Source organism: Chiloscyllium plagiosum, unplaced genomic scaffold (genome assembly GCF_037043375.1).
Source record: "Chiloscyllium plagiosum isolate Xiang-an unplaced genomic scaffold, Cpla_swu_hap1 HiC_scaffold_25, whole genome shotgun sequence".
NCBI lineage: Eukaryota > Metazoa > Chordata > Chondrichthyes > Orectolobiformes > Hemiscylliidae > Chiloscyllium > Chiloscyllium plagiosum.
The window spans coordinates 59,413,013-59,989,728 of NW_028270163.1; the positions used below are offsets into that span (position 1 = coordinate 59,413,013).

Below are 576,716 nucleotides of genomic sequence, written 5' to 3' on the forward strand. Positions count from 1 at the left end.
TCAGGCAAAAGCATAGCAATCAATGGTGAAGCGATTAAAACTGAGGATGTTCAGAACCTAGAATTACACAGGCACAGATATTCCACATGGTTGTGGGGTTGAAGGAGATTAGAGATTAGGAAGGGTCAGGCTATGGAGGCATTTGAAAACAATGAGAATTTTAAATCAAGACATGTAGGCAAACAAGACAGCAGAGTTTTGGATGGCCTCAAATTTAGATGAGAGAGACCATCTTCCATTATTGCTCATCATTGCTCATCTTTTGCCCATTCCTAATTTCCTTGAACTGATTCAAACAGATTAGAGGGGCATAGGGCAGTCAAAAGTCACTGGTAGACCACAGCAGATAAGGTCAGAAAATTTCCTTTCCTGAAGCACAGTGAACCAGATTGCTTAATCAACAATTCTACATTTTCTTAGCTTGACTTTTCACCTAATGTCCACGGTGGTATTCAAACCCATGTCCACATAGCCTTAACCTGCGATTGCAAATTACCAGCACAATGAGAATATGACTACTCCCCCACCTAATTCTTGGAAAACTCAAAGGTCACAGGAATAAACACTATTGAAGGTGTAGCAGATGACCTGTGACAAGTGAAGTTATAAATGAGAAAGCAAATGGTCTTAATAATGGCAGAGATACATGGTAGGAAGCTCATTGCAGAGTCAAACATGACAAAGACTGCACAGTCTGGTTTATTCTCAAAGTTGCCAGGAAAAGAGTTGAAGTTGGCAGTGTGCAGAGGAACCAAACAACAGTTTTTGCCCAATATTTATCTTTTGCTCAGCCAGTACTGGATGTGAGATAAGGAGCCCCAGAAAGAAGTGGGGCTCATCAGAGTGCATGCAAAAACACGTAAATGAGACTATAGGACAGTGGTGGTGGTTGGGGGTGTGTGGGGGGGGGTGCAGGGGTTCACCGATACCATATTGATGGTCACAGACAATGATGCCAAAGGAGTAAGAGAAGCCATCATCAGTTCCCCTGCACTGCCAGAGCACCAGTCCTCCACCCTCAGCTAGTCAAGAATGATGCTTTTAAATGGGTGGATGGGGGCTGTCGGTGGGTCATGGGGGTTTAGCATGCTCCATGGGTTAAGGAGGACAAAAAAAAAGTTGTGTTTCTTTGCCACAGTCACAAGTTGTCATTTTTAACTGTGAGAAATGTATTTTATGGTGGGAGGAATAGAATTCTAAGTGAAGGTATTTGAACACACAGCTTCAGTAAAGACAGAAACCGCTTTAGAAAACACTTTACAAGACTTGAGAGTGAGGGAGGTTAGAGGTGGGATGATGTTTACAGATAAAGATGGGGTCAATAATTGTGTGTTATTGATAGGGGTGGAGCTAGCAAATTTAAAGGGAAGAGGGACAAACACCTGAAGATATCACCAAAAGACCAAGTTGGGTGGTCAGCAGTTTAGACAACAAAAGGTCATCAACCTGAAACATTAAATTTTCACAAGGGCTGTTTTCCCTGGAGCGTCAGAGGCTGAGGGGTGACCTTAGAGATTTACAAAATTATGAGGGGCATGGATAGGGTAAATAGACAAAGTCTTTTCCCTGGGATTGGGGAGACCAGAACTAGAGGGCATAGGTTTAGGGTGAGAGGGGAAAGGTATAAAAGAGACCCAAGGGGCAACTTTTTTGCACAGAGGATGGTATGTGTATGGAATGAGCTGCCAGAGGATGTGGTGGAGGCTGGTACAATTGCAACATTTAAGAGGCATTTGGATGGGTATGTGAATAGGAAGGGTTTGGAGGGATATGGGCCGGGTGCTGGCAGGTGGGACTAGATTGGGTTGGGATATGTGATCAGCATGGACGGGTTGGACTGAAGGGTCTTTTTCCATGCTGTCCATCTCTATGACTCTATAAGTGTTGTCTGCCTTGCCAAGTACTTGCAGCAGCTTCTTCCATTAATTTCCCTCCACTTTCCCCAGGAAAGGCCAGATCACATGGTGGAAGTGATTTAAAGATATACACCAACAGCACTGCCAGAGCCACAGCCTCCAGCTCAATCACAAAGTCAAACAGTAGATTTTATTTGAAGCTGAGAACAAGGAGAACTGTTGCCTGTGGTGAAGGACATCACAAAGGCTTTCACAACGAGCTCAAGCTAACCACTATCAGCTTACCAAACATGATTCAAGGTTTTTTTAAAAAAATGTGCATTTGTGAAAAAGGAGGAAGAGAGACAATTGTCCAATGGCATTTAACTTGTTTTTAAATTCAATTTTGGGTCAAGGGCATTGCTAGATAGACCAGCATTCATTACCAATCCCTGATTGCCCAGAGGTCAGTCAAGAGTCAACCAAAGTGAGTTTGGTGTTACATGTAGGTCAGACCAGGTAAAAATGGCAGTTTCCCTACCTGAAGGACAACAGTGAACCAGATGGGATTTTCCAACAATTGACAATGATTTCATGCTCATCATTAGGCTCGTAATTCCAGATTCTTTTTTCCCCCAAATTGAATTCAAATTCCACCATCTTCCATGGCAGGATTTGAACCCGAGTTCCCAGAAAATTATCTGGGTTTCCTGATTAAACGTTCAGCTCACTGGGCCATCACCTCCCCATAGAGCATAACAGCACAGCACAGACTTGCATATGGCCCATATTTCACTTTTCTCTGCCTATTCATTCTTAGGATGTAGAGAACACAAAACTGCACACATTACCCATCCCTGGAGTAGTGGTCAGCCACCTCAGAATTGCCACAGTCATTGTGCTAATCCTGCTCCCACAATTTTAAACTCAGGGACTAATTCAGAATACTCTGATATGTCAAAGTCAGGGTGGTGTGCAATTCAGACATTAGAAAACTGCCATGAATTTGCAGCACTTTACTTGGTTAAAATTTGAGTTTGCAAGGCTGAATTGTAGGTCAATAGAATTGTTGACTTGTCCCTATCCTGTAAACTCAAGGCAAATGAATTGCAGCCACCCTGAGCTAATGCTGGAGGACATTCTGCTCAAAGTCTTGGAGACCAATCGAGCAGGTTACTGTCCCTAAACGGAGCTCCCAAGCAAGTCTTAAGGAGTCCAGCACACTCCTGACCACAGCATGGTACACAGTGGATTGAGAAAAGAAAACATCATTTATATCTGTCATTACTCTGTATTGTTGTGAAGATTGAACTAGTTTAGTTTCTGGTTACCATTGATCCCCAGAAGTTATTCCTAGATTCCTAAGATAACATGTACCTAAGGACAATTATAACCACATTTGGGAATACACCAAACATGATCTTCTTTCTCTCTTTTCAGATACTGGCTGATGCAACGAAGATTAACATTTCAGTTTTAATTTTATATCAGTCAATAACTCAAAAAAAGAATTGCACACAAAAGAAGATTCAGATTCATCCTCGGAGGCTGAAGTATTGCCCACAGCTGAGACTTGAATGCAACTTTGATCCATAGTCATTGTCAAAGTGTAGGAATAGGTCCATATTTCCAATAGAACTCAATGTCGTAACATCCTGCTTCTATTTACTTCACTCTTTTCATGATCTCAGAATGCAATTGCAAGCATGACAAGTTACATAAACAGCTTTTATTATAAGCAAAAACAAAAGTTTAGGTTTTACTAAACAAGCTGTTTAAGGAGCACTGCGAGTGTTCAATAACTTTGTCCCACTGAGACAGGCAAGGAATGGTAAGGTGAAGGAGCCTTGCATGACAAGAGCAGAGGAGCTTTGCGTCAAGGGAAAGAAGAAAGCTTACTTAAGCTTGAGGCGGCAAGGATCTGCCACAGTTTTAAAGGATTACAGGGTAGCTAAGAAAGAACCCAAAAATGGACTGAGGAGAGCTAGGAGGAAACACGGAAAAACCTTGGCAGGTATAATTAGGCAAAACCCAAAAACATTGTAAACGTATGTGAGGAATAAGAAAATGACCACGGAGAGGGAATGCTGATCAGGAATAGTGGAGGGAACTTGTGCCTGGAGTTTGAAGAGGTAGGGAGGGCCTAATTGAGATTTTTGCTTCAGTATTCATGATAGAGGGACCTTGTTGATTTGTGAGAACACTATGGACCAGGTTAATAGGCTTAAACAGATTGATACTATGGAACTGGATGTGCTGAAAATTCTGGGAAGCATCAAGATAGATATGTCCCCAGGGCCGGAACAAATATATCCAAGGTTACTACGGAAAGCGAGGAATGAGACTGCTGCGCCTCTAGCGATGATCTTTGCATCCTCACTCTCCACAGGAGTAGTACCGGATGATTGTAGGGAGGCAAATGTTGTTCCTCTGTTCAAGAAAAGGAAAATTCCTGGGAATTATAGACCTTACTTCCATGGTAAGCAAGGTACTGGAAAGGATCCAGAGAGATAGGATTCACGTCTATTTGGAAAAACAGTTTGATTAAAGATAGCCAGCATGGCTTTGAGGGGGGCAGGTCATGCCTCACAAGCATTACTGAGTTCTTTGAGGATGTGACAAGACAAATTGATGAGAGTCAAGCAATGCATGTGGTGTATATGAATTTCAGTAAAATATTTGATAAGGCGCTCCACTGTAGGCTCATTCACGAAGTTAGGAGGTGTGGGATATAGGGAAATTTGGCTGTCTGGATACAGAATTGGCTAGCCGAAAGAAGACAGTGAGTGGTAGTGGATGGAAAGTACTCTGCCTGGAGGTCGGTGATCAGTGGTGTCCCGCAGGGATCTGTTCTCGGGCCGCAGCTCTTTGTAGGTTTTATAAATGACTTGCAGGAAGAAGTGGAAGGATGGGTTAGTAAGTTTGCAATTGACAGAAAGGTCGGTGGTGTTGTAGATAGTGTCAAGGGCTGTTGCAGGCTACCACAAGACATTGATAGGATGCAAAGCTGGGCTGAGAAGAGGCACATGGACTTCAACCTGGATAAACGCAAAGATATTCATTTTGGAAGGTCGAATTTGAATGCTGAATACAGGTTTAAGACAGGATTCTTGGCAGTGTGGAGGAACAGTAGGATCTTGGGATCCATGTACACAGATCCCTCAAAAATTGGCATCCAAGTTGATAGGGTTGTTAAGGCGGCGTATGGTGTTTTGTTTTTCATTAACGGGGGATTGAGCTGAAGAGCCATGAGATTTTGCTGTAGCTCTAAAACCCTAGTTAAACCACATTTGGAATATTGTGTCCACTTCTGGTCACCTCATTATACGAAGGATGTAGATGCTTTCGAGACGGTGCAGAGGAGATTTACCAGAATGCTGCCTGGACTGGAGGGCTTGTCTTGCAAAGAGAGTTAGGGCTTTTCACCCTGGGGAGAAGAAGGAAGAGAGGTGACTTGATAGAGGTGTACAAAGTGATGAGAGGCAGAGACAGAATAGGTAGCCAGAGACTTTTCCGCAGGGCAGAAATAGCTGTCACGAGGGGTCGTAATTTTAAGATGATTGGAGGAAGGTATAGGGGAGATGTCAGAGGTAGGTTCTTTACATAGAATGTGGTGGTTGCACGGAATGCACTGCCAGGAGTGGGAGTAGAGTCAGAGACAGAAGGAACTTTTAAGCAACTGCGGGACAAGCACATGGATGGCAGTAAATTGAGGTGTGTAGGTTAGGTTGACCTTAGATTAAGATAACTGCTCAGCACAACATCATAGGCTGAACGGCCTGGATGCACTGTTCTATGTTCTAACATAATTTGGTTCATTGGTCTCAAGGTATGATTCGCACTTGGTGACAGTTTGTACAATGATGTGTGAAAGGTTCCAAGTTCTATTCTGGATGAATCCCCAATTACTGTCAATTGCTGTGTAAGCTGTTGGGTATGAGTTTGGGCAGGTTGAGTGAGTGGGCAAACGTTTGGCAAGTTCAATGAAACATGGATACGTAGGAGGTTATCCACTTTTGTCGCAAAACAAAAAAAAAAGAGGAAGGCAGATTACCTGAATGGCAATAGATTTGAAAAGGGAGGTGTAACGAGACTGGAGTGCCTTCATACACCAATTGCTGAAAGCTAGCATGCAGGTGCAGCTGTTGGTGAAGGTGGGAAAAGGTATGTTGACCTTCATAGCGAGATGGTTAGAGTACAGAAGTAGGAATGTCTTGCTGGAATTGTACAGAGCCTTGGTGAGACCAGACATGGAATATTATGTGCAGTTCTTGTCTCTGTACCTTAGGATGGATGGATGTTCTAGCCATGGTGCGAGTTCAGCAAAGTTTTACCTGGTATGGCAGGATTGATGAATGAACAGAGACTGAATCAGTTAGGACTACATTCACTGGAGATTAGAAGATTGAGGGGACACCTCAGGGATCTATAAAAATTAACTGAACTAGGCAGGGTAAACATAACATGGTTTCAATAACCAGAGAGTCCAGAATCAAGGATCACAGTCTAAGGATCTGAGGTAGGCCATTAAAACTGAGCTAAGGAGAAATTTCTTCACCCAGAGTGATGATCACATGTTTTCAATAAGAAGTCAGACATAGTTCTTAGGCTAAAAAAATCAAAAGATATAGGGAAAAAGGAGGAACAAGGTGTAGTTGGATGACCTACCACAATCATATTGAATGGCAGAGAAGGCTTGAAGAAGCAAATGGTCTACCCCTACATCCATTCTTTATGTTTCTGCGACAAGACAACTCAAGGTATGCAAATTTGATCAAGAATGATGAAGCACAAAAAAGGACACCCTTCAATCATCATGTCTGTTCCAAACTTCAGAAGAGCTAAAAATGTACCACTCCCCTGTTCTTCCCCATGATCCAGCAAATGCTCCTCCTTGGAATATTTGTTGTACTTTCAAACATTACTTTAAAATCTGCTTCCACCTTTCAGTCAACACTTTCTAAATCACATTAAGCTCAGAATAAATTTGCAGATGACAAAAAAAATGGAAAGTTTTATAATCTGAGTGAGATAAACTGAAGAGGGCAGGGGCAGGTGGGGTGCACAGACAAGCGACAAATGAAATATGCTGCAGGGAAGTGCAAAGCAGCAATATAAAAGGGTAAATTTTCAATACAGAAACAGGAGCTGAGGAACTGAAGACTATGTGTGTGTAAACCAACGAAGGTAATGGCAACTTGAGCAAGTGGTGAAAAAAGCATTCTGGATTATAGGATTTAGAAACAGGGGCACATAATACAAAAAGGTATGATAAACCTGTAGAAATATTGATTTAACCTGAATTGATGTAATCAATTCTAGACCACATTTTAGGGTGTGCGTACAGTCATTAGAAAGTTGAGAAGATTTGGAGCTCAGGTTGAGGTTTTGGATGTAGGTTTGCTCACTGAGTTCAGCGAGCAAACCTACATCCAAAAGTCATTAGAAAGGCTAAAGAAAAAGTTTACAATAATTATTACAAGAAAGAGAGCTTAAGTTATATAGCTAGTTTGGAGAAGTGAGGCCTGTTGCTCTGGAAGAGTAAAGGTTTGGAGAAGATTTGATGCAAGTTTTAACATTGTGAGTAATCTACTAAAACAAGGACAGGAGTAATCCATTCCCATTTGTGAAAGGACTAAACATCAGAGGACAGCAACTTGTAATGTTGGGCAAAAGTAACAACAATGACATGAGGAAAAGCATTTTTAAGCAGCAAGTGGTTAGGATCTCTAGTGCACTGTGTTGTGGTGGAGTCAGTCTCAGAGATCTTCAAAAGGCTTACAGCGAAATAAATCTGCACGAGGGAACAGCGGCTCATGGGCACAGAGTTACTTTTTCAAAAAACTGAAGCAGAAGATGGACTGAATAATGACAGCAAAGAAATAAATCTCAGATAAAATCAGCCCCTACTATCAACAGAATTAAGTTACCCTCACTTGCACTACAAAAGTCATTCATAGTTTTCAACACCATAAAATCTCCCTTGACCCATCCCTACTCAATCATAGATAGGATTCCAATTATATGTCTGCACATCACAGTATGAGGAAGCAGTGACCAGTCAGGTTGTACCAGACTGAAAGAAAACAACAAACATAGGGGAACAAAGAGGGGCCCGTTGAGTGGAGAAAGAGTGACCCAGGCGGGTAAAGGAGAAGAAAAACACAAAAGGTTTGGGAAGAGGAGTGAGAGAAGAATGGGGAGAGACTGGCGCTGGTGGGGGTTAGGGACACAGAGAGAGGGGGAAGCAATAAGGCGGGGCAGGGCGTGGGGGAGGGGGGGGGGGATCACACTGACTGGGCAGGAGGAGAGTGGGTGGGGAGCCCGCAGCAACCTCTGACACCTTCTCCCCCTCCCCCCAGCTGGAGGCCAGCCTCCCGGTCGCTATAGAGACGGCACAGCGCCTGGGTGACAATGAGCCGAAGCCTCAAGGAGTGAAGACCCAGAAGCTGCACCAGCACAAGGGCCTGGCTCCTCCCCGGCTGGGCGGAATGCAGGCTGCAGCCCCCGCTACCGCGGTTGCCTGCCCCTCAGCCGAATCCCTGGAAAGCCTGAGGCCTGGGTAACCCTCACAACAAAGAAGCCTGGGCCTCTGCCTCCCTCCCGCCTGGCCTAGCGCCCCAAAGCTAGCGCCGCACTCACCAGATCGCGAGTGTTTTCCATCAGGACCCCGCTGTCCTACCACCTCCTCCGGCTCCCCGCCGCCCGCTCCCACTCCCACTCCCGGTCCCGCTGCCTCTGGTTTTTCTTCAAAGCTCCGCTGCGGAATATCAACAAAATTAGCATATCGGCCGGCTGACTGCGCCTGCGCACCGCCTGCCCCGCCCCCTCCCCCTCCCCCTCAGTCACGTGGTGCCTGGGCCTTTAACTGGGAGAGGTCGCGCGCATGTGCAGATTGGAGCTGCTGTGTCAATTTTAGCCTGAGGTTTCCAACCCTCATCTGCGTGCACTCTTTCCATTGCAAATCCCCACGGTCCACACTGAGAATGTAAACATATCACAGCCAAACTTTAACGACACATGCGCACCTGTTAGTGGGAGCAGCAGGTGAGGTCCCAGTAACAAGCTGTCTGAACACCAGGTAACCTCGCCCTGAGATCTTTTTATGCTCTCTCTCTTGTCAAGAAGACAGAGTGAGAAATCACATAACACCAGCTTATAGACAATCACCTGATGAAGGAGCAGCGCTCCGAAAGCTCGTGTTTCCAAATTAACCTGTTGGACTATAACCTGGTGTTGTGTGATTTTTAACTTTGTCCACCCCAGTCCAACACCGGCTCCTCCATATCAAGAAGACATAGCCCCAGTTAACATCTTCGTCAAATGATGGCATCCCTAAGTACAACAGACTCTCGTACAGCACCGCAATGTCAGCTTAGTTTTGATTCTGGACTCTCCAGGGGACACTTTCACGCAACTGCCATACCACTCAGAAGTAAATTTTCCTTTCAGTAGTAAGAGTTTATTAGGCTATCAACCCTGATGCTACTGCTCCTAACATTGCCCCTAATCTTGACTCTCACAGTCAAGCCACCAGCGAGCCGCTGGTAAATGTACACTAAGTTGTACCGGAGCCTGTTCTGATGCCTTGGAGCATTTCAATCAGTTTACAGTGATCACAGGAATTATTAGCATCTTAGTGATACAATTATTAAGTAATCTCCAGTATTTTTGCAAGAGGAATCGAATGTATGCACTTCAGGTGAAGTGCGGTTAGAAATATAAATGTATCAGATTGTACAGATAAAATTCGGTTCCGATTGTCGGACCATACATTCTGTCCATTTTTTTAATATTCTCGTGCGCCTCTCCAGTTTCCCTTTAACTGTATCAAAGCTACTCACCTCAATCATCCTTGTGGTCGTATATTCCACATTGTCGCCACAATCTGGTTAAAGACTTTGATCCTGAGTTTCTTGTTGAACATGTTCGTAACAATCTGATGTATTCGTGGACCTTAGTTTGGGAACCACAAGTGGAAACATCTCTATTTATTCCCATTATATCGTGTTGTACTTATAACTTCTTGATTTCGTGACAAAACATGCAACGAAGATAAAACAAAAAAATTCCGGGTGCTGGAAATCTGAAACAAAAACGGAGGAAGGGTCACTGGACTCGAAACATTAACTTTGCTTTGTCTCCACAGCTGCTGCCAGACCTGCTGAGTTACTCCAGCAATTTTTGGTTCTTGATACAACAATATGAGTTCACTGTGACCAAAATCTTTGGTCATACTTTGAGATGTGGAGATACAGCATCGCAGTGGATGGTAATTACCATGTGACCAAAATCTTTGAGCAATTCCCAATTTAATTTGCACACTTGATGTGCTGTCTCTGCCCAGTGGCATGACCTTGACACATTGGCTCAGAATTAAAAATCTGCAGATTTTTGTTGACGGTTTTTGTCACTGGGTTTATCATTGTCTTTCACCACCAGAGGCAGGTTGAGGAACTAGTTTCCAAATTTATCTTAACTGATTCTGATGAAGAATCACCAGATTTGAAGCATTGACTCTGATTTCTTTCTCCACAGATGCTGCCAGACCTGATCAGTTTCTCGGGGAGAAAGTGAGGTCTGCAGATGCTGGAGATCAGAGCTGGAAATGTGTTGCTGGAAAAGCGCAGCAGGTCAGGCAGCATCCAGGGAACAGGAGAATCGACGTTTCGGGCATAAGCCCTTCTTCAGGAAAGTTTCTCCACAATTTCAATTCATGTTTCAGCTGGAAGGAGAATTGAATTTGTGCTTTTAGCATTATTCTGAACCACACATCAGCCATTATAAAGCCCCTGTTTTCTCCCAACACCTTGCCCCTCCACATTTCTGATGGGGGGCTTATGCCCAAAACGTCAAATCTCTTGCTCCTTGGATGCTGCCTGACCTGCTGTGCTTTTCCAATGCCATACTTTTTGACTCTGACTCTCCAGCATCTGCAGGCCCTCACTTTCTCCTCATCATCATTGAGCTTGACAGAACACATGATCTACTTAACATTTATAATACATTAATAATTACATTCATACACTTAGATATAAACATTACTATGTCAATAGCACAACTGGTTTTGTGAGGAGCAGGTCATGGCTCACAAGCTTTATTAAGTTTTTTGAGGATGTGACAAGACAAGTTGATGAAGGTCGAGCAGTGGATCTGATGTATATAGATTTCAGTAAGATATTTGCGAAGGTTGCCCATGGTAGGCTCATTCAGAAGGTTAGGAGGTATAGGATACAGGGAAATCTGCTGTCTTAATATAGAATTGGCTGGCTGAAAGAAGACAGTGAGTGGCAATGGATGGAAAATATTCTGCGTGGAGTGTTGACCAGTGGTGTCCCACAGGGATCTGTCCTTAGGCCACTGCTCTTTGTAGATTTTATAAATAACTTGGATGAAGAAGTGGAAGGGTGGGTTAGTAAGTTTGCCAATGACATAAGGATTGGTGGTGTTGTACATAGCATCAAGGGCTCTTACTGGCTACAACAAGACATTGATGCAGAGCTGGGCTAAGAAGTGGAACATGGAGTTCAATCTGGATAAATGCAAAGAGATTCATTTTGGAAGGTTGAATTTGAATGCTAAATACTGGGTTAAAGACTGGATTCTTGGCAGTGTGGAGGAATAGGGGAATCTTGGGATCCATGTACATAGATTCCTCAAAGTCGTCACCCAAGTTGATTGGGTTGTTAAGAAGGTGTATGGTGTTTTGGTTTTCATTAGCAAGGAGATTGAGTTTAAGAGCTGCGAGATTTTGCTGCAGCTGTATAAAACCCTGGTTAGACCACACTTGGAATATCATGTCCACTTCTGGTCACATCATTATAGGAAGGATGTAGATGCTTTGGAGAGGGTGCAAAGGAGATTCACCAGAATGCTGTCTGGATTCGAGGGCTTATCTTATGAAGAGAGGTTGATTGAGTTGGGGATTTTCACACTGGAGAGAAGAAGGGAGGTGACTTGATAGAGGTGTACACGATAATGAGAGGCAGAGATAGAATAGATAGCCAGAGACGTTTCCCCAGGACAGAAAGGGCTGTCACGAGGGGTCATAAGTTTAAGGTGATCGGAGGAAGCTATCGAGGAGATGTCAGAGGTAGGTTCTTTACACAAAGAGTGGAGGGTGCGTGGAATGCACTGCCAGCAGTGGTACTAGAGTCAGAGACAGTAGGCGAAAGTGAGGACTGCAGATGCTGGACATCAAAGTCAAGATTAGAGTGGTGCTAGAAAAGCACAGCAGGTCAGGCAGCATGCAAGGAGCAGGAAAATCGACGTTTCGGGCAAAAGTCCTTCATCAGGAATTACAGTAGAGATATTTAAGCGACTGTTGGACAAGCATATGGACAGCAGTAAATTGAGCGGTGTGTAGGTTAGGTTGCTCTTGGATTAAGATAAATGCTCAGCACAACATCGTGGGCCCAAGAGCCTGTACTGTACTGTATTGTTCTATGAACAATTAATCATGGTCTTGAAGAACATAGCAACTTTAGGACAGGAAGAGACGATTCAGCACATCAAACCTCTTCCATCATTTAATTAGATCATGGCTGACAAGTACCTTCATTCCATCCATCCGCTTTGGTTTTAGATTAGATTAGATTGCCTACAGTGTGGAAACAGGCCCTTTGGCCCAACAAGTCCACACTGACCCTCTGAAGAGTAACCCATCCAGACCCATTTCCCTCTGACTAATGCAGCTAACACTATGGGCAATTTAGCATGGCCAATTTACCTGACCTGCACATCTTTGGACTATGGGAGGAAACCGGAGCACCCAGAGGAAACCCACGCAGATACGGGGTGAATGTGCAAACTCCACACAGACAGTCGCCCGAGGCTGGAATTGAATCTGAGACCCTAGTGCTGTGAGGCAGCAGTGCTAACCACTGAGCCACCATGCCGCCCAAAAATTGACAATGGATTCAAGATCATTAGACTCCTAATTCCAGATTTTTATTGAATTCAAATTCCACTATCTGCTGTGACAGGATAGTGGAATTTGAATGTAATAAAAATCTGGAATTAAGAGTCTAATGATCTTGAATCTGTTGTTGATTTTTATAACCTTTTAAACTCTTTCATAACAAAAATCTATCAATCTCAGTTTTGAAATTTCAATAGTTCCAGTTTTCATCCAAATTGTTGTGCACCAAACATTAAGATTCAGCAAGCATTCACTATCTATATTCAATTCTCTCTTCCTTCATCCAAGTTATTCATAGGCTAAGGCCCACAACAGATCCTTGGGCTCTCCTCCACTCATTTCCTATCAGTTTTAGTACACAACTATTATCCTGAATCTCTGTCTCCTCCCGACAAATGAATTCCTCATCCAAATTAAATAAGGACTGATACCCTTAATGGTTAGGTCCTAGGGAATGTTGCTGAACAGAGAGAACTTGGAGTGCAGATTCATAGTTCCTTGAAAGTAGAGTCGTAGGTAGATAGGATAGTCAAGAAGGCATTTGGTATGCTTTCCTTTATTGGTCAGACTACTGAGTATAGGATTTGGGAGGTCATGTTGCAGCTGTACAGGATGTTGGTTAGGCCACTTTTGGAATATTGTGTGCAATTCTGGTCTCCTTCCTATCGGAAGGATGTTGTGAAACTTGAAAGGGTTCAGAAAAGATTTACAAAGATGTTGCCCAGGTTGGAGGATTTGAGCTGTTAGAGAGAGTTGAATAGGCTGGGGCTGTTTTCCCTGGAACGTCGAAGGCTGAAGGGTGACCTTATAGAGGTTTATACAATCAAGAGGGGCATGGATAGGGTTGGGGAATCCAGAACTAGAGGGCATAGGTTTAGGGTGAGAGGGGAAAGATATAAAAGAGACCTAAAGGGCAACTTTTTCACGCAGAGGGTTGTGCGTGTATGGAATGAGCTGCCAGAGAAAGTGGTGGAGGCTGGTACAATTACAACATTTAAAGAGCATTACGATTGGGTATATTAATTAGGAAGGGTTTGGAGGGATATGGGCTGGGTGCTGGCAAGTGGGACTATATTAGGTTGGGATTTCTGGTCAGCATGGATGAGTTGGACTGAAGGGTCTGTTTCCGTGCTATACGAATCTATGACTGATAACTTGCCTCACGTGGTCTCATTGATGTCAACAGTCTGTTGTGCAAAACATTGTTGAATGCAAAGGTGAACCAGACTGAATGTATTCATGCAAAAAAAAAATCAAATTAGAAAGGTAAAATGATGCAGCTTGAGTAATCACTCCTCTTGGTTGCCCTGATCCAGGTAAAAACTCACCAGAGCAGCTGGACTGAGATGCTCTACTCTCAGGACTTACATCAATATGAGTTGAGTTTCTCTCAGTATGAAACTAAGTGACTTCTACTACAAACCAACCGACTCCCACAGCTACCTGGACTACACCTCCTCCCATCCTGCCCCCTGTAAAAACGACATCCCATTCTCCCAATTCCTTCGTCTCCGCCGCATCTGCTCCCAGGAGGACCAGTTCAAAATACGTACAACACAGATGGCCTCCTTCTTCAAGGACCGCAATTTCCCCCCCGACGTGGTCGACGGTGCCCTCCACCGCATCTCCTCCACTTCCCGCTCCTCCGCCCTTGAGCCCCGCCCCTCCAACCGCCACCAGGACAGAACCCCACTGGTCCTCACCTACCACCCCACCAATCTCCATGTACAGCGCATCATCCGCCGTCACTTCCGCCACCTCCAAACAGACCCCAGCACCAAGGATATATTTCCCTCCCCTCCCCTATCAGCTTTCCGTAGAGACCACTCCCTCCGCGACTCCCTTGTCAGATCCACACCCCCCACCGACCCAACCTCCACTCCTGGCACCTTCCCTTGCAACCGCAGGAGATGCAACACTTGCGCCCACACCTCCCCCCTCACTTCTCTCCAAGGCCCCAAAGGAAACTTCCATATCCGCCACAGATTCACCTGCACCTCCACCCACATCATCTACTGCATCCGCTGCAGCCGGTGTGGCCTCCTCTATATCGGGGAGACAGGCCGCCTACTTGCGGAGCGATTCAGAGAGCACCTCTGGGCCACCTGGACGAACCAACCCAACCAACCTGTAGCACAGCATTTCAACTCCCCCTCCCACTCCACCGAGGATATGCAGGTCATTGGACTCATCCACCGCCAAACCACAACAACCCGACGGTCGGAGGAGGAGCGTCTTATCTTCCGACTGGGAACCCTCCAACCGCAGGGGATGAACTTGGACTTCACCAGTTTCTTCATCCCCCCTCCCCCCACCTTGTCTCAGCCGGATCCCTCCAGCCCGGCACCGCCTTCCTGACCTGCAGTCTTCTTCTTGACCTCTCCGCCTCCATCCTACTCCGACCTATCACCCTCACCTTGACCTCTTTCCACCTATCACATTTCCAACGCCCCTCCTCCAAGTCCCTCCTCCCTACCTTTTATCTTCTCCTGCTGAACACTCTCTGCTCATTCCTGAAGAAGGGCCTGTGCCCGAAACGTCGAATCTCCTGTTCCCTGGATGCTGTCTGACCTGCTGTGCTGTTCCAGCAATAAAGTTTCAACTTTGATCTCCAGCATCTGCAGACCTCACTTTCTCCACTAAGTGACTTCTCCCAACTACTGCTCAGATGAGTTTGTAACTAATCATCACCATAATGAGTATTATACAATGGACTTTGGAGATAATAATTTGACAGGGTCACTGTATCTGATTGATATCCAGTGACACTGGCACTAGTAAGTAAGTGAGTGCACATTTAATGTGGAGAGGATTAAAACTGAGTTACATTGTCATGCCCTCCCACTGAGAAAGAACCTACGAACAATCACTGCCTGAATCATGCAGGAAAAGTGGTGATTTAGATGAGAAGTAAAGTACAATGAGTAGGAGAAGGCCATTTGGCCCTCTAGGGCTGCTGCACTATTCAACAAGATCATGGCTTATCTTCTACCACAATGCCGCTTTCCCATTCTATCCCTACATCATTTAAGATACTTAATATCTCGGATGAGAAAAGATAAAGGAAAAAGTCACAATCATCGGAGAAATGGTAATGAACAAATTACTGGAAATCAAGCTGAGAGGTTCTTGGTTCTCATGGACATGGCCTTCGGGTTTTTAAAGAAATGGCAAGTGAGATATTTTGTGCGTTGGTTCTAATTTTCTAAAACCACCTAGATTCAGGGAAGGTTTCATTAGATTGCAAAATATGAATGCAAGTAAGCGAATTTTGAGAAGATTTATAACTCAGGTTGAGGTTCTGGATGTAGGTTTGCTCGCTGAGCTGGAAGGTTCGTTTTCAGACGTCTCATCACCATACTAGGCAACGTCACCCAAGGAAACCTAAATACATAAACAGAAAGCAGGCCATGCCACCAGTGTTTCATACAGAAGCTCACTGATGATGTTACCTAGTATGGTGATGAAACGTCTGAAAACAAACCTTCCAGCTCAGCGAGCAAACTTACATCCATGAGTGCAAGTCTTTTATTGAATACAGGTGGGAGACAGAAAAAAGAAAACTACAATCCAGTTAACTTAACATCTGTAATAGGGAAAATTTTGAAAGTTACTATTAAAGAGGCACATGCAGGGCACTTAGAATGTTCAAAGAATCTAAGCAGAGTAAATGGAGCTTTGTGAAAGGGAAATTGTGTTTAACCAACTTATTAGAGTTTTTTGAGGAAGTAATGATTTGGAGACGCCAATGTTGGACTGGGGTGTACAAAGTTAAAAAACACACACTAGGTTATAGTCCAACAGGTTTATTTGGAAACACCAGCTTTCGAAGCATGGCTCCTTCATCAGGTGATTGTGAAGAATAAAATTGTAAGACACAGAATTTATAGCAAAAGTTTCCAGTGTGATGTAACTGAAATTATATATTAAAAAAGACCCGATTGTTTGTTAAGTCTCTCATCTGTTAGAATGACCACGTTGGTATCAGTTCTTTCATATGTAAATCACAAAACTTTTTTTAAAAGTTACATTTTCAAGTGCACTTTAACAATTGGTGTCATGTCGGCCCAGATAAGGTATTGAAGGTGTTAACTCCTTATGAGGCTGCCTGTGCACAATGGTCAGACTGATTCTAATCTAAAAAAACATGGATTTTCAGAATCTTACATGGATTCATGCAGTTTATGAGCAAAGTAAAACGTAATTCTGCAAGTACAAATTCATCCCACAAACTTATATATGTATGTGTGCATGTGGGTGTGTGGGGAGGGGGGTGTTATGAGTGTCCGTGAGAGGGTGTGTGTGCGCGCGCGCGCTTAATGCAATGGGGTCACCCATCATGTGACAAGAACCCAAGGTCCCGGTTCAGGTCATTCCTATCAGCCTCTGCTCGGCCACTTTTCGTTGTTGCCTGTCCCGAAGTCCGCCTTGGAGGACGGTCACCCGAAAGTCCAAGGTTGAATGTCCCAGACCGCTGAAGTGTTCTCTGACTGGGAGAGAACACTCCTGTCTGTTGATTGTTCTGCAGCGTCCATTCATCCGTTGTCATAGCGTCTGCTTGGTCTCACCAATGTACCATTCCTCAGGGCATCCTTGCCTGCAGCATTTCAGATAGACAACATTGTCTGAGTCACATGACTACCTGCCATGTACATAGTGGGAGGTGTCTCCACGCATAATGGTGGTATTCGTGTCGACATTCTGATATGTCTTGCAGCATCTACCGTGACAAAGTTGTATGGTATTGTACTGAAAGCTGGGCAGTTTGCTACGAATAATGATCTATTTGAGGTTTGGTGGTTGTTTAAAGGCGAGCAGTGGAGGTGTGGGGAAAGTCTTGGCAAGGTGTTCACCCTCCTCAATAATGTGTTGTAGGCTGCGAAGAACATGGCATAGTTTTTCAGCTCCTGGGAAGTACTGGACAATGAAGGGTGCCCTGTCGGATGCAGCTCATGTCTGTATCCTGAGGAGGTCATTATGGTTCCTCGCTGTGGCACGTCAGAACTGGCAGTTGATGAGTTGCGCATTGTACCCCGTTCTTATGAGGGCATCCCTGAATACTTCCAAGTGCCTGTCACGTTTCTCCTCAACTGAACAGATCCTGTGTATGCATAGGGCTTGTCCATAGGGGATGGCTGTTTTAAATATGTTTCGGGTGGAAGCTGAAGAAGTGTAGCATTGTGAGGTTATCCGTGGGTTTGCAGTAGAATGTGGTACTGAGGTGCTATCCTTGATGGAGATGCATGTGTCCAAGAATGAGACAGATAGTAGAGAGTAGTCCATGGAGAGTTTGATGGTGAGATGAAACTTGTTGATGTCACTGTGTAGTTTTTTCAGTGACTCCTCTCCAAAGAGTCTATAGGACTCCAAAGGGACTATACCCTTCAACCGGAAGAGATTGAAGTCCTTAGCAGGGGTTTCAATTTCTGCCCCACCACCAAAATGGACCCCATGGTTCTTGCAGCAGACATGGAGGAACTCATCAGATGAATGAGACTCTGGGAAATCTTTCAAGATGTCAGCAGTGATCCCAATGAGCCCACCGATGAACCTGAGCAGTCATCACAGGGATCTGTAGAGGAGCGACCAAAGAAGGAGTCAACTTGGACCCCACCGAAGGGCCACTGCCCTGAGCTTGACATGTCTGCTCAAACTGTCAGGAAATAGATAAATGCCAGATTCATCAGCCGTACCCACAAGGTCAAGTAAAACATCACCCGATCATAGCGCAACGCCATCCATGCTCTCAAAACCAATCACAATATTGTCATCAAACCAGCAGATAAAGGAGGAGCCATCGTCATTCAGAATAGAACAGATTACTGCAAGGAAGTGTACCGACAACTGAACAACCAGGAACACTACAGTCAACTACCAGCCGATCCGACCAAACAGCACACCCATGAATTAAACACACTGATCCGGACTTTGGATCCAGTCCTTCAGAGTTCCCTACGTGCACTCATTCCACGTACATCTCGCGTGGGCGACTTCTACTGCCTTCCAAAGATACACAAAGCCGAAACACCAGGACATCCCATCGTATCAGGCAATGGGACTCTGTGTAAGAACCTCTCTGGCAATGTCAAAGGCATCTTGAAACCCATTGTACAGGGGATCCCCAGCTTCTGTTGCGACACTACAGATTTCTTACAGAAACTCAGCACCCACTGACCAGTCAAACCGGGAACATTCCTCATCACAATTGACGTTTCAGCACTATACATCAGCATCCCCCACAATGACAGCATTGCGGCAACAGCGTCAGTACTCACCACCAACAACGACCAATCTCCGAACACTGTCCTACAATTCATCCGCTTTATCCTTGATCATAACGTCTTCACTTTTGACAATCAGTTCTTCATCCAGACACATGGAACAGTCATGGAGACTAAATTTGCACCCCAATATGCCAATATTTTCATGCAGAGGTTCGAACAAGACTTCTTCTCTACACAGGACCTCCAACCAACATTATACACCAGGTACACTGATGGCATTTTCTTCCTCTGGACCCAGCGAGAGGAGTAACTGAAAAAACTACACAGTGATATCAACAAGTTTCATCCCACCATCAAACTCACCATGGACTACTCTCTACTACCTGTCTCGTTCTTGGACACATGCATCTCCATTAAGGATGGGCACCTCAGGACCACTCTCTACCACAAACCCACAGATAACCTCACGATGCTACACTTCTCCAGCTCCCATCCGAAACATATTAAAACAGCCATCCCCAATGGACAAGCCCTACGCTGTGCACAGGGTCTGTTCAGATAAGGAGGAACGTGATGGTCACTTGGTAGTATTCAGAGATTCCCTCACAAGAACAGGGTACGATGCACAACTCATCAACTGCCAGTTCTGACGTGCCACAGTGAGGAACCATAATGACCTCCTCAGGAGACAGACATGACCTGCAGCCGACAGGGTACTCTTCGTTGTCCAGTACTTCCCAGGAGCCGAAAAACTATGCCTGCAACACATACGCCTATGTTTTTCGCAGCCTGCAACACATTATCAATGAGGGTGAACGCCTTGCCAAGACTTTCCCCACATCTCCACTGCTCGCCTTTAAACAACCACCAAACCTCAAATAGATCATTATTCGTAGCAAACTGCCTGGCTTTCAGGACAATACCATACAACCTTGTCACGGTAGACGCTGCAAGATGTGTCAGAATGCCGACACAGATACCACCATTACATGTGGGGACACCTCCCACTGTGTACATGGCAGGTAGTCATGTGACTCAGCTAATGTTGTCTATCTGAAACGCTGCAGGCAAGGATGCCCTGAGGAATGGTACATTGGTGAGACCAAGCAGACACTACGACAACGGATGAATGGACACTGCAGAACAATCAACAGACAGGCGTGTTCCCTCCCAGTCGGAGAACACTTCAGCGGTCTGGGACATTCGACCTCGGACCTTTGGGTGACTGTCCTCCAAGGCAGACTTTGGGACAAGCAACACCAAAAAGCGGGAATGATCTCAACCGGGATCTTGGGTTCATGTCACACTATAGGTGGCCCCATGGCACTATACACACACACAGATGAACATACACAGACAGACACACACACGCACTAACACTCAGACCCTCTCTCATACACACCCACACACACCCTCTCACAGACTTAAACCCCATTACACTCACACATACACACACCCTCTCACAGACATAACACCACCCCCCACACCCACACACCCACACACACACATACACATATAAGTTTGTGGGGTGAATTTGTACTTGCAGGATTACATTTTACTTTGCTCAAAAACTGCATAATTCATGTAAGATTCTGAAAATCAGTTTTTTAGATTAGAATCAGTCTGACCATTGTGCACAGGCAGCGTCACAGGGAGTTAACACCTTCAATACCTTATCTGGGCCAACAAGACACCAATTGTTAAAGTGCATTTGAAAATGTAACTTTTAAAAAAAGTTTTGTGATTTACATATTAAAGAACTGACACCAACATGGTCATTCTAAAAAATGAGAGACTTAACAAACAATCGAGCCTTTTTCAATATATAATTTCAGTTACATCACACTGGAAACTTTTGCTATAAATTTTGTGTCTTACAATCTTATTCTCCACAACCACCTGATGATGGAGCCGTGCTTCGAAAGCTAGTGCTTCCAAATAAACCTGTTGAACTATAACCTGGTGTTATATGATTTTTAATTTTGAGGAAGTAACATACTGTTAAAGGTGGATAAGTGAATATATTATACTTAAGTTTTCAGAAGGCATTTGATAAGGTGCCATATCAAAGCTTATTGCATTAAATGAAAACTAATGGTGCAATGTGTAACATTTTTAAAAAATTCACACGAGGAATGCGAGCAGCATTATTGTCTGTTCCTAGTTGCCCATGAGAAGGTAGTTGTGTGCTGCCTTCTTGAACTGCTGCAGAGCATGTTGTGTGGTAGGCTTATTATCATTTTATAGAGGCAAATCTAGGACTTTGATCCAGCAACATTAAGGAAAAGTGATATATTTCCAAGTCAGGATGGTGCGAGGCTTGACAGGGAATTGGCAGATGGTGATGTTCCACTGTGGATGGAAGACTGACAGACAGCAAGCACAAATAGATCACTTTCTGCTTAGCAAGATGTTGTGAATGGCATACCACATGGATCAGAGTTAACAATTTACATAAATAACTTGCATGAAGGGGTAAACAATTTGGTTCTAAATTTGCTGATGACATCAATGTAGGTTGGAATGGAAGTCATCAAGACGAGATAAGGAGATTATAAGTGATACAAATAGATTTACTGGGAGGGCAAAGATCAGGTAAATGTGAAATGCTGTACCTGTACCACTCTCCACCACTTCCTCTAGCATCTCATTCTATACACTCACCACTGTCAGTGTGAAAAGTTGCCCTTTTGGTCCCTTTTATATCTTTCCCCTCTCACCCTAAACCTATGTCCTCTAGTCCTAGACTCACCCATCCCAGGGAAAAGGCCTTGTCTATTTATCCTATCCATGCCCCTCTTGATTTTATAAATCACTTTAAGGTCACCCCTCGACCTCTGACGCTCCAGGGAAAACAGCCCCAGCCTATTCAGCCTCTCCCTATAACTCAAATCCTCCAACCCTGGCAACATCCTTGTAAATCTTTTCTGAACTATTTCAAGTTTTACAGCATCGTTCCAATAGGAAGGAGACCAGAATTGCACGCAATATTCCAACAGTGGCCTAACCAATGTCCTGTACAGCTACAACATGACCTCCCAACTCCTGTAGGTAAAAACAATGACTGCAGATGCTGGAAACCAGATTCTGGATTAGTGGTGCTGGAAGAGCACAGCAGTTCAGGCAGCATCCGAAGAGCAGTAAAATCGACGTTTCGGGCAAAAGCCCTTCATCAGGAATGAAGGCAGAGAGCCTGAAGCATGGAGAGATAAGCTAGAGGAGGGTGGGGGTGGGGAGAAAGAGGCATAGAGTACAATAGGTGAGTGGGGGAGGGAATGAAGGTGATAGGTCAGGGAGGAGGGTGGAGTGATAGGTGGAAAAGAAGATAGGCAGGTAGGACAAGTCATGGGGACAGTACTGAGCTGGAAGTTTGGAACTGGGGTGAGATGGGGGAAGGGGAAATGAGGAAGCTGTTGAAGTCCACATTGATGCCCTGGGGTTGAAGTGTTCCGAGGCAGAAGATGAGGCGTTCTTCCTCTAGACGTCTGGTGGTGAGGGAGCGCAGTGAAGGAGGTCCAGGACCTCCATGTCCTCGGCAGAGTGGGAGGGGGAGTTGAAATGTTAGGCCACAAGGCGGTGTGGTTGATTGGCGACGGTGTCCCAGAGATGTTCCCTAAACGCTCTGCTAGGAGGCGTCCAGTCTCCCCAATGTAGAGGAGACCACATCGGGAGCAATGGATACAATAAATTATATTAGTGGATGTCCAGGTAAAACTTTGATCGATGTGGAAGGCTCCTTTAGGGCCTTGGATGGAGGTGTGGGAGCAGGTTTTGCAGTTCCTGCGGTGGCAGGGGAAGGTGCCAGGATGGGAGGGTGGGTTGTAGGGGGGCGTGGACCTGACCAGGTAGTCACAGAGGGAACAGTCTTTGGGGAAGGCGGAAAGGGGTGGGGAGGGAAATATATCCCTGGTGGTGGGGTCTTTTTGGAGGTGACGGAAATGTCGGCGGATGATTTGGTTTATGCGAAGGTTGGTATGGTGGGAGGTGAGCACTGGGGCGTTCTGTCCTTGTTACGGTTGGAGGGGTGGGATCTGACGGTGGAGGTGCAGGATGTGGACGAGATGCGTTGGAGGGCATCTTTAACCATATGGGAAGGGAAATTACGGTCTCTAAAGAAGGAGGCCATCTGGTGTGTTCTGTGGTGGAACTGGTCCTCCTGGGAGCAGATACGGTGGAGGCAGAGGAATTGGGAATATGGGATGGCATTTTTGCAAGAGGTAGGGTGGGAAGAGGTGTAATCCAGGTAGCTGTGGGAGTCGGTGGGTTTGTAAAAAATGTCAGTGTCAAGTCGGTCGTCATTAATGGAGATGGAGAGGTCCAGGAAGGGGAGGGAGGTGTCAGAGATGGTCCAGGTAAATTTAAGATCAGGGTGGAATGTGTTGGTGAAGTTGATGAATTGCTCAACCTCCTCGTGGGAGCACGAGGTGGCGCCAATGCAGTCATCAATGTAGCGGAGGAAGAGGTGGGGAGTGGTGCCGGTGTAATTATGGAAGATCAACTGTTCTACGTAGCCAACAAAGAGACAGGCATTGCTGGGGCCCATACGTGTGCCCATGGCTACCCCTTTGGTCTGGAGGAAGTGGGAGGATTCGAAGGAGAAATTGTTAAGGGTGAGGACCAGTTCGGCCAAACGAATGAGAGTGTCGGTGGAAGGGTACTGTTGGGGACGTCGGGGGAGAAAAAAACGGCGGGCTTGGAGGCCATGGTCATGGCGGATGGAGGTGTAGAGGGATTGGATATCCATGGTGAAGATGAGGCGTTGGGGGCCGGGGAAACTGAAGTCTTGGAGGAGGTGGAGAGCGTGGGTGGTGTCTCGAACGTATGTGGGGAGTTCCTGGACTAGGGGGGATAGGACAGTGTCGAGGTAGGTAGAGATGAGTTCAGTGGGGCAGGAGCATGCTGAGACAATGGGTCGGCCAGGGTGGTCAGGCTTGTGGATCTTGGAAAGGAGGTAGAACCGGGCAGTGCGGGATTCCCAGACTATGAGGTTGGAAGCTGTGGGTGGGAGATCTCCTGAGGTGATGAGGTTCTGTATGGTCTGGGAGATGATGGTTTGGTGATGGGGGGTGGGGTCATGGTCGAGTGGGCGATAGGAAGAGGTGTCCTCGAGTTGGTGTTTGGTTTCAGCGGTGTAGAGGTCAGTGCGCCAGACTACCACTGCGCCCCCTTTATCTGCTGGCTTGATGGTGAGGTTGGGATTGGAGCAGAGGGATTGGAGGGCTGCTACTTAATACTCTGACCAATAAAGGAAAGCATAACAAACACCTTCTTCACTATCCTATTTACCTGCGACTCTACTTTGAAGAAAATATGAACCTGCACTCCAATTTCTCTTTGTTCAACAACACTTTCCAGGACCTTACTGTTAAGTACATAAATCCTGCTCAGATTTGCTTTCCCAATAGATAGATAAACTCTATCTGTCACTCCTCAGCACATTGGCCTATCTGATTAAGATCCCATTGTATTCCGAGGTAACTTTCTTCGTTGACCATTACACCTCCAATTTTGGGATTCTATGACATAGATCACTGATTCCAACTGACTGTTCAATTTTCAGTATAACTGTTCTGTTAATGCTATTTTCTTTCAGGGCCTCTTTCTCACTAGTTGCTTGGTTCTTTTGTATTCTTGGGAGGAGTTTTGTATCTTCCTTCAGGAAAACAGTGTCAAAGTGGTTGTGTAGTTTCTCTGCCATTTCTTTACTCCCCATTATAAATCATCCTGTCTCTGCCTTAGTTAGTCCAAACTTCCCTTTTCTAATTATTTTTTACATTTCTAAAAGCTTTTGAAATGCATTTTAAAAAATCTTTCTCACTAGTTACCTTTAATATTTTATGTTCTCTTTATCAGTTTTTTGGTTGTCCTTTGCTGAATTCTAAAATGTTCGCAATCCTCAGTTTACTATGTTTTTGGCCACTTTATGAACCTTCTACTTCTCTTGTTGACCATGTTTAGATCACCTTTTCTCCTGGATTTTTATATCTCAATGCAATGTACATTTGCTGTAGTCCTATATAATCAATTATTTAAATTATTATCTATTGTCACACCTTCTAATGTAGTTTCCCAACGATGTCCAGTTTGTCCTTCATACATTCATCGTGCATTTTGTTTAGGTTTGAGACCCTGTTTCAGATTGAATTACATTACTTTCAAATTTAAAATGAATTTCCAACAGACTATGGTCAGACTTCCATGATGACAGGTTTACAACAAGATTATCAATTAGCCCTTTCTTCTTGTGCATTCTAAAATAACCTGTTGTCTAGTTAGTTCCTCAATATACTGCACTAGAAAACCATCACATATATGATTGAGTTTCATCTAATACTGGTACAGTAAGACACACTGTTGAACATAAATGGCTCCCCTGGGGCTAATTCAGAACAAAAATCATTGACCAAAATTAATTTATGCTGGTAATGTTTGACAGATACTTGACTGAGCATCAACATCCTAATATGTAAAAGTCGATTCCACAGAACTATATTTGAGATAGAAAGCAAATTACCAAAACATGTTTCAAAGCACTTTTATTTATTGATGGATTTTGTGCTCAGTAAAAAGATTTAGTATTATCTACATAATTTTTGAAGATCTTCAGCACACCCATGCCAGGCACATAATAGATTAAATGGATAAAAACATTTATGCATGATAGCTTCTGACAGGAGCTTTAGTTTATGATATGCATTGTTAAAGGATGAGTTAATTGAGGTTTCTGGAATTTTAAAAGAGTAAGTCACCTTTTACACTGGTTGGGGTAATATAACTAGTGGGTTTAACCTTTAAATCAGAGCGGTATCATTCAGGAGAGCAGTTAAGCAACATGAAAAGCAATAGACTACAGTTGAATTTATAGCTTAAAATCCTGAGATCAGTAGATGTTTTGCTTGATGTGGACAAAAAGAAAATTAGGAGCCAAGGCAGTTGCATGGAATTAAGCTAATAATCAACAATTCGTGGCGCAGTGGTACCATCCCTAACCTAGGCCCTGGCTCAAGTCCCACCTGATCTCGAAGTGTGTAATAACATCTCTGAACAGGTTGATTAGAAAAATAGGTTAAATTAAAAAAAAAACACAATGCTCTCACAGAATAGTGGAGTAGGCTCAAGGGATTGAATGGTGTCTTCCTGTTCTAATGTCCCAATTCCATAATATGATCCAAGTGGTTATAATTTTCATTTTATGAAAGTTTAAGACAGAACTCAAAGCAAACAGCAATAACAGAACAAATACGTGCAGTGAATCTCGTATATACTGTCCCAGACAGGTTCTGAATAAAAGCCCTGAATTGAAAATAACAAGATGTCAGTTACACAATGCATTGCTCCTACCAGTGTAAAAATTTGGGTCAGAACTTAACTTGGAAATCAGCTTGCTGTTTACTTAAATTTTATACTTCTTGAATTTCACTGTCAAATCAGCCACATTCAAGAGATGAGACAGTGTGATTGTTCAGAATCTATGACAGAATTGCTTCCTCATGATTCAGGCACAGATATACTTTTTTAATTATTTGTTCAAGGGTTGTAAGTATCACTAGCATGGTGGCATTTATTGGCGGCCCCTAATTGTCTTGGAGAAAGTGGCAGTGCTCTGCCTTCTTGAACCACTGCAGTCCATGCTTTTTTAATTTCAAAAATATACTTTATTCATAAAAAAAATCTTTACTTATGTACATAGTGACAAATGCATTTTGGTTCTGTACAGTAGCATGTTAAACAAACAAATAAATATTGGAGTTTGGTTCTAGCTAAACAAACTCTCTTACTCGAAGATGAATTATCGAACATCTATTTACATGCATTTGAGGTACTTGGAGCATCTGATAACTGAATGGACCTCAATTTAATATTGGTAGAAGGACCTCAGACAGTGATCTTTCCCCACATGCCTTGGCGGCAAATGCCCCAAGCTTTACAGCATCCTTCAGTCTTGAACCTTGGAATGTGCCAGTCTGCAACATTTGGTTGGGGTCAACTTCTTGTTCTGGAAGACTGACAAGTTTCGGACAGACCAAAGAGTGACTTTCACCAATAATTCTCCAGGAGCAGTTGATGTTTGTCTCAGTATGCGTCCTTGGGAAGAGTCCTGCGTCACAGACCTGCTCGGGACAAATCTCGACAAAAAAACACAGCATCCTTCTCTAACTTCCTTTGTAAAAGCATAATGTACTTTAGGGACACCTCCTGTGATGTTAGGAAAGGAGTTACAGGATTTTGACCCAGCAACAATGGAAGAACAGTGAAATAATTCCAAGTCAGGTTGGTGTGTAGTTTAGAGTGGAATTTCTTCCAAGGTGATGGTGTTACCATGAATCTGCAGCACTCATCCTTCTAGATGGTAAAAGTTAAAAATCACACAGCACCAGGTTATAGTCCAACAAGTTTATTTGGAAGCACTAGCTTTCAAAGCGCTGCTTCTTCAACCACCCAATGATGAAGCAGCACTCCGAAAGCTAGTGCTCCCAAATAAACCTGTTGGACTACAACCTGGTGCTGTGTGATTTTTAACTTTGTCCACTCCAAATCATAACTAGCTTCTAGATGGTAGACATTGCAAGTTGAATGGTGCTGAATGAAGTCTTGCTAAGTAGCTGAAGTGCATTTTGTTGATGTTGCACAATGCAGCCATTTTCCACAGAAGACATTGATGAAGGTTTCTCCCAGATGTTAGAGTCTGCAGATTTTTTGGCTCTGCGCTCATCTGGGCAAGTAGTGTCTATTCAGTCACACTCTTGACTTCTGTTTTGTTAGTGGAAGACAATGTTTGGGAATTCAGAAGGTGAGTTACTCATTGCAGAGTTTTCAGCCTTTGATCTATTCTTGTGACCACAGCATTTATGTAGCTGGTCATTCAATTTCTGGTCAATTTACAATGCGGTTACAAACTGAGGTGAGGTGAGCAAGAAAACTCAATTTTTTTCAGGAATGAAAAGCAATGATTTCATTGTATCTGAACTTGCCCTTGAATGCATGTCTTTTCAGTGGAGATTGACCCCCTCCACAGCTCAGACATTCTTCAGACTGTTTTCCAATATCAATTGACCAAGGTTAATGTCTTACAACTCAAATAAAAGCAAAATGCGGTTCATCTTGGAAATCTGAAATAAAAACAGAAAGTGTTGGAGAAATCCAGTAGCAGTGGCACATCTGTGGAGAGAAAAACAGAGTTCAAGTTTTGAATTTGACACATCTCTTCTTCAGAACAGGAGAAGAGTCACACTGGACTTGAGCAATAATTCTATTTCTCTCTCCAAAGATGCTGCCAGACCCAGAGTTTCTCCAACACTTTCTGTTTTTTTAAGTACCATGGCAGATCTGTATATCAGGACTACAAGGATAACAGCCAAATATGGATCCTGATTCAAAGAAAAATAGACTAAAAGAAGTTCACTCACACAATTGAGTTTTAAAGGAAGAGAAGAGAAAAAAGGATAAGGGAGAGAATTCTTAAGTGTAGGTTCTCAGCAGTAAAAAAGCAACACAGCTTACAATAGGGTGAAGAAATGTAAAATGGATACGCAAGAGGTTACAGATGCAGTTTTGTGAAATACAGGCTCAGAATGTGAGAAAGTGAGGACTGCAGATACTGGGAATCCACCACAAGAAGTGCAAACCTGCTAATCCTGAAGAAGAGCTTATGCACAAAATATCACCTCTCCTGCTCCTTGGATGTGCTTTTTCAGCAACACACTCTTCGATTCAGAAACAGAGAGATTTTCTTCACGTACTACTGAAAAAAAAAACAAAATTTATTTACTTAACCTATTTCAAGGAAATAAAGAGATTTGTTCTTTCATAACATTCATCTGCAACTTTACAGTATTTCACATCACACTTTCTCAAACAACACCTTGTTGTTAGCACATCTGCATGCTAGGTTACCATGAGAAATGATTCGTAGAATAGAACAATGAAACACCGTATACAATTTTATCACAATTCCTTCTCATATTTTAGTATCACTTTTATTTATCTAATCTTCTTATTGTTAATTAAATAATATGAAAATATTTTGTTTGTAATGGCCTTCATTAAGAAGGCAACCTGAGCAGAAAGGTATACAATTACACTAACACTCTTCTGTTCATAATCATCTCTTTTTCAATTATTTTAATGTAAAAAAGTAATTCTGCAAACCCCATACTCTTCCTTTTTCTACAGCTAACAAACTCCACTAGCCTAAGCCCTCAAACCAAATTATCTTCTCTGCCTCATGGTTTTCAAATCTCAAATCTACCTCTCCCTGTGCCCTTGTAATTTCTCACAATAAATATTATATGAGATTTTACTGTCCATAGCAAAGGTATGAACTCTTGTACACATCCATCATATTTCAGTATGAAAAGCATGAGTAAAGATAAAGAATGAGTTCATGTTGCCTTCTTCAGGTTTTGAGCTGGAAATGTCTGAGCACTTGGTAAACTGAAAATGTCTTTAATGACTGCAATTAGCCTGACGTGAAGGAACATTGCTCAGTGGTAGCAATGAGTGTCTAACTGACCCAGGAAAACTTTCTTTAATGACAGTACTCAACCTCTAATTGACTTCAGAAAACTTTAATAGGTGACAACAAGTAATATCTGATTGTCAAAGCAATGATCTTAAAAAGTACAAAGCACAAATACTTAGCTGTTTTGGACTGTTGTGTGGTTGTGAAAGATCCAACAGAAATGGAAACTTTCTTTGATATCCTTCCATTCTTTTCTCCCTTATCCCCCTCTAATATCCCCTATTTAAACTCATCCATACTATTTGCCTCAACCACTTCTTGCGGTAGTGAGTTTTACATTCTAACCACTTTCTAATTGAAGACATTGCTTCTGAATGTCCTATTAGACTCAGTAGTGACTGTGCATTTTGTTTTATCCCAGAGATCTGGTTGATTCACTGGAAACATTGTTTTTATTCCTATTTCATCAAAGCCTTTCAGAAATTTAAAGAAATTCCATCAAGTCACTCCTCAGCCTTCTGCCTTCCAGAGAAATGAACCCTAACCTGTTCAATCATTTGTCGTCTAGTGGAGGTGAAATTGTATTATATACTATTGAAGAAAAACAAGAAAATATTGGAAATATTCAGATATGATGGGATCCATTGAAATGATTTCTGTGGAGAAATCATAAGTTAGAAACAACCAATTCTACTGAATGACCCTCGAATTAAGAGATTGCCAAGATTCCATTTTTGACGCTCTTATTTTCACACGAATCAGAATCAACACAATTCACATGAGTTAACAAATAAATATTACTTTAAATAAAGAGATCAGTTTTTTTTTAATAAGTTGGTCCAACTAAGATTTATCTGACCCGATTCCACTATTTGCATCATTCCCTACACAAACATAGAACTTTGCAGCTACATAGTTCCACAGTGTGCTGCTTTTATTCACGTAAAGTAGGTCAGCAGTCCTGTTCGAATACAGCTTTCACCTTGGAGTTTCATTGATACGATTAACTCACATACGCTTCTACAAATCCATTCATCCTGAAGTCAGATTCTCAATGTCATAAAAGCAGAAATTCTAGAGTTTTAATAGATGGTTCAGATATGTAACTTTCTATGAACAGATTCTCAATGTAGTTTCACAGATATGGTGTTGTCCAATGGAATTAGCTGATTGGATACAGACGTTGCTATGGTAACAGTGAACAGTTCTCAACACATTCTATATTAGTACCAAATGTCTAACACTCAGTACAGATACATCTACTTAAAAAAAAACCACATTTACTTAACTAATATTCAGTATTAACCACTATTCAGTAGCCAAGGAAATAAGGCACTCATTGCAATCCTACACAGTCATACTATTCTTTCACAACAAAACAGAAATTGCTGGAAAGTCTCAGCAGGTCTGACAGCATCTGTGTGGGGGACAATCAGAGTTAATGTTTTGGGTCCAGTGACCCTTCCTCAGAATTGGAGTTCTTTCAGTCTTTTTTTTGTCTAATACTGTTCTTTCATCTCATTTCATGAAAATAAATGAATAAAACACACAAGAATGGTGATGATCATAATGAATGGGAAGACAGGTTTGCAGACATAAATGGTCTGTACCTTTTCTTAGTGAGAGGATAGAATGGAAATGGAGTCCAGAGGAACAGAAAGACAGTTAGGCAAACAAAGGGATAGACAATTGTAAGCCAGGGAAGGAGAAAAGCTGATAGTGGCGACCATGAGTTGGAAGTGCTGAAAACAGCCCATGTGATGACAAGGACGAGGGTGTAGGAGGTGGGTAAATGACATGGAAGGAGGTGTCCAGGCCCTAAAATTATTGAACTCAGTATTGAGACTTGAAGGGTGCAGGGTCCCAAGCAGAAAATGAGGTGTTGTTCCAGTTGGAGCAACGTAGCAGACCCAAGACAGAAAGGTCTTGTCACTTGGTCCATTATGCTTTTTTCATCTCTTTGAAAGGAATGTAATTTAACCTTGTTTCCCCCCTCTTTGCCCATACTTCTGCACATTTTATTTTACAAATATTTATCAATTCTTTTTAAGCATTATTATTGAATCCTGCTCCTGCATTGTCAGAAAATGCATTTTAGATCATAAAAAATTGTTCTCATTTCCCCTTTGGTTCTTTTGCTAATTATTTTAAAACCGCGCCCTGTTGAATTTGTTAAGTTTCAAAGAAGAGTCATATTAGATTCAAAACATTTACTCTGTTTGTCTCTCCACAGATGCCACCAGAGTTGCTGAATTTCTCCAGAATGTTGTTTCTCAAATCTCTAATATCCACCATACTTTGATCTTAAATCTGTGCTCATTACACCACCCCGAAGGCCTTGACATCTTTCTAAAGAATGGCATCCAGAAGTGAAACTAACATTTACTAATCAGAAATCTAACTTCACAACTAGATTTGAATATATGGCTATTGACTAACATATTGGGGATGAAAATGTGTTGCTGGAAAAGCACAGCAGGTCAGGCAGCATCCAAGGACCAGGAGAATCGACATTTCGGGCATGAGCCCTTCTTCATTCCTGAAGAAGGGCTCATGCCCAAAACGTTGATTCTCCTGTTCCTTGGATGCTGCCTGACCTGCTGTGCTTTTCCAGCAACACATTTTCAGCTCTGATCTCCAGTATCTGCAGTCCTCACTTTCTCCTCTAACATATTGGAGAACACTGTACAAATGTTAACTATGCTGTAAGCATTTTATTTTCACTTCATATGTAATGAATCATCTATAGTCACAGATTTGGACAGCTGTGTCTCTATAGCTATTGGTAGTAACATTCTACTGGTTTCTGTGGTTTTGTGAGGAAAGTTTATTTGAGACAATGTGAACGTGGATCAGAAAATAACAAAGCACAGCTCAACCCAATGTATGAGGTATGATTTAACATACTGTTTCCATTTTGGTTACTTGATTTACCTTTGGAAGAGTTTCAACACTTTCTTGTGATTTATCTTGGTGTACAAATTGACTGTGAACTTAGCTTGCTCCAAAGGTGCCTTGTGCAGGAACAATGCTGCATGTCATATATAATTAGCCTGTGAATAACTTGCTACTGTATTGCTGAGGGGGCCTGTATGTTGTTCACAATGAGAATGTAAATAACTCAGGCCTGTTCTTTGGCTATTCTCCCTCTATTCTAAAGAAACATTTCACATGAACTGAATGGCAAAATGCTCTTTTAGATACTGTGATCCATTGACTGCTCCTGCTTCAAAGTAGGAAGGTCCTCTTCAGAATTCTTTCTCAGTTCACTGATCTCAATCATCTCAACAGATGGGCAAGGTTGAGGAAATCTGCTGGTATTTCTGTCCAGATTCCTGATCAGTAACTTCCAAAATTAAACTGTATCCTTTTCACACAGGATGACAATTGGATTTGCTTCAGTTGGCCCGCACTCTAATTATTGCATGTTTTCTCATTCTTTTCTGAGCTAGTCACACCAAAGTCTCATGATTTTAATTAAAAATACTCATACTGATATAATGCCTTACAGGATAAAAACGATTCATACAATTTGTGACAACTTGAAAAGATAACAAGTTTAGAAAGCAGCCACTTGACAACTGAGAAGTTGAAGCTGAAGATACTGTGCACATATCCAGGGAGACAAAGTGGTTAAAAAAATTGATTAACATGGCTCAGTTCATAATGCTGTCACCACCAAGTCAAAAACATGCAGGTTTGAGATACAAGAACTTGAGTATGTCTCATTAACTGACAATCTGCTGCCTTAAGTGCAATGAATGTTAAGGATGAGAAAGGGTTTCCACCAAAAACACGGCTGACTAGTTAATCTGTTTGGTGCTAATACTGGTTGGGTGAGGAATGTAAATCTGGACACTATTCCTGCTCTTCTAAAATACCACAGATCATTAACTGACAGGACAGGCAAACTGGTATCGAGATATAAAGTTACCATTCAGCCCATTAAATGTATGCTATCCATGTAGAGCAACCTGGTCAGTCCTATCTCCTTCCTGTACGCCCACAGCCATGAAAGTTTATTTCACTTGATTTGCCAACCAATTTCCTTTTGGAATCATTGCTTGCCTCTATTTTCACCAGTCCTTGGTTGGCAGAGAGTTCCAGGTCATTACACACACTGCATCAAAACATTCTTCCTCAGAGCCCCATTTCATCCTTTGATCCAAAATCTTCAAGCTGGCCTGATCTCATCAGCTAATAGAAACAGACATTGAATTAGAAGGAGGCCAATTGATAAGATCGTAACTGATCTGATCATCCTCAACAGTCACCTCCTGACTTTCCCTAGAATGCTTGATTGCCTTACTGATTAAAAATGTGTCTAGCTCAGCCTTGAAATTCCTTAATGACCCAATTTTGACAGCCCTCTGTGGAAAAGGCTTCCACGGATTCATTACCCTCTGAGAGAAGAGTTACCCCCTCAGCTGTTTGAAATGTGGGACCCTTTCTCAAAGGTAATGGTCTTGATCCTACACTCTCCCACCGGGAAGCAAACGCTTTTGCATCTGCCCTGTCAAGTCCCCGAAAAAACTTGTATGTTTCAATCAAGTTACCTCTCATTCTTCCAAACTATTGGTCACCATACTGGCAGAAGGATGTTAGTGCACTGGAAGCAGTTCAGTGAATGTTTACGAGACTAATACCTGGAGTGAGTAGATTGCCTTATGAGGAAAGGTTAGACAGGCTGGCCTTATATTCTTGGGAATTTAGAAAAATCAGATGTAACTTAATTGTAACATACAAGTTCCTGAGGGGTCTTCCCTGGGTGAATGTTAAAAGGATCTTTTCAATTGCGGGAGAATCCAGAACTAGAGGTTGTTGTTTAAAATACCCATTTAAAACAAAGATGGGGTAGCATTTTGTTCTGTTAGGGTTGTCAGTCAGGGGATACAGATCTTTATTTTAAGGCAGAGTGAATTTGAATGATTTGTCACTTGCATTTTACAGTGAATGATACAGGAAAATACAGTGAAAAGCTTCAACAGTCACCACAAACTGGCACCCTTTTGATTATCAACTAAGGGGATAAAAGATTATTGGGGATATGCAAGCATGCAGAGTTGGACAGAGGTTATAAATCAGATCAGCCACCATCTTATTGAATGGTGTAGCAAGTTTGAAGCCTAATCTTGTTCCAAAATCTGCTGAACTTGCATGCTGGCTTTTTGTGATTCTTGGACAAGTACTCTGAAACTTAAATAATATTTAGCTCCTTTATTCTTCCTGCCAAAGTGTATAACCTCATATTTTCCTACATTATATTCCATCCGCCAAGTTTTTGTCCACTCACTGAACCCGCCCACATCCCTCTGCAGACTTTTATCCGCACCAATTGCCTTCCCACCTATTTTAGTCCCACCTGCAAACTTGGCTATGGTACATTCATTTTCCTCATCTCAGTCATTAACATATACAGAGGAACCTTGATTATCCAAAGGCCACAGGCAGGGAATATTTCATTTGCTTAATCAAATGCCGGAATACATAGTTTAGCCAAGCATTGGGACCTTGCAATCTTGTTTGGATAATCAAATGCTGGATAACAGAGGTTCCTCTTTATAGGAAATAATTGTAGCTCCAGCACCGATGCCTGTGACATTCCAGTGATAACAAATGACCATAGTGCTAAAACCCCATTATCCCAATTCTGTCTTCTATTAGTTAGCCGATCCTCAATCCATAACATGCTTCTTCCAAAATAGGGGCTCTTATCTTATTAAATGTGCAGTACCTGATAGAACATATTCTGAAAATCCAAATATTTGTTACATCCACTACTTTCCCTTTATCGATCTTGCTCGTTACCTCCTCAAAGAATTCTAGTATATTTATTTATCAGGTATGATTTCCCCTTTATGAGGCCATGCTGATTCCGCTTTGATCATCTTATGTTTTTCTAAATGCTTTGCTATTACATTCTTTATAGCAAATTCTAACATTTTCCCAAAATCAGACATGAAGCCAACTGGCAGATAGTTCCCAGATTTTTTTCTCCTTCCCTTCTTTAATAAAGGTGTTACATTAGAAGTTGTCCAATCCTCCTGGACTTTTCCAGAATCTAAGGATTCTTAGAAGATTACTTGCAGTGCATCCACCATTTCTATACATATTTCCTTTAATTTCCACAATAAAACCCATCAGGTTCCGAGGACCTATAGTTTCCTTAGCCATTTGATAATTTTGTACTTTTGTAATATTGTTATTGTCTTCTTTTGTGAACGCTGATGCAAAGTATTTATTCAACTCCGCCTTTTCCTGGTTCCCCATTATCATGTCCCAAGCACCATTATTTAATGGGCCTATGTTCACTTTTGCTTTTCTCTTCCTTTTTACAGTTTAAAGAAGCTCTTGCTGTCTGTTTCGATATGACAGGTTATTCTGTTATAACGTGCGTTTCATCAACGTGAATTTCGCTGAATGCAATCGATGAACTGGGGGCACTTTTTCCACAGCACAAACTTTTAAAACATTGTTGGTCTGTGTAACAAGCTGATAGGTTTGTTGGCATTTTTTGTTGGCTGTAATGTGATTATAGTGCCAATACTTTAAGTGCTGTTTCTATAGTGTGATTTTTCTATAACGCAGGATTGCACAAGAACGCAACCATTGTGTTATAGAAGAACTGACTGTACTTGCAAGTTTACCCTCAAAATTTGTTGTTTTTTTTTAGACACCTTTTGTTGATTTTCTAAAAAAGAATTTCCCAATCCTCTGGTTTCCCACTAATCTTTGCCGCATTATACATTTTTTCTCTTCTTTTAATTTGATGCTATCTCTGATTTCCTTTCCTTTGGCTAATCCTATGCACTTCTATCAAATCTCTCCTTAACCTGTTTTGCTCCAAAGAGAACAAGTTCTGTTTCTTCAACCTCACCTTGCAGCTAGACTCTCTCTGCTCTGGAACCATTTCGGTAAATCTCCTAAGCAACCTTTTAAGGAGTCTCAAGCCATTCCAAAAGCATTATGACCAGAACTTATTGCCCAACCAGAGGTTTATAAATATCCACCATAACATATGTTATTTTGATATCCCAATTTGTGAAGTCAAGATGCTTTAAAATCTACTTTCTCAATATGTCCTCTCAAGTCAAAGATATGTATGTCGGAATTTGGAGATTCATTTGTTCATTTGCAGTCTTTAGAACTATGTAATATAATTTATATTGCTTCAACATTAAAATGTATGTTCAGCCAACGCATCTGTAGGCACTGGAAATCTGAAATAAAAACAGAAAATGTTGGAAATACTCAGTCAGCCTAACAGCACATGATGAACTTTCATTAGAACCAGTTCCAGTATTTTAGAACATATAGAACATAGAAGAATACAGCGCAGTACAGGCCCTTTGGCCCTTGATGTTGCGCCGATCCAAGCCCACCTAACCTACACTAGCCCACTATCCTCCATATGCCTATTCAATGCCCGCTTAAATGCCCATAATGAGGGAGAGTCCACCACTGCTACTGGCAGGGCATTCCATGAACTCACGACTCGCTGAGTAAAGAACCTACCCCTAACATCTGTCCTATACCTACCACCCCTTAATTTAAAGCTATGCCCCCTCGTAATAGCTGACTCCATACGTGGAAAAAGGTTCTCACGGTCAACCCTATCTAAACCCCTAATCATCTTGTACACCTCTATCAAGTCACCCCTAAACCTTCTTTTCTCCAATGAAAACAAACCCAAGTGCCTCAGCCTTTCCTCATACGATCTTCCTACCATACCAGGCAACATCCTGGTAAACCTCCTCTGCACCCGTTCCAGTGCCTCCACATCCTTCCTATAGTATGGCGACCAAAACTGCACACAATACTCCAGATGCGGCCGCACCAGAGTCTTATACAACTGCAACATGATCTCAGGACTCCGGACCTCAATTCCTCTACCAATAAAAGCCAGTACGCCATATGCCTTCTTCACCGCACTATTTACCTGGGTGGCAACTTTCAAAGATCTGTGTATATGGACACCAAGATCCTTCTGCTCATCCACACTACCAAGGAACCGACCATTAGCCCAGTACCCCATCTTTTTGTTACTCTTACCAAAGTGAATCACCTCACACTTAGCTACATTGAACTCCATTTGCCACCTTTCTGCCCAGTTCTGCAGCTTATCTATATCCCGCTGTAACCTGCCACATCCTTCCTCACTGTCAACTCCTCCGACTTTCGTATCATCCGCGAACTTGCTCACCCAACCTTCTAGCCCCTCCTCCAGGTCATTTATAAAAATGACAAACAGCAATGGTCCCAAAACAGATCCTTGCGGAACACCGCTAGTAACGGCACTCCAAGATGAACCTTTACCATCAACTACTACCCTCTGTCTTCTTCCAGCCAGCCAATTCCTAATCCAAACCTCCAACTCACCCTCAATGCCATACTTCCGTATTTTTTGAAGTAGCCTACCATGGGGAACCTTATCAAACGCCTTACTAAAATCCATATACTCCACATCTACCACTTTCCCCTCGTCCACCTCCTTAGTCACCTTCTCAAAGAATTCAATAAGGTTTGTGAGGCACGACCTGCCCTTCACAAAACCATGCTGACTATCCTTAATCACATTATTCCTATCCAGATGTTCATAAATCCTATCCCTTACAATTCTCTCTAAGACTTTGCCCACAACAGAAGTGAGACTCACCGGCCTATAGTTACTAGGGTTATCCCTACTCCCCTTCTTGAACAAGGGAACCACATTTGCTAGCCTCCAGTCTTCTGGCACTACTCCTGTAGACAACGAAGACATAAAAACCAAGGCCAATGGCTTTGCAATCTCCTCCCTTGCTTCCCAGAGAATCCTAGGATAAATGCCATCAGGCCCAAGGGACTTATCTATTTTTCACCCTTTCCAGAATTTCCAACACCTCTTCCCTGCATACCTCAAAGCCATTCATTCTACTTAATTGTGACTCAGTATTCACATCGGCAACAATGTCCTGTTCCTGAGTGAATACTGACGTAAAGTATTCATTCAGTGTCTCTTCAGCCTCCACACGCAACTTCCCACTACTATCCTTGACTGGACCTATTCCTACCCTAGTCATTCTTTTATTCCTGACATACCTATAGAAAGCCTTAGGGTTTTCCCTAATCCTACCAACTAAGGACCTTTCATGTCCCCTCCTTGTATTTTCTGTTAACATGCCAGGAAAAATTCCCTTGCTTTTATTTGAAATAGTTCCATAGGGATTTTTTTCAATTAGCCCGAGATAAGGCAGCAGGGCCTCATTTTAACATCGCCTATAAAGTGTGGTAATCCCAATTGTGCAAAATTGGAGCATTGAGTACAAAATTCAAAACAAGTCCTGGATAAAGATTACAAGCCGTAACTGACACTCAGAGAAACGAATGGCTCGGGTGGCAGCATCGACAAAATATGGTCGGCAGAGTTTTGGAGGCGATCACATTTACGACTTAAATCTGTGATTCGTCAACAGTTCCATTGTATTGCCTCATATGATTGATAGAAAGTAAATGCATGGTTTATGTTTCACAAGCAATTCTGATGTTTGTAACAATTTTGTTTAGGAAGGAATCTCCTCTGTTGTCCTTAAACTATGTGTCTCAGCTTTAAAAAAAGTTAATTAACTCAACTATTGAAACAAGCCTCAGACCATAAGACATAGGAGCAGAAATTAGGCCATTCAGCCCAACGAGTCTGCTTCACCATTCAATCATGGCTGATAAGTTTCTCAACCCCATTCTCCCATTTTCTCCCCATATCTTTGATACTCAAGAACCTATCATAACAGGAGGGATTGAGTATAGAAGCAAAGACGTTCTTCTGCAGCTTTTCAGGGCCCTGGTGAGACCACACCTGGAGTACTGTGTGCAGTTCTGGTCTCCAAATTTGAGAAAAGACATTCTGGCTATTGAGGGAGTGCAGCGTAGGTTCACGAGGTCAATTCCTGGAATGGTGGGACTACCTTACACTGAAAGACTGGAGCGACTGGGCTTGTATACCCTTGAGTTTAGAAGACTGAGAGGGGATCTGATTGAGACATATAAGATTATTAAAGGATTGGATACTCTGGAGGCAGGAAACATGTTTCCGCTGATGGGTGAGTGCTGAACCAGAGGACACAGCTTAAAAATACAGGGTAGACCATTTAGGACAGAGATGAGGAGAAACTTCTTCACCCAGAGAGTGGTGGCTGTGTTGAATGCTCTACCCCAGAGGGCAGTGGAGGCCCAGTCTCTGGATTCATTTAAGAAAGAGTTGGATAGAGCTCTCAAGGATTGGGGAATCAAGGGTTATGGAGATAAGGCAGAATGGCCTACTCCTGCACCTATTGTCTATCAATCTATCTCAGTCTCAAATATGCTCACACAACACCAGGTTTGAGTCCAATCGATTTATTTGGAAGCACTAGCTTTCAGAGTGGTGCTCCTGCATCAGGTAGCTGTGGAGCAGGACCATAAGACAGAATTTATAGCAAAAGATCAGTGTCATGCAACTGAAACAATATATTTCTCCACGCTTCAGGCTCTCTGCCTTTATTCCTGATGAAGGGCTTTTGCCCGAAACATCGATTTTACTGCTCCTCGGATGCTGTCTGAGCTGCTGTGCTCTTCCAGCACCACTAATCCAGAATCTGTTTTCCAGCATCTGCAGTCATTGTTTTTACCTGAAACGATATATTTAACAAGCCAAAGATTGCTGTTAACTCTTTCCTCTTTTAGAATGGGTTGCAGGTTTTATGTTCATTAATAAAAGAAGTTCTGGGATTTACTTAAGTCATATTCTCAAGATAACAATCAAGGTTTTATTTTTTAAAAAAGTGACACCTCAGCTCAGGCAATGCATTAAAAGTGTGAGGTTAGAGTCTGTCTGTATCTCAATCTTGAGTCAGACTGGTTCTATTTCCAAAGTGGAATTTATAAAATATTACATGGATTGACTGCCTGCATTGGCTGCCAACAGGTTGTGTGCACTTTTTGAACAAAATAGAATGTATCTGCAGATATAATTCTACAAATGCAAATTCACCCCATTGACTTGTTTGTGTGTGCATCTGCATGTGAATGTGAGTGCATGAGACTGTGTGTTTGCATGTTTGGTAAAGTGTGTGTGTGTGTGTGTGTGTGTGAGTGTGATGGAGTATAAGCCTGTGAGGGTATGTACATGGGTGCTGGTATGTACATCAAAGAAAGAGAACTTACTAAAGTTTGGTACTTAGCCAAGCTTGGTACTCATGAGGATAGCCTCAACCAGGACCTTGAGTGCATGTCACACTACAGGTGACCCCATCACACTACACATTCTCTCACACACACACTTTTACAAATTTATGCAGCCCCTCTATTATACACACAAACTACCCCACACACTCACCAGCTCATGTTTATCACATGCACATACAATCTCTCTCATGCAAGCACAGACAAGTCTATGAGGTGATTTTACATAACATTTCAGATACATTATTTTGCTCAGAAACTGCATAATCTGCAGGCAGTCAATCCATATAAAATTTTATAAATTCCACTTTGGAAACAGTACCAGCCTGACTCAAGATTGGGATACAGACACACTCTAACCTCACACCTTTAATGCATTGGCTGAGCTGAGATGTCACTTTTTTTTGTAAAACCTTAAGTTATCCCAAGAACATATCGTAAAAGTAATTTTGGGATTTACACATTAATGAACCAAAACCTGTAACCCATTCTAAAAGAAAGACTTAACAGCAATTTAGGTTTGTTCAATATATCATCTCAGTTGCATGACACTATAATCTTTCACTATCAATTTTATATCTTATAGTCTGCTCCACAACTAACTGATGAAGGAGCAATGCTTCCAAATAAACCTGTTGGACTATAACCTGGCATTGCATGATTTTTAACTTTGTCCACCCCAGTTCAACAATAGCTCCTCCACATCTTAAATATACTCAGTAACCTGGCCTCCACAGCCTTCTGTGGTAATGAATTCCATTGAGTCACCACTCTCCGTCTGAAGAAGCTTCTCCTTACTCTAACCTCACACAGTCCCTGTCATTGCACAAAAGGCTGAAGAATTCCAGACACCAGCCTGGCTGCGAAACAGCACGTGACAAGATCACGAGTCGCGGTAACACCCTTTCCTTCGTCATTGAGCAGGGCGGGAGCGCGCAATCTGAGGGCGAGACCGTGCCCGGCAAGCGGCAACGTGCAGTGGGGCGGGGCCGAGAGCTGAGGGGGCGGGGTTGGAGCCAGTGGCCTCGAGCCGAGCGGCGTCGTCAACAGGGAGGGAGCGGGAGACGGCCGAGAAGAAAGCACCTGGAGCTGAGGGGAAATACAGATGGTTATCTTCTCGATTTCCTCTGGCGTGATTCACTAATTTGTTTGTATGTTTTACCCTGCACGTCAATAATTTAAAGAAAATGGAAATGGACGATGGGGTAGTTTACCAGGATGACTCCAATACCAATGTTATGTCGGAGCGGGTGTCGGGCCTGGCGGCCAGTATTTACCGGGAGTTCGAGCGGATGATCCGCAAATACGACGAGGACGTGGTGAAGGACCTGATGCCGTTGGTGGTCGGTGTGCTGGAGAACCTGGACGCAATGTTCGCCGAGAACCAGGAACACGAGGTGGAGCTGGAGTTATTGAGGGAGGATAACGAGCAGCTGATCACCCAGTATGAGCGGGAGAAAGCCCTACGGAAGCACGCCGAGGAGGTGAGTGTGTGTCTCTGTCTGTGTCCCGGGCCAGGGTGAGGGCGCCGCCGCTCTCCATCGGGATGGCTCCCGCTCAGACCTCTCAACCGAACTTCTGCTTCCCCTCCTCCTCATTGGACCAGAGCCTCAGACTAAAACCCACCCCCTTTACTCCCTGCACCGTGATTGGTCATCTGACCCGTCACTCCTTTCGCGAGCAAGTTTGGTTGCGCTACGATGACAACCTAACGGGCCCTAGTTTTCAAAACAAGCCCCAACTTGCGTGTTATTATTTTAAAAAATAAAGCGGGGTATTTATTCCTGAAGGTTGTGTCGACGCCGAATTGCTTTGGTAACATATTTCTTTTGCAATATCTTGTGGCGTGTGTTGGCACAGTGTTTCTTTGCACGTCATCCGCATGAATAAGCGCAACATTGGATGTGGGTTGAAAACAGAATCTTACTGGTGAATTCTTCCTTCGTGGGCCAGAATAACCAAGAAAATTTAAAGTAACATTTCCAACACAGTTTACCAGAGACCAGTTCAGACCTTAACATGCGAACTGTTTTTCTTTAAAATATGAGTTGCGGTGTTAAGAACCTAATGGCCTCTGTTGAGTTTTATTTCAGAGGAAAAGGTTTTGTGACTTCTTCCTAAAAGGAATATCTTTTCAGAAACATTGCAGAATATTACAGAGCACAGGGAAACAAAGTGCAATTATTCTTGCAATTACGTGAAAATAAATGATCTTGGAGTTGCCATTGAGACAATTTGCAGAGTCTGGAAGTATAGCTTTTTTCTCCGTGCATAAAATCATATAATCAAACCATGCCAACAATTCCTGTGAATTCCTAACTCTTTTTTGGATTTTCATGGAGAATCTGCAGAATAGTTCTATTTTAAAACATCAAATTATTAATAATTCAACATCTTCCACTGATTGTGATTGGCTTTCCATACTGAGACGGGTATGGTGGATGAAAGCCTAGGTTTCCGTATGACACCATATGCACCTGCTGCACTTATTAAATTCTCTGATTAATATTATAACTGAATTGAATATTGGTCTGACTTGATAATCAATTGGCACTTGTGTTGGTTTTGACCACATCCTTAGTTCCACCCCCCTCATCTGAAAGATGGTGACTTATCTGAAAGGTAAGTCACCATTCACTCACCCAATACCGTAAACACAGGATTGTTTACATGCCAAACAGTGAGTTATCCCACAATCAGCAAACCAGATCTCTGCAGTCTTGCCACATTCACAGTGGTGGACAACTCACTTCAAGGGTAGCTAATGTCCTAGTGGTATTATCGCTGAACTGTTAATCCAGAGACCCGGCTAATGTCCTGGAGACTCGGGTTCACATCCCACCATGGCATATGGTGAAATTTGAATTCAGTAAAGTTCTGAAATTAAGAGTAACAATGACCATGAAACCATTGTTGACTGTCAGGAAAACCCCTTCTGGTTGACTAAAGTTCTTTCTTTAAGGAAGGACAACTGCTGTCTACATGTGGTTTCAGACTCATAGCAATGTGGTTGACTCTCAACCTCCATTAGAGATGGGCAATAAATGCCCTCATCCTGTGAATAAATACAAAAGTAAAGAGGAGATACCATGAATATTTTCATCTTTAACAATGGAGGAGTCCAGCACATCGGTGCAAATGACAAGACTGAAGCATTTACATTCTCTTCAGCCAGAATTGCCAAGGTGTTGATCCATCTCTTCTTTCTCCTAAAGTCCCCAACATTCAACCAATTTCATAGTCTCCACAATAGCAAGAAATATTTGATGACAATGGAAAGGATGTGGGCCCTGACAGTATTCCAGACAAAGTGCAGAAGATGTGCTCCAGAACTAGCCATACACCAGCAAAGTTGGTTTAGTACATTCAGAACACTGGCAAATACTTGTCAGTTTGGAAAAATGTACAAATATATCCTGTCTACAAAAGGCAAGACAAATCAACCAAGCAGTTTATCGCCTCATCAGTTTACTTTCCATCAGTGGAGTGATGGAAGGTGTTGTGGATACTGCTATCAAGTCAAGGATGTGATGGAATACTGTCCACTTGCTAGGATGGGTGCAACTCCAAAAATACTCAGGAAGCTTAGCACCATCCAGGACAAAGCAGTCTTTTGATTGGCATGCCAATTCTATCACCTATTCACTCCCTTCACTGATGCAGAGAAACTGCAGCAGTGCGTACCATCTACAAGATGCTCTGCAATAATTTGCCAAGGCTCCCTGGAGAATACCTTCCAAACCCACGATTTTATCATTCAGACAATGGCAGCATATATGTAGGAGCACCATCATTTTGCCCTGCATGCCATGCACTATCCTAACTTGAAAATCTGTTGCTGTTCTTTTGCTGTAACAGGATTAAAATCTAAGAACTCGTCCTGTAACAACACAATGTGTGTGCCTACATAAGCAACTTGCTATCACTTTCTTGAGGGCAATTAGGGATGGGTAATGAATGGATGTACGTTTGCTCACTGTCACTGAGCTGAGAGGTTCCTTTTCAGATGTTTCATCACCATACTAGGTAACATCATCAGTGAGCCTCTGTTGAAGCACTGGTGTTAGTGTCCCACTTTCTATTTATGCGTTTAGGTTTCCTGGGGTCGGTGATGTTATTTCCTGTGATGATGTCATTTCCAGTTCTTTTTCTCAGAAATTGGTAAATGGGGTCCAAGTTGATGTGTTTGTTGATGGCGTTCCGGTTGGAATGCCATGCCTCTAGGAATTCTCGTGCATGTCTCTGTTTGGCTTGTCTTCGGATGGGTGTGTTGTCCCAGTTGAAGTCGTGTTCTTCCTCGTCTGTATGTAAGGATACTAGTGAGAGTGGGTCATGTCTTTTTGTGGCTAGTGGATGTTAATGCATCCTGGTGGCTAGTTTTCTGCCTGTTTGTCCAATGTAGCATTTGTTACAGTTCTTGCACGGTATTTTGTAAATGGCATTAGTTTTGCTTGTTGTCGGTATGGGGTCTTTTAAGTTTATTAGCTGCTGTTTTAATGTGTTGGTGGGTTTGTGGGCTACCATGATGCCAAGAGGTCTGAGTACTCTGGCAGTCATTTTCGAGATGCCTTTGATGTAGGGGAGAGTGGCTAGGGTTTTTGGACGCGTTTTGTCTGCTTGTTTGGGTTTGTTGCTGAGAAATGGGAGGACTGTGTTCATTGCGTACCTGTTCATTTTGAATACACTAATTTTCCTCTACTCTTCGTAATTGCTCTGTGTTGCAGTGTGTGGTGGTTGGTTGAAATAATGTTCTAATGCAGCTTCATTTGTAGGTGTTGGGATGATTGCTTCTGTAGTTCAATATTTGGTCCGTATGTGTTGTTTTCCTGGAGACGCTGGTTTGAAGTTGCCTTTGATTGTTTGCTCTACTGTGACATCTAGGAATGGCAGTTTGTTGTTGTTTTCCTCCTCTTTAGTGAATTTTATGCCAGTAAGGGTATTGTTGATGGTCCTCTAATTTGTTCCGTTTGGTGATGACAAAGATGTCTTCCATGTAGCAGACCTAAAGTTTTGGTTGGAAGATTGACAAAGCTGCTTGTTTTGAGTCTCTGCATTACTGCCTCTGCTAAGAACCCTTAACATGGAGATCCCATGGGTGTTCTGTTGGTTTTGTTGTTGAAAGTGAAGTGGGTGGTAAGGCATAGGTCCACTAGCTTGACGATGTTGTTCTTGCTGGTGAAGTTGGTGGTGTTTGGTGGATGTGTCTTTGGTTCTTCTAATTGTGTAATCAGTGTTTCCTTGGTCAGGTTGATGCTGATATGAACAGGGCTGTTATGTCAAAGGATGCCATTATTTCATCCTCTTCTGTCTTGGTGTTTTTGGTGTTCAGGAATTCTTGGATGGAGTGTTGTGAGTCTTCTACTCTGTTTTAGTCTTTAATGTAGCTGCTTGGCTAATCTGTACGTTGGTGTTCCAGGTAGTGACACTGTGGGTCTGAGGGGGTGCTCCTGGTTTTTTTCAATAATGGCTAATGAATCTTAGCTTATCCAATAACACCCATGCCTTGCAAATGAGTTTTAAAAAAAAGTCCAAAAATAATATTTGCACAACAGCAGTGACCTATTTTACAGTTACTGAACATATACAGCACTTCCCATTTATCAGCTCAAACTATAATTCTGATGTGTAGATGTATTTGAATTACTTGACATAGAAGGCTGCACAAATGTTTACTCCACTGCATCCTGGGATGAGATGCGGAGAAATGGAATAGAATGGGACCAGTGCTCCCCAGAGTTAAGAATGAGAGGTCATCTTGTTGAGTCAAATTCAAGAAAATGATCTATGTTTAACTAATTTAAGGAGTCTGTCTAAGAAAAAGACTTGATAGCTGTCAGGAGGCATTTTGACTGAGGAGTCTGGAAATTTGAATTATGTAATCTAGAGGCTATCTGTGAACTGACCACAGCCTTAGAATACAATTTCACCCAGACGTGGAAACAGAAAATACTGGAAATAATTAGCATGTCCAGCAGCATCTTCCCTTTTTCTCAGATCTTCCTTGTTTCAACAACTGGTTCAGGTTCTTCAGGTATCTTGACTGTGTTTTCAGCTGAATATGCAACACACTCTGGAATGCTCTCTGAAATTGTCCATCACTTCAGAGTCCTTCTTAAAATCTGACTCTTTTCACACAAGCTTTTGGTTACTGTTCCTAATGTTTTGACTTTGTTGAGTTTTTTAACTGCCTTTGGATGTTGTTCTGTGTTCTACCTTTTATCTACAGGGTAGGCACTGGCGAAGTGGTATTATCAGTCAACTGTTAATCCAGAGACCCAGATAATGTTTGGGGCGGCAAGTTGGCTCAGTGGCTAGCACTGCTGCCTCACAGCACAGGATCCCAGGTTCAATTCCAGCCTCGGGTGACTGTGCAAACTCCACACAGTCACCCGAGGCTGCATGGGTTTTCTCCGGTTTCCTCCCACAGTCCAAAGATGTGCAGGTCAGGTGAATTAGCCATGCTAAAATTGCCCATAGTGTTAGGTGCATTAGTCAGAGGGAAATGGGGTCTGGGTGGGTTACTCTTTGAAGGGTCAGTGTGGACTTGTTGGGCCGAAGGGCCTGTTTCCACACTGTAGGCAATCTAATCTATCAATATGATCAGATAAATTCGGAGCAGGAATAGGCCACTTGGTCCTTTGAGCATGTTTTGCCATTGATGAAAATCTTGGCCAATCTGATGACTCCACATTCCTACATGCATTCGGAAAACGTTTCAGCATCATGCTTGGCAATAATCTATTGACCTGTCTTAAAACTATTCAAAGACTGTTTACGACATCTTTTGAAGAAAGGAGTTCCAAAGACACTCCATCTTCGTTGTCCTCATCCCTTTTGCTAAATCGTTCATTGGTTATTTTTAAACTGTGACCCTAGTTCTAGGCTCTCGTACAAGAGGAAGCAAACTTTTTGTGTCCATTCTATCAGGACCTCTCTCAAGGTCTTGTATGCTTCAAGAATTTGTCTGTTGTTTTTCTAAATTCCAGTGGACAAAATCTTAATCTGTCCAACTTTTCCTCATAAGACAATCCGCCCACTCCTGTTATTAGAACTTTCTCTGAACTTTTTCCAACACATTTACATCCTTTCTTGCATAAGTTGATCAGTATTTGGACTTTTCAAGATGGCGGTAGGGTAGCAGTGCTGCATGCAGGCTCTTACCCAAGGCTCATCCGCTCCCATCATTTTTTTTCTTCTTTCCCTTTTCTTTCATTTTTCTTTTCTTTTGTAAGTCAGTCGACAGCATCAGTGAGAGTGGGTTATGTGTGGAGTGGTGGCAGCCTCTTGGAGGTTGGAGGTGGTGGCAGGGGGTGTGGCACTTCCTGGTGATTAGTGGCAGCGGTAGCAAGGACATTCTCCCGGTGTTTGGGGCCAGCGGCAGCATACCTCCTCTAGCAAGCAGAGGCAGCAGAAGTGCCATCACACTCTTTAAGATGGCAGCACCGGCAAAGCAAAATCTCTGAGGAGGGGGGCAGGAGAGGGACTATTGATGCAGCCTGGTCTGGCAGCAGAGCCAGGAACTCCTGGTTGCAGTAGGCCCAGAAGAGAAACTCCTGGCCTCATAGAGATGGCAGTGGAGCTTGGCATTCCTGGTTGTGGACAGTTGTGGGTTCAGAGTGGGCAGTGGTGTTGGCACGGTGGGCCCAGAGGTGAAGAGCTGGCGCCTAAAGTGGCAGCTCCTGTGATGGTGGGCCCAGTGCAGGGGGTGGTGATGGAGATGTAGTGTTGCTGGTGAGTTAACTCAGAATTTGTGGGCGGCACAGTGGTTAGCACTGCTGCCTCACAACGCCAGAGACCTGGGTTCAATTCCCGCCTCAGGCGACTGACTGTGTGGAGTTTGCACGTTCTCCCCGTGTCTGCGTGGGTTTCCTCCGGGTGCTCCGGTTTCCTCCCACAGTCCAAAGATGTGCAGGTCAGGTGAATTGGCCGTGCTAAATTGCCCGGCGTGTTAGGTAAGGGGTAAATGTAGGGGCATGGGTGGGTTGCGCTTCGGCGGGGCGGTGTGGACTTGTTGGGCCGAAGGGCCTGTTTCCACACTGTAAGTAATCTAATCTAATCTAATTAACTCATGGTGAGGTTACAAACTCTTTTTACTCTCTCTCTCTAGTCTTAAACTTTTTAAAATGGCACAGGATTGTGGTGACAGTTGAAGCTTTTCACTATTTTCTTGTATTATTCACCTGTAAAATGCAAATGACAATAAATCATTCAAATACAAATTCACACTGTACACAGCACTCCAGATTTGATCTCACCAGTGCCTTGTATAAACTGAAGCACAGCATGCTATTTTTGTGTTTAGTTCCCTTTTTAAATAAACAATAATGTTCTGTTAACTTTACTTAATATTTGTCATATGTTTGTGATTCATGCACTAAAACATCTAGATCCTTCTGTGATGGAAAATTATTTCCCTTCAGTTGATCATATAAAATACTGTTGATTTTGAATAGAATAAATTCGTTGAAACTTTATTGCTGGAACAGCACAGCAGGTCAGGCAGCATCCAGGGAACAGGAGATTCGACGTTTCGGGCACAGGCCCTTCTTCAGGAATAGAATAAATTCAAACTACAAGGGGATGTCAGTTGTTGGTTCATGTCCAAATCATGTTAACAGGAAGGAAAAGGTTTGTTAACTTCAAGGTTAACTTTAACATGTAGCAAGTGGTTAGGAAGACAAATGGTACATGGCATTTCATAGCAAGGGATTAGTGTAAAAGAGTGGAAAAAACAAGTCTTATTCCAATTTATCCAAGGTGTTGAGCCACCTTTTGAATGCTGGTAACTATTTTATCTGAAGAATGGTTTGACTCGTTTTAAGAGTGATTGCAATGAAGATGGGCAAGCTTGATAGCTGGCCTGAGCGGGCTTTCCTATGTGGAACAATTCAGAATAAAGCTGCCCATACTCTTGTAGTTTAAAGAATAAAATGTAACCACAATGAGCTGTGTCACGTTCTGAATGTGCTTGACTCTGGATGCTGAGGTCCAGAGTGTGGAATCTGGGGGATCTTAGGCTAACAGATTAACTGTCTCTTCACCTGGAAGATAGTGATTTACCTCTCCTAGAGAGCTCCAGTGGCTTCACCACTGAATATATTCAAGTTGTCGATCAATAAGTTTCTCCCTAAATATTTAAAGATAACAAAGAATTGTGCAGCAAATGGCAGTGAGGTAAAAAATCAATCATGATTTAATCCAGTAATGGAGCAGATTCAAGGAGCTGAATAGTCTGAACCTAAAAAGACAGGTAAATGGATAGGAGAAGTGTAGGGGATAATGGCCAAACGTAGACACTAGTTCAGGAGTAGGAGAAAGTGAGGAGCAGATGCTGGAGAGTCAGAGTCAAAAAGTGGCCCTGTGGAAAAGCACAGCAGGTCAGGCAGCATCCAAGAAACAGGAGAGTCGACATTTTGAGAAGAGCTTATGTCCGAAATGTCGACTATCCTGCTCCTCGGATGCTGTCTGTCTTGCGGTGCTTTTCCAGCACCACATTTTTCAACATAGGCACTAGTTCAGTTTCGGAAACCTGGTCAGTATGGATGAGTTGGGCCGAAGGGCCTGTTCCTGTCCTGTATACCTCTGTGACTAGTCCTCCAACTCAAATGCTCCCAAAAAGGAGTTGATGTTAAATCATGACTTACTGAATGGCAGAGCGAGTCTACTGTGCCTTGACTTATTCCAACTCCTATTTTATTTCATGTTCTAACATGGGGTAAATGAGGTCAATTTTAAATGTGTAAATTACAATTACTTGTAATTTATTAAACCAGCACAATGACTAAATGCCATCATATCAACTGATAAAGCAAGGTTGTGATTAGCTTTTATTTGCTTGATGTTCAATCTTCAATATGTTGCTTACATAATGTAGAATAAATAAATATGAAATTAGTGCACTTAAAAAGTATCAAGTCATTAGTGATGGAAACTCTTGTTTCAAAATAAAAGCATATTCTTTTAATTCCTCTGAAGTAAATTTGCTTGTATAAAACCGCTTTCCTCTGCCACCTAATGTCCACTATTGAGTCTTGGTCTTTCTTAAGCAGTCTGACCAAGTTAATTTTAAAGTCAGGTGATTGGCTTCTGAAACCACAAGCTTGGTATCACAATGATCTGAAATTCCTTCAGTCTTGTCATGAATTGTATCTACTTTGTAGTGCTGATTTTCAATTTCATTTTAATCCTTCTAGTGAACGTAAAATTTAAACTGGTTAACTGCTTTGTGAAGTTTAAATTTTTATGTTGTAAATTTATTATCTGTGTTTGTCCTCCTAAGATCCATTGTGTTCTCTGAAACAATTGAGTTTTAAATACTGTGCTTTTAAGACAAGTGCAGATCTCCAGACAAAAACATGAATTGGAAGCATGAGTAAGCCATTCAATGTCTCAAGCCTGCTCTACTATTCAACAAGTTTATGGCTGATTTGTATTTTGGCCTTCACCCTGTTTATTACGAATAAATCTGATCCCACCTGGAAAATATTCAATGACACCGCCCTGTTTCTGTCAGAGAATGAAATTTCCACAAACTAACACCTATCTGATAGAAGAATTATTTCTAATTTCTTCATAAATGGGGAGTCCGTTTTTATTTTTGAACTGTATTAACTAATTCTAGCCTCTCCTACAATCTGTGCTTTGTCTCTGACTGACTCTAAGAGAAAACGAGCATTCAGCACCTGCCAAGTCCCCTCAAGATCTTAAAACATTTTGTTAAGATCATCACTCCTTCTGAACTCTAATGGTTACAATCTTTTGTTATAAAATAACTTCTTCGTTCCTAGAAATCACTCAAGTAACCTTATAACCAAGCGAAATGAATTTCATGCTGAATGTCTGCATTGTCTGAGGGATTAAATTATATGAAGTACTGACAAGAAAATCACATTTAAATTAGTATACAAAATGTTTTGGAGATTGGAAGTATGTAACTTCAACAAAGTAATTTTTTTTGTGAAGTTGTAGCCTGCATTTTATTTTCATTCAATCAATCATCTTTTATGGAGTTAGTTTTAAAGTTGAACCTGATTTCTAAAATTTATGAAATTATTAAATACATGTACTATATCTTTACTCGAGTAGTAAGGGTATGGAATGCTGTGCCTGCAACGGTAGTAGATTCGGAAATGTGTTGCTGGAAAAGCGCAGCAGGTCAGACAGCATCCAGGGAACAGGAGAATCGACGTTTCGGGCATAAGCCCTTCTTCAGGAACACAGCCACATCTCCACGGTAGTAGATTCGCCAAGTTTAAGTGCATTTAAGTTGTCCTTGGACAGGCAAATGGACGTGCATGGAATAGTGTAGATGGGATGGGCTTCAGATTAGTATGACAGGGCGGCGCAACATTGAGGGCCGAAGGGCCTGTACTGTGCTGTTATGTTCTATGTACATTCTGAATAGATTTGAGAAAATAGTATGTGCATAATTAACCTTAAGCAGGACTTCAGGTATATGTAAATTTCTTTGTGTGGGAAGTGTGTTGGACCATAGATGGGAAAATATGCTTTTGATTATTTTAAATAACCACCTGATGAAGGAGCAGCGCTCCGAAAGCTAATGCTTCCAAGTAAACCGTTGTGATTTTTACTTTGTACACCCCAGTCCGACACCGCCACCTCCAAATCTTGATTATTTTAGTTTTCACGCTGACTTCAAGCCAAAAGTAGCAGCCACTTATTGTTCTGCCTTCTTATTACTTGTCATGTGTTCACGGAAATCAAATGTTTTCCTTAGTCAGATCAGCTTTCTGAACTATAATAGAGTCACAGAGTCATAGAGATGTACAGCATGGAAATAGACTTTTTGGTCCAACACGTCCATGCCGACCAGATATCCCAACCCAATCTAGTCCCACCTGCCAGCACTCGGCCCATATCCCTCCAAACCCTTCCTATTCATATACCCATCCAAATGCCTCTTAAATGTTGCAATTGTATCAGCCTCCACCATTTCCTCTGGCAGCTCATTCCATACACGTACCATTCTCTGCTTGAAAAAGCTGCCCCTTAGGTCTCTCTTATACCTTTCCCCTCTCACCCTAAACCTATGCCCTCTAGTTCTGGACTCCCCGACTCCAGGGAAAAGACTTCGCCTATTTATCCTATCCATGCCCCTCATAATTTTGTAAACCTCTATAAGGTCACCCCTCAGCCCCCGACGCTCCAGGGAAAACAGCCCCAGCCTGTTCATCCTCTACCTGTAGCTCAGATCCTCCAACCCTGGCAACATCCTTGTAAATCTTTTCTGAACCCTTTCAAGTTTCACAACATCTTTCTGATAGGAAGGAGACCAGAATTGCACGCAATATTCCAACAGTGGCCTAACCAATGTCCTGTACAGCCGCAACATGACCTCCCAACTCCTGTACTCAATACTCTGACCAATAAAGAAAAGCATACCAAATGCCGCCTTCACTATTCTATCTACCTGCGACTCCACTTTCAAGGAGCTATGAACCTGCACTCCAAGGTCTCTTTGTTCAGCAACACTCTCTAGGACTTTACCATTAAGTGTATAAGTCCTGCTAAGATTTGCTTTCCTAAAATGCAGCACCTCGCATTTATCTGAATTAAACTCCATCTGCCACTTCTCAGCCCATTGGCCCATCTGGTCAAGATCCTGTTGTAACCTGAGGTAACCCTCTTCGCTGTCCACTACACCAATTTTGGTGTCATCTGCAAACTTACTAAACGTACCTCTTATGCTCGCATCCAAATCATTTATGTAAATGACAAATACATTGCACTAGGCTATAATTTTGTTGTTTGGTAAATTATATGGCATGGTATTAAGCACTTCTGTCACTTCCTGTTTTCTTAAAGCTACATGTTCCTGATATTTTCATCTGTTATTTGGTTTTAATAGTTTTTAAGTATGGGAAAGCTATTTTAAATTAATTGGTTTCTGAATTGATAGTCTTTATGATGTTTTGACTCATACAACTCATTTGTCCTATCCAGATTTGCCCAGCTATGTAGTTGAAAAGGAATTCTTTTAAAATTATGTGGGATGTGGATGTTGAAAGCAAGCATCCCTAATTGAGCTTGAGGGTGTGGGTGAGCCACCTTTAGTGAACTGCTGCAGTCAGTGTATTATTGGCATGTTACTAGTGCCTATAGGAATGGGGTTCTGGAATTTTGCTCCAACAACAGTGAAGAAATGGCAGTTTAGTTGCAAGTCAGGATGGTGTGTGATTTGCAGGGGTTGCAGCTGACCGTGTTCTTATGCATCTGCAGTCCTTATTTCCCTTGGCGGAGTAGAAGGAGGACTCAAAGTGTTCGGCCACAGGGCGGGTGGGGCTGTTTAGTGCGAGTGTCCCAGAGATGTTTTCTGAAATGTTCTGCAAGTTGGCGTCCTGTCTCCCCAGTGCAGAAGAGACCACATTGGGAGCAACGGTCACAGTTGGTAATGTGTGTGGAGGTGCAGGAAAATCTCTACTGGATATGGAAGGATCCTTTGGGACCTTGGATGGAGGAGTGGGCGCAGGTTTTGCACTTCCTGAGGTGGCATGGGAAGGCGCCGGGAGCGGTGGGTGGGTTGGTGGGGGGCATGGACTTAACAAGGGAGTCGCGGAGGGAATGGACTCTGCAGAATGCTGATAGGGGTGGGGAGGGAAATATATCACTGGTAGTGGAGTCTGTTTGTAGGTGGCAAAAATGGAGGACGATGATGTGTTGTATCTGGAGGTTTGTGGGCTAGAAGGTGAGGACTTGGAGTGGGGGGGGTTTCAAGGGCGGAGGTATGGGAAATAGAGGGGATGCGCTGGAGGGCATCATTGACCACGTGGGAAGGGAAATTGCAGTCCTTGAAGAAGGAGGCCCTCTGCGATGCTCTGTCGTGGAATTGGTCCTCCTGGGAGCAGATGCGGCGGACGCAAAGGAATTGAGAGTAAGCAATAGTGTTTTTACAGGAGGTAGGGTGGGAGGAGGTGTAGTCCAGGTAGCTGTGGGAATTGGTGGGTTTGTAGTAGATGTCCATGTTGAGTCAGTCACTGGAAATGGCAAAGGAGAGGTCCAGAAAGAAGAGTGAGGTGTCCAAGATGGTCCAGGTGAACTTGAGGTCAGGGTGGAAGATGTTAGTTAAGTTGATGAACTGTTCAACTTCCTCGTGGGAGCACAAACTGGCACTGATACTGTCATCGATGTAGTGGCAGAAAAGGTTGGGAATGGTGCCGGTATAGCTGCGGAACATGGAAGGGGCAGGCGTGGCTGGGGCTCATGCGGGAACCCATGGCTACTCCTTTGGTCTGGAGGAAGTGGGAGAATTCGAAGGAGAAATTGTTGAGCGTCAGGACCAGTTCAGCTAATCAAATGATTGTGTCATTGTACGGGTCCTGATTGGGGTGCTGGGAGAGGAAGAAATGGATGGCTTGGACACCTTTGTCAGGTAAAATGGATGTGTATAGGGACGAATGTCCATGGTGATGATGAGGTATTGGGAGCTGGGAACCGAAGGGTGTGGGTGGTGTCTCTAATGTATTTGGGGTGATCCTGAACCAAGGGGGACAGGACGGTGTCAAGGTATGTAGGCATAAGTTCAAGGGGGCAGGAACAGACTGAGACGATGGGTCGACCGAGGCAGTCAGATTTGTGAATTTTAGGTAGGAGGTAGAACCGGGGTGGTGCAGGGTTCCTGGACTATGAGGTTGAAGACTGTTGGTGGGAGATCCTCCTGAGGTGATGAGGTTGTGGATAGTCTGGGAGAAGAGTCTTGCTGAGTTGCTACACTGCATCTGGTGTGTGACACACATTGCTCTCAGTGAGCAATGATGGAGGTGGTAGATGGGATGCCAATTAAATAGGCTGCTTTGTCCTGAATAGTGTAAAGCCACATGTGGTGTTGGAGCTACACTCATCCAGGCAAATGGGGAATATTCCAACACGTTCCTGACTTGTGCCCTGAAGATGGTGGATAGGCACTGGAAAGTCAGGAGGTGAGTTTCATAGTACATGTTTTTGTAACCACGGTATTAAAATGGTTAGTCCCATTCAATTTCTAGTCAGTCATAACCCCAGAATGTTGATAGTTGATCGTGAACAATGGAAATGCTATTGTAGGTTAAAGGGTGATGGTTAGATTTTTCCTTGTTAGAGATGGTTGTTGTCTAGCAATTTTACTTGCCACTTGGAAACCTAATTTTTAAAAAAATCCTGGCTTTTGTCCAGGTTCTCCTGAATTATTCAGGGGCACAGGTGGATATTTCTGTGGCCACAAAACAGATTCCAGGATGCTGTGTTGTCCCCCTGCTGCTAGGGTGCAGGCATATACAAAAGGGAGCGAAAACAGAGGTCATGGTACGTATTGGTACTAACAACATCGACAGAAAAGTGATGAGGTCCTGCAAAGGAAGTTCAGTGAGTTAGGTAGGAAGTTGAAAAGTAGGACCTCTGGGGTTGTACTCTCAGAATTATTTCCTATGTCTTATGCCAGTGAGACTAGGAATAGAAAGATAGAACAGTTAAATATGTGGCGAAAGAGCTGGTGTTGGGGGAGCTTTAGATATGTGAATCATTAGGATGTCTTTCAGGGCAGATGGGACCTGTACAAGTAGGGCAAGTTGCAGCTAAACTGGAGGGGCAGTAATATCCTGGCAGTGAGCTTTGCTTGTGTTATTTTGGAGGTGTTAAAACTCATAAGAACCAGAGCAGTGGATCAGCAAGGGAAATGAGTGAGGAGTGGGCAGAGACTAAGATCAGTAAGGCTAAAAGGAAGAGCAGACAAGGAGAGATTACTGAACACTGTGGGACTGGTAGTCTCAAGTGCACTTGGTATAAAGTGAGGAACATGACAGGTAAGGCAGACGAATTTAGAGTTTGTGAGAAGATTGGTAGCTAGGGTGCTTGTTGTTGTGGTTCTGTTTGCCGAGCTGGGAATTTGTGTTGCAGACGTTTCGTCCCCTGTCTAGGTGACATCCTCAGTGCTTGGGAGCCTCCTGTGAAGCGCTTCTGTGATCTTTCCTCCGCCATTTGTAGTGGTTTGAATCTGCCGCTTCCGGTTGTCAGTTCCAGCTGTCCATTGCAGTGGTCGGTATATTGGGTCCAGGTCGATGTGCTTATTGATTGAATCTGTGGATGAGTGCCATGCCTCTAGGAATTCCCTGGCTGTTCTCTGTTTGGCTTGTCCTATAATAGTAGTGTTGTCCCAGTCGAATTCATATTGCTTGCCATCTGCGTGTGTGGCTACTAAGGATAGCTGGTCATGTCGTTTCATGGCTAGTTGGTGTTCATGGATGTGGATCGTTAGCTGTCTTCCTGTTTGTCCTATGTGCAGTCCTTGCATGGGATTTTGTACACTACATTGGTTTTGCTCATGCTGGGTATCGGGTCCTTCATTCTGGTGAGTTGTTGTCTGAGAGTGGCTGTTGGTTTGTGTGCTGTTATGAGTCCTAGTGGTCCCAGTAGTCTGGCTGTCAGTTCGGAAATGCTCTTGATGTATGGTAGTGTGGCTAGTCCTTTGGGTTGCGGCATGTCCTCATTCCATTGTCTTTCCCTTAGGCAACTGTTGATGAAATTGCGGGGGTATCCATTTTTGGCGAATACATTGTATTGGTGTTCTTCCTCTTTTTGCAGTTCTGGTGTACTGCAGTGTGTTGTGGCCCTTTTGAACAGTGTCTTGATGCAACTACTTTTGTGTGTGTTGGGGTGGTTGCTTTCATAGTTTAGGACTTGGTCTGTGTGTGTGGCTTTCCTGTATACCTTTATGGTGAATTCTCCGTTCGGTGTTCTCTGTACCATCACATCTAGGAATGGGAGTTGGTTGTCCTTTTCTACCTCTCTAGTGAATCAGATTCCTGTGAGTGTGGCGTTGATGATCCGGTGTGTGTTCTCTATTTCTGTGTTTTTAATGATTACAAAGGTGTCATCCACATATCTGACCTAGAGTTTGGGTTGAATTTGCGGTAAGACTGTTTGTTCTAATCTTTGCATTATGAGTCCAGAGATGGGTGAGCCCATGGGTGTGCTGTTGATTTGTTCATATATTTGGTTGTTGAATGTGAAGTGTGTTGTGAGGCACAGGTCCAGTAGTTTGAATATGCCGTCTTTGTTGATAGGTTCAATGTCCTGTTGTCTGTTCTGTATGTCCAGCAGGTTGGTATTGTTTCTCTGGCTAGGGTTTTGTCGATAGAGGTGAACAGTGCCGTTACATCGAATGAGACCATAGTTTCTTCCTTGTCTATATGTATATTTCTGATGATGTCCAAGAATTCCTGTGTTGACTGTATAGTGTGTCTGGATCCGCTGATCAGATGTTTCAGTTTCTGCCGTAGTTCTTTAGCCAGTTTGTGTGATGGTGTCCCTGGTAGTGATACTCTGGGTCTGAGTGCGATGTCTAGTTTGTGCACTTTAGGTAGTCCATAGAATCTGGGGGTGTTGTTGCTTTCAGGTTTCATTCTTTGTAGGTCAGACCTGGTTATCTGTCTTTTTTGTAGGTTCCTCAGTGTGTTCTTTATCCTATTGGTGAGCTGTGGGGTGGGGTCAACCGCCCTCTTTTGGTATGTGTTGGTATCTGCAAGTAGTTGTGCTTTTCGGATGTAGTCTGCTTTGTCTAGGATGACCGTCATTCTGCCTTTGTCTGCTGGTAGTATGATTATGTTCTTATCATTTCTTAGTGATTTTCGTGCTTCCCTCTCCTTGGTGTTGAGGTTATGTGTTTGTCTTTTCCTTGTTATCAGAGGTACGATACTTTGTCTCACTGTTTGTTGTGTCTCTTCTGTTAGTCCATTGTTCCTGAGTGTGCATTCTAGTGCTGCTAGGAAGTCTGCTGTCTTGGCGTTTCTGTGGTTGTAGTTGAGTCCCTTGGCCAGTATTATTCTTTCTGTGTCTGTGAGCTGTCTGTGGGAGAGGTTTCTAACCCAGGTGTGTGTTGTGGTGTCCTCGCTGTTGTGTGTTAGTTTGTCCATTTTTTTCTTTTAGTGCTGTTTTTTTGCGGTGTAGTCCTGTTCTGTCCTATGGTGACGGCCTGGTCTATGGTCCGGGTCCATTCCTGATTGGTGGTTTTTGAAATTAATGATTTTTGGCACGCAATTTCTTGTCTGTATTTGTGAAGTCTGTTGTGAGCGTCTGTAATCATTACCTGGTTCATCCTGAATCCGTTCTGTCTGGCTGTGTCCCTGGCTTGTGGGTTGTTGACAACCGGAAGCGGCAGATTCAAACCACTACAAATGGCGGAGGAAAGATCACAGAAGCGCTTTACAGGAGGTTCCCAAGCATTGAGGATGTCACCTAGACAGGGGACAAAATGTCTGCAACACAAATTCCCAGCTCAGCGAACAGAACCACAACAGATGAATTTAGAGCTTGGTTTATTACTTATAACCATGATGTTGTAGCTGTTACTGAAACTTGGATGAGAGAGGGACAAGACTGGCAGCTTAATGTTCTGGCATTTATATGTTTCAGCCGCAATAGGGAGGGATGTAAAAGAGGTAGGGGAATTACATTAGTGATTAGGGAGAATATTGTAGCTGTACTGAGGGAGGACACTTGGGCTCCTTCAGAGAGGCCTTATGGGTAGTGCTCAGGAATAGAAAGGGTGTAATTACTTTTGGGGTTGTACTATAGGCCTCCCAACAGGAGACAGGAACGTATACATGGACAAAGATGGGAAAATGTCGAAACGGTAGAATTACTGTGGTAGATGAATTAACATTCTCTATGTTGACTCGGAATCGCTTAGTGACAGCGGCATGGATGTGAGAGAATTTGTTAGGTGCATCCAGGAGGGTTTCTTGAAACAATATGTAAGTTATCCACTGGGGAAGGAGCCACCCTCTACCTAGTGTTAAGGCATGAGTCCAGCCAGTTTCAGTGGGAGAGCATTTTGGGAACAGTGATCATAAGTCTATAAATTTTTACTCCAATCCACATAAATGTCATACCAGAATCGATATGTTTTTTGCCCCCTTGATTTTTTAAAATTCCATATCATCCTGTAAAATAGGCATGATAGCAATCTACGATAACGCTGCTGTATATATGGAAATCAAGGCGAGGAACAATGAGACATGCCCCCCCCCCGGCATTGGCGTATGGACCCTTTCCTGATGAAAGATAGCAAATTTGTAAAGTACTTCTCTCAAGAATTTAAAACTTTTTAGAAATTAATTCAGGACGGCTGGCAACCCATCAATGATGTGGGAGACCATCAAAGCTTACACGCAAGGTTTGATCATCTCCTACTCAGCGACCCAGAAGAAATTGAAGGGAGAACAACAGCGTCTGCTCGAAACTCGCTTAAAAGCGGCTGAAACAGCAAACGCTGACAGACCTTCTATTATCAAATTACAAAGGATTACGGCCCTTAGGACAGCTCGAAACCCCACACTTACCCAAACGGCTAAGAGGGAAATATTATTTGCAAAACAAAGGTTATATGAATTTGGCGATAAACCTGGTAGATACTTAGCATTTCTTGCAAAGAAAAAGAAGGCCCCTCAAACTATCACATCTATCAAGGAAAGTATGGGTATTTTGACTCGTGATCATAAAAGGATTAACGCAATCTTTAGAAAATTTTATTTGATTTATATAAATCACAGGATTGCAAAGACAGGACTAGAAGGATGCAGTCATTTTTTAAAAACCTGACCTTTCTGGACCTAACTTCAGAACAGGTATCGGTACTGAATGTTCCCCTAACAATCCAAGAAATACTTGACGCAATCAAGCAACTTCAGAGCGGTAAGGCACCTGGCCCAGATGGCTTTCAAGTTGAATTCTATAAAGAATTTACAGTAATATTGGCTGGTCCACTTTTGGACATTTATAACTATTCATACAGTCAGGGCTGTCTCCCGTCTTCGCTGAAAGCGGCAAATATCTCTCTTATCCTCAAAAAAGGAAAGGACCCAGAAGATTGCGTGTCATACAGACCGATATCCTTGCTAAATGTAGATTTTTAAATCCTCTCTAAAACGTTAGCATTGAGGCTAGAAAAGGTATTGCCACATATTAAAAAGGAGGATCAGACGGGGTTTATTAAGGGCCGTTGATCATCCAATAATGTCAGAAGGGTTTTGAATGTGATTCAAGCCTGCCATCAGGGAAAGATACCAGGAGTAGTAGTCTCATTAGACGCGGAAAAGGCATTCGAGAGGGTTGAATGGTCATATTTGTTCTACACGTTGGAAAGGTGTTTACCAAATGGGTCTCAACATTACATAGTTATCCCAAGGCAATTGTGATTACCAATGGATTAGGCTCGGATAGCTTCAGTGTGGGTAGGGGCTGCCGTCAGGGATGTCCCCTTTTGCCATTGTAATTTACGCTAATAATTGAGCCACGAGCAGAAGCTGACCCTAATATAACGGCTCCGAGGATTGGTATAGGTAAACATAAAATTACTCTTTATGCAGATGATGTTCTTCTATTTCTCGGTAATCCTTTGATGTCCGTGCCTCGCTAATCCAAGTTATTAATACATTTAGTGTATTTTCAGGCTACAAAATTAATTTCTCAAAATCTGAGGCTATGCCAATGGGTGGCCTTGCGAGTATGTCCCACTTATTGGACGGATCCCACTTTCCCTTTCGGTGATCCCTGGAGGGTTTCTTATATTTAGGCATTTTTATTACTCCAGTATTTGGTCAGTTTGTGCATTTACTGGAAAGGATAAGGCAGGAACTCCAGCGATAAGGAGACCTTCCAATTTCCTGGCTAGGTAGAATAGCACTATTTAAAATGAATGTCCTGCCCCGTCTCCTATACCCTATGAGAATGCTTCCGGTGATGCTGCCGAGGCTGGCACTACGTAAATTTATATGGCTGGTTGGGTTCCTTTATCTGGAATCATAGACAGCCCCTCATTAAGCTGAAGAAGCTACAGCTTCCACAGCCAAGGGGAGGATTGGATTTCCCAGATTTTAGGAAATAACATTTTAAGTTCCCTATTAAGTTAGATAGTTGATTGGGACTTGTCTGACCCGCAATCAATCTGGTGGACATCGAGGCTTCTCAAGTAAAATGCCCACTTATTAACTTTTTATTTTCAGTCAAGAGGAAAATCATTACGGACCACTGTAAAAACTCTGTAATACTAAACACAATTAAAGCTTGGAATATAATGCTGCAAAATGAAGGCAACTCACATAAAACATCCCCCTATGCTCCGATCGTGGGAGCATGAGGATTTCAACCGGGGGCTTACAGATGCCACTTTCAAACTCTGGAGATGCAGGGGTATCTCCTGTTTAGGGGATCTGTTTAAAGAAGGGGTCCTGATGCCTTTTGAATAGCTGCATCGGAAATTTGGATTACCTAATGGAGACCTCTTTTGATACTTCCAAATTCGAGATTGCATACAGAAGAAGACTACGTTATTAGATAGTCTTTATAAATCAGATAGAGAATGTAGAGTGCTATGGCCAATGGGGGTACCTTCCGTCAGTACTATTTATTATTTATTACATGATGAAGTATCAGGAGATATGGACAATCTACTTAAAACATGGGATCAGGATTTGGGACTAGAAATCTCTATGGAAACAAGGAATGACATTTGGGAAAAACGCCAGAAGAATCATCATCTGCAACAGAACTCAGGCCATTCAGTTGAAGATACTTCATAGGGCCCATATAGCACCGGACCGATTGGAGATGCTCCTGCCTTAAATTTTGCCAATGTGTCCCAAATGTAAAATAGAGGTGGGCACTCTTGTACATTGCTTATGGACCTGTCATAAGATCCGAAGGTATTTGGACTAAAGTAGCAAGTGCTCTGACAGAAATCTTAGGAATGGAAATCTTAGGAATGTATCTCTCCTTTTGGGCTTTTTGAACTTGCCCTCCCTGGATATGCACGGCAAGAGATTATTTTCTATTCTCTCTTTTCTGTGCAAGGAAAAATATTTTGGTAAACTGGGTGGCTGAGGGCCCCCTTGGACTTTCGAATTGGCACAGATTAATCATGAAATGTATTCCCCTTGACATCCTTACAAATATGGTGCACCAAAAGACCACATTATTCCATAAAATATGGCAGCCCTTCTTGAATTACATAAATACAGATATTCCGGCCATTTTAACAAGGGTTTTTATTTTTTTGAGATGGCGAACCTGGCTGGTCCGGGGCCCCTTGGGAGATGAATCCAGCACGAATACGGGTTTTGTTACGATTTGATGTTAATACATTCCGAGCGTGTATCTCCCCACCCAATTTCTGTGTTATCCGTCGGTTGTTTTTTTTCTCTCTTATTTGAATAATGTAAGAGACTTAATTATACACTCTCGTTAGTTGTAGGTTAGTAGTTAGTTGAGTTTTGTTTTTATTCTCTCGGTATTTTTCTTTTGTTAAATTATGGTTATTATTTAAGATTTAATTGTATATCAATGTTTATACTTGGGGTTTTTTTATTTGTAAACTTGTAAAAATGTTAAATTTTCAATAAAAATATCTATTTCAAAAAAAAAGAATTCAGGACCAAACTGTTTCCATGAAAATGAAGGATAAACATGGCAGAGTTTGGAAACCTTGAATGACAAGAGAAACAGATTGTGAGCTTACTCAAAAAGAAACATGAGGCATATGTGAGCTTTAAGAGAAAGTGAGGGCTGCAGATGCTGGAGATCAGAGCTGAAAATATGTTGCTGGAAAAGCGCAGCAGGTCAGGCAGCATCCAAGGAACAGGAGAATCAACGTTTCGGGCATAAGCCCTTATGTGAGCTTTAGGAAACTGAAGATATACAGAGCCCTTGAAGAATACAAAGAAAGCTGGAAAGATCTTAAACAAGGAGTTAGGAGGCTAAAAGGGGCCATGAAATGCCTTTGGCAAACAGGATTAAGGAAAATACCAAGGTGTTTTATCTGTATGTGAGGAGTCATAGAGTCATACAGCACGGAAGCAGGCTTTTTGGTCCAACTCATCTGCACCAACTAGACTTCCCAATCTGACCCAATCTCATTTGCCAGCCATTTGGCCCTAATTGCTCTAAACCTTCATATTTGTATCCCTCCTGATACCTTTTAATGTTGTAATTGTACCACCACTGTCTGGGTGAAAAAGCTACCCCTCAGGCGTTTTTTTTTTTAATCTTTCCCCCCCTCACCTTAAACCGATATCCTTTAGTTTTGGACTCTCCCACCCAAGGAAAAAGGCTATTCACCCTATCCATGCCCCTCATGATTTTACAATTCTCTAGGTCACCCGTCAGTCTTCAATCCTCCAGGGCAAAAAGCCCCAACCTGTTCAGCCTTTCCCTATAGCTCAAACCCTCCAGTCTAGGGAGTATCCTTGTAAGTCTTTTCTGCACCCTTTCAGGTTTAACAACATCCTTCACATAGAAGGATAACCAGAATTATATTCCGAAAGTAGCCTCACCAATGTCCTGTACAACTGCAACATGGCATCCCAACTGCTGTACTCAGTGTTCTGACCAATGAAGGCAAGCGTGCCAAGTGCCTTCACCATCCTGTCTACCTGCGACTCCACTTCCAATGAACTATGAACCTGCACTCCAGGCTCTCCTTGTTCAGCAACACCCACCAGGAACTTGCCATTAAGTGTCCAAGTCTTGCTCTGATTTGCCTTTCCAAAATGCAGCACCTCATATTTGTCTGAATTTAACTCCCATCTTGCACTTCTTGGCCCATTGACCCATCTGATCAAGGTGAAAGTAAGGACTGCAGATGCTGGAGATCAGAGTCATGATTAGAGTGGTGCTGGAAAAACACAGCAGGTCAGGCAGCATCTTAGGAGCAGGAAAATCGACGTTTTGGGCAAGAGCCCTTCATCAGGAATAAGGCTGGGAGCCTCCAGGGGGAGAGATAAACGGCATGGGGAGGGGGGGGCGTTGGGGCTGGGGCGAAGGTAGCAAAGAGTGCAATAGGTGAATGGAGGTGGGGATAAAGGTGATAGATCGGACAGGAGGGTGGAGCAGATAGGTGGTAAGGAAGATTGGCAGGTAGAATAAGCCACGAGGATGGTGCTGAGCTGGCAGGTTGGAATTGGATAAGGTCAGGGGAGGGGAAATGAGGAAATGGTGAAGTCCACATTGATGCCCTGGGGTTGAAGTGTTCTCCGGCGGAATATGAGGCGTTCTTCCTTCAGGCATCGGGTGGTGAGGGAGTGACAATGGAGGAGGCCCACCAAAGCCCCCTACTGCCGTCGTCGCCACCATTTCCGCCCCCACCAACGTAACTTGCCTGCGTACTGCTGACTCGCCCCACCCATGGATCCCACTGTCACCATCTCCATCCCCCAGAACCCTGAGGGGAACATCACCTCTGCTAACGACTCCACCCCCATTCCCCCCACCACCACTCCCACTCCAATTACAGGTTCTGCCCCCACTCCCAGCTCCACACCTATACCAGGTCCGAGCTCCCAGCCCTGTTGAGTTTTTACCATCCCTCCCCCAGACGTCACCCTCACTGAGGACGAACAGTCAGTCCTCAGCAAAGGCCTTACCTTAATCCCCCTTCTTCCAAGCTTCAATTAATTCAATGTGCATCGTGATGTCAAACACTTCTTCCTCAGTCTCCGAGCTTACTCTTTCAATCAGGACTCACGCCCACCTTCCGAGGACCCCTTCACCTACCTCTAACACACTCGATCCATCTGGACACCCCGTGCTGGCCTATTACCTGCCTTCAATCTCTATTTTTCCAACTGAAGACATTAACTGCCTCAACCTGTCTACTCCCTCTTCCCCCATTCCAACCTCTCACCATCACAACACGCAGCCTTGCATTCCCTCTGCGGGAATGTCCCAACCTCACCATCAAACCAGCGGATAAAGGGGATGCAGTGAAAGTTTGGTGCACTGAACTCTACACCGCTGAAGCCAGGCGCCAACACGGAGACACCTCCTCCTACTGCCCCTTCGACCGTGACCTCAACCCCCATCACCAAACCAACATCTACCAGACCATACACAACCTCCTCACCTCAGGAGATCTCCCACCCACAGGTTCAAAACTCAGTTTGGGAACCCCGCACTGCCCAATTCTACCTCCTTCCCAAGATCCACAGAAGCCTGACCACCCAGGCCGACCCATTGTCTCAGCCTGCTCCTACCCCATCGAACTCCTCTCCACCTACCTCGATACTGTCCTATCCTCCCTCGTCCAGGAACTCACCACATACATTCGGGACACCACCCACACCCTCCACTTCCTCAAGTCCCTCCACACCTCCATTCGCCATGACCAGGGCCTCCAAGCCTTCTGTTTCTTCCTCCCCCGACATCCCCACCAGTACCCTGCCACTGACACACTCATTCGTTTGGCTGAACTGGTCCTCACCCTTAACAATTTCTCCTTCGAATCCTCCCACTTCCTCCAGATGAAAGGGTAGGCATGGGCACCCTCTTAGGCCCCAGTTTTGCCTGTCTCTTTGGCTGCTTAGAACAGTCTGTCTTCCGTAGTTGCACCGACACCATTCCCAACCTCTTCCTCTGCTACGTTGATGACTGCATCGATGCCACCTCGTGCTTCCATGAGGAGATTGAGCAATTCATAAACTTCACCAACACATTCCACTCTGACCTCAAATTCACGTGGACCATCTCTGACATCTCCCTCCCCTTCCTGGACCTCTCCATCTCCATCAATGACAACCAACTCAACACTGACATTTTTACAAACCCACAGACTCACACAGCTATCTGGACTACACCTGTTCCCACCCTACCTCCTGCAAAATGCTATACCATATTCCCAATTTCTCCAAGAGGACCACAGAACACACCAGATGGCCTCCTTTCAAGACCGTAATTTCCCTTCCCACATGGTTGAAGATGCCTTCCCACACATCGCATCCATGTCCTGCACCTCCAACTGCAACAAGGACAGAACCCCCCTTGAGCCTCACCTTCCAGCCCATCAACCTCTGCATAAACTGCTTCATCCACCGACATATCCACCACCTGCAAACAGATCCCACCACCAGGGTTATATATCCCTCCCCTCCCATATCTGCGTTCCGCAAAGACCATTCCTTCTGTGATTACCTGGTCAGGTCCACGCCCCCCAACAACCCACCCTCCCGTCCTGGCACCTTCCCCTGTCACCGCAGGAATTGCAAAACCTGCACCCACACCTTCTTCCCCCCCCCCCCCCCCCCCACCTCCCACCTCCATCCAAGGCCCCAGAGGAGCCTTCCACATCCATCAAAGTTTCATCTGCAATTCCACAAATGTCATTTATTGTATTCTTCCCTCCCGATGCGGTCTCCTTTACATTGGGGAGACTGGACGCCTTCTTGCAGAGCGCTTTAGGGTACATCTCCAGGACACCTGCACCAATCAAACCACCAGCTTGTGGCCGAACATTTCAGCTCCCCCTCCCACTCTCCGATGACATGCAGCTCCTAGGCCTCCTCCACAGCCACTCCCTCACCACCCAACCCCTGGAGGAAGAATGCCTCATCTTCTGCCTTGGAACACTTCAACCCCAGGGCATCAATGTGGACTTCACCAGTTTCCTCATTTTCCCCACCCCCCCACCTTACCCCAGTTCCAACCTTCCAGCTCAGCACCATCCTCATGACCTGTCCTACCTGCCAATCTTCCTTCTCACCTATTCACTCCACCCTCCTCTCCGGTCTATCACCTTTATCCCCACCTACATCCACCTCTTGCACTCTTATCTACCTTCTCCCCACTCCCACCCCCCCCTCCCATTTATCTCTCCACCCCAGACACTCCCAGTCTCATTCCTGATGAAAGGCTCCTGCCCGAAACATCGATTTTCCTGCACCTCAGATGCTGCCTGACCTGCTTTTTTTTTCCCAGCACCACTCTAATCTTGAGTCCATCTGATCAAGGTCCTGTTGTACTCCAAGATAATCTTCTCACTGTCCACTACACAAACTATTTTGATTTCATCAGCAAACTAGCTAACAATACCTCATATATTGACATTCAAGTAATTTATATAAATGATGAAACGCGGTGGACTCAGCACTGATCATTGTGGCACACGGCTGGTCATAGACTTCCAGTCTGAAAAACAACCCTCCATTGTCGCCCTGTCTTGTACTTTCAAGCCAATTTTGTGTCCAGTTTGCTAACTCCCCTGGATCCTGTGTGATCTCACCTGGCTAATGAACCAGACTTTATAAAAAATATTAAAGTAATGAACCAGACTTTAAGATTTTTTATAAAGTAAGGGAACACTTAGGAAGCAGCGATCATAATATGGTAGAGTTCAGTCTGCAGTTTGAAAGAGAGAAGGCAAAATCGGATGTAATAGTGTTACAGTTAAATAAAGGAAATTATGAGGGCATGAGAGAGGAACTGACGAAAATAGATTGGAAGCAGAGCCTAGCAGGGAAGACAGAGCAAAAATGGCAGGAATTTGTGGGTAAAATTGAGGACACTGTACAGAGGTTCATCCCCAAGAAGAGAAAGATTATCCGGGGAGGGATTAGACAGCCATGGCTGACAAAGGAAGTCCGGAAATCTATCAAAGAAAAAGAGCATTGGGAAATCAGAAGATTGGGAAGGCTACAAAAACAAACAGAGGATAACAAAGAGAGAAATAAGGAAGGAGAGGATCAAATATGAAGGTAGGCTAGCCAGTAATATTAGAAATTATAGTAAAAGTTTCTTTCAATACATAAGAAACAAACGACAGGCAAGAGTAGACATTGGGCCACTTCAAACTGATGCTGGAAGCCTAGTGATGGGAGATAAGGAAATAGCTGGAGAACTTAATAAGTACTTTGTGTCAGTCTTCACAATGGAAGAAATGAGTAATATCCCAACAATTAAAGGGAGTCAGGGGGGTGAGTTGAGTATGGTTGCCAATACAAAAGAGAAAGTGCTAGAAAAGCTAAAAGGTCTTAAAATTGATAAATCTCCTGGCCCTGATGGGTTATATCCTAGAGTTCTGAGGGAGGTGGCTGAGGAAATAGCGGAGGCATTGGTTGAGATCTTTCAAAAGTCACTGGAGTCAGGGAAAGTCCCGGATGATTGGAAGATCGCTGTTGTTAACCCCCTTGTTCAAGAAAGGATCAAGGCAAAAGATGGAAAATTATAGGCCAATTAGCCTAACCTCGGTTGTTGGTAAAATTCTAGAATCCATCGTTAAGGATGAGGTTTCTAAATTCTTGGAAGAGCAGGGTCGGATTAGAACAAGTCAGCATGGATTTAGTAAGGGGAGGTCATGCCTGACAAACCTGTTGGAGTTCTTTGAAGAGGTGACAAGTAGGTTAGACCGGGGAAACGCAGTGGATGTGGTCTACCTAGACTTTTAAAAGGCCTTTGATAAGGTGCCACACGGGAGGTTGCTGAGCAAGGTGAGGGCCCATGGTGTTCGAGGTGAGCTACTGGTATGGATTGAGGATTGGCTGTCTGACAGAAGGCAGAGAGTTGGGATAAAAGGTTCTTTTTCGGAATGGCAGCCGGTGACGAGCAGTGTCCCGCAGGGTTCAGTGTTGGGGCCGCAGCTGTTCACATTATATATTAATGATCTGGATGAAGGGACTGGGGGCATTCTAGTGAAGTTTGCCGATGATACAAAGTTAGGTGGACAGGCAGGTAGTACTGAGGAAGTGGGGAGACTGCAGAAGAATCTAGACAGTTTGGAGGAGTGGTCCAGGAAATGGCTGATGGAATTCAATGTGAGCAAATGCGAGGTCTTGCACTTTGGAAAAAAGAATACAAGCATGGATTACTTTCTAAACAGTGAGAAAATTCGTAAAGCCAAAGTACAGAGGGATCTGGGAGTGCTAGTTGAGGATTCTCTAAAGGTAAACATGCAGGTTGAGTCCATGATTAAGAAAGCGAATGCAATGTTGTCAATTATCTCGAGAGGGTTGGAATAGAAAAGCACTGATATGCTACTGAGACTTTATTAAGCTCTGGTTAGGCCCCATTTGGAGTACTGTGTCCAGTTTTGGTCCCCACACCTCAGGAAGGACATACTGGCACTGGAGTGTGTCCAGCGGAGATTCACACGGATGATCCCTGGAATGGTTGGTCTAACATATGAGGAACGGCTGAGGATCCTGGGATTATATTCATTGGAGTTTAGAGGATTAAGGGGAGATCTAATAGAAACTTACAAGATAATACATGGCTTGGAGAGGGTGGACGCTAGGAAATTGTTTCCGTTAGGCGAGGAGACTAGGACCCGTGGACACAGCCTTAGAATTAGAGGGGATAAATTCAGAACAGAAATGCGGAGACATTTCTTCAGCCAGAGAGTGGTGGGCCGGTGGAATTCGTTGCCGCAGAGTGCAGTGGAGGCTGGGACGCTAAATGTCTTCAAGGCAGAAATTGATAAATTCTTGATGTCACAAGGAATTAAGGGCTACAGGGAGAATGTGGGTAAGTGGAGTTGAAATGCCCATCAGCCATGATTGAATGGCGGAGTGGACTTGATGGGCCGAATGGCCTTCCGCTCCTATGTCTTATGGTCTTATGGCTAACTAGTCTACCATGTAATTCTTTGTCAAATGCTTTGTTGAAGTCCATATGAACAGCAACTACTGCTCTACTTTTGTCAATCTTTTATTTGTCACCGCTTCAAAAAAACTTAATCAAGTTAGTGAGACATGATTTCCCATGCACAAATCCATGCAGGCGATCCCTAATCAGTCCTTGCCTTTTCAAATGTTTGTAAATCCTGTCTCTTAGAATCCTCTGCAAAGATTTACCCCCACTGACGTAAGGGTCACCAACCTGTAGTCCTGGCTTTTCTTTACAGCCTTTCTTAAATATTTAAGAAAGCCTCCAGTCTTCTGGCACCTCACCCATGGCTGTTGCTGATAAAAATGTCTCTGCAAGGGGTCCTGCAATCTCTTTCCTAGATTCTTAGTGTTCTGAGTTGCATCTGGTCAGCTGCTAGGGATTTAGCTACCTTTATGCATTTTAAGACCTGCAGCACCACCATTTCTGCAATGTGGACCTATTTCTAGATATCACTGTTAATTTCCTTAGCTACCATTCTTTCTCAGTAAATATTGAGAAGAAATAGTTAATAGCTCACCTATCTCCTGTGGTTTCACACGTAGTCATAGAGACATACAGCACAGAAACAGACCCTTTGGACCAATTTGTCTATGCTGACCAAGTTTCCCAAACTAAAGTCGTCCTGTTTGCCTAAATTTGGCCCATATCCCTCAAAACCTTTCCAATTCATATACCTGTCCAAATGATTTTTAAAAAATATTTTAATTATACCTACATCTACCATTTCCTCTAGCAGTTTATTCCATGAACAAACAACCTTTTGTGTAAAAACATTGCCCTTCAGGTCTCTTTTAAAATCTTTCTCCTCTCACCTTAAAAATATGCCCTTTAGTTTTGAACTCTCCAAGTCTAGGGAAATAACCTTTGCTATTCACCTTATCTCTGCCCCTCATGATTTTATAAATCTCTGAGGTCACCCCTCAACTTCCTATGCTCCAGTGGAAAAAGTCCCAACGTATCCAGTCTCTCCTGTGGCTCAAATTCTCCAGACCAGATAACATCCTTGTAGATCTCTTCTGTACCCTCTCTAATTTAATAATATCCTTCCTATAGCTTGACAACCAGAATTGTACACAGTATTCCAGAAGCGGTCTCACCAAAGTCTTGTGCATTTGCAACATGATGTCCCAACCCGTGTAATGAATGATCTCAGCAATGATGGCAAGTGTGCCAAATACCTTCCTCACTACCCTGTGTATCTGTGACACAACTTTCCTGAATCCCTTGGGGTCTCTGTTTGACAACACCACCAGAGACCTATCATTAACTGTGTAAGTCCTGCCCTTGTTTGTCTTCCCAGAATGCAACATTCACATTTATCTGAATTCAACTCCATCTGTTGCTCCTCAGACCATTGTTCCAATTAATCAAAATCCTTTTGTAATCTTAGATAACCTTCTTTACTGACAACTATACCACCACTTTTGGTGTCATCCACAAACTTAAGTGGGCGGCACGGTGGCACAGTGGTTAGCACTGCTGCCTCACAGCGCCTGAGACCCGGGTTCAATTCCCGCCTCAGGCGACTGACTGTGTGGAGTTTGCACATTCTCCCCGTGTCTGCGTGGGTTTCCTCCGGGTGCTCCGGTTTCCTCCCACAGTCACAAAGATGTGCAGGTCAGGTGAATTGGCCATGCTAAATTGCCCGTAGTGTTAGGTAAGGGGTAAATGTAGGGGCATGGGTGGGTTGCACTTCGGCGGGTCGGTGTGGACTTGAAGGGCCTGTTTCCACACTGTAATCTAATCTAATCTAATCTTAAGAACCGTGCTTTCTAAATTCTTGTCCAAATCATTTATATAAATGACATACATCAGTGGACCCAGCACCGATCCTTACAGAACACTGCTGGTCACAGGCCACCAGTCCAAAACACAATCTTCTACTGCACGCTGTCACCTGGTCAAGCCAATTTTATATTCACTTGGCAACCTCTCCCTGAAAACCAAGTGATCTAACGTAGCCTCATTGATCTCTCTTGTAACTCCTTTGCTCTTAATTTATTTATTCATTCATGGAATGTGGATTCACGGGACCAGACCAGCAAAAATTGTTCATACCTACTTGCTCAGAGGCAGTTGACAGTCAACTACACATTGCTGTTGGTCTGGAATCTTATGTAGACACATTAAATGACGTTGTTGATTGTCACAAAAATTCATGTGGTTCACCAATGGTTTCATGGTCATCATTAGATTTTTCTTGACCAGAGCCTTAATATCTCTAGTCATCCAATATTCCCATCACATGCCAACCTTGCCCTTCACACTAATGGGAACATACTGTCTCTTAACTCTCATTATCTCATTTTTGAAAGCCTCTCACATGTCAGATGACCCTTTACCTGTGAATAACCTCTCCTAATTAACTTTTGAAAGCTCCTGTCTTTCAAAAGGAGTTGGCCTTACTCCTGCCTATTCTTTTCCATAACTATTTTAAAACTAATAAAATTATGATCACTGGTCCCAAAGTGCTCACCTACTTACATCTTAGTCGCTTGTCATGCCTTATTTCCCAAGAGAAAATTGTTAGTCACAGGAGAAGAACAAGAAGACTGGAGAATAGCCAATATTGTTCCTATCTTCAAGAAGGGCAGCAGAGATAATCTGGGAAATGACAGATTGGTGAACCTGACATTGGTGACAGGGAATAATTGGAGAAGATTCTTGGGGATAGCATTGACTCAACAGTTGAAAAAATATGGACTTATTATCAATAGACAGCATTGTTTTATATGGAGCAGGTAATTAGATTAGATTAGATTACTTACAGTGTGGAAACAGGCCCTTCGGCCCAACAAGTCCACACCGCCCCGCCGAAGCGCAACCCACCCATACCCCTACATTTACCTCTTACCTAACACTATGGGCAATTTAGCATGGCCAATTCACCTGACCTGCACATCTTTGGACTGTGGGAGGAAACCGGAGCACCCGGAGGAAACCCACGCAGACACGGGGAGAACGTGCAAACTCCACACAGTCAGTCGCCTGAGGCGGGAATTGAACCCAGGTCTCTGGCGTTGTGAGGCAGCAGTGCTAACCACTGTGCCACTGTGCCGCCCACAAATTCTGAGTTAACTGACCAGCAACACTAAATCTCCATCACCACCCCCTGCGCTGGGCCCACCATCACAGGAGCTGCCACTTTAGGCGCCAGCTCTTCACCTCTGGGCCCACCGTGCCAACACCACTGCCCGCACTGAACCCACAACTGTCCACAACCAGGAATGCCAAGCTCCACTGCCATCTCTGAGGCCAGGAGTTTCTCTTCTGGGCCTACTGCAACCAGGAGTTCCTGGCTCTGCTGCCAGACCAGGCTGCATCAATAGTCCCTCTCCTGCTCCCCTCCTCAGAGATTTTGCTTTGCCGGTGCTGCCATCTTAAAGAGTGTGATGGCACTTCTGCTGCCTCTGCTTGCTAGAGGAGGTATGCTGCCGCTGGCCCCAAACACCGGGAGAATGTCCTTGCTACTGCTGCCACTATTCATCAGGAAGTGCCACACCCCCTGCCACCACCTCCAACCTCAAAGAGGCTGCCACCACTCCACACATAACCCACTCTCACTGATGCTGTCGACTGACTTACAAAAGAAAAGAAAAATGAAAGAAAAGGGAAAGAAGAAAAAAATGATGGGAGCGGATGAGCCTTGGGTAAGAGCCTGCATGCAGCACTGCTACCCTACCGCCATCTTGAAAAGTCCAAATACTGATCAACTTATGCAAGAAAGGATGTAAATGTGTTGGAAATGTCTCACAAACGTTATTGAAGAAGTGACAATGCTGATTGATGAGGGCAGGGCAGTGGATGCCCATATGAACTTCAGCAAGGCCTTTGTCAAAGTCCTTCATGGCAGGCTGATACAGAAGATGAAGTCGCATAGGATGGCATCCATGGCGAGCTGCTAAGATGGATGCAGAACTGACTTAATCGTAGAAGCAAGAGAGTAATGGTGGAAGGGTGTTTTACTAACAGGAGATCTGCAACTTTTGATGTTCTGCAAGAATTAGTGCTGACACCTGTGTTGTTTGTTATATATAAAAATTATTTGGAAGAGTATATTGGTGATCTCATTGGTAAGTTTGCAGACAACACAAAGATTGGGGAGCTCTGGATAATGAGGATTGCCAGAGGATATAGCAAGACTTAGGCAGAGAAATGGTAGATGGAATTTAATCTACTTGTGAAGTGAAGCATTTTGGAACATCTCATCAGAAGGGAAGTATGCAGTAAATAGCAGAACCCTCCAGAAACATCAATATACAGAGACATCTAGGCATACAAGTCCACAGCTCCCTGAAAATGGCAGTTCAAGTGGATAAGGTGGTCGTGGAAAGTGGCAGTTTAACTGGAAAACGTTTGGCTTTCTTGCCTTCTTTGGTTCAGCCATTGAATACAAAAATTGGCAAGTCATGTTACAGCTATACAAAACTTTAGTGAAGCCACATTTGGAATATTGCATGCCATTCTAGTTGCCACACTACATGAAGGATGTAGAGGCTTTGGAGACAGTAAACAATTTCTGTACTAGATGTTGCCTGATTTGGAGGGTATTAGCTATGAGGAGAGATTGGATAAATGTTAGTTGTTTTCACTTGAATTATAGGAGGCTGAGGAGATGATAGAAATTTACGAAATTATGAGAGACATGAATAGAATGGATAGTTGGAGTCTTTCCCCCAGGGTACAAATGTCAACTAGTTGCGGCCATAGCTTTAATGTCAAAGAGAGAAAGTTTCAAGAAGATATGAAAGACAAGTTTTTTTGTTTAAACACGGAGGTGGCAAGTGCCTGAAATGCACTGCCATAAGACATAGGAGCAGAAATTAGACCATTCAGCCCATCAAGTCTGCTCTACCAATTAATCATGCCTGATAAATTTCTTAACCCCATTCTCCTGCTTTCTCCCTGTAATCCTTGATCCCCCTGATACTCAAAAACTTATCTATCTCAGTCTTAAACATACTCAATGACCTGGCCTCCACAGCCTTCTGTGGTAATGAATTCCATAGATTCACCACTCTTTGGCTGAAGAAGTTTCTCCTTATGTGCGTTCTAAAAGGGCTTCCCTTTACTCTAAAGCTGTGCCCTTGGGTCCTAGTCTCTTCTACCAATGGAAACCTCTTCCCAACTTCCACTCTGTCCAGGCCATTCAGTATTCTGTATGTTTCAATTAGATTCCACCTCATCCTTCTAAACTCCTTTGAGTATAGACCCAGAGTCCTCAAATGTTCCTCATATGTTGGGCTTTTCATTCCTGGGACCATTTTTGTGAACCACCTCTGAACATGCTCCAGGGATAGCACATCCTCCCTGAGATATGTGTGCCCAAAACTGAGCACAATACTCCAAATATGGTCTGATGAAAGCCTTATAGAGCCTCAGAAGTACACCCCTGCTTTTACATTCAAGTTCTTTCAATATAAATGCCATCATTGCATTTGCCTTCCTAACTACTGACTCAACCTGCAAGTTTACTTTGAGAGAATCCTGGACTAGAACTCCCAGGTCCCTTTGCACTTCAGGCTTCTGAGTTTTCTCCCCATTTAGAAAATAGTCCATGCTTCTATTCTTTGTACCTAACTGAATGACCTCACACTTTTCCACATTGTACTCCATCTGCCATTTCTTCACTCACTCTCCCAACCTGATCCAAATCCTTCTGCAGCCTTTCCGCCTCATCAGTTCTACCTATCCTCTCCCTGTCTTTGTATCGCCTGCAAACTTAGCCAGAATGCCCTCAGTTCCTTCATCTAGATCGTTAATGTATGAAGTGAAGAGTTGTGGTCCCAACACTGAGTCTTGCGGAACACCACTTGTCACTGGCTGCCATTCTGAGAAGGAACCACCTTGCCTCTGACACCATGGGCCCTTATCTTACTCATAGCTTTCTGTGTGGCACCTTGTCAAAGGCCTTCTTGAAGTCCAAGTAGATAACATCTATTGGCTCTCCTTGGTCTAACCTGCTCGTTACTTCCTCAAAGAATTCTAGCAGGTTTGTCAGGCATGACCTCCCCTTAATGAAACCATGCTGACTTTGCCATATTTTACCATAAGCTTCCAAGTATTCAGAAATCGCATCCTTCACAATGGGTTCCAGGAACTTTAGCCTCACCTTGGTTGTGGGTTATCAGTCTGTAAGTTTCTGTCTTTTGCCATACTCCCTTTTTAAACAGGTGTCACCTTAGTGATTTTCCAGTTCTCTGGGACCCTCCCTGATTCTATCAATCCCTGGAAGATCACCACTAAGTCCTCTACTACCTCTTCAACTCTCTCCCTTAGAACTCTGTACTGTAGTTGATCTGGTCCATGTGATTTATGCACCTTCAGGCCATTCAGTTTTTCTAGCGCCTTCTCCTTGGTAATGGCCACCATACTCAGCTCTGCCTCCTCACTCTCTTGAATTTTTGGAATATTACTCGTGTGTTCCATCGTGAAGACTGAAATGAAGTAGTTATTCAGTTCCTTAGCCATTTCCTTGTTCCCCACTCCTATCTCTCCAGTGTCATTTTCCACCAGCCCAAAGTCCACTTTTGTCCTTCATATATCTAAAGAAACTCTTACAATCTTCCTTTATATTACTGACTTTATATTCCTTTATATTACTCTCGTTTAGTCATCTCCCTTCTAATTTTTTTTGTTGCCCTCTGTTGGTCTTTGTAAGGTTCCCAATTCTCTGGTTTCCCACTGCCCTTTGCTATACAATATGTTTCTCTTTTGCTTTTATGTTATCCCTGACTTCTGTAGTTATCCATGGTTGCCTCATCCTACCTGTACCAATGCATCTTTTTCCTCAGGATGAATTTTTGCTGTGTCTTCTGAATTGTTCCCAGAAACATCTGCCATTGCTGTTCCTCGGTCTTTCTTGCTGGCTTCCCTCCCAGTCAATTCTACCCAGCTCCTCCCTCATGCCTCTGTCATTGCCTTTATTCAGCTATGATGCTGTTACCTCTGATTGCAATCTGAGAGGGGGAAGATAAATTCAATCGTATTAAGATCACTGCCTCTAAAGGTTCCTTCACCTTAAGCTCCTTTATCAAGTCTGCCTCCTTGCACAACACAATGCAGTATTGCCTGTTCCCTAATGGCTCCACCACAAGCTGCTCCAAAAAAATTTCCACAAATTCCTTTTCTTGCAATCGACTGTCAACCTGATTTCCCTAGTTTACCTACTTATTGAAATTCCCCACAATCACTGTAACTTTGCCTTTCGTATGCATATTTCTTATCTCCTGGTGATCTTGCACCCCAGCTCCTGATTACTGTTTAGAAGCCTGTACATAACTCCACTTATGGTTTTTTCACCTTTTGTGGTTCCTCAGTTCTATCCACACAGATTCGGCACCATCTGACCCTACTTCGTTTCTTTCTATTGACTTAATTTTGTTTCTTACTGAGGAGGCAACCCCCATCCCCTCTGCTTGAATATTCAGCTGCCAATCCTAATCCCCTTGCAGCCTCGTTTGCTGGAGGTGGTTGAAGCAGGTACAATGGTAATGTTTAAGAGGCATAGTGACACATATATGAATAGAATGATATGAACAGCGTGGAGGCAGCAGGGGTTACGATGTTCATTGTTTATGGAACAGACCGTTTCAGTTTCTGAGGAGCCACAAATGAGACTGAACATTGTCCAGTCAATGAACAATGTTTTGGGTCCACTGTTGTTTGTCATTTATATAAATGACCTGGATGAGTTAGTAAATTTGTGGGTGACACTAAGGTCAGTGGAGTTGTGGATACTGACAAAGGATGTTTTAGGCTACAGAGAGACATAGATAAGCTGCAGAGCTGGGCTGAGAGGTTGCAAATGGAGTTTAATGCGGACAAGTGTGAGGTGATTCACTATGGAAGGAGTAACAGGAATGCAGAGTAGTTGGCTAATGGCAAGATTCTTGGTAGTGTAGATGAGAAGATCGATCTCTGTGTTAAAGTATATAGATTCTTGAAAGTTGCCACACAAGTTGATAGGGTTATTGAGAAGGCATACCATATATCAGCTTTTATTGGTAGAGGGATTGCGTTTCTGAACCATGAGATCATGTTGCAGCTGTACAAAATTCTGGTGTGGCCACACTTGGAGTATTGCGTACAGATCTGGTCACTGCATTATAGGAAGGATGTGGAAGCTTTGGAAAGGGTTCAGAGGAGATTTACTTGGATGTTGCTTGGTATGGAGGGAAGGTCTTAAAGGAAAGGCTGAGGGGCTTGATGCTGTTTTCGTTCAAGTGAAGAACGTTCAGAGGTGACTTCAGAGACATACATGATAATCAGAGGGTTAGATAAGTTGGACCGTGAGATCCTTCTCCCCTGGATGGTGATGGCTAGGATGAGAGGATGTAGTTTTAAAGTGAAGGATGATAGATATAGGACAGATGTCAGAAGTAGTTTATTTACGCAGTAGTAGGGGCATGGAATGCACTGCTTGCAACAGTAGTAGACTCGCTGATGTTAAGGGCATTTAAATGGTCATTGGATAGGTGTGTGGACAAGAATGGAATAGTGTAGTTTAGCTGGGCTTCAGACTGGTTCCACAGGTCGGCACAACATCGAGGGCCAAAGAGTCTATACTGCGCTGTAATGTTCTATGCTCTATCATAATGTTGTTGTGCCTTCCCTCAGTCAAAGCAAAATGCTGAGGGACACAGTATAGTTTTACCTCCTTCATCTGTATTCTGGGCCCTGGAGGGAGAGAGAACGATTATCTATGTGCACAGAGACATGAATTCATGGTCTTCTCTAGAAGAGCAGTTTTTCAATGAATTATGCAGTCATCTTACAGAGAGGAGCATCTAGATAAGGCAACGTACATATTGATTGGGTGACTGTTACAATCAGCAAGTGTCGATAGTAAAGATTAAGCCATCTGCTGTTAGTCAGTGAATACTTTTCACCTTGTTAAACTGACCTCACCTGCTGAATGCTTCCAATATTGTTAAATGGCTGTACATAATGCTTTTTAAGTTGTTAACCCATTACCCTTGCCTGCAGCACCCCATTGTTAACTGCAAGTTCTTATCTGATCTGAGTCATGCTCAGCTGAACCTCTTGTTTCACAAAACTCAGAACCTAACTCTTTCCTTGCCTGCTTATACCCATACACATTCTCAATAATTCCAAGTGCTGATCCATGCTCTAAGGTTGTCACCCTTATTCCTGACACTTCTCACATTAAAATAGACACACTTCAACTCATCACACTGCCTGCACCTTTGCACTACCAAGTGCCTCTCCCTCCTCTCAGACTCCCCGCACACTTTATCTGGTTGTTCACTACCTACTCCATCATCTGATCTGTAGTTCCAGTTCCGACCACCACCCGCCCCCCCCCCCCAACCTGCCAATCTAGGTTAAACTCTCCCGAAGAGCTCTAGCAAACCTCCCATCCAGGATATTGGTGCTCCTCCGGTTCAGGTGCAACCCAGCCCACTTGTACATGAAGAAGGGTTTATGCCCGAAACGTCGATTCTCCCGTTCCCTGGATGCTGCCTGACCTGCTGCGCTTTTCCAGCAACACATTTTCACCACTTGTACATGTTCAACCTTCCCCAGAAGGTATCCCAATGATCCACATACTTTAAGCGCTCCGTCCTGCACCAGCCTGCAGCCATGTGTTCAGTTGCATTTGCGCTCTATTCCTAGCCTCACTGGCACATGGCACCGGTAGCAATTCTGAGATTACTACTCTACTCGTCTTGCCTTCTAGCTTCCAGCCTAACTCCCTATATTATCTTTTTCAGATCCTTATCCTTGTAAGTCTCTTCCAGGAAAGAGTTACCGAGTTGATTGCAAAGTGCTGGCTTCACTTTTGTCCTCCTACATCATATTATTGCTGCCTCTCAACAAAATATACAAGGATATGGTAGTCTTTGACTTTAAAGTCAGAATTTTTGCAGTATGTAAAGGGCCCTTTGGCACATTATGTCTGCACCAGTCAAAAAACGTTCATCTATTGTAATTCCGTTTTCCCTCCTTGGTCCATAGCCTTGTATGTGTGCATAATTGTTACTAGCTTTCGCGCTCTGTTCTCGCTCAACTCTATTAACTTTTATAACTATGTTTTCTGACATTATATCTACCCCAATGCAGTACAAATTGCAGCTTGTTAAGAACTTCACAGCGTTATGACACAGGGTAAACTCTCCTTAATTTAAAACCAGCAATACATAAAAGATTTATCCTGTATAGTAATCTGTAAAAATTCGAGTGGCCAAGAATTTATGTAAAATAAAAATTAACAACTTTTATTTCTTTAAGTGTAGCAGAGAATAATTAACTAACCACTATTTACAATTTCTTTCTCTAACCGATCTTTTACCTTCCCTTCTCTCATACTAGTCCGATAAAACTCCCAATTAAGATTTACAAAACAACACTTCTTATCTCAAAACCAGGCAGCTTTAGGTTCTTGTCTTCGGATTTTCTTGTCGTCTTTTCTCCATGTTATGAATTGGTGTGTTATAGATTACTGATCGATAAGGTACTTTTAAGAGATTTCTTTTTCAAGGAACCTGTTGCATGTTAGAACTTGGCAGTTCTCCTCTCAACCGTTCAATTTCCTCCCAGTCTTATACCCCCGAGCATTGGATGGTGTCATTGGCTTTGAAGGTTGTCAATATAGTCAATTCAAACTTGATTGGAAATTGGTATTTTTTGGGGGGTATAATTTAAACTGGCCGATTTTGAATTTGTTTTTTTTTCTCCAGGCAACGAACTACTTGAGTTGTTCGACCCAGTGTTACATACATTGTTGCCTTATTGAGAACACTTTGTGCTTTGTCCGGTAGTTCTGCTGCTTTTAACTCTCTCAAAGGTACACCCACATCTTCATAAAACCAGCCTGCACTTGCCCAAGAATGTAAGGGTCTGAAATGGTTGATGCTGAGGAGCACAATAAGCCCTGCTGTCTGCTATCTGATGTCATAAGGGCTTTGTGAGAGAACAGCTTAGGATCTCGAAGATCCTAAGATTCAAAGAACTAAGACCTCCATCTGGATCTTCCTCTTTGTCCTTCTAATGATATCTGTCATGTTTATGTACCTTAAACCTGATTGCTATTGTTTCATAAACTCCATTTTGACTGATCCTGCATCGATTCCAGACTACATTCAGACCAACAGAATGTGGATCTGAATAGGACAACCAGTACCTACTACAAATTCAAAACCTTCAGAAACTGTTCTCCTTCCGGATCCTCCACTCCACACTTGCAGCCATGCGCTGCCACCTAATCTGCCACAATCTCTCAGAACTGCAAAGGACTTCTGCAGTTTTACATCTTAGAAGAATTCACACACTGAACAAATGCTTTTTCTACAACATATCAGACATCAAAAACTGGAGGTACGACAAATGTTTGTGGACCTACCTGAATAGTCTGGATTCCTTGACCATTCTCGAAGCTTCCCCTGGCCTCCTGAACTGCTCGGCTGCTATCAGCCATGTGGCCGCTTCAGCTACCACCACTGTGGCGAATGATGGCGTCACTTTTGTCCCCACTGCCTGACAGCCCACCGCTACGGCTGACTATGCCACCTCTGTGATCGTTGGCCAGACAACCACCTCCTCGACTGCTGGCCAGAAAACTGCCGTCGAGACAGCTGCAAGATCCACCACCATCGAAACCAACGAGAGCCCTAACCACAACATCACTTGCACCTCTGTTGCTGCTGCCACAGCCACGTCTGCCTCCACCGACATCACCTATGCCACGCCTTCTGCCACTTTTAACCCCGTGGCCACAACCACTTCAGCCTTCACTGACCCCACTCATTTACACACCACCGACAGAATCGCCTATGATGCACATTACCCCACTTCTGCCCCCGCAGATCCCACAGTCACCATCTTTGTGCCCCGACGCCCAGGGTGAACGTCACTTCTGTAAATGATGTCGCCGTCTGTCTCTCTACTACCACTCCCACTCCAGTTACAGTCTCCACCCGCACTCCCAGCTCCAGCCCTGCCGTGTTTACACCAACCTCCCCTCCAGTCCTCAGCAAACGCCTTGCCTTCATCCCCCCCTCCGCTCCTGGATCAACAAATTCAGCACGTGTTGCGACATCAAACACTTCTTCCACTGCCTCCACCTCTGAGCTTACTTTTTCTACCAAGACTCCCCGCATGCCCTGTGCCGATCTGTTGCCCGCCCTCAACCTCTTCATTTCCAACTGCCACCAAGACATTGACCGCCTCAAAATGTCCACCTCTGTCACCCACTCCAACCTCTCACCCTCACAACGCGCAGCTCCGCATTCCTCTGCACTAACCCCAACCTCCCCATCAAACCAGCAGACAAGGGTGGGGGGAGGGGGCTCATTGGTAGTTTGGCGCACTGATCTCTACACTGCTGAAGGTAGATGCCAACATGAAGACACTTCCTCCGACTGCCCCATTGATCAGGACCCCCCCCTCCTCAAAAATCACCAAACTATCATCTCCCAGACTGAATACAACCTCATTACCTTGGGCAATCTCCCACCCACAGCTTCCAACCTCATAGTTCAGGAACCCCACACTGCCCGGTTCTACCTCCTACCCCAGATTCACAAACCTGACTGCCCTGTCTCGGCCTGCTCCTGCCCCACCAAACTCATCTCCACATACCTTGATATCTTATCCCTCCGGTCCAGGAGCTCTCCACATACGTTTGGGACACCACCCACGCCCTCCACCTCCTCCAAGACTTTTGTTTCCCTGGCACCCAACGCCTCACCTTCACCATGGACACCCAGTCCCTCAACATCTCTGTCCGCCATGATGCGGGCTTCCAAGCCATCTGTTTCTTCCTCTCCTGGCATCCCCACCAGTACTCCTCCACTGACACACACATTCGTTTGCTCTAACTGACCCTCACCCTCCATAATTTCTCCTTTGAATCCTCCCACTTCCTCCAGACGAAAGAGGTAGCCATGGGCACCTGCATTGGCCCCAGCTATGCCAGTCTCTTTGTTGGTTACGTGGAATAGTCCATCTTCCGCAGTTGCACCAGCACCATTCCCCACATCCTCCACTACATTGACTGTATCAACGCCACTCCATTCTCCCACGAGGAGGTTGAACAGTTCATCAACTTCACCAACACATTCCACCCTGCCCTTAAGTTTGCCTGAACCATCTTAGACACACACCCCCTCCTCCCCTTCCTGGACCTCTCTATCTCCATCAATGGTGACTGACTCAACATGGACATCTTCTACAAACCCAGTGAAAGTAAGCACTGTGGATGCTGGAGATCAGAGTCGAGAGTGTGGTGCTGGAAAAGCACAGCAGGTCAGGCAGCACCCAAGGAGCAGGAGAATTGACATTTCTGATGAAGGGCTCTTGCCATAAATGTTGATTCTCCTGCTCCTCGGATGCTGCCTGACCTGCTGTGTGTTTCCAGCACCGCATTCTAGAATCTTCTACAAACTCACTGACTTCCACAGATACCTGGACGACACCTGCTCCCACCGTGCCTCCTGTAAAAATGTTATCCCTTATTCCCAATTCCTCTGCCTCCACCGCATCTGCTCCCAGGAGGACCAATTCCACCACAGCACACACCAGACGGCTTCCTTCAAAGACTGCAATTTCCCCTCCCACATGGTCAATGATGCCTTCCAGGGCATCTCATCCACTTCCCGCACCTCTGCCCTTGAACCCCACCCGTCCAAACTGCAGCAAGGACAGAACCCCCCCGGTCCTCACCTTCCACTGAACCCACCCCCTATACATCACATCATCCTCTTCAATTTCCGCTACCTACAAACGGACCCCACCACCACAGATATATTTCCCTTCTCATCCTATCCGCTTTCTGTAAAGGCCATTTTCTCTGCGATTGTCTTGTCAGGTCCACGCCCCCCACCAACCCACCCTTCCCTCTCGACACCTTTCCCTGCCACCGCAGGAATACAGCCTGTGCCCACAACTCTCCCCTCACCTCTGTCCAAGGCCCCAAAGAAGCTTTCCACATTCATCAGAGTTTTACCTGCACTTCCATAGTGTATTTACTGTATCCGTCACTCCTGATGTAGTCTTCTCTACGTTGGGGAGACAGGGTGCCTACTTGCAGAGCACTTCGGAGAACATCTTCAGGACAAACGCACCAACCAGACCCACTGCTCCAAGACCGAACACTTCAACTCCCCCTCCCACTGTGCCGAGGACATGCAAGTCCTGAGCCGCCTCCATCGCCACGCCCTAACCACCCAATGCTTGGAGGAAGAATGCTTCATCTTCTGCCTTGGCACCCTCCAATACATTGCATCAATGTGGATTTCTCCAGTTTCCTCATTTCCTATCCCTCCACCAGTTCCAACCTTCCAACTTGGCTCCGCCATTATGACCTGTCCCACCTATCTGCTCCGCCCTCCTCACCATTACTCCCATGTCCGTCTACCTATTGCACTCTCAGCTACCTTCCCTACTCTTACCCAAGCCCCACCCCCTCTCATTTATCTCTCTACCTCCTCTGCTCACAAGCCTCATTCCTGATGAAGGGCTTTTGCCCAAAACATCGATTGTTCTGCTCCTCAAAAGCTGTCTGACCTGTTGTGCTTTTTCAGCACCACACTCACGACTCCCCATCTTGTTTTGGACAAGTGGTTTACCTCTACTTCATTAGACCAAGCCGGCTTTGTAAACCTCCTTCCAGGAAAGAGGCTGGTGGCAGCAAAATTACCACCTAGCTCAGACAACATGAGCAACAAAAATGAGGGTTCATCTCAGAAAACTTTTAATTGCACTTAGTCCTAATCACCCACCACCCTAACTTGTTCTGGGTTCCCATTCCTAGTGTGTTGATTTCAAAATGTTCATGCTTATGTATATATCATTCCGTTATCTTTATTCCTACCCTCAACAAGAAAACTTTACTATCATTTGTCTCTCCTCAATCACCCTGTAACTTTAACTGTCATTGTCAAATAATCTATAACGTCCATAATTGTCATGTTCCAGCCCTGTGGAACTCTTTTACAAGCAATTAATCTCAGAATTACTTGTTAAAACCTCTTTAAAATACATTCCCTCTTTGAGATCACATGATTGGAACTGTGGAGGGAGGAGGTCAGAATCAAGGGAGTTTTATGCTTTGACACTGGGAGAGAGTGAGGAAAAATCACTGGAAAATAGAAGGAGGTTGTCGGGGAATTGTGACCAGATTTCTTCCTCGATAAAGGGGCAACTAAAAAAGGAGTGAGTAAAGTCTACCTGCAGCAGATGGTCTGCTCACACAGGCAACTTGCCACCTCCTTCTGATTGGCAGTGCTGTTAAGTCCACATGCCATGAAAGAATGGAGGAAAGTCGTGATAGGGTGCAGTCACTGAGGAGTCTCATTTTAGAGGTGATTTGACAACGCAAGCTCCAACACCTGGCAGATTGAGATGAAAGATTGAGCAGAGGCCTGCACAGCTTACTCCTGTACTGTGGAGTTATGATAAACATTTCTGCTCTTATATTCACCAGAAAAAGGGAATTTCTTTTCATTTACTTGAGGTAAAACCAGCAGAACTGGTTAACACCTGATAACATTTTCACACTTAAAATGTTTCTAAAACAATCCCAATTCTCTTGTTTAAACATTTATGTTGATTCAACATTGATTTCAGGCAAGCACAAATTATACTTATAAACATTGTGGACCAGTATGTGATTTTGTATAAATGGGGTTTAATCTACTGCTTTGCAAATTAGAGTCAAAGATTAGAGTCATAGAGGCGTACAGCGTGGAAACAGACCCTTCGGTCCAACTTGTCCATGCCACCAGATATTCCAACCTAATCCAGTCCCACCTGCCAGCGCCCAGCCCATATCCTCCAAACCCTTCCTATTCATATACCCATCCAGATGCCTTTTAAATCTTGCAATTGTATGAGACTCCACCACTTCCCCTGGCAGCTCATTCCATACATGCACCACACTCTGCATGAAAATGTTGCTTCTCAGGTCTCTTATATCTTGCCCCTGAGTATGTCTTGGAGATTGTAAACCCTTCTGCCACTTTGTTACTGGTGGAGAGAGTGAGTGTTGAAAGTGGGAAATGGGGTGCCATTAAAGTTGAATGCTTTGTCTTTGAGGATATCAAGCCTTTTGACTTGTTGGAACTGCACCCATCCAGGCAAATGGAGCCATAACATTCCTGACTTGTGCATTGTAGATGGTAGACAGGCATTTGGCAACAGGAAATTAGTTATTCGCCATAGAATTCCCAACTTCTGATCTGTTCTTTTAGCCACACTATTTACATCGTTGAGTTTAGTTTTTGAACAGTGATAAACTCCTGCATTCCCTGTAATTCTTTTTCTGCTGTTCGGTCCTTCAGGGGCCATGAGGTAGCAAATTCTGGAATTCAAAGTAACCTGTTGGCCTGCTGACTCATGTATGTGGAACCTTGAAACAACAACTGCTTAGAAGAAACCTTTACATTGGGGATTTCATAGATGGTAATGTCATTGAATGTTCAGGGAAGATGTAACTTTCTCTCGTTGGAGATGGTACAGTAATTGTTTGGTGCTCACATTACTTGTAATTTATCAGCCCAAGCTTGGAAGTTGCTCCAAATGGGCATTTGAGGATTTAAGGAGTTTATCATCGATGAACATTCTCAGCTCTAATCTATGGCAGAGGGAACATCACTGAAGTAGCTGAAGTTTGTTGGACCTTAAGATGCTAACCTGAGGAATTGATGTCCTACAACTGGGATGATTGACATTCAACAACTACAACCACTGCTTTTCGGACAAGGTATGATTCCAGGTGCTGGAGCTTGATTCCCATTGACTTCAGTTTTATTTGGGTTGCTTGATGCCACATCAGTCAAATGCGGCCTTTATATCAAGGTCAGAGCTGCAAGTGTGTTGCTGGAAAAGCGCAGCAGGTCAGGCAGCATCCAAGGAGCAGGAGAATCGACATTTCGGGCATGAGCCCTTCAGAATTTCCTGAAGAAGGGCTCATGCCCGAAACGTCGATTCTCCTGCTCCTTGGATGCTGCTTGACCTGCACTTTTCCAGCAACACATTTTCAGCTCTGATCTCCAGCATCTGCAGTCCTCACTTTTTCCCTTAATATCAAGGTCAGTCATTCTCACCTCATCTCCTGGATTTGAGCATTTTTGTCTGTAGAATCTCTACAGTGTGGAAACAGGTCCTTCAGCCTAACAAGCCCACACCGACCATCTGCTCACCCACCCAGACCCATTCCCCCTACCCTATATTTACCCCTGACTAATATACCTAACCTACACATCCCTGAACACTATGGGCAATTTAGCATGGCCAGTTCACCCGACCTGCACATCTTTGGACTTTGGGAGGAAACTGGAGTACCCAGGGGCAACCCAAGTAGACACTGGGAGAATGTGCAAACTCCACACAGGCGGTCACCAGAGGCAGGAATCACACCTGGGTCCCTGTTGCTGTGAGGCAGCAATGCTAACCACTGAGCCATCGTGCCACCCCACCATCTATTTTTGGATCAAGACTGTAATGAGGCCAGGAGTTGGCCTTGGAACACAAAATACTGCAAAGTGAGCAAGTTATTGATGAGGTAATGCTTGTTTTGTCCTTAATGAACAGACAGAACACATCCTAAATCCTAGCTTGGCATGTCCAGTGATACTTGTCAATTATGGGCAAGAGCTAGAATGCTAGATCAGGATGGTTGAGTTTGACATTCTAATCTACTTCAATTTCTATGTCAATTTTGAATAAAAATCAAAGGTTATTAGTAATCGTCGTCTTTTAAATATAGGTTCATGGCCATTAATTATAGAGCAGCTGCTTATGATTTTACTGCATAGGTTAATGATGTTATTAGTTTTCCTCTTTGCAAAAGTAAAATTGGGTGTTGGCCTTCCTAATTTTAAGAGTAAACAAGTAAAGGATGAACTTGGCAGTTGACTTACATATTTGACGAATAATTTGACACCCTTTTGGGTGTCCGTGTAGTGATGGGAAAAACAAGCATGTAAGGGCATGCACTAAGTCATCCAACTTAATTTTTGATGGAGAATATAGATCATATGGGATCATCTCTGTAAAAACTTTGTTACCTAAAAATTAAACTATATTCCAAAATGGATGTTCATCAACTCCTTTAGTTCCTAATTCGTTTCTTATGGCCAAGTTGCAATTTTGCTTTTATTCAACGTTTGTTCACTTCCTTTCTTAAAAGCAAGTTTTTTTTATAAACCTCTTGAAAGTGTTTAAAAACATCAAAGCGTAGCACACTCATAGTCCTAACCTGTTCTAAAACGATTTGAATACTGTCAGGACGTTTCTTAACCTGAGGTGTTAACTCCCTGTGAGGGGAGTGAACACCTTCAATGACAGCCTCACAGGGCGTTGACACCTTCAATACCTTATTTGCGCCAACATGACACCTATTGTTAAACTGCACTTGAGAATGTAACTTTTAAAAAAAGGTTTTGGAATTTACATATGAAAGAACTGAAACCAACATGGTTATTCTAAAAGATGAAAGACTTAACAGACAATTCAAGTCTTTTTCAATATGTAATTTCAGTTACATACACTGTCAACTTTTGCGATAAGTTCTGTGTCTTACAATGTTATTCTTCACAATCTGAAACTTTATTGCTGGAACAGCACAGCAGGTCAGGCAGCATCTAGGGAACAGAAGATTCGACGTTTCGGGCACATGCCCTTCTTCAGGAAATTCTGAAGCATGTGCCCGAAACGTCGAATCTTCTGTTCCCTAGATGCTGCCTGACCTGCTGTGCTGTTCCAGCAATAAAGTTTCAGCTTTGATCTCCAGCGTCTGCAGACCTCACTTTCTCCTATTCTTCACAATCACCTGATGAAGGAGCCGCACTCCAAAAGCTAGTGCTTCCAACTAAACCTGTTGGACTATAATCTGGTGTTGTGTGATTCTTAATTTTGTACACCCCAGTTCAACACTGGCATCTTCAAATCAGGAAACAGGGTAATGGTCATTAAATATTCTTTTGGTGAGTGAGAGATTGCTGGTGGAGTTGTGTAGTGATAAGTGTAGGACCCTTGCTTTTCCTGATAAATATTAATATACATCTCAAAAGAGGACAGGTGCAGATATCTGGTGTATACGTAAATCATTTAAAGGTGACAGGTTGACAGAATGGTTAACATAGCATACCATATCGGACATTATTAGCAGAGACAGAGTACAAGAGCAAGGTCTATCTCAGCTGGAGTACTGTGTCCAGTTCTGGTTGCTGCACTTTGCAACAAAAAAATCAAGGTATTTGAGAGTGTGTACAAAGTTAAAAATCACCTGATGAAGGAGCGTCGCTCCAAAAGCTAGTGTGCTTCCAATTAAACCTGTTGGACTATAACCTGGTGTTGTGTGATTTTTAACGTTGTACACCCCAGTACAACACTGGCATCTCCAAGTCATGAGAGTGTGTGGAAGGGATTAATGAGAATGGTTCTCGTGATGAGAAGCTTCAGTTCTCAAAGATTGAAAAATCTGGGGCTATTTTCCTTGAAGAGAAAACTGAGGAGATCTGATAGAGGTATTCAAAATCCTGATCAATTTTTCCAGAGAAGATAAGGAGAAACTGTTCCCACTTATGTGAAAGGACTGAAGGTGAGGGCACAGATTTCAAGTAACTGGCGAATGAAGCAAAAGTGATCTGGGAAAAGCTTGTTCATTCAGTGTGTAGCCAGGTTCTGGAATGCCATGCTTTTGTATATAGTAGGAAGAGGTCCAGTCAGTGCATTCGAAATAGAGTTGGATGATTATTTGAAAAGGAACAAAGTGCAGGGTTATAGGGAGAAGGCTAGAGAATGGCATTAAGTGAAATGCTGATTTGGAAAGCTAGTGAAAATGTAATTGGCTGATTGGCCTATACTGTACGAATGACACAATTCTGTGAACATTTTTGATTTTCACTTTATTTCTGCTGAAAGTATTTTTATGCTGGCCTCTGTTGTTTTGTGTATGACCCCAAGCAACCTTTCTTACTTTATGAGCTCAGATAGTGAATGTTGGCAAATTATTTGATTTTTGAAAACATTACTGCAAAAGCCAGTCTAGCTTTCAATTGATCTTTGCAAATGTACATTGGGCAGTAGGAAGTAATTGCACTTGATGAAGAATAGACAACTAGATTACTCTTGCATCCCTTTTTGTTGAAACTGCTGCACTGGGGAGATCTGGCAATGCAAAGTTTGTTTCCAATTGTCTGACATGTAGAAGATTTTGTTGAAAATAATTGAAGTGATACATAGCAAGTTGATATGGCATATTATATCTCCAGTACTTACAAAAACTGTCCATGAGCTTTTCTTCTAACTATCTATTATGAGTTGGAAAATTTTGGAAATTTGTCAGCTTGGCAATATCTGATGCAAAACAAGTGAACTGTTATGAACTATTTAACTTGTGTACAGGAATTTCTGATTGCAAAATTGAGCATTACTCTACTTGGCCATCCAATAAATGGGGAGAATAACTAGCTAGTCATATAAAAGAACATTGCAAGAGATTTTGTTTTAGATATCTAAAAAGTAAGAAGTTAACCAATCATCACTCTGCTTTTGACTTTTCAACCAGGAGTACGAACTACATAGATCAAAGAAAGCAGCGTCCCAGGCATTTTAGATACACGCTTATTTTTAAGAACGTAGAATGATACAGCATAGGAACAGACCTTTTGGACCACTATGTCAGTGCTGACTATGTCACCATTCTAAACTAATTCCATCTGTCTGCATGTGGTCTCTGTCCTTCTATTCCCTGCCAGTTTGTATGTCTAAATGCCTCTTAAACATTGCTATCACTGCATCCATCATCTCTACTGGCAATGAGTTCCAAGCGTCTACCACCCTGTGCAAATTTGAAAAAAAAAACCTTGCCTTGCACATCTCCTTGCACTTTAAACCGATGCCCCCTAAGATTTGGCATTTCCATCCTGAGGAAAAGACTCTGACGATCCACCCTATCATGTCTCTCAAAATTTTATGTACTTTTGTCATTTCACCCTTGGTCCTCTGACACTCCAGTGAAAACAGTCCAAGTATATCCAACAGCAAAAGAAGAAATTGTTGGAAATGCTCAGCAGGTCTGGCAATATCTATGAAAAGCAATCGAGAGTCAACGTTTCAAGTCCAGTGACCTGTCTTCAAAACTGAAGCCAGCTAGGAAAACGTTGGCTTTTGTGCAAAGTTTATCCAACCTCTCATTATAGCTAATACACTTCATCCTGTTAAATCTCTTTTGTACCCTCTCCAAAGCCTCTACATCTTTCCTATTGTGTGCAGTTCTGGTCATCATACTATACTCCAAATATGGCCTAACTGGTATAGCAAGAAAATAAGAAACAGGAACAAAATCAGACTTGATGGGCTTAATTCTGCTCTGATAGCTGAAGAATTTAGGAACTATTTAGCCCCTTAAACCTGCCCCACCATTCACTAAGATCATGGCTGATTTGTCCCAAGCCTTAATTCTTCTTTCATACCAGCTTTTCATCTCCCTTATTTCCTTGATATTACAGAAATCTTCGAGGAGAAAGTGAGGGCTGCAGATGCTGGAGATCATTTCTGAAGAAGGGCTTATGCCCGAAACGTCGATTCTCCTGTTCCTTGGATGCTGCCTGACCTGCTGCACTTTTCCAGCAACACATTTTCATTACAGAAATCTGTCAACCTCCTCTTTAAATACTTCATAATTTAATCTCCGCATCTCCCTGGCATTTACTGGCATTTGGGAGAAGAAATTTTGGGAAGAATGATTAATAAGATTGTGGGTGGCACAAAGATTGTCCAGGTTGACAGTGAGGAAGGAGGTCTAAGGGTACAGAATGGAAGTGGGTGGGCAGATCAGTGGCAGATGGAATTTCACCCTAATAAGTGTGAGGTGATGCACCTTGGAAGCTGTAACAAGACAAGGGAGGACTCAGTGAATGGCAGGGCACTGAAGCTCGGAGGAACAGAGGGATCCTGGGATGCTTGTCCATAGATCCCTGAAGATGGCAGTACAAGTTAATACGGTTGTTAAGATGTACAGAACACTTGCCTTTATTAGTTGGGGCATAGTTTGTAAGAGCTGTAGAGGCCCTGCCAAGCTCCCCTCAGGATTTATGTTTCCGTAAAATCACCCCATAGTCTTGTAAACTCAAATAAAGGCTGAACCTGTTTTGCTAGTCTTGGTTAGTACTCCAGCTATAGACTATGTGCAGTTCTGGTCACCACGCTGCAAGAAGGATTGGAGTGCAGAGGTGATTCACCAGGATGTTGCCTGAGGTGGAACATTTCAGCTACAAAGAGAGCCTGGATAAGCTAGAGTTGTTTTCTTTAGGGCAGAGATGGCTGAGAGGGTCCTGATCGCTGTGTATAAGATTGTGAGAGGCATGGGTGGATCCACCCACAGGGAGAATAGAAAGCAGCTGGCACGGTGGCATAGTGTGCTGGCACTGCTGCCTCACAACACCAGCGACCTGGGTTCAATTCCCGCCTCAGGTGACTGTCTGTGTGGAGTTTGCACATTCTCCCCGTGTCTGCTGGGTTTCCTCCGGGTGCTCCGGTTTCCTCCCACTGTCCAAAAATGTGCAGGTCAGGTGAATTGGCCGTGCTAAATTGCCCGTAGTGTTAGGTAAGGGGTAAATGTAGGGGTATGGGTGGGTTGCACTTCGGCGGGTCGGTGTGGACTTGTTGGGCCGAAGGGCCTGTTTCCACTCTGTAATGTAATCTAATGTAATCTAATTTAATCAGCTGTTGCCCTTAGTTGAAGGAGCAGTAACAGACATAATCTTAAGGTGGAAGGCACTGGTTCAAAAGGGAAAATTATTTTCATCCAAAGTGCGGGGTCTGGAATGCACTGCGTGGAAGGATAATTGAGGCAGGATACTCCCAAGCCTTTAAGAAGTACTTGAGTGAGTATTCAAGACTGTGGATCAAAGGCTGGAAAGCAGGACTCGTGTAGTTTTGGACTAGTTTTTTGTTTTTCGGTGCAGACTCGATAGATCTAAGGGTCCTTTCTGTACTGTATGATTCTATGAAATTCCTTTGCATCTTAGTTTTAAATGAATGTCACCTTCTTTTGTGACTATGTCTCCTTGTTTAAGATTCTCCCATTAATGGAACCATCATGTTGACATTTACCCTAGATGTCCCTCAAGATCTTTGTTTCCATAAAGATCGCCCTTCAGTCTTGTAAACTCAAATAAAGACTGGTCTTGATGAGTGAACTCTTCTTTATTCCAGCAATCAACTGAGTGAAATTCTTTGAACTGCCTTCAATGCCAGTAAATCCTTTGAGAAATACAGACACTAAAAGTGGACAGAGAATCCAGGTGCAGCCTCGCCCTGTACAGTTGTTACAAAATTTCCCTAGCTTTAAACAAGCTTTTTGGTTTGCAAGATGTTAAGATGAATATACTGGAAAATCTTATTTTGTATGGTGTGTACTCATAACGTTTAATTTAGGGTAAACAGCTGAGTTTCTGGAAGTCTGTAAGAATAAGGCACTGATTAACTCGGGGAATGTATTTTTAAAAAATTGTACCAATGTAATTGGAAAATCACATTGTGTGGTGAAATAAGTTGGAGATTACAGCACTGTTCCCCAAAGGCAGAGCAAAATAAAAGTGGTAGTGCAAAACAGTTGATTTCGGAGTTAAATAAAGATTTATACCATGAGCAAATTAACTTTTATGCAGTTGAAATGAACCAAATAAAAACTTAGTTCAATTTGAACCATAAGAATTCTATTATACTTTTTGTTAGAATAGAGGGCCTTTTGTTGCTTAAAGTAGTTTCTCTGCTATACTTTTCACCTTAGTTTCGGGTCCTTGGTAGTAAATCTTGCAAAAGTGTTACTGTTAGTAAATTAGGGAAAAAGGCCTAAGCAATCCTTGGGTTCATGCTATTTCTCATTTGTCTGCTATCTCTTGGTAATAACATCTGGAATTAGTGTTCATTTTTACATATGCAATGACAACATCGAGCTCATCTTTCTTGACCCAATCACTGTATCGAAGTTGTCAAGACATCTTGCCAAGTTATCTTGGAAGAACAGGAGTTTTCCACAATTAAATGTAGAGAAGATTGAAGTAATTGTCAGAGGTCCTGGCTGTTAACTTCACTTCCTAGTTATGGACCTCAACTCTCTCTGGCAATTGTCTTTGACCCAACTGTTGACAAATGTGGTGTCACTTTACTTGAAGTCAGCTTCCAATCATATATCTGTGCCATAACTAAGGCCACTTATTTCCACTTCTGAATGATTACCTGATTCAGCATCCCCCACGTCAATTCATCTGTTGCTGAAACCTTCATCCAAGCTCTTATTACCTCTAGAATTCAACATAACCCAGCTAGAGTCTCATATTTTGCTCTGTTTAAATTTAAAATAATCTAAAACGATTGTTCATATCCTAACTGCCTTTATTGGTCAGTGCATTGAGTGCAGGAGTAGGGAGGTCATGTTGTGGGTGTACAGGACATTGCTGAAGCCACTGTTGGAATACTTTGTGCAATTCTGATCTCCCTGCTATAGGAACAATGTGGGCGGCACGGTGGCACAGTGGTTAGCACTGCTGCCTCGCAGCGCCAGAGACCCGGGTTCAATTCCTGCCTCAGGCGACTGACTGTGTGGAGTTTGCACGTTCTCCCCTCCGGGGGCTCCGGTTTCCTCCCACAGTCCAAAGATGTGCAAGTCAGGTGAATTGGCCATGCTAAATTGCCCGTAGTGTTAGGTAAAGGGGTAAATGTAGGGGTATGGGTGGGTTACGCTTCGGCGGGTCGGTGTGGACTTGTTGGGCCGAAGGGCCTGTTTCCACACTGTAAGTAATCTAATCTAATCTAATCTAATCTAATCTAATCTAATGTTGTGCAACTTGAAAGGGTTCAGAAAAGATTTACGAGGATGTTGCTAGGGAGAGCTGAATAGGCTGGGGCTGTTATCCCTGGAGCATTGGAGGCTGAGGGATGACCTTATCGAGGTTTATAAGTGTTGTTTTCACCTTTGATTTAACTGGAGTAGAAAAGCTGTTTGATTTGAGATCCAATAGTGTAGTCTGATGGAGATCAGCTGATTTGTTATTTGGAGAGAATCAATTGATTTGAATTTTGTTCTATTTTCAGCAGGTACAGAACAACTTTTCACTGTAATCTATTCTTCAGCTGTTTTATTGGACAGTGAAGAAAATTCTGATTAAACTCTGCTGTCCTAACATGGTTTAAAGTGATCAATGAGGAGACATTGTGTGAATTGCACCCACTTCATCATATGATCCATATTCGGAATCTAGGGTATTTTTGTTCACTCGAAGTAATTATAAGATGAAAGGGAAAATGGTGCCAAATTTCCAGAAGCAAAATTTAAAGCATGATCATAAGACTTCAAGTTGAAGACTTAATTTACAAACATTTAACTATCTTCACTGATTACAGAAGACTTTGTGGATCAATAAGTCCACAATGTTGAGGATTTGCACAAAGCAGTTACTGTCTCCCCCCCCCTCCCCCCCTTTTGTGTAGTCAACAGCAGTCTTGTAACTTAGTATTTTAATCTACTTTTTGGTGCTAAGAGTAAGTCTCCATTCTGTTGATGCTTCTATGTTCCACACAGCAGCAATTTATGCCATCTACAAAATGGACTGCAGAAATTCATGAAGCCTTCATGGAACCTTCCAATCACAATCAGTATCATCTAAAATGACAAAGGCAGTAGATGCACGGGAACACCGACAACTGCAAGTTCCTCTTGAGCCACTTAGATCCTGCCTTTTTTCAGTATTCTTTCGTGGGCTGTGGGCATTGCCTGCCCCTAGTTGCCCTTGAGAAGGTTGTGATGAGTGCCTTTTTGAACTTTTGTAGTCCACCTGCTGTGTGTTCCCCTCTGTTAGGGAGGGAATTCCAGGATTTTGATGCAGCATAAGTACAGGAACGATGATATATTCCCAAGTCAGGATGGTGAGTGGCTTGAAGAGGAACTTGTAGGTGGTAGTGTTCCCATGTATCTGCTGCCCTTGTCCTTCGAGATGAAATTGGTCATGGGTTTGGAAGGTGCTGTCTGACAATCTTTGGTGAATTTATGCAGTGCATCTTGTAGGTAGTACACATTGCTGCTACTGAGTGACAGTGGTGGAGGGTGTGGATGGGTTGCCAATCAAGTGGGTTGGGGTTTGTCCTAGATGGTGTCAAGCTTCTTGCATGTTGTTGGACCTACACCCATTCAGGCAAATGGGGAGTAGTCCACCACCCTCCAGATTTGTGCCTAGTCGGTAGTGGACAGGCTTTGGGGAATCATGAGATGAACTGAAGTATTCCTCGCTGCTGACCTGCGCTTGTAGCCACTGTGTTTATGTGGCAATTCCAGTTGAGTTTCTGATCAGTGGTAACTGCCAGGACATTGATAATGGGGGGGGGGGGGTTCAGTGATGGAAGCCATTGAAAGTCTTGTTGCATTTGCACATGGACTGCTTCAGTATCTGAGGAGAAACAAATGTTGCTGAACTTTGTGCAATCATCAGCAAACATGCCCACTTCTGACCTTATGATGGAGGGAAGGTCATTGATGAAACAACTGAAGATGGTTGGGCTGAGAACTATCCTGAGGAACTCCTGCAGAGATGTCCTGGAGATGAGATGACTATGACCATCTTCCTATTTGTCAGGTATGACTCCAACCACTGATACCCATTGATTCCAGTTTTGCTAGGGCTCCTTGATGCCACACTCCGTCAAATGCAGCCTTGATGTCAAGGACTATTACTTGCGCTTCACCTGTGGGATTTTATTCATTTTATCCATGATGTGAAATAAATGCAAATGTTTTCAGTATTGCTGGGTTAAAAAAAAATCTTTGAATTTACTCCCTGACAGCCCTGTTAATGTACCACAAATGGACTACAGCACTTTAGGAAGTTAACCCACTACAATTTCTCATGGGCAATTAGGGATGGGCAATAAATGCTGGCCTTGCCAATGTGGGAAGTCCGCATCTCTTCAATGAATAAAATAAACCCCTGTAACTTCCTTCAGATTTAATAAGAATCCACTCTCCTGTGTTCTTCACAAATAGTGTCTGACTAGATGCTTATTTCCAGCACATGATTTTATTTTTAGCTCAGTTACATTGTTACTTCACAAAGACAAACCGCCAGATCAAATCAGCCTCCCTGTCCCTCTATTCATAACATAACTTCTCAATTACCTCAAAATTGACCCCAGTGGTTCTGAGCCATTTTTTTTGATTAACCAGTACCAGATTTTCTGAATAATTGATTCTAGGTGCTGGGTTTGTAGTTCAGTTTATTAACGGTGCAGCAACTTTAGCAGAGCAAATAACAAAATAATAATCTAATTAGTGTCTAAGATTTAATCCCTCTTTAATTCTAGCCCCTATTCTGTCACAAGAACAGATAAGCACATAGTTAAAGGATAAATCAAAAGGGAAAAATAAATGAGATATAATTGACCTGTTCACTTAAGCAGACTTCACACTCTCATGACACTGGCTGATAGGTTTGTAACTTGCTTTGGTTTCCAGCAACACTGTGTGCAAATATTCTCCAGCCGGCTCTGAGGGATATACATTTAAGACTTATAACTGAGATTCTATTCTGAGCTTTCAATAAATTGATAATGGGAGGACACTCAAGAAGCAATCAAACCTCTGTTCTGTAGCTTTCACGGGTATAATCCTTCTGACATAAAAATAATCCAAAACTAGTTCAAGTTCTGGCCTTCTCCCTGTCAGGCTGACTATTTTATGGATTATTAGTTTTAAGAGTTTTTTCCAAAAATGACAACTTAATGTGAATGCATTGACTGCAACATTTTCTGGTGAATTGGGTTGTTCATTTTTGGCTCCCTGACATATTTGCAGTTTCTTGTACTGTAATGTACTGAAATTAAAAAAAGTACAATTTCAATGTAACCAGCATTATTGTTGAGTGGTGATAAAGTGGTCACTTCAGTTTTCAAGATTTCTTGTGCCCCTTCCCCAAAGTCAGTGACTTCTGTGAGGTTGTGGTTTCGTGGGTGTTGCTGGCTTTTTGCCAATACCTACCTCTGAAAATATGAGTTTATGAAAATTCTTGCCCCCATCCTAATTTACAGCTATTTCTGTTTATTCATCCTTGTGTGTATGAACTATCTTTTCTCTTTGTTAACCATCATTTTGATTATACAATTCTTATCTGGTGTTCAAATTTCCCAGTTCTGCAATCCTTCAAAATTTGTGCTGTTTTTCAATTCTGTTCTGTGCATGTGTGATTTATGTTGTTACCGTTATTGGTTGCTATGCCATTCGCCACCTAGTTCCTTATGAAATTCCTTCTGTAATCCTGTCCATCTCTCAACATCTACCTTCTCTAAGTACTTAAAGCCTTCACCTCATGAACTTGATCTGACATGATGGGTTGATGAGAGTAATACCATTGATCTGGTTGATATGGACTTCGAAAAGACATTTTATAAAGTGGTACATATTAGTATTTTTAAGCAAAGTTGAATCCTATGGAATAAAAAGGACAGTGCTCGCATGCATGATTTTTGGTTCTGAAAGGGAGCAGCGAATCGTGGGAATGGACTTTTTCAGACTGGAGGAAGTTACCCAACGTCATCCCAAGGATCACTGTTTCTCTTGAATTCTGTTAAACAATTAGACTTCGGTACAGAAGGCACAGTTTCAAAATTTGGCACTGGCAGATTTTGGAGAGTTGTGAAGTATCAGGTGGTTCGCAGTAATCTTCAAGAGGATATAGCCAAGCTCATTGTGTGGTGAAGTGACATTTTTGAATTTTAGATGTAGGAAAATATATAAAGTGACTTATTTTGGTTGGGTGAACGAAGAGATGCAATATAAAACAAATGGTGCAGTTCTGAAGGGAATGCATGACATAGACGCCTGGGATATATGTTCACAACTTGTTGAAGGTGATAGCGTGTTGAGAAAATAGTTAAAAAGGCATACATGACCTTCAGTTATGTAGATATATTGGAAAATCTGGGGTTACTCTTCTTGGAAGAGACTTTGTTTGTTTGTTTCGAGATTTGAAAGTCTTGTTCAAAATGACAAGGATATAGATCAGGTAGGTGCAGAGAAACTCCTTTGATAGAATGATCAAGAGCCAGAAGAAATGGAGTTATTGCAATTGCCAAAAAAAGTCAAAGCAACCTAAAATTTATGTTCATGTAGAAAGTGGTTAAAATCTAGAATGTATTACTATTCCTGGGGGCAAAGCACTGGAAATTGAATCCCATTAATCCTGGAGTTGTCACAAATGTAGAAAATTGATTTATCTATTGAACTGCACAACTTTATCTAATTGTCTAACTGCTGTTAAAAGAATATATGAATGAGTTTTGTTTTTAGACAAGAAAATAAATTGATTGTAATCACTGTGTTTTTAACAAATGGCAAGAAAGAAGCATAAATTATTAACTTAGAGTTCTTTAACTGAATTCCCCTTTAAAAATCTCACATGTACAAACAGAAGCACAACAAGGATATTGAGGGTGGAAAGAGAGGGAGGGAAAAAAAACAAGATGAAGATGTTCAATAGTACCAATCCATATCACAGGAGTTGATGAGTTACTTTCTTTTGATTTCTTTCAGTTCCTTGCTGTTGAGAAAATGTTTTTTGGACACCAGTGCTGTCTTTCATTGGCTGAGAATTTGCCCCTATCACTGTTTGTCAAGGTGTCGTTTTTCTTTTTCCTTTCAAAGGGCAATGATAACAATCACTCGGAGATTTTCTGTTACTTCTCCACACAGGTGAGGTAGAGAAAGATTGAGGCTTTCTCTTTGCAGACTTGATGTTTGTGTTCTATTGTTCACTTACAATATTGGTTCCTCATTAAGAGTCTACAATCAGGTGGTTATTGCTATCTTTGTGAGCCCACAACAAGTGATCCTGATTGCAAAATCATTCAAAATATTGTCTCTGGACAAGACTGCTCTCAATGCACGCGCATGCACGCACACACATCCCCTGTGCGCACGCACACACACACCCCATATGCACGCACACATACATCCCCATACGCACGCACGCACACACACACCCCCATACACTCGCGTGCATGTGCGCGCACACACACTGGCTCCGTGTTTAGCATTGCTGCCTCACCGCACCAGGGACCTGGGTTCGATTCCAGCCTTGGGTGACTGTCTGTGTGGAGCTTGCATATTCTCCCCGTGTCTGCGTGGGTTTCCTCTGGGTGCTCCGGTTTCCTCCCACAGTCCAAAGATGTGCAGGTCAGGTGAATTGGCCATGCTGAATTGCACATAGTGTTAGGTGCATCAGTCAGAGGGAAATGTGTCTGGGTGGGTTACTCTTCAGAGGGTTGGTGTGCACCTGTTGGGCCGAAGGGCCTGTTTCCACACTGTAGGGAATCTAATCTAATCTAAACACTCCCATATGCGCGCATGCACACACACATCCCATCGCACGTGCATGCGCGCACACACACACACACATCCCCATGCTCGCGCACACACACACACCTATACGTCCCCATACATGCAGACACATACACACCGACACATACACACCCATACGTGCGTGCACACACGCACACCCATTCGCACACCCAAGCTGTTTAACATCCTCCCCACTGCTTGAATAAGGTTACATTTGTAGATTCAGCTTGCAATAAGTTCCCATGCTATATTTTTAAAATTGAAACATCATTTTCCGAGTTTACTTGGTTTAAAGCCTCAGTGGGCATTTTGTCTTTAATGCCAGGTGCTGCATTTTAGGAAGGATATGAAGGTGTTGTAAAGAGTACAGAAAAGGTTCTGATTATGGTTCTAAAGATGTGAAACTTTAGTTATGTGGATAGATTGGAAAATCTGGGGTTCTTTTTGGTAAGAGACTAATTGTTTGCTTAGAGGTGATTTGACTGCAATATTCAAAATAACAACGAATATAGACCAGTTAGATGAAGAGAAGCTTCTTTGGTAGATGGATCAAGAGCCAGAAGAGACCAAATTAATCCACCAACCAAACAATAAAAGTGATCTTGACAAATTAATTGCCTGACAGTGATGCAGATATAGATTTAATTGTGACTTGCAAAAGGCATTTGGCTAAGTTCCTAAAGGAAGAATGCCCGGGGCTACAGGACTGAGGTTGGGAAGTGGGACAAGCTCAGTTACTCATGTTGAGTGCTGTCATGAGCTGAAAGGCTTCCCTCTATGCTGTAACCATTTTGTGATTCAGTTCTATAAGTCTTAGATGTTATGAAGGCAGATATTAAGTAGCTGGGAGTGACATTCTGTCTGCTCTTATGATTCCAGTTGATGATGATATTGGAGACAACAGAAGGGAACTTATTTAATTTTCAAACTATATAAATACAGTTATTTTCTTGTCCATGCTGACTAGATATTATATACGAGTTGGACCAAAGGGTCTGTTTCTGTGCTGTACATCTATGACTCAGTAACACTTTTGAACTAAAACTTTGTACCTTTTCTGAAGTCTAACAAAACTAATTGTCTTAATGTGTTTGTTCTGCATGTCATAAAACCAGTAGCATAAACATTTTATTCATAACTCCACTTGACTGCAATTGCATGTTTTCTTAGTAATGATGAATTTATGGCATTGTTCCAAGTTGACTTTCTGACCTTTTTCTAAAACAAAATCAGAAAACTGACCCATATCCATCCAGAAGTAAACTGTCCATAATATACGTTTAATAAGACCCATGATGCTTCTATGAAGCTCTCTGCAGGTGATTTCTTGTGATATAAAGGTAAATTCACCCATAGTCCAATTGGAACGTGTTGCGTTGTCATTGCAGAGAGACAATCTTTGATTTAACCTGGGAATCACCATGCCTCAGACAAGGGGAGAAGTTAAGAAGGGGTGACCTTCATGGTAACCTCAGTCACTGCAGGGATTGAACCCAAGTCATTGGCATCACTCTGCATTGCAAACCAGCTGTACAGCTAACTGACTTTCTAAGTAAGCACTGTTATGATTGGAAGTTGTTGAGTTTAAATTGAGCTAACAATCTCTTCATCGGTATGTATTCTGACTGCTGAGTGATCCTGGTATGAGTTGCTGTAAAGAGTATGCACATTCCAATTGACCCCTTGAATACGAAAGGAAATATTTCTTTTCAATCTCAAGGCTCTGGAGGTTGTTGATTTTAAATCCTTGTTAAGTACCCAGCTTATATCTACATTTCTACCCTCAACGTTCTCAGGACTGCTCGGTTAGTCTCCAATATAATGTCCACTCCACTAGAGCAACACAAACAATTTTTGTTATGCAGCAGATATTTCTCAAGTGGCAAACAATAAGATGCTGTCCTGTGAAGGAGACTCTGTTCAACTGCTGAGATACAGCAGTTCATAACATCTGGTTGAATTGTCTAGTTGTTAAACAGAATCACAATGGCTCAGTCCTTCTCTTGTTTGCCCACTGTATAGGCAAAAAAAGAATAATTACTGAAGCAGATGATAATATGGTTTACCGTCTGAATAACTGTATTAATATAACTAATCTGCAACTTCAAATTTCATATATTAACAACATAACATAATAAATTCCAGCATCCAAACAACGAAAGATGTAAACTTTTTAACTCTTCTCATGAACTGGCATTTAAAGCATAGGACTTGTATGAGACATGGCTTCAATTTTACAGGAAACCAACTGAAATGGAGTAAAGTTACACAATTGCCTATATTATTCTGAAGCTATTGAAATCTACTCCTACCACATCATCCCATCACCTCCGCTATGTGCTGCTCTAAGCTTCCTCTTAACTTTGATCAGACGCATGACCACTTGGTGAGCTAAAATACTTGTCAGTTGCGTCTTTCTTCTGTTGGTTGGTGAGCAGTTAGTATCCACTTCAGAAGAAGGTGAAAGTAACAAATTTCTTGCTCATGTAAGCATCAAAAGCTATTGATGTTGAAATATTTCAATACTTAACGAAGGACATCTCTGAAAGATTGCTTAGGACAGTTTCATGGCAGGCAGCATGATGGCACAGTGGTTAGCACTGCTGCCTCACAGCGCCAGAGACCCGGGTTCAGTTCCCGCCTCAGGTGACTGTCTGTGTGGAGTTTGCACATTCTCCCCGTGTCTGCGTGGGTTTTCTCCGGGTGCTCCAGTTTCCTCCCACAGTCTGAAAATGTGCAGGTTAGGTGAATTGGCCATGCTAAATTGCCCATAGTGTTAGGTGAAGGGGTAAATGTAAGGGAATGGGTCTGGGTGGGTTGCGCTTCGGCGGGTCGGTGTGGACTTGTTGGGCCGAAGGGCCTATTTCCACACTATAAGTAATTTAAGTAACTAAGACAAGCAATGGTGATTGATTTTCATTTCTAGCTAAACAAGAACAAATGTGCATGCATAAGAAATTCTAATGATCTCAGTTGGGATAAGTTTTCAATTTATCACACTTGCAGCCATCCTCTCTAACTTCAGAGATGGTGGTGGGCCTCTATCGCTCTTTGTCTTTATCAAGCTGTTTGTCCAAGCTTCTGTTTTTCTCTTAGGAGTTACTTCATTTCTCTGATTTAACCTGGGCCACTTACTATTTTGCTTGCTTATTGATATATTAAGAATTTGCAGTTACAAGTTCAGGATGTTAAAGAGCATTTCACAGCCATCAAAGTTGTGAATTTTGCATGTGGTAAGGTCTAACAAAGAGCAATGATACAAGTAATCAGAATACTTTTTTGTGTATTGATTGAGAAATAAATATCAGTAAGGAAAGTGAAAGAACTCTACTGCTTTCATTTAAAATAATGCAGTGGGATTGTTTCTGTCTAGGTCAGAGCAGATAGGCCCTTGGTTGAATGTTTCATTTGATAGACGGTATCTTTGCAAGTCCAGATTATTTGCTCAAAGTGAAGCCTAAACCAACAGCTTTCTGAATTGGGTTCTACCACTGAACAAAGGCTACCTCCAATCCAAAATGGCAGTGGAATAGCAACAATGCGTCCAACCTTCTGGCCTGGGGCACATTTGTCTGCTTTCTTTGTTTCTGTTTCTTTTCTTTTGTATTTTGCTTTTGCTCTTTTAGAGTCATAGAGGTGTACAGACCCTTTGGTGCAACTTGTCCATACCAACCAGATATCCTCACCTAATCTAGTCCCATTTGCCAGTACTTGGCCCATATCCCTCTAAACCCTTGCTGTTCATACACCTATTCAGATGCCTTTTATTGCTGCAGTTGTACCAACCTCCACTACTACCTCTGGCAGTTTATTCTATACACGTGCTGCACTCTGCGTGAAAACGTTGCTCCTTAGGTCCCTTTTATATCTTTCCCCTCTCGCCCTAAACCTATGGTCTCTAGTTCGAGACTCACCCACACCAGGGAAAAGATTTTCTCTATTTATCTTATCCATGCCTCTCTATAAAAGTCACCCTATAGCCTCCAAAGCTCCAGGGAAAACGGTCCCACCCTATTCAGCCTCTCCCTATAGCTCAAATCCTCCAACCCTGGCAATATCCTTGTAAATCTTTTCTGAACCCTTTTAAGTTTCACAACATCTTTTCTGATCGGAAGGAGACCAGAATTGCATGCAGTATTCCAACAGTGACCTATCCAACGTCCTGTCCAGCCGCAACATGATCTCCCAGCTCCTGCACTCAATACTCTGCCCAATAAAGAAAAGCATACCAAAAACCGCCTTCACTATCCTATCTACCTGTAACTCCACTTTCAAGGAACTGTGAACCTGCACTGCAAAGTCTCTTTGTTCAGCAACACTCAGGACCTTACCATTAAGTGTATAAGTCCTGCTCTGATTTGCTTTTCCAAAATGCATCACCTCGCATTTATCTAAATTAAACTCCATCTGCCACTCCTCAACCCATCTGCTCAAGATCGTGTTGTACTGTCAGGTAACCTTCTTCCCTGTCCACTACATCTCCAATTTTGGTGTCACCTGCAAACGTACTAACTATATCTCCCATATCCTTTTCTTTTGCTTTTTTTTTCTCTCTCTTTGGAGGTCATTTGCCGTTTTGGTTTGGCGAGAGTGGCCTCCCAAGCATATGTGGCAGCAGTGGCAGGAGTCAGTTCCTCGGGGAGACTGAGCCCTCTGAGAGCTCATGACAGTAGCGAGTGTGGGTTCAGCAGCAAGAGATGGCACTGGAGCATGACAACTTGAACGTTGGTGGGCTCAGTTGAGGTTGGTGGCGGCAGCATCGGTTTTCAAAATGACGACCGTAGAGCCGCCACAAGGGTCAGTGGAGAAGGTAGCATCTGCAGTCAGGGTCAGTCAGTTGCAGCAATGTGGCAGGCCCAAATCAGTACTCCTGGCGGATCAACAGCAACATGACAGGCCCAATGTGATGCTCCTGGTAATGGAGCAATGGCGGTGACAGTGGCCCCAGAGTGGGACTCTTGGAATTGACTGTGAGGTGGGGCATTGGTGGGCACGGAGCTTGTATTGGAGACCCCCACCCCGATGTAGCATGAAAAGGAAGAAGAACATTGTTTTAGATATATCTTAATATCTTCTTTAGCACATAATGGCACTGGAATTTGGTGACACATTACTCATTTTGTTGTATTCATTTGTTAAGTACAAGTGACAATAAATCATTCAATTCAATGACCTTAAATAAAAGGGGTACATAAATGGCAGTCATTAGAGTCATAGGGATGTACATCATGGAAACAGACCCTTCGGTCCAACCTGTCCATGCCGACCAGATATCCCAACCCAATCTAGTCCCACCTGCCAGCAGCCAGCCCATATCCCTCCAAACCCTTCCAATTTAAATGCCTTTTAAATGTTGCAATTGTATCAGCCTCCACCACTTCCTCTGGCAGCTCATTCCATATACGCACAACCCTCTTTATGAAAAAGTTGCCCCTTAGGTCTCTTTTATATCTTTCCCCTCTCACCTTAAACCTATGCCCTCTAGTTCTGGACTCACTGACCCCAGGGAAAAGACGTTGTCTATTTATCCTATCCATACCTCTCATAATTTTGTAGACATCCAGCACTTCCTCCTCTGTAATATGGACATTTTCAAGGTGTCACCATCTATTTCCCTACATCTATATCTTCCATATCCTTTTCCACAGTAAATACTGATGCAAAATACTCGTTTAGTATCTCCCCCATTCTATATCTTCCATATCCTGTCTATACCTGACATATGCTTCCTTCTCTTTCTTAACCAAACCCTCAATTTCTTTAGTCATCCAGCATTCCCTATACCTACCAGCCTTACCTTTCGCCCTAACAGGAATATACTTTCTCTGGATTCTTGTTATCTCATTTCTGAAGGCTTCCTATTTTCTAGCCGTCCCTTTACCTGCAAACATCTGCTCCCATTTAGCTTTTGAAAGTTCTTGCCTAATACCGTTAAAATTGGCCTTCCTCCAATTTAGAACTTCAACTTTTAGATCTGGTCTATCCTTTTCCATCACTATTTTAAATCTAATAGAATTATGGTTGCTGGCCCCAAAGTGCTCCCCCACTGACACCTCAGTTACCTGCCCTGCCTTATTTCCCAAGATTAGGTCAAGTTTTGCACCTTCTCTAGTCGGTACATACACATACTGAATCAGAAAATTTTCTTGTGCACACTTAACAAATTCCTCTCCATCTAAACCCTTAACACTATGGTAGTCCCAGTCTATGTTTGGAAAGTTAAAATCCCCTACCATAACCACCCTATTGTTATTACAGATAGCTGAGATCTCCTTACAAGTTTGTTTCTCAATTTTCCTCTGGTCCTTTGCTTTGAGATTGCTGGCATTCCTTTCTCTGGTTTCTTGTCCGTACCTCGTCTTACTGATGAGTATTCTCAAAGAATTCTGTCCCTTCAGACAGGCGGCTCATCCAAATTGTTTTCTGGACTTGAACATCTGTTTTATATTGCCTGAGCTAAGCCTTTAAGGAATCTCTGTTTTTTCTGGGATTTTGCCGTTCATCTTAATGGAGGGATATATCCGAACATGCCCTATGATTAGTTGGTAAAAGACTTGAGTCTTCTTGAAGTTAAGGCTGCAACCAATGTTTCCTTATGCTTCTGTTTAGCTGAACTCTGAGAGTGAGAGTGTAGAGAAGACATTGATATTGTCATCCATCTATTGAAATTCCAAGGGCAATGTTTCATTTTGTCTGGTTGAGGATGAAACGTTTTCTGCCAATACTATAGACGAGACCTACACTATTGGGAAGCATGTTCTTGGTGAGATGATGACGATGAGGGAAAAAGGATGAACGGAATGACCATCACTGATATCTTTTTGTGGAGGATGTTGGTGAATGTCACTGGACAAGTCAGCTTTTGACAGTCTTCCATAGCACTTCATGGTTGACTGAGTCAAAAACCTTTGTTGGTTTGATGACGGCCACATGGAGTGGCTGGTCTTGTTCCCAACATTTCTCTTGGAGATAGTAAACAGTGAAAATTATGTCCTTATTTCAACAATTTGATCAGAAACCACACTGGCCTTCTGCAGCTTGTCCATTCTTTGCATCTCTAATGGTGGCTTCAACTTCTGCTGCGATAGGTGGTATTCCAAGATAATTTCAAAAAGGAGTTTGGGATTTCCTCAAATACATGGCTTCAAAGTTATTTGAATTGTTCTCTCTTTTGAAGATTGATGTTTCCTTTGTCTCAAAAGGAACTTGTCCTTGCTTTGCACTGGTATGAGGCCAAGGTTGTTGGCACGAAAGAAGTGTTGCAGCTCCATAGCTTTCTCAGTCCACTATTGGTTCTTGATGTCACTTTTCTTCTTTGTAGCTCCACCTTTGTAGTTTGAGATCTCTACTTTGCCTTAGGGATGATTGTCATTCTGCCAGGCTTGGAGAGCTCTGCTTATCAATGAGTTTTTGGATGATGTGCTCATTCTTATCAAACCAGTTTTGATGTTCTGTGCTTCTATAGCTGATGATTTCTTCACAGTATGAAATGATGGCTGCCTTCAACTCTTTCCCGACTTCCTCCACTCCAATAAATGAATGTTTCGGAGATTTTGGTGAAGATGTTGAATAGTTCACTGGCCTGCTCAGCTTTTGAAGCTGCTCAGCATTGATCTTTTTGCTGAACTATTTCTTTATCTTCAGCTGCTTCTGCTAGTATATGATAGCATTAGATGATAGACATGGTGATCTGTCCAGCAGGCCTCTGCACTGGTCATCACTTTGGTAATGAGGACCTTGTAGTCTCTCAATGGAATGGTACCAATGTTGATCGTTTACCAGTGCTTTGATCACGGATGCCTCCAAGAAGTCTTGAACTTGTATTTGTTGGTGATGATCAGCTGGTGTTCTGCACATTTAACGAGCAGGAGAATCCCACTGAAGTTGCATTTCCTGACTGCATCCTTTCCAATGGTTCCTTTTTCAGAATCTGGAGTCCTTTGGATCCCTGGCATTGAAGTTTCTGAGAATTATTTTATCTTGGTTAGGGATGTTGAGGAGTGTGGTATCCAGGGAAGAGTAGAAGCCGCCATTTGATTTATTGGTGGCATCGATGGTTGGGCATAGGCACCCATTGTCTGCTTGCTGGTTCTTAGCAAGTTCGTAGGTGAAGAGTCATGAGGCGATTGTTGATAACAACAGTGAGCTCTGAGAGTCCGTTCATGAGTTTGTTCTTGATAGCGAATCCAATTCCATGTGTCATGAGTTGATTCTTGGATTTTCCTATCCAAGAGAAAGTATCACCACCACCGCCACCACCTTCCTGGCAGCTGCCTATTCTTCATGTTTTCTGCAGGGTAGCAGTATCTGTGTTGAAGTGCCTGTTCATGCCATACAAGGTTCAGATCTCTATTCCAGATTGTTTTGCTCGTTAGTCCATGTTCCAAGTTTGAGTTTACCTTCAATTTTCAGTGAGCCCACTGGATGTGGTTTTCTTACGAGGTCTTTACAAGCCCTTTCACCATGTGAGTAGAGTGGATCCTGAAGAAGGCTGCTTTGTCATGAAGAAAGCTGTCAAAATGCTCTCCTGTTCCTATTCCAGGAATAAAATGTCTGAGTCAAACTCTGCTGCATAAGTGACAGTCCAAAGCTGGGGACTCTCATGTCTCTGAATCCTGTTCTCGTCACTTTTTGGCAGTTGCTGCAGGACTTGTGTTGTTTTGGGAGGGCAGGGTTTGGATCTCGGTCGAGGCTTTGAGATGTAAGTAAATGCACAGTAGGAAAAAAAGACCTTGGTGGCTGGGGTTCTTGCTGCTGCTACAGTCTTCGTCCACTATTGCACACGTTCATATCATGTGAATAACTTTAGCCTGAATCACAGTTGAGATTATGCTGTGCATGCTTTCTCCCCCGGCCTTACTGTTGTGCGTGACCCTGTCCTTTCTGTGGATAGTCACCCTGTCGTGGTGAGAGTCTTGAGTGTGCTGTTGATCCCAAAAGCTATGCCATCAGGAGTTTTCAATGAGTGATGAAAACTAGATGACTTGTAGACCCTAGTAAACGTGAAGAGTAAAAGCAAATGTCACGAGGCATACAGTTATCCCATCCTTCTTCCAAAACTCTCTATTCGATCAGGGCCTTATTCCAGCAGTCACTGAAAGATGAATCTGTCACACTTGCTGAGATTGAAATGGTAGGACTGGGGTTGATAAGTCTATGACCAGAAAGTGACCTGAACTTGGAACAAACAATAACAGCATTGAATTGTTGCAAAATTACTGAAGCGCATATGCTGAAACAATTTATATTGACTCCTATCATAATAAGATCTGCAGTTTGAGAATACTTAGTAAGCCAAATACAATATATGGCACAACATTCTCAATAACCTTCAACTTCACAAGATCTCCTGCTTTTTGATTACTGATAATTTATATGGCAGGGAGACTGCTTCATTAATATCAAAAAGAAATTTAGAGTGTGATAATCACACAGCAAATAGATTCTTGAATTAACAACGATATGCTAATCCTATTTCAGAGATGCCTTTGTAAATGCGACTGCTGCAACAGTAATAAGTTCATACTGTTTCCCCAATTTAGTTGGCTGCCTGACAAGGGAGTGGAAACTATGTAAATGGTAAGGATTGAGAGGAAGATACACAAGTCTTGATTTATGATTGGTGCATTGGTGCAAATAAAAATTCCTTAGTAAATCTGAGATTAGAATAATGCAAGAATAGGTACAATACTGGCACATTCACATTGGCCTTGTGACATCCAAACATTTCCAACTGTTCTTAGATTTTCATCATACATAAGAAATACAATTCGAAAATTCAAAACAATTTTTTAATGTGGCTTTCAGCATAATTATTCTAAATCTAGAGGAGTTTAATTCAGAAAAGTGCAAGGTGCTGCATTTTGGGAAAGCAAATCTTAGCAGGACTTATACAATTAATGGTAAGGTCCTAGGGAGTGTTGCTGAACAAAGAGACCTTGGAGTGCAGGTTTGTAGCTCCTTGAAAGTGGAGTCACATGTAGATAGGATAGTGAAGAAGGCATTTCGTATGCTGTCCTTTATTGGGTGGAGTATTGAGTACAGGAGTTGGGAGATCATGTTGCAGCTGTACAGGACATTGGTTAGGCCACTGTTGGAATATTGCGTGCAATTCTGGTCTCCTTCCTATCGGAAAGATGTTGTGAAACTTGAAAGGGTTCAGAAAAGATTTACAAGGATGTTGCCAGGGTTGGATGATTTGAGCTATGGGGAGAGGTGGGAATAGATTGGGTAGGGATATCTGGTCGGCATGGACAGGTTGGACTGAAGGGTCTGTTTCCATGCTGTACATCTCTATGACTCTGTAAGTACTTGTGTGCATCGTCTGACTTAAGATTTAAATATGATTCAATCATTCTGAGAAAAAAGGTCTTGTTGGGAAATGGCATAAATGAGGTGAAAGTATAAGAAGTCTCAACTTCCTTATTTTTAAAATGAGGGCAGAAAGTTGTTATTTTATAGGGAAGAGAAAAACAAATGTTTTTCTTAAAGGGAGTGTTGTCCTTCTGCATCCTGCAGAAACATGGTGTGGTTTCCGTGACATATGTTGAAATGCTGAAATAGGCTTGTGCTAAAGCACAGATTATGTGTGGCCCACCCACATGATGTGAATCACCGGTTTGAGGGAAAAATAATGCATATTTCACCCATTTCTCACCATATCAGTTTTATATCAGCTATTTGAAGCAGAATGTGATGTTAACTTGACAACTGTAGAACATTAAAATTAAATCTGGAATTGCAACACAGCAGATCAGTTTTTTGAATTTATAGACCATCTTTGCCACAAATCCTTTCAGTTCATAGGAAACAAAAGCATCTTTTGTATTTTGAATAGCAAAAATATTCTAAGTTCTAATATTTTAATATTGTGTCAGAAATAAGCTTTTTGATTGTCAGCTGTGATGTTGAGTATTACAGTTAGTTATCTTGCAAGTTAATTCTCTGTTTTGATTTTTGTTAATGGAAATAGATTGGGGAAATGATCTCATGTTGGAAATGTGCCTAGTAATCTGGAGCCCAGACTAATGCTTTGACGACACAGGTTCAAATCTTATTGCAATAGTGGGTGGAATTTATAATGAATTAATCAATTTTGATATGTTATTAATTCACTGAATTTACAACTGGTCTCAGTAAAGTCACTATGAAGCTGTCATCAAAATGCATCAGGTTCATTATATCCTTTCAGGCAAGTAATCTGCCATCTATACCGTTTTGTCCTACATATGTTACCATATGGCCTGAAGCAAGGAAGGAGGCTGAAAGTGCAAAGCAAGGGTAGGAGGAAGCTGTGGGTGTATGGAGGGGGAAGATAGTTTCTAACCAGGGGTCAGGAAAATCTGAACTCACTAAGATAAAGAATTCCTTACAATTGGGGACTGTAGCTTCAGGTTGAATATGTTTTGGAGCTACTATCTGGAAAGAGAAATCAATGCATACAATGATAATGAACACTGTTGTGATTATTAAGCATAATTCTGAGATGTGAAATGCAGTAAAAAAGTTAGTGACAGCCTGGTTAAATCAGACCAAAAGGTATAGAAACTGACATAGGCCATTCAGCCCATCAAGTCTGCTCTGCTATTTGGTGAGATCATGACTGATGTTTAACTTCGCTTTGCTATTTCCTTGGGGGCAGTTCATTAGATATATTCAGGAGGGAGCTGGACATGGTCCTTGTGGCTAAAGGTATCCAGCGGTATGGAGAGAAAGTGGGAGTGGGATACTGAAATTGCATGATCAGTCATGATCGTATTGAATGGTAGTGCAGGCTCAAAGGCCAAATGGCCTCCACCTATTTTCTATGTTTCTAAGTTTTTATCTTAAACCTGACAATTCTTGATTGCCTCGATTAGAAATCTGTATATCTCAACATTCAATATTTTTCATGACCCAGCCTCAGCTTAAGAATTCCACACACACGATTCACTCTGAGAGAAAGTTCCTCTCGTATCCCTTAAACAGGTGACCTCTTGTTCTGAGATAATACCCTGGGGTCCTAGTCTCTCCCACAAAGGAAAACAATTGCTCCGCATCTGCCCTATCAAACTCTTTAAGAATCTTGCATGTCTCAAAAAACTGCCAATTTAATGCATATGCGATGAAACAGATCAGGTGTGACCTTGACAATACATTAAAGGTATGCTTACACTTAAGGTTTTTTGTGCTTAGGTGTTGTCTCACTGATTATGGAAAAAAAGACTTTTTGCTTCTAAATTAGGATGATTATCTTATGCAATTTAAATAATGTGGTTCTAAGAAATTAATGTTTACGTTGTGAGTCGTAGTTTAAAGTTCAATGGAGGGTTGATCATTATTAAGGATATAGATGTATTACTGTCTGCTGCTGAGCGAAGCCAAGGAATACAAACTCGTCAACACAAACATAGAGGATATTGTTAGCACGTGACTGCATCACCTCATAAATGAATTTGTGAAAATGAAAATTGAGCCTCTGAAAACCAAAACTTTCTTCCAAAACTCAAAAGGTGCCTGAGGACAATCTTAAGAAGAGCCTTTGGGGAAAGAAAATATAGTTTGTACCCTATTTCTAATTACCAGTCCTCATTTTAGCATTTTGGGAGAAGAATAGAGATTTAATGCATAAAACCAAGGTAAAGAAGTTGAAGGGTATGCTGGTATCTTTATTAAGTGTTTAACAGAATAATAATTTTCATAATTAGGGGCACCAATCCAAGAGAAGAGGGGTAACTGTCAGGCTGACTTTGGTCTACCCGGTTTCATTTTGCGTGTTTCAACCCTAAGATCTTTGAAGGTATGATGCCAATGCTTGGGAATTTGTTTCTCCGATAGATTTGAAATACTATCGAAGGAGAGAAAGTCAAGAAATATTTTGTGTTTTTTAAAATTATGGGATGCTTTGATGTTGTGAATAGGGAGAAGAGATCTTCTGCCAGGAGTCACTGGTTATGAGATACTAACCTAGAATTTCTGCTGAGAAAAGTTGCAACAAATTTGTTAGTGTATGCATAAGATTGTTGAAACTTGGAATGTTTTTCCAGAGAAAGTAGCTGAGGCTAGCAATGTTGCATCTTTTGATGAAATCACTTACAGGGACTGTGGCAATTCACTTTTTTGAATTAGAAATGGGAACAAATGCTGACCTTGCCAATGGCATCCAATTGAATGAATAATGGTGAAATGCTTAAAGCAGAAGATATGAGTGACCATAAGAAATAGGAACAGAAGTCGGTCTTTTGGCCCCATGAATCAAGAGTGTGTTGCTAGGAAAGCACAGCAGGCCAGGCAGCATCCGAGGAGCAGGAGAATCGACGTTTTGGGCATAAGCCCTTCATCAGGAATTGGGAATTTTGGCCCCTTGAGCCTGAAGTGCCATCTAGCAGGATCGTGGCTGATCCAACATTGCTCATATCTGCTTTCCCACATTTTTCTGTAGGCCTTGATTCCCTACCTATCTATTTTATCCTTCAATAAGCACAATTAAATTAAACATAAGGTCACTGTCCCACATTGCTCTGTGGCAATGAGTTCCAAAGACACTTGAACCTCTGAGAGAAGAAATTCCTTTTCAACTGAGTATTAAATTGGTGCTGCTTCATTCTGAGACTATGCCCTCTGCTCCTAGACTTTCCCAGGAGCGGAGAGGTTCCCAGCATTTGCCCTGTCAAGCCCCTTAAGAATCGTGTGTGTTTCAATGAGATTACCTCCATTCTGTTAGATTCAACTGGATAGAGTCCCAAACTGTTTAACCTTTGCTCACAATCCTCCATACCAGAGATCATCCAAGTCAACTGTCTCCGTTGAAATAGTATCTTTCCTTAAATAAGGGGGCTAAAACTGCTCTTGTTACTTTCAGACATGTCTCACCTTTACCTGGGTCAGTGAACTTAGTTCATGTTTTGATCAGAGTGGTGCTGGAAAAGCACAGCAGGTCAGGCAGCATCCGAGGAGCAGGAACCTGATGAAGGGCTTTTGCCCGAAACATTGATTTCCCTGCTCCTCCGATGCTGTCTGACCTGCTGTGCTTTTCCAGCACCACTCTGATTTAAACTCTGGTTTCCAATATCTGCAGTCCTCACTTTTGCTTCGTTCATGTGATGAGTGAATGATTTCTGTCCTGGGTTTTTTGCAGTTTGGGTTCAGGTAAGATTCAGATAAGGTAAGGGAGATGTGAGCTCCTAAAATGCTGAACTATTAGGCTGAATTGATGTGCCAGATTTTGGAAGAAAATTACATTTTAATGTTATTAAAGCCCATATCCTTGCTTCAAAAGTAAAACAGACTCATTTGTCCTGACTTAATTTTTCTGCCGAAACATGGATATATTTATTTGCTGAACAGGAACATAGAAACAGAAGTAGGTTATTCAGCTCGTTGAGCCTTCCCTGTCATTCATTACATTCATGGTTGATTGAACACTTCAATGCCTTTTACTCAAAACCATCCTGATAACCCTGTATACCACTGGAAATGAGAAATTGATCAATTTCTCCTTTAAATATACCTCAAAGACTAAGCTTGCACAGCCCTCTGGGCTAGAGAATTTCCAAGGTTCAGAACCCTCTGAATTCTCTTCATCTCAGACCTAAGTAACATGCTCCTTATTTTTAAATTGTGTCCCCAGTTCTAGACTCTCCAACCAGGGGAAACACGCAGGCAATTCTTGTATAACATGATGGTTGCGTTCTTGTGCAACACTGCACTATATAAAAATCGTACAATAGAAATAGCATGTAAAGTGTTGGCAGTGCAATTGTGTTATAGCCAACACGTTTTAAATGTTCGTGTCTTAGAAATGGTGTCACCCTATGGCGTTACAGCCAATTCGCATTGACAATGCGCATATCGCAGAATACCTGTACCTGTATTTAACTTGTCTATTTCTTTAAGCATTTTGTATGTTTTGATGATCTCCAGTCATTCTTTGAAACTTTAGAGAATACAGACCTTTTCCTCATGAAGGGCTTTTGCCGAAAACATCGACTCTCCTGCTCCCCGGATGCTGCCTGACCGGCTGTGCTTTTCCAGTACCACGCTCTTGACTCTAATCTCCAGCATCTGCAGTCCTCACTTTCGCCTAGAATACAGGCCTGGTTTACTCAGTCTGTCTTCTTGGGGCAATCTTGCCATCTGGAAACAAACTTGATAAACCTTTGTTGTTCTTGCTCTCTGGCAATTGAAATAAGGATACCAAAGCTGTACACAGTATTTTAGGAGCTGTCTATCCATTCTCTGATACAATTAGATCATAGAGATGTACAGCATGGAAATGGACCATTCGGTCCAACTCAACCAGATATCCTAACCAGTGATGGAACTTCAGAAACCTTTTGATGAAAGTCTAAGTCTACTATGTCTATTGGCGCTCATTCAGCAATTTTTTTCTTAACACTCTCAAAATATTCCAATAAGTTCATTAAACACTTACTTCACTTGTAAATCCGTGCTGACAATGTGCAATCACATTAGTAGCAACCAACCTTCTGTTTGTCCCATCGTTTATAATAGATTGTCGCTTTTTCCCTACTACTGGTACAAAGCTTATAGGTTTGTCAGTCAGTTTTCTCTCTTGCTTTTCTGTCCTCCCTATAATCACAATAATCATTCCTCAGTCCATCGAAATTTAGAAGAAAATCACTAGTGCTTTGACTGTTTGTTTGTTTCTATCACCACCTCCCTCACAACGGATTGGTTGGCTGTTTGCTGAGAATTACAGAAGTCAAGTTGTGCCCGAGAGTCTAGAGTTGCTGTTTTCTTACAGTTTTCACTTCCTGGAAACTTGAATTGCTGAATTTCTGCAGAGCCCCAGTACAAGAGATAGCTCAGGGCATGATCTTGTAGTGAAATGTGAGCATTTGATTGCAGACTACATTCTGTATGTACTGCTGAGTCAGACAAATAATGTGTTCTGAAGTTGGAGAGAGTGTTTTGAGTTTCTTGCCACTTTTAATATTGTAAGGCAAGGAATGAATCATATTTAAGATCTGTAAGCAATTTTTGTCCAATTTATTGTCTTTAGATTGGTTATGATTGAAAAGACTTGCACATCTTTGGCTGTAGCAGTACGCAACATGCAAGTAAATCACATAATCTTGTAACTGATTTGCCACATATACGTACTGTGATGAATACAGCATTGTCGCTTCAACAGGACATTGGAAGTAGGTGCTGCTACAATGAAAATGACTATTTCCTTCCTGCCTTTCCTATCTACTGTGTGTAACTACACTCAACTGGTAGGAGAAAGTGAGGTCTGCAGATGCTGGAGATCAGAGCTGAAAATGTGTTGCTGGAAGAGCGCAGCAGGTCAGGCAGCATCCAGGGAACAGGAGAATCGACGTTTCGGGCATAAGCCCTTCTTCAGGAAGGGCTTATGCCCGAAACGTCGATTCTCCTGTTCCCTGGATGCTGCCTGACCTGCTGCGCTTTTCCAGCAACACATTTTCAGCTACACTCAACTGGTACTTCACTGAGGGACTTTACTGATTCAGTAATTTCTAGAAACCAATTAATTAAAGTAGTTAATATCACTTGTGTTGCTTCTAAAATACCACTTTTTTGCTGTCTTTTGATAACTCTTCAGCTTGTAGAGATTGAGACATTATTTTGCTAGTGATCTGGCTACTTAATTTATTGGCTGATTTAATTTTCAACTTAGCAAACTATTCAGTTGAGTATGGGCGAACTGTAGTTTGGAAGGTTAAAGGCATTGAGACATGATTGTGTGGTTCACATTGCATTCCGATGGATCATTAGTGCTCCCTGTGATCGCTCTTGTGTTATGAGGAAGAACCTTTTTGTTTTCCTGATGATTGACTTTGTTATTAACTTGTTTGTCACAGGATCAAACCCATATATTACTACTATACTGCAAGTCGGATCAAACAATGTTCTCATTTGCATAAATTACTGTAAATATTTGAGATTTATATAGTTTGTGTTTTTATTTACTTGTGGGAGGGGGCATCCCTGGCTGGCCAGTATTTATTGCCCATTGAATTGCCCTTGAGAAGGTGGTGATGATCTACCTTGTTGAACCGCTGCAGTCCACATTCTGTATATTGGCCTACAATGCCCTTAGAGAGGGAATTCCCAAAATTTTGACCCAGCTACAGTGAAGGAATAGTGACATATTTCCACTTTGGGATGGTGAGTGGCTTGGAGGAAACCTTGAAGGTGGTGTTGTTCCTCTGTACCTGTTGTCCTTGTTCTCTAGATGGAAGTGATTCTGGGTTTGGAAGATGCTGTCTAAGGATCTTTGGAGAGTATCTGCAGTGCATTGTATGGGTAGTGCATTCTGACGCTACTGAGCGTTGGTGATGGAGAGAATTGAGGCTTGTGGGTGGGTGGGGTGCCAATCAAGTGGGCTGCTTTCTCCGGGATCAAGGATTATGGGGAGAATGGGTTTGAGAAACTTATCAGCCATGATTGAATGGCCAAGCAGGCTCGATGGGCTGAATGGTCTAATTTCTGCTCCTATGTCTTATGGTTGGTGTAAAGCTTCTTGAGTAATGCTGGAACTGTATCCATCTAAGCATGTGGGATATTCTATCACACTCCAGATTTGTCTTGAAGATGGTGAACAGGCTTTGGGGAGTCAGAAAGTGAGTTATTCACTGTAGTGTTCCTAGTCTCTGATCTGCTCTTAAGCCACTGTGTTTATGTCAAGATTCCAGTTGAGATTCTGGTCAAGGATGTTGATACTAGAGGATTCAGTGATGATGATACCATTGAATGTCAAAGGGTAGTGATTAGATTGTCTCTTATTGGAAATAGTCATGGCCTGGCATTTGTGTGGCATGCATGTTACTTGCCATTTATCAGCCCAAGCCTGGATGTTGTCTGAATCTTGTTGCATTTGGACACAGACTGCTTCAGTATCTGAGGAGTCGTGAATGGTGCTGAACATTATGCAATCATCAGTAAGCATTCCCACTTCTAACCTTGTTCATTGATGAAGCAGCTGAAGACAGTTGGGCTGAGGACACTACCCCGAGGAACTCCTGCTGAGATGTCCTGGAATATAGATACTGACCTCCATCAACCACAGTCATTTTCCTATGTGCCTGGTATGACTCTGACCAGTGGAGAGTTTGCCCCCGATTGGGAGGTCATGTTGCGGCTGTAGACTGTACGAGACTTTGGTTAAGCCATTTATAGAGTACTGTGTTAAACTTGAAAATGTCCAGAAAAGATCTTCAAAGAAGTTGCCGGGATTATAAGGTTTGAGCTACAGGAAGAGGCTGAATAGACTGGGGCTTTATTCCCTGAGAGTCGGAGGCCAAAGGATGACCTTATAGAGGCTTATAAAGTCATGAGGGGCATGGATAGGGTGAATAGCCAAGATCTTTTTCTTAGGGTAGTGAAGTCCAAAACTAGAGGGCATAGGTTAAACGTGAGAGGGGAAAGATTTAAAAGAGACATGAGGGGCAACTTTTTCAGTGTGTATGGAACAAGCTGCCAGAGGTGGTGGAGGAGGCTGCTACAACATCTAAAAGGCTGCCGAACAGGAAGTGTTGAGGGATATGGGCCAAATGCTAGCAAAATAGCACTACAGAGGAACCTTGATTATCCGAAGGATGTGAGCAGGGAGTATTTTGTTCGGTTAATCGAATGCCGGATAACATAGTTAGCCAAGCATCAGAACCTTGCAATCTTGTTCGGATAATACAAAATTCGGTTAATTGAATGTCGGATAATAGAGGTTCCTCTATATATCAGTTTAGGATATCAGGTTGGCATGAACAAATTGGACTGAAGGGTCTCTTTCCGTAGAATCTTTGCAGTGTGGAAACAGGCCTTTCAGCTCAACAAGTCCACAATGACCCTTCAAAGAATAACCCATACCCCAGGAGACCCATTCCCTGAACCTATTACTTCATATTTATCCCTCACTAATGTACCTATCCTACTATCCCTGAACAGTATGGGCAATTTAGCATTGCCAATTCACCTAATCTGCAAATCGTTGGATTGTGGGAGGGAACCAGAGTGCCCGGAGGGAACCCACACAGACACTGGGGGAGTGTGCAAACTCCATACAGACAGTTGCCTGAGGCTGGAATCAAACCCAGGTCCCTGACCCTAACCACTGAGCCATCGTGCTGCCCTATAATGCCTCTTTCCCTCCTGTATAACTCTGATTCTTTGACCCACTGATTCCAGTTTTGCTAGGGCTTCTTGATGCCATGTTAGGTCAAATGTGGCCTTGATGTCAAGGGCTGCCACTCTCACCTCCCCTCTGAAATTCACCTGCTTTGTCCATGTCTGAACCAAGGCTGTACTGAGGTCAGAAGCTGAGTGGCCCTGATGGAGCCCAAACTGGGTGTCACCGAGTAGGCTATTGCTGAGTAGGTGCTGCTTAATAGCCCTGTTGATGACCCCTTCCATCACTTTACTGATGATCGACAGTAGACACTGGGTGGTAATTAGCTGGGTTGGGTTTCTCATGCTTTTTTTGTTGGGTAGGTGCTGGTGTCGTAACTGTACTGGAACAGCTTGGCTCGGGGAGCGGCAAGTTCTGGAGCACAAGTCTTTACTCTTGCTGAAATGCTGTCAGGGCTTTTCACTATCCAGTGCCTCCGACCATTTCTTGACATCACGTGGAGTGAACTGAATTGGCTAAAGACTGGTATCTAACGCTGGGGATCAATGGAAGAGGCTGAGATGCTCTTCAACCATGTCCTGAAACAGACTCGCTACCATAGCCACATCTGCTTTCTCATTGACTTCACCAGTTTCCTCATTTCCCCTCTCCCCACCTTACCCCTGTTCCAACCTTGCAGCTCAGCACCGTCCCCATGACCTGTCCTATCTGCCAATCATCCTTCCCACCTATCCGCTCCACCCTCCTCTCTCTCCTATCACCTTCCACCCCACCTCCATCCACCTATTGTATACTTGGATACCTTCTCCACAGCCCACCCCCCTCCCATTTATCTCTCCATCCCTGAGGCTCCCTGCCTTCATCCCTGATGAAGGGCTTTTGCCTGAAACTTCGATTTTCCTGCTCCTCGGATGCTGATTGACCTGCTGTGCTTTTCCTGCACCACTCTAATCTAGACTCTGCAGTGCTTACTTTCACCTACAGGTCTAACAGTCCAGGGGCTTGGATTAATGATTTGGAGAGAAAATGAGGTCTGCAGATGCTGGAGATCAGAGATGGAAATGTGTTGCTGGAGAAGCGCAGCAGGTCAGGCAGCATCTAGGGAACAGGAGAATCGACGTTTCGGGCATTAGCCCTTCTTCAGGAATGAGGAAAGTTTGTCCAGCAGGCTAAGATAAAAGATAGGGAGGAGGGACTTGGGGGAGGGGCGTCGGAAATGTGATAGGTGGAAAAAGGTCAAGGTGAGGGTGATAGGACAGACTGGGGTGGGGGCGGAGAGGTCGGGAAGAAGATTGCAGGTTAGGGAGGCGGTGCTGAATTTGATGGATTTGACTGAGACAGGCTGGGGGGAGGGGAAATGAGGAAACTGGTGAAATCCGAGTTCATCCCTTGTGGTTGGAGGGTTCCTAGCCGGAAGATGAGGCGTTCTTCCTCCAACCGTCGTTTCGCTGTGATCTGACGATGGAGGAGTCCAAAGACCTGCATATCCTTGGTGGAGTGGGAGGGGGAATTGAAATGTTGAGCTACAGGGTGGTTGGGTTGGTTGGTCCGGGTGTCCCAGAGGTGTTCTCTGAAACGCTCCGCAAGTAGGCGGCCTGTCTCCCCAATATAGAGGAGGCCACATCGGGTACAGAGGATGCAATAGATGATATGTGTGGAGGTACAGGTGAATCTGTGGCGGATATGGAAGTTTCCTTTGGGGCCTTGGAGGGAGGTGAGAGGGGAGGTGTGGGAGCAAGTCTTGCACCTCCTGCGGTTGCAGGGGAAGGTGCCGGGAGTGGAGGTTGGGTTGGTGGGGGGTGTGGATCTGACGAGGGAGTCACGGAGGGAGTGGTCTTTACGGAATGCTGATAGGGGAGGGGAGGGAAATATATCCTTGGTGGTGGGGTCCGTTTGGAGGTGGCGGAAATGACGGCGGATGATGCGCTGTACATGGAGGTTAGTGGGGTGGTAGGTGAGGACCAGTGGGGTTCTGTCCTGGTGGCGGTTGGAAGGGCGGGGTTCAAGGGCGGAGGATCGGGAAGTGGAAGAGATGCGGTGGAGGGCATCGTCGATCACGTCGGGGGGGAAATTGCGGTCCTTAAAGAAGGAGGCCATCTGGGATGTGCGTTTTTGGAACTGGTCCTCCTGGGAGCAGATGCGGCGGAGTCGAAGGAATTGGGAGAATGGGATGGCGTTTTTGCAGGGGGCAGGATGGGAGGAGGTGTAGTCCAGGTAGCTGTGGGAGTCGGTCGGTTTGTAGTAGATGTCCGTGTTGATTCGGTCGCCTGAGATGGAAATAGAAAGGTCGAGGAAGGGGAGGGAGGAATCTGAGACTGTCCAAGTGAATTTGAGGTCGGGGTGGAAGGTGTTGGTGAAGTGGATGAACTGTTCCACCTCCTCGTGGGAGCACGAGGCGGCGCCGATACAGTCATCGATGTAGCGGAGGAAAAGGTGGGGGGTGAGGCCAGTGTAGTTGCGGAAGATGGATTGTTCCACATATCCTACGAAGAGGCAGGCATAGCTGGGGCCCATGCGGGTGCCCATGGCTACTCCTTTCGTTTGGAGGAAGTGGGAGGATTGGAAAGAGAAGTTGTTCAGGGTGAGGACCAGTTCAGTCAGTCGAAGGAGGGTGTCAGTGGAAGGGTACTGGTCGGTACGGCGGGAAAGGAAGAAGTTAATGATTTGGATACATGTGTTCAAATCCCACTAGTAGCAGCTACAAAATTTATGTTAAGAGAATTTGATAAATCTAGAATGTTATGACACCGGGTTAGTTAGCCAAACCAAACCAGACTCAGTAACAATGAATTTGTAACCCTCAAAATTTCTCAGTTGTTTCTCAGCATTCTGTGTGGCTAATTGGCCAACATCGCTTCTCCTTTGACAAATTCAACATTCAGCCAGTTGCTGGATAATAACATGTTGGTGCAAAAATGCCTGCATCGACCAAACCATTTTCCTACCAATATTGATGTATTTCAGTTTCTCCTTTTGTTTATACCCTGTTACTCCATATTTGTGGGATATTATCTTCACAAAGGAAGACAAATATAATACATACTCAACTATGTATGTGGACTGCCATCTCCTTATTTTCCATGATAAATTGTCTTGTTTGGCTGTAGGGGAGCTATATTTATCTTGACTAACCTTTTTCTCTTCACATATTGGTAGGGGCTTTTAGTATTGGTTGTATGCTCCCTGCAAGCTTACACTCATACTCTACTTCTCCGCTTAATCTTTGTCTTCCTTTGAATTTAAACTCTTCCCAATCCTCTGGTCTGTTTCTTTGTTTGGCCAATTTGTATGCCTCTTCTTTGGGTTTAATATAATCTCTAATTTCCCTTGTTAGTCATGGTGGGACCGTATTTCCTACTTCATCTTTATGTCAGACTGGGATAAATAAATTTTCCATTTCTTTCCTTCGCTCTTCAACTGTTGACCATTGCCTATCTAGCATCATTCCATTAAATAACAAGGCCCAGTTTATCATAGCTACTTCAGGTCTCATACCATAGTAATTTCCTTTATTTCAGTTCAGGATACCTAGTCTCATAAACAACTGTCACTCTTCATCTTCATGAAAAACTCTGTCCTGTTATGGTCACACTTTCTTAAGAGCCCTTGCATAGTAAAATACGAACAGAATAGGTTACTCAGCCCCTCCAGCTTGTTCTGCCTAAGAGCAGCTTTATTGTCAATTATCCCTTCGTTGTTATTACAAAAACCTAGTCAAGGATGATCCATACAACTATGCTGTATACGCTCCAAGAATTCCTCCTTTATGCTGTTGACACTTACTGATCTTATTGCCGAATCAATGCGCTGATTGAAGCCACCCATATTTACAGTTGTAATTTTAATAATTGCATGCCTAATGTCCTTTTAATGCCTTGCTTAATATTGGCCCCTTGGTATTTCTAAGCTCAACCTGTATGAATTCTACTTCACTACAGCTAATATCCATTTTCACAGTGGCATTACTTTCCCTTTAAATCAGCAACGCTAGCCCACCTGCTTTTCCTTTTTGTCTGTCCTTTTTAAAAACTGAAAACTCTTATCCAGTTCCCATTCCTGGTCACCCTGCTGCCAGTTCACTGTAATCCAAACAACAACACACCTGTTTAGATCTATTTGTGTGACTAATTCATCCATTTTATTGCGAGTGTTCCATGCATTAAGGCACAAAGCCTTATGACTTGTCTCTTTAGCATTCTTTGTCCTGTTCACTGTGGCCCAGCTTGATTGAATTCTCTGCATATCACCTTTCTTATTTCCCATCTGTTTTTTTTGTTTTAATCCTTGTTTTCCTGTCATGTGTCTCCCTGTATAGGTTCCAGCCCCCTGCCATTTTAGTTTAAACCATTCTCCACTGGGTGTTGCAATTACATCCCTCAGACATCAGTTCTGGTCCTGTCCAACTTGTACTGGCTCCACCTCCTCCACAACCAGTCCCAATGCCCCAGGAATCTGAAACCCTCCCCCTTAACCCATGTCTCTAGTCACACATTCATCTGATATATCCTGTTATTTCTACTTTGACAAGCACGTGGCATTGGTAGCAGTCTGAGATTACTACCTTTTGAGGTCCTTATTTTTTTCATTTGCTTCCTAAATCTCTATATTCTGTTTGTAGAACCTCATCTCTTTTCTTGCATATATTAATGGTACTGGCGTGTATCAAGACTACTGGCTGTTCACCATCCTACTTCAGAATATTCTTTAACCACTCAAAGACAACCTTGACCCTAGCAACTGGGATGCAACATACCATCCTGGAGTTTCATATGTGACTGTCCATCCATGTACATGTAAAATAAATGCTGCCTTTCCAGACATTCTCATCTTGTGAATGAATAATTTTTCTTTAAACATTGCCATCCCAGATTTTTCTTGTATTTACTTAATTTATTACAATTATAATATCTGGTTTGCATTGAACAAGTATAAAGTATTCAATTCCTCTGTTTTTGTAGAAATTCATTGAGTTTGAAGATTCTCAAGAGCAGGAGAAGAAGGACCTTCAGATTCGCGTGGAAGTGTTGGAATCGCAGACACGACAGCTTGAACTCAAGGCAAAAAATTACGCAGACCAGAGTAAGTACGCTGAGAGTCTTGTACTGTAGTGATTATTTCGGTAGGCTAATAATCCAGACACCTGGACTAATAGTTCGGTCACGGGGACCTAAAAGTGTGTTGTATGGATTTTCAGGATGAGGTGATTTGAAAACAAGGTCAGAAATTGTGGGGAATAGAACATTCCTATGGAGCCTTTTGAACCCAACAAATTGTAATTCTAAAATAAAAATGCAAGCTTCTGGAATTAGTGTTCATAAGGTCAAATAGGATAAAATTAGTCAATGGTCTGAGTCCTTATTGAGTATTGTGCTTCTGTTAAAGGAAGATTGAAGTAGTTCTTGGATGCAGGTTTGCTGGCTGAGCTGGAAGGTTCATTTTCAGATGCTTTGTCACCATACTAGGTAATATCTTCAGTGAGCCTCCGGATGAAGCTTCTGAAATGTCTGAAAATGAACCTTCCAGCTCAGCGAGCAAGCCTACATGCAGAACCTCAACCTGAGCTACAAATCTTCTCAAACTCGCTAAGTAGTTCTTAACATACAGGTGAGCCTTGTGCTCTCCTACCCTCTATCCATTGGTAAACAAATCTTGTTTCTTCAACTAATTTTCTTCAGTCATCTTTATAACAGTTTTTTTTGTCTTATCTCGTGTTCCCCTGACAAGTATGGAGAGAATTGATTCCTTGGCATGGTTTTGTCTCTCAAGCACACTATTCTCCAATGTTTAGGTCAAATGGGCATAGTATTGCCATTGATGGTAAATGTCAGTGTGATCATGGAGCTCAATTTTGTTCTCAACTGATGTCTACATTATTTTGGGTGCTGTAATAGTTATTGGATAGTATTAAGGAAGAAGAAACCTTTGGCTTTCTTCTCCACCTCCCTCGAGCCCAGTACTACATGCTGGTCTCTGTTGAAGGTGCTCAAGTAGTGGTATTTAACCGATATTAATCAAATTTGAAGTGTTGAGGAATATTAGAAAATCGTCTAATTGTGAAGGATTGTCTAGTTATTCTTCAGAACGTATGTGCTTATGGGCTTGTTCGCAAAGTTTTGAAGAGGCCCGGCTGTCTTGTACCTATGACAGATCATGCCTGTGTGTCTCTCTGATTTAAACGGACACATATGATCACTGTACACAAGAGGCCTCAACTCTGCTGTGTATCATTAATATTCAATGGTTTTCACTGGTTAAATTCCAACTTTATATACAAATTTGAGGGTCCCTAAGCCTTAGCTCTTCCATCCAGTTGTTAAGATCTCTCATAATATTGATCTTGGAGTCTTTAAATATTGCATTGACTTCCATGTATACAAACAAGCCAGCTATTTAAAATAAATAGAGATGGAGATGTACAGCATGGAAACAGACCCTTCGGTCCAACCCGTCCATGCCGACCAGATATCCCAACCCAATCTAGTCCCACCTACCAGCACTTGGCCCATATCCCTCCAAACCCTTCCTATCCATATACCCATCCAGATGCCTTTTAAATGTTGCAATTGTACCAGCCGCCTCCACATCCTCTGGCAGCTCATTCCATACACGTACCACCCTCTGCGTGAAAAATTGCCCCTTAGGTCTCTTTTATATCTTTCCCCTCTCGCCCTAAACCTATGCCGTCTAGGCTGGACTCCCTGACCCCAGGGAACAGACTTTGTCTATTTATCCTATCCATGCCTCTCATAATTTTGTAAACCTCTATAAGGTCACCCCTCAACCTCCATGCTCCAGGCAAAACGCCCCTAGCCTGTTCAGCCTCCCCCAGTTGCTCAAATCCGCCAACCCTGGCAATCTCCTGCAATTTTACAAAATTGCAGTTAGCCTAATATCTGTAGTAGGGAAATTGATGGACTCTATAATCAAGGCTAGGATAACTGATCACCTCAATTTCAGTTAATCAGGGAGAGTCAACATTGATTCATGAAGAGTAGGTCATGCCTGACAAGCCTCAAGAAATTTTGAAAAGGTGACAAGGGTGATGGACAGAGACAAGTCGAAGGCTGACAGTTTATGTGGACTTCTAAAAGGCTTTCAATAAGTCCCACCACAAGAGACTGTTAGTTGCGGTAGAAGCCCATTGAAAGGAAGGCAAATTATTGACATGAATTGGAAATCAGTTGAGTGGAGGAAACAGAGAATTGGAATAATAGCGAAGTATTCAAATCGTTATGACATGACTCATGTTGGGGTTTCAATTATTCACTATTCATTAATGGCTTGGATAATGGCATAAAAAGTCAAATATCCAAATTTGCTTATGACACAAAATTAGACAGAATTATAGACAGTGTTGATGACAGCATAAAATTGCAACAGGAAATTGTTAGATTAGGTGAATTGGCAAAGAAGGTTGAGGGGTAATCTTATTGAAGTCCTCAAGGTATTAACAAGACAAGGTGTGTAAAGATAACAAATTTCCACTGGTTGGAGATTCTGGAACCAGGGGTCATAGTCTGAGAATTAGGATCAGACCATTCAGGAGAGATGTTAGGAAGCACTTCTTTACAGGACGTTTGACTGCCATTTGAGGAAGAGAGTTCCAATGTTAATTAATTTGTTAAATTTGAGATAGACAAGGGGAGATAATGGAGAAAGTGAGGACTGCAAACGCTGGAGATCAGAGTGGAGAGTAGGGCGCTGGAAAAGTACAACAGGTCAGGCAGCATCTGAAGGGCAGGAGAATCGAGGTTTCAGCAAGAGCACTTAGGAACCAAGGGGAGATGATGGCCTCGTGGTATTATTGCTAGTCTGTTAAACCAGGAAATCAAATAATGTTTTGGGGACTTAGGTTTGAACTGGAAGTTTTTGTTGCAAACGTTTCGTCCCCTGTCCAGGTGACATCATCAGTGCTTGGGAGCCTCCTGTGAAGCGCTTCTGTGGTGTATCCTCCGGCATTTATAGTGGCCTGTCCCTGCCGCTTCCGGTTGTCAGTTTCAGCTGTCCGCTGTAGTGGCCGGTATATTGGGTCCAGGTCTATTTGTTTGTTGATGGAGTTTGTGGATGAGTGCCAAGCTTCTAGGAATTCCCTGGCTGTTCTTTGTTTCGCTTGCCCTATAATAATAGTGTTGTCCCAGTCAAATTCATGTTGCTTGTCGTCTGCGTGTGTGGCTACTAGGGATAGCTGGTCGTGTCGTTTCGTGGCTAGTTGATGTTCGTGGATGCGGATCGTTAGCTGTCTACCTGTTTGTCCTATATAGTGTTTTGTGCAGTCCTTGCATGGGATTTTGTACACTACGTTAGTTTTGCTCATGCTGGGTATCGGGTCCTTCGTTTTGGTGAGTTGTTGTCTGAGAGTGGCTGTTGGTTTGTGTGCTGTTATAAGTCCTAGTGGTCGCAGTAGTCTGGCTGTCATTTCAGAGATGTTCTTGATGTATGGTAGTGTGGCTAGTCCTTTGGGTTGCGGCATGTCCTCGTTCTGTTGTCTCTCCCTTAGGCATCTGTTGATGAAATTGCGAGGATATCCGTTTTTTGCGAATACCTTGTATAGATGTTCCTCTTCCTCTTTTTGCAGTTCTGGTGTGCTGCAGTGTGTTGTGGCCCTTTTGAACAGTGTCTTGATGCTATATAGTGTCACAAAACACTATATAGGACAAACAGGAAGACAGCTAACGATCCGCATCCACGAACATCAACTAGCCACGAAACGACACGACCAGCTATTCCTAGTAGCCACACATGCAGACGACAAGCAACATGAATTTGACTGGGACAACACTACCATTATAGGGCAAGCGAAACAAAGAACAGCCAGGGAATTCCTAGAAGCATGGCACTCATCCACAAATTCCATCAACAAACACATAGACCTGGACCCAATATACCGGCCACTACAGCGGACAGCTGAAACTGACAACCGGAAGCGGCAGGGACAGGCCACTATAAATGCCGGAGGATACACCACAGAAGCGCTTCACAGGAGGCTCCCAAGCACTGAGGATGTCACCTAGACAGGGGACGAAACGTTTGCAACAAAAACTTCCAGCTCGGCGAACAGAACCACAGCAACGAGCACCCGAGCTACAAATCTTCTCACAAACTTTGAACTTAGGTTTGAATCCCCTCACAGCAAATGGTGAAATTTGAATTCAATAAAATCTGGAATTAAGAACCTAATGATGGCTGAGAGTCTTTAGTCAATTGTCAGAAAAAACCATCCAGTTCTCGAAGGAAAACTGTCATCCTCACCTCGTCTGCATGTGACTCCAGACCCACAGCAATGTGGCTAACTCTGAATTGCCACCTTAAGTGACCTGGCAAACCTTTCAGCTGTATCACAAGTGCAGCTAGGGATGGGCAATAAATGCTGGCCAGTCAGTGATGCCATCATCCCAGAAATGATTTTTTTTTTAAATGTTTTTATTAAGCAAGTGTTTCAAAGGACATGAATGCAAGGCAAACAAATGGAGTTAGGGCACAGAGCTGCCCAAAATCTTATTGAATGGCCCACTCCAGTTCCTATAACTTCTAGCATAGCATTGATGTTATTTGACGAAATATAAAGTTAGATGTCTACAGCACAGGCCAAGGTCCTTTGGACCATCGACTCTGCACGAACTATTCTAATCCTGTTTTTCAGCATCCATCCTATAGCCTTGTCATTGCAAGTGTTTAGATTAGAGAGGTGCTGGAAAAGCACAGAAGGTCAGGCAGCATCAGAGGAGCAGGAAAATTGACGTTTTGGGCAAAAGCCCTTCATCATCCATCCCTGATGAATGGCTTTTGCCCGAAACGTGGATTTTCCTGCTCCCCAGATGCTGCGAGACCTGCTGTGCTTTTCCAGCACCTCTCTTATCTAAACTCAGGTTTCCAGCACCTGCAGTCCTTACTTTTGCCTTGTCATTGCAAGTGTACATATAAATACTTATTAAATATCATAAGGGTTCCTGCCTTTACCACCCTTTCAGGAAGTGAGTTCCAGATTTTGACACTCTGGATGATAAAATATTTCCTCACGTTCCCTCAAAACATTTGATTTTACAACATTGAAAATATATGGGGACCATTTGAAATGTCATAATATTGATGTGCCAATGGGCTGAGAAGTGGTAGATGGAGTTTAATTTCGATAAATACGAGGTGCTGCATTTTGGGAAAACAAATGAGAGCAGGACTTATACGCTTAACAAGGAGTGTTGCTGAACAAAGAGACCTTGGAGTGCAGGTTCATAGCTCCTTGAAAGTGGAGTCGCAGGTAGATAGGATAGTGAAGAAGGCATTTGGTATGTTTTCCTTTATTGGTCAGAGTATTGAGTACAGGAGTTGGGAGGTCATGTTGAGGCTGTACAGGACATTGGTTAGGCCACTATTGGAATACTGCATGCAATTCTGGTCTCCTTCCTATCGGAAAGATATTGTGAAACTTGTAAATTATTTCTGAACCCTTTCAAGGATATTGCCAGGGTTGGAGGATTTGAGCTATAGGGAGAGGCTGAACAGGCTGGGGCTGTTTTCACTGGAGCGTCGGAGACTGACGGGTGACTTTATAGAGGTTTACAAAATTGAGGGACATGGATAGGATAAATTGTCTTTTCCTTGGGGTTGGGGAGTCCAGGACTAGAGGGCATAGGTTTAGGATGAGAGGGGAAAGATATAAAAGAGACGTAAGGGGCAAATTTTTCACACAGGGTGGTATGTGTATTGAATGAGCTGCCAGAGGAAGTGGTGGAGGCTGGTACAATTGCAACATTTAAAAGGCATTTGGATGGATATATGAAATAGGAAGGGCTTGGAAGGATATGGGCCAAGTGCTGGCAGTTGGGACTAGATTGGGTTGGGATATCTGGTCGGCATGGACGAGTTAGACCAAAGGGTCTGCTTCTGTGCTGTACGTCTCTATGACGCAAGGTTATGGGCCTTGTGCTGGAAAATGGGACTTGTGTAGATTTAATGTAATTTTGGTGGTACAAACCTAATAGACTGGAAGGCCTCTTCTGCACTTTGATACTATGATTCTAAACCTCCTGTGCCTCACCTTAATCTATGTCCTCTGGTCATTGATCCCTCCACTAAGCAGGAAATTCCTTCCTGTTTATTTGAGTTATGCCCCTTTGTAATTGGCTCAGTCATATCACCTATCCATGTCCTCTGCTCTTAAGAAATCAATCCCAGTCTATCCAATTCTTCTTCATAACAAACTCTTCAGTCCAGGCATTCTGGTAAATCTCTGCGCTCTCTCCAATGCAATCACATCCCTCCTGTAATGCGGATTCTAGAACCTCAAGCAATACTGTAGTTGCGGCCTAACCAACTTTTCAGATAGTTCCAGCATAAAGTCCCTGTCGTTTTATAAGTTATAGTTTAAAGAGAAAAGCGTGGATATTACATGTATGGTTCATTTGTTGTTCAGATATAAATGTACTTTTGTAATGCACATATAAATCACAAAATAAAAAGTAAATCCCAATTAAATGATTTGTTTCTTCCTCAAAGTACTAAAAACATGTTAATTGATGAGAACCTGTAAATTTGTTGTACTTATGTAAAATTTTGCATACAAAAATAGGGGGAGTGATTAACTACTGTCCAAGTTATTCAGGAAGGTACATCCAAGCACAGATTCGGTGATTTTATCAGGAGAAATGTGAGGTTCTCGATTTTAAGATGAAGGAAAGGAATATGTATTAAATGGTAAAACTTCAGAGTAATGAAGAAATGCTTAATAACAAGAATTTTCCAGTGTCAGCTTTGCCTTAAGTGACAGCATTCTTGTTTCTGGGTTAAACTCTGACTCCTGAGACCTGAGCACATGATGTGTGTTGACACCACAGTGTAGTGTTGAGAGAAATTCCATCCTCAGAGGACGCATTAAACCAAGATATTATCTGGCTGTAATGAATATCACTAAAACCTCATTTTGTTTGATTATTTATTTGGTTTTGTGGGAGCATGCTATGGACAAATTGGCTGTTTCATTTGCAACATTGCAACTGTGACAGCATTTAAGACAATAGATAAAGATGGAGAAAAAAAACAACAAATGTACTACTTTTATTGATAACTTGAGGCATAAATTTCATGGTCACAAAGAGAATTGGTTGGTGGAATGCCCTTTCAGAAATTGTATGGTGATGAGTTTATAATAACTTTTAAAAATAAATTGAATAAGTATTGGGGGGACAAAGAAGGAAATGGGATGAAATGGGCTTCTTTCAGAGAACAGGTGCACTGTGCTGTAGAAGAGAATGATTATATATTTGCATGTACATGCGATGTTACCCAGCTGAAGCTATTTTCTTGAAACCAGGAAAGGGGATAATTTAAGCAGCTGTATTCTGACACTGCAACTCTAAGTGCGAATTGTAACCATAACAACACATTAAATAGATGCGGTAAAGCTTCTAATCTTTCATAGCAGAAGGATCACAAAGAGAACTGAATCCTAAACTTGAAGGGTCATCCTGGCTTAGCTGTGACTAAGACGAGAGCTTCCAAAGTTCTGGGTTTAAGTCTGCTCCAGGCTTGTGCACAAAAATCAAGGCTGACGCTCCAATGCAATACTATGGGAGTGTTGCACTGTCAAATGTACTGCCTTTTGATGAGCTTGGCTACATGTAAAGCTTTACTGGCATTATGAGTAGGCACAAGTCAGAACTATGATGGAATATTCCCACTTTGATTGGCAGCTCCAATACTAAGAAACCTGACACTATCCAGGACAAACCAGGCTGCTTGATTGACAATGCATCCACGAACCCTCAGCCACTCCTACACCAAAGCTGAGTAGCAGCAATGTGTGCTATCTACAAAATACACTGCAGATATTCATCTAAGATCCTTTGTACGTACTCTCCAAACTCTCAATTAATTCTATCTATAAGGACATGGAAACCCCACCACCTGCAGATTTCCCCCCAAACCCCACTCCATCGTTGTCACTGGATAGATATCCTGGAATTTTTACCAACAGTGAATGGACTGCAGTCATTAAAGTCAGCAGCTCAGCATCACCAAGGGCAACTCGGGGCAGGTAATAAATGCTGGCTTAGCCAGCGACTCCCACATCCCACAAATAATTTTTTGTTTTAAATTGTTTTGTGAAGAATAGTGCCCATGTCTTAGCCAAATTTTGTCATTCAATCAGTATCACATGAGAACAAATTGTCTCATTCATTATCACATCACTGGGTGGAAGCTTTTGTGCAGGTTGGCTACTGCATTTCGTATGTGAGAAGAGTGATGACACTTATTAAATTACTTATTGACTGGAAACTACTCTGTGGCATGTGGTCGTGGAAAAAGCAATAGCAGTTCTACTGTTTGTGTTTTTCTTTGTAGAGAACATTGAGTCTTTTAGGCCCAGTGCCTTTTGCTGGCTTTTTAAAGAGCTAGCCAGTTAGACCCATGCCTCTGCTCTTTATTTTCTAGCTATATATGAATTATTTTCTGTAAAATAATATTGAATGTGTTTCCAGTAACTTTAAAGCAGTGCATTTCAGCTGGCAAAGCTTGCTAGGCTGTGTTAAAGAAAGATATATTCACTGCTGTCATTTTTTTGCTAATTACCTTGAACCTGTTTACCTCAGCACATGGTTCCTGTTTTTGTTTATTCTGTCAAAACTTGTAATTTTAAATACCTCTTAAATCTCCAGTAGCTACCCAAGTGGATATATGGAGTTAATTTCACAGATCAACAATGATCTAAAAATGAATGACAAAGTAGTCAAGAATGGCTATTTGGCATCCTCCTGTTCCTCCTGCTGTGAGGAGGACAATCTTGGCTTCTCGAGTCTCTCCACATAACCGAAAGGCCTCATCATTGGTTTCATTCCAGTAACTCTGTAGTCCCTCTCCAAGGGCTTGACATCCTTTCTAAAGTGTGACACCCATAATTGGATGTCGTGCCAACTGATGCCTCACCAGTAATTTATAGAGGCTTAGTACAACTCACATGCTTGTATATCTATGCTTCTATATTTATAAAGGCAAGAACTTGAAAGCTTTGTGAAGAATTAACACAATATAACATTTCCTCAGATTTTTACATCATATTTGCAAGCAGCCCACCTCATGCCATGGAAATCATGTTGCACTTTTTGTTTGGTTTCCACTCTTTCTCATAGCATCTGCCATACTTGCTAAACACATCACTTAAGAGGTCAGCTTCACTTTAAACCGAACTGATGTGAAACAAGACCTAAGTTTTTTTGATTCTCCTCTCAAGCTTTATTATTAGGCTGTACATTAAGCATTTTCTCCCATGTTTTTGCCATTATGTGACAGACATCAGTCACCAAACTCCTATGTTCTGCAATATTGTTCCTAAAACCTCTTCTAAACACCTCAGCTTTCCAGCAAGATCACTGAATAGCAATCTGCCGCTGAATTGACTTTTCTAATTTCGGATCATAGAAGTTAACTGCAGCATTTTAAAAATTATGTCAGTTGAAATAATAAGGAGCATTACCATGGGAGTTATCTCAACTGAGCTCAGTGGCTGGATGTCTGGTTTGTGATGTTAGTGATGCCAACAGCATGGGTTTGATTTGTGCACTCACTCAGGTCACTGTGAAGTTCCCACCTTCTCAAATTGTCCCTTGCTTGAGTCATGGTGATTCTCTGGTTAAACTCTCAAGCAGTCATCTCTCCGAAGGGAAAACAGCCCAAAGCTCTCTGGGACTTCAACAACTTCACCTTTTTATGTAATTTAGAATGTTGGAAATTGCCAGAAAAACTCAGCAGGACTGACTACATCTGTGAAATCAAAGTTACCATTTTGCGTTTAGTGACCCTTCTTCAGAACTGTTCCAAACAGACACTTCTGAAAAAGAGTCACTGGACTCAAAATGTTAACTGTTTTCTGTCCACAGATGTTGTGAGACCTGAGCTTTTCTAGTAATTTCAATTTCTGTTTAAAATATAATGGTTAGTTTCTCTATATGACTCCATGTTCTGTATGGGAGTACAATCTAAAATTAGAATTAGATTTTAGTAGTGCTTGGGGAAAGTTTAGTAAGATTTGAGGAAAATTTGTTTTGCAAAGAATTATAATGAAAGAAAGTGCGAATATGTTAAAATCTTCCAGTGTGTACAGTTACATATTTCTTCCCAGAGATGTGTTGTTCTTGTGTCTTGAAGACATCTGTGTACTGTAATTACATTTTCTCAAGAATTAAAAATAAAAGCAGAAAATATTGGTAATACTAAGCAGATCTGGCAGTTCCTGTGAGGAAAAAACAAGTAATCGACCTGAAAAGTTAACTGTTTTCCTTTTCTCCCCTCTTTTTGCCAGATCTGAATATTTCCAGCATTTTCTGTTTTTATTTCAGATTTTCAGTGTTTGTAGTATTTTGCTGTCAAGAATTAAATTATTTAGTCAGTGTTTCTGATACTTTTGTTCCAATTCTTCTCAGGAATAACAATACTCATAACCCAAGCTTGTGCTAGTTGGTCTCAGTCAGCAACAACCCCAAGGTAAATCTCCAGCATTTGTCTTGAGCAGAGCTAGAAAAAATTTAATTTTAAAAAATGTTTCTCTAGTTTCTTAGCAGATCCAGCAACCCAACGTTGGGGTTACATTTTTAATAATGATTGCATTATTGTCCAATGTCTCTTCTTTCCCACAACCCAACTTTTAATTCAGTTTTTAATTAGCTCTGGAAGATAAAAATTCAAATTTTGTCTGATAGCTATTTAAGGCAAAGGATCCAAGGCTATTTAAAAAAAACTCATCGATTCAAAAACTACTGCTGATTGACATGCTTGTTATTATGGTCACACCAGGATCAGGTCACTTGATGTTTAATCGTGCATGTCAGCTCCAGTTTGGATCGGACCAGGTTGCTGAAGTATATTAAGAAGGAGACTATAATCTAGAGCAGTTTAAACATAAGAAATTATGAATTAATGAGCACTCTGTTTTAAATGAACAGTTATTGCATGTCGGTTTGCAACACTTTTTTCAGCTGCAGTCAGAGGAGAGTATATTGCAATGCACATAATCTGCCCTCAAGGGCTTTCCTATTACCAGCTGGGCCACACAAATACCCACTGATCAATTGAAAATTGGAGTCACTTTGGCCCTTGAGTCATGTAAAAGTACACAGCAGGTGTTTGAAGTCACTTCATGTACTTAAATGATTTATACTTTTTAAAAACAACAAAGATTGTTGTCATCGGCAATCACTTGCTAACAAATGTGATTGTCCAGCCAGGAATTTTGTGTTAGTTGTCATTGGTTCTGTGGTGTCTTGCGTGGCTGATGAACCTGATCCAAGAGCTGCATCTCCAACCATACATTTATTGGGGGGGTGGAATTAGTCCTTGACCTTGAGATCATTGGCATTCCTTTCTCTAGTTCCTTTTTAGTACTGCCTCTTGCCACCGTTTTTCTCAAAAACTTGTGTTCGTTCATATAAGAGTTTTCTTCACGGTTTCTTCTGAACAAGGATCTCCCATGCATTGATGTCTATGCTGCATTTCTTGTGGGAAAGCTTCAGGGAGTATTTAAAATGCTTCCTTTGTCGTCGCGTTTGAGTGGCTTCCTCGAGCTGTACGAAGCTTGGCAGTCTAAGCCCAAGCAGAGTTAGTTTTGGATGATCATGGTTTCGATGCTGGTGCTGTTAGCTGCTCCAAGAATGCTGATGTTAGTATGCCTGTCCGCCCAGCTGATGCAGAAAATCTGTCTCAAACAGCATTGATGGCACTTATCAAGTATATTGAGGTGGCTCTGTACCTAGTCTGAGTTTTTGTGCCTTATAGAAGATTGCACCCTGAACTGTATGGTTTCAAAGAGACATTCGTTTTCTTAAAACTGATCACTGATTCAAAAAGGTTTGTCAAAGTTAATAACAACAATCAAGTAATTTGGCAAGATTTCAAATTAATGCATGTTAAATTTTGTTGTTAAAATGTGAAAGCTCGTGCCTCCAAGTAAACCTGTTGGACGGCAACCTGATGTTGTATGATTTTTAACTTTGTCCAACACTGGCACCTCCAAATCACAACTCGAGGGTGGGCACTGCAATGACGAGCCTTTAGTATTTTTTTAAGAATGTTTTTAGATTAGATTCCTTACAGTATGGAAACAGGCCCTTTGGTTTTGGCACAGATGGTAAAGATAATTACAACATGCTGGAGCTCAGTGTCCTGATCTAACTTCAACGAATTTCCCTTTGACAGATTTATCAATCTGAAACGGTTTTGATAAAGACCTCACCCTAATTTTAACTGTCAATCTTGCCCCATTACCCCTTTAGTCACAATATAAATCGCTGTATTGAATAATGTGATACAATAAAATCTCAAAGCAAACCAACTGCTCATGATTTTAAGTTTCCTTAAATGGCTGTGGGTTTCTGTCCTCAAAGCATTTATGTTGTCCTGCTTTGCATATCTACCTCTAAGAAAAGGAAAAATGATTTGCAGGGGAGTTTTTCAGCTGATTTAACTTTTTAAAAACTTATTTTTTAACACAATTTGTAAATGTGATCATATGGATATCTATTGAGCTGTTTTGTGTATGGTATGATACATCATCTCCCATTGAAAAGCCATTTGTATACTTCTGCTTGCTCTGTTTGTACTTTGGAAGGCCATTTCCTGTGTACCAGCTCTCATAGTTTACATGTCCAAATGCAGGTCCTTTAGTCCATCAGCCGAAACATCTGATAGGTGTGTATTAAGATAACATAATAAGAGAACCAGGGAGCTAGTTTCTTGAATTTAAACACTTAGTGAATTGTATTTTTGTTAGAGGAATCGGTGTTAGTAAGGTTCTTTACTTTTCACCACTGCAAATGATTTGCTTCAACTTTTCTTCCCTGTCCTCTTCACCCTCACCTCTAGCAACTAACATAAGGAGGTCATGAACATCTCTATAAGGTTGATATAATCCAGTCAGTTGCCTCTACTGCATTCTTCCTTCTATTGACCCCTTCCAGCCAAACTTCCTTTAATACTCACTTTGCCCTAGCCCAGAACTCTCATGTTTGTTTAGCTTCCCTCTTAATCCCTCTCATGCTTTCTCTGACCTCATCTCATCAATAAGACACACCACCTATTTCTTCACACTTATTCCCACTAAACTAATCGTGCAACTTCTCAGCAGATACTGTAAACCAATCTCTTTCTCCTCTAAAGTCTGTTGTATTTTTGCTGTGCTCCTCAATTTAAAACAACTCTTGACTACATCCTTCTTGCAATCTCCCATTCTGTCTTCAAGCTCCATTTTTTTCCAAAGTTACTGAACACGCTGTATCTCCCAAATCAGTTCTTTTCGTTGATAGGAAGGATTTAAACATAGATGTTCTATCAGGCTCCTGCCCTGCTGCAATACTGAAATGATTCTTTTTCAGTCTCAGATGAGATCCTGTATGACTGTAACATAGGAAAACTTTCCTTATTCTTCTTGATCTGTCTGTAATACTTGGTATGGTTGGCTACACTGTACTCCTCCAATGTCTCTACACTGTAATCCATTGAGATGTAACTGCTTTCATATGATTCCATTCTTATCTAGCTTAATTTTTATTTTCTAATCAACCTGTCCAGAGATGTTATTAAACACCTCTAGAGCTGGTAGAACTTGAACTTTGATTCTCTCACTTCAGGGGCAAGGGCAATACCACTTCACCTTGTCCAGCTAATCATCATCAGTGAATCATTTACAAAGGTTTCTCTTCCGACTCCCACGTGGTTAACTGTTGTGTTCCCAAAGATCTGACCTTGGCTCTTTCCTGTTCCTCGTTTTGCCACTTGACAAAGTTTATCTCGGGACAGCGTTAGTTTTCATATGCATGCTGATGATACACAGCTCTACCTCTTGTATTACCTCACACAAGCTCTGCACTGCTGTTAAATTATAAGACTGCTTTTCTGGCATCCCATATTGGATGAGTTGAAATTTGTTCAGTTAAACATCAGGAAAATTTAAGTCTTTATTTTCCATCCCCACACCAAACTCTAAGTTAATAACTCTATCCCTCTGATGGAACAGTTGCAGAGTGTTCTGAAGGGGGAGGGTAAACAGCTAGAGGTCCATGTTGGGACCAGTGAATAGAGAAATGAGGTCCTGCAAGCAGACTTTAGGGATTCAGTAGGAAATTGAAAAGCAGACTTTCAGACTCCTTTCTGTATTCCTCCAGGAAAATCAAACAGATAAACTTTTGGCTGGTGAGATGGTAGAGGAGTGAGACTTTAGATTCCTGAGGTATTGGGACCATTTCTGGGGGAAGTTTGGACCTGCATATGTTGGACAGGCTACATCTAAAAAGGAAAATGACCAACAGCTTCACTGGTAGATTTGCTAATGCTTTTGTGGTGGATTTAAAATGGATTGGGAGGGTGATTGGTTCTTACAAGTAGTTCAGAGGGGAGAGAAACCGAGATGGAATTAGAAATCAGAACAAAAGTGCATGAGTCTGGATGGCAGTGGAAATACAGACTGGAAAGCAAAAAGTGAGTTTTGCAAGTTTGCTATACATTTTAATGCAAGGACCCCAAAGAATAAGGTATATGAGCTGAGGGCATAGATAGGCATACAGGCATGTGTTATAATAGCTATGACCGAGACTTGCTGAAAGATGGGTAGAATTGGCATCTTGACAATCTTGCTGATGGGATATTCAGGTGAGATAAAGATTGGAATAGAAGAGGAAGGACTGGGTTGCAATATTGATCAATGAGTCTATTCTGGCAGTGAGAAAGGATGGTGTCTTAGGAGGACCACCAAACGAGGCCATATAGGTAGAAGTGAAAAGCATAAAAACGTGTTGGATCCATACTGTTCACCTCAGAAAAGAGCATATCCCAGTAAGGACCATAGAGGTAATGTGTGTGTGGACTATTCAGAAGTGTAGTCCCTGAAAAGTACTGAAAGTCAGAGGGATCTTGGTGTCCATATCCGTATGTCTCTGAAGATATCAGGACAAATGGATAGGAAAGCATAGGGGTACTTGCCTTTATGAGCCAAGATAAAGAATGCAAAAACAAGGAGGTTATGCTGGAACTAAAACAGAAATTGCTGGAAACGCTCAACAGCATGTGGAGTGAAATCAAGAGTTAAGTTTCAGGCCCAGTGACCTTCCTCAGAACAGAAGGTTATAATGCATAAAATGCTAATTAGGCCTCAGGTAGAATACTGTGTGCATTTCTGATCATCACATTATAGAAAGGATGTAATCGGGCTGGAGGCTGCAGAGGAGATTTACTGGGATGCTGTGTAGGCGAGAGGGTCTGAGCTGTGAGGCAAGATTGGATAGGCTAGGGTGTGTTTTCCTTGGAATGGTAAAGGTTGCAAGGGAACCCTGAAGAGCTGTATAAGATTGAGTGGGCAATGATAGGGTGGATAAGAAGGCACTTTACTCACTAGTAGAGGGTGAATGACAAAGGGCATTGATGTCAGGTAAGAGGTAGAAGGATTAGAGGAGAGTTGGGATTTCCACTATCACTACCCACCCAGTGTAGTGGGAGTCTAGAACTTAGTGCTTGAAGGGAGTTGAGTCAGAAACTCAGGTAACATTTAAGCAGTAGTTGGATATTCATTTTAGTTACCATAGCTTTGGGATAAAAAAATGGATTTGTGTAGTTCGATCTTTGACCACATGGACATTAAGGGTTGAATGACTTCTTTTGTGCTGTGAGCACAGATGGCTCTCTCTCCCTGGTGATAACTGAAGCCAGTCTGTTCACAACCTTGGTGTTATATTTGATCCTAAGATGAGAATCCAACTTCTACTTTTGCCATCTTTGTAACATTGTCTCACTTTTCCTATCTCAACTCATCTGTTGCTGAAACGCTGATTATTGCATTTGTTACCTCCAGACAGAACCAATACTGGCTGGTCTTCCACATTTTACCCACTATAATCTTGAGATCATTCAAAACCTGACTACCTTGACTTAACTCTTAGCAAGTCACATTTCTTTATCTCCACTGTGCCCTCTGAACTACATTTGACTCCTCATCAACTAACATCTTGATTTTAGATTATTATCTTTGTTTCACATCATTCCACGTCCTTGCCTCTCCATTTTTCTGTAATCTCCTCCATCCCTCTGAGATATCTGTGCTTAGGCTACATCTAACCTTAAAATCCAGAGTTAATTGTTTATTGATGTATAAGTTGATTGCTTTTCTACTGTTGCTATCAATCAGCCAGATAGAAACCAGATTATTCTGTTGTTTATTAAACCTTTAGATGTAGCTCTAATTTAGGGATAGATGTCCATTGTGATACATTCAATAAAGAAAAGGAATTTTCTCATGTCATTTATTTCCTTAATACTACTGAGAAATCAGCAATGGTAATCAGTCAAGTGTGGGCAATATGTTTCATCAACCATGATGAAGATAGTTTGCTTCTGGCATTTGTCATGTTGGTTTCCACTGGCCATTGATAGTTTGGAAGAACTGGAGGAAGGAAAACTGACCACAAATTAATGCTAGTTTCACGTTATCTTCAAAGGTAATTTTAGTTGACTTGTGAAAACCTCAAGTTTTGATGGATAAAATTCTCTTTGTATGGGTTAGTGTGTTCTGAACCACTCAGAAATCAGTTCTCTTTATTTTAGCAAAGTAAGGACCAGGAGAAAGTGAGAATTGCAGATGCTGGAGATCAGAGTCAAAGTGTGGTGCTGGAAAAGTACAGCATTTAATGTCCAACTCTCATTACAGGAAGCAGCCAACATATTATTGTTGGTCTAGAATCGCATGTAGGCCAGAACAGGTAAGAACAGCATATTTCCTTCCCAAAAGGACATGGGTGAACCAGATATAGTTTTTATTTCATCAATCAATGGACATGTCTTAATTCTAGGTTTTTTAAAACTGAATTCAAATTCAGTATTGACATCATCTGACCCAAGTTTGAACCCTGATCTCCACAATATTACTTCAGTCTCTGGATTAATAGTCTCACAATAATACTGGCAGGCCATCACCTTCGCCACCTACTGAAAACAGGAAAAAGTAGCAAATGGATTTGTATTGAAATCAAAGGTGAAGTCGTCCACTTCAGACTCAAGCACAGGACATAGTACTTTTCAAATGGCAAAAAGATAGAAACAATTGAAGTCTTAGTGAGTTTGGGAAGATTTGTAGCTCAGGTTGAGGTTCTGGATGTAGGTTTGCTCGCTGAGCTGGAAGGTTCGTTTTCAGACGTTTTGTCACCAATCTAGGTAACATTTTAAGTGATCCTCTGGACAAAGCCTTTTAACTGAATCCTCTTATTAAGATGGCTTTTTCAGTGTCTGTTAAGGGTCGGTCAGATAAGTTTTTTTTTAATCCACTTCTGTGTTGTCAGTGTTGTTACTTTGTGTATGTTTGTCTAATTATTTTTGCAGGTCGAGCTTTTTCATTTTCTGTGTTTGTCGCTGTCTAATATCTATGGTTTGTTGTACTGTGTCTGTCCATTCATGGTCTGTTGCATGAGTGAGTAAAGATTTTTGGTGCAAAATATCCCAGTTGTATTTATGGAGTCTGTTGGGGGCATCATTAATCATTACTGTAAGCATTCTGTGGCAGTTTTGCTTTGCTATTCTTTTGACGAGTGGGTTGTTGAGGGGAGGTTTGTATTTAAGATACTTAGGTAGTATGTGTTTTCTTAGGCATTTTGGCAGGAAGTACAGCTGTTCGTGGGTGGCACTCTTTCAGATGGCATTCATTTCCCATTTTTTTGGGCTGGTTTTAGCGTATTGTGCCCATTGGGATTAGCGAGTTTTGAGAATTTGTAGCTCAGGTGGAGGTTCTGGATGTAGGTTTGCTCGCTGCGCTGGACATTTTTGGACATTTCGCCACCATCCTAGGTAACGTCTTCAGTAAGCCTCCGAACAAAGCTTCGTATGGAGGCTCACTGAAGATGTTACCTAATATCACCATATTAGATAACATCTTCAGTGAGCCTCCATACGAAACGTCTGAAAATGAACCTTCCAGCTCAGTGAGCAAACCTACATCCACAATTGAAGTCTGTAGAGATAAAGGGGTTCAATTATATGTATCTTTTAAATGTCATGAATAAGTAGGAGATGTTGGTACAGTGGTGATGTCACTAAATTAGTAATCCAGAAGTTCGGGTTCATAGAATCCCTATAGTGTGGAAACAGGCCATTTGTCCCAACAAGTCCACACCAACCCACCGACGAGTATCCCATCCTGCCCCTTCCCCTATCCTATTACTCTGAATTTGTCCTGACTAATGCACCCAACCTATATGTCCCTGCAAACTATGGACAATTTAGCATGGCCAATTCACTTAACCTGCACATCTTTGCACTGTGGGAGGAAACTGGAGTACCCAGAGGAAATCCACGCAGACATGGGGGGAAAAGTGTTCAAGCTCCACGTGGACAGTAATCTAAGGCCAGAATCAAACTGGGGTCCCTGGCGCTGTGAGGCAGCAGTACTAAGACTGAACCACATATGGATTCAAATCTCATTGCAGCATCTGATTGATTAATTGAATTTAAATTCCATCAGAAATTAAAATAATATTCTTATAATGATGACCATTAAACTAACAATTGATTGTTGTTAAAAGCCCATGTGGTTCACTAATGTCCTAGTAGCAAGGAGATCTGCCTTTACCCGGTCTGGCTCATATGTGACTCCAGATCCACAACAATGTAGCCGACTCAGTTCGAACACAAGAGAGGATTGGCAACAAATGTCAGCCTTGCCAGCAATGCCTGTAATCCCGTGCAAGAATAAAGAAATACAGTACAAAAAGGCAAACAGAATAATGATCTGTACATTCAGAGGAATACAACACCAGATGGCAAAATACATGTCTCAGCTACAGTTTACAATACATTGCTTATATCAATCTGGAATACGTAATTATACATTTGCAAAGATATATTAGCCTTGAAGAGATTATAGTGTAGATGTACCAGAATGAAAACTTCTATAGAGTTCAATATTTTGTGAATGAAATTAGGAAACACACAAAGCTTGTTAGAGTTTAAGAACAATCTTCCACAAATATTAAATGATGCGAGATTAATTGTTCATGTTAAATCTGACGCTGATATATTTTTTTTAATAGCCAAAACATCTTGGAGCAGATTTTCCAGTGAGTGGCCATTTCACAGATGATTTCATATGCTGTTCTTTCCTGTTCTGGCCTACATGTGATTCTAGACTCACAGCAATATGTTGAATGCCTCCTGTAATGAGGGATGGACATTAAATGCTGGCATAGCCAGTTAATGAAATTTTAAAAAATCAAAGAATATAATGTCAATATCTCATTGTCAATATCTACAATGCATACAGTTCCACTCATCTTCATATCATCAGCAAATTTTAGTGTGTGGCTTTCTGGTCAACCTTCTAAACCATAAATATGTTAATTGTTGAAGCCCCAGCACAGATACTTTTGCAGCATGTTATTTTGCTAATTGAGTACCTGCTCACTGTCCCCCTGCTGCTCAGCGACTTTCCTAAGCAGATCAATAATTTGCTTTCCATGCCATGAACTTTAATTGGTTCTTTCCAATCAGATAAAAATTTCAAGGTGTTGCATCACCATAATCTTAATTACTTGATAACAGATGTTTCCTTATTTGGTCTGTAATTCCCTGGTTTGCTGCTGTTGCCTTTTTTAAAAAAATGTTCTTTTTTTCAATAAAAATATATTTTTCTTTTGAATATTACAAAAATACATAATTCAAACCAATATTAAAAAACAAACCCGCTAATTACATAAATAAATAATAACTAATAAATAAGCTAAAAAGGAAAATCTTAACAATAATAATGATAGCCACAGCACAGCTCAGCCAAATGAAGCAAAAGCCCTCGACCATTGAGTGCATAAGTGTTACATATTCATATGTTCGTAGTACCTCCCTTCTGGATACCAATTCCATTACATAGAATTGCCATGGCTATCTAAAGGCTCTTATTAGTATGGCAGAAATCTGTACCCAGGTAGTCCAAAAAGGGCCGCCATGTCTCATAAAAATCTCAGTCTTTTGGTGCACCATACTCTTAAGAAGTTCCAAGGGGGTGTGCTCCATGATTAGCTTCTGCCAGCCCGCCAGCCCTGGGGGATTTTCCAACATCCACCCTAATAAAATGTTCTTTCTGGCACAAAAAGTGAGGATAGTGAAAAACTTTTTTTGTGCGCATCTAATGAAAGTGAATTAACAAAGCGAAGAAGAGGATATACCGGGTCCATCTCTACCTTCTTCCCTCGCCTACCACAGCATTCCAGTGTGCCTGCAGTCTGTGGCAGGACCAAAGACAATGAGTAAGCATGCCCATGCTCATTTTACATTTAGGACACGTTGGAGATGCTCTTGCTTTAAATTTAGTGAGGTGGTCGAGGGCCAGATGGACACCACGGAGAATTTTCAGTTGCAAGGTTTGGGTCCTGTTGCACATCAAGATCCTTATTGCATTTTCCCAGATATCCTCCATATTTCAGAAGAGATTTCAATGTCCAACTCCCTCTCTCATACCTTACAAACCCTGTCCCAATAGATGATAAGCGTTGCTAACAGATAATGTACCATCTACACTCAACACCCTCTTCTCCATGTCGGACCTATAAGAAGGATCAGTTACAAGTGTGGTCTCTTTTTATATGAATTTTCAAATTTGAAAGAAACGGTAGAGGTCCCTACTGGGCAATTCATATTTCCGAGCCAACTGGTCAAAAGACATCAGTATGTCCTCTTCGAATAAATCACCCAGGCAAGACATGCCCCAGGCTGCCCATAGTTTAAATCCAAAGTCCATCATCCCTGGCTGAAAGCCTGGCATTCCAACTATGAGTGTTAAAAATGATGTTTTGGAACTATTACCCTCACCCTGATACATTGCCCTCCACGCCTTGACAGCATTGATGACTATTGGGCTATGGCAATATTCCTTAACTGTTCTCATTTTGTCTAAGAACAACAGGCTAATGAGGGGGCATCTTGCCTGAGATGCTTTGATGTCCAATCAAAGTTAGTGAGGGTCCCCCCCCCCGGGCCTAATCATTTGTGCAAGACAGCAACAAGCTTAACTGATAGTTTTTGATATCTGGGAGGCCCACTCCTCCCAGTTTTTAAAAGTGACTGCAATTTAGTCAATTTAATTAGGGGCCGCTTGTGATTCCAGATAAAAGAACTAAACCAGCTGTTCAGTCTTCTAAATATTTGCTTAGTAAAAAGCAGAGGAAACATTCACATAGGATTCAAAAGGCGGGGCTGAATGTTCATTTTAATGAGGGTTATCCAACTTAACCAAGAAATCGGAAGTGCCTCCCATCTACAAAGGTCCTGCTTGATTCTGTCAAATAAATGAGCAAAATTGGGTTTAAATAGCCAATCAAAAACAGGAGTAATAAACATACCTAAGTAGAGAAAGCTCTCCTGCGACCATCTAAAGGGGAACCGAGATCCGCCCTCAGGATCAGGCACTCTGGGCAGACCACCTATGGGCATGGCCTCTGACTTGGTAAAGTTGGTATTCTAACCCGAGAAGCCCCCAAATAAATTGATGCATTGTTTCAGGTGTGGGACTACGACTGTTGGGTTTGATAGGAAGACAAGGACGTCATCCACATACAGTGTGATCTTATGTGACTTCGTCCCCACTTCTGGAGCAGCTATATTGGGATCCCTGTGTATTGCTTCTGCCAGCAGTTCGAAAAGCAATGGTGACGAATATTAAAATTGTTTGACTGTACACCATTGGTGAGGACCGTAGCAAGAGGGTCACTATACAAAACCTCCACCCACCTGACTAAGGTTTCTCCCAGGTCAAACTGCTTCAAAGAATAAAAAAAAGCCACTTGACCCTGTCAAATGCCTTTTCCGCATCTAAGGACATCACCAATCCCTGTCGCCAAGCGCTGTTGACATACTTGGGATCATGTTAAGTAATCTCCTGACATTATCCGTCAATCTGCGACCTTTTACAAACCCTGTCTGGTCCTCCTTAATGATGGAGGGCAGTACAGTTTCTAGCCTTAATTCCAGAGTCTTGGATAGGATTTTGAAGTTGACATTCAGGAGTGAGATGGATCTATAGGAAGCACATGCCTCTGGAGCCTTCCTTTTTTAAAAATGAAAGAGATGTTCGCCTCTCTTAGAGATGGTGGGAGGAGGCCATGACCGTGTGAGTCATTAAACATACTAAGCACTGACCCTGACAAAATACTTATAAATTCCTTAGAGCTCACTGGGGAGTCCAACAAGATCTGACCCCCTTGCCATTCTGGAACTGTCTCTCAGCCTCCTGCTTCTCTTGCTCTGACAGTGCAGCATTGAGGAGAAACTTTTGCTCAGGGGTCACTCCTGGAAGGTCCAAATTAAAAAAAAAAACTCTATCCTAACACGCTCATTCTCTCAACTTTCAGATTGGTATAATTCAGAGTAAAGTTTCCAGAATGTTGCATTACTCCTTTTAGAATCATAGGTTAAATTTCCAGTGTCCCCTCTGATCGAGGTCATGGCTTGGGGGGGGCACTCCTTTTCTTAGCAAGGTATGCTAGGTACTTACCCGGCTTAGCCCCATGCTCAAACAGCCTTTGACTTGCAAATGTAAGCTCCCTCTTGGCTGCCCGTGTGAGCATGGAGTTCAGTGTAGGCCAAAGTGCTGTGATGCAGTTTAACCAGCGAGGGCCTGTCAAAATATGCCTTTTCAGCAACTTGCAGACGTGTCTCGAGCAAGCATTGCTGCTAACTCGTCTGCCGCTTCTTATTGGCTGAATAGGAGATAACCAACCCCCTAGCATAGGCTTAAGCTGTTTCCCAGAGAATGGACAGGCGACTGGCCGAACCTGAATTAAGATCTTTAAAAAAGCCCTGAACTCAGTAGAAAAGAATTCAATAAACTTGCTATCCTCGAGGATGAAGGGGTCCAGTCACCAGTGCCTCGAGCCTACCGCAGTATCCTTATTCTTAACCATTAAATACACTGAAGTGTGATCGGAAATAGTGATATAGTACAGATGCTACTGAGCCCAGATGTGCTGCGGGGGTCAGAAAAAGATCAATCCTGGTATGGTATTTATGTGAGTTTGAAAAGAACATGAAGTCCCTGTCGGTAGGGTGAAGGTGCCTCCAAACATCTACGAACCCCAATTCAGCACACAAATCCCTTGGTTTTTAGATTGTGAAGAAGATATTGATGAGCCTTTGGTTAAAATGTCTACTGTAGGGCCTATGAGACAATTGAAACCCCCTCCTACAATGATATGTTGAGATGCAAGGTTAACCAGTCTAGAAAGTGTGTCTAGGTAAAAACAAGGACTGCAGATGCTGGAAACCAGAGTCTAGATTGGAGTGGTCCTGATGAAGGGCTTTTTTCCTACTCCTCAGATGCTGCCTGGCCTGCTGTGCTTTTCCAGCACCGCTCCAATCTAGAAAGTGTGTCTGTGAAGACTTTAAGAGGGTGGGCTGGGGACAGTAAACATTTAAGATCCCCATGTATCAAAGCTTCAAGGATTACAAATCTTCCGTGTGTATCTTCAACACACTCTCTAATAACTTAAATAGGGGATTCTTTCTAACTAAAATGACCACCCTTCTACTCCTCCTATTGGAAGATGAAAATAAACCCATTCACACCCATTCTGTTGCAGCTTCAAATGCTCTGCATCATCCAAGTTTGTTTCTTGTAATAAGGCAGCATCCACCCCCTCCCTTTTCAAGGCTGGAAAGTACTCCTTCCTCTTGACAGGTGAATGCTTCCCTTTAATATTCCAGGTGTACCGCTTAAACACATCCTTAGCCATACCCTTCTGTAGCACCATCTTGACTTCAGAGAGGAAGAACCTGAACTACAGATTGCTGAGCTTTCTCTGGTGAGTCAAACAAATGTATGGATCCATTATGATTGATTGATTGATCCAAAGCATTGCTGGATATCTTAAAGAATACTGGATTCCAAGCACTCTCAATCTCCTCTTGACGTCATAGTAGGACTTCTTTTTCTGGACCACTGCGGCCGAGAAGTCATGAAAAAGCATGACCCTGGAGCTGCCATTTACCAACACCCTTGGGTCCCTCCCTCTGGCTCTAGAGGCTCTGACCCTCGGCTTGTCTTTATAATGATGGAACCTTACCAGGACAGGGCATGGGCGCTGATCCGCACCTGGTTTTCATGCCACGATCCGGTGGGTTCTTCCCTTCTCAACCTGCAAACTAAGGAACTCCGGGAACCACTTCTCGAAGAACTCCACCGGCTGCTTGCCTTCCATCCCCACCGGTATGCCAAAAACGCGCAGATTCATTCTTCTGCCCCAGTTTTTGAGGTCGTCTGCCAGATCCAACAGACCACAGACCTGTGTTTCCAGGCTTCAGTCTGGCTCTTGGAGGAGTCGGTCTCTGCCTCTACCCCTGCAGCCCAGTGCTCGAGCTCATCAGTCCTTATCCCAGGTCTTGCAGCATAGCAGATACAGGTGCCAGCTTCTCTTCAACTTATTCCTGAATCTGCTCCCCAGGACCTGGTGAGATTTGGCCAGCTCCTCAGCCAGCGTCTGGTGAGTAAGGAAGCCCGCTGCTTCAGAGGGCTTTGCCATGGCCCTGGCCCTGGGCGAGCTTCCTCCTTTCTTCGACATTCTCCAGCTGCAAGGACAAAGGTAAGTAGATTTTCTTTCAGATTTCTAGCTCCTTTACTTTTTACTCACAGTAAAGTGTTTGGGATGGGGTCTGGCTCTGTTGGGTCACTGTTGCAGTGCGGAGCCCAGCAAACGTGATCCTAACAGGGCATCACCATCTTGGATTCCCCCCAACCCCATTACTATTCTTAAACAGCAAAATGACATGTTAATTTTCATATCTAAAAGAACAGTCTCTGAATCATGAGAACTTTGGAGACATTTGACTATAATCTTATAAAGTTCTCGTATACCTATGTTGACACCTTGGATAGTTAACTGGTGCCTGGCCCCAAAATTATAAATTTTTTCATGGGTGTAATCCTTTTGCATCCTCTCCCCTTTTTCTGTGTCTACAACATCAGTTCTGTTTTAATTCTGTTTGTCCAACATCCTTTTTTCATGTCTCCCTTCCCTCTCCAAATGGTTGGTAACTCAGAGGCCATGGACTTCAAAAATGGCAAAATACAATTTTGGGGTTAATTTTAGATGCCCTCCTTTATACAAAGGATTGCCAATGCATGGAGCGGACTCCAAGTAACACATAGGCAGCCGTGCCTTCAGTCGCACAGCTCAAAGGTTTGCCCACTAAAGTCTTTTCTATCCTTTAAAATCTATTTCTTTGAGCAAGCTTTTGATCACTCTTCCTAATATCTGTCTCTTTGGCAGGGTGTTCATTTTTTGATTGCACTTAATGATTTTTCTACACTTAATATGCTCTGTAAATACAGGTTGTTGTGCAATCATGGTGCCATGTTATCTAATATTAAAGTAAATCCTTATGTTTGGTCTTTTTGATGCTTTTGAAGTATAAGGATTTAATTCTAAGAACATTTTGAATAGTCTTGATGTTGGCTTTTTATTTTGAAATAGTCTTTTTAATTTTTTTGAGAGAAGTTGTCCAGTGTCTGTTCTTTTAAGCTAAAAAGTTTTAACTTTGACCAGTTATTAGTCAGTATCAAAACAGAGTATATTATAGTATTTTTAACAAATTACTTTTGGGATCTCTGGGCAAGAGGAGGTTGTATTAATATATACTGACAGTATTTAAGAATAATTTGATATAATGTCATCCTGAGAGTTAGAGACATTACTTTTTTGATGATTTAGAGCAAGATTAAATAGGTTTTGGGAGAACTCTGAAGTATATTTAGCAAACAGATATCTTTTGAGTAAAAAATGGAGAGTAGAGAGCAGCAAGTAGCCTCAACAGTTGTGATATTGTGTAAGATTGAGGATGTTTGGTTTCCTTCTATTGTGGTACACAGAATCTGGGGAGGATGGGACATGTACACCATTACTATTTATGACCACCTGAAGCAGAACAACAAGATACAGTTGACTCTGGTGGAAACTGAATGGTTTTTGTAATTGTCCACCCATCACAATATCCATATGATAATGGAAAACTTTACGGAAAGACACTTTGATACCCTCCATTTGGAAGGGACAAACTTGGAATAATGATTTGGAGCTGAATTCAGTATTGACAAATCACAGGACCAAGACAGAGCAGGAAGGCCATTCAGCATACCTTCATTTTTTTTTTCATCCAGGAAGAACCTAATGTTCTTGTACAACCCACAGCATGCAACATTTTGGAGGCACATTTCAATTTGTTGTCACCTGTGCTACAAGATTTTGTTTCAAAGACCACCTTGCTTTATCCTTGCAACATTCTATACTGGCAAATTTTGAACACATCTGAATTCTTAAGAGACAGATTTTGCAAAAGAGGGGTGAGATGGGGATTCTGATGGTCTGTTTAAAGCTTGAAGGTGGAAGTGCTGTCGCATTTAAAGTACTGTGATATTTGACATGTCCATTCAACATGTTGATCCATTTTATAGAGGAGCATCGTGAAATTAGCCCTAAATTACCGTTTTTTGAGTCAATGTCCCATTGGTATTGTGAACTTTTGCAGTACTTTTTAAAATTTTTATCAAAGTTATCCTTTTTTGATATCTCAATGGTTCCTTTGCTCATTACAAGATTAAGAATTTCAGATTTCTAGCCTGATCAAACTCTTACAAGAATGGGTATGGCTTTGAGGCTCTTCTCTGCACTGCCCTTGTGCTCAGGTCACTTAGAAAGGTACTCCCTTCTCAACTTCATCCCTCAATTGAGGCATGGTGACCCTTGGATTAAAGCCACCACCAGTTATCTCTTTCTAATGAGTGAGCAGCCCTATGGTTCCTCTGGAACTATGGCAACTTTACTTTGTGCCTCTGTGGAAATAAACTGCTCTGTGTCTCATGTAGACGGAATAGGCCACTTCGTTTATTTTGACTTTCTTCAACTTCTACTACATGAATAAATTTGGGAGACAGTGATGATGACACTGGACTGTTGATTCAGGGGCCAAGGCTGATTCTAACACCTTGGTATTTGCTGGAATTGAAAATGCAGTTAGTTTCTAGATTATTTTTATTGACTATCATTTTTGATTGTTGTGAAATCCTATCCATTCACTAATGTCCTTTTGGACATTTCTGACATTTCACAAACAAAGAAAAACCGTATCCTTCGGTCTGCCCAGAGTTTGTCCATTAAATCAAGGCCTCAGTCAGAAGTATAATAAATATTTTGATGTAACTGCAACAATATACAAGTTCTACACTATTCAGGAAGAAGCAGCCCAGTTGATTGGTATTAATGTCCTTTAGGAACAGAGGGACCATTCCTCGGAAGGTTTCTGAGGAAGGGTCACTCAACCCAAAACATTAACTCTGATTTCTCTCCACAGATGCTGCCAGACCTGCTGACCTTTTCTAGCAATTTCTAGTTCGGTCTCTGACTTAGAGCATCCGCAATTCTTTAAGTTTTTATTTCCATTAGGGACATTTGCGGTTCATTTATCAAAAGAAATTTATATTTGCCCAGGTATTACATCAAAGTGTTGTTGGGAATTTGATTGGGAGAAAGGTGCTGGAAACTCTCATTTGGTTAGAGTCACATGAAGTGAAAAGGAAGGTGGTTGTGTTTGCTGGAGGTCAGTCATGTCAGATCAAGGACATCCTCAGGGTTATGTCCTTAGCCCAACCATCTGCAGGAACAATTTCCCCTCCATTATAAGGTCAGAAGTGAGAATAATATGCTGATGATTACACAATTCCATTGTGTAATCGTACCATTGTACCAATCTCTTCTGAAACTGAAGCAGCCTGTGTTCATGTGCAGCACGAGCTGGGCAACATTCAGGCTTGGGCCGACAAATGAGAAGTAACATTCATGCCACAAGAGTACCAGGCAATGACTATCTCCAGCAAGACAAAATATAACCATTACCACATGTCACTCATTGGCAATACCATCATATCCCCCCTACAAACATCCACGGGATTATCGTTGACCAGAAACTGAATTGCGCGAAACACAAATACTGTGGCTACAAGAACGGATCGGCGGCTGGGAATTCTGCAGCAAGTAAATAGCATCTTATCTCTCCACTCTGCCCACCATCGATAAGGCACAAGTCAGGAGTGTGATGAAATACTCTCCACTCACCTGAATGAGGACTGCTCCAATAAAACTCAAGCTGGACACCATCCAGGAAAAACCATCCCATTTAATTGGCACCTCATCCACACTTTCAACATGCTCCCCTTTCAACATTTACAAGATGCACTGCAATGACTCACTAAGGCTCCTTCAACACCACATTGCAAGCCTGCAGCCTCTGCCATCTAGAAGGTCAGGGGCAGCAGATGTATTAAAGCACCACCACCTGAAATTTGCCTTTCCAAGCCCCTCGGCATCATTATTTTGCACTATAATCTCAAACACCTAATAGGAAAGGACAGCAGATGCATGAGAATACCACTACCTGCAAATTTACCCCAATTCACACACAGTCCTGACTTAAATATATTGGTGTTATCCACACTCGTGAGATGAAAGTTCATTGCCAGGAGCAATGCGGGTGTACCACACCAAGTGAACAGCAGTGGTTCAAAAAGGTAGCTCACCAACATATTCTTAAAGGCAATTCAGGATGGTCATGAATACTAGCCTTCTCAGAGACACCCGTGGTCAAGAAAAGAATAAAACAGTGGCAGATACTGAATTTCCTTTTGATTCAGAAACATACAAAATTGGAATGAAGATCAACTACACTAAAATTGAGTAGATTTTTCAAAAATTAGCATTCATTTGCCATCCTTGTCCTGCATTTTGAGTGAAAGACATACCTGGGCAATTTTCCACATTGTCGTGTAGATGCTAATGTTATAGCTGTATTGGGACAGCTTGACTAGGGGTACAGCATGTTCTGGAGCCTGTGTCTTCCGTATTATTGCTGCAATGTTGTCAGGACCCATAGACCTTGCAGTATGCAGTCCCTCTGAGAATGTGTATAGGGTACAAGCAGGTAGGGAAAGAGTTAAGTGCTGAGTTTTGTGAAGCAAGAGGTTCTGCTAAGCATGACTCAGATCAGATAAGAACTTGCCTCCAGCACCCCATTGTTAACTGCAAGGGTAATGGGTTAACAAGGTGGAAAAGCATTCATTATGTAGACACATTTAACAATATTGGAAGCATTCAGTATGTAAGGTTAGTTAATAAGGGGATAAGTATCCATTATATGAATCCAGTTGATAAGGCTCAGGACATTCATTGTACAACAGTAGAAGGCTTAATCTCTGCTATTAATGGTCACCCAATTAGTATGTATGTTGCCTTATCTAGATGCTCCTTTCTGTAAAATGGCTATATAGTTCATTAAGAAACTTGTTCAAGAGAACACCGAGAACTCATGTCTCTGTGCACATGGGCAATTGTTCTCTCTACCTACAGGGCCCGGAATAAAGATGAAGGAGGTAAAATTATACTGTGTGACTGAGCGTTTTGCTTCGACTGAGGGAGGAAATGGGATGACACCTCCAGTCACGTGATGTGAATCGCATTCGCTGAAGGCTGGCATCTGTGACGAAAGGGCCCTATGAAGAGGCTGAGATTAATCATTGGTATTGCTACCTGAAGATTATTGTGAATTCTTCGACCTTGGCTTTTGCAGTGATGTATTGGACTCATCCATGTTTGTGGAGCTGCCTCCTCCAGTGAATTGTTAACTGTCCATCACTATATAAGAGTGAACGTGGTAGGACTCCAGCGCTTGAATCTGATCTGTTGAAATTGAAGTGATATTGAAGAAATAGACCTCCAGTCTAATCTCTGCTGTATAATAAGACTGAAGGGTTACCAGAGAAATCTGGGAAACTGCAGATTGTACTTATGGTTGAATCTGATCCTGTTTTTGCATGGCCTATCTGTAAATCGCTGTATAGTGTCTTCAGAGTAGTCATAGCAAGGATAATAGAATTTTGAAACCTAATAGGAATTGCACTGATATATGAATTTTTAGTGGACACCTCAATGCCACATAGAAGTACTTGGACTGATTCTTCCTTGAAATGAGTATGTGAGCCAGGAGTATTTGAGAGTGAGGGGAGCTGCTGGAGTTGATCTATTTTAAGATTATTCACCTTGGTTATATTTTTCTCTGCTCTTCCTTACTGAGCAGAAGTAGCTTGCCTCATAGTTATTCAGTGGTCATTATTTGCCGCCTTCCAGATATTCATTTTCAGGTCTCAGATACTCTCCTGTGTAGAGTTATTGGCATGAATACCAAATCCATGAGCTGAAATGTGAATTTTTTTTATTTATGTATATTATACTGTCAACCTTTTTGTTCAAGTTGAATTTTTTGAGAATCCTGAATGTGTACACAGAAACCTTTTACACTCTAGCATACCTTCAGCTGCCTTGATTGAATGCCCTGGTCTAGTTTGCACCATGTTACTTCTCCCTGTACCAGAAAAGCTGTGTAAAACCTAACAAACCCCATTTTTTGCAATTAATCCTTCATTTTCATGGTACATGTAGTACTCAACTCTGTGAAACATGGTAAAAATATGTAAAATATTGCTGACGCAGCTGAATTGTTTTCTGAAAAAGCAATTTATTTGAGAACCAGAAATATTAATGGGATTGGGAAATGAGCAGGTAACTGATGAGAATTAGAGAAAAACCACAGGCACAGATTTGATGGGCTTAAATCACTTCCTTCACTGCAATGTCTATGAAAGAGTCCATATAAATGTATGTGGCTATTTTGGTTCATATTTCTTCATTTGTTTCAATAGGGATTGTTACCTGTTTACCTCTTTTTGTAGCATTAAAGATGAATTTTACAGCAGTGCAATGCTTCTGAACCTGAAGCCTTTGAAGAGATAGATTAACAGTCTGTATGGCATATATGCCAGTTGTGTTGGAATGTGTTCAGGTGTAACATGATGTGTATTCATTTGATGGCTGTGAGCTATGTTGTGAACCCACTCTGGTTTTGGTATTGTTCCAGTGCAGCAAGAATTGTTTACATTTTCAACATTGAAACTACTCACTTGACAAAAACCATGTCAGAAGTTGAAATAATTAACTTTTCTTTGTGGTTTTCAACAACTTATATTTACATGAAAACAAGAAAACTGGAATAGGACATTCAGCCCCACAGACCTGTTCCACCCATTAGCATAATGGATGGCTGTTTATTTCATTGGCTTGGAACAGATCAGTTGGCATCTCTGTCTCAATCTCATTTCATTTTAAAATAAAAACACAGGACAGAATATAACCTCTTAAAGCCACAGTATCGTTCCAGGGAATAGGGGTGTTTGCAGGGAGAAATTGTGTACTCGTTAATAACAGATTTTCTACAGGTTGCCCAAGGCCATAGAAGGTGTCATAAAGAAAATGAGTGGAAACTGAGTGGAAAATGCCTATTTAATCCCTTTCCCCATTCTCTATCCTTTGTTTTACTGCAAATGAAAATATCTGGATGTTTGATTTAAAAATTAAGCCTTTTTTAGTCAGCTTATTGGATTTTTCATTTATAACTCTAGTCAGTTCTAAGTTGCTTAACAACTGTAAATAACTCAATTTAAGCTGACATTCAGTGAATGAGCTAGTCTGGAGAAGCAAACCTCCCATATGTGTTAGTTGTTTCTTTTGCAATACTAAAGACCATTTTCAATGGTATTCTATTTTAGGAGATCGTCATTGTAAATAGCATGGCAATGGTGAATCTGATTACAAACCAACTTGGTGTTTCGCTGTTGTACATTTAAGAATTGCTCTTAATGTTGCCAAGATTTTTCAAATCCACTGCAAATTAGGTTTTTTTTTTGTTTTAATTCTTTTACTTAGCAAAGAGAAGAACTTTGAGGCCTCCTCTGGAGGACTTTGTGCAGTTCTGGAGAGGGTTCAGAAAAGATTTATCAAGATGGGATTAGAGGGTTTGAGTTATAAAAATAGCTGGATAGGCTGGGACTTTTCTCACTGGAGTGTAGGAGGTTTAGGGTGATCTGTAGAGGTTTATAAAATCATGAGGGGCAGCGATAAGAACTTTTTTTCTAAGGTGGGGGCATTTAAAACTAGTGGGCATATTTTGCAAGTGAGAGAAGAAAGATGTAATAAGGACTTGAAGCACAACTTTTTAAAACAGAGTGGGATTAGTGGAGGTGTGGAATGAACTGCCAGAAGAAGTGATGAATACAGGTACAGTTACAATGTTTAAAAGACATTTAGTTAAGTATGTGAGTAGCAAATGTTTGAAGAGATAGGTGGGACTAGTTTAGTTTAAGAACGTAGCATGGATTAATTGGACCAAAAGGTTTGTTTCCATGCTGTATCACTGACACTATAAACTACTTCAATGCCTAGATTTTATTATGTGCTGGTGCTAGTGTTGGACTGGGATGTACAAAATATTTTAAAAAATCACACAATACTATGTTATAGTTGTGGCTATAATAGATTCACAGAGATGTACAGCATGGAAACAGACCCTTCAGTCCAACTTGTCCATGCCGACCAGATATCCCAACCCAATCTAGTCCCACCTGCCAGCACCTGGCCCATATCCCTCCAAACCCTTCCTATTCATATACCCATCCAAATGCCTCTTAATTGTTGCAATTGTACCAGCCTCCTCCACTTCCTCTGGCAGCTCATTCCATACACGTACCACCCTCTGCGTAAAAAAGTTGCCCCTTAGGTCTCCTTTATATCTTTCCCCTCACCCTAAACCTATGCCCTCTAGTTCTGGACTCCTTGATCCCAGGGAAAAGACTTTGTCTATTTATCCTATCTATGCCCCTCATAATTTTGTAAACCTCTATAAGGTCACCCCTCAGCCTCCGACGCTCCAGGGAAAACAGCCCCAATCTGTTCAGCCTCTCCCTGTAGCTCAGATCCTCCAACCCTGGCAACATCCTTGTAAGTCTTTTCTGAACCCTTTCAAGTTTCACAACATTTTTCCGATAGGAAGGAGACCAGAATTGCACGCAATATTTCAACAGTGGCCTAATCAATGTCCTGTACAGCCACAATATGACCTCCCAACTCCTGTACTCAATACTCTGACCAATAAAGGAAAGCATTCCAAACGCCTTCGTCACTATCCTATCTACCTGCGACTCCACTTTTAAGGGGCTATGAACCTGCACTCCAAGGTCTCTTTATTCAGCAACACTCCCTAGGACATTACCATTAAGTGTATATGTCCTGCTAAGATTTGCTTTCCCAAAATGCAGCACCTCCGCATTTATCTGAATTAAACTCCATCTGCCACTTCTCAGCCCATTGGCTCATCTGGTCCAGATCCTATTGTAATCGGAGGTAACCCTCTTCGCTGTCCACTACACCTCCAATTTTGGTGTCATCTGCAAACTTACTAACTGTACCTCTTATGCTCGCATCCAAATCATTTACGTAAATGACAAAAAGTAGAGGGCCCAGCACCAATCCTTGTGGCACTTAACTGGTCACAGGCCTCCAGTCTGAAAAACAACCCTCCACCACCACTCTGTCTTCTACCTTTGAGCCAGTTCTGTATCCAAATGGCTATGTTGCTGAAGAATTGGGGAATAGTATTTTGAAGAACATTTACCTCTGTTGTCATTAGCATGATTCCAGCAGGGATCAGTTTGCACACTTCATTCTGAGTATGCACTGATATGCACACTGAAATCTCCGTGCCGCTCTGCTCATTTGCTGATGTTCTTGCCGTTCTGTACGTGCTCAATGTCAGCTGCCAACAGAGCTACTTTCTGTGAGAGGTACTGTACAGAGAACAGCTTTCTTACATTTTTAAAATGTACTGTGTTAAATTTACTTTTGTTTCATTAATAAATACGATTTCAACCTTCTTTCAGGCTGTACTGTACTGTACCTTGCATTAGACATTTGGGTGATTTTTGAGTGATCATGAGTGATTTTTTTTTACTGGTGAGCCCCAATTCAACTTTTTTCATAGGCCCCATTATTTCTATTAAGTGATTTTTCTATTGAACAAAGTTTTTCGCTGGAACACAACTGCAGCATTAAATAAGAACGACCGGTATCTAGAAATCTACCAGTCTCTATTTTGAACCTGCTTAACATTGGAGGTTTTCACGATCCTCCGGGGTAGAGAAGAATTGCTGTCCTTTGATGAAATCTTCCTTATTCTGCCCTGTAAGTTGCAGCACTTCAGGTGCAATTTAAACAAGAGTTCTGGCTTGTACTTTTCATGCATGTGAGTTCTAGACCTCTACCATTCTCTGGATGAAAACACTTCTCCTTATCTCTGCATTAATCCTACCAGCAATCGCTTTAAGCTTCCACCTTCTTGTCACTGGCCTTTTGGACTAAGGTATCCATACCCTTGACTAAGAGTTCCATTGACATTTTCCAGGTGCACCTTAATTTTGTCCATTTCAGTCAAGTTTCCCTCAGCCTCCTCTGTACTGTTATGACAATGTTTGAATTTGTGTCCTTAACTGATCTGCTACATTTGTCAGATTCCTTACTATTTCAGTAAATATCATTCAACCTCGCCAAACTCCTCGGTACCTTAACCGGCTTATAATTTCTATGCTGCCCTGACTGACTTGCTATCTCTCATAATTTTGGCCGTTCATCTCCTCCAATGAACCTTTTCTTGGAATAGTGCCCTCCTGTCAAGTTAATTTAAACACTCCCCATCAGCATTAGCAAACCTCCCCACGAGGATGCCATTCCAGTTTAGATGCAACCTGTATACATTGTACAGGTCCTACTCTCCTCAAAATGCTCTGGATGTCCCAGAAGACTAAGCTCCATCTTGCACTGTATCTCTAGTGCCACATTGATCTGAAGTATCGGGATGGGGGGGGGGAGGGGGGGAGGAAAGGTGGCAACATATCATCCTGAAGTCTGTCTTCCATCTGAGACATGCCTTTTCTTCCCCCTACAATTGAATTCCCTACCACTTTTAACCCTGTCATTCGTCGTCCCTCTTGTGCGTAAGACCCACCCATGCCATGAAGTTGTTTACCACTGCTTTCGCCAGCACCGTCGTCTCCCCCTACAGTATCCACAGCAGGGCATAGATCCTGCACGTATGGTCATCAGCTGTTGCTAGAGTCTAATTACTTGTAATAAATAATTATTTTTGTTAAGTACAGAAATCTGGTTCATTCTTTCTGTCAACTTGGATGTAGAAGACAGGTAAATTGGGGGGATTTTGTGTATCTTTTTGAAAAATCTGTAATTTTGATGATTCTGGGAATTGCAGGATTTCCAGGCCACTACCCCAGTTAGTCCTGACAGTTCCAAGAAGAAAACCCTAATATATCCAAACTTTCCTCACAGTTACATTTTCTCAGCCTTATCAATGTCGTTGCAAATCTCTTCTGTACTCTCTCATTCAAAGGCATCCTTTCTGTAAAAAAGTGACCATAAGGTAGTACAGGAGGCTGTACTACAGGCCTTCCAACAGCAAACATGAGAGGTACAAATATGTTGAGAGATCACAGAAGGATGTAGGAACAACAGCGTGGTGGTGATAGGAGATTTTAATTTTCCCAACATTCACTGAGATTCACTTCGTGTTCCATAAATCTTAAGATACTCATGGACAAAGATGAAAGTGGTCCTAAAGAAAGAGTGCTAAATTGGGGGAAGACCAACTGTATCAAAATACAACAGGAGCTGGGGAATGCACATTGGGAGCAGCTGTTTGAAGGAAAATCCACATTCGATATGTATGAAGCTTTTAAAGAGAGATTGATTAGAAAGTTTTGAGAAGGTTTGTAGCTCAGGTTGAGTTTCTCGATGTAGATTTGCTCGCTGAGCTGGAAGGTTCATTTTCAGACATTTTGTCACCATTATAGGTAATATCTTCAGTGAGCCTCTGGATGAAGCACTGCTGGTGTTTCCTGCTTTCTATTTAGATGTTTGAAATTTACAAAATACCGTGCAAGAACTGTAACAAATACTACATTGGACAAACAGACAGAAAACAAGCCATTAGGATACATGAACATCAACTAGCCTCTCTCACTAGTATCCGTACATATAGATAAGGAAGGACAATAATTCGACTGAGACAACACATCCATCCCAGGACAAGCCAAACAGAGACACGTGCGAGAATTCCTAGAAGCACGGCATTCTAACTGGAACTCTATCAATATTCTCATTGACTTGGATCGCATTTACCACCCCCTGAGAAAAAGAACAGGAAATGACACCACCACAGAAAATGATATCACCAACCCAAGGAAACCCAAACATATAAATAGAAAGCAGGAAACACCAGAAGTGCTTCATCCGGAGGCTTACTGAAGATGTTGCCTAGTATGGTGATGAAACATCTGAAAACGAACCTTCTAGCTCAGTGAACAAATCTACATCGAGATTGATTAGAGTCCAGGAGATACATGTTCCTGTGAAAATGAGGGATAGAAATAGCAAGATTAGGAACCATGGATGATGGGTGAAATTGAGAGACGAGCTAAGAGGGAAAAGCGTGCGTCCATAAGGTCTAAGCGACTGAAGTCAGACGAAGCTTTGGAAGAATATTGGGAAAGTATACCAATCTGAGACAAGGAATTAAAAGGGCTAAAAGAGGTCATGCGATATCCTTAGCAAGCAGGGTTAAGGAAAAACCCAAAGCCTTTTATTGATGTATAGGGAGCAAGAGGGTAACAAGGGAAAGGGTTGGTCCACTTAAGGACAAAGAAGGAAAGATATGTGTGGAGTCAGAGAAAATGGGTGAGATTCGTAATGAGTACTTTGCATCAGTACTCACCAAGGAGAAGGACTTGGCGGATGTTGAGGTTAAGGATAGATCTTTGATTACTCTAGGTCAAGTCAGCAAAAGGAGGGAGGAAGTGATGTGTATTCTAAAAGGCATTAAGGTGGACAAGTCCCCATAACCAGATGGGAATCTATCCCAGGTTACTGAGGGAAGCAACAGAGGAAATAACTGGGGCTTTAACAGATATCTTTGCAGCATTGTTGAAAACAGGGGAGGTCCCAGAGGACTGGAGAATTGCTAATGTTGTCCCGTTGTTTATGATTTGGAGATGCCGGTGTTGGACTGGGTTAAAAATCACATAACACCATGTTGGTTTCAGTTCTTTCATATGTACACACATACACACACAAGTTTGTGGGGTGAATTTGTACTTGCAGAATTACATTTTACTTGGCTCAAAAACTGTATGAATCCATGTAAGATTCTGTAAATCCATTTTTTAGATTAGAATCTTACACGGATAATGGTCATTCTAAAAGATGAGAGACTTAACAAACAATCCAGGTCTTTTTCAATACGTAATTTCAGTTGCATCACACTGTAAACTTTTGATAGAAATTCTGTGTCTTACAATCTTATTCTCTACAATCAACTAATGAAGGAGCAGTGCTCCGAAAGCTAGTGCTTCCAAATGACCTGTTGGACTATAACCTGGTGTAGTGTGATTTTCTCCTTGTTTAAGAAGGGTAGCAGGGATAATCCAGGTAATTCCAGACCTGTGAGCCTGACTTCACTGGTAGGGAAGCTACTAGAGAAAATACTAAGGGATAGGATATATACTCATTTGGAAGAAAATAGGCTTATCAGTGATGAGCATGGTTTTGTGCAGGGAAGGTCATGTTTAACAAACCCAATAGAGTTTGTGCGAAGATTTGTAGCTCGGGTGCTCGTTGTTGTGGTTCTGTTCGCCAAGCTGGAAGTTTTTGTTGCAAACGTTTCGTCCCCTGGCTAGGCGACATCATCAGTGCTTGGGAGCCTCCTGCGAAGCGCTTCTTTGATGTTTCCTCCGGTGTTTATAGTGGTCTGTCCCTGCTGCTTCCGGTTGTCAGTTTCAGCTGTCCGCTGTAGTGGTTGGTATATTGGGTCCAGGTCGATGTGTTTGTTGATGGAGTTTGTGGATGAATGCCATGCCTCTAGGAATTCCCTGGCTGTTCTCTGTCTGGCTTGCCCTATGATAGTAGTGTTGTCCCAGTCGAATTCATGTTGCTTGTTGTCTGTGTGTGTGGCTACTAAGGATAGCTGGTCATGTCGTTTCGTGGCTAGTTGATGTTCATGTATGCGGATTGTTAGCTGTCTTCCTGTTTGTCCTATATAGTGTTTTGTGCAGTCCTTGCATGGTATTTTGTACACTACATTCGTCTTGCTCATGTTGGGTATCGGGTCCTTCGTTCTGGTGAGTTGTTGTCTGAGCGTGGCTGTTGGTTTGTGTGCCGTTCTGAGTCCTAGGGGTCGCAGTAGTCTGGCTGTCAGTTCTGAGATGCTCCTGATGTATGGTAGTGTGGCTAGTCCTTTTGGTTGTGGTATGTCCTCGTTCCGTGGTCTTTCTCTTAGGCATCTGTTGATGAAGTTGCGCGGGTATCCGTTTTTGGCGAATACCTTGTATAGGTGTTCCTCTTCTTCTTTTTGCAGTTCTGGTGTACTGCAGTGTGTTGTGGCCCTTTTGAATAGTGTCCTGATGCAGCTTCGTTTGTGTGTGTTGGGGTGGTTACTTTCATAGTTTAGGACTTGGTCTGTGTGTGTGGCTTTCCTGTGTACCCTTGTGGTGAATTCTCCGTTTGGTGTTCTCTGTACCATCACGTCTAGGAATGGGAGTTGGCTATCCTTTTCTTCTTATCTTGTGAATCGGATTCCTGTGAGTGTGGCGTTGATGATCCGGTGTGTTTTTTCTATTTCCGTGTTTTTTGTACCATACATCAGGAGCATCTCGGAACTGACAGCCAGACTACTGCAACCCCTAGGACTCATAACGGCACACAAACCAACAGCCACGCTCAGACAACAACTCACCAGAACGAAGGACCCGATACCCAACATGAGCAAGACGAATGTAGTGTACAAAATACCATGCAAGGACTGCACTAATCACTATATAGGACAAACAGGAAGACAGCTAACAATCCGCATACATGAACATCAACTAGCCACGAAACGACATGACCAGCTATCCTTAGTAGCCACACACACAGACAACAAGCAACATGAATTCGACTGGGACAACACTACTATCATAGGGCAAGCCAGACAGAGAACAGCCAGGGAATTCCTAGAGGCATGGCATTCATCCACAAACTCCATCAACAAACACATCGACCTGGACCCAATATACCAACCACTACAGCGGACAGCTGAAACTGACAACCGGAAGCAGCAGGGACAGACCACTATAAACACCGGAGGAAACATCAAAGAAGCGCTTCGCAGGAGGCTCCCAAGCACTGATGATGTCGCCTAGCCAGGGGACGAAACGTTTGCAACAAGAACTTCCAGCTCGGTGAACAGAACCACAACAAAAACCCAATAGAATTCTTTGAAGAGGTGACAAAGTTGATTGTTGAGGGAAGGCATGTAGATGTCATGTACATGGACTTCAGTAAGGCATTTGATAAGGTTCCTCGAGATAGGCTGATGAAGATTGTGAAGTCGTGTGGGGTCCAAGGGTTCTAGCGAGTTGGATACAGAATTGGTTGGGTAACAGGAAGCAGAGTAGTAGTGGAAGGGAGCTTCTCAAAATGGAAACCTATGACTAGTGACCATATGGATCCGTGCTGGGACCACTGTTGTTTGTGATCTATCTAAATATTTTGGACAAAGGTGTAGGTTACCTCATTAGCAAATTTACAGATGACACTAAGATTGGTGAAGTAACAGATAGTGAAAGGGACTGTCAGAGAATACAGTAGAATATAGATAAATTATAGAATTGGGCAGAGAAATGGCACATGGAGTTTAATCTGGACAAATGCAAGGTGTTGCATTTTGTAAACTGCTGTTCCAGAGTGAACTATACAATTAATGGAAAAATCCTGGCGAAAATTCATCTGCAGAGAGATCTGGGAGTTTGGTCCATTGTTCTCTCAAAGTGACAACACAGGTCAGTAGAATGGTCTTGAAGGCATACAGCATGCTTTCCTTCGTCGACAGGATACCGAGTACAAGAGTTGGCAGGTCATCTTATAGTTGTATAAGACTTTGTTTCGGCCACATTTGGAATACTGCATACAGTTCAGTTCGCCACATTACCAAAAGGATGTGGATGTTTAGGACAGGGTGCAGAGGAGATTCACCAGGATGTTGCCTGGTATGGAGGGCGCTATCTATGAGGAGAGGTTGAATAGATTAGAATTACTTTCATTGGAAAGAAGGAGGTTGAGGAGGGACCCGACTGAGGTCTACAAAATCATGAGGTATGTAGACAGGGTGGATAGCAAGAATTTTTTTCCCAGAGTACAGGAGTCAATTACTAGGGGTTGCGAGTTCAAAGTGAGGGGGATCCTTAGAAAATAGACGACAGGTTTAAATAGAGGATGTGGAACAGCATAGGTTTGGAGGGCCAAAGGGCCTGTTCCTGCGCTGAAATGTTCTTTGCTCTTTGTTATAATTGCACAGTGTTCAGTCTGTGGAATAATCAATTATATATACCCTCGTGCTCCCTACTGACCATGTCCTGCATGAAGATTCCACTGCACATGTGCTCTCTGTCTCCTGTAAAGAGAACAGTCATATTGAAGCAGTCACATCAAATCTGATTATTATTGCTCTTTCACTCTTGTTCACCCTGACCTGTACAGCTAAGCCACAAATAGTGCCACAGAGTTAGCATGCAATATTCCTCAGAAATAATTGCCCTCACTTATATTCAAAATGAAAAACTAGTTCCGGATCGGATTTATCCTAGTATTTTCTGGGAAGCCAGGGAGGAGATTGCCGAGCCTTTGGCATTGATCTTCGTGTTGTCATTGTGTACAGGAATAGTGCCAGAAAACTGGAGGATAGCAAAAGTTGTCCCCTTGTTCAAGGAGGGATGTAGAGACAACCCTGGTAATTATAGACCAGTGAGTCTTACTTCAGTTGTGGGTAAAGTGTTGGAAAAGGTTATAAGAGATGGGATTTATAATCATCTAGAAAATAATAAGTTGATTAGGGATAGTCAACACGGTTTTGTGAAGGGTAGGTTGTGCCTTACAAACCTTTGGGTTCTTTGAGATGGTGACCAGATAGAGGAATGAGGGTAAAGCGGTTGATGTGTGTGTATATGGATTTCAGTAAGGCATTTGGTAAGGTTCCCCCCGTAGGCTATTGCAGAAAATACGGTGGCATGGGATTGAGGGTGATTTAGTGGTTTGGATCAGAAATTGGTTCGCTGAAAGAAGACAGAGGGTGGTGGTTGATGGGAAATGTTCAACCAGCAGTTCAATTACTAGTGGTGTACCACAAGGATCTGTTTTGGGTACACTGCTGTTTATCGTTTTTATAAATGACCTCGATGAGGGCATAGAAGGATAGGTTAGTAAATTTGTGGATGACACTAAGGTCGGTGGAGTTGTGGACAGTGCCGAAGGATGTTGCAGGTTACAGAGGGATGTAGATAAGCTGCAGAGCTGGGCTGACAGATGGCCTATGGAGTTTAATGTGGAAAAGTGTGAGGTTGAAAGAGCAACAGGAATAAAGAATATTGGGTGAATGGTAAGATTCTTGGTACTGTAGATGAACAGAGAGATCTCAGTGTCCATGTACATACATTCCTGAAAGTTCACCCAGGTTGATAGGGTTGTTAAAAAGGCATACAGTGTGTTAGCTTTTATTGGTAGAGGGAATGAGTTTCGGAGCCATGAGGTCACACTGCAGCTGTACAAAACTCTGGTGTGGCCGCAGTTGGAATATTGTGTACAGTTCTGGTAACCGCATTATAGGAAGAATGTGGAAGCTTTAGAAAGGATTCAGAGGAGATTTACTAAGATGTTGTCTGGTATGGAGGGAAGGTCTTGGGAGCAAAGGCTTGAGGCTGTTTTTGTTAGAGAGAAGAGGGTTGAGAGGTGACTTAATTGAGACATAGAAAATAATCAGAGGGTTAGATATGTTGGATAGTGAGAGCCTTTTTCCTCTGATGATGGCTAGCATGAGGGGAAATAGCTTTAAATTGAGGGGTGATAAATATCGGACAGATGTCAGAGGTAGTTTCTTTACTCGGAGAGTAGTAGGGGTGTGGAACACTCTGCCTGCAACAGCAGTAGACTTGCCAACCTTAAGGGTGTTTAAATGGTCATTGGATAAAATACAGGTGAAAATGGAATAGTGTACAATAGAAAAGCTTCAGATTGGTTCCACAGGTTGGCGCAATATCGGGGGCCGAAGGGGCTGTATTGCACTGTTATGTTCTGTTATTTGAAATTAGAGAACTCAACATTGAGTGCTCAGGGCTGTGGGCTGCCCTGATGGAAAATAAGGTGGTGTTCCTCTAATTTGCGGTGTGGTTCGTTGTGGCAATAGAGGAGGCCAAGTATTGGGGTCATGTCAGAAAGGCAGTGGTTAGGAGAATTGAAATGGGTGGTGACTTGAAAGTCCAGTCAGTCCCTGCGGGCCCAGCTGTGATGCTTGACCTTGTGCATTTCTACAACAACCCACGCCACAAATTGGAGGAACAACACCTCATCTTCCACCTCGGCAGCCTACAGCCGGAGGACTCAACCTTGAGTTCACAATTTCAAATAAACTCCCTTGTCACCACTTCCTGCTTCCTGCCACCAACCGGATTAATTCCTCTCACTGATGAACCAGGTCGTATCCTCTTCACCACCCTGCCCCTGCCACATCCTTGATCTGCAGCTCCCCCTACACGCAACCCCAGTCCAGAAGAAGGGTTACCACCCGAAATGTCAACTTCTGCACCTCCTGATGCTGCCTGGCTTGCTGTGTTCTACCAGCCTCCTGCTTGTCTATCTACCTCACATGAGACGTTCCCTTGTGAAACCCCTTTGGATTCCCTCCAAGCCTAACATGTTCTTCCTTAGATATAGGAATCAAAACTGCTCACAATATTACATATGCAGTCTGATTAAAGTCTTAAGTAGCCTGAGCAGCATGTTTCTGCTCTTGTATTCTAGCCATCTTGAAATGAATGCTAACATTGCTAACTACCCACTGAACCTGCATGTTAACTTGTAAAGAATCCTGAATCTGGACAGCTAAGTGCAATTGTGTTTCAAATTTGAGAAGCCATTCCCCATTTTGAAAATAATCTGTACCTCTATTCTTACTACCAAAGTGCTTACCTGTCACTTTCCCACACTGCATTCCACCTGCCACTTTGCTGATTCGCCTAGTCTATCCAAGTCCTCCTTCAGCCTTCCTGCGTCCTCAACACTACCTGTCCCTTTACCTGTCTTTGTGTCATCTGCAAACTTAATAACATTGCCTTCTGTTCTTTCATCCACATCCTGAATGTGCAATGTTGAATAATTATAATCCCATCACTGATCCCTGTGGAACTGCACTAGTCGTTGGCTGGCACCCTGAAAAAGACTCTTTTATTCCCATTTTCTGCCAGTCAGCCAGTCTGGTATCTATCCCAGTATCTTTCTTCTAACACCATGGGCTCTTATTTGGCAGTCTCCGCGGCGGCACCTTGTCATAGGCCTTCTGGAAATTCAAATAGAGCTCATCCATTGGCTCTCCTTTGTCAGTTGCTTGTTACCCCCTCAAAGAATTTTAATAGATTTGTCAGACATGACCTTCTCTTGATGAAGCTGTGTTGACTCAGCCCTATTTTACTATGCACTTCCAAGTAATCTGCCATCTCATCCTTAAAAATGGACTCTCAAATCTTACTAACGACCTTGGTCAAGCTAATCAGCCTATAATTTCTCATCTTCTGCCTTCCTCCCTTCTTACATTAGTCATTTTCCAGTCCTCTAGGACCCTTCCTGATTGCAATGATTCCTGAAAGTTCATCACAAATACTCTAGAATCTCCTCAGTGCTCTACTTCAGAACCCTGAGGTGTAGCCCATCCAATCCAGGTGACTTATCCACATTCAGCTTGCCGAGCACCTTCTCCTCTGTGACGGCGACGACACTCCCCTTTGTCTGCGACTCTTTTGAAGTTCTGGTATGGTGCTACTGTCTTCCACTGTGAAGGCTGATGCAATGTACATGTTCTCCACTTAATTCTTAGCTTCACAGATGAAGCACGTTGAATTCAGCCATTGCTGTAGCTCTGAAACTTAGAGCTCAGGTTTCCACAGCTGGTGACATTTCCTGCGTATGTGTTCATCTTGACCATATTAAGTAACCACAATTCCCCATATGCCACAACATGAGCGTTGTCTTGGCTGAGCTGCCCTGCCATGCATTATTTTGATTGTTTGCTAATAAAATTAGGTCAATATCGATAGATGACTGAACAAAATAACCGCAAATTAATCAATTTCTGTTGGCCTATGATGTCACTTTTTCCACAATGAGCTATGTAACTCGAACTCGAAAACGTTCCTCTTGCTGCTTGAAACTATGAAACTCCCAGATCTTTTTCTGACTTTAGTTCCTTTTGTTTCTTTTTAATGGATGCTGCTGACTGCTTCAAGTTCCTCCCTTTGCCATTGTATGTAAGTAAAATGTCTCATGATGGATTATAAGATCGAACAACATTTTACAGGATATTATTTAAGAAGGTTGTCAGCCAGATTACTAAAATCTTGGTCACAGAAATCTTTTAAGGACAAAGGAAGAAGAAGTAGAAAGACAAGAGTTGAGAAGGAAATTTATGTGAGTAATTAACGAGCACCCGAGCTACAAATCTTCACCCAAACTTTGAGAGTAATTAAAATTGTACTGTAAATGCTAAAGAGGCCTGTATACATTAGAGATAAGGGGGAGAAAGACTATGGAGAATTACATAACCATGGACAATAATGTTAAGGTTGAGTATTGCTAAACTGGGAGTTAACATAGATCAGTGTGTTCATTGTGTATCAATTCTGCTTAATTATATGCAGGTGGAGACCATTACTATATTGTTTCACTTAGAGAAACAAATAAGCATTCATTGTAACTGGTATGTTAAGTGCTAATATTTATAATGTTTCAGTTTGTAAATAAAAGTTAGATTGTATAAATATTGGCCATAATTCTATCCATCACCTGTTTGCTTTCTCTAATGTAATATGGTGAGCATAGGAAGGTGGATGAATGAAACCTGGTGAGAGTCCGGACACACATCAGAGTTTTGAACTGCCTCAAGTTTGTGACGCATACATCATGGGATCCAGAATATTTCATCAATTTTTTTCAGGTGTGGTCTGAAACTCAGCCTTGCAATATGTTTGCTCTATGAATATAAAGAGAGTGTTGACTTTTTCACCTAAATAAATAAGGTGCAATTTCGCAAACTTGACAGTAATTCTGTTTTTATGCAGGGATGTTTTGGAGTGACACGATGGTACAGTGGTTAGCACTGCTGCCGCACAGCACAAAGAACCCGGGTTTGATGCCACCCTCTGGCAACTGTGCAAACTCCACAAAGACATTGTCTGCGTGAGTTTCCTCAGGGTGCTGTGGTTTTCACCCCACATGCCAAAGTTTTGCAGGTTAGGTGGATTGGCTGTGGTAAATGTGGGGTTATGTGGATAGGGTAAGGGGGTGAAAATGGGGGGATGCTCTTCGAAGGGTCTGTTTGGATTCGATTCGCTGAATGGCCAGCTTCCCTTTTGAAGGGATTCTATAATTTTTTTTGTTAGTATGAAAACCTTTCACGTAGTGCATTGTGATTGTTCTGGGTGGATGATTAAAGCTGTTCCATGTACTAGAATAATGCAGTCCTGAGTAAGAAAAGGCTTTGGGATTTCAACATCACATAAACTGAGGCAAGGACAAGGCCGTATCATGTTCCAGAGGTGAAAATAAATTATCTTAGCGCAGGTATATTTCCAGGTAGTTTGTAGCCAACATAGAGTTGTACTCAAAAATGTGTTGCTGGAAAAGCGCAGCAGATCAGGCAGCATCAAAGGAGAAGGAGAATCGACGTTTCGGGCATGAGCCCTTCTTCAGGAATGAGGAGGGTGTGCCAAGCAGGCTAAAATAAAAGGTAGGGAGGAGAGACTTGGGGGAGGGGCGTTGGGAATGCGATAGGTGGAAGGAGGTTAAGGTAAGGGGGAGTCCCAACCCTCAGACTCAGCACCGCCTTCTTGACCTGCAATCTTCTTCCCGACCTCTCCGCCCCCACCCCCTCTCCGGCCTATCACCCTCACCTTAACCTCCTTCCACCTATCGCATTCCCAACGCCCTTCCCCCAAGTCCCCCCTCCCTACCTTTTATCTTAGCCTGCTTGGCACACCCTCTTCATTCCTGAAGAAGGGCTCATGCCCGAAACGTCGATTCTCCTTCTCCTTTGATGCTGCCTGATCTGCTGCGCTTTTCCAGCAACACATTTTTAAGCTCTGATCCCCAGCATCTGCAGTCCTCACTTTCTCCATAGAGTTGTACTCAGCCTCAAATCATCTCAAGAAGAGGGTGGATTTTGTGAGGATAAACAACAGATTTTGTGAGGATGAACGAAAGACAACAGCTTACATTTTCAAATATTGGGAGAAATCTCTATGTTTAATACTAGATATCAAGGAAGCAGTATAATAATTTAGTCATGGCAGAGAGGGCAAGAAAAGTGGAGGAATGGGACAGTTGGATTTAAGTGCACATGTGGAAAGTGATGCCATGATTTGGTTTGATGTTGCTTAGAGGCACTATATAGCTGTGAAAGAGGAAGAGGCAAGGGCACACCTTTGAGTGGGGTCAGGAGTTTGCACTAGAGGTAACAGTGCAAGTTTGAGAAGTTAAGTTCACTGCAGATGAGATAAAGAGACATAGGGGAGATAGCATTGAAGCCAGGCCATGTTCATTCCCAAACAAACGCAAACAGAAATTGCTGGAGAAAATCAGCAGATCTGGCAGCATCTGTGGAAGGAAAACCATTAACATTTCGAGATAGGTGACCCCTGCTCAGAACTGATCTTTCAGATCTCCAGAATCTGTTGGTCTTGGTTTTTTTTTCATGTTCATTCCCACTTTGTCGCAAAATAGTGTTGCCTGGCTTGCTGTGTTCTTCCAGTCTCCTGCTTGGATTCCAACATCTGCAGTTTTTTTATGTCTCTAGCAAAATAGTAGAATGGCATCGGGCAGAATTTAGTGGTCACTTACATCGAAGTCTGCATATAGGATGAGGATAGTTTACTTTAGGCCCAGTCAACTCAGATATTGAATATAGTGTCAGAGTACTGCAGCATGGCATGAGAAGAGTCCCTTCGGCCTATTGTGTCTGCATGAGTCATCAAGCACCCGTTTACTCAGTTATAAGCACCGAGTCCACAGCTCGTTTATTATGGTATTTCAAGTATTCATCAAGGTACTTAAATGTTAAATGGTTCCTGCTTCTACTACCCTTTAAGGCAGTGAGTTCCAAATAGCCCATCACTTTCTCGAAGAAAGATTTTCTCCATTAGACCTCCTGCCACTTATCTAAAATCTCTACCACCTAGCAATTAAGATCAGCCATGATCATGTTAAATGGTGGAATGAGCTTGAAGGGTTGAATCGCCTACACCTGATCCTAATTCCTATGTTTTGTTCCTAATTCACCTCTCCAGTTGGAGGAGAAAGTTATCTTGATATGGTTATCATCAGTGATTTGTAATTGTGACAGGGCACTAAACAGATAAGGATTCAGTGAAGAGGTTGTGAGGCAACAATGTGTTCAGTGAAAATACAATACTGCAGGTGGTGGATATCTGAAACCAAAAAAGAAAATGCTGGTGAAATTTAGCAGGCCTGACAAAAAGAAACAGTCAATGTTTTGTATCCGATATGACTCTGCGGAACTGTACAATGAGTCACATTGGATTTGTAACATAAATCTGTTCTGTCATCACAGATGCTGCCATCACCCTACAAGTTAGATGTGGTGGGCTAACTGAAGAAGATTCACTTTGGTTTGAAACATTAATTGTTTCTTGCTCCACCATAGCTGCCAGATTTACTGAGTTTCTCCAGTATTCTGTGTAGAATCATAGAATCCCTACAGTATAGAAACAGGCCCTTCTGCCCAACAAGGCCACACCGACCCTCCAAAGAGTAACCCATCCAGACTCTATTATCCTGTATTTACCTCTGAACAATGCACCTAACCTATCCATCCCTGAATACTATGGGCAATGAGATATTCTCTGTAGGTAGTTGAAAATTTGGGAGATGTTTCCAGGATCAAGCTCTGAAAGGGGCTCACTTGGGAGTGGGGAAGGGAATGCATATGGAGAGTGATATTTAGAAATGATCAGAGATTATCTCATCAGTAACAAAAAACAGCAATTGCTGGACAAACTGAGCAGAAGGGTCACAAGACCTGAAACATTACCTCTGTTTTCTCTCCACAGTAGATGAATAGCTTTAGGGAGCAAAGATGGGAAGTAAACGCAGGAGAGAGAGTAAGAACTGATCTTGAATCTGAATCACCAAAGAGAGGATAACAGAGGAGGTTAAGGATCCCAACTGAGAACAATCTTAATGAGGCAGTTGTGTCAGGGAAGGTTTTGATTTTAATTATCAAGGTATAACAGTTTTCATTAAGGTTTCTCACATCTCAAATCATATCTAACTAGAATAATGAAGAAACGTGTCCTTTGTTCCAATAAATATTTATGTAAGATATTAGAACACCATAGGTTTATATTGAACCAGTAGAACTGCAAAACATTTTTGGTGAAATTAGTATTCTTATTTCGGTGGAACTTGGACTTCTGATCTCACAACCTTTCTTGTCATGTTGTATTATTTTCAATTACTTTCATCTCTCTCAAATCGTCCCCATTTTATCACCAATCCACCCTTCTTTCAGTGCTGTTAGCATACCTCTCATGTCTCTCACCAACCTCCAATCCTGTTCCCCAATGCCATAAATTATTTATCCTGTGGTGTTCCCTTCCCTCCCAGCCTCATGAGCCATCATAGCTCGACAGTGAAAAAGAATAGTGGATGGTAAGAGAACCTATCAAACTTAATCTACGAACAAAACTTCACTGAGAAATAAGTTTTCTTCAAGGACAGTGTGTGAAAAGGATGTGGACAGAAACTGTTTCCAGACCTACTCCTCACACCTTCTTTCAGCCTGTGTTCAAAAGAAAAAGCTGCAGTGCAGTCTCAATTTTGGGAAACAGGCCAGGAGAGGTGAAAATCCACTCTAGGTTAGGGAGGCACTAGCAATGACTAAGAAGTAGAGGTCTCCCACACCCATCAGCTGCAGTGTGTTCAGCCAGTCAAGAAAATTATTCTAAACAAATAAAAATATAAGTGCTTTGCAACTCTTGAATTAATACAACATACGATTAATGCATCATACGATTAATGCATATCGGTCTTCTCTGTTTCATTGGCCTCCATGTGCACCAGGCTCCACCCAGCAAATTAACTCATCAGTGTATTATTGTAGGTACTTCCCAGTGATAATCATTTATCTGAATTGAATAGAGTGGTTGCAGCTAATTGAGACCCTGAAGTTCAAAACTTGCATCATTGCGGTGAATCAATTACCTCACATTGCTTCATCGTTAGGAAGTGCTTTGCAGTCTGAAATGTACAAATTCCTATTTTCCTCTCAGGAGCAGCAAGTTACATTATCTCATCAGAACAGTGTTGGTGTCTCCTGGTTGACTCTCATTTGAAATCATCCGTGTGCTTTCACTTAGCCTATTTGTCTGTCTAGAATGGGAAATGTTCTGGACAATTTTACAAAGATGTGCATAGAATTTGCAGAATTCGGAAACAGGATATTTGGTGCAAGTGGTTGGTGCTAATCTTCATGCTGCACTGAATCTGCTACTAACCCCTTTATCTAATTCTGTCAGTACACTTTTATTTGTTTCTGCCTCACTTGCTTCTCCAGTTTCCCCTTAGATGTATCTGACATTCACCTCAACTTCTCCTTCTGGTAACAACATCGAGTCCATATTCTTGTCACTCTCTGGGGAAATTCCACTGGATTCCATTTTGAGTTTATTGCTATTATCTTCTATTTCTGCTAACCAGAGCTATTAAGAGATGCGGGGTGAATGTACAGACGTGACCTCATTGAATGTCTCAACAGGCTTGAGCTAAATGGCCTCCTCCCGTTCCTATTTTCAAGCCCTCTAGTTTGGATTCCAATGTAACAAAAGTGATGGCACAGTTATATGTAATTATATATTTAAAAACAAATTTCTTCCCTGAAGGGCAAGGGTTTTCATGACAGTTTGTTATTTTATGATCACCGTAACAGATACTATCTTTTTATTCCAGATTTAATTATCAGCTGCTATCGTTGCGTTTGGACTTAGATCTGAATTACTTTGTTCAGGGAAATAACCACTATATTGTTGCACTCATAAGTAACAGCATAGGGTAGAGACGCAAAGCTTTTGAGACTTATGACTTCATTTTATGGCACATGTCTTAAAGATTTTTAATAATGTTTCATATTCACGTTACGGAGTCTGATTGCTGTCATGGGGCATACCTTATCCTCTTGCAAAATTCGAATTGTATCTATAATATTGAACTGAATTCTAATAAAGTGGATTTAATTTCCATGCTTTCTTGTAACTATTGTTACAAAAACTGAACCATCAGAATGGCTGTTATTAATAGGACAATAAAACAGATATTACAGAGTGCTTAACAGCGAGATTAGTACTTTAAGTGTAGTCATTGTTGTAATGTGGGAAATATGACAGCTCTTTTTGTGTACTGCAAACTTCCCCAATTAGCAATGAGTTGATGATTAGATAAGATGTTTTACTTTTTGCTTGGAATGATAGACATTGGATAGGATGGGGGAAAATCCCGTGGGGGTCTTTATTTCCATCTGAGGGATCTCACAGGGCCTTGGGTTAGCATAATTTCCATATTTTTTCATTGGCCCACCCAAGTGTTTTAGATAATGTGCTCAAAGTCTCTGGAGTGACGAGAGTACTACCACTGACCTGTAGCAAATAACAATTATGTCTGATCTATGAATTTTGTAAAATCTGGGTCAGTATCTTATACTTCTTCCCCAGGATGTTCAGTGTATTGATATTCTGCAATAATTTGAGTTGGGCTAGCAGTATAAATATATCTATATTGTGGTCAAAGTACAACAACTTTATGCATATTGTTCATAGTAATTATAGAACAATTTGCAGCAGTGGCCATTAAATTTGGTTGCTGATTTCAAATCAGCAGTTTTGCTGATTTACCCCATCAGCTGTATACTCTGATTAAAGAATATCTCCAAGATACAAGTACAAGATGGTTAGGGGTTTAGATAGGGTCGACAGTGAGAATCTTTTTTCACGTATGGAGTCAGCTATTACAAGGGGGCATAGCTTTAAATTAAGGGGGAGTAGGTATAGGACAGATGTTAGGGGTAGGTTCTTTACTCAGCGAGTCGTGAGTTCATGGAATGCCCTGCCAGTAGCAGTGGTGGACTCTCCCTCATTATGGGCATTTAAGTGGGCATTGGATAGGCATATGGAGGATAGTGGGCTAGTGTAGGTTAGGTGGGCTTGGATCGGCGCAACTTTGAGGGCCGAAGGGCCTGTACTGCGCTGTATTCTTCTATCTGTCCATCCGTCGGTTTTCCATATCAATCTTCATTACTGAAGTTTATAGCATATATGACTGCTGTTTGGACTTGTATAAATTGATTATTAAGCACATTAAATGATAAATCAATTTAATGGTTTTGTAACATGACCTAATTATGGAAAACATGATGGTGTAATTGCTGAAACTAAATTCATTTGTACTGAAAATTCAGCTGGCCATTGCGGGTTTTACCATAACGTGGCAGGACTGAGTGTAATTTCATCGATAGTTCCTAGTGTTTTTATTCAGGATTTGAGTAGCTTAAAATTAATTGCAAATCTTGTTTCATGATTTAATTTGATAATGCAAAAAGTAAAATTAAAACAAAGTATATTTGTAAAATGGCACATTTGAAGGTGTGAAAGATGAATACCTGTCCATTATGATTTTTTAAAATGTATGTTGCTGTTTATACTTTAATTGAAGTTATTTAATCCCTCCCAGAAACTACGAGTGTAATACAGTAGTGTGATTAATTTCTTTGATAAGTGAGAGGAGAGGGGACATTAATATTAGTTCTGGACTGACTCAGTGGTTGAAGGTTGAGATGCAAGGTATGGTTTTGTTGGCATTTTGGAAAGCATTCTAACTTTTTTTTTCAGTTGGTAGGTTGGAAGAACGAGAGTCTGAACTCAAGAAAGAATACAATGCACTTCATCAAAGACATACAGAGGTAAGCAGGAACATGTAGAATGTGGTCCTAGTTGATTGGGATGGTCATAGATAATTCAGTGCATTTCGGTTCTTGGTTATTGTTGCTAGAAATGTTGAACTTGTGTTATTAAGCTGCATTGTTACTGTTGAGACATAGCATTTGAACAAGAACAACAAGCAACTTACTTCACACTAAATGAATACTCCAGTCACTGTTTTATGTGTCTGCATAGAGTTACATATCACCGAATTAGACCCTTCGGTCCAATCAGTCCATGCCGACCATAAATCTCAAACTAAACCAGTTCCTCCTGCCTGCATTTGGCTCATTCCCTCCAAACATTTCTTATTAATGTACTTGTCCAAATGTCATTTAAACATTAGATTAGATTAGATTAGATTAGATTACGTTACGGTGTGGAAACAGGCCCTTCGGCCCAACAAGTCCACACCGACCCGCCGAAGCGAAACCTACCCATACCCCTACATTTACCCCTTACCTAACACTACGGGCAATTTAGTATGGCCAATTCACCTGGCCCTGCACATCTTTGGACTGTGGGAGGAAACCGGAGCACCCGGAGGAAACCCACGCAGACACAGGCAGAACGTGCAAAGTCCACACAGTCGCCTGGGGCAAGAATTGAACCCGGTCTCTGGCGCTGTGAGGCAGCAGTGCTAACCACTGTGCCACCGTGCCGCCCAATAAGTAACTCTACAGTGCATTGAAGAAGAATGGCTGGCAAATCGACACGCTGAACATTGTAACTGTATCCACATCCATCACTTCCCCTGGAATTTCATTCCACACAAGAACCACTCTTTTTATAAAAAAAGTGCCTTCGTGTCTTTTTAAAATCTTTCTATTTTCACCTTGAAAATATGCTCCCTAGTTTTGAAGTCCCCAAGAAGTCAGTTTGATGGCTTGGACACTGTCTAGTTTACATTTGGGATTCTTAATTTCTATTAGATTACTCCTTTCCTCTTATTCCAGTTGAAATTGTTTTACATCTCCTAGTAGGACCAAGCAAGGCACCATCCTTGATGAAGTGGAGACAATCCCACCAGAATCTGTGCCAGTGTTTAAAGAAAATTAATCTTTGTGCTGTGTGCCTCAAACTAACCCTGTACCCATGTGTTAATTCTCCTGTTCTCTCTGTTCATGTACCAGTTTGTACGTGGCTCCAAAAATTATTTACCTCCAAGTTCCTTTTTTTGACATTATAGGGCCTAATGTCAGTTACTCCTTCCCTATTTGTGCTTGTCTTGTTTCTTCCATGTGGTCAATGACAAATTAGGTTTTCCCTCCCTGTTTCCACATTTCTCACCAGCTACCACAAGATCCCCCTCATCCTGGCACTGGGTTGACAGCAGCATATTCTTTTTCATTCTTGGCCTCAGAGGATGCTATCTATTGCCCTAATTAGAGGTCCTGTTAGCACCACACTTATGTTATGATCTCCCCTCTTCAGGAAAGTCTTTATCTGCATTGTTACTGTGTATTTTACACAGTTTTTCTCCTTGTCCTCAGGGAATGCATATCTGTCTTTCTTTGTCTTTCTTCAAAATGCAACAGATCTGTTCATTGAGAAAATGTGTAAACATTTGAGCAAATAGTTGTGCATGGACTTCTGATTTTGTTTCATGATGTGAAGCACTATGTCTCATTCTTGAAAGTGTTGCTTCTGGTCTGGAGAAGTAGTCTTGCGAGTTCTAATATGTATCACTGTTACAGTACATTCAGTTTACATTGCTTACTAGGCTTATACCATCTAGTGACAGAAACTAAGAACTGCAACATTTCAATGTCAAACAAACTGGTAAAATCCTTTCTGGTTCTGATTACAATTATTTGTTTTATTCATGCATGGGATGTAGATGTCTATCGCTGGCCAGCATTGTTGGCTGTCCATAGTTGTCCCTGACAAGGTGTGGTGAGCTGCTTCCATGAACCAGTACAGTCCACATACTGTCAGTTGACTCACAATTTTATTCTGAGATTTGCATACTAATCAATCAAAACCTGCATCCTCATTCTAACTGATTAAAGACTTAACAGTCATCTTGGTTTGTCAAAACATTGCATCACTGATGACACTTGAATCTTTTGCTTATAAATTGCCTATGTATCTTACCCCATTAGCTACCTACTGAAGGAGAAGTTCTCTGAAAGCTTGTACTTGCAAAAAAGCCTGTTGGACTATAACCTGGTGTCATGTAATTTTTAACTTGGTCCATCCCAGTCTAACACTGACACCTCCACATCACAATTTTATTAGGGAGGGAATATCAGGATTTTAATCCACTGACATTGAAGGAATGGCAATGGTGAGTGGCTTGGAGGGTAAATTGCAAGTGATGTTATTCCCATATATCTGTTGCCTTTGACCTTTGAGATGGAAGTGATTGTGGATTTGAAAGATACTGTCTGAGGAACTTTGGTGAACTTCTGCCGGGCAACGTGTAGATAGTACCTACTGCTGCTACTGAGTGTTGGTGGTGGAGTGTGTTGATGCTTGTGAACGTGGTGCCAATCAAGCAAGCTGCTTTGTCCTGGATGGTGTCAAGCTTCGAGGATGTTGCACCCATCCAGGCAAGTGGAGAGTATTCCATCACACTCCTGACATGTGTCTTGTAAATGGTCGACAGGCTTTGGAGAGTTGGGTGGTGAATTTCTTGCAGCAGTATTCCTTGCCTCTGACCTGCTCTTGTAGCTACTATTTACATGTGGTGAGTCCAGTTGAGTTTCTGGTTAATGGTAACTCCCAGGATGTTGATAGTGGGAGAGTTGGTGAAGGTAAGACCATTGAATATCAAAGGGTGGTGGTTAGATTCTTCCTTATTGGAAATGATCCTAGCTTGGTATTTATATAGCACGAATGTTACTTGCCACCTGTCAGCCCAAGCCTGGATATTGTCCACATCTTGTTGCGTTTGAACATGAACTGCTTCAGTATCCGAAGAGACGTGAATAGTGCTGAACATTATGCATCAGCGAACTTCCCCTGTTCTGACCTTCGGATGGAAGGAATGTCATTGATAAAGCAGCTGAAAATGGTTTGGCTGAGGGCACTACACTGAAGAGCTCCTGCAGAGGTGTCCTGAGATGACTGACCTCCAACAAACATATCTTTCTATATGCCAGATATAATTCTGACCTGTGGAGATTTTGCCCCCTGATACCCATTGATTCTGGTTTTGCTTTGGTTGTGTGTATGTCCCTAGATCAATTCAACAACTTCTGGATTTGAGTTTCAAATTTTGTTAGAACATTTTAGAGAAGGATTCCCAATTAAGTTGTTATATTTAAGCATTTTAATCCATTCCCTCACCCTTCCCCCAGCCTACCATTCCACAATAAAAATGTTTATCTAGAATGTCACGATAATGGTCCTTGTCTTTTTTTTTGTATCCTGATTGTAAACTACTGGATGTACAACATCATTTGTAGGAATGAGACTTCAGTCATGGGTTCAACACTTCTCAAAAGTTCAGTGCAAACAGGAAGTAGTTTAGAAGAAACAAGTAGTTTTAAGACCCTGAGTAATTAAAGCTGTTACATACTAGTCAAGTTATTATGTTTTAACATGAGTTCTTATTTTAACAATCTTGCTTTCCAATAAAACCTTAAATGGAATTAATGAGATACAGCTTAGGTAATGGAGCATAGAAATCATAGAAATAAAATTTTAAGCTGGAAATGCTGAGGTGATTAAAACAGGCGTGGCTGTATTTTGAATCATGAGATTGTGGTTTCAATTTCCATTCCAAAGCTTTGAGCACAAAACCCAGACTTAGACTCTCACTGCAGTAATGAAGGAGTGATACACCCTTTAGATGAAACATTAACAAATGACCTTCTTAGCCTTCACCCAAACTTAATCATTGCATTGTCTCCACAGATGCTGCCAGACCTGCTGAACTTTTCCAGTAATTTCTTTTGTTTCTGATTTACAGGATCCACAGTTTTTTTAGGTTTTTAATCATTGCATGGCAGTATTCATAGAGGGGTAGAGAGATCCTGCCCAATCTCTGGCTGATATTTATCCTTCAATCAACATCACAAAAGATCTCATTGCTGTTTATGAAAGCCTGCTATGTGCAAGTTAGCTGCTGAGTTTTCTACACTGCAAATGTGCCTTTGTTGGCTATAAAGTCTTTTAGCCCATGCTGAAGTTCTGAAAGGCACATTATACATGCAAATCTTTTTTAAAAATTTTATCTTGTGACCAGTTTGATCTGACTGATTGGAATCTGAGGTTGCCATTGGAAATGTTAAACGTTACTTATTTTCTGTAATTCATTTCTGTAAAGGAGCCAGTGCTGGTATTACAATAGATAATTCACAGAGCAAAATATGCACATACTTCCCTCGCAACCCAATTTGCAATTTGGGGCAAGAGCACTTGAAATATGGAACAGACTGAGCAAAATTACGTTACACTGTTTAATACTACTGATTGCATTTCTTGACTAAAAATATTTTTTTGTGTTGCTGTTATCAAGTCTTCATCTTTCTGAACGTGATGTAGTTATTTGTTCATGGGATGTGGGATGTTGCAGGCCAGCATTTATTGCCTTTGAGAAGATGGAGTGAGCCTGCCTCCTTGCGGCTTTAGCTATACTCATGGTTCTGAAACTACACTGTTAATCCGCAACTACACTGGCCCCACCCCCCATCTTTTCCTTCGCTACATTGATGACTGTATCGGCGCTACCTCGTGCTCCCACGAGGAGGTTGAACAGTTCATCCACTACACTAACACCTTCCACCCCGACCTCAAATTCACCTGGACAGTCTCGGACTCCTCCCTCCCCTTCCTAGACCTTTCTGTTTCTATCTCAGGCGACCGAATCAACACGGACATCTACTACAAACCAACCGACTCCCATAGCTACCTGGACTACACCTCCTCCCATCCTGCCCCCTGTAAAAACGCCATCCCATTCTCCCAATTCCTTCGTCTCCGCCGCATCTGCTCCCAGGAGGACCAGTTCAAAATACGTACAACACAGATGGCCTCCTTCTTCAAGGACCGCAATTTCCCCCCCGACGTGGTCGACGGTGCCCTCCACCGCATCTCCTCCACTTCCCGCTCCTCCGCCCTTGAGCCCCGCCCCTCCAACCGCCACCAGGACAGAACCCCACTGGTCCTCACCTACCACCCCACCAATCTCCATGTACAGCGCATCATCCGCCGTCACTTCCGCCACCTCCAAACAGACCCCAGCACCAAGGATATATTTCCCTCCCCTCCCCTATCAGCTTTCCGTAGAGACCACTCCCTCCGCGACTCCCTTGTCAGATCCACACCCCCCACCGACCCAACCTCCACTCCCGGCACCTTCCCTTGCAACCGCAGGAGGTGCAACACTTGCGCCCACACCTCCCCCCTCACTTCTCTCCAAGGCCCCAAAGGAAACTTCCATATCCGCCACAGATTCACCTGCACCTCCACCCACATCATCTACTGCATCCGCTGCAGCCGGTGTGGCCTCCTCTATATTGGGGAGACAGGCCGCCTACTTGCGGAGCGATTCAGAGAGCACCTCTGGGCCACCCGGACGAACCAACCCAACCACCCTGTAGCACAGCATTTCAACTCCCCCTCCCACTCCACCGAGGATATGCAGGTCATTGGACTCATCCACCGCCAAACCACAACAACGCGACGGTCGGAGGAGGAGCGTCTTATCTTCCGACTGGGAACCCTCCAACCACAGGGGATTAACTTGGACTTCACCAGTTTCTTCATCCCCCCTCCCCCCACCTTGTCTCAGCCGAATCACTCCAGCCCGGCACCGCCTTCCTGACCTGTAGTCTTCTTCTTGACCTCTCCGCCTCCATCCTACTCCGACCTATCACCCTCACCTTGACCTCTTTCCACCTATCACATTTCCAACGCCCCTCCTCCAAGTCCCTCCTCCCTACCTTTTATCTTCTCCTGCTGAACACTCTCTGCTCATTCCTGAAGAAGGGCCTGTGCCCGAAACGTCGAATCTCCTGTTCCCTGGATGCTGCCTGACCTGCTGTGCTGTTCCAGCAATAAAGTTTCAACTTTGATCTCCAGCATCTGCAGACCTCACTTTCTCCTCATGGTTCTGAAGGCAGGAAGTTCCAGGATTTTGCAGGCAGCATTGATGTAATTTCAAGTCAGGATGGTACATGACCTAAATGAAACGTGCAGGTGACGATGATATCATGTGTCTACAAATCGTTCCCTTCAAGGTATTAAAAGTTACCAGATTGGAAGTTACTGTCATACACTGCAGTGACCGCCAAGGCTCTATTTTGGAGGTAGTACTCACTTTTTGCTATTATGCCTCTGTGGTGAAGAGCCTGCCAAAATCTTGGTACATCTCTAATACACTTGAGCATCTTTAAAAATAATTGTTATTTGGCTAGGGCAAAGTTGTGAGGAGAACTTGAAATGTATAGTACTGCAGTTCCTTGTACTATCACTAGAGGATGCTCTAATAGTTAAAATATTGTAGCTTTGTAACCAAAAAGTCCCATGATTTTTGACAGTCTCTCTGGATGATAGAGATGTACAGAATGTAAACAGTCTCTTCAGTCCAGCTCACCCATGCCAACCAGGTATCCAAAATTAATGTAGTCCCATTTCCCACCATCCCACTAAACCCTTCCTATTCATATACTCATCCAGATGCCTTTTAAATGTTGTAATTGTACCAGCCTCCACCACTTCCTCTGGCAGCTCATTCCATATGTGCACCACTCTCTGCATGAAAAAGTTGCCCCTGAGGTCCCTTTTAAATCTCTCTCCTCACCTTAAACCTATGCCATCTAGTTTTGGACTCCCCTACTCTGGGAAAGTGATCTTGGCTATTCACCCTATCCATGCCCATCATGATTTTAATAAAACTCTGCAAGGTCACCCCTTAGCCTCTGACACTCCAGGGAAAACAGCTCCCGCCTATTGAGCCTCTCACATTGGCTCAAATCTTCCAACACTGGCAACATTCTTTTACATGTTTTTGCATCCTTTCAAGCTTCACAACTCCCTTCCTGTAGCAGGGACACCAGAAATGAGCACAGTTTTCCAATAATGGCCTAACCAATGTCATGTACAGTCACAACATGACATCCCAACTCCTATGCTCAATGCACTGACCAATAAAGGCAAGTGTACCAAACACCTTTTTAATTACTCTGTCTAACTGTGACCCTACCTTCGAGGAACTAGAAACATTTACGATATAATTCCTACAACATGAGCTGGATCCTTGCTGAAAGCTAACAACATGTTACTGGTGCAAGAAAATCCATGCAAGGGTTGTTTTTAATTGATTTTCATTCAGCTTATATACCACATCAAAGTTGAAGAAAGTTCCATGACTAAATGTTGGTGATTTTTTTTTCAACCCTGAGGAATGGTTTTCATTCATCTGACCAAAGCTTTTGATACTGAAGCTAGGAAGACCGAAGGACAATTCTATACAACATGGCTCATCAGAAAAGATGATCAGTATTATTCACTTGTTTCTCCAAGGAAGGGTCACTTGACCCAAAACGTTAACTTTGATTTCTCTCAGATGCTGCCAGACCTGCTGAGCTTTTCCAGCAATTTCTAAAATTTGTTTCTATTCTGCAGTTCATTCAGTGTTTCTTCAGTTGCTTGTTGATCCCTTTGCCATAGCCTCATCACTTCAACCTAACAACAAACCAGAAGAAGATGGAAATCCAACTACCTTTGGCCATGTCACAGTCCTAAGGTCAATATCTACAACAACCTCTCTGTTCAGTACGTTTTGGGAAGTCTTCTCCAGTAACACTGTTGGATAACAAAATCAAATATCACATGTAAAAGCAAGCTCAGCATCTGGCAGGCCCGCCCACAGACTTTTGGAAAGAGCATGGAATTTGTTTTAGAGCAAAGTTGAAAGTGTTTCTTACTAGGAAGTGTTTCTTACATCACTCCTTTATGGGTGTGAAACTTGGGCAATGTTAAACAAGCATATGAAATAGCAGCCAAAGTAGGCTAATCAGCATTGAATAAAATCATGGTTGATATAATGTGTTTCGAATCCCAGATTCCCATCTACCCTGAGGTTACCCAAGAAAGAATCCATCTCTCTCTTTAAAATATTAAATTATCCTATTTTCACCATCTTCTGAGGTGGAGAATTCCACAACCCCTACGAGGGCTGAAAACATTTCCTCACCTCTGACATAAAAGGCTGACCCCACAAGACTGCCCTGTAGTCTAGACCAACTCCCAAGAGAATATATCTTTTTCCACATCCACCTTGTCAATAATATTCTTGTACACTTCAATCAAGTCACCCTTAGCATAAAATAACAAGAAGAATTTCACTTTCTGTACTTGAGATCTCTTTGCAAGAGCAGGACAAAGTCTCTAACGTGCCAGTAGATTTCATGCAAAGTGCTGCTTCCCTGACAAAGAGAACATGTTCATTAGAGCTCTGCTTCGGTGAGCCAATGATATGGTTGCATGGAGGATTTCAACATAGCACATGTAGTGCTGTACAGCCAGCTTTACGTGGGAACCTGCACTGCATGCCACTTAGATAGAAAAACAATCTGCAAACCAATTTCAGAGCTTGCAACTTGGCTCCTAATGCATGGGTAAAGAAACAACCTTGAACAGATCCAAATAGAGGAGTCTGTCATCAAGTGTTTTCAACATTTGACCAGACAGAGTCAAGTGTCTTCAGGACAAGTGAGCACACTGTAAAGCCCATAGCTCCACCCATTTTAGCACATATGTAAAATGCAGTATTTGCAATTGGCTATGCCATTTGCCTAATGTTATGTTAAGTCAGCATCAACCTTGACTGTAAAATGGTCTTTTTATTTCCCTCTGAACAAACATTGAAACAACAGGAGAATCCACCAATGGCATTGTTCAGGTGCAAATCGACAAGTGGCTTTATCATATTAAGAGATGCTTGATGGCCAATTTTCACAAATCCACCGTTTACTTTTATGAGAAAAGAATTGACCTTATCTTCCTTATGTTCATTTGCACATTATTTGCTGCTTGAACTTGACAGACAATCACCTGATGAAGGAGCGTCGCTCCGAAAGCTAGTGTGCTTCCAATTAAATCTGTTGGACTATAACCTGGTGTTGTGTGATTTTTAACTTTGTACACCCCAGTCCAACACCGGCATCTCCGAATCAGAACTTGATAGAGGAAGTGAAGGCCTGTAATAAACTGCTTCAGACTTTTGAACGTTGCTGAGGGGAAAGTTACTGCCCTTGATGACAGGCAGCATTTAACCCATTTGTGGCATCAAGGAACACGAGTAGAACTGGAATTGATTTGAATCATGGGGAAACTTATTTGTTGGCTGGAGTCATATTTGGCACAATTGAAGATGGTTGTGAATGATGGAGGTCAGTCATCTTAACTCCAGGACATCTCAGCAGGATTTCCTCAGGGTGGTGTCCTCAGCCCAACTAACTTTAGCTGATTCATCAATGATCTTCCCTCTATCCTAAGGTCTGATGTGGGGATGTTCATCGGTGATTGCACAATACCATTTACACTGCCTCAGATTCTGAAGCAATCTTTCTTCAAATGCAACAAGATCTGGACAGTGTCCAGGCTGGTTTGACCAGTGACAAGTAACAAATACCAGGCGATGACCATCACCAATAAGAAACAATCTAATGATCGCCTCTTGACATTCAATGGTGTTACCAACACTCAATCAACCACTGTCAACAACCTGGGGGTTACCATTGACTGGAACCTGAACTAGACTTGCCAGATAAACAGTGTGTTATGGACTAGGCCTGACCCCCTCAAAACATTTTAAGAAGGTAGCCCAGACCCTAACATTTCTAGTTATTTTGGGCAGATGAAAGAATTTAGAATAACAATGATTTGAAAACCTGACCGACACGATATCCCCCACAACTTAACAAAGAGCTCTTCTGATTTCCTGCAACATCTCATTAATACACCCCCTGGCAAAAAGGTAAATTCAGATCAGGTTCTTAAAGGAGAGAGAGAGATGTCAGGGAAAGAGTGTCAGCCAGGGATCATTTGTTTGAAGCATGGAACCTCTTTTCACTGTAGCTGCTGCTTTGTCCTCAACAGTTTCTAACTGCTAAGCTAAACCAAACTAGAAAAATCCCTGAACTGGGAGAACTAGCCACTCCCTTTTCATTGTACAACTGTTTTCAAATAAAACTTTAGAAGCCTTTTTTCCCTGATTGTTGCTTTAGACAGTGTCTGTTAGCCGTAATCAAAGTGGCCTTTTCCTAGACAAATTGGAATTCTGTTTTTAACAACCCCTTTTGAACAAAACCAAGGATAAAATAACCGTATTAAATAAGCAGCATCGTCACAACAGTGGCTGCAAAAGCAGGTCAAAGGCTAGGAATATTGCAGCGAGTAACTCACCACCTGACCCCTCAAAACCTGTCCACCATCTACAAAGCACAAGTCTCTCATATGTCTGATGGATGCAGCTGCAACAGCATTGAAGAAGCTTGACACTATCCAGGACTAAGCAGCTTGCTTGATTGGCACTACAGCCATAAGCAATGTGTACTATCCACAAGAAGCACTGCAGAAATTCACCATAGATCCTCAGCACCTTTCACACCCATGACCATTTCCATCAAGAAGGACAATGGCAGGAGATACATGGGAATACCACCATCTGCAAGTTCTCCTCCACGCCACTCACCATCTTGACTTGGAAATATATCACCATTATTTCACTGTCACTGTATCAAAGTCTTAGAATTCCCTCCCTGAGGACATTATGTCTACCCACAGCACGTGGACTGCAGTAGTTCAAGAAGGCAGCTCACCACCTCCTCAAGGGCAATTAGTGATAGGCAATAAATGCTGGGCCAATCCTCTACACCCACATCCCAAAATGAATAAAACAACATTTCTGCTCTTCACCTCCACTTCCCCCTTCACCTTGATTTCCCAAAGCACTAACCCTTTTCTCTCCCTCCTTCCCCTAGATCTTCCGTCCCTCCACCTTTCAGTCTGCTGTAGGTGGTGGCGGGGGAAGCGTGATTCTGCAGCCTTGGCCCAGTTAGCCCTCTGACCCCACCTTAGGAAACTCCTTCCAGGCCTCTGCTTCTCAACAAAAGGCTCCTTGGCAGTTTGCTTACTTTTCTTTCTTTAATTGCCTGAATGCAAATGCAAGAGAAAACCAATCTGGCAATTGGTCGATTTACTCCTCACTGATTCTGTCATTTCCAGTTGTTGGCGGGGGTGGGAGGGGGAGGTGGTTACCTTTGTGATTAAATTTCCCTTGAGGATTTTGAGGCTGAAGGTGTTTGCCGACCACCCCCTTATATTTTGAGCATTGGTGCCTTGACTAATAACTCCATAAATATTGTTCTGACCTGATTGGGGATGTGGGATAACTGGGTTGGATTGCTTGCACCTGCTATTGAGGCTTACAGATGATTAATGGCCACTTCATCAGTAACTGTACTCCAATGGAACTTTGTGACTTGTGATGTGAATACTGTATATATTTGAGTAATAGTGAATCTCATGTAAAAGCCAACACCCACTTTTTGGCCAAAAATATCAGTAATTTTCCACATACCTTGTGTAAAAGTTAATTCTAGTTCTTTACAGATAACAGTTAAACATTTATGAATCAGTGTGCTGTCGTCCAGCTCTGCTCTGTGTTTTCAGAATTACCATAGTTAGTTCTTTCTTTATTTGTTTAGAGATCAATTGGGCTTCTGCAAATAATACGGTATGAATGTTGCCGGGCATGAATTTCAACCACTCAAAAGTGGGTCTATATAACAATCAACCCCATAAATTTAACCTTAAATGTATTAAAAAAACTGACAATTTCTCGAGTATATACAGTGTGACTAATGTTTGAGGAGTAAAGGCCCATCAAGTGTTTAAGGCCATAATTGATAATCTCACAGCTCTGCACCAGTGCTGTGGAACATGAGCAATCCTGCTGCATTGTGCTTTGAAAACAGTGCAGCATTTCAGCAAATCTAAATAGTGTATTGCTTCATTCAAATCTTTATCATGCAATTGAATTAAAGATGAGGTGGGCCAAGGTTTTGCCATTTCTGGGCAACCCAGTACCAACTACCTTGAACCATTAGAAGGGAACAAGAAGCCTTTAAAATGTTCGGTCTGCTAACAGGCTGAAAAGGATTTGAGAGAGAAACTAGAAGAGGTAGTGATGAATGTTTATGGAGGGGAGACAGACAAAGACAATCAGACTTTTTTCATTGGGTTTCAAAACCTCTATTTTTGCCAGATAGTGACAGAAGGCCAGTGTTGTGTGTAGCTGTATTTTTGACCTTGACGTAAGGACACTGTGTATGGTTCAGTGGACATGGGGAGACGTGATTGTGTCTAGGTCTATGAATGAAGGGAGACGTAGTTCTGTATCCGGCTTGCTTTATAATATTTTTAAAAATGAACGCCCATCCATTTCAGACACTTTTGAGAGAATGTTTTATCTTTTATTTTATGCAAAATCAACATTAATTTGAAAAGTATTTCTGTCCTCTCCCGAGGCATATGCAACGTTTTCTCATTTTCTGTTCTATCACTTTGCCCCACCTGTGCCACACACACACACACGCAGTATATTACAAACACATCCTGGACATCCAGAGCATCCTCTGTTGCTCTGGTGGTATCCTTGAAATTTTTTTTAAAAAAGAAATGGCAAATAGAGACACATGGTATCAATGACTGAAGGAACGTGCGTGAGTGACCTAGGGCTTGATTTTATTTATCTGTGCTGGAACTGTCTGAAGGGGCACATATAAAATGGTAGGCTAACCACTCAGCCTATTTTCACACCCAAACCAAAGCTGCCCCTATAATATGTGGTGAGGGCAGGTATCAAAATTGTCTATTTGGTAAATGCAAATGAATAACTAAGAGTCAGTAGACCTTTTTTTTTCCCCCCTCCTAAATACTTTAGGGATATTATCTTTGCAAGTGAATCCCTCAAAGTATAAAGGCAGTAAAAGTATACTTAAGAGGGAAATCAGGACAGCAAAAAGGAGACGTGATAGCTTTAGCAAAAGGGTTAAGGAGAATTAAAAGGGATTCTACAAATACATTAAGGTCAAAAGGGTAACTAGTGAGAGAATAGATCCTTTTAAAGATCACCAAGGCAGCCTACACGTGCAACCACAGGAAATGGGGGAGATACTAAATGAGTATTTTGCATCAGTGTTTACTGTACAAGGATATGGAAACAAGAGAACGTGGAGAAATAAGTCACGACATCTTGGAAAGTGCCCATGTTATAGAAGAGGAGGTGCTGAATGTCTTAAAATGTAGAAAGGTGGATAAATCCCCAGAACCTGATCAGGTGTTGAGTCATAGAGATGTACAGCATGGAAACAGACCCTTTGGTCCAACCTGTCCATGCCGACCAGATATCCCAACCCAATCTAGTCCCACCTGCCAGCACCTGGCCCATATTCCTCCAAACCCTTCCTATTCATATACCCATCCAAATGCCTCTTAAATGTTGCAATTGTACCAGCCTCCACCACTTCCTCTGGCAGCTCATTCAAAACAGTACCACCACCTGTGTGAAAAAGGTGCCCCTTAGGTCTTTTTTATATCTTTCCCCTCTCACCCTCAACCTATGCCCTCTAGGTCTGACTCCCCGAACCCCAGGGAAAAGACTTTGTCTATTTATCCTATCCATGCTCCTCATGCTTTTATAAACCTCTATAATGCCACCCCTCAGCCTCTGATGCTCCAGGGAAAACAGTCCTAACCTATTCAAGCTCTCCCTATAGCTCAAATCCTCCAACCGTGGCAACATCCTTGGGAATCTTTTCTGCACCCTTTCAAGTTTCACAACATCTTTCTGATAGGAAGGAGACCAGAATTGCACGCAGTATTCCAACAGTGGCCTAACCAATGTCCTGTACAGCCGCAATATGACCTCCCAGCTCCTGTACTCAATACTCTGACCAATAAAGGAAAGCATTCCAAGCGCTGCCTTCACTATCCTCTCTACCTGTGACTGTACTTTCAAAGAGCTATGAACCTGCACTCCAAGGTCCCTTTGTTCAGCAACACTCCCTAGGACCTTAGCATTAAGTGTAAAAGTCCTGCTCTGATTTGCTTTCCCAAAATGCAGTACCTCACATTTATCTAAATTAAACTTCATCCACCACTTCAGTCCATTGGCCCATCTGATCAAGATCCCATTGTGATCTGAGGTAACCGTCTTCGCTACCTATGTCTTTTATGCTCACATCCAAATCATTTATATAAATGACAAGAAGTAGTGGACCCAGCACCGATGCTTGTGGCACGCCACTGGTCACAGGCCTCCAGTCTGAAAAACAACCCTCCATCACCACCCTCTGTCTTCTACCTTTGAGCTAGTTCTGTATCCAAATGGCGAGATCTCCCTATACTCCATGTGCTCTAACCTTGCTAACCAGTCTCCCATGGGGAACCTTGTCGAACACCTTACTGAAGTCTATATAGATCACATCTACCACTTTGTCCTCATCAATCCTCTTTGCCACTTCTTCAGAAAACTCAATCAAGTTTGTGAGACATTTTTTCCCATGCACAAATGCTACAGGAAGGACAGCAAGGTAGGCAAGAGAGGAGGGGGAGTGGCCTTTTTGATAAGGGATGCATTACAGCTGTACTGAGGGAGGATATTCCTGTAAATACATTCAGGGAAATTATTTGGGTGAAACTGAGAAATAAGAAAGGGATGATCACCTTATTAGGATTATATTGCAGACCCCCTAATAGTCAGAGGGAAATTGAGAAACAAATTTGTAAGGAGATCTCAGTTGTCTGTCAGAATAATAGGGTGGTTATGGTAGGGAATTTTAACTTTCCAAACATAGACTGGGACTGCCATAGTGTTAAGGGTTTAGATGGCAAGGAATTTTTAAGTGTGTACAAGAAAATTTGCTGATTCAGTATGTGGAACTACCTACTAGAGAAGTTTTTTGAAAGTAGAGTCGTAGGTAGTCAGAGTAGTGAAGAAGGCATTTGGTATGTTGGCTTTATTGGTCAGTGCATTGAATGTAAGAGTTGGGAGATGATGATATGGCTGTACAGGATATTGTTTCGGACACTTTTGAAATACTGTATGCAATTCTTGTGAAACTTGAAATGGTTCAGAAAAACTTTACAAGGATGTTGCCAGGGTTGGAGGGTTTGAATTATATGGAGACATTGAATAGTTTGGGGCTGCTTTCCCTGGAGCATTGAAGGCTGAGGGGTGACCTTAAACAAGGTTATAAATCCATGAGAGAACATACTTAAAGTGAATAGACAAAGTCATTTCCCCAGGGTAGCTGAGTCCAAAACTAAAGAGCATAGGTTTAAGGTGAGAGAGGAAAGATTTAAAAGGGACCTAAGGGGCAACTTTTTCAAACACAGGGTGGTACGTGTATGGAATGAGCTGCCAGAAGAAGTGGTGGAGGCTGGTCCAATTGCAACATTTAAAAGGCATCTGGATGGGCATATGAATAGGAAGAGTTTAGAGGGATACAGGTTAAGTGCTGGCAAGTTGGCATGGATGAGTTGGACCGAAGGGTCTGTTTCCGTGCGTTATAGCTGTAGGACAGTGACTGAGGTTCCCTAAATGCATTGGGGCATTCCCCAAAGTGAAAATACCTTCCTTCCTATTTCCTTTCTTGGACCTTAAACTGAACTTATTAACCCTCCTCCCCCTCGCTGTTGCTCACTTTTCTAAGATGCTCAAACCCTGCCTGACCAATGCTCCAATTTACTTGACGAAAGTAAGGACTGCAGATGCTAGAGATTTGAGTCAAGATTAGACTGGTGCTGGAAAAGCACAGCAGGTCAGGCAGCATCTGAGGAGCAGGAAAATCAATTTTTCGGGCAGGATCCCTTCATCAGGAATGAGGGTGGGACCCTCCAGGGTGGAAAGATAAATGGGAGGCGGGTGGGGCTGGGGAGAAGGTAGCTAAGAGTGCAATAGGTGGATGGAGGTGGGGGTGAAGATGATAGGTCGGAGAGGAGGGTGGAGCGGATAGGTGAGAAGGAAGATTGACAGATTGGACAGGTCATGAGCTGGCAGGTTGGAACTGGGGTAAGGTGGGGGGAGGGAAAATGAGGAAACTGGTGAAGTCCACATTGATGCCCTGGCGTTGAAGTGTTCCGAGGCGGAAGTTGAGGTGTTCTTCTTCCAGGCGTGAGGAAGGGGTGGTCGAGCTGGCCCAGGACCTGCATGTCCTCAGCAGAATGGGAGGGGGAGCTGAAATGTTCGGCCACGGGGCAGTGGAGTTGATTGGTCCGGGTGTCCCGGAGATGTTCCCTAAAATGCTCTGCGAGTAGGCGCCAGTCTCCCCAATGTAAAAGAGACCGCATCTGGAGCAACGGATACAATAAATGACATTTGTGGAAGTGCAAGTTTTCCCTGAGAGACTTGATCGTTTTTGGCATTGTTTCAGTTTGAACAACTTCCTGTTCATGTGCTGTCTGATGTTGATGTTCAAAACCCAAACTGAGTGCCTGGGAGCAAGTTATTGCTGAGCAAGTGCATTTTGACTTATTTGTCAATGCATTAATTCCCTTTCTTTTGGTTCTTTCCTAATTTTGATTTCACGTGCAGATTTTCTTTTTAGATCAGAGTTACTATTTCACACCTGGCCACCTGGCCTTGTGGTAGGGGCAACACAACTGCTGTGCCCTAAGGCCCAAGAAAGTGTTACTTGATCGCACTGTTGCTGACATCTTCCATGACTTTACTAATGATCAAGAATAGACTGAGGCACTAATTGACCAGATTGATTTTGCACTAGTTTTTCTGTACAGAACACACCTGGGCAATTATCCACATTTGTTAGGTAGATGCCAATGTTGTAGCTGTACAGGAGCAGCTTGGCTGGGCCTACAACAAATTCCAGAGTATATCTGGAATTATAGTTGGAATGTTGGCTGAACCCCACAGCCTTTGCAGTATTCGGTGCCTTCATCCTTTTCTTGAGAATGTCTGAAGTGAATTGAATTGGTTGAAGTCTGGCATCTGTAATGCTTTAAGACCTCTGGAGGCGGCAAAACTGGATTACCCTATCAGCAGATCTGCCTGAAAATTGCTGCGAAGGCATCAGCCTCGTCTTTTGCATTGATGTGTTTGGCTCCCTGATTGTGAGGATGACACTGTGGAGGTTTCAGTGAGTTGTTTAATTGTTCGCACCATTCATGACTGGATATGGCAGGACTGCAGAGCTTAGAACTGCTCTTGTGGTATGGAACTGCTTCACTCTGACTTTCGCTTGCCATTTGGTGTGTAAATAGTCCTGTAATGTCATTTCATCAGGTTGACATCTCATTTTTAGATATGCCTGGTACTGTCCCTGACATGCTCTCCTGTACTTTCCATTGATCCAGGGTTGATGCACTGATTTGATAGTAATGGTAGACCATGAAGTTGGTAGATTCTTTTTGTGTACAGTTCTACTAATGATGATGATGATGACCCACAGTGCCTGAATGATGCACAGCTTAGAGTTGCTAGATCTCTGAAATCCATCCCATTAGCATGGTGATAATGCAGTGCAATGCTGTGGAGGGTATCTTTAATATGAGGATGTGACTTGCTCAGTTTGGACTATGTGGTGTCATATAAGTTGAACAGTATCTTGGCTTTTCAATTCTTTCCCTCGAGAATTGATCTCCGTGTTTTTTTTTGACCACTTTGTTAACATGTCTTTTTGTGATTAGTGTGTCTCTGTCCCCAAATCTGTTTCTCCTCCTGCTACAGTTACTTTCAAGGAGTATGTGGCTATCTTGTTCTTTTTACCAATATAATGTATCACAGTTACGAAAATTGAACTTGGTTTGTCAGTTTCATAATTATTCGGGAAGTTTATTCATGCTTCTCTGTATCCTCCTCTGTGTTAATTGTACTCCATTATTTGATGTAGTATGCAAATGTTTAAAGTTGTATTCCCAATTCCTAAATCCAAATCTTATTTAATTGATATCCAAACATCAAATTTTGTAGGATAACAATTCCGAGCATTTTCCAGTCCAAGTAACTATCTTCACTTTTTTCACCTTGTAGCCAACTTGCTAACATTCTGCTCCTTGTCCTCTGACTTCACAAGTTCTGACCCGAGTTATGCGTATACAATTTGGTACATTATCAATGGGCTGTTTGAAATACAAATATATCACATTTGTTGTTATTATCTTTATCTATCTTTCTGTTACAAGTCCAACTACTTCAATACAATCAGTCAAGATTACATTCTCTTTTGGAATTTGTGTTCACCAGTCTATTAGAGTATATTTTAAGCTTCTGTGTTTTTCTATTGCATTTTTAATTAAGGATCCTATTATCAACCTAGTGTTAATGTTGAAGTAATTGGTTATAGTTTCCTGGCCGTCTCCTATCTCCCTTTTCATATAGTTTCATCAGCTGTTTCCTAGTCCTTTGATACATTTCCAGTCAATTTATATATGTGTTCCTGCAACTTTGCCTCAGCTGTCTCTTAACTAAATGATTTTAATATGAACATTTTTAATGTCTTTGCCTAGTTGGGCACATACTTTCAGGGCTTGTAAATTTACAGTTCTTTCTATCTGCACTCCTACTAGGTCAAAATCTTAGAGCTCTCTCCCTGAAAGCACAGCTGGTTTACCTATATACTTGGATTGCCGTTGAAGAAGGCAGCTCATCACCACCATCTCAGGGATATTTTGGGATGGGCAATAATACTGACTGAGCCAGCAATACCTACGTCCTGTAAATGAATAAAAACCAGTGAATCTTTGTTACTAGAAATCTCGGTGATTGCAAAATGCATCGTTTGTGATGTAGTAAGGAAGCTAAGTTAACGAGAGTTGATCAGAAAGTAAATATAGTACATGATAGAGTTATGGTGGTGCCATAACTTGTTCAAATTAATATTTTGTTCAAATTAATATTTTGAAGCAGTTGTCAGGATATCAACACACTGTTCAAACTACATAAGTCTTCATCCCTTGTAACCAGTTTAAAAAATTGAAAATGCTTTGGGAGGTTGCTCACCACCTTGTCCATGTAAAATCATAAATCAAACTGCACAAAGGAATATGAAACACTAGTGACACAAAATGCAAAACATACAGCTGTGAAAAGTAGTAGTAATTAAATATTGATAAACCTGACATTTTTCTCCTCTGTCATCATCACAGATGATCCACAATTACATGGAGCACTTGGAACGAACCAAACTTCACCAGTTGCTCGGAACAGACCTGCAGGAACCTGGAGTTCATAACAGAGTTAGGTAAGCATTCTCACTTGTCTTACATCCTTTTTAGTGGAATAGAAATATCGATGTGTTTCTGGAACATGTGATCAATGACCTAGTTGTCTAATGACATAGCAGTGAACAATAGTTTGGCTGATGTCGGACATGTGCATTGTCTAGTAGAGCTGTTGCTGATTAATAGGCTGAAATTAAAATAATTATGCTGATAGCACTCATTTAATAGTTAAAATATTGTTGGTAAAACATCTTTTCTATTAATTTTTTAAAAACACTGTCCTAATCTTGTAAGCTTTTACTATTGAGTATATTGTGAGAAATCCAAATCTGGCAATTTGTGCTAAATAATGAGGGTTCCTTTTATGTGCATGTGTTGCGTAAGCATTGGTTTTTGCAGCCAATAAGCAGGTTAGCTGAGAGAGGATGGATAACTGAGTGATGGTTGCTAGTGCTGCAGCAGTGATGCTGAGGTGATCAGCATTGGTTTTTAAGTATTAGCAGGATGATGTCATTCTGTGTGAGCTGCTGCAGAATGTAGCTGGCTGCGTGTGCGGATGGCATTGTTTGGAGTAGACGCTTTTGTGGTTGTGGCTGAGTGACAGATTTTTCATTCCAAGGATACACCCTCAACCCCTGTGTAACCTTCCTCTTGGTCTTCTGGTCTCTGAACACAACCATGCCAGCACAGAGCCATGAGTCCTGGTTGCATGCTTCTGTTTGTGTTTGGCTTTGTTGGCGGGGCGGTGGTCATTAATTCAGCTATCCTGGTATCGCTGTCTGTTCTGCTGCTTGTGCACTATTCCGTTTCAACAGGCCTTTCGGTACTGACACAGAATCTTCCGAGAAAAATCAGGTACTTGCTAGTCCTGTGGCCTTCTACGTCTTTTTGATCTTTATATTAAATGTCTACATTAAATCAACATATCTCTTTTTCTATTTCCCCCCCCCCCCCCCCCCATTGTTTGCTCCTTACTAGTTTGTTAAAATGTTTTTTAACTGAATTATGAATTCAAATCCTCTTGCTCTTTTGCATAATATTATGTATTTATGAATTGTTTTTAAATATAAATCTTGTGTGTAGATTGTATGTATTGAAAGTACTACGAATTGAGATCATTGTTTGTATGTGAATAAAAAAAACTGCTTGTTTCTGAAAATTTAAATAGGCTGAATGGTTCTGTTGTACTACTGGGCGTTCTGTGATATTGGTACATAGGGGTTGTCTGTGAAAGTAACAGTTCTGTTTAGAAATTGTACTTTTGGTAACTTTTTTAATGCAAGCACATAAACTAGCTTGTATGATGAACAGTTTATTTTCAGGTTGAAGATTTTAGTGTTGTGCATGTGCAACGTCTTGAAATAAATCCATGACCCTAGTAATCAAAACATTTATTTCATTACATTAATACCTTTGCTTCAGTTTATTTATTAGAGTACTGCTGATTAAGTTCCCAAGCTGCTCTTTGGATAAGTCAAGGTACAGGTTTATGTTTTTAGATGAGAATTGTGTAACAAAACAGTTATATGGACAGTTTAAGCCTGCTATACATTAACTTTAAGCAGTCATTTATCTGCAAGTTTTTCAATCATACAAGTAAGTCTTGTTCCTGTACTCGAGCACCCATTTTGTCTATGGTTATAATTGTTTCATGTTATGATCGTTGGACTTGCATTTCAAGTTTCATTCCAGTGTTCAGTATTCCGATTACTGGTGTAAGAGCTGATAATTCTAATGATTTATGGTTAGTGTCCGCTTGATAAATAATAAAGCAGTTAGCCTCTTTGACTTTAAAATGCAGCTGAACTATGAGGGCTGTCAATTGTTAATTATTCATTTATAAATTTACATTGAGACGAGTCACAACTTGGAACTGTCCTGTTTGCGAGCTACAGCCACTGCCAACAGAGAGAATTGAATTTTAAAGTGGCAGTCTAAATCTATTCATCTAAGTTAATCTTGCGGTTGTATTTTAAATTGATTTTACATTTCTTAGAATAAGTTTTACATCACATTAACAGCTCTGTCATTAACCATTTGTGAAGTTGAATGCTATAGTTTAAACCAGTGTTTTTCATAAAATGGCCTGGAAGCTACTTGTAATCCAGTTTCCCATCTCTGGCCTCCAGCAGACTTGCTATTCAGTGTGTGTCTGGGTTTTTGCCTACAGCTTTCCAACTATTCTATTGCTGCAATTGTGAGAAATAAGCTAATGCATAAAGGATATGTTATTTAGGTAATGGGGTTATGGCTCTCAACAGTCTACTGCAACCAGAAATAAAGTTCTGAGTACTGTGTAAATGTTTTGGTCCTATTCTGCTATCAAGGTTTGAACAAATGATTCATAAAATAATTTGTAATGAAATAAGGAATAGTAGATGCTGAAGATCTGAAATAAAATAGTTTGAGACACTCAGCAGGTCTGGCAGCATCTGAGGAGAAAAAGCAGAGTTAACATTTCAAGTCCAATGACCCTTCTTCAGAATGAACATTAACTCGTTTTCTTACAATTAATAATTTGTGTATTGATTTGGACTTGATTTGCACAGTCTCAGCTTTTCTAACATTGTTTAATTTTTAAAAGTGACCTTATTTGCATGATTTTTTTCTCTTGAGATAATGTTCCTCCAAGGTTTCTTGTAAGCTCACTCTCTGTTATGGTTGACACAGTTACATGTGCATTGTGCACAGTATTAATAAATAATGAAACATAAGTTGGGAACCGGCAGGTATGTTCCTCTGATTTTTGCTTGTGATAGTTTTACAGTAGAAGTAGCAAATTTACTGAGTTAATACAGGAGGAAGTCTTCTGTTTACAGCTTTAGTACTTGACAGAGATAGCACTCTCCTAAATTTATTCATCTTATACCCTACCTTGGCTTTTTGCTGCATTCTTTCTTCCTTTGCTGTAGTTTCCTCAGTGGGTCTATTGTGATTTTTTTAAAAATTCACTTCTAGAATGTGGGCGTTCCTGGCTGAGCTAGCGTTTATTGCCCATCCCCAATTGTCTTCTATTTTATTTACTGCAGTTGAAGATACAATACAAGTGAACATGAATTTCAAACATTGAAGGCTTTGATTCATTTCCACAATAACAAGAAAGAGTTTGAGACTATCCAAAGCACACACAAATCTTTGTGACGTATTTGGTTCACTTGTGGTGGAAACCATTATTTAAATGTCACCGGGAAGTGAATAGGCATCGGAGAATTATTGGATGCGTTGAAGCCAAATTACTTACAGGATGTCTGTTGTTATTATTATATGCTGTCATTTCCGATTATGTTTGTTGACCACACTTCTGTCTCTGTTAGTAACAAATACTTGGATTTATTTGGTATCTTGTAGCCATAATGGTTCATTGCTCTACATAGTTACTTGTTGAAGTGTGCTTCGTGAAAGATGTTGATACATAATTGATTTTACCAAAATAATATGAAGGCCTAAGATCTTTAATCCTGAGGACAGTTTGCACGGATTCAGAATGTATTCCCTTAAGTGAGAATGTGAAGGGTGTCTCATTAATTTGTATAAATAATGAAGGAATTATTTTCTGCCCAGTACTTATCCCTTAATCATATTACTTTCAAAGAAAACAAATCATCTGTTTATTATGTCATAGCTGTTTCTGGGACCTTTTTGCATGCAAATTGGTTGCCACGTTTCTCACATTTCAAAGCTGCACTTCAAAATCTGTTAAACTGCTATAAAACACTTGAAAAATTCTCAGTTTATGAAAGGCACTATATTATTGCAGTTCTTCTTTCTTCTCGTGATAGAGAAGCCTTTTCTGCTAATGAGAATAATGCGAACAAAGAGGACCAATCTTAAATATATACCTGTTCAGTTGAGAGTGAAATTGGAAATTGCTCTTTCACAAATAGGGCAATGGAAACATCGAATCTTCTCCATAAAACACTGCAGATGCTGGATGAAGTGAAATTTTCAAAAATGATATTGATAGATTTTTGTTTATTGAGGGCCGTGAAAGATGCAAATCAAAGGTACTTGAGTTGAATCAGAGTCTGTAATTGATTTGATTGGTAAAACAGGCTGAAAATGAATACCTGGTTTCTAGTCTTGTGATTACATTGTGCCATAGGATTATTCATGAATCTCTTGATAGTGTTGTTTTATGTCTTGGCCAAAGGATGGTGTATCTGGCAATGCACCGGTCTCTGATTTACCATACCAAGCAGTTGACCTGGAATGTGGCATTGTGCTAACGTCACTGGACAAATATCCAAAGGGCCAAGCTAATACCGAGGACACTGGTTTCAAATCCTACAACAGCAGTTGATGAATTTAAATTTGATAAATGAAATGTAGAATTTAAAGACTAATCTCAGTGATGGTGACCAGTGATGATTGTCATTAAAATCCATGTCCTTTATGGAAGGCAATTTACTTGGTCTGGCCTATGTATAACCCTTAAGTGCACTCTAAACTAACCTAGCAAGCTAGTCAGTTCGAGGACAATTGGAGATGGAAAACAAATGATGATCTTGTCAGTGATGTCCACATTGTATGAAATAATGTTTATTTTAAAATATCAGGTCCCTATATAATGAATTACTGCTATGAACTTGTATTCTGACTCAACAGTTGCAGACACTATATTGACTAAAGACTTGTGAATTTATTTTAGATTTATATTTGGTTTGTTTTGACCAAGTGTTTTGCAGTCACCCATTTTGTAAGCAGATTTTGTAACTGATAGCTCAGGCAATTGTTTTATAGATGAGATATGAAAAATTCCCATTTGCCTTGCCCACTTCCTGTTACGAATTTCCACTTAGCGGATTATGTGCAGTTGTAGTGAATAGTCCAAAGTAAAACAGTAAATTAAAATGTCTTTGTAGTACATAATAGCTGGTTCTTGCAGCTAATGATATATATATAGCCCCTGAACTCTTGCGTTCTTGATACAGAACCTGCTATTACTGCTGTTATTCATAGACACATTCAAAAGCAGTTTTTCTGTTTGCAGAATTAATATTTAATATAGTGGTTACTGTATTTGGTTGTGTCTGTATGTTCAGCCAAGTAAGCTCCTACAGTAGGAATTTGATTAGACTTAAGAAAGAAAAGCATTAATTCCTCTTTTCTCCATGGTAATTGCAAATAGCCCACATGCATTCCCACAGAATCGTAAGTGTAGAAGGAGGCCATTTGGCCTGTTGTGTCTCCGCTGTCTCTTTGTAACCTAATGACTGAATGAATACCACAAAAAGTTGCTAATTCCTGGAGTCAATATCATGCCTAACAAGTACGCTGTTTCAGTTATTCCCAGCTCTTTTTATATTTTTTTTCAAGATACTTTTGCAGACTTTATCCATTCGCTTTTCTCTCTCATTATTTTCTACTGCCAATCCAAAGCATGAGTGTTTCTAAACCCCTTTGGGCAAATCTTCGCAACTTTAGTGCTGGCTTGAACTGTTCTCAAAGCTGTAAACTGATTTTTGTTTGGAATTTTGGGTCCTTTTCTGAAGCAACACTTGGCTTCTGAACAGAAAGAAGCATAAAGATGTAGAAGGAATTGGTAAACAAGTGTTGTTTAATGGAAAACTTGGAATATTTTGGTGCGTATTTTGGTGCAAATTCTTACCCCTAGTTACTGCTCTTTAACTTTTGTATTGGTGCAGTGTAAAGACCATGTCTTTTTATTTTTTATTTTTATATATACAGAATTGTAATAATTTTAAAAACCAATGGTTGTTGCACATTTTAAAACCCAACTAACTGGACATTAATTGCAAGCATCATTTATGCAGCTGCTTGTTTGAGTAGTGGTTAAAGTGTGGTTGCAGATGAACTGGAACCATGATTGGTACAACTAGCTGATTGGTGCCTGAGCTAGTAACCAATTATCAATGGCAAAGGCTTTTTGCCTGCGCAGTTTAGGAATATAAACAAGATAATGAGAGGTTATCTGACCACCAGCCCAGGAGCTGTCTGTTCTCTGCAGTAAAAGTGACTTTTAAGCCTTGGGAAAACAAGTTGATCTTTCCACTCTGCCTCTTGCAACTCAGGAAAAGCCTCCAGATTGGGAAGACTGAGAAGCAGCATTCTGACCAGTGCAAGAATCTGAGTAACCCTGTGAACAGAAATCACTGAACGGCCTTCCTAATCTTTCTCTCTGTCCATAACAGACTCTGTTAGTTTGTCTGTCTGTGCGTAAGGGGATTAGACTTTTATTAAGTAGAATTATATGCTGACTTTTTAAACTTCATTTATTGGTCATGAGTGTCACTGGCTAGCCCAGTGTTTATTGCCCATCTTTAGCTGTCTTTGAGAAGGTGATGGTGAACTGCTGCAGTCCATATGCTCTAGATAGACACTCCATGCCATTGAGAGGTAAGTCCAGGATTTTGACCCTGAGAGTGACAGTGAAGGAAAGCAATACGTTTCCAAGTCAGGATGGTGAATGACTTAGAGGAGAACTTGCAACTGGTAGTTTTCCCATGTATCTGCTGTACTTGTCCTTCCAGATGGAAGCGATTCTTTACTTTGGAAGGTGCTGGCTAAGGATTTTTGGCGAATTTCTGCAGTGCATCTTGAAGATGGTGCACACTGTTCCTGCTGTGCTTTGATGGTAGAGGGAGTGGATGCTTGTGGATGTAGTACTAATCAAGCAGGCAGCTTTGTCTTGGATGGTGTCAAGCTTCTTGAGTGTTGTTGGAGCTGCACCTGTCCAGGAAAGTGGGAAGTGTTCCATCATGTAGATGGTGCCATGTAGATGGTGGACAGGCTTTGGTTAATAATTCTTTACCTGTAGAAAGAGTCTAATTATTTGTTAATCTAATCTACATAACAGAATCCAGGTCTGTACTTTGTCAGTGGGGGTCTGGAAATCGGGTAAATTGAGGAATCTTTTCATATGTCTTAAAATCTTTAACTTTTGTGATGACTCCAAGAACAGCAGGGCTTGATTAGCAGCATACTATCCCATTAGCATGACGGAGTAATATTATTCTGAGGTTGAATTTGCTGCTTATTGCTAGCGGAGCTTGACTCTACCCAGTACTTCAACTCATTTGGATGCTTGGTTTCACTCTGAGTTGTAATGAATCTTTTTTGTAAGCATTGTTTGTGCTGCAGAAGCGAGCATTTTGTGAAAATATGGCATTCATGGCACAAACAATTCTAAATGATTGTTACATTTTCCACAATGTTCATAGCCTGCTAATTATGCCTCAGAATAGAACAGGAATAGTTGCAAGGTTTTCTGCAGGCTATTCAGGACAGTTCAAGGATCACTAAAGAGGACTATGTGGCGAAAGGCAACGACAGTGAAGTCGAAGAGTTTGTGCGATATGAAAAGGAGAGATGTAGACTCCATCTTCAGCGCTCCTATTTTTAGCTGTACTGTTGGGAAGGTAGCTGAACTATAAGGGTTCTGTTTAAGGGACTCAGTGAGAAGTCCCAAGAGCAGTTGGATATCTGTTAGAATTTAGGCAGAGGTCACAGGAGTTAGTCGGTAGGTGCTGGAGTCAAGGCACCAGAAATGCCATTGTGTTTGTAAGGACTCTGAAGAAGCTACGAATTATACAGTGCAGCTGAGAGTGGGAAGTTGAAAAGCCCATAAGTAGTATTTACTTGATGTAACATGACAAGGTCAGTCTTCTGGGAAGAAAACCCATTCATAATTCTAGTTTGATGAAGCAAGTTGTTGGTGAAAAGCTGACGTTGAGCCTGTGAGTCAATACTAGAGTATAATTTCCTGTGTCTAGGGAGGCAAAGACCAGAAAGGAGGGTGACCAGTGACTGCAGGAGAAATTATTGGGTTGGCAATAATGATTCGCAATTAAATTGTGAAGGAGACTTGCATTTTATATCCTCTCATCCAATTGAAGATAGTGAGTGAACATAAGAAATAGGAACAGGAATAGATTATATGGTTATTTGAAACTGCTTCATGATTCATCCAAAGGGGAGGTAGTTACGTTGATCATCACAAGGTCCTAATTCTAGTCCCGCACCAAGTTTTGAAAAGAAAATCTATACTGACACTCAGCATTAAGAGATTACTGCATTGTTGGAACATGGAACATAGAACGCAGAATGTACAGCATAGGAACAGGCCTTCGGCCCACTAGGCATCTGCCATCCATGGTGCCAATGCAAACTAAACTCATCACCCTAAACATGGTCCATATCCTTCTATTCCCTGCCTGTTCATGTGCTTGTCTAAATCCCTCTTAAACATTACTATTGTATCTGCCTCAACCCTTCGCCGCTCCCACCTTCCCCTCACCCCCACCCCACCAGCATGTCTCGGGCACCTATCGCGCTCTGTTTAAAAACATTTGCCTCGCACATGTCCTTTACGACCTACTACGACCAAGTGAATTTGTCTCCAACTTACCAAGTCACCATGAATCCCATGTGATTTAATCTACTGAACCGGCCTACCATGAGTGAACTTTTCAAATTCTTTAGTAATGAACATATACACTGCCATACTTTCATCAATCATTTTTGTCACTTCCTCAAAAAACTCAAAAATCAAATTTGTGAGACAAGACCTTCCCAGCACATAGCCATTTTCAGGTAAGATGATCGCCTGTTTGGCTGAATATAAAAGATCCCATGGTTCTGTTTTGAAGAAGAGTTGGAGATCTACTCCCAGTATTCTTATCAAAGCATTATTTATCAAAATGTATTTTTATTAAAACATTACAATAATCATCTGATCATAATTACATTGTAATTTGTAGGACATTGCACACAGCAATGCTTCTGCCACATTGGAATGTATTAGGACACTGTTCTAATACACACTGTGTAGAACAGTGGCTACTGCATAAATATTTCATGGGTTATGAAGCATCTTCAGACTTAGTGGCGTCTGAAAAAAACTTGTATATTTATATTGCATTTCAGTGAGTTACAAGTGGGGGTATTTCTTCTCTTCTTTAACAGCTGATTGTCTTAACAAAAGGAGGCTAGTAGTCAATGAAAATAAAAACATAAGGACGAGGAGCAGGAGTAGACTTTGAGCCTGCTCCACCATTCGATAAGATCATGGCTGATCTTTTCGGGGCCACAGCACCACTTACCCGCGCTCTCACTGTATCCCTTAATTCCTTTATTGTTCAATAAAATATCGATCTTAGCTTTAAAAGTGTTTACTGAAGTAGCGTCAACTACTTCACTGGGCAAGGAATTCCATAGATTTACAACCGTCAGGGTGAAGAAGTTCCTTCACAATTCAGTCCAAAATCCGCTCCCTCTAATCTTGAAGCTATGCCCTCTTGTCCTAGCTTCACCTGCCAGTGGAAACATCCTCTCTACTTCTATCTTATCTGTTCCCTTCATAATTTTATATGTTTCTATAAGATGCCCCCTTATCCTCCTGAATTCCATTGAATATAATCCCAGTCTACTCAGTCGATCTTCATAAGCCAAAACCCTCAACTCTAGAATCAACCTAGTGAACCTCCTCTGCACCCTGTCCAGTGCCAGTACATCCTTTCTCAAGTAAGGAGACCAAAACTGCACACAGTACTCCAGGTGTGGCCTCACCGGCACACTGTACAGCTGCAAAATAACCTCCCTGCTTTTCATTTCAATCCCTTTAGCAATGAAGGACAAAATTCTATTTGCCTTAATTACTTGTTATACCTGCAGACCAGCATTCTGTGATTCATGCACAAGGACACCCAGGTCCCTCTGCAGAGCAGCATGCTGCAACTTTTCACCATTCAAGTAATAATCCTTTTTACTGACACTTCTACCAAGATGGATGACTTCATATTTATTTACATTGTGCTCCATCTGCCAGACCTTTGCCAACTCAATTAAAATATCTATGTTCTTATGCAAAGTTTCACAGTCTTCTGCACACTTTGTTCTGCCACTCATTTTAGTGTCATCTGCGAACTTTGACATACTACACGTGGTCCCAACTCCAAAGCATCCATATAAATTGTGAATAATTGTGGACACCATACTGATCCCTGAGGCACACCATTAGTCACCGATTGCCAGCCAGAATAGCACTTATTTATCCCCACTCTTTGCTTCCTGTTAATCAACCAAACCTCTGTCCATGCCAAAACTTTGCCTGTATCATGCATTCTTATCTTATGCAGCAGCCTTTTGTGCAACACCTTGACACAAGCCTTTTGGAAATCTAGGTACACCACATCTACTGAGTCCCCATTGTCCACCTAGTGTCTTCATAGAAAGCCAAAAGATTTGTTAAGCATGACCTGCCCTTCATGAACTCATGCTGCGTCTGCCCAATGGGACAATGGGGATGCCTTGCTATTTCTTCCTTGGTAATAGACTCCAGCATCTTCGCCACTGCAGAAGTTAAACTAACCAGTCTATAATTTCCCATCTTTTGTCTACCTCCCTCCTTAGACTGTGGTGTCACATTTGACATTTTTCAATCTGCTGGGACTGCCCAGAGTCCAATGAAATTTGGAAAATTACCACCGGTGCAGTTGCTAGTTCTCCCACCATCTCTTAGTACCCTGGGATGCATTCCATCAGGGCCAGGAGACTTGTCAATCCTTAGGTTCATTAGCTTACCCAACAGTGTCTCTTCTGAAATAATGATTGTTTCCAGGTCCTCACTTTTGTCTCTTTGACAATTACTGGCATGTTATTAGTGCCCTTCACTGTGAAGACTGATACAAAATACCTGTTCGATGCCTCGGCCATTTCATCATATCCCGTAACTAAATGCCCCCTTCTCATCCTCTAAAGAACCAATCCACCCTCTGAAAAGCATCCAAACCACCCCATCCCCATAACACCATGGCTAGCCCAAATAACCTGCTCATCACTTGACACCACAGGCCAATTTTTAGCCTGGTCCAATCCATCTAACTTGCACATCTTTAGACTGTGGGAGGAAATCAGACCCACCCAGAAGAGACTCACTCAGACACAGAGAGAATGTGCAAACCCCACGCGTTCATCTGAGGGTCCCCAGCACTGTGAGGCAGCAGTGCTACATGAATGTTATGACATTTCAAGTGTCCACAATTTAAAGTGCTAATCCGTGTACAGAGGTTTCCTGCCTCTGTTACTCTCTCATGCAGTGCATTTCAGATTTCTCACCACACTCTGGGTGAAATTTCTTTTCCCTCTGTTCCCCTCTAAGCCTCTGCCTTTCACCTTAAAATTATGAGGAGAAAGTGAGGTCTGCAGATGCTGGAGATCAGAGATGGAAATGTGTTGCTGGAAAAGCGCAGCAGGTCAGGCAGCATCTAGGGAACAGGAGAATCGACGTTTCGGGCATTAGCCCGAAACGTCGATTCTCCTGTTCCCTAGATGCTGCCTGACCTGCTGCGCTTTTCCAGCAACACATTTCCACCTTAAAATTATGCCCCCCTCATTACTACCCTTCAAATAAGGGGAACAACTGTGTTCTTTGCACTCTCTTCATGTCCTTCATAATCTTATGTGCCCCAAGTAGATCCCCTCTCAACCTTCTCTGCTCTAAAGAAAAGAACTCTGGCTTATCCAGCCTCTCTTCATAATTGAAATACTCCATCCCAGGCGAGATCTTGATGAACCCCCCAGCTCTGCACACCCGCATTGCGATCACATCCTTTCTATAGTGCTGTGATCAGAATTGCACACAGTGCTCCAGCTGTGGCCTAACCAAAGTTTTGTATAGCTCCAACATAACCTCCCTCCTCTTAGAATTGATACCGCGACTGATAAATTCCTACTTTTCCTTGGTTTCTATCTATTGTACAATCTTCAATTCCATTACAGTGGAAACAGTTGAGACATTTGTTTAGTTTCCTGCTTAACATCATTGTATTGACCCTGCGATAATATCAGAGCAACAAACTGGTCAATACGGATGAACCCATTCAATTTCTCATGAGTGGCTACACCCTCAAATGTTGTTAATAGGTAATTCTGTGACATGATATCGTTGAAAACTGCCTATCATAAAAGAGGACAACTGTGCTCTTTGAGGTGGCAATCATTTCAGTTCCTGGACATAATCACAGGAGTTCCTCAAAATATTGTCTTAAGCCAAACCATGTTTAGCTGCATCATCGATAACTCTTTCATCGTAAGGTCAAAAGAACAGACGATCAGTCATTGAATTCCACACGTAGCATGCATTGCATACCTTCTTTCAGATTTTCTGTCAACAGATACTGTATGTGGAATAGTCCCAATGAGACACCTGGACAGAAATTGCTGGAGCAACTGAACAGATATGGCAGCATCTGTGGAGAGAAAGCAGAGTTTATGTTTCAGGTCCAGTATCTTCCTTCAGAACTGAGTATCATTTAGACAGTTAATCTGATGAAACAGTAGTTAATGATCACTGTGAACCCACCATGAGTAGGAGTCAGGACTGTGAGATTATCAGTATGGTTCTCTGAATATGTTAGGATATCGCTGTACTAGTCTGGGACGTAAGATCGTGAAGAAGTTTACAATTTTGCTTGAGCTGAGATTGCCTTAATCTTAGGCTGTTATGGCACCTGCTTCATCTATTCTTCCTCTTAGTGAACCTTGTTCATGGCAATGACTCTCAGAGCATTGAATCACTTACACATAGGTCAAACCATTTTGAAGTGGCAGTCTCCCTTCTGTCAGAGCACTTCTGCAACAATCTAGAACTTTCATGGTGACTTTTCTGGTCCTAACCCTCCAATTACTTGATTTGTTGAAGTCAGTTTACAATTTGTCTTTTAGTTTTAGTTCATTCCTGGGATGTGAGCAGAGCTGGCAAAGCTCATGTTTGTTGCCCATTCTTAATTGCCCTTCAACTGACTGTCTTGCAAGGTCATTCAAAGGGAATTGAAGATTCATCCATATTGTTGTCAATGTGGAGTCACACAGACTGGGGAGGGAGCTGTATTTCCTTCCTTAAGGGACATTAATGAAGCAACTGGCTTATTACAGCAAATTACTTTAGCCTCTGACATTAGAACACTGATATTATGACAGTGCTATCATCTCCCTTCCCAGAATCTCTGGATTCTTTATTCAGTACCATGGTCTCAAGGGTATCATACTCCTATACCATAGCCAATTAGATGTGAAGCATTTCATTGCATAACAAATCATAGGATTAAGGTGATCCTTCCAGATTTAAAAAGTGCCAGATGCATCACAGGATTGAGGCAAACTAAATGGTCAATCAGTAGAATAGAATAGAATAGCCTTTATTGTCACATATACTCAATGAGTATAGTGAAAAGTTTATATAGACTCATGGAGATATACAGCACTGAAACAGACCCTTCCGTCCAACTCGTCCATGCTGACCAGATATCCTAAATTAATCTAGTTCCATTTGCCAGCACTTATCCCTCTAAACCCTTTCTATTCATATACAAATTCAGATGCCTTTTAAATATTGTAATTGTACCAGCCTTCACCACTTCCTCTGGCAGCTCATTCCATATACCTCTGTGTGAAAAGGTTGCCCCTTAGGTCTTTTTATACATCTTTCCCCTCTCAGCCTAAACTAATGCCCTCTCGTCTGGACTTCCCCATCTTGTCTGTTTACCCTATCAATGTCCCTATCATTTTATACACATCTATAAGGTCACCCCTCAGCCTCTGACACTCTAGGGAAAACAGCCTCAGCCTATTGAGCCTCTCCCTGTAGCTCAAACCCTCCAACCCTGGCAATGTCATTGTAAATCCTTTCTGAACCCTTTCAGGTTTCACAACATCAGAATTGCATGCAGTATTCCAAAAGTGGTCTAACCAATGTCCTGTACAGCCACAAAATTACCTCCCAACTCCTATACTCAATACTCTGACCAATAAAGGAAAGCATACCAAACGCCTCCTTCACTATCCTGTCAACTTGCCACTCCACTTTCAAGGAATTATGAACCTGCACTCCAAGGTCTATTTGTTCAGCAACACTCCCCAGAACCTTAATATTAAATGTTTACAAGTCCTGCCCTGATTTCCACCTTCGCATTTATCTAAATTAAACTCCACCTGCCACTCCTCAGCCCATTGGCCAATCTGATCCAGAACCTGTTGTAAGCTGAGGTAACCTTCTTCGATGTCTACTCTACCTCCCATTCTGGTGTCATCTGCAAACTTACTAACTATACCTCCCATGTTCACATCCGAGTCATTTATATAAATGACAAAAAAACAGTGGACTCTGCACCGATTCTTGTGCACTCCACTGCTCACAGGCCTCCAGTCTGTGCAGTCCAGCAATTGTCCACCACCATGCTCTGTCTTCTACCTTTGAGCCAGCTCTATATTGTAATGGCTAGTTCTCTCTATATTCTATATTATCTAATCTTGCTGACCAGTTTACCATGGGGAACCTTGTCAAACGCCTTACTGAAGTCCATATAGATTTTGTCCACTGTCCCTCATCAATCCACTTCATTACTACTTCAAAAAACTCCATCAAGTTAGTGAGACATGATTTCCCACACACAAAGCCATGTTGACTATCCCGAATCAGTCCTTGCCTTTCCAAATACATGTCAACCCTGTCCCTCAGAATTCCCTCCAACAACTTGCCCAACATCGATGTCAGGCTCACCAATCTATCGTTCCTTTTTTTTTCTTACTACCTTGCTTAAATAGTGGGACCATGTTAGCCAACCTCTAGTCTTCTGGCATCTCACCTGGGCTATTGATGATACAAATGTCTCAGCAAGGGGCCCAGCAATCACTTCCCTAGCTTCCCACAATAGTTCTAGGGTACACCTGATCAGGTCCCGGGGATTTATCCATCTTTCTGCGGTTTATGACATCCAGCGCTACCACCTCCTATAATATGGACATTTTTCAAGATGTCACTATCTATTTCCCCACATTCTGTGTCTTCCATATCTTTCTCCACAGTAAACACTGATGCAAAATACTTTCTTTGTATCACCCCATCTCATGCGGCTCTACACAAAGTCCACCTTGCTGATCTTTGAGGGGCCCTATTCTCTCCCTAGTTACTCTTTTGTCCTTAAGGTATTTGTAAAAACCCTTTGGATTCTCTTTAATCCTGTTTGCCAAAGCTATCTCATTTCCCTGTTTTGCCCTCCTGATTTCTCTTTTAAGTATACTCCTACTGCGTTTATACTCTTCTAAGGATTCACTCGATCTCTACTGTCTATACCTGACTTATGCTTCCTTCTTTTTTCTTTACCGAAACCTCAATTTCTATGTGGCCAATTATGGTGCCAACTCAGATGCAAAAGTACCTAGTTACTTAGTTACAAGATCTTCGACAATAGAGAAATAAGATGTCCAGCGTTACAGAAATAAAGTTCAATACAACAGACCACGCTGGCACTGAGCTTACAGTCCACAGTCGGCCCTGAGTCCACGCTGCACCGGTGACACACCATACTGTGCCAGGAGGCCCCTACAGGAGGAGGCCACTACGTCAGGCCAGGAGGCTGTCATGCCAAAGCCACACTGGTAGACTGCTGTACCAGGCTGCTGTGGGATTCGTCACTCACCAGAAGCTAGGAATAGTCATTGCAGCCCGGGAGTTGAAGAGGGAAAAAAAGGACAAGAAAAGAAAGCACTAAAAGGAAGAAAGAGAAGAAAAAGAACAACAACAATGGGCAGAGCAGAAGAGCTCCAGTTGGAGCGTTCTACTCTGCCACCTTCTTGCAACATCGAATTGTACAGCAGTATTACACAGCAGGATGGATCAGGATAAACTATTTCAACTGGTTGGGGATTCCAGACTAAGGCACTATAGTCTAAACATTAGGGTCAAACCACTCAGGAGTGGTGTTCGGAAGCACTTCTAAACACAAAGTAGTGTTTGGAACTCTGCTCCACATCAGTTGTTAATTTTAAATCTGAGATGTTTGTTAAGCAAAGGTATTCAGGAATATGAGCCAAAGGTGGGTTCAGTCACTAATCAGTCATGATCTCGTTGATTAGCAGAACAGGCTGAGGAATGGAATGACCTATTCCTGTTCCTATATTCCCAACATTGAAGAGGCAGCACGTTGGCTCAGTGGTTAGCACTGCTGCCTCTCAGCACCAGGGACCCGGATTTGATTCCACCCTCTGGTGAGTGGAGTTTGCATGTTCTCCCCGTGTGTGTGTGTGTGTGTGTGTGTGTGCGCGCGCGCTCTCGGAGTCCAAAGATATGCAAGTTATGTGGATTGGCCAGACTAAATTACCCCGTAGTGCCCAGGGATGTCGAGGCTGTGTGCCCTAGCCATGGTAAATGTAGGTTTACAGGAATAAAGTAGGAGGATGTCTGGGTGGGATGCACTTCAAAGGATCAGTATGGACTCCTTGGGCCAAATGGCCTGTTTCAACACTGTAGGGATTCTATGATCCTAATATTGTTTGTGGATTCTCAAATAGTGGATTGAGATTAATGTTGATCTCACAGCTGCTCCTAAAATTCAGAGATTGAGATTAGAATTTATCTTCTCTGCCTGTAGAGTCATACAGTATGGAAACAGACCCTTTGGTCCAGCTCGTCCATGCCTAGCAAATTTCCAAAACTGAACTAGTCCCATTTGCATGCATTTTGGCCCAAGTCCCTCTAAACCGTTCTTATTCATGCATCTGTCCAAATGTCTTTTAAATGTTCCAACTGTACCTGAATTTACCACTTCCTCTGGCCGTTCATTCCACATATAAACCACCCTCTGTGAAAAGATTGCCCCTCTGGTCCTGTTCAATTTTATAGTTTTTAATGAGAGTTTGAGTCTGGTAGTATGTTCAGGCAGCCTTTATTGCGATTTACACCAGTCACAACATCGATAAAAGGCACACCAAAAGTTTCAGAATGTCTTAACCTATACACTTCAAGCTTAGAGTCACCCCTGCCATCCTGCCCTTGATTATTCAACATGTATGTTCAAGCATTGGTGCCAGATTCATTGGCCACACTCACAAGGGAGTGCAAAACATCACTTAAGTACATGTATGGCCATCTAGGCTCTCAAGACCAATCGGAACATTGTCATCAAACCAGCAGACAAAGGAGAAGCCATTGTCACACAGAATAGAGCAGACTATTGCAAAGGAGTGTACTGACAACTGAACAATCAGGACACTAACGACAACTACCGGCCGGACCAGAGAACACATTTGTGAACTAAATAGACTGATCAGAACTTTGGATCTAGCCCTTCAAAGTATCCTACACACTCAGTCCGTATACTTGCATAGTAGATTTCTACTGCCTTCCAAAGATTCACAAAGCCAACACACCTGGATGTCCTATCGTATCAGATAATGGGACCCTATGTGGAACCTCTCTGGCTATGTCAAGGCCATCTTGAAACCCACTGTACAAAGAACACCCAGCTTCTGTCATGGCACCACAGATTTCATACAGAAACTCGGCACCAACTGACCAATCAAACCAGAAATCCTGCTTGTCACAATGGACATTTTGGCATTGTACACCAGCATCCCTCATGATGGTGGCATCGCTGCAACGGCATCAGTACTGAACACCAAGTGCCAATTTCCAAATGCCATCCACCAACTCATCTGCTTCATCCTAAAACAACTTCATTGTGATATCAACAAGTTTCTCCCCACCATCAGACTTACTTTGGACTACTCTTTTGAATCCGTCTGCTTCTTGGATACTTGCATCTCCATTCAAGATGGACATCTCAGTGCCACAGTCTACAGCAAGTTTGCAGATAGCCTCACAATGTTTCATGTCTGGAGCTTCCACCCTAAACATATTAAAGCAACCGTCCCCTACCGACAAGCCCGCATGTTCAGAATCTACTTGGATGAGGGAAATGCGACAGACACCTAAAGATGTTGAAGGAAGCACTCATAAGATGCTTAGCTCATCGGTTACCAATTGACTTAGTCCACAGTGAAAAACCGTAATGACCTCAGAAGACTTCATGATTCAGTACTTCCCTGGATAAGAGAGACTATGCCATGTTCTTCGCAGCCTTCAACACATCATTGACGACTGTGAATACCTTGTCAAGATCTTCCCTTCACCTCTACTTCTCACCTTCAAAAACCTTAAACAGGCCATTGTTCGTAGCAAACTACCCAGACTTCAGGACAATATCAATCACAACACACACAACCCTGCCATGGCACCTTCTGAAGACATGGATTCTGCCATCATGGGAACACCACGTACATAGCAGGTACTCATGTGACTCGGCCAATGACATCTATCTTGTACAATGCAGGCAAGGATGCCCTGAAGCATGGTACGTTGCGAGACCATGCAGATGCTACGACAGTGGATGAATGGACACCACACAATGATCAACACAAGGTGGGGAGGGGGTGGGGGTTCCTCCCACTGGGTTAGCACTTTGAAGGTCCAGGACATTTAGCCTCCGATCTCTGGGTGAGTGGCCTCCGAGGCAGACTTTGAGATATGCAAAAACTCAAAATCGCAGAGCAGAGGCGGATAACTAAATTTCATACCAATGAGGACAGCCTGAACTGTGATCTCGGGTTAGGGTACAGGTAACCCCACCACACTATAAACTCACACACACTGACACAGACCCTCTCCCACGCACGAACACTCACACACGTTCACTCTCTCAAATGTGTGCGCGACACACACACACACAGACACATAAACTCGCAAATTGCTCGCTCTCTCACTGAGGGAAATTATTTCATTCAAGCTTCCTTTCTGTCAAAAGAACTTAAAAACCTGACCTTGGCTTCAAACACATTCAAAGCAGGACCTCACAGTTAAAGTGCATTATCTAACCTGTGATGTCACCTCTTGTAAATTGATATGACCTTTGTCCCTCGATAATTAATGACTTGAAAGGAATCTGGATTTTACATTTTAATCAGCAGCCTACCTCCTAACGGATTAAAGGATTCAACAAGGGTAACTAGTTTTAAAGTTGATAACTTTTTTTATAAATACTGTGTCTTATATCTCTCTATAATACTGCACCTGAGGAAGGAGCTGAGCTCTGAAAGCTTGCAATTTCAAATAAACCTGTTGGACTATAACCTGGTGTTGTTTGACATTTGGCCTTGTCCACCCCAGCCCAATTCCAGCATCTCCACATCTCGATTACTATTGATCAGTGCCTCCGACTTATCCCTTTGTAATTGGCTCTCTGGTACAGTATCTTATGTTCAAGTAACACTTGCCAGCTGCATCGTGTTAACTGCCAATTAATTGGATACTTGCCTGTCACTTCAGGACCTTTTAAATTCCTCATTACAGCAAATACAACAGAATATTGTTTTTTGATCAGTTCCACCAAAGTTTTATGTGGTGCATCTAATGTTAGAATTCTTTAGCTAAACAGGTTGTGTCTTAATGTGTTCATTCAGTTCACATTCCACTGTCTGCTAATTCCTGTAAGTATGATTCTTTTCTCCCTGTAATGATATAGGGACTGCTTTTCCTGTCTGAGACTGGTTTGAATATTTTCCATTAAGGCTTTTAGTGATTTTATTTGTATATATGTGGATCCATAACTACTATGGAATCCTAACTAAAACCTACTCTTAATATTGTAACAGATTGATTAAATAATTCAAGAGAAAGAACTAATTAGTGCAAAATGTTTTTATTTATGTTCTATGTGTAAGCAACTGCAGCTGCACTTTCTATCTCCGGAAGCTTGGGTCTACATTCTACTCATGAAGACTACATTAAGCAAATATTTTCCCAAGTGCTCAAACTACTGTCAGCCATGTTCTGCTGCATTAACCATGGGCAGCCGTCTGCCATTTTGTGCGACTCAGTCATGAGCATCCCTAACAGGTCCCATTTAAATCTTTCTCCTTTCACCTTAAAATTATGCCCTCCAGTTTTTTAACTCCCCTAACTTAGGGGAAAGAACTTTTGATAGTCACCTGATCTATGCCCCTCATAACCTTATAAACCTCTAAAAGGTTACCCCTCAACCTCCTACACTCCAGTGAAAAGAGTCCTAGCCTCTCCTTAAACCCTCCAGTCTCAGTAAAATCTTGTCAACCTTTTCCGCACCTATTCTAAATTTATGATATCCTCCCTGTAGCAGGGTGACCAGAACTGTACAGAGTATCCAAAAGTGGCCTCACCAACGTCCTGTACAACCGTAACATAACATCCCAAATTCAGTACTCAGTGGCCTGAGCAACGAAGGCAAGCATGCTAAATGTCTTCTTCACCACACTGTCTACCTCTGACACAACTTCCAATTGTACTCGTAGCACGAATGTGTTCAGGGTTATTTAAACATGGTACATGGAGGAAATGTACTGGTTCCAGGGCAGTTTTGGAGGAGCAGCAAATACTGGCCTTCCCAGTTGGTCTGACACCCCAAGAATAAATAAAAACGCATTGTGTTGGGCCATAAAACAACAAAAAAATGGCTGGAGGCTCTGGATGCGCCAAAGGTATACAAAATGATATGCTCCAGAACTTGCCAAACCCTTAGCCAAGCTGTTCTAGTATGGTTGCAAAGTGAGCAACTACACAACAATATGGAAGATTGCCCAAGTATGTCCTGAACAGAGAAGGACAAATTAAATCTAGCCATTTACCATCCCGTTAATCTACACTTGATCATCAGTAAAGTGATGGAAGGTGTCATCAGCAATAGCAGCCCTTGCTTAGCAATGACCTACTCACTAATACTTGGTTTGGGTTCCACAAGGCCATTCAACTCCTGAAATCATTACAGTTTGATTCAAGCATGGACAGAAGAGGTAAATACTCGAGGTGAGATAAGAGTGACTGCACTTGACATCAAGGTTTCTTTTGACTGTACATCGCGTCAAGGAGCTTTCGGAAAACTGGAGTCAGTAGGTATGAGGGGTGGGGGGGGGGGGTCTCCTTTAGCACAAAGGAAGGGGTGGTTTTGGTTGTTGAACATCAGTCATCTCTGCTGCTGGACACCACTCCAGGAGTGCCTCAAAGCAGCGTCATTGGCCCACTTTCAGCTGTTTAATCAATTACCTTTCCTCCATTTTAAGGTCAGAAGCGGGGATGTTCAGTGATTGCAGGATGTTCAGCACCATTCAAGATTCCTCTTATATAGAACAATCAGTCAGTGCCTGAATACAGCAAGACCTGGACACTAGTCAGGTTTAGACTGACAAGCGGCAAGAAACGAAAATGGTAGTTACAACATGTAAAAGACATTTGGATAAGTACATGAATAGGAAATTTTTAGAAGATATGGGCCAACTGCAGGAGTGTGGGACTAGTTCAGTTTGGGAATCTTGTCGGCATGGATGAGTTGGACCAAAGGGTCTGTTTCTGTGCTGTATGAATCTATGACAATGATATTTGTGCCACACAACTGTCAGGCAACAACCCTCTCCAACAAGAGAGATTCTAAATCACCCTTGACATTTAATGGCTTAACTATCACTGAATCCACCACTACTTACATTTGGAGGGTTATTCATTGACCAGAAACTAAACTGGACTAGTCATATAAGTAGAAAGTGAGGTCTGCAGATGCTGGAGATCAGAGATGGAAATGTGTTGCTGGAAAAGCGCAGCAGGTCAGGCAGCATCTAGGAGAGTCATATAAGTACTGTGGCTACAAGAGCAAGTCAGAGTCGAGGGCTCTTGCAGTGAGTAACCTCCTAGCTCCTTGTTGCCAGTCTACCATCTACAAGACAAAGGTCTGTAGTTTGATGAAATACTCCCTGTTAGTCTGGATTAGTGCAACTGTCACAACACTCAAGATGTCTGACATGTAATATGTTGTTTGTTAACCAATTGCTTGAGTGAACAAATCCTCCTAATATTACAAGAAAGACTTGACTGCAGCTATGAAAATTGCTGCTTGTTTTGGATTTATATTAGAAATACTGAGTAACCTTGTGTATCTGTTGTGAGCTGAGATTACAGAGGAACATTGTTACCAGTTTACATGTTGCACTCATGTTACAGTGAAAATAATTATACGTACGATTATTAAATTTTACTTGTCACCAAAACAAATTTTTTTTGAAAAGATTACAATTTAGAGCATAGTTTTATGATGAAGAACATTAATGTGTAACTGTGCCTGACCACAGCTGGCTCTGTTGAGACTTCTCTCTCCATGACTTCCCAAGTGAAAGTTTTACTGCCATGGAAGGGAAATTGTTTAAGTTGACTGTATTTTGGGTAATGTCAGATATTTCCTATGGTTCTGTTTGTGTCATCATTGAGTTACTTTGGGAAACGGAGGCCTAAGGAAAGGAGTCAATTACAGTAGGGTGGAGAGAAGTAGCTGGAATTTGTCCAAAATTTCCAATGCTCTCCAACGTCTGATGCCCTTCCAGTTTTTATTGGAAACTACATCATGAAGCATGATTTTATTAGCTTTCAAAAGCCTTTTAATGTGCCAGACTAAGGTCAGTGGAGTTGTGGATAGTGCCAGAGGATGTTGCAGCTTTCAAAGGGACATAGATAAGCTGCAGAACTGGGCTGAGAGGTGGCAAATGGAGTTTAACATGGAAAAGTATGAGGTGATTCACTTTGGAAGGAGTAACAGGAATACAGAGTACTGGGCTAATGGTAAGATTCTTGGTCATGTAGATAAGCAGAGAGATCAGTGTCCATGCACATCCCTGAAAGTTGCTACCCAGGTTGATGGGGTTGTTAAGGTGTATGGCGTGTTAGCTTTTATTGGTAGAGGGATAGCGTTTCAGAACTGTGAGGTCATGCTGCAGCTGTACAAAACTTTGATGCGGCAGCACTTGGAATATTGCATATAGTTCTGGTCACTGCATTATAGGAAGGTTGTGGAAGCATTGGAAAAGGTGCAGAGGAGATTTAGTAGGATGTTGCCTGGTATGGAGGGACGGTCTTATGAGGAAAGGCTGAGAAACTTGAGGTTATTTTCGTTAGTGAGCAGACGGTTGAGTGGTGACTTAATCGAGACATGATCAGAGGATTAGATAGGGTGGACATTGAGAGTCTTTTTCCTCAGAAGGTCATGACTAGCATAAGAGGACATAGTTTCAAATTGAGGGGTGATATAGTACAGATGTCAGAGGTAGTTTCTTTACACAGAGTAGTAGGACCGTGGAACACCCTGCCTGCAACAGTAGTAGACTTGAGTGTGTAGTGCTGGAAAAGCACAGCAGGTCAGGCAGATGATTTCCTAATGAAGGGCTTATGACCGAAACATTGATTCTCCTGCTTCTCGGATGCTGCCTGACCACTGTGCTTTTCCAGCACTACACTGTCGACTCTGATCTGCAGCACCTGCAGCCCTCACTTTCTCCCAGTAGTAAACTCGCCAACTTTAAGGGCATTTAAATGGTCAATGGTTAAACATATGGATAATAATGGAATAGTGTAGAACACTGCAATATCAAGGGCTGAAGGGGCTGTACTATGCTGTCATGTTCCATGTAGACTATAATAAGGACATCAAGTGTAATTTTGAATTATTCAGCAGTTAAGCCCCCTTTAAGTTCTTTAATCACAAGTCATTATGAACTCCAGGTAATAACTGTCTGATTCCAATTCTCAGTGCAGAGAAACATCAAGCTACACCTTCTTGGCCAATGCTGCTTGATCCAAATGTTCCTAGCACTTTCTGATAACATTATTGAGATCCCCTAACTTGAAAGCAATGAAGTTTTTGTGCATCTGAGACTACTACTGGAGTAAAACAATCAGATTTAATGTCGTGAACAGTAGGAGCTGGCTCACAGTCCTATAGTCCAAGCTGAAATGGTGCTAGCATAACAGCTGCTTTAGATATATGTACAAATCTTGAATACATTTCTGCTTTGCGCTGTGAGAGCCATTCTGTGATTTCTTCACGTAAAATGTATACAGTATGTCATAGAGTCATACAGCATGGAAACAATTGGTTCACAAAAAAGACAGTGGCATGACCAGATTTATTGTGTGAGTGAGATAAGCCAGTAATTAAACAAAAGATTCAACAATGCTGCAGGGTAAACAACATCCATCAGATGCAAGAGAGATGCACTTGCTAATCCAAAAAAAGCTTTTTCCTAAAACTTGCTGTTCACAGCAATAGAAATTTAATGACCCTTGTAATAATAACACAGGAGTTCATGGAACAGCTTTTGAAATAAGCAAAATGAAAGCCTAAAACACAAACAAAGTGCTGTGATGCTAGAAATCTGAAATAAAAGCAGAAAGTGCTAGAGAAACACTGCAAATCTGGCAGCATCTGGAGATAGAAGCAGTTACCATTTTCATATTTAGATGACTTATTCAGAACTGAAGAATGGAGGTGGAAAAGAGATGTGCTTTATCACGTAGAGAAAGACTGGGATAGCAATTGGACCTGAAAAAGAATGTTGTTTTTCATACATTAGTGTACTTCCACAATTTTATTGCAATGTACATTCCACTTGTTCCAGCTCTTCGTTGTTCGGCAATGCTCATTTCATGTAGATTTTTTATTCCTTTTATTTCTGTATAGTGCAACAATATGATTATACTGTTTTACTGTTATATTCACTTAGAAATATCAAAGTAGTGGAAATACACAGTCAGTCAGTCAACATGTGAAGAATAAAGATAGCATCCGGTGTGGACCTTTTATCAGAGGTGTTAAAAGGGTATACCACCAAAATGTTTGCCATTTGCAGATACTGTTTGGTCTGCTTCCTATTTCTAATATTTGATGTTTATTTCAAACATTGAGGTTATGATATCAAAACAGGCCACTTATCCTAACTAACTCATGTTCGCATTTATCCTCCACGCATGCAAGTTTGTATTTATGGCCTCTTCTTCCATACTGCTCAACTGTACAAAACTGCCTTTCCTATCGACTTGATCCCATCCTTTAATAATTTTAAAGATTTGCATTACATTGGCCCATAATCAGCAAAATTTCAATATTTGTAGCTCAAAGATGCTGTGTAGATTATTCATATATGATGTTTCTAGGGTGCTGGTGGCTTTGCATAAATGTCCAGGAGATGCTTGTATGTCTCTCATTATCAGGCCTGTATGTGCTTTACTTGAGGAACAGCAAAGACATTATAAGGTCACGCAAAGTTGTCTGGTATTTTGAATACAAGATAGTTGGAATGAGAGACTGGAGTATTAGTTTAACTAGCTTCCAATCTTTTATTCTGGAAACTAGTATGATTATACATTTAACTTGATTAACATCAGACATCTGTGATATGATTACTTTGAACTAGACTTTTCTTTGGGTCCTGATGAAGGGCTTATGCCTGAAATGTCGATTCTTCTGCTCCTCGAATGCCTCCTTTCCAGCACCACACTCTTGACTCTGATCTCCAGCATCTGCAGTCCTCACTTTCTCCTAGTTGATTTTCTCTGGGTCAACCAGGAATGAAGTAAAATTTTAAACTTCCGGATCAAAATCTAAGAGATGACCTGAATAAATTACTGCAATGAGTAACAGTATCTTCTATCTATGATTAAATTGCCAGAATTTTAAATTTTTCATGAAGCTAGAATATCTCCTGTGGCATTGGTCGAATGACATGGTTTTTTTTTAAAGAAAATGCTCGGACTGCAATGCACATGACCTCCTGAGAAATTGTTGCCTGGTGACGAGGTTCTGTGGATTAAGTTGTGCCTACTGCATATTCGTGTATGATGCCAGTGGCCAGGGCTTTGAAAAAATCTGAAGGTATAAATAGATAGCTATCTGTGGTGTTGCTTTGAGACTGAGGATTTGTTTTGGAAAACTGTGATGGAACACACAATGTATTGTGTCTCATTTATTTATGGGGCGATGATAGCAGGTAGTGGGAGGGGCGGCAAGGTGGCTCAGTGGTTAGCACTGCTGCCTCTCAGCGCCAGAGACCCAGCTTCAATTCCAGCCTCGGGTGACTGTCATTGTGGAGTTTGCACATTCTCCCCATGTCTGCATGGGTTTCCTCCAGGTGCTCTGGTTTCCTCCCGTGGTCCAAAGATGTGCAGGTTAGGTTAATTGGCCATGCTAAATTGCCCATAGGGATGTATAGGTTAGGTGCATTAGTCAGGAGTAGTTACAGGATAGGGAAATGGGTCTGAGTGGGTTATTCTTTGGATGGTCGGTGTGGACTTGTTGGGCCGAAGGGTATGTTTCCACACTGTAGGGATTCTAGCTCTAATTCTAAAATGATGACCGAGTGATATTATTATTATACTATTAATCCAGAAATTTGGCTAATGTTCTGGGGTCCTGTATTCAAATCAATAAGGGCCTAACAAGTCATTCGGTTGTATCATTTGCTACAAAATCTCAAAGAAACAAAACTGGATGGACCACCTGGCATTGATCTAGGCACTGAAAAAGACAACAGCAGAAACAGCCCTGTGAACCCTACAAAGTCCTCCTTACGAACAGTGCTCAACTTGGGAGATCTGGTTCATGCACCAGTCAAGCAACAGCCTGACGTTGTCTGTAAGGTATGATTCCATGAGTATGACAATCTCCCAGACACCACCATTACCATCCCTGGATATATTGGTAGACAGGTAAGAGAAAGTTGCCTTGGGAGTCCTCAACATTGGCTCCGAACCTCATGAAATCTCATGGTTTTACGTTAAACATGTACAATGACACCACCTGCTGATTACCACATAGTGTCTCCCCTCTGCTGATGAATTGGTACTCCTCCGTGTTGAATTTGGAGGAAGCACTGAGGGTGGCAAGGGCACAAAATATAGGGGGTTTCAATGTCAGCTATCAAGAGTGACTCTGCCGCAGTACTGCTGATCAAGCTGGTCAGGTCCTAAAGGATATTGCTGCGAAACTCTTGTCTGCAGCAGGTGGTGAGAGAACTGACAAGAGGGATAAACATACTTGAACTCATCCTTACCAGTCTGCCAGCTGCAGATGCATGTGTCCATGACACTATCTGTAAGAGTGACCACTGCACTGTCCTTGAGGAGATGAAGTCCTGCCTTCACATTGAGAACACCCTCCATTGTGTTGTGTGGCAGAATCACTATGCTAAATGGGACAGACTTAAGACAGATCTAGAAACTCAAGGCTGGGCATCCATGAGGCACTGTGAACCATCAGCACCAGCAGAATTGTACTCCAGCACAATCTGTAATTTCATGGCTCAGCATATCCCCCCACTCAACCGTTAACATCAAGGCAAGTCATTAACCCTGATTCAATGGAGGGTGCAGGAAGAAATGCTATGAGCAGTACCAGACAGTTCTAAAAATGATTTGTCAACCCAGAGAAGCTACCAAACAGGACTACTTGCATGCCAACCAGCATAAGCAGTAAGTGATCAGACAACCAACGGATCAGATCTGAGTTTGAGTCCTGCACATCAGGTCATGAATGGTGGTGGTCAATTAAACGATGTACTGGAGGAGGCAGCTCCACAAGTATCCCAATCCTCAATGATGGAAGAGCCAACACAACAGGATGGCATGGTCACTTGGCGGTTAGCACTGCTGCCTCACAGTACCGAAGACCTGGGTTCAATTCTACCCTTGGGCAACTGTATGTGTGGAGTTTGCATGTTCTCCCCGTGTCTGTGGGTTTCCTCCTGGTTCTCAGGTTTCCTCTCACAGCCCAAAGATGTGCAGGTTTGGTGGATTGGCCATGTGAAGTTGCTCATCATGTCCAGGAATGTGTAGGTTAGGTGCATTAGTCAGGGGAAATGTAGAGTAGTAGGAGAATTGTTCTGAGTGGGTTACTCTTCAGAGAGTCAGTGTGCACTTGTTCGGCTGAATGGCCTGTTCCCGAATTGTAGGAATTCTGTGATAGAAAACATCTATGATAATAGAGCCTTGCATTACAGATACCAGTCTTCAACCAATTCAATTCACTCCACATGATATCAAGAAGTGGTTGGAGGCACTGGATACTACAAAGACTATGGTCCGTGACCACATTCTGGCAATAGTAATGAAAGTTTGTACTCCAGAATTTGCAGTTTCCCTGGCCAAGCTCTTGCAGTCCAGTTACAACACTGGCTTCCACCTGACATTGTTGAAAATTACCCAGGTTATGTGCTGTACATAAAAAGCAGGACAAATCCAACCAGCCAATTGCCACCCGATTAGTCTATTCTTGATCATCAGTAAAGTGATGTAAGGTATCATCAACAATACTATCAAGCAGCTCCTGCTCAAAAATAACCTGCTTAGTGATGCCCAGTTTGTGTTCCTTCAGGGCCACTCTGCTTCTGACTACATTACAGCTTTGTTTCAAATGTGGACAAAAGAGCTGAATTCCAGAGGTCAGGTAAGAGTGACAGATCTTGACATCAAGGCTGCATCTGACGGAGGGTGGATCAAGGAGCCCCAGCAAAACTGGAATCTCTCCACTGATTGGAGTCATACCTGGCACATAGGAAGATGGTCGTGGTTGCCAGAGATCAGTCATCTCAGGAAATCTCTGCAGGAGTTCCTCAGGGTAGTGTCCTAGCCTCAACCATCTTCAGCTGCTTCATTGGTGACTTTCCCTCCATCATAAAGTCAGTAGTGGGAATGTTCGCCAATGATTGTGAAATCTCCAGCACCATTCATGGCTCCTCAAATACTGAAGCAGTTACTGTTGAAATGCAACAAGATCTGAACAATATCCAGGCTTGGACTGATAAGTGGCAAGTAACATTCATGCCCCTAAATGCCAGGCTATGACCATCACCAATAACAGACAATCTAATCACCGCCCATGAACATTCAATGGTGTTACCATTACTAATTATCCATTATCATCATCCTGGGGTTTACCATTTACCAGAAACTCAACTGGACCCACCACATAAACACAGTGGCAGCAAGAGCAGGACATAGGCTTGGGAATTGAAAATGGAAAGTGAATTATTGAAGAGCTATACTGTTATTAAATGAAAATCCTGCAGAAAATATTTCAAAACAAACCCAGAAAATGCTGAAGAACCTCAGCAGGTCTGGAAATACCTGTGGAGAGAGAAACTGTGATAACACTTTGAGAACAGTATAGGTCTTGTTCAGAAATATTCCATCATTTGTCTTAATTTGATGCTGTTAAGTTTCAACTATCTGCTTCCATTTTTTTCTAACCAGTACTTATCAGTGGTGTTGTTTAGAATGCTTAGATAGGTAACTCTGAAATATTTGGAACAAAACATTAATTTTGAAGGGGCAGCTATTAGTTTCATTGTCATCATTCATTCTCCTCACTAAGCTGTGTCCTTGACCAATGAAATGTGTGACTATGAAATAATGAGAAAGTTACCAACATTGAAATTAGTCTTGCTGCACATGCATGTTCCTCAGTGTTTTAAAATATTATAGATCACAGCAATAGGACAGAAAAATATTTACTCCTTGTTAACTTAATTAGCCTTGTTGGAACTTGTTAATGTTCACTCATTTTCATATTTGAAGAAAAACTACTGGTCAGAATGTGGAAGGAGATAATGAAAAGTATCCTGCCAGTGGAGCTAATGTGTGTTTTTCTTTCACGAATGATACCACAATGCTGTGATTTCTCATGTTCTCAGATGAAATGGCTTACTTTCTCTCTCATCTGTGACTTGAAGGGCTGGTAATGATATTCTGTACACATTGAGGGCAAATTCATTTGTGTAAATATTGTAGAAGCAATATGATGAGAAGAGCTCTGGAGTGTGGTGATAGTGTCTATACCTCTGAGCCAGGGGCCTGGGTTCAGATCCCACCTGTTCCGAATGGGCTGTAATAACATCTCCAAATGGGTTAAGAGAAAATATCTAGAAGCAAAGTGGAATGGTAAACAGATTTGGTCACATTCATGAGGAGAAGTAATTTATAACAAACACAGAATGCTGGACAAACTGAAGTCAGGCAGCACCTGTGGGGAGAGAAACAAAGTTATCATTTCGAGTCCAGTATGCCTAGTCTTCGAACTAAGTTACTGAAGTAATTTATGTTGAGAGCTGGATTCATTTGGAATTGTCAGCAGTGGGCTGAGTCCATTATTCATTGTTTAGTGTGTCTCTTTTCTTTAATGCTAAATGTAAAAAAAAACAACTCCATACTCAACTGTTAGTGAAACTCTGCTTTGGGCCTCAAAATATGAAATGTGTTCTGACATGGTTACAAAATATTGTTTTGGCCTTTGTTTTTCTTGAATTTAGCATGATGACCATTGGATGAGTTTCATTACAGGAACCACCCAATCCCTGTTTTGTTCAATTTGCTATACAACTGATGCTTTATATTGTGTACAAATTGTTATGAAGTTGTGGGTATACTGTACCTTTTGTGCAAGCCAGAAATGTTAGCTTTCTTAAAAGTGTGCTGAAGATTTAAAAATGTAACATTTGGGTTGAAACACACATCTAGTGCTGTGTTGAGAAAGTGAGGACTGCAGATGCTGGAGATCAAAGCTGAAAATGTGTTGCTGGAAAAGCGCAGCAGGTCAGGCAGTATCCAAGGAACAGGAAAATCGACGTTTCGGGCATAAGCCCTTCAGGAATCCTGAAGAAGGGCTTATGCCTGAAATGTCGATTCTCCTGTTCCTTGGATGCTGCCTGACCTGCTGCGCTTTTCCAGCAACACATTTTCAGCTCTAGTGCTGTATTGCCAAGATACAAAGACAAAATACAAAATTCGGCCAATCCGTTAAAATGATGTCCCAGATACAAAAGTCCCAGTCGAATTTGAATCTTAGTATTTTGGATGACATCTGACAAATGAAATGATCTGATGTTTTGGGGTATAAATATCAGATATTTTGAATAGTTAGCCAGAGCGGGAAAGAGCAGCCAGCACCAACAAGACTGCTTGCAGAAAGATCTGCTATCTGAAAGGTACCTTTGTCTATCAAAGACCTGGGAAGCAGAATCCCTAAAAAGAAAAATAGACAGGAATACAGAGAAGAAAACTGCCTAGTTTTGAACTAACAATTTTTTTTTTTTGTAAATCTTAATTGAATTTTTTTTTTATTGGACCAGTATTGTAGAGGGAGAGGTAAAAGATCGGTTTAAGAGAAAGGTGGTGTAAATAGTTGTTAGTTAATATTCTCTGTTAGACGTAAAGTTGTTAATTTTTACTTTAAATAGTGACTTCTGGGAAAGAGTCATAGAGATGTACAGCATGAAAACAGACCCTTTGGTCCAATTTGTCCATGCCGACCAGATATCCCAACCCAATCTAGTCTCACCTGCCAGCACACGGCCCATATCCTTCCAAACCCTTCCTATTCATATATCCATCCAGATGCCTTTTAAATGTTGCAATGAGTACTAGCCTCCTCCACTTCCTCTGGCAGCTCATTCCATACACTTACCACCCTCTGTGTGGAAAAAGTTGCCCCTTAGGTCTTTTTTTTTAATCTTTCCCCTCTCACTCCAAATCTATGCCTTCTAGTTCCGGACTTGCCCACCCCAGGGAAAAGACTATCTATTTATCCTATCCATGCCTGTCATGATTTTATAAACCTCTATAAGGTCACCTCTCAGCCTCCAATGCTCCAGGGAAAATAACCCTTCCTTGCTTCACAAAATTTAACTGTCCACAGCATGGGGTGAATCTTTTCTGTGTTACTAGTTTAAATTAGCAGAGGGGTTTACATGTTAACATAGAACATAGAAGAATACAACGCAGTACAGGCCCTTCGGCCCCCGATGTTGCGCCGATCCAAGCCCACCTAACCTACACTAGCCCACTATCCTCCATATGCCTATCCAATGCCCGCTTAAATGCCCATAATGAGGGAGAGTCCACCACTGCTACTGGCAGGGCATTCCATGAACTCACGACTCGCTGAGTAAAGAACCTACCCCTAACATCTGTCCTATACCTACCCCCCCTTAATTTAAAGCTATGCCCCCTTGTAATAGCTGACTCCATACGAGGAAAAAGATTCTCACTGTCGACCCTATCTAAACCCCTAATCATCTTATACACCTCTATCAAGTCACCCCTAAACCTTCTTTTCTCCAATGAAAACAACCCCAAGTGCCTCAGCCTTTCCTCATACGATCTTTCTACCATACCAGGCAACATCCTGGTTAACCTCCTCTGCACCCGTTCCAGTGCCTCCACATCCTTCCGATAGTATGGCGACCAAAACTGCACACAATACTCCAGATGTGGCCGCACCAGAGTCTTATACAACTGCAACATGACCTCAGTACTCCGGAACTCAATTCCTCTACCAATAAAAGCCAGTACGCCATATGCCTTCTTCACCGCACTATTTACCTGGGTGGCAACTTTCAAAGATTTGTGTACATGGACACCAAGATCCCTCTGCTCATCCACACTACCAAGTATCCGACCGTTAGCCCAGTACCCCATCTTTTTATTACTCTTACCAAAGTGAATCACCTCACACTTAGCTACATTGAACTCCATTTGCCACATTTCTGCCCAGTTCTGCAGCTTATCTATATCCCGCTGTAACCTGCCACATCCTTCCTCACTGTCTACAACTCCTCCGACTTTCGTATCATCCGCAAACTTGCTCACCCAACTTTCTAACCCCTCCTCCAGGTCATTTATAAAAATGACAAACAGCAATGGTCCCAAAACAGATCCTTGCGGAACACCGCTAGTGACGGCACTCCAAGATGAACCTTTGCCATCAACTACTACCCTCTGTCTTCTTCCAGCCAGCCAACTCCTAATCCAAACCTCCAACTCACCCTCAATGCCATACCTCCGTATTTTTTGCAGTAGTCTACCATGGGGAACCTTATCAAACGCCTTACTAAAATCCATATACACCACATCTACTGCTTTCCCCTCGTCCACCTCCTTAGTCCCCTTCTCAAAGAATTCAATAAGGTTTGTGAGGCACGACCTGCCCTTCACAAAACCATGCTGACTATCCTTGATCACATTATTCCTATCCAGATGTTCATAAATCCTATCCCTTACAATTCTCTCTAAGATTTTGCCCACAACAGAAGTGAGACTCACCGGCCTATAGTTACTAGGGTTATCCCTACTCCCCTTCTTGAACAAGGGAACCACATTTGCTATCCTCCAGTCTTCTGGCACTACTCCTGTAGACAACGAGGACATAAAAATCAAGGCCAATGGCTCTGCAATCTCCTCCCTTGCTTCCCAGAGAATCCTAGGATAAATGCCATCAGGCCCAGGGGACCTATCTATTTTCACCCTTTCCAGAATTTCCAACACCTCTTCTCTACATACCTCAAAGCCATCCATTCTACTTAATTGCGACTCAGTACTCACATTGACAACAATGTCCTGTTCCTGATTGAATACTGACGAAAAGTATTCATTCAGTGTCTCCCCAATCTCTTCAGCCTCCACACGCAACTTCCCACTACTATCCTTGACTGGACCTATTCCTACCCTAGTCATTCTTTTATTCCTGACATACCTATAGAAAGCCTTAGGATTTTCCCTAATCCTACCAACTAAGGACCTTTCATGTCCCCTCCTTGCTGCTCTTAGCTCTCTCTTCAGGTCCTTCCTGGCTACCTTATAACTCTCAATCGCCCCAATTGAACCTTCACGCCTCATCTTTACATAGGCCGCCCTCTTCCATTTAACAAGGGATTCCAATTCCTTATTAAACCACGGCTCCCTCACATGACCATTTCCTCCCTGCCTGACGGGCACATACTTAACAAAATGACAAACCAAGATATATACTATAAGTGAATTAAATTAAATTGAAACTAAATTAACTTTAAATTTATTTAGTGACATGGCAATGAGTCTATGCAGTTTTTCTGTCAGACCTGAGGAACTCTTGCTTTGATGTTCTGGGACTGAGGTGATTGTTGTCTAACAACCATAAGCACCTTGCTTTGTGTTAGATATGATCAAACCTGTAGTTTTCCCCTTGATACCCATTGACTCAAGTTCTCTTAGGGCTCCTTCAAATTTTTGACAATGTCAAAAGCAGTCACTCTCACTGTATCTTTGAAATTCACCTCTTTTTGTCCATTTTTGGGTCAAGGCTTAATGCGGTTAGGAGCCTAATGACCTGACAAAACCCAAACTGAATATCACTGAGCAGTTGTGTCTTCGCAAATGCTGCTTGTTAGCACTTTTGATAATCCTTTTCATCTCTTTGAGACGATAGAGAATAGATTGACAGATCAAAAATCAGCTGGGTTGAATTTGTGCTGCTTTTTGTACATCTATATTTGAGTAATTTTCCACATTGTTGGTACTGTACAGAACCGAAACTGGGAATTAAGTCAAACCTACAGATGTGATAGGAATGGAAAATTTCTCTGGATTTTGGTTAAGTATAAAGTGATAATGGTGGGGAATAGATGGGACTTTGTTTTGCCATGTGCTTTGGAATCTTTCCAGCTGTTATTTTGAGACCACTTGCTTTGGTTTATTTTATTCTTATTTCTTTCATGTAATAAACTTCACTTTTTATTATTAAAATCAAATCAAATACATCTTGTAAGTCTATAGGCAGAATTTTATAGTGTCCCAAAAGTGTGTGCGCAGAATGAGGGTGCCTGTTAAACTCCACATCCTCCAATCCACTCTTGCCCTATTCAGTAGTTTAACATGGAGCAGGTAAGTTTCCAGAATTTAGATTCTGAGGCTAACGAGAGAAGTTTGAGGAATGGAGGGAAGTTAGGCAGGTTATCCTGTTCAGAGCTTATTAGGGGATGGGTTGCCTCCCTCGAGGGTTCAATTTTCACCACTGACAATCCCACCTTTGGCTTCATGTCTTGCCATACTTGTCTGTTTTGTGTCAACCTCGACCAGCTCTACCCTTGTTTCAGTGTAATTTATGTTAGTTTTAAAATGCTTCTTTCAAACTAGAGTATATCACTTTTAGACTTAATGAAGAATTGATGTATTCTGACTTTTGTCCCCAGTGGATCTTTTACTGTACAGTACCTCGATTCCCTAATTACTTCCACAACATATTGTTGCAGTAAACCATGAAACATTTCAGCACATTCATTTTCTGGACTGCCTTTGGCAGTTTAATTGGTCCAGTTGATATGAAGATTGAATTCCATTGTTTTTGTTACAATCACCGATAGTTTCTTGTTTTAGCTGTGTTCAATGGTTTAACTACTGTTGAAAAATTATAAACTACTCCCAAAAACATTTTCTGATGATCATAATCTCCATTCATAAAATTATCCTACTTGTGATCATCTGACATAAGATCCCTTCCCATTGCTGTCCATATATCATCATTTACTATCAGGGCAGCTTCATTTTTTATATATATGTTCAAGTTCATGAGATACCACTGTCCAGTGAATGCAATGAGATGGCAAAACAAAAATACCACAGATGAATTAGAATAGAAAATTTGCCATTGTTGTTTTTACTGATGTCTTTAAAAGAAAGCCCTCCAAATGCTGAAGTGTGGTGTAAAGATTAGTGCATGATCCAAAATAACTTCTAGCTAATCTCAAAATAACTTCAGCTATGTCCTAACTATTTTTCTTGGCTTAGCAAATACACATAGCTGAACTTGACCCATATTTCTTCCTTCCTGAACAGGAGAGAACCACCTCGTTCCTTGGGTCTATTTCAGTTGCCTGGAGGAGATGTTCTTCTTACACCAGATGCAGCAAGGGAAGGAACAGAAACGCCTGGTACAGAAACCTGGAGGTTCAATGACCTTAGCCAACCAAGATCCAACACCAGCTTAAAAGTAAGGTGTAAACTTATACAAGTGATCTAGCTTTCATAGTGCAAATTACATTTCAAAAATTATTATTCTTTTCCGCCTTCTACCATTTTCAAGAAAGAAATGAAAAGCCTGTGAGCAAGAATGTTGGTGATTTGAACTGTTGTTTAGATGAACCAACTTCACCAGTTTGACTGCTGCAGGACACAAGAAATATGAGCAGGAGTAGACCATATGGCCTTCAAGGTCAAATAGTGTGGTGCTGGAAAAGTACAGCCGGTCTGGCAGCATCCAAGGAGCAGGAGAGTCGACATTTTGGGCAAAAGCTCTTCATCAGGAATGTTGGGGGGGGGGGGTGATATCTCTTGGCTCCCCCACTCCCATTATTCCCAGATTCTGTACCTCAAGTGAAGTCAGATGTGAAATGCTTATTTAACACAATACCACTATCCTCCAATTTCCCCCTTGGTCTGTAATGGGCACTACTTTTTCCCTGGTTATTCTTTTCCTCATGATATGCTTATAGAGTTGGTTGGGATTCTCACTAATCTTTTTTGCCGGTGTTTCTTCATAACCCATCTTTGCTATCCAAGTTGCTTTCTTAAGATGCTGGAAAAACTCAGCAGATCTGACCGTCCCTGTGAAAAGAAGGCAGGCTTAACATTTCGGATCCAGCGATCCTTCTTCAAAATCGTTCTGAGGAAGGGTCACTGGACCCGAAACGTTTACTCTGCTTAATTGATTCCTTCATTAATATTGTGACGCTACCTTCTCTTTTATACCATTCCTGTCCTGCCTAAAGCTCCTGAACCCAAGAAAATTGAGTTTGCAGTCCTTTCTATCCGGGAGAAAGTGAGGTCTGCAGATGCTGGAGATCAAAGTTGAAACTTTATTGCTGGAACAGCACAGCAGGTCAGGCAGCATCCAGGGAACAGGAGATTCGACGTTTCGGGCACAGGCCCTTCTTCAGGAATGAGCAGAGAGTGTTCAGCAGGAGAAGATAAAAGGTAGGGAGGAGGGACTTGGAGGAGGGGCGTTGGAAATTTGATAGGTGGAAAGAGGTCAAGGTGAGGGTGATAGGTCGGAGTAGGATGGAGGCGGAGAGGTCAAGAAGAAGACTGCAGGTCAGGAAGGCGGTGCCGGGCTGGAGGGATCCGGCTGAGACAAGGTGGGGGGAGGGGGGATGAAGAAACTGGTGAAGTCCAAGTTCATCCCCTGCGGTTGGAGGGTTCCCAGTCGGAAGATAAGACGCTCCTCCTCCGACCATCGGGTTGTTGTGGTTTGGTGGTGGATGAGTCCAATGACCTGCATATCCTCGGTGGAGTGGGAGGGGGAGTTGAAATGCTGTGCTACAGGTTGGTTGGGTTGGTTCGTCCGGGTGGCCCAGAGGTGCTCTCTGAATCGCTCCGCAAGTAGGCGGCCTGTCTCCCCAATATAGAGGAGGCCACACCGGCTGCAGCGGATGCAGTAGATGATGTGGGTGGAGGTGCAGGTGAATCTGTGGCGGATATGGAAGTTTCCTTTGGGGCCTTGGAGAGAAGTGAGGGGGGAGGTGTGGGCGCAAGTGTTGCACCTCCTGCGGTTGCAAGGGAAGGTGCCGGGAGTGGAGGTTGGGTCGGTGGGGGGTGTGGATCTGACAAGGGAGTCGCGGAGGGAGTGGTCTCTACGGAAAGCTGATAGGGGAGGGGAGGGAAATATATCCTTGGTGCTGGGGTCTGTTTGGAGTGGCGGAAGTGACGGCGGATGATGCGCTGTACATGGAGATTGGTGGGGTGGTAGGTGAGGACCAGTGGGGTTCTGTCCTGGTGGCGGTTGGAGGGGCGGGGCTCAAGGGCGGAGGAGCGGGAAGTGGAGGGCACCGTCGACCACGTCGGGGGGGAAATTGCGGTCCTTGAAGAAGGAGGCCATCTGTGTTGTACGTATTTTGAACTGGTCCTCCTGGGAGCAGATGCGGCGGAGACGAAGGAATTGGGAGAATGGGATGGGATTAGTCCTTTCTATCCCTCAACCATTTCCCTGTGATGGCAACAACATCACAATTCCACATGTCAGTCAGTGCCCTTAACTCATCAGTCTTATCTATCTTATCTGTCTTATCGCCTCCACTTCCTGCACTTCTCCCTCTTGAACCCCACCCTTCCAGTTGCAACAAGGGTAGAACCCCACTGGTTCTCACCTTCCACCCCACCAATGTCCAGATACAAAGCATCATCATCTGCCATTTCTGCCACCTACAGACTCCACCACTAGAGAGGATATTTTCCTGTCCATCCCTTTCAGCATTTCGCAGAGACCATTCCCTCCGCTACTCCCTCGTTAGGTCTGTGCCACCCCCACCCTCCCTCGGCACCAATCCACCCTCCGTTCCTGGCACCTTCCTTTGCCATTGCAAGTGGTGTAAAACCTGCACCCACGCCTCTCCCCTCACCTCCATCCAAGGCCCCAAAGGATCCTTCCACATTTGACAGAGATTTTCCTGCACATCCAACATCTCATCTTCTGTGTCCGTTGCTCTCGATGTGACCTCCACTGCATCGGGGAAAGAGAGCACCAACTTGCGGAAAGTTTCAGAGAACATCTCTGGGACACACGCACTAAACAACCTGTAACAGCCCTGTGGCCAACTAGTTCGCCTCCCCTTCTCATTCCGCCAAGGACATGCAAGTCCTGGGCTTCCTCCACTGTCAAACTCTAGCCCCCTGATGCCTGGAGGAAGAACACCTCACCCTTCTGCCTTGGGACACTCCAACCACACAGAATCAATTTCGATTTCACCAATTTCCTGATCTCCCCTCCCCCCACCTTATCCCAGATCCAACACGGCACCACCAACTTGAACTGTCCTACCTGTCCGTCTTCATTCTCACCTATCTGCTCCACCCTCCGCTCCGACTTATCACCATCACGCCCCACTTTCATCGTCCTATTGCCTTCCTAGCTACCTTACCCCCAGAACAATCCCCTCCCATTTATCTCTCAGCCCCTATTCCTCCCCCACATCCTTGATGAAGAACTTATGCCGGTAATATAGATTCTCATGTTTCTCCGTGCTGCCTGACCTGCTGCACTTTTCCAGCACCACACTTGTTGACTCTGATCTCCAGCATCTGCAGTCCTTACTTTCTCCCTGTCTTATCTATAATACTTCTAGCATTAAAGTAGAAGCCATCTGGCCTTGCCTTACTCCCTGGAGACTTATTATGTCTGAACACCCTCTGCCTAGGTTCCTTTTCTCAGGTATACTGTGTCACTATTGATTTAATGCACTGTATCCCATGGACCTGCCAAACTAAACTCCTCGCAACAGCATAAGCAAACTCTCCCACAAGGTTATTGATTCCATTCTGGTGTAATCTTGCTTTCAGAAGTCTCACCTTCCTCAAAAAAGTCCCAGTGATTCAAAAAATTAAAACCAATTCTTGGGCCATATTCTTGTTTTTCTCTACTTGCTCGCTCATAGCACTGCAAATACTGCAGAAATTACAACCTTTGAGATCCTGCTTTTTTAATCTATTGCCTAAATCCTTAAACTCTGATACAAGCCCTTCTCCCTCATTCTACCTATATCATTGATATCAGTGGTGTGGAGGTGCTGGTGTTGGACTGGGGTGTGCAAAGTTAAAAATCTCATAACACCAGGTTATAGTCCAACAGATTTATTTGTAAGTATAAGCTTTTGGAAAGCTGCTTCTTTGTCAGGTGGCTAGTTAGGCAGATCGTAGAATGCAGAATTTGTAGTAAAAGTTCAAAGTGTCATTGCAACTGACACGATGTATTGAACAAACCTAGATTGCTGTTAAGTCTTTAATCACTTAGAATGGGGATGCAGGTTTTGATTGATTAATATGTAAATCACAGAACTTCTTTCAAGTCAAATTCTTGAGATAACTTAAGGTTTTATATTTAAAAAAAGGAGACATCTCAGCTCAGACAATGCATTAAAGCTGTGAGTTCTGTCTGTATCCCAACCTTGAGTCAGAATGATTCTATTTCCAAAGTTGGAATTTATAAAATGTCACACTGACTACAAACTGTGTGTTTTTGAACAAAATGGAATGTATTTGCAAATGCAGATTCACCCCATAGACATATAAGTATGTGTGAAAGAGAGAGAGAAAAAGAGTGTGTACGTAAGTGTGTAAAAGAGAGGGGAAAGTGAGGGCTGCAGATGCTGGAGATCAGAGCTGAAAATGTGTTGCTGGAAAAGTGCAGCAGGTCAGGCAGCATCCAAGGAACAGGAGAATCGACGTTTCGGGCATAAGCCTGTGAAACAGAGGGGAAAGGATATGTATGTGTATGATAGTGGGTGCGCAAGTATAACTGATTTATATGCTTATGAGAAGGTGTGTGCATCTGTGTGAGAAGGAGAACAAGAGACCCCTATAGTTCATACTTGATCCTCTTTGACTGCCTGGTAGTCACCTAATCTCTCATTGCCTCTGGTCACTTGATCTGCAGTGTGACCATCCCCCTAAATGTGCTATCCATTTCACTGTCAGCCACGTTATATGGCACAGTGTCTCCAGCCAACACTTGAGCTCCAAAACCTGAAGCTCAAGTTTCTACAGTTAGGAGTACTTCCTTCAGGTCTTTTCGGTTTAAATTAAATTACTACATACCTATATGATTTATCTTGAAAACCCAAACTGGCAGAAAATAATTCGATATTCAAGGGGGCATAGGAGGAGGTGTCCACGAGCTGGCGTTTAGCCTCAGCGGTGTAAAGGTCGGTGCACCAAACCTCCTCCTACTGCCTCCTTGACAATGACCCCACCTCCCACCACCAAACCATCATCTCCCAGACCATCCATAACCTCATCACCTCAGGGGATCTCCCATCCACTGCTTCCAACCCCATAGTCCCACAACCCCGCACCGCCCGTTTCTACCTCCTGCCCAAAATCCACAAACCTGACTGCCCCGGCCGACCCATTGTCTCAGCCTGCTCCTGCCCCACTGAACTCATCTCTGCATACCTCGACACGGTCCTGTCCCCCTTAGTCCAAGAACTCCCCACCTTCGTTCGGGACACCACCCACGCCCTCCACCTCCTCCATGATTTTCACTTCCCCGGTCCCCAACGCCTTATCTTCACCATGGACATCCAGTCCCTGTACACCTCCATCCCCCATCACGAAGGACTCAAAGCTCTCCGCTTCTTCCTTTCCCGCCGTACCAACCAGTACCCTTCCACTGACACCCTCCTTCGACTGACTGCACTGGTCCTCACCCTGAACAACTTCTCTTTCCAATCCTCCCACTTCCTCCAAACCAAAGGAGTAGCCATGGTCACCCGCATGGGCCCTAGCTGTGCCTGCCTCTTCGTAGGATATGTGGAACAGTCCATCGTCCGCAGCTACACTGGCACCACCCCCCACCTTTTCCTCCGCTACATCGATGACTGTATCGGCGCTGCCTCGTGCTCCCACGAGGAGATTGAACAGTTCATCCACTTTACCAACACCTTTCACCCCGACCTCAAATTCACCTGGACCGTCTCAGACTCCTCCCTCCCCTTCCTAGACCTTTCCGTTTCTATCTCGGGCGACCGAATCAACACGGACATTTACTATAAACCGACCGACTCCCACAGCTACCGAGACTACACCTCAAGGGTCATTCCATATCCGCCACAAATTCACCTGCACCTTCACACACATCATTTATTGCATCCGCTGCACCCGATGTGGCCTCTTCTATATTGGGGAGACAGGCCGCCTACTTGCGGAACGTTTCAGAGAACACCTCTGGGACACCCGGACCAACCAACCCAACCACCCCGTGGCTCAACACTTCAACTCCCCCTCCCACTCCACCAAGGACATGCAGGTCCTTGGACTCCTCCATCGCCAGACCATAGCAACATGATGGCTGGAGGAAGAGCGTCTCATCTTCCACCGAGGAACCCTCCAACCACAAGGGATGAACTCAGATTTCTCCAGTTTCCTCATTTCCCCTCCCCTCCACCTTGTCTCAGTCAAATCCCTCGAACTCAGCACCGCCTTCCTAACCTGCAATCTTCTTCCTGACCTCTCCGCCCCCACCCCCACTCCGGCCTATCACCCTCACCTTGACCTCCTTCCACCTATCACATTTCCAACTCCCTCCCCCAAGTCCCTCCTCCCTACCTTTTACCTTTGCCTGCTGGACACACTTTCCTCATTCCTGAAGAAGGGCTCATGCCCGAAACGTCGATTCTCCTGTTCCTTGGATGCTGCCTGACCTGCTGTGCTTTTCCAGCAACACATTTTCAGCTCTGATCTCCAGCATCCGCAGTCCTCACTTTCTCCTCTCTGTGGAATAATATGGTTTGCCATATTTCCCTATTCCTCCTGCAGCCTGACATGGTCATCTGTTTCTTCCCACCCCTCCCAAACAGGTGACTATCGAACCTTCTTGTGATTTACGTCAATTTCTTTTTCATCTTTTAGTGTCTTTAAAATTGTAATTAAGTCTTGTTTCTGTCTAATCCCTTCAAACTTTTGCCAGTTTAAGAATTTATCTGGAAGCTTTGTAGGATTCGTCAAAGACCTGATATAGTGCAGCCTACAGTGCTGAAATATATGAAATCAAATAATAACCCAGATCCCTTCTTTCGCACTAAAACAAAGCACTGCAGATGTTGAAAATGTGAAATAAAACCGCTAATATGATCTCCCAGTTCAGGAAAGGTTGGAGACACAAAACTGGAAACTACAGGCAAGTCAGCCGAGCATCTATTATTGGGAAAGTGCAAGAGTCCGTGCTGAGGAAGAAATAGCAGAGCACTGGGAAAAGCTTAGTGCAATCAAGCATAGTTTTGAGAAAGGGAAACCATGTTTGACTTGCCCCTCATATCTTCTTTGAACCTTCCCCTTTCACCTTAAATGCATGAGTCTTCATATTAGACATTTCAATTCTGGGCAACAGATTGTGACTGCCAACCCTATCCATGCATCTCATAATTTTATAGACTTATAGCAAGTTTCCCCTCAGCTTGCGACACTCCAGAGAAAACAACCCTAGTTTTTCTAGTCGCTCCTCTAATCCAGGCAGCATCCTGGTAAATCTCTTCTGCACCTCCTCCAAAGCCTCCACATCCTTCCTATAATTTGATTACTGAACACTGAATGAAGTGTGGCCTACTCAAAGTCTTTTAAAGCTGCTATATGACACCTTGTCTCTTGTACTCAATTCACCTACCAATAAAGGCGAGCATGTGATATGTTTTCTTTATCACCTTATCTATTTGCATGGCCACTTTCAGGGAACTATGAACTTGAAACCCAAGATCCCTCTGAACGTCAGTGTGCTTCAGGGTCCTGCCATTAACTGTATACTTTTCCTTAACATTTGATCTCCCAAAGTCTGCATCTCATACTTGTCCAAATTAAACTCTCATCTACCATTTTCCAACCATACCTGCAACTCATCTATATCCCGTTGTTTTCTTTGACAACCTTCTGCACTCTGCACGAACTCCACCGATCTTTGTATCATCTGCAAACTTACTAAGCCACCCATCTATATTTTCATCCAAGTCATTTATACATAAATCACATAAAGCAGAAGTCCCAATACGGATCCCTGCAGAACACCAGTAGTCCCGGACCTGCAGCCAGGAAAGCACCCTTCCATCTATGTTCTCTGCCTTCTACGGGCAAGCCAATTCTGAATCCAAGCAGCCAAGTCACCTGGATACCATGCATTTAAATCTTCTGGATGAGCCTACCATCAGGGAGCTTGTCGAAAGCCTTACTAAAATTCACGTAGGCAGCATCCACTGCTCTACCCTCGTGGATTACATTCATCATGTTCTTGAAAAATTGAATCACGTTAGTAAGACATGAACTGCCCGACACAAAGCCATGCTGACTATCCCTAATTAGACCATGCTTTTCCAAATGCGTGTAAATCCTATCCCGAAGAACTCTTCTCAGCCACCAATGTGAGACTCACTGGTCTACAGTTTCCTGGATTACCCTCATTTCCCTTCTTGAACAGATGAACGGTATTAGCTATTTGCCTGTTCTCTGGGACCTGTCCAGTGGCTAGCGAGGATACGAAGATTGTGGTCAAGACCCCAACAATCTTCTCTCGTGCCTCTCTCAAAAACCTAGCATGCTCCACAATAATCTCACTATACTCCATATCCTCCTCCTGGGTGAATACTGACACAAAGTATTCATTTAGGATCTCACCTACGTCCTCTGTCTCCTGGCATAAGTTCCCTGCTATATCCTTGAGATTCTCTTTAACCCTACTTGCTAAGGTCATTTCTTGGCCCCTCCTTGCTGTCCTGATTCACTGCTTGAGTTTTTTTCCTGCTTTCTTTTTGGATACTGTTGGCGGGTGGAGGAGGGTGGATAGCCTCATGGAAGTATAACAGCAGCAGCTGGCCTCTGGCATGACAGCTGGCTTTGCTGTCGAGTATAGTCAGACAAATTCCAAATGAGCAATAGTGGTAGGAGACTTGCCAGTTAGGGGCATAGACAAGTGTTTCTGTGCTGCATTTGAGATTTTAAACCCTACATGTGCTTTTTTCCTTTTGACTAAATTCACAACGTCCCTAGTTATCTAAGGGTCCCTCACCTTGTCATCCTTGTCCTTCCTCCTCATTGGAACATGCTGGTGCTGAACGCTGACCAGTAGGTCTTCAAACAGTTCCTGCCTAATACTGATGTAATTTGCCCTCCCCCACTTTACTACTTTCCTGCAAGGTCCTGATTTATCCTTATTCATAGCTGTCTTAAAACTTATGGAATTATGATCATTGTTTCCAAAATGCTCTCCCACTGAAAGGTCAGTCACCTGGTCAGACTCATGAGCCAATACAAGATCAATATGGCCCTTCCTCCAGTTGAACATACTGTTTCAAGAAACCCTCTTGCATGTACCTAACAAATTCTGTCCCATCTAAGCCTTTTGTTCTAAGGAAGTCCTAATCAATATTAGGGAAGTTAAAGTCATCCACCGTGAGAACTCTTTTTATTGCATCTTTCCATAATTTGCCGACATATTTGTTCCTCAGTGTCTCCGTGGTTGTGATGGGGTGGGGGGGGGGCCCTATGGTATAATCCTTTCAGAGTCATTGCACCCATATTGCCTCAGTGAATGAGCCCTCCAGTATGTCCTCTGTGAATGTAGATGTAATGTTCTCGTTGATTAGTAATGTAAGTCTTCCACCTCCTTTTTACCCCCCTCTCTATCTCATCTAAAGCAACTAAACTCTGAAACGTTGAGCAGCCAGTCCTGTCCCCCTTTCAACCAAGTCTCTGTAATAGCCAAAACGTTAGACCCTGGATCTGTATGTAGGACTAAGCTCATCTGCCTTACCCATAATACTCCTTGCGTTGAAATAAGCACACTTCAGCACATCAGTTGTATCGTGTTCATTTACCTGTACTGCCTGTCCTTCCTTTCAGACTCACTGGTCCTAACATGTACCTTCCCCTCAATACCTCCAGTTGCTGACTTGCTGTTCTGGTTCCCAGGCCCCTGCCACTCTAGTTTAAACTGAGTGGCACTAGTGAGCCTCCCTGCAATGCTATTGGTTCTCTTCTGGTTTAGGTGTAACCCATCCCTCTTACACCGTTCACTTCTGTCCCAGAAGAGATCCCGATGATCCACAGGTTCTGCCAGATCTTTCTTTTTTTTTGTTTTTGATTCCAGTAACATCTTGTTTCATGCTGTTAAAATGGTATAATGACAGGGGATCAATAAATTGAACCCACCAGCATTTCTGATCCAAGGGGTTTTCTCACTGATGTTCTTGCATTATTCTTTACTAGGCAGAGAGCTTAATATTTAATTCCATTGGCTCGGTCAAATTTTTTGAACTCCCTTCCTAACAGCACTCTGAGTATACCCACACCACATGTCAAGAGTGGTTCAAGGGCAGTTCGCCACCACTTTCTCAAAGGCAGGCAATAAATTCTGGTCTGGTAAAAACAATGACTGCAGATGCTGGAAACCAGATTCTGGATTAGTGGTGCTGGAAGAGCACAGCAGTTCAGGCAGCATCCAAAGAGCAGTGAAATCGACGTTTCGGGCAAAAGCCCTTCATCAGGAATAAAGCAGGATGCCTGCCTTGAAGATGGTTTCCTCCTCTGTCTACGCCAGCGACACCACATCCCATTTTTTAAAAAAAAATAAATGACTATCAAAGTTTTCAGAACAGCGGCTGTTTTTTTTTCCCACCTGTTTAGTGCTACTACCTATGATAAATTTATATTAGAATGAATTCTAATCTTAATTTTGAAAGACTTGATGAAGAATTTGTGAAATAAGGAATGCCGGAGGGAAATAGTTGAAAATGAGCAGTTCATTGCTCAGCTAATTCTGCTGCAATTGTTTGTATTCATTACCTTTCAAAAGGTTGTTTCCTGCAGTCTGATCAGTGGGGCTTTGGTTGCTGCTGGTTACATCAGGGGAGCACAGTGATTAGCTCTTTATTGCATCCAGTGGGAAATTCATCTGAAGGTCATAGTTTCTATGCCAGCACACAGTTGGTGGACATTGAGGGAACATCCTGAATAGCAATTGGTTTTATGTAATTAAATGAATGAAAGTAGGCGTGACAGTTTTTAATTGTGGTGAAATTGCACAATATTTAAACATTTTAAAATCAGCCTAAACATGCAAAACAACATACTTAGTTGTTTAGCATTGATCATAAATGGATATTAGCCTTAACTTTAAAAAACAATAATAACCTTACTGTGAATTCAGGAAGTGAAAGGGTTTATGTGGTGAATGACCCAATTGTCTCTATGGCAGCAGTTTAATATACAGGTGTTGTGATCTATTATCTAAAATATTAATTGATGATATTGGCTAAGCATATATGTTAAACTTATCAAACATTCTTTTCAAAACAGCAGAGTACAGCAGCAACAAGATGTTGCCTTTGTGTGGAACACTAGTTACTTGAATGGAGTCTACAGTGCTATCAGATTTTATGTAGAAAATGTATTGGTTTTAAACATGGACTATCAGAGAGAACTTGTCACAGGGGCAAAAGCTTTGTCCCTTTCTCTCTCTCTGAAGTCGTTCTCATTGAGCTTTGGATGTTGAAAACCCGTTGGAAGATCTCATCACTGAAAGTGAAGGGTTCTTAAAGAATAGGTCTGAATCAATGCTAGTGTTTCCAGAAAAAAGAAGCTAGCCTGCAATAACTGATGTTGGGAGCAGCCCTAGTACCAGTAATTTGAGAAAAGTGACTTTGGCTGCAAACCAGCATTGAACAATCTGTGAATAAGTCACTTTTTCTGAATTTAACTGTTAGCTGGCCACAATGTTTTAAGGTGATACTCTGCAAGCTTTTGTTTTTTTTTCCAGGCTTGGCAGGATAGTGGGGATGTGGGAAAGTTGTAGGTATATAATCTCATTCAAGAAGAGTAGTTGAGCATAGTTGGACAGGAAAGGAATCAGTCTCTCCCTCCTACCTTGGACTTAACATAGACAGCAGCTTGTTTCAGTATATGCTGGTCGTGTGTTATATACTTAGAAAATCCAAGTAGTTACATCCAGCAAAACAAGGTTTGTCCCTGTTTGCAGCCTCAGATTCAAATAATTCTGAGTTTGACAAAGTTCTCAGGAATGCCTTACTTCCATATTTCTTTTTGTTGTACACCGCTAAAAGCTGACTTTAAATCTGTAAAGGTTGTAGCAATGAATTTATAAATTTCTCCAAGGTCTGTCTCATTGCAAACAGTTGATCAAACCTACATAATCCCAGTCTTAAAACTTAACTTGTTCTGTGAAGTCGCACTTCTAAATCGCTTTTCCTTCTCCTTTGCAGTATACTCAATAAGCTGACTCCTCTAATTACATATTTTTGAAGTTTTCCAGTCTTCAGTACTTGGGCGTCACAACTTAAACAGCTCTGCAAAACTGTTCTCGGAGAATTATTCATGGAAATTGCAGGATTGTTCTGAATTTATTGATTTATGTAAATCAAAAAGCTTTCATCATTTATGTTTATCTGGGCGAAATCCAGAAACAACAGAATTATGCGGACAACTTGGAACTATTTCAGTTCTGTTCCAAACTAAGGCTCTTTAATTATGTGCAGCGTTTCCACAACATAGAGTCATAGAGAAGTACACCACGGAAACAGACCTTTCGGTCCAACCAGATATCACAACCTAATCTAGTCCCATTTGCCAGCTCTTGGCCAATATCCTCTAAACCCTTCCTATTCACAGACCGTCTAGATGTCTTTTAAATGTTGCAATTATACTAGCCTCCACCACTTCCTCTGGCAGCTCATTCCATACACGCACAACCCTCTGCTTGAAAAAGTTGCCCCTTGGGTCTCTTTTATATCTTTCCCCTCTCACCCTAAGCCGATGCCCTCTAGTTTGGACTCCCCCACCCAGGGAAAAGACCTTGTCTGTTTATCCTATCCATGCCCCTCATGATTTTCTAAACCTCTATAAGGTCACCCCTTAGCCCTCAACTCTCCAGAGAAAACGGCCCCAGCCTACATAGCCTCTCCCTCAAATCCTCCAACCCTGGCAACACCCTTGTAAATCTTTTCTGAATCCTTTCAAGTTTCACAACTTGAAGGAAGGAGACCAGAATTGCAAGCAATATTCCAAATTATCATCCGTTTATTTTTTTTAAAAGTTCCATAATGCCCCGGGGTAGGAATTTTAATTTAATCTGTGATCAAATAAAATTATTATCATGAATGTCACTTAGAGTCAACTGAATTTTATCATAAAAATAATAACAATGAAGAGAAGAAAGAATGACCTCAACATTGTAAATTAACAGGAGGCATTAAGCAGATGCTTAATTTTAGACATTGTTAATACTTTGCAGTGACCGCTGATGGAACATTGTTTACAGAGTTTGTAATCAGGATGCTCACATCCATTCTTAGATTGTGCAGGCAATAGGAACAGTTGATTGTAGACAGCCATAGATTCTAGTTTTGCCATTGGTTTAATGATCCTTTTTTTTTCCTTCATTCATGCCCCCCTTCCTAGCTCATGCATAGCATCTGTCATCCAGTTTAAAATCTTTAATTGGAGGTGAGTGTTCATTTTTTAATTTTGATTGGGAGTTCTATTTATATTTTAGGATGAACTCTCTGATGCCAGCCAGGCCTCCAGCTTGGTGCCAACAAATCCAAATACTCCAATATCGGTCCCACCAGACCCTGCTGTGGGTGATTCAGCTTCTCCAAGAAAGGAAAGCTTGAAGGCTGAAGGGTTGTCAAAAAATTTAAACCAAGCAAGCAAGAAACCAGACAGCAAGAAAAATATTGATGTGCAGGTACAGCAGGAGACCAGAACTTTAGCAGTTGGTAAGTGCCTTGTTCAAACCAAATTTTATTCTGAAGGAATTGATAAACATTTGTTTTCCCAATGTTGATGACATCTCAACTTTCCTGCTTCCTTAGTCTCCTGTTCTACAAAGGTTTCCAAATTGTTACAAGTGCCAAAGTCTTTCATATTTCTCTCAAATTGGTTTATATATTTTCCTTATTTATCTTGGGAGGAATAAACCTGATTGACATAGGGTTTAGAACATGGGTATATTGAAAATGTCAACTTCAGCTGGTAGATGTGGTCATGGTGTGGAATGCTGGGTCTGTAGGAATATACAGACATATGAACTAGGAGCAGAAGCAGGTCATTCAGGCCCTCAAGTCTGCAATGAGATCATATCTAATTTGTTTGTGTTTTGAATTCCACATTCCCATCAGTAATCTTTTATTCTTGTTAGGCAGTGGATTCAATCTGTTTCCACCTAGAATATTCTTTCATTCCACCTCACTGCCTTCTGAGACTGAGTTTCAAAATTGCACAACCCTTGGAGAGAACAATGTTGTGATCTGTTGTAAAAGGGAAACTCTTTAATTTTTAAATACTGCCCCACAGTTATGGACTTAGCACAAAAGGAAATATCATCCCACATTCATCTGTAAAAATGGATCAGAATCTTATAAACTTCAATCAAATTAGATTAGATTAGATTACTTACAGTGTGGAAACAGGCCCTTCGGCCCAACAAGTCCACACCGACCCGCCGAAGCGCAACCCACCCATACCCCTACATTTACCCCTTTAACCTAACACTACGGGCAATTTAGCGTGCCCAATTCACCTGCCCCGCACATCTTTGGACTGTGGGAGGAAACCGGAGCACCCGGAGGAAACCCACGCAGACATGGGGAGAATGTGCAAACTCCACACAGTTAGTCGCCTGAGTCGGGAATTGAACACGGGTCTCTGGCACTGTGAGGCAGCGGTGCTAACCACTGTGCCACCGTGCCGCCCGTGACCTCACAGTCTTGTAAACTCCATAAAAACAGCCCACACTGTCCAGTAGTTTCTGTTATGATCACTGCTTACTCCAGGTAGTAATTCAGTAAATCTTCTCTTAACCACCTCCAAAGCATTTGTGTCTTTAAATAAAGAGACCAAAACTGTATTTACTCCAGATGAATTTTCACTGATGCACTGTATAATTGAAGTATAAAAACGTACTTTTCTGCTCAGTGCCGCTCATACTGAAGGATAGTATCCCTACTGATTTTGCTTCATTCACAGGATGTGGGCATTGCTGTCTGAGCCAGCATTTATTGCCCATCCTTAGTTGCATTTGAGAAGATGGTGGTGAGCTGCCTTAGAACATAGAAAAATACAGGGCAGTACAGGCCCTTTGGCCCTCGATGTTGCGCCGATCCAAGCCCACCAAACCTACACTAGCCCACTATCCTCCATATGCCTATCCAATGCCTATTTAAATAAAGAGGGAGAGTCCACCACTGCTACTGGCAGGGCATTCCATGAACTCCCGACTCGCTGAGTAAAGAATCTACCCCTAACATCTGTCCTATACCTACCACACCTTAATTTAAAGCTATGCCCCCTCGTAATAGCTGACTCTATACATGGAAAAAGGTTCTCATGGTCAACCCTATCTAAACCCCTAATCATCTTGTACACCTCTATCAAGTCACCCCTGAACCTTCTTTTCTCCAATGAAAACAGCCCCAAGTGTCTCAGCCTTTCCTCATACGATCTTCCTACCATACTAGGCAACATCTTGGTAAACCTCTTCTGCACCCGTTCCAGAGCCTTCACATCCTTCCTATAGTATGGCGACCAAAACTGCACACAATACTCCAGATGAGGCCGTACCAGAGTCTTATACAACTGCAACATGACCTCAGGGCTCCGGAACTCAATTCTTCTACCAATAAAAGCCAGTATGCCATATGCCTTCTTCACCGCACTATTTACCTGGGTGGCAACTTTCAGAGATCTGTGTACATGGACACCAAGATCCCTCTGCTCATCCACACTACCAAGTATCCGACCATTAGCCCAGTACCCCATCTTCTTGTTACTCTTACCAAAGTGAATCACCTCACACTTACCTACATTGAACTCCATTTGCCACATTTCTGCCCAGCTCTGCAACTTATCTATATCCCGCTGTAACCTGACACATCCTTCCTCACTGTCAACAACTCCACCGACTTTCGTATCATCCGCAAACTTGCTCACCCAACCTTCTAGCCCCTCCTCCAGGTCATTTATAAAAATGACAAACAGCAATGGTCCCAAAACAGATCCTTGCGGAACACCGCTAGTAACTGCACTCCAAGATGAACCTTTACCATCAACTACTACCCTCTGTCTTCTTCCAGCCAGCCAATTCCTAATCCAAACCTCCAACTCACCCTCAATGCCATACCTCCGTATTTTTTGCAGTAGCCTACCATGGGGAACTTTATCAAACGCCTTACTAAAATCCATATACACTACATCGTGGGCGGCACAGTGGTTAGCACTGCTGCCTCACAGCGCCAGAGACCCAGGTTCAATTCCCGCCTCAGGCGACTGACTGTGTGGAGTTTCAACCCGTGTCTGCGTGGGTTTCCTCCGGGTGCTCCGGTTTCCTCCCACAATCCAAAGATGTGCAGGGTCAGGTGAATTAGCCATACTAAATTGCCCGTAGTGTTAGGTAAGGGGTAAATGTAAGGGTATGGGTGGGTTTCGCTTCGGCGGGTCGGTGTGGACTTGTTGGGCCGAAGGGCCTGTTTCCACACTGTAATCTAATCTAATCTAATCTACCGCTTTACCCTCGTCTACCTCCTTAGTCACCTTCTCAAAGAATTCAATAAGGTTTGTGAGGCACGACCTGCCCTTCACAAAACCATGCTGACTATCCTTGATCACATTATTCCTATCCAGATGTTCATAAATCCTATCCCTTACAATTCTCTCTAAGACTTTGCCCACAACAGAAGTGAGACTCACCGGCCTATAGTTACTAGGGTTATCCCTACTCCCCTTCTTGAACAAGGGAACCACATTTGCTATCCTCCAGTCTTCTGGCACTATTTCTGTAGACAACGAGGACATAAAAATCAAGTCCAATGGCTCTGCAATCTCCTCCCTTGCTTCCCAGAGAATCCTAGGATAAATGCCATCAGGCCCAGAGGACTTATCTATTTTCACTCTTTCCAAAATTTCCAACACCTCTTCCCTACGTACCTCAAAGCCGTCCATTCTAATTAATTGTGACTCAAGATTCACATCGGCAACAATGTCCTGTTCCTGAGTGAATACTGACGAAAAGTATTCATTTAGTGTCTCCCCAATCTCTTCAGCCTCCACACGCAACTTCCCACTACTATCCTTGACTGGACCTATTCTTACCCTAGACATTCTTTTATTCCTGACATACCTATAGAAAGCCTTAGGATTTTCCCTAATTCTACCAACTAAGGACTTTTCATGTCCCCTCCTTGCTGATCTTAGCTCTCTCTTCAGATCCTTCCTGGCTACCTTATAACTCTCAATCGCCCCAATTGAACCTTCACGCCTCATCTTTACATAGGCCGCCCTCTTCCATTTAACAATTCCTTATTAAACCACGGCTCCCTCACACAACCCTTTCCTCCCTGCCTGACAGGTACATACTTATCAAGGACACTCAATAGTTGCTTCTTGAACAAGCTCCACATATCCTTCTTGAACCGCTGCAGCCTATTTGGTCTAAGTAGACCAACAAAGCTGTTAGAGAGGGAGTTCCAGGATTTTGACCCAGTAACAATGAAGGAATGACAATATTATATCATTATATAAATTGATATGTCAGGATAATAACTAACTGCATATTATTTTTCTGTAACGTGCACACTAGAACACCCAAGTCCCTCTACACCATAGAATTCCATGGACTGCAAATTTATCAGCCTGCTTTTGCTCCCCTCATCTAAATAGTTGATCTAAATTTTAAAAAGCTGAGGCTCAAGCGCAGACCTCTGTGGACTCCACTCACAGCATCAGAGAAAGGTCCTTTCATGCAATGGCTGGCTGGCTGGCTCACAGAAAACAATCTTCTTTCCATACTGTATTTGAACAGTAACTTTTTATGTGGAACCTTATCAAATTACTTCAGGAAATCCAAATAGGATATATCTACAGACTCACCATCGTCCCCACATGTTCCTCCCAAAGAACTCAAATAAATTAGTTAAATGTTTTTGTGAAACCGTTCTTCTCTAAATAATACCATTGAGTTTTCTCATTGTCTTTAGAAGTTATATTTGCTGCTTTATGATCTGGTAGAACCTTCAGTATTATTTTTCCAAAATTTAACACATCTAAAAGGTAAAGTCATCAAATTCCCAGAGGACCATTGGGTCCCTCTTTAATGAGTGAGAGAAAGGTGACTGGTGGTGAGTTTAACCTGAGAGTCAGCACGCCTCAGGTGAGGGGTGAGGTTGAGAAGGCAGGACATGGTGACTTCAGCTGGTGCAGGAATTGAACCCATGCTATTGGCATCATTCTGTATCGCAAACCAGCCAATTAAGTTAACCCCGTCCACCACATCTGTTATTTCATTTCCACCTCTTTTAAGACCATAAGATGACTTCAACAGGAGCTGTTAATTGTCAGGGAATTATCAGCTTGTAGCTCCATCGATTTGTATACTAGTATTCTCTCAAGATACTTACACTAAGATCATCTCTCTCTTCTGCCACCTGATTTACACCTGGAGTATTTTTAAATGCTCTTTTAAATGAATGCATCATTTGTTAATTTCATCTTCCATTTCGTTATTGTCCACTATTAAGTGCCCATTTTTCCCCTCTATAACATTTATGTTACTTGCTGTTTAGTTTTTAAAAACCTGTAGAAATGCTAGCTATCTGGTTTTGCATTTCTTGGTAGTTTCCCATGCTCCAATTTCTTTCTAATTAATGTTTAGGCATTCTGTGCCTTTTTTTTAATCTGTTGGGGATTAGTGTGATGACAACTGCATGGGTTCAATTCTCTTATTGGCTGAGGTCACTATCAAATTCTGCCCTCTCAATTTCTTCTCTCATCTGAGGCATGGTCACCCTCTGATTAAACCACCACCAGTCACTTCTCTAATGAGAGTGGTTCCCTGAGACTATAGTGACTGTACCTTTTTACATTCTCATCATGTGAGCGGCACGGTGGCACAGTGGTTAGCACTGCTGCCTCACAGTGCCAGAGACCCGGGTTCAATTCCTGCCTCAGGCGACTGACTGTATGGAGTTTGCACATTCTCCCAGTGTCTGTGTGGGTTTCCTCTGGGTGCTCCGGTTTCCTCCCACAATCCAAAAATGTTCAGATTAGATGAATTGGCCATGTTAAATTGCCCATAGTGTTAGGGGCAGGGGTAAATGTAGGGGAATGGGTCTGGGTGGATTGCGCTTTGGCGGGTCGGTATTGACTTGTTGGGCCGAAGGGCCTGTTTCCACACTAAGTAATTAATCTAATCTATGAATCTAATCTAATTTGAATTGCCACTCATTGTAGTGTTTTGTCCGTAAGTTTAATACGATCCTTATTTAGTTGATCATGGGCAATGTACCCTTTCCTTAGAAGTTTTGATGATAATAAGAATATACTTATTCTGAGCATCCTCAAGGAGACACTTAAATGTTTGCCACTGCTTTTCAATTGATCAGTCCCTTAGCCTAGTGACCCAGTTCACTCTTGCTAGCTCAGCTTTCATGCTCTCATAAATGGATACCTGGATGTTTCAAAAGTTATGATCCCTCCTTGAAAAGCAATTTATCTAAATAAGGGAAAGAGAACTTAATCAATGAATAAAAGCTGTGTTTTGTTTTCTATAGAATACAATTTTCTCAATGGCTGCAGCACTATTGTATTTGGGGGCTAAATTAATATGATAGTCATATCAATTATTTTAGAACACAAGGGCTGCAATCTAGCTCGGTGATTAGCACTGCTTCCTTAAAATGCCGGGGACCCAGGTTTGATTCCACCCTTGGGCACCTGTCAGTGTGGAGTTTGCACATTCTCCCCGTGTCTGTGTTGGTTTCCTCCCACAGTCCAAATGTTGCAGGTAAGGTGGATTGGGCCATACTAAATTGCTCATCGTGTCCAGGGATGTGAAGACTATGTAGATTAGCCATGGGATATGCAAACTTACAGAAGTGGGTCTGAATGGGATGCTATTTGACAGGTGAGTGTGGACCCGAAAGGCCGAATGGCCTGATTTCACACTATAGGGATTTGATGATTCAATGCGTTTTTGCATATTACTCTTCTTTATTGATTCCAAATTTATTGCTGAATTTTAGAAGCTCTTACTGTTTAATTAAATAACCTCATTTGGAATCACACAATAAAAGCATTCTTCCTTATGGGTAGTGTGACTTGGGTTTTACAAATTAGTGTATCCATTTGAAACTGACCACCACTATTCCTGAGAATCATAAAGGTGTCTAGTGACAGTCTGTTTTCTGCATAAATAACCTGTAGGTGTGTGTAATAAAAATAAGAGCTTATTATAAAAATACTGAGACTTTGAGCTTGCATATCCTCTTTTGGAAGTCTGATGCACACCTGTTAATGCCTAGTATCTCTGATCTTGTTTGTTGCAACCATAAAATAACAAATGACCAATGATCTCTTGTTGTAAGAAAGGGATCTGCAGGCTCATAGCTAGCAAGGAATTCATTGCCGTAGGGATAAAGCTCTTTTAAGAATATATTTTTAAATAGGCAAACCACAACATAATGGAGGATAATATTGCTGGCAGCAAAGGAACATTGGCTGGGATGAACAGTTTCCAATACAATATCTGTAATGCAACCATGTCAGTGTGAACTGGTTAGATCCCTACTAGAAATAGGTGCATTTAGATTACATCTTTAACCTGTACTGAGTCAGCTGAGCGTAGCTGTGGTGAGAGAATGAGTTCCACCATAGATGAGGTAGTTTAAACTATTCATAAACCTATTAGTTTCTGTTAAACCCCTAGTTGAAAATACATTTCTGTGGCTAGAAATAAAAATTAAGTTGGCTTGGCTTTGACGTTGTCCGTGGTTAAATAACTTGCTCATAGTAACCATTATGGCTGGCACTTGAATAGCACCATGGAGTCAAGCTACCAATGTATTGGCTCTCCAGGTAGGATTGTATTTTTTAAAAATTTGTCCATAGGATGTGGCGTTGTTCGCTCGACCAGAATTTATTGTGCAATCCTAATGGCTATCAAGAAGATGGTGATGAGTTGCCTTCTTGGACTGCTGTCATCCAAATGGTGTAGGTTCACCCACAGTGCTGTTTGGGAGAGAGTTCTAGGATTTTGACCTAGCAACAGTGAAGGAGCAGCAATATATGGATGTCAGGATGTTGTGTGATTTGAAAGGGAAGATGCCCCTACTGGTGTTTCCTTGCATCTGTTGCCCTTGTTGAGTTTCTGCAGTATATTTTGTAGATGGTTCACACTGTGCATCAGTGGTGAAGGTGAAAAAAATCCATGGCACTGTCTAATGAGCCAGGGAGCTGACTAAGTTTTCTGACCAGTTTTTATACCTGAACCAACATCACTACTATCAATACGAGGAAAGGCTGAGGGCCTTGAGGCTGTTCTCTTTAGAAAGAAGAAGGTTGAGAGTTGAGTTAATAGAGACCTACAAGATAATCAGAGGGTTAGATAGGTTGGACATGGAGAGCCTTTTTCCAAGTATGGGGACGACAAACACGAGGGGACACAACTTTAAAGTGAGGGGGGATAGGTATAAGACAGATGTCAGAGGTAGTTTCTTTATTCAGAGAGTAGTAAGGATATGAAATGCTTTGCCTGCATCGGTAGTAGATTCGCCAAGTTTAAGTGCATTTAAGTCATCATTGGAAGGGCAAATGGACGTACGTGGAATAGTGTAGGTGGGATGGGCTTCAGATTAGTATGACAGGGCGGCGCAACATCGAGGGCCGAAGGGCCTGTACTGCGCTGCAATGTTCTATGTAATAGAATGTTTTGTGCAAATTGGCTGTGAATTTTTTCCATGTTAACAGTGACTATATTTCAGATGTATTTCTTCAGCTGAACAAAGTGTTTTAGGATCCATGAGTCATGAAAAGTGCTGTAAAAAAATGAATTTGTTCTTTCCACTTTCTTTTGGGATAGGGGATGGGCATACAGAAGTGTTAAAAACAAAAACTAGTTTAAATACACCTGCTGTGCTTCCTAACTTTGAACTTAAAACGGTGGTGAACACTGGGTGCCTTTCTCACACGCTGGACTATGATTGTAATGCAATGAACTATGCGCAGAAAAATGTCTCAAACGCATTCACAGTCGAACAAATTCTGTACATTCCAGAAGTTTTAGTTCAAAACATCTGGCTTTGTTTCATCTTTACAAAAGAGCAGACATTATCTGAATTTTAATGTTGTCTCTAAAAAACAAAACTCTAACAGTCAGCTTTTATAAACTTAGAACTTTAAGTTATCTGCCCTAATTAAGAAATATCACCAGTTGTCGGAGTGCCCAGTTTCTGATCCTGTACCAATGGACGAGATACAGAATGAGAAACAATTACAATGTTTCCTTCAAAAGTTTGCTCTGGTGGATAAAAGCGAATAGACATGACGCTGTGGACACTTCTTACTGCCTGGAGGACATCATTAATGGGAATATTTCTTGTCCTAAAATAGTGGGAAGAGATTAGGAAAATTGGAAAATATTAGAAGATACTTGCACATCACATTGTCAGATCATGGAATGCGTTTTCTTAGTGTGGTTATGACAAAGACCTTTGCATTGTTCAGGGAAAAATATTGGAAGCAAATGAATTACAAGGCTGGGTGAGGACAAGGGGAATAGTTTTGGATTGCTCCAGGAAAGAGCAGCCACTGACACCTTGGGCTGAATCACACCCCTTTAGCATGTAAAGACACATGGTTTTGCTTTATTTTTCTGTTGAGTATGCCGGTGCAGTTGAGAACCTCAATTACCAGAAATTACCAATAAAATGATTCATCCTGTTTAAAGGTTTTCCCAAAATTTGTTACTTTAGTTACTGATACTTGATTTGCTCCTTCATGTCAATGATTGTAAGTATGTATCTAATGCAGTCCAGATTATTCGTTTGTAATGTAGACTCATAGGCATGTTAATGTTGAAGGTATGATTGAAAATGAAGACAAATCTGACGTTCAGGCCATCATTGACTCGACACCCGAATTAGATATGGATCGTGATCTTAGTGGGTACAAAGGAGCAAGGTGAGTGTAAAATTTACTGTTTATCTTAAAATATTGATATGTTCCCAACTTAATTTTAACAGTTGATTCACCTGTCATTCTTTGAGTTCAGCTAGTGAAAATACTTCATTATACGTTGGCCTTATACGTCAGGTCAGGTAATATCTGTGGCGTGTATATTTCAGGCCTGTGGCCTTTTGTCAGAAATTCTGATGAGAAAAAGGCCAATTTTCTCTGCCCTTTCTTGAGGTTAATTCAAAAATTAATTTGGGATCTTTACTTGATAGAATAGAGCAACTGATATGTGAAATAATGGAAAAGTAATTTTTAAGAACTGGATATTTGAAAAGTATTGATACTTAGGAACCCAGAGTTATTCAGTTCAAGTACCATACATGTTGAATATGGCTGTTATTTCTACAATTCTGCTGTTTGTTTACTAATTACAAATATTAGTCCCACGCTACTCCAGGTAGTTCAGAAATCTTTAATAAACTGGATTAATTTCTGCTTTTATGTTTTCACAGCACGCCAAGCCAGGGAATAGAGAATAAGGCATTTGATCGGAACACAGAATCCATTTTTGATGAACTGTCTCAGTCTGCTTCTGAACTGATTGGTGACGTGGATGAGGGGGCAAATTTGCTTGGTAAGCAAAAGGTCTGGCAGAGACCTGAAGTGCAGCCTCGTTTAAATATATGATTGTCCCCATGTAGCTAAAGTGATTTCTGAGCATGTTGGTCTAGAGCATGTGAAACCGGAGGCCCCTGCACAGTTAACTGCTTGCTGTATCTCTCCCACCAGAGGGTAAGTTGCTGCTACTCCCTCTAGTGGGTAAAAATGTACTGAGCTCTGCAAGTCAGACCTGTAAATTGTTCCTTCTCTAGAAATTAATTATAGAATAGCAATCGTCAGTCAGTCTGGGGTTGTTTGCTGCTCTAATTTGTGTTCAGACTAGATTGACAATGCAATTTTGGACCCTCAAAAGTCTGCAATATATTTTTTAGAAAAAACTCACAAATGCTTTATAGTCACAAGCTCACAAATTATTTATAGTCGATAAGAAATGAAAACAGTAAATTAAGTGAAATTAGTTCTGGTTCAGCTTTTTACTTTCTCTTCATTTTTCAGAAAATCTTCTTTTTCATGATCATATTTTAGAATTCTCCAGATAGTTGTTTATGATGCATTTGCATTTCTTCAGACTGATTTGTTTTGACAGTTGCAAGCAGTAAATGCTGATAATTATTTAGTAGCTTGAATTTAATAACAGTCGCAAGGTGCTTAACAGATGTTTAGCAGGAAGAAAGATTGGATTTCTGAAAATAAATGATAGGATAAGAAGCTAAAAGGGTTGTGGGGCAAAGTTTGAGAGTAGCATCAAAATCTCCCACTGATCACTCTGCCACTAATTGATGATGAGTAGGCAGTAGAGACCATAGAAACAAAGGGTACATGATAACATATGAAGTCAGAAGAAATGGTCAATGTAAGATGGGTTGAGGTAGTTGAGTAACTTGTAAAAGATGATTTTAAATTTTCTATCATTGGTATTTAGGAGCAGAATTCCAGACAAGTCAGCGAGGATAAAAACAAAGAAAATCCTTTCACAGAAAAATATCGTTGAGGTGGTGAACTTATGTAAATTGTAATACACTGTGCTTGGATTAAAACAAGCCTGTGTTTAATTTTTATTGCATTAAGTATTGCTTAAGTGGACATATTTTTTCCAAATCAGCTTTTCTCATGAAAACTCTACATTTTGAAGTAGATTTAATGACATTTTTTCTCTCAGGTCTTGGATATAGTTTAAAATTTATAGCCAGAAAGGTATTTATTTGTGTGCACAGTTACCTCTCAACCAGTAGCTTGTATGGAAAATAGCACTGCAGTTCAGGACTGCTTCCAATAACATCGTGTAAAATAAGTTTTCTTTTCAATTGTTTTGGTTATGGTGCTTTATATTCACCTGTCCAAAAGCTTTCCATTGCTTGCTTTATGATCAAAAGTACATCCCTGTTACCAATGAAATTCAAGTTAAACATTTTAATACCAGGAAGCTCATTTGCTATGTTTATCTTTTAAGCAAATTTTGCTCTCAAGAACTCATTTGACTGTGTTCTGGAATTCTACACAGCTCAATGCATATATAAATTCCTTAAACATCCAGACCTTTTGTGTCGCTTCACCAGCAAGCTATAGACCTCAATGACGTAAACATTCATGTGGCCCAATTTGAAAACTAATGCAAAACAGATTGAAGGATACCATTACAGAAGATGCTGATGATTGCCTTGATGTAACCTTTCACCCTGGAGCAGGGCAGAAGATCAAATCTGGCTCATGGTTTTGTAAAAGGGAAGGGTATGTTTTGACGTATTGATGATGTTTCCACGAATATTGATAAGGTTACAGCATCATAAAACAATGGCTAATTGAGGAGCATTTCAGTCCTTAAACATGCAATGCAAAAAATATGCAGAAAGAGCTGTCTAGAGTCATAGAGATGTACAACACGGAAATAGACCCTTTGGTTCAACTCTTCCATGCCAACCAGATATACCAACCCAATCTAGTCCCACCTGCCATATCCCTCCAAACCCTTCCTCTTCATGGACCCATCCAGATGCCTTTTATATATTGGAATTGTACTAGTCTCCACCACTTCCTCTGGCAGCTCATTCCATACACGCACCACCCTCTGCGTGAAAAAGCTGCCCCTTGGGTCTCTTTTATATCTTTCCCCTCTCACCCTAAACCTATGCCCTCTAGTTCTGGACTCTCCCACCACAGGGAAAAGACTGTCTATCCTATCCACGCCCCTCATGATTTTATAAACCTCTATAAGGTCACCCCTCAGCCTGCGATCTCCAGGGAAAACAGACCCAGCCTATTCAACCTCTCCCAAAAGCTCAAATCCTCCAACCCTGGCAACATCTTTGGAAGTCTTTTCTGAACCCTTTCAAATTTCATAACATCTTTCTGACCAGAAGGAGACCAGAAAATCATACTCACTGTACCAAAACTAAGCTCAGAAATTTCTCTCTGGAGAGGAGGAGGAGGAAGAGAGGAGACCTGATCGAGGTGTACAAAATAATGAGAGGAATAGATAATCAATAGCCAGAGATATTCCCCAGGGTGGGATTGACTGGTATGAGAAGTCATAGTTTGAAGATATTAGGAGGAAGGTGTAAAGGAGACATCAGAGGTAGGTTCTTTACGCAGAGAGTAGTGAATGTATGGAATGCGTTGCCACCTGTAGTGGTGGAAGCAGAGAGTTGATCCATGCACGTGGATAGCAGTGAGTTGAGGGGTGCATAAGCTAAGGTACTATATTTTACATTAGGATTAAATCTCGGGGCCAACATCGTGGACCAAAGGGCCTGTTCTGTGCTGTACATTTCTATGTTCTATATTACAATAATTTACACGCTGAAATTCTACTCTGGATGTTTAGTACATTTGTCTGGTGTAGACTGATGTTTGATTTGTGCAGAGCTGAAAATGTGTTGCTGGAACAGCGCAGCAGGTCAGGCAGCATCCAGGGAACAGGAGAATCGACGTTTCGGGCATAAGCCCTTCTTCAGGAATCGATTCTCCTGCTCCTTGGATGCTGCCTGACCTGCTGCGCTGTTCCAGCAACACATTTTCAGCTCTGATCTCCAGCATCTGCAGACCTCACTTTCTCCTTTGATTTGTGCAGTCCCAGTCCTGATTTCAGCTTTCAAGTTCTTGGTATCTTTTCATGAGGAAAGCTGAAAGCCTAGAATTTTTGAGTCATCAAGACATCAAAGCAACAAAGAACAAAGAAAGTTGCAGCTCAGGAACAGGTCCGTTGATACTCTAAGCCTACGCTGATCCAGATCCTCTATCTAAACCTGTTGCCTATGTTCTAAGGATCTGTATCCCTCTGCTCCCTATCCATTCACATATCTGTCTAGATACATCTTAAATGACACTACTGAGTATGCCTCTACCAGTTCCACTGGCAGTGCGTTCCAGGCATCCACCATTCTCTGCGTGAAGAACCTTCCATGCATATCTCTGAAACTTTTCCCCTGTCACCTTGGATTCATGACTCCGAGTAATTGAGTCCCCCACTCTGGGAAAAGGCTTCTTGCTATCCACTCTGCCTATACCTATCATAATTTTGGAGACCTCAATCAGGCTTCCCCTCAACCTCTCTTTCTAATGAATACCGATGCAAAGTACTCATTAAGAATCTCACCCATTTTCTCTGACTCCACACATAACTTTCCTCCTTTGACCTTGAGTGGGTGAACCCAATTAACTCAACCTCTCTCCAGAGCTAGCACCCTCCATACCAGCCACATCCTGGTGAACCTCCTCTGCACCCTTCCCAAAGCATTCACATCCTTTTCGTAATGTGGCAACCAGAACTTTATGCAGTATTCCAAATGTGGCCAAACCAAATTCCTATATCACTGTAACATGACCTGCCAACTCTTGTACTCAATACCCTGTCCGATCAAGGAAAGCATGCCGTATTCCTCCTTGACCACACTGTTGACCTGCGTTGCCACCTTCTGCTTAAAAACCCAGAGCTCTCTGAACATCAATTTTCCCCAGGGCTTTTTCATTCACCGTACAATTCACTCTTGAATTTGATCTTCCAAAATGCATCACCTCGCATTTGTCCAGGTTGAACTCCATCTGCCATTTCACCACCCAGCTCTCCAATCTACATATATTCTGTAAGGATTTTCCTTAACACTGTTTGCTAAAGATAGTTCATGACCCTTTTTAGTCCTCTTAATTCCACATTTCAGATTGGTCCTACTTTACCGATATTCTTCCAAAGCTTCGTCTGTTTTCAGTCGCCTAGACCATTTGCTTCCTTTTTCCTCTTAGCTAGTCTCACAATTTCACCTGTCATCCATGGTTCCCTAATCTTGCCATTTCTATCCCTCATTTTCACAGGGACATGTCTTGTCCTGCACTCTAATCAACCTCTCTTTAAAAGCCTCTCACAAATCAAATGTGGATTTACCTTCAAACAGCCGCTCCAATCTACATTCCCCAGCTCCTGCTGAATTTTGCTATAGAACATAGAACATAGAACAATACAGCACAGAACAGGCCCTTCGGTCCACGATGTTGTGCCGAACATTTGTCCTAGCTTAAGCACCCATCCATGTACCTATCCAAATGCCGCTTAAAGGTCGCCAATCATTCTGACTCTGCCACTCCCACAGGCAGCGCATTCCATGCCCCCACCACTCTCTGGGTAAAGAACCCACCCCTGACATCTCCCCTATACCTTCCACCATTTACCTTAAATTTATGTCCCCTTGTAACACTCTGTTGTACCCGGGGAAAAAGTTTCTGACTGTCTACTCTATCTATTCCCCTGATCATCTTATACACCTCTATCAAGTCACCCCTCATCCTTCGCCGTTCCAATGAGAAAATGCCTAGCACTCTCAACCTATCCTCGTACGACCTATTCTCCATTCCAGGCAACATCCTGGTAAATCTTCTCTGCACCCTCTCCAAAGCTTCCACATCTTTCCTAAAGTGAGGCGACCAGAACTGCACACAGTACTCCAAATGTGGCCTAACCAAAGTCCTGTACAGTTGCAACATCACCTCACGACTCTTGAATTCAATCCCTCTGCTAATGAACGCTAATACACCATAGGCCTTTTTACAAGCTCTATCCACCTGAGTGGCAACTTTCAAAGACCTATGAACATAGACCTCAAGATCCCTCTGTTCCTCCACCTCACTAAGAACCCTACCGTTAACCCTGTATCCCGCATTCTTATTTGTCTTTCCAAAATGGACAACCTCACACTTGGCAGGGTTGAACTCCATCTGCCATTCCTCAGCCCAGCTCTGCATCACATCCAAGTCCCTTTGCAGCCGACAAGAGCCCTCCTCACTATCCACAACTCCACTAATCTTCGTATCATCTGCAAATTTACTGACCCACCCTTCGACTCCCTCATCCAAGTCATTAATAAAAATTACGAACAGCAGAGGACCCAGAACTGATCCCTGTGATAGTTGGCCTTCTCCCAATTTAGCACACTTCCTTTAGGACCACTCCCATCTTTGTCCATGAATATTCTAAAACTCACAGAATTGTGATCTCTGTTCCCAAAGTAATCCTCTACTGAAACATCAACCACCTGGCCAGGCTCATTTCCCAACACCAGGTCCAATGTGGCCCCTTCCTGAGTTGGACTATTTACATACTGCTCTAAAAAACCTTCCTGGATGCTCCTTACAAATTCTGCTCCATCTAGACTTCTAACACTAAGTGAATCCCAGTCAATGTTGGGGAAATTAAAATCTCCTATCGCCACCATCATGTTGCTCCTATCTTTCTATAATCTGTTCACATTTTTGGACCTCTATCTCACGTTTGCTGTTGGGAGGCCTATAGTACAGCCCCAACATTGTAACTACACCCTTACTATTTCTGAACTCTGCCCATCTTGCCTCACTGTTTGAATCCTCCACAGTGCCCTCCTTCAGCACAGTTGTGATATCATCTTTGACCAGAAATGCAACTCCTCCACCCCTTTGACCTCCCTCTCTATCCCTTCTGAAGCATCGATATTCTGGGATATTTATTTGCCAATCATGCCCTTCCCCCAGCCAAGTCTCATTAGTAGCAATAACATCATACTCCCAGTTACTACTCCAAGCCCTAAGTTCATCTGCCTTACCTACAACACTTCGTGCATTTAAACAAATGCACCTCAGACCACCTGTCTCTTGGGATTCATCATCTGCTCCCTGCCTACTCTTCCCCTTAGTCACACTGACTTCATTATCTAGTTCCTTACAGGTTTTACTTACTACCTCCTTAATGTTCACTCACCACCTCATTTGGTTCAAATCCCTCTGCCACATTAGTTTAAACCCTCCCAACAGCATTAGCAAAAGTACCCCCTCGGATGTTAGTTCCAGTCTGCCCTCGGTATACACCGTCCAATTTGTAATAGTCCCACCTCCCCCAGAACCGGTCACAGTGTGCCAAAAATCTGAACCCCTCTCGCCTGCACCATCTCTCAAGCCATTCATTCATCCTGCCTATTCTTTCGTTTCTACGCTGACTAGCACGTGGTACTGGTAGCAATCCTGAGATTACTACCTCTGAGGTCTTATTTTTTAACTTCGAGTCATGGAGACGTACAGCACAGAAACAGACCCCACGGTCCAATTCGTCCATGCTGACCAGATATCCCAACCCAATCTAGTTCCAGCACCCAGCCCATATCCCTCCAAACCCTTCCTATGCATATACCCATCCAGATGCCTTTTAAATGTTGCAATTGTACTAGCCTCCACCACTTCATCTGGCAGCTTATTCCACACATGCACCACCCTCTGTGAAAACTTTGCCCCTTAGGTCTCTTTTTTTAATCTTTCCCCTCTCACCCTAAACCTATGCCCTTGGGTTCTGGACTCCCCCACCCCAGGGAAGAGACCTTGTCGATTTATCCTATCCATGCCTGTCATGATTTCATAAACCTCTATAAGGCCACCCCTCAGCCTCCGATGCTCCAGGGAAAACAGCCCTTGCCTATTCAATGTCTCCCTATAGCTCAAATCCTCCAACCCTAGCAACATCCTTGTAAGTCATTTATGAACCCTTTCAGATTTCACCACATCCTTCCAATAGGAAGGAGACCAGAATTGCACACAGTATTCCAAAAGTGGCCTAACCAATGTCCTGTACATCCACAACATGACCTCCCAACTCCTGTACTCAGTACTCTGACCCAAAAAGGAAAGCATACCAAACACCTTCACTACCCTATCTACCTGCGCTTCTTCTTTCAAGGAGCGATGAACCTGCACTCCAAGGTCTGTGTTCAGCAACACTCCCTAGGACCTTACCAGTAAGTATATATGTCCTGCTAAGATGTGCTTTCCCAGAATGCAGCACCTCGCGTTTATCTAAATTAAACCCCATCTGCCTCTCCTCGACCCATTGGCCTATCTGATCGAGATCCCGTTGTACTCTGAGATAAATTTCTTTACTGTTCACTACACCTCCAATTTTGGTGTCACCTGCAAACTTACAGACCATACCTCTTAAGCTCACATCCAAATCATTCGTATAAATTACGAAAAGTAGTGGACCCAACACTGATCCTTGTGGCACTCCACTGGTCACAGGCCTCCAAGCCGAAAAGCAACCCTCCACCACCATGCTCCGTCTTCTACCTATTGAGTCAGTTCTGTTTCTAAATGGCTCATTCTCCCCATATTCCATGAGATCTAGCCTTGCTAACCAGTCTCCCATGGGGAACCTTGTTGAACACCTTACTGAAGTCCATATAGATCACATCTACTGCTGTACCCTCATCAATCCTCTTTGTTACTTCAAAAAGTTCAATCACGTTTGTGAGACATGATTTCCCATGCACAAAGCCATGTTGACTATCCCTAATCAGTCCTTGCCTTTCCAAAGCATGTATATCTTGTTAACATTATACAGCCCCCCTCACACTCTCACTCTCTTTCTCTATCAGTGTTTCTCTGTCTCTGTCAACCCTCTCTCTCCGTTATTGTATCTGTCCGTCGCTCTCTCTCGCTCTCACTCACGCTCACACATGCACACTTTTTTTGTCTCTCTCTCTCTCTCTCTCTCTCTCTCTCTCTCTCTCACACACACACACTCTCTCACTCTCTCTCTGTCTCTTCCCACGCACATACTGTCTTTCTGGCATATGTATTTTTTTTCTCACTCTCACTATCATAGCCGTTCTATACAATCAGCATTTAATTGCAGAAGTCCTGGTCTTCATTTACTAGGATTAACAAGGATTTAAAGCCAAAATTTAACTTTACCCAACCACTAGATCCTGGTTTGCCACCCTTTTGATTCCAACTGTTTTAACAAAAGTCGTGTCTTCCTCAACAGACTTCCATCTTGGCTTTTAAAAGTATTACCTCATGGAAAATAAAAGCTGGGGGTGAGAAATATTAACTTGTACTACAGGGGATTAATGATAAAAAGCTGTTTACCAATCTCATTCAGTACACTGTAAACTCTACAAGGATTGCTGCAGTGGAGTCCTGGAAAGATGAGATGGATTTGTGCCTGTTGATCTGTATTACAACTACATTAATCCAGTGAATCTTTCATCCTGACCGACTGCAATTTCCAGCATCAACTTGTGAAATATCTATTTATCTTTGTTCTTTTCTTTCACTTTACACAAAATGCCTTTGCGTTTATGTTAAGTATAGCATGCCCACAAAAAGGAACTGTTATATCCTTTAATCCAGAATTTCTGTAGCGTTACCAATAACCTTATTCTAATTGGTTGTCTGTCATTTATTAATCTTTGTGGCTTTGTTCAGGTAGTTGGCCAAACGGACATGTGCTTTCAGCATGCGGAACCTGCTGATTGGCCATGCAACAGTTTATGTCTGTGTATGACAAGGAGACAAAGGAAGGATTCTGCATGCAATGCACATGAACTTAGACTAATCTGATGTTTTGAGATGCTTGCTTATACAACCCATTTTCTGTTTCATCCTTTGCATATTACTTGTTTTGCGAACACCATATTTGTCCAAGCAGTACCCTGTTGCTTTCCAACACTGTGTGCATTATAGCAGCAGACTGGAAATAAGCATGTTTCTATCCTTCCATCACTATTGTACGTAACATAAGAGTACAGCTTTAAGTGCACTACATGTAGTTAATGATAGTAAAAGTTAGTTTTCATTCTCAAGCTAATTCGCATTTTTCTTCTCATCTTCCTTTCTCTTGGGCTGCTAACCCAGGGGAGTTTTCTGGTGTGTATCCTTTCACATGCTGTATACTGTGCTTCTCATGACATTTTGTGTGATTTGTATGTTTCTTCCATATTTCCGTCTCTGTGATTTATGACATTTATTATAAAGTTGGAAATGTTTTTCGCTGGTTGCTAGAAAAGAGAGATTGGAATGCTAAAAAACTGAGCGTCTGCATATTGGTTCAAGGAATAAGATGATTCAAAAGATACAGGTCTGGAATCAGTGCAAGAAGGGTACATAGGCCCCTCCAGAGAATAAAACATTGGGAAGGTATGTCTTCGACTTGCCCTGTCCACAGTATTCTTTTTAATCTCAAGGTTAGCAACTTGGAATTCTATACCTGCCATCATTAAAGGAGCATAAGGTCATGAGACATGGAGCAGAAGTCGGTCATTCAGCTCATCGAGTTTGCTTTGCCATTTAGTGAGATTATAACTGATCTGATAATCCTCAATTCCATTTTCCTGCCTTTTCCCTATAATCCTTGACTCCTTACTGATTAAAAATCTGTCTGTTTAGGCCATGCATATACTTAACAACCCAGCCTTGAGAGCTCTGTGCTATAAAGAAATCCACAAATTCACAACTCTGAGAAAATAAATTCCTCCTCAATTCTGTGTTAGATGTGTGACCCCATTTTGTGAGATGATGCACTGCCATTCCACATACCCCTAAAAGGGAGTACAACCTTTCCTCATCTACCTTGTGAAGTCCCCTAAGAATCTTGTATGTTTTAATAAGGTTGCCTCTCATTGTTTTAAATTCCATTGAATACAGGCACAACCTACTCAACCTATTCCCATAAGACAGTTCCTCCAGACCTGGTATCAGTCTAGTGAACCTCGTCTGGATTGCCTCCAATGCTAGTCTATTTTTCTTTCAACAAGGAACCCAAAACAATATTCCAGCTATGGTCTAAGTGAAGTTTTTAATAGTTTTAGCAAAATCTCCACACTTTTATACTCCATTCTCTTAAGTCCTCCCAACCCTTTTTCAGAACAACTAAGGATGGCCATAAGTACAGTCTCGTCTTAAGACACAGTTGCCCTCGCTGTGGGAGTTGTTCAGGTGGTTGTTTTCTTGCCCTGGAGAATGGAATGTACTGACAAATCATCGTGGTGATTATTAAATGAGAAAATAAGCCAAATTAACTGGGATCTGGATGATGTAACAGCACATTACCTTTTCACTTCAAGGTTCTGAGTTGAATCTGGCATCGGTGAATAAGAGACTTCTTGCCAATCACTATCCTTTGTGGAGCATGTTGTGTGGTGAGCAAGCGTCCACACCGAAAGCAATCTTGACTCAGCAAAAACAATAGTGCAAACTAGTTTTGGCAGTCTTGCATGTACAAAGAGTGCACATGTGAAGAATGGAAATGTCTTACCCAATGTCCTGTGGAATTCATTCATTGTTTTCATGGTGGTATTATTAGAGCTTTGTCACTGAGAAGTGATTTTTAAGATTTGGGAGTGCATAATGTGAAACAACTGGTTGCTTCATTTTCCAAAAGTAACATAATTCACCTTAATCCCAAAATTTAAAAAAAGAAAACATTTCTGTGAAAACATAAAACATTATCTCTTCTTGGTGGGGTTTGTTGTTGCGTGGCAGAATACTACTTTAACTGGAGCTTTCCACTTATGTCGAAGTCTGCTTGCGTGAATCGTGCATATTTATAGAGCACATCAACAAGTTGAGATAGAAACATGGTTCTGTCGTCACTTGAAAGAAAGAGGCTAACCTTGACCTGAGATTCCATGAACTATACTCCATTTGCTGTGCATTTCCACTATTTTCTGTTTCATTTTGTTTAACACTTTATCAGAACTATGCACAGTTTACTTTAACTACAGATTTTTACAGTTGTGAAAACATTTTTTATTATTATTCATTTGTGAGATTTGGGCATATCTGGCTGGCCAGCATTTACCTACATTCGGGACACCACCCACGCCCTACACCTCCTCCATGATTTTCGTTTCCCCGGTCCCCAACGCCTTATCTTCACCATGGACATTCAGTCCCTGTACACCTCCATCCCCCATCACGAAGGACTCAAAGCTCTCCGCTTCTTCCTTTCCCGCCGTACCATCCAGTACCCTTCCACTGACACCCTCCTTCAACTGACTGAACTTGTCCTCTGAACAACTTCTCTTTCCAATCCTCCCACTTCCTCCAAACCAAAGGAGTAGCCATGGGCACCCGCATGGGCCCCAGCTATGCCTGCCTCTCCGTAGGATATGTGGAACAGTCCATCTTCCGCACCTACACTGGCACCACCCCCCACCTTTTCCTCCGCTACATCGATGACTGTATCGGCGCTGCCTTGGGCTCCCACGAGGAGGTTTAACAGTTCATCCACTTTACCAACACCTTCCACCCCGACCTCAAATTTACCTGGACCGTCTCAGACTCCTCCCTCCCCTTCCTAGACCTTTCCATTTCTATCTCGGGCGACCGAATCAACACGGACTATTACTATAAACCGACCGACTCCCACAGCTACCTAGACTACACCTCCTCCCACCCTGCCCCCTGTAAAAACTCCATCCCATATTCCCAAATCCTTCGTCTCCGCCACATCTGCTCCCAGGAGGACCAGTTCCAATACCAAACAACCCAGATGGCCTCCTCCTTCAAAGACCGCAATTTCCCCCCAGATGTGATCGACAATGCTCTCCACCGCATCTCCTCCACTTCCCGCTCCTCCGCCCTTGAGCCCCGCCCCTCCAATCGCCACCAGGACAGAAACCCACTGGTCCTCACCTACCACCCCACCAACCTCCATATAGATCGTATCATCCGTCGTCATTTCCACCACCTCCAAACGGACCCCACCACCAGGGATATATTTCCCTCCCCTCCCCTATCAGCGTTCCAAAAAGACCACTCCCTCCGTGACTCCCTCATCAGGTCCACACCCCCCCACCAACCCAACCTCCACTCCCGGCACCTTCCCCTGCAACCGCAAGAAATGCAAAACTTGCGCCCACACCTCCCCCCTTACTTCCCTCCAAGGCCCCAAGGGATCCTTCCATATCCGCCACAAATTCACCTGCACCTCCACACACATCATTTACTGCATCCACTGCACCCGATCTGGCCTCTTCTATATTGGGGAGACAGCCGCCTACTTGTGGAACGTTTCAGAGAACACCTCTGGGACACCCGGACCAACCAACCCAACCACCCCGTGGCTCAACACTTCAACTCCCCCTCCCACTCCACCAAGGACATGCAGGTCCTTGGACTCCTCCATCGCCAGACCATAGCAACATGACCATAGCTGGAGGAAGAGTGCCTCATCTTCCGCCTAGGAACCCTCCAACCACAAGGGATGAACTCAGATTTCTCCAGTTTCCTCATTTCCCCTCCCCCCACCTTGTCTCAGTCCCAACCGTCGAACTCAGCACCACCTTCCTAACCTGCAATCTTCTTCCTGACCTCTCCGCCCCCACCCCCACTCCGGCCTATCACCCTCACCTTAACCTCCTTCCACCTATCGCATTTCCAACACCCCTCCCCCAAGCACCTCCTCCCTACCTTTTATCTTAGCCTGCTTGGCACACTTTCCTCATTCCTGAAGAAGGGCTTATGCCCGAAACGTCAATTCTCCTGCTCCTTGGATGCTGCCTGTCATGCTACGTTTTTCCAGCAACACATTTTCAGCTCTGATCTCCAGCATCTGCAGTCCTCACTTTCTCCCAGCATTTATTGACCCCACTTGTCTCTGAGAAGGTGGTAGTGAACTGCCTTCTTGAACCGCTGCAGTCCATCTACTGTAGGTTGACTCAAAATTCCCTTAGGGAGCGAATTCCAGAATTTTGACCCAGCAATAGTGAAGGAATGGTGATGGATTTCCAAGTCTAGATGGTGAGTGACTTGGAGGAGAACTTGCAGGGGATAGTGTTCCCATGTATCTGCTGCCCTTGTCCTTAGAGTTGGAAGTGGTCATGGGTTTGGAAGGTGCTGTCTAAGGATCTCTGGTGAATTTCTGACATGCATCTTGTAGATAGTACACACTGCTGCAATTTTCATTTTGTAATATCACTGTTTATGTACTTCATGCCTTGAGATGCATCAAAAAAAAATCTATCAAACATAGCACTCATAGAAAACCGATCTTTTTTTTACAAGCTGTTGCATGAAATTGGATTGAACTCACTAAATGTGTTTGTTATGGCCATGTGATTCCAAGCTTTGCAGCATTCTTGTTGGATTTTCCATATTGCTTAACTTGCTCATGGTGGGCCTTGCTTTCATACTGCATCTTACGTAAATTCTTCCTTTCTTTCTGCTTCACTCGGAATGCATGGGCCCTCAGATCATAGTATCTTTGGTAAGATTCTGTCCATTTGAGGTTTTCTTCTTTTAAGTAGCCACGAGCACCCAGGTAAGAATTAGTTGTGTAAGGTGTCACAGTAAAATGGGAAATTCAAGAGAGAGTACTTTCTGCCCTGTCATCTTCCAATTATTGCAGTATGCTTTTCTTTTTGCAAGAAGACATTTTTTTTCCTGAAACATTCAAATATTGATGATTATGTTGAAACTTTGAGCTTGGTTTATACTTCAATCCTAAGTCAGTGGAATCCTGGAATTAGACACAAACAGGTGTGGCTTGTTGAGTCATAAAATGCATAAAGAGAAACCTCAACCTGCCACATCCATGCTGTGTTGACATTAATGTTAATTTATTAATTAACAAGGACTAATGTTAACTATGTAAAATTTCCCCAGTATCTGCCTGGGGTGAAGAGAACAGGGGAAAAGACCTTGCTGTTGTGACAAAGTTGTTAATTGTCAATTGGCAGAAAGTTTGTAGTTTGTCGCTGTTATTCTTCCCTAACTCCCGAGCCATCCAGTAAGGCACCACCCATCTGTCTCATTTTCTTCTTCAATTTTGTTAATTATTTATTTCCATGTTCGCCCACGACAAAATCCTTTCTGGTTATTTGTTGCCGAGATCTGCCTCTTCCTCCAAAGTTGTAACCAAAGTATAATGCCAGCTCTGGTTAAGGAGAGTCTTGTGTGGATATCTAGCTGTGGTGGTGATATCGTGACTGTAACACTGATCTAGCAATCCAGGGATCTTGACTTCAAATCCCATTGTGGCAGTTTATGAAACTGAAATCAATAAATCTGATCAGGTGTGGCCTTGAAAGCTGTCAGATTGTAATCGAAAGTCAACTTGTTCGTTAATGTCTTTCTGGAAAGGTCACCGTCAAAACCGGCTTAATTCAGCCCACACCTAAATAGTACACACTGCTTGTTATCTTGAATTACCCACTGAAGTTGCCAAGCAAACCACTCAGTCATGCAGAAAGATTAGGAATGAGAAATTGATGCAGCCTTAACTGCAGCAGCAATGAAGTGAATATAGTAAACCATTTTCTGATTGGTTAGTAACAAGTACCTATAGAGACATACTGCCAATGAAGTTGGAATATAGGTTAACTGCAACTACTCATCTCCCATTCAGCTTCAAGTGAGCTGTCCCTGTCATCCTTCTTGAACTTTTTGTAACCTTTGACATGGCTGACCATGTCATTCTCCTTCAATACCACTGTCATTGTCCTACTGGATTACTGCTGCATGTTTCAAATTTAATTCTTATCTAATTGCAGCTGGTGAATCACCTGCAGTGTCTTCTCTTCTCATTCCTCTATTTTCATCCCTTGAATCATTCAGGAATCTATCACGAGCTTCCTCCATTTTCACATCGACATGTTCTCCTTGATGATAGCATCCTCTACAGCTACACTGATGTCACCCAGCTGTACTACTACACCATGTTCTTGACAGCATTGTCTATAAATCATTAGACTGGTTGTCTAAATCCAGCACTGGATGAACAGCAATTCCAATTAATATTGGAATGATTGTTCCCATCATTGTCTTGCCCATGACAAACTCCAAAGCCAATCTACAGCTCTCCTCTCTCACCCTGGTAGCTGTCTGAGGATGAATCAAATTGTTTGCAACCTTGGTGTCAAGCACTTGACTCAGTCCCCTGTCTAAGCTCAAATGCTAACAACACATCCATGCTTTTATTACTTCTAGATTTGGCCGGACTTCTACATTTTAACCTCTGTAAATTTGAGGCCATCCAGAACTCTGCTACCATTGTTCGAAATTCCATCATGCCCCCTTGGTCTATCATCCTTTATTCACTGACCTACTTTGGCTCCTAACAAGCAGTGCTTCACCTTTAAAATTCTGATTTTTATTTATGAATCCTTCCATAGTCTGTCTTCCCAACCTATCTGTGCAGTCTCTTCCAAATCTATTTAATTGTTGCCTCTTGAGCATCCCCAATTTTAATCATTCTATCTTTAGTTACTTGGGCCACAAACCATGTGACCCCCCCCCCCATAACCATTGACTCATTTATTAATCAATTTATCTCAGCCTTGAATCTGTTCAATTACCCAATCTCCACAGCTGTCCAAAGAAGAGATTTCCAAAATTTAACGAACCTCGGAAGAAATCCCTACTCAACTCGATTATAACTTAGTTCTATTTTTAAATAAGGGCAAAAGGCCTGTTCTCTAGGTAGTCATGATTTGGAGTGCTGGTGTTGGACTGGGGTGTACAAAGTTAAAAATCACACATCACAAGGTTATAGCCCAACAGGTTTATTTGGACTATTAATTCTGTATAGGGTAAAAATTCTGTGTCTTACGATCTTATACTCCACAACCACCTGATGGAGGAGCATCATTCCAAAAGCTGATGCTTCCAAATAAACCTGTTGGACTATAACCTGGTGTTGTGTGGTTTTTAACTTTGTTCTCTAGGTGGTATGGAAAGAAACTGAAGCAGTTAAATCTTGGTTGTAAGTTACGTTTATGAGAATTTAATGGATCTTTGTCTTCCACTTTCGAACCCTGGTAAAATAGGATCTATTTAGTAACAGTAGGAAAGAGAGATTAGTGTTTGCCACTGCCTTCTATCTTGATATTGACCAGGACAGATAATGAACTGATGAAGGAAAGTCCCTAATGTTATTATGCATCCAATTTTGTGCCTCAGATTGGCAGATTTACGCTTGTGGCTATGCCCAGCCAAGTAAACAGGGTCATACAGCACAGCACAGTGCAGTTTCAAGTTGCAGCAAAACCTCGTATTGATATTGAATGAAAACGTTACTCCTTAGGATGCAGTTTGTGTAAGAGAAATTTTTTAAAAAATAACAATTCAGGAAATGAAGAATGAAATCCCTCTGAGCTGGCTGGTGGGTTTTCAATTACATTTTTTCCCAAAGCTAATCTTTCCAGCCACGTTTTAGACAATGAAGCCAACACAAATTGATCATACCTCGTCAACTCTGTACATTACATTTAAGTAATTCTATTGCTTTACCTGGTGCTTCATTGTCTTGTCCTTTGTTTCACATGCCACCTGCTATAGCTTCCATTACAGCTGAAATGGCTGAATCTTAGTCTGTCTATGGTGATATTGCTTTTTGAATTATAATTGTTTTTTTTTTCCTTGAATAGCTAATTATTTGTATGCATAATTAGCAAGGGTTTTTATAAGGAGTTATTAGTAACTCCACTCAGTATTAAAATGATCCTGTCCTGATCACTTCATAAGATAGTAATTTACATTTAGGGGAAACAGGCTGTGCAGAAGCTGGTTTTTGCAAAAAAGTGATTATAACTTTCTGCATGTAATTTATTCACAGGTATGGGTCGTGAGGTTGAAAATCTCATTCAGGAAAACACACAGCTGCTGGAGACCAAGTAAGTCGCGACCAAATGTTACTGTCTCCTATTTCAGGTGAACTTGTCCAATGCATCTGTCAGCTGGGAAGCAGTTGTTGAGATTTCAGAAGTGCTCTTTGTGTTGTATTGTTCTGTACAGGTGTGTTTGATTGAAGAGAATTTGTATTTACTTGAGATATTTTTCAGTTTTTCGATTCCTAAGTCAAGGTGGGTTTTTTAAGAACACCGACTTAGACACTTGCAAAAGATTGAAACATAAAAATAGAATTCAATGCTTTTGACAGTTAAGTCAGTTTATTCAATGTGTAGTTGAAACATACAGATAAGAAACATTCAAGAATATCTCTTTGTGGTGAGTTAGCTGAACTCTTACTTTGCTATTGAACATGCTATAGTTGGCTTCTGCAACCATTATCAAATGTTCAGAAATTAACAATATTTGAGAGGTCACAGTGGAAGTCTAATCTTTGAACCAGTTTCCCAGTAGCAAGATCAGGAGGGAGTTTGCTGTAAGAGAAAAGGAAAACAGAAATATCAAGTCTTTGGCAAAAGTAACCAAGAGCTTATTTTCATGGATAATTTTATACCATTGCCTTTCTCATCTACTCTGAAGAAAGAGCTTAAATAGATCTCAGCATCCAGAGATTATTATCTTAACATGGCAACTAATTTTTAATTATTCTTATTACATTCAGTGCAAATAAATCATGAATGATACCAAGCAAGTTGCTACATGTCCACGGGAATGTCTTTGGCAACATGTCCCTATAGACACCTTTTCTGTCACAGTAGACATTCAAGTATAATAGATACAGTAGCCCCTATTAGATTGAGAAGTCAGCAAGAAAGAATTTATGCTGCAATGCTTTTAGAAATGTTGGAGAATGTTTCACATTAAACCCTTCGCCCTAACAAAAAGAAGAATTGCTGCTCATATAAAAAGATGAAATCTCATCAACTAACAGTAAGTACAAGTAATTCATGTGACCATTAATGTTCCCAAATCTTTTCAATTCTGAATTGAGTCACAGTTTGTTTGACAATTAAAAATTAATGCTAATGCATTGACTGGATTGTTGTAAACCCTAAAATCATACCTGGACTCCCTTGAAAATGCCTCATGCCTCTTTTTGTATAATCTAAGTATCTTCATACCAACCAGGCATTGTGAAATTGTTGAACTACATAAGAAAAGCCACACCACCACCCTTTACTTTTGAATGGGGCATGTAAACAATAACATTCAAACCAAAGTCATTTTTAAAATTGATGTCATCCTGGACAGACTATTTCACATGTGCACTGCAAATTGTAGCTCTAGGGAAAGCAATGACTTATTAGTATTATTGCTAGACTATTAATCTGGACACGCCAGTAAATGTTTTGGGGATCCAGGTTTGAATCCTACCATGACGGATGGTAAAATTTAAATTTGATTAAATATCTGGCATTAAGAGTGTAGTGATGATTTAAAAACCAATGTTGTCAGGAAAAACATAAGATGTATCCATTGGTAGGAGAGACTAGGACCCAAGGGCATTGCCCTAGAGTAAAGGGAAGATCTTCTAAAACAGAGATAAAGAAAAATTTCTTCAGCCAGAGAATGGTAAATCTATGGAATTCACGGCAACAAAAAGCTGTGGAGGCCAGGTCATTGAGTTTATTTAAGACTGAGATAGATAGGTTCTTGATTGTAAAGGAAATCAAGGGTTATGGGGAGAAAGCAGGAGAATGGAGTTGAGAAACTCATATTCCATGATTGAATGGAAGAACAGACTTTGATGGGCTGAATAGCCTAACTTCTGCACCTATGTTTTATTATCGAAGGAATTCTGCCAACCTTGCCAATTCTGGCCTACATGTGACTCCAGACCCACAGCAATGTAGTTGACTCTTAACTGCCCCCTGGACAATTAGGGATGGGCAATGAATGCTGACCTGGCCAGTGAAATCCACATCCTGCGAATGAAGTTAATTAAAATACAGCATGGCTTTAAGCAGACATCAACACTCTGTGGCAAAAGTGAATCAGACTACAAAAATATTTCTGTGCTTAACAATGTTTAATCAAAAGTCATAACTTTTTTATCATTTTATAAATGAAATAGATACATGTTTTATTCTTATTGAGTTGTAACTTAATAGAAGGAAGCAAAGTTCATAAAGTAGTCTTGTAATAATTAGGATCTATTACTGCCCATATGTATCCACTCAGTTGGCCAAGGAAAAGGTTGAGCTTGTATGGTTACTGTACACCGTATCACAAACATTGCTGTGGAAAAGAAAAATTATGAAGAGCACTGTAGTGATTGTAATGAGGTCAGCCAGGTACACCACCTCGAATATAAGTTATCTAATTGGGGCTGTTAACCTGGCTGACACATACAAACAGGAGTGTCTGACGTTCTGTTCACTCTGGGAGCTGGCTCTAAGGAAGCTAGGCCAGTGTCAAATACTATGCATGTGTAAATAAAGGGTAACTTGGTGATGGGACACTGTCCTCTATGGAGTTATTTCAAGCGCCACTTCATAAACAATCATAATATTGATTTGCATTGGATATCAGATATGCATACAGTGCAGCAACATTAATCATTTCCTGGGAACAGGCTTTGAAACATTTTTAGGTTAATTTTTAGAGGCTTTGGGAAGATGGTTATTTTGATAAAATTCCAATGTATCCGTACAGGCCTTTTATTAAACTATTTAAAGTATGAAAGTATATGAAGAGAATCTGAATCAGATCAAAAACTGAACTGCATAGATTTAAAACTTGTTATAAAAACATGATGCTTACTGGACTACATTTCTTGGCTTCTTGGTATTGACTTTTTCTTGGAATGGGCTGTAAGGAAATCCGAGGGGGACAGAGTGTGGAATTGTTATTGCCTATTCATAGAATTGTACATGTAGAAGATGACCTTTGACCCATTTGGCCAAAACTGCGTTAAATCTACATTGGTCCACTTTTAAGACTGTGGCCCTAGTGCTGGAATGTTATGACATTTCATGTGCTGCTCCAAGTAATTTATAAAGTTTGAGGTTAAGCGCCCAGGCAGTGCATTCCAAACCCTCACCATCCTTTGGCTGCAAATTCTTTTCTTCAAATCCCCTTTAACCCTCTTGCCTTCCACCATAAAAGTATATCTCCTTGTTGTTGACCCTCTAGCAAAGGGAACAGCTGTTTCCTATCCATTCCGACCATTCCATTCATAATTTTATGCACCTCTTACCAGGTCCCCCCTCAACCTTTTCTGCTCTAAGTCCAACAACCCAAGCTTATCCAGCCGCCTCATTGCTGAAGTACTGCATCCCTGTCAACATCCTGGTGAATCTCCTCTGCACCTCTTCCAGTGCAACCACGTCTTTCCTAGTGCACAGTGACCAGATCTGTACTGAGTACTCCAACTGTGGTCTAACCAAGTTCTGTACAGCTCCATTATAAACTCCGTGCTCTTATAATCAATGCCTCAATTGATAAAGCACGTGTCCCATTTGCTTTCTTAATTATGTTATTAACCTGCATTGCCACCTTCAGGGATTTATGGACAAGCAACCCAAAGTTCCTTTGTTCCTTTGAGCTTCCTCATATCCAACCATCATTGAATACTCCTTTGTCTTGTTACTTCTTCCAAAGGGCATCATCTCACATATATCAGAGTTAAATTTCATCTGTTCCTCATCTACCCATTTGACCAGTCTGTCCATGTCCTCCTGTAAACTAAGACATTTTTCCTCACTGTCAACCACTCAGCAAATCTTCATGTCATCTGCAAGCTTACTTATCATTCCCTTACATTCTCATTCACATAATTTAAATATATCTCAAACAATAACGGACCCAGTACTGATCCCTGTGGAACACCATTGGACATGGTCTCCAAGCACGCAGTCATCTACCACTGCCCCTAGTCTCCTGCCACTAAGCTAATTTTGGATTCTTGAATCCATTTTTTTCCTTCCTTGAGTGTTAGCAACAATGGGATCTTGCCAAGTGGGGAATTGTGACTTGTCTGCACTGTTTCTTTTTAAAATAGGCTTCAGGTTTCTTTTCTACTTGTGGGAAAACGTGCAATGCTTTATTTCGCATCGATAGTAGCATTGGGGGGTCAGCATTTGTGGTTCTTTATCCTTAATATTATTAACTTTTTTTTCATTATTCGTTCTACTAAATCTAACCTGACAAATGAACCTTTATTGTTACTTGTTCCTCCTTGTGTTTTAGAAATGCCTTGAATGTAGTGAAGAATGATTTGATAGCTCGGGTTGATGAATTGACATGTGAAAAGGATGTGCTGCAAGGAGAGCTAGAGTCGGTCAGACAAGCCAAACTGAAGTTGGAGGAGAAGAATAAAGACTTGGAGGAAGAACTAAGGAAGTGAGAATTGACTTATTGTTTCCACCACATCCATGTGTAGTGTTGCTTAGCATGGAAGAATACAGTTGTGCGGATGCCATGACTGTGTGTGATTTTAAATCAGAAATTATTGACAGTGCAAATATTGTAAATATCCATGCGCCACTCACTTTTTAAACAATCTGATAAAAGTGGAGGGATAGGCATGGGGTGCGGGGATTAAATAGCCTGCTGTTTCTCCTTTGTCCTACGTTCATGAGCATTTTTTTTAATTTTGGCATGTGCTAAAGGAGCCAGTGAGCTTTTGATCAGACCTTCTCATCTGCTCATTTATAATTGTGATGTGTTCTTTCAGGGTACGGTTAGAGGCTGAAGAAGCAAAGAGCAGAGCTAAGGAGGATTCTGATGAGGTACAGAATGTTCATTTTCTGTTTACCCCTCTTAAAATTTAGTTTGTAGAGGTCTAATTCTGATATTTTGGAACAAACCACATTTTTTCCAATTTCCCACCCTCTCATTTTGTTGAGAAATCTACTGAACGGAGCTCTTTGCACATTAGGTCCATAACTATTACACTTTGCACAGGCACCAAAGAACATGGATGCAGGTTTGCTGCTGAGCTGGAAGGTTCATTTTCAGATGTTTTGTCACCATACTAGGTAACATCTTTAGTGAGCCTCCGGACGCAGCTCTGCTGATGGTTCCTGCTTTCTGGTTTCCTTGGGTTCCAAGACCAGCAGTGCTTCGACCAGAGGCTCACTGAAGATCTAGAATGGTGATGAAATGTCTGAAAATGAACCTTTCAGCTCAGTGAGCAAACCTACATCCAGAACCTCAACCTGAGCTACAAATCTTCTCAAACCTTACCAAAGAACATGCTCTGGGGAGTTGGCTTGGGAAATCTGGGATCTTCCTGGACAGATGGGGAACTTGTATCCTTGAGGTACAGATTGTTTTTTAAGAAAACAAAACTTGTGAACAGCAATTTATGCCTTTTACTGAAATACAGAGTGATGTCCCCACTGCTCAGAGGAAGCGCTTTACTCGTGTGGAGATGGCCCGTGTTCTCATGGAACGTAACCAGTATAAGGAGCGGTTGATGGAGCTACAAGAAGCTGTGCGATGGACAGAGATGATCCGGTATGAACTGATCAACTGAAAAGTCATCTCTGTTTTGTTTTAGTTTCTTTCTAACCTGCTTTGGCCAGAGTTTTAAATCTTGTTTATGTATGTTCTTTGTTTAGTGCCTCAAGGGAAAACCCATCCATTCAAGAGAAAAAGAAATCGACTATCTGGCAGTTGTAAGTACTTACTCTGAGAATTCAAACAACACTGGCACACAGCTGGTATTTGGAATGAGTGGTCAAGTCTGACCTAGACAGGAAAGTGATGCACTGTCACAGACAGAGGGAGAAAGGGGTGAATTTAAGTTATGATCGTTTTCTCTTCTAATTCCAAGACAGCAAGGTATTGTTTGATTTACTCCTTTTTTTCTTTGTACTTCCACCATGGAATAAGATGCACCATAGAGTGTCCTCTACTCTTAGTTTTCAGATTTCAGTTTGAGAAATAAACGCAGTTTTTTTTTTAAGATGAAATCCAAGCTAGAATTTATGTAATGTAGGGCAGTTGCTTGTCCACACCATACACCTACTACAGCACTCTGGAAATTAACAGGAGAGGAGATGGGTTACAAATTACAAGTTTTGGTAAATCCAGCAGTATTGAAAATCAACTTCCTGAAGGTCAGTGTCTATTAATAGTTTCCTTACTAAGCTGGACCAAATGGTGTTCCTTCTGCAGGGAAAGTGCGCAATAAACTTGGTCTACATTTTTTTCTGGAAAATATATTTAGCATAAAGTTCCTGTGGACCTCATTTAAAAATAGGCTCCATATTTTCTGCACATATCACATTAATGTAAGCAGAATTTACATTTGGGTCCGTTTATTAATAGGGGAAAATTTAGTTTTTACACAGATATGTATAGTATTTGGAGGTAGCTAATTTCATGTGATTGGCCAGCTTTAGATTCCTAATACACCATTTCAGTCACTTAACAGGTAGAGGACAAGCCATGACTTCTTTCAAATTCATTAAAGTATATGTCCCACAATGATATGGAAAGGGTAAAAGTAATTTTGTCAGAGAAACATCCACCTTCCAAAATGACTCTGAGATTTATCTAGGTGCTTCATGTTTTGAGGTTATGAATAGGTCAGCACATCAGAGCACAGGATTTTGTGCTTCCCTGTTCTGCTTCATTCCAGAAGGTGCAACACAGTCATCAGAGGGAAGTCTCATTGCTGCTGCTTCCCAGGGATCTCCCACTATCTCTAAGGCAGTACTGCCATGTGGCACCCTGTCACCCCCATATGAAGGCAAGTATGGAATAGGGAATTTACATTGCCAGCTGTCTGCCGGCTGCTTCGCAACATCCTGTCCTTGCTGGCAATTTTTTCAGAGGCCAGATCAGGATCAAAAGTAAGATGGATGGCAAGCTAATCAAAGCCAATTATCAGGGGCCTATTGGAATTGCCCAGTCAGCCTCTGGAGGGTACCCATCCCTGAAATCCCCAAACAGGGCAGCTGCCTGCACTTTAAACACCCCCACCATCACTACTGAAGGCAGGAATCCTTTATAGGGGCCGTTCCATTCAGTGAAACTAAGCTTAGGTGACTGTTGTCCACAGAGTGCAGAGTCTAGACCTGCATTTGACCTCTACTTGAGTCTTGACCTAAAACTCAATATCCTTCCCCTTAGCCTTGATGTTGAAATGTGTGGTAAACTGCTATTTACGGAAACAGCACTGCATTTATCTGTGACTTATCTCTGAATTATTAATGACTTATTTTCATTTTCTTTCATGTTCCCTATTGGTAATCACCTTCAGACTGTGGGTATTTGTTTTGTAATGATTGTGGCTTTGGTTCCTCCTTTAACTCTAACTGTAACTTGCATTGATTAGTTGCGTGATTTTGATATATTAAGTTTATGCCTGAGCGCACCTAATCCACAGGGCAGCTGAGACTGGGTTTGTCTGAGCTGTACTGGCTTGTTCATGTTAATTGTACATACAAAATCACATTGTATTCTTTCTTTGGACTCATTCAGCTCATTTTTAAAAAGCATGTTTATTTTTCTCTATGAATGTGTGTGCAAAAATCAGATGTGTGTTGGGTGGTTTTTCTAAGAGTGTGCTATCAATCCCTGGAACATTGGGCCATATTTTATATTTGGCATAGAAAGGCTTAGATTTTTCAAACCCAGTGATTAGTGGGAGTTTTGCAATGAATTCTCCATGCACATATATCTTGTTTATGCTACTTTGTAAAACATTGGAACAGGGTGAGGTAGGACGGATCAAAAAGGTTCAAATGGACGTCTCCAGTGTAGCAACTCACCTGCTGCAGTTGTCATTTACCCAAAGTTAGATTACAAATTGAAGGGCTGGTCAAGTGAAATCCCATCCTATGAGTGAGAATTTGAATTTGGTTTAATAAAACAAGGAAATAAAATGTTTTGTATCTGTAGAAGTGACTGTGAAGCTGTCTGATTGTGGGTGTGGTGGCAGACAGCAGGAAGAAAACCTACCATCTTCACATGATTTTGGGCCTTTGGGAGATACCAGTTCTGCATTATCCCGATTGAATCTTAACTGACCTCTGAAAAGTCTACAAGCTACTTAATCATATTAAATGCTGCTAGTTTGATGAGGCAGCCGCCGCCACCTGGTCAGGTAATTGAAAATGGAAATTAAATAATTGCCATGAGATGGTCAACATCCTATGAAAGAATAATTTTTAAAATGTCTGTCTTGCCAGCAACACCCACATACAGTACTGAACATTTAATTTTGAAAATTGGTTCATTCAAAGTGCTTTGTGTTGCATCTATAGTCGGGTAAATGTGAAACATATTGGAGTTCTCCAGGGTTGTTAGTTGAATGAACCAATATTCTGTTGACTTACAAGTCAGCTGTCCCTTTCAGCTTCAGCTTGGTGCTCCTCCTGCCTCATAGTGAATAGAATTGTAGCCCTGTTGTTCAGTTGTTCTTTGCACCACCTAGTAGTGGTCAGTTGAATAGACTCAAATGAGGATCTTTGGCCTCAAAAACCTGAATCTAATGATGTGAATCGCAGTCCAAAAACCTGAATCCCTTCTGTAATTTTTAGTGTGTGTGTGTGTGTGTGTATGAATATATATACACCTAGTCTTTACATCTTTGAGGAAAGGCAAAACACTTAAAAAGGTCAGAGTAGGTATTTGCTAACCAAATTCACCACACCTTTTCTCAAACTGGTGATCTTTTGTCCCAGATTTTCTGTTCCTTGACAGTCCATAAATTTTCCTCCATTCACTTAGATGAACCAAACCATGCTAGATAATTGGTTCTGGGCTGTTCCAGAGCTGTGGTTGGGAATATGTGCAATAGATTGAGTACAGAAGATTGAGATGATTGATTGAAGTCTTGATATTAGTGAAGGGATTCAGTAGGTAAGTTGGAAGAAACTTTTCTCTGATGGATGAAACCACAACAGGAGACTGCAATCTTAAAATTAATGTCTGCCCATTCAGGAGAAATGTGGTACACTTTTTCACTGGTATTAAAGAATATGGAGCTAAGTTAGGGAAATGGACTTAAGATACAGATTAACCATGGTCTCACTGAATGATGGAACATGTTCAACAGCCTACTCCTGTTCCATGATCACCATTCACCAAACAATTCTCCAAAAGCTGTGAATGTTGTGGTGTTTTGGGGTGTGGAATCAAGATGGATAGTCTGTTATTGTTTCATATCCCTTGCACAATGTTGAATGTGTTGAGGTTGAGGTACTGCCAGCCTGCTGGTGGTCATTCATACATGGAGCATGGACAATTGGGTGAGGTACCGTATGCACCCAGATGTGCGTATCTGAACAGGCTGTTCAAAACTATCTGCCCCGTTATTACCTATGAATGCATATTCAGCATAGATATATAATATTCAGGACAGAAGGGCGGAAGAAGGGTTTTGTGTAGTTGTGATGAAGTTCAAATTCTGCCCTTCCAGATATTAGCTCCTTGCATTTGAAATGTCTGATTCTAAAATGCAGACAATGCTATTTTTTAAAAAGTCATAAGGTGTGGACATCATTGGCAAAGCTTGTATTCCATAATGCCCTTGAACAGATAGTGGTGAACTGTCTGTCTGAACCATTGTAGGCCATGTAATATGGGTATATGTCCTGTGCTTTTGGGAAAGGGATTTCAGGACTTTGCCATTTCTTCACTATTGTCAGGTCAATGTGGATCAAGGAAAGAATAGTGTATGACTTGTAGAGGAGCTTGCAGGTGGTGGTGTTTGCATCAATCTGGTGCCCTTCAAGATGATAGAAGTTTTTGGTTTGGAAGATGCTGTTGAAGGAACTTGGCAAATTGCTGCAGTACAGTATGAAGCAGTACTTTGGGCTCAGGTTGGTAGGGAAGAGTTGGGGACAATGCCCTTATGTTCTCAAACAGTGTAATTTGAAAATATAAAATTAGGCCAAATGAATCCACAAAATATTGATTTTTAAACTGCATGCATGTGAATTAAAAAAAACTGCATACAACCAAAACAGACTGGTTTGGGTAGCCTCGAGGACAGTGTGTGCACTTTTTGGGAGAGGTTTTACCAGCATGTATTGAATTTACAAAATATCTTTTGTCTCTTTCTCCTTTCTATTGATTCTTTTTCTCTTTAATTCATCTCTAGTTTTAGCCGTTTGTTCAGTCCATCAAGTAATACAACCAAGAAGCCCATCCCACCAGTCAATGTTAAATATAATGCACCAACCTCACACATCACTCCGGGCGTGGTTAAGAAGAGAAGTGGTGCATTATCTCAGTTACCCAGTGACAAGTCAAAGGCTTTTGATTTCCTTAATGAAGAGTAAGTGTTGCCAAATTTGTAAAACACATTGCTTTGTATTCCATTTTGTCCTTTTCTGTTCTGCAGGTGCTGACACATGTTCTGATAAACTTCCATGAGCAATAGAATCTGGCCGAAATAATCATTCTCTGTTATGTGAATGTAGGTGATGAGTATTGGCATCAATTTGTCTCGGGACTGCATTATAAATGAACCTGAGCCTACCATCACTTGATGTTCCTGCACATACACTTGGTAGCAAAGGTCACTGGACAGTAATTTGGATTTCAGGTGCTAGCTCATTCTTTCTTTCAGTTCCTAGTATGGGTAGTTTATTGCAGCCCAGTGCGATCAACAAATTGAATACAGTTTGTGGATAAATCTTGCAATTTTTGTCTTTGTATTGTTCCATTGTACACCATCTTTTTAAATATAAGAAGTTGTAATACTGAAGGGAAGGACCCAAGAACCATCATGCAGAACACCACCAATGTTGTACAGTATGCAGGAAGATCATGTGAATTAAAAGAGAGAGATTAGGTGACTAAATCCTGTAGATTGTAGAAGAAATTAGAAAAGGGAAGCTCCATAATCTGAATTGAAGAACAACAAGAAGGCAACGATGAGAGAAGAATCATCTACCAACTGAGCAGATTTATCTTATATCCTGTACGGGAGTGCAGACTCTTGAAAAGTCTGTCCGAATATGCAAACAGGATACAAGTCTTAAAACAATAGGCTTTAGAGAAAGTTTTGAGGCATTGAAGGGAGAAAGGTGAAATTTAGCTGCTTATAGCGAGATCGGGATTCTATTTGAGATTAGATGAAGGAAAGAATATCGATTGGTCCCATAAGAAATAGGAATAGGCATAGGGTGTTTGGCTCTTGAGCCTGCTTCACCATTCAATAAAATCATGGCTGATCCGATATTCCTCACATCCACTTTCCTGCAGAGATTCCCCTACTGATCTAATAATCTGTCTATCTCAGCCTTGAATACACACGAGGACTCTGCACCCCGACAGTTCTCTTTTGCAAGGAGTTCCAAAGATATTCAGCTCTCTGACAGAAGAAATTCATCCACATCTAGTCTTAAATTGGCACCCCTTTATTCTGAGACAATGCCCTCTGGTCCTAGACTCTCTATGACCCACAGCAATGTGGTTGATTCTTAACTCTCAATTAGGGATGAGCAATAAATGCTGACTTAGCCAGTAATGCCCACATGCTACGAAAAATTTTTTAAAAAGGCCCTTAAGAATCCAATATAATTTCCAAAGTAGTAAGCATTCCTGTGATGGGCAACATCAATAACATGTTTGCAAATGGAATGACCCTGCTGAACAGTGTACATCTGGGCCATGGATTAGGATGAACTTTCAAGGTTGCAGAAAAGTTGAGAATTAATTAGAAGCTTCAGGTACTAGAAAGACTAGAAAGGTGGCAAGGTCAGAGGACTTTGGAACAGAGCAGATTGCAGACCTGGTATGAAATAGCCAAATATGGAAACACATACTTTGTGGGTGATGGAAGGAATGCCAACAGAAGCACACAATACATGACTAATATGCTACATGGGCTGTCACAAAATTGTGAATTGTCTTGTAAATTTGCAACTTACCCTGCAATTTAGCTTTTTGAAAAAGAAAAGCACGGTACATGCACAGAGTGGTATCCTTCCATTTGCATCAAGTTTGCCTTGCTGCCAGTGTGTCAGTTTGTTGAGAAGATACTGAATGCTTCTGGTAAAGAAGTGTGCTAGAAATTCTATGTCCAAACATTGTTACTCTCCCAGTGAGTTGTTGAATTGGTAAACTCAGAAGCAGTTGTTTCCCTATCATGTTCGTCTGAGAACAAAAAGATAAGGTAAATTTTACATGTTTGAATGTGTGAACTTATTGAAGTTGAAAATGTGAAGCACCAATTGTAATGTGTAACTTTATTTTATATTAATGGCAGTGAGAATACTTCAGCCATACGTAGGGAGCAGAAGAGGGAACAGTATCGTCAAGTAAAGGCTCATGTACAGAAAGACGATGGCCGCATTCAAGCCTATGGTTGGAGTCTGCCTCCAAAATTTAAACAGGTAACACTTGACAGTCTTTGTTTTCTGAAAGTTATGTTCCTCACCATTAACACATTCAATTTTGGGAGAAGTCGTTAGTCACTGTTGTTATTGTTAATGTGGATTACAATCACTGTCAAATACATGATTATATCCTGAATTTAGAATTGCCTTACTCATCAATACATTTATCAGCATTGCATATATCCAGCTGCTGGGATACTGAATAGAGCTGTTATAGAGAGATTTTAGTTTGATGACTTCTTAACCATGATATTTATAAAATCTTCTAAATCTATAATTTACTTACTAACATCCACATTTCTAATTTGGGCCAGGGTGTTCCATCTTTGAATTGTTGACATGTAATTATGATGACTGTTCCATACATGCTGGAAATTTTCTCATTCGCAAGAGCTCAACTGGGCTGTTCTCTGCTGTTAGATACAGTGAATAAATGGAAACTTGTGTAGTAGGATTCCAGCAGTCTGACCTTTTAAATGTTGCTGCATTTGGTCCTCATGTCAAGGCAGCAGCCTACCTGTCTTGGTCCTCTGAAGATTGTAGTTGTGATTAAATGAATGAACCAGTCCAGACTCTTTGCTCCTTCCCTGTTAACTGTTTTCAAATTGCATTGCAACATTCAGTGTTATACCTTTCATGCTAGTTCAGAGTGGTCAAGAATCATACATAAAGAAACTCTCCTATTGGGATTTCAATAACTAGTCAAAACCATTAGTACCAGCACGTAATTTCAAACTTTCAAATCTGGTCTGTCATATATCCTGCCCAGTCCTCCAGCTCTTCCCATTTATTCCTCAACATCTGTTTCCAAAACTCAACTGTAAGTTTTGGGTGTCAGTGCTATGAGTTGCTGTGTCCTTTTTGGAAAATAAGCTTTGACTGCAAATCACTGGTCTTTCTGTCACTTTCCTTAACTTCTTCCTGAAGTATCCAATATTATCACAAGTGCTTTAGCATGTTTGTTGCATAAAATACAATATGAAATACAAATTGTCATATTGAAGGAAATTTTAATTCAGTGCATACAAGCATAAAACATTCAATTTAAATTGTTTAGTAGGTATGCTTCACTTATCATGTAACTTTTCTTGTGTGTTTGGAATATGTTAATGTGGTTTCAGATGACCAAAGGGATCAAAGAGTACAGGGAGAAAGCAGGAACGGGGTACTGTGTCACATGATGAATATACTGAATGGCAGAGCAGGTTCAGGCTGAATGGCCTATTCCTGATCCTGTTTTCTATATTTCAGTGTTTTGCAGAGTTTGGAGCTTTCTGATATTGTTTAATTTTCTATTTTAATTTGATTACCTTAACATCTATTGCAAACACTTTGTTCTATGGCTTCTGCTTAACTATATCATGAGGATAGGAAAGGTTTGGAGGGATATGGGCCAAATGTGTGCAAGTGGGACTAGTTTAGTTCACCAACCTGGTTGGCGTGGACTAGTTGGACCGAAGGGTCTGTTTCTATGCAGTATGACTCTATGATAGTAGAACTTTGCATTTTATTTGGAAATTGTAATGACTTAGTGAGAGAGTCTGCTTTAAGCTGAGTTGCACTGTTACAGATAGCTACCCTAAACCTTGAACCATTGTGAAAGGAGCGAGCTGCTGCTTTAATGCCACACTTAGACCAACAGATATAATATTGATGCAATTACATATTAAGTGACTAAATCCATCAATTAAATTAATACTTCAGTGAAGAATGGCTGTAGGGCTGTACTTGCTGATATAACATCTATTACCACTGCAGTATTAAGACTGCTTGCAAAGCATTCCAAAATTATGTTCTGAGTAAATTTATGTGAATCCAGTTTAAGTGCCTGCACTTAATCTGACATTGTCCTTGGTATGTGGTAAAGTGCAAATTAAATGAATTTGAATGTCACACAGGTTGAAATGATGTTTAAGGCAATGAGTGCAGCATGTATCGAATGAAGAACCACAGTTTCTTGTTCCATATCTGTAAAATATATTCCTGAATCTTGTGTTTGGAAGTGCATACTAACTTTTGTAGCTTTAGTTGGAAAAGCTAGTAAAATCCAAAGGAAGAGGGTAACCTCAGGATTCTGGAAGATGGACTGTCCTCTGTCCCTAATTCTAAAATACTCATTGCCTCCATTTGAAGGAATGTTCAGTCGCCTGGAGCTGTTTTTAGTCAACACGAGAGCAACTAGTTGTCCTTTCTATTGATGGTTTATAGAATCAGAGAGTCATATAGCATGGAATTGGACCCTTCGATCCAACTCGTCTGCACCGCCCAGACAGGAGAAAGTGAGGACTGCAGATGCTGGAGATCAGTGTCAAAACATGTGGCGCTGGAAAAGCACAACAGGTCAGGCAGCATCCAAGGAACAGGAGAGTCAATGTTTCGGGCATAAGCCCTTCACCAGCTCTTATGAAGGACTTATATCCAAAACATTAACTCTACTGCTCCCCGGATGTTGGCTCTGCTTTTCCAGCACCACACTTTTTGGTGCCGTCCAGACATCCCAATCTGACCTAGCCCCATTTGCCAGGATTTCTTTGCAATAAATGGTAATCTAGAGGAAAATAATCTTAATTGTTTACAAAAATAAAAGTTGAAATTAAGAGCATTATTAATTTTAAAAGTAATTGATTTTTAAGATATTATTTGTAATGTTCGTTTTGCATTATTGGGTGAGAGTACACAACATATACTGGAACATAATGTACCCCATGGTTTAGACTTTTTGCCAAAGGGACATGCTAAGCAGAGGGTCAAACACATTGGATAACTCTATCTGTGACAGTGCCTTTAATTGTACAATGCTGACATTCTGGTTCATTGCTTTTAAAATGCTCTTCAAAACTGCACATGTCCACTCCCTCCCTAAAGGTCCTTGGCACATTTATCAATAGTCTTTATGTTCATTTTTATTTTTCTACCTCAGTCTGAGACATATTCAATCAATGGTATTTTTATGTTGACCTGTATAACCAGCCTTCACCCATAGGTTGGCAATAACAATTTTTATGAAGAGGATTTTAAATTATTATTATTATTGGATTCCATATAACCGCATTCACAATTGAGCAAGAGTTTCAGCTTGTTCCCACTATGTTATGAATTTAAGATCTGATTTAATATTTTTTCCTTATGAAATGCTGTTAATAACAAACAAATAGTTCCAGGGTAAAAAAAGACTTTGAATTCAGATCCTTTCTTTATCAAGCATGAGAGAAGAAGTGTGACAACACTGTCAGCGTCTGTACCTGAAGTATCTGATGTGTTGCATTGCAAAGGAGGAAAGGTCGAACACTAGATAAATTGGGAGATGTGCAAAGGGCTGCATGTCAGGATTTGCCTTTTGGACTACATACCCACTGTAATTTCTCCAAATACCCCACCCCACTTGATATCAGCCATACCTCTATCCAGAGCATTCATGTAACTTGTTGGTTTCTCTGTAGGGGACAAATGGTGGTCCAAGTGACAGCAAGATGAAGAATCTGCCTGTACCAGTGTATCTGCAACCTTTGGATGACAAAGATACTTACATGAAGGTGACATTCTTCTATATAATAGAATGCAAGAGTTGATTAAGAGATGTTTGACTTTGAGGTTGCAACAGGAAATCCAAAGAGTCAGCTATAGGTAGCCAATAGGTGGCAAAAATCTGCTCGTTTGGGTGTAATCAATAGCTGCATCAACACTTGGTACACAGTTTTGGTTGTCTTTCTTGAGAAAGGATACAATAACATGAGAAGCAGATCAGCAAAGGTTGACTAGATTGCTTCCAGGGATAGAGTTTATCTTTATAAGGAAAGGTTGGACCATTATCTATTAAAGATTGGAAGAATGAACAATGATATTATTTGAAACACTTAAGGTCCTGAGGGAAATTAACAGAGTGAATGCTGAGAGGATGATTCCCCTTGTGGTAAAGACTAGAAGTGGGGACATAGTTTAAAATAAGAGATGTGCCATTTAAGACAGAGATGTGCAGAAATGTTTGTTCTCTTGAAAAGTGAATGGTCTCTTCCCCAGAAAGTAGCAGAGGCTGGGACTTGGAATATCTTTAAGTCTTATTTAGTTAGAGTCTTGATTAGTTAGAGTCGATGGGTGCAGGAGTAGAAAAGAAAATGGAGTTGAAACCACAATCAGATCAGCTTGATTTCATTAAGCCAAATGGCTACTCCTGCCTCTAATTCATACATTCATATGTAGGGCGTGAAGGGGATTAGAAGATAAATTTAAGGAAGTTGCAATTTCAGGCCGAGGTTATGAGGGAGTATTAGAGGAAGTTTGATTCTGTAAGTTAGTGCAAGAGTTAGCTGATTATATGGTATTTTTAATGACCAAGTCCATGAGCTCCTCACAAATTGTTGGAGGTGACAATGAAGGAGCCAGTGGGAGAGGGAATACGGAAGATGATTTGCAGTCAGTAAAGGAAACCAGGGGTTAACTTTGCAATCCAGAATAATCATGGAATAGTGAGTAGTTTTCAGAGATGAGAGAACTTTCCAATAGTTCTTTATTCAATCAGAATTGCGTAGTATTTGCAACACACAATGGTTTGTGGTTGACATTGCTTCTTGAATGAATATTGATACCCTGCATTCAGGACCTCAGCCCTCGAAATCGGCAGCCTCTCTCTAGTAAGTAACCTTGACTCATGGTCTGTTTTGTCTATGCTTTCTAGTTATGGTGTGCAGTGGGTGTTAACTTGTCAGGAGGAAAAACTCGTGATGGTGGCTCAATCTTTGGTGCTAGTGTGTTTTACAATGATCTATCCAGTTCTGAACCAGAAGGCAATAAGCAGCGGAGAGGATCTCAGAGCAGCTTGGATCGGTTGGAGCTGGAACTTAAAGTATGTATATAATTGTTCAAATACTCCAACTATGATTATTTAAGTTTTTCAAGTTATTTACATGATAAATGATTTCAAATATGTGTCAGTGTTGGTCACATTCATGAGGGGTCTGAACAGAGTAGGTAGAGTGAAACCTTTCCCATTGGTGGAAGGATTGAGGAAAAGATGGCACAGTTTTAGAGTAATTGGCAAAGGAGGCAATGGCAACAAGAGGAGAAGCCTCTTTGCCCAGCGTGTATTCATGATCTGGAATGCATGACTTGGCAAAGTGGTGGAAGCAAATTCAGTTGAGACTCTCGAGGGAATTGCATTCTGATCTGAAAAGGAAAAATGTGGAGGCCTCCAGAGAGAAGCCAGGGTGTGTCACTGGGTAAATTGGTCCTATGGGGAACCAACATAAACAGAACAGGGGTCCAAAGGGGACTTGGCAGGATTCACCCTGAAAGGATGTTTCACCTGGTGGGAGGGGCCAAGACGAGGGGAAGCAGTTCAAAAATAAGGGGCCGCCCATTTAAGATGTGTATGGAGGAGGATGTATTGTTCTGAGTATCCAGAATCCTTGGAACTTTCTTCACTGGGGAGCAGAGTCATAGAAACTTTTTAAGGCAGAGGAAAATCAATTTTTGACTAATGAGGGAGTCAATGTGTATTGGGGATTGGTAAGAAACTAGGTTTGAGGCCATAGTCTGATTAACCATGATTTTCTTGAATGGTCGACCAGCTCAAAGAGACTGAATGGCCTTCTCCTACTTTCTGTTTTCATATATTCATGTGAAAACTCTCCTGTTGATTAACTGAAAATATGTGTTGGGATGTGCAGAGAGGTGTAGCCCAGGAAGAAGGCAATGTTGTGTCAGTGGGGAAAGGCTGTACAGTACCCTATATACCAAGGTGACTACCATTCTTTCTTGAAATCCTTCTCCCTCCCTCTGTCTCTGGATGACAAGTCACTTAGCTGTGCTTGTACTCCTCATTATCAAGACTTGATCTTCAGGTCAGAGTGTCGCTATATCAGAACTGCAGGCATAAACCAACATTGTTTTTCCAGTTGAACATGGTCGCCATTGCTTCAAATGAAAACTTGTTTTGGATCCAATGATTTTGGTTTTTAATGTAGCATTTACAAATTAAAATGGAGTCGTTCATTACATGAAGTACAGTAGGTTGAGAGTTGGAGTAAATCTGCTCATTAACATCTGTACTGTGCAGGAGCAGGAGAAGGAACTGAAGCATCAGGAGGAGCTGTCTAGCCTGGTTTGGATATGTACGAGCACACATTCTACCGGCAAGGTTGTGGTTATAGATGCCAACCAGCCTGCAAAGATCTTGGACAGTTTCTTTGTGTGCAACTCTCACATCCTGTGCCTTGCCAGTGTACCAGGTCAGTTCATTTTGCACACAGCAAGAGTTGTGTTGGTTGACTTTTTAACAGGTTTGATCTGTAGGAAATGTTTTTTATTTTATAGTGGTTCATTAGCTGTGGTTTTGAATGTTAAAGTTGTCATAGAGTCTTATTGGTTGAAAGTTTGTAATTTTATTTTAATCTCAAGCTCTTATCTCCTCCTTGTGCCTGTCTTTTCCTCTTCTCCCTCACTTGGAATATTTACTGAGTTAGAAGAAGGGAAGGGTATTCTCTGAAGCTTAGTTGTCCTTATTAGGCTGGTCTGGTTCAGTTTCAGGATGTTGATAATGGGGAAATTTAGTAATGATGAACATTAAGGAGTAAAGATTGTTACTTACATGGCGTGAACGTTATTTATCACTTAGTATCCCAAGTATGGATTTTGGCCAGGTCTTGTTGCATTTGGTCATGAACTGTTTCAGAATTTCAGGAGTTGTGAATTGTGCAGTTGTCAGTGAACATTCCCAACCTATGGCCAGATGATAGAGGGAAGGTCATTGATCAAGCAGCTGAAGATTGGCTGAGGACATTACCTTGAAAAGCTCCTGCGCTGGCATCTTGAGGCTGACATGATTGACCTTGAACAATTACAACTGTCTTCCTTTGTTCCAGTCATTTCTTCACCCAGTGGAGAGTTTTCCCCCGATTCCCTTTGACTGCAGTTTTGTTGGGGCCTCTTGGTCAAATGCAGTCTTTATTTCATTCTCACCACACCTCTGAAGCTCAGTTCTTCATGTTTGGATCAATGTTGTAATGAGATCAGGCAGAACCTAAATGGTGTAAAATTATTCACAGTGCCATCAGTAACATCCTTTAGTTCTCCTCTTATGCTAACTGCTGAGGGAGGTCTGACTTCAGTGTACTCATTCTATTCACTTAGACAGAGTTAAAAATCAGGCAAGATAGGTCAAAAATAAATAATTTATGTTTCTGTCTTATTTCTAGCATAATTCACATCCTCAAGGCATCTCAAAACATTGAATGATTTTCTGTAATTGCTGTTGACATATAAGAAGGACGGCAGACAATTTGATAAGATGCCACAAATATTAATGAGATAAATTACTAGATAATCTGTTTTGATTACGTTTGTTGAGAAATAAATAAAAGTTCAGGTCATGGGAGAGCTCCTGACTCCTCTTAGAGATAAATAGTGACGTGGGATATATATGTCAGCCTAGTCCAGTGTTCAAAATATGTCATGTCTGGTGCAACACTCCCTCAGTACTACACTGAAAGTACTAACCCAATCAATATGCTCACATCTCTGGTGTTATCCTTGAACCTAGTTGAGTTTTGTGATGAGGATGCTGCTGACTGGCCTTGGTAAACTGAAATTGTTGAAATTTGTAGGAAAACATTATGCAGCCATGAGATATGTTTGTTTTTAACAGTAATATTGGGTAACATTATCAGGTAGACAAAGTTTAAAAAAATCACACAACACAAGGCTACAATCCAACAGGTTTATTTGAAAGCATTAGCTTTCGGTGCACTGTTCCTGATGAAAGTGTTGTGTGATTTTTAACTTTGTCTACCCCAGTCCAACACTGGCTCCTCCACATCATAATGATTAGGTAGATAATTATTTATAATTAATCATTCCATTAATAATTTATAGGTGCTCGAGAAACAGACTATCCTGCTGGAGAAGAAATTCCGATGGATGCTGAGGGAAGCCAGGCAGAATGTGCTTCTTTAGCTGGAAGTGTTGCCAGTAACAGTTCAGCTGGAAGTGACAATCTGTTGGGTGGAATCACAGTAGTTGGTTGCACTACTGAAGGTGGTGCTGTACCTCAGACCCCACGCACTCCTGCCAGTTCTTCGCCCATCCTTGAAGGAGAGTCAGGTATGCAGTTAATTAGCCTTGTGCTGACATTGTTTATGTTCTGTGGCTTAGCCATGTTCTATATTTACACCTTTTATACTGATCTGTGGTAAGAATGCTATTAAATGAACCATAGCTGACAGATTCGATAGGAATTCTCTGAAAAGAAGTTATTGTATGTTAGCTGTGTCCTTTTAAGTAATGATAATAATCAGCTCAATCACTGATGATGCTTCAGTTCTTTTGAAAATTGGTGAGAATATAAAAGGTGGAAAATAAGTTATAATTAAGACTCGGCTCATTATTAATCGAAGAAATATAAAGTTAACACAGTCTTCAGCTGGAACTTGCCACAGCCCACCATCATTGTTATGGTAATAAACAAGCTGCTGCAGTCAAACTGCAAATCGTATAATGTTTAAATCGTAAATTCCTTTCAAATTGGAGCCTGGTGTGAGTATTCATGTGGTGTTTCTCATCCAGAGTTAACTGTAAGTAAATATTTACTGAAGTGTTAATAGACATATAGTGGCTATCTCTGAAAGCAACTTAAGGAGTTTGATTGGATGTTTATAAATCCTCGTAAATTCGGGAAAAGTGACCTTCTACTATGTTGGACTGACAGTTCAGTGGCAAGGGTCTGCTATCTGGTCTGTTTAAAAGATCTCTGCCATAATAGTTGTACCTTGTTACAGGGGAAATTGGTACGGTGAGCGTCAGCCCTGACGGAAGTTTGCCAGCAGCAGAAGAGGCCACAGAAGCCACAGAATCCAATCTAAATCTTCCACTGTCAGATGATGACTTAACTGATGTCAGTCAGTCCGGAGCTTATACAGAACATGTTTTTACAGACCCTCTGGGAGTACAGAGTTCAACAGAGAGCACACAGATGTTTAATAGACGGTATGTGGAATTTTAACAGAGGTTGTTGCACAAATTAAACTTTTTTGACTTATGTTGCAAGCTGTGTAAAACGTAACATTGTCCTCTATTAAACATATCTCCCTTTCCCATCCTAGCTTTGAACATGTGGCAATGTTTTACTTGTGGGAATCTGAGTGACGTGGTACCTTAGTTTCCAGGGCAGTGCTCAAAATACACACATTCATCCCCAAATATCCTTCAGAAGGCCTAGGGAAATTCCAACATGAGAGTGAATACTCAGAAATGTATCCCTCTGTCCTATCTAGAAGAGACAGAGTCTGTGAGGCACTGATCTTCCAATCAAAGATCTTGTCTCTCCCATGCAGGCTTTTCCAGCCCCACCAATCACCAACTCAGTCTTTCCTGCAATAAAACAAAGAACTGCAGATGACGGAGATCTGAAACAGAAATTGCGGAGAAATTCAGCATGTTTGGGAAGAAAGCAGAATTAACCTTTCAAGTCCAGTGACTGTTCATCAGAACTTGAGTCATTGGACTTGAAACATTAACACTGCTTTCTTCTCACAGATGCTGCCAGACCTGTTAGGTTTCTCCAACAATTTCTGTTTTTATCCTTCTTTTGTGTTCTTATTACTCCTCAGGAGACTGAATCTCCAACTAAGCAGTATTCAGAGCACAAGGGAAGGAACCTGGGGTTGGTCCAGCAGCAGCCGGGGGGGGGCTTTAACTAGGTTGGAGCAGACACTCCTCTTGCTTGATGGAGGTGACTGCCCACTGGGGCTGGGCCTGAGTTTTATCTAGTCAGGCAGGGAGTGGTGGTACTTGGCATGAGGTTTGGCTAGTCAGGGCAGTCATTGGCCTGAGTTTCAGCTGTTCATGGAGCTGGGAGGAGGGTGTTGCTACTTCAAGTTTCAGGTAAAATTCAAAGTGAAAGGTTTTGATCATAAGTTGTGGTTCTGTTCGCCGAGCTGGAAGTTTTTGTTGCAAACGTTTCGTCCCCTGGCTAGGCGACATCATCAGTGCTTGGGAGCCTCCTGCGAAGTGCTTCTTTGATGTTTCCTCCGGTGTTTATAGTGGTCTGTCCCTGCCGCTTCCGGTTGTCAGTTTCAGCTGTCCGCTGTAGTGGTTGGTATGTTGGGTCCAGGTCGATGTGTTTGTTGATGGAGTTTGTGGATGAATGCCATGCCTCTAGGAATTCCCTGGCTGTTCTCTGTCTGGCTTGCCCTATGATAGTAGTGTTGTCCCAATCGAATTCATGTTGCTTGTTGTCTACGTGTGTGGCTACTAAGGATAGCTGGTCATGTCGTTTCGTGGCTAGTTGATGTTCATGTATGCGGATTGTTAGCTGTCTTCCTGTTTGTCCTATATAGTGTTTTGTGCAGTCCTTGCATGGTATTTTGTACACTACATTAGTTTTGCTCATGTTGGGTATCGGGTCCTTCGTTCACAAGCAACATGAATTCGACTGGGACATCACTATTATCATAGGGCAAGCCAGACAGAGAACAGCCAGGGAATTCCTAGAGGCATGGCATTCATCCACAAACTCCATCAACAAACACATCGACCTGGACCCAATATACCAACCACTACAGCGGACAGCTGAAACTGACAACCGGAAGCGGCAGGGACAGACCACTATAAACACCGGAGGAAACATCAAAGAAGCGCTTCGCAGGAGGCTCCCAAGCACTGATGATGTCACCTAGCCAGGGGACGAAATGTTTGCAACAAAAACTTCCAGCTCGGCGAACAGAACCACAACAACGAGCACCCGAGCTACAAATCTTCGCACAAACTTTGAGTTTTGATCATACTTATAAATAAAAGTGCTTGCCAGGCTGTTTTGCAAATTATTTACAGATTTTTTTCCTTGAAATCTGAAAGCTTGTTGGGGGGAGAGGTGTGTGGGGCTGAGGAGAGAAGGAAGAAGAAATTGCTGCTGGATCTAGGTGTCAGCTGAGGTGGCTAGGATTGGAGCTTTATTTCCCACCTTAGTGTTGTTCCATTTGATAGTCCACAGTACTCCTGAGACGTGAGTGAATGCGTGATACGGTTTGTCTCCTATTCCATTACATAAACATGGGTGAGCTTGAAAACTGTGCATCAAATATGCAGGATTTGAATGTAATCGCACTACATTTACCATTTTCACTTGCAACATGTTTTATGTCAGCAATAAATTTTCTGATTTTCCTTTTGGGCTTGAAGTTAAAATACTGATCTTAATCCTGTGCTTTATATTTTACATCCTCAATAAGTTACCATGTGTCAGGTGTAAATTAAAATTCTAAACAAAACCGTATGGGGATTTATTTATAATAAATTAATAAAAGCATGTTATTCCAAGTTAGAAGATTTAACATGGAAGGATATTAAGCTGGAAAGGGTTCAGAAAAGATTTCCCAGGATGTTGCCAGGTAGGGAAGGTTTGAGTTATCAAGATAGGCTGGGACTTTTTTCACTGCAGCACAGGAGGTTGACAGGTGACCTTAGAGAAGTTTATAAAATCAGGAGTTATAAAATAGTGTTAATAGTAGGTGTCTTTTCACTAAGATGGTGATTTCAAAATGATGTGGCACATATATAAAATTAACATACAACAGTACAGCGTTGCACAGGCCTTTCGGCCTCGATGTTGTGCCGACCTTTTATCCTCCTCTAAGATCAGACTAACTAACATACCCTTCATTTTACTATCATCCGCATACCTATCCAAGAATCGCTTAAATGGCCTAATATATCTGACCGCTAGCAGTACATTCCACGCACCTACCACTCTGTGTAAAGAACCCATTCTGACATCTCCCATAAACCTTCCTCCAATCACCTTAAAATTTTGTCCCTCTTGATGGCCGTTTCTGCCCTGGGAAAAAGGCTCTGGCTATCCACTCTATGCCTCTTATCATCTTGCACACCTCTGTCAAGTCACGTCTCATCCTCCTTTGCTCCAATGAGAAAATTCCGAGCTCACTCAACCTTTCTTCATAAGACATGCGTTCCAGTCCAGGCAGCATCCTGGTAAATTTCCTCTGCGCCTTCTCTAAAGCTTCCATATCCTTCCTATAATGAGGTGACCAGAACTGAACACAATATTCCAAGTATGGTCGAATCAGGTCTCTGTACAGCTGCAGCATAACCTCACAGCTCTTAAACTTAAACCCCCTGCTAATAAAAACCACACCATACGTCGTCTTAACAACCCTATCAACCTGGGTGGCAACTTTTGAGGGATGGACATGGACCCCAAGATCTCTCAGTTCCTCCACACTGCCAAGAATCTTGCCTTTAATCCTGTATTCTGCATTCAAATTCAACCTTCCAAAATGCATAACTTCACAATTCTCCAGGTTGAACTCTATCTGCCACTTATCAGCCCAGTTCTGCATCCTGTCAATGTCCAGTTGCAACCTACAACAGTGCTCCACACTATCCACAACTCAACCAACCTTCGTGTCATCAGCAGGGAGAAAGAGAGGACTGCAAATGCTGCAGATCAGAGTCAAAAAGTGTGATGATAGAAAAGCACAGCCGGTCAGGCAGCTTCCGAGGTGCAGGAGAGTTGATGTTTCAAGCATTCCTGCTGTGCCTCGGATGCAGCCTGACCAGCTGTACTTTTCCAGCACTGCACTTTTTGACTTTGTGTCATCGATAAACTTAATAACCCACCCTTCCACTTCCTCATCCAAGTCATTTATAAAAATCACAATGAGCAGAGGTCCCAGAACAGATCCCCGCAGAACGCCACTAGTCACCAAGCTCCAGGCTGAATAGTTTCCATCTACTGCCAACCAAGTCTGTATCCAGACAGCCAAATTTCCTTATCACGTGCCTCCTTACTTTTTGAATCAGCCTACAATGGGGGACCTTATCAACCGCATTGCTAAAATCCATGTACATCACATCCATTGCTCTACCTTCGTCGATGTGTTTTGTCACATCCTTAAAGAATTCAATAAGATTTGTGAGGCTTACCTGCCCTCAAAGCCATACTGACCTTCTAATCAAACTATGGTTTTCCAAGTAATCATAAATTCTGTCTCAGAGTCCTCTCCAATAGGTTGCCCATCACAGACATAAGACTGACTGGTCTGTAATTCTCAGGATTATTCCTATTCTCTTTCTTGAACGAGGGAATAACATCTGTCACCCTCCAGTCATCTGGTACTGCTCCAGTAGACAGTGAGGACACAAAGACCATCACCAAAGGTGCAGCAATCTCTTCCCTCATTTCCTGTAGGAACCTTGGTTATATCCCATCTGGTCCAGGGGACTTATTAGATTAGATTACTTAGTGTGGAAACAGGCCCTTCGGCCCAACAAGTCCACACCGACCCGCCAAAGCGCACCCACCCAGACCCATTCCCCTACATTTACCCCTGCACCTAACACTACGGGCAATTTTGCATAGCCAGTTCACCTAACCTGCACATTTTTGGACTGTGGGAGGAAACTGGAGCACCCAGAGGAAACCCGCGCAGACACAGGGAGAATGTGCAAACTCCACACATTCAGTTGCCTGAGGCGAGAATTGAACCCGGGTCTCTGGCGCTGTGAGGCAGCAGTGCTAACCACTGTGCCACCGTGCCGCCCAATCTATCTATCCTTACATTTTATCTATCTATCCTTATCTATCCTGCCGTATCTATCCTTACATTTTTCAAAATTTTCAGCACATCCTCCTTCTTAACATCAACCTGTTCTAGCATATCAGTCTGCTTCACGCTGTCTTCTGAAACATCAAGATCCCTGTCAGTAGTGAATACTGAAGCAAAATATTCATTAAGGACCTCCCCTACCTTCTCTGACTCCAGGCACAAGTTCCCTCCCCTATCCCTGACTGGCCCTACCCTCACTCTGGCCATCCTCTTGTTCCTCACATAAGTGTAGAATGCCTGAGGATTTTCCTTAATGCTCTCTGCTAAAACCTTTTCATGCTCCCTTCTCGCTCTCCTACGTCTATTCCTCAGTTTCTTCCTGGCTACCTTGTAACCCTCTAGAACCTTGTCCTTGTCATCCAAGGTTCCTTCACCTTACCATCCCTTCCTTGCCTCAGTGGGACAAATCTATCCAGCAATATTAGCAAGTGTTCCCTAAACAACCTCCACATTTCTGTCATGCATTTCCCTGAGGACATATGTTCCCAATTTAGGCACCACAGTTTCTGCCTAATAGCATTGTAATTCCCCCTCCCCCAATTGAATACTTGCCCATACCGTCTGCTCCTATCCCTCTCCATGACAATGGTAAAGGTCAAGGAGCTGTGATCACTGTCACCGAAATGCTCTCCCACCAAGAGATCTGACACCAAGCCTGGTTCGTTGTCAAGTACCAAATCCAGTGTGGGCGGCACGGTGACTCAGTGATTAGCAATACTGCTTCAGAGCACCAGGGACTTGGGTTCGATTCCAGTCTTGGGCGACTGTCTATGTGGAGTTTGCACATTCTCCTCATGTTTCCTCTGAATGCTCTGGTTTCCTCCTACAATCCAGATGTAGGTTAAGTGAATTGACCATGCTAAATTGCCAATAGTGTTCAGAGATATGTAGGTTAGGTGCGTTAGTCAGGGAAAATGTAGAGTAATAGGGTAGGGGATTGAGAGTGGGCGGGTTACCCTTTGAAGGGTCAGTGTAGACTTAGAGTCATAGAGATGTACAACATGAAACAGACCCTTCAGTCCAACTCATCCATGCCGACCAGATATCCTAATCTAATCTAGTCCCATTTGCCAGCACTTGGCCCATATCCCTCCAAACCCTTCCTATTTATATACCCATCCAGATGCCTTTTAAATGCTGCAATTGTACCAACCTCCACCACTTCCTCTAGCAGCTCATTCCATACATGTACCACCCTCTGAGTGAAAAAGTTGCCCCTTGGGTATCTTTCATATCTTTCCCCTCTCACACTAAGTCTATGCCCTCTAGTTTGGACTCCCACGCCCCAGGGAAAAACTTTGTCTATTTATCCTATCCATACCCCTCATGATTTTATAAGGTCACCCTCAGCCCCTGACACACCAGGGAAAACAGCCCCAGCCTATTCAGCCTCTCTCTATAGCTCAAATCCTCCAACCTTGGCAACATCCTTGGAAGTCTTTTCTGAACCCTTTCAAATTTCATAACATCCTTCCAATAGGAGGGAAAGCAGAATTGCACCCAGTATTCCAAAAGTGGCCTAGCCAATGTCCTGTACAATAGAACATAGAACAATACAGCACAGAACAGGCCCTTCGGCCCACGATGTTGTGCCGAATGTTTGTCCTAGCTTAAGCACCTATCCATGTACCTATCCAATTGCCGCTTAAAGGTCACCAATGATTCTGACTCTGCCACTCCCACAGGCAGCGCATTCTATGCCCCCACCACTCTCTGGGTAAAAAACCTACCCCTGACATCCACCCTATACCTTCCACCCTTCACCTTAAATTTATGTCCCCTTGTAACACTCTGTTGTACCCGGGAAAAAGTTTCTGACTGTCTACTCTATCTATTCCTCTGGTCATCTTATACACCTCTTATCAAGTCACCCCTCATCCTTCGCTGTTCCAATGAGAAAAGGCCTAGCACTCTCAACCTATCCTTGTACGACCTATTCTCCATTCCAGGCAACATCCTGGTAAATCTCCTCTGCACCCTCTCCAAAGCTTCTACATCTTTCCTAAAATGAGGCGACCAGAAATGCACACAGTACTCCAAATGTGGCCTTACCAAGGTCCTATACAACATCACCTCACGACTCTAATTCAGTCCCTCTGCTAATGAACGCTAATACACCATAAGCCTTCTTACAAGCTCTATCCACCTGAGTGGCAACTTTCAAAGGTCTATGAACATAGACCCCAAGATCCCTCTGCTCCTCCACCTTACTAAGAACCCTACCGTTAACCCTGTATTCCGCATTCTTATTTGTCCTTTCAAAATGGACAACCTCACACTTGACAGGGTTGAACTCCATCTGCCACTCCTCAGCCCAGCTCTGCATCACATCTAAGTCCCTTTGCAGCCCGACAACAGCCCTCCTCATTATCCACAACTCCACCAATCTTCGTATCATCTGCAAATTTACTGACCCACCCTTTGACTCCCTCTTCCAAGTTATTAATAAAAATTACAAACAGCAGAGGACCCAGAACTGATCCCTGCGGAACTCCACTTGTAACTGGGCTCCAGGCTGAATATTTACCATCTACCACCACTCTCTGACTTCGACCGATTAGCCAGTTCTCTATCCAACTGGCCAAACTTCCATTATCCCATGCCTCCTGAATTTCCGCATAAGCCTACCATGGGGAACCTCATCAAATGCCTTACTAAAATCCATGTATACTACATCCACTGCTCTACCCTCATCCACATGCTTGGTCACCTCCTCAAAGAATTCAATAAGACTTGTAAGGCAAGACCTACCCCTCACAAATCCATGCTGGCTGTCCCTAATCAAGCAGTGTCTTTCCAGATACTCTTAAATCCTATCCCTCAGTACCCTTTCCATTACTTTGCCGACCACCAAAGAAAGACTAACTGGCCTGTAATTCCCGGGGTTATCCCTATTCTCTTTTTTGAACAGGGGCACAACATTCGCCACTCTCCAGTCCCCTGGCACCACCCCCGTTGACAATGAAGACGAAAAGATCGTTGCCAACGGTTCTGCAATTTCCTCTCTTGCTTCCCACATAATCCTAGGATATATCCCGTCAGGCCCGGGGGACTTGTCTATCCTCAAGTTTTTCAAAATGCCCAACACATCTTCCTTCCTATCAAATATCTCCTCTAGCTTACCAGCCCGTTTCATACTCTCCTCTTCAACAATACGGTTCCTCTCATTTGTAAATACTGAAGAAAAGTACTCATTCAAGACCTCTCCTATCTCTTCCGACTCAATACACAGTCTCCCACTACTGCCCTTGATTGGACCTACGCTTGTTCTCGTCATCCTCATGTTGCTCACATACGCATAAAAGGCCTTGGGGTTATCCTTGATCCCACCAGCCAAAGATTTTTCATGCCCTCTCTTAGCTCTCCTAATCCCTTTCTTCAGCTCCCTCCTGGCTATCCTGTATCACTCCAGCGCTCCGTCTGAACCTTGTTTCCTCAACCTTATGTCAGCTGCCTTCCTCACAAGACATTCAACCTCCCTCGTCAACCAAGGTTCCCTCACACGACCATCTCTTTCCTGCCTGACAGGTACATACATATCAAGGACACGTCGTATCTGTTCCTTCGAAAAAGTTCCACATTTCAAAGACATCCTTCCTTGACAGCCTATGCTCCCAATTTATGCTCCTCAGATCCTGTCTTGCAGCATCGTATTTACCCTCCCCCCCCCCCCCCCAATTGTAAAACCTGCCCTCTTGCACGCACCTATCTCTCTCCACAACCAAGGTGAAAGTCACAGAATTGTGGTCACCATCACCAAAATGCTCACCCACTAACAAGCCCATCACTTGTCCTGGTTCGTTACCAAGTACCAAATCCAATATGGCCTCCCCTCTGGTCGGAAAATCTACATACTGAGTTGGAAAAGCTTCCTGGACACACTGTACAAACACCACCCCGTCCAATCTACTTGATCTAAAGAGCTTCCAATCAATATTTAGGAAGTTGAAATCGCCCATGACTACTACTCTGTGGCTTCTGCACCTTTCCAAAATCTGTTTCCCAATCTGTTTCTCCACATCTCTGCTGCTATTGGGGGGCCTATAGTAAACACCCAACAAGGTGACTGCTCCTTTCCTATTTCTGACTTCAGCCCATACTACCTCCAAAGGCAGATCCCCCTCGAACTGCCTTTCTGCAGCCGTTATACCATTTCTAATTAGCAATGCCACCCCCCCAACGTGGCACCGGCAACAACCCAGAGATGATGACTCTGTCCGTCCTAGCTTTTAGCTTCCAACCTAACTCCCTGAGCCCCTGAATGACCTCCCCACCCCTCCTCTTACCTATGTCGTTGGTGCCAATGTGCACCATGACTTCTGGCTGCACATCCTCCCCCTTAAGGATTCTGAAGACACGGTCCGAGATGTCTCGGACCCTGGCACCCGGGAGGCAACAAACCATCCAAGAGTCTCGCTCATGTCCACAGAACCGCCTGTCTGTCCCTCTAACTATAGAGTCTCCTATAACTAGCGCTCTCCTCCTCTCCCCCTTTCCCTTCTGGGCCTCAGAGCCGGACCTCGTGCCAGAGACCTGGTCACTGCAGCTTACCCCTGCTAGGCCATCCCCCCCAGCAGTATCCAAAGCGGTATACTTATTGTTAAGGGGAACGACCACAGGGGATCCCTGCACTGCCTGCTTCCTCCCCTTCCCACCTCTAACTCTTACCCAGCTACCTCTGTTCTCTGGCGTAACTATGTCCCTGTAGCTTCTATCTATCACCCTCTCAGCCTCTCGAATAATCCTCAGTTCATCAACTCAAGCTCCAGTTCCCTAACGCGGTCTGTGAGGAGCTGGAGCTGGCTGCACTTCCTGCAGGTGAAGTCGGCAGGAGCATCGGTGGTCACCCCTACCTCAAACATCCTGCAGGAGGAACATTCCACTGCCTGCGCTGCCATAACTCTACACTTAGTCTCCAAAGCAAGAACACTAAGTAGCTTACCTGTTCAGCCGACTGAGTCATTTTTTTTTTAGGTTAGAGGAGGAGGGAGGGTGGGGGACACTACACGTGTAGTGTCTCGGGTTCCTTCTCCATTCAAACTTCTTACCTTCCCAGAAGCCTATGTTGACGACTTCCGGGTTCCCGCTCCTAGTTGGAAAAAAAACGGACTGCGAAAAGAAAAACATTAATTTAAACTGGTCTCCGCTTACCTTCCGGCTCCCCTCTCTGTGCGCCTGCTGTAGCACTGAGCTAACATGACGTCCCAACTCCTGTGGTCAGTGCTCTGACCAGTAACTTATTGGGCCAAATGGCCTGTTTTCATACTAGGGATTCTCTGGTCCCCTCTCATCGGCCTATCTACATATTGAGCAGGAACCCTTCCTGGACGCACATAACAAAAACTGCTCCATCCAAACTATTTGAACTAAGGAGGTTCCAGTCACTATTAGGGAAGTTAAAGTCACCTATGACGGAAGTTAAAGTCACCTATGACAGCAACCCTGTTCCTTCTGCACACTCCCAGAATCTGGCTCTCTATCTGCTTCTCTGTGGCTGTTGCTATTGGGAGGTCTGTAGAGAACTGCCAATAAAGTGACTGCTCCTTTCCTGTATCTGACTTCCACCCAAGAGAGAGATTTAAAAAAAAGACATGAGGTGCATTATTTCTCACAGAGGATGGTTTATGTACGGAATGAACTTACTGAGGAAGTGGTGGGTATGGACACAATTAGTGTTTAAAAGATATTTGGATAAGGACATGAACAGCAATGGTTTGGAGTGGTGAGTCAGGAGCAGGCAGGTGGGACTAATTTAGTTTCGAATTATGTTCAGCGTGGATTGGATGGACTGAATGGTCTGTTTCCATGCTGTATGACTCTGTAAATGTATGATGCATTCTTCGATATTTGAAGACAAAAAAAACTTGAAAAGAATTCAATACAAATACAGAAAGAGACATTGCAATGTGACTGCATCAATAAAGGAATTAGTTAAATGACAAAGAAAAACCACCAAAAATCAAAAATTAGCCCTTGAAAGGAAAGGTTATTTTGACCACTGTTCCCGTGACTCCGTTACAACTGCTTTGGAAAATGCTGTTTGTGTATCTGCATCACAACAGAGTGTTGGTCAGTGGGGACCTGTCTATAAATCTGTGGTCAAGACGAGTTATATTTGCATTTTTACTTATATTTAGTCTGCTCCACAAATGGAGTTGCATAAATATGGTCCTTTCATGAAAAATGCCATAAGATGTAGAAATGATATTTTTCATATGAAGTTTCTGTACTTTCCACTAGAAATATACCATCGATCTTCCTTTTGTTTTGAGGCCTCGCACCCTCCATCATTTGGGTGGCATGGTGGCTCAGTGGTTAGCACTGCTGCCTCACAGTGCCAAACACAATTCGATTCCACCCTCTGGTGACTGTGCCTGTGTGGAGTTTGCACATTGGCCCATCTCTGCATAGCTTTCTTCCCACAGTCCAAAGATGTGCAAGTTGGATGGATTGGCCTGTAATGTCCAAGGATATATAGGCTAGCTGGGTTAGCCATGGTTAATGCAGGGTTATGGGGATAGTGTAGAGGGGCTGGACCTGTGTGGAATACTCCTCTTCCACGGGTCGATGATGGGCCAAATGACCTGTTTCTACACTGTAAGGATTCTGTTATTCTATGATAAAGCATTGTAACCTGCAAGGTTATGGACCAGATGCTGGTCAATGGGATTAGAATGAATAGCTCATGACATCAAGTTAAATAGCTGACGTGTGTGAGTAACCTCCAAGGTTTATGATTTACAGTAATCTGTACAAACTGGAATTCATTCTCACATCTTTCCTTCTTTCTTCATCAGGTTGTCTGATTGAGGGACCATCTTTGGCTGGTAGTTTAGTCAGTTGAATATGTCCTCCATATTCATTATTTTGTCACTGTCTATTGCACCTTTTTAGAATATTTAAGTGCATGCAGGTGAAGTCAAGTAATTAAGAAAACTAATAGAATTTTTGCTTATTGTGAGGAAAATTTAATACAAAGTAGGGAAGTTAGTATTGGTCTCTTTATTTTAAGGAAGAATGCAAATGCATTGGAAGCAATTCAGAGAAGGTTTGCTGGAATAATACCTGGAATGGGTTGTTTTATTAGTTAGACTGGCTAAAGCGTGTATCTGTTTAATTTAGAACAGCAGGAGGTGATTTCATTGAAATATATAAAATTATGAGATTTGTTAATAGGATGTGATTCTCCTCTTACTGGAGAATCTGGAATTGGGAGTCACAGTTTAAAAATAAAGCGTCACTCATTTAAGACAGTAGTGAGGAGAATTCTTTTCTCAGAGGGTTAAGTATCTTTGGATCTCTCATGCTCAAAAGACATTTGAAGCAGGATCTTTGAATATTTTAAGACAAAGATGGAGGGGGAGGGTAATGGGGTGAAAGGTTGTTGGAGTTAGGCATGAATGTGGAATAATTAGATCAGCCATGAACTTATTAAATAGCAATTGGCCATCCCCTGACCCCTATTCATAATTGAGCTTCAAGAATTGAATGCAGTTCTGATCTTGTAGTTTCTCATGCAAGAGGCTCCAATTCTTGGACATGGTTTAGGCAGCGGAACTGCAGGGACAGTTTTGCTATCATTGCAATCAAGTGAAAATGACAAGCGACAGAAACATTAGGAATATATAATGACATACAAAAACTATGTGGAGGGTATTGTTACAAGGTATTTTTGATTCTGAACCAGGTTGCCATCTTTTGCTTTTTCCTGCAGGGAATCTGACCTGTATAAAGATGGTGTATCTGCACTTCCGCAGGATCAAGATCTGATGCGTGAGGAAGCAGAGAAGATGAGTAGCGTTTTGCCAACAATGTGGCTTGGCGCACAAAGTGGTTGGTAAGTTATGGCACCAAGGTGCCACCCTTAATGCAGATGTACATTATACCTTCACTTTAAGGCAGTTGAGATGGTGTAATCAGTCTTTTACTGTCATGACCTCAGTCTGAATCCAGTCAAAACTAATGGAAGGTAAATGATTTTAAATAAGATAGACAATCTTAAAGTTGTTCTGTGGGTGATAGCCAATGGCTCAAAGCCATCTTTTATTCTGTACAAATTGTTATTTCCCTCCAGCCAGTTGTTAAGCATATTGGTGCAATAAGAGGTGCTAACCTGGTACGGTTATATTGTTGGCAGAAAAAATGGGACTATGGAGCAGTCTGTCCTGTTCCTGAGCATAATTTCTGGTAAATCTGGATCTTAAAATTGGGAGGGACTTTAACCTCTGAAACAGATGCTCTTAATCTGATTCATCCAAAAAGAGAAAAGCATTCATCTGCATTTTAGATATGGGTGTTGTCAAGTTATGGCGTGGTTAAAGGGAAGCAAAGTGAGCGGTGTTCATTTTCTGCAGTGATTGGCTAACTATGCTTCAGAAGTTTTCACGTGGGTTATATATTCGTTCAGGACCCAAATTTGCTGGATATAATCTTGCAAATGGAATTCCCATTAATAGGATGGAGCTTCCATCTCCATTGTAGGCTAACAGTACTCACAATCCAAGTCAATGGGTGAAATTGGAACCCGCCTTGAGGATGATTCAGAGTCATGCAAATAGTCAGGATCCTTGAAGAAGGAGCATAGATTGTTGCTTTTTAGACAAGGGAATGGAATGAACCCCACCTCAGTTTGTGGTTTCTTGGGTCAGGTGGATCCCCAAGGTGTGCTCCCACTGATGCTACCACTCACTGCAGCTATTTAAAGGACCAATCCCCCTTGACCCTTCCTGCAATCTTTTCAAAATGAATTATGAAGAGACAGTGAACTTTTTGTTTGTTCTCTTGCAGTTTGTATGTCCATTCCTCAGTAGCTCAGTGGAAGAAATGTCTTCACTCCATTAAACTGAAAGACTCTATTCTCAGTATTGTGTAAGTTATAAAAGGTTTTGAAATACTTAATTTATTAGTTATCAGACATGATGGTTTATACTTTAACAACATCAACAACTATATTTTAATCACTTAATATTCACTAACAAATTTTCAAAGTTCTAGATATCTCGCCTTTGGTCTTTGGCCCTCCGTTAAATTTCTGCAGCTACTGATTTCCTCAACCTGTCCTCACCTGCACTTTCAATCTCTTTAATTTCACTAGGGGCTATCATCTTCTTTCATCCTGGCCATTTCTTCTAGTGTGACCCTCATCTACCCTTGCTTAAATTCAAGAATAGGGACTTTATAGGATTTGTGGACAACTGTTCTAACTATTCACCAACCCAAACCTGGCTAGACAATTTTAAAATACTCGTGGGTTCTGCTTTCATTGCTAAATCTAGTCAAGAATCAACTTGGACAGCAAAGATAACCCTAGATTTTACTTCGCTGTAAGTGATCTTCTTAAACATTTCTTCCCTGTCCCCTCCACCTGTACTTTCAGCAACAAACACATCAGTGTGATTAAGACAATCCAATCAGCAGCCTCTGTACTATTCCTTTCTTCAAATAGCCCACCCAACCAAACTTCTTTTAATGCTTCACCCTGTCATAGTCCTGAACTTGCTTCCTTCTATAGCCTCTCCTCGGTCAGCTTTCTTCCAGTCTCTAACTTCATCTTGTCTATGACACCCAATTCCTATGCCCCAGGTGAAAGTGAGTGCTGCAGATGCTGGAGATTAGAGTCAAGACTGTAGTGCTGGAAAAGCACAGCAGGTCAGGCAGCATCCGAGGAGCAGGAGAATTGATGTTTCAAGCAAAAACCCTTCATCAGGAATGAGGCCCAGTCCTATTGCCACTAAGCATCTGGTCACTCAACTTGCCCAGCTGACGTCACTTTAATCTGATATTATGAAGAGTTTTCTCTCTTTAGTTGTTGGCTCCCTTGCTTTCAAATCTGCTGTCACCACACATCTCCTTAAAAAAAAAAATCCTTGAATTGCACAATCTCATCTCCAAACATCCCTGCCCCGCACTGTACTCATTCATGGGACATGGGCTAGCATTTGTTGATGGTCTGTATTTGTCCTTTGAACGGAGTGTTTGCTCAGTTAGGAGTGGGTCAGGAATCACATTGGAGGCCTGATGAGGAAAGGATTACAGATTTCCTGCCTGAAAAGACATTAGCAATCCAGATAGGTTTTTGCAAAAATCAAGAGTGGATGATGGATAATGAGAATTGAATCCATGTCCTCAAAACATTAGCATGAGGTTCTGGTTTACTCGTCGAATGATGTAAGGACTGTGCCAATGCTTCCCCAAACTCCCTTTCAAAAACAAAATATCCAGAATATTGGAAATCTGTAATCAAAACAAAAATGCTGAAATGCTTAGTAGGTTAGACAGAGTCTGTGCAAACAAGTCCATGTTTCACATTGATGACCTTTCCTCAAAACTGATATCTTTCGTTGTCCTGAGATGTAACCTTTTCCACTCCACAGGTGCTGCATGACCTGCCGAGCATTTCCAACATTATTTACTTTATGTTCTAAACTCCCCTTTCTCTCCAAATTCCTTGAACACGTTGTCACCTCCCAAATCCATCCCTGTATTTCCATGTTTGAATTCTTCCAACGGGGCTTTTGTCCCTGCCACCGTACCAAATCGGCTCTTACCAAAGTCATAAATGACATCTTGTGTGACTGTGAAAAGTACAAGTTAACCCTCATTCTCTTTCTTGACCTGTCTCCTGGATTTGACACAGTTGACCACACTTTCCTCATCTCTCCACTATTGTCTAACTGGGTGGGATTGCTATCACCTAGTTTAATTCATCTTGACCTAATTTAAGCCAGGAAATCACTTGCAATGGCTTCACTTCCTGCTACCACACATTTTCCTCTATCTGCAAAGACCTATCCTTGGCCCTTCCTATTTCTAATTCACATGCTGCCCCTCTGTGACATTTTCCAAAGCCAAGGGTTAGTTTTCAAATGTACACTGATGGCACCCTGCTCTACACATTGTCTTATCTTGACTTCTCCATTTTTTGCTGAATTATCAGATGACTTATTGATATCCAGTATTGGAGAAGCAGAAATTCTTTCCAATTTAATATTGAGGAGATGTTTTTAGTCCCCAGTCCAAACTCCATACCCTAGCTACCGACTCCACCTGTTTCATTGTCAGTAAACTGAGATTGAACTCATCTTGATGTCATTAATTGAGGCATAATGTACAAAAACAGTTAAGGTTGTTAAATCTGGTTAAAAGAATTTCAAATGTTGTCTTGAGGTTTAACTGTGAGGTCATTCTCCTTTTTTGTTCCAATCAGAATCAGGGCTTAATAATCTATCCTGACTGGCAGATATGTTATCTCTTTATCAATTAATAACTAGAGTTATAATGATAATATAGACGGAGAATGATTATTTAATCATTTTAGCTGCATCCAATTAATTTTCCACAAATTAATAAAGATGAAAAATAAGCTTTCAAGAGTCCATTTTTCTTTAATACTCTGATATGATCAAGATATTAAATGCAGTCACTGAGCCCCTGAAGTTCTGAATTTGATGTGTTCATGTAATTACAAAACTGGCTGGTTTGGTTAATTTGATTTTCAAATTGCTTCTAGAGGTAACCACACAGAGTTGATGCTTTGTTGTATGAGGTTATTTTCTAAGAATAATGTGGAAGTAAATACCCAAATAAAACTGACCATGGTTTGTTGCTATCCAGTTCTCTTTGAACTTCCCAGTTGATGTTGGGTCATCATCCTTCTATGTACGCATACAAAGGTTCTTAACACTAGTGGGCAACCTCCCACAGCTAGAGAAGGCTACATCATACAGAATATGAAATTTTTTGATTGTATCCATCTAATGGGCGTGATCAGGCATTTACCAATGTCCTCCTAAAAAGAAACTGCCTGAAGCTGTTGTTGATGGAGAAGATGTATTTGGAATGTGTATGTCTAAATAAATACTTACAAAAGTGTGAAGAATTAGGTCCAGTTCTTTTGTTCATCTTTTAGCTTTTTGGAGTGTAATGTGGAAAAGTTACTGCTGGAAAGATGGTCCTTGCATAAGCCTTTCAAGTTATACCTAGTTTCTCTTTTACCAGACATTTAAAAGGAAGAGTATTAGTAGCATTGGCTGATGGCACCTTGGCAATCTTTCATAGAGGCGTAGGTAAGTCACTATAACATTAACTGCATTTCTGTGTTCTGAATGAGAAAATGTTAGTACTGTACCAAGCCACACACTCTAAAGTTGAAAATTCACTGTCCCCTTCCCTAAAATTAGGTTTAGTGTAATTTTAAGGTTTAATTATACTATACCTAATTCATGAAGAAAAGAATGTTCCTAGAAAGATTCCAAGGTTAAATCCAATTCTGTACTATTAGGTTATCTCGGGATTTGTAATTGCAATGTGACAAGTTGACATAGTCAGTTTCCATTATAAATGTGGACACAGAAATATATAATAGTAATGTATAAAAAAAGCCTGATTATGATTGCAATGTGACCGTATGCAGTGCATATTTATTCCCAGCCATGATCGCCTGTTTATCTGAAAAATTGCACTTGGTCTTAGCTCCTTGTGTGCAGTACTTATATTGGCCAAAGTGTGACACATTTGCAATAGAAAGTTTTCATTATAAACACAATGACTGCATTTGTAAAAGCTTGCTCGTATGAGGTGAATATCACTTGCAAGTTAAGCACTTGTTGAGCATCACTTGGTGATGAGCCATTATGAATAGAGCTTATTGGCTCTCTAGGTCATTTCAAGACAGTGAAGAGTTGTTGCATTAAGCATTCATATGGGTCTGGAGTTAAATATAAGCAAGTCAAGAAGACCAAATTTCCTTCCTTGAGGAAATTAGTGATACGTTTTTAGAACAATCCAACATATCCATGTTCACCTTTACTAAGACTATCTTCAGATTTTAGATTTATTTAATTGAGTTTAAAGTCCCAAGTTCTGTAGTCAGATTTGAACTTGACTCCTGAATCATTTATGCATTTGGATTAATAGCCCAGTAACAAGCACTTTGGTACATTGACCCCTAAAACAGTAACCGTGAGAAAGGTTTATAAAGATTAATGTGTAGCCCAACCAATTTTGAGCATTTATTTGAAATGTTTGCTTGTATGTTGGGTTGTTGCACAGTGTTCAAGGCCAGACCAGGTACGATCATAACCAAAGATCATAGGAAATAGGAACAGGACGAGGCCATTCAGCATCTCGAGCCTGCTCCACTATATGGTAGGATCATGGCTGATCTGACATTCCTCACTTTCTTGCGTTTTTCTTGTTGCCTTTGGTACCTGACTATTAGAGTTATAGAGATGTACGGCATGGAAACAGACCCTTCAATCCAACTCCTCCTTGCTGACCAGATATCCCAACCCAATCTAGTCCCGCGTGCCTGCATTTGGCCCATATCCCTCCAAACCCTTCCTGTTCATATATCCATCCAGATGTCTTTTAAATGTTGCAATTACCTCCTCCACTTCTTCTGGCAGCTCATTCCAAACACGTACCACCCTCTTCTTGAAAAAGTTGCCCCTTAGGTCTCTTTTATATCTTTCCCCTCTCACCCTAAAGCTATACCATCTTCCCACACCCCAGGGAAAAGACCTTGCCTATTTATTCTGTACATGTCCCTCATGATTTTGTAGACCTCTATAAGGTCACCCCTCAGCCTCCAACACTCCAGGGAAAACAGCCCCAGCCTGTTCAGCCTCTCCCTATAGCTCAAATCCTCCAACCCTGGCAACATCCTTGTAAATCTTTTCTGAACCCTTTCAAGTTCTACAACATCCTTCGGATAGGAAGGAGACCAGAAAGAAAGGAAAGCATACCAAATGCTGCCTTCACTATCCTGTCTACCTGTGACTCTACTTTCAAGGAGCTATGAACCTACATTCCAAGATCTCTTTGTTCAGCAACACTCTCTAGGACCTTTACCGTTAAGTGTATAAGTCCTGCTAAGATTTGCTTTCCCAAAATGCAGCACACTGCATTTATCTAAATTAAATTCCATCTGCTACTTCTCAACCCATTGGCCCATCTGATCAAGATCCTGTTGTAATCTGAGGTAACCTCCTTCACTGTCCACTACACCTCCAATTTTGGTGTCATCTGCAGACTTACTAACTATACCTCTTATGCTCACATTCAAATCCTTTATATAAGTGATGAAAAGTAGTGGACCCAGCACCAATCCTTGTGGCACTCCACAGGTCACAGGCCTCCAGTCTGAAAAACAACCCTCCATTACCACCACTATATTCTACTTTTGAGCCAATTCTGTATCCAAATCGCTAGTTCTCCCTGTATTCCATGATCTAACCTTGTCAAACACCTTACTGAAGTATTTATCTCAGCCCCAAATATACACAAGGACCCTGCACCCTCTGCACTCTACAGCAAGGAGTTCCAAAGATTCTCAACCCTCCAAAAGAAGAAATCACTCCTCATCTTAGTCTTAAATTAGCAGCCCTTTATTCCAAGACTATGTCTTCTGGTCATGAGGGGACGATCCTCTCATCATGGAGCGTGTGAAACCCCTAAAGATTCCTATATGTTTTAAAGAGATCGCCTCTCATTTTTCTAAACTCCAGTGAGCAAACCTGTTTAGTCTTTGTTCATAAGACAATCCCTCCTTACCAAGGATCATCCAAGTGACCCATCTCTAAGCTACCTTCAATGAAATGGTATCATTCCTGAAATAAGGGGCCTAAAACTATTCTCACTACTCCAGTCATGGTCTCACCAGCCCCTGGCACAGTTGCAGTAAGACTTCTGTACCCTTATACTCCTATTCCCTTTGAAATTATGGCAACCATTCCATTTACCTTCCTGATTTCCTGCTGCAGCCGTGTGTCAGCTTTAAGTGTTCCATGCACAAGAACTCCAAAGTCCATTTGTGTTACAGTTTTCAGCAGTTTTTCTTCATTTAAATAATAATGTTTGTTCTTCCCTGCAAAATGAACAAGTTCACATTTGCCCACATTATACTCCATTTGCCAACTTTTTGCCCATTCAGTGAACCTACAATATCTCTCTGTAAACTTTGTATTCCTCTCACAACTTGATTTGCCACCTATTTTTGTTATCTGCAAATTTGGCTGCAGTACATTCACTTCCTTCCTCCAAGTCATTGTTGTTGTCCCAGAACCCTATGAAACCCCACTGGTTACAGATTGCCAACCCAAAAATGAACCCCAGTTCTGCAGAAGGGTCATTGGACCTGAAGCTTTAACTCTGATTTTTCTCCACAGATGCTGCCGAACCTGCTGAGATTTCTCAGAATCCACAGTTCTTTTGTTTTTTTTAATGAACCCCTTATCCCCATTTGCTGTTTCCTACCCATTAACCAGTTCTCTATCCATACCTCAAACGGCATGGGTTCTTATGACTTAACCTTTTGTGATACCTCTTAAGTGTCTTCTGGAAGTCCAAATACAATATATCTAATAGTTACCTTCTATTCAGTCTGGTTCAAACTACCTAGAAAACTCTCACGGTAATTTCCCTTTCATGACACCATGCTGACTCTGTTTGATTAGGTTATGATTTTTCAAATGTTTTGCTATGACTTCCTTTACAAATGATTCCAATTTTTTATAACAATAGATGTTAGGCTAACCTGCTTTTTGCTTCCCTCCCCTTTTGAATAGAGCTGTCACATGAGCTGTTTTCCAATCTTCTGGTACTTCTCCAGAATTCCTTCTACCACTTCTATCTTTTTTAGGATCCTAGGATGCAAGCCATCAGGGCCAAGGACTTGTCTGCCTTTAGCCCTGTTAGTTTGTCTAATAAAACTCCCCTAGTGAAAATGATGGTATTTAATTCCTCTCCCTGTATTCTTTAATATTAATTGGATGTTTGAAGTATCAGGGATGCAAACGTCTATTCAACTCCTCCACAATTTCCTTGTTCCCCAAAACTTTCTTCCCAGACTCAGTTTTTGAAGGGGCCTTTTTCCCTTTAACCATTTTCATCTTTTTTATATATTTAAAGAAGCTCTTATTGTCAGTTTTTATATGCCTTACTAGTTTGCCCTTGTTTATTTTCTTGGTCTTTATTATCTTTCTAGTCTGCCGTTGCTGGAATCTGAGTTTATTCCAGACTTTGGAGTTATCACTGACTTTCACCTCATATGTTTTTGCTTTAAACTTAATACTCTCCTTAATTTCCTTGGTTAGTCATGGTTGGTTTATCTCTCTGTCAGAATCTTAACTCCTTATTGGGATGAAACTTCGCTGAGAGTCATGAATTACCTCCTCAAATGCCTACCATTGCTTGCCTACTGTTATTGCTGCTAATCTATCCACCCAGTTCACTTTAGCGAACTGATTTCATTCCAACTCACTTCAAGTTAAACTCAGTTGTTTCCAACTCACGTTTTTCACTTTTGAGCTCAATATTAAATTCTGTCATGTTATAATCACTGTTTCCTCGGGATCTTTTACTCCAAGGTCATTTATTAAACCTGCCTCATTCCGAGATCCATTATAACTCCCTGTTTGACTCCATGACACATTGATCTGCGAAACTAATCCTAACGCACTGAGTTCATTATCACAGCCACACTTTCCAATTCGATTTATCCAATCAACATGAAGATTAATGTCACCCATAATTATTTTACATTCTCCTACTATTTGGTGATTTATATTGTTTCTAACAGAATGGCTACAGCAGGTCTGTACACTGTCTTCTTTCCCTTGCTGTGTTTTTTAAACCTCCTCCCAAATGGACTCCACATCGTCTGAGCCTAGATCATCTCTCGCTTCTCTTATTAACAGTGCTACCCCACCCCTTTTCCATCTCTCTTGTCTCTCCAAAAGGTCAAATATCCATGAATGTTACATTCCCAGTTTTGAACTCCGTGTAACCACATTTCCATCACGATTATGAGAACATACAATTTACCTCTATTTGCACCATCATTTCGTTTACCTTATTCTGAATGCTTCATGCATTAGAGACAAACCCTTGGTCTATTATTGAACTTCCCTGCAGTTTTATGGTTCCTTGATACAGTATGACAATTCACTCATTCTATCCATTCCTTTATTTTCTGGTAGCAATCAGCCCAGTCACGAACCTGCAATTCTTCTCCTTCACCTTTTGATTTTCTCATTTTCCAGGCAACTGAACCCCCATTATTTAGTTAGAGCTCTAGTTGTGCAATTCGCCAGGACTCTGATCCCAGTATGATTCCAGTGGAGTCTGTCCCATCAGAACAGCTCTGTCCTTAACCAGTACTGGTGCCAATGTATCATGAAGGCCTAGTATTATGATCATGTTCACTTACTGTCTTTTTCCTCATCCACTCCATATTGAATTTTAATCAGGATTGTTAGAGTGCTTGGTATTTGTTAAAATCGTGAAGGGAAGGCAATGGCCTAGTGGTATTATCACTGGACTGTTAATCCAGAGACCAGGTCATCTTCTGGGGACCCGGGTTCGAATCCTGCCATGGCAGATGGTGGAATTTAAATTCAACACAAATCTGGAATTAAGTCTAATGATGACCATGAATGTTGTGGTTCTGTTCGCTGAGCTGGGAATTTGTGTTGCAGATGTTTCACCTCCTGTCTTAAGTGACATCCTTAGTGCTTAAGAGCCTCCTGTGAAGAGCTTCTGTGATGTTTCCTCTGGCATTTATATTGATTTGAACCTGCCGCTTCCGGCTTTCAGTTCCAGCTGTCCGCTGGAGTGGCCGGTATATTGGGTCCAGGTCGATGTGCTTATTGATTGAATCTGTGGATGAGTGCCATGCCTCTAGGAATTTCCTGGCTGTCCTCTGTTTGGCTTGTCCTATAATAGTAGTGTTGTCCCAGTCGAACACATGTTGCTTGTCATCTTGAGTGTGTGGCTAGTTGGTGTCGTTTCGTGGCTAGTTGGTGTTCATGGATGCGGACTGTTAGCTGTCTTCCTGTTGTCTCAGACAACAACTTACCAGGATGAAGGACCCGATACCCAGCATGAGCAAAACCAATGTAGTGTACAAAATCCCATGCAAGGACTGCACAAACCACTACATAGGACAAACAGGAAGCCACCTACCAAAAGAGGGAATTTGACCCCACCCCACAGCTCACCAATAGGATAAACAACACACTGAGGAACCTACAAAAAAACAGACAGATAACCAGGTTTGACCTATAGAGAATGAAACCTGAAAGCAACAACACCCCCAGATTCTATAGACTACCTAAAGTGCACAAACCAAACATCCCACTCAGACCCAGAGTATCACTACCAGGGACACCATCACACAAACTGGCTAAAGAACTACGGCAGAAACTGAAACACCTGATCAGCGGATCAAGACACTGTACAGTCAACACAGGAATTCTTGGACATCATCAGAAATATACACATAGACCAGGAAGAAACTATGGTCTCATTCGATGTAACGGCACTGTTCACCTCTATCGACAAAACCCTAGCCAGAGAAACAATAGCCAACCTGCTAGACATACAGAACAGACAACAGGACATTGAACCTATCAACAAAGAAGGCATACTCAAACTACTGAACCTGTGCCTCAACACGTTTCACATTCAACAACCAAATATATGAACAAATCAACGGCTCACCCAAGGGCTCACCCATCTCTGGACTCATAGCAGAAGCGGTAATGCAAAGGTTAGAACAAATAGTCTTACCGCAAATTCAACCCAAAGTCTGGGTCAGATATGTAGATGATACCTTTGTAATCATTAAAAACACAGAAATAGAGAACACACACCGGATCATCAACGCCACACTCACAGGAATCTGATTCACTAGAGAGGTAGAAAAGGACAACCAACTCCCATTCCTAGATGTGATGGTACAGAGAACACCGAACGGAGAATTCACCACAAAGGTGTACAGGAAAGCCACACACACAGACCAAGTCCTAAACTATGAAAGCAACCACCCCAACACACAAAAGAAGTTGCATCAAGACACTGTTCAAAAGGGCCACAACACACTGCAGTACACCAGAACTGCAAAAAGAGGAAGAACACCAATACAATGTATTCGCCAAAAACGGATACCCCCGCAATTTCATCAACAGATGCCTAAGGGAAAGACAATGGAATGAGGACATGCCGCAACCCAAAGGACTAGCCACACTACCATACATCAAATACATTTCTGAACTGACAGCCAGACTACTACGACCACCAGGACTCATAACAGCACACAAACCAACAGCTACTCTCAGACAACAACTCACCAGGACGAAGGATCCAATACCCAGCATGAGCAAAACCAATGTAGTGTACAAAATCCCATGCAAGGACTGCATAAAACACTAGATAGGACAAACAGGAAGACAGCTAACGATCCGCATCCATAAACACCAACTAGCCACGAAACGACATGACCAGCTATCCTTGGTAGCCACACACTCCGATGACATGAGTTCGACTGGGACAACATTACTATTATAGGACAAGCCAAACAGAGAACAGCCAGGGAATTCCTAGAGGCATGGCACTCATCCACAGATTCAATCAATAAGCACATCGACCTGGACCCAATATATCGACCACTGCAGCGGACAGCTGGAACTGACAACCGGAAGCGGCAGAGACAAACCACTATAAATGCCGGAGGAAACATCACAGAAGCACTTCACAGGAGGCTCCCAAGCACTGAGGATGTCACCTAGACAGTGCACGAAATGTTTGCAACACAAACTCCCAGCTTGGCGAACAGAACCACAACAACGAGCACCCGAGCTACAAATCTTCTCCCAAACTATGACCATGAATCCATTGTCGATTGTTGGAAAAACCCATCTGGTTCACTAATGTCCTTCAGGGAAGGAAACTGCTGTCCTTACCTGGTCTGGCCTACAGAGCCACAGCAATGTGGTTGACTCTTAACTGCCCCCTGGGCAATTAGGGATGTGCAATAACTGCTGGCCTAAGCCAGTGATGTCCACATCCCATTAATGAATAAAATAATTTTTTTAAAAAATTGATCCTGTTTCTCCCACACCAATCGTTTGAACCTCGAATTTACCTTTTTAATGTTGTTGACCCTGTGCTAATTAGTTCATGACTGAGGTAATAATCTCAGCTTACTCCCTTTTTGTTTCTATTTTTTAGTTTTGCCCCTATCTGCTCATAATCCCTCAGCGGAGCTTCAGTAAGGCTGGCAGATTTCCACCCCTGACAGACCTGAGTAAATCAGTCTCTTTTTTAAACAACAAACCAATTACTATTTTAGTTAGCCGAGCATTTAATTCCAGTTTAATGAATTGATTGTAATTAATTTTTCCCAATTATAATAGCGCATTTCTCTGGATCAATAATCCAAGCCTCTGAATTACTGGTAACATTCCCACTGTACAACTACTGCACACTTATCCCAATTACCATTTTGACTGTCCAATCACTAACAGCTGAACCCCATAACTTTTCTTTGCTGATGACCTTTCAAATAAAGTTTTGACATTAATGAACAGGACATCAAATATTTGACATGCATTTTGATTACACACTCCTTTCCAGGTTTGCAAAATGATCATTCGGAACCTCCATTCGTCAGGCATACGTAAGATTTTGGGGGACTTGTGGGAAGGTGTTTCCCCTTGTGGCAGAATCTGGGGCCAGAGGGCATAATCTCAGAATGAGGAGTTGTGCATTTAAGCAAGCAATAAAGTGCAATTTCTCCTCTCCCAGGGTCATGCATGTGGACAACTTTACCATAGAGGGCTGTCCAGACTCTGTTGTTACAAAACCGCTGTATTTAACAACTTTGTTTGGATTTCTTGCCTCTTCTAAGATGCTACAAATCATCTCCTTGATCATACTTTTGGTCAACTGGCCTAATAATTTTTTGTATCTGCATCATATTTTGTATTATAGTCATTCCTGCAAAGCGCCATGAGTTTAGCTTAGATAAATGCGAGATGCTGTATTTTGGAAAAGCAAATCAGAGCAGCACTTATATTTAATGGTAAGATCCTGGGGAGTGTTGCTGAACAAAGATATCTTGGAGTGCAGGTTCATAGTTCCTTGAAAGTGGAGTCACAGGTAGATAGGATAGTGAAGAAAGTGTTTGGTTTGCTTTCTTTTGTTGGTTAGAGTATTGAGTACAGGAGTTGGGAGGTCATGCTGTGGCTGTACAGGACATTGGTTAGGCCACTGTTGGAATATTATGTGCAATTCTGGACTCCTTCCTATCAGAAGGATATTGTGAAACTTGAAATGGTTTAGAAAAGATTTACAAGGATGTTGCCAGGGTTGGAGGATTTGAGCTAGGGAGAAGCTGAATAGGCTGTAGCTGTTTTCCCTGGAGCGTTGGAGGCTGAGGGGTGACCTCATAGAGGTTTACAAAACCATGAGGAGCATGGATAGGATAAATAGGCAAGGTCTTTTCCCTGGGGTCGGAGAGTCCAGAACTAGAGGGCATAGGTTTAGGGTGAGAGGGGAAAGATATAAAAGAGACCTAAGGGGCAACTTTTTCACGCAGAGGGTGGTACGTGTATGGAATGAGCTGCCAGAGGATGTGGTGGAGGCTGGTACAATTGCAACATTTAAGAGGCATTTGGATGGATATATGAATAGGAAGGGTTTGGAGGGATATGGGCCGGGTGCTGGCAGGTGGGACTAGTTTGGGTTGGGATATCTGGCCGACATGGACGGATTGGACTAAAGGGTCTGTTTCCATGCTGTACATCTCTATGACTCTATCTGAGGCATTTTCCTCATCTTCGTCTTAAAAGGGAGACCTCTTTAGATCTTGTCTGTCACCCAAGGAAACATCCTTCTAGTAGCCATCCTGTCAAGTCCCTTTAAGATCTTACAGCTTTCAATAAGGTTCCCTTTCCTTCTGAGCTCAAGTGGGTATCAGCCTAACCTGTTCAATTTTTCTTCTAAAGATATGCCCCACATTCCAGGAATGAGCCATGTGAACCCTCACTGAACTGCTTCTAATGTAATAAGTTCCTTTTCAGATAGAGACATCAAAACTAGACATACTCCAGTTGTGGTGTTACTAAGGCCCTGTATAGTTGCAGTAAACCTGCCTACTTTTGTATTCCTTGTGATAAAAGGCATCTTTTCATTAGTTGCGTTAAGGACTTGCTGTGCCTGTATACCAACCTGTTGTGATTCATTTATCAGGACACTTAGATCAACTATACCATCGAGTCTTGCAATTTTCCTCAATATACTGCTATCTGTGTTTCATGGGGATGTTCTCAATTTCCTATGTTATACTGCCATCTGCCAGATTTTAGGCCACTGACTTAACTTGTCTACATCCCAAATTTGGCTATAATACATTAGGTCCCTTCATCCAAATCATTGATCTAGATTCTAAATAGTCGAAATTCCAGGATGCAGATGATGTTTGCTATTTTCCAACATGGTGGACCCTTCCTGGATCTGAGATGTTTGGAATATTATAACCAGTGCCTCTTCTACATCTGCACACACTTCTTTTAATACCTTAGGATACATGCCATCTGGTCCTGGAGTTTGACCTGGTATCTTTTCCCTCGTGATGGTTTTAAGCTCCTCCTCCTCTCTGTACCACCTTCCTCCTCTTCTTCCCAACCCTTAACTGCCAATTTTAGCTTCAAGATTTTGTTTTTATTTCTAAGGCTGAGTTAGATTCTAGATTAACAGGAAGACATGGTATACATGGGGTAGACTGGAAGGTGGGGTTGAGACCACAATCACATTAGGCCAAGTTTTAACTAAATGGCAAAGTAGGCTTGAGGGAAAGAATTCTGGATTAGTGGTGCTGGAAGGGCACAGCAGTTCAGGCAGCTTCCGAGGAGCAGTAAAATCGACGTTTCGGGCATCTGCAGTCATTGTTTTTACCTTGAGGGAAAGAATGGCCTGCTCTTAATTCATATGTGACTCTTTACTGCCTTCTGGATTTTCAGTTGTATCAAATTGCTACAGAGCAAAACACCTTGTATGTGTGTCCCGAGACCAGGTGAGCTGCAGTGTTTCAAGAAATGACTCACCGCCTTCATTAGGGATGGGAAATAAGTGCTGGCATTTCCCATGATACTCCTATCCTAGGAGTGAGTATTTTTTAAAATGGGAAAGGCTGTATTATTGATGTTTTGTTTTCTCGAACATTGTAATGGTTAATTGTATTTTAATATAGCCGTTGTTTATTCCTTAGATGGCCAGTGGGATCTCACTAACTATCACCTTCTGGACTTTGGCCGGCCTCATCACTCCATTCGCTGTATGACTGTTGTACATGATAAAGTATGGTGTGGTTACAAGAATAAAATCTATGTTATACAACCAAAGGCCATGAAAATCGAGGTAACAACTTGCAAAGCACTCATAGTTCTCCAAAAATGGATAGATTTATCTTGCTCTTAAAATGGGTAGATTTACCTCGCTCTTAAGATAGCGTGAAATGTGCTATCTTGTCAACTTTTCTTGAATTACGGGCCTCTGAAACAAGAAAGAGTGTTAAACTAATAAAATGATAGCAAGTTATCCACCGAGACACTAAACTGCATCTCTATCTTCAGGAAAATCTGAAAATGGTGGAGAAACTCGGCAAGTCTGGCAGCATCTGTGGAGAGAAAAACATTGTTAATACTTCAGATCCAGTGAAGCCCCCCCTAATGAAACGTCACTAAATTTAACACATTAACTCTTGGGGAGGCAATGTTCTATTGGTATTATCACAAGACGATTAATCCAGAAACCCAGCTAATGTTCTGGGGACCTGGGTTCAGATCCTGCTATGGCATATGGTAGAATTTGAATTCAACACAAATCTGGAATTAAGAGTCTAATGAAGATCATGAAACCATTGTTGATTGTCGTAAAAACCCATCTGGTTCACTAATGTCCTTTAGGGAAGGAAACTGCCATCCTGACCTGGTCTGGCCTACGTGTGACTCCAGACCCACAGCAATGTGGTTGACTCTTAACTACCCTCTGGGCAATTAGGGGTGGGCAATAACTGCTGACCTGGCCAGTGACACCCACATCCTATGAATGAATGAAAAGAAAATCTCCTTTTCTTGCTACAGATGCTGCCAGAGCTGCTGAGTTTCTCTTCACTGGTTAGTTAATGGGATTTTATCCATGCTTTCCCAAGACAGGCACCCCAGTACTGTCAGAGTTACCATACCCTCCACCAGAAACTAGAATGAGCAGTTTTCACGCATAACTAGGTATTTAGTCATATCCGATTTAAGAACTGATTGCTTATAAGCCAGCAATGTCTCCATAACACACTAGCCTGAGCAGTGTGTTGAGCATGAGGCTAGCTCCCAGGTTTAGGTGAAAAGTATGTTTGTGATGTTAATCCTACCGCAATAGGCTAGATTTCATGCATGCAGTTTTCCATTGTTATTATGATCGTGTTAGAATAGGAATTGCCACACACTGTTGTTTCATTGAAAGTAGTTCAGTACTTTAAAGAGTATAAAAGATTGAAAACTATTTATTTTGTTTTTAGAAAGATTGTACCAAGAAACTGCTGACTTTGATGCTATGTAGCCCAATGTATGAGTGATGCACATACATACGTATAGGTAATTGCTTACCTTATGCTCTGGCTCTGCCTTGACACCGATATCTAGGCGAGCTGATTCAATCCAGCAATTCATCTTGTCACACTTGCTCTGTACCTTCCAACTGATCAATTGATGTCAGAAAGTACCCCTTATTGTTTCAGTGCTACACCGTTCACTTTTCTTTCCTCCCTTTCCAAAGCAGAAATCATTACTGGTGAAATTTCATCCTCTGGTCAGAGGCAAGAGCATAATGATTGATCAAGAAGATGATTTTGTCAATGCACAGCTCATTAGACATGTCCAGGCCTTTTATCCAGATTCCAAACTTCTACTTTGAAAATAAATGTGTGAGCAATACATCAAACAAATTAGAAAGATCTAACTGATGATTTTGTAAAGTGCACATGCATAAGTATGTAATGATTATCGCTGTCTCAGTAGGAACTCTTACTATTCTAACATTGGTAACGTTATTGCACTTCAGAAAAATGTTCTTATACTTGTGCCTCCCCAGAAATCCTTTGATGCCCACCCACGGAAGGAAAGCCAGGTGAGACAGTTGGCTTGGGTGGGAGATGGGGTGTGGGTTTCCATCCGTCTAGACTCTACCCTTCGCCTTTACCATGTACATACCTACCAGCACCTACAAGATGTAGACATTGAACCGTATGTCAGCAAAATGTTAGGTGGGTGATCACTATGGTTATTTCATGATTTGTATATTCTGTGTAGGAATATTGATCTTATCCTTTTTAATCAATTTTAACTGAACTGTAAAATAAAACTTTAAGTTAAATTCAAATATTTTTCAGTTTTCTACCCCTCTCTCCAAAACAACAGTTGGTGTCCCTTGATTAAAGGACTTTTCAGTCTTTTGTTTTGCATATATATTGTTTATTCAGAGCAGTTTTTTAAAAAAGAGGGTTCATCAAATAAGAATAGGAATGCAGGAAAATTTCACTAAATTAGCAGAGAGCTGGAAAATACAGGCCATTTCATTAGAATGAGTGGGTTCTGCATGATGATGGTAAACGAGGAAAGAAAGACATGACTATGGAACATGATCTCAGGGGTATTGCATAACACTTGTTAGGGTCATAGAGGCATACAGCACAGAAGCAGACCCTTCGGTTCAACTTGTCAATGCTGACCAAGTTTCCCAAAGTAAACAAGTCCCACTTGCATTCTTTTGGCCCATATCCCTCTAAACCTTTTCTATTCATGTACCTATCTAAATGTCTTTTAAATGTTGTAACTGTACCTGCATCCATCACTTCCTTTGGGAGTTCAATCCATCCTCTATCTTAAGAAGTTGCCCCTTGGGTCCTTTTTAAATCTTCTTACCTCTCACCTTAAAAATATGTCCTCTAGTTTCAAACTTCCTCGCCCTAAGGAAGAGACCTTTGCTATTCACCTTATCTATGCCCTCATGATTTTATAAACTTCTGTAAGGTCACCCCTCAACATCCTACATTCCAGTGAGAAAAGTCTCAGCCAATTCAGCCACTCCTTATAACTCAAACCCTGCATTCCCAGCAACATCCTGGTACATCTTTTCTGAACGTTTCCCAATTTAGTAATAGCCTACCAATAGCAGAGTGACCAGAACTGTACACGTTACTCTAGCCTGGCCTCACCAGTGCCCTGTACAATCTCCATATGACATCCCAACTCCTATACTCAAAGATCTGAGCAATGAAGGCAAGTGTGCTAAACACCTACTTAAACACCCTGTGTACCTGTGATGCAACTTTCAAAGAAATGTGTGCCTGAACGTCTAAGTCTCCCTGTTCAACAACACTACCCAGGGCCCTACCATTGACTGTATAAGTCCTGCCCTTGTTTGTTGTACCAAAATGCAATATTTCACAATTTATCCAAATTAAATTCCATCCGCCACTCCTAAGCCCATTCCCCCAATTGATCAAGGTCCCTTTGTAATCTTAAATAACCTCCTTCACTGTCGACTTTACCAGCAATTCTGGAATGAAGTAGAAGATACATGAAAGACAGATGGAGTCGGAGATAGGAAACTATCTAAAATAATATGAAACATTGTAAATACTGAAAATATGTACTGTATCATTTGGCATTTGTGAAGAGAAAAAGCAGGTTATGACATTAAGTTTGAAACCTTTAAGATTGTTATGAATGCTTAGTGATTTTACAGTTTTTCCAGTTTTTAGTGTAAGTAGAGAATTGAGATACTGTGGAGAGTGTGGTGCTGGAAAAGCACAGCAGGTCAGGCAGCATCCAAGGAGCAGGAAAATCCATGTTTCAGGCATAAGCCCTTCATCAGGAATGAATTGAGATACTGTGCTTATTCTCCCTAGTTCAGAACAGGCTGTGAGGTTCAAAAGGAAAGCATTGCACTTATGGAGGTCTTTAAAATTTGCAATTTTGCTGATGAATAAGGAAAGAACTGCCTGCTACTTTGAGAGGCCCTGCCATTAGTGTAAAATTGTCATCAAGAGCAAAGAGAAAGATGGGAGACACTTCTACACAGGATTGATGGAGCATGGAATGCTTTCCTGTCAGGAATGGATGAGGCAAAGGCAGTTGTATTTAAACAAGGGAAAATGTGGATAGACTGTTGATGTAATGTAGGAGGCCATAGGGTGAGACCAGGACAAAATTGTTTCAAATTGGTTTGGAAAAGAGTTAAGGTGAAGAGCTGAATGTCCCTCTGTGCTGTAAATTTATTTGCTTTATATCTTCGTATATCCCTCTGCATCTTGCCTTCAAACACCAATCTAGCTATCTGCATGTATGTTTATTTAGCCATTCCAAGCATTTTTATTTCCAATACCAGATGATTAAAGGCTGTAGAGAGATTAGTTGAAATTGTATTTTAGCCTCGGATGTAGCTATTAATGACAACAGGTGTCCAAACATTTTAGGGTTTACATGTTCACCCACTTCTTTAACTTGATGATTTACTGCACACAATGAGTGTGCAGGTGGGGTTGGTCTTCGTAAGAGAGAGTTTGATCCAGATTAATCTCTAATTCTTTTAGGAAAAGCAAGGTTTTGCATAAGGTTATGCTCTTTGGAGGAATATTTGAAATGTGGCAACTATTCCTCCAAAGAAACCAGCCATATCATTCATCAAAGCACCAGTGAGCTGGAGGTGGGAATAATTCTGATCATGGATGATATGTGCATGGGGGAGAGAAAAGGATATTGTTATCTGGTTGGGAAAGAACTGTAAATTTTACATCCGTTTAATTTAAAATTATTTGTATTTGGAGAGAGGAGGTAGCATACTCTGGCTTCTCCAGGGTAACTATATTTACTTTGTGTTCTTGTTTGAAATTACCATTACTTGTTGGTATTTGTTTTTAAGGTACTGGGAAACTTGGTTTCTCTTTTGTGCGAATCACAGCTCTCATGGTATCCTGCAACCGTCTGTGGGTGGGCACAGGCAATGGTGTAATCATCTCCATCCCTCTAACAGAAAGTAAGTGATGGGAATCACTTTGGGAAGAACAAAGTGATTTATATGTGTGCATCTTTTCTGTTTGCTTTCCTTCTGGCACCCAAGTATGCTATGTATCCTTGTACTAAAGTTGAGTTCTTAGGTACAGAAATTAGCTTATCCTCTGGTGAGTGGGAAGGGAATTTTCCTGTTGCTTTTTATAGTTCTTTGAGCTATTTGAACTTAGCTCTAAATGGTGGCTACATCAGGTAGGAATAGCTCAGACCTCTAGAAACGTTGCATATTGATCATACATTTTACTGTCTGGCTTGTTTTATGTATTTAATCTCATGCTGTGCATTGATATCAACCAATCAACTAGCCCTAATTTCTGTTATACCTCTTAATGGAAAGTCTCAAAAAGAAGTGCTCAAGGGGTTTTGTTTTATCCATACACTGGATGTGGCCATGTCCAATAAGACCAACATTTACTGTCGTTCTTGCTAGTTCCTTTTGAGAAGTGTGATCGTGAACTGCCTTCTTAAACCACTCCAGTATTGTTAGAGAGTTAATTCCGGGATTATAAACCAGCAGTAGTGGAGAAACAATACTTCAAAGTCAGGATGATCTGTGACATGGAGGGGAATTTGAAGGTGGAAATGTTCACATGCTTCACCTGTTCTTTCTAGATGATCGAGATGATGGTCTCAAAGAAGCTGTCACAGTGAAACTTTTGGATAGTAAAACTGCTGCTGTTGTGCGCAGGTGGTGGAGGGTTGAGTCTTGATGTTGAGATACTGTTGTGTTTTAGCTCTTGTATAAAATTCCTGTTCACAGTAAAATGTCTTGAGGAAACCTGAAGTATGTATACACTCCAATTTGGACAGATACACTCAATGTAGATTCCGAGCAGTATAGTACGTATACGAAGATATACGAAGATTCCAACGCTCCTCCCCCAAGTTCCTCCTCCGTACCTTTTATCTTAGCCTGCTTGGCACATCTTCCTCATCCTGAAGAAGGGCTTATGCCCGAAACATCGATTCTCCTGCTCCTTGGATGCTGCCTGACCTGCTGCACTTTTCCAGCAACACATTTTTTAGCTCTGATCTCCAGCATCTGCAGTCCTCACTTTCTCAAAGAATCTAAACGCAAGGAAGCTATTTTAAATTTGTATAAACCTCAACTGGTGCATTGCAACCAGTTCCAAACACCATACTTAAGGAACAATGCTAGAGAGGGTACAAGAGAGATTCATGCTGCCAGAGAGGAGAGACTTCAGTTTTATAGAAAGACTAAGGTTGAGGCATCATGTCTCATCAATAAAAGGAGGCTTTGAGAAGCTTTGACAGAAATGGCCAAAATCATGAAAGACTAGCTAGAGAGAAACTTCCCATTGGTGCAAGGATTCAGAACCTTAGGGTACAGATTTAGAGTGGTTGGCAATTTTAAAATGATGCCATGAAAATAATCTCATAAAATTTTATTTTGTTTTAGGGAAATATTTAGAATCTAAAATGCAGAAAGTGTGCTGAAAGTAGGCTCAGTTGTGGTTTCAGAAGACAATAGGAGAAGCACCCAGAGAAAAATTACAAGCTTTCAGGGAAAGAGTAATAGACTGGACAAAATAAATTGCTCTTGTGACAAGCCAGTAAAGATATGATGGGACAAATAGCCTTCCTATATGCAGTAAATTCTATAATTCAGTTCTGTCTGGCCTTCCCTTTCTTTCTTTCTCTGTTCACTTAAAAATTGTTTCATTACTAAGTACGGTGTTCTGAAGGATATTGATTCAACTTAATTGTTTTTCTTTCACAGATGCTGCCAGACCTGCTGAGTATGTCCAACATTTCTTTTTACTTGTGTCACAAAGAAGTGATGTTTGATTTCAAAAACATGGGAGGGGGATACACTTCTCTTCCAACTTTTTACCCTGAGAATGTATCCACAAAATTGAGTACGGTTGAAGTTTTAGTGCTAGTATTACATTTCCAAATCACTGAGCAGCCATTCCATAGCAGTAAAGATTGTGCAGTAGCCACGGTCTTTAGGTTTGAAAAAGCCTGTCAACGTTGCCTGTTGAACTAGTGCCGTGCTGCCTTAACTCTGTGCATATCCAGTTATATTCAGGGCTTTTACAAAGCCTGGTCAGTGGACGTGTATCATACAGTGCAATTTCAATGCAGATAGATTGTTATTGTAAAGAACCACCTTCTCCCATTTTCTTTCCAAGAGTGATGATTCCAGCTGCTGTAGAGGTATTTTATGATGACATATAAAAATTTTGTTCTAGCTTTGTCTGTACATTTTAAAATAAAACTACAGGTTTGAGATACAACTGGTAGTTCTTATTAATCCTTTTCCTCTACTGTCACACTTGTCCACTCCCCCCTTTTGCCACTTCTTCTCACTATAGCTGTAGTTCTCCACCAGGGACGGTTACTGGGTCTGAGGGGTAAGTGCAGATCTAACCATCAGAATCTTTATCTTTTGGGCTGCTTTAGCCAATCAAGGCAGTTTATATCCACCTTTTATTTATAATGTTTGCCCTTCTATTTTTTTAATTTCTCTTTCTCTTGTCTAAATGTTACCCTGGCGCTGGTCACTGCATTGCAGCAATTTGTATGTTTGCTGAATGATCACAATAGGCTCCGTACTCAGTGTTCTATTCCTCAACTCCGAGGAACCTTTTATTTTGTCTTGAGGGCTGTCATTTCCATGTCCTCTCACCGAAGCTGTGCAAACACCGCTGCCTGTGTTTTATTTCTTTACCTGTAATGATTCTGTTCCATGTACTAATTTTAAAAAACACCCATATGGCATAGGTATGGAGGATGTATCTAATGTTCAACCTTTTGTTAAGAATGTAGTTCATTGTGTTAAAAGTTATGAAAGATTTGGGCTAGTTTTATCTATTGGGAATAAAGATCAAATTAGCTTCTCATCTAATTGAGGCCATATAACCTAAGTTATGTGATTGATTAAATTAAAGTTGAGTGCTTGCAGCTTGAATAGCCTCAGACTTGTGCACTATTTTAAACTTAGCAAAGGTTTACTTGAATTAGAAGCTGTGTCTCGTGTGTGTGTTCATCTAAAGTGCTAATGTGTCTGTGTTGAAAATTTATTTCAAATATTCATTGTGTCATATTTATAAATTAATATTTAGAAATTAAATTCCTATAGTTATATAGCTCTTGATAAGTCAATATAATTTAAATCTTAAGGTGATCCACCATTCTTCAATATTCACTGCCCACGGCCTAGTTCTGAATCCAGCCATGATCACAGACTTTTACTATTTGAAAGTATTTGAAGTGAAGGGTGTGTAGTTTAATTTTAACATGTTCATGGTAGAGGGTTTTAGATTAGATTAGATTAGATTACTTAGTGTGGAAACAGGCCCTTCGGCCCAACAAGTCCACACCGACCCGCCGAAGCGCAACCCACCCAGACCCATTCCCCTACATTTACCCCTTCACCTAACACTAGGGGCAATTTAGCTTGGCCAATTCACCTAACCTGCACATTTTTGGACTGTGGGAGGAAATCAGAGCACCCGGAGAAAACCCAAGCAGACATGGGGAGAATGTGCAAACTCCACACAGACAGTTGCCTGAGGCGGGAATTGAACCCAGGTCTCTGGTGCTGTGAGGCAGCAGTGCTAACCACTGTGCCACCGTGCCGCCCAGGGTTGCTGGAAGGGAGGGGAATGAATCCACAGCGTGGTAATCTGAGGGGATGCGAAGGGACTACAGGAATGCCTAGCTAAAGATGTAGAAAACGTCCTAATGCAGCAGGCACTGACTCCCTGAGCTGTGGACTAATTCTTGGAAGCAGCTTTATTTTAAGCTAATTTACACAAAAAAAAGTTTCCTTTCTTAGCAAAGGCATACCTTTCCTTGTACAAACTGTTCTGTATTTTCTTGGATTAAAGTTGAATTCTGGCAGAACACGGAGTCTTCTGTGCAACACTATCATCAGGATCAGGATTAGAGTTAATGCTGTAAAACTTTGCATATTTCATACAGGTTAACCAATTAATGGACTGAAGCTTCGTAGATCAGTTTATACAGGGAGACTTTGGCTGTTTGTATTCACACTTCATGAGTTTGTTGTTCAAGAGTAGGTACCAATAATCTATAGGCTAGTACTTACAGCTAGGACAGGAAACTAGTAGAGGTGTAATGCAACTGGTCATTATAACATCCTCAGAGACCACATTGAAGCTAACCTGCCCACAGACTCCAAGACAGTTGACCACTCTGCATGGAGTTGACTAAAAATTTAAAACTTCAATTTGCGTAAAATATCTACAAAAGTAAAATTAGAGAACAGTTTACAGAAGAAAATGTTACCATGCATTTTTGTAAAGTTTTTCTACTGCCCCAATTAAATCCTATGGGTCTGAATCCAGTTACATTTGCTGTAAATAATGCAAGGAATGTAATTTTCTCAATGCTCGAAGTCCAGTATCTTCAGAGTTTTCATTGACAGGAGAGAAGAGGTAGCTTGGCATTAAGCATACTCCATTACCAATGTCCTCCTACCATAGACAAAACCAAGCATGCTTTACTGATTTGTTTTTTCCCCAGATCTTTCTTGAACTGGCACTTTCTTCATAAAGTAGCTGTTTTTAATTTAACACTTCTTCATTTTGCTTAAGCTTCAGTCAATGCCTCCATGCTAGTGGCTGTTTTTTTTAAATACATGTAATAATTATTTTCCCAGAAATCTTGTCCGTTTTCCACAAGCCCCATTGTCATTTACTGCTTTCTCTTTTCCTTTCCCAGCCAATAAGGCTTCAGAGGGATCTGGAAACCGTCCTGGAAATGTCATCCGTGTCTACGGAGATGAAAATAGTGACAAGATCACCCCTGGCACATTTATACCTTACTGCTCTATGGCACATGCTCAGCTGTGTTTCCATGGACACCGGGATGCTGTAAAATTCTTTGTGGCAGTTCCAGGTGAGCAATTTAAGGGCAGCCTTCATCCTCATTGTGGAAACTGGAAACCAGGTTTTTTTATTGAATCTCCGGCATGAATTACACTCAGGGATATTGTGATAGGCAAATCTAATCTGTTTATGAAATAAAGCTCACTTAATTAAAAAAAAAGACTTTTCTTCCGAATCTGCAGAACGTGACTAACTGCTTTGCAAGTTGGGGATATCATCCTAGTCATGTGATTAGACCAAAATTGCAAAAGCCTGACCAATAAATGCTGACTTTGGTAAAATTATGCATGTTTTCTGAATATTTAATATTTAGGTAAATTGAATTGGTTTGAAGCACAATCACTGTTTTGAAATCAAATAACTCACTGTACACAGCAACATCTCACTGATTCAATCGTAGTTGTTGTATATTTTGCTTAATGTTGATTGATGGAGGAATGATGGCCAGAACACGCATTTATTTTGAAGAGTATTGTTAGGAATACATATATTTTGGTGTACTGTGAAAAACATTTGAAGAGGTTTATCTTTGACCTTTTGACTTTTAATTTCTAAAGGAACAATGATTATCTGCTGTTTATTGGAAAAGCAAATTATTTTGGGAAAGGGCGTCAAATAATGTGTTTAAGGGAAATGAAAGATGGATGTTATGGCCCCTCGATGCTGGACAAACAGACTGAGAGAAGCCCTGGGATTTGTGTGGTTCATTGTCTAGCAACCATCTCTGCACTGAAGTTACTGTGCATTTTCAGACCTAAATAGGAAAAGTTGGAGAAGCTTGCAGGGAAAAGTAGAACTCTCCCTCTCTCTCTCTCTCTCTCTCTCTCTCTCTCTCTCTCTGACAGTAAGAGACAAACTAAAGCTAGCTAAAAACACTCTGTGAAATAGTGGTGAATCCTGATGATGTTTAAATGTTAAGGCTGTTTACTGTTTCTTGTCTAAATCTGAAATCTCGCCTGAGGATCTTCCATCATTCTGTGACTATCAATAATCTGATCACAATGACAGGAAATGGAAGGAATTGTGAGAAGTCAATCAGTTGCACCTTTGGCATTCGGACCATTGACTGATGGCTGTTACTACTTTTTTGCCTACTTTTTCAAATCCATCTATACCTACAGAGTTACAAATGTGTGTGTTTAGTATTAAGGAGTATAGCTTATTTCTTAATAGTAATTTAGTTATTAACTATTTTTGTCACTTTCTTTAAAAAGAATAAGTCTTGCTTATGATGAATAAATTATTTTTGAGTTCATGCAAGAAGGCTGATGGACATCTCTTTTATTCTGAATAGTGCTGAAAATGTGTTGCTGGAAAAGCGCAGCAGGTCAGGCAGCATCCAAGGAGAAGGAGAATCAACGTTTCGGGCATGAGCCCTTCTTCAGGAATGAGGAAAGTGTGCCAAGCAGGCTAAGATAAAAGGTAGGGAGGAGGGACTTGGGGGAGGGGTGTTGGATAGGGGACCTATCGCATTTCCAACGCCCTTCCCCCAGGTCCCTCCTCCCTACCTTTTATGTTAGCCTGCTTGGCACACTTTCCTCATTCCTGAAGAAGGGCTCATGCCCGAAACACGATTCTCCTGCTCCTTGGATGCTGCCTGACCTGCTGCACTTTTCCAGCAACACATTTTCAGCTCTGATCTTCAGCGTCTGCAGCCCTCACTTTCTCCTATTCTGAATAGTAGTATGGAAGAGAAATAAATTGTCCATTTTGGTGATTGTTAAACATTTATATTTTCAGCATGGCTAGTGGAGTAGTGTGGTTGGATTATTAACTAGGAGACAGTGAGGTCTGCAGACGCTGGAGATCAGAGTTGAGAGTGTGTTGCTGGAAAGGCACAGCAGGTCAGGCAGCATCCAAGGAGCAGGAGAATCGACATTTCGGGCAAAAGCCCTTCATCAGAAATGGCGGGCTCAGACCCGAAACGTTGATTTTCCTGCTCCTCGGATGCTGCCTGACTTGGTTGGATTATTAGCACATTCCTCCTGACAAAGTCGTAACAATTTCATGGGATTTTAGTTTCAGCAGCATTAGTGGATGCAGTCAGGTTGAGCATTGGTTTGATGTCAGTCTGAAAAATTGCACCTCCAACAATTCATAACTCTCACTATGACTAAGGTTTCATTCCAAGTTTTGTGCTTATGTTCTGGAATGGGTATAACGATTACCCTCGCAACTGATCCAAGCTAACTTCATTGTGGAAGTCCTTCAAACATCCCATTAATACTAAAGAATACAAGGGAGGAATCACCATCATTAGAGAAGTAGTATTAGACAAACTAACAGGGCTAAACACAGATGAGTTCCCTGGCCTTGCAGGCTTGCCAAAGTAGCTACAGAGATATTGAATGCATTGATTGAAATTTTCTGGAAAAGTAGAAGATTGCCAATGTCTATTCGAAAGGGAGGGAGGCAGAAAGGAGGTAACTGTAGTTGATTAATCTTATTTCAATTGTTTGGAAAAATACTGGAATCAATTATTAAGGAAGTAACAGCAGAACATTTGGAAAATCATAATCTCATCAAGCAGAGTCAGTAAGGCTTCATGACCAAGAAACTAGTAGATGTGTTTATTTGGACTTCCGTGAGGTATTTGACAAGGTTTACAGATTCTAATCACTTGAGTTCTCTGAGGGTTGAGTGTCTTTGGAACTCTCTGGGGGCAGCCTTTGTGTGTATTTAAAACTGAGATAGATAAATTCTTGATCATGCAGGAAGTGAGGGTTACAGAAAAAGAGCAGGAAAGTGAAGGAGAGGAGTGTCATCAGCCATGATTCTGATGAAAGCTCAAGGTGCAAACAGCCACCTTCTGTTCCTATTTCTTATGGTCTTAGCTTCAAAGTTATTGAGTCAAGTTTATGTATTGTATTAGCTACATCTAATAATTCATTCTTTCCCACTTCCCAAAATTCCAGCCAAAAGTCACTCATGAACTTTCTTCCCAGCTCAGAATATTTTGATTCAAGATGTATCACAGAACAGGAGGACGGAAGGCAATTTTTAATCTCTGCTGTTGCAAAGTGAATAGATTTCTACTGAAATTGCGAGTGAAATATGACCACATTGTTTGTTTGTTTAATGGAGTTAGTACGTTGTTGTTTGCAATTGAGAGAATTTCCTGCTTAGAGGGTCTGTGCTCTAACTCAAGGGTGATATTTTGATGAGACCCCTCTGTAATCAGTCAGCCAGGACTGAGCTACAGTTCAGGTTGCCACTGTCTTTCAGCTGGTGGTTATGATGTTAAAAAGGAAACTACAGGATGAATGTGTTACTGAAAAGTAAAATGATCTTTGCTTGTTAAAGTATTTAAAAAAAAAAATTAATGTTCGGTTATTCCCTAGGTATGCCATTTGGTGACGAGCACTCATTTGAAAAATTAGGAGCTTCTGCACCTGATGGGTCCAGCCAGCAGTCAGTGAGATCAGTGCTGGTTATGAGTGGTGGTGAGGGCTACATTGACTTCAGAATGGGTGAGGATATTTCTTGTTTACTGCTTGTAAATGTAAATTTCATTAAGGGAACTGTACCATGTTTTAGGAGTTTCCTTACATTTTTGACCCATCCATTCTTCTCCTGTATTGCACTGAAACAGAGGAATTCTCTTTAATTTTCCATTCTATATTTTTCCCTGGCTGAGGAAAGGGAAGTTGCTGAGTGTGAATGCAGGTCTCCATCACATCTCATGACGATAGTATGTGGGACTTACTTCAGATGACTACCAGGGTGGTGGATCTGAATGAAGAGCCTGCTGCACAAACTGAGTTTCGTATCCATGGCAACCAATGGCTACCAATCCAGGCTACCAATAGAAGAATATTGATGAACAGCCCAGCAGATGAATTACAGCCTTGCATTCTGTCAGAGTTCTGAGACTCTCCTATTGAAGTTGTATGTTTCTCTGGCAGCATGTACCTGGTTACCAACTCTCAAGGCAACTATCCAAACCCCATGTGATGTAAAGAGTGCTCGTTGACCTGAATTCTACATCAGGGACTGAGTTTAGAAATAGTTAGAAAAAAACCCCTCAGCCAGGAGAGAAGTGAAATGAAAGGAACCTTTTGCTTACAAAGTGCAGTGTGAAGTCTGAGGGGGACAGTGGAGAAATCTAAAATACTGAAGGTTGACTCTGGAACATTGTTTTAAAGCTGCAACTAATGAAAATCTGACTCAGAACTGATGTTAGGAAAGACACTCTTTGATTCCTACCTTGCATGGCCTTTCAACAAGGGAATGGAGACAAAAGCTGGCATTTTTTCAAGAATCAATATGATTGGACATTAAAGTTAGTTTTAAAAAGTGCAAGGACCATGTGGAACTTGACAGTGAAGATGCTCAAATATGTTTCCTCTTGAGGAATAAACTAGAACTATGCAACACAATTCAGAAATTAGTGTTGTCCTGCTTTAAGATGGAAATGATGAGAATTTTATCGCAGAGGCATGTGTGTCTTTGGAATTCTGTTCCCCAGTGTGTGATGAAGTTAGGATCTTTATATACCTTCAAGGCAAAAGTCTATAGATGCTTAACTAATGAGGAATCCATGGTTAATTAGGGATAGGCAGAAATGTGGAGTTGAGGCTTCAATCAGGTTTCATTGCATGGTGGAGGAGATTAGAGAGGCTAAACAGTCTACTATTAATTAGTATGTTTGTAATTATCACTTGATTTTCAAAAATAGACTGAGATACTGTATTTATCTATGGAAAGGCGAACTGTTCAGGCTGATCAATTCTTCCTTGTCTATGCTGAGCCTGACCTGCTACTCTGTGTTGTATTGATAGGGAGCACTGCACAAATGTCTCCACTGTTTTCCCAAGGACTGATTGTGAAGTGTGAATTCCTTCTGTCTGGTTGTGAAGTATCAATTTGGCAGAGCCTTTCAAGAGCATAAGTACCAGCATACACTAATTGGGCCAAATGGCCTGTTTCTATGCTGTGTGTTTTATGTAAACCCCACCACTTCTGTCCAGTGTGATATAGTAAACAGCTCAGGCAATCGAAACTGTGTTCTCGAGTTCTTTTGGTGAGTGGGCTATTGTCTTCCTAGGTGTTCACCATACTACTCAGAAGTTTGAGTGACTGCACTTCAGATGGGTTCCTGATTAATATTTATAACAAAAAGCAATGAGAGGTATGCAGCAAGTGTTTCTGATCTGGAAAGTACCATCCAGAATGATGGCAGTAGATGCAAAGTTAACACTTTTAAAGCAAGTTGGATTAGTATGTGAAGGAACAAAGTTCACTGATTTTGGGAAAGAGCTGGGAGGGTGAGGTGGCACTAATGATTTTTTTTTAAAAGAACTGGTACAGGCAGAGTGAGCCAGTAGGCTGGCTTCTGTGCATTACAGTGCTCTGATATCTTCTGACTATCCTTGTGGATTATAGCAAGAGTTGTTTGAAATTTGATGTTCCCTTCAGGTGATGAGAGTGAAGAAACGGAGGAGCTCAGGGAGACGTTACAGATTCAGCCTTCACTGGCCAAAGCAGAGAGAAGTCACTTAATCGTGTGGCAAGTCATGTTCAACGATGACTGAACGGCACAACTTCATGACAGAATGACTGTGTACATGAAAACCTTGCATGTTGTTTTAATTTGGTTTATTTTTGTTTCAATTTCTTCACCGCATTGTGTTTGAGCAGTTCTTCACCATGGTTCCTCAGTTTGCATGGTGAAGTTAAGAGAGCAGGCAGTAAATATCTCTGATCTGTTCTCTGTCCTTGTCCTTTCTACAGGGTCTTCCTACTGTTAAAAGACAGCGCTTGCTGAGCATAGTCACTTCACTTCAATGAACATAGGCTGCCTTAGTAAAACAACAGGTGTTAGTTCTTAAGGGTTATTTTGCTAACACTATTCTAAAGAACTAATTTGTATTTGCAATGATTATAAAGAAAGCTATTTATTTCTGTGTGGGTGTTATCACGGTTACCAAAGGATATTAACCCGGAGTAGCACTCATGTCAAATGATTAGTAGAGAGAGAAAGAGAGCCAGTCAATCAGTCAGTCTTGTTTTAGAGCCTTCTGGTGTTTAGAGGAATATCATCCAGTTCAGGTCAGTTTTCTTCCTTGCAATTTATTGTAGAAAACTCTGGACACACTTGACAGGGAAAGTTAACAACCTGTGCTGCACCTCAGAATCATTTTATACACACTACTAAAATGTCTTCTTTTCTCTAACAGAAATGCTTTCATTATATTGACAATTTTGTTGAGAAAGAAACATTGTCTCTCTAAGCATATTTTAAAAAAAATACAAATTTTATGGTCTGTATTTTTTTTTGTAAGTTGACCTCTTTAGACACTTTATCTTGTATTTTAATTGCTCTGTAATTTGAAAACTGAATGCTCCGGCGTTGAATTGCTCTCTGTTGAAACCCAAGGCTTCATTATGGTGAGCTCAATAGCTCATATTCCAGTGTAGCCATTTCAGTATTTATTACCTATTATTAATGAACCTTTGTGGTTCAGAATGTAACTTTGTACAAGAAAAATATATATATGTATATCAAAGAAGGCTGCTGTTTTCTTGGTTGTGTTTCTTTGGCTCTGAATGAATTTGTGTAATGTGGGACCTGTGTTAAAATGGAGATTGGATTTGGATTCATTTGGGTTCCTTGACTTGCAATGACTGAATAAATTGGATTTTATTTTTATTCAGTCAGGTTTATGGCAATTATTTCTTACATGTTAACAATCAAATTGGTGATTATATTTGTTTTACTGTGAAACCAGCATCCTGGCACAAAATCTCCCCCCACAACCATTCAAAAGCAAGTCTTTTGAAATGCTCCTGTTTTGAAATTCAGTGTTGGCATGTATTCCCTCCCCTTCTTGTATTCGTTATGGAATTTGGAATGGATTAGAATATTGTGCATAATTGTTAGGTTCAAACCCAGCTCAGAGTGCTGGAATGAAGGTAATTTCTGTGGATAATGTAGGTGCAAGGAAGGCACGTTTGTTTTATTCTGCCCTCAGTCTTCAGTGCTGCCGGGTTGACTCCAGATTTCAACATTGGCAGGCAACAGAAATGCAGTGTTGTCATGAATCAGTCAATAGTGCACTCTGCTTCAAGTCAGGAGTATGTCTCTTGAAGAAGTGCAATATAAATTTGAATCTTAAAACACATTGTCGGGACACAGTTTCAGAATACTTCCAGATTTAAGATAATCTAAGCTGAGAAGGCGTGCCATGATTAAACTTTCTACTTCAGTAAAATCAATCAGCTTGGTTGGCATGGAGTGCCTACTGGTTAACATGCTCCCCTCTGAACTGCAAGTTTGAAGTCCAGATCCATGGATTTGAACATTTTTCCATCTCACACTCAGTGCAGCATACTCCTTTTACACTATCAAAATTTCTGTCCTTTAGATGTTAAACTGAGCCTCAAATGTTAAAGGTCCAATAGCACAATTGAAAGAAGACCAAGAAATTCTCCTGATGCCAACATTTCTCCTTCAGCCAACATCATCAAAAACAGGCTGACTGGGCAATTGTCTCATTGCAGGTTGGGTTTTTGCATTCTGTTTTGGGGGCGGACAGGAAAGTTGAGACAATAGCCAAATCATCTACTGAATCTCAGAATTGGCTGAGAATGGTCTACTCCTAATCTAAATCCCATATTTCTGCTTTGCGCAAAAATGGCTGCTGCTTTTACTCATAAAATTAACTTCAGAACACTGAGATGTTCTATATAATAACAAACTCATTTGTTCTTCCTTTTTATATATTTCCTTGCCTTCAAAGATTAAGATTTTCCACAAGTAATTATTGCTGTCTAATTAATACAAATACAGAATAGATCATTTACAGTTGGATGAAATAATGAAGCCCTGAAAGCTAGCTCTGCTTTCATTGCAATTTGTCCTTTTCGTGCTAAGTAATAGCTGTATTAGCCAGTGATGCTGGAATCTGAATAAATCTAAACATTCTCTTTGCAGGATATCATCAGAATATCTTCAGATGTCCTGTACTCTGATATATCTATGATTCCAAATGAAAGAAGGGTGCTAAGGTGTGTTTATTATAACATTGTCAATTTTATTTCAAAATGAGCCCACTTGGAGAGTCACACTTTATTTTTAATATAATGCACATCAAATGCATTCAATAGAAAAACTTTCAGTGTGCATAGTAACAGAAGCAAACACTCCCAGGGACAGGTACAGCAGAGAGTCAGTTAATGTGCACATGTTTAACCTCCCTAATGCTTTTCTGGAAAATATTGTTGATTTAACCATTAATCTGAGTTGCAGTGCTAATGTCTGACCACAATGTGGTGGTGTTCTACAAGGAATGAGAGGTATCTTTGCCCTCCATCCACTGAGTTTGCTTCACTTGAGCTTCCTGTATCACATTACAGAGGAACCTCAATTATCCGTGGGCAGTATTTTATTCAGATAATTGATTATTCAGTTAACTGATTAAATGCCTCTCCTCTGTGGCTCAGAGTTTTCTAAAATTTCCTTTTTCCTCACTCTGCCTGCTGTGCTCCCTCTCTCTGTCTCAGGATTTGTTTCTGAGCAGACACACACTTATGTGTAAGAGACCTGCAGCATTGCTGAAGCTTCTTCCTGCCACTGCTTCACTTCAACGGGATTGACAGAGTGAGCACTTGCTATGTCTGCTCCCCATTCAGGAGACTAGGCAGCAGCACACTTTGCAACACCACTCCCGTCCCGCCCCTGCCCCTTCCCCCACCCCGCCCCACGTAACACCCCCCTGCCCCGCAATGGATACGGCAGCCAGACTGGACACCAACAGCGAGACTGCTGCTGCCTTCGGTGGGCGAGTCTCAAAATAGCGCGCACACAACTTTTTGACAAGTTCCCACTCTGCCCTGTACAGGCCAATGTTGGAGAGATTATCTGGGGAAGGGGAGGAGCGTTTAGGGTACACCCCTGTGTAGAACTCCAGGGAAAGTATGGGGGGGGAGAGAGCGGGCAAGAGGTCAGTCATTTGGAAATGGTGTCTGGGTTCCCATCGATGTCCAGGACTGTTCTCTGCAGCATTTCAGTAAGCCAAATTCACTTTTAATCATTGTAAACAAAAGACCCGTGCAGTGTTCCTAACACCTCTTTGATGTAATGTTTCTATCAGGCTCTTGAGATCTTCTTCGGATAATCCAACATTTGGAAATTTTTGTATTAGGATAATTGAGGTTCCTCTGTAATAAGAGGGATGGTTCATAACACCTGTACTGAAAGAGCAGCCTCAAAGGTTTAGTTTGTTCTTGGATCGAAGGAATTCCTGGAAACAAGGAATTGAGGGATCTTCATCCTAACCATAAACATTCAGCATTTAATGCAGCATCACCTGTTATCCACAGATGATGTATATTAGAATGAGATGTTAAATCAAGGCAGTTTTACTGCTCAGGTTGGTGTTAAAGGTTCTGTATCACTGTTCAAAGGTCAGTGGGGAGAGCTCTGTTAGACTAACTTAACTATCCTCCTTCAACCAACATTACAAGAAAGCAGATTGACAGCTCTTTCATCTCCTTTGCTGCTTGTGGGATCTAATTTTGTATCAATTCACTGCCTTCAAGTCATTCAATCTTTTTTGTTGTCTCCACCACTCAATTAAATCATGGTTGGACCGTACCTTAACTCAATTTACTTACCCTTGCTACATGTCCTTTGCTTTTGGTGAAGGATTCCAATCAATCTGCCTTGAAAGCATCCACAGACATTTGGGAGATTCAGATTTCCACAGTTCAAACTGAGAAAGATGCAAAAAGGCTGCAAAGAGATATCAGTAAGGTGAGTGAAAGGGCAACAGTGTGGTAGATGGAGTGTAAAGTGGAAAATATGAGTTTACTTTGGCTCTGAGAATAGAAAAGCAGGATTTATTAAAGATGCATGGTACTTATAAATGTTAACGTTCAGAAAGTGTGTGTACTAGCACAAGGAACATAAATTTAGCTAGCAGGTGCAGTAAGCAATTAGGAACGCAAATTGCTTGTTGGGCTTTATTCCAAAGGAACAGGAGCAAAAGAATAAAGGAGTCTTACGAGAATAGTATGGGGCTTTAGCGAGACAACTGGAAAATTGGCCTCCATATATAATGAAATATTAACTTAAAGAGCAGTATATTGAAGATCCACTAGATTTGTCCCTAGGTTGAGAAGATTGACCAAATATAGAAAGGTCTGTACAGTATTCCCCAAGCGAGTTTTGAGAAGATTTGTAGCTCAGGTTGAGGTTCTGGATGTAGGTCTGCTCGCAGAGCTGGAAGGTTCATTTTCAGATGTTTCGTCATCTTCGGTGAGCCTCCAGAAGAAACACTGCTGATGATTCCTGCTTTCTATTTATATGTTTGGGTTTCTTTGAGTTGGTGATATCATTTTCTGTGGTGGTCATTTCCTGTGGTGATGTCATTTCCTGTTCTTTTTCTCAGGGGGTGGTAAATAGGGTCCAAGTCAATGTGCTTGCTGATGGAGTTCCGGTTGGAATGCCGTTCTTCTAGGAATTCTCATCCATGCCTCTGTTGGCTTGTCCTAGGATGGATGTGTTGTCCCAGTCGAAGTGGTGTCCTTCCTCATCTATGTAAAGATACTAGTGAGAGAGGGTCATGTCGTTTTGTGGCTAGTTGATGTTCATGTATCCTGACCAAATAACGACCCTCTCTCACTAGTATTCTTTACATACAGTCTAAAAGTTTATTTGGCTACTCTTTAGAATCCTTTATCTCAAAGAATTGTAGAGTGTCCATCATTTAACATATTTAACACTGATTTGGGCAGATGTGTAGGTATCTTGTGGAAACAAGGACTAATGGGGTGTGGATCTGAATTGTAAGATTATTCATGGCTTTGTTGAATGGTGGAGCATGTGTGATGGGCTGAATGGTCCAAAGCTGCTCATATTTCTGATCATCTTTGTGTCATAAAACCAATGCTGTGCTTCTACTTGCTGCTGCCACCTCCTGATAGAGATTGAATTAGTTGCGATCAGAAGGTTACTACTCAAGCATCTAACTATTGTTACAGCAAGTTAAAAGAAATGTGGGTCTTGCTGAAAAAGGACAATTTGTTGAAAGATTTGGTCCTAGGAAATGTTTTGATGAGTGTAAGAATACAAATTTGAGGGGAAACACTAGTGTTCATACTGCATGAGAGAATAGCAATGATTAGTTGACAGTTGGAATCTGATCGAGGCATTGCCATAGAGAATGCACCTGTCAGGCTTATTTTAAACCAGGAAATAGTTTGAGTTGAAGCATAGAGAGTGTGTGTACATGTACTTTCTGTCTGCAAACAACAGGACCCTGAGTATTAATGTTTCTACCTTCCAGCATATGCAAGTATGCCACATTGACAATCCAAAATTGCGTGTCTAATTACAGAATCCCATCTCACATTAGACTCTGTGGTCCAGATTTTCTGACAGCCAGACCATTGTTTCATAGTAGACTGGACATTGCTCACTGGAGACCTGCAGAATCCCCAGTGTAGCAAACCCCAGGAAATTCAAGACCCTAATGGGCAATTCCTATGCACTTGGAAGCCTTTGGAACCCTCTGATTTAAATAGAAACTTTCAATGAAGTTAAGTAAGCAGTTATATAGGAAACATTAGACAATTAAATACATAGTCTAACTTATGAGTAATAATTCAGCTGACTCCAGGATTAGATTAGATTCCCTACAGTCGGGAAACAGGCTCTTCTGACCAACAAGTCCACACTGACCCTCCTAAGAGTAACCCACCTAGATTCATTCTCCAACTCTATACTTCATCCCTGACTAATGCACCTAACATTTTGGCCAATTTAGCATGGCCACACAGTTTGAGGCTGGAATCGAACCAGGGTCCCTAGTGCTGTGAGGCAGCAGTGCTAGCCATTGAGCCACCATGCTGCCCCCGAACTTCATCTCCCACAGACTCTAATCCGACACCCTACAGAACCCAAAACCTTCATCCCGCAACACCCTTAGGGGTGGCACGGTGGCATAGTGGTTAGTACTGTTGCCTCACAGCGCCATAGACCTGGGTTCAATTCCCACCTTAGGCGACTGACTGTGTATAGTTTGCACGTTCTCTCCCCGTGTCTGCGTGGGTTTCCTCCAGGTGCTCCGGTTTCCTCCCACAGTCACAAAGATGTGCAGGTCAGTTGAATTGGCCATGCTAAATTGCCCGTAGTGTTAGGTGAAGGGGTAAATGTATGGGTGAGTTGTGCTTTGGCGGGTCGGTGTGGACTTGTTGGGCCGAAGGGCCTGTTTCCACACTGTAAGTAATCTAATCTAATCCTTCCTCTACTCTGAACACAATCTTCACTTCCACTGCTCTGGACTCAGACCCTGTAACTGACTACCCCTTCTTCCAGAGTGTACATCTTTCATCACATCTCAAACAAATGCCTTTTTCTGTCAACATTAGTACCCATACTCTGCAAGCCAGCACATGATCTGCACTAGGTATAACAGCCTCACCCAGTTTTCAGCCACTCTCTGGAGGTTCCAGATCAACTGCTTTTCTCAATTCACATGCCAAATGTCCCCCACTTGTTCTGGTTAAGCTGTGAAAAATGATCATTCGTGAATCTGGTTTCTTAAATGTAATGTCTGTTCTCACATACATTGGAACAAATTTTGAAAATAGTTGGCAATCCATTATATAAAGCTGAACGTGGATAAGTGTGAGATTATCCATTTTAGTCGCAGTAATAGAAAGGCGACGTATTATCCAACTGGAGAGAAACTTCAGAGTGCTTTGCTGCAGAAGGATCTGGGTGCCTTGGTGCACGAATTGTAGAAAATGTTTACGACAGGTCATTTAGTAGAAAAAGGGATTTTGGCATTAATTTCTAAGGAATAGAGTATAAAAGTTGGGAACTGTTGCTATAACTATACAAGGCATTAGTGAGACCAACCCTGAAGTATTGTATACAGTTCCCATATTTAAGGAGGGGTGCCATTGCATTGGAGGTAGTTAGATTGATTCCAGAGACGAGGGGTCTGTCTTATGAAGAGAGGGTGAGCAGCTTTAGGCCTTTAAGTCATAGTTTTAGGACAAGGGGTAATAGATTTAAAAAGATTAGGATAAATTACGTCCCTCAAAGAGTTGTAAATCTGTATAATTCACTACCCCAGAGTGCAGTGGATGCCAAGACATTGAGTAAATTTAAGGCGAATATAAATCAAATTTTAATTAAGAATGGGATGAAGCATTACAGAAGGGCAGGAAAATGGAATTGAGGCCAAAATGAGATTTTTTTTAAAAAGGCCATAAGATTAAACATGGGTCCTTCAGGGGGGGGCATAACTCCTAAAGTACTTTGCAGTCAATGAAGTATTGTGCTTAAAAGTACAAAGTTAAAAATCACACAACACCAGGTTATAGTCCTACAGGTTTCATTGGAAGAACACTAGCTTTCGGAGCGACGCTCCTTCATCAGGTGATTCATCTCCGAATCATACTTACAGGACACTCATAATCATGGGAACTTCACATCTACTTGGGAAGTCAGACAGGTCTCTGTTTAACATCAGACCTGAAAAGTGGCACCTCAAACAGAACAGACCTGTGTATTAATGTTTCTACCATCCAGCATTGTGTACCTCTGTAATTGTAAGCAAAGGATGTAGGGTAAGGTCTCTTTTTTTTCCCTTCTTCATTCATGACATGTGGACATCCGTATATTATATTTATTGCTGATCCCTGAGAAGGTGGTCTTGAACTGCAGTCCTTGGGGTGTAGATATGCTGTTAGGAAGAGAGTTCCAGGATTTTAACCCAATAACAGTGAAACAGCAACACTATAATTCAAGTCAGGATGGTGAGCGGCTTAGAGGGAACCTTGCAGATGGTGTTGTTCCCATGTCATTGCCCTTCTGGATGGAAGTAGGTGTGGGTTTGAAAAATGGTGTCTAAGAAACCTTAATGAGTTTTAGCAGTGCATCTCATTGATGGCATACATGCTATCACTATGCCCCAGTGGTGAAGTAAGTGACTGATGAAGGTGATGGATGGTGTTCCAACCAAATGGGCTCTTAGTCCTAAATGATGTGTTACTTGTGTTGTTAGAGTTGCATTTATCCAGGTGAGTGGGGAATGTTCCATCATATTCCTGATTGTGCCTTGTAAGTGATGGACAGGTTTTGAGGATGAAGGTCTCCTGCCCAAAACATAGATTTTCCTGTTCCTCGGATGCTGCCTGACCTGCTGTGCTTTTCCAGCATCACTCTAATCTTGACTCTGATCTCCAGCATCTGCAGTCCTCACTTTCGCCTAGGTTCTGGGGAGTCAGGAGGTGTGTTATTTGCCACAGTATAGCCGCTGTGTTTATGTAGCGAGTTAAGTTTCTAATCAGCAATAATCCCCCTAGAATGTTAATAGTGGGGGATTCAGTGATGGTAACACCATTGACAAAATGTTCTCATGCTAATGGAATTCCTTTTAATGTCTGAATCTTCCATGTCAAAGTTATTGCCTGAACAGAGCAGCTGTTTCCTGCATCTTTTTCCAAACTATTAAAATGGATGGTAAGTACATCTCCTCTAACACTGTCATAAACTTCTGTTTAACATTCTAGCCCAGTTGCAAAGTTCTCTTTTCTTGTTAGAACTGCAGTTCTCCTCATAATAATAGTCATACAGCATGGAAACAGCCCCTTTTGTTTAACCAGTCCACACTGGCCATGTTCCCAAATTAAACCGGTCCCATCTTAAACCGGTCCCATCTGCTCCACATTTTGTTAGATTAGATTACTTACAGTGTGGAAACAGGCCCTTCGGCCCTTCAAGTCCACACCGCCGAAGCGCAACCCACCCATACCCCTACCTTTACCCCTTACCTAACACTACGGGCAATTTAGCATGGCCAATTCACCTGACCTGCACATCTTTGGACTGTGGGAGGAAACCGGAGCACCCGGAGGAAACCCACGCAGACACGGGGAGAATGTGCAAACTCCACACAGTCAGTCGCCTGAGGCGGGAATTGAACCCGGGTCTCTGGCGCTGTGAGGCAGCAGTGCTAACCACTGTGCCACCGTGCCGCCCACAACTTTCCTATTCATGTTCTTATACAATGTCTTTTAAATATTGTAACTGTACCCATCCCCACCATTTTCTCTGGCAGTTTATTCCACACACAAACTACCCTGTGTAAAACATAAAGCCCTTACAAATATGCCCCCTAGTTTTGAAAACACCCAACTAAGGGAAAATACCAGGTTATAGTCCAACAGGTTTATTTGGAAGCACAAGCTTTCACAGCGCTGCTCCCTCATCAGGTGGCTGTATCTGAAAGCTGGTGCTTCCAAATAAACCTGTTGGGCAATAACCTGGTGTTGTGTGATTTTTAACTTTTCAACCCCAGTCCAACACCGGCACCTCCAAATCACATTTTATCTATGCCCCTCATGATTTTGTAATCCTGAAAGTCACCACCAGATAGCAGCATAGCACCATAATGGAGGTAGTCTCCAGTTGAGGGTGTACTGTACATTGACAAAGTAAACTCTCAAGTGATACTTTGAGCCAACTTTTCAGGTAGCATTCCTGCAATCTTCTCATTTCTATCTATTACAACCTCCCATTCCTGCACACTGCGACAATAACAATTTGCACTCGATTAATATGTTAATCTGGTGAAACATGCCCAGGTGCTTCACAGGAAAATGCAATCGACAGTCTTCAGCATTGAGCCATGGGGAGATATGTGGACAAGTGACCACAAGCTTGGTCAGAGAAGTAGGTTTTCAGAAGAGTCTTTCAGTGGAGAGATTCAGGAAGGGAGTTCCAGAGTTTAGGGACCAGGCAGCTGAACACACAGCTGGCAATGATGAAACAGTGAAAATATAAAGTTTGTAGGAGTCCTAACTGGAGAAGTGACCAAACTCTTAAAGCATTGTACAACCAGAGATGCCTGAAAAAGGAAGGGGCGAGGTCACAGAGTAGTGTAAAACAAAAATGAAACTTAATTACATCATTACCAGGTGAATAAAGGTCAGCAAACCTGGGCAATGGGTGAATGGGAATCAGTACAAATTTAGAGATAGACAGCAGAGAAATTGATGAGTTCAGATTTACAGAAGCTTTAAGAGGTGAGATTTGCTCCTCGCTGTAATTAAAGAAAAGCAATCAGTGTTTAACTACAGAACAGATAATTAAACCAGCTGCTGTCCCTTCCTCAGGCTCTCTCCAGAAGGCAGTTCATGGAATTCCTACAGTGTGGAAACAGGCCATATCGCCCAACAAGTGCACACCAACTCAAGAGTTTCCCATCCAGACCCATTCGCCTACCTTATTATTTGATATTTCCCCTGACTAATGTGCCTAGTCTACACATCCCTGAACAGTATGAGCAATTTAGCATGGTCAGTTCATCTAATTCATCTGTCCATCTTTGTACTGTAGGAGAAAACTGGAGCACCTGGAGGAAACCCACACAGACACTGGGAGAATGTCCAGTTCCTGGATATTGTGGGCTGAAACAGGAACCTCAGCTCATTTTGCTTCGCCCCTTATCCATACATCTGTTATTGCTAAACTTGGCTATTCCAGCATTCACTTGGCTGGCATTTCATTTTCCACTCCAGTGTAAAACTTCAGCTTATCCAAAAATCTGCTTCCTGTGTCCCAACACACCTTGTTCCATTTGCCCTGTGCTCACTGACCTACATTGGCATGAAGTCCAACAATCCTTCAGTTATAAAACTGTCAAGCTTTGTTTTTGAAATCTGTCCAAGGTTTAGCCCCTCTTTATCTCCATAATCTCCTCTCTCTTTACAACGTGCTGAGATTCTGCATTAAATTCATCCTGATCCCATACACATCAACAATTTTATTTGCTCCAGCATTGATGCCAATTCCTTAGCCACTGGAATTCTCCTAGAAGGCTTCTTTTAAAACAAATCATCTCTTACTAAGGTTTTGATCACCAGTCCTAATATCTCCTTGTAAGGCTCAATGTCAGATTCTTTCTGACACTTCTGTGAAACCCTATGAAGTTTTTAGTTCATTAGTCGTTTTCAAATAAATGTGAATTATTACAAACGTATTGCTGTTATGTCTCGCCAAAAGGCTGAAGGAATTTTAATGGGAAAATTCGCAAAAACAGCTGGAAATCTCTGACATGTCACCAAAGTTGGGAAGAGCCATGCTCAAGCATCACTCTTAGCCACTAGCAGGAAACATACATTTCAAGGTCATGGCCATAGTCAGTGCCACATCAGAAAAGAAAAATAAACTTGAAAGGTAAAGTTTATGTGCCAGTAATCTTGCACGTAATCTTAAACAACCACAGCAACCCCAAGATAAATGCAGAGCAAGATAGTGAATTTTAACCAGGGTTACAAGCCTATTGGAAAAGTGTAAGGCCATGGGACTAAATGAATATTTCTTTCAAAGAGCCTGTACTAGCACGATGGGTCAAATGGCAACCCCCCACCTGCCTCTCAGAGACATTATGCATAGCTAATGGCTTATTCCTTTCACTGTCTGCCTGCTGTGTGCGGAGACAGTGACATTGTAAAGTCACTCCGTTAACAATCCAGAACCAAACCAAAAGGCTAATGTCCTGGGAACATGGTTCAAATCCCACTGGAACAGATGATGAAATTTGAATTCCACGTAATTATTCTAAACTGAAATAAAGAGTTGGCCTAATGATAACTGTGCAACCATTGTCAGTTGTCATAAAAAACCAGCCATGGCAGATGGTGAAATTTGAATTCAATAAAAATCTGGATTTAAGAGTTTATTGATGACCCCAAATTGATTGTCTATTGTTGGAAAACCCCATCTGGTTCACTATGTCCTTTAGGGAAGGAAATCTGCTGCCTTTACTTGGTCTGGCCTAGCAGATACAGGTCCAATGCTGGTCTGAGGAGGCAGAGGATCAGCTCCAGGGCTGTCTGGAATCGGCTGATAGGGCCGTGTACAAACAGTCCGCAGGTACCTTGGACAATTACGCTACCACGTCACAGACTTTATCAGCAAGCGTGTGGAGGACTGCATACAAAGGAAGTCAATCCGGGTGTTCCCTAATAGGAAATCCTGAATGAATCAGGACATACAGAACCTGCTAAAAACCAGGTGTGAGACCTTCAGATCAGGAGAGCCACTCAAATGTAAGGAATCCAAGTATGACCTTCACAGAGCCATTAAGACAGCCAAGGACCAATACCGATCCAAACTAGAGACCCAGCCACCCAGCGACTATGGCAAGGACTGAATGACATAATAGGTTCTAAAAAGAGACAGTGCAAGACAGCAGACAATGAAATATCCGTCCCAGATCGTCTCAATACCTTCTATGCTCACTTTGAGCAGAATTTCAGTGGAGAGGTAACACCTATTTCGACAAGTCCTGAAGAACCTATCCCAACAGTCACTGCATCAGAGGTCAGATCAGTTTCCCTTTGTGAATCCAAGGAAAGTGATGGGACCAGACGGAGTACTAGGCCGTGCACTCAGAGCATGCGCAGATTAACTGGCAGAGGTCTTCTCAGACATCTTCAACCTCTCCCTGCAGCAGGCCACTGTCCCGGCCTGTTTCAAGAGGCCAACATCATCCATGTGTCTAAGAAGACTCATGCAGCATGTCTCAATGACTACCGCCCAGTGGCCCTAACTTCGGTGTGCATGAAGTGCTTTGAAAGGCTGGTCATGGCATTAACTCCAGCCACACCACAACTCTTGACCCATTCCAGTTTGCCTATCGGACCAACAGATCCACATCAGATGCCATATCACTTGCCCTTCACTCCTCCCTAGAACATCTTGTCACCAAGAACAGCTATATAAGAATCCTACTCATTGACTACAGTTCAGCCTTCAACACTATTATCCCCATGAGACTGATTACTAAACTCAGACTAAGCTCCACTCTCTGCAACTGGATCCTCAGTTTCCTGACCCACAGGCCTCAATCAATGAAAATTGGAGACAATATTTCATTCTCACTAACGCTCAACATTGGAGCCCCCCACGGGTGAGTACTCAGCCCCCTATTGGACTCACTGTCTACCTATGACTGCGTTGCCAAATACCAGACTAATGCCATTTACAAGTTCGCTGATGACATTACCATAGTCGATCGAATCTCAGATGGCGACGAAACAGACTACAGACGGGAGGTGGAAGACCTAGAAAAATGGTGCACTGAAAACAACCTAACTCTCAATGCCGGCAAAACCAAGGAACTCATTATTGACTCTCGGTGGGATGTTACTCATGACCCCTACACATTAACAGCACAGAGGTGGAATGAGTGGAGAGTATCAAGCTCCTGGGAGTGGTCATCCACAACAAGCTTTCTTGGACTCTTCATGTGGGCCCAAAGACCCAACAACGTTTCTTCTTTCTCAGGGAGCTGAGGAAATTTGGCATGATGGTGAATACCCTTAGCAACTTTTATAGGTGCACCATCGAGAGCATTCTGTCTGGATGTATCACTACCTGGTATGGTAATTGTAACATTCGAGATCGGAGACGGTTACAGAGAGTGGTGAACTCAGCCTGGATAATCACGAAGGCCAACCTCCCATCTATAGAATCCACCTACCAGGCCCACTGTCAAGGAAAGGAAGCCAGCATTCTCAAAGATCCATCCCACCCTGGCAATGCTTTTCTACAACCTCTACCACCAGGGAGAAGATACAGAAGCCTGAACACACGTACCAGCCAGTTTCAGAACAGTTTCTACTTGACTGTTGTTAGAATATTAAATGGACTCATAAGCTCTTAACATTTGCCTATACCTGTGTTTTTGTTTTTGCCGCTGTTTACCTAGTATTTACTATCTACGCTATTTAACTCTGTGATCTGCCTGTATTGCTCGCAAGACAAAGCTTTTCACTGTGCCTCAGTACACATGACAATAGATTCAATTCAATTCAATTCAATGTAGTTGACTCCTAACTGCCCTCTGGGTAATTAAGGATTGTCCAAGATGGCAGTAGAGTCAGGCTCCTGTGCCAGAGTTGTCCACTCCAATTGCTTCTCTCTTTCTTATTTTCCCCCTTTTTTTTTAAATTTACCTCGTCCTGAGCTTGGAAGGTGTCAGCGGCAGCAAGAGCTCAGGAAGCAGATCTCGAGTGGTCTTGATCCAGACCCAGGGAGCAGATCTCGAGCGGTCTTGATCCAGACCCAGGGAGCAGATCTCGAGCGGTCTTGATCCAGACCCAGGGAGCAGATCTCGAGCGGTCTTGATCCAGACCCAGGGCAGAGGAGAGTGAGCCCTGACTTGCTTTTCTGGAGCAAACACAGGACCTGGGATTGGTAGCTGCTACATCAGCAGAGGCGAGGTAGGCCCAGCAGCTGTCCCTGATGTTCCTTGTCAGCCATGGTTACCTCATCCTTCCCTCAGTATGTTTCTTCTTCCATGGGATGAATCTCTGTTGTGCCTCCTGAATTAACCCTAGCAGCTCCTGCCATTGCTGCTTCGCCATCCTCCCAGCTGGGCTCCCCTTCCCAATCAGCTCTGGCCAGCTCCTCCCTCATGTCTTTGTAGTTACCGTTACTCTATTGTAATACCTCTGATTCCAGTTTCTCCATTCTAAAGCTGCAGGATGAATTCTATATTACTGATCCCCAGGGATTCCTTCACTTTAAGCTCCCTAATCATGTCTGCCTCATTACACATCACCAAATCCAGAGCTGCCTGTTCTCTAGTGGGCTCTACCACAAGCTGCTCCAAAAGAAATCTCATAGATATTCTACAAATCCCTTTTCTTTGGATCTGCTACCAAACTTATTTTCCCATTCATCTGCATATTGAAGTCCCCCATCTTTATTGTAATTGTGCCTTTCTTACACGTCTTTTCCATCTCCAGATTTATTTTCTGTCCCACATCCTGACTATTGCTTGGAGGCCCGTGCATAACTCCCATCAGGGTCACTTTTTCCCTTTGTGATTATCCAACTCTCCCCACACAGATGCCCTACATTCTGACTCAATCTCACTTCTGGCTATTGATTTAATTTCATTTCTTACCAACAAGGCAACCCTGCTCCCTCTGCCCATCTGCCTGTCCTTTCCATAGATATTTCAGCTCTGAACCCTAATCTAATATCCACAACATTGTACCCATCAATTTCAATCTGTGCTACAAGCTCACCTTCTTTATACATTGCGTGCATTTAAATACAACGCCCTCAGTCCTGCATTGACTTACCCTTCTCATAGATGTTCTCTACTATGCTGAAGTTAGATCCCTGATCCTTCCCATACTCTCTGTCCTACTACTTGTTCTGGAAACTTTAATAACCTGTGCTGAGCTCTGCTCTCCCTTTAGAGTCATAGAGATGTACAGCACAGAAACAGACTCTTCAGTCCAAATAGTCCATGCCAACCAGATATGAGAGCATAACCTTAGGGTAAAGGGAAGACCTTTTAGAACAGAAATAAGGAGAAACTTCTTCAGCCAGAGAGTGGGGAATCGATGGAATTCATTGCTACACAAGCCTGTGCAGGCCAGGTCACTGTGTATATTTAAGACTGAGATGGATAAATTCTTGAGTATCAAGGAGATTGAGGGGGGAAAAAGCAGGAGAATGGGGTTGAATGGTGGAGCAGAGTTAGAGTCATAGAGATGTACAGCATGGAAACAGCCCCTTCAGTCCAACCCGTCCATGCCGACCAGATATCCTAAACCAATCTAGTTCCACCTGCCAGCACCCGACCCGTATCCCTCCAAACCCTCCCTATTCATATACCCATCCAAATGCCTTTTAAATGTTACAATTGTACCATCCTCCAATACATCCTCTGGCAGCTCATTCCATACCGTGCCACTTTCTGTGTGAAAAAGTTGCCCCTTAGGTCTCTTTTATATCTTCCCCTCTCACCCTAAACCTATGCCCTCTAGTTCTGGACTCCCCAACTCCAGGGAAAAGACTTTGTCTATTTATCCTATCCATGCCCCTCATAATTTTGCAAACCTCTATAAGGTCACCCCTCAGCCTCCGACGCTCCAGGGAAAACAGCCCCAGCCTGTTCAGCCTCTCCCCATAGCTGAAATCCTCCAACCCTGGCAACATCCTTGTAAATCTTTTCTGAACCCTTTCAAGTTTCACAACATCTTTCTGATAGGAAGGAGACCAGAATTGCATGCAATGTTCCAACAGTGGCCTAACCAATGTCCTGCATAGCCACAACATGACCTCCCAACTATCAGGTCCACCCCAAAACTTTTCTGCTCCAAAGAAAACAACCCAAGCTTATCCATCCTCTCCTCATCTCCGAAATGCTCCAACCCAGGCAACATCCTAGAGAATCTCCTTTGCACCCCCTCCAGTGCAATCACATCTTTTCTCACCAAAGTTTTGTCCAGCCCCAATATCACCTCCCTGCCCTTAGAATCTATGCCACAATGGAGAAAGGCAAGTATCCTGTCTGCCTTCTTAACTACCCTATTAACCAGCTCTGCCACCTTCAGGGACCTATGGACAAGCTCCCCAAGATCCCTCTGAGCTTCCTAACGTCTTGTTATTTATTGAGTACACCCTTACCTTGTTCCTTCTTCCAAAAGTACATCACCTCAGATTTCTCAGGGTTAACTTCCATCCTCCTCTGACGTACCTGTATTAACTCAGGAAACCTGACTGAAAAGGAATGTTGTTTATTGTTGAACACTAAAATAGAACAATAAAATAAAATTGTGGCATGGATAGGCTGGTCTCAACCCAGGGCAGACGGTCTACAGACCCATCCATGGCTCTGCTTAAAAAGGGCTCAGGTGGTGAGTTACCAAGGGAACCCATAGTCAGCAAGCTCCACTGGGAGATTAATTAATGACTCCCCATGGACCTTGGAGGGGTTATCACACAGCCCAACCCATTTGTATTCATGTGATAAGGATATCACTGGCTTGGCCAGTATTTATTGCCCATCCAAGAGGGCAGTTAAGAGTCACACGCAATCCAGACAGGGTAAGGATGGCAGTTTCCTTCCGAAAGGACATTACAGCCTGGAATCCGTACAGTGTGGAAACAGGCCCTTAAGCCCAACAAGTTCACATTGACCCTCCAAAGAGTAACCCATCCAGACCCATTCCCCCTACCCTATAATCCTATATTTACCCCTGACTAGACAATTGTTTCATGATCATCATTCGACCCTTAATTCCATATTTTTAATTGAATTCAAATTCCACCATCAGCCTTGGTGGGATTCAACCCCAGGTCCCCAGAACATTCCCTGAGTCTCTGGATTAACAGATATGGAAATGTGTTGCTGGAAAAGCGCAGCAGGTCAGGCAGCATCTAGGGAACAGGAGAATCGACGTTTCGGGCATTAGCCCTTCTTCAGGAATGAAGCAACACATTTCCAGCAACACCTTTCCATCTCTGATCTCCAGCATCTGCAGACCTCACTTTCTCCTCTCTGGATTAACAGTCCAGCGATAGTAGCAGTAGGCCATCACCTCTCCTGACACGGTTAGGGTGAATAGAAAGAAGCTTTTCCCTTCAGTTGGAGGGTCAATAACAAGGGAGCATAGGTGGAGGTTCAGAGGGGATTTGAGAAAAGGTGTTTTTTCACTCAGTAGGTAGTGAAGGTGTGGAATTCACTGCCTGGGGGGATAGTTGAGGTGGGCTGGGTTTACCTCCGTTGGCTGGATTTTTGGTTTGTGAAGCAGTGGGTTTAATCCTCACACTGGCTGAGGCTATCATGAAGGAATCTCCATGTCTGAGGTACGGTGATCCTCAGGTTAAAGCAGCACCAGCTCTCTCTCTCTCTCTCTCTCTCTCTCTCTCTCTCTTTCACTAAAGACAGAGAAGCCCTGTTGTCTGGTATGACTATACACAGTTGAGGCAGGAAACCTCATGGCTTTTAAGAAATACTTGGGTGATCATTTGAAGTGTCATAACATTCAAGGTAATGGTCACAGTGCAGAAAGTGTGATTCATGAAGGAAGTAGAATGTTTTTGGTAGCACAGACTCAATGGGTCGAAGACCCTGTTTTGAACTGTATGATTCTATGGTGTCTCAAGATTAAAGAAAAGGGAATGTGACACCAGTTAGTAAACAGAGATAATCAAGGCCATTCTTCAGCCTGGGAAGGGAGGCTGTGGAGGTTGTGTCACCAACTTGCTGGGAATGTCCTGTCAGCTCATGTAAGGAAACATTAATTTCCAGGACAAAGCTATGTGTAAACACAAGAGTGAACACATTGACAAGTGCTGATAAAAGCCAAGGCTGTTAGTGTTGGGACAGGCGAGGAGCTGTTCACTCCAGCTTTGGAGTAGGAAACCATCCCACCATAACCACTTGCCACCTCAGAAGGATCGACAGATCGATAATGACCCAGTTCCATGGCCATCAGCTACTGAGGTGGGTTTTGAAATTGGAGCTTCTGGCCCAGAGATAGGAACACTACCCACTGCTCTACAAGATCTCCTGGATGTTTCTATGTCTGTGTATGTATAGGCACGTATGAACCAGGATAATTCATTGAGTGGGAATTTATCTGTCAGCTACCTCAGAGAAGAGAAAACAACAGTGTTTTTCCCAATGTCTGCCGAGTAATGTGAGATGCTGATAGCCCTGTCCACCTGCTCTCACAGAGAAACCTGATCGCGTGGCTCTGTGTTGCTGCAATGGGAACTGGTTGGTTATTCTCTCATTCCCTCTCTCACATGGGCCCATGTGATGTTTTCAGTGAGAGTCACTAACAGATTGAGTTCTGCTGAAAGTTAACTTGATGCTGGCTGGAAACCATTCTGTGGGACCTCACCTGCAGTGCAAGCATTATTTAGTTATCCCTGTACTCCCAGACAGCAAGCCCATTCCTATCCAACTGGCTGTTCCTCAGGAGAGCAATTCTCCAGGTGTGTACTGGAGCCTCCAGGAATGACAGATTAACCTTCAGGACACAGTTATGTGCAAAATGACTGGATGATTCCACAACAACAGTTTATATATATATCCTAACTTTTAATATGGTTACACATATGGTCTCACACAGAGTCAGTTCTGATATAACACAATAGTTTGGTTCTTGTGCTATCTCACGTTACAAGAAAATCACGCAGTAGCCCTATCACTTAAATCACAGGGGCTGGCATCGTGTTATAGGCAATACAGGTAAGGAAGGTTTGGGCGGTCCAGGACATTCAGCCTCAGATCTTCGGGTGACCATTCTCCAAGCCGGACTTCAGAACAAGCAACAACACGGAGTGGCTGAGCAGAAGCTGATAGCCAAGTTCAGTTCCCATGGGAGTGGCCTCAACTGGGACCTTGGGTTCATGTCACACTACAGGTGACCCTATTGCACTATACACACTCTCTCACACACAGAGACACCCCTACATACTCACACACCCACGCAGACCCTCACACACATGCTCTCTCTCATATGCACACATATACACCCTCCGCACTCAAACCAACACACACACTCTCTCACACATACCCCATCACACACACACTTAACCACTCTATCACACACCCTATCATGTGCACTCACACCCACATGCACACTCAATCTGTCACTCCTACATGCACACACATATAAGCTTATGGGGTGAATTTGTTTTTGCAGAACTACATTTTATTTTGCTCACAAACTGCATGAATCCATGTAACTCTCTGTAAAACTATACAGAGGCTTTGTCAGACATCGCATTGGGACACAGATTTCATACCTATTGTTTAAAAAGCTGAACTATCTTGAAAATGTAATTTAGAAGAAGTTCTGGGATTTACATATCAAAGAACAGAAACCAGCATATCCCATTCTAAAAGATGGAAGTGTTTAAGCTAAAATTGTTCGCATCCCTGTGACAGTGGGCTCCTTTGGCTATAAATTCTGTGAGCATGATCCTAACCTCCACAACCACCTGATGAAGGAGCAGCGCTCCGAAAGCTAATGCTTCCAAATAAACCTGTTGGACTATAACCTGGTGTGGTGTGATTTTGAACTGAATTTAATCAGATTTTGTTACTACAGAGATATTGCAAAGTATGGAGAAAATGTGCAGTTAGGTCCCATGTTAGCCACGATCTCAGAATAGGAGACAACCTTGAAAGTTTGAATAGTAACTCCATTCCTTCAGTTTGACTCAGTAAGGGAATTAGTGACCACTACATCACACTGTATCCTTGAGGGGCCGCTGAGTGTGATGAGTACATTAATAATAAAACCTGCAGAAAACTATTGGAAGGAGTTCTATCATCTGTCATATGCAAAGCCAAAATAACTGAAGGAATATCCCATATCAGATTCCTGAGGCTCTGGTCTAATATTAGAAGGATGAACAGAGCCTGCACAGGGTCAGCACAGAGCCTGGGGACTCTACCCAAACTGCCAATGGCATTCTGTCGATCCCACACTGCACAATGATGCCAATCCTATACATTAATTTCCCATTATATCCCCATTCCCTTTGGAAAAGTTGGAAGACCAGGAGCTACTTTTAATCCTGAGTTCATTCAGCAATGTGAGAATACCAGAGGCGGGAAAGAGGCTGTGGATAATCCAAGTAGTCCGCCTCTATACCTCACTCAGGCTGACAGACTGGCTGTTAATTGTAGCAACAGAGCCATGACAATGGACACCTCCTTACCCTTTGTGCACTGACTCAGTCACTGTCCTAGAAGCGAGCTCATATCCCACTGCAGCACTGTGAAAATTCCAATTCTGTTGAAAAAATTAGGGAATTAAAAAGCTGGAATCAGTAAAAGTGACCCAATATTATCAGCAAATCATAAAAATGAATGTCCTTTCATTTAAAAGGTTTTGGGATATCCTGAGATCATAAAAGGCAAAATATAAATTCAAATTTTTTTTTAGATGAAGGACTCTGCTCCAGCCCTACAACTTTCCCAACTATATACATTCCTCTATCTAGTTTCAGCATCTTCATCCTTCCTGCTCTGAATCATTCCAGTGTTTGTTCTAAGAAGTTGCAATCTGAAACTTGGCAGTTGCATGTGGAATTGGCAAAGAATCTTAACATTACATCCAAAGGGTAGCCCCTCAGCACTACAGCAGCCCCTCAATACTGTACTGTACAGTGCTGTCAGCCTGGATCTGGACTCAAGATTTCAGAGCTCAAATTCTTCTGCTTGCTGGGTAATGGTCCTCAATGGCACACACAGAACGCCCCCACCCCCACCACCCCATTGTTCTTGTGTAAGCAGATCAGTGTGGGTTTCTGATCACAGGAGCATTTTTAAATCCACATCCTAGTCTTGATAAACTCAAGTGTGTTTCCAGCAGGAATCTCTGATCAGTGTCAGGAATTGGAGTGTTCCTCCCCATCCCAGCACCACTTCAGGGAAAGCAGCAGAAAAGGAAAATTCGATCACTTTGACCTGACTGTTGACATGTTTCAATTGCAGCTCCTGACAGAGAGATTCCTCTCATATAGCAATTTATTTCTGGATGATTGCCACAATATCCTTCAGCAGATCCTTCCGTGGATTTTGTTAAGAGCGGGTAAGAACAGCTGTTGCTGGTGTCTGTTACTCAGGCAACTTGTACAGAAAACCTGGTTTTCTGCCATGGTTCTGGGGGTCATTCCCCCCCCTCCCCCCAACTGCTGCCCTGGGAGTTGGTGGTCAGGCTGACAGAGGATAGTGGTCAAGAGTGTGGTGCTGGACAAGCACAGCAGGTCAGGCAGCATCCTAGGAAGAGAATCAACATTTCAAGCAAAAGCCCTTCATCAGGAATCAGGGTTCCGGATGAAGGGCTTATGCCCGAAAGATTGATTTTCCTGCTCCTCGGATGCTGCCTGACCTGCTGTGCTTTTCCAGCACAACACTGTCGATTCTGATCTCCAACATCTGCAGTCCTCACTTTCTCCTCGTGACAGAGGATAGTTCAGGCTCCAGCAACACACAAGAAGTTCAACACCATCCGAGACAGAGCAGCCACTTGACTTGGGTCCTATCCACCACCTTTAAAGTTCACTCCCATCAACAGCAATACTGAGCTTGGCACCATGTCCCATTGACAACTCGTCCATCTGGGATTCCACATCCACAGTAATACATCGATTCTTCTCTTCACTCTGAACAGGTCTCACAAGCTCCTCATTTTAATGGCAATTAGAGATAAACAAAAAAGGGAGGCACTTTTGGCATTAACCAGCATAGACCAAGGACAAGGACAGCTTGACCCACCTAAAGCTTCTTTTCAACGTACACCGAATCCTGCTTTTGAACAATATGCTATTCCTTTACTGTCATCAGATTCTGCGAATTGTTGAACTCCCGAACAGCAATGTGGATGGCCCAACCCACACAGACTACAGCAGTTTACCCCAAGCAATTAGCAACAGACAGTTCATACTAAGCCAGCCAGTGACACCAACACTTCGAAACAAACAGTCAATCAAGGAAAGGCAATGAAACCCCATTTCCTCTAAAGCAGTAACTGCCCCACAAACCCACCACCTCAGATTTGCTCCAAAGAGCATTTTTTTTTCTTTTTTTTTGTTCTTTTTTTTATAAAAATGTAACCCCCACATTACCGCCTAACTGCAGTAGTGCTTATTTCTTCCCCAGCACCCATGATGTGTGTGTGTGCAGGTGCCGAAGACCATTTCATTCTGACCTACCTTCACTGCTCTGGGTCTATCACTGCTCTGGGTCTATCACTGCTCTGGGACCATCACTGCTCAGGGAGCATCACTGCTCTGGTCTATAACTGCTCTGGGTCTATCACTGCTCTGGGTCAATCACTGCTCAGGGTCCATCACTGCTCTGGGACCATCACTGCTCTGGGTCTATAACTGCTCTGGGTCTATCACTGCTCTGGCACAATCACTGCTCCGGGTCTATCACTGCTCTGGGACCATCACTGCACTGGGTCGATCACTGCTCTGTGTCCATCGCTGCTCTGAGTCCATCACTGCTCTGAGACCATCCCTGCTCTGGGTCCATCGCTGCTCTGGGACCATCACTGCTCTGGGTCCGTCACTGCTCTGGGTCCATCACTGCTCTGAGTCCATCACTGCTCTGGGTTCATCACTGCTCTGCGTCCATCACTGCTCTGGGTCCATTACTGCTCTGGGTCGATCACTGCTCTGGGCCGATCACTGCTCTGTGTCCATCGCTGCTCTGAGTCCTTCACTGCTCTGAGTCCATCACTGCTCTGAGTACATCACTGCTCTGGGTTCATCACTGCCCTGGGTCCATCACTGCTCTGAGTCCATCACTGCTCTGGGTCGATCACTGCTCTGTGTCCATCGCTGCTCTGAGTCCATCACTGCTCTGGGTTCATCACTGCGCTGGGTCCATCACTGCCCTGGGTCCATCACTGCACTGGGTCCATCACTGCTCTGGGTCCATCACTGCTCTGAGTCCATCACTGCTCTGAATCCATCACTGCCCAGGGTCCATCACTGCTCTGCGTCCATCACTGCACTGGGTCCATCACTGCTCTGGGTTCATCACTGCACTGGGTCCATCACTGCTCTGGATCTATCGCTGCTCTGGGTCCATCACTGCTCTGGATCTATCACTGCTCTGGATCAATCGCTGCTCAGGGTCCATCACTGCGCTGGGTCCATCACTGCCCTGGGTCCATCACTGCTCTGGGTCCATCACTGCTCAGGGTCCATCACTGCTCTGGGTCCATCACTGCTCTGAGTCCGTCACTGCTCTGAGTCCATCACTGCTCTGGGTTCATCATTGCTCTGGCTCTGTCGCTGCTCTGGGTCCATCACTGCCCTGGGTCCATCACTGCTCTGCGTCCATCAATGCACTGGGTCCATCACTGCTCTGGGTCCATCACTGCGCTGGGTCCATCACTGCCCTGGGTCCATCACTGCTCTGGGTCCATCACTGCTCAGGGTCCATCACTGCTCTGGGTCCATCACTGCTCTGAGTCTGTCACTGCTCTGAGTCCATCACTGCTCTGGGTTCATCATTGCTCTGGCTCTGTCGCTGCTCTGGGTCCATCACTGCCCTGCGTCCATCAATGCACTGGGTCCATCACTGCTCTGGGTCCATCACTGCTCTGCGTCCATCACTGCACTGGGTTCATCACTGCTCTGAGTCCGTCACTGCTCTGAGTCCATCACTGCTCTGGGTTCATCACTGCTCTGGCTCCGTCGCTGCTCTGGGTCCATCACTGCCCTGGGTCCATCACTGCTCTGCGTCCATCACTGCACTGGGTCCATCACTGCTCTGGGTCCATCACTGCTCTGCGTCCATCACTGCACTGGGTCCATCACTGCTCTGCGTCGATCACTGCACTGGGTCCATCACTGCTCTGGGTCCATCACTGCCCTGGGTCCATTACTGCTCTGCGTCCATCACTGCACTGGGTCCATCACTGCTCTGCGTCCATCACTGCACTGGGTCCATCACTGCTCTGCATCCATCACTGCACTGGGTCCATCACTGCACTGGGTCCATCACTGCTCTGCGTCCATCACTGCACTGGGTCCATCATTGCTCTGGGTCCATCACTGCTCAGGGTCCATCACTGCCCTGGGTCCATCACTGCTCTGGGTTCATCACTGCTCTGGCTCAGTCGCTGCTCTGGGTCCATCACTGCCCTGGGTCCATCACTGCCCTGGGTCCATCACTGCTCTGCGTCCATCACTGCTCTGGGTTCATCACTACCATGGCTCCATCGCTGCTCAGGGTCCATCACTGCCCTGGGTCCATTACTGCTCTGAGTCCATCACTGCACTGGGTCCATCACTGCTCTGCGTCCATCACTGCACTGGGTCCATCACTGCTCTGTGTCCATCACTGCTCTGGGTCCATCACTGCACACGGTCCATCACTGCTCTGTGTCCATCACTGCTCTGGGTCCATCACTGCTCGGGGTCCCTCGTTGCTCTGTGTCCATCAATGTTCTTGGTCCATCACTGCTCTGTGTCCATCACTGTTCTGGGTCCATCACTGCTCTGGGTCCATCACTGCTCTGGGTCCATCACTTCTCTGAGTCCATCACTGCTCTGGGTCCATCACTGCCCTAGGTCCATCACTGCTCTGAGTCCATCACTGCTCTGAGTCCATCACTGCTCTGAGTCCATCACTGCTCTGAGTCCATCACTGCTCTGAGTCCGTCGATGCTCTGGGTCCATCACTGCTCTGAGTCCATCACTGCTCTGGGTCCATCACTACTCTGAGTCCATCACTGCTCTGAGTCCATCACTGGTCTGAGTCCATCACTGCTCTGGGTCCATCACTTCTCTGAGTCCATCACTGCTCTGGGTCCATCACTGCTCTGAGTCCATCACTGCTCTGAGTCCATCACTGCTCTGAGTCCATCACTGCTCTGGGTCCATCACTGCTCTGAGTCCGTCGCTGCTCTGGGTCCATCACTTCTCTGAGTCCATCACTGCTCTGAGTCCATCACTGCTCTGAATCCATCACTGCGCTGGGTCCATCACTGCTCTGAGTCCGTCGCTGCTCTTGGTCCATCACTGCTCTGAGTCCATCACTGCTCTGGGTCCATCACTGCTCTGAGTCCATTACCGCTCGGTCCATCACTGCTCTGGGTCCATCACTGCTCTATGTTCATCACTGCTCTGGGTCCATCACTTCCCTGAGTCCATCACTGCTCTGGGTCCATCACTTCTCTGAGTCCATCACTGCTCTGGGTCCATCACTGCTCTGAGTCCATCACTGCTCTGAGTCCATCACTGCTCTGGGTCCATCACTGCTCTGAGTCCGTCGCTGCTCTGGGTCCATCACTTCTCTGAGTCCATCACTGCTCTGAGTCCATCACTGCTCTGAATCCATCACTGCGCTGGGTCCATCACTGCTCTGAGTCCGTCGATGCTCTGGGTCCATCACTGCTCTGAGTCCATCACTGCTCTGGGTCCATCACTGCTCTGAGTCCATTACCGCTCGGTCCATCACTGCTCTGGGTCAATCACTGCTCTATGTTCATCACTGCTCTGGGTCCATCACTGCTCTGAGTCCATCACTGCTCTGGGTCCATCACTGCTCTGGGTCCATCACTGCTCTGAGTCCGTCGCTGCTCTGGGTCCATCACTGCTCTGAGTCCATCACTGCTCTGAGTCCATCACTGCTCTGAGTCCATCACTGCTCTGGGTCCATCACTGCTCTGAGTCCGTCGCTGCTCTGGGTCCATCACTTCTCTGAGTCCATCACTGCTCTGAGTCCATCACTGCTCTGGGTCCATCACTGCTCTGAGTCCGTCGCTGCTCTGGGTCCATCACTGCTCTGAGTCCATCACTGCTCTGGGTCCATCACTGCTCTGAGTCCATTACCGCTCGGTCCATCACTGCTCTGGGTCGATCACTGCTCTATGTCCATCACTGCTCTGAGTCCGTCGCTACTCTGAGTCCATCACTGCTCTGGGTCCATCATTGCTCTGAGTCCATCACTGCTCTGAGTCCATCACTGCTCTGGGTCCAACACTGCTCTGAGTCCGTCACTGCTCTGGGTCCATCACTGCTCTGAGTCCATCACTGCTCTGGGTCCATCACTGCTCTTAGTCTGTCACTGCTCTGAGTCCATCACTGTTCTGTGTCCATCACTGCACTGGGTCCATCACTGCTCTGAGTCCATCACTGCTCTGAGTCCATCACTGCTCTGGGTCCATCACTGCTCTGGGTCCATCACTGCTCTGAGTCCATCACTGCTCTGAGTCCGTCACTGCTCTGGGGCCATCACGGCTTTGGGTCCATCACTGCTCTGGGTCCAACACTGCTCTGAGTCCGTCACTGCTCTGAGTCCATCACTGCTCTGAGTCCATCACTGCTCTGAGTCCGTCACTGCTCTGGGTCCATCACTGCTCTGGGTCCATCACTGCTCTGAGTCCATCACTGCTCTGAGTCCATCACTGCTCTGGGTCCATCACTGCTCTGAGTCCATCACTGCTCTGGGTCCATCACTGCCCTGGGTCCATCACTGCTCTGAGTCCATCACTGCTCTGAGTCCATCACTGCTCTGAGTCCATCGCTGCTCTGGGTCCATCACTGCTCTGAGTCCATCACTGCTCTGAGTCCATCACTGCTCTGAGTCCATCACTGCTCTGGGTCCATCACTGCTCTGGGTCCATCACTGCTCTGAGACCGTCGCTGCTCTGGGTCCATCACTGCTCTGGGTCCATCACTGCTCTGAGTCCATCACTGCTCTGGGTCCATCACTGCCCTGGGTCCATCACTGCTCTGAGTCCATCACTGCTCTGAGTCCATCACTGTTCTGAGTCCATCACTGCTCTGGGTCCATCACTGCCCTGGGTCCATCACTGCTCTGGGTCCATCACTGCTCTGAGTCCATCACTGCTCTGGGTCCATCACTGCTCTGAGTCCATTACCGCTCGGTCCATCACTGCTCTGGGTCCATCACTGCTCTATGTCCATCACTGCTCTGAGTCCATCACTGCTCTGAGTCTATCACTGCTCTGGGTCCATCACTGCTCTGGGTCCATCACTGCTCTATGTCCATCACTGCTCTGAGTCCATCACTGCTCTGAGACCATCACTGCTCTGAGTCCATCATTGCTCTGAGTCCATTACTGCTCTGAGTCCATCACTGCTCTGGGTCCATCACTGCTCTGAGTCCATCACTGCTCTGAGTCTGTCACTGCTCTGAGTCCATCACTGTTCTGTGTCCATCACTGCTCTGAGTCCATCACTGCTCTGGGTCCATCACTGCTCTGGGTCCATCACTGCTCTGAGTCCATCACTGCTCTGGGTCCATCACTGCTCTGAGTCTGTCACTGCTCTGAGTCCATCACTGTTCTGTGTCCATCACTGCACTGGGTCCATCACTGCTCTGAGTCCATCACTGCTCTGAGTCCGTCACTGCTCTGGGTCCATCACTGCTCTGGGTCCATCACTGCTCTGAGTCCATCACTGCTCTGGGTCCATCACTGCTCTGGGTCCATCACTGCTCTGGGTCCATCACTGCTCTGTGTCCATCACTGCTCTGGGTCCATCATTGCTCTGGGTCCATCGTTGCTCTGTGTCCATCAATGTTCTTGGTCCATCACTGCTCTGTGTCCATCACTGTTCTGGGTCCATCACTGCTCTGGGTCCATCACTGCTCTGGGTCCATCACTGCTCTGTGTGCATTAATGTTCTGGGTCCATCACTGCTCTGGGTCCATCACTGCTCTGTGTCCATTAATGTTCTGGGTGAATCACTGCTCTGTGTCCATCACTGCTCTGGGTCCATCACTGCTCTGGGTCCATCACTGCTCTGGGTCCATTAATGTTCTGGGTCCATCACTGCTCTGGGTCCATCAGTGCTCTGGGTCCATCACTGCTCTGAGTCCATCACTGCTCTGGTTCCATCACTGCTCTGAGTCTGTCACTGCTCTGAGTCCATCACTGTTCTGTGTCCATCACTGCACTGGGTCCATCACTGCTCTGAGTCCATCACTGCTCTGAGTCCATCACTGCTCTGGGTCCATCACTGCTCTGGGTCCATCACTGCTCTGAGTCCATCACTGCTCTGAGTCCGTCACTGCTCTGGGGCCATCACGGCTTTGGGTCCATCACTGCTCTGGGTCCATCACTGCTCTGAGTCCGTCACTGCTCTGGGTCCATCACTGCTCTGGGTCCATCACTGCTCTGGGTCCATCACTGCTCTGAGTCCATCACTGCTCTGGGTCCAACACTGCTCTGAGTCCGTCACTGCTCTGGGTCCATCACTGCTCTGGGTCCATCACTGCTCTGAGTCCGTCACTGCTCTGGGTCCATCATTGCTCTGGGTCCATCACTGCTCTGAGTCCGTCAATACTCTGGGTCCATCACTGCTCTGAGTCCATCACTGCTCTGTGTCCATCACTGCTCTGGGTCCATCACTGCTCTGGGTCCAACACTGCTCTGAGTCCAACACTGCTCTGGGTCCATCACTGCTCTGAATCCATCACTGCTCTGGGTCCGTCACTGCTCTGGGTCCATCACTGCTCTGGGTCCATCACTGCTCTGGGTCCAACACTGCTCTGAGTCCAACACTGCTCTGAGTCCGTCACTGCTCTGGGTCCATCACTGCTCTGAGTCCATCACTGCTCTGTGTCCAACACTACTCTGAGTCCGTCACTGCTCTGGGTCCATCATTGCTCTGAGTCCATCACTGCTCTGAGTCCATCACTGCTCTGAGTCCATCACTGCTCTGGGTCCAACACTGCTCTGAGTCCGTCACTGCTCTGGGTCCATCACTGCTCTGAGTCCATCACTGCTCTGGGTCCATCACTGCTCTGAGTCTGTCACTGCTCTGAGTCCATCACTGCTCTGAGTCCATCACTTCACTGAGTCCATCACTGCTCTGGGTCCATCACTGCTCTGAGTCCATCACTGCTCTGAGTCCGTCGCTGCTCTGGGTCTATCACTGCTCTGAGTCCATCACTGCTCTGAGTCCGTCACTGCTCTGGGGCCAACACGGCTTTGGGTCCATCACTGCTCTGGGTCCAACACTGCTCTGAGTCCGTCACTGCTCTGAGTCCATCACTGTTCTGTGTCCATCACTGCACTGGGTCCATCACTGCTCTGAGTCCATCACTGCTCTGAGTCCATCACTGCTCTGGGTCCATCACTGCTCTATGTCCATCACTGCTCTGAGTCCATCACTGCTCTGGGTCCATCACTGCTCTGGGTCCAACAATGCTCTGTGTCCGTCACTGCTCTGGGTCCATCACTTCTCTGGGTCCATCACTGCTCTGAGTCCATCACCGCTCTGAGTCCGTCACTGCTCTGGGTCCATCACTGCTCTGTGTCCATCACTGCTCTGGGTCCAACACTGCTCTGAGTCCGTCACTGCTCTGAGTCCATCACTGCTCTGAGTCCGTCGCTGCTCTGGGTCCATCACTGCTCTGAGTCCATCACTGCTCTGGGTCCATCACTGCTCTGAGTCCATCACTGCTCTGAGTCCATCACTGGTCTGAGTCCATCACTGCTCTGGGTCCATCACTTCTCTGAGTCCATCACTGCTCTGGGTCCATCACTGCTCTGAGTCCATCACTGCTCTGGGTCCATCACTGCTCTGAGTCCGTCGCTGCTCTGGGTCCATCACTTCTCTGAGTCCATCACTGCTCTGAGTCCATCACTGCTCTGAATCCATCACTGCGCTGGGTCCATCACTGCTCTGAGTCCGTCGATGCTCTGGGTCCATCACTGCTCTGAGTCCATCACTGCTCTGGGTCCATCACTGCTCTGAGTCCATTACGGCTCGGTCCATCACTGCTCTGGGTCAATCACTGCTCTATGTTCATCACTGCTCTGGGTCCATCACTGCTCTGGGTCCATCACTGCTCTGAGTCCGTCGATGCTCTGGGTCCATCACTGCTCTGAGTCCATCACTGCTCTGAGTCCATCACTGCTCTGAGTCCATCACTGCTCTGGGTCCATCACTGCTCTGAGTCCGTCGCTGCTCTGGGTCCATCACTTCTCTGAGTCCATCACTGCTCTGAGTCCATCACTGCTCTGGGTCCATCACTGCTCTGAGTCCGTCGCTGCTCTGGGTCCATCACTGCTCTGAGTCCATCACTGCTCTGGGTCCATCACTGCTCTGAGTCCATTACCGCTCGGTCCATCACTGCTCTGGGTCGATCACTGCTCTATGTCCATCACTGCTCTGAGTCCATCACTGCTCTGAGTCCATCACTGCTCTGGGTCCATCACTGCTCTGAGTCCGTCGCTACTCTGAGTCCATCACTGCTCTGGGTCCATCATTGCTCTGAGTCCATCACTGCTCTGAGTCCATCACTGCTCTGAGTCCATCACTGCTCTGGGTCCAACACTGCTCTGAGTCCGTCACTGCTCTGGGTCCATCACTGCTCTGAGTCCATCACTGCTCTGGGTCCATCACTGCTCTGAGTCTGTCACTGCTCTGAGTCCATCACTGTTCTGTGTCCATCACTGCACTGGGTCCATCACTGCTCTGAGTCCATCACTGCTCTGAGTCCATCACTGCTCTGTGTCCATCACTGCTCTGGGTCCATCACTGCTCTGAGTCCATCACTGCTCTGAGTCCGTCACTGCTCTGGGGCCAACACGGCTTTGGGTCCATCACTGCTCTGGGTCCAACACTGCTCTGAGTCCGTCACTGCTCTGAGTCCATCACTGTTCTGTGTCCATCACTGCACTGGGTCCATCACTGCTCTGAGTCCATCACTACTCTGAGTCCGTCACTGCTCTGGGTCCATCACTGCTCTGGGTCCATCACTGCTCTGAGTCCATCACTTCTCTGAGTCCATCACTGCTCTGGGTCCATCACTGCTCTGAGTCCATCACTGCTCTGAGTCCATCACTGCTCTGGGTCCAACACTGCTCTGAGTCCGTCACTGCTCTGGGTCCATCACTGCTCTGAGTCCATCACTGCTCTGGGTCCATCACTGCTCTGAGTCTGTCACTGCTCTGAGTCCATCACTGTTCTGTGTCCATCACTGCACTGGGTCCATCACTGCTCTGAGTCCATCACTGCTCTGAGTCCATCACTGCTCTGGGTCCATCACTGCTCTGGGTCCATCACTGCTCTGAGTCCGTCACTGCTCTGGGTCCATCACTGCTCTGAGTCCGTCACTGCTCTGGGGCCATCACGGCTTTGGGTCCATCACTGCTCTGGGTCCATCACTGCTCTGAGTCCGTCACTGCTCTGGGTCCATCACTGCTCTGGGTCCATCACTGCTCTGGGTCCATCACTGCTCTGAGTCCATCACTGCTCTGGGTCCAAAACTGCTCTGAGTCCGTCACTGCTCTGGGTCCATCACTGCTCTGGGTCCATCACTGCTCTGAGTCCGTCACTGCTCTGGGTCCATCATTGCTCTGGGTCCATCACTGCACTGAGTCCGTCAATACTCTGGGTACATCACTGCTCTGAGTCCGTCGCTGCTCTGGGTCCATCACTGCTCTGAGTCCATCACTGCTCTGTGTCCATCACTGCTCTGAGTCCGTCACTGCTCTGGGTCCATCACTGCTCTGAATCCATCACTGCTCTGGGTCCGTCACTGCTCTGGGTCCATCACTGCTCTGGGTCCATCACTGCTCTGGGTCCAACACTGCTCTGAGTCCAACACTGCTCTGAGTCCGTCACTGCTCTGGGTCCATCACTGCTCTGAGTCCATCACTGCTCTGGGTCCATCACTGCTCTGAGTCTGTCACTGCTCTGAGTCCATCACTGTTCTGTGTGCATCACTGCACTGGGTCCATCACTGCTCTGAGTCCATCACTGCTCTGTGTCCATCACTGCTCTGGGTACATCACTGCTCTGAGTCCATCACTGCTCTGAGTCCGTCACTGCTCTGGGGCCATCACGGCTTTGGGTCCATCACTGCTCTGGGTCCAACACTGCTCTGAGTCCGTCACTGCTCTGAGTCCATCACTGTTCTGTGTCCATCACTGCACTGGGTCCATCACTGCTCTGAGTCCATCACTACTCTGAGTCCGTCACTGCTCTGGGTCCATCACTGCTCTGGGTCCATCACTGCTCTGAGTCCATCACTGCTCTGAGTCCATCACTGCTCTGGGTCCATCACTGCTCTGAGTCCATCACTGCTCTGAGTCCATCACTGCTCTGGGTCCAACACTGCTCTGAGTCCGTCACTGCTCTGGGTCCATCACTGCTCTGAGTCCATCACTGCTCTGGGTCCATCACTGCTCTGAGTCTGTCACTGCTCTGAGTCCATCACTGTTCTGTGTCCATCACTGCACTGGGTCCATCACTGCTCTGAGTCCATCACTGCTCTGAGTCCATCACTGCTCTGGGTCCATCACTGCTCTGGGTCCATCACTGCTCTGAGTCCATCACTGCTCTGAGTCCGTCACTGCTCTGGGGCCATCACGGCTTTGGGTCCATCACTGCTCTGGGTCCATCACTGCTCTGAGTCCGTCACTGCTCTGGGTCCATCACTGCTCTGGGTCCATCACTGCTCTGGGTCCATCACTGCTCTGAGTCCATCACTGCTCTGGGTCCAACACTGCTCTGAGTCCGTCACTGCTCTGGGTCCATCACTGCTCTGGGTCCATCACTGCTCTGAGTCCGTCACTGCTCTGGGTCCATCATTGCTCTGGGTCCATCACTGCTCTGAGTCCGTCGCTGCTCTGGGTCCATCACTGCTATGGGTCCATCACTGCTCTGAGTCCATCACTGCTCTGTGTCCATCACTGCTCTGAATCCATCACTGCTCTGGGTCCGTCACTGCTCTGGGTCCATCACTGCTCTGGGTCCATCACTGCTCTGGGTCCAAAACTGCTCTGAGTCCAACACTGCTCTGAGTCCGTCACTGCTCTGGGTCCATCACTGCTCTGAGTCCAACACTGCTCTGAGTCCAACACTGCTCTGAGTCCGTCACTGCTCTGGGTCCATCACTGCTCTGAGTCCATCACTGCTCTGTGTCCAACACTACTCTGAGTCCGTCACTGCTCTGGGTCCATCACTGCTCTGAGTCCATCACTGCTCTGAGTCCGTCACTGCTCTGAGTCCGTCACAGCTCTGGGTCCAACACTGCTCTGAGTCCGTCACTGCTCTGGGTCCATCACTGCTCTGTGTCCAACACTGCTCTGAGTCCGTCACAGCTCTGGGTCCAACACTGCTCTGAGTCCGTCACTGTTCTGGGTCCATCACTGCTGTGGCTCCATCGCTACTCTGAGTCCCACTGCTCTGAGTCCGTCACTGCTCTGAGTCCATCACTTCTCTGAGTCCATCACTTCTCTGAGTCCATCACTGCTCTGGGTCCATCACTGCTCTGAGTCCATCACTGCTCTGAGTCCGTCGCTGCTCTGGGTCCATCACTGCTCTGAGTCCATCACTGCTCTGGGTCCATCACTGCTCTGAGTCCATTACTGCTTGGTCCATCACTGCTCTGGGTCAATCACTGCTCTATGTCCATCACTGCCCTGGGTCCATCACTGCTCTGAGTCCATCACTGCTCTGGGTCCATCACTGCTCTATGTCCATCACTGCTCTGAGTCCGTCGCTGCTCTGGGTCCATCACTGCTCTGAGTCCATCACTGCTCTGAGTCCATCACTGCTCTGAGTCCATCACTGCTCTGGGTCCATCACTGCTCTGAGTCCGTCGCTGCTCTGGGTCCATCACTTCTCTGAGTCCATCACTGCTCTGAGTCCATCACTGCTCTGGGTCCATCACTGCTCTGAGTCCGTCGCTGCTCTGGGTCCATCACTGCTCTGAGTCCATCACTGCTCTGGGTCCAGCACTGCTCTGAGTCCATTACCGCTCGGTCCATCACTGCTCTGGGTCGATCACTGCTCTATGTCCATCACTACTCTGAGTCCGTCACTGCTCTGGGTCCATCACTGCTCTGGGTCCATCACTGCTCTGAGTCCATCACTGCTCTGAGTCCATCACTGCTCTGGGTCCATCACTGCTCTGAGTCCATCACTGCTCTGAGTCCATCACTGCTCTGGGTCCAACACTGCTCTGAGTCCGTCACTGCTCTGGGTCCATCACTGCTCTGAGTCCATCACTGCTCTGGGTCCATCACTGCTCTGAGTCTGTCACTGCTCTGAGTCCATCACTGTTCTGTGTCCATCACTGCACTGGGTCCATCACTGCTCTGAGTCCATCACTGCTCTGAGTCCATCACTGCTCTGGGTCCATCACTGCTCTGGGTCCATCACTGCTCTGAGTCCATCACTGCTCTGAGTCCGTCACTGCTCTGGGTCCATCATTGCTCTGGGTCCATCACTGCTCTGAGTCCGTCAATACTCTGGGTACATCACTGCTCTGAGTCCGTCCCTGCTCTGGGTCCATCACTGCTATGGGTCCATCACTGCTCTGAGTCCATCACTGCTCTGTGTCCATCACTGCTCTGAATCCATCACTGCTCTGGGTCCGTCACTGCTCTGGGTCCATCACTGCTCTGGGTCCATCACTGCTCTGGGTCCAACACTGCTCTGAGTCCAACACTGCTCTGAGTCCATCACTGCTCTGGGTCCATCACTGCTCTGAGTCCAACACTGCTCTGAGTCCAACACTGCTCTGAGTCCGTCACTGCTCTGGGTCCATCACTGCTCTGAGTCCATCACTGCTCTGTGTCCAACACTACTCTGAGTCCGTCACTGCCCTGGGTCCATCACTGCTCTGAGTCCATCACTGCTCTGGGTCCATCACTGCTCTATGTCCATCACTGCTCTGAGTCCATCACTGCTCTGGGTCTATCACTGCTCTGGGTCCAACAATGCTCTGTGTCCGTCACTGCTCTGGGTCCATCACTGCTCTGGGTCCATCACTGCTCTGAGTCCATCACTGCTCTGAGTCCGTCACTGCTCTGGGTCCATCACTGCTCTGAGTCCATCACTGCTCTGAGTCCAACACTGCTCTGAGTCCGTCACTGCTCTGAGTCCATCACTGCTCTGAGTCCATCACTGCTCTGGGTCCATCACTGCTCTGAGTCCATCACTACTCTGCGTCCATCACTGCTCTGGGTCCATCACTGCTCTGGGTCCAACACTGTTCTGAGTCCATCACTGCTCTGGGTCCAACACTGCTCTGGGTTCATCACTGCTCTGGGTCCATCACTGCTCTGAGTCCGTCACTGCTCTGGGTCCATCACTGCTCTGGGTCCATCACTGCTCTGGGTCCATCACTGCTCTGAGTCCAGCACTGCTCTGGGTCCATCACTGCTCTGAGTCCGTCACTGCTCTGGGTCCATCACTGCTCTGGGTCCATCACTGCTCTGGGTCCATCACTGCTCTGAGTCCATCACTGCTCTGGGTCCAACACTGCTCTGAGTCCATCACTGCTCTGGGTCCATCACTGCTCTGGGTCCATCACTGCTCTGAGTCCGTCACTGCTCTGGGTCCATCATTGCTCTGGGTCCATCACTGCTCTGAGTCCGTCACTACTCTGGGTCCATCACTGCTCTGAGTCCGTCGCTGCTCTGGGTCCATCACTGCTCTGGGTCCATCACTGCTCTGAGTCCATCACTGCTCTGTGTCCATCACTGCTCTGAGTCCGTCGCTGCTCTGAGTCCATCACTACTCTGGGTCCATCACTGCTCTGAGTCCATCACTGCTCTGAGTCCATCACTGCTCTGGGTCCAACACTGCTCTGTGTCCGTCACTGCTCTGGGTCCATCACTGCTCTGGGTCCATCACTGCTCTGAGTCCATCACTGCTCTGAGTCCGTCACTGCTCTGGGTCCATCACTGCTCTGGGTCCGTCACTGCTCTGAGTCCATCACTGTTCTGTGTCCATCACTGCACTGGGTCCATCACTGCTCTGAGTCCATCACTGCTCTGAGTCCGTCACTGCTCTGGGTCCATCACTGCTCTGGGTCCATCACTGCTCTGAGTCCATCACTGCTCTGAGTCCGTCACTGCTCTGGGGCCATCACGGCGTTGGGTCCATCACTGCTCTGGGTCCATCACTGCTCTGAGTCCGTCATTGCTCTGAGTCCGTCACTACTCTGAGTCCATCACTGCTCTGAGTCCATCACTGCTCTGGGTCCATCACTGCTCTGAGTCCATCACTGCTCTGGGTCCATCGCTGCTCTGGGTCCATCACTGCTCTGAGTCCGTCACTGATCTGGGTCCATCACTGCTCTGAGTCCATCGCTGCTCTGGGTCCATCGCTGCTCTGGGTCCAACACTGCTCTGAGTCCGTCACTGCTCTGGGTCCATCACTGCTCTGAGTCCATCACTGCTCTGGGTCCATCACTGCTCTGAGTCCATCACTGCTCTGAGTCCGTCACTGCTCTGGGTCCATCACTGCTCTGGGTCCAACACTGCTCTGAGTCCATCACTGCTCTGGGTCCAACACTGCTCTGGGTTCATCACTGCTCTGGGTGCATCACTGCTCTGAGTCCGTCACTGCTCTGGGTCCATCACTGCTGTGGGTCCATCACTGCTCTGGGTCCATCACTGCTCTGAGTCCATCACTGCTCTGGGTCCATCACTGCTCTGAGTCCGTCACTGCTCTGGGTCCATCACTGCTCTGGGTCCATCACTGCTCTGGGTCCATCACTGCTCTGAGTCCATCACTGCTCTGGGTCCAACACTGCTCTGAGTCCGTCACTGCTCTGGGTCCATCACTGCTCTGGGTGCATCACTGCTCTGAGTCCGTCACTGCTCTGGGTCCATCATTGCTCTGGGTCCTTCAGTGCTCTGAGTCCGTCACTACGCTGGGTCCATCACTGCTCTGAGTCTGTCGCTGCTCTGGGTCCATCACTGCTCTGGGTCCATCACTGCTCTGAGTCTGTCACTGCTCTGAGTCCATCACTGTTCTGTGTCCATCACTGCACTGGGTCCATCACTGCTCTGAGTCCATCACTGCTCTGAGTCCGTCACTGCTCTGGGTCCATCACTGCTCTGGGTCCAACACTGCTCTGGGTTCATCACTGCTCTGGGTCCATCACTGCTCTGAGTCCGTCACTGCTTTGGGTCCATCACTGCTCTGGGTCCATCACTGCTCTGGGTCCATCACTGCTCTGGGTCCATCACTGCTCTGAGTCCGTCGCTGCTCTGGGTCCATCACTGCTCTGGGTCCATCACTGCTCTGAGTCTGTCACTTCTCTGAGTCAGTCACTGCTCTGGGTCCATCACTGCTCTGAGTCCGTCACTGCTCTGGGTCCATCACTGCTCTGGGTCCATCACTTTTCTGTGTCCATCACTGCACTGGGTCCATCACTGCTCTGAGTCCATCACTTCTCTGAGTCAGTCACTGCTCTGGGTCCATCACTGCTCTGAGTCCGTCACTGCTCTGGGTCCATCACTGCTCTGGGTCCATCACTGCTCTGGGTCCATCACTGCTCTGAGTCCATCACTGCTCTGGGTCCATCACTGCTCTGGGTCCATCACTGCTCTGGGTCCATCACTGCTCTGAGTCCATCACTGCTCTGGGTCCAACACTGCTCTGAGTCCGTCACTGCTCTGGGTCCATCACTGCTCTGGGTCCAACACTGCTCTGAGTCCGTCGCTGCTCTGGGTCCATCACTGCTCTGGGTCCATCACTGCTCTGAGTCTGTCACTGCTCTGAGTCCATCACTGTTCTGTGTCCATCACTGCACTGGGTCCATCACTGCTCTGAGTCCATCACTTCTCTGAGTCCGTCACTGCTCTGGGTCCATCACTGCTCTGGGTCCAACACTACTCTGGGTCCATCACTGCTCTGGGTCCATCACTGCTCTGAGTCCGTCACTGCTCTGGGTCCATCACTGCTCTGGGTCCATCACTGCTCTGGGTCCATCACTGCTCTGAGTCCATCACTGCTCTGGGTCCATCACTGCTCTGAGTCCGTCACTGCTCTGGGTCCATCACTGCTCTGGGTCCATCACTGCTCTGGGTCCATCACTGCTCTGAGTCCATCACTGCTCTGGGTCCAACACTGCTCTGAGTCCGTCACTGCTCTGGGTCCATCACTGCTCTGGGTCCATCACTGCTCTGAGTCCGTCACTGCTCTGGGTCCATCATTGCTCTGGGTCCATCACTGCTCTGAGTCCGTCACTACTCTGGGTCCATCACTGCTCTGAGTCCGTCGCTGCTCTGGGTCCATCACTGCTCTGGGTCCATCACTGCTCTGAGTCCGTCGCTGCTCTGAGTCCATCACTACTCTGGGTCCATCACTGCTCTGGGTCCATCACTGCTCTGGGTCCATCACTGCTCTGAGTCCATCACTGCTCTGGGTCCATCACTGCTCTGAGTCCGTCACTGCTCTGGGTCCATCACTGCTCTGGGTCCATCACTGCTCTGGGTCCAACACTGCTCTGTGTCCGTCACTGCTCTGGGTCCATTACTGCTCTGGGTCCATCACTGCTCTGAGTCCATCACTGCTCTGAGTCCGTCACTGCTCTGGGTCCATCACTGCTCTGAGTCCGTCACTGCTCTGAGTCCATCACTGTTCTGTGTCCATCACTGCACTGGGTCCATCACTGCTCTGGGTCCATCACTGCTCTGAGTCCGTCACTGCTCTGAGTCCATCACTGTTCTGTGTCCATCACTGCACTGGGTCCATCACTGCTCTGAGTCCATCACTGCTCTGAGTCCGTCACTGCTCTGGGTCCATCACTGCTCTGGGTCCATCACTGCTCTGAGTCCATCACTGCTCTGGGTCCATCGCTGCTCTGGGTCCATCACTGCTCTGAGTCCGTCACTGCTCTGGGTCCATCACTGCTCTGAGTACATCGCTGCTCTGGGTCCATCGCTGCTCTGGGTCCAACACTGCTCTGAGTCCGTCACTGCTCTGGGTCCATCACTGCTCTGAGTCCATCACTGCTCTGGGTCCATCACTGCTCTGAGTCCATCACTGCTCTGAGTCCGTCACTGCTCTGGGTCCATCACTGCTCTGGGTCCAACACTGCTCTGAGTCCATCACTGTTCTGGGTCCAACACTGCTCTGAGTCTGTCACTGCTCTGGGTCCATCACTGCTCTGGGTCCATCACTGCTCTGAGTCCGTCACTACTCTGGGTCCATCACTGCTCTGAGTCCGTCGCTGCTCTGGGTCCATCACTGCTCTGGGTCCATCACTGCTCTGAGTCTGTCACTGCTCTGAGTCCATCACTGTTCTGTGTCCATCACTGCACTGGGTCCATCACTGCTCTGAGTCCATCACTGCTCTGGGTCCATCACTGCTCTGAGTCCATCACTGCTCTGGGTCCATCACTGCTCCGAGTCCGTCACTGCTCTGGGTCCATCACTGCTCTGGGTCCATCACTGCTCTGGGTCCATCACTGCTCTGGGTCCAACACTGCTCTGAGCCCGTCACTGCTCTGGGTCCATCACTGCTCTGGGTCCATCACTGCTCTGAGTCCGTCACTGCTCTGGGTCCATCATTGCTCTGGGTCCATCACTGCTCTGAGTCCGTCACTACTCTGGGTCCATCACTGCTCTGAGTCCGTCGCTGCTCTGGGTCCATCACTGCTCTGGGTCCATCACTGCTCTGAGTCCGTCGCTGCTCTGAGTCCATCACTACTCTGGGTCCATCACTGCTCTGGGTCCATCACTGCTCTGGGTCCATCACTGCTCTGAGTCCATCACTGCTCTGGGTCCATCACTGCTCTGAGTCCGTCACTGCTCTGGGTCCATCACTGCTCTGGGTCCATCACTGCTCTGGGTCCAACACTGCTCTGTGTCCGTCACTGCTCTGGGTCCATTACTGCTCTGGGTCCATCACTGCTCTGAGTCCATCACTGCTCTGAGTCCGTCACTGCTCTGGGTCCATCACTGCTCTGAGTCCGTCACTGCTCTGAGTCCATCACTGTTCTGTGTCCATCACTGCACTGGGTCCATCACTGCTCTGAGTCCATCACTGCTCTGAGTCCGTCACTGCTCTGGGTCCATCACTGCTCTGGGTCCATCACTGCTCTGAGTCCGTCACTGCTCTGAGTCCATCACTGTTCTGTGTCCATCACTGCACTGGGTCCATCACTGCTCTGAGTCCATCACTGCTCTGAGTCCGTCACTGCTCTGGGTCCATCACTGCTCTGGGTCCATCACTGCTCTGAGTCCATCACTGCTCTGGGTCCATCGCTGCTCTGGGTCCATGACTGCTCTGAGTCCGTCACTGATCTGGGTCCATCACTGCTCTGAGTCCATCGCTGCTCTGGGTCCATCGCTGCTCTAGGTCCAACACTGCTCTGAGTCCGTCACTGCTCTGGGTCCATCACTGCTCTGAGTCCATCACTGCTCTGGGTCCATCACTGCTCTGAGTCCATCACTGCTCTGAGTCCGTCACTGCTCTGGGTCCATCACTGCTCTGGGTCCAACACTTCTCTGAGTCCATCACTGCTCTGGGTCCAACACTGCTCTGGGTTCATCACTGCTCTGGGTGCATCACTGCTCTGAGTCCGTCACTGCTCTGGGTCCATCACTGCTCTGGGTCCATCACTGCTCTGGGTCCATCACTGCTCTGAGTCCATCACTGCTCTGGGTCCATCACTGCTCTGAGTCCGTCACTGCTCTGGGTCCATCACTGCTCTGGGTCCATCACTGCTCTGAGTCCATCACTGCTCTGGGTCCATCACTGCTCTGAGTCCGTCACTGCTCTGGGTCCATCATTGCTCTGGGTCCATCACTGCTCTGAGTCCGTCACTACTCTTGGTCCATCACTGCTCTGAGTCCGTCGCTGCTCTGGGTCAATCACTGCTCTGGGTCCATCACTGCTCTGAGTCTGTCACTGCTCTGAGTCCATCACTGTTCTGTGTCCATCACTGCACTGGGTCCATCACTGCTCTGGGTCCAACACTGCTCTGGGTTCATCACTGCTCTGGGTCCATCACTGCTCTGAGTCCGTCACTGCTCTGGGTCCATCACTGCTCTGGGTCCATCACTGCTCTGGGTCCATCACAGCTCCGAGTCCATCACTGCTCTGGGTCCATCACTGCTCTGGGTCCATCACTGCTCTGAGTCCGTCGCTGCGCTGGGTCCATCACTGCTCTGGGTCCATCACTGCTCTGAGTCTGTCACTGCTCTGAGTCCATCACTGTTCTGTGTCCATCACTGCACTGGGTCCATCACTGCTCTGCGTCCATCACTTCTCTGAGTCCGTCACTGCTCTGGGTCCATCACTGCTCTGCGTCCAACACTGCTCTGGGTTCATCACTGCTCTGGGTCCATCACTGCTCTGAGTCCGTCACTGCTCTGGGTCCATCACTGCTCTGGGTCCATCACTGCTCTGGGTCCATCACTGCTCTGAGTCCATCACTGCTCTGGGTCCATCACTGCTCTGAGTCCGTCGCTGCTCTGGGTCCATCACTGCTCTGGGTCCATCACTGCTCTGGGTCCATCACTGCTCTGAGTCCATCACTGCTCTGGGTCCAACACTGCTCTGAGTCCGTCACTGCTCTGGGTCCATCACTGCTCTGGGTCCATCACTGCTCTGAGTCCGTCACTGCTCTGGGTCCATCATTGCTCTGGGTCCATCACTGCTCTGAGTCCGTCACTACTCTGGGTCCATCACTGCTCTGAGTCCGTCGCTGCTCTGGGTCCATCACTGCTCTGGGTCCATCACTGCTCTGAGTCCATCACTGCTCTGTGTCCATCACTGCTCTGAGTCCGTCGCTGCTCTGAGTCCATCACTACTCTGGGTCCATCACTGCTCTGGGTCCATCACTGCTCTGGGTCCATCACTGCTCTGAGTCCATCACTGCTCTGGGTCCATCACTGCTCTGAGTCCGTCACTGCTCTGGGTCCATCACTGCTCTGGGTCCATCACTGCTCTGGGTCCAACACTGCTCTGTGTCCGTCACTGCTCTGGGTCCATCACTGCTCTGGGTCCATCACTGCTCTGAGTCCATCACTGCTCTGAGTCCGTCACTGCTCTGGGTCCATCACTGCTCTGAGTCCGTCACTGCTCTGAGTCCATCACTGTTCTGTGTCCATCACTGCACTGGGTCCATCACTGCTCTGAGTCCATCACTGCTCTGAGTCCGTCACTGCTCTGGGTCCAACACTGCTCTGAGTCCATCACTGCTCTGGGTCCATCACTGCTCTGAGTCCATCACTGCTCTGGGTCCATCACTGCTCTGAGTCCGTCGCTGCTCTGAGTCCATCACTGCTCTGGGTCCATCACTGTTCTGAGTCCGTCGCTGCTCTGAGTCCATCACTGCTCTGGGTCCATCACTGTTCTGAGTCCGTCACTGCTCTGGGTCCATCACTGCTCTGGGTCCATCACTGCTCTGGGTCCATCACTGCTCTGAGTCCGTCACTGCTCTGGGTCCATCACTGCTCTGGGTCCATCACTGCTCTGGGTCCATCACTGCTCTGAGTCCATCACTACTCTGGGTCCATCACTGCTCTGAGTCCGTCACTGCTCTGGGTCCATCACTGCTCTGAGTCCGTCACTGCTCTGAGTCCGTCACTGCTCTGGGTCCATCACTGCTCTGGGTCTGTCACTGCTCTGAGTCCGTCACTGCTCTGGGTCCATCATTGCTCTGGGTCCATCACTGCTCTGAGTCCGTCACTACTCTGGGTACATCACTGCTCTGAGTCCGTCGCTTCTCTGGGTCCATCACTGCTCTGGGTCCATCACTGCTCTGAGTCCATCACTGCTCTGTGTCCATCACTGCTCTGAGTCCGTCACTGCTCTGGGTCCATCACTGCTCTGAATCCATCACTGCTATGGGTCCATCACTGCTCTGAGTCCATCACTGCTCTGTGTCCAACACTACTCTGAGTCCGTCACTGCTCGGGGTCCATCACTGCTCTGAGTCCATCACTGCTCTGTGTCCAACACTGCTCTGAGTCCGTCACTGCTCTGAGTCCGTCACAGCTCTGGGTCCAACACTGCTCTGAGTCCGTCACTGTTCTGGGTCCATCACTGCTGTGGGTCCATCGCTACTCTGAGTCCCACTGCTCTGAGTCCGTCACTGCTCTGAGTCCATCACTGCTCTGAGTCCATCACTTCTCTGAGTCAATCACTGCTCTGGGTCCATCACTGCTCTGAGTCCATCACTGCTCTGAGTCCGTCGCTGCTCTGAGTCCATCACTGCTCTGGGTCCATCACTGCTCTGAGTCCATTACTGCTCGGTCCATCACTGCTCTGGGTCAATCACTGCTCTATGTCCATCACTGCTCTGGGTCCATCACTGCTCTGGGTCCATCACTGCTCTGAGTCCATCACTGCTCTGGGTCCATCACTGTTCTATGTCCATCACTGCTCTGAGTCCATCACTGCTCTGGGTCCATCACTGCTCTGGGTCCAACACTGCTCTGTGTCCGTCACTGCTCTGGGTCCATCACTGCTCTGGGTCCATCACTGCTCTGAGTCCATCACTGCTCTGAGTCTGTCACTGCTCTGGGTCCATCACTGCTCTGAGTCCATCACTGCTCTGGGTCCAACACTGCTCTGAGTCCGTCACTGCTCTGAGTCCATCACTGCTCTGAGTCCATCACTGCTCTGGGTCCATCACTGCTCTGAGTCCATCACTACTCTGGGTCCATCACTGCTCTGGGTCCATCACTGCTCTGTGTCCAACACTGCTCTGAGTCCATCACTGCTCTGGGTCCAACACTGCTCTGGGTCCATCACTGCTCTGAGTCCGTCACTGCTCTGGGTCCATCATTGCTCTGGGTCCATCACTGCTCTGAGTCCGTCACTACTCTGGGTACATCACTGCTCTGAGTCCGTCACTGCTCTGGGTCCATCACTGCTCTGAATCCATCATTGCTATGGGTCCGTCACTGCTCTGGGTCCATCACTGCTCTGGGTCCATCACTGCTCTGGGTAAAACACTGCTCTGAGTCCAAAACTGCTCTGAGTCCGTCACTGCTCTGGGTCCATCACTGCTCTGAGTCCATCACTGCTCTGAGTCCAAAACTACTCTGAGTCCGTCACTGCTCTGGGTCCATCACTGCTCTGAGTCCATCACTGCTCTGGGTCCATCACTGCTCTGGGTCCATCACTGCTCTGGGTAAAACACTGCTCTGAGTCCAAAACTGCTCTGAGTCCGTCACTGCTCTGGGTCCATCACTGCTCTGAGTCCATCACTGCTCTGTGTCCAACACTGCTCTGAGTCCGTCACTGCTCTGAGTCCGTCACAGCTCTGGGTCCAACACTGCTCTGAGTCCGTCACTGTTCTGGGTCCATCACTGCTGTGGGTCCATCGCTACTCTGAGTCCCACTGCTCTGAGTCCGTCACTGCTCTGAGTCCATCACTGCTCTGAGTCCATCACAGCTCTGGGTCCATCACTGCTCTGGGTCCATCACTGCTCTGAGTCCATCACTGCTCTGTGTCCATCACTGCTCTGAGTCCGTCACTGCTCTGGGTCCATCACTGCTCTGAATCCATCACTGCTATGGGTCCGTCACTGCTCTGAGTCCATCACTGCTCTGGGTCCATCACTGCTCTGGGTAAAACACTGCTCTGAGTCCAAAACTGCTCTGAGTCCGTCACTGCTCGGGGTCCATCACTGCTCTGAGTCCGTCACTGCTCTGGGTCCATCACTGCTCTGAGTCCATCACTGCTCTGTGTCCAACACTGCTCTGAGTCCGTCACTGCTCTGAGTCCGTCACAGCTCTGGGCCCAACACTGCTCTGAGTCCGTCACTGTTCTGGGTCCATCACTGCTGTGGGTCCATCGCTACTCTGAGTCCCACTGCTCTGAGTCCGTCACTGCTCTGAGTCCATCACTGCTCTGAGTCCATCACTTCTCTGAGTCCATCACTGCTCTGGGTCCATCACTGCTCTGAGTCCATCACTGCTCTGAGTCCGTCGCTGCTCTGGGTCCATCACTGCTCTGAGTCCATCACTGCTCTGGGTCCATCACTGCTCTGAGTCCATTACTGCTCGGTCCATCACTGCTCTGGGTCAATCACTGCTCTGAGTCCATCACTGCTCTGGGTCCAACACTGCTCTGGGTCCATCATTGCTCTGGGTCCATCACTGCTCTGGGTCCATCACTACTCTGGGTCCATCACTGCTCTGAATCTGTCACTGCTCTGAGTCCATCACTGTTCTGTGTCCATCACTGCTCTGGGTCCAACACTGCTCTGAGTCCGTCACTGCTCTGGGTCCATCATTGCTCTGGGTCCATCACTGCTCTGAGTCCGTCACTGCTCTGGGTCCATCATTGCTCTGAGTCCGTCGCTGCTCTGAGTCCGTCACTACTCTGGGTCCATCACTGCTCTGAGTCCGTCGCTGCTCTGGGTCCATCACTACTCTGGGTCCATCACTGCTCTGAATCTGTCACTGCTCTGAGTCCATCACTGTTCTGTGTCCATCACTGCACTGGGTCCATCACTGCTCTGAGTCCATCACAGCTCTGAGTCCGTCACTGCTCTGGGTCCATCACTGCTCTGGGTCCATCACTGCTCTGAGTCCATCACTGCTCTGAGTCCGTCACTGCTCTGGGGCCATCATGGCTTTGGGTCCATCACTGCTCTGTGACCATCACTGCTCTGGGTCCATCACTGCTCTGAGTCCATCACTGCTCTGGGTCCATCACTGCTCTGTGTCCATCACTGCTCTGGGTCCATCACTGCTCTGAGTCCACTACTGCTCTGGGTCCATCACTGCTCTGAGTCCGTCGCTGCTCTGAGTCCATCACTGCTCTGGGTCCATCACTGCTCTGAGTCCATCACTGCTCTGGGTCCATCACTTCTCTGAGTCCATCACTGCTCTGGGTCCATCACTGCTCTGAGTCCGTCGCTGCTCTGAGTCCATTACTGCTCTGGGTCCATCACTGTTCTGAGTCCGTCACTGCTCTGGGTCCATCACTGCTCTGGGTCCATCACTGCTCTGAGTCCATCACTGCTCTGGGTCCATCACTGCTCTGAGTCCGTCGCTGCTCTGAGTCCATCACTGCTCTGGGTCCATCACTGTTCTGAGTCCGTCACTGCTCTGGGTCCATCACTGCTCTAGGTCCATCACTGCTCTGGGTCCATCACTGCTCTGAGTCCATCACTGCTCTGGGTCCATCACTGCTCTGAGTCCGTCACTGCTCTGGGTCCATCACTGCTCTGGGTCCATCACTGCTCTGGGTCCATCACTGCTCTGAGTCCATCACTGCTCTGGGTCCAACACTGCTCTGAGTCCGTCACTGCTCTGGGTCCATCACTGCTCTGGGTCATTAACTGCTCTGAGTCCGTCACTGCTCTGGGTCCATCATTGCTCTGGGTCCATCACTGCTCTGAGTCCGTCACTACTCTGGGTACATCACTGCTCTGAGTCCGTCGCTGCTCTGGGTCCATCACTGCTGTGGGTCCATCACTGCTCTGAGTCCATCACTGCTCTGTGTCCATCACTGCTCTGAGTCCGTCACTGCTCTGGGTCCATCACTGCTCTGAATCCATCACTGCTATGGTTCCGTCACTGCTCTGGGTCCATCACTGCTCTGGGTCCATCACTGCTCTGGGTAAAACACTGCTCTGAGTCCAAAACTGCTCTGAGTCCGTCACTGCTCTGGGTCCATCACTGCTCTGAGTCCATCACTGCTCTGTGTCCAACACTACTCTGAGTCCGTCACTGCTCTGGGTCCATCACTGCTCTGGGTCCATCACTGCTCTGGGTAAAACACTGCTCTGAGTCCAAAACTGCTCTGAGTCCGTCACTGCTCTGGGTCCATCACTGCTCTGAGTCCATCACTGCTCTGTGTCCAACACTGCTCTGAGTCCGTCACTGCTCTGAGTCCGTCACAGCTCTGGGTCCAACACTGCTCTGAGTCCGTCACTGTTCTGGGTCCATCACTGCTGTGGGTCCATCGCTGCTCTGAGTCCATCACTGCTCTGGGTCCATCACTGCTCTGAGTTCATTACTGCTCGGTCCATCACTGCTCTGGGTCAATCACTGCTCTATGTCCATCACTGCTCTGGGTCCATCACTGCTCTGAGTCCATCACTGCTCTTGGTCCATCACTGCTCTATGTCCATCACTGCTCTGAGTCCATCACTGCTCTGGGTCCATCACTGCTCTGGGTCCAACACTGCTCTGTGTCCGTCACTGCTCTGGGTCCATCACTGCTCTGGGTCCATCACTGCTCTGAGTCCATCACTGCTCTGAGTCCATCACTTCTCTGAGTCCATCACTGCTCTGGGTCCATCACTGCTCTGAGTCCATCACTGCTCTGAGTCCATCGCTGCTCTGGGTCCATCACTGCTCTGAGTCCATCACTGCTCTGGGTCCATCACTGCTCTGAGTTCATTACTGCTCGGTCCATCACTGCTCTGGGTCAATCACTGCTCTATGTCCATCACTGCTCTGGGTCCATCACTGCTCTGAGTCCATCACTGCTCTTGGTCCATCACTGCTCTATGTCCATCACTGCTCTGAGTCCATCACTGCTCTGGGTCCATCACTGCTCTGGGTCCAACACTGCTCTGTGTCCGTCACTGCTCTGGGTCCATCACTGCTCTGGGTCCATCACTGCTCTGAGTCCATCACTGCTCTGAGTCCGTCACTGCTCTGGGTCCATCACTGCTCTGAGTCCATCACTGCTCTGGGTCCAACACAGCTCTGAGTCCGTCACTGCTCTGAGTCCATCACTGCTCTGAGTCCATCACTGCTCTGGGTCCATCACTGCTCTGAGTCCATCACTACTCTGGGTCCATCACTGCTCTGGGTCCATCACTGCACTGGGTCCAACACTGCTCTGAGTCCATCACTGCTCTGGGTCCAACACTGCTCTGGGTTCATCACTGCTCTGGGTCCATCACTGCTCTGAGTCCGTCACTGCTCTGGGTCCATCATTGCTCTGGGTCCATCACTGCTCTGAGTCCGTCACTACTCTGGGTCCATCACTGCTCTGAGTCCATCACTGCTCTGGGTCCAACACTGCTCTGAGTCCGTCACTGCTCTGAGTCCATCACTGCTCTGAGTCCATCACTGCTCTGGGTCCATCACTGCTCTGGGTCCAACACTACTCTGAGTCCGTCACTGCTTTAAGTCCATCACTGCTCTGAGTCCATCACTGCTCTGGGTCCATCACTGCTCTGAGTCCATCACTACTCTGGGTCCATCACTGCTCTGGGTCCATCACTGCTCTGGGTCCAACACTGCTCTGAGTCCATCACTGCTCTGGGTCCAACACTGCTCTGGGTTCATCACTGCTCTGGGTCCATCACTGCTCTGAGTCCGTCACTGCTCTGGGTCCATCATTGCTCTGGGTCCGTCACTGCTCTGAGTCCGTCACTACTCTGGGTCCATCACTGCTCTGAGTCCATCACTGCTCTGGGTCCAACACTGCTCTGAGTCCGTCACTGCTCTGAGTCCATCACTGCTCTGAGTCCATCACTGCTCTGGGTCCATCACTGCTCTGAGTCCATCACTACTCTGGGTCCATCACTGCTCTGGGTCCATCACTGCTCTGGGTCCAACACTGCTCTGAGTCCATCACTGCTCTGGGTCCATCACTGCTCTGAGTCCGTCGCTGCTCTGAGTCCATCACTGCTCTGGGTCCATCACTGTTCTGAGTCCGTCACTGCTCTGGGTCCATCACTGCTCTAGGTCCATCACTGCTCTGGGTCCATCACTGCTCTGAGTCCATCACTGCTCTGGGTCCATCACTGCTCTGAGTCCGTCACTGCTCTGGGTCCATCACTGCTCTGGGTCCATCACTGCTCTGGGTCCATCACTGCTCTGGGTCCATCACTGCTCTGGGTCCAACACTGCTCTGAGTCCGTCACTGCTCTGGGTCCATCACTGCTCTGGGTCCATCACTGCTCTGAGTCCATCACTGCTCTGAGTCCGTCACTGCTCTGGGTCCATCACTGCTCTGGGTCCATTACTGCTCTGAGTCCATCACTGCTCTGAGTCCGTCACGGCTCTGGGGCCATCACGGCTTTGAATCCATCACTGCTCTGAGTCCATCACTGCTCTGAGTCCATCACTGCTCTGGGTCCATCACGGCTTTGGGTCCATCACTGCTCTGGGTCCATCACTGTTCTGAGTCCATCACTGCTCTGAGTCCATCACTGCTCTGAGTCCATCGCTGCTCTGAGTCCATCACTGCTCTGGGTCCATCACTTCTCTGAGTCCATCACTGCTCTGGGTCCATCACTGCTCTGAGTCCATCACTGCTCTGAGTCCATCACTGCTCTGAGTCCATCACTGCTTTGGGTCCATCACTGCTCTGAGTCCGTCGCTGCTCTGGGTCCATCACTTCTCTGAGTCCATCACTGCTCTGAGTCCATCACTGCTCTGAGTCCATCACTGCTCTGGGTCCATCACTGCTCTGAGTCCGTCGCTGCTCTGGGTCCATCACTGCTCTGAGTCCATCACTGCTCTGGGTCCGTCACTGCTCTGAGTCCATTACCGCTCGGTCCATCACTGCTCTGGGTCAATCACTGCTCTATGTTCATCACTGCTCTGGGTCCATCACTGCTCTGAGTCCATCACTGCTCTGGGTCCATCACTGCTCTATGTCCATCACTGCTCTGAGTCCATCACTGCTCTGAGACCATCACTGCTCTGGGTCCATCATTGCTCTGAGTCCATCACTGCTCTGAGTCCACCACTGCTCTGAGTCCATCACTGCTCTGGGTCCATCACTGCTCTGAGTCCATCACTGCTCTGTGACCATCACTGCTCTGAGTCCATCACTGCTCTGAGTCCATCACTGCTCTGGGTCCATCACTGCTCTGTGTCCATCACTGCTCTGGGTCCATCACTGCTCTGAGTCCACTACTGCTCTTGGTCCATCACTGCTCTGAGTCCGTCGCTGCTCTGAGTCCATCACTGCTCTGGGTCCATCACTGCTCTGAGTCCATCACTGCTCTGGGTCCATCACTGCTCTGAGTCCATCACTGCTCTGGGTCCATCACTGCTCTGAGTCCGTCGCTGCTCTGAGTCCATCACTGCTCTGGGTCCATCACTGTTCTGAGTCCGTCACTGCTCTGGGTCCATCACTGCTCTGGGTCCATCACTGCTCTGGGTCCATCACTGCTCTGAGTCCATTACTGCTCGGTCCATCACTGCTCTGGGTCAATCACTGCTCTGAGTCCATCACTGCTCTGGGTCCATCACTGCTCTGAGTCCATCACTGCTCTGAGTCCATCACTGCTCTGAATCCGTCGCTGCTCTGGGTCCATCACTGCTCTGAGTCCATCACTGCTCTGGGTCCATCACTGCTCTGAGTCCATTACTGCTCGGTCCATCACTGCTCTGGGTCAATCACTGCTCTATGTCCATCACTGCTCTGGGTCCATCACTGCTCTGAATCCATCACTGCTCTGGGTCCATCAGTGCTCTATGTCCATCACTGTTCTGAGTCCATCACTGCTCTGGGTCCATCACTGCTCTGAGACCATCACTGCTCTGGGTCCATCATTGCACTGAGTCCGTCACTGCTCTGGGTCCATCATTGCTCTGGGTCCATCACTGCTCTGAGTCCGTCACTACTCTGGGTCCATCACTGCTCTGAGTCCGTCGCTGCTCTGGGTCCATCACTGCTCTGGGTCCATCACTGCTCTGAGTCCATCACTGCTCTGTGTCCATCCCTGCTCTGAGTCCGTCGCTGCTCTGAGTCCATCACTACTCTGGGTCCATCACTGCACTGAGTCCATCACTGCTCTGGGTCCAACACTGCTCTGTGTCCGTCACTGCTCTGGGTCCATCACTGCTCTGGGTCCATCACTGCTCTGAGTCCATCACTGCTCTGAGTCCGTCACTGCTCTGGGTCCATCACTGCTCTGAGTCCGTCACTGCTCTGAGTCCATCACTGTTCTGTGTCCATCACTGCACTGGGTCCATCACTGCTCTGAGTCCATCACTGCTCTGAGTCCGTCACTGCTCTGGGTCCATCACAGCTCTGGGTCCATCACTGCACTGAGTCCATCACTGCTCTGAGTCCATCACTGCTCTGGGTCCATCACTGCTCTGAGTCCATCGCTGCTCTGGGTCCATCGCTGCTCTGGGTCCAACACTGCTCTGAGTCCGTCACTGCTCTGGGTCCATCACTGCTCTGAGTCCATCACTGCTCTGGGTCCATCACTGCTCTGAGTCCATCACTGCTCTGAGTCCGTCACTGCTCTGGGTCCATCACTGCTCTGGGTCCAACACTGCTCTGAGTCCATCACTGCTCTGGGTCCAACACTGCTCTGGGTTCATCACTGCTCTGGGTGCATCACTGCTCTGAGTCCGTCACTGCTTTGGGTCCATCACTGCTCTGGGTCCATCACTGCTCTGGGTCCATCACTGCTCTGAGTCCATCACTGCTCTGGGTCCATCACTGCTCTGAGTCCGTCACTGCTCTGGGTCCATCACTGCTCTGAGTCCATCACTGCTCTGGGTCCAACACTGCTCTGAGTCCGTCACTGCTCTGGGTCCATCACTGCTCTGGGTCCATCACTGCTCTGAGTCCGTCACTGCTCTGGGTCCATCATTGCTCTGGGTCCATCACTGCTCTGAGTCCGTCACTACTCCGGGTCCATCACTGCTCTGAGTCCGTCGCTGCTCTGGGTCCATCACTGCTCTGGGTCCATCACTGCTCTGGGTCCATCACTGCTCTGAGTCCATCACTGTTCTGTGTCCATCACTGCACTGGGTCCATCACTGCTCTGAGTCCATCACTGCTCTGAGTCCGTCACTGCTCTGGGTCCATCACTGCTTTGGGTCCATCACTGCTCTGAGTCCATCACTGCTCTGAGTCCGTGACTGCTCTGGGGCCATCACGGCTTTGGGTCCATCACTGCTCTGGGTCCATCACTGCTCTGAGTCCATCACTGCTCTGGGTCCATCACGGCTTTGGGTCCATCACTGCTCTGGGTCCATCACTGCTCTGAGTCCATCACTGCTCTGGGTCCATCACGGCTTTGGGTCCATCACTGCTCTGGGTCCATCACTGCTCTGAGTCCATCACTGTTCTGAGTCCATCATGCTCTGAGTCCATCACTGCTCTGGGTCCATCACTGCTCTGGGTCCATCACTTCTCTGGGGCCATCACGGCTTTGGGTCCATCACTGCTCTGGGTCCATCACTGCTCTGAGTCTGTCACTGCTCTGAGTCCATCACTGTTCTGTGTCCATCACTGCACTGGGTCCACCACTGCTCTGAGTCCATCACTGCTCTGAGTCCGTCACTGCTCTGGGTCCATCACGGCTTTGGGTCCATCACTGCTCTGGGTCCATCACTGCTCTGAGTCCATCGCTGCTCTGTGTCCATCACTGCTCTGGGTCCATCACTTCTCTGAGTCCATCACTGCTCTGGGTCCATCACTGCTCTGAGTCCATCACTGCTCTGAGTCCATCGCTGCTCTGAGTCCATCACTGCTCTGGGTCCATCACTTCTCTGAGTCCATCACTGCTCTGAGTCCATCACTGCTCTGAGTCCATCACTGCTCTGGGTCCATCAATGCTCTGGGTCCATCACTGCTCTGAGTCCATCACTGCTCTGGGTCCATCACTTCTCTGAGTCCATCACTGCTCTGAGTCCATCACTGCTCTGGGTCCATCACTGCTCTGGGTCCATCAATGCTCTGAGTCCATCACTGCTCTGAGTCCATCACTGCTTTGGGTCCATCACTGCTCTGAGTCCGTCGCTGCTCTGGGTCCATCACTTCTCTGAGTCCATCACTGCTCTGAGTCAATCACTGCTCTGAGTCCGTCACTGCTCTGGGTCATCACTGCTCTGGGTCCAACACTGCTCTGAGTCCATCACTGCTCTGGGTCCAACACTGCTCTGGGTTCATCACTGCTCTGGGTCCATCACTGCTCTGAGTCCGTCACTGCTCTGGGTCCATCACTGCTCTGGGTCCATCACTGCTCTGGGTCCATCACTGCTCTGATTCCATCACTGCTCTGGCTCCATCACTGCTCTGAGTCCGTCACTGCTCTGGGTCCATCACTGCTCTGGGTCCATCACTGCTCTGGGTCCATCACTGCTCTGAGTCCATCACTGCTCTGGGTCCAAAACTGCTCTCAGTCCGTCACTGCTCTGGGTCCATCACTGCTCTGGGTCCATCACTGCTCTGAGTCCGTCACTGCTCTGGGTCCATCATTGCTCTGGGTCCATCACTGCTCTGAGTCCGTCACTACTCCGGGTCCATCACTGCTCTGAGTCCGTCGCTGCTCTGGGTCCATCACTGCTCTGGGTCCATCACTGCTCTGAGTCTGTCACTGCTCTGAGTCCATCACTGTTCTGTGTCCATCACTGTACTGGATCCATCACTGCTCTGAGTCCATCACTGCTCTGAGTCCGTCACTGCTCTGGGTCCATCACTGCTCTGGGTCCATCACTGCTCTGAGTCCATCGCTGCTCTGAGTCCATCACTGCTCTGGGTCCATCACTTCTCTGAGTCCATCACTGCTCTGGGTCCATCACTGCTCTGAGTCCATCACTGCTCTGAGTCCGTCGCTGCTCTGGGGCCATCACGGCTTTGGGTCCATCACTGCTCTGGGTCCATCACTGCTCTGAGTCCATCACTGCTCTGGGTCCATCACGGCTTTGGGTCCATCACTGCTCTGGGTCCATCACTGCTCTGAGTCCATCACTGCTCTGAGTCCATCACTGCTCTGAGTCCATCGCTGCTCTGAGTCCATCACTGCTCTGGGTCCATCACTGCTCTGAGTCCATCACTGCTCTGGGTCCATCACTGCTCTGAGTCCATCACTGCTCTGAGTCCGTCGCTGCTCTGGGGCCATCACGGCTTTGGGTCCATCACTGCTCTGGGTCCATCACTGCTCTGAGTCCATCACTGCTCTGGGTCCATCACTGCTCTGAGTCCATCACTGCCCTGAGTCCGTCACTGCTCTGGGGCCATCACTGCACTGGGTCCATCACTGCTCTGAGTCCATCACTGCTCTGAGTCCGTCACTGCTCTGGGTCCATCACTGCTCTGGGTCCATCACTGCTCTGAGTCCATCACTGCTCTGAGTCCATCACTGCTCTGGGGCCATCACGGCTTTGAATCCATCACTGCTCTGGGTCCATCACTGCTCTGAGTCCATCACTGCTCTGGGTCCATCACGGCTTTGGGTCCATCACTGCTCTGGGTCCATCACTGCTCTGAGTCCATCACTGCTCTGAGTCCATCGCTGCCCTGAGTCCATCACTGCTCTGGGTCCATCACTTCTCTGAGTCCATCACTGCTCTGGGTCCATCACTGCTCTGAGTCCATCACTGCTCTGAGTCCATCACTGCTCTGAGTCCATCACTGCTTTGGGTCCATCACTGCTCTGAGTCCGTCGCTGCTCTGGGTCCATCACTTCTCTGAGTCCATCACTGCTCTGAGTCCATCACTGCTCTGAGTCCATCACTGCTCTGGGTCCATCACTGCTCTGAGTCCGTCGCTGCTCTGGGTCCATCACTGCTCTGAGTCCATCACTGCTCTGGGTCCATCACTGCTCTGAGTCCATTACTGCTCGGTCCATCACTGCTCTGGGTCAATCACTGCTCTGAGTCCATCACTACTCTGGGTCCAACACTGCTCTGGGTTCATCACTGTTCTGGGTCCATCACTGCTCTATGTCGATCACTGCTCTGAGTCCATCACTGCTCTGAGTCCGTCGCTGCTCTGGGTCCATCACTGCTCTGAGTCCATCACTGCTCTGGGTCCATCACTGCTCTGAGTCCATTACTGCTCGGTCCATCACTGCTCTGGGTCAATCACTGCTCTATGTCCATCACTGCTCTGGGTCCATCACTGCTCTGAGTCCATCACTGCTCTGGGTCCATCACTGCTCTATGTCCATCACTGTTCTGAGTCCATCACTGCTCTGAGTCCATCACTGCTCTGAGACCATCACTGCTCTGGGTCCATCATTGCTCTGAGTCCATCACTGCTCTGAGACCATCACTGCTCTGAGTCCATCACTGCTCTTGGTCCATCACTGCTCTGAGTCCACCACTGCTCTGAGTCCATCAATGCTCTGGGTCCATCAATGCTCTGGGTCCATCACTGCTCTGAGTCCATCATTTTCTGTGTCCATCACTGCTCTGGGTCCATCACTGCTCTGAGTCCGTCGCTGCTCTGGGTCCATCACTGCTCTGAGTCCATCACTGCTCTGGGTCCATCACTGCTCTGAGTCCATTACCGCTCGGTCCATCACTGCTCTGGGTCAATCACTGCTCTATGTTCATCACTGCTCTGGGTCCGTCACTGCTCTGAGTCCATCACTGCTCTGGGTCCATCACTGCTCTATGTCCATCACTGCGCTGAGCCCATCACTGCTCTGAGACCATCACTGCTCTGGGTCCATCATTGCTCTGAGTCCATCACTGCTCTGAGTCCATCACTGCTCTGAGTCCATCACTGCTCTGGGTCCATCACTGCTCTGAGTCCACCACTGCTCTGAGTCCATCACTGCTCTGGGTCCATCACTGCTCTGAGTCCATCACTGCTCTGTGACCATCACTGCTCTGGGTCCATCACTGCTCTGAGTCCATCACTGCTCTGGGTCCATCACTGCTCTGTGTCCATCACTGCTCTGGGTCAATCACTGCTCTGAGTCCACTACTGCTCTGGGTCCATCACTGCTCTGGGTCCATCATTGCTCTGAGTCCATCACTGCTCTGAGTCCATCACTGCTCTGAGTCCATCACTGCTCTGGGTCCATCACTGCTCTGAGACCACCACTGCTCTGAGTCCATCACTGCTCTGGGTCCATCACTGCTCTGGGTCCATCACTGCTCTGAGTCCATCACTGCTCTGGGTCCATCACTGCTCTGAGTCCGTCGCTGCTCTGAGTCCATCACTGCTCTGGGTCCATCACTGTTCTGAGTCCGTCACTGCTCTGGGTCCATCACTGCTCTGGGTCCATCACTGCTCTGAGTCCATTACTGCTCGGTCCATCACTGCTCTGGGTCAATCACTGCTCTGAGTCCATCACTGCTCTGGGTCCAACACTGCTCTGGGTTCATCACTGCTCTGGGTCCATCACTGCTCTGAGTCCATACTGCTCTGAGTCCATTACTGCTCTAAGTCCGTCGCCGCTCTGGGTCCATCACTGCTCTGAGTCCATCACTGCTCTGGGTCCATCACTGCTCTGAGTCCATTACTGCTCGGTCCATCACTGCTCTGGGTCAATCACTGCTCTATGTCCATCACTGCTCTGGGTCCATCACTGCTCTGAATCCATCACTGCTCTGGGTCCATCACTGCTCTATGTCCATCACTGTTCTGAGTCCATCACTGCTCTGAGTCCATCACTGCTCTGAGACCATCACTGCTCTGGGTCCATCATTGCTCTGAGTCCATCACTGCTCTGAGTCCATTACTGCTCTGAGTCCATCACTGCTCTTGGTCCATCACTGCTCTGAGTCCACCACTGCTCTGAGTCCATCAATGCTCTGGGTCCATCAATGCTCTGGGTCCATCACTGCTCTGAGTCCATCATTGCTCTGTGTCCATCACTGCTCTGGGTCCATCACTGCTCTGAGTCCATCACTGCTCTGGGTCCATCACTGCTCTGAGTCCGTCGCTGCTCTGAGTCCGTCACTGCTCTGGGTCCATCGCTGCTCTGAGTCCATCACTGCTCTGGGTCCGTCGCTGCTCTGGGTCCATCACTGCTCTGAGTCCATCACTGCTCTGGGTCCATCACTGCTCTGAGTCCATTACTGCTCGGTCCATCACTGCTCTGGGTCAATCACTGCTCTGAGTCCATCACTGCTCTGGGTCCAACACTGCTCTGGGTTCATCACTGCTCTGGGTCCATCACTGCTCTATGTCCTTCACTGCTCTGAGTCCATCACTGCTCTGAGTCCGTCGCTGCTCTGGGTCCATCACTGCTCTGAGTCCATCACTGCTCTGGGTCCATCACTGCTCTGAGTCCATTACTGCTCGGTCCATCACTGCTCTGGGTCAATCACTGCTCTGTGTCCATCACTGCTCTGGGTCCATCACTGCTCTGAATCCATCACTGCTCTGGGTCCATCACTGCTCTATGTCCATCACTGTTCTGAGTCCATCACTGCTCTGAGTCCATCACTGCTCTGAGACCATCACTGCTCTGGGTCCATCATTGCTCTGAGTCCATCACAGCACTGAGACCATCACTGCTCTGAGTCCATCACTGCTCTTGGTCCATCACTGCTCTGAGTCCACCACTGCCCTGAGTCCATCAATGCTCTGGGTCCATCAATGCTCTGGGTCCATCACTGCTCTGAGTCCATCATTGCTCTGTGTCCATCACTGCTCTGGGTCCATCACTGCTCTGAGTCCGTCGCTGCTCTGGGTCCATCACTGCTCTGAGTCCATCACTGCTCTGGGTCCATCACTGCTCTGAGTCCATTACCGCTCGGTCCATCACTGCTCTGGGTCAATCACTGCTCTATGTTCATCACTGCTCTGGGTCCATCACTGCTCTGAGTCCATCACTGCTCTGGGTCCATCACTGCTCTATGTCCATCACTGCTCTGAGCCCATCACTGCTCTGAGACCATCACTGCTCTGGGTCCATCATTGCTCTGAGTCCATCACTGCTCTGAGTCCATCACTGCTCTGAGTCCATCACTGCTCTGGGTCCATCACTGCTCTGAGTCCACCACTGCTCTGAGTCCATCACTGCTCTGGGTCCATCACTGCTCTGTGTCCATCACTGCTCTGTGACCATCACTGCTCTGGGTCCATCACTGCTCTGAGTCCATCACTGCTCTGGGTCCATCACTGCTCTGTGTCCATCACTGCTCTGGGTCCATCACTGCTCTGAGTCCATCACTGCTCTGGGTCCATCACTGCTCTGAGTCCGTCGCTGCTCTGAGTCCATCACTGCTCTGGGTCCATCACTGCTCTGAGTCCATCACTGCTCTGGGTCCATCACTGCTCTGAGTCCATCACTGCTCTGGGTCCATCACTGCTCTGAGTCCGTCGCTGCTCTGAGTCCATCACTGCTCTGGGTCCATCACTGTTCTGAGTCCGTCACTGCTCTGGGTCCATCACTGCTCTGGGTCCATCACTGCTCTGGGTCCATCACTGCTCTGAGTCCATTACTGCTCGGTCCATCACTGCTCTGGGTCAATCACTGCTCTGAGTCCATCACTGCTCTGGGTCCAACACTGCTCTGGGTTCATCACTGCTCTGGGTCCATCACTGCTCTGAGTCCATACTGCTCTGAGTCCATTACTGCTCTAAGTCCGTCGCTGCTCTGGGTCCATCACTGCTCTGAGTCCATCACTGCTCTGGGTCCATCACTGCTCTGAGTCCATTACTGCTCGGTCCATCACTGCTCTGGGTCAATCACTGCTCTATGTCCATCACTGCTCTGGGTCCATCACTGCTCTGAATCCATCACTGCTCTGGGTCCATCACTGCTCTATGTCCATCACTGTTCTGAGTCCATCACTGCTCTGAGTCCATCACTGCTCTGAGACCATCACTGCTCTGGGTCCATCATTGCTCTGAGTCCATCGCTGCTCTGAGTCCATCACTGCTCTGGGTCCATCACTTCTCTGAGTCCATCACTGCTCTGGGTCCATCACTGCTCTGAGTCCATCACTGCTCTGAGTCCGTCGCTGCTCTGGGGCCATCACGGCTTTGGGTCCATCACTGCTCTGGGTCCATCACTGCTCTGAGTCCATCACTGCTCTGGGTCCATCACTGCTCTGAGTCCATCACTGCTCTGAGTCCGTCACTGCTCTGGGGCCATCACTGCACTGGGTCCATCACTGCTCTGAGTCCATCACTGCTCTGAGTCCGTCACTGCTCTGGGCCAATCACTGCTCTGGGTCCATCACTGCTCTGAGTCCATCACTGCTCTGAGTCCGTCACTGCTCTGGGGCCATCACGGCTTTGAATCCATCACTGCTCTGGGTCCATCACTGCTCTGAGTCCATCACTGCTCTGGGTCCATCACGGCTTTGGGTCCATCACTGCTCTGGGTCCATCACTGCTCTGAGTCCATCACTGCTCTGAGTCCATCACTGCTCTGAGTCCATCGCTGCTCTGAGTCCATCACTGCTCTGGGTCCATCACTTCTCTAAGTCCATCACTGCTCTGGGTCCATCACTGCTCTGAGTCCATCACTGCTCTGAGTCCATCACTGCTCTGAGTCCATCACTGCTTTGGGTCCATCACTGCTCTGAGTCCGTCGCTGCTCTACGTCCATCACTTCTCTGAGTCCATCACTGCTCTGAGTCCATCACTGCTCTGTGTCCATCACTGCTCTGGGTCCATCACTGCTCTGAGTCCGTCGCTGCTCTGGGTCCATCACTGCTCTGAGTCCATCACTGCTCTGGGTCCATCACTGCTCTGAGTCCATTACTGCTCGGTCCATCACTGCTCTGGGTCAATCACTGCTCTGAGTCCATCACTGCTCTGGGTCCAACACTGCTCTGGGTTCATCACTGCTCTGGGTCCATCACTGCTCTATGTCCATCACTGCTCTGAGTCCATCACTGCTCTGAGTCCGTCGCTGCTCTGGGTCCATCACTGCTCTGAGTCCATCACTGCTCTGGGTCCATCACTGCTCTGAGTCCGTTGCTGCTCGGTCCATCACTGCTCTGGGTCAATCACTGCTCTATGTCCATCACTGCTCTGGGTCCCTCACTGCTCTGAATCCATCACTGCTCTGGGTCCATCACTGCTCTATGTCCATCACTGTTCTGAGTCCATCACTGCTCTGAGTCCATCACTGCTCTGAGACCATCACTGCTCTGGGTCCATCATTGCTCTGAGTCCATCACTGCTCTGAGACCATCACTGCTCTGAGTCCATCACTGCTCTTGGTCCATCACTGCTCTGAGTCCACCACTGCTCTGAGTCCATCAATGCTCTGGGTCCATCAATGCTCTGGGTCCATCACTGCTCTGAGTCCGTCGCTGCTCTGGGTCCATCACTGCTCTGAGTCCATCACTGCTCTGGGTCCATCACTGCTCTGAGTCCATTACCGCTCGGTCCATCACTGCTCTGGGTCAATCACTGCTCTATGTTCATCACTGCTCTGGGTCCATCACTGCTCTGAGTCCATCACTGCTCTGGGTCCATCACTGCTCTATGTCCATCACTGCTCTGAGCCCATCACTGCTCTGAGACCATCACTGCTCTGGGTCCATCATTGCTCTGAGTCCATCACTGCTCTGAGTCCATCACTGCTCTGAGTCCATCACTGCTCTGGGTCCATCACTGCTCTGAGTCCACCACTGCTCTGAGTCCATCACTGCTCTGGGTCCATCACTGCTCTGAGTCCATCACTGCTCTGTGACCATCACTGCTCTGGGTCCATCACTGCTCTGAGTCCATCACTGCTCTGGGTCCATCACTGCTCTGTGTCCATCACTGCTCTAGGTCCATCACTGCTCTGAGTCCACTACTGCTCTGGGTCCATCACTGCTCTGAGACCGTCGCTGCTCTGAGTCCATCACTGCTCTGGGTCCATCACTGCTCTGGGTCCGTCGCTGCTCTGGGTCCATCACTGCTCTGAGTCCATCACTGCTCTGGGTCCATCACTGCTCTGAGTCCATTACTGCTCGGTCCATCACTGCTCTGGTTCAATCACTGCTCTGAGTCCATCACTGCTCTGGGTCCAACACTGCTCTGGGTTCATCACTGCTCTGGGTCCATCACTGCTCTATGTCCTTCACTGCTATGAGTCCATCACTGCTCTGAGTCCGTCGCTGCTCTGGGTCCATCACTGCTCTGAGTCCATCACTGCTCTGGGTCCATCACTGCTCTGAGTCCATTACTGCTCGGTCCATCACTGCTCTGGGTCAATCACTGCTCTATGTCCATCACTGCTCTGGGTCCATCACTGCTCTGAATCCATCACTGCTCTGGGTCCATCACTGCTCTATGTCCATCACTGTTCTGAGTCCATCACTGCTCTGAGTCCATCACTGCTCTGAGACCATCACTGCTCTGGGTCCATCATTGCTCTGAGTCCATCACTGCTCTGAGACCATCACTGCTCTGAGTCCATCACTGCTCTTGGTCCATCACTGCTCTGAGTCCACCACTGCTCTGAGTCCATCAATGCTCTGGGTCCATCAATGCTCTGGGTCCATCACTGCTCTGAGTCCATCATTGCTCTGTGTCCATCACTGCTCTGGGTCCATCACTGCTCTGAGTCCGTCGCAGCTCTGGGTCCATCACTGCTCTGAGTCCATCACTGCTCTGGGTCCATCACTGCTCTGAGTCCATTACTGCTCTGGGTCCATCACTGCTCTATGTTCATCACTGCTCTGGGTCCATCACTGCTCTGAGTCCATCACTGCTCTGGGTCCATCACTGCTCTATGTCCATCACTGCTCTGAGCCCATCACTGCTCTGAGACCATCACTGCTCTGGGTCCATCATTGCTCTGAGTCCATCACTGCTCTGAGTCCATCACTGCTCTGAGTCCATCACTGCTCTGGGTCCATCACTGCTCTGAGTCCACCACTGCTCTGAGTCCATCACTGCTCTGGGTCCATCACTGCTCTGAGTCCATCACTGCTCTGTGACCATCACTGCTCTGGGTCCATCACTGCTCTGAGTCCATCACTGCTCTGGGTCCATCACTGCTCTGTGTCCATCACTGCTCTGGGTCCATCACTGCTCTGAGTCCATCACTGCTCTGGGTCCATCACTGCTCTGAGTCCGTCGCTGCTCTGAGTCCATCACTGCTCTGGGTCCATCACTGCTCTGAGTCCATCACTGCTCTGGGTCCATCACTGCTCTGAGTCCATCACTGCTCTGGGTCCATCACTGCTCTGAGTCCGTCGCTGCTCTGAGTCCATCACTGCACTGGGTCCATCACTGCTCTGAGTCCGTCGCTGCTCTGAGTCCATCACTGCTCTGGGTCCATCACTGCTCTGAGTCCATCACTGCTCTGGGTCCATCACTGCTCTGAGTCCATCACTGCTCTGGGTCCATCACTGCTCTGAGTCCGTCGCTGCTCTGAGTCCATCACTGCTCTGGGTCCATCACTGCTCTGAGTCCATTGCTGCTCGGTCCATCACTGCTCTGGGTCAATCACTGCTCTATGTCCATCACTGCTCTGGGTCCATCACTGCTCTGGGTCAATCACTGCTCTGAATCCATCACTGCTCTGGGTCCAACACTGCTCTGGGTTCATCACTGCTCTGGGTCCATCACTGCTCTATGTCCATCACTGCTCTGAGTCCATCACTGCTCTGAGTCCGTCGCTGCTCTGGGTCCATCACTGCTCTGAGTCCATCACTGCTCTGGGTCCATCACTGCTCTGAGTCCATTACTGCTCGGTCCATCACTGCTCTGGGTCAATCACTGCTCTATGTCCATCACTGCTCTGGGTCCATCACTGCTCTGAATCCATCACTGCTCTGGGTCCATCACTGCTCTATGTCCATCACTGTACTGAGTCCATCACTGCTCTGAGTCCATCACTGCTCTGAGTCCGTCACTGCTCTGAGTCCGTCACTACTCTGAGTCCATCACTGCTCTGGGTCCATCACTGTTCTGAGTCCATTACTGCTCGGTCCATCACTGCTCTGGGTCAATCACTGCTCTATGTCCATCACTGCTCTGGGTCCATCACTGCTCTGAATCCATCACTGCTCTGGGTCCATCACTGCTCTATGTCCATCACTGTACTGAGTCCATCACTGCTCTTGGTCCATCACTGCTCTGAGTCCGTCACTGCTCTGAGTCCGTCACTACTCTGGGTCCATCACTGCTCTGGGTCCATCACTGTTCTGAGTCCGTCACTGCTCTGGGTCCATCACTGCTCTGGGTCCATCACTGCTCTGGGTCCATCACTGCTCTGAGTCCATTACTGCTCGGTCCATCACTGCTCTGGGTCAATCACTGCTCTGAGTCCATCACTGCTCTGGGTCCAACACTGCTCTGGGTTCATCACTGCTCTGGGTCCATCACTGCTCTGAGTCCATACTGCTCTGAGTCCATTACTGCTCTAAGTCCGTCGCCGCTCTGGGTCCATCACTGCTCTGAGTCCATCACTGCTCTGGGTCCATCACTGCTCTGAGTCCATTAGTGCTCGGTCCATCACTGCTCTGGGTCAATCACTGCTCTATGTCCATCACTGCTCTGGGTCCATCACTGCTCTGAATCCATCACTGCTCTGGGTCCATCACTGCTCTATGTCCATCACTGTTCTGAGTCCATCACTGCTCTGAGTCCATCACTGCTCTGAGACCATCACTGCTCTGGGTCCATCATTGCTCTGAGTCCATCACTGCTCTGAGTCCATCACTGCTCTGAGTCCATCACTGCTCTTGGTCCATCACTGCTCTGAGTCCACCACTGCTCTGAGTCCATCAATGCTCTGGGTCCATCAATGCTCTGGGTCCATCACTGCTCTGAGTCCATCATTGCTCTGTGTCCATCACTGCTCTGGGTCCATCACTGCTCTGAGTCCATCACTGCTCTGGGTCCATCACTGCTCTGAGTCCGTCGCTGCTCTGAGTCCGTCACTGCTCTGGGTCCATCGCTGCTCTGAGTCCATCACTGCTCTGGGTCCGTCGCTGCTCTGGGTCCATCACTGCTCTGAGTCCATCACTGCTCTGGGTCCATCACTGCTCTGAGTCCATCACTGCTCTGGGTCCAACACTGCTCTGGGTTCATCACTGCTCTGGGTCCATCACTGCTCTATGTCCTTCACTGCTCTGAGTCCATCACTGCTCTGAGTCCGTCGCTGCTCTGGGTCCATCACTGCTCTGAGTCCATCACTGCTCTGGGTCCATCACTGCTCTGAGTCCATTACTGCTCGGTCCATCACTGCTCTGGGTCAATCACTGCTCTATGTCCATCACTGCTCTGGGTCCATCACTGCTCTGAATCCATCACTGCTCTGGGTCCATCACTGCTCTATGTCCATCACTGTTCTGAGTCCATCACTGCTCTGAGTCCATCACTGCTCTGAGACCATCACTGCTCTGGGTCCATCATTGCTCTGAGTCCATCACAGCTCTGAGACCATCACTGCTCTGAGTCCATCACTGCTCTTGGTCCATCACTGCTCTGAGTCCACCACTGCTCTGAGTCCATCAATGCTCTGGGTCCATCAATGCTCTGGGTCCATCACTGCTCTGAGTCCATCATTGCTCTGTGTCCATCACTGCTCTGGGTCCATCACTGCTCTGAGTCCGTCGCTGCTCTGGGTCCATCACTGCTCTGAGTCCATCACTGCTCTGGGTCCATCACTGCTCTGAGTCCATTACCGCTCGGTCCATCACTGCTCTGGGTCAATCACTGCTCTATGTTCATCACTGCTCTGGGTCCATCACTGCTCTGAGTCCATCACTGCTCTGGGTCCATCACTGCTCTATGTCCATCACTGCTCTGAGCCCATCACTGCTCTGAGACCATCACTGCTCTGGGTCCATCATTGCTCTGAGTCCATCACTGCTCTGAGTCCATCACTGCTCTGAGTCCATCACTGCTCTGGGTCCATCACTGCTCTGAGTCCACCACTGCTCTGAGTCCATCACTGCTCTGGGTCCATCACTGCTCTGAGTCCATCACTGCTCTGTGACCATCACTGCTCTGGGTCCATCACTGCTCTGAGTCCATCACTGCTCTGGGTCCATCACTGCTCTGTGTCCATCACTGCTCTGGGTCCATCACTGCTCTGAGTCCATCACTGCTCTGGGTCCATCACTGCTCTGAGTCCGTCGCTGCTCTGAGTCCATCACTGCTCTGGGTCCATCACTGCTCTGAGTCCATCACTGCTCTGGGTCCATCACTGCTCTGAGTCCATCACTGCTCTGGGTCCATCACTGCTCTGAGTCCGTCGCTGCTCTGAGTCCATCACTGCTCTGGGTCCATCACTGTTCTGAGTCCGTCACTGCTCTGGGTCCATCACTGCTCTGGGTCCATCACTGCTCTGGGTCCATCACTGCTCTGAGTCCATTACTGCTCGGTCCATCACTGCTCTGGGTCAATCACTGCTCTGAGTCCATCACTGCTCTGGGTCCAACACTGCTCTGCGTTCATCACTGCTCTGAGTCCATACTGCTCTGAGTCCATTACTGCTCTAAGTCCGTCGCTGCTCTGGGTCCATCACTGCTCTGAGTCCATCACTGCTCTGGGTCCATCACTGCTCTGAGTCCATTACTGCTCGGTCCATCACTGCTCTGGGTCAATCACTGCTCTATGTCCATCACTGCTCTGGGTCCATCACTGCTCTGAATCCATCACTGCTCTGGGTCCATCACTGCTCTATGTCCATCACTGTTCTGAGTCCATCACTGCTCTGAGTCCATCACTGCTCTGAGACCATCACTGCTCTGGGTCCATCATTGCTCTGAGTCCATCGCTGCTCTGAGTCCATCACTGCTCTGGGTCCATCACTTCTCTGAGTCCATCACTGCTCTGGGTCCATCACTGCTCTGAGTCCATCACTGCTCTGAGTCCGTCGCTGCTCTGGGGCCATCACGGCTTTGGGTCCATCACTGCTCTGGGTCCATCACTGCTCTGAGTCCATCACTGCTCTGGGTCCATCACTGCTCTGAGTCCATCACTGCTCTGAGTCCGTCACTGCTCTGGGGCCATCACTGCACTGGGTCCATCACTGCTCTGAGTCCATCACTGCTCTGAGTCCGTCACTGCTCTGGGTCCATCACTGCTCTGGGTCCATCACTGCTCTGAGTCCATCACTGCTCTGAGTCCGTCACTGCTCTGAGTCCATCACGGCTTTGGGTCCATCACTGCTCTGGGTCCATCACTGCTCTGAGTCCATCACTGCTCTGGGTCCATCACGGCTTTGGGTCCATCACTGCTCTGGGTCCATCACTGCTCTGAGTCCATCACTGCTCTGAGTCCATCACTGCTCTGAGTCCATCGCTGCTCTGAGTCCATCACTGCTCTGGGTCCATCACTTCTCTGAGTCCATCACTGCTCTGGGTCCATCACTGCTCTGAGTCCATCACTGCTCTGAGTCCATCACTCCTCTGAGTCCATCACTGCTTTGGGTCCATCACTGCTCTGAGTCCGTCGCTGCTCTGGGTCCATCACTTCTCTGAGTCCATCACTGCTCTGGGTCCATCACTGCTCTGAGTCCGTCGCTGCTCTGGGTCCATCACTGCTCTGAGTCCATCACTGCTCTTGGTCCATCACTGCTCTGAGTCCATTACTGCTCGGTCCATCACTGCTCTGGGTCAATCACTGCTCTATGTCCATCACTGCTCTGGGTCCATCACTGCTCTGAATCCATCACTGCTCTGGGTCCATCACTGCTCTATGTCCATCACTGTACTGAGTCCATCACTGCTCTGAGTCCATCACTGCTCTGAGACCATCACTGCTCTGGGTCCATCATTGCTCTGAGTCCATCACTGGTCTGAGACCATCACTGCTCTGAGTCCATCACTGCTCTTGGTCCATCACTGCTCTGAGTCCGTCACTGCTCTGAGTCCGTCACTACTCTGAGTCCATCACTGCTCTGGGTCCATCACTGTTCTGAGTCCGTCACTGCTCTGGGTCCATCACTGCTCTGGGTCCATCACTGCTCTGGGTCCATCACTGCTCTGAGTCCATTACTGCTCGGTCCATCACTGCTCTGGGTCAATCACTGCTCTGAGTCCATCACTGCTCTGGGTCCAACACTGCTCTGGGTTCATCACTGCTCTGGGTCCATCACTGCTCTGAGTCCATACTGCTCTGAGTCCATTACTGCTCTAAGTCCGTCGCCGCTCTGGGTCCATCACTGCTCTGAGTCCATCACTGCTCTGGGTCCATCACTGCTCTGGGTCCATCACTGCTCTGAATCCATCACTGCTCTGGGTCCATCACTGCTCTATGTCCATCACTGTTCTGAGTCCATCACTGCTCTGAGTCCATCACTGCTCTGAGACCATCACTGCTCTGGGTCCATCATTGCTCTGAGTCCATCACTGCTCTGAGTCCATCACTGCTCTTGGTCCATCACTGCTCTGAGTCCACCACTGCTCTGAGTCCATCAATGCTCTGGGTCCATCAATGCTCTGGGTCCATCACTGCTCTGAGTCCATCATTGCTCTGTGTCCATCACTGCTCTGGGTCCATCACTGCTCTGAGTCCATCACTGCTCTGGGTCCATCACTGCTCTGAGTCCGTCGCTGCTCTGAGTCCGTCATTGCTCTGAGTCCATCACTGGTCTGAGACCATCACTGCTCTGAGTCCATCACTGCTCTTGGTCCATCACTGCTCTGAGTCCGTCACTGCTCTGAGTCCGTCACTACTCTGAGTCCATCACTGCTCTGGGTCCATCACTGCTCTGTGTCCATCACTGCTCTGGGTCCATCACTGCTCTGAGTCCATCACTGCTCTGGGTCCATCACTGCTCTGAGTCCGTCGCTGCTCTGAGTCCATCACTGCTCTGGGTCCATCACTGCTCTGAGTCCATCACTGCTCTGGGTCCATCACTGCTCTGAGTCCATCACTGCTCTGGGTCCATCACTGCTCTGAGTCCGTCGCTGCTCTGAGTCCATCACTGCTCTGAGTCCGTCGCTGCTCTGAGTCCATCACTGCTCTGGGTCCATCACTGCTCTGAGTCCATCACTGCTCTGGGTCCATCACTGCTCTGAGTCCATCACTGCTCTGGGTCCATCACTGCTCTGAGTCCATTGCTGCTCGGTCCATCACTGCTCTGGGTCAATCACTGCTCTATGTCCATCACTGCTCTGGGTCCATCACTGCTCTGGGTCAATCACTGCTCTGAGTCCATCACTGCTCTGGGTCCAACACTGCTCTGGGTTCATCACTGCTCTGGGTCCATCACTGCTCTATGTCCATCACTGCTCTGAGTCCATCACTGCTCTGAGTCCGTCGCTGCTCTGGGTCCATCACTGCTCTGAGTCCATCACTGCTCTGGGTCCATCACTGCTCTGAGTCCATTACTGCTCGGTCCATCACTGCTCTGGGTCAATCACTGCTCTATGTCCATCACTGCTCTGGGTCCATCACTGCTCTGAATCCATCACTGCTCTGGGTCCATCACTGCTCTATGTCCATCACTGTACTGAGTCCATCACTGCTCTGAGTCCATCACTGCTCTGAGTCCGTCACTGCTCTGAGTCCGTCACTACTCTGAGTCCATCACTGCTCTGGGTCCATCACTGTTCTGAGTCCATTACTGCTCGGTCCATCACTGCTCTGGGTCAATCACTGCTCTATGTCCATCACTGCTCTGGGTCCATCACTGCTCTGAATCCATCACTGCTCTGGGTCCATCCCTGCTCTATGTCCATCACTGTACTGAGTCCATCACTGCTCTTGGTCCATCACTGCTCTGAGTCCGTCACTGCTCTGAGTCCGTCACTACTCTGGGTCCATCACTGCTCTGGGTCCATCACTGTTCTGAGTCCGTCACTGCTCTGGGTCCATCACTGCTCTGGGTCCATCACTGCTCTGGGTCCATCACTGCTCTGAGTCCATTACTGCTCGGTCCATCACTGCTCTGGGTCAATCACTGCTCTGAGTCCATCACTGCTCTGGGTCCAACACTGCTCTGGGTTCATCACTGCTCTGGGTCCATCACTGCTCTGAGTCCATACTGCTCTGAGTCCATTACTGCTCTAAGTCCGTCGCCGCTCTGGGTCCATCACTGCTCTGAGTCCATCACTGCTCTGGGTCCATCACTGCTCTGAGTCCATTAGTGCTCGGTCCATCACTGCTCTGGGTCAATCACTGCTCTATGTCCATCACTGCTCTGGGTCCATCACTGCTCTGAATCCATCACTGCTCTGGGTCCATCACTGCTCTATGTCCATCACTGTTCTGAGTCCATCACTGCTCTGAGTCCATCACTGCTCTGAGACCATCACTGCTCTGGGTCCATCATTGCTCTGAGTCCATCACTGCTCTGAGTCCATCACTGCTCTGAGTCCATCACTGCTCTTGGTCCATCACTGCTCTGAGTCCACCACTGCTCTGAGTCCATCAATGCTCTGGGTCCATCAATGCTCTGGGTCCATCACTGCTCTGAGTCCATCATTGCTCTGTGTCCATCACTGCTCTGGGTCCATCACTGCTCTGAGTCCATCACTGCTCTGGGTCCATCACTGCTCTGAGTCCGTCGCTGCTCTGAGTCCGTCACTGCTCTGGGTCCATCGCTGCTCTGAGTCCATCACTGCTCTGGGTCCGTCGCTGCTCTGGGTCCATCACTGCTTTGAGTCCATCACTGCTCTGGGTCCATCACTGCTCTGAGTCCATTACTGCTCGGTCCATCACTGCTCTGGGTCAATCACTGCTCTGAGTCCATCACTGCTCTGGGTCCAACACTGCTCTGGGTTCATCACTGCTCTGGGTCCATCACTGCTCTATGTCCTTCACTGCTCTGAGTCCATCACTGCTCTGAGTCCGTCGCTGCTCTGGGTCCATCACTGCTCTGAGTCCATCACTGCTCTGGGTCCATCACTGCTCTGAGTCCATTACTGCTCGGTCCATCACTGCTCTGGGTCAATCACTGCTCTATGTCCATCACTGCTCTGGGTCCATCACTGCTCTGAATCCATCACTGCTCTGGGTCCATCACTGCTCTATGTCCATCACTGTTCTGAGTCCATCACTGCTCTGAGTCCATCACTGCTCTGAGACCATCACTGCTCTGGGTCCATCATTGCTCTGAGTCCATCACTGCTCTGAGACCATCACTGCTCTGAGTCCATCACTGCTCTTGGTCCATCACTGCTCTGAGTCCACCACTGCTCTGAGTCCATCAATGCTCTGGGTCCATCAATGCTCTGGGTCCATCACTGCTCTGAGTCCATCATTGCTCTGTGTCCATCACTGCTCTGGGTCCATCACTGCTCTGAGTCCGTCGCTGCTCTGGGTCCATCACTGCTCTGGGTCCATCACTGCTCTGAGTCCATTACTGCTCGGTCCATCACTGCTCTGGGTCAATCACTGCTCTGAGTCCATCACTGCTCTGGGTCCAACACTGCTCTGGGTTCATCACTGCTCTGGGTCCATCACTGCTCTGAGTCCGTCACTGCTCTGAGTCCGTCACTACTCTGGGTCCATCACTGCTCTGGGTCCATCACTGTTCTGAGTCCGTCACTGCTCTGGGTCCATCACTGCTCTGGGTCCATCACTGCTCTGGGTCCATCACTGCTCTGAGTCCATTACTGCTCGGTCCATCACTGCTCTGGGTCAATCACTGCTCTGAGTCCATCACTGCTCTGGTTCCAACACTGCTCTGGGTTCATCACTGCTCTGGGTCCATCACTGCTCTGAGTCCATACTGCTCTGAGTCCATTACTGCTCTAAGTCCGTCGCCGCTCTGGGTCCATCACTGCTCTGAGTCCATCACTGCTCTGGGTCCATCACTGCTCTGAGTCCATTAGTGCTCGGTCCATCACTGCTCTGGGTCAATCACTGCTCTATGTCCATCACTGCTCTGGGTCCATCACTGCTCTGAATCCATCACTGCTCTGGGTCCATCACTGCTCTATGTCCATCACTGTTCTGAGTCCATCACTGCTCTGAGTCCATCACTGCTCTGAGACCATCACTGCTCTGGGTCCATCATTGCTCTGAGTCCATCACTGCTCTGAGTCCATCACTACTCTGAGTCCATCACTGCTCTTGGTCCATCACTGCTCTGAGTCCACCACTGCTCTGAGTCCATCAATGCTCTGGGTCCACCAATGCTCTGGGTCCATCACTGCTCTGAGTCCATCATTGCTCTGTGTCCATCACTGCTCTGGGTCCATCACTGTTCTGAGTCCATCACTGCTCTGGGTCCATCACTGCTCTGAGTCCGTCGCTGCTCTGAGTCCGTCACTGCTCTGGGTCCATCGCTGCTCTGAGTCCATCACTGCTCTGGGTCCGTCGCTGCTCTGGGTCCATCACTGCTCTGAGTCCATCACTGCTCTGGGTCCATCACTGCTCTGAGTCCATTACTGCTCGGTCCATCACTGCTCTGGGTCAATCACTGCTCTGAGTCCATCACTGCTCTGGGTCCAACACTGCTCTGGGTTCATCACTGCTCTGGGTCCATCACTGCTCTATGTCCTTCACTGCTCTGAGTCCATCACTGCTCTGAGTCCGTCGCTGCTCTGGGTCCATCACTGCTCTGAGTCCATCACTGCTCTGGGTCCATCACTGCTCTGAGTCCATTACTGCTCGGTCCATCACTGCTCTGGGTCAATCACTGCTCTATGTCCATCACTGCTCTGGGTCCATCACTGCTCTGAATCCATCACTGCTCTGGGTCCATCACTGCTCTATGTCCATCACTGTTCTGAGTCCATCACTGCTCTGAGTCCATCACTGCTCTGAGACCATCACTGCTCTGGGTCCATCATTGCTCTGAGTCCATCACTGCTCTGAGACCATCACTGCTCTGAGTCCATCACTGCTCTTGGTCCATCACTGCTCTGAGTCCACCACTGCTCTGAGTCCATCAATGCTCTGGGTCCATCAATGCTCTGGGTCCATCACTGCTCTGAGTCCATCATTGCTCTGTGTCCATCACTGCTCTGGGTCCATCACTGCTCTGAGTCCGTCGCTGCTCTGGGTCCATCACTGCTCTGAGTCCATCACTGCTCTGGGTCCATCACTGCTCTGAGTCCATTACCGCTCGGTCCATCACTGCTCTGGGTCAATCACTGCTCTATGTTCATCACTGCTCTGGGTCCATCACTGCTCTGAGTCCATCACTGCTCTGGGTCCATCACTACTCTATGTCCATCACTGCTCTGAGCCCATCACTGCTCTGAGACCATCACTGCTCTGGGTCCATCATTGCTCTGAGTCCATCACTGCTCTGAGTCCATCACTGCTCTGAGTCCATCACTGCTCTGGGTCCATCACTGCTCTGAGTCCACCACTGCTCTGAGTCCATCACTGCTCTGGGTCCATCACTGCTCTGAGTCCATCACTGCTCTGTGACCATCACTGCTCTGGGTCCATCACTGCTCTGAGTCCATCACTGCTCTGGGTCCATCACTGCTCTGTGTCCATCACTGCTCTGGGTCCATCACTGCTCTGAGTCCATCACTGCTCTGGGTCCATCACTGCTCTGAGTCCGTCGCTGCTCTGAGTCCATCACTGCTCTGGGTCCATCACTGCTCTGAGTCCATCACTGCTCTGGGTCCATCACTGCTCTGAGTCCATCACTGTTCTGGGTCCATCACTGCTCTGAGTCCGTCGCTGCTCTGAGTCCATCACTGCTCTGGGTCCATCACTGTTCTGAGTCCGTCACTGCTCTGGGTCCATCACTGCTCTGGGTCCATCACTGCTCTGGGTCCATCACTGCTCTGAGTCCATTACTGCTCGGTCCATCACTGCTCTGGGTCCATCACTGCTCTGAGTCCATCACTGTTCTGGGTCCATCACTGCTCTGAGTCCGTCGCTGCTCTGAGTCCATCACTGCTCTGGGTCCATCACTGTTCTGAGTCCGTCACTGCTCTGGGTCCATCACTGCTCTGAGTCCATCACTGCTCTGGGTCCAACACTGCTCTGGGTTCATCACTGCTCTGGGTCCATCACTGCTCTGAGTCCATACTGCTCTGAGTCCATTACTGCTCTAAGTCCGTCGCTGCTCTGGGTCCATCACTGCTCTGAGTCCATCACTGCTCTGGGTCCATCACTGCTCTGAGTCCATCACTGCTCTGGGTCAATCACTGCTCTATGTCCATCACTGCTCTGGGTCCATCACTGCTCTGAATCCATCACTGCTCTGGGTCCATCACTGCTCTATGTCCATCACTGTTCTGAGTCCATCACTGCTCTGAGTCCATCACTGCTCTGAGACCATCACTGCTCTGGGTCCATCATTGCTCTGAGTCCATCGCTGCTCTGAGTCCATCACTGCTCTGGGTCCATCACTTCTCTGAGTCCATCACTGCTCTGGGTCCATCACTGCTCTGAGTCCATCACTGCTCTGAGTCCGTCGCTGCTCTGGGGCCATCACGGCTTTGGGTCCATCACTGCTCTGGGTCCATCACTGCTCTGAGTCCATCACTGCTCTGGGTCCATCACTGCTCTGAGTCCATCACTGCTCTGAGTCCGTCACTGCTCTGGGGCCATCACTGCACTGGGTCCATCACTGCTCTGAGTCCATCACTGCTCTGAGTCCGTCACTGCTCTGGGTCCATCACTGCTCTGGGTCCATCACTGCTCTGAGTCCATCACTGCTCTGAGTCCGTCACTGCTCTGGGGCCATCACGGCTTTGAATCCATCACTGCTCTGGGTCCATCACTGCTCTGAGTCCATCACTGCTCTGGGTCCATCACGGCTTTGGGTCCATCACTGCTCTGGGTCCATCACTGCTCTGAGTACATCACTGCTCTGAGTCCATCACTGCTCTGAGTCCATCGCTGCTCTGAGTCCATCACTGCTCTGGGTCCATCACTTCTCTGAGTCCATCACTGCTCTGGGTCCATCACTGCTCTGAGTCCATCACTGCTCTGAGTCCATCACTCCTCTGAGTCCATCACTGCTTTGGGTCCATCACTGCTCTGAGACCATCACTGCTCTGGGTCCATCACTTCTCTGAGTCCATCACTGCTCTGGGTCCATCACTGCTCTGAGTCCGTCGCTGCTCTGGGTCCATCACTGCTCTGAGTCCATCACTGCTCTTGGTCCATCACTGCTCTGAGTCCATTACTGCTCGGTCCATCACTGCTCTGGGTCAATCACTGCTCTATGTCCATCACTGCTCTGGGTCCATCACTGCTCTGAATCCATCACTGCTCTGGGTCCATCACTGCTCTATGTCCATCACTGTACTGAGTCCATCACTGCTCTGAGTCCATCACTGCTCTGAGACCATCACTGCTCTGGGTCCATCATTGCTCTGAGTCCATCACTGGTCTGAGACCATCACTGCTCTGAGTCCATCACTGCTCTTGGTCCATCACTGCTCTGAGTCCGTCACTGCTCTGAGTCCGTCACTACTCTGAGTCCATCACTGCTCTGGGTCCATCACTGTTCTGAGTCCGTCACTGCTCTGGGTCCATCACTGCTCTGGGTCCATCACTGCTCTGGTTCCATCACTGCTCTGAGTCCATTACTGCTCGGTCCATCACTGCTCTGGGTCAATCACTGCTCTGAGTCCATCACTGCTCTGGGTCCAACACTGCTCTGGGTTCATCACTGCTCTGGGTCCATCACTGCTCTGAGTCCATACTGCTCTGAGTCCATTACTGCTCTAAGTCCGTCGCCGCTCTGGGTCCATCACTGCTCTGAGTCCATCACTGCTCTGGGTCCATCACTGCTCTGGGTCCATCACTGCTCTGAATCCATCACTGCTCTGGGTCCATCACTGCTCTATGTCCATCACTGTTCTGAGTCCATCACTGCTCTGAGTCCATCACTGCTCTGAGACCATCACTGCTCTGGGTCCATCATTGCTCTGAGTCCATCACTGCTCTGAGTCCATCACTGCTCTTGGTCCATCACTGCTCTGAGTCCACCACTGCTCTGAGTCCATCAATGCTCTGGGTCCATCAATGCTCTGGGTCCATCACTGCTCTGAGTCCATCATTGCTCTGTGTCCATCACTGCTCTGGGTCCATCACTGCTCTGAGTCCATCACTGCTCTGGGTCCATCACTGCTCTGAGTCCGTCGCTGCTCTGAGTCCGTCATTGCTCTGAGTCCATCACTGGTCTGAGACCATCACTGCTCTGAGTCCATCACTGCTCTTGGTCCATCACTGCTCTGAGTCCGTCACTGCTCTGAGTCCGTCACTACTCTGAGTCCATCACTGCTCTGGGTCCATCACTGTTCTGAGTCCGTCACTGCTCTGGGTCCATCACTGCTCTGGGTCCATCACTGCTCTGGGTCCATCACTGCTCTGAGTCCATTACTGCTCGGTCCATCACTGCTCTGGGTCAATCACTGCTCTGAGTCCATCACTGCTCTGGGTCCAACACTGCTCTGGGTTCATCACTGCTCTGGGTCCATCACTGCTCTGAGTCCATACTGCTCTGAGTCCATTACTGCTCTAAGTCCGTCGCCGCTCTGGGTCCATCACTGCTCTGAGTCCATCACTGCTCTGGGTCCATCACTGCTCTGGGTCCATCACTGCTCTGAATCCATCACTGCTCTGGGTCCATCACTGCTCTATGTCCATCACTGTTCTGAGTCCATCACTGCTCTGAGTCCATCACTGCTCTGAGACCATCACTGCTCTGGGTCCATCATTGCTCTGAGTCCATCACTGCTCTGAGTCCATCACTGCTCTTGGTCCATCACTGCTCTGAGTCCACCACTGCTCTGAGTCCATCAATGCTCTGGGTCCATCAATGCTCTGGGTCCATCACTGCTCTGAGTCCATCATTGCTCTGTGTCCATCACTGCTCTGGGTCCATCACTGCTCTGAGTCCATCACTGCTCTGGGTCCATCACTGCTCTGAGTCCGTCGCTGCTCTGAGTCCGTCACTGCTCTGGGTCCATCGCTGCTCTGAGTCCATCACTGCTCTGGGTCCGTCGCTGCTCTGGGTCCATCACTGCTCTGAGTCCATCACTGCTCTGGGTCCATCACTGCTCTGAGTCCATTACTGCTCGGTCCATCACTGCTCTGGGTCAATCACTGCTCTGAGTCCATCACTGCTCTGGGTCCAACACTGCTCTGGGTTCATCACTGCTCTGGGTCCATCACTGCTCTATGTCCTTCACTGCTCTGAGTCCATCACTGCTCTGAGTCCGTCGCTGCTCTGGGTCCATCACTGCTCTGAGTCCATCACTGCTCTGGGTCCATCACTGCTCTGAGTCCATTACTGCTCGGTCCATCACTGCTCTGGGTCAATCACTGCTCTATGTCCATCACTGCTCTGGGTCCATCACTGCTCTGAATCCATCACTGCTCTGGGCCCATCACTGCTCTATGTCCATCACTGTTCTGAGTCCATCACTGCTCTGAGTCCATCACTGCTCTGAGACCATCACTGCTCTGGGTCCATCATTGCTCTGAGTCCATCACTGCTCTGAGACCATCACTGCTCTGAGTCCATCACTGCTCTTGGTCCATCACTGCTCTGAGTCCACCACTGCTCTGAGTCCATCAATGCTCTGGGTCCATCAATGCTCTGGGTCCATCACTGCTCTGAGTCCATCATTGCTCTGTGTCCATCACTGCTCTGGGTCCATCACTGCTCTGAGTCCGTCGCTGCTCTGGGTCCATCACTGCTCTGAGTCCATCACTGCTCTGGGTCCATCACTGCTCTGAGTCCATTACCGCTCGGTCCATCACTGCTCTGGGTCAATCACTGCTCTATGTTCATCACTGCTCTGGGTCCATCACTGCTCTGAGTCCATCACTGCTCTGGGTCCATCACTGCTCTATGTCCATCACTGCTCTGAGCCCATCACTGCTCTGAGACCATCACTGCTCTGGGTCCATCATTGCTCTGAGTCCATCACTGCTCTGAGTCCATCACTGCTCTGAGTCCATCACTGCTCTGGGTCCATCACTGCTCTGAGTCCACCACTGCTCTGAGTCCATCACTGCTCTGGGTCCATCACTGCTCTGAGTCCATCACTGCTCTGTGACCATCACTGCTCTGGGTCCATCACTGCTCTGAGTCCATCACTGCTCTGGGTCCATCACTGCTCTGTGTCCATCACTGCTCTGGGTCCATCACTGCTCTGAGTCCATCACTGCTCTGGGTCCATCACTGCTCTGAGTCCGTCGCTGCTCTGAGTCCATCACTGCTCTGGGTCCATCACTGCTCTGAGTCCATCACTGCTCTGGGTCCATCACTGCTCTGAGTCCATCACTGCTCTGGGTCCATCACTGCTCTGAGTCCATCATTGCTCTGTGTCCATCACTGCTCTGGGTCCACCACTGCTCTGAGTCCATCAATGCTCTGGGTCCATCAATGCTCTGGGTCCATCACTGCTCTGAGTCCATCATTGCTCTGTGTCCATCACTGCTCTGGGTCCATCACTGCTCTGAGTCCATCACTGCTCTGGGTCCATCACTGCTCTGAGTCCGTCGCTGCTCTGAGTCCGTCACTGCTCTGGGTCCATCGCTGCTCTGAGTCCATCACTGCTCTGGGTCCGTCGCTGCTCTGGGTCCATCACTGCTCTGAGTCCATCACTGCTCTGGGTCCATCACTGCTCTGAGTCCATTACTGCTCGGTCCATCACTGCTCTGGGTCAATCACTGCTCTGAGTCCATCACTGCTCTGGGTCCAACACTGCTCTGGGTTCATCACTGCTCTGGGTCCATCACTGCTCTATGTCCTTCACTGCTCTGAGTCCATCACTGCTCTGAGTCCGTCGCTGCTCTGGGTCCAGCACTGCTCTGAGTCCATCACTGCTCTGGGTCCATCACTGCTCTGAGTCCATTACTGCTCGGTCCATCACTGCTCTGGGTCAATCACTGCTCTGGGTCCATCACTGCTCTGGGTCCATCACTGCTCTGAATCCATCACTGCTCTGGGTCCATCACTGCTCTATGTCCATCACTGTTCTGAGTCCATCACTGCTCTGAGTCCATCACTGCTCTGAGACCATCACTGCTCTGGGTCCATCATTGCTCTGAGTCCATCACTGCTCTGAGACCATCACTGCTCTGAGTCCATCACTGCTCTTGGTCCATCACTGCTCTGAGTCCACCACTGCTCTGAGTCCATCAATGCTCTGGGTCCATCAATGCTCTGGGTCCATCACTGCTCTGAGTCCATCATTGCTCTGTGTCCATCACTGCTCTGGGTCCATCACTGCTCTGAGTCCGTCGCTGCTCTGGGTCCATCACTGCTCTGAGTCCATCACTGCTCTGGGTCCATCACTGCTCTGAGTCCATTACCGCTCGGTCCATCACTGCTCTGGGTCAATCACTGCTCTATGTTCATCACTGCTCTGGGTCCATCACTGCTCTGAGTCCATCACTGCTCTGGGTCCATCACTGCTCTATGTCCATCACTGCTCTGAGCCCATCACTGCTCTGAGACCATCACTGCTCTGGGTCCATCATTGCTCTGAGTCCATCACTGCTCTGAGTCCATCACTGCTCTGGGTCCATCACTGCTCTGAGTCCACCACTGCTCTGATTCCATCACTGCTCTGGGTCCATCACTGCTCTGAGTCCATCACTGCTCTGTGACCATCACTGCTCTGGGTCCATCACTGCTCTGAGTCCATCACTGCTCTGGGTCCATCACTGCTCTGTGTCCATCACTGCTCTGGGTCCATCACTGCTCTGAGTCCATCACTGCTCTGGGTCCATCACTGCTCTGAGTCCGTCGCTGCTCTGAGTCCATCACTGCTCTGGGTCCATCACTGCTCTGAGTCCATCACTGCTCTGGGTCCATCACTGCTCTGAGTCCATCACTGCTCTGGGTCCATCACTGCTCTGAGTCCGTCGCTGCTCTGAGTCCATCACTGCTCTGGGTCCATCACTGTTCTGAGTCCGTCACTGCTCTGGGTCCATCACTGCTCTGGGTCCATCACTGCTCTGGGTCCATCACTGCTCTGAGTCCATTACTGCTCGGTCCATCACTGCTCTGGGTCAATCACTGCTCTGAGTCCATCACTGCTCTGGGTCCAACACTGCTCTGGGTTCATCACTGCTCTGGGTCCATCACTGCTCTGAGTCCATACTGCTCTGAGTCCATTACTGCTCTAAGTCCGTCGCTGCTCTGGGTCCATCACTGCTCTGAGTCCATCACTGCTCTGGGTCCATCACTGCTCTGAGTCCATTACTGCTCGGTCCATCACTGCTCTGGGTCAATCACTGCTCTATGTCCATCACTGCTCTGGGTCCATCACTGCTCTGAATCCATCACTGCTCTGGGTCCATCACTGTTCTATGTCCATCACTGTTCTGAGTCCATCACTGCTCTGAGTCCATCGCTGCTCTGAGTCCATCACTGCTCTGGGTCCATCACTCTCTGAGTCCATCACTGCTCTGGGTCCATCACTGCTCTGAGTCCATCACTGCTCTGAGTCCGTCGCTGCTCTGGGGCCATCACGGCTTTGGGTCCATCACTGCTCTGGGTCCATCACTGCTCTGAGTCCATCACTGCTCTGGGTCCATCACTGCTCTGAGTCCATCACTGCTCTGAGTCCGTCACTGCTCTGGGGCCATCACTGCACTGGGTCCATCACTGCTCTGAGTCCATCACTGCTCTGAGTCCACCACTGCTCTGAGTCCGTCACTGCTCTGAGTCCGTCACTGCTCTGGGGCCATCACGGCTTTGAATCCATCACTGCTCTGGGTCCATCACTGCTCTGAGTCCATCACTGCTCTGAGTCCGTCACTGCTCTGGGTCCATCACTGCTCTGAGTCCATCACTGCTCTGAGTCCATCACTGCTCTGAGTCCATCACTCCTCTGAGTCCGTCACTGCTCTGGGGCCATCACGGCTTTGAATCCATCACTGCTCTGGGTCCATCACTGCTCTGAGTCCATCACTGCTCTGGGTCCATCACGGCTTTGGGTCCATCACTGCTCTGGGTCCATCACTGCTCTGAGTCCATCACTGCTCTGAGTCCATCACTGCTCTGAGTCCATCGCTGCTCTGAGTCCATCACTGCTCTGGGTCCATCACTGCTCTGAGTCCATCACTGCTCTTGGTCCATCACTGCTCTGAGTCCATTCCTGCTCGGTCCATCACTGCTCTGGGTCAATCACTGCTCTGAGTCCATCACTGCTCTGGGTCCAACACTGCTCTGGGTTCATCACTGCTCTGGGTCCATCACTGCTCTATGTCCATCACTGCTCTGAGTCCATCACTGCTCTGAGTCCATCACTGCTCTGAGTCCGTCGCTGCTCTGGGTCCATCACTGCTCTGAGTCCATCACTGCTCTGGGTCCATCACTGCTCTGAGTCCATTGCTGCTCGGTCCATCACTGCTCTGGGTCAATCACTGCTCTATGTCCATCACTGCTCTGGGTCCATCACTGCTCTGAATCCATCACTGCTCTGGGTCCATCACTGCTCTATGTCCATCACTGTTCTGAGTCCATCACTGCTCTGAGTCCATCACTGCTCTGAGACCATCACTGCTCTGGGTCCATCATTGCTCTGAGTCCATCACTGCTCTGAGACCATCACTGCTCTGAGTCCATCACTGCTCTTGGTCCATCACTGCTCTGAGTCCACCACTGCTCTGAGTCCATTAATGCTCTGGGTCCATCAATGCTCTGGGTCCATCACTGCTCTGAGTCCGTCGCTGCTCTGGGTCCATCACTGCTCTGAGTCCATCACTGCTCTGGGTCCATCACTGCTCTGAGTCCATTACCGCTCGGTCCATCACTGCTCTGGGTCAATCACTGCTCTATGTTCATCACTGCTCTGGGTCCATCACTGCTCTGAGTCCATCACTGCTCTGGGTCCATCACTGCTCTATGTCCATCACTGCTCTGAGCCCATCACTGCTCTGAGACCATCACTGCTCTGGGTCCATCATTGCTCTGAGTCCATCACTGCTCTGAGTCCATCACTGCTCTGAGTCCATCACTGCTCTGGGTCCATCACGGCTCTGAGTCCACCACTGCTCTGAGTCCATCACTGCTCTGGGTCCATCACTGCTCTGAGTCCATCACTGCTCTGTGACCATCACTGCTCTGGGTCCATCACTGCTCTGAGTCCATCACTGCTCTGGGTCCATCACTGCTGTGTGTCCATCACTGCTCTGGGTCCATCACTGCTCTGAGTCCACTACTGCTCTGGGTCCATCACTGCTCTGAGACCGTCGCTGCTCTGAGTCCATCACTGCTCTGGGTCCATCACTGTTCTGAGTCCGTCACTGCTCTGGGTCCATCACTGCTCTGGGTCCATCACTGCTCTGGGTCCATCACTGCTCTGAGTCCATTACTGCTCGGTCCATCACTGCTCTGGGTCAATCACTGCTCTGAGTCCATCACTGCTCTGGGTCCAACACTGCTCTGGGTTCATCACTGCTCTGGGTCCATCACTGCTCTGAGTCCATACTGCTCTGAGTCCATTACTGCTCTAAGTCCGTCGCTGCTCTGGGTCCATCACTGCTCTGAGTCCATCACTGCTCTGGGTCCATCACTGCTCTGAGTCCATTACTGCTCGGTCCATCACTGCTCTGGGTCAATCACTGCTCTATGTCCATCACTGCTCTGGGTCCATCACTGCTCTGAATCCATCACTGCTCTGGGTCCATCACTGCTCTATGTCCATCACTGTTCTGAGTCCATCACTGCTCTGAGTCCATCACTGCTCTGAGACCATCACTGCTCTGGGTCCATCATTGCTCTGAGTCCATCACTGCTCTGAGTCCATCACTGCTCTGAGTCCATCACTGCTCTTGGTCCATCACTGCTCTGAGTCCACCACTGCTCTGAGTCCATCAATGCTCTGGGTCCATCAATGCTCTGGGTCCATCACTGCTCTGAGTCCATCATTGCTCTGTGTCCATCACTGCTCTGGGTCCATCACTGCTCTGAGTCCATCACTGCTCTGGGTCCATCACTGCTCTGAGTCCGTCGCTGCTCTGAGTCCGTCACTGCTCTGGGTCCATCGCTGCTCTGAGTCCATCACTGCTCTGGGTCCGTCGCTGCTCTGGGTCCATCACTGCTCTGAGTCCATCACTGCTCTGGGCCCATCACTGCTCTGAGTCCATTACTGCTCGGTCCATCACTGCTCTGGGTCAATCACTGCTCTGAGTCCATCACTGCTCTGGGTCCAACACTGCTCTGGGTTCATCACTGCTCTGGGTCCATCACTGCTCTATGTCCATCACTGCTCTGAGTCCATCACTGCTCTGAGTCCGTCGCTGCTCTGGGTCCATCACTGCTCTGAGTCCATCACTGCTCTGGGTCCATCACTGCTCTGAGTCCATTACTGCTCGGTCCATCACTGCTCTGGGTCAATCACTGCTCTATGTCCATCACTGCTCTGGGTCCATCACTGCTCTGAATCCATCACTGCTCTGAGTCCATCACTGCTCTTGGTCCATCACTGCTCTGAGTCCACCACTGCTCTGAGTCCATCAATGCTCTGGGTCCATCAATGCTCTGGGTCCATCACTGCTCTGAGTCCATCATTGCTCTGTGTCCATCACTGCTCTGGGTCCATCACTGCTCTGAGTCCATCACTGCTCTGGGTCCATCACTGCTCTGAGTCCGTCGCTGCTCTGAGTCCGTCACTGCTCTGGGTCCATCGCTGCTCTGAGTCCATCACTGCTCTGGGTCCGTCGCTGCTCTTGGTCCATCACTGCTCTGAGTCCATCACTGCTCTGGGCCCATCACTGCTCTGAGTCCATTACTGCTCGGTCCATCACTGCTCTGGGTCAATCACTGCTCTGAGTCCATCACTGCTCTGGGTCCAACACTGCTCTGGGTTCATCACTGCTCTGGGTCCATCACTGCTCTGAGTCCATCACTGCTCTGAGTCCATCACTGCTCTGAGTCCGTCGCTGCTCTGGGTCCATCACTGCTCTGAGTCCATCACTGCTCTGGGTCCATCACTGCTCTGAGTCCATTACTGCTCGGTCCATCACTGCTCTGGGTCAATCACTGCTCTATGTCCATCACTGCTCTGTGTCCATCACTGCTCTGGGTCCATCACTGCTCTGAGTCCATCACTGCTCTGGGTCCATCACTGCTCTGAGTCCGTCGCTGCTCTGAGTCCATCACTGCTCTGGGTCCATCACTGCTCTGAGTCCATCACTGCTCTGGGTCCATCACTGCTCTGAGTCCATCACTGCTCTGGGTCCATCACTGCTCTGAGTCCGTCGCTGCTCTGAGTCCATCACTGCTCTGGGTCCATCACTGTTCTGAGTCCGTCACTGCTCTGGGTCCATCACTGCTCTGGGTCCATCACTGCTCTGGGTCCATCACTGCTCTGAGTCCATTACTGCTCGGTCCATCACTGCTCTGGGTCAATCACTGCTCTGAGTCCATCACTGCTCTGGGTCCAACACTGCTCTGGGTTCATCACTGCTCTGGGTCCATCACTGCTCTGAGTCCATACTGCTCTGAGTCCATTACTGCTCTAAGTCCGTCGCTGCTCTGGGTCCATCACTGCTCTGAGTCCATCACTGCTCTGGGTCCATCACTGCTCTGAGTCCATTACTGCTCGGTCCATCACTGCTCTGGGTCAATCACTGCTCTATGTCCATCACTGCTCTGGGTCCATCACTGCTCTGAATCCATCACTGCTCTGGGTCCATCACTGTTCTATGTCCATCACTGTTCTGAGTCCATCACTGCTCTGAGTCCATCGCTGCTCTGAGTCCATCACTGCTCTGGGTCCATCACTCTCTGAGTCCATCACTGCTCTGGGTCCATCACTGCTCTGAGTCCATCACTGCTCTGAGTCCGTCGCTGCTCTGGGGCCATCACGGCTTTGGGTCCATCACTGCTCTGGGTCCATCACTGCTCTGAGTCCATCACTGCTCTGGGTCCATCACTGCTCTGAGTCCATCACTGCTCTGAGTCCGTCACTGCTCTGGGGCCATCACTGCACTGGGTCCATCACTGCTCTGAGTCCATCACTGCTCTGAGTCCATCACTGCTCTGAGTCCGTCACTGCTCTGAGTCCGTCACTGCTCTGGGTCCATCACTGCTCTGAGTCCATCACTGCTCTGAGTCCATCACTGCTCTGAGTCCATCACTGCTCTGAGTCCGTCACTGCTCTGAGTCCGTCACTGCTCTGGGGCCATCACGGCTTTGAATCCATCACTGCTCTGGGTCCATCACTGCTCTGAGTCCATCACTGCTCTGAGTCCGTCACTGCTCTGGGTCCATCACTGCTCTGAGTCCATCACTGCTCTGAGTCCATCACTGCTCTGAGTCCATCACTCCTCTGAGTCCGTCACTGCTCTGGGGCCATCACGGCTTTGAATCCATCACTGCTCTGGGTCCATCACTGCTCTGAGTCCATCACTGCTCTGGGTCCATCACGGCTTTGGGTCCATCACTGCTCTGGGTCCATCACTGCTCTGAGTCCATCACTGCTCTGAGTCCATCACTGCTCTGAGTCCATCGCTGCTCTGAGTCCATCACTGCTCTGGGTCCATCACTGCTCTGAGTCCATCACTGCTCTTGGTCCATCACTGCTCTGAGTCCATTCCTGCTCGGTCCATCACTGCTCTGGGTCAATCACTGCTCTGAGTCCATCACTGCTCTGGGTCCAACACTGCTCTGGGTTCATCACTGCTCTGGGTCCATCACTGCTCTATGTCCATCACTGCTCTGAGTCCATCACTGCTCTGAGTCCATCACTGCTCTGAGTCCGTCGCTGCTCTGGGTCCATCACTGCTCTGAGTCCATCACTGCTCTGGGTCCATCACTGCTCTGAGTCCATTGCTGCTCGGTCCATCACTGCTCTGGGTCAATCACTGCTCTATGTCCATCACTGCTCTGGGTCCATCACTGCTCTGAATCCATCACTGCTCTGGGTCCATCACTGCTCTATGTCCATCACTGTTCTGAGTCCATCACTGCTCTGAGTCCATCACTGCTCTGAGACCATCACTGCTCTGGGTCCATCATTGCTCTGAGTCCATCACTGCTCTGAGACCATCACTGCTCTGAGTCCATCACTGCTCTTGGTCCATCACTGCTCTGAGTCCACCACTGCTCTGAGTCCATTAATGCTCTGGGTCCATCAATGCTCTGGGTCCATCACTGCTCTGAGTCCGTCGCTGCTCTGGGTCCATCACTGCTGTGAGTCCATCACTGCTCTGGGTCCATCACTGCTCTGAGTCCATTACCGCTCGGTCCATCACTGCTCTGGGTCAATCACTGCTCTATGTTCATCACTGCTCTGGGTCCATCACTGCTCTGAGTCCATCACTGCTCTGGGTCCATCACTGCTCTATGTCCATCACTGCTCTGAGCCCATCACTGCTCTGAGACCATCACTGCTCTGGGTCCATCATTGCTCTGAGTCCATCACTGCTCTGAGTCCATCACTGCTCTGAGTCCATCACTGCTCTGGGTCCATCACGGCTCTGAGTCCACCACTGCTCTGAGTCCATCACTGCTCTGGGTCCATCACTGCTCTGAGTCCATCACTGCTCTGTGACCATCACTGCTCTGGGTCCATCACTGCTCTGAGTCCATCACTGCTCTGGGTCCATCACTGCTGTGTGTCCATCACTGCTCTGGGTCCATCACTGCTCTGAGTCCACTACTGCTCTGGGTCCATCACTGCTCTGAGACCGTCGCTGCTCTGAGTCCATCACTGCTCTGGGTCCATCACTGTTCTGAGTCCGTCACTGCTCTGGGTCCATCACTGCTCTGGGTCCATCACTGCTCTGGGTCCATCACTGCTCTGAGTCCATTACTGCTCGGTCCATCACTGCTCTGGGTCAATCACTGCTCTGAGTCCATCACTGCTCTGGGTCCAACACTGCTCTGGGTTCATCACTGCTCTGGGTCCATCACTGCTCTGAGTCCATACTGCTCTGAGTCCATTACTGCTCTAAGTCCGTCGCTGCTCTGGGTCCATCACTGCTCTGAGTCCATCACTGCTCTGGGTCCATCACTGCTCTGAGTCCATTACTGCTCGGTCCATCACTGCTCTGGGTCAATCACTGCTCTATGTCCATCACTGCTCTGGGTCCATCACTGCTCTGAATCCATCACTGCTCTGGGTCCATCACTGCTCTATGTCCATCACTGTTCTGAGTCCATCACTGCTCTGAGTCCATCACTGCTCTGAGACCATCACTGCTCTGGGTCCATCATTGCTCTGAGTCCATCACTGCTCTGAGTCCATCACTGCTCTGAGTCCATCACTGCTCTTGGTCCATCACTGCTCTGAGTCCACCACTGCTCTGAGTCCATCAATGCTCTGGGTCCATCAATGCTCTGGGTCCATCACTGCTCTGAGTCCATCATTGCTCTGTGTCCATCACTGCTCTGGGTCCATCACTGCTCTGAGTCCATCACTGCTCTGGGTCCATCACTGCTCTGAGTCCGTCGCTGCTCTGAGTCCGTCACTGCTCTGGGTCCATCGCTGCTCTGAGTCCATCACTGCTCTGGGTCCGTCGCTGCTCTGGGTCCATCACTGCTCTGAGTCCATCACTGCTCTGGGCCCATCACTGCTCTGAGTCCATTACTGCTCGGTCCATCACTGCTCTGGGTCAATCACTGCTCTGAGTCCATCACTGCTCTGGGTCCAACACTGCTCTGGGTTCATCACTGCTCTGGGTCCATCACTGCTCTATGTCCATCACTGCTCTGAGTCCATCACTGCTCTGAGTCCGTCGCTGCTCTGGGTCCATCACTGCTCTGAGTCCATCACTGCTCTGGGTCCATCACTGCTCTGAGTCCATTACTGCTCGGTCCATCACTGCTCTGGGTCAATCACTGCTCTATGTCCATCACTGCTCTGGGTCCATCACTGCTCTGAATCCATCACTGCTCTGAGTCCATCACTGCTCTTGGTCCATCACTGCTCTGAGTCCACCACTGCTCTGAGTCCATCAATGCTCTGGGTCCATCAATGCTCTGGGTCCATCACTGCTCTGAGTCCATCATTGCTCTGTGTCCATCACTGCTCTGGGTCCATCACTGCTCTGAGTCCATCACTGCTCTGGGTCCATCACTGCTCTGAGTCCGTCGCTGCTCTGAGTCCGTCACTGCTCTGGGTCCATCGCTGCTCTGAGTCCATCACTGCTCTGGGTCCGTCGCTGCTCTTGGTCCATCACTGCTCTGAGTCCATCACTGCTCTGGGCCCATCACTGCTCTGAGTCCATTACTGCTCGGTCCATCACTGCTCTGGGTCAATCACTGCTCTGAGTCCATCACTGCTCTGGGTCCAACACTGCTCTGGGTTCATCACTGCTCTGGGTCCATCACTGCTCTGAGTCCATCACTGCTCTGAGTCCATCACTGCTCTGAGTCCGTCGCTGCTCTGGGTCCATCACTGCTCTGAGTCCATCACTGCTCTGGGTCCATCACTGCTCTGAGTCCATTACTGCTCGGTCCATCACTGCTCTGGGTCAATCACTGCTCTATGTCCATCACTGCTCTGGGTCCATCACTGCTCTGAATCCATCACTGCTCTGGGTCCATCACTGCTCTATGTCCATCACTGTTCTGAGTCCATCACTGCTCTGAGTCCATCACTGCTCTGTGACCATCACTGCTCTGGGTCCATCACTGCTCTGAGTCCATCACTGCTCTGGGTCCATCACTGCTCTGTGTCCATCACTGCTCTGGGTCCATCACTGCTCTGAGTCCACTACTGCTCTAAGTCCGTCGCTGCTCTGGGTCCATCACTGCTCTGAGTCCATCACTGCTCTGGGTCCATCACTGCTCTGAGTCCATCACTGCTCTGGGTCCATCACTGCTCTGAGTCCATCACTGCTCTGGGTCCATCACTGCTCTGAGTCCGTCGCTGCTCTGAGTCCATCAATGCTCTGGGTCCATCACTGTTCTGAGTCCGTCACTGCTCTGGGTCCATCACTGCTCTGGGTCCATCACTGCTCTGGGTCGATCACTGCTCTGAGTCCATTACTGCTCGGTCCATCACTGCTCTGGGTCAATCACTGCTCTGAGTCCATCACTGCTCTGGGTCCAACACTGCTCTGGGTTCATCACTGCTCTGGGTCCATCACTGCTCTGAGTCCATACTGCTCTGAGTCCATTACTGCTCTAAGTCCGTCGCTGCTCTGGGTCCATCACTGCTCTGAGTCCATCACTGCTCTGGGTCCATCACTGCTCTGAGTCCATTACTGCTCGGTCCATCACTTCTCTGGGTCAATCACTGCTCTATGTCCATCACAGCTCTGAATCCATCACTGCTCTGGGTCCATCACTGCTCTATGTCCATCACTGTTCTGAGTGCATCACTGCTCTGAGTCCATCACTGCTCTGAGACCATCACTGCTCTGGGTCCATCATTGCTCAGAGTCCATCACTGCTGTGAGTCCATCACTGCTCTGAGTCCATCACTGCTCTTGGTCCATCACTGCTCTGAGTCCACCACTGCTCTGAGTCCATCAATGCTCTGGGTCCATCAATGCTCTGGGTCCATCACTGCTCTGAGTCCATCATTGCTCTGTGTCCATCACTGTTCTGAGTCGATCACTGCTCTGGGTCCATCACTGCTCTGGGCCCATCACTGCTCTGGATCCATCCCTGCTCTATGTCCATCACTGCTCTGAGTCCGTCACTGCTCTGGGTCCATCACTGCTCTGAGTCCATCACTGCTCTGGGTCCATCACTGCTCTGGGTCCATCACTGCTCTGAGTCCGTCGCTGCTCTGGGTCCATCACTGCTCTGAGTCCATCACTGCTCTGGGTCCATCACTGCTCTGAGTCCATCACTGCTCTGGGTCCATCACTGCTCTTGGTCCATCACTGCTCTGGGTCCATCACTGCTCTGAGTCCGTCGCTGCTCTGGGACCATCACTGCTCTGAGTCCATCACTGCTCTGGGTCCATCACTGCTCTGAGTCCATCACTGCTCTGGGTCCATCACTGCTCTGAGTCCCTCACTGCTCTGAGTCCATCACTGCTCTGGGTCCATCACTGCTCTGAGTCCATCACTGCTCTGGGTCCAGCACTGCTCTGTGTCCATCATTGCTCTGGATCCGTCACTGCTCTGGTTCCATCACTGCTCTGGGTCCATCACTGCTCTGGATCCGTCACTGCTCTGCGTCCATCACTGCTCTGGGTCCAACTCTGCTCTGAGTCCATCACTGCTCTGGGTCCATCACTGCTCTGAGTCCATCACTGCTCTGACTCCATCGCTGCTCTGGATCCGTCACTGCTCTGGGTCCATCACTGCTCTGGGTCCATCGCTGCTCTGAGTCCGTCACTACTCTGGGTCCATCACTGCTCTGGGTCCATCACTGCTCTGAGTCCATCACTGCTCTGAGTCCATCACTGCTCTGGGTCCATCACTGCTCTGAGTCCGTCACTGCTCTGAGTCCATCACTGCTCTGAGTCCATCACTGCCCTGAGTCCGTCACTGCTCTGGGTACATCACTGCTCTGTGTCCATCACTGCTCTGAGTCCGTCACTGCTCTGGGTCCATCACTGCTCTGAATCCATCACTGCTCTGGGTCCAACGCTGCTCTGAGTCCGTCACTGCTCTGGGTCAATCTCTGCTCTGGGTCCATCACTGCTCTGGGTCCATCACTGCTCTGGGTCCAACACTGCTCTGAGTCCGTCACTGCTCTGGGTCCATCACTGCTCTGAGTCCATCACTGCTCTGGGTCCAACCCTGCTCTGAGTCCGTCACTGCTCTGGGTCCATCACTGCTCTGAGTCCATCACTGCCCTGGGTCCAACACTGCTCTGAGTCCGTCACTGCTCTGAGTCCGTCATTGCTCTGAGTCCGTCACAGCTCTGGGTCCAACACTGCTCTGAGTCCGTCACTGTTCTGGGTCCATCACTGCTCTGGGTCCATCGCTACTCTGAGTCCCACTGCTCTGAGTCCGTCACTGCTCTGAGTCCATCACTGCTCTGAGTCCATCACTTCTCTGAGTCCATCACTGCTCTGGGTCCATCACTGCTCTGAGTCCATCACTGCTCTGAGTCCGTCGCTGCACTGGGCCCATCACTGCTCTGAGTCCATCACTGCTCTGGGTCCATCACTGCTCTGGGTCCATTACCGCTCGGTCCATCACTGCTCTGGGTCAATCACTGCTCTATGTTCATCACTGCTCTGGGTCCATCACTGCTCTGAGTCCATCACTGCTCTGGGTCCATCACTGCTCTATGTCCATCACTGCTCTGAGCCCATCACTGCTCTGGGTCCATCACTGCTCTATGTCCATCACTGCTCTGAGTCCATCACTGCTCTGAGACCATCACTGCTCTGAGTCCATCATTGCTCTGGGTCCATCACTGCTCTGAGTCCACCACTGCACTGAGTCCATCACTGCTCTGGGTCCATCACTGCTCTGAGTCCATCACTGCTCTGTGACCATCACTGCTCTGGGTCCATCACTGCTCTGAGTCCATCACTGCTCTGGGTCCATCACTGCTCTGTGTCCATCACTGCTCTGGGTCCATCACTGCTCTGAGTCCACTACTGCTCTAAGTCCGTCGCTGCTCTGGGTCCATCACTGCTCTGAGTCCATCACTGCTCTGGGTCCATCACTGCTCTGAGTCCATCACTGCTCTGGGTCCATCACTGCTCTGAGTCCATCACTGCTCTGGGTCCATCACTGCTCTGAGTCCGTCGCTGCTCTGAGTCCATCAATGCTCTGGGTCCATCACTGTTCTGAGTCCGTCACTGCTCTGGGTCCATCACTGCTCTGGGTCCATCACTGCTCTGGGTCGATCACTGCTCTGAGTCCATTACTGCTCGGTCCATCACTGCTCTGGGTCAATCACTGCTCTGAGTCCATCACTGCTCTGGGTCCAACACTGCTCTGGGTTCATCACTGCTCTGGGTCCATCACTGCTCTGAGTCCATACTGCTCTGAGTCCATTACTGCTCTAAGTCCGTCGCTGCTCTGGGTCCATCACTGCTCTGAGTCCATCACTGCTCTGGGTCCATCACTGCTCTGAGTCCATTACTGCTCGGTCCATCACTTCTCTGGGTCAATCACTGCTCTATGTCCATCACAGCTCTGAATCCATCACTGCTCTGGGTCCATCACTGCTCTATGTCCATCACTGTTCTGAGTGCATCACTGCTCTGAGTCCATCACTGCTCTGAGACCATCACTGCTCTGGGTCCATCATTGCTCAGAGTCCATCACTGCTGTGAGTCCATCACTGCTCTGAGTCCATCACTGCTCTTGGTCCATCACTGCTCTGAGTCCACCACTGCTCTGAGTCCATCAATGCTCTGGGTCCATCAATGCTCTGGGTCCATCACTGCTCTGAGTCCATCATTGCTCTGTGTCCATCACTGCTCTGGGTCCATCACTGCTCTGAGTCCATCACTGCTCTGGGTCCATCACTGCTCTGAGTCCGTCGCTGCTCTGAGTCCGTCACTGCTCTGGGTCCATCGCTGCTCTGAGTCCATCACTGCTCTGGGTCCGTCACTGCTCTGAGTCCATCACTGCTCTGGGTCCATCACTGCCCTGAGTCCATCACTGCTCTGTGTCCATCACTGTTCTGAGTCGATCACTGCTCTGGGTCCATCACTGCTCTGGGCCCATCACTGCTCTGGATCCATCCCTGCTCTATGTCCATCACTGCTCTGAGTCCGTCACTGCTCTGGGTCCATCACTGCTCTGAGTCCATCACTGCTCTGGGTCCATCACTGCTCTGGGTCCATCACTGCTCTGAGTCCGTCGCTGCTCTGGGTCCATCACTGCTCTGAGTCCATCACTGCTCTGGGTCCATCACTGCTCTGAGTCCATCACTGCTCTGGGTCCATCACTGCTCTTGGTCCATCACTGCTCTGGGTCCATCACTGCTCTGAGACCATCACTGCTCTGGGTCCATCATTGCTCTGAGTCCATCACTGCTCTGACTCCATCACTGCTCTGAGTCCATCACTGCTCTTGGTCCATCACTGCTCTGAGTCCACCACTGCTCTGAGTCCATCAATGCTCTGGGTCCATCAATGCTCTGGGTCCATCACTGCTCTGAGTCCATCATTGCTCTGTGTCCATCACTGCTCTGGGTCCATCACTGCTCTGAGTCCATCACTGCTCTGGGTCCATCACTGCTCTGAGTCCGTCGCTGCTCTGAGTCCGTCACTGCTCTGGGTCCATCGCTGCTCTGAGTCCATCACTGCTCTGGGTCCGTCACTGCTCTGAGTCCATCACTGCTCTGGGTCCATCACTGCCCTGAGTCCATCACTGCTCTGTGTCCATCACTGTTCTGAGTCGATCACTGCTCTGGGTCCATCACTGCTCTGGGCCCATCACTGCTCTGGATCCATCCCTGCTCTATGTCCATCACTGCTCTGAGTCCGTCACTGCTCTGGGTCCATCACTGCTCTGAGTCCATCACTGCTCTGGGTCCATCACTGCTCTGGGTCCATCACTGCTCTGAGTCCGTCGCTGCTCTGGGTCCATCACTGCTCTGAGTCCATCACTGCTCTGGGTCCATCACTGCTCTGAGTCCATCACTGCTCTGGGTCCATCACTGCTCTTGGTCCATCACTGCTCTGGGTCCATCACTGCTCTGAGTCCGTCGCTGCTCTGGGACCATCACTGCTCTGAGTCCATCACTGCTCTGGGTCCATCACTGCTCTGAGTCCATCACTGCTCTGGGTCCATCACTGCTCTGAGTCCGTCACTGCTCTGAGTCCATCACTGCTCTGGGTCCATCACTGCTCTGAGTCCATCACTGCTCTGGGTCCAGCACTGCTCTGTGTCCATCATTGCTCTGGATCCGTCACTGCTCTGGTTCCATCACTGCTCTGGGTCCATCACTGCTCTGGATCCGTCACTGCTCTGCGTCCATCACTGCTCTGGGTCCAACTCTGCTCTGAGTCCATCACTGCTCTGGGTCCATCACTGCTCTGAGTCCATCACTGCTCTGACTCCATCGCTGCTCTGGATCCGTCACTGCTCTGGGTCCATCACTGCTCTGGGTCCATCGCTGCTCTGAGTCCGTCACTACTCTGGGTCCATCACTGCTCTGGGTCCATCACTGCTCTGAGTCCATCACTGCTCTGAGTCCATCACTGCTCTGGGTCCATCACTGCTCTGAGTCCGTCACTGCTCTGAGTCCATCACTGCTCTGAGTCCATCACTGCCCTGAGTCCGTCACTGCTCTGGGTACATCACTGCTCTGAGTCCGTCACTGCTCTGGGTCCATCACTGCTCTGAATCCATCACTGCTCTGGGTCCAACGCTGCTCTGAGTCCGTCACTGCTCTGGGTCCATCTCTGCTCTGGGTCCATCACTGCTCTGGGTCCATCACTGCTCTGGGTCCAACACTGCTCTGAGTCCGTCACTGCTCTGGGTCCATCACTGCTCTGAGTCCATCACTGCTCTGGGTCCAACCCTGCTCTGAGTCCGTCACTGCTCTGGGTCCATCACTGCTCTGAGTCCATCACTGCCCTGGGTCCAACACTGCTCTGAGTCCGTCACTGCTCTGAGTCCGTCATTGCTCTGAGTCCGTCACAGCTCTGGGTCCAACACTGCTCTGAGTCCGTCACTGTTCTGGGTCCATCACTGCTCTGGGTCCATCGCTACTCTGAGTCCCACTGCTCTGGGTCCGTCACTGCTCTGAGTCCATCACTGCTCTGAGTCCATCACTTCTCTGAGTCCATCACTGCTCTGGGTCCATCACTGCTCTGAGTCCATCACTGCTCTGAGTCCGTCGCTGCTCTTGGCCCATCACTGCTCTGAGTCCATCACTGCTCTGGGTCCATCACTGCTCTGAGTCCATTACTGCTCGGTCCATCACTGCTCTGGGTCAATCACTGCTCTATGTCCATCACTGCTCTGGGTCCATCACTGCTCTGAATCCATCACTGCTCTGGGTCCATCACTGCTCTATGTCCATCACTGTTCTGAGTCCATCACTGCTCTAAGTCCATCACTGCTCTGAGACCATCACTGCTCTGGGTCCATCATTGCTCTGAGGCCATCACTGCTCTGAGTCCATCACTGCTCTGAGTCCATCACTGCTCTTGGTCCATCACTGCTCTGAGTCCACCACTGCTCTGAGTCCATCAATGCTCTGGGTCCATCAATGCTCTGGGTCCATCACTGCTCTGAGTCCATCACTGCTCTGGGTCCATCACTGCTCTGAGTCCATCACTGCTCTGGGTCAATCACTGCTCTGAGTCCGTCGCTGCTCTGAGTCCGTCCCTGCTCTGGGTCCATCGCTGCTCTGAGTCCCTCACTGCTCTGGGTCCATCACTGCTCTGAGTCCATCACTGCTCTGGGTCCATCACTGCCCTGAGTCCATCACTGCTCTGTGTCCATCACTGTTCTGAGTCCATCACTGCTCTGTGTCCATCACAGCTCTGGGCCCATCACTGCTCTGGGTCCATCCCTGCTCTATGTCCATCACTGTTCTGAGTCCGTGACTGCTCTGGGTCCATCACTGCTCTGAGTCCATCACTGCTCTGGGTCCATCACTGCTCTGGGTCCATCACTGCTCTGAGTCCGTCGCTGCTCTGGGTCCCTCACTGCTCTGAGTCCATCACTGCTCTGGGTCCATCACTGCTCTGAGTCCATCACTGCTCTGGGTCCATCACTGCTCTGGGTCCATCACTGCTCTGGGTCCATCACTGCTCTGAGTCCGTCGCTGCTCTGGGTCCATCACTGCTCTGAGTCCATCACTGCTCTGGGTCCATCACTGCTCTGAATCCATCACTGCTCTGGGTCCATCACTGCTCTGAGTCCATCACTGCTCTGAGTCCATCACTGCTCTGGGTCCATCACTGCTCTGAGTCCATCACTGCTCTGCGTCCAGCACTGCTCTGTGTCCATCATTGCTCAGGATCCGTCACTGCTCTGGTTCCATCACTGCTCTGGGTCCATCACTGCTCTCGATCCGTCACTGCTCTGCGTCCATCACTGCTCTGGGTCCAACACTGCTCTGAGTCCATCACTGCTCTGGGTCCGTCACTGCTCTGAGTCCATCACTGCTCTGACTCCATCGCTGCTCTGGATCCGTCACTGCTCTGGGTCCATCACTGCTCTGGGTCCATCGCTGCTCTGAGTCCGTCACTACTCTGGGTCCATCACTGCTCTGGGTCCGTCACTGCTCTGAGTCCATCACTGCTCTGGGTCCATCACTGCCCTGAGTCCATCACTGCTCTGTGTCCATCACTGTTCTGAGTCGATCACTGCTCTGGGTCCATCACTGCTCTGGGCCCATCACTGCTCTGGATCCATCCCTGCTCTATGTCCATCACTGCTCTGAGTCCGTCACTGCTCTGGGTCCATCACTGCTCTGAGTCCATCACTGCTCTGGGTCCATCACTGCTCTGGGTCCATCACTGCTCTGAGTCCGTCGCTGCTCTGGGTCCATCACTGCTCTGAGTCCATCACTGCTCTGGGTCCATCACTGCTCTGAGTCCATCACTGCTCTGGGTCCATCACTGCTCTTGGTCCATCACTGCTCTGGGTCCATCACTGCTCTGAGTCCGTCGCTGCTCTGGGACCATCACTGCTCTGAGTCCATCACTGCTCTGGGTCCATCACTGCTCTGAGTCCATCACTGCTCTGGGTCCATCACTGCTCTGAGTCCCTCACTGCTCTGAGTCCATCACTGCTCTGGGTCCATCACTGCTCTGAGTCCATCACTGCTCTGGGTCCAGCACTGCTCTGTGTCCATCATTGCTCTGGATCCGTCACTGCTCTGAGTCCATCACTGCTCTGGGTCCATCACTGCTCTGGATCCGTCACTGCTCTGCGTCCATCACTGCTCTGGGTCTAACTCTGCTCTGAGTCCATCACTGCTGTGGGTCCATCACTGCTCTGAGTCCATCACTGCTCTGGGTCCATCACTGCTCTGAGTCCGTCACTGCTCTGAGTCCATCACTGCTCTGAGTCCATCACTGCCCTGAGTCCGTCACTGCTCTGGGTACATCACTGCTCTGTGTCCATCACTGCTCTGAGTCCGTCACTGCTCTGGGTCCATCACTGCTCTGAATCCATCACTGCTCTGGGTCCAACGCTGCTCTGAGTCCGTCACTGCTCTGGGTCCATCACTGCTCTGAATCCATCACTGCTCTGGGTCCATCACTGCTCTGGGTCCATCACTGCTCTGGGTCCAACACTGCTCTGAGTCCGTCACTGCTCTGGGTCCATCACTGCTCTGAGTCCATCACTGCTCTTGGTCCAACCCTGCTCTGAGTCCGTCACTGCTCTGGGTCCATCACTGCTCTGAGTCCATCACTGCCCTGGGTCCAACACTGCTCTGAGTCCGTCACTGCTCTGAGTCCGTCATTGCTCTGAGTCCGTCACAGCTCTGGGTCCAACACTGCTCTGAGTCCGTCACTGTTCTGGGTCCATCACTGCTCTGGGTCCATCGCTACTCTGAGTCCCACTGCTCTGAGTCCGTCACTGCTCTGAGTCCATCACTGCTCTGAGTCCATCACTTCTCTGAGTCCATCACTGCTCTGGGTCCATCACTGCTCTGAGTCCATCACTGCTCTGAGTCCGTCGCTGCTCTGGGCCCATCACTGCTCTGAGTCCATCACTGCTCTGGGTCCATCACTGCTCTGAGTCCATTTCTGATCGGTCCATCACTGCTCTGGGTCAATCACTGCTCTATGTCCATCACTGCTCTGGGTCCATCACTGTTCTGAGTCCGTCACTGCTCTGGGTCCATCACTGCTCTATGTCCATCACTGTTCTGAGTCCATCACTGCTCTAAGTCCATCACTGCTCTGAGACCATCACTGCTCTGGGTCCATCATTGCTCTGAGGCCATCACTGCTCTGAGTCCATCACTGCTCTGAGTCCATCACTGCTCTTGGTCCATCACTGCTCTGAGTCCACCACTGCTCTGAGTCCATCAATGCTCTGGGTCCATCAATGCTCTGGGTCCATCACTGCTCTGAGTCCATCACTGCTCTGTGTCCATCACTGCTCTGGGTCCATCACTGCTCTGAGTCCATCACTGCTCTGGGTCCATCACTGCTCTGAGTCCGTCGCTGCTCTGAGTCCGTCCCTGCTCTGGGTCCATCGCTGCTCTGAGTCCATCACTGCTCTGGGTCCATCACTGCTCTGAGTCCATCACTGCTCTGGGTCCATCACTGCCCTGAGTCCATCACTGCTCTGTGTCCATCACTGTTCTGAGTCCATCACTGCTCTGTGTCCATCACAGCTCTGGGCCCATCATTACTCTGGGTCCATCCCTGCTCTATGTCCATCACTGTTCTGAGTCCGTCACTGCTCTGGGTCCATCACTGCTCTGAGTCCATCACTGCTCTGGGTCCATCACTGCTCTGGGTCCATCACTGCTCTGAGTCCGTCGCTGCTCTGGGTCCCTCACTGCTCTGGGTCCATCACTGCTCTGAGTCCATCACTGCTCTGGGTCCATCACTGCTCTGAGTCCGTCGCTGCTCTGAGTCCATCACTGCTCTGGGTCCATCACTGCTCTGAGTCCATCACTGCTCTGGGTCCATCACTGCTCTGAGTCCATCACTGCTCTGGGTCCATCACTGCTCTGAATCCATCACTGCTCTGGGTCCATCACTGCTCTGAGTCCATCACTGCTCTGAGTCCATCACTGCTCTGGGTCCATCACTGCTCTGAGTCCATCACTGCTCTGCGTCCAGCACTGCTCTGTGTCCATCATTGCTCTGGATCCGTCACTGCTCTGGTTCCATCACTGCTCTGGGTCCATCACTGCTCTGGATCCGTCACTGCTCTGCGTCCATCACTGCTCTGGGTCCAACACTGCTCTGAGTCCATCACTGCTCTGGGTCCGTCACTGCTCTGAGTCCATCACTGCTCTGACTCCATCGCTGCTCTGGATCCGTCACTGCTCTGGGTCCATCACTGCTCTGGGTCCATCACTGCTCTGAGTCCATCACTGCTCTGAGTCCATCACTGCTCTGAGTCCATCACTGCTCTGGGTCCATCACTGCTCTGAGTCCGTCACTGCTCTGAGTCCATCACTGCTCTGAGTCCATCACTGCTCTGAGTCCGTCACTGCTCTGGGTACATCACTGCTCTGTGTCCATCACTGCTCTGAGTCCGTCACTGCTCTGGGTCCATCACTGCTCTGAATCCATCACTGCTCTGGGTCCAACGCTGCTCTGAGTCCGTCACTGCTCTGGGTCCATCTCTGCTCTGGGTCCATGACTGCTCTGGGTCCATCACTGCTCTGGGTCCAACACTGCTCTGAGTCCGTCACTGCTCTGGGTCCATCACTGCTCTGAGTCCATCACTGCTCTGGGTCCAACACTGCTCTGAGTCCGTCACTGCTCTGGGTCCATCACTGCTCTGAGTCCGTCACTGCTCTGAGTCCGTCACTGCCCTGGGTCCAACACTGCTCTGAGTCCGTCACTGCTCTGGGTCCATGTCTGCTCTGGGTCCATCACTGCTCTGAGTCATCACTGCTTTGTGTTCATCACTGCTCTGAGTCCATCACTGCTCTGGGTCCATCACTGCTCTGGGTCCATCGCTGCTCTGAGTCCGTCACTGCTCTGAGTCCATCACTGCTCTGAGTCCATCACTGCTCTGGGTCCATCTCTGCTGTGACTCCATTACTGCTCTGGGTCCATCACTGCTCTGAGTCCATCACTGCTCTGAGTCCATCACTGCTCTGGGTCCATCACTGCTCTGGGTCCATCACTGCTCTGAGTCCGTCGCTGCTCTGGGTCCATCACTGCTCTGAGTGCATCACTGCTCTGGGTCCATCACTGCTCTGGGTCAATCACTGCTCTATGTCCATCACTGCTCTGGGTCCATCACTGCTCTGAGTCCATCACTGCTCTGGGTCCATCACTGCTCTATGTCTATCACTGCTCTGAGTCCATCACTGCTCTGGGTCCATCACTGCTCTATGTCCATCACTGCTCTGAGTCCATCACTGCTCTGGGTCCATCACTGCTCTGAGTCCGTCACTGATCTGGGTCCATCACTGCTCTGAGTCCATCACTGCTCTGAGTCCGTCACTACTCTGGGTCCAACACTGCTCTGAGTCCGTCACTGCTCTGGGTCCATCACTGCTTTGTGTCCATCACTGCTCTGAGTCCATCACTGCTCTGGGTCCATCACTGCTCTGGGTCCATCGCTGCTCTGAGTCCGTCACTGCTCTGAGTCCGTCACTGCTCTGAGTCCATCACTGCTCTGAGTCCATCACTGCTCTGGGTCCATCACTGCTCTGGGTCCATCACTGCTCTGAGTCCGTCGCTGCTCTGGGCCCATCACTGCTCTGAGTCCATCACTGCTCTGGGTCCATCACTGCTCAGAGTCCATTACTCCTCTGTCCATCACTGCTCTGGGTCAATCACTGCTCTATGTCCATCACTGCTCTGGGTCCATCACTGCTCTGAGTCCATCACTGCTCTGGGTCCATCACTGCTCTATGTCCATCACTGCTCTGAGTCCATCACTGCTCTGGGTCCATCACTGCTCTATGTCCATCACTGCTCTGAGTCCATCACTGCTCTGAGACCATCACTGCTCTGAGTCCATCATTGCTCTGAGTCCATTACTGCTCTGAGTCCATCACTGCTCTGGGTCCATCACTGCTCTGAGTCCACCACTGCTCTGAGTCCAACACTGCTCTGGGTCCATCACTGCTGTGAGTCCATCACTACTCTGTGTCAATCACTGCTCTGGGTCCATCACTGCTCTGGGTCCAACACTGCTCTGAGTCCATCACTGCTCTGGGTCCATCACTGCTCTGGGTCCATCACTGCTCTGAGTCCATCACTGCTCTGGATCCATCACTGCTCTGAGTCCATCATTGCTCTGGATCCATCACTGCTCTGAGTCCATCACTGCTCTGGATCCATCACTGCTCTGAGTCCATCACTGCTCTGGGTCCATCACTGCTCTGAGTCCATCACTGCTCTGGGTCCATCACTGCTCTGGGTCCATCACTGCTCTGGGTCCATCGCTGCTCTATGTCCATCACTGCTCTGAGTCCGTCAGTGCTCTGGGTCCATCACTGCCTGCAGTCCATCACTGCTCTGAGTCCATCACTGCTCTGAGTCCATCACTGGTCTGAGTCCATCACCGCTCTGAGTCCGTCGCTGCTCTGGGTCCATCACTGTTCTGAGTCCATCACTGCTCTGGGTGCATCAATGCTCTGAGTCCATCACTGCTCTGGGTCCATCACTGCTCTGGGTCCATCACTGCTCTGAGTCCATCACTGCTCTGGGTCCATCACTGCTCTGAGTCCATCACTGCTCTGGGTCCATCATTGCTCTGAGGCCATCACTGCTCTGAGTCCATCACTGCTCTGAGTCCATCACTGCTCTTGGTCCATCACTGCTCTGAGTCCACCACTGCTCTGAGTCCATCAATGCTCTGGGTCCATCAATGCTCTGGGTCCATCACTGCTCTGAGTCCATCACTGCTCTGTGTCCATCACTGCTCTGGGTCCATCACTGCTCTGAGTCCATCACTGCTCTGGGTCCATCACTGCTCTGAGTCCGTCGCTGCTCTGAGTCCGTCCCTGCTCTGGGTCCATCGCTGCTCTGAGTCCATCACTGCTCTGGGTCCATCACTGCTCTGAGTCCATCACTGCTCTGGGTCCATCACTGCCCTGAGTCCATCACTGCTCTGTGTCCATCACTGTTCTGAGTCCATCACTGCTCTGTGTCCATCACAGCTCTGGGCCCATCATTACTCTGGGTCCATCCCTGCTCTATGTCCATCACTGTTCTGAGTCCGTCACTGCTCTGGGTCCATCACTGCTCTGAGTCCATCACTGCTCTGGGTCCATCACTGCTCTGGGTCCATCACTGCTCTGAGTCCGTCGCTGCTCTGGGTCCCTCACTGCTCTGGGTCCATCACTGCTCTGAGTCCATCACTGCTCTGGGTCCATCACTGCTCTGAGTCCGTCGCTGCTCTGAGTCCATCACTGCTCTGGGTCCATCACTGCTCTGAGTCCATCACTGCTCTGGGTCCATCACTGCTCTGAGTCCATCACTGCTCTGGGTCCATCACTGCTCTGAATCCATCACTGCTCTGGGTCCATCACTGCTCTGAGTCCATCACTGCTCTGAGTCCATCACTGCTCTGGGTCCATCACTGCTCTGAGTCCATCACTGCTCTGCGTCCAGCACTGCTCTGTGTCCATCATTGCTCTGGATCCGTCACTGCTCTGGTTCCATCACTGCTCTGGGTCCATCACTGCTCTGGATCCGTCACTGCTCTGCGTCCATCACTGCTCTGGGTCCAACACTGCTCTGAGTCCATCACTGCTCTGGGTCCGTCACTGCTCTGAGTCCATCACTGCTCTGACTCCATCGCTGCTCTGGATCCGTCACTGCTCTGGGTCCATCACTGCTCTGGGTCCATCACTGCTCTGAGTCCATCACTGCTCTGAGTCCATCACTGCTCTGAGTCCATCACTGCTCTGGGTCCATCACTGCTCTGAGTCCGTCACTGCTCTGAGTCCATCACTGCTCTGAGTCCATCACTGCTCTGAGTCCGTCACTGCTCTGGGTACATCACTGCTCTGTGTCCATCACTGCTCTGAGTCCGTCACTGCTCTGGGTCCATCACTGCTCTGAATCCATCACTGCTCTGGGTCCAACGCTGCTCTGAGTCCGTCACTGCTCTGGGTCCATCTCTGCTCTGGGTCCATGACTGCTCTGGGTCCATCACTGCTCTGGGTCCAACACTGCTCTGAGTCCGTCACTGCTCTGGGTCCATCACTGCTCTGAGTCCATCACTGCTCTGGGTCCAACACTGCTCTGAGTCCGTCACTGCTCTGGGTCCATCACTGCTCTGAGTCCGTCACTGCTCTGAGTCCGTCACTGCCCTGGGTCCAACACTGCTCTGAGTCCGTCACTGCTCTGGGTCCATGTCTGCTCTGGGTCCATCACTGCTCTGAGTCATCACTGCTTTGTGTTCATCACTGCTCTGAGTCCATCACTGCTCTGGGTCCATCACTGCTCTGGGTCCATCGCTGCTCTGAGTCCGTCACTGCTCTGAGTCCATCACTGCTCTGAGTCCATCACTGCTCTGGGTCCATCTCTGCTGTGACTCCATTACTGCTCTGGGTCCATCACTGCTCTGAGTCCATCACTGCTCTGAGTCCATCACTGCTCTGGGTCCATCACTGCTCTGGGTCCATCACTGCTCTGAGTCCGTCGCTGCTCTGGGTCCATCACTGCTCTGAGTGCATCACTGCTCTGGGTCCATCACTGCTCTGGGTCAATCACTGCTCTATGTCCATCACTGCTCTGGGTCCATCACTGCTCTGAGTCCATCACTGCTCTGGGTCCATCACTGCTCTATGTCTATCACTGCTCTGAGTCCATCACTGCTCTGGGTCCATCACTGCTCTATGTCCATCACTGCTCTGAGTCCATCACTGCTCTGGGTCCATCACTGCTCTGAGTCCGTCACTGATCTGGGTCCATCACTGCTCTGAGTCCATCACTGCTCTGAGTCCGTCACTACTCTGGGTCCAACACTGCTCTGAGTCCGTCACTGCTCTGGGTCCATCACTGCTTTGTGTCCATCACTGCTCTGAGTCCATCACTGCTCTGGGTCCATCACTGCTCTGGGTCCATCGCTGCTCTGAGTCCGTCACTGCTCTGAGTCCGTCACTGCTCTGAGTCCATCACTGCTCTGAGTCCATCACTGCTCTGGGTCCATCACTGCTCTGGGTCCATCACTGCTCTGAGTCCGTCGCTGCTCTGGGCCCATCACTGCTCTGAGTCCATCACTGCTCTGGGTCCATCACTGCTCAGAGTCCATTACTCCTCTGTCCATCACTGCTCTGGGTCAATCACTGCTCTATGTCCATCACTGCTCTGGGTCCATCACTGCTCTGAGTCCATCACTGCTCTGGGTCCATCACTGCTCTATGTCCATCACTGCTCTGAGTCCATCACTGCTCTGGGTCCATCACTGCTCTATGTCCATCACTGCTCTGAGTCCATCACTGCTCTGAGACCATCACTGCTCTGAGTCCATCATTGCTCTGAGTCCATTACTGCTCTGAGTCCATCACTGCTCTGGGTCCATCACTGCTCTGAGTCCACCACTGCTCTGAGTCCAACACTGCTCTGGGTCCATCACTGCTGTGAGTCCATCACTACTCTGTGTCAATCACTGCTCTGGGTCCATCACTGCTCTGGGTCCAACACTGCTCTGAGTCCATCACTGCTCTGGGTCCATCACTGCTCTGGGTCCATCACTGCTCTGAGTCCATCACTGCTCTGGATCCATCACTGCTCTGAGTCCATCATTGCTCTGGATCCATCACTGCTCTGAGTCCATCACTGCTCTGGATCCATCACTGCTCTGAGTCCATCACTGCTCTGGGTCCATCACTGCTCTGAGTCCATCACTGCTCTGGGTCCATCACTGCTCTGGGTCCATCACTGCTCTGGGTCCATCGCTGCTCTATGTCCATCACTGCTCTGAGTCCGTCAGTGCTCTGGGTCCATCACTGCCTGCAGTCCATCACTGCTCTGAGTCCATCACTGCTCTGAGTCCATCACTGGTCTGAGTCCATCACCGCTCTGAGTCCGTCGCTGCTCTGGGTCCATCACTGTTCTGAGTCCATCACTGCTCTGGGTGCATCAATGCTCTGAGTCCATCACTGCTCTGGGTCCATCACTGCTCTGGGTCCATCACTGCTCTGAGTCCGTCACTGCACTGGGTCCATCACTGCTCTGAATCCATCACTGCTCTGGGTCCAACGCTGCTCTGAGTCCGTCACTGCTCTGGGTCCATCACTGCTCTGGGTCCATCACTGCTCTGGGTCCATCACTGCTCTGGGTCCAACACTGCTCTGAGTCCGTCACTGCTCTGGGTCCATCACTGCTCTGGGTCCATCACTGCTCTGAGTCCGTCGCTGCTCTGAGTCCGTCACTGCTCTGGGTCCATCACTGCTCTGAGTCCATCACTGCTCTGGGTCCAACACTGCTCTGAGTCCGTCACTGCTCTGAGTCCGTCACTGCTCTGGATCCAACATTGCTCTGAGTCCGTCACTGCTCTGGGTCCATCACTGCTCTGGGTCCATCACTGCTCTGAGTCCATCACTGCTTTGTGTCCATCACTGCTCTGAGTCCATCACTGCTCTGGGTCCATCACTGCTCTGAGTCCATCACTGCTCTGAGTCCATCACTGCTCTGGGTCCATCACTGCTCTGGGTCCATCACTGCTCTGAGTCCGTCGCTGCTCTGGGTCCATCACTGCTCTGAGTCCATCACTGCTCTGGGTCCATCACTGCTCTATGTCCATCACTGCTCTGAGTCCATCACTGCTCTGAGTCCATCACTGCTCTGAGTCCGTCACTGCTCTGAGTCCGTCACTGCTCTGAGTCCATCACTGCTCTGAGTCCATCACTGCTCTGGGTCCATCACTGCTCTGGGTCCGTCACTGCTCTGAGTCCGTCGCTGCTCTGGGTCCATCACTGCTCTGAGTCCATCACTGCTCTGGGTCCATCACTGCTCTATGTCCATCACTGCTCTGAGTCCATCACTGCTCTGAGACCATCACTGCTCTGAGTCCATCATTGCTCTGAGTCCATCACTGCTCTGAGTCCATCACTGCTCTGGGTCCATCACTGCTCTGAGTCCATCACTGCTCTGTGTCCATCACTGCTCTGGGTCCATCACTGCTCTGGATCCATCACTGCTCTGAGTCCATCACTGCTCTGATTCCATCACTGCTCTGTGTCCATCACTGCTCTGGGTCCATCACTGCTCTGGATCCATCACTGCTCTGAGTCCATCACTGCTCTGAGTCCATCACTGCTCTGGGTCCATCACTGCTCTGAGTCCATCACTGCTCTGGGTCCATCACTGCTCTGGGTCCATCACTGCTCTGAGTCCGTCGCTGCTCTGAGTCCGTCACTGCTCTGGGTCCATCACTTCTCTGAGTCCTTCACTGCTCTGAGTCCGTCACTGCCCTGGGTCCAACACTGCTCTGAGTCCGTCACTGCTCTGGGTCCATGTCTGCTCTGGGTCCATCACTGCTCTGAGTCATCACTGCTTTGTGTTCATCACTGCTCTGAGTCCATCACTGCTCTGGGTCCATCACTGCTCTGGGTCCATCGCTGCACTGAGTCCGTCACTGCTCTGAGTCCATCACTGCTCTGAGTCCATCACTGCTCTGGGTCCATCTCTGCTGTGACTCCATTACTGCTCTGGGTCCATCACTGCTCTGAGTCCATCACTGCTCTGAGTCCATCACTGCTCTGGGTCCATCACTGCTCTGGGTCCATCACTGCTCTGAGTCCGTCGCTGCTCTGGGTCCATCACTGCTCTGGGTCCATCACTGCTCTGGGTCAATCACTGCTCTATGTCCATCACTGCTCTGGGTCCATCACTGCTCTGAGTCCATCACTGCTCTGGGTCCATCACTGCTCTATGTCTATCACTGCTCTGAGTCCATCACTGCTCTGGGTCCATCACTGCTCTATGTCCATCACTGCTCTGAGTCCATCACTGCTCTGGGTCCATCACTGCTCTGAGTCCGTCACTGATCTGGGTCCATCACTGCTCTGAGTCCATCACTGCTCTGAGTCCGTCACTGCTCTGGGTCCAACACTGCTCTGAGTCCGTCACTGCTCTGGGTCCATCACTGCTTTGTGTCCATCACTGCTCTGAGTCCATCACTGCTCTGGGTCCATCACTGCTCTGGGTCCATCGCTGCTCTGAGTCCGTCACTGCTCTGAGTCCGTCACTGCTCTGAGTCCATCACTGCTCTGAGTCCATCACTGCTCTGGGTCCATCACTGCTCTGGGTCCATCACTGCTCTGAGTCCGTCGCTGCTCTGGGCCCATCACTGCTCTGAGTCCATCACTGCTCTGGGTCCATCACTGCTCAGAGTCCATTACTCCTCTGTCCATCACTGCTCTGGGTCAATCACTGCTCTATGTCCATCACTGCTCTGGGTCCATCACTGCTCTGAGTCCATCACTGCTCTGGGTCCATCACTGCTCTATGTCCATCACTGCTCTGAGTCCATCACTGCTCTGGGTCCATCACTGCTCTATGTCCATCACTGCTCTGAGTCCATCACTGCTCTGAGACCATCACTGCTCTGAGTCCATCACTGCTCTGAGTCCATCATTGCTCTGAGTCCATTACTGCTCTGAGTCCATCACTGCTCTGAGTCCATCACTGCTCTGGGTCCATCACTGCTCTGGGTCCATCACTGCTCTGAGTCCATCACTGCTCTGGGTCCATCACTGCTCTGTGTCCATCACTGCTCTGGGTCCATCACTGCTCTGAGTCCACTACTGCTCTGGGTCCATCACTGCTCTGGGTCCATCACTGCTCTATGTCCATCACTGCTCTGAGTCCATCACTGCTCTGGGTCCATCACTGCTCTATGTCCATCACTGCTCTGAGTCCATCACTGCTCTGAGACCATCACTGCTCTGAGTCCATCACTGCTCTGGGTCCATCACTGCTCTGAGTCCATCACTGCTCTGAGTCCGTCGCTGCTCTGGGCCCATCACTGCTCTGAGTCCATCACTGCTCTGGGTCCATCACTGCTCTGAGTCCATTTCTGATCGGTCCATCACTGCTCTGGGTCAATCACTGCTCTATGTCCATCACTGCTCTGGGTCCATCACTGCTCTGAATCCATCACTGCTCTGGGTCCATCACTGCTCTATGTCCATCACTGTTCTGAGTCCATCACTGCTCTAAGTCCATCACTGCTCTGAGACCATCACTGCTCTGGGTCCATCATTGCTCTGAGGCCATCACTGCTCTGAGTCCATCACTGCTCTGAGTCCATCACTGCTCTTGGTCCATCACTGCTCTGAGTCCACCACTGCTCTGAGTCCATCAATGCTCTGGGTCCATCAATGCTCTGGGTCCATCACTGCTCTGAGTCCATCACTGCTCTGTGTCCATCACTGCTCTGGGTCCATCACTGCTCTGAGTCCATCACTGCTCTGGGTCCATCACTGCTCTGAGTCCGTCGCTGCTCTGAGTCCGTCCCTGCTCTGGGTCCATCGCTGCTCTGAGTCCATCACTGCTCTGGGTCCATCACTGCTCTGAGTCCATCACTGCTCTGGGTCCATCACTGCCCTGAGTCCATCACTGCTCTGTGTCCATCACTGTTCTGAGTCCATCACTGCTCTGTGTCCATCACAGCTCTGGGCCCATCATTACTCTGGGTCCATCCCTGCTCTATGTCCATCACTGTTCTGAGTCCGTCACTGCTCTGGGTCCATCACTGCTCTGAGTCCATCACTGCTCTGGGTCCATCACTGCTCTGGGTCCATCACTGCTCTGAGTCCGTCGCTGCTCTGGGTCCCTCACTGCTCTGGGTCCATCACTGCTCTGAGTCCATCACTGCTCTGGGTCCATCACTGCTCTGAGTCCGTCGCTGCTCTGAGTCCATCACTGCTCTGGGTCCATCACTGCTCTGAGTCCATCACTGCTCTGGGTCCATCACTGCTCTGAGTCCATCACTGCTCTGGGTCCATCACTGCTCTGAATCCATCACTGCTCTGGGTCCATCACTGCTCTGAGTCCATCACTGCTCTGGGTCCATCACTGCTCTGAGTCCATCACTGCTCTGGGTCCATCACTGCTCTGAGTCCGTCGCTGCTCTGAGTCCATCACTGCTCTGGGTCCATCACTGCTCTGAGTCCATCACTGCTCTGGGTCCATCACTGCTCTGAGTCCATCACTGCTCTGGGTCCATCACTGCTCTGAGTCCATCACTGCTCTGGGTCCATCACTGCTCTGAGTCCATCACTGCTCTGCGTCCAGCACTGCTCTGTGTCCATCATTGCTCTGGATCCGTCACTGCTCTGGTTCCATCACTGCTCTGGGTCCATCACTGCTCTGGATCCGTCACTGCTCTGCGTCCATCACTGCTCTGGGTCCAACACTGCTCTGAGTCCATCACTGCTCTGGGTCCGTCACTGCTCTGAGTCCATCACTGCTCTGACTCCATCGCTGCTCTGGATCCGTCACTGCTCTGGGTCCATCACTGCTCTGGGTCCATCACTGCTCTGAGTCCATCACTGCTCTGAGTCCATCACTGCTCTGAGTCCATCACTGCTCTGGGTCCATCACTGCTCTGAGTCCGTCACTGCTCTGAGTCCATCACTGCTCTGAGTCCATCACTGCTCTGAGTCCGTCACTGCTCTGGGTACATCACTGCTCTGTGTCCATCACTGCTCTGAGTCCGTCACTGCTCTGGGTCCATCACTGCTCTGAATCCATCACTGCTCTGGGTCCAACGCTGCTCTGAGTCCGTCACTGCTCTGGGTCCATCTCTGCTCTGGGTCCATGACTGCTCTGGGTCCATCACTGCTCTGGGTCCAACACTGCTCTGAGTCCGTCACTGCTCTGGGTCCATCACTGCTCTGAGTCCATCACTGCTCTGGGTCCAACACTGCTCTGAGTCCGTCACTGCTCTGGGTCCATCACTGCTCTGAGTCCGTCACTGCTCTGAGTCCGTCACTGCCCTGGGTCCAACACTGCTCTGAGTCCGTCACTGCTCTGGGTCCATGTCTGCTCTGGGTCCATCACTGCTCTGAGTCATCACTGCTTTGTGTTCATCACTGCTCTGAGTCCATCACTGCTCTGGGTCCATCACTGCTCTGGGTCCATCGCTGCTCTGAGTCCGTCACTGCTCTGAGTCCATCACTGCTCTGAGTCCATCACTGCTCTGGGTCCATCTCTGCTGTGACTCCATTACTGCTCTGGGTCCATCACTGCTCTGAGTCCATCACTGCTCTGAGTCCATCACTGCTCTGGGTCCATCACTGCTCTGGGTCCATCACTGCTCTGAGTCCGTCGCTGCTCTGGGTCCATCACTGCTCTGAGTGCATCACTGCTCTGGGTCCATCACTGCTCTGGGTCAATCACTGCTCTATGTCCATCACTGCTCTGGGTCCATCACTGCTCTGAGTCCATCACTGCTCTGGGTCCATCACTGCTCTATGTCTATCACTGCTCTGAGTCCATCACTGCTCTGGGTCCATCACTGCTCTATGTCCATCACTGCTCTGAGTCCATCACTGCTCTGGGTCCATCACTGCTCTGAGTCCGTCACTGATCTGGGTCCATCACTGCTCTGAGTCCATCACTGCTCTGAGTCCGTCACTACTCTGGGTCCAACACTGCTCTGAGTCCGTCACTGCTCTGGGTCCATCACTGCTTTGTGTCCATCACTGCTCTGAGTCCATCACTGCTCTGGGTCCATCACTGCTCTGGGTCCATCGCTGCTCTGAGTCCGTCACTGCTCTGAGTCCGTCACTGCTCTGAGTCCATCACTGCTCTGAGTCCATCACTGCTCTGGGTCCATCACTGCTCTGGGTCCATCACTGCTCTGAGTCCGTCGCTGCTCTGGGCCCATCACTGCTCTGAGTCCATCACTGCTCTGGGTCCATCACTGCTCAGAGTCCATTACTCCTCTGTCCATCACTGCTCTGGGTCAATCACTGCTCTATGTCCATCACTGCTCTGGGTCCATCACTGCTCTGAGTCCATCACTGCTCTGGGTCCATCACTGCTCTATGTCCATCACTGCTCTGAGTCCATCACTGCTCTGGGTCCATCACTGCTCTATGTCCATCACTGCTCTGAGTCCATCACTGCTCTGAGACCATCACTGCTCTGAGTCCATCATTGCTCTGAGTCCATTACTGCTCTGAGTCCATCACTGCTCTGGGTCCATCACTGCTCTGAGTCCACCACTGCTCTGAGTCCAACACTGCTCTGGGTCCATCACTGCTGTGAGTCCATCACTACTCTGTGTCAATCACTGCTCTGGGTCCATCACTGCTCTGGGTCCAACACTGCTCTGAGTCCATCACTGCTCTGGGTCCATCACTGCTCTGGGTCCATCACTGCTCTGAGTCCATCACTGCTCTGGATCCATCACTGCTCTGAGTCCATCATTGCTCTGGATCCATCACTGCTCTGAGTCCATCACTGCTCTGGATCCATCACTGCTCTGAGTCCATCACTGCTCTGGGTCCATCACTGCTCTGAGTCCATCACTGCTCTGGGTCCATCACTGCTCTGGGTCCATCACTGCTCTGGGTCCATCGCTGCTCTATGTCCATCACTGCTCTGAGTCCGTCAGTGCTCTGGGTCCATCACTGCCTGCAGTCCATCACTGCTCTGAGTCCATCACTGCTCTGAGTCCATCACTGGTCTGAGTCCATCACCGCTCTGAGTCCGTCGCTGCTCTGGGTCCATCACTGTTCTGAGTCCATCACTGCTCTGGGTGCATCAATGCTCTGAGTCCATCACTGCTCTGGGTCCATCACTGCTCTGGGTCCATCACTGCTCTGAGTCCGTCACTGCACTGGGTCCATCACTGCTCTGAATCCATCACTGCTCTGGGTCCAACGCTGCTCTGAGTCCGTCACTGCTCTGGGTCCATCACTGCTCTGGGTCCATCACTGCTCTGGGTCCATCACTGCTCTGGGTCCAACACTGCTCTGAGTCCGTCACTGCTCTGGGTCCATCACTGCTCTGGGTCCATCACTGCTCTGAGTCCGTCGCTGCTCTGAGTCCGTCACTGCTCTGGGTCCATCACTGCTCTGAGTCCATCACTGCTCTGGGTCCAACACTGCTCTGAGTCCGTCACTGCTCTGAGTCCGTCACTGCTCTGGATCCAACATTGCTCTGAGTCCGTCACTGCTCTGGGTCCATCACTGCTCTGGGTCCATCACTGCTCTGAGTCCATCACTGCTTTGTGTCCATCACTGCTCTGAGTCCATCACTGCTCTGGGTCCATCACTGCTCTGAGTCCATCACTGCTCTGAGTCCATCACTGCTCTGGGTCCATCACTGCTCTGGGTCCATCACTGCTCTGAGTCCGTCGCTGCTCTGGGTCCATCACTGCTCTGAGTCCATCACTGCTCTGGGTCCATCACTGCTCTATGTCCATCACTGCTCTGAGTCCATCACTGCTCTGAGTCCATCACTGCTCTGAGTCCGTCACTGCTCTGAGTCCGTCACTGCTCTGAGTCCATCACTGCTCTGAGTCCATCACTGCTCTGGGTCCATCACTGCTCTGGGTCCGTCACTGCTCTGAGTCCGTCGCTGCTCTGGGTCCATCACTGCTCTGAGTCCATCACTGCTCTGGGTCCATCACTGCTCTATGTCCATCACTGCTCTGAGTCCATCACTGCTCTGAGACCATCACTGCTCTGAGTCCATCATTGCTCTGAGTCCATCACTGCTCTGAGTCCATCACTGCTCTGGGTCCATCACTGCTCTGAGTCCATCACTGCTCTGTGTCCATCACTGCTCTGGGTCCATCACTGCTCTGGATCCATCACTGCTCTGAGTCCATCACTGCTCTGATTCCATCACTGCTCTGTGTCCATCACTGCTCTGGGTCCATCACTGCTCTGGATCCATCACTGCTCTGAGTCCATCACTGCTCTGAGTCCATCACTGCTCTGGGTCCATCACTGCTCTGAGTCCATCACTGCTCTGGGTCCATCACTGCTCTGGGTCCATCACTGCTCTGAGTCCGTCGCTGCTCTGAGTCCGTCACTGCTCTGGGTCCATCACTTCTCTGAGTCCTTCACTGCTCTGAGTCCGTCACTGCCCTGGGTCCAACACTGCTCTGAGTCCGTCACTGCTCTGGGTCCATGTCTGCTCTGGGTCCATCACTGCTCTGAGTCATCACTGCTTTGTGTTCATCACTGCTCTGAGTCCATCACTGCTCTGGGTCCATCACTGCTCTGGGTCCATCGCTGCACTGAGTCCGTCACTGCTCTGAGTCCATCACTGCTCTGAGTCCATCACTGCTCTGGGTCCATCTCTGCTGTGACTCCATTACTGCTCTGGGTCCATCACTGCTCTGAGTCCATCACTGCTCTGAGTCCATCACTGCTCTGGGTCCATCACTGCTCTGGGTCCATCACTGCTCTGAGTCCGTCGCTGCTCTGGGTCCATCACTGCTCTGGGTCCATCACTGCTCTGGGTCAATCACTGCTCTATGTCCATCACTGCTCTGGGTCCATCACTGCTCTGGGTCCATCACTGCTCTATGTCTATCACTGCTCTGAGTCCATCACTGCTCTGGGTCCATCACTGCTCTATGTCCATCACTGCTCTGAGTCCATCACTGCTCTGGGTCCATCACTGCTCTGAGTCCGTCACTGATCTGGGTCCATCACTGCTCTGAGTCCATCACTGCTCTGAGTCCGTCACTGCTCTGGGTCCAACACTGCTCTGAGTCCGTCACTGCTCTGGGTCCATCACTGCTTTGTGTCCATCACTGCTCTGAGTCCATCACTGCTCTGGGTCCATCACTGCTCTGGGTCCATCGCTGCTCTGAGTCCGTCACTGCTCTGAGTCCGTCACTGCTCTGAGTCCATCACTGCTCTGAGTCCATCACTGCTCTGGGTCCATCACTGCTCTGGGTCCATCACTGCTCTGAGTCCGTCGCTGCTCTGGGCCCATCACTGCTCTGAGTCCATCACTGCTCTGGGTCCATCACTGCTCAGAGTCCATTACTCCTCTGTCCATCACTGCTCTGGGTCAATCACTGCTCTATGTCCATCACTGCTCTGGGTCCATCACTGCTCTGAGTCCATCACTGCTCTGGGTCCATCACTGCTCTATGTCCATCACTGCTCTGAGTCCATCACTGCTCTGGGTCCATCACTGCTCTATGTCCATCACTGCTCTGAGTCCATCACTGCTCTGAGACCATCACTGCTCTGAGTCCATCACTGCTCTGAGTCCATCATTGCTCTGAGTCCATTACTGCTCTGAGTCCATCACTGCTCTGAGTCCATCACTGCTCTGGGTCCATCACTGCTCTGGGTCCATCACTGCTCTGAGTCCATCACTGCTCTGGGTCCATCACTGCTCTGTGTCCATCACTGCTCTGGGTCCATCACTGCTCTGAGTCCACTACTGCTCTGGGTCCATCACTGCTCTGGGTCCATCACTGCTCTATGTCCATCACTGCTCTGAGTCCATCACTGCTCTGGGTCCATCACTGCTCTATGTCCATCACTGCTCTGAGTCCATCACTGCTCTGAGACCATCACTGCTCTGAGTCCATCATTGCTCTGAGTCCATTACTGCTCTGAGTCCATCACTGCTCTGGGTCCATCACTGCTCTGGGTCCATCACTGCTCTGAGTCCACCACTGCACTGAGTCCATCACTGCTCTGGGTTCATCACTGCTCTGAGTCCATCACTGCTCTGTGACCATCACTGCTCTGGGTCCATCACTGCTCTGAGTCCATCACTGCTCTGGGTCCATCACTGCTCTGTGTCCATCACTGCTCTGGGTCCATCACTGCTCTGAGTCCACTACTGCTCTGGGTCCATCACTGCTCTGAGTCCGTCGCTGCTCTGAGTCCATCACTGCTCTGGGTCCATCACTGCTCTGAGTCCATCACTGCTCTGGGTCCATCACTGCTCTGAGTCCATCACTGCTCTGGGTCCATCACTGCTCTGAGTCCGTCGCTGCTCTGAGTCCATCACTGCTCTGGGTCCATCACTGTTCTGAGTCCGTCACTGCTCTGGGTCCATCACTGCTCTGGGTCCATCACTGCTCTGTGTCGATCACTGCTCTGAGTCCATTACTGCTCGGTCCATCACTGCTCTGGGTCAATCACTGCTCTGAGTCCATCACTGCTCTGGGTCCAACACTGCTCTGGGTTCATCACTGCTCTGGGTCCATCACTGCTCTGAGTCCATACTGCTCTGAGTCCATTACTGCTCTAAGTCCGTCGCTGCTCTGGGTCCATCACTGCTCTGAGTCCATCACTGCTCTGGGTCCATCACTGCTCTGAGTCCATTACTGCTCGGTCCATCACTTCTCTGGGTCAATCACTGCTCTATGTCCATCACTGCTCTGAATCCATCACTGCTCTGGGTCCATCACTGCTCTATGTCCATCACTGTTCTGAGTCCATCACTGCTCTGAGTCCATCACTGCTCTGAGACCATCACTGCTCTGGGTCCATCATTGCTCTGAGTCCATCACTGCTCTGAGTCCATCACTGCTCTGAGTCCATCACTGCTCTTGGTCCATCACTGGTCTGAGTCCACCACTGCTCTGAGTCCATCAATGCTCTGGGTCCATCAATGCTCTGGGTCCATCACTGCTCTGAGTCCATCATTGCTCTGTGTCCATCACTGCTCTGGGTCCATCACTGCTCTGAGTCCATCACTGCTCTGGGTCCATCACTGCTCTGAGTCCGTCGCTGCTCTGAGTCCGTCACTGCTCTGGGTCCATCGCTGCTCTGAGTCCATCACTGCTCTGGGTCCGTCACTGCTCTGAGTCCATCACTGCTCTGGGTCCATCACTGCCCTGAGTCCATCACTGCTCTGTGTCCATCACTGTTCTGAGTCGATCACTGCTCTGGGTCCATCACTGCTCTGGGCCCATCACTGCTCTGGATCCATCCCTGCTCTATGTCCATCACTGCTCTGAGTCCGTCACTGCTCTGGGTCCATCACTGCTCTGAGTCCATCACTGCTCTGGGTCCATCACTGCTCTGGGTCCATCACTGCTCTGAGTCCGTCGCTGCTCTGGGTCCATCACTGCTCTGAGTCCATCACTGCTCTGGGTCCATCACTGCTCTGAGTCCATCACTGCTCTGGGTCCATCACTGCTCTTGGTCCATCACTGCTCTGGGTCCATCACTGCTCTGAGACCATCACTGCTCTGGGTCCATCATTGCTCTGAGTCCATCACTGCTCTGAGTCCATCACTGCTCTGAGTCCATCACTGCTCTTGGTCCATCACTGCTCTGAGTCCACCACTGCTCTGAGTCCATCAATGCTCTGGGTCCATCAATGCTCTGGGTCCATCACTGCTCTGAGTCCATCATTGCTCTGTGTCCATCACTGCTCTGGGTCCATCACTGCTCTGAGTCCATCACTGCTCTGGGTCCATCACTGCTCTGAGTCCGTCGCTGCTCTGAGTCCATCACTGCTCTGGGTCCGTCACTGCTCTGAGTCCATCACTGCTCTGGGTCCATCACTGCCCTGAGTCCATCACTGCTCTGTGTCCATCACTGTTCTGAGTCGATCACTGCTCTGGGTCCATCACTGCTCTGGGCCCATCACTGCTCTGGATCCATCCCTGCTCTATGTCCATCACTGCTCTGAGTCCGTCACTGCTCTGGGTCCATCACTGCTCTGAGTCCATCACTGCTCTGGGTCCATAACTGCTCTGGGTCCATCACTGCTCTGAGTCCGTCGCTGCTCTGGGTCCATCACTGCTCTGAGTCCATCACTGCTCTGGGTCCATCACTGCTCTGAGTCCATCACTGCTCTGGGTCCATCACTGCTCTTGGTCCATCACTGCTCTGGGTCCATCACTGCTCTGAGTCCGTCGCTGCTCTGGGACCATCACTGCTCTGAGTCCATCACTGCTCTGGGTCCATCACTGCTCTGAGTCCATCACTGCTCTGGGTCCATCACTGCTCTGAGTCCGTCACTGCTCTGAGTCCATCACTGCTCTGGGTCCATCACTGCTCTGAGTCCATCACTGCTCTGGGTCCAGCACTGCTCTGTGTCCATCATTGCTCTGGATCCGTCACTGCTCTGGTTCCATCACTGCTCTGGGTCCATCACTGCTCTGGATCCGTCACTGCTCTGCGTCCATCACTGCTCTGGGTCCAACTCTGCTCTGAGTCCATCACTGCTCTGGGTCCATCACTGCTCTGAGTCCATCACTGCTCTGACTCCATCGCTGCTCTGGATCCGTCACTGCTCTGGGTCCATCACTGCTCTGGGTCCATCGCTGCTCTGAGTCCGTCACTACTCTGGGTCCATCACTGCTCTGGGTCCATCACTGCTCTGAGTCCATCACTGCTCTGAGTCCATCACTGCTCTGGGTCCATCACTGCTCTGAGTCCGTCACTGCTCTGAGTCCATCACTGCTCTGAGTCCATCACTGCCCTGAGTCCGTCACTGCTCTGGGTACATCACTGCTCTGTGTCCATCACTGCTCTGAGTCCGTCACTGCTCTGGGTCCATCACTGCTCTGAATCCATCACTGCTCTGGGTCCAACGCTGCTCTGAGTCCGTCACTGCTCTGGGTCCATCTCTGCTCTGGGTCCATCACTGCTCTGGGTCCATCACTGCTCTGGGTCCAACACTGCTCTGAGTCCGTCACTGCTCTGGGTCCATCACTGCTCTGAGTCCATCACTGCTCTGGGTCCAACCCTGCTCTGAGTCCGTCACTGCTCTGGGTCCATCACTGCTCTGAGTCCATCAATGCCCTGGGTCCAACACTGCTCTGAGTCCGTCACTGCTCTGAGTCCGTCATTGCTCTGAGTCCGTCACAGCTCTGGGTCCAACACTGCTCTGAGTCCGTCACTGTTCTGGGTCCATCACTGCTCTGGGTCCATCGCTACTCTGAGTCCCACTGCTCTGAGTCCGTCACTGGTCTGAGTCCATCACTGCTCTGAGTCCATCACTTCTCTGAGTCCATCACTGCTCTGGGTCCATCACTGCTCTGAGTCCATCACTGCTCTGAGTCCGTCGCTGCTCTGGGCCCATCACTGCTCTGAGTCCATCACTGCTCTGGGTCCATCACTGCTCTGAGTCCATTACTGCTCGGTCCATCACTGCTCTGGGTCAATCACTGCTCTATGTCCATCACTGCTCTGGGTCCATCACTGCTCTGAATCCATCACTGCTCTGGGTCCATCACTGCTCTATGTCCATCACTGTTCTGAGTCCATCACTGCTCTAAGTCCATCACTGCTCTGAGACCATCACTGCTCTGGGTCCATCATTGCTCTGAGGCCATCACTGCTCTGAGTCCATCACTGCTCTGAGTCCATCACTGCTCTGAGTCCATCAATGCTCTGGGTCCATCAATGCTCTGGGTCCATCACTGCTCTGAGTCCATCACTGCTCTGTGTCCATCACTGCTCTGGGTCCATCACTGCTCTGAGTCCATCACTGCTCTGGGTCAATCACTGCTCTGAGTCCGTCGCTGCTCTGAGTCCGTCCCTGCTCTGGGTCCATCGCTGCTCTGAGTCCATCACTGCTCTGGGTCCATCACTGCTCTGAGTCCATCACTGCTCTGGGTCCATCACTGCCCTGAGTCCATCACTGCTCTGTGTCCATCACTGTTCTGAGTCCATCACTGCTCTGTGTCCATCACAGCTCTGGGCCCATCACTGCTCTGGGTCCATCCCTGCTCTATGTCCATCACTGTTCTGAGTCCGTCACTGCTCTGGGTCCATCACTGCTCTGAGTCCATCACTGCTCTGGGTCCATCACTGCTCTGGGTCCATCACTGCTCTGAGTCCGTCGCTGCTCTGGGTCCCTCACTGCTCTGAGTCCATCACTGCTCTGGGTCCATCACTGCTCTGAGTCCATCACTGCTCTGGGTCCATCACTGCTCTGGGTCCATCACTGCTCTGGGTCCATCACTGCTCTGAGTCCGTCGCTGCTCTGGGTCCATCACTGCTCTGAGTCCATCACTGCTCTGGGTCCATCACTGCTCTGAATCCATCACTGCTCTGGGTCCATCACTGCTCTGAGTCCATCACTGCTCTGAGTCCATCACTGCTCTGGGTCCATCACTGCTCTGAGTCCATCACTGCTCTGCGTCCAGCACTGCTCTGTGTCCATCATTGCTCTGGATCCGTCACTGCTCTGGTTCCATCACTGCTCTGGGTCCATCACTGCTCTGGATCCGTCACTGCTCTGCGTCCATCACTGCTCTGGGTCCAACACTGCTCTGAGTCCATCACTGCTCTGGGTCCGTCACTGCTCTGAGTCCATCACTGCTCTGACTCCATCGCTGCTCTGGATCCGTCACTGCTCTGGGTCCATCACTGCTCTGGGTCCATCGCTGCTCTGAGTCCGTCACTACTCTGGGTCCATCACTGCTCTGGGTCCGTCACTGCTCTGAGTCCATCACTGCTCTGGGTCCATCACTGCCCTGAGTCCATCACTGCTCTGTGTCCATCACTGTTCTGAGTCGATCACTGCTCTGGGTCCATCACTGCTCTGGGCCCATCACTGCTCTGGATCCATCCCTGCTCTATGTCCATCACTGCTCTGAGTCCGTCACTGCTCTGGGTCCATCACTGCTCTGAGTCCATCACAGCTCTGGGTCCATCACTGCTCTGGGTCCATCACTGCTCTGAGTCCGTCGCTGCTCTGGGTCCATCACTGCTCTGAGTCCATCACTGCTCTGGGTCCATCACTGCTCTGAGTCCATCACTGCTCTGGGTCCATCACTGCTCTGAGTCCCTCACTGCTCTGAGTCCATCACTGCTCTGGGTCCATCACTGCTCTGAGTCCATCACTGCTCTGGGTCCATCACTGCTCTGAGTCCATCACTGCTCTGGGTCCATCACTGCTCTGAGTCCCTCACTGCTCTGAGTCCATCACTGCTCTGGGTCCATCACTGCTCTGAGTCCATCACTGCTCTGGGTCCAGCACTGCTCTGTGTCCATCATTGCTCTGGATCCGTCACTGCTCTGAGTCCATCACTGCTCTGGGTCCATCACTGCTCTGGATCCGTCACTGCTCTGCGTCCATCACTGCTCTGGGTCTAACTCTGCTCTGAGTCCATCACTGCTCTGGGTCCATCACTGCTCTGAGTCCATCACTGCTCTGACTCCATCGCTGCTCTGGATCCGTCACTGCTCTGGGTCCATCACTGCTCTGGGTCCATCGCTGCTCTGAGTCCGTCACTACTCTGGGTCCATCACTGCTCTGGGTCCATCACTGCTCTGAGTCCATCACTTCTCTGAGTCCATCACTGCTCTGGGTCCATCACTGCTCTGAGTCCGTCACTGCTCTGAGTCCATCACTGCTCTGAGTCCATCACTGCCCTGAGGCCGTCACTGCTCTGGGTACATCACTGCTCTGTGTCCATCACTGCTCTGAGTCCATCACTGCTCTGAGTCCGTCACTGCTCTGGGTCCATCACTGCTCTGAATCCATCACTGCTCTGGGTCCAACGCTGCTCTGAGTCCGTCACTGCTCTGGGTCCATCACTGCTCTGAATCCATCACTGCTCTGGGTCCATCACTGCTCTGGGTCCATCACTGCTCTGGGTCCAACACTGCTCTGAGTCCGTCACTGCTCTGGGTCCATCACTGCTCTGAGTCCATCACTGCTCTGGGTCCAACCCTGCTCTGAGTCCGTCACTGCTCTGGGTCCATCACTGCTCTGAGTCCATCACTGCCCTGGGTCCAACACTGCTCTGAGTCCGTCACTGCTCTGAGTCCGTCATTGCTCTGAGTCCGTCACAGCTCTGGGTCCAACACTGCTCTGAGTCCGTCACTGTTCTGGGTCCATCACTGCTCTGGGTCCATCGCTACTCTGAGTCCCACTGCTCTGAGTCCGTCACTGCTCTGGGTCCATCACTGCTCTGAGTCCATCACTGCTCTGAGTCCGTCGCTGCTCTGGGCCCATCACTGCTCTGAGTCCATCACTGCTCTGGGTCCATCACTGCTCTGAGTCCATTACTGATCGGTCCATCACTGCTCTGGGTCAATCACTGCTCTATGTCCATCACTGCTCTGGGTCCATCACTGCTCTGAATCCATCACTGCTCTGGGTCCATCACTGCTCTATGTCCATCACTGTTCTGAGTCCATCACTGCTCTAAGTCCATCACTGCTCTGAGACCATCACTGCTCTGGGTCCATCATTGCTCTGAGGCCATCACTGCTCTGAGTCCATCACTGCTCTGAGTCCATCACTGCTCTTGGTCCATCACTGCTCTGAGTCCACCACTGCTCTGAGTCCATCAATGCTCTGGGTCCATCAATGCTCTGGGTCCATCACTGCTCTGAGTCCATCACTGCTCTGTGTCCATCACTGCTCTGGGTCCATCACTGCTCTGAGTCCATCACTGCTCTGGGTCCATCACTGCTCTGAGTCCGTCGCTGCTCTGAGTCCGTCCCTGCTCTGGGTCCATCGCTGCTCTGAGTCCATCACTGCTCTGGGTCCATCACTGCTCTGAGTCCATCACTGCTCTGGGTCCATCACTGCCCTGAGTCCATCACTGCTCTGTGTCCATCACTGTTCTGAGTCCATCACTGCTCTGTGTCCATCACAGCTCTGGGCCCATCACTACTCTGGGTCCATCCCTGCTCTATGTCCATCACTGTTCTGAGTCCGTCACTGCTCTGGGTCCATCACTGCTCTGAGTCCATCACTGCTCTGGGTCCATCACTGCTCTGGGTCCATCACTGCTCTGAGTCCGTCGCTGCTCTGGGTCCCTCACTGCTCTGAGTCCATCACTGCTCTGGGTCCATCACTGCTCTGAGTCCATCACTGCTCTGGGTCCATCACTGCTCTGGGTCCATCACTGCTCTGGGTCCATCACTGCTCTGAGTCCGTCGCTGCTCTGGGTCCATCACTGCTCTGAGTCCATCACTGCTCTGGGTCCATCACTGCTCTGAATCCATCACTGCTCTGGGTCCATCACTGCTCTGAGTCCATCACTGCTCTGAGTCCATCACTGCTCTGGGTCCATCACTGCTCTGAGTCCATCACTGCTCTGCGTCCAGCACTGCTCTGTGTCCATCATTGCTCTGGATCCGTCACTGCTCTGGTTCCATCACTGCTCTGGGTCCATCACTGCTCTGGATCCGTCACTGCTCTGCGTCCATCACTGCTCTGGGTCCAACACTGCTCTGAGTCCATCACTGCTCTGGGTCCGTCACTGCTCTGAGTCCATCACTGCTCTGACTCCATCGCTGCTCTGGATCCGTCACTGCTCTGGGTCCATCACTGCTCTGGGTCCATCACTGCTCTGAGTCCATCACTGCTCTGAGTCCATCACTGCTCTGAGTCCATCACTGCTCTGGGTCCATCACTGCTCTGAGTCCGTCACTGCTCTGAGTCCATCACTGCTCTGAGTCCATCACTGCTCTGAGTCCGTCACTGCTCTGGGTACATCACTGCTCTGTGTCCATCACTGCTCTGAGTCCGTCACTGCTCTGGGTCCATCACTGCTCTGAATCCATCACTGCTCTGGGTCCAACGCTGCTCTGAGTCCGTCACTGCTCTGGGTCCATCTCTGCTCTGGGTCCATGACTGCTCTGGGTCCATCACTGCTCTGGGTCCAACACTGCTCTGAGTCCGTCACTGCTCTGGGTCCATCACTGCTCTGAGTCCATCACTGCTCTGGGCCCAACACTGCTCTGAGTCCGTCACTGCTCTGGGTCCATCACTGCTCTGAGTCCGTCACTGCTCTGAGTCCGTCACTGCCCTGGGTCCAACACTGCTCTGAGTCCGTCACTGCTCTGGGTCCATGTCTGCTCTGGGTCCATCACTGCTCTGAGTCATCACTGCTTTGTGTTCATCACTGCTCTGAGTCCATCACTGCTCTGGGTCCATCACTGCTCTGGGTCCATCGCTGCTCTGAGTCCGTCACTGCTCTGAGTCCATCACTGCTCTGAGTCCATCACTGCTCTGGGTCCATCTCTGCTGTGACTCCATTACTGCTCTGGGTCCATCACTGCTCTGAGTCCATCACTGCTCTGAGTCCATCACTGCTCTGGGTCCATCACTGCTCTGGGTCCATCACTGCTCTGAGTCCGTCGCTGCTCTGGGTCCATCACTGCTCTGAGTGCATCACTGCTCTGGGTCCATCACTGCTCTGGGTCAATCACTGCTCTATGTCCATCACTGCTCTGGGTCCATCACTGCTCTGAGTCCATCACTGCTCTGGGTCCATCACTGCTCTATGTCTATCACTGCTCTGAGTCCATCACTGCTCTGGGTCCATCACTGCTCTATGTCCATCACTGCTCTGAGTCCATCACTGCTCTGGGTCCATCACTGCTCTGGGTCCATCGCTGCTCTGAGTCCGTCACTGCTCTGAGTCCGTCACTGCTCTGAGTCCATCACTGCTCTGAGTCCATCACTGCTCTGGGTCCATCACTGCTCTGGGTCCATCACTGCTCTGAGTCCGTCGCTGCTCTGGGCCCATCACTGCTCTGAGTCCATCACTGCTCTGGGTCCATCACTGCTCAGAGTCCATTACTCCTCTGTCCATCACTGCTCTGGGTCAATCACTGCTCTATGTCCATCACTGCTCTGGGTCCATCACTGCTCTGAGTCCATCACTGCTCTGGGTCCATCACTGCTCTATGTCCATCACTGCTCTGAGTCCATCACTGCTCTGGGTCCATCACTGCTCTATGTCCATCACTGCTCTGAGTCCATCACTGCTCTGAGACCATCACTGCTCTGAGTCCATCATTGCTCTGAGTCCATTACTGCTCTGAGTCCATCACTGCTCTGGGTCCATCACTGCTCTGAGTCCACCACTGCTCTGAGTCCAACACTGCTCTGGGTCCATCACTGCTGTGAGTCCATCACTACTCTGTGTCAATCACTGCTCTGGGTCCATCACTGCTCTGGGTCCAACACTGCTCTGAGTCCATCACTGCTCTGGGTCCATCACTGCTCTGGGTCCATCACTGCTCTGAGTCCATCACTGCTCTGGATCCATCACTGCTCTGAGTCCATCATTGCTCTGGATCCATCACTGCTCTGAGTCCATCACTGCTCTGGATCCATCACTGCTCTGAGTCCATCACTGCTCTGGGTCCATCACTGCTCTGAGTCCATCACTGCTCTGGGTCCATCACTGCTCTGGGTCCATCACTGCTCTGGGTCCATCGCTGCTCTATGTCCATCACTGCTCTGAGTCCGTCAGTGCTCTGGGTCCATCACTGCCTGCAGTCCATCACTGCTCTGAGTCCATCACTGCTCTGAGTCCATCACTGGTCTGAGTCCATCACTGCTCTGAGTCCGTCGCTGCTCTGGGTCCATCACTGTTCTGAGTCCATCACTGCTCTGGGTGCATCAATGCTCTGAGTCCATCACTGCTCTGGGTCCATCACTGCTCTGGGTCCATCACTGCTCTGAGTCCGTCACTGCACTGGGTCCATCACTGCTCTGAATCCATCACTGCTCTGGGTCCAACGCTGCTCTGAGTCCGTCACTGCTCTGGGTCCATCACTGCTCTGGGTCCATCACTGCTCTGGGTCCATCACTGCTCTGGGTCCAACACTGCTCTGAGTCCGTCACTGCTCTGGGTCCATCACTGCTCTGGGTCCATCACTGCTCTGAGTCCGTCGCTGCTCTGAGTCCGTCACTGCTCTGGGTCCATCACTGCTCTGAGTCCATCACTGCTCTGGGTCCAACACTGCTCTGAGTCCGTCACTGCTCTGAGTCCGTCACTGCTCTGGATCCAACATTGCTCTGAGTCCGTCACTGCTCTGGGTCCATCACTGCTCTGGGTCCATCACTGCTCTGAGTCCATCACTGCTTTGTGTCCATCACTGCTCTGAGTCCATCACTGCTCTGGGTCCATCACTGCTCTGAGTCCATCACTGCTCTGAGTCCATCACTGCTCTGGGTCCATCACTGCTCTGGGTCCATCACTGCTCTGAGTCCGTCGCTGCTCTGGGTCCATCACTGCTCTGAGTCCATCACTGCTCTGGGTCCATCACTGCTCTATGTCCATCACTGCTCTGAGTCCATCACTGCTCTGAGTCCATCACTGCTCTGAGTCCGTCACTGCTCTGAGTCCGTCACTGCTCTGAGTCCATCACTGCTCTGGGTCCATCACTGCTCTATGTCCATCACTGCTCTGAGTCCATCACTGCTCTGGGTCCATCACTGCTCTATGTCCATCACTGCTCTGAGTCCATCACTGCTCTGAGACCATCACTGCTCTGAGTCCATCATTGCTCTGAGTCCATTACTGCTCTGAGTCCATCACTGCTCTGGGTCCATCACTGCTCTGAGTCCACCACTGCTCTGAGTCCAACACTGCTCTGGGTCCATCACTGCTGTGAGTCCATCACTACTCTGTGTCAATCACTGCTCTGGGTCCATCACTGCTCTGGGTCCAACACTGCTCTGAGTCCATCACTGCTCTGGGTCCATCACTGCTCTGGGTCCATCACTGCTCTGAGTCCATCACTGCTCTGGATCCATCACTGCTCTGAGTCCATCATTGCTCTGGATCCATCACTGCTCTGAGTCCATCACTGCTCTGGATCCATCACTGCTCTGAGTCCATCACTGCTCTGGGTCCATCACTGCTCTGAGTCCATCACTGCTCTGGGTCCATCACTGCTCTGGGTCCATCACTGCTCTGGGTCCATCGCTGCTCTATGTCCATCACTGCTCTGAGTCCGTCAGTGCTCTGGGTCCATCACTGCCTGCAGTCCATCACTGCTCTGAGTCCATCACTGCTCTGAGTCCATCACTGGTCTGAGTCCATCACTGCTCTGAGTCCGTCGCTGCTCTGGGTCCATCACTGTTCTGAGTCCATCACTGCTCTGGGTGCATCAATGCTCTGAGTCCATCACTGCTCTGGGTCCATCACTGCTCTGGGTCCATCACTGCTCTGAGTCCGTCACTGCACTGGGTCCATCACTGCTCTGAATCCATCACTGCTCTGGGTCCAACGCTGCTCTGAGTCCGTCACTGCTCTGGGTCCATCACTGCTCTGGGTCCATCACTGCTCTGGGTCCATCACTGCTCTGGGTCCAACACTGCTCTGAGTCCGTCACTGCTCTGGGTCCATCACTGCTCTGGGTCCATCACTGCTCTGAGTCCGTCGCTGCTCTGAGTCCGTCACTGCTCTGGGTCCATCACTGCTCTGAGTCCATCACTGCTCTGGGTCCAACACTGCTCTGAGTCCGTCACTGCTCTGAGTCCGTCACTGCTCTGGATCCAACATTGCTCTGAGTCCGTCACTGCTCTGGGTCCATCACTGCTCTGGGTCCATCACTGCTCTGAGTCCATCACTGCTTTGTGTCCATCACTGCTCTGAGTCCATCACTGCTCTGGGTCCATCACTGCTCTGAGTCCATCACTGCTCTGAGTCCATCACTGCTCTGGGTCCATCACTGCTCTGGGTCCATCACTGCTCTGAGTCCGTCGCTGCTCTGGGTCCATCACTGCTCTGAGTCCATCACTGCTCTGGGTCCATCACTGCTCTATGTCCATCACTGCTCTGAGTCCATCACTGCTCTGAGTCCATCACTGCTCTGAGTCCGTCACTGCTCTGAGTCCGTCACTGCTCTGAGTCCATCACTGCTCTGAGTCCATCACTGCTCTGGGTCCATCACTGCTCTGGGTCCATCACTGCTCTGAGTCCGTCGCTGCTCTGGGTCCATCACTGCTCTGAGTCCATCACTGCTCTGGGTCCATCACTGCTCTATGTCCATCACTGCTCTGAGTCCATCACTGCTCTGAGACCATCACTGCTCTGAGTCCATCACTGCTCTGGGTCCATCACTGCTCTGGGTCCATCACTGCTCTGAGTCCACCACTGCTCTGAGTCCATCACTGCTCTGGGTCCATCACTGCTCTGATTCCATCACTGCTCTGTGTCCATCACTGCTCTGGGTCCATCACTGCTCTGGATCCATCACTGCTCTGAGTCCATCACTGCTCTGAGTCCATCACTGCTCTGGGTCCATCACTGCTCTGAGTCCATCACTGCTCTGGGTCCATCACTGCTCTGGGTCCATCACTGCTCTGAGTCCGTCGCTGCTCTGAGTCCGACACTGCTCTGGGTCCAATGCTGCTCTGAGTCCATCATTGCTCTGAGTCCATCACTGCTCTGGGTCCATCACTGCTCTGGGTCCATCACTGCTCTGAGTCCGTCGCTGCTCTGAGTCCGACACTGCTCTGGGTCCAATGCTGCTCTGAGTCCATCATTGCTCTGGGTCCATCACTGCTCTGAGTCCATCACTGCTCTGGGTCCATCACTGCTCTGAGTCCATCACTGCTCTGGGTGCATCACTGCTCTGAGTCCATCACTGCTCTGGGTCCATCACTGCTCTGGGTCCATCACTGCTCTGGGTCCATCGCTGCTCTATGTCCATCACTGCTTTGTGTCCATCACTGCTCTGAGTCCATCACTGCTCTGGGTCCATCACTGCTCTGGGTCCATCGCTGCTCTGAGTCCGTCACTGCTCTGAGTCCGTCACTGCTGTGAGTCCATCACTGCTCTGAGTCCATCACTGCTCTGGGTCCATCACTGCTCTGGGTCCATCACTGCTCTGAGTCCGTCGCTGCTCTGGGCCCATCACTGCTCTGAGTCCATCACTGCTCTGGGTCCATCACTGCTCTGAGTCCATTACTCCTCTGTCCATCACTGCTCTGGGTCAATCACTGCTCTATGTCCATCACTGCTCTGGGTCCATCACTGCTCTGAGTCCATCACTGCTCTGGGTCCATCACTGCTCTATGTCCATCACTGCTCTGAGTCCATCACTGCTCTGGGTCCATCACTGCTCTATGTCCATCACTGCTCTGAGTCCATCACTGCTCTGAGACCATCACTGCTCTGAGTCCATCATTGCTCTGTGTCCATTACTGCTCTGAGTCCATCACTGCTCTGGGTCCAACACTGCTCTGAGTCCATCACTGCTCTGGGTCCATCACTGCTCTGGGTCCATCACTGCTGTGAGTCCATCACTGCTCTGTGTCCATCACTGCTCTGGGTCCATCACTGCTCTGGGTCCAACACTGCTCTGAGTCCATCACTGCTCTGGGTCCATCACTGCTCTGGGTCCATCACTGCTCTGAGTCCATCACTGCTCTGGATCCATCACTGCTCTGAGTCCATCATTGCTCTGGATCCATCACTGCTCTGAGTCCATCACTGCTCTGGATCCATCACTGCTCTGAGTCCATCACTGCTCTGGGTCCATCACTGCTCTGAGTCCATCACTGCTCTGGGTCCATCACTGCTCTGGGTCCATCACTTCTCTGGGTCCATCGCTGCTCTGTGTCCATCACTGCTCTGAGTCCGTCAGTGCTCTGGGTCCATCACTGCCTGGAGTCCATCACTGCTCTGAGTCCATCACTGCTCTGAGTCCATCACTGCTCTGAGTCCGTCGCTGCTCTGGGTCCATCACTGTTCTGAGTCCATCACTGCTCTGGGTCCATCACTGCTCTGAGTCCATCACTGCTCTGGGTCCATCACTGCTCTGGGTCCATCACTGCTCTGGGTCCATCACTGCTCTGAGTCCGTCACTGCACTGGGTCCATCACTGCTCTGAATCCATCACTGCTCTGGGTCCAACGCTGCTCTGAGTCCGTCACTGCTCTGGGTCCATCACTGCTCTGGGTCCATCACTGCTCTGGGTCCATCACTGCTCTGGGTCCAACACTGCTCTGAGTCCGTCACTGCTCTGGGTCCATCACTGCTCTGGGTCCATCACTGCTCTGAGTCCGTCGCTGCTCTGAGTCCGTCACTGCTCTGGGTCCATCACTGCTCTGAGTCCATCACTGCTCTGGGTCCAACACTGCTCTGAGTCCGTCACTGCTCTGAGTCCGTCACTGCTCTGGATCCAACATTGCTCTGAATCCGTCACTGCTCTGTGTCCATCACTGCTCTGGGTCCATCACTGCTCTGAGTCCATCACTGCTTTGTGTCCATCACTGCTCTGAGTCCATCACTGCTCTGGGTCCATCACTGCTCTGAGTCCATCACTGCTCTGAGTCCATCACTGCTCTGGGTCCATCACTGCTCTGGGTCCATCACTGCTCTGAGTCCATCACTGCTCTGGATCCATCACTGCTCTGAGTCCATCACTGCTCTGGGTCCATCACTGCTCTGAGTCCATCACTGCTCTGGGTCCATCACTGCTCTGGGTCTATCACTGCTCTGGGTCCATCGCTGCTCTATGTCCATCACTGCTCTGAGTCCGTCAGTGCTCTGGGTCCATCACTGCCTGCAGTCCATCACTGCTCTGAGTCCATCACTGCTCTGAGTCCATCACTGGTCTGAGTCCATCACTGCTCTGAGTCCGTCGCTGCTCTGGGTCCATCACTGTTCTGAGTCCATCACTGCTCTGGGTACATCAATGCTCTGAGTCCATCACTGCTCTGGGTCCATCACTGCTCTGGGTCCATCACTGCTCTGAGTCCGTCACTGCACTGGGTCCATCACTGCTCTGAATCCATCACTGCTCTGGGTCCAACGCTGCTCTGAGTCCGTCACTGCTCTGGGTCCATCACTGCTCTGGGTCCATCACTGCTCTGGGTCCATCACTGCTCTGGGTCCAACACTGCTCTGAGTCCGTCACTGCTCTGGGTCCATCACTGCTCTGGGTCCATCACTGCTCTGAGTCCGTCGCTGCTCTGAGTCCGTCACTGCTCTGGGTCCATCACTGCTCTGAGTCCATCACTGCTCTGGGTCCAACACTGCTCTGAGTCCGTCACTGCTCTGGATCCAACATTGCTCTGAGTCCGTCACTGCTCTGGGTCCATCACTGCTCTGGGTCCATCACTGCTCTGAGTCCATCACTGCTTTGTGTCCATCACTGCTCTGAGTCCATCACTGCTCTGGGTCCATCACTGCTCTGAGTCCATCACTGCTCTGAGTCCATCACTGCTCTGGGTCCATCACTGCTCTGGGTCCATCACTGCTCTGAGTCCGTCGCTGCTCTGGGTCCATCACTGCTCTGAGTCCATCACTGCTCTGAGTCCATCACTGCTCTATGTCCATCACTGCTCTGAGTCCATCACTGCTCTGAGTCCATCACTGCTCTGAGTCTGTCACTGCTCTGAGTCCGTCACTGCTCTGAGTCCATCACTGCTCTGAGTCCATCACTGCTCTGGGTCCATCACTGCTCTGGGTCCATCACTGCTCTGAGTCCGTCGCTGCTCTGGGTCCATCACTGATCTGAGTCCATCACTGGTCTGGGTCCATCACTGCTCTATGTCCATCACTGCTCTGAGTCCATCACTGCTCTGAGACCATCACTGCTCTGAGTCCATCATTGCTCTGAGTCCATCACTGCTCTGAGTCCATCACTGCTCTGGGTCCATCACTGCTCTGAGTCCACCACTGCTCTGAGTCCATCACTGCTCTGGGTCCATCACTGCTCTGATTCCATCACTGCTCTGTGTCCATCACTGCTCTGGGTCCATCACTGCTCTGGATCCATCACTGCTCTGAGTCCATCACTGCTCTGAGTCCATCACTGCTCTGGGTCCATCACTGCTCTGAGTCCATCACTGCTCTGGGTCCATCACTGCCCTGGGTCCATCACTGCTCTGGGTCCATCACTGCTCTGAGTCCGTCGCTGCTCTGAGTCCGACACTGCTCTGGGTCCAATGCTGCTCTGGGTCCATCATTGCTCTGGGTCCATCACTGCTCTGAGTCCATCACTGCTCTGGGTCCATCACTGCTCTGAGTCCATCACTGCTCTGGGTCCATCACTGCTCTGAGTCCATCACTGCTCTGGGTCCATCACTGCTCTGGGTCCATCACTGCTCTGGGTCCATCGCTGCTCTATGTCCATCACTGCTTTGTGTCCATCACTGCTCTGAGTCCATCACTGCTCAGGGTCCATCACTGCTCTGGGTCCATCGCTGCTCTGAGTCCGTCACTGCTCTGAGTCCGTCACTGCTGTGAGTCCATCACTGCTCTGAGTCCATCACTGCTCTGGGTCCATCACTGCTCTGGGTCCATCACTGCTCTGAGTCCGTCGCTGCTCTGGGCCCATCACTGCTCTGAGTCCATCACTGCTCTGGGTCCATCACTGCTCTGAGTCCATTACTCCTCTGTCCATCACTGCTCTGGGTCAATCACTGCTCTATGTCCATCACTGCTCTGGGTCCATCACTGCTCTGAGTCCATCACTGCTCTGGGTCCATCACTGCTCTATGTCCATCACTGCTCTGAGTCCATCACTGCTCTGGGTCCATCACTGCTCTATGTCCATCACTGCTCTGAGTCCATCACTGCTCTGAGACCATCACTGCTCTGAGTCCATCATTGCTCTGAGTCCATTACTGCTCTGAGTCCATCACTGCTCTGGGTCCATCACTGCTCTGAGTCCACCACTGCTCTGAGTCCAACACTGCTCTGGGTCCATCACTGCTGTGAGTCCATCACTGCTCTGTGTCCATCACTGCTCTGGGTCCATCACTGCTCTGGGTCCAACACTGCTCTGAGTCCATCACTGCTCTGGGTCCATCACTGCTCTGGGTCCATCACTGCTCTGAGTCCATCACTGCTCTGGATCCATCACTGCTCTGAGTCCATCATTGCTCTGGATCCATCACTGCTCTGAGTCCATCACTGCTCTGGATCCATCACTGCTCTGAGTCCATCACGGCTCTGGGTCCATCACTGCTCTGAGTCCATCACTGCTCTGGGTCCATCACTGCTCTGGGTCCATCACTTCTCTGGGTCCATCGCTGCTCTGTGTCCATCACTGCTCTGAGTCCGTCAGTGCTCTGGGTCCATCACTGCCTGGAGTCCATCACTGCTCTGAGTCCATCACTGCTCTGAGTCCATCACTGCTCTGAGTCCATCACTGCTCTGAGTCCGTCGCTGCTCTGGGTCCATCACTGTTCTGAGTCCATCACTGCTCTGGGTCCATCACTGCTCTGAGTCCATCACTGCTCAGGGTCCATCACTGCTCTGGGCCATCACTGCTCTGAGTCCGTCACTGCACTGGGTCCATCACTGCTCTGAATCCATCACTGCTCTGGGTCCATCACTGCTCTGGGTCCATCACTGCTCTGGGTCCAACGCTGCTCTGAGTCCGTCACTGCTCTGGGTCCATCACTGCTCTGGGTCCATCACTGCTCTGGGTCCATCACTGCTCTGGGTCCAACACTGCTCTGAGTCCGTCACTGCTCTGGGTCCATCACTGCTCTGGGTCCATCACTGCTCTGAGTCCGTCGCTGCTCTGAGTCCGTCACTGCTCTGGGTCCATCACTGCTCTGAGTCCATCACTGCTCTGGGTCCAACACTGCTCTGAGTCCGTCACTGCTCTGAGTCCGTCACTGCTCTGGATCCAACATTGCTCTGAGTCCGTCACTGCTCTGGGTCCATCACTGCTCTGGGTCCATCACTGCTCTGAGTCCATCACTGCTTTGTGTCCATCACTGCTCTGAGTCCATCACTGCTCTGGGTCCATCACTGCTCTGAGTCCATCACTGCTCTGAGTACATCACTGCTCTGGGTCCATCACTGCTCTGGGTCCATCACTGCTCTGAGTCCGTCGCTGCTCTGGGTCCATCACTGCTCTGAGTCCATCACTGCTCTGGGTCCATCACTGCTCTATGTCCATCACTGCTCTGAGTCCGTCACTGCTCTGAGTCCATCACTGCTCTGAGTCCATCACTGCTCTGGGTCCATCACTGCTCTGGGTCCATCACTGCTCTGAGTCCGTCGCTGCTCTGGGTCCATCACTGCTCTGAGTCCATCACTGCTCTGGGTCCATCACTGCTCTATGTCCATCACTGCTCTGAGTCCATCACTGCTCTGAGACCATCACTGCTCTGAGTCCATCATTGCTCTGAGTCCACCACTGCTCTGAGTCCATCATTGCTCTGAGTCCACCACTGCTCTGAGTCCATCACTGCTCTGAGTCCATCACTGCTCTGAGTCCATCACTGTTCTGGGTCCATCACTGCTCTGAGTCCACCACTGCTCTGAGTCCATCACTGCTCTGGGTCCATCACTGCTCTGATTCCATCACTGCTCTGTGTCCATCACTGCTCTGGGTCCATCACTGCTCTGGATCCATCATTGCTCTGAGTCCATCACTGCTCTGTGTCCATCACTGCTCTGGGTCCATCACTGCTCTGAGTCCGTCGCTGCTCTGAGTCCGACACCGCTCTGGGTCCAATGCTGCTCTGAGTCCATCATTGCCCTGGGTCCATCACTGCTCTGAGTCCATCACTGCTCTGGGTCCATCACTGCTCTGAGTCCATCACTGCTCTGGGTCCATCACTGCTCTGAGTCCATCACTGCTCTGGGTCCATCACTGCTCTGGGTCCATCACTGCTCTGGGTCCATCGCTGCTCTATGTCCATCACTGCTCTGACTCCGTCACTGCTCTATGTCCATCACTGCCCGGAGTCCATCACTGCTCTTGGTCCATCACTGCTCTGAGTCCATCACTGCACTGAGTCCGTCGCTGCTCTGGGTCCATCACTGTTCTGAGTCCATCACTGCTCTGGGTCCATCACTGCTCTGAGTCCATCACTGCTCTGGGTCCATCACTGCTCTGGGTCCATCACTGCTCTGGCTCCATCACTGCTCTGGGTCCATCACTGCTCTGAGTCCATCACTGCTCTGGGTCCATCACTGCTCTGAGTCCATCTCTGCTCTGGGTCCATCACTGCTCTGAGTCCATCACTGCTCTGAGTCCATCACTGCTCTGGGTCCATCACTGCTCTGAGTCCATCACTGCTCTGGGTCCATCACTGCTCTGGGTCCATCACTGCTCTGGATCCGTTACTGCTCTGGGTCCATCACTGCTCTGGGTCCATCACTGCTCTGGGTCCATCCCTGCTCTATGTCCATCACTGCTCTGAGTCCGTCACTGCTCTGGGTCCATCACTGCTCGGAGTCCGTCACTGCTCTGAGTCCGTCACTGCTCTGAGTCCATCACTGCTCTGAGTCCATCACTGCTCTGGGTCCATCACTGCTCTGGGTCCATCACTGCTCTGAGTCCGTCGCTGCTCTGGGCCCATCACTGCTCTGAGTCCATCACTGCTCTGAGTCCATCACTGCTCTGGGTCCATCACTGCTCTGAGTCCATCACTGCTCTGAGTCCATCACTGCTCTGGGTCCATCACTGCTCTGAGTCCATCACTGCTCTGGGTCCATCACTGCTCTGGGTCCATCACTGCTCTGGGTCCATCACTGCTCTGGATCCGTCACTGCTCTGGGTCCATCACTGCTCTGGGTCCATCACTGCTCTGGGTCCATCCCTGCTCTATGTCCATCACTGCTCTGAGTCCGTCACTGCTCTGGGTCCATCACTGCTCGGAGTCCGTCACTGCTCTGAGTCCTTCACTGCTCTGAGTCCATCACTGCTCTGAGTCCATCACTGCTCTGGGTCCATCACTGCTCTGGGTCCATCACTGCTCTGAGTCCGTCGCTGCTCTGGGCCCATCACTGCTCTGAGTCCATCACTGCTCTGGGTCCATCACTGCTCTGAGTCCATTACTCCTCTGTCCATCACTGCTCTGGGTCAATCACTGCTCTATGTCCATCACTGCTCTGGGTCCATCACTGCTCTGAGTCCATCACTGCTCTGGGCCCATCACTGCTCTATGTCCATCACTGCTCTGAGTCCATCACTGCTCTGGGTCCATCACTGCTCTATGTCCATCACTGCTCTGAGTCCATCACTGCTCAGAGACCATCACTGCTCTGAGTCCATCATTGCTCTGAGTCCATTACTGCTCTGAGTCCATCACTGCTCTGGGTCCATCACTGCTCTGAGTCCACCACTGCTCTGAGTCCAACACTGCTCTGGGTCCATCACTGCTGTGAGTCCATCACTGCTCTGTGTCCATCACTGCTCTGGGTCCATCACTGCTCTGGGTCCAACACAGCTCTGAGTCCATCACTGCTATGGGTCCATCACTGCTCTGGGTCCATCACTGCTCTGGATCCATCACTGCTCTGAGTCCATCACTGCTCTGGGTCCATCACTGCTCTGGGTCCATCGCTGCTCTATGTCCATCACTGCTCTGAGTCCGTCAGTGCTCTGGGTCCATCACTGCCTGCAGTCCATCACTGCTCTGAGTCCATCACTGCTCTGAGTCCATCACTGGTCTGAGTCCATCACTGCTCTGAGTCCGTCGCTGCTCTGGGTCCATCACTGTTCTGAGTCCATCACTGCTCTGGGTGCATCAATGCTCTGAGTCCATCACTGCTCTGGGTCCATCACTGCTCTGGGTCCATCACTGCTCTGAGTCCGTCACTGCACTGGGTCCATCACTGCTCTGAATCCATCACTGCTCTGGGTCCAACGCTGCTCTGAGTCCGTCACTGCTCTGGGTCCATCACTGCTCTGGGTCCATCACTGCTCTGGGTCCATCACTGCTCTGGGTCCAACACTGCTCTGAGTCCGTCACTGCTCTGGGTCCATCACTGCTCTGGGTCCATCACTGCTCTGAGTCCGTCGCTGCTCTGAGTCCGTCACTGCTCTGGGTCCATCACTGCTCTGAGTCCATCACTGCTCTGGGTCCAACACTGCTCTGAGTCCGTCACTGCTCTGAGTCCGTCACTGCTCTGGATCCAACATTGCTCTGAGTCCGTCACTGCTCTGGGTCCATCACTGCTCTGGGTCCATCACTGCTCTGAGTCCATCACTGCTTTGTGTCCATCACTGCTCTGAGTCCATCACTGCTCTGGGTCCATCACTGCTCTGAGTCCATCACTGCTCTGAGTCCATCACTGCTCTGGGTCCATCACTGCTCTGGGTCCATCACTGCTCTGAGTCCGTCGCTGCTCTGGGTCCATCACTGCTCTGAGTCCATCACTGCTCTGGGTCCATCACTGCTCTATGTCCATCACTGCTCTGAGTCCATCACTGCTCTGAGTCCATCACTGCTCTGAGTCCGTCACTGCTCTGAGTCCGTCACTGCTCTGAGTCCATCACTGCTCTGAGTCCATCACTGCTCTGGGTCCATCACTGCTCTGGGTACATCACTGCTCTGAGTCCGTCGCTGCTCTGGGTCCATCACTGCTCTGAGTCCATCACTGCTCTGGGTCCATCACTGCTCTATGTCCATCACTGCTCTGAGTCCATCACTGCTCTGAGACCATCACTGCTCTGAGTCCATCATTGCTCTGAGTCCATCACTGCTCTGAGTCCATCACTGCTCTGGGTCCATCACTGCTCTGAGTCCACCACTGCTCTGAGTCCATCACTGCTCTGGGTCCATCACTGCTCTGAGTCCATCACTGCTCTGGGTCCATTACTGCTCTGAGTCCATCACTGCTCTGGGTCCATCACTGCCCTGGGTCCATCACTGCTCTGGGTCCATCACTGCTCTGAGTCCGTCGCTGCTCTGAGTCCGACACTGCTCTGGGTCCAATGCTGCTCTGAGTCCATCATTGCTCTGGGTCCATCACTGCTCTGAGTCCATCACTGCTCTGGGTCCATCACTGCTCTGAGTCCATCACTGCTCTGGGTCCATCACTGCTCTGAGTCCATCACTGCTCTGGGTCCATCACTGCTCTGGGTCCATCACTGCTCTGGGTCCATCGCTGCTCTATGTCCATCACTGCTTTGTGTCCATCACTGCTCTGAGTCCATCACTGCTCTGGGTCCATCACTGCTCTGGGTCCATCGCTGCTCTGAGTCCGTCACTGCTCTGAGTCCGTCACTGCTGTGAGTCCATCACTGCTCTGAGTCCAGCACTGCTCTGGGTCCATCACTGCTCTGGGTCCATCACTGCTCTGAGTCCGTCGCTGCTCTGGGCCCATCACTGCTCTGAGTCCATCACTGCTCTGGGTCCATCACTGCTCTGAGTCCATTACTCCTCTGTCCATCACTGCTCTGGGTCAATCACTGCTCTATGTCCATCACTGCTCTGGGTCCATCACTGCTCTGAGTCCATCACTGCTCTGGGTCCATCACTGCTCTATGTCCATCACTGCTCTGAGTCCATCACTGCTCTGGGTCCATCACTGCTCTATGTCCATCACTGCTCTGGGTCCATCACTGCTCTGAGTCCATCACTGCTCTGGGTCCATCACTGCTCTATGTCCATCACTGCTCTGAGTCCATCACTGCTCTGGGTCCATCACTGCTCTATGTCCATCACTGCTCTGAGTCCATCATTGCTCTGAGTCCATTACTGCTCTGAGTCCATCACTGCTCTGGGTCCATCACTGCTCTGAGTCCACCACTGCTCTGAGTCCAACACTGCTCTGGGTCCATCACTGCTGTGAGTCCATCACTGCTCTGTGTCCATCACTGCTCTGGGTCCATCACTGCTCTGGGTCCAACACTGCTCTGAGTCCATCACTGCTCTGGGTCCATCACTGCTCTGGGTCCATCACTGCTCTGAGTCCATCACTGCTCTGGATCCATCACTGCTCTGAGTCCATCATTGCTCTGGATCCATCACTGCTCTGAGTCCATCACTGCTCTGGATCCATCACTGCTCTGAGTCCATCACTGCTCTGGGTCCATCACTGCTCTGAGTCCATCACTGCTCTGGGTCCATCACTGCTCTGGGTCCATCACTTCTCTGGGTCCATCGCTGCTCTGTGTCCATCACTGCTCTGAGTCCGTCAGTGCTCTGGGTCCATCACTGCCTGGAGTCCATCACTGCTCTGAGTCCATCACTGCTCTGAGTCCATCACTGCTCTGAGTCCATCACTGCTCTGAGTCCGTCGCTGCTCTGGGTCCATCACTGTTCTGAGTCCATCACTGCTCTGGGTCCATCACTGCTCTGAGTCCATCACTGCTCTGGGTCCATCACTGCTCTGGGTCCATCACTGCTCTGGGTCCATCACTGCTCTGAGTCCGTCACTGCACTGGGTCCATCACTGCTCTGAATCCATCACTGCTCTGGGTCCAACGCTGCTCTGAGTCCGTCACTGCTCTGGGTCCATCACTGCTCTGGGTCCATCACTGCTCTGGGTCCATCACTGCTCTGGGTCCAACACTGCTCTGAGTCCGTCACTGCTCTGGGTCCATCACTGCTCTGGGTCCATCACTGCTCTGAGTCCGTCGCTGCTCTGAGTCCGTCACTGCTCTGGGTCCATCACTGCTCTGAGTCCATCACTGCTCTGGGTCCAACACTGCTCTGAGTCCGTCACTGCTCTGGATCCAACATTGCTCTGAGTCCGTCACTGCTCTGGGTCCATCACTGCTCTGGGTCCATCACTGCTCTGAGTCCATCACTGCTTTGTGTCCATCACTGCTCTGAGTCCATCACTGCTCTGGGTCCATCACTGCTCTGAGTCCATCACTGCTCTGAGTCCATCACTGCTCTGGGTCCATCACTGCTCTGGGTCCATCACTGCTCTGAGTCCGTCGCTGCTCTGGGTCCATCACTGCTCTGAGTCCATCACTGCTCTGGGTCCATCACTGCTCTATGTCCATCACTGCTCTGAGTCCATCACTGCTCTGAGTCCCACTGCTCTGAGTCCGTCACTGCTCTGGGTCCATCACTGCTCTGGGTCCATCACTGCTCTGGGTCCAACACTGCTCTGAGTCCGTCACTGCTCTGGGTCCATCACTGCTCTGGGTCCATCACTGCTCTGAGTCCGTCGCTGCTCTGAGTCCGTCACTGCTCTGGGTCCATCACTGCTCTGAGTCCATCACTGCTCTGGGTCCAACACTGCTCTGAGTCCGTCACTGCTCTGGATCCAACATTGCTCTGAGTCCGTCACTGCTCTGGGTCCATCACTGCTCTGGGTCCATCACTGCTCTGAGTCCATCACTGCTTTGTGTCCATCACTGCTCTGAGTCCATCACTGCTCTGGGTCCATCACTGCTCTGAGTCCATCACTGCTCTGAGTCCATCACTGCTCTGGGTCCATCACTGCTCTGGGTCCATCACTGCTCTGAGTCCGTCGCTGCTCTGGGTCCATCACTGCTCTGAGTCCATCACTGCTCTGGGTCCATCACTGCTCTATGTCCATCACTGCTCTGAGTCCATCACTGCTCTGAGTCCCACTGCTCTGAGTCCGTCACTGCTCTGAGTCCGTCACTGCTCTGAGTCCATCACTGCTCTGAGTCCATCACTGCTCTGGGTCCATCACTGCTCTGGGTCCATCACTGCTCTGAGTCCGTCGCTGCTCTGGGTCCATCACTGCTCTGACTCCATCACTGCTCTGGGTCCATCACTGCTCTATGTCCATCACTGCTCTGAGTCCATCACTGCTCTGAGACCATCACTGCTCTGAGTCCATCATTGCTCTGAGTCCATCACTGCTCTGAGTCCATCACTGTTCTGGGTCCATCACTGCTCTGAGTCCATCACTGCTCTGAGACCATCACTGCTCTGAGTCCATCATTGCTCTGAGTCCATCACTGCTCTGAGTCCACCACTGCTCTGTGTCCATCACTGCTCTGGGTCCATCACTGCTCTGGATCCATCACTGCTCTGAGTCCATCACTGCTCTGAGTCCATCACTGCTCTGGGTCCATCACTGCTCTGAGTCCATCACTGCTCTGCGTCCATCACTGCTCTGAGTCCATCACTGCTCTGGGTCCATCACTGCCCTGGGTCCATCGCTGCTCTGAGTCCGTCACTGCTCTGAGTCCGTCACTGCTGTGAGTCCATCACTGCTCTGAGTCCATCACTGCTCTGGGTCCATCACTGCTCTGGGTCCATCACTGCTCTGAGTCCGTCGCTGCTCTGGGCCCATCACTGCTCTGAGTCCATCACTGCTCTGGGTCCATCACTGCTCTGAGTCCATTACTCCTCTGTCCATCACAGCTCTGGGTCAATCACTGCTCTATGTCCATCACTGCTCTGGGTCCATCACTGCTCTGAGGCCATCACTGCTCTGGGTCCATCACTGCTCTATGTCCATCACTGCTCTGAGTCCATCACTGCTCTGGGTCCATCACTGCTCTATGTCCATCACTGCTCTGAGTCCATCACTGCTCTGAGACCATCACTGCTCTGAGTCCATCACTGCTCTGAGACCATCACTGCTCTGAGTCCACCACTGCACTGAGTCCAACACTGCTCTGGGTCCATCACTGCTGTGAGTCCATCACTGCTCTGTGTCCATCACTGCTCTGGGTCCATCACTGCTCTGGGTCCAACACTGCTCTGAGTCCATCACTGCTCTGGGTCCATCACTGGTCTATGTCCATCACTGCTCTGAGTCCATCACTGCTCTGGGTCCATCACTGCTCTATGTCCATCAATGCTCTGAGTCCATCACTGCTCTGAGTCCATCACTGCTCTGGGTCCATCACTGCTCTGAGTCCACCACTGCTCTGAGTCCAACACTGCTCTGGGTCCATCACTGCTGTGAGTCCATCACTGCTCTGTGTCCATCACTGCTCTGGGTCCATCACTGCTCTGGGTCCAACACTGCTCTGAGTCCATCACTGCTCTGGGTCCATCACTGCTCTGGGTCCATCACTGCTCTGAGTCCATCACTGCTCTGGATCCATCACTGCTCTGAGTCCATCATTGCTCTGGATCCATCACTGCTCTGAGTCCATCACTGCTCTGGATCCATCACTGCTCTGAGTCCATCACTGCTCTGGGTCCATCACTGCTCTGAGTCCATCACTGCTCTGGGTCCATCACTGCTCTGGGTCCATCACTTCTCTGGGTCCATCGCTGCTCTGTGTCCATCACTGCTCTGAGTCCGTCAGTGCTCTGGGTCCATCACTGCCTGGAGTCCATCACTGCTCTGGGTCCATCACTGCTCTGAGTCCATCACTGCTCTGAGTCCATCACTGCTCTGAGTCCGTCGCTGCTCTGGGTCCATCACTGTTCTGAGTCCATCACTGCTCTGGGTCCATCACTGCTCTGAGTCCATCACTGCTCTGGGTCCATCACTGCTCTGGGTCCATCACTGCTCTGGGTCCATCACTGCTCTGAGTCCGTCACTGCACTGGGTCCATCACTGCTCTGAATCCATCACTGCTCTGGGTCCAACGCTGCTCTGAGTCCGTCACTGCTCTGGGTCCATCACTGCTCTGGGTCCATCACTGCTCTGGGTCCATCACTGCTCTGGGTCCAACACTGCTCTGAGTCCGTCACTGCTCTGGGTCCATCACTGCTCTGGGTCCATCACTGCTCTGAGTCCGTCGCTGCTCTGAGTCCGTCACTGCTCTGGGTCCATCACTGCTCTGAGTCCATCACTGCTCTGGGTCCAACACTGCTCTGAGTCCGTCACTGCTCTGAGTCCGTCACTGCTCTGGATCCAACATTGCTCTGAGTCCGTCACGGCTCTGGGTCCATCACTGCTCTGGGTCCATCACTGCTCTGAGTCCATCACTGCTTTGTGTCCATCACTGCTCTGAGTCCATCACTGCTCTGGGTCCATCACTGCTCTGAGTCCATCACTGCTCTGAGTCCATCACTGCTCTGGGTCCATCACTGCTCTGGGTCCATCACTGCTCTGAGTCCGTCGCTGCTCTGGGTCCATCACTGCTCTGAGTCCATCACTGCTCTGGGTCCATCACTGCTCTATGTCCATCACTGCTCTGAGTCCATCACTGCTCTGAGTCCATCACTGCTCTGAGTCCGTCACTGCTCTGAGTCCGTCACTGCTCTGAGTCCATCACTGCTCTGAGTCCATCACTGCTCTGGGTCCATCACTGCTCTGGGTCCATCACTACTCTGAGTCCGTCGCTGCTCTGGGTCCATCACTGCTCTGACTCCATCACTGCTCTGGGTCCATCACTGCTCTATGTCCATCACTGCTCTGAGTCCATCACTGCTCTGAGACCATCACTGCTCTGAGTCCATCATTGCTCTGAGTCCATCACTGCTCTGAGTCCATCACTGTTCTGGGTCCATCACTGCTCTGGGTCCATCACTGCTCTGGATCCATCACTGCTCTGAGTCCATCACTGCTCTGAGTCCATCACTGCTCTGGGTCCATCACTGCTCTGAGTCCATCACTGCTCTGGGTCCATCACTGCTCTGAGTCCATCACTGCTCTGGGTCCATCACTGCCCTGGGTCCATCACTGCTCTGGGTCCATCACTGCTCTGAGTCCGTCGCTGCTCTGAGTCCGACACTGCTCTGGGTCCAATGCTGCTCAGAGTCCATCATTGCCCTGGGTCCATCACTGCTCTGAGTCCATCACTGCTCTGGGTCCATCACTGCTCTGAGTCCATCACTGCTCTGGGTCCATCACTGCTCTGAGTCCATCACTGCTCTGGGTCCATCACTGCTCTGGGTCCATCACTGCTCTGGGTCCATCGCTGCTCTATGTCCATCACTGCTCTGAGTCCGTCACTGCTCTGCGTCCATCACTGCCCGGAGTCCATCACTGCTCTTGGTCCATCACTGCTCTGAGTCCATCACTGCACTGAGTCCGTCGCTGCTCTGGGTCCATCACTGTTCTGAGTCCATCACTGCTCTGGGTCCATCACTGCTCTGAGTCCATCACTGCTCTGGGTCCATCACTGCTCTGGGTCCATCACTGCTCTGGCTCCATCACTGCTCTGAGTCCGTCGCTGCTCTGGGTCCATCACTGCTCTGAGTCCATCACTGCTCTGGGTCCATTACTGCTCTGAGTCCATCACTGCTCTGGGTCCATCACTGCTCTGAGTCCATCACTGCTCTGAGTCCATCACTGCTCTGAGTCCATCACTGCTCTGGGTCCATCACTGCTCTGGGTCCATCACTGCTCTGGATCCGTCACTGCTCTGGGTCCATCACTGCTCTGGGTCCATCACTGCTCTGGGTCCATCCCTGCTCTATGTCCATCACTGCTCTGAGTCCGTCACTGCTCTGGGTCCATCACTGCTCGGAGTCCGTCACTGCTCTGAGTCCGTCACTGCTCTGAGTCCATCACTGCTCTGAGTCCATCACTGCTCTGAGTCCATCACTGCTCTGGGTCCATCACTGCTCTGAGTCCGTCGCTGCTCTGGGCCCATCACTGCTCTGAGTCCATCACTGCTCTGAGTCCATCACTGCTCTGGGTCCATCACTGCTCTGAGTCCATCACTGCTCTGAGTCCATCACTGCTCTGGGTCCATCACTGCTCTGAGTCCATCACTGCTCTGGCTCCATCACTGCTCTGGGTCGATCACTGCTCTGGATCCGTCACTGCTCTGGGTCCATCACTGCTCTGGGTCCATCACTGCTCTGGGTCCATCCCTGCTCTATGTCCATCACTGCTCTGAGTACGTCACTGCTCTGGGTCCATCACTGCTCGGAGTCCGTCACTGCTCTGAGTCCGTCACTGCTCTGAGTCCATCACTGCTCTGAGTCCATCACTGCTCTGGGTCCATCACTGCTCTGGGTCCATCACTGCTCTGAGTCCGTCGCTGCTCTGGGCCCATCACTGCTCTGAGTCCATCACTGCTCTGGGTCCATCACTGCTCTGAGTCCATTACTCCTCTGTCCATCACTGCTCTGGGTCAATCACTGCTCTATGTCCATCACTGTTCTGGGTCCATCACTGCTCTGAGTCCATCACTGCTCTGGGTCCATCACTGCTCTGGGTCAATCACTGCTCTGAGTCCATCACTGCTCTGGGTCCATCACTGCTCTATGTCCATCACTGCTCTGAGTCCATTACTGCTCTGAGTCCATCACTGCTCTGGGTCCATCACTGCTCTGAGTCCACCACTGCTCTGAGTCCAACACTGCTCTGGGTCCATCACTGCTGTGAGTCCATCACTGCTCTGTGTCCATCACTGCTCTGGGTCCATCACTGCTCTGGGTCCAACACTGCTCTGAGTCCATCACTGCTATGGGTCCATCACTGCTCTGGGTCCATCACTGCTCTGGATCCATCACTGCTCTGAGTCCATCATTGCTCTGGATCCATCACTGCTCTGAGTCCATCACTGCTCTGGATCCATCACTGCTCTGAGTCCATCACTGCTCTGGGTCCATCACTGCTCTGAGTCCATCACTGCTCTGGGTCCATCACTGCTCTGGGTCCATCACTGCTCTGGGTCCATCGCTGCTCTATGTCCATCACTGCTCTGAGTCCGTCAGTGCTCTGGGTCCATCACTGCCTGGAGTCCATCACTGCTCTGAGTCCATCACTGCTCTGAGTCCATCACTGTTCTGAGTCCATCACTGCTCTGAGTCCGTCGCTGCTCTGGGTCCATCACTGTTCTGAGTCCATCACTGCTCTGGGTCCATCACTGCTCTGAGTCCATCACTGCTCTGGGTCCATCACTGCTCTGGGTCCATCACTGCTCTGGGTCCATCACTGCTCTGAGTCCGTCACTGCACTGGGTCCATCACTGCTCTGAATCCATCACTGCTCTGGGTCCAACGCTGCTCTGAGTCCGTCACTGCTCTGGGTCCATCACTGCTCTGGGTGCATCACTGCTCTGGGTCCATCACTGCTCTGGGTCCAACACTGCTCTGAGTCCGTCACTGCTCTGGGTCCATCACTGCTCTGGGTCCATCACTGCTCTGAGTCCGTCGCTGCTCTGAGTCCGTCACTGCTCTGGGTCCATCACTGCTCTGAGTCCATCACTGCTCTGGGTCCAACACTGCTCTGAGTCCGTCACTGCTCTGAGTCCGTCACTGCTCTGGATCCAACATTGCTCTGAGTCCGTCACTGCTCTGGGTCCATCACTGCTCTGGGTCCATCACTGCTCTGAGTCCATCACTGCTTTGTGTCCATCACTGCTCTGAGTCCATCACTGCTCTGGGTCCATCACTGCTCTGAGTCCATCACTGCTCTGAGTCCATCACTGCTCTGGGTCCATCACTGCTCTGGGTCCATCACTGCTCTGAGTCCGTCGCTGCTCTGGGTCCATCACTGCTCTGAGTCCATCACTGCTCTGGGTCCATCACTGCTCTATGTCCATCACTGCTCTGAGTCCATCACTGCTCTGGGTCCATCACTGCTCTGAGTCCATCACTGCTCTGGGTCCAACACTGCTCTGAGTCCGTCACTGCTCTGAGTCCGTCACTGCTCTGGATCCAACATTGCTCTGAGTCCGTCACTGCTCTGAGTCCGTCACTGCTCTGAGTCCATCACTGCTCTGAGTCCATCACTGCTCTGGGTCCATCACTGCTCTGGGTCCATCACTGCTCTGAGTCCGTCGCTGCTCTGGGTCCATCACTGCTCTGGGTCCATCACTGCTCTGGGTCCATCACTGCTCTATGTCCATCACTGCTCTGAGTCCATCACTGCTCTGAGACCATCACTGCTCTGAGTCCATCATTGCTCTGAGTCCATCACTGCTCTGAGTCCATCACTGCTCTGGGTCCATCACTGCTCTGAGTCCACCACTGCTCTGAGTCCATCACTGCTCTGGGTCCATCACTGCTCTGATTCCATCACTGCTCTGTGTCCATCACTGCTCTGGGTCCATCACTGCTCTGGATCCATCACTGCTCTGAGTCCATCACTGCTCTGAGTCCATCACTGCTCTGGGTCCATCACTGCTCTGAGTCCATCACTGCTCTGGGTCCATCACTGCTCTGGGTCCATCACTGCTCTGAGTCCATCACTGCTCTGGGTCCATCACTGCCCTGGGTCCATCACTGCTCTGGGTCCATCACTGCTCTGAGTCCGTCGCTGCTCTGAGTCCGACACTGCTCTGGGTCCAATGCTGCTCAGAGTCCATCATTGCCCTGGGTCCATCACTGCTCTGAGTCCATCACTGCTCTGGGTCCATCACTGCTCTGAGTCCATCACTGCTCTGGGTCCATCACTGCTCTGAGTCCATCACTGCTCTGGGTCCATCACTGCTCTGGGTCCATCACTGCTCTGGGTCCATCGCTGCTCTATGTCCATCACTGCTCTGAGTCCGTCACTGCTCTGCGTCCATCACTGCCCGGAGTCCATCACTGCTCTTGGTCCATCACTGCTCTGAGTCCATCACTGCACTGAGTCCGTCGCTGCTCTGGGTCCATCACTGTTCTGAGTCCATCACTGCTCTGGGTCCATCACTGCTCTGAGTCCATCACTGCTCTGGGTCCATCACTGCTCTGGGTCCATCACTGCTCTGGCTCCATCACTGCTCTGAGTCCGTCGCTGCTCTGGGTCCATCACTGCTCTGAGTCCATCACTGCTCTGGGTCCATTACTGCTCTGAGTCCATCACTGCTCTGGGTCCATCACTGCTCTGAGTCCATCACTGCTCTGAGTCCATCACTGCTCTGGGTCCATCACTGCTCTGGGTCCATCACTGCTCTGGATCCGTCACTGCTCTGGGTCCATCACTGCTCTGGGTCCATCACTGCTCTGGGTCCATCCCTGCTCTATGTCCATCACTGCTCTGAGTCCGTCACTGCTCTGGGTCCATCACTGCTCGGAGTCCGTCACTGCTCTGAGTCCGTCACTGCTCTGAGTCCATCACTGCTCTGAGTCCATCACTGCTCTGAGTCCATCACTGCTCTGGGTCCATCACTGCTCTGAGTCCGTCGCTGCTCTGGGCCCATCACTGCTCTGAGTCCATCACTGCTCTGAGTCCATCACTGCTCTGGGTCCATCACTGCTCTGAGTCCATCACTGCTCTGAGTCCATCACTGCTCTGGGTCCATCACTGCTCTGAGTCCATCACTGCTCTGGCTCCATCACTGCTCTGGGTCGATCACTGCTCTGGATCCGTCACTGCTCTGGGTCCATCACTGCTCTGGGTCCATCACTGCTCTGGGTCCATCCCTGCTCTATGTCCATCACTGCTCTGAGTACGTCACTGCTCTGGGTCCATCACTGCTCGGAGTCCGTCACTGCTCTGAGTCCGTCACTGCTCTGAGTCCATCACTGCTCTGAGTCCATCACTGCTCTGGGTCCATCACTGCTCTGGGTCCATCACTGCTCTGAGTCCGTCGCTGCTCTGGGCCCATCACTGCTCTGAGTCCATCACTGCTCTGGGTCCATCACTGCTCTGAGTCCATTACTCCTCTGTCCATCACTGCTCTGGGTCAATCACTGCTCTATGTCCATCACTGCTCTGGGTCCATCACTGCTCTGGGTCCATCACTGCTCTGGCTCCATCACTGCTCTGAGTCCGTCGCTGCTCTGGGTCCATCACTGCTCTGAGTCCATCACTGCTCTGGGTCCATTACTGCTCTGAGTCCATCACTGCTCTGGGTCCATCACTGCTCTGAGTCCATCACTGCTCTGAGTCCATCACTGCTCTGAGTCCATCACTGCTCTGGGTCCATCACTGCTCTGGGTCCATCACTGCTCTGGATCCGTCACTGCTCTGGGTCCATCACTGCTCTGGGTCCATCACTGCTCTGGGTCCATCCCTGCTCTATGTCCATCACTGCTCTGAGTCCGTCACTGCTCTGGGTCCATCACTGCTCGGAGTCCGTCACTGCTCTGAGTCCGTCACTGCTCTGAGTCCATCACTGCTCTGAGTCCATCACTGCTCTGAGTCCATCACTGCTCTGGGTCCATCACTGCTCTGAGTCCGTCGCTGCTCTGGGCCCATCACTGCTCTGAGTCCATCACTGCTCTGAGTCCATCACTGCTCTGGGTCCATCACTGCTCTGAGTCCATCACTGCTCTGAGTCCATCACTGCTCTGGGTCCATCACTGCTCTGAGTCCATCACTGCTCTGGCTCCATCACTGCTCTGGGTCGATCACTGCTCTGGATCCGTCACTGCTCTGGGTCCATCACTGCTCTGGGTCCATCACTGCTCTGGGTCCATCCCTGCTCTATGTCCATCACTGCTCTGAGTACGTCACTGCTCTGGGTCCATCACTGCTCGGAGTCCGTCACTGCTCTGAGTCCGTCACTGCTCTGAGTCCATCACTGCTCTGAGTCCATCACTGCTCTGGGTCCATCACTGCTCTGGGTCCATCACTGCTCTGAGTCCGTCGCTGCTCTGGGCCCATCACTGCTCTGAGTCCATCACTGCTCTGGGTCCATCACTGCTCTGAGTCCATTACTCCTCTGTCCATCACTGCTCTGGGTCAATCACTGCTCTATGTCCATCACTGTTCTGGGTCCATCACTGCTCTGAGTCCATCACTGCTCTGGGTCCATCACTGCTCTGGGTCAATCACTGCTCTGAGTCCATCACTGCTCTGGGTCCATCACTGCTCTATGTCCATCACTGCTCTGAGTCCATTACTGCTCTGAGTCCATCACTGCTCTGGGTCCATCACTGCTCTGAGTCCACCACTGCTCTGAGTCCAACACTGCTCTGGGTCCATCACTGCTGTGAGTCCATCACTGCTCTGTGTCCATCACTGCTCTGGGTCCATCACTGCTCTGGGTCCAACACTGCTCTGAGTCCATCACTGCTATGGGTCCATCACTGCTCTGGGTCCATCACTGCTCTGGATCCATCACTGCTCTGAGTCCATCATTGCTCTGGATCCATCACTGCTCTGAGTCCATCACTGCTCTGGATCCATCACTGCTCTGAGTCCATCACTGCTCTGGGTCCATCACTGCTCTGAGTCCATCACTGCTCTGGGTCCATCACTGCTCTGGGTCCATCACTGCTCTGGGTCCATCGCTGCTCTATGTCCATCACTGCTCTGAGTCCGTCAGTGCTCTGGGTCCATCACTGCCTGGAGTCCATCACTGCTCTGAGTCCATCACTGCTCTGAGTCCATCACTGTTCTGAGTCCATCACTGCTCTGAGTCCGTCGCTGCTCTGGGTCCATCACTGTTCTGAGTCCATCACTGCTCTGGGTCCATCACTGCTCTGAGTCCATCACTGCTCTGGGTCCATCACTGCTCTGGGTCCATCACTGCTCTGGGTCCATCACTGCTCTGAGTCCGTCACTGCACTGGGTCCATCACTGCTCTGAATCCATCACTGCTCTGGGTCCAACGCTGCTCTGAGTCCGTCACTGCTCTGGGTCCATCACTGCTCTGGGTGCATCACTGCTCTGGGTCCATCACTGCTCTGGGTCCAACACTGCTCTGAGTCCGTCACTGCTCTGGGTCCATCACTGCTCTGGGTCCATCACTGCTCTGAGTCCGTCGCTGCTCTGAGTCCGTCACTGCTCTGGGTCCATCACTGCTCTGAGTCCATCACTGCTCTGGGTCCAACACTGCTCTGAGTCCGTCACTGCTCTGAGTCCGTCACTGCTCTGGATCCAACATTGCTCTGAGTCCGTCACTGCTCTGGGTCCATCACTGCTCTGGGTCCATCACTGCTCTGAGTCCATCACTGCTTTGTGTCCATCACTGCTCTGAGTCCATCACTGCTCTGGGTCCATCACTGCTCTGAGTCCATCACTGCTCTGAGTCCATCACTGCTCTGGGTCCATCACTGCTCTGGGTCCATCACTGCTCTGAGTCCGTCGCTGCTCTGGGTCCATCACTGCTCTGAGTCCATCACTGCTCTGGGTCCATCACTGCTCTATGTCCATCACTGCTCTGAGTCCATCACTGCTCTGGGTCCATCACTGCTCTGAGTCCATCACTGCTCTGGGTCCAACACTGCTCTGAGTCCGTCACTGCTCTGAGTCCGTCACTGCTCTGGATCCAACATTGCTCTGAGTCCGTCACTGCTCTGAGTCCGTCACTGCTCTGAGTCCATCACTGCTCTGAGTCCATCACTGCTCTGGGTCCATCACTGCTCTGGGTCCATCACTGCTCTGAGTCCGTCGCTGCTCTGGGTCCATCACTGCTCTGGGTCCATCACTGCTCTGGGTCCATCACTGCTCTATGTCCATCACTGCTCTGAGTCCATCACTGCTCTGAGACCATCACTGCTCTGAGTCCATCATTGCTCTGAGTCCATCACTGCTCTGAGTCCATCACTGCTCTGGGTCCATCACTGCTCTGAGTCCACCACTGCTCTGAGTCCATCACTGCTCTGGGTCCATCACTGCTCTGATTCCATCACTGCTCTGTGTCCATCACTGCTCTGGGTCCATCACTGCTCTGGATCCATCACTGCTCTGAGTCCATCACTGCTCTGAGTCCATCACTGCTCTGGGTCCATCACTGCTCTGAGTCCATCACTGCTCTGGGTCCATCACTGCTCTGGGTCCATCACTGCTCTGAGTCCATCACTGCTCTGGGTCCATCACTGCCCTGGGTCCATCACTGCTCTGGGTCCATCACTGCTCTGAGTCCGTCGCTGCTCTGAGTCCGACACTGCTCTGGGTCCAATGCTGCTCAGAGTCCATCATTGCCCTGGGTCCATCACTGCTCTGAGTCCATCACTGCTCTGGGTCCATCACTGCTCTGAGTCCATCACTGCTCTGGGTCCATCACTGCTCTGAGTCCATCACTGCTCTGGGTCCATCACTGCTCTGGGTCCATCACTGCTCTGGGTCCATCGCTGCTCTATGTCCATCACTGCTCTGAGTCCGTCACTGCTCTGCGTCCATCACTGCCCGGAGTCCATCACTGCTCTTGGTCCATCACTGCTCTGAGTCCATCACTGCACTGAGTCCGTCGCTGCTCTGGGTCCATCACTGTTCTGAGTCCATCACTGCTCTGGGTCCATCACTGCTCTGAGTCCATCACTGCTCTGGGTCCATCACTGCTCTGGGTCCATCACTGCTCTGGCTCCATCACTGCTCTGAGTCCGTCGCTGCTCTGGGTCCATCACTGCTCTGAGTCCATCACTGCTCTGGGTCCATTACTGCTCTGAGTCCATCACTGCTCTGGGTCCATCACTGCTCTGAGTCCATCACTGCTCTGAGTCCATCACTGCTCTGGGTCCATCACTGCTCTGGGTCCATCACTGCTCTGGATCCGTCACTGCTCTGGGTCCATCACTGCTCTGGGTCCATCACTGCTCTGGGTCCATCCCTGCTCTATGTCCATCACTGCTCTGAGTCCGTCACTGCTCTGGGTCCATCACTGCTCGGAGTCCGTCACTGCTCTGAGTCCGTCACTGCTCTGAGTCCATCACTGCTCTGAGTCCATCACTGCTCTGAGTCCATCACTGCTCTGGGTCCATCACTGCTCTGAGTCCGTCGCTGCTCTGGGCCCATCACTGCTCTGAGTCCATCACTGCTCTGAGTCCATCACTGCTCTGGGTCCATCACTGCTCTGAGTCCATCACTGCTCTGAGTCCATCACTGCTCTGGGTCCATCACTGCTCTGAGTCCATCACTGCTCTGGCTCCATCACTGCTCTGGGTCGATCACTGCTCTGGATCCGTCACTGCTCTGGGTCCATCACTGCTCTGGGTCCATCACTGCTCTGGGTCCATCCCTGCTCTATGTCCATCACTGCTCTGAGTACGTCACTGCTCTGGGTCCATCACTGCTCGGAGTCCGTCACTGCTCTGAGTCCGTCACTGCTCTGAGTCCATCACTGCTCTGAGTCCATCACTGCTCTGGGTCCATCACTGCTCTGGGTCCATCACTGCTCTGAGTCCGTCGCTGCTCTGGGCCCATCACTGCTCTGAGTCCATCACTGCTCTGGGTCCATCACTGCTCTGAGTCCATTACTCCTCTGTCCATCACTGCTCTGGGTCAATCACTGCTCTATGTCCATCACTGCTCTGGGTCCATCACTGCTCTGAGTCCATCACTGCTCTGGGTCCATCACTGCTCTGGGTCAATCACTGCTCTGAGTCCATCACTGCTCTGGGTCCATCACTGCTCTATGTCCATCACTGCTCTGAGTCCATTACTGCTCTGAGTCCATCACTGCTCTGGGTCCATCACTGCTCTGAGTCCACCACTGCTCTGAGTCCAACACTGCTCTGGGTCCATCACTGCTGTGAGTCCATCACTGCTCTGTGTCCATCACTGCTCTGGGTCCATCACTGCTCTGGGTCCAACACTGCTCTGAGTCCATCACTGCTATGGGTCCATCACTGCTCTGGGTCCATCACTGCTCTGGATCCATCACTGCTCTGAGTCCATCATTGCTCTGGATCCATCACTGCTCTGAGTCCATCACTGCTCTGGATCCATCACTGCTCTGAGTCCATCACTGCTCTGGGTCCATCACTGCTCTGAGTCCATCACTGCTCTGGGTCCATCACTGCTCTGGGTCCATCACTGCTCTGGGTCCATCGCTGCTCTATGTCCATCACTGCTCTGAGTCCGTCAGTGCTCTGGGTCCATCACTGCCTGGAGTCCATCACTGCTCTGAGTCCATCACTGCTCTGAGTCCATCACTGTTCTGAGTCCATCACTGCTCTGAGTCCGTCGCTGCTCTGGGTCCATCACTGTTCTGAGTCCATCACTGCTCTGGGTCCATCACTGCTCTGAGTCCATCACTGCTCTGGGTCCATCACTGCTCTGGGTCCATCACTGCTCTGGGTCCATCACTGCTCTGAGTCCGTCACTGCACTGGGTCCATCACTGCTCTGAATCCATCACTGCTCTGGGTCCAACGCTGCTCTGAGTCCGTCACTGCTCTGGGTCCATCACTGCTCTGGGTGCATCACTGCTCTGGGTCCATCACTGCTCTGGGTCCAACACTGCTCTGAGTCCGTCACTGCTCTGGGTCCATCACTGCTCTGGGTCCATCACTGCTCTGAGTCCGTCGCTGCTCTGAGTCCGTCTCTGCTCTGGGTCCATCACTGCTCTGAGTCCATCACTGCTCTGGGTCCAACACTGCTCTGAGTCCGTCACTGCTCTGAGTCCGTCACTGCTCTGGATCCAACATTGCTCTGAGTCCGTCACTGCTCTGGGTCCATCACTGCTCTGGGTCCATCACTGCTCTGAGTCCATCACTGCTTTGTGTCCATCACTGCTCTGAGTCCATCACTGCTCTGGGTCCATCACTGCTCTGAGTCCATCACTGCTCTGAGTCCATCACTGCTCTGGGTCCATCACTGCTCTGGGTCCATCACTGCTCTGAGTCCGTCGCTGCTCTGGGTCCATCACTGCTCTGAGTCCATCACTGCTCTGGGTCCATCACTGCTCTATGTCCATCACTGCTCTGAGTCCATCACTGCTCTGGGTCCATCACTGCTCTGAGTCCATCACTGCTCTGGGTCCAACACTGCTCTGAGTCCGTCACTGCTCTGAGTCCGTCACTGCTCTGGATCCAACATTGCTCTGAGTCCGTCACTGCTCTGAGTCCGTCACTGCTCTGAGTCCATCACTGCTCTGAGTCCATCACTGCTCTGGGTCCATCACTGCTCTGGGTCCATCACTGCTCTGAGTCCGTCGCTGCTCTGGGTCCATCACTGCTCTGGGTCCATCACTGCTCTGGGTCCATCACTGCTCTATGTCCATCACTGCTCTGAGTCCATCACTGCTCTGAGACCATCACTGCTCTGAGTCCATCATTGCTCTGAGTCCATCACTGCTCTGAGTCCATCACTGCTCTGGGTCCATCACTGCTCTGAGTCCACCACTGCTCTGAGTCCATCACTGCTCTGGGTCCATCACTGCTCTGATTCCATCACTGCTCTGTGTCCATCACTGCTCTGGGTCCATCACTGCTCTGGATCCATCACTGCTCTGAGTCCATCACTGCTCTGAGTCCATCACTGCTCTGGGTCCATCACTGCTCTGAGTCCATCACTGCTCTGGGTCCATCACTGCTCTGAGTCCATCACTGCTCTGGGTCCATCACTGCCCTGGGTCCATCACTGCTCTGGGTCCATCACTGCTCTGAGTCCGTCGCTGCTCTGAGTCCGACACTGCTCTGGGTCCAATGCTGCTCTGAGTCCATCACTGCTCTGGGTCCAACGCTGCTCTGAGTCCATCACTGCTCTGGGTCCATCACTGCTCTGAGTCCATCACTGCTCTGGGTCCATCACTGCTCTGAGTCCATCACTGCTCTGGGTCCATCACTGCTCTGGGTCCATCACTGGTCTGGGTCCATCGCTGCTCTATGTCCATCACTGCTCTGAGTCCGTCACTGCTCTGGGTCCATCACTGCCCGGAGTCCATCACTGCTCTTGGTCCATCACTGCTCTGAGTCCATCACTGCTCTGAGTCCGTCGCTGCTCTGGGTCCATCACTGTTCTGAGTCCATCACTGCTCTGGGTCCATCACTGCTCTGAGTCCATCACTGCTCTGGGTCCATCACTGCTCTGGGTCCATCACTGCTCTGGGTCCATCACTGCTCTGAGTCCGTCGCTGCTCTGGGTCCATCACTGCTCTGGGTCCATCACTGCTCTGAGTCCATCACTGCTCTGGGTCCATCACTGCTCTGAGTCCATCACTGCTCTGAGTCCATCACTGCTCTGGGTCCATCACTGCTCTGAGTCCATCACTGCTCTGGGTCCATCACTGCTCTGGGTCCATCACTGCTCTGGATCCGTCACTGCTCTGGGTCCATCACTGCTCTGGGTCCATCACTGCTCTGAGTCCATCACTGCTCTGGTTCCATCACTGCTCTGAGTCCATCACTGCTCTGGGTCCATCACTGCTCTGACTCCGTCGCTGCTCTGGATCCGTCACTGCTCTGGGTCCATCACTGCTTTGGGTCCATCGCTGCTCTGGGTCCATCACTGCTCTGAGTCCATCACTGCTCTGAGTCCATCACTGCTCTGGGTCCATCACTGCTCTGGGTCCACCACTGCTCTGAGTCTGTCGCTGCTCTGAGTCCGTCACTGCTCTGGGTCCATCGCTGCTCTGAGTCCATCATTGCTCTGGGTCCATCACTGCTGTGAGTCCATCATTGCTCTGGGTCCATCACTGCTCTGAGTCCATCACTGCTCTGGGTCCATCACTGCTCTGGGTCCATCACTGCTCTGGGTCCATCGCTGCTCTATGTCCATCACTGCTCTGAGTCCGTCGCTGCTCTGGGTCCATCACTGCTCTGAGTCCATCACTGCTCTGGGTCCATCACTGCTCTGAGTCCATCACTGCTCTGGGTCCATCACTGCTCTGAGTCCATCACTGCTCTGAGTCCATCACTGCTCTGGGTCCATCACTGCTCTGAGTCCATCACTGCTCTGGGCCCATCACTGCTCTGACTCCGTCGCTGCTCTGGATCCGTCACTGCTCTGGGTCCATCACTGCTTTGGGTCCATCACTGCTCTGAGTCCATCACTGCTCTTTGTCCATCACTGCTCTGGGTCCATCACTGCTCTGGGTCCACCACTGCTCTGAGTCCGTCACTGCTCTGAGTCCGTCACTGCTCTGGGTTTATCACTGCTCTGAGTCCGTCACTGCCCTCAGACCCCACTCCTCCAACTGTAACACGAACAGAACCCCCCGGTGCATACTTTCATCCCTACCAACCTTCTCATAAACCACATCATCCGACGACATTTCCGCCACCTCCAAACAGACCCCACCACCAGGGATATATTTCCCTCCCCACCCCTTTCCGCTTTCTGCAAAGACCATTCCCTCCGTGACTACCTGGTCAGGACCACGTCCCCCTACAACCCACCCTCCCATCCTGGCACCTTCCCCTGCCACCGCAGGAACTGTAAAACCTGTACCCGCACCTCCTCCCTCACCTCCATCCAAGGCCCTAAAGGAGCCTTCTACATCCATCAAAGTTTTACCTGCACATTCACCAATATCATTTATTGTATCGGTTGCTCCCGATGCGGTCTCCTCTACATTGGGGAGACTGGGCGCCTCCTAGCAGAGCACTTTAGGGAACATCTCAGAGACACCCGCATCAATCAACCAAATCGCCCAGTGGCCCAACATTTCAACTCCCCCTCCCACTCTGCCGAGGACATGGAGGTCCTGGGCCTCCTTCACCGCCGCTCCCTCACCACCAGACGTCTGGAGGAGGAACGCCTCATCTTCTGCCTTGGAACACATCAACCCCAGGGCATCAATGTGGACTTCAACAATTTTCTCATTTCCCCTTCCCCCACCTCACCCTAGTTCCAAACTTCCAGCTCAGCACTGTCCCGTGACTTGTCCTACCTGCCTATCTCCTTTTCCACCTATCCACTCCACCCTCCTCTCTGACCTATCACCTTCATCCCACCCCTATCCACCCATTGTACTCTTTGCTACCTTCCCCCACCCTCCTCCCTGACCTATCACCTCCATCCCCACCCCCACTCACCTATTGTACTCAATGCTACTTTCTCCCCGCCCCCACCCTCCTCTCATTTTTTTCTCCACCCTTCAGACACTCTGCCTGTGTTCCTGATGAAGGGCTTTTGCCCAAAATGTCGATTTCCCTGCTCCTCGGATGCTGCCTGAACTGCTGTGCTTTTCCAGCACCACTAATCCAGAATCTGGTTTCCAGCATCTGCAGTCATTGTTTTTAACATGACAGAAATGCATGTTTGTCTCATGTTTTCAAACATGTTGGCGTTTGGGATGGAACCATTCCAGCTGTATTTTAATTGTGGGAAACATTGAAGGACACTCTTTACTGAGGACTAATCTCAGCCATGAACGCCAGCTCCCAACTTAATTAGATTTCACATCATCTCACTTCCTCTCAACTTCTCAAGGATATATTGCTGCTAAGTGCTGAGCTCTAACCGCCGAGTGACTCATCAATTGAATTGGAGGAAATGTCAGTGTTGCTGACAGCTAACAGCACAATCAAAATGGAAACACAGAGCTTCAGTCATGGGTCAGCAGCATAGATTGCGATTGTTACTGAATGTTTCACTTCTATCACTGTGAAACTATCACGGTATTCTAACAGATGAAAGGCTTAACAGACAATCAATTTTTCAAAGTATAATTTCAGTTACATCACACTGCAAATTTTTGCAATAAATTCTGTGTTACGATCGAGCCCTCCACAATCACCTGATGAAGGAGCGTCGCTCCGAAAGCTAGCGTGCTTCCAATTAAACCTGTTGGACTATAACCTGGTGTTGTGTGATTTTTAACACTGAAACCTGAGTAGCTAGGTGTCACTCTTAAAAGGACTTGCATTTATATAGTGCCCTCCACAGCCTCAGGACGTCCCAAAGCATTTTATAGCCTGTGTCATCATGTTGTCACTGTCATGTACTGAATGAAGCAATCAATTTGCTGGATCAGATCATCTTTGTAAGCATTGATCAAGGAATAAGAATTGACTGGGACACTGGGGAAGGACATCTCCTCTGCTTTTAATGTCAGTAAGATGTTTTACAGCCAAAGATCACTTAATCCAGTGAACATCAGCAATTAGAAAGGTGTATGATTCCAAATCAAATTTTCCTCATGTCTACACCCTCAAGAGCCACACTTACCTCTCTGCCCTGACCCCAATTTCCTGCAACCGTGTGCTGCATCTTCATCATCTTCCCACTTCTCTGAAGTACGACAGGAACAAGCTGCAGATAGAACATGAAATCATTCCCATCTCAAATATAGCTCCACTCTTGCATCTCAGCCCTGATAGGTGTGGCACAGGATTAGATACAGAGTAACGCTGCCTCTACTTTTTTAAACTGAAAGTAAAACTCCCTCTACACTGTCCCCAATAAACACTCCCAGAACAGGGACAGCATGGGGTTAGTTATAGAGTAAAGCTTTCTCTGCATTCTTCCCATCAAAAACTCCCAAGACAGGGACAGCACAGGGTTATTAGATACAGTGTAAAATTCCCTTGACACTGTCTCCATCCAACACTCCCAGGACAGGGACAGTATGGATTTAGATACAGAATAAACCTCTCTCTGTTGTTTTAAACACAAAGTAAAACTCCTCCATACCAGCCTCATAAACGCCCCAGGACAGGGACAGCATGGCGCTGCAATCAGAATTAAGCTCCCTCTACATCATGGCTGTCCAACATTTACATCTGAGAGCAGTCACATTGTTTTTTCAGCCACTCAGCAGGACAATGAACACATTTCAGCAAGATAAAGTAAGATTGCCAAACAATAATCTGGAAGACTAGAGTACAAGGACACAGAGGTTATGCTGGAGTTACACAAAACCCGAATTCGACCCCATCTGGAGTACTGTGAGCAGATCTGGGCGTCAAACTTGAGGAAGGATATACTGGCCTTGGACAGAGTACAGTATAGGTTTACAAGAACAATACCTGGGCTTCAGGGGTTAGGTTTTGAGGACAGATTATAGAAATTGGGCATGTTTTTTTTCCAAGAAGTTAGAAGGTTAAAAGGGGATCCGATCAGTCTTCAAGATATTAACAGGAAAAGACAGGGTTGATAAAGATAAATTAGTTCCTCTGGTTGGAGATTCGAGAACTAGGGGCATCATCAGAGAATTAGAGCCAGACTGTTATGAAGTACTTCGACACACACAGGTGGGAGAGGTTCCTTGAGGAAGATAAAGAGCTTGGGATCAGTTGTTAATTTTAAATTTGAGATAGATACATTTTCATTAAGCAAAGTTATTAGGGATATGGCCTACTTGCGGAACGGTTCAGAGAACACCTCTGGGACACCCACACCAACAAACCCAACCACCCCGTGGCTCAACACTTCAACTCGCCCTCCCACTCCACCAAGGACGTGCAGGTCCTTGGACTCCTCCATCGCCAGACCATGGCAACACGACGGTTGGAGGAAGAGCGCCTCATCTTCCGCCTAGGAACCCTCCAACCACAAGGGATGAACTCAGATTTCTCCAGTTTCCTCATTTCCCCTCCCCCCACCTTGTCTCAGTCAAATCCCTCGAACTCAGCACCGCCTTTCGAACCTGCAATCTTCTTCCTGACCTCTCCGCCCCACCCCACTCCAGCCAATCACCCTCACCTTGACCTCCTTCCACCTATCGCATTTCCAATGCCCCTCCCCCAAGTCCCTCCTCTCTACCTTTTATCTTAGCCTGCTGGGCACACTTTCCTCATTCCTGAAGAAGGGCTTATGCCCGAAATGTCGATTCTCCTGTTCCTTGGATGCTGCCTGACCTGCTGCGCTTTTCCAGCAACAGATTTTCAGTTTTAGATTTAGAAGCAGAGCTAGAGGGAGGGAAAGCCAAGGCCCCAAAGCCTGCCCTCAGTGGAATTCACACAAATGGCAGTTACCATCCTATCTGAGATCTCCTCCTCTGCCATTCTGTTTTGTGGAATTACTTTATTGGGTTGTGGGAGAAGGATGGGCTTGTGCCTAGATCAATCCCATTCAACCAGGGCCCCACCCCAACATCCCCCTCATTCACCCACCCACTCACTCACCCATCCGTCAGCTTTTTCACCTGGTTGGTGTCACATGTCAATCTTTCTTTCAGGGTGGGTCTGACAATCCCTCTTCTTCTGATCAGAACCTCAGAAGGTGTGGGTCTATGTGAGATGGACAGAGCGCAGGTACAAACCAGCCATACAGAGGAGCAATAACAGAAAACGTTAAGGAGTTTTGACTGAGAACCTGGAAGAGTTGAGCTGTTGTTGGCAGGGCAGGTGAGACAGAAGGATGCTTGAAATTGGCAGTAATGTTCAGTGGGACAAATGGAATAATAATAGTTTTTTTGAAAATAATCATGGGGACATTGAGTCAGAGAGTTTGAGAACGAGCACACAGGATGATGAAAATGATTTCAGATCTAAACTTAGTGGAACACACCTGTGAGATTAAGGAATTACATTAGTGAGTGGTTCATATTAATAGGATTGGTGGGATTTAACCAAAACTAATTAGTTGAGGATCTTGTGCTGTCAGCCTTGGGAGGAACCCGGTCAGAGTTACTCAGCTCTGTCCCTCATTAAACCCAATCAGATAACCAGAGTCTCCTCACAGCTTCCGAAAGGAGGGCAGTTCATGTGAGAGCCTCTAATATGGTCAATCTGAGAGGACAAGAATGTTCATTATTCTTATATGACTGTTGAAAGGATGTTTAGCCACAAAAGGCATTATATGTTGGATACAGTAAACATAGGGAGTGGAGGTTCATTAGGAGGATAAGCACCAACATGAATTAGTTGGGCTGAATGGCCTGTTTTGTAAGTTCTGTGTAAAATCAGCAAAATGAACAGAAGCTGCTGATTGGACCCAATGCTCCAGAGGAAAGTTGCCTCGGAGATGTCAAATTCTGTTTTTGTACTTTATTAGGACTTTCTTCAAAATGCTGATCAGGGATTGTGAAGACCCTGTAGTCTTTGCAGTGAGAGGACTGAATGTTAAAAGCAGGGAAAGGTTTAGCAGGTAGATACAAATCCACTTTGATGTGAAAGAGGTGGCGGTGGGACGGGTTTGAGACTGGTTGGCACAACCTATAATCACCCGCATATTTGAATAACAACCCAGCTAATAATCTCTTGACAACTGCCTGTCTGTTTGAAAAGTCTTCAAATATAGACCCCTTCCATACAGACAGACAACTATGAATTAGAAAGTGAACATGCAGTATCAAAAATGAGATCAGAAAGCTGAACATCAGTCTTCATTAACAGGTCATGTGTTTTCTCCCTACAACAGCGTGAGGTCTGTATGTGGGCAGGGTTTATAAACAGAAAGAGACTGCTTGCAGCTTTGTGGTTTGTATACAGGGAGTGCCTTATACACAGCGAGAGATCTATACACAGCAAGCTTCTTTTATTCTTTCATAAGATGTAGGCAATGCTGGTAAAGCAAGCATTTGTTCTCAGTATTACTGAGATTTGCTTTCAATTCCAAATTTGAATAATTGAAGTCAAACATCCCCAGTTACTGTGGGGAATGTGACGCCATGTCCCACAACGCTTTAGCATGGGCCCAGAGATGATGAACCCAGTGACATTACCATTACATCACTGCCATTATACATTAAAGGGACAGATCTCTACAGAGGATGGGGGGTGGTGGGTGGCAGATGACTGGCCAGCATTTATTGCCCATCCCTAATTGCTTTAGAGAAAGTGGTGGTGAGCTGCCTTAGAACATAGAACATAGAACAATACAGCATAGAACAGGCCCTTCGGCCCACGATGTTGTGTCGAACATTTGTCCGAGCTTAAGCACCCATCCATGTACCTATCCAATTGCCGCTTAAAGGTCACCAAAGATTCTGACTCTACCACTCCCACAGGCAGTGCATTCCATGCCCCCACCACTCTCTGGGTAAAGAACCCACCCCTGACATCTCCCCTATACCTTCCACCCTTCACCTTAAATTTATGTCCCCTTGTAACACTCTGTTGTACCCGGGGAAAACGTTTCTGACTGTCTACTCTATCTATTCCTCTGATCATCTTATAAACCTCTATCAAGTCACCCCTCATCCTTCGCTGTTCCAATGAGAAAAGGCCTAGCACTCTCAACCTATCCTCGTACGACCTATTCTCCATTCCAGGCAACATCCTGGTAAATCTTCTCTGCACCCTCTCCAAAGCTTCCACATCTTTCCTAAAGTGAGGCGACCAGAACTGCACACAGTACTCCAAATGTGGCCTAACCAAAGTCTGTACAGTTGCAACATCACTTCACGACTCTTGAATTCAATCCCTCTGCTAATGAACGCTAATACACCATAGGCATTCTTACAAGCTCTATCCACCTGAGTGGCAACTTTCAAAGATCTATGAACATAGAACCACTGCAGTCCATTTGTGGTAGACCACAAAGCTGTTAGGCAGGAAGTTCCAGGATTTTGTCCCAACAACAGTGAAAGAATTGCAATATATTTCCAAATTCATGAGGTGGCTTCCCTGGTCCTTCCAGGTTATAAAGGCTTGGGTTTGGAAGATGTTGTGGAAGGAGGCTTGATAAATTATCACAGTGCATCCTGTAGATGATACACACTGAGGCCACTCTATCACAGTGAGGGAGGGAGTGGATGTTGATGGATGTGTTGTCAATCAATCAGAATGCTTAGTCTTGGATGGTGTCAAGCTTCTTGAATATTGTTCAAGCTGCACCCATCTTGGCAAGTGGGGAGTATACCATCACACTCCCCACTGAGAGTCAGTGTGTGTGGGACTGTACCCCAGTGACAGTCAGTTTTGTGGGATTGTACCCCAGTGAGAGTCAGTGTGTGTGGGACTGTACCCTACTGAGATTAAGTGTGTGAGGGACTGTCCCCCAGTGAGAGTCAGTGTGTGAGAGACTGTACCCCAGTGACAGTCAGTTTTGTGGGATTGTACCCCAGTGAGAGTCAGTGTGTGAGAGACTGTACCCCAGTGAGAGTCAGTGTGTGTGGGATTGAACCCCAGTGAGGGTCAGTGTGTGTGGCACCTGTGTAAGAATGTGAATTATTTTGCCACTGCACTGTTGTGTGAAAAAGCTTAAGGAAAGAATTGTAGGAGGTCAGTCTGGTTGTTACATTCTGATGAAAGGTCATTCAGGTGAAATATTAAGTTTCTTTCTTTTTGCAGGTTCTACCTGCCTTGCTGAGCATTTCTAGCATTTTCTGTTTTGGTTTCAGATTTCTTGCAGTCCTTTCATTTTGTTTTTAATGTGAAGAAGTTCTGCTTGTTGACGTTGTTTAGTTCTTGATCAAGTTAGCTTCAGTTTCTATCTCATTACTCATCCCTCCCTGAAGACTGAGACTGAGTCAAGCAGAAAAGCCTAAAATTCAGAGATGTGATCTTCATAGATATCCTTGTAATTCTCTTCCCTTCCCAATATTTATTGCTGTACATGTGTGCTTTGGCCGATGATGCAGAGGCTGGGCCTGGTGTTTGAATAGTGACTGGTGTTGTTTGCTATGCAAAGCCTGGCCCATTCTAAAGCTGTTTGATCTCTGGTAGCGCTTGCTGCCTGCAATCCTAGATCTGACGCAAGGCTAGACTATAAATATTTGAGGATGAACAAAAATAAAAGCTTGAGGTGATTATCTATCATTTGTGAATAAAGAAGAGAGCTGAGAGCAGTGAGATTTCGATTAACAAGGTTTTATTGTTACATTCGACATACTGTACACTTAACTAGCTGTGAGGAGGTGGAGAAGTTGTTGTTCCCTAGATATGTTGGTGCTTGAATTGAATTGAATTTATTGTCATGTGTACCAAGGCACAGTGAAGAGCTTTGTCTTGCGAGCAATACAGGCAGATCACAGACTTAAGTTGCATTGATAAGTAAATAATAGGTAAACAGCAGAAAAAACCAAAACACAAGTACAGGAGAATGTTAAGAGTTTGAGAGTCCATTCAGTATTCTAGCAACAGTAGGGTGGTGCATGTGTTCAGGCTTCTGTATCTTCTCCCCAAAGGTAGATTAGATTACTTACTTACTTACAGTATGAAAACAGGCCCTTCGGCCCAACAAGTCCACACCAACCCTCCGAAGAACAACCCACCCAGACCCATTCCCCTACATTTACTCCTTCACCTAACACTACAGGCAATTTAGCCTGGCCAATTCACCTGACCTGCACATTTTGGACTGTGGGAGGAAAACGGAGCACCCGAAGGAAACCCACGCAGACAGGGGGAGAATGTGCAAATTCCACACAGAGAGTTGCCTGAGGCGGGAATTGAACCCGGGTCTCTGGCGCTGAGAGGCAGCAGTGCTAACCACTGTGCCAAGGTTATAGAAAAACATTGCCAGGGTGGGATGGATCTTTGAGAATGTTGGCGGCCTTTCCTTGACAGCAGGTCTGGTAGATAAATTCTATAGATGGGAGGTTGGCCTTTTTGCGATTGTCCGGGCTGAGTTCACCACTCTCTGTAACCGTCTCCGATCTTGAATGGTACAGTTGCTATACCAGGTAGTGATACATCCAGACAGAATGCTCTCGATGGCGCACCTATAAAAGTTGGCAAGGGTATTCGCCATCATGCCAAATTCCCTCAGCTGCCTGAGGAAGAAGAAATGTTGGGTCTTTGTAACCAGTGCATCCAACATGAAGAGTCCAAGAAAGCTTGTTGTGGATGACCACTCCCAGGAGCTTGACACTCTCCACTCGATTGAGATTGGTTAATCATAAACATAATACTTTGGAAATGGGCCAGTTTTCCAGAATGCTCAGTGAATCGGTCAGGGAATACAGATACATCAACTTTTCTTATTAATACAATTTAGATTAAAAAGCCATGTAACACTCCAAGATCTTTGTGTCCTCCCATTCCAGCCCCTGAGTATCCCCAATGGTCATTGTTACACCTTTGAGGACCATGCCTTCAATGTCTAGGTTCTAAGTTCTGGAATTCCCTTCTTAATACTCTCTATCTCTCCCTTTTCTTTCAAATCACTCCTTAAACCAACCTTTTTGCCAACCTTTTGATCACCTCTCCAGGTTTTCAGTGAAGTTGCTCAGTGGCCATTGTGCGAAGACATTAGGACATTGGTGCAACCTTTTGATGATGTCACTGAGCTGCACATGACTGAATGTAAATAGCACGATGTGGGTGGAGTTAGAACTCTATTCTATACTCTTGAGTGAGAATCTTGCGAACACATTGACTTAAACACACAAAGATGTCAACCACCAAGAGTGGCTCGGCAGCAGCATTACTGATCGAGCTGGTCAGGTCCTAAAAGATATATCTGCTAGACTGAGCCTGCGGCAGGTGGTGAAGGAACCAACAAGAGGGATAAACATACTTGACCTCATCCTTACCAATCTGTCTGTCGCAGACACATTTGTCTTTGACAGTATCAGTAAGAGTGATGATGCACAGTCCTTGTGGAGGCAAAGTCCCAGCTTCATACTGAGGATACCCTCCATTGGGTACTATGGCACTGTGCTCACTCTGTCAGCCAGGGCTCCCTGATTGGACCAGCTTAACAGCTCCAAGCAGGGAACTCATATCATACGAGGTCCACCTGACTGACTTTGTTCCAACCACTAAATTAAACAGCTGAAGCCCAGCACTGACATTTGTGGCACTCTAATAATCATAACCTTCCAACCTATTTGTCTTTGACAGTATCAGTAAGAGTGATGATGCACAGTCATTATGGAGGAAAAGTCCCATTTTCATATGGAGGATCATGCTGTTCAACATGGAATAGTATTGATTCATCAGCCCAGGGAGGTGGTAATCAATAGGAGGTTATTTGCCCATGTTTGACCTGATCCCATGAGACTTCATGAAGTCCAGAGTCAATGTTGAGGGCTAGGGCAGCTCCTGTCAAAGACAAATGACTGAATACCACTGTGCCACCACCTCTGGTGGTCTGGCCTGTCGGTTTGAGTGGACATACCCAGGAACAATCTTAGTGTTGTCTAGGATGTTGTATGTAAGGACAGAGGTATAACAGGGATGATTCCGTGAGTATGGCTATGTCAGGCTGTTGCTTGATGCGTCTGTGAAACAGCTCTGACAATCTTGGCTCAAGCCCCAGATCTCCATAGAGGCTGGTATCCCATCACCAAGTTACCCTTTATTTACATGCGGGGAGCCCTTGCCACTGATTCAGCTCCCTCTGAGCCAGATTTCAGAGTGAACAGAACCTCTGATACTCCTGTTCTTTTTTCTTTTATTTAATTTTTTTTTTCTTTTCCCGAAGATCAGGAGCGTGGGACTGAAGTGCAACCAAAAACAGAGGAGGTTTTTAAGAAAATCAAAAAGGGAGTGCAAATACCCACACCCAATATACACGTGGTCCACAGACTCCACAGCGCCACAGAACAAGCAGGTGGGCTGGGAGTCCGTGAACAACCGCAATCTGCGGTTGCCGGGGAGACATTTCTGTTTTTTTTGTGTCCTTAGACCCCCGTTTATTTTTTTAAATTTTTTTTCTTTTTTAACCCCCCACACTATCGCCTAACTGCAGTAGTCCTTATTTTTTCCCCAGCACCCATGGTGTGTGTGTGTGCAGGTGTGAGACACAGTGAGAGACACAAGGTGCACAAACTTTATTCAATTTCCACCACCAGGAAGATAGGAAAACATCCGGGTGGCCGATACTCCTGTTCTTTTTTTTTTCTTTTTTCTTTACTTTTTTTTTTCCCTTTTTTTTGGACACTCCCCTTTTTATTTTTTTTTCTTTTAACCACCACACTCCCACCTAAGTGCGGTAGTGCTTATTTTATCCCCAGCACCCATGGTGTGTGTGCGCAGGTGTGAGACGCAGTGAAAGACACAAAGTGCACCAATCTTTATTCAATTTCCACCACCAGGAAGATAGGAAAACACCCGGGTGGCGATACTCCTGTTCTTGCTTTTTCTTTTGTGTTACTCCTGTTCTTTTTTTTTCTTTTTTTTTTCTTATTTAATCCCCACACTGCCACCTAAATGCGGTAGTGCTTATTTTATCCCCAGCACCCATGGTGTGTGTGTGCAGGGGTGAGACACAGTGAAAGACACAAAGTGCACCAATCTTTATTCAAGTTCCACCACCAGGAAGATAGGAAAACACCCGGGTGGCGATACTCCTGTTCTTGCTTTTTCTTTTGTGTTACTCCTGTTCTTTTTTTTTACCGCGTGCTCCTTCTCCAAGGACACCCGGGTCTCCTGGTTATTTTTTTTTTTTTTTTTTTTTTTTTCTCTTAATTTAACCCCCACACTACCACCTAAGTGCGGTAGTGCTTATTTTATCCCCAGCACCCATGGTGTGTGTGTGCAGGTGTGAGACACAGTGAAAGACACAAAGTGCACCAATCTTTATTCAAGTTCCACCACCAGGAAGATAGGAAAACACCCGGGTGGCGATACTCCTGTTCTTGCTTTTTCTTTTGTGTTACTCCTGTTCTTATCTGTCAGCCAGGGCTCTCTGATTGGGCCAGATTAATAGCCCCAATCAGGGAACTCCTATTCAATGAGTTTAGATTACAGTGGTGCTGGAAAAGCATAGCAGGTCAGGCAGCATCCGAGGAGCAGGAAAATCGACATTTCGGGCCCTGATTACAATCGTTACAGTACAAAAGTGGGTTAGACTATCAGTGACAAGGAATTAAGATACCAAAATCTGCAAAAGTAAATAGACAGATGAAATGAGTGGACCACAAGGTGGCACACGGTGTATAATGTGGTAAAATGTGAGGTTATTCACTTTTGTAGGGAGAATATGAAAACATAAAACCTTTAATGTAGTGAAAAACTATTAAATGTTGGTGTTCAAAGGACGGGGGGTAACCATGTACAAAAAATACAGCATGTTAATATGCAAGCACAAGAAATAATAAGGAAAGCAAATGTTTTATATACCCTTAGTACATGGGGTTGGTATACAAAAATAAGGAAATCTTGCTAAATTGATCTAATCACACAACACCAGCTCCTCCACATCATAAGTCAGTACCTGTGACATATGTTCACTATGGTATAGCTATGACTTCCACGTATAGCAGTATTGAGTTTTAATTTATAATAAATAGTATCACTTTGGAATCTAAACCTGAAAACAGTTTTTGACTTTGTCTTCTCCTCAACCAGCCTGCCTTGAAGCCAATCTCGTTGTGTGACTTCAAACCACATGGTAAATGAGAGTTGATGTTTGTTTGATTCCATTCCTATGAAGCCTCTTATGATACTATGTTAAAGTCAATATTAAATTGCTGTCATTGTTGGAAATTGTAAGGCTGTCCAGTTTGGTGGGAAGAGTAGAAAAGCACAATACTGTTTAAATCGATAGAGACTGAACATGCTCCAGCCCAGAGGGAATTGGGAATCCCTATCCATGAATCACAAAACATTAATATTCAGTGAATGATTAGGATGGCAGGTGGAATGTTGGCTTTTATTTCATGGGGACTGTAATAGAAAAGTAGGGAAGTCTTGTTACAATAGACAATGCATTAGTGAGGTCATATCTGAAATTCAAGTATCAATGTGGCCCTCATATTTAAGAAGGGATACACAGTACACTTGCATTGGAAGCAGTTCAGAGAAAATGCCTCAGCAGAGAAGGTGTTGCTTTATGATGGTTGGGCCTTTACTCATTGGAATTTAGAGAAATACAAAATGCTCTTATTGAAACATGTAGGGTTTTGGGGGGAGGATAGTGAGAGGGTGTATCCTGAGAGGAAAAGCAGAAATTGCTGGAAAAGCTCGGCAGGTCTGGGAGTATCTGTGGAAAGAAATCGGAGTTAATGTTTCAGACTGGGTGGCACGGTGGCTCAGTGGTTAGCACTGCTGCCTCACAGCACCAGGGTCCCAGGATTGATTCCAGCCTTGGGCGTCTGTGTGGAGTTTGCACATTTTCCCCGTGTCTGTGTGGGGTTCCTCCCACAATCCAAAGATGTGCAGGTCAGGTGAACTGGCGATGCTAAATTGCCCATCATGTTAGGTGCATTAGTCAGAGGGAAATGGGTTACTCTACGGAGGGGTGGTGTGGACTGGTTGGACCGAAGGACCTGTTTCCACACTGTAGGGTATCTAATCTAAACTGATCGTAGCTAGAAATAAGTTTTTCATAAAGCAGAAGATAGGATGGGGGGAGGAGTTGAGGAGTAAATGATCGAGAGAGGTAGAGCCCAAGGAGAGACATGAACAATTGGACAGACAAAGGAGTAAATAATGATCAGGCTGGGAGAATGAATAGCTGCTAACAGAGACTATTAGTGACTAACAATGAGTTGTGTATAGTATCAGACCATATGATAATAAGGCCTAGTGTGGGTGTTGGGGTAAGGACATGGGAGAAGCCTTAAAGTTTTTGAACTCCATATTGAATCCAGAAGGCTGTAGATTCCCCAAGCAGAAAATGAGGTGCTGTTCTTGCAGCTTGCACTGCACTTCACTGGAGCACTGTAGGAAGCCTGAGACAGATGTTGGCCAGGGAACACGGTGGTGTATTGTAGAGGCAGGCAACTGGAAGCTCCAGGGCCTTCTTTTGTGGACAGAACATAGGTGTTCTGCAAAGCAGTCACTTAGTCTCTGCTACATATCCAAGGACCCAAAACCACTTTATTGGTGAAGCAGCGCTTTACCTGCACCTCACTCAATCTAGTCTACTGTAGTCCCTGCTCATAATGTGGTCTCCACTAGTGTAGACTTCAGTGTTGAGCTTCTCCCATGTCCTTACCCCAATTCCCCACACCAGGCCTTGTCATCACATGGTCTGTTTGAGCTCTATCTCTACCCATCATTTATTCCTAATCCCCTCCCCTCACCCTATCTTAGATTAGATTACCTACAGTGTGGAAACAGGCCCTTCAGCCCAACAAGTCCACACCGACCCTCCAAAGAGTAACCCACCCAGACCCATTTCCCTCTGACTAATGCACCTAACATTATGGACAATTTAACATGGCCAATTCACCTGACCTGCACATCTTTCGACTGTGGAAGGATACCGGAACACCCGGAGGAAACCCACGCAGACACAGGGAGAATGTGCAAACTCCACACAGATAGTCGCCCGAGGCTGGAATCGAACCTGTGAGGCAGCAGTGCTAACCGTTGTGCCACCGTGCCACCCAAAAAAAATTTCTGCATAAAAAACATTTTCCTAGCTATTTGCGCCCAGTAAAGACTTCACCTGTTGGAAGCCAACAGATGTGGAGCTGGACATCTATTTTCCTAGCCATCATCAGCTCTGAAGAAGGGTCACTGAACCCAAAACATTAACTCTACTTTCTCCCACAGATGCTGCCAGACCTGCTGAGTTTTTCCAACAATTTCTGTTTTTGTTTGTGATTGCGAGGATATGCCGTTCTTTTGGTTTTTATTTCGTATTCTGAGAGGATTTCCCCTTGGGCGAAAGTAAGGTCATCCCGTTCAACACTGACATGAGGGTAAATTTCTTTTCTAAGAGGGCATTATGCTTTAGAATCCTCTTCCCTAAAGAGCAGTGGAGGCTTGGAACATAAAGATATTCAAAGCCGAGTTGAAGTTTTGATCTACAAGAGAAGTTATAGGGAACAGACCAGAGAATGGAGTTCTCAATCAGATCATCCCCAATCTTATAGAAAGAAGGAATAGGCTTGAGGGGCTAAATGGCCTATTCCTGGTCCTAATTCTACACTTTCAAACACAAGTTTAATCAAGTTAGACTGCCCCTAGTAGGGGCACCAATGGTCCTATTTCTTACATTCTTATATTGTTAACATTTAATTTAGCAAGGAATTAAGCAATTGCTAGGGTTAATTGACTGGCTCAATATAAAGGAAGGAGGAAATAAGCACTGTACAGTGGTGATGTTGGAGGTGGGGAACATAAAGGAAGAAGATAATTTCTGCTGCCTGCCCACCCCTCTTTTGTGGTTATGTTCGAGCCCAGATGTCCCTGGAAAAGGAGCACATGGTGTCCACCAACATTCTCAATGCCTTTAGAGAGAGGTGGGCACCGCGGGGGGGGGGGGGGGGGGGGGGGGGGGGGGTGGGTGGAGTGCTTTATTTCCCCCTCCAACTCTATTTAGATTTAATCCTTCCCCTCCCCCTTCACTTCCTTCACATAAGCATTGCCCTTATTGGGGTTTGCTTGTTAATGGTTCACTAGCCCACATGGGTGTTTACCTGGTGGTGGAAAGTATGGAATAAAAGTATTTGCACAATGGTGTTTTTACTGAGTCACTGCACACACAAACAACTTGGCTACTGTGGGGAAATATAAGCACTACTGCTGTACAGTGGTAGTGTAGGGGATAAAATAGGAGAAAAAAATAAACAGCGAATTTGGAAGGTCTCCTTAGTCTAGGGAAAAAGGAAACAATATAAAGGGAGAAGAGATGGGATGAAGATATGGAAGGAGCAACAAGACTGAGATATTAATAAACTGTAACCACACATCAAAATGTCCTGGTTTCTGTCTCGCTGATTGTTTTGGATCTAGATTAGAAGTTGCCATTTGCTGGCCCTTAGACAGTTAAAAGGTACAAAGCATTAGAATCCTAAACTAAAGCACAAAATGAGGTGAATATCTAACTTCAGCGATCCACACAGTCTCAGCATTGCTTCAGTTGCCCATTAACATGTATTAATAATGCAAGGACTTGAATGGAATTGGCAGCTTTACCTGCTTGGCTCAGCTTGCAGGCAGTGAATAGTCATCGCGGATCAAATGTAACAACGGATTGCTGCAAGGTCATGGCTGGGTTACATTGGCATGGAAATCTTACACAGGCAAGGAGGGCTTGGCTTACATAGGATTCTGGCCTCTATTTCTCTGTCCCCTCTTCATCTACTCTGTTCATCGCCATTAACTCCGTCTCACCACCACCATCTCTCCTTTAGCTTTTCACACAGCGCTGCTGATTGCAAGAGTGAGTGGATGGAAAGGAACACTTACTGAGCATCAAAACAGTCATCCCTACTTCTCCTGGTACTGAGCTCCTCCTGAGGGAAAGACTCACATTCACACAGCTGGCCTGCTTGGCTAGGTCAACAAAGCATCCATTCTGAAGTGAACAGCTGGACTTAGACCATAGAACATAGAAAAGTATAGCACAGAACAGGCCCTTTGACCCACAATGTTGTGCCGAGATTTAATCCTAATGTAAAATATAGTAACAACCTACGCACCCCTTAACTCACTGCTATCCATGTGCATGTCCAGCAGTCACTTAAGTGTCCCTAATTACTCTGCTTCCACCACCACTGCTGGTAACGCATTTCATGTATTCACAACTCCCTGTGTAAAAAACCTACCTCTGATGTTTCCTTTATACCTTCTTCCTAATATCTTCAAACTATGACTTCTAGTACCAGTCAATCCTGTCCTGGGGATAAGTCTCTGGCTATTGACTCTATCTATTCCTCTCGTTATTTTGTACACCTTTATCAGGTCTCCTCTCTTCCTCCTTCTCTCCAGAGAGAAAAGTCCAAGCCTATTCAACCTTTCTTCATAAGACAAGCCCTCCAGTCCAGGCAGCATCCTGGTAAACCTTTTTTGTACCCTCTCCAAAGCCTCTGTATCTTTCCTATAGTAAGGCGACCAGAACTGGACACAATATTCCAAGTGTGGTCTCACCAGGGATATGTAGAGCTGCAGCAAAACCTCACGGCTCTTAAACACAATCCCCCTGTTGATGAAAGCCAAAACATATGCTTTCTTAACAACACTATCCACTTGGGTGGCAACTTTGAGGGATCTATGTACTTGCACACCCAGATCCCTCTGTTCCTCCACACTGCCAAGAATCCTGTCTTTAATCCTATATTCAGCATTCAAGTTCGACCTTCCAAAATGCATCACTTCACATTTCTCCAGGTTGAACCCCATTTGCCATTTCTCAGCCCAGCTCTGCATCCTGTCTATGTCGCGCTGTAATCACACTATGCTTTGCCAAATAGTCATAAATCCTATCCCTCAGAATTCTTTCCAAAACTTTGCTGACCACAGACGTAAGACTGACTGGTCTGTAATTGCCAGCGACTTCCCTATTGCCCTTCTTGAAAAGAGGAACAACATTCGCCTCCTTCCAAACCTCCGGTACAACCCCCCGTGGATAGTGAGGAGGCAAATATCTTCGCCAGCGGCTTAGCAATCTCCTTTCTTGCTTCCTGGAGCAGCCTAGGATAAATCTGGTCTGGCCCTGGGGAGTTACCAATCTTAATATTTTCCAAAATTTCTAGCACATCAACCTCATCAATCTTGATCTGGTCAAGCCTGTATCCCAGCTCCTCTAAGTTTTCATTTACAACAAGGTCCCTTTCCTTGGTGAAAACCGAAGCAAAAACTCATTTAGGGCTTCCCCTATTTGCTCAGACTCCACGCACAAGTTCCGTCCGCTATCCCTGATCGGCCCTACCCTCTCCCTGAGCATTCTCTTATTCCTCACTTATGAGTAAAACGTCTTTGGGTTCTCCGTAATCCTTCCCGCCAAGCCTTTTTCGTGCCCCCTCCTGACTCTCCTCAGTCCATTTCTGAGCTCCTTTCTAGCAGGCCTCTAAAGCTGTGCTAGATCCTTGCTTCCTCCACCTTACATAAGCTGCCTTCTTCCTTTTGACGAGAAGTTCCTCTGTTCTCGTCATCCAAGGTTCCTTAATCTTATCTCTTTTTACCTCTTCTTACCTGCCTCAGAGGAACAAATTTGTGCATCACTCGCAACAACTGCTCTTTAAATAGTCTCCACATGTCTGCTGTGCCCTTTCTGTGGAACAATTGCTCCCAGTCTGTACTTTCCAACTCCTGTCTGATAGCGTCATAATTTCCTTTTCCCCAATTGAATATCTTCCCTCGGTAATTGCTCCTTTCACTTTCCAAGGCTATGCTCAATGTGAGGCAGTTGTGAGCACTGTCACCAAAGTGCTCTCCAACTGCAAGATCTGACACCTGTCCTGGCTCGTTGCCGTGCACTAAATCCAAAATGGCCTCTCCACTCGTTGTTCTGTCGACATACTGAGTAAGGAAACCTTCCTGAACACACCTGACAAAATTGGTTCCATTCAAATCATCTACACTTAGGAGGTTCCAGTCGATATTGGGAAAGTTGAAATCGACGATGCTCTCCACCGCATCTCCTCCACTTCCCGCTCCTCTGCCCTTGAGCCCCGCCCCTCCAACCGCCACCAGGACAGAACCCCACTGGTCCTCACCTACCACCCCACCAACCTCCATGTACATCGTATCATCCGTCGTCATTTCCGCCACCTCCAAACGGACCCCACCACCAGGGATATATTTCCCTCCCCTCCCCTATCAGCATTCCGAAAAGACCACTCCCTCCGTGACTCCTTTGTCAGGTCCACACCCTCCACCAACCCAACCTCCACTCCCGGCACCTTCCCCTTCAACCGCAAGAAATGCAAAACTTGCGCCCACACCTCCCCCCTTACTTCCCTCCAAGGCCCCAAGGGATCCTTCCATATCCGCCAAAAATTCACCTGCACCTCCACACACATCATTTACTGCATCCGCTCCACCCGGTGGCTTCCTCTATATTGGGGAGACAGCCGCCTACTTGTGGAACGTTTCAGAGAACACCTCTGGGACACCCGGACCAACAAACCCAACCACCCCGTGGCTCGACACTTCAACTCTCCCTCCCACTCCACCAAGGACATGCAGCTCCTTGGACTCCTCCATCGCCAGACCATAGCAACACGACGGCTGGAGGAAGAGCGCCTCATCTTCCGCCTAGAAACCCTTCAACCACAAGGGATGAACTCAGATTTCTCCAGTTTCCTCATTTCCCCTCCCCCCACCTTGTCTCAGTCCCAACCGTCGAACTCAGCACCACCTTCCTAACCTGAAATCTTCTTCCTGACCTCTCCGCCCCCACCCCACTCCGGCCTATCACCCTCACCTTAACCTCCTTCCACCTATCGCATTTCCAACGCCACTCCCCCAAGTCCCTCCTCCCTACCTTAGCCTGCTTGGCACACTTTCCTCATTCCTGAAGAAGGGCTCATGCCCGAAACGTCGATTCTCCTGCTCCTTGGATGCTGCCTGACCTACTGTGCTTTTCCAGCAACACATTTTCAGCTCTGATCTCCAGCATCTGCAGTCCTCACTTTCTCCTAGAAAGTTGAAATCACCCACAACAACAACCCTGCTACTTCTGCATTTTTCCTGAATCTGCCCACCTATGAGATCTTCAATCTCTCTATTGCTATTAGGTGGTCTGTAGAAAACCCCCAACGCAGTGGCTGTTCCTTTGCTGTTCCTAACTTACACCCATACTGACTCAGTTGACAAACATTACTCAACAACCTTCATTTCTGTAGCTGTGATGCACTCTCTGATTAGCAATGCTACACCCCCTCCTCTTTTTCCACCCTCCCTGTTCTTTTTAAACGTTCTAAACCCTGGAACATCAAGCACCATTCCTGCCCCTGTGAAACCCATGACTCCGTCATGGCCACAACATCGTAGTCCCAAGTACTGATAGAGCAATACAGCACAGGAGGAGGCCATTCATCCAATCATTCCTCTGCTGGCTCATAGAATGACTGAAATTCATAGGATCATACAATACAGCAGAGGTCTTTCAGCTCATGAAGTCTGTAATGCCAAGAAGTTATTAAATCTTCCCACTTTCTAGCACAATGCCCATAGCTTTGAAGGAAGTATCCAATTAGTCTCACATCTTCCATTTTCCTCCTAGCCGAGCAATATTTCCTTTTAAATATTTCCTTTTGATAGTTATAGAGTCATAGAGATGTACAGCATGGAAACAGACCCTTCAGTCCAACCTGTCCATGCTGACCTGATATCCCAACCCAATCTAGTCCCACCTGCCAGCACCTGGCCCATATCCCTCCAAACCCTTCCTATTCATATACCCATCCAAATGCCTCTTAAATGTTGCAATTGTACCAGCCTCCACCACATCCTCTGGCAGCTCATTCCATACACCTACCACCCTCTGCGTGAAAAAATTGCCTCTTAGGTCTCTTTTATATCTTTCCCCTCTCACTCTAAACCTATGCCCTCTAGTTCTGGACTCCCTGACCCCAGGGAAAAGACTTTGCCTATTTACCTTACCCATGCTCCTCATAATTTTGCAAACCTCTATAATGTCACCCCTCAGCCTCTGACGCTCCAGCCTGTTCAGCATCTCCCAATAGCTCAAATCCTCCAACCCTGGCAACATCCTTGTAAATCTTTTCTGAACCCTTTCAAGTTTCACAACATCTTTCCGATAGGAAGGAGACCAGAAATGCACGCAATATTCCAACAGTGGCCTAACCAATGTCCTGTACAGCAGCAACATGACCTTCCAACTCTTGTAATCCATACTCTGACCAATAAAGGAAAGCATACCAAACGCCTTCTTCACTATCCTATCTACCTGCGACTCCACTTTCAAGGAGCTATGAACCTGTACTCCAAGGTCTCTTTGTTCAGCAACACTCCCTAGGACCTTTCCATTAAGTGTATAAGTCCTGCTAAGATTTGCTTTCCCAAAATGCATTTATCAGAATTAAACTTTATCTGCCACTTCTCAGACCATTGGCCCATCTGGTCAAGATCCTGTTGTAATCTGAGGTAACTTTCTTCACTGTCCACTACACCTCCAATTTTGGGGTCATCTGCAAACTTATTAACTGCACCTCTTATACTTGCATCCAAATCATTTATGTAAATGACAAAAAGTAGAGGACCCAGCACCGATCCTTGTGACACTCCACTGGTCACAGGCCTCCAGTCTGAAAAATCAACACTCCACCACCACCCTCTGTCTTCTACCTTTGAGCCAGTTCTGTATCCAAATGGCTAGTTCTCCCGGTAGTCCATGAGATCTAATCTTTAATCAGTGTCCCATGGGGAACCTTGTCGAACGCCTTACTGAAGTCCATATAGATCACATCTACTGCTCTGCCCTCATCAATCCTCTTTGTTACTTCTTCAAAAAAACTCAGTCAAGTTTGTGAGACATGATTTCCCATGCACAAAGCCATGCTGACTATCCCTAATCAGTCCTTGCCTTTCCAAATACATGTAAAACCTGTCCCACAGGATTTCCTCCAACAACTTGCCCACCACCGACGTCAGGCTCACTGGTCTATAGTTCCCTGGCTTGTCCTTACCACCCTTCCTAAACAGTGGCACCACGTTTGCCAACTTCCAGTCTTCCAGCACTTCACCTGTGACTATCGATGATACAAATATCTCAGCAAGAGGCCCAGCAATCACTTCTCTAGCTTCCCACAGAGTTCTCGGGTACACCTGATCAGGTCCTGGGGATTTATCCACCTTTAACTGTTTCAAGACATCCAGCACTTCCTCCTCTGTAATCTGGACATTTTGCAAGATGTCACCATCTATTTCCTTACAGTCTATATCTTCCATATCTTTTTCCACAGTAAATACTGATGCAAAATATTCATTTAGTATCTCCCCCATTTTCTGTGGCTCCACACAAAGGCCGCATGCTGATCATTGAGGGGCCCTATTCTCTCCCTAGTTACCCTTTTGTCCTTAATGTATTTGTAAAAACCTTTGGATTCTCCTTAATTCTATTTACCAAAGCTATCTCATGTCCCATTTTTGCCCTCCTGATTTTCCTCTTAAGTATACTCCTACTTCCCTTATACTCTTCTCAGGATTCACTCAATCTAACCTGTCTATACCTGACATAAGCTTCCTTCTTTTTCTTAACCAAACCCTCAATTTCTTTAGTCATCCAGCATTCCCTGTACCTACCAGCCTTCCCTTTCACCCTAACAGGAGTATACTTTCTCTGGATGCTTGTTATCTCATTTCTGAAGGCTTCCCATTTTCAAGCCATCCCTGTACCTGCGAACATCTGCCTCCAATCAGCTTTCGAAAGTTCTTGCCTAATAACGTCAAAATTGGCCTTTCTCCAATTTAGAACTTCAACTTTTAGATCTGGTCTATCCTTTTCCATCACTATTTTAAATCTAATAGAATTATGGTCGCTGGCCCCAAAGTGCCCTCCCACTGACACCTCAGTCACCTGCCCTGCCTTACTTCCCAAGAGTAGGTCAAGTTTTGCACCTTCTTTCGTAAGTACATCCATGTACTGAATCAGCAAATTGTCTTGTACGCACTTAACAAATTCCTCTCCATCTAAACCTTTAACACAATGGCAGTCCCAGTTGATGTTTGGAAAGTTAAAATCCCCTACCATAACTAATCTGTTTCACTGTATTTGATCACAGTTTAGCCTGACCCTGGATAGATCTGTCAGAATGGAATTGCACAATCACACACTGTTGCCATTTGGCCCATTCAGCTTGTGCTAGCTCACTGTGAGTCCATTTATTAAGTCCCAATCCCTTACCTTTCCCTGCAAGATTGTTTTCCCCCTTCAGATTCTTATCCAAATCCCTCAGCTCTCCAATTCCACAATTACTCACAATCAGGAGTCAGCAATTCATTCTCTACTTTCTCCCAGCCAGACTACTTCTGTGGATCTTGACTTTCTATCATTTGTTGTTCCAACACACAGTGAGAGCAAATCTAAAACAAAAAATCATGGGACCCACGCATTGCTCACTGGGCCAGCTTTTATTGCCCGTCCCTAGATGCCCCCTTGAGAAGGTGGAGGTGAGCTACCTTCTTGAACCGCTGCAGTCCATGTGCTGTAGGTTGGCCCACAATGCTCATAGGGAGGGAATTCCAGTATTTTGACCCAGTGACACTGAAGGAATAGTGATATATTTCCAAGTCAGGATGGTGAGGGCTTGGAGGGAAACTTGCAGGGGGTGCTGTTCCTAAATATCGGCCATTCTTGTCCTTCTAGATGGAAGTGGTCACAGGTTTGAAGGTTTGAATCTCATCACATTAGTGAGTTTCTTTGCTGAGACCTTGGACAGCCTGTCCTTACCTATTTTCTCTGAGTAAGCACAATCGCTGGGCAGAAATTGACTTGGTGTGATGATATTGAGGCAGAGATCTTAACCACCCACTCGAAATCAGCATTCATGGTAAACAGACAACGTGAGACTGAAGTCCACTGACTTTCTGTGACAGTCAATCCACTGTCCTTCACCCCAAGGGAAACTGGAGAAGAGGTAAGGTCCAGGGTCAAACTGGACAGTTGCCACATTGCCATGGTAACAAGAAACTCAGTATAACCCTACACTAATTCCCAACCCTTCAAAGCACTCATTTCTAGAGTGTAGGTGAAAAAAAAACCAATCCCTGAAACATTTCAAATGAGTTCACATTTCATGAATTATGTAAAATAGCATCAGCTTTACACTTACCTCTTGTTGGTTTTATGCTTCATATGAACTTCATCCCACTTTTCTTTATCTAACCCTTCTATTCATTTTTCTTTTCATTTTAATCCAACATTCCCTCAAATTAATGACATATGCCAAGAGTGCTCCATTAGGTATAGAGTTCCCGATCCTAACCATTTCCAAGGGAAAGGTTTTTCATCTGAATTTCTATTTGATTTTTTTCTGATCATTTTGTAATTATTGCCACTATTTGCTGCACTCCCTGACAAATGTATACATTAACTATCGCAACATTCAGTCATTCAGCTGGTAAATGGCATCAAACAATGTAACATTGCAGAAACCTCAGATTACAACAGGATTACAACCAGATGGACCAATGGTCTGAGAAGTGGCAGATGGAGTTTAATTCAGATAAATGTGAGGTGCTGCATTTTGGGAAAGCAATTCTTAGCAAGACTTATACACTTAATGGTAAAGTCCTAGGGAGTGTTGCTGAACAAAGAAACCTCAGAGTGCAGGTTCATAGCTCCTTGAAAGTGGAGTCGCAGGTAGATAGGATAGTGAAGAAGGCATTTGGTATGCTTTCCTTTATTGGTCAAAGTATTGAGTACAGGAGTTGGGAGGTCATGTTGCGGCTGTACAGGACGTTGGTTAGGCCACTGTTGGAATATTGCGTGCAATTCTGGTCTCCTTACTATCGGAAAGATGTTGTGAAACTTGAAATGGTTCAGAAAAGATTTACAAGGATGTTGCCAGTGTTGGAGGATTTGAGCTATAGGCAGAGGCTGGACAGGTTGGGGCTTTTTTCCTTGGAGCATCGGAGGCTGAGAGGAGACCTTATAGAGGTTTACAAAATTATGAGGGGCATGGATAGGGTAAAGAGGCAAAGTCTTTTCCCTGGGGTCGGAGAGTCCAGAACTAGAGGGTGAGAGGGGAAAGATATAAAAGAGACCTAAGGGGCAACTTTTTCACACAGAGGGTGGTACGTGCATAGAATGTGCTGCCAGAGGATGTGATGGAGGCTGGTACAATTGCAACATTTTTTTTAATAGATATTTTTATTAGAAAGTTAACATTTTTACAAGTTTACAAAAATAAACAAAACTCTCAAATATAAACATTGATATACAATTAAATCAAATATACAATAGTCAAAATTTAACAAAAGAAGAAAGAAAAAAAATACCGAAAAAGAAAAAAAAAACAAAACTCAACTACCTACTAATCTAACCTATAACTAACCAGAGTGTATATTTAAGTCTCTGACATGCTCGGAATGTATTAACATCAGATGTAATAAAAACCGTATTCGTTGGGATTCCTCTCCTAAGGGGCCCCGGACCAGCCAGGTTTGTAATCTCAATTAAATAAAAGCCCTTGTTAGGATAGCCGAGATATCTGTATTTATGTAATTCAAAAAGGGCTGCCATATTTTATAAAATAATTCGGTCTTTCGGTGCACCATATTTGTAAGGAAGTCAAGGGGAATACATTCCATAATTAATCTGTGCCAATTTGAAAGTCCAGGGGGGCCCTCAGCCACCCAGTTCACCAAAATATTTTTCCTTGCACAGAAAGAAAGAATAGAAAATAGTCTCTTCCCATACATGTCCAGGGAGGGAAAGTTCGAAAAGCCCAAAAGGAGAGATACAGGGTCCACTTTATTTTCCGTTCCTAAAATTTCTGTCAGGGTACTTGCTACTTTAGTCCAATATCTACGGATCTTATGACAGGTCCATAGGCAATGTACAAGAGTGCCCACCTCTATTTTGCATTTGGGACACATTGGAGATGCTCCTGCCTTAGATTTTGCCAGTCGAACCGGTGCTATATGGGCCCTATGAAGTATCTTCAGCTGGATAGCCTGGGTTCTGTTACAGATAGTAATTCTTCTAGCGTTTTCCCAAATATCATTCCACGTTTCTATAGAGATTTCTAGTCCCAAATCCTGATCCCATGTTTTAAGCAGATTATCCATATCTCCCGATACTTCATCATGTAGTAAATGATAAATAGTACTGACGGAAGATACCCCCACTGGTCGTAGGACACTTCATTCTCTATCTGATTTATAAAGACTATCTAATAACATAGTCTTCTTCTGTATATAATCTCGAATTTGGAAGTATCAAAAGAGGTCTCCATTAGGTAATCCGAATTTCTGACGCAGCTGTTCAAAAGACATCAGGACCCCATCCTTAAATAGGTCCCCTAGACATGAGATACCCCTGGATCTCCAGAGTTTAAAAGTGGCATCTGTAAACCCCGGTTGGAATCCCCATGCTCCCACTATCGGTGCATAGGGGGATGTTTTATGTGAATTGCCCTCATTTTGCCGCATTATATTCCAAGTTTTAATTGTGTTTAGTATTATAGGGTTTTTACAGTGATCTGTAATGATTTTCCTCTTGTCTGAAAATAAAAGGTTAATAAGTGGGTATTTTACTTGAGAAGCCTCGATGTCCAACCAGATTGATTGTGGATCAGACAAGACCCAATCAGCTATGTAACTTAATAGGGAACTTAACTGATATTTCCTAAAGTCTGGGAAGTCCAATCCTCCCCTTGTCTGTGGAAGCTGTAGCTTCTTCAGCTTAATGCGGGGCCGTCTATGATTCCAGATAAAGGAACCCAGCCAGCCATATAATTTACGTAGAGCCGTCCTCGGCAGCATCACCGGAAGCATTCTCATAGGACATAGGAGACGGGGCAGGACATTCATTTGGATTAGTGCTATTCTACCCAACCAGGAAATTGGAAGGTCTCCCCATCGCTGGAGGTCCTGCCTTATCCTTTCCAGTAAATGCACAAAATTAGCCTTATACAACTGACCAAATACTGGAGTAATAAAAATGCCTAAATATAAGAAGCCCTCCAGGGACCAACGAAAGGGAAAAAGGGATCCGTCCACTAAATGGGGTGTCATAGCAAGGCCACTCATTGGCATAGCTTCCGATTTTGAAAAATTAATTTTATAGCCTGAGAATGCGCTAAATGTATTAATAACTTGGATTAGGTGAGGCACGGACATCAAAGGATTACTGAGGAATAGAACATCATCTGCATAAAGGGTAATTTTATGTTTACCTGTACCAATCCTCGGGGTCGTTATATTAGGATCAGCTCGTATAGCTTCTGCTAGTGGTTCAATTATTAGCGTAAATAACAATGGCGAGAGGGGACATCCCTGACGGCAGCCCCTACCCACACTGAAGCTATCCGAACCTAATCCATTGGTAACCACAACTGCTTTGGGATCACTATACAACGTTGAGACCCACTTGGTAAACACTTGTCCAACGCCAAACCTTTCCAATGTGTAAAACAAATATGACCATCCAACCCTATCAAATGCCTTTTCCGCATCTACTGAAACTACTACTCCTGGTATCTTTCCCTGATGGCAGGCTTGAATCATATTCAAAACCCTTCTAATATTATTGGATGATCTATGGCCCTTAATAAACCCCGTCTGATCCTCCTTTATAATATGTGACAGTACCCTTTCTAGTCTCAGTGCTAACGTTTTAGAAAGGATTTTAAAATCTACATTTAGCAAGGATATTGGTCTGTATGACATACAATCTTCTGGGTCCTTTCCTTTTTTAAGGATAAGAGAGATATTTGCCTCTTTCAGCGAAGGCGGGAGACAGCCCTGACTATACATAGTTATACATGTCCATAAGTGGACCAGCCAATATTTCTGTAAATTCTTTATAGAATTCAGCTTGAAAACCATCTGGGCCCGGTGCCTTACCGCTCTGAAGTTGCCTAATTGCATCAAGTATTTCTTGAGCTGTTAGAGGAGCATTTAGGACCGATACCTGTTCCGGAGTTAGGCCTGGAAAGGTTAAATTTTTAAAAAATGACTGCATCCTCCTCGTCCTATCTTCACAATCCTGCGATTTATATAACTGAGAATAAAATTCTCTAAAGATCGCATTAATCTTTTTATGATCATGAGTCAGAATACCCGTACTTTCCTTGATAGACGTAATAATCTGAGGGGCCTTTTTTTTCTTTGCAAGAAATGCTAAGTATCTACCCGGTTTGTCGCCATATTCATATAACCTTTGTTTTGCAAATAATATTTCCCTCTTAGCCGTTTGAGTAAGCGTAGTGTTTAGAGCTGTCCTAAGAGCCGTAATCCTTTGCAATTTAATAATAGAAGGTCTATCAGCGTTTGCTGTTTCAGCTGCTTTTAAGCAAGTTTCGAGCAGACGCTGTTGTTCTCCCTTCAATTTCTTCTGGGTTGCTGAGTAGGAGATGATCAAACCTTGCATGTAAGCTTTGATGGTCTCCCACATCATTGATGGGTTGCTAGCAGTACCTGAATTAATTTCTAAAAAAGTTTTAAATTCTTGAGAGAAGTACTTTACAAAATTACTATCTTTCATTAGGAAGGGGTCCATACGCCAATGCCGAGGGGATGTCCCATTGTTCCTCGCCTTAGTTTCCATATATACAGCAGCGTGGTCGGAAATTGCTATACTACCTATTTTACAGGATGATATAGAATTTTAAAAAATCGAGGGGGCAAAAAACATATCAATTCCAGTATGACATTTATGTGGATTGGAGTAGAAAGACAAATCTCTGCCCTGTGGATGAAGACATCTCCATACATCTACTAATCCTAATTCTTTGTTCAGATCCATCGATTGTCTAGATCTGGGAGATACTACTGCAGTACTCTTGGGAATCCTATCTATTTCCGGATCCATAATACAATTAAAGTCTCCCCCTATAATTGTATGACGGGCACCAAAAGCCATCAATTTTGAAAAGGCTTCCGTTATAAATTTAAAAGGGTGTGCCGGGGGGCAGTACAAATTTAAAATCCCATATTCCTCTCCATTTATGAGGGCTTTAATCAAAATATATCGTCCAGCTTCGTCTTTTATCTGCTTTAGGATTTTGAAAGGGAAATTCTTCCGAACAAGAATAACAACTCCCCTGCTTTTTGAGCTAAAAGAAGAAAAAAAGGCCTGATCAAATCCACCCTGTCGTAATTTCAAGTGTTCTTTATCCGACAGGTGTGTCTCCTGTAGGAGAGCTATATCAACTCTTTCCTTCTTAAGATTTGATAATATTTTCTTCCTTTTGACTGGCGAATTACTCCCCTTGACATTCCAGGTGCACCACTTAACCGACTGATCAACCATAATTATCTGGGCAAATCCGAGACCCCTCAGGAGGGGAAACTCTATCCAGAACATCCCGAGCATTGAGCATATAAAATTTACAAAAATAAGGCCTCTCTAATACACTCACACCAATACAATAAAAATTTCTAAATAAAAAAAATATAAAACGTATCTAAGTGGAGATTTTCCCCCTTGTTCCCAGGGGGTGTCACTTCCTCTCCAAAAGTCCATCATATCCTCTCCCAACCAATGCCCCACCCTTGACCCAGGAACTCCTCAATAAAATGAGGAGAATTCAGATATAATACAAAGCTCGAGTTAACAGTGAGCACTCTACCCCCACCCATATCAACACCTGGATATATTTGGTAATGTTAATACCATATATAAACATTTTAACTATAAAATTACAACCTCAACAAATAATAATTAAATATACTAATACAAAATAACAAGGGAGAAACAACCCCACTCCTAAAGACAGAGGTAAAATTGAATAAGGTAACCACCTCCCCCCACCAACATTAACCAAATCCCCCAGCTTATATATATATATATATATATATATATACACACACACATATACATACATCCCACATATATACATAAAATAATAAAAGAAAACAACCCCAAGGGGGGGAGAAAATCAAATCCCTCTCCCCACCCCCCATGATAATATTAATCAGTAAAGTAAGAAAAAAAAGGGGGGATATAAACCAAAGCGGGGGGAAAGGCAAACCAACATCCATTATGTCTTACAATTTATCTAAGAGAGTCCAAGAATTCCTTAGCCTTTTCTGGCGATCCGAAGTTATACACGGATCCTTCATGGTTAAAGCGTAGCTTCGCTGGGTAGCGTAAGGAGTACTGAATATTTAAGTCCCTTAAACGTTCCTTCGCCTCGTCGAATGCTTTCCTCTTTCGGACCAGAGCTGGGGAAAAGTCCTGGAATAACATGATCTTGGATCCTTTATAGATCATAGCTTGGGGGTCTTTTCCAAGATTTCTAGAGGCTTCTAGGAGCATCTGCCTCTCCTTGCAGCTCTGCAGCCAGAACAAGACCGGGCGTGGGCGCTGGTTCGAGCCGGGCCCGCGTATTGCGACCCGGTAGGCCCATTCCACCCTTACCCGGCCTGATCCAGCTTCCAGATTTAAAAGCTGTGGCAGCCACTGCTGGAGGAACGCTGTAAGCTGGCCCTCCTCTTCCCGTTCGGGAAGGCCCAGCAAACAAATATTTTTTCGGCGACCTCGATTATCGAGGTCGTCAATGTAATTCTCTAAGGTCCGGACTCGCTCGCGAGTCCGGACCCGATCCACGGCCGATTGCGCGGTAGTTTCTGAGGTCGTGGCCTTTAACTCCGCCCCTCCGACTCGGCGCTCGATTTCTTTACTGTTTCGGTCGTGCTTCTGCAGCGCGGCCAAGAGTGAGTCCCATCGACTTCGGGACTCCTCGATAAAAGCGTCGATCTTCGCATCCAGCTTGGAGATCATCTCCACAAGACTTGTCACTGTAGGTAAGTCCCCCGGGGCGGCTATGGACGCCTCTGCTGCAGCTGGAGAGGGTGGGGGAGGGGTTCCTGCTTGCTGAGAGCTGCGGGCTCCCCTCCCTTTGGTCATTTTTACTAAATATTAGACTGTTTAAATGTAATACTAAGCAACTAATTAAATTGAACAGCTATTATGAATGATTTGGTGAGTGTGATGGGGTGGGTGACCCACTTTACCCAAGTCTTGGGAAGAGCACTATAGACTCAGACTTGCTGGGTCGCCGCCATCTTGGATCCCCCACAATTGCAACATTTAAGAGGCATTTGGATGAGTATATGAATAGGAAGGGTTTGGAGGAATATGGGCCGTGTGCTGGCAGGTGGGATTAGATTGGGTTGGGATATCTGGTCGGCATGGACGGGTTGGACCGAAGGGTCTGTTTCCGTGCTGTACATCTCTATGACTCTATGCCTACACCAGCTTGCTAACGGAGCAACATTACCTCCTACCAATCTCCTGCTTTATTCCACTTACCCTGGCAAATTATATTTATTCAACCAATCATCCAATGCCCTCCTGAATGCCTTAAGTGAACAAGACACCACCATATTTCCAGGCAATGTATTTATTAACCTAACTACTCCTAATCTAACCTATATATTAATCTAACTACTAACTTAATTATTGACAAGATCCCACATAGAAGACTTCTCAAGAAGACAAATGCCCAACGGATACAGGGTAATTTGATAGCGGATTCAAAACTGGCTCAGTTGTAGGAGACAGGGTGATGACAGAAGGCTGCTTTAGTGACAGGAAGCCAGTGTCCAGTGCCATACTATGAGGATCTGTGCTGGGTCGCCTATTATTCATTATTTATATAAATGACCATAGATGACTGGGAGGTGATACACTTTGGAAGAACCAATTTGATAAGAAAGCGTTCAATGAATGGCATGGCACTAGGAAGTTCTGTAGAACAAAGGGACCTTGGTGTGTTTGTTCCTAGATCTCTGAATGTTAGCAGGGTGGTGGAAACATCATTTGGGGCACATTTGAGGTATAGATTATAAAACCAGGGAGATTATATTGGAGCTATACAGGGCTTTGGTGAGACCACAGCTGGAATACTATGTACAGTTCCTGTTGCTATGTTACAGGAAGGATGTGATTGCACTGGATGGGGTGCAGAGGAGATTCACCAGGAAAATGTAAGTTATGAGAAGAGATTGGATAGTGTTGGGTTGTTTTCGTTAGAGCAGAGAAGGTTAAAGGATGATCTGATTGAGGCTTACAAGGTGATGAGGGGCATGGAGAAAGTGGATAAAGATCAGCTGTCCCCTTAGTTGAAGGGTTAGTCACGAGGGGTCACAGGTTCAAGGTGAGGGGCAGGAGGTATTGGGGGAATGTGAGGAAAAATGTTTTTACCCAGAGGGTGAAAACTGAATTTGCTGCCTGGGAGGGTGGTAGAGGTGAGTTGCCTCATATCCTTTAAAAAGTTCCTGGCATGTCATAACATTCAAGGCGAGGGGTCAAGTGCTGGTAAATGGAATGAGTTGAAGGTCAGGTGTGTAGTGTTTGCAATGAGGTCAACCAGCTGGACATTATAGAATATGAAATCATAACCAAAAGAACTATGGATGCTGTAAATCAAAAACAAAAATAGAAGTTGCTGGAAAAGCTCAGCAGGTCAGGCAGCATCTGTAGAGAGAAATTAGAGTTAATGTTTCAGGTTAAGTGACCCTTCCTCTGAAGTTATATATATCAGCTCCCTGACTGAGGCTGTTAATCTGGTCCAATCAGGGACCCCTGGCTGACAGCTATAAACAGGAATGTCAGAGGTTCTGTTCACTCTGAGAGCTGACTCTGAAGAAGCTGGATCAGTGTCAAGTACTCTCCATGTGTAAGTAAAGGGTGACTTGGTGACACGATACCAACCTCTGTGGAGTTATTTCAGTGGTGAAAATGTGTTGCTGGAAAAGCGCAGCAGGTCAGGCAGCATCCAGGGAACAGGAGAATCGCGTTTCGGGCATAAGCCCTTCTTCAGGAATGAGGAAAGTTTGTACAGCAGGCTAAGATAAAAGGTAGGGAGGAGGGACTTGGGGGAGGGGCGTCGGAAATGTGATAGGTGGAAAGAGGTACCTGGGGGGTGCAGTGAGAGAGGGACTCACTGAAATCTTTGTAGAGGGAGGAAGAGAGCTTCTTCAAGGAAGGCATCCTTGTAAGAGGATTCGCAGTAGGTTGAAATCTTTGAGGAGAAAGTGAGGTCTGCAGATGCTGGAGATCAGAGCTGAAAATGTGTTGCTGGAAAAGCGCAGTAGGTCAGGCAGCCTCCAGAATGAAGCACCCTTCTGATGAAACTCACTCATCACAATCTTCTTGAGTTGGGGTAAACATTTCTGACATCAGAAGCTGACACATCTGATCCTTGTGTTGAAGACTGAGCCCACTATGTGGAAAGAAAGCTTTTTTTTCTGGGCAAGTGACATTGGGGCAGATGAAAAGCAACAAGTAAATCTCCTGACAGCTTGAGGACCCCAGATTTTTTTGATTACTGGGCGCTTATCTTTCCCTGAGGCACCAGATACTAAAAACTGACTGATTTAGTGAAGGAATATTATGACTTCAATCCTCCTCTAATTCTGAGATGCTATCCGTTTTACTCAGCAATTCAAGAATCAGGGGAATCTGTATCAGGATTTTGGATTAGGTTAAGACAACTGGCAGAGTCATGTGACTTTGGTTTAACCCTTAATTAAATGTATGTGGGAATTAATAATGCAACCATGCAAAAGCATATGCTAGCTTATACCCAACTGGACTTAAACAGGCACCACAACTGGCTTTACCATTGGAAAATGCAGCAAGTGGAGCATATCGATTGCATTGTTTTCCAATGGAAGTGGAACCTTCGCCAGTCCGACTGAGCTTGGGTAACACCACTTGAGTGAAGGCAATTGCAGAGCTTCACTCAGAACACACCCTGAACAGAGGGACTCTAGGTCAGCTCACAGCAAAACCCCAAAACAAAGCCAAGCCTCAGCCAAACGGTTAAAATTTTCTTCAGGATCTAGGTTGGCATGACATTGTAGTTGCTGCTGGTATGTGGACTCGAGACAGTGAAAGAATCCCACTGGGCCTAAACTGAGGTAACAGAAGTCATGTTACAGTTGAATAGATCTTTGGTTTGGCCACATTTGGAGTACTGCATACAGTGTGGTCGCCACATTACTAAAAGGATGTGGATGCTTTGGAGAGGTTGCAGAGGAGGTTCACCAGGATGTTGTCTGGTATGGAGGGCACTAGCTATGAAGAGAGGCTGAGTAGATTAGGGTTATTTCCATTAGAAAGACAGAGGTTGAGGGGGGACCTGATTGAAATCTACAAAATCATGAGAGGTAGAGACAGGGTGGATAGCAAGAAGCTTTTTCCCGAAGTGGGGGACTCAATTACTCGGGGTCACAAGTTCAGGGTGAGAGGGGAAAGGTTTAAGGGAAATATGTGTGGAAAGTTCTTTACACAGAGGGTGGTGGGTGCCTGGAATGTGTTGCCAGTGGAGGTGGTAGAGCCAGGCACGATAGCATCATTTAAGATGTATCTAGACAGATAAATGAACAGACATGGAGCAGAGGGATACAGGTCCTTAGGAAATAGGCGACAAGTTTAGATGGAGGATCTGGATCGGCACAGGCTTGGAGGGCCGAAGGGCCTGTTCCTGTGCTGTAATTTTCTTTGTTCTTTGTCCTTTGTTCTGAAAAGTCCACCTACATCTGATATGGAACAGTTAAATTGCTTAGCAACATTCAAATCAGAACTAATCAAAATAAGCATCTGGTTAAATGGTCACCCAGTTCTCATGGAGGTCAATACTGGTGTGACCATTTCAATGACCACTGAACCAACCTTTAACAAAATTCGCTCTGGACTCAAACCATTAAGCTTGCACAAAACCTCAGCTAGACAGAGAACCTATACCGGGGAACCTTTACAGGTTAAGGGTACAACTTTGGTTCTAGTCTCTGATGAGAAGCAGCTGGTTCAGTTCCCACTAATTGTAGTAAAAGACTCGGGCCTAAGCTTGATGGGTGAGTAAGATTCACCTGGATTGGCTCAACATTTTTCATTAGAAAATAGTTGTCTCAATGAAGTCCTAATTAAATACCCGAAGGTTTTTCAGTAAGATCTAGGGACTATCCATGGAACAAAGGTCACCTTACATGTTGACCAGGAAGCAATTCCATGATTCTGTAAGGCCCGGTGCCATTTGCCTTATGGACAAAAATAGAGGCAAAAGTCAGGAGGCTGGAGAGTGAAGGAATCAGCAAACTAGCACAGTTTGCAGAATGAAGAAAGTGAGGACTGCAGATGCTGGAGATCAGAGTCAAAAGGTGGGGCACTGGAAAAGCACAGCCGGTCAGGCAGCATCTGAGGAGCAAGAGAGTCAAAGTTTCAGACATAAGGAATGGACAGCACCAATTGTGCCTATTTTGAAGCCTGATGAGTCAGTTCGCCTTTGCAGCTGGATAAATACCCAACCTTTGCAAAGAGGATTTACACACAAAACCGGTGAGGGTTCTGTCCATCATGAAACTGGACATGAGCCATGTGGAGCTGTAATTGCGGTTAGATGAGGATTCCCAGACGTATACTACAATTAATACCCATTACAGTATGTACCAACATTTGAGACTGTCATTTGGGGTATCGTCAGATTGTACGTTTTTTCAGTGGACAATGGAGAACATTTTACAAGGTCAACCCCAAGTCACCATTTCTGTAGATGTGCTAATCACAGGGAAGAGCAAAAGGAGGACTTAGAAAACTTGGACATAGTCCTTAGACGTTTCTCCCAGGCTGGTGTATGCCTTAGAAAGGAATTACATGTGTTCCAGGCAGCCCAAATGACCTACTTGGGCAACAGAGTTGCCCAGACCAGGTTACACCCGTTGGAAGGTGAAGTGACTGCAATTGAAATGCGCTGGCGCCTCTGTCTGTACCAGAGCACAGGTCTTTCCTTGGGCTGGTGAACTATTACGGTAATTATACATAACTTGGGCTCCCCCATCCTGGACCCTCTAAACTCTTAAAGGGTCAGCCTTTGAAATATTTGCACGCCCAAGCTTTCAAGCAAGTGAAGAAAGAGCTATTATCCTCTGAGGTGTTGGCACACTATGATCCCAAAAGAGATCTGGTATTGACATGCGATGCCTCCCCTTACATCACCAATGTATTATTAGCTCATAGGTGAAAGTGAGGACTGCAGATGCTGGAAATCAGAGTCAAGAGTAGACTGGTGCTGGAAAAGCACAGCAGGTCAGGCAGCATCTGAGGAGCAGGAAAATCGATATGTTTCGGGCAAAAGCCCTTCATCAGAGTGGCCCAACGGAGAGGAACCTCCAATAGTGTATCCAAGACCTTGGCTAATGCAGACCATAAATATGCTCAGATAGAGATGGTGGTCATATCTGGAGTCAGAAAGTTCCACTAATACCTTTACGGATGTAAATTTGTAATAACAGACCACAAACTCCTGCTGGGTTTACTTAAAGAGGACAAGGCAAAGCTGCTATAATTTCAGGCTGAATTCAGTGGTGGACTTTAGTACTAAGTGCGTATAATTACAAGTTGGAACACCGCCCAGGAGGCCAAGCAGCAAATGTGGGTGCATTGAGCTGCCTCCTGCTGGCAGATACACCTCTTGTGGTACGGTTAGTGGAAGAGCCCAGCAGGTTCAAGAACACCTTCTTTCCTGCTGGACTCTCTAACTTCAAATAATGCTGATCTTGCTAATGTTGATCTTGCCAAGCACAAGCCCTGTGCAATGTAATTTGCATGCCTCTGCCTCAGTGTTTTTTCACCCTATAATTTGTATGCCCTTGCTTACTATGATCTGCCTGTACTGCTCATAAACAAAGCTTTTCACTGTGCTTAGGTTCACATGACAATAAATCAATCAAAATCAAAAATAAACAATCAAAATCAATTTCCTGGTCACACTTCCAGTCACAACTGACAATATTAGATTTTGGATGCAGAAAGGTCTGGTCCTGGCAAAATTGAGAGAGCTGGTGGTGATGGGGGAAACCAAAGGGCTGTCACAACCAGAATAGAAACCCTTTTTTGACCTGGACAGACCAGATCACAAATACCACCAAAGGATGGTATCTTATTATTGTCCCGAGCTAAGGTAGCTGCCAGATACTTAGCTTCTCACCAATATCTTCATTTTGGAAACCCCAGGATGTCCCTGAAGGAGTTATTTCCAGTGACCAGGATTGGATGCAGACATTGGTGGGGCAGTGCCCAGCCTTAGCAAGGACAAACGTTACCCAGCAGCTCCCTCACATTCGTGAGAATGGCCGGGAAAACCCTGGACTCAGTTACACATCAACTATTCAGGTCCTTCCATGGACTCAATGTCCTGAGTCATAGAGCCATAGAGTCATAGAGATGTATAGCATGGAAACAGACCCTTCAGTCCAATCCGACCATGCCGACCCGATATCCCAACGCAATCTCATCCCACCTGCCAGCACCTGGCCCATATCCCTCCAAACCCTTCCTATTCATATACCCATCCAAATGCCTCTTAAATGTTGCAATTGTACCAGCCTCCACCACATCCTCTGGCGGCTCATTCCATACATGTACCACCCGTAGGTCTCGTTTATATCTTTCCCCTCTCACCCTAAACCTATGCCCTCTAGTTCTGGACTCCCCGATCCCAGGGAAAAGACTTTGCCTATTTACCTTACCCATGCTCCTCATCATTTTGTAAACCTCTATAATGTCACCCCTCAGCCTCTGACGCTCCAGCCTGTTCAGCCTCTCCCTATAGCTCAAATCCTCCAACCCTGGCAACATCCTTGTAAATCTTTTCTGAACCCTTTCAAGTTTCACAACATCTTTCCGAAAGGAAGGAGACCAGATTTGCACGCAATATTCTAACAGTAGCCTAACCAATGTCCTGTACAGCCGCAACATGACCTCCCAACTCCTATATTCAATACTTTGACCAATAAAGGAAAGCATACCAAACACCTTCTTCGCTATCCTTTCTCCCTGCAACTCCACTTTCAGGGAGCTATGAACCTGCACTCCGAGGTTTCTTTCTTCAGCAATACTCCCTAGGACCTTACCATTAAGTGTATAAGTCCTGCTAAGATTTGCTTTCCCAAAATGCAGCACCTCACATTTATCTGAATTAAACTCCATCTGCCACTTCTCAGACCATTGGTCCATCTGATCAAGACCCTGTTATAATCTGAGGTAACCCTCTTCGCTGTCCACTACACCTGCAATTTTGGTGTCATCTGCAAACTTAGTAACTGTACCTCTTATACTTGCATCCAAATCGTTTATGTAAATGACGAAAAGTATAGGACCCAGCACCGATCCTTGTGGCACACCACTGGTCACAGGCATCCAGTCTGAAAAACAACCCTGCACCACCACCCTCTGTCTTCTACCTTTGAGCCAGTTCTGTATCCAAATGGCTAGTTCTCCCTGTATTCCATGAGATCTAACCTTGCTAACCAGTCTCCTATGGGGAACCTTGTCGAACGCCTGACTGAAGTGCATATAGATCACATCTACTGCTCTTCCCTCATCAATCCTCTTTGTTACTTCTTCAAAAAATTCAATCAAGTTTGTGAGACATGATTATCCACACACAGAGCCATGTTGACTATCCCTAATCAGTCCTTGCCTTTCCAAATAAATGTACATCCTGTCCCTCAGGATTCCCTCCAACAACCTGCCCACTACAGAGGTCAGGCTCACTGGTCTATAGTTCCCTGGCTTGTCCTTACCACACTTCTTAAACAGTGGCACCACGTTAGCCAACTTCCAGTCTTCCAGCACTTCACCTGTGACTATCGATGATACAAATATCTCAGCAAGAGGCCCAGCAATCACTTCTCTAGCTTCCCACAGAGTTCTAGGGTACACCTGATCAGGTCCTGGGGATTTATCCACCTTTATGTGTTTCAAGACATCCAGCACTTCCTCCTCTGTAATCTGGACATTTTGCAAGATGTCACCATCTATTTCTCTACATTCTATATCTTCTATATCTTTTCCCACAGTAAATACTGGTGCAAAATGCTCATTTAGTATCTCCCCCATTTTCTGCGCTCCACACAAAGGCCGCCTTGTGATCTTTGAGGGGCCTATTCTCTCCCTAGTTACCCTTTTGTCCTTAATGTATTTGAAAAAACCCTTTGGTTCTCCTTAATTCTATTAGCCAAAGCTATCTCATGTCCCCTTTTTGATCTCCTGATTTCCCTCTTAAGTATACTCCTACTTCCTTTATACTCTGCTAAGGATTCACTCGATCTATCCTGTCTGAAACTGGCATATGCTTTCTTCTTTTTCTTAACCAAACCCTCAATTTCTTTAGTCATCCAGCATTCCCTGTATGTCCCAGCCTTTCCTTTCACCCTAACAGGAATATACTTTCTCTGGATTCTCGTTATCTCATTTCTGAAGGTTTCCCATTTTCTGGCTGTCCCTTTACCTGTGAACATCTGCCCCCAATCAGCTTTCGAACGTTCTTGCCTAATACCATCAAAATTGGCCTTTTTCCAATTTAGAACTTCAACTTTTAGATCTGGTCTATCCTTTTCCATCATTATTTTAAATCTAATAGAGTTATGGTTGCTGGCCCCAAAGTGCTCCCCCACTGACATCTCAGTCACCTGCCCTGCCTTATTTCCCAAGAGTAGGTCAAGTTTTGCACCTTCTCTAATAGGTACATCCACATACTGAATCAGAAAATGATCTTGTACACACTTAATAAATTCCTCTCCTTCTAAACCCTAAACATTATGGCAGTCCTAGTCTATGTTTGGAAAGTTACAATTCCCTACCATAACCACCCTATTATTCTTACAGATAGCTGAGATCTCCTTACAAGTTTGTTTCTCAATTTCCCTCTGACCATTAGGGGGTATATAATACAATCCCAATAAGGTGATCATCCCTTTCTTATTTCTCAGTTCCACCCAAATAACTTCTTTGGATGTATTTCCGGGAATATCCTCCCTCAGTACAGCTGTAATGCTATCCCTTATCAAAAATACCACTCCCCCTCCTCTCTTGCCTCCCTTTCTATCCTTCTTGTAGCATTTGTATCCTGGAACATTAAGCTGCCAGTCCTGCCCATTCCTAAGCCATGTTTCTGTAATTGCTATGATATCCCAGTCCCATTTTCCTAACCATTCCCTGAGTTCATCTGCCTTCCCTGTTAGGCCCCTTGTTTTGAAATAAATGCAGTTAAATTTATTAGTCCTACCTTGTCCCTGCCTGCCCTGACTGTTTGACTCACTTCTGTTCTCAACTATACCACTCTCAGATTGATCTCTTTCCTCACTATCTCCCTGGGTCCCACCCCCCCCCACCTTACTAGTTTAAATCCTCCCAAGCAGCTCGAGCAAATTTCCCTGCCAGCATATTAGCCCCTTTCCAATTTAGGTGCAATCCATCCTTCTTGTACAGTTCACTTCTGCCCCAAAAGGTATTCCAATGATCCAAAAATGTGAATCCTTCTCCCATACACCAGCTCCTCAGCCAAGTATTCATTTGCTCTATCCTCCTATTCCTGCCCTCACTAGCTTGTAGCACTGGGAGTAATCCAGATATTACTATCCTTGAGGACTTCTTTTTTAAATTTTTGCCTAACTCTCTGTAATCTCCCTTCAGAATCTCAACCTTTTCCTTTCTTATGTCATTGGTTCCAATGTGGACAATGACCTCTTGCTGGCCCCTCTCCCCCGTGAGAACATTCTGCACCCTCTCTGAGACATCCTTGATCCTAGCACCAGGGAAACAACACACCATTCTGCTTTTTATCTGCTGGCCACAGAAACGTCTGTCTGTACCTCGGACTACAGAATCCCCTAACACAATTGATCTCTTGGAACAAGACGTATCCCTCGTTACATTAGAGCCAGTCTCAATACCAGAAACTTGGCTGTTCGTGCTACGTTCCTCTGAGAATCCATCACTCCCTACATTTTCCAAAACAGCATACTTGTTTGAAATGGGTATTTCCACAAAAGACTCCTGCACTAGCTGCCTACCTCTCTTACCCTTCCTGGAGTTAACCCATCTATGTGACTGTATCTGAGACTTTCCCCCCTTCCTATAACTGCCATCCATCACATACTGTTGCTGTTGCAAATTCCTCATTGCTTCTAACTGTCTCTCCAACCGATCCATTCGATCTGATAAGATTTGAGCCAACAGCATTTATGACAGATATAATCTGCAATAACCTTTAAACTCTCTTTAAACTCCCACATCTGACAAGAAGTACATATCACTCTATTAAAGGCCATTTTTGCTCCTTCACAATCTACAGACCCAGAAAATAACACCGTCTTATTCCTCTACAAACCCTCCCTCAGGTTAAATTAACAGTTATGGCTTATGTTTTAAGTTTAATCAAGAGACATATCTCCAAAAACATATAATCAAGAAAGAACCCACTCTACTCACTACTGCAGATTCTCTGTAGGCCACACTTAAATCAACGATTAACTTATCTGATTCTGTGCTGTGAACTTCGCCCAACAGTTCCTCCAAGATCGGTTGTGAAATTCACTGTTTGATCATTTTCCTCGATGCACTCCGATGTCCAGCGATACATGAATTCAAACAGCAAAGGCAGTAACTGTGCAGGTTCTCTCTCTCTCTCTGTCCTGCAATGACCTCATTAAGTGCTTCATTTGTCTGTTCTTCTCCCTTTTAAAACTGCTGTTGTTTTGACTTCTTTTTTTCCAAAGTTCCAAAACAATGCAACAGCATATAAAACAGTAATTGCAGCTCCTGGAATTCGAGGAAATCACCTCCAGCACCTAAAATACCTCAAAAAAAGGAGCAGCTCTTACAGCCAGAAATTTTTCCCATCCTCCATCTTGGATTACACAGATGGAGTCATTGGGGATGTCCATCAAAGTGGCTGCATGTGCAGAGAGTTCATTAATTAAACATGGGGATCATGGTAGAAAAACTACGTACATCTTTTGTAATACATGGGCTCCTGGAAGTGTTGGTCATAGGTAACGGACCATCATTACTAGCAGGGAATTTGAGTATTTCCTAAAGTTGAAAGGTATTCAACATGTAAGGATGCCCCCTCAGCAGTGACCCTCCAACAGTGCTTGCTCCTTCAATACTGACCCTCCGACAGTGCAGCACACTCTCAGTACTGACCCTCCAGCAGCATCTGCTCCTTCAATACTGCCCCTCCGACAGCGCGGCGCTCCCTCAGCACTGACCCTCCGACAGTGCGGCGCTCCCTCAGCACTGACCCTCCAACAGCACCTGCCCCTTCAATACTCACCCTCCGACAGTGCAGCACTCCCTCGGCACTGACCGACAGTGCAGCACTCCCTCAGCACTGACCCTCCGACAGTGCAGCACTCCCTCAGCACTGACCCCCCAGCAGTGCCTGCTCCTTCAATACTGCCCCTCCGACAGTGCGGCGCTCCTTCAGCACTGACTCTCCAACAGTGCGGCGCTCCCTCAGCACTGACCCTCCGACAGTACAGCACTCCCTCAGCACTGACCCTCCAACAGCACCTGCTCCTTCAATATTGACTCTCCGACAGTGTGGCACCCCCTCAGCACTGACCCTCCAACAGCACCTGCTCCTTCAATACTGACCCTCCAACAGTGCGGCACTCCCTCAGCACTGACCCTCTGACAGTGCCCACTCCATCAGCACTGACCCTCTGACAGTGCGGCACTCCCTCAGCACTGACCCTCTGACAGTGCCCACTCCCTCAGCACTGACCCTCCGACAGTGCGGCACTCCCTCAGCACTGACCCTCCGCCAGTACCCACTCCCTCAGCACTGACCCTCTGACAGTGCGGCACTCCCTCAGCACTGACCCGCCGACAGTGTGGCACTCCCTCAGCATTGAGCCTCTGGCAGTGCAGCACTCCCTCAGCACTGACCCTCCAACAGTGCAGCGCTCCCTCAGCACTGACCCTCCAACACTGCGGCATTCCCTCAGCACTAACCATCCGACAGTACGGCACTCCCTCAGCACTGACCTCTGAAAGTGCGGCAATCTCTCAGCACTGACCCTCTGACAGCGCAGCACTCCCTCAGTACTGACCCTCCAACAGTGCAGCACTCCCTTTGTACTGACCTTCCCACAGTACTGCAATCCTTCAGCGCTGACCCTCCAACAGTGCGGCACTCACTCAGCACTGACCCTTCCGCAGTGCGGCACTCCCTTAAGTACTGACCCTCCAACAGTGCCACACTCTGTCAGTACTGACTGTCCAACAGTGCGGCACTCCCTTAGAACTGACCTTCTCACAGTACGGACCTTTACCCACTACCACATACGGACCAGGGTTGAAACGGGCTTTTAATCCCTGTTCTTGAGTATTCGTGAAAGGGAAAATACAAACAGGTCCCTTGCCCAAAGTGTCCTTTTTCCCAGCATGTGCAAAGTTTGAGGTAACTCAGAGAAGATTATGGTTCAATTTGGAATGAATTTCAAGACTGATTCAAGACTGATAATCCACACAGGCCATCTAGATACATTCCAAATTATATTGGCCAGAGGCCCCAATTTAAACAAAATGTGACCAAAGGTACATAGGTATCCAGGAAACATGTCACTGTGTCTTACACACACTGACTCTCACTGGGATACAGTCCCACACACACTGACTTTCACTGGGATACGGGTCCGGCACACAAGGAGAAACACAAGGAGGTGGGCGGCACGGTGGCACAGTGGTTAGCACTGCTGCCTCACAGCGCCAGAGACCCGAGTTCATTTCCCACCTCAGGTGACTGACTGTGTGGAGTTTGCACGTTCTCCCCGTGTCTGCGTGGGTTTCCTCCGGGTGCTCCGGTTTCCTCCCACAGTCCAAAGATGTGCAGGTTAGGTGAATTGGCCATGCTAAATTGCCCGTAATGTTCGGTAAGGGGTAAATGTAGGGGTATGGGTGGGTTGCGCTTCGGTGGGTCGGTGTGGACTTGTTGGGCCGAAGGGCCTATTTCCACACTGTAATGTAATCTAAAATCACAGTCTCCAGAAATGATGAGCTTACGTACACATGTCACCTAAGTAACCTCACTGGATATTGAACAGCAGCCGTGCTCCTGAATTAATTGCTGTAATTTCAGTCCTGCTTGTTGCCTCGGCTGATGTTAATTTCACAAAAGCTGAGACTGTAAACTGTGCCTGGGTACAGGAAAAGAGCCCAGACAACAATGGTGGGGGTAAACCGAGTGGATCTAGCCATGCTTCGCTACCTGTAACTATCGCACAGATTCATGACTCAAAGAAACTTTTCTCTTCCAGTGTTACACGGTCAGGGTGTCTGGAGATTCCTTTGGGCCTTGCCATTTCCCTGCAGTTGAATTTTAACTGGCTGGAAAATCCTTTGTCCTCAAGCTTCGTGGCTCCCAATCAGGTGTATTTCTGACATGCCTTAGAATCATACAGTTAGAAAGATGTACAGCATGAAAACAGACCCTTCAGTCTAACTTGTCCATGCTGACCAGATATCCTAACCCAATCTAGTCCCATGGGTTAGGATATCTGGTCAGCATGGACAAGTTAGACTGAAGGGTCTGTTTCCATGCTGTACATCTTTCTAACTGTATGATTCTAAGGCATGTCAGAAATACACCTGATTGGGAGCCACGAAGCTTGAGGACAAAGGATTTTCCAGCCAGTTAAAATTCAACTGCAGGGAAATGGCAAGGCCCAAAGGAATCTCCAGACACCCTGACCGTGTAACACTGGAAGAGAAAAGTTTCTTTGAGTCATGAATCTGTGCGATAGTTACAGGTAGCGAAGCATGGCTAGATCCACTCGGTTTACCCCCACCATTGTTGTTGGGCTCTTTTCCTGTACCCAGGCACAGTTTACAGTCTCAGCTTTTGTGAAATTAACATCAGCCGAGGCAACAAGCAGGACTGAAATTACAGCAATTAATTCAGGAGCACGGCTGCTGTTCAATATCCATACACGGAGTGACACCGAACAATTCTTCCGCCGCCTTCGCCTCCGTGCCTTCTTCTTCAATCAAGACTCTCGCCCACCCTCTGACGACCCCTTCTCCCACCTCCAACACACCCCGTCCACCTGGACACCCCGTGCTGGCCTCCTACCTGCCCTCGACCTCTTCATAGCAAACTGCCGCCGCGATATTAACCGCTACCTGAACTCCCACACTCCCCCCACCCACTCCAACCTCTCACCCTCGGAACGCGCAGCCCTCCACTCCCTCCGTTCCAACCCCAACCTCACCATCAAACCAGCTGACAAGGGAGGCGCAGTAGTAGTTTGGCGCACTGACCTTTACACCGCTGAGGCCAAACGCCAGCTCGCAGATACCTCCTCCTACCGTCCCCTTGACCATGACCCCACCCCCCACCACCAAACCATCATCTCCCAGACCGTCCATAACCTCATCACCTCAGGGGACCTCCCATCCACCGCCTCCAACCTCATAGTCCCACAACCCCGCACCGCCCATTTCTACCTCCTGCCCAAACTCCACAAACCTGACTGCCCCGGCCGACCCATTGTCTCAGCCTGCGCCTGCCCCACCGAACTCATCTCGGCATACCTCGACACGGTCCTGTCCCCATTAGTCCAAGAACTCCCCACCTACGTTCGTGACACCACCCACGCCCTCCACCTCCTCCAGGATTTCCGCTTCCCCGGTCCCCAACGCCTCATCTTCACCATGGACATCCAGTCCCTGTACACCTCCATCCCCCATCACGAAGGACTCAAAGCACTCCGCTTCTTCCTTTCCCGCCGTACCACCCAGTACCCTTCCACCGACACCCTCCTTCGACTGACCGAACTGGTCCTCACCCTGAACAACTTTTCTTTCCAATCCTCCCACTTTCTCCAAACAAAAGGAGTAGCCATGGGCACCCGCATGGGCCCCAGCTATGCCTGCCACTTCGTAGGGTATGTGGAACAATCCATCTTCCGCAACTACACTGGCCCCACCCCCCATCTTTTTCTTCGCTACATTGATGACTGTATCGGCGCTACCTCGTGCTCCCACGAGGAGGTGGAACAGTTCATCCACTACACTAACACCTTCCACCCCGACCTCAAATTCACCTGGACAGTCTCGGACTCCTCCCTCCCCTTCCTAGACCTTTCTGTTTCTATCTCAGGCGACCGAATCAACACGGACATCTACTACAAACCTACCGACTCCCACAGCTACCTGGACTACACCTCCTCCCATCCTGCCCCCTGTAAAAACGCCATCCCATTCTCCCAATTCCTTCGTCTCCGCCGCATCTGCTCCCAGGAGGACCAGTTCAAAATACGTACAACACAGATGGCCTCCTTCTTCAAGGACCGCAATTTCCCCCCCGACGTGGTCGACGGTGCCCTCCACCGCATCTCCTCCACTTCCCGCTCCTCCGCCCCTGAGCCCCGCCCCTCCAACCGCCACCAGGACAGAACCCCACTGGTCCTCACCTACCACCCCACCAATCTCCATGTACAGCGCATCATCCGCCGTCACTTCCGCCACCTCCAAACAGACCCCAGCACCAAGGATATATTTCCCTCCCCTCCCCTATCAGCTTTCCGTAGAGACCACTCCCTCCGCGACTCCCTTGTCAGATCCACACCCCCCACCGACCCAACCACCACTCCCGGCACCTTCCCTTGCAACCGCAGGAGGTGCAACACTTGCGCCCACACCTCCCCCCTCACTTCTCTCCAAGGCCCCAAGGGAAACTTCCATATCCGCCACAGATTCACCTGCACCTCCACCCACATCATCTACTGCATCCGCTGCAGCCGGTGTGGCCTCCTCTGTATTGGGGAGACAGGCCGCCTACTTGCGGAGCGATTCAGAGAGCACCTCTGGGCCACCCGGACGAACCAACCCAACCAACCTGTGGCACAGCATTTCAACTCCCCCTCCCACTCCACCGAGGATATGCAGGTCATTGGACTCATCCACCGCCAAACCACAACAACCCGACGGTCGGAGGAGGAGCGTCTTATCTTCCGACTGGGAACCCTCCAACCGCAGGGGATGAACTTGGACTTCGCCAGTTTCTTCATCCCCCCTCCCCCCACCTTGTCTCAGCCGGATCCTTCCAGCCCGGCACCGCCTTCCTGACCTGCAGTCTTCTTCTTGACCTCTCCGCCTCCATCCTACTCCGACCTATCACCCTCACCTTGACCTCTTTCCACCTATCACATTTCCAACTCCCCTCCTCCAAGTCCCTCCTCCCTACCTTTTATCTTCTCCTGCTGAACACTCTCTGCTCATTCCTGAAGAAGGGCCTGTGCCCGAAACGTCGAATCTCCTGTTCCCTGGATGCTGCCTGACCTGCTGTGCTGTTCCAGCAATAAAGTTTCAACTTTGATCTCCAGCATCTGCAGACCTCACTTTCTTCCCATTTACCAGCACCCAGCCCATATCCCTCCAAACCCTTCCTATTCATATACCTATCCAGATGCCTTTGAAATGTTGAAATTGTACCAGCCTGCACCACTTCCTCTGGCAGCTCATTCACCCTCTGCGTGAAAAAGTTGCCCCTTAGGTCCTTTTTATATCTTTTCCCTCTCATCCTAAATCTATGCCCTCTAGTTCTGGACTCCCCCATCCCAGGGAAAAGACTTGGTCTATTTATCCTATCCATGTCCTTTTATAAGGTCACCCCTCAGCCTCTGACACTTCAGGGAAAACAGCCCCAGCCTGTTCAGCCTCTCCTTATAGCTCAGATACTCCAACCCTGGCAACATCCTTGTAAATCTTTTCTGAACTCTTTCAAGTTTCACAACATCTTTCCGATAGGAAGGAGACCAGAATTGCATGCAATATTCCAAAAGTAGCCTAACCAACGTCCTGTACACCCGCAACATGACCTCCCAACTCCTGTACTCAATACTCTGACCAATAAAGGAAAGCATACCAAATGCATTCTTCACTGTCCTATCTACCTGCGACTCCACTTTCAAGGAGCTGTGAACCTGCATTCCAAGGTCTCTTTGTTCAGCAACACTCCCTAGGACCTTACCATTAAGTGTAAAAGTCCTGCTAAGATTTGTTTTCCAAAATGCAGCACCTCGCATTTATCTAAATTAAACTCCATCTGCCACTTCTCAGCCCACTGGCCCATCTGATCAAGATCCTGTTCTAATCTGAGGAACTTTCTTCGCTGTCCACTACCCCTCCAATTTTGGTGTCATCTGCAAACTTACTAACTATACCTCTTATGCTCGCATCCAAATCATTTATATAAATGACGAAAAGTAGTGGACCCAGCACCGATCCTTGTGGCACACCACTGCTCACAGGCCTCCAGTCTGAAAAGCAACCCTCCACCACCACTCTCTGCCCTCATCAATCGTCTTTGCTACTTCTTCAAAAAACTCAAGTTTGTGAGACATGATTTTCCATGCACAAAACCATGTTGACTATCACTAATCAGTCCTTGCCTTTCCAAATACGTTTGCCTTTCCTGAAGAAGGGCTAATGCCCGAAACGTCGATTCTCCTGTTCCCTAGATGCTGCCTGACCTGCTGCGCTTTTCCAGCAACACATTTCCATCTCTGATCTCCAGCATCTGCAGACCTCACTTTCTTTCCAAATACGTGCAAATCCTGTCCCTCAGGATTCCCTCCAACAACTTGACCACCACTGACATCAGGCAGACTGGTCTATAGTTCCCTGGCTTGTCCTTACCACCTTTCTTAAATATTTGTACTACATGAGCCAAACTCCAGTCTTCCATCTCCTTACCTGTGACTATCGATGATACAAATTATCCAAGCAAGGGCCCCTGCAATCACTTTGCTAGCTTCCCACAAAGTTCTAGAGTTCACCTGATCAGGTCCTGGGGATCTTTCCATCTTTATGCCTTTTCAAGACATCCAGCAACTCCTCCTCTGTAATATGGACATTTTTCAAGATGTCACCATCTATTTCCCAACATTCTATATCTTCCGTGTCCTTCTCCACAGTAAACACTCATGCAAACTACTCGTTTAGTATCTCCCCCATCTCCTGCGGCTCCACACAAAGGCTGCTTTGTTGATCTTTGAGGGGGCCTATTCTCTCCCTAGTTACCCTTTTGTCTTTAATGTATTTGTAAAAACCCTTTGGATTCTCCTTAACTCTATTTGCCAAAGCTATCTCATGTCCCCTTTTTGCCCTCCTGATTTCCCTCTCAAGTATACTCCTACTGCCTTTATGCTCTTCTAAGCATTCACTCGATCTCTTCTGTCTATACCTTCTTTTTCTTAACCAAACTCTCAATTTCTTTAGTTATCCAGCATTCCCTACATATACTAACCTTTCCTTTCACCCTAACAGGAATATACTGTCTCTGGATTCTCGTTATCTCATGTCTGAAGGCTTCCCATTTTCCAGCCGCCCCTTTACCTGCAAAAATCTGCCCCCAATCAGCTTTTGAAAGTTCTTGCCTAATATCATCAAAATTAACCTTCCTCCAATTTAGAACTTAAATTTTTAGATCTCTCTTGGTCTCCCTTGGTCTGCCTGAAATATAGCGTTGAGAGTGTGCTGCTGGAAAAGCACAGCAGGTCAGGCAGCATCCGGAGTAAAGGCAGCCCCACTAAACAAAAACTCAAAACCTGCCTAAGCTATAGCTCTATTCGCTATCATTTGTGTTTCCCTCAGGCCGTATCCCTCATTGCCAACCAACTTTTTCTTGCTACACAATGAGCAGCTTTACAAGAGCCCTATTGTTATATGAATTCTGTTATTAACTGCTTAAGAGGCCATTTGGTCCATCATTCCTGTGCCAAAGTTTTGAAAGAGCTATCTAAATGAGATACACCCGGGTTATCCTGTGCCAGATGGAAGTGACCTGTCAGCTCTGCACCGGACAGCGATGAAGAGGAGCCGTGTTAGGTGTATGGTTCTACAATTCGATCTGGTGACAACAGATCTGTTAGGCCTCCGGGTTGCAAAGCATAAACCAAATAATTTGCAGTCTGTATATGCTCTCGTTTCCAGGGAATTCAATAACTAAGATTATTCATCAACTTACATTAGAAAACAAAGCGAGATTTTTGACAGAAATACAAAGTAACAACCTGCATTTATGTAGTGTCTTTAAGATAATAAAACTCCCAAAGTTATTCATAGGTGCATTATAAAGCAATGTTTGACAGTGAGCCCCATCGGGGGAAATTAAGGTTTGGTCAGTAACACATTCTTTAAGGAAACTATTATTGGAGGAATGAGACATGATGAAACAGAGTGTTTTAGGGAGAGAATTCCAGAGCTTAGGACCCAAGGAGCTGAAGGATTAGGCACCCTGTAATGGAGCAATTAGATTTTGGTGATACTCAAAATGCCAAGATTTGAAGAATACGGATACCTTGCAGCGGGTTGTTGCTCATGAGGGCGTTACTGCGGTGGGGAAAGTGACGATACAAGGCATTGGACAGATTTGAATACACAAATTTTTAAATCAAGTTGCTGCTTAACAAGGAACCAATCAGGTTAGCATGCACTATGGCAATCTGTGAACAGGACATGAGGACAGAGTTTTAGATGACTCCGATTTCAGAAGGCTGAAAGGTGTAATATGAAAGTTCAGCTAGCAGTCAGTGCATTACAACAGAGCTAAAAAGTCAAAAGAGGCATAAGCCCTTCATCAGGAATGCCCGAAACACCAACTCTCCTGCTGCTCAGAAGCTGCCTGTCCTGTTGTGCTTTTTCAGTTCCATATTTGTTGACTCTGATCTCCAGTATCTTCAGTCCTCACTTTCTCCTAGTGCATTACAACAATGAAGCTTAAAGTCACAACGATACAAATTAGGAATTCAAAAGCTACTGAGCTGAGAGAGGGGAGAATCAGGTGATACCATTCATGTGGAAATAGATTTGGAGATACCTGTGTTGGACTGAGGTGGACAAAGTTAAAAATCACCAGGTTATAGTCCAACAGGTTTAATTGGAAGCACTAACTTTCAGAGCGCTGCTCCTTCAAGAGATGGTTGTGGAAATAGATGGCCTTTGTGACAGTGTTAATATGTGATCTTAGCTCATCTCAGCCGTCAAATATGACACTAAATCTCAATCAGCCTCTCAGCTAGTTATCAAGGAGAGGAATGGAGTCAGTCATTCAGATCTGAAATTTGTAGATTGTAGATAGATTTTGTAGATTTATAAAATTCCCTCTACATTGTCCCCAGTTAAACACGCTCGGGACATGGTCAGCACAGGGGCACTGGGTTAGATACAGAATAAAGCTTCTTTACACTGTCCCCAATCAAACACTCCTGGGACAGGTAGAACAGTGATTTCTACTTTAATTTCAATTCAACAATGACGACTTTAAAAGTACATCATTTGGTCTGCTCTTTGGATAATCTGAGCTGAAAGGAGCTTTAGAAATACTCATCTACTTATTGAGAAAAATGACAATAAAAGTGTGGTGAGGCAATGCTTACACAGAATATGTGACAATGGGGATCACCCCACCACCCCCACCACCCCCCCACAAACGTCTCTTAGAATCTTGGAGGAAGCTTCAATGTAATTTTAATTGACATTTTAGAGCTGTCTCCTCAAAATTGCTGACAGTTTCTATGTCAATGTTGTAACTGTATTGGAATTCCACAAGTGAACATTAAATACCAATGAGTCAGTGTGAATATACACACAGTTACATCAAAGTGAATCCAAAATAGACCTAGTTTCCATCGCAGATCAGGGATGATGGATCTCAAGCTATTTGATAAGACCAGAGATGCTGGAATTTTCTCAGAAAAATCAAGAAAGCTGAGATTTAATGAAATATTCAAAAATAAGAGAGATTTTAATGGATAAGTAGAAACTATTTCCATTGACAGGACAGTCAGTCGTCAGATGTATAACATAACAAGAGAGGAGATAAGAGTGTGTAATGGTATGTAAGGATCTGGACTACAGTGCCTGAAAGGCATGGAAGCAGATTCAACAGGAATTTTCAAAAGGAATTTGGATAAATATTTGATAAGGATAAATTTACAGAGCTTTGGGGAAAGAGTGAGCACACAATCAATGAGCCCAATGGGCTGCTGTATTTTATCATTTGGTAGTTATATGGAAGTCTCAATCATAGATATACAGTCCCATGAACACATTGAAATGTCAGCACTTCGTTATAAAACCAAGCTGGTTACTGGGTCACATAAAGAGAGAGAGATTAGGTCAGGTGACCAAAGAGTTAGGTTTAAAGGAGAGTCTTAAAGGAGGAAATTGAGGCAGCAGGGGAAGAAATGGGAAGGCAGAAGATATGTCAGAGTTGGACTGGAAAACATTTATACCAATTTAGTACAATTGTAGGTTTCCAACTAGCTGTCACTTGTATGAAAATAATTTCTTACAGCAACATAGTAAATCTTAATGTATTCTTTATTTTGCTTGGGTTCCACCATGAGTCTAAGAAGTCATGACTGGTAAGGCAGTACAGTAACTCAGTGGTTAGCAATGCTGCCTTGCAGTGCCGGGAACCTGAGTTCAATTCCAACCTTGGGTAACTGTCTATGTGGAGTTTGTACATTGTCCTAGTGTCTGTGTGGGTTTCCTTGCAAAGATGTGTAGGTTAGGTGGACTGGCCATGCTAAATTGCCCACCGTGTCCAGGGATGTGTGGGTTAGCCATGGGGGTCCGGATGGATGCCATTTGGAGGGTCAGTGTGGATTCAATGGGTCAAATAGCCTTTTCTCAGATTGTAGGGTTTCTGTGATTCCATGGTTGTACACTGACCAAGCTTTCTTTCACTTGCTGTTCTTTGCCTTTTGTTCCCTGACTGTTCCTTCAATAAAGACGAGCCAAAGGTATTTCTAAACCATGTAGTCTCACTGTTCTCGGCTCTAAGCAGCACTTCTCTAACAATATGAATTCTGATTTTAAAGCTCTATAAGTCAAAAGTTTCCATTAATCTGTATAAATTAATAATTACATTGTCTATGAATTCCCCTTTTTGATGAATTCTTCTATTAAATCTTTTCTGTTTAAAAAATTTATTTGTTTTAATGTGAATGTAATTATCAAAAGTTTGCAGAATTTAATCAAAGGTGTCTGTTGCTTCTTTTGTTTTTTGGTGAGCTACAAAATCACCAACTAGGGTTCCAAATCAATCACGGGTTAGAAGGATGAGAGTGGGATCTATTGAAACTTACAGAGGGTGATGAATCTGTGGAACTCATTGCCACAGAAAGATGTGGAGGCCACGTCATTGACTGGACTTAAGACAGAGATAGGTTCGTGATTAGTAAGAGAATCCTGTTACAGGGAGAAAACAGGAGAATGGCATTGAGTCACAATCGAATGGCAAAGCAGACTGAATGGAGAAATTAGACTGTGCGTGGTTGTTTGAGGGTAAATCTACTTCTGACATATGGGAATCATTTAAAGGGCAGTTGATCAGATTTCAGGAGCAGCATGTTCATGTGAGGATGAAAGGTAAGGAATAGCAAAATTCGGAAACCCTGGATGTCAAGAAATATTAGTCAAAAAGAAAAAGGAAGCACATGTAAGATTTTAAAAACTGACATCAGTCATGGCTCTTGAAGAATATAAAAGAAGCAGGAAAGAATTTAAACAAGGAATTAGGAGTGTTAAAAGGGACCGTGAAATTCAGGAGAATCCCACAGTATTTCATTTCGTTATTAGGAGCAAGAGATAGCTAGGGAAATGATAGGTCCACTCAAAAACAAAGGAGGAATTTATATCTGGAATCATAGGATATGGGTGAGGTCCTTAATGAGTACTTTACACCTGCATTCACCAAGGAGAAGGACATGGATAAGATTAGGGAGGGGTATATTGCTTTTCGAAGGCATATTTGATATTAAGAAGGAGGAGGTGTTGTGCGTCTTCACAAACATTAAAGTAGATGAATCTTCAGGGTCTGATGGGATCAATCCCAGAAACTGAATGAACCAGGGAGAAGATTGCTGAGGTATTGACAGAGATCTTTGTAACTTCTTTAGCCACAGGCGAGATCCCAGAGACTGGAGGATAGCCAATGTTGTTTCTTTGTTTAAGAAGGGGAATAGGGATAATCCAGGCAATTACAGGCTGGTGAGCCTTACATCAGTGGTTGGGAAATTATTGGAGATGATTCTTAGGGACAGGATTACTCACATTTGGAAAAAAATGAACTTATTAGAATGGTTTTCTGTAGGGGAGGTCTTGTCTCACAAACTTGATTGAGTTCTTTGGAGAAATGACAAAGATAATTGATAAGGGTAGGGCATTGTGTGTTGTCCACATGGATTTTATTAAAACATTTGATTAGATTTATTTATTGTCACATGCATTTATTACAAATACACTGAAAAATGTTGTTTATTATCGCCATTCTCTGGCGCCATATTAAAACACAAAAAATAAATAAACCAAAATGCAAAACATAGAGCCAGAAAAGCAAAACAATAAAGTTCAGTTTATAGTTTAAAGTCAGATTAAAGTTAGATGGAGTTTGGAACAGGTCCCGCTTCTAGCTCCAGGCTCCTCCACCCCAATGCCTTGAGTCCCTGCTGCTAAACCACTAACAGTGCCACCACCGCTGGAACAAAGAGTCACCATGCTCCAGCACCATCTCGCCTCCACCAATGCCACTAACACCATGAGTTCATGCTAGGCCAACCTCGCTAATGCAAGGGACCAAACTCACTGGCATCACCATCAGGCACCAGGGCCTACTGTGAACCTGGAGCCTCGGCTCAGCCTGCCAGCCTGGACTGTGAGGGTTAAACCAGGAATCTGCTCCTTGCTCGCCAGGAGACCCCAGGCCGAGCTGGAGCCGCGTCTGCCTTGTCCTGGTGTTTCTGCCACCACTACTGTGTGCATCCTCCTTCAACATTTACTCAGCCTTGCCATTCCCTGGGCCTACACCGCCATCTTTGTCCACCATTCTGCATACAGCCCACTCTCACTGATGCCACCATTAATATTACTGCAACCAAGACAAAAAGGTAGGAGAAAAGAATGCAATGTTTTTCCAGTTCGATATTTGACAAGATCCCTCATGGTAGACTAGTCCAGAAGATTAAATCATTTAGGATCCATAGGGAGTTGGTAAATTGGATACAAATTGGTTTGGCCACAGAGGACAGAGGGTAGTTGTGGAGGGGTGTTTTTCTGACTGGAGGTCTGAGACTAGCGGTGTTCCACAAGGATCAGTATTGGGACTTCTGTCTGAAATGATCTGAATGAAAATGTAGGTGGTCTAATTCGTAACTTTGCAGACAACATGAAAATTGGAGGAACTGCGGATAGTGAGGAAGGTTGTCAAAGTTTACAGAAGGATATAGATGAGTTGGAAAGTTGGGCAGAGAAATGGCAGACCGAGTTTCATTTGGACAAGTGTGAAGTGATGCATTTTGGGAAGTCAAATGCAAGAGCAAAGTATACAGTAAAAGGTAGGAACCTTAGGACTATTAATATACAGAGTATCTTGGAGTACAAGTCCATAGCTTCCTGAAAGTGGATTAGGTGGTAAAGAAGGCATCCAGCATGCTTGACTGCATTGGTCAGGGCACTGCGTATTAAAGTTTGTGAAAAGATTTGTAGCTCAGGTGCTCGTTGTTGTGGTTCAGTTCGCAGAGCTGGAAATTTGTGTTTCAGACGTTTCGTCCCCTGTCTAGGTGACATCCTCAGTGCTTGGGAGCCTCCTGTGAAGCCTCCTTCACAGGAGGCTCCCAAGCACTGAGGATGTCACCTAGACAGGGGACAAAATGTCTGCAACACAAATTCCCAGCTTGGCGAACAGAACCACAAAACTGCGTATCAAAGTTGGCAAGTCATGTTGCAGTTGTATAAAATTTTAGTTGGGCCACATTTGGAGTATTGTGTGCAATTCCAGTCACCACACTATTGGAAGGATGTGGAGGCTTTGCAGAGGATTCAAAAATGGTTTACCAGGATGGTGCCTGGATTGGACTGCACTAATGAGAAGGAGAGGTTGGACAAACTTAAATTGTTTTCACTAGAATGTCAGAGGCTGAAGGCAACTTGATAGAAGTATATAAAATTATGAGAGGCATAGGGTGGATAGTCAGAGTCTTTTCCCCAGAGTGGAAATGTCAAGTACTCGGGGCATAGATTTAAAGAGAGATGGGGCAAGTTTAAAGGAGATGTGTGAGGCAAGGGTGGTAGGTATCTGGAATGCACTGCCAGGGAAAGTGGTAGAAGATAGGATAGTTGTGTTTAAGAGACACTGAGACAAACACATGAATAGGCAGGGTATAGAGGGATAGAGACCATGTGAAGGCAGTTTAGACAAGTTGAGAATGGCACAAGGGCCTGTTGCTGTGCTGTCCTGTTCTATGTTCTATGGGCTGAATAAACTAATTCTGGTCCTTATAGTCTTATGGACAATCAAATACAAACATTTATTTATTTTTCAACTTCTAATTTAGTATCCAGCTTGGATGCAAATCTGTATCTCTAGAATTGTTTTCTTCAAGATGCTCAATTCAGTGTCCTATTTGACCCATTTCTGAAATTAAATCTTCCTGGCAATTTTATTTCAGATGCTATATCTTCCTAGTGTGATTATTTATCTTCCTTGCTTTAAAGGCTTTTAATTGTGCACTATAACAATGTCGCAAATGTGTCTAGCTGTCATGGAAGATACTCCTGTAAAATGAAAGATTCCTACCTTCTGAGACTGAAATAGGGGTTTACTGCCTGCCATGAATAAAATGGATGATTTGTACCTTCTGCATAGCTTCTGAGAATGAATTCTGCTAATCACAGCTTTAATGAACATTTCCCATTTCATTAGCATCTTGATTGAATGAATCCCACTAATCACAGCTTTAATACCAATTAATATTTCTTAACTGCCTTATTGAATAAATCCCCAAATGTGCACTCTAAGATGAATCCCCTTCCTTTAATGAATTTCCCTAGATAACTCCGGGTCTCTGTAGTGATTCTAAGAATCGCTGCTGCCTCACAGCATTTCCTGGCTGAGTCTTGCAAATTGAATAAATGTTTTCCACCTTTACAATTTAATTAATGGATCTCCTGTCTAATCTGTGGCCTAACTTCCTTCTTTCATTTGACCATGCCTACCTAGTCTACAAAATTGCCCCTTTACAATAGAAGGAGAAAGTGAGGACTGCAGATGCTGGAGATCAGAGTTTATAAATGTGTTGCTGGAAAAGCGCAGCAGGTCAGGCAGCATCAAAGGAACAGAAGAATCGATATTTCGGGCATAAGCCCTTCTTCAGGAATGAGGAGGGCGTGCCAAGCAGGCTAAGATAAAAGATAGGGAGGAGGGACTTGGGGGAGGGGCATTGGGAATACGATAGGTGGAAGGAGGTTAAGGTGAGGGTGAGAGGCCGGAGAGGGTGTGGGGGTGGAGAGGTCGGGAAGAAGATTGCAGGTCAAGAAGGCGGTGCTGAGTCTGAGGGTTGGGACTGAGAAAAGGTGGGGGGAGGGGAAATGAGAAAGCTGGAGAAATCTGCATTCATCCCTTGTGGTTGGAGGGTTACTAGGCGAAAGATGAGGCGCTCTTCCTCCAGGCGTCGTGTTGCCACGGTCTGGCGATGGAGGAGGCCAGGGACCTGCAAGTGTTCAGCCACGGGGCGGTTGGGTTGGTTGGTGCGGGTGTCCCAGAGGTGTTCTCTGAAACGTTCCGCAAGTAGGCGGCCTGTCTCCCCAATGTATAGGAGGCCACATCGGGTGCAGCTGATGCAGTAAATGATGTGTGTGGAGGTACAGGTGAATTTGTGGCGGATATGGAAGGATCCTTTGGGGCCTTGGAGGGAAGTGAGGGGGGAGGTGTGGGCGCAGGTTTTGCATTTCTTGCAGTTGCAGGGGAAGGTGCCGGGAGTGGAGGTTGGGTTAGTGGGGGGTGTGGACCTGACGAGGGACTCACGGAGGGAGTGGTCTTTTCGGAACGCTGATAGGGGAGGGGAGGTGGCGGAAATGACGCGGATGATACGATGTATATGGAGGTTTGTGGGGTGGTAGGTGAGGACCAGTGGGGTTCTGTCCTGGTGGCGATCGGAGGGGAGGGGCTCAAAGGCAGAGGAGCGGGAAGTGGAGGAGATGCGGTGGAAATTGCAGTCTTTGAAGAAAGAGGCCATCTGGGTTGTTCGGTATTGGAACTGGTCCTCCTGGGAGCAGATGCGGCGGAGACGAAGGAATTGGGAATATGGGATGGCGTTTTTACAGAGGGCAGGGTGGGAGGAGGTGTAGTCTAGGTAGCTGTGAGAGTCGGTCGGTTTATAGTAAATGTCCGTGTTGATTCGGTTGCCTGAGATAGAAATGGAGAGGTCTAGGAAGGGGAGGGAGGAATCTGAGACGGTCCAGGTAAATTTGAGGTCAGGGTGGAAGGTGTTAGTAAAGTGGATGAACTGTTCAACCTCTTCGTGGAAGCACGAGGTAGCGCCAATATCCAATACCGAACAACCCAGATGGCCTCTTTCTTCAAAGACCGCAATTTCTCCTCAGACATGGTTGACGATGCTCTCCACCGCATCTCCTCCACTTCCCGCTCCTCCGCCCTTGAACCCCGCCCCTCCAATCGCCACCAGGACAGAACTCCACTGGTCCTCACCTACCACCCCACCAACCTCCAGATACATCGTATCATCCTTCGTCATTTCCAAACAGACCCCACCACCAAGGATATATTTCCCTCCCCATCCCAATCAGCATTCCGGAAAGACCACTCCCACCGCGACTCCCTCGTCAGGTCCACACCCCCCACCAACCCAACCTCCACTCCTGGCACCTTCCCCTGCAACCACAAGAAATGCAAAATTTGCGCCCACACCTCCCCCCTCACTTCCCTCCAATGCCCTAAGGGATCCTTCCATATCCGTCACAAATTCACCTGCACCTCCACACACATCATTTACTCCCCCTCCCACTCCGCCAAGGACATGCAGGTCCTTGGCCTCCTCCATCGCCAGACCATGGCAACACGACGCCTGGAGGAAGAGCGCCTCATCTTCCGCCTAGGAACCCTCCAACCACAAGGGATGAATGCAGATTCCTCCAGCTTCCTCATTTCCCCTTTTCTCAGTCCCAACCCTCAGATTCAGCACCGCCTTCTTGACCTGAAATCTTCTTCCCGACCTCTCCGCCCCCACCCCCACTCCGGCCTATCACCCTCACCTTAACTTCCTTCCACCTACCGTAGTCCCAACGCCCTTCCCCCAAGTCCCTCCTCCCTAACTTTTATCTTAGCCTGCTTGGCACACCCTCCTCATTCCTGAAGAAGGGCTTATGCCCGAAACATCGATTTTCCTGTTCCTTTGATGCTGCCTGACCTGCTGCGCTTTTCCAGCAACATATTTTTAAGCCCTTTACAATAGAAGGCCATTTGACTCATTGTGTCAGTACCAGCTTCCAAAAGAGTTACCCAGCTAGCCCCAGTCTTTAGCCCTATCCTTGATTGTTTTTTGACACAGGTCTTTCGTGATCCCCTTCTTTATTATGGTGACTAAGCTGACTTCTCCCAAAATCCTCCTCAGTTGCGCCCACTGTTCAATTTGATTCTAATTTTAATTATGTTTCCAGGTCTACAATCTTGTTTGAAGTTGTTTCAATGGCTCTTGATATCCCCTCCTGTAGGAATACCTCATGGCATCTGCTCACTTTGGTTGCACACTCAATCTGAGTTTCTTGCTTTTCTAGCTGGAATTCAGAACCATTTTAATATCACCCCTTGTCCAGCAGGGTTTTTAAAATGTAACAGACCATCCAATATATGTTGGGTTATCAATTGACCTCTGATTCGGGAGCACTCCCACAGAGCGCTGCTTCACAATTTAGCCTTAGGGCGACTCATCCTGCAGCCCCACAGAGTTCCTGACTCATTCTCACGGCTACACATCTTTTACCAGGTCTGGAAGTTTTTTTTAACTATCAACTGCAAATTTGATCTTGGAGAATCTTGCCATGAATCTCTCTTCTTCAGGGTCCTTGAATATCCTACTTTCAGCACCTGATTATCTATTCAAGCAGCCCTCTCAGCACTCTTCTCCTTAGGTCTCTTTTATTTCTTTCCCCTCGCACCCTAAACCTACGCCCTTGGGTTGTGGACTCCCCCATCCCAGGGAAGAGTCTTTGTTTATTTATCCTATTCGTGCCCCTCATAATTTTGTAAACCTCTATAAGGTCACTCCTCAGCCTCTGGCGCTCCAGGAAAAACAGCCCCAGCATGTTCAGCCTCTCCCTTTAGCTCAAATCCTCCAACCCTGGCAACTTTCTTGTATATCTTTTCTGAACTCTTTCAAGTTTCACAACAATCTTCCGATAGGAAGGAGACCAGAATTGCACGCAATATTCCAACAGTGGTCTAACCAATGTCCTGTACAGCCGCAACATGACCTCCCAACTCCTGTATTCAATACTCTGACCAATAAAGGAAAGCATACCAAACGCCTTCTTCACTGTCCTATTTACTTGTGACTCCACTTTCAAGGAGCTATGAACCTGCACTCCAAGGTCTCTTTGTTCAGTAACACTCCCGAGGACCTTACCATTAAGTGTAAAAGTCATGCTAAGATTTGTTTTCCCAAAATGCAGCATCTCGCATTTATCTGAATTAAACTCCATCTGCCACTTCTCAGCCCATTGGCCCATCTGGTCACGATCCCGTTGTAATCTGAGGTAACCTTCTTCGCTGCCCACTACACCTCCAATTTTGGTGCCATCTGCAAACTTATTAACTATACCTCTTATGCTCACATCGAAATCATTTGTAGAAATGACGAAAAGTAGAGGGCCCAGCACCGATCCTTGTGGCACTCCACTGGTTACAGGCCTCCAGTCTGAAAAACAACCCTCCACCACTACCCTCTGTATTCTACTCTTTGAGCTAGTTCTGTATCCAAATGGCTAGTTCTCCCTATGTTCCATGAGATTTAACTTTGCTAACCAGTCTCCCATGGGGAACCTTGTTGAACACCTTACTGAAGTCCATATAGATCACATCCACCGCTCAGCCCTCATCAATCCTCTTTATTACTCCTTCAAAAAAGTCAATCAAGTTTGTGAGTCATGATTTTCCACGCACAAAGCCATGCTTCTATCCCTAATCAGTCACTGCCTTTCCAAATACATGTACATCCTGTCCCTCAGGAATCCCTCCAACAACTTGCCCACCACCGACGTCAGGCTCACTGGTCTATAGTTCCCTGGCTTGTCTTTACCGCCCTTCTTAAATAGTGGCACCACATTAGTCAACCTCACCTGTGACTATCGATGATACAAATATCTCAGCAAGGGGCCCAGCAATCACTTCTCTAGCTTCCCACAGAGTTCCAGGGTACATCTGATCAGGCCCTGGGGATTTATCCACCTTTATGTGTTTCAAGACATCCAGCACTTCCTCCTCTGTGATATGGACATTTTTCAAGGTGTCACCATCTATTTCCCTGCATTCTATCTCTTCCATGTCCTTTTCCACAGTAAACACTGATGCAAAATACTTTTTTAGTATCTGCCCCATCTCTTGCGGCTCCACACAAAGGCCGCCTTGCTGATCTTTGAGTGGCCCTATTCTCTCCCTAGTTACCCTTTTGTCCTTAATATATTTAGGAAAACCCTTTGGATTCTCCTTAATTCTATGTGCCAAAGCTATCTCACATCCCCTTTTTGCCCTCCTGATTTCCCTCTGAAGTATATTCCTACTGCCTTTATACTCTTCTAAGGATATATTTGATCTATCTTGTCTATAACTAACATATGCTTCCTCCTTTTTCTTAACCAAATTCCCAATTTCTTTAGTCATGCAGCATTCCCTATACCTACCAGCCTTTCCATTCACCCTGACAGAATATACTGTCTCTGGATTCTCGTTATCTCATTTCTGAAGGCTTCCTATTTTCCAGCTGTCCATTTATCTGCGAACATCTGCCCCCAATCAGTTTTTGAAAGTTCTTGCCTAATATCGTCAAAATTAGCCTTCCTCCAATTTATAACTTCAACTTTTAGATCTGGTCTATCCTTTTCCATCACTATTTTAAAACTAACAGAATTATTGTCGCTGGCCCCAAAGTGCTCCCCCACTGACAGCTCAGTCACCTGCCCCTCAGCATTAACTCTTTACAGTTGTAGAAATTCCAGAGAGAAGGAAAAGTGAGGTCATGGAAGGACTTGAAGAACAACAATTAGAATTGTAAAGTCAAGGCATTGCATTGACCTGGAGCCAATGCAGGTTAGTGAGCACTGGAGGAATAGGACTTACTCTGAGTTAAGATTAGAATCCTTGGGCAAGGAGAGCTCAGAAACCAGCCCTAAAATGATCCAAGTCTGTTGATGGCTGAAGGGTAAAGTCAACAGATGCAAGGAACAGTGAACAAGGAGCTGGCAGAGGTGTTAATGAGTAACCGTTAGCATCAGTACACCTGTTAAACCACTCCTGGCGACACATTCTCTGCTTAATCCCCTTCCAGACCCTCCAAATTTTTAACACAGGTCACATGCAGCTTTAGGAGGGTTATGTAAATAATTCCTTTTTTTTGGTCAGGGTATTTTGCAATGACTTGAGCTCAGGTCTGGTGATGGAAATGAGCCAGTTACGCCCGAGCATTCTGTTCTTTGATAAACCCACAGATTACCTGGTGCTAATCACTTTCCTTCAGATATCCTTCCCAAAATCCACTAGCTCACTTGCAACTCTGTTCCTGCTCTAACTGATACTGGTAAACAGATCAGGGATGTGTGTGTGTGTCACCCTCAGTTTCACCTTTTGTTCTTCAGTGATGTTCACAATTACAGCAACACATGTCAACAATAGGAACAGATTGTGCTGCCAATATGCAACAGAGCAGTCAACATGTAACACAGACAGAAAAACTTGCATTTATAAAACACCTATTCTGACCTCAAGGCATCCCTAAGCATTTTACAGCCAATTAAATACTTTTACAAGTGTAGTCGCTTTTGTAACAGAGGAAACATAACAGTCAATGTACACACAGCAAACACTCTCAAACAATAATGTGAGAATCAGAGGATCTGTTTATAACGATGCTGATTGAGGGATAAATATTGACTAGAACACTTTGGGAAATCTCTTATGTTCTTCTTTGAACTAATGCCATGAGTTAAAAATCACGCAACACTAAGTTATAGTCCAACAGGTTGATTGAAATTACAAGCTTTTGGAGCACTGCTTCTTGCTCTGAAAGCTAATGCTTCCAAATAAACCAAGTTGGACTATAACTTGGTGTTGTGTGATTTTTAACTTTACCCACCCTAGTCCAACACTGGCACATCCACATCACAATGCCATGAGGTTTTTGTCATTCCCCTGAGTGAGGCAAACAGGCTGCCAGTTTAATATCCCATCTGAAAGATCCCCCAGATTATATTCCTGGAGTAAGACCTGGAGTCACAATCTTCTGACTCGGGGTGAGTGAGAGTACAATCCACGAGTTGCCATAGGAAGTGGTGGAGGCTAGTACAATTGCTTTATTTAAAAGGCATCTGGATGGATACAGTATATGAATAGGAAGGGTTTACAGGGATATGGGTCAGGTGCTGGCAAATGGGACTAGATTAGATCGGGATATCTGGTTGGCATGGACGAGTTGGACTGAAGGATCTGTTTCTGTGCTGTACGTCTCTACGACTCTATAACATGGACAGGGAGATATAACTGGCTTGAATGTGGCAATCAGGATCTATACCTAATTAAACCAACTATCTCCTACTTCTCAGATTTCCCTTTGCTTTTTTATTGATCCACAAGAAAGATTTATTAAAAGACAACATAACAAAAAAACCACCATGCTTTTCCCTTCGGTACTGACAGTGTTTGATTTGCTGTGGGTATTGCAGTGGTCAACTAAGAGTTAAGAAGTTCACTCACAGCACAACTTTGTAATTAATGTCAGTCCCTAGCTCTCATAGTCTCCACAATGTACTGTACTCCTCTCCAGTTTAATACTAATGTTTACATGTGAAAATCAATGACCTTTCACGGAGAAGAATGGGACAGGCACAGAGAGACAGAGTTAGAAACAGAAACAGAAATGTACTGAGGCATGGAGGCACAGACAAAGAGACAGTCAGACATAGAGAGAGAGAGAGATCAAGATGGGGGGAGGGGTGAACTCAAAAAGAAATATACAGAGAGAGACAGGAAGTGGGGGGGGTAGACAAACATGGATGCGCTAAGACACACTGACAGCCAGATAATAACAGAAACACAGAGGAAGACACAGAAAGGAAGACAGCATAAAAATAACAAGTGCCACACAGAGGCAGAAACAGAAAGGTCACAGAGACAGGACAATCCTTGGGGCCTTTAAAATGGAGGGAGGGATCTGAATGTGGAGGTGCAAGTTGCAGCAGATCCCAGTTTTGTGAGCAGGGAAGAGGTGAGCAGGAATCACACATCAAAACTCAGCAGGCCATTGGAAATGCATAAGTGAAAATGAGAACTGCAGATGCTGGAGATTAGAGTTAATAGTGTGGTGCTGGAAAAGCACAGCGGGTCAGGCAGCATCCAAGGAGCAGGAAAATCAACGTTTCGGGCAAAAGCCCTTCATCAGGAATCCATTGGAAATGCATGCTGAGTTCAACCAGAGCCAACTGTTCAGCGTTTAAAAGACATTAACGAGTTGTGTGGGAGTCTCAAATTTAAGAGGAGTGGTAAACACTCTTAAAGAATAGATAAGGTCTGTTAGGTGTTATTACCTGAAGATATATAAACACCTAGCCCTATAAACATAAAAATAAAACTGCAGCTGTCAGCCAGGGTTTTAAAGCAAAAAACACACTGCTGAAGTATGTAGATGGACAGGTCATCTGAAGCAGCTTAGATTTTCATCTGTTTCTAAAGTTTCAACTAATTTTACTGTTGACATTTCACAAGAGCTGTTATTACAGTTATGAATGCCTGGTTGAGTTTCATAAGCCACAAAACTACTTAACTCCACAGGAGATGGGGTTCTTGCTAAGTTAATATTTTGATCAATTGCTTTTAGAGGCTATTAAAGGATTAATTGCCACTGATGAGGCTACTGAATATTTAATTTCAATTCATGATGGCAGATTGTTCAATGAAAAAACATAAATGAATGGAGGTTTACTTTTTGGCAGATTGATCATTTAAAGGATGATCAATCTGTAAAGAATGCTGTAAAGAATGCAGTCTTCTTTCATGTGAGGTGTCAATAACAACATTAAGTACATACCTTGTGTAAGAGTTGTGGTGCTCCTTCAATGAGAGACCCATGCAGCAGGCTCCAGCTCACTGAATGAGTAATTGTGGAGCAGGTTGACCAAGAGCAGGAGCAGGGGTGAATCAATCTCAGTCAGAGTAAGCTACTGGAAGCTCTCAAGGCCTGTGCTGACCCAGTCAGCAAACCCACTGCACTGGCTTGAAGTGTCTAACTTATTAGTTTGTTTTATACGCTTATCCCTTGACACATAAGAGCCTAGAGAGACATAAAGTGGACTGCTGTTCAAACGCATCATTTATTTGGAACGGTGCTGTTTTACATCTACAATAACAGGCTGTTGTAGACTGCACTAAGAGCTTGGCCTGACTCAGACAGGCAACAGAACAATCAACAGATTAGTGTTGATAATAGCAGCCTGCAGAGAGACAAATGGAAAGACAAATGATTAAAGAAAAGATTTTGTGACCAAGGTCTCTCTCAGAAAGAAACATCATTATCAACACTCTCTATCCCTCTGTGATCTTCCCTTCTCGAGTTTTGTAATCTACACCCTCAAACTTCTGCTTCTCTCCATTTCTGCCCTCTCGTGAATCCCTGAATTTAATCACTTTAGCATTGGGTGTCTGCTGTCAGCTGCCAGTGTGGGTTCCAGGCTCAGAATACCCTCAGTAAACGTTGATTGCTCTCCACCAGCATCCCCTTTAAGATGTTTCTGAAAACATATCCCTCAGACTAAGCTTTTGATCACATACAAATATTTCCTTGGATGAATTTTGTCAGGGTTTGCTTGAATAACCTCCTGTGAAGCATCTTGAGCTATCTTACAACACTAAAACTTCACTTTAAATGTGTACAGCATTACTGTTAATGATCAATATTATTTTAAAGAGGACTGTCATCATGAGAAAGATATCAGTATCAAATCATTCTCCTAGTGAAGTTCCACATTCAGGATTTGCTCTTGTGAATGAGGTTGAAATGGAACTTCCTTGTGGGCTGTTTCTGGATGGAAAATATATGGAAGAAAGACAGATTTTGCAGAGTCTGGTGATACCTGGAATACAACAGGCTTAATATTGGATTTGATGGTTATTGCAAGCATCCTTGGTGATTTCCTGTTAGATTCCAACTATGCCACAATCAAACAACACAGCCTGTCCTGCAGCAGCATTCTGTCAGGATCATTCCTTGAGTGACACCTTAGTCCAGTAATAGAGTCATAGAGATGTACAGCATGGAAACAGACCCTTTGGTCCAACCCGTCCATGCCGACCACTTATCCCAACCCAATCTAGTCCCACCTGCCAGCACCCAGCCCATATCCCTCCAAACCCTTCCTATTCATATACCCATCCAAATGCCTCTTAAATGTTGCAATTGTACCAGCCTCCACCATTTCCTCTGGCAGCTCATTCCACACACGTACCACTCTCTGTGTGAAAAGGTTGCCCCTTAGGTCTCTTTTATATCTTTCCCCTCTCACCCTAAACCTATGCCCTCTAGTTGTGGGTGGCACGGTGGCACAGTGGTTAGCACTGCTGCCTCGCAGCGCCAGAGACCCGGGTTCAGTTCCCGCCTCAGGCGACTGACTGTGTGGAGTTTGCACGTTCTCCCCGTGTCTGCGTGGGTTTCCTCCGGGTGCTCCGGTTTCCTCCCACAGTCCAAAGATGTGCAGGTCAGGTGAATTGGCCATGCTAAATTGTCCGTAGTGTTAGGTAAGGGGTAAATGTAGGGGTATGGGTGGGTTGCGCTTCGGCGGGGCGGTGTGGACTTGTTGGGCCGAAGGGCCTGTTTCCACACTGTAAGTAATCTAATCTAATCTAATCTAATCTAGTTCTGGACTCCACAACCCCAGGGAAAAGACTTTGTGTCTATTTATCCTATCCTTGCCCCTCATAATTTTGTAAACCTCTATAAGGTCACCCCTCAGCCTCCGACACTCCGGGAAAACAGCCCCAGCCTGTTCAGCCTCTCCCTACAGCTCAATCCTCCAACCTTGGCAACATCCTTGTAAATCTTTTCTGAACCCTTTCAAGTTTCACAACATCTTTCCGATAGGAAGGAGAGCAAAATTGCACACAATATTCCAACAGTGGTCTAACCAATGTCCTGTACAGCCGCAACATGACCTCCCAACTCCTGTATTCAATACTCTGACCAATAAAGGAAAGCATACCAAACGCCTTCTTCACTATCCTATTTACTTGTGACTCCACTTTCAAGGAGCTATGAACCTGCACTCTAAGGTCTCTTTGTTCAGTAACACTCCCGAGGACCTTACCATTAAGTGTAAAAGTCCTGCTAAGATTTGCTTTTCCAAAATGCAGCACCTCGCATTTATCTGAATTAAACTCTATCTGCCACTTCTTAGCCCATTGGCTGGGTCCAGATCCTGTTGTAATCTGAGGTAACCCTCTTTGCTGTCCACTACATCTTCAATTTTGATGTCATCTGCAAACTTACTAACTGTACCTCTTATGCTCGCATCCAAATCATTTATGTAAACGACAAAAAGTAGAGGACCCAGCACCGATCCTTGTGGCACTCCACTGGTCACAGGCCTCCAGTCTGAAAAACAACCCTCCACCACCACCCTCTGTCTCTACCTTTGAGCCAGTTCTGTATCCAAATGGCTAGTTCTCCCTGTATTCCATGAGATCTAACCTTGCTCACCAGTCTCCCATGGGGAACCTTGTTGAACACCTTACTGAAGTCCATATAGATCACATCCACTGCTCGGCCCTCATCATCCTCTTTATTACTGCTTCAAAAAACTCAATCAAGTTTGTGAGACATGATTTCTCATGTACAGAGCCAGTCCTTAATCATCCCTTAAATCTCCTTCCTTCCTTCAGCAACATCCTGTGTAAACATAGGAGATTGGACACCTGTCCTTTTATCTCACCATCCAAGGTCCAGTATCCTCTTTCTAAATGAAAAAAGCAATTTACTTGCACTTCTTTCATTGATGTTCATGTCGTGGTCTTCTCTACAATTAGAAGAGCAAATACAAACTGGGTGACTGCTTTGAAAACATCTTTGTTTAGTCCAGAAGTATGAACCAGAAAGTCCAGTTGCTTGTCCACATTACTCCCATTTCTATCCATGGTCAGTGTTCCACTGAAGCTCAACACAAACTTCAGGAATAACACCTTATGTATCGACTCATACCGCCACTGGCTTTCGAGACTCATCAGCAAATTGACCAATGTTAAACCATAACTCTGGCTTTGGTTTGTTCAACATGTTTTTCCCTTGCCGTAGATAATTGTTATGCTGTGTGAGTCTTGCCTTGTTTCTTTAAGCCTTCATGCTGCATTCAGATGGTTTTTATTTCGGCTTCATGCCTCATTTAGACACAATTGTTGTTTCTTCACTATATCCACTCCACTTTCTTTGGCTACTGTATCATGAAATCTTTTATGAATTCACCTCCTCTGCCTGCCACCCTATCACAGAGCTTACATTTGTTCTTCCTGTCACCACCCCTACTCTGAGACATTGAGACATTGCTACATTTTCTCAGTTATGATGAAAGCTCATTGATTTGGCAATTTAATGTGGTTTCCCTCCGCAGAAACTGCCTAAACTGCTTCTCCAGCAGTGTAGTGAGGTGTAGTATTGATCAGTGACAGTGTAGTGGGGTAATATTGATCACTGACAGTGTAATGGGGTGTAGTATTGATCAGTGACAGTGTAGTGGGGCGTAATATTGATCAGGGACAGTGTAGTGAGGTGTAATATTGATCAGGGACAGCGTAGTGAGGTTGTGGAATTGTTCAGTGACAGTGTTGTGGGTGTATAATATTGATCAGTGACAGTGTAGTGGGGTATAGTATTAATCAATGACAGTGTAGTGAGGTGTAATATTGATCACTGACAGTGTAGTGGGGCGTAATATTGATCAGGGACAGTGTAGTGGGGTGTAATATTGATCAGGGACAGCGTAGTGGGGTTGTGGAATTGTTCAGTGACAGTGTAGTGGGGTGTATAATATTGATCAGTGACAGAGTAGTGGGGGTGTGGTATTGATCAGTGACCATGTAGTGATGGTGTAATATTGATCAGTGGCAGTGTAGTTAGATGTAGTATTGATCAGTGACAGTGTAGTGGGGGTTGTGGTATTGATCGGTGACCGTGTAGTGGGGTGTAATATCGATCAGTGTCATTGCAGTTAGATGTAGTATTGATCTGTGACAGTGTAGTGGGGTGTAGTATTGATCAGAGATAGTGTGCAATATTGATCGGTGACAGTGTATTGCGGGTGTAGTATTGATCAGAGACTATATAGTCCAGGTCTGGTATTGATCAGAGACAATATGGTGCAGGTGTGGTATTGATCAGAGACAGTATTGTGGTTGTGTAATATTGATCAGTGACAGTGCAGTGGGTTGTAGTATTGATCAGAGACAGTGTAGTGAGGTGTAGTATTGATCAGTGACTGTGTAATGGGGTGTAATATTGATCAGTGACAGTGTAGTGGGGTGTATTATTGATCAGTAACAGTGTAGTGGGTGTGTAATATTGATCAGAGAGAGTATAATGAGGTGTAATATTGATCAGTGACAGTGTAGTGGGGTGTATTATTGATCAGTAACAGTGTAGTGGGTGTGTAATATTGATCAGAGAGAGTGTAATGAGGTGTAATATTGATCAGTGACAGTGTAGTGGGGTGTAGTATTGATCACTGACAGTGTAGTGGGAGTGTGGTGTTGATCAGTGACAGTGTAGTGGGGTGTAATACTGATCAATGACAGTGTATTGCAGTTGTAGTACGGATCAGTGACAGTATAGTGCGGGTGTGGAATTGATCAGTGGCAGTATATTGGGGTGAAGTTCTGATCAGTGACAGTGTTGTGGGTGTGTAATATTGAACAGTGACAGTATAGTGGGGTGCTTCATTGATCAGTGGCAGTGTAGTAGGGGTGTGGTATTGATCAGTGACAGTGTGGTGGGGGTGTGGTATTGATCAGTGACCGTATGGTGGAGTTGTAATATTGATCAGAGACAGTGAAGTCGAGGTGTGGTATCGATCAGTGACAGTGTAGTGGGGGTGTGGTATTGATCAGTGACAGTGTAGTGGGGTGTATTATTGATCAGTGACAGTGTAGTGTGTGTAATATTGATCAGAGACAGTGTAGTAGAGTGTAATATTGATCAGTGACACTGTAGTGGGGGTTTAGTATTGATCAGTGACAGTGTAGTGGTGTGTAGTATTGATGAGACGCAGTGTGCAATATTGATCAGTGACAGTGTAGTGGGGTGTAGTATTGATCACTGACAGTTTAGAGGCGTGTAATATTGGTCAGTGACAGTGTAGTCGGGTATAGTATTAATCAGAGACAATATAGTACGGGTGTGGTGTTGATTAGTGACAGTGTTGTGGGTGTGTAATATTGATCAGTGACAATGTAGTGAGGTGTAGGATTGATCAGTGACAGTGTAGTGGGGGTGTAATATTGATCAGAGACAGTGTAGTGGGGTGTAGGATTGATCAGTGACAGTGTAGTGGGGGTGTGGTATTGATCAGAGACAGTGTAGTGGGGTGTAGGATTGATCAGTGACAGTGTAGTGAGGGTGTAATATTGATCAGAGACAGTGTAGTGGGGTGTAGGATTGATCAGTGACAGTGTAGTGGGGGTGTAGTATTCATTAGGGCCCGTGTAGTGAGGGTGTATTATTGATCAGTGACAGTCTAGTGAGGTGTAGTATTGATCAGTGACAGTGTCGTGTGTGTAATATTGATCATAGACAGTATGGTGGGGTGTAATATTGATCAGTGACAGAGTATTGGTGGTGCACTATTGATCAGTTACAGTGTAGTGGGGTGTAATATTGATCAGTGACAGTGTAGTGCTGTTGTAGTATAGATCAGAGACAGTGTAATGTATGTGTAATATTGATCATTGATGGTGTAATGGGATGTAGTATTGATCAGAGACAGTGTAGCGCAGATGTGGTATTGATCAGTGGCAGTATATTGGGCTGTAGTATTGATCAGTGACAGTGTTGTGGGTTTGTAATATTGATCAGTGACAGTGTAGTGGGGTGCTGTATTGATCAGTGGCAGGGTAGTGAGGGTGTGGTATTGATCAGTGACCGTGTGGTGGAGATGTAATATTGATCAGTGTCAGTGTTTAGATGTAGTATTGATCAGAGACAGTGTAGTGGGGGTGTGGTATTAGAATATGGAACATAGAACATTACAGCGCAGTACAGGCCCTTCAGCCCTTGATGTTGCGCCGACCTGTCATACCAATCTGAAGTCCATCTAACCTACACTATTCCATATACATCCATATGCTTGACCAATGACAATTTAAATGTACTTAAAAGTTGGCGAATCTACTACCGTTGCAAACAAAGCATTCCATACCCTTACTACTCTCTGAGTAAAGAAACTACCTCTGACATCTGTCCTATATCTATCACCCCTCAATTTAAAGCTATGCCCCCTTGTGCTCGCCGTCACCATACTTGGAAAAAGGCTCTCCCTGTCCACCCTATCTAACCCTCTGATTATCTTATATGTCTCCATTAAGTCACCTCTCAACCTCTTCTCTCCAACAAAAACAGCCTCAAGTCCCTCAGCCTTTCCTCGTAAGACCTTTCCTCCATACCAGGCAACATCCTAGTAAATCTCCTCTCCACCCTTTCCAAAGCTTCCACATCCTTCTTATAATGCGGTGACCAGAACTGTACACAGTACTCCAAGTGCGGCCGCACTAGAGTTTTGTACAGCTGTAGCATAGTCTCATGGTTCTGGAACTCGATCCCTCTATTAATAAAAACTAAAACACTGTATGCATTCTCAACAACCCTGTCAACCTGGGTGGCAACTTTCAAGGATCTGTGTACCTGGACACCGAGATCTCTCTGCTCATCTACACTACCAAGAATCTTACCATTAGCCCAGTACTTTGCATTCCAGTTACTCCGACCAAAGTGAATCACCTCACACTTGTCCTCATTAAATTCCATTGCCATCTCTCAGCCCAGTTCTGCAGCTTATCTATGTCTCTCTGTAACCTACAACATCCTTCGTCACTATCCACAACTCCACCGACCTTAGTGTCATCTGCAAATTTACTAACCCACCCTTCCACGCCCTCATCTAGGTTGTTTATAAAAATAATGAACAACAGCGGACCCAACACCGACCCTTGCGGTACACCACTAGTAACTGGACTCCAGGATGAACATTTCCCATCAACCACCACCCTCTGTCTTCTTTCAGCAAGCCAATTACTGATCCAAACTGCTATATCTCCCACAATCCCATTCCTCCACATTTTGTACAATAGCCTACTGTGGGGAACCTTATCGAACGCTTTGCTGAAATCCACATACACCACATCAACCGGTTTACTCTCATCTATCTGTTTGGTCACCTTCTCAAAGAACTCAATAAGGTTTGTGAGGCACGACCTACCCTTCACAAAACCGTGCTGGCTATCCATAATCAAATTATTCTTTTCTAGATGATTATAAATCCTAAATCTTATAACCTTTTCCAACACTTTACCAACAACTGAATTAAGGCTCACTGGTCTATAATTACCAGTGGTCTATAATTGTCTCTACTCCCCTTCTTGAACAGGGGAACCACATTTGCTATCCTCCAGTCTTCTGGCACTATTCCTGTAGACAATGATGCTTTAAAGATCAATGCCAAAGGCTCGGCAATCTCCTCCTTGCGGATCCGAGGATAAATCCCATCTGGCCCAGGGGACTTATCTATTTTCACACTCTGCAGGGTTTCTAATATCTCTTCTTTGTGAACCTCAATCCCACCTAGTCACTTGCTCAGTGACAGTGTAGTGGGGTGTAGTATTGATCAATGACAGTGTAGTGGGGTGTAGTATTGATTAGTGACAATGTAGTGGGGGTGTGGTATTGATCACTGACCGTATGGTGGAGTTGTAATATTGATCAGTGTCAGTGTAGTTAGATGTAGTATTGATCAGTGACAGTGTAGTGGGGTGTAGTATTGATCAGTGATAGTGTAATGTGTGTAATATTGATCAGAGACAGTGTAGTGGGGTGTAATATTGATCAGTGACAGTGTAATGGGGAGTACTACTGATTATCGACAGTGTAGTGAGTGTAATATTGATTAGTGACATTGTAGTGGGGGTGTGGTATTGATCAGTGACAGTGTAGTGGAGGTGTAGTATTGATCAGTTACAGTGTAGTGGGGTGTAATATTAATCACTGACAGTGTAGTGCGGTTGTAGTATTGATCAGTGAAAGTGTAATGGATGTGTAATATTGATCAGTGACAGTGTAGTGGGATGTAGTATTGATCAGAGATAGCGTAGCGCAGTGTGGTATTGAACAGTGGCAGTATATTGGGCTGTAGTATTGATCAGTGACAGTGTTGTGGGTGTGTAATATTGATCAGAGACAGTGTAGTGGGGTGCTGCATTCATCAGTAGCAGTGTAGTGGGAGTGTAGTATTGATCAGTGACCGTGTGGTGGAGATGTAATATTGGTAAGTGTCAGTATAGTTAGATGTAGTCTTGATCAGAGACAATGTAGTCGGGTATAATATGGATCAATGACAGTGTAGTGGGGTGTAATATAGATCAATGACAGTGTAGTGGGGGTGTAGTATTGATCAGTGACAGTGTAATGGATGTGTAATATTGATCAGTGACAGTGTAGTGGGATGTAGTATTGATCAGAGATAGCGTAGCGCAGTGTGGTATTGAACAGTGGCAGTATATTGGGCTGTAGTATTGATCAGTGACAGTGTTGTGGGTGTGTAATATTGATCAGAGACAGTGTAGTGGGGTGCTGTATTGATCAGTAGCAGTGTAATGGGAGTGTAGTATTGATCAAAGACAGTGTAGTGGCGTGTAATATTAATCAGTGTCAGTGTAGTTAGATGTAGTATTGAACAGAGACAGTGTAGTGGGGGTGTGGTATTGCTCAGTGACAGTGTAGTGGGGTGTAATATGGATTAATGACAGTGTAGTGGGGTGTAATATAGATCAATGACAGTATATTGATCAGTGACACCCCCACTACAGTGTCACTGATCAATATTACACCCACTACACTGTCTCTGATCAATATTACACACACTACATTATCACTGATCAGTACTATACCCCACTACACTGTCACTGATCTATATTACACCCCACTACACTGTCACTGATCAATACCACACCCCCACTACACTGTTTCTGATCAATACTACATCTAACTATACTGACACTGATCAATATTACATCTCCACCATGCGGTCACTGGTCAATACCACACCCCCACTACATTGTCACTGATCAATACTACACCCCACTACACTGTCACTGATCAATAGTAGTAGTACTGATTAGAGACAGTGTAGTTTTAGTGTAATATTGATCAGTGACAGTGTAGTGGGAGTGTAGTATTGATCAGTGACAGTGTAGTGGGCTGTATTATTGATCACCGACAGGGTTGTTGGGGTGTAGTATTGATCAGTTATAGTGTAGTGGGGTTGTACTATTGATCACTGACAGTGTAGTGGGGATGTAGTATTGATTAGTTACAGTGTAGTGGGGTTGTACTGTTGATCACTGACAGTGTAGTGGGGATGTAGTATTGATTAGTTATAATGTAGTGGGGTGTACTATTGATGAGAGACCGTGTGCAATATTGATCAGTGACAGTGTAGTACGGGTGTAGTATTGATCAGTGACAGTGTAATAGGGGTGTAGTATTGATCAAAGACAGTGTAGTAGCATGTAATATTAATCAGTGTCAGTGTAGTTAGATGTAGTATTGATCAAAGACAGTGCAGCAGCGTGTAATATTGATCAATGACACTGTAGTGGGGGTGTAGTATTGATCAGTGACAGTGTAGTGGGCTGTATTGTTCATCACTGACAGTGTTGTTGGAGTGGATGCTGCCTGAACTGCTGTGCTTTTCCAGCACCACTAATCCAGAATCTGGATTCCAATTTCTGCAGTCATTGTTTTTACCCTGTAGTATTGATCAGTTATAGTGTAGTGGGGTTTTACTATTGATCACTGACAGTGTAGTGGGGGTATAGTATTGATCAGTTACAATGTAGTGGGGTGTAGTATTGATCAGTGACAGTGTAATAGGAATGCAGTATTGATCAGAAACACTATGGTGCGGGTGTGGTATTGATCAGAGACAGTGTTGTGTGTGTGTAATATTGATCAGTGACAGTGTAGTGGGTGTAATATTGATCAGTGACACTGTAGTGGGATGTAGTATTGATCAGTGACGGTGTAGTGGCGTGTAATATTAATCAGTGACAGTGTAGTGGGGGTGTGGTATTGATCAGTGACAGTGTAGTAGGGTGTAGGATTGATCAGTGACAATGTAGTGGGGTGTAATATTGATCAGTGACCGTGTAGTGGGGTGTAATATTGATCAGAGACAGTGTAGTGAGGTGTAATATTGATCAGTGACCGTGTAGTGGGGTGTAATATTGATCAGAGACAGTGTAGTGGGGTTGTGGTATTGTTCAGTGACAGTGTTGTGGGTGTGTAATATTGATCAGTGTAGTGGGGTGTAGTATTGGTCAGTGACAGTGTAGTGGGGGTGTGGCATTGATCAGTCTCAGTGTAGTGGGGTGTAGTATTGACCAGTGACAGTGTTGTGGTGGTGTGGTATTGATCAGTGACAGTGTAGTGGGGGTGTGGTATTGATCAGTGTCAGTGTAATGGTGTGTCGTATTGATCAGAGAGAGTGTACTGGGAGTGTGGTATTGATCAGTGACAGTGCAGTAGAGGTGTAATATTGGTCAGTATCAGTGTAGTTAGATGTAGTGTTGATCAGAGATAGTGTAGTGCAGGTGTGGCATTGATCAGTGGCAGTGTAGTGGGGTGTAGTATTGATCAGTGACAGTGTATTGGCGTGAAATATTGATCAGTGACAGTGTAGTCGGGTATAGTATTGATCAGAGACACTATAGTGCGGGTATGGAATTGTTCAGTGACAGTGTTGTGGGTGTGTAATATTGACCAGTGGCAGTGTAGTGGGGTATAATATTGATCAGTGACAGTGTAGTGGAGTATAATATTGATTAGTGACAGTGTAGTGGGTGTAGTATTGACTAGTGAACAGTGTAGTAGGGGTGTGGTATTGATCAGTGACAGGGTAGTGGAGGAGTAGTATTGATCGGTTACAGTGTAGTGGGGTGTAGTATTGATCACTGACAGTGTAGTGGGAGTGTAGTATTGGTGAGAGACAGTGTGCAATATTGATCAGTGACAGGGTAGTGGGGGTGTAGTATTGACCAGTGACAGTGTAGTAGGGGCGTAATATTGATCAGTGACAGGGTGGTGGGGGAGTAGTATTGACCGGTTACAGTATAGTGGGGATGTAATTTTGATCAGTGACAGTGTAGTGGGTGTGTAGTATTGATCAGTGACAGTGTAGTGGGAGTGTAGTATTGATGAGAGACAGTGTGCAATATTGATCAGTGACAGGGTAGTGGGGGTGTAGTATTGACCAGTGACAGTGTGGTAGGGGTGTAATATTGATCAGTGACAGGGTGGTGGGGGTGTTGTATTGATCCGAAACTATGTGGTGGGGTGTAATATTGATCAGTGACAGTGTAGTGGGGTGTAGTATTGATCAGAGACCGTATAGTCCAGGTCTGGTATTGATCAGAGACAGTATAGTGCAGGTGTGGTATTGAACAGAGACACTGTTGTGGGTGTGTAATATTGGTCAGTGACAGTGTAGTAGGGGTGTGGTATTGATCAGTGACAGGGTAGTGGAGGAGTAGTATTGATCGGTTACAGTGTAGTGGGGTGTAGTATTGATCACTGACAGTGTAGTGGGAGTGTAGTATTGGTGAGAGACAGTGTGCAATATTGATCAGTGACAGGGTAGTGGGGGTGTAGTATTGACCAGTGACAGTGTAGTAGGGGCGTAATATTGATCAGTGACAGGGTGGTGGGGGAGTAGTATTGACCGGTTACAGTATAGTGGGGATGTAGTTTTGATCAGTGACAGTGTAGTGGGTGTGTAGTATTGATCAGTGACAGTGTAGTGGGAGTGTAGTATTGATGAGAGACAGTGTGCAATATTGATCAGTGACAGGGTAGTGGGGGTGTAGTATTGACCAGTGACAGTGTGGTAGGGGTGTAATATTGATCAGTGACAGGGTGGTGGGGGTGTTGTATTGATCCGAAACTATGTGGTGGGGTGTAATATTGATCAGTGACAGTGTAGTGGGGTGTAGTATTGATCAGAGACCGTATAGTCCAGGTCTGGTATTGATCAGAGACAGTATAGTGCAGGTGTGGTATTGAACAGAGACACTGTTGTGGGTGTGTAATATTGGTCAGTGACAGTGTAGTGGGGTGTAGTATTGGTCAGTGACAGTGTAGTGGGGTGTAGTATTGAACAGTGACAGTGTAGTGGGAGTGTGCTTTTGATCAGTGATCGTGTAGTGGAGGTGTAATTTTGATCAGTGTCAGTGTAGTTAGATGTAGTATTGATCAGAGACAGTGTATTGGAGGTGTGGTATTGGTCAATGACAGTGTAGTGGGGTGTAATATTGATCAGAGACTGTGTAGTGGGTGTAATATTGATCAGTGACAGTGCAGTGGCAGTGTGATATTGATCAGTGACTGTGTAATGGGGCGTAGTATTGATCAGTGACAGTGTAGTGGGGTGTACAAAGTTAAAAGTCACACAACACCAGGTTATAGTCCAACAGTTTGGGAGAAGATTTGTAGCTCAGGTGCTCATTGTTGTGGTTCTGTTCACCAAGCTGGGAATTTGTGTTGCAGACGTTTCGTCCCCTGTCCCCTGAGGATGTCACTTAGACAGGGGACAAAACATCTGCTACACAAATTCCCAGCTATAGTCCAACAGGTTCAATTGGAAGCACACAAGCTTTCGGAGTGACGCTCCTTCATCAGGTGGTAGTGGAGGGCTCGATCGTAACACAGAATTTATAGCAAAAATTTACAGTGTGATGTAATTGAAATTATACATTGAAAAATTGATTGTCTGTTAAACCTTTCATCTGTTAGAATACAGTGATAGTTTCACTTGTTTCATGTGTAAACCACAAAACCTTTTTTTTAAAAAGTTGCATTCTCGGGTTAGCTGTTAACAATGGTGATAGCTAGACAATATGTTGAAGATGTTGGCCCCCTGTGTTCTCTGTCTATGCCACGATGTTTAGATTGATTCTAATCTAAAAAGTAGATAACGGAGTTTTACACATATTCATGCAGTTTTTGAGCTCAGAGTTCTACATGAATGCATGCAGTTTTTGAGCAAATACAATGTAGCCCTGCAAGTATAAATTCACCCCACAAAATATATGTGTGCATGTGGGTCTTTGTCTGTCTGTGTGTGTGTGTCTGTCTGGGTTGGGGGTTGTGAGTGTGAGAAAGTGTATGTGTGTGTGTAGTGAGTGCAGAGTGTCTTAAGTCTGTGAGGGGGTGCATGTGTGAGTGTGGGAGTGTGTGTGTCTGTAAGGGTGTGTGTGGGTGTCTGTGTGTCCTTGTGTATGTGTGTATAGGAGTGCCTGTGTGTGTGTAAGAGTGTGTGTGTGTGCAGGAGTATCTGTGTGTGTGTGTATAGTGCAATGGTGGTCACCTGTAATGTGACATGAACCCAAGGTCCCGGCTGAGGCCCTCCCTATGGAACCGAACTTAGTTATCAGTCTCTGCTCGTCACATTCATGTAGAACTCTGAGCTCAAAAACTGCCTGAATTTATGTAAAACTCTGTTATCTCACTTTTTAAATTAGAATCAATCTAAACATCATGGCATAGACAGAGAACACAGGGGGCCAACACCTTCAACATATTGTCTAGCTATCACCATTGTTAACAGCTAACCCGAGAATGCAACTTTTTTTTAAAAAAGATTTTGTGATTTACACATGAAAGAAGTGAAACTATCACTGTATTCTAACAGATGAAAGCCTTAACAGACAATCAATTTTTCAAAGCATAATTTCAGTTACATCACACTGTAAATTTTTGCTATAAATTCTGTGTTAGGATTGAGCTCTCCACTATCACCTGATGAAGGAGCATCGCTCCGAAAGCTAGCGTGCTTCCAATTAAACCTGTTGGACTATAACCTGGTGTTGTGTGACTTTTAACTTTGTACACCCCAGTCCAACACCGGCATCTCCGAATCAGTGTAGTGGGGTGTAGTATTGATGAGAGATAGTGTACTGGGGGTGTGGTATTGATCAGTGACAGTGTAGTGGGGGCGTAGTATTGATCAGTGACAGTGTATTGGGGTGTAATATAGATCAGTGACAGTGTAGTGGGGTGTAGTATTGATCAGTGACAGTGTAGTGGTGTGTAATATTGATCAGTGACAGTGTAGTGGGGTGTAGTATATTATCAGTAACACAATAGTGTGTGTAATATTGATCAGAGACAGTGTAGTGGTGATGTAGTATTGATCAGTGAAAGGGTAGTGGTGGTGTAGTATTGATCAGTTACAGTGTAGTGGTGTGTAATATTGATCAGTAACAGTGTAGTGGGGTGTAGTATTGATCAGTGACAGGGTAGTGGTGGTGTAGTATTGATCAGTTACAGTGTAGTGGTGTGTAATATTGACCAATGACAGAGGAGTGCGATTGTAGCGTTGATCAGTGAGTGTAGTGGGATGTTGCATTGATCTGAGACAGTATAGTGTAGGTATGGTATTAAACAGTGACAGTGTTGTGGGTGTGTAATATTGATCAGAGACTGTGTAGTGGGATGCGTTATTGATCAGTGGCAGTGTAGTGGGGTGTAATATTGATCAGTGACAATGTAGTGGCAGAGAGTTATTGATCAGTTACCGTATAGTGGGAGTGCAATATTGGTCAGTGTCAGTATAGTTAGATGTAGTATTGATCAGAAACAGTGTACTGGGGGTGTGGTATTGATCAGTGGCAGTGTAGTGGGGTGTAATATTGATCAGTGACAATGTAGTGGCAGAGAGTTATTGATCAGTTACCGTATAGTGGGAGTGCAATATTGGTCAGTGTCAGTATAGTTAGATGTAGTATTGATCAGAAACAGTGTACTGGGGGTGTGGTATTGATCAGTGGCAGTGTAGTGGGGTGTAATATTGATCAGTGACAATGTAGTGGCAGAGAGTTATTGATCAGTTACCGTATAGTGGGAGTGCAATATTGGTCAGTGTCAGTATAGTTAGATGTAGTATTGATCAGAAACAGTGTACTGGGGGTGTGGTATTGATCAGTGACAGTGTAGTGGGGGCATAGTATTGACCAGTGACAGTGTAATGGGGTGTAGTATTAATCAGTGACAGTGTATTGGGGTGTAATATTGATCAATGACAGTGTAGTGGCAGAGAGTTATTGATCAGTTACAGTGTAGTGGGAGTGCAATATTGATCAGTGTCAGTGTAGTTAGATGTAGTATTGATCAGAGACAGTGAACTGGGGGTGTGGTATTGATCAGTGACAAAGTAGTGTGGGCTTATGCCCGAAACGTCGATTCTTCTGTTCCTTGGATGCTGCCTGACCTGCTGCGCTTTTCCAGCAACACATTTTCAGCTCTGATCTCCAGCATCTGCAGCCCTCACTTTCTCCTCGTGTGGTATTGATCAGTGACAATGTAGTGGGGGCATAGTATTGATCAGTGACAGTGTAATGGGGTGTAGTATTGATCAGTGACAGTGTAATGGGGTGTAGTAGATTTTTTAGATTAGATTACATTACAGTGTGGAAACAGGCCCTTCGGCCCAACAAGTCCACACCGACCCGCCGAAGCGAACCCACCCATACCCCTACATTTACCCCTTACCTAACACTACGGGCAATTTAGCACGGCCAATTCACCTGGCCCTGCACATCTTTGGACTGTGGGAGGAAACCGGAGCACCCGGAGGAAACCCACGCAGACACGGGGAGAACGTGCAAACTCCACACAGTCAGTCGCCTGAGGCGGGAATTGAACCCGGGTCTCTGGCGCTGCAAGGCAACAGTGCTAACCACTGTGCTACCGTGCCGCCCATATTGATGTAATATTGGTCAGTGGCAGTATATTGGGGTGTAATATAGATCAGTGACAGTGTAGTGGGGTGTAGTATTGATCAGTGACAATGTAGTGGGGGCCTAGTATTGATCAATGACAGTGTAGTGGGGTGTAGTATATGATCAATGACAGTGTAGTGGGGTGTAGTATATGATCAGTGACAGAGTAGTGTGTGTAATATTGATCAGAGACAGTGTAGTAGTGGTGTAGTATTGATCAGTGACAGGGAATTGGTGGTGTAGACTTGATCAGTTACAGTATAGTGTAGGTATGGTATTGATCAGTGACAGTGCTGTAGGTATGTAATATTAATCAGAGACTGTGTAGTGGGATGCTCTATTGATCAGTGGCAGCGTAGTGAGGATGTGGTATTGATCACTGACAGTGTAGTGGGGTGTAGTATTGATCAGTGACAGTGTAGTGGGGTGTAATATTGATCAGTGACAGTGTAGTGGGGTGTAATATTGATCAGTGACAGTGTAGTGGGGTGTAATATTGATCAGTGACCATGTAGTGGGAGTGCAATATTGGTCAGTGTCAGTGTAGCTAGATGTAGTATTGATCAGAGACAGTGTACTGGGGGTGTGGTATTGATCAGTGACAGTGTAGTGGGGTGTAATTTTGATCAGAAACAGTGTAGTGGGGTGTAGTATTGATCAGAGACTGCGTAGTGGGTGTAATATTGGTCAGTGGCAGTATATTGGGCTGTAGTGTTGATCAGTGACAGTGTTGTGGGTGTGTAGTGGGGTGTAATGTTGATCAGTGACAGTGTAGTGTGTGTAATATTGATCAGAGACAGTGTACTGGGGTGTAATATTGATCAGTGACAGCATACTGGGATGTAGTGCTGATTAGAGACAATGTCGTGGGTGTTATATTGATCAGTGACAGTGTAGTGGGGGTATTGTATTGATCAGTGACAGTGTAGTGGGGGAGTAGTATTGATCGGTTACAGTGTAGTGGGGTGTAGTATTGTTCACTGAGTGTAGTGGGAGTGTAGTATTGATCAGAGACAGTGTAGTGGGGGTGTAGTACTGATCAGAGACAGTGTAGTAGGGGTGTAATATTGATCAGTGACAGTGTAGTGAGAGTGCCATATTGATCAGAAACAGTATAGTGACGTTGTGGTATTGATCAGTAACAGTGTAGTTAGGTGCAGTATTGATCAGTGATAGTGAAGTGAGGTATGGTATTGATCAGTGACCGTGTAGTGGGGGTATGGTATTGATCAGTGACCATGTAGTGGAGGTGTAATATTGATCACTGACAGTGTAGTGGGGGTGTGGTATTGATCAGTGACAGTGTAGTGGGGTTGTATTGTTCATCAGGGACTGTGTATTGGGGTGTAGTATGATCAGGGACTGTGTATTGGGGTGTAGTATGATCAGAGACAGTGTATTGGGGTGTAGTATTGATCACTGACAGTGTCATCGGGGTGTAGTATTGATTAGTGACAGTATAGTGGCAGTGCAGTATTGATCAGAAACAGTGTAGTGGGGTGTAGTGTTAATCAGTGACAGTGTAGTGGTGTGTAGTATTGATCAGAGACAGTGTAGTGGGGTGTAATATAGATCAGTGACAATGTAGTGGGGTGTAGTATTGATAAGAGACAGTGTGGAAAATTGATCAGTGACAGTGTAATGAGGGTGTAGTATTGATCAGTGACAATGTAGTGGGGTGTAATATTAATCAGTGACAGTGTAGTGTGGTTGTAATATTGATCAGTGATAGTGTATTAGGGTGTAGTATTGTTCAGTGACAGTGTAGTGGGGGTGTTGTATTGATTAGTGACAATGTAGTGGGGTGTAGTATTGATCAGTGGGTGTAACATTGACCAGTGACCATGTAGTGGAGTTTATGAAAGACCAGTCATCACTGGGTCATAGTGAAGTGACATTTGTCTCCACTTGATGTAACATACGTGGTCCTGTTATAAACTATCAGTGTCTGTGTAGATGATTCATTCCGGTAACAAGTGCAATATGGCGGTAAATCACTATTGAAATGTTCCTTCAGGTGAAATAGTCACAATGCAATGTTTCCATCATTGATCAGAGACTGAGTGTTTTGAATGGGACCAGCATGCCTTGGAGTTCCTATCACCAAGTTCTGGAGATTTGAATGTTTATAATTCGAATTACTATATAACCTCTGATCTTTACAACAACAGGCATGATTATTAATGGATGTAAGTAATCCCATCTTTAAGTCCGTTGCTGCAGTTTATCCATTAGAAACCTCCTTTAACAGAGGACAGTGCCTCTCATCTTTTTCTTCATCATGCCTTTGTTAATCCTCCACTTCACTATAACATTCTCCTGGCCAGTCCCTTAGATTCTTCCATCTGTGAACATGAGAATATCCAAATTTCTGCCTCATGTATTAAATCACAGATGGGCAAATCCTGTTCCCTATCACCCCCATCTCACTGACCTCTATTGATTTGGAGAAAGTGAGGACTGCAGACGCTGGAGATCAGAGCTGAAAATGTGTTGCTGGAAAAGCGTAGCAGGTCAGGCAGCATCCAAGGAGCAGGAGAATCAACGTTTCGGGCATGAGCCCTTCTTCAGGAATGAGGAAAGTGTGCCAAGCAGGCTAAGATAAAAGGTAGGGAGGAGGGACTTGGGGGAGGATGTTGGAAATGCGATAGGTGGAAGGAGGTTAAGGTGAGGGTGATAGCCCGGAGGGTTCCTAGGCGGAAGATGAGGCGTTCTTCCTCCAGCCGTCGTGTTGCTATGGTCTGGCGATGGAGGAGTCCAAGGACCTGCATGTCCTTGGGGGAGTGGGAGGGGGAGTTGAAGTGTTGAGCCACGGGTGGTTGGGTTGGTTGGTCCGGGTGTCCCAGAGGTGTTCTCTGAAACGTTCCGCAAGTAGGCGGCCTGTCTCCCCTACATAGAGGAAGCCACATCGGGTGGAGCGGATGCAGTAAATGATGTGTGTGGAGGTGCAGATGAACTTGTGGCGGATATGGAAGGATCCCTTGGAGCCTTGGTGGGAAGTAAGGGGGGAGGTGTGGGCGCAAGTTTTGCATTTCTTGCGGTTGTAGGGGAAGGTGCCGGGAGTGGAGGTTGGGTTGGTGGGAGGTGTGGACCTGACGAGGGAGTCACGGTGGGAGTGGTCTTTTCGGAACGCTGATGGGGAGAGGAGGGAAATATATCCCTGGTGGTAGGGTCCGTTTGGGGGTGGCGGAAATGACGATGGATGATACTATATTGGGGAGACAGGCTGCCTACTTGTGAAACGTTTCAGAGAACACCTCTGGGACACCCGAACCAACCAACCCAACCACCCCATGGCTCAACACTTCAACTCCCCCTCCCACTCCCCCAAGGACTCCTCCATCGCCAGACCATAGCAACACGACGGCTGGAGGAAGAGCGCCTCAGCTTCCGCCTAGGAACCCTCCAACCACAAGGGATGAACTCAGATTTCTCCAGTTTCCTCATTTCCCCTCCCCCCACCTTGTCTCAGTCCCAACCCTCGAACTCAGCACCACCTTCCTAACCTGAAATCTTCTTCCTGACCTCTCCGCTCCCACCCCCACTCCGGGCTATCACCCTCACCTTAACCTCCTTCCACCTATCGCATTTCCAACGTCCCTCCCCCAAGTCCCTCGTCCCTACCTTTTATCTTAGCCCGTTTGGCACACTTTCCTCATTCCTGAAGAAGGGCTCATGCCCGAAACATCGATTCTCCTGCTCCTTGGATGCTGCCTGACCTGCTGCGCTTTTCCAGCAACACATTTTCAGCTCTATTGATTTGGAACCAATGTTTCATTCTCATCCATGTTTTCAACTCCCTCCATGGTCTTCTCCTTACCAGCTCTGTAATTTCCTCCAAAAGATGCTCTGAGATATCTTATGCTTCTCCAGATTTGGCCTCTTGTGCATTCCCAATTATAACTGATCCACTGTTAATGTCTGTGCCTTTAGTTACTTAGACCCAAACTCTGGAATTCCCTGCTTAAAATTCCCCACCTTTTGCTTTCCTCTTTAAAAACACCACTTAAAACTTACCTTTGACTTTTGACCAAAGTCTTGATCCTCTGACCTAATATCTGACCTGTATATGTGGCTCAGTGTCATACTTTATTTTGTAGTATTTCTTTGAAGTCGTTTTGCATCCATTCAGAGTGTACAGAATCCCAATGGACAAAACCTCCTCCTATTTATGCAAATGCTACATGGACACATTAAGACTTTTTTTTATAAATAGAGCAGCTAGAGGAGGCCATTCACTCTTATGACTCTGCTCTGATATTCAGAAAGATCTTTTCCTTTAGTAAGTGTCCTTGAGTCCCTTGATTATCCCAGTATTGACTGCTGACTTGAATATACTTATGACTGAGCATTCACAGATCTCCAGATTAAAGAATCCAATGAATGAAGCCCTTTACATTCTCTCCCATTGCACAGAATTTTAATGTGTAACATATGACTTTGTCCTGTGTGTTAATGTGTTGAGTACCAGAGGTATGTATGATATGGCAATGCCACCAGATGCATATAAAGTGTGGAGTGTGAATCTAGCAATCTCCAAATGCCAGCTGTCTCATATCCTTGAGTTCGATTTACTCCGAGACAGGTATTAAGGATGCGCACTAATCCTTACACCAAGGCAATCCGCTAACTGCAGCAGCTGTGCTGCCGAGTTCCCGTGATTTCTGTTTTTGCCAGTAATCTAACACATGAATGGAATGTGCAAAACCAATTCAGCCCAACCACTTATCAATCAATTAATATTTGACTTTTCATGGGCTGCACTGACCTTCAACTTTTTTATGATAAATTTGGGTCTAATGGCAAATCATTTAAATCTTACAAACTCTTTAAGATTGATGTTGATCCAGAATAATTCTGACCATTGCAGTACGAGTGAGAGTTGATGTTGTGTCTAGAATGGAGGTTTCACTCAAAGATGACTTACTGTAACTAACTGCTTTTGCTCCAAACATAGATTATAGACAATAGACCAAGAGAGCAGCAGCATTAGAGACACATGTTTAAAGGGAAAATTGCATCATGCAGAAAATAATATCGAAGTGGCAGGAGAAATTAAATGACATAGGATTTCATGGTACAAAGACCATTCCCTGAGACCTATTCTCTGTTCTCCTCCCTCCAATCATACATCCCCATTTCCATTTGCTTAGAGCCAATAACATTTCCAACTTTCTCCAGGTCTGCTGAAGAACCATCGACTTGAAACATTAACTCTGTTTCTTTCCATAGATGCTGCACGGCCTACTGAACATTTCCAACATTTTCACACCTTATTTCAGATTTCAGTATGCGCAGTACTTTGATTTTGCATTCTAAGAAATCATACAACATAGCATGTTACAGCGCAGTACAGGCCCTCTGGCTCTCAATATTGCGCTGACATTTATAGATTACATAAATCATTTATAGATTATATAAAATTTCAAATTTTAAAAATATTTGTCTTTCACAATCTTAGCCAATATAAATGATGCATTGAATGGTGAGCAAACAGCATTCTACAACTGCCAAAATACTGTGGCAGAAATGATAGATGAGCTCAGAAATCCTGTCATTGTACAAAGCAATTGCCATTTTCCTGGGATCATCTATCCCAGAATTCTAACCTAGCCTTAACCACACCATCCCTGGACCAAACATTTGACATTCAGGCAGACATTCCTAAAAGACGGGTTCGCAGAGTCAGGAATTCTTATGATTCTAAACATCTAAATCACACAAAATTTGAGGCCACAATGTGAATACACAACGACTCTCACTGGGCTACAACTCTCACGCACACACTGACTCTCACTGGGGTACAGTCCCACACACACTGACTCTCAGTGGGGTACAGTCCCACACACACTGACTCTCAGTGGGGTACAGTCCCACATACACCGACTGTCTCTGGGTTACAGCTCTCACACACACTGACCCTCATTGGGATACATATCCCACACACACACTGACTCTCATTAGGGTACGACGCCCACACACATTGACATTCACTGTCCATCATGTCTTCACTTATCACAAGCTTGGATAGTCAGTGGCTCCTTGCTATTTGCCCACATGGCCCTTTAAGATAGTGAGAATTGCAGATGCTGGAGAGTCAGAGTGGATAGACAGTTGAGGTGGAAAAAGCACAACAAGTCAAGCAACATCAGAGGAGGAAAGTCGACATTTCGAGTTGGAACTTTTCCTCAGGACACAATATGGTATTTTAAGCCCATCCCAGTCAGAGAAACTACTCCCTCACTTTATTAAGAGTTACACTTTACCCTGCTGTTCAAGTTTCATGTTATTCAGCGTCAGGTCATTGAGAGGCTGAAGCTTTGAAACTTACGTCGTGGAAGACTCAAGCAGTCAGCAATCAGTGACCCTGTCTCGGCAAACTAATTGGTTACACAGGAAAGGATCACTTCACACATTGCTCACTCTTCTCAGGTGGCTACATTCGCTAACTCTCACCCCAACACTCTCACATTCTCACCCCCTCACTCTCACCCCCACACTCTGACACTCTCACCTCCACACTCTTACACTCTCACCCCCACACTCTCACCTCCACACTCTGACACTCTCACCCCCACACTCACACTCACACACCAAACTCTCACACTCTCACCCCCATACTCCCACCTCCACACTCTCACACTCTCACCCCCACACTCTCACCTCCACACTCTCACTCTCACCTCCACACTCTCACACTTTCACCCCCACATTCTCACCCCCACACTCTCACACTTTCACCCCCACATTCTCACCCCCACACTCTCACCCCCACACTCTCACACTGTCAACCCCACACTAACACCCCACACTCTCACACTATCACCCCCACACTCTCACACTCTCACCCCCACAATCTCACACTCACCCCCACACTCTCACACTCTCACCTCCACACTCCCACACTCTCACACTCTCACACTCCCACTCTCTCACTCCCACACTCTCACACCCACACTCTCAACCCCACACTCCCACACTCTCACTCCCACACTCTCAACCCCACTCTCACAACCTCACTCCCACACTTTCACCTGCACACTCTCATCCCCCACACACACACACCCACACTCTCACTCCCTCACTCCCACACACTCACCCCCACATTCTCACCCCACAGTCTCACTCCCTCACTCCCATACTCTCACCCCCACACTCTCACTCCCTCACTCCCACACTCGCACTCCCACACTCTCACTCCCACACTCTCACCCCCACACTCTCACCCCCACACTACAACACACTCATGCCCTCACACTCTCACCCCCACACTCTCACTCCCACAGTCTCAACCTCACACACACACCCACACTCTCACTCCCACACTCTCATTCCCACACACTCACACCCTCACTCCCACACTCTCACGCCCTCACTCTCACTCCAACACTCTCACCACCACACTCCCACACTCTCACTCCAACACGCCCACACTCTCACTCACACTCTCACTCCCTCACCCCATACTCTCACCCCCACACACTCACACGCACACTTTCACTCCCACACTATCATTCCCACACACTCACACCCTCACTCCCACATTCTCACGCCCTCACACTCTCACTCCCAGACTCTCAACCCCACACTCCCACACACTCAGTCCCACACTCCCACACTCTCACTCACAGTCTCACTCCCTCACTCCCACACTCTCACGTCCACACTCACTCCCTCACTCCCACACTCTCACTCCCACACTCTCACACCCACACTCTCACTCCCACACTCTCACCCCCACACTACAACACACTCACGCCCTCACACTCTCACCCCCATATTCTCAATCCCACAGTCTCAACCCCACACACTCACACCCTCACTCCCACATTCTCACGCCCTCACACTCTCGCTCCCACATCTCACCCCCACAAACTTACACCCACACTCTCACTCCCTCACTCTCACCCCCACACTCTCACTCCCACACTCTCATTCCCAAACTCTCATTCCCACACACTCATACTCTCATCCTCACATTCTCACTCCCACACTCTCACGCCTTCACACTCTCACCCCCACATTCCAACACTCTCACTTCCACACTCTCACACACACACCCCCACAATCTC

General features: G+C 45.6%; 2 protein-coding genes across 5 annotated transcripts in view; one reads left to right on the forward strand and one right to left on the reverse strand.

Moving 5' to 3' along the window:
- Nucleotides 1-8,583, reverse strand: part of mbtd1 (mbt domain containing 1) — a 73,829-nt gene extending 65,246 nt beyond the window's left edge. For both annotated transcript variants that reach the window (XM_088000775.1, XM_043715171.2), the window contains exon 1: nucleotides 8,478-8,583. In XM_088000775.1, coding sequence (XP_087856901.1) covers nucleotides 8,478-8,498 — 21 coding nt within the window. In that variant the 5' untranslated portion in view covers nucleotides 8,499-8,583. The remainder of the gene's footprint in view (nucleotides 1-8,477) is intronic.
- Nucleotides 8,584-41,682: 33,099 nt separating this feature from the next.
- Nucleotides 41,683-336,598, forward strand: LOC122562314 (C-Jun-amino-terminal kinase-interacting protein 4). Of its 3 annotated transcripts, XM_043715173.2 has the most exons (30): nucleotides 41,683-42,122; nucleotides 124,463-124,583; nucleotides 176,470-176,540; nucleotides 195,688-195,782; nucleotides 231,044-231,197; nucleotides 244,245-244,470; nucleotides 253,603-253,702; nucleotides 254,209-254,330; nucleotides 271,161-271,218; nucleotides 275,426-275,578; nucleotides 275,913-275,967; nucleotides 276,567-276,697; nucleotides 276,802-276,858; nucleotides 281,298-281,474; nucleotides 283,413-283,539; nucleotides 286,983-287,075; nucleotides 288,215-288,382; nucleotides 289,595-289,766; nucleotides 291,409-291,636; nucleotides 292,311-292,518; nucleotides 304,873-304,995; nucleotides 305,946-306,026; nucleotides 309,156-309,223; nucleotides 320,209-320,357; nucleotides 322,086-322,257; nucleotides 324,918-325,031; nucleotides 327,406-327,444; nucleotides 329,780-329,956; nucleotides 333,288-333,416; nucleotides 335,365-336,598. In XM_043715173.2, exons 1-30 carry the CDS (start codon nucleotides 41,826-41,828, stop codon nucleotides 335,478-335,480), a joined length of 3,981 nt encoding a protein of 1,326 aa, XP_043571108.1. In that variant the 5' UTR covers nucleotides 41,683-41,825; the 3' UTR covers nucleotides 335,481-336,598. The 3 variants fall into 3 exon arrangements, with proteins under 3 accessions (XP_043571108.1, XP_043571114.1, XP_043571115.1); XM_043715179.2 differs by lacking the exon at nucleotides 327,406-327,444 and having other exon boundaries at nucleotides 41,684-42,122; XM_043715180.2 differs by lacking the exons at nucleotides 41,683-42,122; nucleotides 124,463-124,583; nucleotides 176,470-176,540; nucleotides 195,688-195,782 and adding an exon at nucleotides 196,308-196,617.
- Nucleotides 336,599-576,716: the final 240,118 nt, after the last annotated feature.

Excerpts from the sequence above, each read along its gene's own strand:
- LOC122562314 (XM_043715173.2), top strand. The coding sequence starts at position 41,826 with ATGGAAATGGACGATGGGGTAGTTTACCAGGATGACTCCAATACCAAT. Across the intron at positions 283,540-286,982 it reads TGCCTCCAAAATTTAAACAG|GGGACAAATGGTGGTCCAAG; the intron begins GTAACACTTGAC and ends GTTTCTCTGTAG. Across the intron at positions 291,637-292,310 it reads CATCCTTGAAGGAGAGTCAG|GGGAAATTGGTACGGTGAGC; the intron begins GTATGCAGTTAA and ends ACCTTGTTACAG.